We start from the raw sequence: 576,716 nt of genomic DNA, 5'->3' as shown, positions 1-576,716 counted from the left end.
CTGTTTCCATTTGTGGATGCCCTGAGGGATGGCTGGAGACAAGGACAAAGGGCACTTCCCCACCCCTCCTGTCTCCTATGGCCCCTACTCAGCCCGGACAAATGGCCGAGACCTTCGTACTTGCCATGGGAACACAGCTTCAAGAAGTCTCCTTGCCCCGTTCTTCTAACCGAATGGCTGCCTCCAAGTTCTGCCTAACAGAAATTCTAGAGATGACTCTGTTTCCAGTGAATTTAACTTTCATGCCATTAGAAAACCTGAAGACACACACACTCAGAAAAATGCCTTCAAAGTTGAGTGTTGTAAACTGATACCCGTGACGATCTTCTCCTTTGGCTGCTACCCAAATGCCATTTTCCTCAGAGACCTGTGAGGTCAGAATTATGGAAATCCCCGGTCCTCTGGACCCAGTGCTGGGCACTGCCATCGGCCACCATCCTGAAGTCCTCCCATGGACATGCGGGAGGCCGGGTTGACAGGGAGGATGCGCTTCCAGATCCTTTAGGGAAGTGACAATGCCATCGGAAGGTTCTGTGGTTCAGCTTCGAGCTTTGCATTGGAACAGGTTGCCCCCCCTTCGGATGCGTGCTGACTCAAGACTGGCCCACCTACGGACACATTTAAAGAAGAGAAATAACATTATTTCGCTTCCATGCCTTCATTCTTCAAGTATTTGATTTTTAAAAATTATTTCAATTTTTATTTTCTTCAGGTCAGAAGAATTCAGTTGGGATTATTTCATTTTATTGGAGTCCATGTGAAGCAGAAAATCTTGTTTTGTTGGTCTGTGGTTGAGTCACTTGCAGTGAAAGACCCATCATTAGAAGGAATTCTCGGGGAAATAATGTGAATTGACTGAAGTCATTTGGAAGAAAATTAAACTTTCAACAAGATTGCCCAACTCTGTTAGATTCAGTTGAACAAGACTTGATTGGTCTTTCCTTACACATGTGAAGAATGAGCAATTCACGGGACAGATAAATCCTGAGGACCACTCTGTACCTCAAGGACCACGACAAAGAGTTAAGAGGATGAGAAAGCTTGTAAGTAACAAAACTTCAAACCTGGTCCCTTCACAGCATCTTGGAGTGTCTTATCACAGTAGCTAAGCTTTCCTTTTCCCTGAAGACACCATCATCAGCCTATAGGACAAAGGCTGAGGACAAAGTTTGGATGTCCCATGTCACATCTCCATTAAAACCCAGGGAGTGGATGTGGGGCAAATAAGGTTGAAGGAGACAAGAGTTGCTCTGGTTGGAGCATGAGGCGTACCACGGGCCACTCCTGTCCAACCAAGCTGGCCTCAGACCCTCAGCCGGTCTTTGTACAGAGCTCCTTTTCTTAAAGGAGGGTGAGCAATGAAGGGTCAGTGTTCTAGACTACTTGCTGTCTTCCTCGCTGGACTTTCCACCTCAGACTCTTGGCAAGATAGACGCATGGTATGTTTTTTATTATATTTCCAAAGTAAAATTAATACTCTAGTCTTGGTTTTTATGATTATGAAGCCCTTTTCTGAATCCCCTAAGAAACATCAGAGCTTTCTTTGGATCATAAAAGAGCTGCAGATGAGCTTGTTTCCCGCTTCGGTTCGCCTATTTGTGGTGAAAAGAATATAGAAAAAGGCTTTTGACGGAGAAGAGATATGAACGTATTGGCTAGCTCCCAGTTTTGTCAACTGTCTGTGTGGCTCCTGGCACCCTTCCAATCTGGTCTCCAGTAAGTGGGGTGATCTTTTCAAAATGCTGTGATGCCCAGCACATCACACAGTCACTGGCTCCAACCGTCTTCCACAAAGATTTGGTAAATAAATGAATGAGAAAAATGAATACTGGTTTGCAGGTAGCTAATCCCTACTTATTTTTCTTTTAAAATCGTTTTATTGAGTTATAATTCACATACCATAAAATTTACCCTTTTAAAGTATACAGTTTTGTGGTTTTAGTATATTTGTAAGGTTGTGCAACCATCACCACTATCAAATTTCAGAACATCTTCATCAGCCCTAATAGAAATCCCAGCCTCAGTCATAGCCCCTCCCCTTCCTCCCCTCTGCTCAGCCCCTAGAAACTACCCATCTATTTTCTACCCATGGACTTGCCTATTCCAGACATTTCTTTTAAATAGAAGCATGCGATATAAGACCTGCTGTGTAGACATATTTCACTTAGCATAATGTTTTCAAGATTCATCCATGCCATAGCATATATTGGTACTTCATTCTTTTTTATTGGTAAATAATATTCCATTGTCTAGATAGACCATGTTTTGCTTATTCACTCAGACATTGATGGACACCTGGGTAGCTTCCACACTTTGGCTGTTACAAATAATGCTGCTGTAACTGTGGGTGTACAAACCTCTGTTCGGGTCCCTGCTTTCAGTTCTTCTTGACTATATATCCCAAAGAGGAATTACTGGATCATATGCTAATCCAATTTTTTTTTTGAGGAAGTGCTGTACTATTTTGAACATCAGCAATGCGTAAGGATTCTAAATTCTCTAGATCCTGGCCAATACTTGTTACTTTCTGATTTTTAAACAAATCATAACCATTCTAATGGGTTTAAAGTGATATTTTGTTGTAGGTCAACATTTGTATCATCCATCTTTTTTATTTTAGGATCCTACTGGGTGTGAAGCAATATATCATGCAATTGATTTCCATTTCTCTAATAACTAATGATGTTGAACATCTTCTCATGTGCTTATTGGCCATTGTCTATCTCCTTTGAGAACTGTCTTATTCAAATTATTTGTCCAGTTTATAACTGGCATATTTGTCTTTTTATTGTTCAGTTGTAAGAGTTCTTTACATTTTCTGAATACAAATCCCTTATCTAACCTATGATCTGCAAATATTATCTCACATTCCATGGGCTGTATTTTCATTTTCTTAATGGTGCCCTTTTAAGCACAAAGGAGATTTGATAAAAACCATTTTTGTTGTTGTTGTTTTTGATTTGGTGTCGTAGGTAAGAAATCATTGCCTAACTGAAGTTCATGAAGGTTGACTGATGTTTTCTAAGAGTTTTAAAGCTGTTGTTCTTGCATTTAGGCCTTTCTTCTACTGAGACACAGTTAACATATAACATTGTATTTGTTTTAGGTATACAACATAATAATTTTATGTATATATATAGTAAAATGATTACCAGAATAAGTTTCAGGATATCCATTACCACACATAGTTACAAAGGCTTTTTTGTGTGTGATGAAAACTTAAAATATACTCTCTTAGCAACTTTCAAATATACAATACAGTATTGTTAATTATGGGCACCATGACAATGATCTATTTTGAGTTAATTTTTATATATGCTATATACCTCTATTTAAAAAAATATTAACCTAAAAATATAACAATCTTTTTTAAAATTGAGTTTATTCCTTACTCTGAAGAAGAGAACTAATTGCTACAATGTTGGGCAATTTTCTTAACTAGCATCATTTTCTTATGAATTCTTTAAAAATACATAAGGATGTTTATATATAAAAATTTTTCTAGTGGTTAGCCATATCTACCTTGTATTTAAGAATTCAGAAATTATTTGAATATTTTATGCAGAGAATCCTTTAATATATTTTTTGTGTCTCTAATGTGTCCTTGCAGCTTTCCAAGAAGTAGATGGTCTGCAGGGCCAGATGCTGGGGCAGGTCAAGGTGAAGGACAACCTGGGAAAGGCCTCCTGGGGCTGGTGGTCTGAAACCACAAGTGCCCTGTGAGAGTGCAGCTTCCACAGAGTGGGAGGCCGGGCAGCAGGGGCCGTGCAGTCGCAGTTAGAGAGACTGTTGTGGATAATTATTAAAAGATACAAAAGAGTTGAGTAAAGAATTGTGTGATACGCATGTGTGTATTGAGAAGAGACGGCCTGGGAGAGGGGTGCCTGCAGGGGCTCAGGAAAAGGAGGAATTAAAAGCCCAGTTCTCAGAGACAAACACAGTCTCCAGGCAGCGTTAGGAGCGTAGGTTATACGAGTTACTCGGAAATCAGAAAAACCCCTACTCCTTTGAGGAGTAACTACCTACATAGAGATCTTTCAGTTCACGGTTGTGATTTAAACTGAAAGAAGTTCGAAACCTACAACTTGCCCTTCGGGAGCAGACAGACCTGGGTTCAAATTCTGGCCTTGCTGCTCATTAGCTGTGCAATCTTGGGCAGGAGTTTTAACTCTTCAGTTTCCTCTTCCATAAAATGGGAACAAAAAGACCTACCTTTTGTATGAAGATTATATGAGGTCTACATATAAAACTCTTCATAGCCATAAATTCTCAGTCGCTCTAACAAAAATTAAACACATCCATATTACTTCAACCAAGGATTCAGTTGGTTGAAATTATGTTTTATTACATCATAACCCTCGTCCTACCATTTTGTCACAAAATTCTTTGCAAATATCCAAGAAGCACAACATATGATTTGTATCAAGATTGAGCTTGACTTCATTCATGCTTTACGGAGTCAAATCTTTCCCCCTTCCCATACTCTGGTGAAACTGAGATGAAATTAGCTCACATTTTGGTCAAGCAGCTTACACTGGCTGACTTGGATAGAGTGCAGCCATGCAGTGTGTACAGTACCACGTTCTGACTTGAATACAGTGCAGCCATGTGGTGTGTACAGTACCATGTTCTGACTTGGATACAGTGTCAGTACCATGTGCTGACTTGGATACAGTGTAGCCATGCAATGTGTACAGTACCATGTTCTGACTTGGATACAGTGTAGCCATGCAATGTGTACAGTACCATGTTCTGACTTGGATATAGTGCAGCCATGCAGTGTGCACAGTACCATGTTCTGACTTGGATATAGTGCAGCCATGCAGCGTGTACAGTACCATGTTCTGACTTGGATATAGTGCAGCCATGCAGTGTGCACAGTACCATGTTCTGACTTGGATATAGTGCAGCCATGCAGCGTGTACAGTACCATGTTCTGACTTGAATACAGTGCAGCCATGTGGTGTGTACAGTACCATGTGCTGACTTGGATACAGTGTAGCCATGCAATGTGTACAGTACCATGTTCTGACTTGGATACAGTGTAGCCATGCAATGTGTACAGTACCATGTTCTGACTTGGATATAGTGTAGCCATGCAGTGTGCACAGTACCATGTTCTGACTTGGATATAGTGTAGCCATGCAGCGTGTACAGTACCATGTTCTGACTTGGATATAGTGCAGCCATGCAGTGTGCACAATACCATGTTCTGACTTGGATATAGTGTAGCCATGCAGCGTGTGCAGTACCATGTTCTGACTTGGATACAGTGTAGCCATGCAATGTGTACAGTACCATGTTCTGACTTGGATATAGTGCAGCCATGCAGTGTGCACAGTACCATGTTCTGACTTGGATATAGTGCAACCATGCAGCGTGTGCAGTACCATGTTCTGACTTGGATATAGTGCAGCCATGCAGCGTGTACAGTACCATGTTCTGACTTGGATACAGTGTAGCCATGCAGTGTGTATAGTATCATGTTCTGACTTGGATATAGTGCAACCATGCAGCGTGTGCAGTACCATGTTCTGACTTGGATATAGTGTAGCCATGCAATGTATACAGTACCATGTGCTGACTTGGTATAGTGCAGCCATGCAGTGTGCACAATACCATGTTCTGACTTGGATATAGTGTAGCCATGCAGCGTGTGCAGTACCATGTTCTGACTTGGATATAGTGTAGCCATGCAGCGTGTGCAGTACCACATTCTGACTTGGATATAGTGTAGCCATGCAGCGTGTGCAGTACCATGTTCTGACTTGGATATAGTGTAGCCATACAGTGTGCATAGTACCATCAGCTGACTTGGATATAGTGTAGCCAGTGCATACAGACATGCGCACAGTGGATCCTGAGGGATGACACCAGCACTCCATTTTGAAATCTCATTTAGCCCCAAGCAAGGACAAGTTATTAAAACTTTTTAAGACAATATTGCCATACAACACTTCCCCTAATCTCTGGGTAGTAAAAAAACAAGCTGTTTCTACCTTCCTTGTGCAACCGTACTCACTCTGGGAAATACTGATGAAAATTCTCCTCCCAAAGAATAATATTTTCCTTCTAAGAGAAATAAAGTTGTGAAAGAAAACGCTGTTGACTTTCAGTTACAGCAGATTGTAAAATCCCGTAACGGTGACGAGGGTGAGCCATCGTTCTGGCAGTGTGCATTTCTGTCAGCCCGCACTCCCTCACTCGGGTCTGGGTTTTCCCAGTCAGGAGAAGTAACTGCACTGTGTTACGGACATCGCGCTTTTATTTTTTTCCACAGTATTTCTCATTTACTCTTTTAAACCTTTTCCTTCTCATGAGCTCCCTCTTTTGTTTTCTTTACTGTATCCTGTTGTAATAAGAGGATTTTGTTTTTATACCGATTTGGAAAACTTCCTTCCTGGCATTCAGATTCCCTGCTCAGATGTCAGAATGAGAGATAATGGCCCATTGCTCGCCCCGGGGCAGGGAGTGACCGAGGAGACAAGGAGCGCTGCAGTCTCCACAGGCCGGCACACTTCATGTGCGAGGGCGGCCCAGTGTGAGCGACAGTGCTTCACTGTTCACTGCCGTCACACCGAGGCATTGAAATGCAGGGCTAGTGTTTTGAAAATCATCAGTATTTCCTAATCTATGCACTCTTTGCACTGTCAGTGGGTTTGCTGAAGAACTTAATCACTGTGCAGAGTTGGATTTATTGCGAATGCCGACTCTCTTGATCTCAATCGGCTTTTCTGGCTCACAACACACCTACGGTCTTTGTGAGGCCGAGTCCGTCCAACAGTTTCCTGCTCAGGAAAAACTAACTGTGCAATCAATAATGTTTTTAAAAGGTATCTAGGGAAATAAGGGAAACATAAAACAGTGCAACTTGCCTATAAAAGAGATTTTGAAAACTAATTATTATTCTCCAGAGGCCTGCTAAAATAGATCTTTAATTTCCAAAAGTTGCCTACATACCACAAATATTAGAATGTTAGTGCTTAAAAGATCTGTGGTGGGGTAGGGAGAAGACCTGTGGGACTGCTTACTCCAACCCCCTCACTTGTTTTCTTAAATGTTTAAAAATGTGTTTATTGATTTTAGAGAGGAAGGCAGAGAAAGAGAGAATCATCTGTGTGAGTGAGAAACATCAATTGCTTGCCTCCCGTACGTGCCCCGACCGGGGTGCGAAGGGATCTCTGACCAACTAAGCCACAACGACCAGGGCCAACTCCCCAAATTACAGGTGAGGAGCCAGAAACCAAGGAGGTGAAATGAAAGGCTTACAGCTATTAACTGTTGATGGGCACTGTATGAGGGGGGACCCCCAAAAAACCAGAATTAACTTCTGGAGGGCAGGCCTCTTGTAGAGCAGGCTTCCCCTACAAGGTGAGTGTTCTAGGAACCCATTTGTAGCAGTGTACCAGCCGGTACTGTTGTGAGAGGCTGGGTTTGGCTTTAGTAAATTTTTTGTGAAGACTCTTTCAGTGTGTTTGCCCACTTCATGATGGGTGATTTATGAGCACACCTGCCCACAGCATGCTGAGTGTTCAGCAGTTGTTGACCAAAAACAGCATGACCCTGTTGCCCCACCCTATTTTCCTGATCTCACAATATATGATTTTTTTTGTTTTCCCAGATAAAAAAAAAGTCCTCAAAGAGAAATGTTTTGCTGATGTGAAAAGGCAAAACAAAAAACAGCAGAGAATCACTAAAAGGCATCAAAATTGATGAGTTCAGAAACTATATTGAGCAGTGGGAAAACATCTTGATAGGTCTATTGCAGCCAATGGAGAGTAATAAGCCCACGATTTTTATAAATAACTTCTGGGGTTTTGGGGGGTGTCCCCCTTGTATTTAGAAGCAATTTCAACCCAGTGCTTATTTCATTTCATGCCACTATGTCTGTCTTTCGAGGGGGTAAATTAAAATATAATAGAAAATCATAATGTTAACTTTTCCAAAGTAGAAACTAGATTTTCTTTTTATCCTCTAGCACAGTGGTCCCCAACCTTTCTGGTACCAGGGACTGGTTTCGTGGAAGACAGTTTTTCCACAGACAGGGAGGGGGTGGGGGATGGTTTGGGGATGATTCAGGTGCATTGCATTCCAGCTCCCCTCCTGCTGCGCGGCCCCGGTCCTAACAGGCTCGCCTGCTACCTGTCTGTGCCCCGGAGGTCGGGGACCCCTGTTCTACCATTTCCTCGTCTCCTCTTGCCCTAACTTTGTCTGATTCTCTTGCTGATAATGAACTAGTGATTAGAATTATGTGACTGTGAAGAGTGGGAAAAAATTCTTTGGTAAAATTCATGTGGTATCTCACTGGGAAGGTGCCACATCTCATTCACCTGCACGTTGTTTAAGCAAATGAACAGTGACTGGGCCCCCATTACACGCAAGGCAGCACTCCCTGTAAATTACAGAAAAAAATAAAATCCTGTAAATTACACAGGTACATAAAACAGTCAGTCCCTCTGCCCTTGAGAAGCTCCAAGTCTAATACTGAAGACAAACAGGTAAGTAAACAACCTGCAGCCAGCATGCTGTCAGGAAAGGGGTCGCGACTCTGGGGTCAGAGAAGGTGAAGGAGGAAGGGCGCTCTGAGCCGAGGGCGCCACGGACAGCTGGGCAGCTGGGGAGAATTGTGAGGTCCTTCAGAGTCGCTTCTGAAACTTTAATATGCACACGGATTACCCCAAGTTCTTCTTCAAGTGCAGATTTTGATTCTGTAGGTCAAGAGTGAGCTCTGAAATTCTGTACCGATAGCCAGCTCCAAAGTGGTATCGAAGCGCCCTGTGGCCCCCACTTCCAGCAGCTACAAGGAGCTACAGAGGAGGTGAAGTGAGGACTTCAGCAGGATCCAGGTAAGGTGTCTGAGAGGTGATCTTATAGAATTTGGATTTTTTTCCTGAAAGTAACAGGAGTAACAAATATACTTGAGGAACTTGAAATTGATGTTGGCTTTCCAAGTTTACTGGGAGCTCAAAAGTCACTTTCACCAGGAAGCTCTCTCGCCCTTGTCTCAGACCCTGTGAGTTGCCGCCAGTTCACCCAGACTCGGCTCTAAGTGCTATAAGAACAGCAGTGCCTTTTCCAGCACTGAACCTTCCAGCTGAATGCACCCAGCACTTTCCTGGCCCACAGGAGTTTGCCGTAAACTTTTGTCAGATGATATGTTTGCTCTGCATGAGTGGTTTTCAATTGTTAGCATCTATGAGAATCACCTGGGGGACTTAAGACAGTGCCAGATTCTACCCCAGAACTTGAGATTTGGCAAGTCCAGGGCGGAGTCTGAGCATTTGTATTTCTAACATGCTCACAGATGTCTTATACTTCCTACCCACTGGGATGGCTAGCATAAAAAAGGCAGACAATAACAAGTGTTGGAGGAATTGGAACCTTCCTACATTGCTGGTGTGAACACGGAATGGTGCAACCACTTTGAAAACCAGTCTGGGGGTTCCTCGAAAAGTGAAATGTACAGTTATGATGTCACCCAGCAATTCCACCCCAACTGAATTCTCACAAACATTTTTACGTGAAGGTTCACAGCAGCACTGTTTATAGTAATAAAACTGTGGAAAGTGCCCACCCAAAAGCCCATCGATAAATAACTAGCTAAATAAAATGTGGTGCATCTATACAATGGAATAGCGCTCAACTGTAAACAGCAATGAAGTGCTGACACGTGCTGAGGTGGGGATAAGACTCAAAAGCAGTACGCTGCGTGAAAGGAGCCCACACGCTATACGGCTCCACTGATACAAAGTGTCCCAAACTGGCGAATTTGCAGACAGAAGGCGGGTCATTGGTGGTTGCCAGCACTAGGGAAGGAGGGAAGCGGGAAGTGACTGACTGTGGTAGGGGATTTATTTTTGGAAAATGTTCTGGAATTGGATAGTGGTGACGGTTGCACGGACTTGTGACTATACTAAAAACCACTGAACTGTATGCTTTAAAGGGCGAATTTCATGGTATGGGAACTGTATCTCAGTGTAGAACACATCTATGACCCTGGAACCCTGCCTGGTGAGAGTAACATTTTCATCTCCAAGTTGCTCTGTCCAGTCAGGTGGCCTCTCGTCACATGTGGCCCTTGAGCTCCTGCCATGTGGCCAGTTCAAAGTGACCTGTGCTCCAAGTATAAAATACACAGTGAAACTCAAAGACTTCGTTTTTAAAGAAAGGAATGTGCATTATCTAAATACATATTTTTTAAATTAAAATGATACTATTTTGGATGTATTTCAACAAAATATGATATTAAAAGTAGCTTACCTGTTGATTTTTCCTTCTAGTGAAGTACTAGAAAATTCAAAATCCAGCATGTGGCTCCCACGGCAGCTCACAGTGCCTGCTGGTGGCCAGCTCTGCCATGGAGGTCCTTCCCAGTGGCTCTGTCTCTGTGGAGACACACGGAAGGGTTTGCGTGTGGGCGCTAGTGAATCCGGGGTTGGCTCTTCGCCTTGGTGTAAAGGGCTTTGTACCCAGTGCTTCATTAGCTCTGTTGCATTGCATGATTCAACACATGTAAGTAAACAGGGCGATGCAATGGATGTTTCCAGTTTTTGTTCTCTGAGTAGAAAGCCACCTGCAAAAACAGAGAGTTGTTATCTCAAAGACCAAGGTTCTGGGCCATTATTATTTTAGAAAGTCCTTTTTGTGCCTCTTCCTAATGAGCTACACAGTGAGTCATCTGAAAAAGAAATTGTTAAGGGGTAATTTCTTTCCTCATCAGAGTAATTTTTTTCCCAAGGCTCATGTCCTGAGTGAAAATATTTTTAGCCTTGACATGTGTTTCTAGATATCAGTGAAAATTGATCATAAGAATGTTCCTGGAAGGGAAAATTGTTTTTAAATGAGCTGAAGACAAGGATTTATTTAGTAGGCAAAGTAGTTAAGGACAAATTATTTAAAAGGTGTAGAAATTTCTCAGTGAAGAAGTTAAGCAGCCTCACTGCTTTTTAAAAAATCATATCTTTTTATTATAAAAAACAATATATGTTGCTTTGAAATCTTTCAGAATCTTTAAAAAGCAAGGAGAAGTAAATAACCAACACTCCTAATCACGCTGCCAGGGATAATCATTGTTAATATATAGATGTCTGTCTTTCCAGGGGAAAAAACAAAGGTCTGGATAAGTCAAAATTATTCTATGTAGAGAAAATTAGCCCAAATCCTACTGTTGACTATGAGTCAACAAATAGTGAAACACTTATTTTTTCATCCAATCAAAAATAGCCATTCTGTATTTTGAGAGGATAAGTTTAATTTTTATAGGTTTCATTACATAACACTCAGGTGTTACAGTTTAGTGGTGGGGCTAACTTTTAGCCTTTTCTTCAATAAAACAGAAAAGATATTTACATTACACACACAGAAGATGTGGGTGGGCATGTCTCTATACATTTGTCTTTTCTCTTCGCCCACGAGGTTGTATAAAAATATTTACCACTTTCCTATGGGCTCACGCATGCACTGTAGTGTCTGCGCGGTGAGGCAGAAGGGTAGGTTATTCAGTGGGATCTTTCTGGGCCCACATTTAAGTGTTTCCCCAGCTGTGTTTACAGCTTTGGGTTCCTAAGCTCTTGAGAAGTAATCAGTTTTGATTATCTTAAATCCCAAAGTAAAGTTTCTTTTCTGGAGATGATTCTAGTTGCTAACACAGGTTACTCTGGCTTATGGAACCGGCTATGAGTACTGTGGCCTCCCTAAATGAGAGCGTGGTTTTGCTTCAAGACGAAAGGAAGGGTTTGAAATATGACTCAGATTCTTCGCTGCAAGAGGTGAGATCTCAGAGACTCCTTTGCTTTTTTTTTTTTTTTAATTCTATCTTGTCTTCCGTTTGGGTTATTTCATTGTATAAGTCTGGTCTCTTCAAAATAGTGTAAGTTCCTTTAGAGCCAAGATTCTTTTACGATGTTATTTTTTTTAAGATTTGATTTATTTATTTTTAGAGAGGGGGTTAGGGAGGGAGAGAAACATCTATGCGAGAGAGAAACATTGATCAGTTGCCTCTCACACACACCCCAACCGGGGAACAAACACACAACCCTTGCATGTGCCCTGACTGGGAATCAAACCAGCGATCTTTTACTTTGTGGGGTGATGTCCAGCCCACTTAGCCACACCACTCAGGGACCATTTTATTTTTTGCATTGGTTTATATGTTTAATAACTTTTTGTGTATAAGTGCAATCATATATTGTGCTCTTTGTAATACTTGTTTCTTGACTAATGAGAAGTACAAGTGATATTTAAAAGTTTTGGAGATTGTAACTTATAGACAACTTCTTGTTAGGTCACTTTTATAAATGACTATGTTTAACATTCCTTCATTTAAATCTGCCAACTATAACTACAGAATTACCATATTTTAGAGCCAGACTATTGACTAAGAGCAAAGGCTCTCCCATTTAACTGTGTCAGCTTGGGCAGATCAATGATATGATCCTGTTCCATTTCCTTATGGAAATGATAACCAACTAAGTTAGTTAACCCATGTAAAGTGCCTGACATAATGATTGGCATATTGATAAGGTGTCAGTGAATGTGAGCGGCTGCTCTTGCTGCTAGTATTACCACGGTCGCCGCACTACTGACCAACGAGCTCAGTCCTCCAGCAACTGGAGAGACACTCTCTCCTGCCAGGCTGGACCCCTGAGAGCGATCCCTGGCAAAAAGTGAAGCCACAAGGAAGCGTCTGCAGAGCTGGCCAGGTAGGCCCGGTCAACCAGCCCATTCATTCTGTGACCCATGCAGCCCTAGGGGAGATGAGAGTGGCAGCAGGCGTCCCAGGAGAGATTTAATTTGGCCAGCATATGCTGACCTCCCACCGCCTCTTGGGTGCTGTGTGGGTGCAGGACACGGAAAGGCTGCTTTTCCATTCTCCAGTCTCGTATGAGCTTTTAAGTGTAGAGTCCCTAAGCTATTTCTGTCCATGGAGGAAATGCTTTCCTAGGTTTTTAGGGGGAGAAATAGAAAAGGAGCCTTATTATGTACACAACTCTAGAAAAAAAGAAAGACAAGATAAATATTGAACTACCATGCCCAAGCCTGTGTATTCATCAGTGGTATGCGAAACCACTTCAAAACTCAGGGACTCAACCCACAGCCAGATATTATTTCTCACAGCTCTGGGCGTCGGCCGAGCTCTGCTTCTGCAGCTTTGCAGGGATCGCTTGTGAGGCTGCTTTCAGCTGGTCCGAGGGGGCCTCACCCACATATCTGGGAGTAGGCCGTCGACAAGAGCCTCTGCTCTCTCCTTAAGGGCTCTCACTGACCCATTGGCTGGCCTGAGTTTTGTGACAACAAAGCCACCTCGAGGTTCCAAGAGGGCAGGAGTAGAATCTGCAAATCTCTCAAGGCCTCGCCTCTGGAACCCCGTCCCAAGGCCAGACCAGGCTGATTCACGGGGGTGGAGAAATAGTGCCCGTGTGTTGATGGAGGAAGCATATCGCATTGCAAAGGGGTTGGGCAGAATCAGGTAACCGCCGCTGCGCTGCGTACAAACCTCCCCAGACGGCAGGTTTTATTTCTCCATGATTCACTGGAGGCATCGTTGAACTCCTCTGCCACAGCCTACTGACTTTAAATTGTGGCATTTTCTCTAGCGCATGTCTGTTCCTCCTGTTTATTTCTGCAGTTAATAAATTTGAATTGTCATGGCCCAACAAGGGTCAGTGATTTGAGGAAAAAGGAAAACTCCATTTCTCCCTCATTCTCCAAGTTCAAAGGCAGGTGAACGAATTTAGGGATGGCTCCAGAAGTCAGCTTCGAGTAAGATGAAGAGAGTACATGTTTTAGTAAAGGAAAGGAGCCAGATTCTGGGGCAGGGCCACTCCTCTAGGGTCTTCCCTGCACCTGGAGCTTCCTTTGAAGTGAAGGAAATTGCTCCACCACCAGGAGGCTGAAGGAGGCAGACAGATGTGAGCCGGGAATGTGACCTGGCAAACACTCCGTAAACATCGCGGAGGGGGCAGACTCCCACAGTAAACAGCGGGAGCTGACTAAAGGCATCTCAAGTTAGTGTTCCTGCCTTCTTACATTTTATTCATGTGTGGCCCTGGTGAAGTTCACCGTTTACACAGCTCTACACTTCTAAGGCGTGTGTTCTAAAGAGCAATTGGTAGCAGAGCCCTTCACCTTCTGGCTTCTCTGTTGTGGAGACAAGACGCATGGCCTGACCCCCCCCCCCCCCCAGGGCATCTGCTGGCGATGACATGACTTGCTCTACTTAGAAATGTTAGCCTGGGAGTCATTTCAAGAAAGGAAATACGGACAAGGAGAGATAGAGGTGGAAATCCCAAAGGAAAACTGTTTCTAGAAGAATGTCGGAGCCTTTCTGAGGGCTGTTTCTGAGATGAAGCACCAGGCCCTGGGAGGAGAAGTCTCAGACTTGAGTGTGGGAGCCCCAGAATGCGCGGTTCTCTCCCAGAGGACGTGTTGGCCGGGGGGACAGAGGGGGCAGCAAAGTCTCCTGGGAAGGAGGAAGTTGTCAGTGCGACAGAGTCCCTCTGACTGGCCTGGCCAAGTGCATTCTTTGCCTGAAAGGCAGGCATTCGGACATTTTTACAAATGCACATACGTGATCAATTCAAGCATAGGTACATGTGTGTGGTCATGTGTAGGTGGTCTTTCTGTTTGTTTTCCCTTTCTGGCTTGGCGCCTTCTTTTCTCTTCCACACATATCAATTCCCAATCCACCCACATATCCAGATAACCCGTATTACAATAATCTGGCCCTGCCCTGGCCAGGTGGCTCCGTTTGTTGGAGCATTATCCACTACACCAAAAGTTTATGGGTTCGATCTCCGGTCAGGGCACAGGCCTGGGTTGCAGGTTCAATCCCTGGTCAGGGCACACATAAGAGGCAACCAATTAATGTTTCTCTCACATCAGTGTTTTTCTCTTTCTCTCTCTCTTTCCCTAATCAATAAATATATTCTCTGGTGAAGATTTTTTTAAAAAGTAGAATGGCCATCAGAAAAAATTGTTTTCTATTTGTGAAATCATTGCCCCAAGTTCTAGGCAATATGATACTCTGTGTAATTGGGGTTGACTTTTAAAATATTGAACAATCACTACAACCCATCAACGAAGCAGAGCAGATGTGAGCGATGGGAACAGACGTCAGGGGAGACCTGGCACCGCCGCGGGGCGGACACCAGCTGAACGCCTGCCCTGCCTGCAACCCCGCGGCGGTTCTCCAGTTGTGCCCGCATGCTCCTTGTCACTTTCCCCTTCCAAACTGTACTTTGGTCATGTGTGCACTCGTTCAACAGAGACATTATCAAGCTTCTTCGTGTGTTCTCCCCACCTTTCTCAGGTACTGGCCCTTCATCACTCACACAGGTACTCTCTCCCCCAAACATCCTTGCCCGTTCAGTCTCCTCTGCTTCCCGTGGGATCCGGACCAGCCCCTAATGGTGGTGTCGGGACCACAGACAGCGGAGCTCTCCCGTTGCGTTCGGATCCCTCCCTGTGTCACCACACAGGGTACCTGCATTTCCACTACTCTGGGCAAGTGCACCGCCAGACCTGATTCTGTTTCTCACGCTCTCTCTTTCCATCACACATGTGGGGATCCCGAGGCTTCCTGATGAGGATCCACCTTTGCTTATATGTGAAATCTTATGTGATCATTTCCAGAGGTGGACCATAGTACTAACAGAGGACAGCCATTTAAGCAGGAATAAAGAGGGTGGGAGGTACACAGATTCTATTGAATGGGGCAGTTTGTAGGGGGGTGATGGGTGGCAGGAAGAAATAATAGTAATCAGTTTGGAGAGTTTGCTCTGAAATGAATTGTACTTGGGACTGGCCTGTTGGTAACCCTGGGCATGTGGTTCCTGGCTCCTTTACTCTGAAAAGATGCTACCTGGAGATGAGCTAAGGATAGACCAGGAACCTCCCAGATCTTTCATCTCCAAGTTCAAAGGTGTGTGCAGCATCTGCTAGAGGTAGAGATGAGGAAGGAACATACCTAGCACAACTACTGTCCCTTCTGCCAAAATCCCACAGCTACATGAACACAGAAGAATAAATATCCATGGTACCATGCAGCTGGCTTGCTGCCACACTCACCATAGTTGCAGCTGAGAGTTTTTAGGTAGATGGACGGAACATGAACAGTGTTAATCCAGGTGCAGCCGAATCACCTAGAAGAACTGGCTTCCCTGGGGAGCCAGTTTAGTGAAAGTCACCAAGATGGTGGTGTGAGTTTCCCTGTGGCCAGACCTGTCAAAGCTGCAATTCCAGTTCGCCTCTCGGGGCGACTCAGAGAAAGTGGGAGAGGACTGGAAGGGCGGCCTCTCCTCTTGCCAAATGGACCACGCCATTTCAGGGGTACAACCTGCACTGGAGGAACCAGCCTGGCCACCCTGGGCTGCCGGCCGGCCCTGGTAGTAACAAAGCCTAATATTAAGAGAGGGCAAAGAGGGAACCTGGAGATCTGGAGCTTCTGTTACGCAGACTGATTACTAACACTGCTCCTAGCTCTTAGCTCTTCATAAAGGTGCATGGAATTGAGCTGTGTGGATTTGAAAAGAAAATGCAAGCCTCTTCAGGCATGCTTTTATCCTGGGGGAATGAGTTTCTGAGGTCTCACCCTTATTCCAGACCCTTGGCTGCAGCAGAAATTAGCATTTGCAGCTCGGGATTAACTGAGCCAGTCAGTGACAGGGGGGCTGCAGGAAAGGTCTGTGGTGACAGCTACCCCACCATCTCATCATTGGCAAAGGCCAGTAGGAGGGGAAAGTATTTATTACTCTGTAATAATCTAAACTTTGGACCAAAGTGCAGCTTCCATGCTGAACTTGAAAGGAGGTGGTTGCTCCCGGGATCAGAGTTACCGGACTTGGCCATGGAGAAGCCCTCCCACCCCATCATCTGACCCAAGTCCACTGCTCCACCTCGCTGTGGCTTCAGGACCACCAAGAAATCTACCCTGGTTTACTTCACATGCCTCATCATGGAGAATTCACCTCTCAGAAGGGCTGAAAAAAGAAGGCAGCCAATCTGGTTCATTGTCCAAGTTGAAAAGGCGCATCTTCATCTGCTCACGATCTGAGAAAAGTCAAATGAACTTTGACGGACTCTGTGAGTCAGAACATGACCGAAGGGCTGTCGCCCATTAATGGTGAGTGGTTTTCATGATATTCTCTTTCTTATACATATTCTTTGACTTAGGAAAACTGAAGGATGCCTTCTTGGCAGTGACCCCTGTTTTTTGAGGACCTGCCCTTTCTTGGATGGAAGTGAAAGTTCCCCACCTGGAAAGTCGGCCTCTTCCGTGCTCATCACACCGAGGAGGCCGGCAACACCGTCCTCCTGGTGCCTCTGCCTTTTCCACTCCATCCTGCACTGGGACATATTTTTTCGTGAGTCACTTTATGTTACTAGTTATTATAAATTTTCAACTCCCTCAGGAAAAGTTTGAAGGAGTTGGGCTCTTAAGTCTGGACAGAACATGCTGTTAAACAGCAATTATGTGGAGGGTTGTTGTGAGGGAAATGGTCATTTGTTCTTCTTCACTGAGGACTGAAGATACAAAATATGAAATTAAATGGGATTCAAATTATACAGCATATAAAGAGCTTATGAGGTTTGAAGTGGGGAATCTTTAAAAGAGGTTCACTGACCTTGTCAACTCCACTTGAAAAGCATCTCAATTCATCTAACTTCCAGTGTTACTGCCACCTGAGGGCACGGGTCTTTTTCAAGTTGTTTTCCCAAGGTGCCAGCCAGTCTTACTGGGGGCATGAAAGTCTGAGGCTGCATTTGAGAAGTAGTGTTTCTACCCATTCAGAGAACCCGCCTCTGCATCTGTGAGAATTGTCAAGATGTAAGAGACCCTGGATTCTCTGGGTGGAACGACATGCACAGGATCTAGAAGCAGGTCAGGTCCCCATTTCCATGGGGCACCTTCTCTGGCTGGCCCTGCATGGCAAAGGGCCAAGACAAGGTTGTGCGGGCTCCTGAGAAGATTACAGGCTCTGAAGTCAAGAACCGCACTCCAGCGTTGGCTCCATTGTTTATGAGCCGGGCAAACTTGGGCAAGTACTTTTTAACCATCGGAACCTTTAAATGAGAAGATACCAGCCCACCTCCCTCCTTTATGCATTGCACCTGGACCACTTCTTTATCATGGCAATTTCCACCTCGTGCTTTCATCTTTGGTCTTGACCGCTGCCTCACTGTGGACTGTGAGATTCTAAAAACAGACTCCTCTCATCCTTGACACTGACTGGGATATTAGTGGGGCTTAATAAAGTTGTTGAATAAGTGAATTAACAAATTATGGATGTCTCAATAGTAGCATTATCGTGAAAACTAGATCTATGTGCCCTGGCTGTCTGCAGAGGAGACAGTCTAAACAAATGCAATCAGTAAAATAACTGCTGAAGAAGCGTGCGTGGAGAGCATGGAGCAGACACAGATGTCAGTGAAGGTTCTGTGAAGAAGACGGCATCTGAGTGGAGCCCTGAAGATGGAGTGAGAGTGCCTCAGGCTGAGGGAGGTGTGATTCCTGAGTCTCAGGCCTGCCCGGGACCAGCTGGGCATGTTGGACAAGGTACTGTACCTCTCAGTGACTCCGTTTCTTCACCTGTTAAGTAGAGTCTGCTCCTGGATTCTGTAAGAGAACGTAGATGAAGTGCGTAACGCCAATCCGGGCAATAAGGAAAATGGACCATGAGTATTCGGGTGGTGCTGCATGGGGAAGAGCCAGAAGTGAGACACTGGTTGTTATGGGAACCATGAACAGTCAGATTGTGGGGGGTACCCAAGGAGGGACACCAATAAACAGTGCCTCTCTTTCCCACATGGGTTTGGAATAGTTTAAGAAAATTCAAAAGAGTAATTATGGAGACCAAAATATCAGTTTTAAATGGCACTGTCTAAACTGGAGAACAAGGCCTGAAGCAAGGAAAAGCAGAACTTGAAGCCACCCAGACTGGGCAGATCTGGGCCTGGAAGCGTCTCAGTCAGCAGCCTGCCCAGGAAAGGCTCAGAGCCTGGAGCCGCTCAACAAGAGGCTGGCTCACTCCCACTGCAGAAAAGGGAGAAAGGGAGGGGCAACACTGAGCTTGCCCGGTTATGCTTTCCCCTGTTTCACCGGGGACTCCTATGGGCAGAGCGTGTAAAGGGTGGGGCGTGGCCAGAGTTTGCTTTGGAAACCACTTTTCTGTAGACTTAGGGTGTGGGGAGTGCACCCCTTTCACACAGTGTTACCAGGGCATGGGGGCTGGGGTGGCATGTGTGAAGCGAAAGGAAAGGAGACGTTGATGAGGTCTGCCAGGCAGGCCGGGGCGACACCAATGAACTGAAGGTGGGATGACCACTGACAAGAAGGGAGAGGCGCTGGCCGATTGCCAAGGAGAGTGCCAGTGCAGCTGGCATTGCAGAACATGCCTAGTGCCAACAGTCTCTATGCTTATAGCAAGAGGGAGTGTTACAGAACAAGAGGTCCGAGGGAGGGGCAATATCAATATTTGGCCCACCTAGGGATGCCAAAAACTGCTACACAACAGGGGCCCCTCCCAAGGACAAAATACTAACATCTACTGGGTTCTTCTGTCCGCCGCCAATTGGAAAGACATCTCTCAATGCCAGAGATTTGTGAAAAGGAAACAAAATGTTTATTTAATGCTATTTAGGCTTAATGCCTCCACTAAAATGTCAAAGTCCTTTAGGGTATATACCTACACCCACACAGCTCTCCCTTCTCCCACTGTCCCAACTCCAGGTACCATAAATCAGGAAAAGAGCACAGGTCTGTGTTGCAGGCCGCTGGCACCGTCAGCTATGTCACCGTGCAGGCAGGATCTCTCTCTAGTTAATCCAAAGTACTGTGGTACCCTCTCATGGTCCACTGGCAAGAGTTCTTTGTACCCAGTTCCAGTCAAATTGTACCCAGTTCCAGTCAAAGTCTCTCCTGCTTTCCAGGCCCCGTGGCCAAAGGGAGCACCCCAAAGCCGCGTGGGCCTCTTCTACCAGAGCTGCAGGGATCCGCACTCTACCAAAAGTGCGTGTCTTTCTTCTTCACCTGGCTGCAGGGATCTCCATTCTGGCAAAGCTGCGTGGTTTTCCCTTTCACCTGGGCAGTTCTCGCCTCATGTCCTGGAGCCCATCTTTTCCAAGCTCTCATACAGGCCTTCTCACTCAGCCCCTCGTTCCATCCTGAGTACCAGCCACTCCCTTCTCCCTGGCTCAAAACTTGGCCACAGCTATTTAACATATTTATGAAACCAGTTAAAGGTTATAGATATGTTAAATATCATTCCAGAGGTTAGCTGCAAAACTGTTGCTATACAAAATAGCTCTCAATGGCCTGGCTCCATTCGTTTCTTCCCCCTGGGGGGGTGGGCGGTGAGGACATCTTATATGTCTCTCCAATATTTCTATACACTTTGAATTCTGGACACCATTCCAAATCTTTTTTTGGGGGGTCCCCCCTGGCTGCACCCTGTATCAGGAGGGCAGCTGCCATGGCTCCTCTGGGTCATGGGGAAGTTGAGGAAGCTGGCAGGGCAGTGGGATCTGGGCCAGATAGGCTTCAAGTGACAACATTAGGGAATGTATATTCTTGGGCCACCTCCAGGAGTCCAGAACCAGGAATTACAATTAATCAAGAGAAGAAGGCCAAGTTTGAATAAGGGAGTGAAAACCCCTGAATGGTTTAAAGAATAGCAGAGATTAGCATCTTCAGATTTTTTTGAAATAGAAGATTTGGAGGTGATAAAAAGCTCCGAGGGGTGGCCCTGAGAATGGGCAGCTTAAGAGGAGTGGAGGTAAATGTCCTTGTAGGTGCGGAGGTCAAGGATGCTGGGGGAGGTCAAAGATGCTGGAAGCCCTCAAGATGGGGGCAAAGTTACCAATGAGGACAGACCTTTTACATCTTTGAGAGGGGGTTTGTAGTGGGTGTATAGAGAGGACCGGATACAGAAAGAAAGATATGACAACCTCCGGCACAGCTACAACCACCGCCAAGATGTTGACTAGCTGACCTGGTTTGCATAAGAACGGAGTCATAGAAACATAAAGACATTTACATTTGTGGGATATAGGGCTTGTGAAAATTATAGAGACAGCAACAATGAAGTCTTTTTTATTATTATTTCTAATAAAGAGAACTATGCTGGCCAAAAAAGTGTGTAGTAAACCTTCACAAAATGTGAGCCATCTCTAATAACTGAGGTGCTCCCTCTACCCCGAAAAGCACACAAACCAGATGAGTGTCTGCTCCTAAACTGTAGATCCAAAGAATATCCTGGAAGCTCATCTGCAAACCAGGCAGCACACAGGCTGAGTTTGTGGGAGACATGCAACCTCTCCACATCCACAGAACCAGATGGCGTCTATCACGTCAGCTGATATTTGTGATTATTGCTGTTATTTTCCATAATTGCCCTTCAGGGACCTGCCTCTTTGCATTATGTTAAGTGCTTGTAATTAGCCAATGAAAGATTTGGAGCTAAGGTAGTTTTTTAAAAAAACTGAGAAATTGAGGCCAATATGATGGAATGTATACAATAATTCCATTCTCATCATGCTAAATACTTTCAGCCAAAGACACTATTTCTAGAGATGCCTTTTATTAAAATCAGATGGAATATGTTCACTTTTATTGTGGCATTCAGTCTTCTTAGACAACTCTACAAATAAGCCATGAGAGAGAGAAAGAAAGAAAGAAAGAAAGAAAGAAAGAAAGAAAGAAAGAAAGAAAGGAAGAAAAAGAAAAGAAAGAAATTCTGACAAATCACAAGGCATGGACTTAGCAATATGTTCATTGCCAGGGGAATCCTTGAGAACGCCAACTTTCATTGTGGTGATTTAGAAGGAAAGAGCTTTAAAAACAGAACTTCTTTCTCCCTTTATATTTCCCTGTCAGGATATATAAAAGAATTCAAACTAATCAAAAAGCCCAAGTGAGCTGGCTGGTTAACTGAGACAACCCCAACCTTGAGTTCAGAGAGCTTCCTAATGCATTCCACCTGTCTCCCCAAGGAATGACGTTTGCAGAGTATTCTGACGCCAAAGCAGCCTTGCTTCTAAAGAGACAGATACTCAGATAGCCGAAATGGCGTACCCTGGAATTTTACCTCAACACTGAAAACACTGTCATTCTTAATAAATCACCCCAGGCCCAAGACACTGGGGTTCTTTCTTCCTTTTTTAAAAAAGCTGTTTAATCATCACGAGAGAGGTAGCCAGCAGTACTGCGAAGCCCTCAAACAGCCAGTCCTTGTGGTTCCTTATAATCTGGTTCCGCCTTACCCACCCAAATTGGTCACGTGGTGGATTCTCTTCACCCCAGCAGGACAGACATTTGATGGTCTGGTCTGACCCCCTCCTGCCACGCCCCACACAACTTGCTCCCCAGCACACACAAGCTGCACCATCATCCCTGCCTCCACCTGCAGGGCTGCCCCGCCTGGAACTGTTTCCCCTCCCACCACCTCTGCAGAACCTTCCAAGTCCAATTCACGTTTCAATCTTCATGAAATCTTGCCCAGTGGCACCAGCCAGCACCAATCTTTTCCTTTCCTGATGCTCACTTCCACTTCTTGCCAAACCAAGGATAGAAACCGCACTGTGTGGACTCAGCCCTTGAAGATTCTGAGGTTACCTCTGAGCCAAAGGGCCCCATGGCCTTTTAGCAATAACTGTGAAAACGGTATGGGAGGTGGGAAGGGAGGAGTGTGTGTCCAGTATTTGCCAGCCTTGGTCTAAGCCTCCCACCTTGGCAGTGGTTCGTATAGGAAGTTAATTTTGCATTGTCTTATATCATCCAGTCGTGTGGAGCTCCATGATTCTATGGTTGTTCTGATGGAGTTACAGAGAGAAACAACCATAAAAGGTGTCAAAGGGAGTTACAACTGATTGTCCTGGACAGGGGCCCCTCAAGCTGTCCTTCCCTTCCTGGGGCAGGTTTGATAGGCCTCAAAAAGATTACTTCAAATATGCCCCAGAGGTGATGGATTTTCTTATAAACTTATGTATAAATGCATCCATATGCATATATGTTCCACACATACATACTCAATGTTTAAACCAGATTACTAATTCATTTGCAGTGGGAGACATTACTTCCCAGAAATTACACTACCCAGAGCCACTTCTTCAAGTCACTTCCTTCTGAACAGAGAGCTTGGTAAGAAGCTTCAAAGTGTCCAGGAAGTTGCCCAGGGAGCATGAAATCAGAGCCTTCCTCCCCTTTCTTTCCAGAGATTAAAACCCTCTGGCCCTGTTACTAGTTGGTCATGCTGTCCTGAGGCAAACTCTCAGCCTATGTCTAGGTTTTCCCAGCTGTATATGCAAATAGTAATAGTGCCTCACTTTGTAAAGAGTGCTTAAAATAGTAAGCACTATTCTTACTATTAAACGTAGCATCTGCTAGGCGTTTATTCAGTATTAGTGCTGTATGGTTTTTATTTATACCTTTTCACCAATACTTTAGACATTTTGTTTCGGTAATAGTACAACAGCCCTAATAGAATAATGAAGCCCCTATTAATCTTTTAAACCTTTAAAGATTATGTTAGAGCCAGGGGTACCAAAACCCACCTTACTTGGGATGGCCAGGTTGTGTGAAATACTTCTGGTTTTTTTTCTCTTGTTTTATACCTGTACCTGCGAGTGCACTCAGCGGCTGGTTCAACTCTCATTCTAAACTTCTATTCATTGGGCCATGTGTGCAGATGACTGTGTAGATGTCAATATAGTGAGGGAAGCCCGGGAGCTCTGAGGCCTTTGGATAGAGTGTTCTATTGATACGCTGTCACTTCTCACTCCTCCTTCCCTCTGCAACCCTCCCCCTTTCAAAAACAAAAACAAAACCTGTCTGTGCTTCTCCCTCCACTTGGACCTGGGCCCCTTTGAAAAAGGTGAGGCAGGACTGACACATACGGAAGGCAGGACCGCGCGAAGATTCCGGGAGGGTAACCTTTGATTCACCAGGTTGGCAGGCTGGCCCAGCCCCTCCTCCGGTCCCGGGGGAAACCCTGTCCCTTGAAGAAGAATCAGCCTTTGTTTTGCTGACGTTTCTTAATTGAGTATCAAACTGGAGGATGAGTACTTTTTCCTGAAAGACCTGAGTATAAAAGGTTTTGCTGCCTTCACCTTTGCTGCTGTTGGTTTTAAAAATAAAGGAGCAGCTCCACCTACCTTACTTTCTATTGGATAAAACTTAAATGGGGTGGGGGATTTTTTTTTTAAGCTTCTGAATCTTTCTGACGGACACCCGATTTCCTGGTGAGGAAGAGAGTTTGAGCAGTCTGCAGCGGCTAGATGGCTCAGGAGAGGAGCCTGCCCCGCACCCCGCGCGCGCTTGACTAGAATTTCTCCTCTTTACCTCCCCGGTTGTTTTACTAGGTATCAAATGACTGGCTGCACCTAGTCAAAGTCCAGGCCACAAGAACGAATCAGGACCTTGCTTCCTTCCCCCTTCTTCCCTCTTCTCCCCCTCCTCCCCCTTCCCATTCACCCTTCTTCCCCCGCCCCTCCCCCAAGCCGCTCCACCCACCAGCCAACCTACTGATCTGAAACCCAGTAAAGTAGTAGTACAATATCAGAACCTGTGGGACCAAAGCATCCAGTACGAGGGGGGAAGGGAAGAGGAAGACAGAATAGGGAAAAAATAGGAATTTCAACGTTTTCTTTCTCTAAGGCGGGAGGAGCGTCCCTGGGCAAGCAGGCCATCCTCACGGGAAGGAGAGCCCACAGTTCCCCCAGGCAACACATTCCAGAGTCAGACTACACTGTCCAGAGATGCTGGACGGGGGCCACAGAAATAACGCAGCGTTTAAATCCAATGATGGGAGTTGTTTACTGCCCTCTGAAAGATGCCAAAGGGTTTAACAGTCAGGGCCAAGCGTGCGCAGCTGCAGCTGCGGTGCTGGCTGGCGGCAGGCTTCCTCCAGCCCTTCCTGCTGGAGAAGCTGAAGCAACACACAGTGACTTGTCCAGGGTCACACTCCGAGCTTGGGACAGAAATAGTTCAGACTCCTCCTTCCCGGCTCTGACCAGCAAGACAGCCACCTTATTACTGTGCTATCATTCGAACCTGAATCATTTAAATGGCTTCTAATTGCAGGCCTATGGCGAACTGTAAGCTCCGTGTGACTCTGAGTGCCAGGCCGGCTGAGGTAGGAGAGACTGGAGCTTTCCCGACTCCTGGATGTGGAGTTACAGTGCTAGACGGGGTGGGGGGAGGGAGAAGGTGTTTGCAAACCGGCACTGACAAGTACCATGTTTAGGTATGTTTTAATGAATTTGAAATATTACCTCCAATTCGTTATAATGTTGGAGCAGAGAAGCACTTGGGATTCAAATGAATGCCACTCGAAAAGGCGTTTGGGGTTAAATCTCAGTTATTTCCCAAGCAGTCAGGCTCTACGTTCTTCCTTTTTGTGCCCACTAAATTACTGCCTCATTTTGGTGTTTAAACTTCCTTTTTAACTCTTCCATAGGCGGCTGTTGGGAGGGGGTGGGAGGAGGGACCCTTGGGAAAGAACCAGGTGGGGAGATTTCAGAACCGTCCAGGGAAGCAGCCACACACTGTGCTCAGAAAAGAAAGTACACTGCATCCAGCAAATTGCTCTAACTGATTCATTTGTCCAGGCAGGGACGCCACCTATCTGCTCGCAGGTATTCAGGTAAATGACAGGTGGGCGGGACCTCCTGACTGTTTCAATAGCTAAGGTCCCAGCAATGTTTTATCTGTCCAGGCTCCCGTGACGTCACACATTTCCTGCTCTCCACCAACCAATGCCCTCCTCCTTCCTCTAGGCACCTGTGTGCTGAGTCTGAGGCTGGTCACAGCTCCCGCAGCCCAGGGAGCTGCTGGATTCACCTGCGAGAGATGAGAGCTGCCAGGCTGCTGCTGCTGCTGTGAGAACCCCAGGCAGACACTTCAAACAGGTGAGCTGAAACCCTCCATTTTTCTCTTGGCATTTAGACCACTGGGCTCTGAGGGATCTGAATGAGGGATTGGAATGAAACATACAAGCCTTGGGTGTTTTTCCAGAGGGGGAAGCCTTTTGAGAGGGAAGAGCAAAGGGACGCCTTTGACATTTTGGTTGCACAGGAAAAGTTCTCCCAGGCCAGATATTGAATCCTTTTTGCTTCTTTTAATCATTAGTCCAGCCCTACTTGTCTGGGAAGTTGATCTGATTTTTTTTTTTTTTTAACCCTAGAGTGGAGTGGAGAGGAGGTTTTTTGCAACTCAAAAGTATAGACCAGTTCAGCCCGGCTCGTGGGGCCTGGGAAGCCGGCACCAACTGAATTCAGAATTGCCTTGTTCGCGTTAATTTGCCTTGTTTTTTGCATTCATCACGCCAGAGGCATTGTCAGGGAAACCTGTGAAGCGTTCTTAATTGTTTTCCCCCTGGAAGTTTGTGTCTCAGAGGGGTCAGTTCTGTTATCCTACTCAGAAGCCCTCTACTCCAAATTCCCTCTGTCTACTTCTCTTTTAAAAAGTCTAAGGTTTTCTTTGTTCTTTGCTAAATACTCTTTTAAAAACCACTTTGCTGTCTGGTTAGAATTGTTTACATTCAGATCTGGACTGGCTGCCTGTTGACCTTCAGTTAAAGTCTACTTCCTCTTTGCTTACAAGAATGTAACTTCAGGTCTGACATTTAATTTTTTGGCACTCATCCACTTTGCTTTTAGTAGCCAATATACTGAGGAGATTGTTCTGCCAGGACCTGACTGTTTGACAAGTAATTTTACCTCTAGGGTCCATTTTGGTTTTGCAAGTCCCGATCACACAGCTGTTACTACTTCTGTTCTTGACAGCCCAATAGCCGCCCTCTACACCCACTCCTGCTGGCAGGGAAGGAAAGGAGCCCTGTGTAAACCCAGTTCCCTCCTGGGATGAGCTGCAAAACTTGGGACAGAAGTCCACCTTCTAGGGAGGCATTCCATTCAGCGGTTATTTTCCTGAGGTTTCAGTTAGCAAATATGTTTGCAAAAGAATAACCTGTTAGGAATTATGCTCATCCTCATCCACAGAGACTCAACGTTTATGTCAGTTCTTCAAGAGCATAAATTGAAGCAAGCTGAGAGCATTTTTGTCTGGGTTGCTCCACTGAGAATCTGCCCTGGACTGGCTGCCAATTTCCCTCTTACTCCTGAGTGGCTTGTATTGTTCTTCAGCTGACCTTTGTGTCTGTTCTCTTCCCCTGAGCGGGTGTGTTTGGGTGGTGGCTACTGCTTGTCCCCCAGAGTGTTGTCACTTGGTTCAGAGTTTTGACAGTAGAGGAGAGAAAAAAATCTCTTGGATCCCGAATTTTCCAGATAAAAACATGTCTCTCAAGTCACAAAGCTCTCCCACAAGATTACCATGGTTCATGGTTCTTTGCACAGTCGTTAATTCATGACTGAACAAATCATTTCATCGCTAAATGTAAGCTTCTCTGGATATTTTTTATAAAGATTTTATTTATTTCTTTTTAGAGAGATGGGAAGGGTGAGAGAAAGAGAGGGAGAAAAACATCAATATGTGGTTATCTCTCACGTGCCCCCAACTGAAGACCAGGCCTGCAACCCAGGCATGTGCCCTGACTGGGAATTGAACTGGTGACCCTTTGCTTCACTGTCCAGCATTCAATCCACCGAGCCACACCAGCTCGGGCCCCATCCATCTTTCTTGAAGGTGTCTTCCTGGGTTGTTTGAAGGAGAGAGTCTGATCTTAACAAGATAGAGGATCTTATGTCTTTACAACTATTAAGAACCCTGAATAGTTCTTGTTATGGTTATTAATTGCAAGTAATTAACTTTGACCTTAACCGATCAGAGAAAGAAAATGGGCAGGAAGCAGGAGGATGCTTAGACCGTGTCATTCAACAGCCAGGCAGATGGGGCTCTGCCAGCCTCCCAAGCCGCGGCTGTCACCCCTGCCTTCCCCACCTCAAGGCTCCCCACAGACCCACCAACTCTGGGTCCCCACAGGCCCTCAGGGGGTGATCCTGTCGTCACTTGCTACACTCTGACTTGCCGGCCTCCCTTTCTGCTTTCAATTGCGCCGTCTCTGGGGCAGACTTGGGTGGGTGCTCGATCTCCTCCAGTCTTACAGATAAACACCCTTTGCTGTGACCTGGAAGAGCCTCCTGCCTCGTCACTAGGAGAAAGAAGGAGGCAGCTGGTTTGGAGACTGCACGGGAAAGGGGACCTGTGGATCCTTTGGATACGATTGACCCCCTAATGGAATATCCTCTGCCCTCCAATGGCCTTGAGTCACTGCATAACAGCAGGTGTGTTCCCAGGCCACTGGGTCCTTCTCCAGGTCTCACCCTGTCCTGAAAAGAGAAGACCAGCTTTCAGATTCAAGAGCAAGGTAATAGCCTAGGTGATTGAGGACAGGGGTTTATAAGCTTGAACCTACTACTGGGTTGCTTAGGGGGCCCTGGGGAAGAAGCTCGACCTCCCTGCCCATCAGTTTGCTTGTCTACCTTTTCCCAAAAGAGGGATGCTAAAGTGGTGTACTTCACAAATCACCTCTGTTCTGTAACAGGAGCTACACGGGTGGCACACCTTGGGGAGTAGGTCAGACTGACAGCCGAGGGGTAGGCAGTGCCTCATTAGGGCATGTTAATCCTATTGATTCAATTCTAGGTGGAATTGGTACTACTGCTTTAGAACAGTGGTCTGGTCCTTGGCATCGGTCTGCCTGGGTTCAAAACTCAGCTCTATGGTGTACTGGCTGTACCTGGGATAAGTTATTTAACCCCTCTTAATCTCAGCTATAAAATAGGGTTGTTGTAAAGATAAACATGAGTTGAAATAGCTAAAGTACTTGGAATAGTGCCTGGCACAATGATAGCTATTACTAGGATTATTTTCTTGAAAGGAAAGCGTAGTGGGTAGGATCTGGGTTTAAGGCTAGTTCTGCCATGTAAATTACTAAGCTAAATAAGTTCCTTAGCATCTCTCTGTCTCAGTTTCATCATCTGGAAAATGGAATGCTTTTCCAAACCCAGGAGTGTTATGAGGAATAATTGAAATGATTTGATGTAAATGCCAAGGATATAGTAGGTGCTCAAAACATCTTAACTATTGTTATATATTGTTATAGAGAACATTTGTTACATTGATTACAGTTAAACATTTGTTACATTGATTACAGTTAGACATCTTAAGTCGTGCTTAGTCCGGACATAATAATGATAGAGACAGTAGTTCAGGGCCAAAGACTCTGAGCAAAACCAATTTCCCTGAAAGGCCCCCAAAGGCCTAGGAGGAAAACCTGTCACCAAAGGTCGTCTTGTCTTGGGTTCGGGGGGAGGGGAGCTGCCGTTTCAGAGGCCTGGTCGCGGCAGGGCTGTGGACAGTAGGGCTGTGCAATGCACGCAAACAGTGGGTTCTTCTGGGGCAGTGATTCCTGGCTTTTTGGCTCCTAGTGTCTCCTTTTAGATTTGAATTTCTCACTTAAAGTGAAGAAAATCAAGTCTGCTAGGATCCTGATGACTTAAAAGGCCATCCTGTAAGAGGCTGCGAGACAGACCTATGAGGGAGGCCCTGAAATGTGTCCTCAGTGTCCACGGGCAGCCTGAGGGTGGACACCCATGCCTGATGTCTACGTACTGGCAACACATGGACTCACTTTTACGTGGGTGGGGAATGTCCTCTGACAGCGTGGCCAGAGTACCGAAGGCTTTTCAAAACTATTTGGAAGGAAGACTGCATCACTCTTCCGGGGTTAATGGGATTTCACCGTCTATTGTCCCCAAGAATAAGAATGAACATGAAAACCGTACCAGCTTCTCAGAACAAACACTTCACTGAACTGCAACCAGAAACAGAAAATGCCGCCTGTGTCCTGTAAACCTCGTACGTTCCCCATTTCCTCGCATCTCCTCTCGTTGGAAGTGACCGCAGGACACCACAGTCACTTACTGTTTCATTTAGCTACCCAGAGACACATTTCAGACCAGTACGGGGAGGCGCTTTCTGAGAACTAGAGTCGTCCCCAGATCTAGGAGGTTGCTTTTGGGGTGTTGAGTTCTCTGTCACTGAAGGTGAATGTTTTTAGTATATATCTCATGTGGTATGTGTTTGCGGAAGGAAGGAGAGGGAAGGAAGGAAAGGAAAGGAAGGAAAGGAAGTCCAAAGAGGATTTATGTTTCTTTAGCAGCTCATATACTCATCTGTAAATAAAGATTATATGACCATTATAAAATGGTCTCATTGGACCATTTTAGAGATTAAATGAAAAAATATATGTACTTGTTCCTAGTGAACTGCTTATTAAATATTAATAATTATTGTTTTATATTCTATATTCTATATTTATATTTATTTTATTTTTTTTATCCTAAAAAGAAGGGGAGAGCATGGATTCCTGCTTCAAGCAGAAAGTAGATGAGATGACCTCCAAATTTGAAATTTACAGTTTTTAGTCCAGTCTCCTTATTCCAGTTCTCTTCAGTCTTCACCCTTACCCTTCTTCCTCTGCTTTCCTAGAAGAACTGTCCCTGCTGTTCCGAACCATATGGCTTGACATGGTGGATTGAGTAGTACATTTCTAAGAGTGGCGGTAATTCTGTCCCAATTAGTCAGGGCCTATTTTTTTTTTTTTACATCACTAATTTGTGACTTGGAATGTGTGGACTTAAATTCCACCATGATTTTCCAGTGACTCTTATTTGCTTCAGTGTTTGATGCACGTGTCACAAGGCCACAGAAGAGCTCACCAAGAGCAGAGTGGAGGCTCTCCAAGAATCTTCTTTAATGGCAGCAGCACACGCATGTCATTGCTATCTGTTGAGATGATTTGCATAACTTGGCGATGACTGCTGGGCCGGTCACGTGGCCTGTCTGAATGGAACACGGTGTGTTCAGGCTCCTGCGTGCTCACATTAGCACGTGAGTCACCCTAGTGTTTTTGTAGTCCTCATTAAGTGTCATCGTTATGCTTGTAATGTGTCTGCGACAACACACACACCCTCAGCCATTCTATCTCTGGCCTGTTTTCTGCTTGGGGCCCTGACTATTGTAGTTTAACAGTTATCCTGGAAGACATCTGTACTCTAATTGAGTGATGGATTAAAAGGAAATTATTACATTTTTATACTAGGGCAAAACTGTGATCCCTAAGTAGGTGAGCAGCCGCCACCCAGCAGACTCTCTGTGTCCCGGGGAAGTGCCACAGTGCACCACTGGGAACGAACACCCCTGGAAATACACAGGCCCCATGTTTGGTTCCCAGGGCTGCCGTAACAAATCACCAAAAACTTCGTGGCTTACAACAACACAGATTTGTTCTCTCACAGCTTTGGAGGCCAGAAACTTGAAATCCAGGGGTTGCCAGGGCCTTGCTTCCTCCGAAGGCTCCAGAGGCGGGTCCCTCTGGCCTCTTCCAGGTGCTCTCTGGCTGTGGCTGCGTGACCCCAGCCTGTCTTCACATCGCCTTCTCCTCCACCTCTGTGTCTTCTCTTCTGTCTCTTACAGAGACAGTGGTCATTGGATTTAGGGTAAACCAGATAATCCAGGGTGATCTCATCTGAAGATCCTCAATTACTTTTTGGAACACCATTTTTCTAATAAGGTCACATCTATAGGTTTTGGGGTTTAGGACGTGGTCATGTCTTTTGGGGGGCCATCATTCTGCCTATGTACCCCAACTGACATGCATACACACAGGCCCCTCCCACTGCTTATGGAGAGATTCCTTGTCCACTTTGACACGAAAATATTGGGCAAAATATAGGTAAGGGGAGTTCAAATTGGCAGCCTTTGCCACCAGCATTATTTATTTCTATGTTCAGTGCACAGTAGTGCTTTATATTCTGAAGACCTACTGAGTATTTTTGGTCAGTGGTGTGATGTACCTACAAAAGCAAATTTGTAAAGGCCACCTTAGGTTGCTTTAACACCCAAGTAGAGTCCTGGTTAAGGAAGTGGTGAGTGATTATTTCACAGAATTCTGAGCCCATTAATCCCCAACTAGAGAAGTATTCACTTTCAAGTGCCGTGTTTTCAAAAGAATGTTAACAACTCGGAGGTATCCTGAGTGGACAAGTTACCACTCCCTGGAATACCCAGGAAGCTAGACGACTGGAAGGACCAGAGACGAAAAGGAGAGACAAGACAGAATCCACCGACAATGCTGTCTTTAATCTGAGGGTGGGAGAGCTGTCTGTTTTGAGGACGTGAATGTGATCTTTGTTACACCGAAAGACCTGACAGGGGCTGAAAGTCATAGTAACAGGAGGGAAGCACTCAGCTGATAACCTCCGTCACTGCAGGTACTTCAGGCAGATGCTGGGAGCTCATCCCCCAGGGGCGCGGTAGAGAGGATTCCTGTTACTTGGTAGAATCTAAGATCTGTATCCAACTCAAACCCTTGTGACTTGAACACCAAACACCAGGCTCAGGTCCTTTCCCCAAACCTGGATTTCTCTCTACTTGTCCAAATCCCCTTTATCTTTCCCTGTCCTTGCAGAGGGCCATCTATTCCAGGTCCTTTCCCTGGCTGGTCTGGGCCACACTATGCTGCTCTCTTGTCCCTTTCCCTCCAAACTTGTCCCTGCTCTTATCTTCAAAGACCATGCACATAGCCATATTTACTATATATTCTCTTGCAGTGTTCCAACGTTTTTTTTCTGTATGTATGCTTTATTTTTCTAATCAGACTTAAACTCAGTTGAAGATGAAACTGAATTCCCTGTGGCAACTCTCACAGAATTTAAGACGAATGCCAGCATGTAATAGGTGATCAATGAATACCAGTAGAATTGAAACACAGATGAAAATTGTTGACATTACAAATATCTTTGTTCACCTTGTTCTTCTGTTAAAAAAAAAAAACACAAGCATTTCCTGAAATTGTTTTGTTAGCTTTGGGCGGGGGAATGCCCTGCTTCTCCTCTGACATCAGCCTTCTGGGTTCCGGTGACACGTGCGTGTGCATGAACACACTCTTGGGCAATGCAAAATACCCTGGCTTCATTTTAGTTGTTGGTGGGGGTCAGGTTTATAAGGGGGGGGGGCCACCCCAAAATAGAATTACCTTCTAGAGGGCTGGTTCCTTGTAGTACCCAGCTGTCCCCAGCACCCCACCACTAAAGGAGTGTTCCAGGAAGCCCGCCGTGTCAGTGCACCAGCTGGCATGGTTGTGAGAGGCTGCATTCAGGGTCAGTGAACTGTTTTGGAAGACTCAGCACTTTTGCCCATTTCATGGTGGGTGATTCATGAGTGTGCCTGCCGTCGCCGTGCTGAGTATTCAGCAGTTTTTGACCAAAAACATCATGACCCCATGCCCCACCTTCCGTCCAATCTCGCCTTGGATGAAAAAAGTCCTCAAAGGGAAACATTTTGTCGATGTGGAAGAAGTGAAGCAAACAGCAGAAGCACTGAAAGGCATCAAAATCAATGAGTTTAAAACCTGTTCTGAGCAGTGGAAAACATGTCTCGATAGGGGTGCTGCATCAAATGGAGAGTCCTTTGAAGGTGTCTGAAGTTTAAACATGGAAGAATAAATACACATTTTTTTATTTTACCATGTTGATAGACCAGGAACCGGAAGGACACCTTTTCTGGGCCAGAGTTCCTGCCAAGCAACCCAAGTAAGAAAGGTGCCATCACACCCTGGGGGAAAGGCAGTGAATCTGTCAGCAAGGGCAACGCTGCTCTCCAACCAGCTGGCGCAGGCCTGCCCTGGCTTCTTAAACTTGTATCTCATTGACTAGCTGCTTGGGACTCATTCCCCTTAACTGCCTCCTTTGTTCCCTCCCCCACTTTCTGAATACCTTTGTTTCCATTATTGACTCCAGATGTGTTACCTTGTCTCCTTCTAGTTTAGTTCTTCTTTAATTTCCTGGCCACATTTTGACCTCTGTAAAGACCTTTTATATGTTTTTCCTGCCTTTTCTAGTGTTAGCAATGCTATGCAAGCTCCTGTCATTCACAAATCGCATGTGTGAATTGCCTGCTCCCTCTTGGAGATGGTAGATTGAGACATTAATCCGGAGCACAGCCATCCCTGACCTTTGCAACAGCCCAGCGGCACCTGCTGGCCCTCCGCCCCCACTGCTTTCCTCTGCAGATGGCACCCCCGTGTCACCCTACTTCCCGAGTCCCTACTTCTACGCAGGCTCCTCGTGCTAGAACATCTTTGATCCCATCTGTGATTATTTTTATTCAGGTCTCTAAAGCCCCTAATTCCTCTCTATTACAGATACATCTCTAAGCTAAGGAGTAGTCCATGGGTCCATTCTCTTATACGTTAGTTCATAGCTGGTATTTATTCAAAAAATTGATGGCACCGAGTTGATAATGATTATTGACACCTACGAGTCTTAGTCAACTTATCCATAATCTAAAATGTAATTGTAAATATACTACATTTAATTGAGGATAGAGGTTGCCCTAATTTTGGCAATTGCTTTCCCGAGTAATCCAATTGGAGAGTTCCAGCCAGGGTGGGGCAGTGGTTAGACACACACGCCTGCTGGGTAGTTACTTTAGAAAGAGAGGCAAGGCCACCAATTCAGCGGCACTGGTCCACTCTGTTCCTCTGTAGGGCTTCTTCCAGTTTTTAAGGTCCAGGATGGTGTTTCTGACTGTGGTTGGGATCTCTGTCCAGAGGGGTGGCCCCAACCATCAGTGTGAAGCCAATGCTGCAGCTATTCTGCCCCAAGTAGCTTCATCCAAGTTTGAAAGCACCATCATCAACAACAAAAATCCCTAAGCTTAGGTTCTCACAGAGAAAAATTCCCTTGGGGATCATCTGGTTACAGGGGTTCTTAGACTTTCCGTGTTGGAGACACACTGTAAAACATTAGGGTTGGTTGAAGGGATTAAAAGATGTTCAAGAACATTAAATAAGTCAGCAAAATTTGGGAAGCAAACACAGCTACAGCAGGACAGAGCCACATGGTGTCCTTGCTTCAGAGACTGGGCTCTCGTGTATACTCACCAAGCAAAGCTCTTTCAGGACCCAGTCATTCTGTGATCTGTGGGGGCGCCTGGCTGTACATTACACTCCTTCCCTCTCATCTGAGGCAAGTTCTTCCTTTCTTCCTCTTGCATCCTGAATCCTTGAGCAAACTGCTTGCCTCGAGTCTCGAACAAGTATAACAACCAGCTGGAGCAACAGTCAGTCAGAGAAAGGCAAATACCATGTGATTTTACTTATGTGTGGAATCTGAAGAACAATATAAAGGAAAGTGAGAAAGACTCATAAACACAGAAAACAGGCTGATTGTTGCCAGAGGGGAGGGGTGTTGGGGCACTGGGAGAAAAGACGTGAAGGACTTAAGAAGTATAATTACAAAATAGTCATGGGAATGTAAAGTACAGCATCGGGAACATAGTCAATAACATTGCAATAACTGTGTACGGTGCCGGGTGGGTTCTGGAAACATTGGGGGGAACGCTTTGTAAAGTACATGATTATCTAACCGCTATGCTGTACACGTAAAACCAATACAAGGTAATATTAGAAGTAAACCATAATTGAAAAATTTTTTAAAAGAAACAGAAGACTCCTTCTTCTTGGTGAAGGGCAGTGTGCCCTGAACTGGCACTCTAACCTGGACAAAGACGAAGTGCTGTACCACTGACTCCTTCCGTGCTGGCGGGCTCTATTGCTTTACAAAGCATCAGTCTGCCTGTAGGCAGCGCCGTTAGGGAGGGAAAGTCCCCATACCGAGCGAAAATTGGTCTCTCCAGAGCTCACCACCTCCGTAGGTGCCAGCATTATCGCAGGAGCGATTGAGAGTATGTCCAGCTCCTTCAGCCCTCTCAGTGTCTGAAGACAGGGCCCATGGCTTCCTCCAGGTCCAGCAGCCTTAGTCCCTCTGGCATTCCTTCAGGTTTCCAGACCCCAGGAGCTTGACCACTCTGCTCTGCAAGCGCCCTGATTTATCAGCGTCCCTTCTACGATGTGTGGGGAGAATGCACCCCCAAACTGCAGGACAGTACCACTCCCAGAACCTGTAAGACTCTGTTTTCCTGAGGGAGGGGGCAGCCTGACCAGGAGGCGCTGCTCTGAGGCCTGAAAGAAGCTATTCACAATTCTCGGCCACGGAGGGGATAGAAAAGTCAACGTTAATGAAGTAGAAAAGTGGGGTCCTGAAAGCAAAAACAAGGACCATGAACACAATTTAGGAAGCACAGAGGTATCAGTGCCATCCAGTAGATTTATAGGGACAGAAGTCCTCCCTGGTTCAATAGTTCCATGTTAGAATCTTTCGGCACAAACTGATCCCCTGAACAAATGCAGTTGGGGAACGGGAGGCTTTCCATGTGTTTGTAAGCACTTCCTTCTTTCTTTCTTCCTTTCTTTCTTTCTTTCTTCCTTTCTTTCTTTCTTTCAATATTTTATTTATTTTTTAGAGAGAGGGGATGGGAAGGAGAAAGAGTGGGAGAGAAACATCAATGTGTGGTTGCCTCTCATGTGTCCCCCACTGGGGACCTGGCTTGCAACCCAGGCATGTGCCCTGACTGGGGATCGAACTGGCGACCCTTTGCTTCACAGGCCTGCACTCAATCCACTGAGCTACACCAGCCAGGGCATAAAATAATCATTAAATATTACTTACTGCGATCACTGAGATTTTTGGTGCCCCCTTAAATTTTGCACTGAAAGGCGAGCACCTCATTTGCCTCACCTTAACCACGACCCTATCGCTATTATTTTTAGAAACCTGAGTAGAGAGGGGGTATCAAGGCAGTGATTTGGATGCAGCTCTGTGACCAGTAACCTCTGTGGGTCTCGATATTTCCCTTGTACCTGACCTGGTTCCTAGCTCTGCAGTCACAAAACCAGAGAAATGCAGATGCGTCACAGGTGCGCCATGGACTTTTAACCCAGGTCTCATTGGGTTGTTGCTCCAACTGACTTCACTTAGCATGATGCCCTCTAGGGCCATCCATATTGTTGAAAATGGTAAGATTTTATTCTTTTTATGTCCCACAGCCTTTATATCCGCTTGTCTGTGGTGGGCACTTGGGTCGTTTGGATAGATTCTTTTTAGTACTGTGATGCCCCACTGCTGTGGTTGGAGACTGGCCCATGCCAGCACTGAAAGGACAGGCAGAGTCAAGCCCTGTCCTCGCAGTGGGACGGACACGTGAGATTGTGGGTGCGGCACGCCCCCTGCTGCGCTTCCCCATGGCCTCTCTAGTGAGCACGTGGTTTACTCTGCAGACTTCATCGGACGACCGTCCTCTGTAAAGCCAGCGCGCATTTGAAGGACAGTTGGTGGGACAGTGGCCCACCGAGTCTCGGCTGCTCTGGGAAGTCACCTCAGGCAGAAACTTTCCGCCCACAAACAGGCTGTGTCTCAGGGGCCCTTCTTAAGTCCGTCGGGTTCTTAGCGCAGGTGACAGCACACGTACGCGTTCTAACGCCCCTTCCGGTCCAGGCCAGCGCTGGCTCACACGTGCCTGGGAACGCCTTTGGTGTCAGCTGCGGAAGGTCAGAATTGGAAAGTTAGGTAGGACTTCTGTAGGGGCTTCGGGCGAGACCACAACTGGTGAGAAGGGAAACGGGGATCAGGGACAAACAGATGGGGTTTTTATTTTTCCTGACATTTTGCAGCACTACAGTGTGCAGACGACACATATCTCTAAGTCACCCCAGGCTTCTAGTCTACCCCAGGTCAGACAACAGGGAGAAAGAACGGTTCCTAAGACACAATAGGCTTGTACCTCCCCCAGTGCCTACCTGCACACCCAAGGAGGGAATTCACTTCTGCGCTCTTCCTCCAAACTGAGGGGGAAGAAAATCCATGAGAGCTTTCTCTCCTTTCTTCAGCCACAGCTGAGGTGCCTGACAGCTGACATATTGATTAACGTTAATGGACCCAAAGCTGACAGGCTCTCTCATTCACTTTTGGGGGAGAAAATAGTTTACCTTTTAAGCCTTAATGATTTTTCCTCATTCTGAGTTTAGCAGCAAGGCACATCTATGTCTAAAAGCATGATACATCATACGTGTTTATACGATGTAAACCGGAAATAAGAAATGTCAGGTAATGTTCTTAATCATATTTTTAAAAGTCTACCTAGTTCTTTCCTTAGAGGCAGAACTGCTCGTTCGGTCAGTTCTCTCATAATCTGTGTTTATCCATATAGGCTTTATTTAGTCTAACGCAAAGTTAGAAAATATATACAGCAGTGTTTACGTTAAAATTATATGAAGAATCTGGTTTATGCACATGGGTCAGTGCCAGGAAGTTCACATTGCTCTCAGGGGGAGAGAGAAAGGGGGAAGGACAGAGGGAGGAAGGAGGAAGGGGAGAAAGAAAAATTGGAGTTGGATTAAAGCCTGCCATTTTTGCTTGCCTCATTCCATTAATTCCATCTCGGGCATTTTAGCACTCAGTAAAGTCAAAGAAACTTTTTACTCGGCTGTCTTGGAAAAGTCCTGCTTGCAATGAGGCATAAGGAGATTTTTTAAACTTCTGATTTCCCAGGGCTTTTATATTTGCTTAGTTATGTTGCTGGGATTCTGACCAGTTCCAGTCAGGAAAGAGCAGGGAGACAGCAGGGCCACAGCGGTGCTGGAAGCGGAGCCAGCAGCCCTTGCTGCGTTTGTTTCTTTGTGGGGTGACTAGCAAGCTCCCTGCCTGTCACACTTCAGTGTCCTTATCTGTTAAATGGGGGCGGATACAACCCACCCTGGGGATCTGTGAGGATTAAACGACATACTGTGTAAGGCCTCTAGCACAGTGCCTGGCACAAGGTTGACGCTCGAAAGCTGTTAGAAAGCAAAGATTAAAAAAGGGATTTTCCCAAAGAGCCAATCACATGAAAGAAAAGAACACCTCCAATTTATTAGCACGAAATCGTAGAACTCTATTTCTGAAAGGGACTTTAGGTAACTGGCCTGGTGTTTTTGTTTAAGGCAGGGTTCTTCAGACAGAGCATTATCAGGAACGTGCTGTATCAGGGAACTGAAGTGGAGCAGAGCCTGAGCGGGGCCAGGAGTGGCCACGGCCCCGCCCTCCGTCCTTCCCTCCGCTGGGAGACCCCGAGGCATCTGACACCTTCCCCAGAGCATAGTTTGAAACCAAAAATCCGGTCCTCCTCCACCATTTCACCAGTAAAGGAAGGGCCCCAGAGGTGAAGTGGGCTTTCAGTGCTGCAGCCAGAGTAACGTGCCTGTCATTCCCCAGGGCAGCGCACATGGGAGAATGGATGGGAACAAAACACGTGAGAGAGTATTTGACAAAATTCTTACAGAGAAACTTTTAAAAGATCTAGAGCGTTAGTTCAAAATGTGTGACCCATGTTTTTCTATAGCAGAGGGTAATCTTTTGGGTGGCCCATTTGCATTTTCATGTTTATTTTCAACTATTTTTCATGCCACTTAAAGTTTTCTCTGGGTGGTTCCACTACCTTCTATCAGCCTTGAGGACAAATAGGTTTCCATAAAGTTTGACCAGAAGCCACTTCACCGTCTCCTGCACCCACCCGCTACCTTAGCGTTCTGTAGTCCCTTTCCATGCTAAAGAAAATGCTATCATTCCTGAATGTTTTCACATTCGGGGGTATTTTACTTCGACCTCCTGGCTAGAGTGTTCTTTCTGGCATGTTAGCACAGCACAAAAATGTAAACATGAAGCTGACCCAATGGAAGTTTGAACTCAATGTATTTTCTTTTTGAGATAAGGCGATGTTTATACAAACAACCCCAGACTCTATTTGGATAAGAAAAAAGATGTAACACAATTTATGGCTGCTGTGCTGTTTCCAAATGTGGCCAGTTTCCTGCTGGGTTATGCATGTGTCTTGATGTCCTTGTGGAAGGCCTCAAGTCTGTTCACTTCCTGTCAGAAAAGAAGAACGTGGAGTTGGGGGGTAGTGTGGGGGTGGGATTCTCAGTCGTCATGACAGCTGCCCTGGGGTCTCCTGGTGCATAGCTCTGTTTGCATTGCTTACCTGGGCTTCCAACTCACTGTGCTCACGTCCACTCCCCTGGACAGGAGACGCCATGAGAGCAGGGGCCTGTCCTTTAAAGCTCTTCGAAAGGTCTCTATACCCAGCTCATTCCCTGGCTCAGAGTTGGTGCCCCCCAAAAGTGTATTGACTGATTTTTCAAGAGACTTCCTAGATGTTAATCAGGCATGCTGAGAACTCCATTATTCTGGATTCCTATACCAAAGGAAGATACAGAGCAGGATAGAATTCTACTGGTTTGAAATATATATCATTGAATAAAAGAATACTATTAGAACAAAGCAAAAAGGTCCCTTCTAGCAACTATAGATTCTAGTTTCCAGGCCAACTGAGCTAGACTGGAGACCAAATAAATTTGATAGCAATACATACAAGAATAACTACATTTATTAAGCACTTACTGTGTACCAAGCACAATTCTAAAAGCTGTCTATATCCTATCTCATGTAATCCTCACAACATTCCCATGTGGTAGGCCATTACTATCCCTGAAGCTCACATTTTATCCACAGTGGTGGCAGGATTTGACAAGCACTGTGTTTCCAGAACCCACGTAACCAGTAGGTAACTCCCTGACTGAGAGAAAGCATGCAGGGAAAAATGCTTTCGCCACAATGGAAATACAACAGACGCAACAGCTCTCGTTTCTTCTCTGAGTATTTATTAGGTGAAGGCTTTGATGGCCTACCCTTCCTGAGTTTAGAGAAAAGGTGGGGAAGAACAGAGAAAGCCATGAAATTGTTAATAAGTTTTCTTGTTCTGGTCTGACAGAGGATATTATAAATCACTGATCCATTTAATTTTATTAACACATTACATTTCTTAAAGCATATTTCTTTTGAGTTACTCTAGGCATTTCTCAGATCTTACCCAAATGCTCTTAACCACACCACCATGAGAATGTTAAAGGCAGACCTTACTCCCTCTGTGAAGATGGTTAAACTGAGGCAGAATGAGGCTGTCACTTGCCTGAAGTCCTGTCACTCAGCCCTGGCTTTCTAAATCTCAGCTCCCTGTCTACTGGCAGCATTGTCTCCTGTGGGTAACGAAGGGTCTTAAGTTTCCTGTGAAAACGAAGATGTCCTGTTGTTCTCTTTTTAGGCTTGTGGATGGGTCCTAAAAGATCCTGATTGGCTCCTGAGGAAATACTGTTTTGCTGGGTCGGTTCCCATCATCCTGTCTCCCCAGTCCACCATGAGCCAGCCAGACCCTGCCAGTGACCCAGATCTCAGCCCTGCACCCCTGTGTGTGGTGTGCGGCCAAGCCCACTCTCCCGAGGAGAATCACTTCTACACCTACACAGAAGACGTGGACGACGACCTCATTTGCCACATCTGCCTGCAGGCGTTGCTGGAGCCCCTGGACACGCCCTGTGGACACACCTACTGCACCCTCTGCCTCACCAACTTCCTGATAAATAAGGACTTCTGCCCCCTGGATCGCATGCCGGTGGTCCTCCAGCACTGCAAGAAATCCAGCATCCTGGTCCACAAGCTCCTCAACAAGCTGATGGTGACCTGCCCGTTCACGGAGCACTGTGCCCAGGCAGTGCAGCGCTGCGACCTGGAGCAGCACTTTCGAACCAGGTAGGGCTCCTCCTTGGAACTCACCTGTCTCCCGAGGGCGGGACTGCCTCCTCCCCGCCCCCCCACCCTGCACGCTCCACGGGAGGCCTGTTTCTCTGTCTCCTTCTTTGCAGCCAATGAAAGGATTCCCTCAAAATAAGAAACATTGTAAGTGTTCATGGTCATGGTTCAGTGTAAGGAAACGGCCCATGGAGGAGCTGTGTTGTGTGTGTGTGTGTGTGTTTACACTGCTATTTTTGGTGGCAAGATAGAATTTACCATTCCAACGATTCTTAAGCGTGTATTTCCGTGGCCTTAAATGCATTCACGTTGTTACGCATCGCCCCTCACCATTACCCACTCTCAGAACTTTTTCACCTTCCAGAACTGAAACTTTGTACTCATTTCCCAAAATTTCCCCTTCCTCTCCCCTCCAGAATGGGTGACCGTGAGTCTCCTTTCTGCCTCTCAGAATCTGACCCTTCTAGGGACCTGGAACGGAGGAGTCATTCGGTGTTTGCCCTCTTGTGGTTGGTTTATTTCACGTGTGCGCATTTGGAAATGTAAAATGTAAAAGATACTGGAAGGACCTGGTGAGCAGCTTTCTCTGGGGCTCATGTCCCCAAAAAGATTTCCGGGTGGGCATTGCTTGTCTTTTCACGTAAGGAAAAAAAAGTCTCCTAACATGACTCTCAATCATTAGAATTCCCACTGTATGGGAATTGGTGAAGCCCAACTGTCCTTTGAAAAGATACAAGATACTTTCAACTAAGGATTAAAATGAGAAACTCAGAAAACTTTTGCCCTTTAAGTGAATTGTTCTGTGTACTTTTCGGCCAGGGTACGCACACTGTCAGGGGAGTGGTGGTGTGACCGCCCGTGCTGGTGGCAGTGCCGTCTGCGCCACCTGTCCGCCTCTGATTTTTGTCTCCTTGCATTATCCTGTCCCTGGGCATCCCTCAGGGCGGCCCTGGGTCTTGTTCCACGTGAGCTACTCTCTTAGAACGTTGAAGGTGCGTAGTTAAGTATGAACGATAATGCTATTATTTTGTAAGAGGAAACTGGGAAGCTGGTGTTTATCTTGGTCTCTGCCACAGCCAGGGCAAGAGGCAGGCGCAGGTATTTTTTTTAAGGTCACATTCCCTAGGTCATGCCCCTGAGTCTTCGTCTTTCGGGACATGCAGATTCTCTAACCGGGAGGTGCGCCTCCCGAGCCGCGGCCCGGGCGCAGTGCTGCGCACATGGTTTCTGCACCAACTGTGTAGGTGAGCTCGTTTTTATTCCCAGGGCGTGCAGCCAAGGGCATTGAACTCAGGTGTGTGGGCTGCCTCAGACCCTCGGTTATGGCCAGAGTTTAAACTAGGGTGCTCCTCTTCTCTGATTGACTAGAAGGAGGCGTGGCCGGGGGAGAAGGGGGATAGGAAATCTGCTTGCAACCTTTGCGGAAGGTTTTGCGCAGGGAGGTGTCGTGTAGAGGGAAGTAGGTCAAAGGAGGGGTGGGTGCTGTAGGTGCTGGTGCAGGGCCAGGGCCACGTGTGGGGCCACGCTGGGTCGTGGGGCTGGGGAGCACGAGGAGAAGGCTCTGGTACAGCTCTCCCTCCACCCAGCACATTCCTGCCTGGGTCGGTGTAGTTTATACGCTGGTGTTTGGGAAGCTCTGTAGTGTCCATTTGCTGCTGTAACAAGTGATCACAAACTTGGTGGCTTGAAACCACAACAATGTGTTACCTTACAGTTCTGAGGGTTCTAAGCCCAACCTGGGGCTCAAGGTGCTAACCTCAGGGCGTGGGGAGGCCTAGTTCCTTTCGGCTCCAGGGGAGAATGGCTTTCCTTGCCTTTTCCAGCTTCTGGAGGCCACCTTGGCTTATGGCTCCTTTCTCTGTGTGCAATACCAGCAGCTTGGAAGCATCTCTGCGCCTCTCTCTCTGTCCCCCACCCCTCGTTTCCATGGTCGCGTCTCCTGTGTGGCTCTGACCCTCCCACCTCCCCCTCATGAGGATACTGGCGATTACATTGGGATCCACCCACTGCATCCACCTGGATCATCTAGGCTCCTCCCTCCATCTCGGCGCCCTTCCCTTAGGCACATCTGCAAGTAGTTTTGCCGTGTAGGTAACACAGTCACGGGTTCTGAGGATTAGGAGGTGGACATCTTAGGGGGTGGTCATCATTCCACCCCCCACAGGAGTTTTACAGGGACAAGAGGAAAGAGAGAGAAGGAAATAAATGGGGGAGCTTTCACCCAGCGGGTTCTCCTCATCACCTCGTCTTGAACTGATCTGGGGGGAAGAATATCCTTTTAAAAAATCGGGGTAAGATGGCCCATGGACCTGAGGGCAGGGCCAGAACAGGAGTGCGGGATGGGCTGGGAAGAGGCTGCTGGGGACCTTTGGGGTCCCCAGGAGGGAGATGCCACTGCACGCTCAGTCCCCAGATGGGACTTTCATGCACCAACTATGCAGGCAGTATGACCCACACACAGGAGGGACCCTGGGGGGAAGGCTTGATGAATACTCAGCTGCTACTGGTGCACATGCTGGGAAACAACAGGGAGGAAAGAATGCAAAGTTAATTAAGGTCACCTCTGTGAGCTGCGGCCCAGGGCCCCGCACAGGTGCCCACGGCTGCTCTCCACACAGGGAAAACCCCAGGGCAGGCGGCAGGCGCCTCAGCACCTGCGCTTGATCCTCTCCGCACTTCAGCTTCCTAAGTAGGTTGAAACCAACATTTCCAAAAATATGGTGTATATGTTAGTCATCAAATGCTTAATACACAGTCCTCTCCTCCCAGACCCTGGGCCTTTTATTGGTGAGGATGGAGAATTTGGAGCTCATCCAGAGTCTGACCCTAGAGCCCTCTTGGGCCTCAGGTTTGTGCCCATGTGGGTAGACCACCTCTTTGTCCCCTGAGAAGGGATGTTAAGATGAAATAGTTACTGTCTGACTTCCTTGGACGGGGAACACTGAGAGGCCAGTGTGCTGCTGCCTTTTCTGTGTGAGGCCTCCGGGTTGGTGGCTTCTGTAGGAGGCTGTTGTCCTACATTCACGCTAAAAGGTAGCTCTGTTTATAAATTTTGCCTCTTGGTGTCAGGATTTAAATATAATGAGTTTAAAAAAAATTCTTTGGCTTATGGCACTATGTGAATGTACTAGTCAGGCTGAGTGGACCTAGCATGGAGAACTTAACATTAATTCTGGTTAAAAAAAAAAAAACCAACTGTGTGACTGATGGGAGTCCCCACACTTCCTTCCAGTGCGCACAGGAGAGCTTCGTAACTGAACTTCCCAGGAAGCTCCATACTTAGGTTTGTCTACCTGTAAAATGGGCTCATTGAATACAAAGCTCTTGTAGAAATAATCACATTTAGGATGTTTCCGTGTCTCTCTAAAACAACATACGAAGTAGAGAAAGCTTTTCCCCTTCCATCAAGGGCTCAGTTTATGGCCCGTCCCGAGGACCATGTTAGTGTTAACAGTCCACTTGAGTCAGGTATGCAGGCAGATGGCATCTCCTCTGTAAACAAATGCTGCCTGTTTTCTCCAGAACTCGGAACACTTGTAAACACTGTTATCTAACTACTTCAGGTCCATAGTTGCACGTAAATCCCTAAGTGAAACATTCAGGGCCAATTTTGCTTCTGCATGACTGGCCGCCCCAGCAACTGCTCGGACAACTGTGTCCGACTGCAGACGAGAGACGACCTCTGCGGAGGAAATCTGAGCAGTGAACTAAGGTTTGGAATCTCCTGGCTAGTTCTGTGGCCTTCTGCCCTCTTAGATGCTTGCAGACTCCCATCACATGGGTCTACCGCAACGAATTCCCAGGGGGGCGATGGGCTTGTCGGGTCAAATGGCAGCTTTCCTAACCAAGGGACATTGCCAGTAGACATAGCCGGGATGCTGCAGAGGGCTAAGTCAGTGCGTTGCTCTTGACCCAGACCATCAGAAGACGGAGGGAGGAGGCAAAGCTTTCCCTTCCTAGATTTCAAGGGGGGGTCATCTTAGGCTTCAGTCTACATCTTTATTGTGAATATCATCATTGGCATCTATGATATTTATCAAGATCCACTGCGGGCCAGGCCCTGAAAGAAAGAAAAATCTATACAAGCCATGATATCTGCCTCCGCGGAAATGACATTTTGAAGGTAAAAGTGAAGTTGGAAACACACACACACAGTGAACCGTTTCATAGCACAAGTCACTTTGCCCTTTAGTTTTTCTCTTACGGTAGGGAAGATAATAAAAATGGGAGATGATAAAGCTGACCCTCCTTAGGTATTTACTAGTATGAATAAAGAAATCTTTGTTCAGTGTTCTGAAATCAACCTGGAATGGAAGTGTGATGTAGTTGGCATGCCTGACCGAAGGCTCTCTGGGGTTATTTTCTTGATTAACTTTGCGCCCAGCGTCCTGGAAGTCTCTTCTCCAAAGACCTACCCTGGAACCTCTCCTGCGCTTTGCTTCTGTCAGGGCCCTTTTCTGCAGTGTGTTCAGCACAACACAGGCTCAGTGAGCTGTTTATAGTACAGGGAAGATTGTACGGCCATCTGCAGGTCTACGGGAGTATCACCCTAGGAGGAGTGGGCAAGTTAGAAGTCTCATCAGTCAGTGCAGCCTGGCTCCGCATCTCATCTTTGACACATGTCCTTCATCTCGCTTTCCTACCCTGAACCCACCATTTCCCTGGCTCTCCCTGGCTGAGAGCCACTGTTTCGGCTCTCCTGGGCATGGAAGAAATGAGACTTTTTTTTTCCTGCATTACTTTTTGAGAGAACCATTGAATTTCCATCAGATTATGCTCCAAAAAATTCTGTAAAGAAACAACATTCTCTTGGATACTCATTCCCAGAAATTTTCCTTACCTTGTTTCTTTCTTCCAGGTCATTTATTAGCCATCTGTATAAATGCTTAACCCCTTCCATGGCTCTTATACATTTGGAAGTTCTGTTTTGCTAACTTGTCTGATCAAGAAAGCTGGTCCACATAACAGATTCTTTAACTGAGTCGAATTCTTTTTTATTCTACAAATATTTATTATCTATTGCATTCCAGGTACTATGGTGAGGATATGGTGGAGAACATGATAGATAGAACTCCTCCTTTCAAGGAGTTCCCTGTTGAGTGAAGAGAAAGGAGACAAAAAAATAAGAGGTGATAGGTGATACCTGAGATGACATTTAAAAGATAAATAGGACAAAACATGGTGTCAAGGATTAGGGTTAGGAGTATTGACTGGCAAGTAAGCTACAGAGAAATCCATGACCATTTAAAGGGGGATTTTTATCCCCAAGGAATTGCTTTAGTTAGGGTTACATCTAATGGCAGGTAATAGAAAATTCATGTTGGATTAACTATTAAAAGTTTTCTTTTTCTTATTTAATGCAAATTCTGTGGGTAGGAAGTCTGTGATGTGGCTAGGATGCCATCAGCAATCCAGGATCTTTCTGTTTTCGGATTAGCTTTCATGCTCCAATTTGTCACCTCATGTTCTCAAAATAGCTGCTCAAACTCTACCATCACATCCAAGTTTCAGGTAGAAGGAACCAGGTGGGAAGAACAAGGCAGGAAGGACAAAATACAGTGTGCGGACTGAGACTCCATCCCTTAAAGAGCTTTCTGGGATTGCCTCACCCAGTAATTTCTGCTCATTCCTCACCAGCCAATACTGTATTACATGGCTACCCATCGGTGAGCGAGGTTAACTGCATCAGCACCATGAACAAAGCCTGGGTTCTGTTAAAAGGAAAAAGAGGAGAATTAGATATTGGATAGGCAGCCAGCGGTCCTTGCAATAGTGACATAAGCAACAACAAAAAACAAACCTTCATTTTTATATTGCATTCATATCCACTAATAAATTATCCTCTCAAAATGAAAAGAAGTGAAAGGGCAGGCATTCTTATTTTTTTTTGCAGAGATTTTGAAAAGTGACCTGACAAGTCCAAGATGATCAGAAATGCAATCCAGCCCCCTCCAGAACCCATGGGCTTTATTACACACAGTGCTGTTTGTGAGTTACGATCTACATAGCAGAGCAGGTCTGGGGACTCTGTGAAACCCCATATTCTGGAAAAGACTGTAGCAAGTCATGTTCCTGATGGTGCAGGAGGAAAAGAAAGGACAAGAAGAGAACAACACAGCCTCTTGAAACAGGTGCTGAGCTGCCAGCGGGGCTCATTCACTACTATTAGTAATTGTTATTAACAATATTTATAACAATAGCTAACACTAATTGAGCCCTTTGTTCTTTATAGGCATTACCTTATTCTACCTTCATAACAATACTATGAGTTAAACCCTATTATTATTGTCTTTCTTTAGAGGAGGAAATGGAGGTTCAGAGAGGTTAAACAATTTGCTCAGTGTCACACAGCTAGTATGTGGTAGAGTTCAGGTTCAGATTCTAGTCTGTTTGACTCCAGCATCTACATACCAAAGCTGACTTTATCATTTTACTGCTCTTTACCAGCTCTGATTCATTACTGCCTACCAGACTTAAATGGAATTCAAATTAAGGCCTCAACAAAAGTAATGCATGTCATGCGTTATCAAGGTTGCTTGTCATGGATTGGAACTGTGGAAGATAAATCTGCACATTCTAAGGATCTGTTTTTTCATTTGTTTTAGACCCACCTCAGGTAAATGCAGATCTCTGTTGCCAAATTCCTACTTCCTGCACAGTTGATTGCCGTTGTTTCATCCCGTAGATTTTGCTCTGGTCTTCTTCCAGCCAAGTGTAGTTTGCTGTGATTGTTTGCTTGTCATTAATGGAACTATCCCTTTGAGCCATTTCTATTGAGATTCAGGTCTTGAGTTGGCAAGATGGATTTTAATCTTCTTGAATGAAAAAGGAGAGGACTTCTTGAGTAGGAGAGGACTCCTGGGGGCTTCAGTGGCATCCCAGAGCTTAGGGGTGCAGAGAAGTCCTATTGTTAAGCTAGATAGTACAGTCTAGAATCACAGGTCTTAAGGCTGGAGAGGTGATGCAGTCCAGGCTCTGCTGGACCAAGCAGATCAGGCACTATTAGCTCCATTTCAAAGATGAGATGACTGAGGTTCTGGAGCTTACATAAAATGTGCAGGGTCCTGCAGCCAGTGTCAGCGCTTATTTCAGTCACTCGGGGTGACGGAGGAATGGAGGGCCTTTTCTCCTCACAGAACAGAAGCCTGTACATTGTTTGGACAGAACTTTGTATTTATTGCAGCTCTTTGTTTTCCTCAAGAAGAATACTTTTTAAAAATCAGAAAGCAAGCCATCACTTCTCTTATGTCTGCTAGTGCAGTCAGGACAGTGACAGGTAAATGACTTTAATGCACGTTCTAAACATACCCTTAGAGATGGACTTGGTTCACCCATCATACTTCTGCGTTGCAGTATCTGAAGGCTCACTTTGAGCTCAGATCTCCAGCCTGTGTTCCCAAGGTGCTAATCCCATAGGGTGCCCTGCTCTAGCAAGCTGGAGGACCACTTTGGTTATTTGCTTATGCACAAATATGCCATGCTCCTGCCTTCTCCCAGCACAGTTTAGCTTCCAGCCCATCTGCTCCCAGCCAGTGATGTAAATGTACCAGCTGCTTCTCAAGAACCAGTCGGCATCCTGCAGGAGGGGCAGGGCCCTTTCGGGGCATCGGCCTGCTTGCTCTCAGCCTAAGCTCTCTCGGCAACCCTGGTGGGTCCCTCTGTTCTGCTCTTTCCCCACCTGAGAGTCAGAGGGTGCCGTCCTCCTACAAGCCCCTGATTGATTTATCAGCGTGGCTCGGTTGAAGGGCTGTAAATCAGAATCCTTATGATCAGACTGCGGGGACATGGCAAGGTTTGTTTGAAGGGGCTGGGCCGGGCCCCGGAGCCGACAGAGACGGTGGCCGGGAGGAAAGCAGCACGCTGCCCGGACAATGAAGGCGCTTCTGTTGCTGGTCCTGCCCTGGCTCAGCCCTGCCAACTACATTGACAATGTGGGCAGCCTGCACTTCCTGTGCTCGGAACTGTGAGTCCCCCTCCAACCATACCTGCCTGGGTGGTGTGTCCGCGATGTGGGGGCTGGGACCTGAGTCAGCCCCCTGGAGGGATGTCTGTCTGGAGGAATAAATGCCACATACCCCGGCTGCACTTGGAAAGTCACCCTGCCAGCGTCTAAAGCCATGCTTAGCTGTCTGTGACTTCACAGAAAAACACCGCCTTTCTGGTGCGGTGCTTTCCCATCAAGGCATTTTTTTTCCCTGCTTCTGTGCCAGTACAGCTTTCTTTTTTCACTCTCTGCTTTATCTCAATAGGTGGGTCTCCTCTTCCTTCCATAAATAGCACCTGAGGACAGAGCCCGCTGTGCAGGTCTGCAGCCCTTCTCGGGCGTTTGTCACTGCAAACAGATATCATTCCTTTTTGATACCCTTGGTCTCCATCCTTGAAAACATTTATAGTGTCAGTGCAGGGGAAAGATAACCCTAAATGTAAAATGTACACACACACACTCATATATATACACATATGTCTCCATTTTATTTTTATTTTTGGTAATTACCAAACATATGAGAAGGCAGAACTGTGTAGTGAACACCCACACTCCCATCGCCTGGATTTAATGGTGAACATTTTGCCACTTTGTCTTGTTTATTTGTTCTTTACTGAAGTTATTTGGAGTGATTTGCAGGCATCATAACCTTTCAACCTCTAAATACTTCACTATGTGTCTCTACAAAATAATGACATTTTTCTACATGACCTATGTCTGTTTTATAAGAGGAAATGACTCATGTCCCCAACCTCTACAATGATATTTTTCTGGCTCCTTTCGTTAATAAGCTTTGAAAGAGGGTTGCAGACGGATGTGAATAGCTTCTAGCAATCATATAAAGCATGCCGCTGTGTGTGCCTCAGTGTTTGGAGCATGTACAAAAATGTATGTCTCCTCACTAACCAGACTGGTAAAGATGGTGAGGGTTGGCTTCCGTGTAAATTAGAGTCAGTAAGCAAATGCACAAGGGGACCCTACAAAGAGTTCCTGGAGCCCGGACCAGGAAAGCTTGGCTGGGCCTGTTTAGAGAGAGATGCCCCAATCCACCTGAATCTGTGGTAATAACCAGGGCCTCTTTTGTAATTAGCCAGACTAACCAATTTGTCCAGCATGGTAGATGCTCAATAAATGCTTGATAAATAGAGGAAGAAACACATTTGCCTAGGTTCTTGGAGGTAGCCCGTTGATTCTGAATATTCTACATTTCAGGATTATCTGGTCCTCCCTTATTGGAATATAACCCTACTTCATCTTAGATTTTTTAAAAAAGGTTAAAAGAGAAAGTATCTGGCTTAACTCTAAATAGCGAGCCTTTCTGGGGTAATAATGACGTTGTGGAGGAACTAGTTGGGGTTGTGACGAGCCCCCTCCTTCTTTCTCGATGAACGCCGGAGTTGGCGTCTCTGCAGCCGCAGCGCCACCCCCTCCCTCCCGGTTGCCTCTGTCCGCCTGTGATGCTCGTTAGGGTTGCTGTGCAGTTCCCCAGGGCTGCTGCAACAAATTACCCCGCATTTGGTGGCCTAAAACTACAGAAATTATTCTCCCACAGGTCTGGAGGCCAGGAGCTTGAAATCAGGTGTCCACAGGGCCAGGATTCCTGTAAGGCTCTAGGGGAGAGTCCTGACCTCCCCGCCCCAGTGTCTGGTGGTTCCAGGTGTTCCTTGGTTTGTGGCCACGTAACTTCAGTCTCTGCACCTGTCTTCACATCGCCTTCTCTTCCGTGTTCTCTCCAATTCTGCCCGTCTTCTCCTCTTATAGGGACACCTGTCATTGGCTTTAAGGCTAAACACCTGGATGGATAATCCAGCATGGTCTCATCTTAGGATCTTTAGCTTAATTGCATCTGTAAGGTCTTTTTCCCAAATAAGAACCCACCACATTTTCCTGGTAGATCTCTCTTTTGAGGGGTGGGCACCATTCAACCCACTGCAGGTGCTACTGAGGAGCCTGTCCCTTGAGTTGCTTTTAGTTTTATAGCCTACTTGAAAGAAGGCCCTTAGACTGGCTCAACAGTTTTCCTTTTTACAAACAAGTGTGTGAATCAAAGGCAACTTTTTTGTCAAGTAACTGAGTGGGTGCAAGTAGGCCGTTCTTTCCGAAGTGTGAAGCCGTCCAGGAAGCACAGTGCCAGGAAATTTCCGGGGCACTGTCCTCAAACTAATTTGATAGACCTTTCTGGGAAGCTTCTAGTAGCTACAGCCCAGTTGCTGGGGATGCTTTATGAGAGAAGTCTGTGCAGATACCACTGAAGGTCATGAACTAATTGCTGAGTCAAGGACAAGTTCAGGAACTGGGGCAGGTGCTATGAGGAACACAGCAGTAAGAAATTAGGTGCAGCGCTCACCCTCGAGGAGATGACAATCTAATTGAGAAGATAAAATGTAAACATGTAAGAAATGTAAACAATAACCCAAGGCCTAAGAGGGCAAGTCTTTAAAAGGAAGGGTAGGTAATAAGAAGAGGTAGAGGTTATCCATTGGTGAAATGAATCAGGGAAGGCTTCTAGAGGAGGTGGGGGTTTGGGCTGGACCTTGAAGAAATTAGGGAGAATTAGGCAAAAGAGAAAGCATGCCAAGCGGCGTAGAGAGCACAGGAAGCAGACTGTGCGGTGGCCGTGGGTATCGCCAAAGCTCTGGGAAATGGCAGTGGAGAGCAGTGGGTGGGACTGCTGGGGGCATTTGGCATTCTTGGGAGAGGGGCTCTTGGGTGGTGGCCGCGTGGCCCTGAGGTAAAGACACCTGCTCTCCCTACCGCAGGCTTCTGGGGTCTTGGAGGCAGGCAGACCTGGGGGTTCTTCTGGGGACGGCCCTGGGAAGCCGTCTTCCTCCTGCCACCGGCGTCTGAGTGGGGCTCTCTGTCTGGGCTCAGTTGCTTGGGCAGCGGGGGCGGGGGGGGGGACTGTGTGTAGAGGGGAGTTGAGCTGAAAAAAACTGGAGCTAATCCAATAAATGCAGTCAAATTTCTTGTGTGGCCTGTGGGGGTCTTAAACTCAAATGCCTATGGGAACCAGGCAGGAGCCATTTAAACCTATGAATCCTTTGGCTATAAAACCAAAGGAAGCGGTGTCCTCTGGTCAAGTGCAGGGAACACAGCAGCACAGGGGTGGGCAGAAGTGGTTAACAATAGTAAATAGTGCAATAATTAACAAATAATAATACAACTGAAAACTACTTTGCCCATTCCTATGTATATAATATATAATGTCTTAAGGTATTCAAATTCAACTTAATACAAAATATAAGAACACCATGTGTGATCCAACTTTGCCCTGAGGGGCCAGTAGTCTGTGCCCATTGCCGCCCGTTGCCATGACCCACAGGGAGCGAATTCCACAGGCGAGGCCTAAACCCGGGCTATTTGGCCTGCAGTCCCAATCCTCAGGTCAGGGCACAGGCGCTGGGGTCACGCTCAGGGCAGCGGGTGCGCCGCAAAGAGCATGCGATCGGGTGGAAGGCAATGCTGTCTTTCCTAACAGGCCCTCACCCCAGACTCCTACAAACTCTTTCTCAGTTTTCTAGTCCCCAAAGTGAACTTAGGAAATAGGTTTTCACTCTTAGGGGCATGAGCACGGGCACGGCCTTCTCGTCTTTCGGGACGTATCTACCGCCCCACATGGGACACCGCCTGGGGGAGGAGTCCTTCAAGCAGCTTGGGCCCTGAGGACAGCCCGAGTAGGAACCGAAGGCTGGGTGTGGTTTTCAAAATGCGGATGCTTGGGCTCTACATCAAACCTTCTAGAACAAAACCTTTGGGGAGGCATCCACGTTTCTGCTTAAGTTCCCCAGGTGATCCCTATGGGGCCCGGCCTGTTTTCGTGCTGAACGAGTTCCCCAGGTGAGCCCTGTGGGACGCTGCAGTGTAGGAGCCCTTAGACGGACCTTGGACTCACTTCGCCTTCCCCAGTGCAGCAGCCTCGCTCCGCGCTCTGTGTCCTCGGTGTGGTGTGCCGTCAGCAGCCTTCGTGTCTGTGACCTCTACCAGGTCAGTGCCGGTGGGGAGAGCTTGGGAGGTACTCACAGAGTTAAGCTGAACTGAGATGAATCTGTCTCGTATCTTCACCAGTTCCTAAACGTTGCAAGCAGTAGTCGAGGACGCCCTGGTTCGGATTCTACGGAAGGGATGTGACCTTGCTGGTAGTGTGCAAGCTAGCCACACCTCAGGTGTTGTAGAAAGCAGCGCTGTGGTCAAACACCCGAGGTGGTCCAGCTGCTCTGGCCAGTGATCTCCTGTGCCTTTTGTGACACTTCTTTAAATATTTTGTTTAGTAAGAATACTAGAGAAAATGCTCGAGTTTGGCGGGGTGACAAGATGCATTTTACGGAACACACCCTCCTCTCAGAAGGCATCTGCAAAAAATTGAAAAGGCTTGTCATCTTTCCCCACCTTGAACGTTTCCAGCCCCAGCCCCCTTGGAAATACTTTCTATTTGTGTGTTGTCTTCTGGTGGTGACTGTGTTTGTGCCCATGGCGTAAAGTCCAAGTGAGTTTTAAGTGGGTGCATAGTAAGTGGAAGCCCTACCTTTCAAAGTCAATAACCGTCCTTTGTTTTAGGGACCCAGTTATCAACAAGACCGCTAGGCAGGGTTGCTGGAGGATGACGGGTCCCTGGTATTAGTGCTGCAGCCATAGCTACGTGGCTTCTCAGAAAGTTGGGAAATGCTCTCTTTCTAGCTTACTATCAAATATTTTTGGTTTGTAAATGTCATCTCCGTGAACAGTATTCATGCCAGTATCTGGAGAGAGAAATTGCACTAGCCCCTGTCCCCTGTTAGAGATACAAGTTCTAAGGTAGAAAGTTTTATTCCCATTAGAGTTTTTGTGCTCAGAAAATTAAGATGAGTGACTCTGATTTTGAACTTGAATCAGTTTGATCTGTGGAGGACACAAGGTGTCCTGGAGAAACTTCTAAGAGCACAGGGGTGAGGAGACCACCCCATGTGTGTCCTTCCTGGGAGGTAGGGTGGGGCCCAGAAGTCAGAGACTGGGGGGCACCAACTGCGTGTACTAGGCCCACGAATCCCACCACCCACCTCCCTGGTGGGACTTTCTCAAACTGACCTGCACAACACGCCCCTGACAAGCTGCAGTGTCACACATAGTGAGAAGGTGCACTTTGGGGCTCCCAGGCCAGAGGGAGCCTCAGCTCACACCAGCTGGACGTCCCAGACTTCAAGTGAGAAGGCTGCTTGCCTTCTATTCTACAGATCGCTCTTTCAGCCCTGGTCCGACTTCTCCATTTCCCTTCACCTAGGTCAAGGCCTAGCCCCAGTAACCTCATTTCCTCCCTGCCCACTGCAGGCAGCCTTGAGCCAGGCGTTGGGCCGTGAACTACGAACTTGGGGAAACATCTTTTGGAAAAGCTTTGTTCTGAACCGACCCACACAGGCACACCTAGACTGTTGCCGTTGAATTCTTTCTCGTGTGAGTGAGGAGGGAGGGGATGAGCGAGAGAGCGGTGGGGTTATCTCGGCGCCCATTTCCTCCTCACTTCATTTCGCTGTGTCAACTACGCCCACTACTTCTGTCGACAGAAGTGTCCGAACCTGTAGAGAAATTGTTTGAGTTTATTGGAGCCAAACTGATGACAATTGCTGGGAAGCAAAATCTCAACAGATTGAGAAAAGGCCCTGGAGAATGGGTTACATGAAATCCCTTCGTGGTCCATTGAGGGGGCTGGAAAAGAGGGAAATCTGTGGGATTGGCTAAAAAGTTAGATGGAGAGACACACGCTTCTTTGACAGTGGTGGGTACAGGACAGTTCGAGGACACACGGCACAGAGAGGTGGTCCTCAGGGAACACGAGAACAGCGAGGGCTCTGTGATCGCCTGTCCTGGGACCTGGGTGTGCCGTGAGGGGTCTGGAAAAGGAGATTGCTCTGAGGTTCCAAGGATATGTCATTTTAGATGCAAAAAGACAATAGACAAGCTCAGTTAAGATAAAGATTGACTTTTGTTAAGGAAGCTACAGGCCCAGGATGCCACTAGCCACCAGGACTTGCTTGTAGCTAAGAATGTTTGTGTTCACACCATCCTATGTGGTTACTTTGGGTCTCCGGTCTGTGACCCGCCATGCAGGCCTCCCCTGAACTCATCAGGTTTGGTACGTGACCCCTTTTTCATCCACTTTCCAAGTGTAAACTGGCAGACTGAGCTCTATGGATTTGAAGGTAAACGCTGAGTTGAGTCTCAAAGAATTTTTTTTCTTATCAAAATTGAAGAAAAAGTGCTACTGATTTCTGGATTTTTTTTTTTGGTCATATGTTTTGAGGATTTGAAACCGAGTTTGGATTAGGACCTGGAAGGAAGGAGGTAGAGTTTACAGAGGAAATGGGGTGAGGTGGTGAAATCATATTCCAATGGAGAGGAACAAGGCCCGTTCTCAGGGAGCCAAGTGAGGGGCCCCTTTGGGTTCAGTGATTCCCTTCACGTCTTTCCAAGGGTTGCAGTTCAGCACATGTTGCATAGGACATTCTTCCTTAAATCTACAAATGTGTGTATTTGGAAGGAAATTGAAGCCGCATGTTCCCAATTCATTTACATTTAACTCATCACCATGTTGCTTTGTAATGATTCTTTGATGTTCAAAGAGGCCAGTGGTCCTGTTCCATGGTCTTATATTTTCCTTTCTCCTTTGGAACCAGCACATTTTCTTTTACCCGGCAGTAAAGCAACTTCAGTCCTGAACAGTTTGTTTTCAGGTCTAAAATGGAAAACCCAGGAGTTTCAAGGACCTGCACGTGCCAGTGCCTGGCGAATTGTGTTGGCCTGTCTCTGGGCCACGTGACTATGTAGGGTTGATAAAAGGCAAAATGGGGATTTCTTTAATATAAGATCTCACCGATTGTTTCATGTTCGGTTGATTTATTTTCTTTATTTTAATTTTTTATAATGAAAATCTCAATTCAAAAGTAGAGTATAATGTATCCCCGGGTACCTTATCACCCATTTTTGATAATTCACAGGTTATGGCTATTTTATATCCTCCTTGAATCATTTTGAGGCAAATGTCAATTGTCATATTTTATCCACAAATATTCCCATATTTATTGTAAAGGTAAAGATTTTTAAGAAATACATGTCGCCCTGGGTGGATGGAGTGCCAGCCTGCAAACCAAAGGGTCACCAGTTTGATTCCTAGTCAAAGCACATGCCTGGGTTTCGGGCCAGGTCCCCAGTAGGGGGTGCGTGAGAGGCAACTGTTCAATGTCACACATCGTTTCTCTTCCTCTCTTTCTCCCTCCCTTCTCCTCTCTCTAAAAATAAATAAAATCTTTATATCAAAAAAGAAGTATACATACAACTATATAACACTAATGTCACACCAAAAACATGCAGTCGTGATTCCTTATTATCAAATATGCAGTCAGTTCACATTTTCCCTCTTGTCTCATAACTTTTAACAGTTTGTTCAAATCGTGAGCTAAATTAGGTCCACACTTTGCACTTGGTTGCTACAGCTCTTAAGTCCCCACCCCACAGCACTTTCCAATTTCACTGATGCAGTGGAATTCTTGAGGTAAATTCTGAAGACCGTGGCTTTGGCAAACTCAAAATACTGAGCTGGTAGCTGAAAAAGAGAAAAGTAAAGCAATTACTTTAATCAGCTATCAAGTTGAGAGAAAGGTAAAAGAGGCAAGACCCAAAACATTGAACAGTCTTGTAAGTTCAACCGAGGTGAGTGTTTCTGATGACCTTGTCATCCAGAAGCTTTGCTAAAGGAACTTAAAGAGGACGGAGGAATACCTTCTCCCTGGGGTCAATAAGCTTCCAACTTTTTTGATCACAGATGCCTGCCATGTGGGGTTACCTGTTTATGCATTCTACACAGGCATCTCTGTATTATTATATCCATTAGAAAACAATGATATAAAGGCTAAGAGAAAACTGTACATAAAGGTTGTATTACAGTCTCCCCACGTTCCTTTCCAGTGCTGTCACTTTGGACACCACCGCAGAGAAACAGGCTCTCCGCACTCACTGGCACTAGAACACAGCCCCTCAAAGTCCACAGAGGAAACTTCCCACCACCATCAGTCTGTGGAATTGGCCTTGGAAGGAGTAGGGCAGGAAATGGCCTGTTTCTGCAGGCCAGTGAACACTGGCGGGCAGAAGCACCAGACATCTTTTCTCATAGGCATTTTTCCCTTTTCTGACGATCGTGTCTTCCTGTGCATGGCCCACGTGGACCCCGCTTTCTTCCAGCTTCCTCCACACCTGCATTTGTAAACACCAAGGGCAGGGCTTCAGAGGGTCCAGGGTCATGAAACCGAAGTATTTGGAGTTTGAGGAGTCCTCTTTTATAGAAAGCACACTATCAGGAATTTGTACTTGCTAGATCCTCAGTCAGCCTCTTGGAAGGGTTTGTGTGTGGCTTGGGGCATAGTCATCAGTCTTACCGTAACCCTCTTCTCGTGCGACACTAATGTTCCACTGTGTGTCTGGATGCTCCCCCCTCACCCCCAATTTCTTACTCTCTAAGTTCTCTATAGAACTGGCTGTAGAACATTAGTTCCCCTCTAAGCCCACTTCTGCGTTTAGCTGTTGCGTATCCAGAGCTAAAACAGTCTTCCTGATGCTCTGTGGGCCTGTTAGGTACCTGTGGCCCTTCCTCCACCTTTTGCCTTTATTAGAGGGAGAGGCCAGGGCCCCGGGACAATGAGCAGGTCCCTTTGACATCCTGAGGACTGTAATCAAGTGGCCCAGCACTGGAAGTTAGGAGGTGAGATGGCTTGGCGATTTAAGGCACACACTCTGGATTGAGGCTGACTTGGGTTCCTATTCAGTCTCTGCCAGCTAGGCAACCTTGGACGAGTTATTTAGCCTCATTTATAAATAGAAATGTTATTTTCTCATTTATAAATAGGAATAATAATACATATCTCACAGGTTGTTGTGAGTATTGAGTAAGTATATGTAAAGCATTCAATATAGTTTCTGGTCAAAGCAAACCCTTAAATTATGGATTTTATTACTAGTAATAGCAGGGGTTAAAAACAGATTTCGTCAGTTCTGAGGAACTTTTTAGTCTCTGAGAGCAGGCTGTATCTTAGAGTTGTGGCACCATGCAAAGTAATGGGCAGTGTTTTTTACTCTTGGTGATCTGTAAAATAATGGTGTGTTCTATAATAGGCGGAGCCTTCAATTTTATAACATTCGGTAATAAACTTCATTCACAGAGAGCGTAAGTAGGCCAAGGTCAAGAAAATGCAATTGCTGAAACCATGTAGTTCCTCCCTCCCTCCATCCCTCCCTCCCTAGAAAGGCAGGTTAGTGACTTAACTGGGCTGAGAAAGGTGCAACTAGCATCTTGGGGTGGAGTCTGGACTTTTTACCCGAGCCATTTGTCAGTGGACGGGGCCATGCCTCCCACACAACTCCACTTACACCGGTGGGTCCTTCTCAACCACACCCCCATTCTTTATCATTCATCAGCCACTTAGCTCCTCCCCTTGTTCCCATGACACAGGAGCTCCTACCCCCTTTCCCTTCCCTAGTTGTCATCTTCCTTCCCCAACCTGAAGAGAAAGCCTGGATCCAGCATATTTGGAATCTGGTGGAATCTGGGGCCCAGAAACATAGTTCCTTTAAAGCCAAAGGAGGCCGTGGAGATGACCTGGCCCAGGGTTCCCATTTTATAGAAGAGACTCAGACATAGTAATTTACCCAAATGATTCAGCCCTGACAGTAACAAGCTCTGTGACCCTGAAGAAGTCTTGACATTATTTTGGGAAACAATGATAACACATTCATTATTTTAAGTCCTCGGGAAACAATAAAACTGGAATTGTTAAAATTTTAAATTAACAGCTTTGGGCAAAGCAATGGCATAGCTGTGATACGATAATGCATGTGACCATGCCTGTCACCCATTAGGAGCTAAATGTCCTCTGAAAGCACCCTCCCATCTGGACATGCTCGGAGAATGCTGTCATTGGACTTCCTCACCCAGTTTCGTACAAATGCAGCCTGGGGCCACTTCACAGTAATGAAGCTTTACGTCCGAATATGGCCTTCTGTACACGCAGTGACGCAGTTATAAGCTTCAGTTTGTGATTAAAACTCTGTCTCTGAAGCCCTTCAGATCTGAGTTCAAATTCTACTGCATCACGTACCACCTGTGTAACCTGGGCTAGATTAATGACTCACCTCAGCTGGGCCTCAGGTTTTTCATCTTTAAATCAGCTCTTAATGATAGCACCTAACTCATGGGGTAAGAAGTAAATGTAAGACAGATAAAATGCTTACTAGATGCCTGGAACATTGTAAGCACATTGTAAACAGCCGTGGTGATGAGCAATGACTTTATGTGCAACTAATAGCAAATGTAGTGAACCCCCAAGAGTCACTGATTTAAGGCGACTCCCCTAATGATCTGGCCAACCTGGAGCACAGGCGGGCTAATTCCAGAATCCGAGCTTTTCCCACGGCAACTCCCTTTGTTGCCATGGAGATGGTATTGCTGGGGTGTGTGTTAAGTTGCTCCAGGCCTTTATCATTCACTAGGGACAGTTTGGGGGACAGAGATGAGTTCTGAACCAGAAAAATAACTTGCTTTATAGATGAAATTTTCTCGGCAAAATATTTGGGTAGTTTCTTTGGCCAGTTAAAATTATGCTGAAGCCGGAGCTTTCTGGCATGGACAATTATTTTTTTCCACTGAAGTAGGCATGAGGGGGGCAGGACTACAAGTGTTCCCAAAGACATCTTTAAAGTGGTCAGCCAAAAACGTTTTTGGCCTCATGAGCTAATTGATGATAGATTAAAGAGGATCAAAGGGATTCTGTTGTAAATGCATATGGAATAATAACCCCTTTCTGCCAATGCTGCTGCAGTTTTTATAGAAAGACACCTGGGTACCATCTGAAGGAGAAGTCGCCTGCTACCCCCATAACAGAAACCCTGTGAAGGTTTGAGTGTCACCAGGAATGTACGTGTCGTGAATCAGTATGATCCCATGTATGGACGCCAGAGCTAGACAGACTCTGGCTCTGCCAGTTACTAGATGTGTGTCTTTGGGTGCTGCCCTCACCTCCTGAGATCTGCCTCATGGAGTTAGAACTAAATGAGGTCATGCATATGCAGCCCCAGTACCACGCCTGGCACATGGGTGTGATTGACCCACATGAGCTACGTTAATGTTTTTGCCTTTGCTACTCCACAAGCCAACTCCCTTTTTCACTTCCGGCATAATTTTTCTCACTAGAAATGATACCCATGTAGCACCAGGCGGCGGGTGTTGGTGCCTGATGATTGTAGCCTCTGCCCAGCTGTTGGCCTCCTTGGGCTCCCCTCGGACAGCAGCCCCCCCCCCTCCGGGAATCGGAATTCCTGTTACCATCACAAAGGAATGATTAAGCCCCTGGGAGGGGCTGACTCTCATTAAAAGCCCCCGAACACTTGTAATCTGGTTCAGACGCTTTAAGTCCAAATGACAACCGGTCAGGAATGGTGTGTAGGACTCAGAGACAGGACGGGGAGGATGAAGGAGACTAAGAAAAAGGAAGTGTTCTCTATAGCTGAGGCGTTTTTTTCTCCAATTACAAAATAACCAGGCAACTGAAGTTATTCTGTGGAAATGTGGTTGATTCGGCGTTTTAACCCCATGTTCAGTTGCTTAGTATCACTAACGAAAGCAGCAGAGTGATCAGCTCACTTCCCAGTCAGTGTCTGTGCGTGGACCTCCATCTGTGCTCACTGTTGGTGCAGTTGACGGGCGGGGTTGAGGCACGTCCACTCCAAAAGTCCAGCGACTTGGTTCTCCTTCAGATTCTTTATTCGTTTAACATTTAACAAAGGCAGGAACTTTCTATTGATAAAAACGGTACTTTACATAAACTACTTTTACATGACTGCTTTGTCCAGTGAACTAATGCTCTAAAAAAAAAAATCCAGCAAGATATTTCAAACTTCTTAGAAGTTCTCATTCTCTGTTTAGTGTTTTGTCTTATGAGTGTGATTTTCCAAACTAGGTAACGACCTGGTAGATGAAACACATTTACACTTGGGTAGTGAAAAGAAAGTGCTCACTGCTGGGAAGTGTGTAATTCAGTAACAACAAATATTTATGGAGGGCCTGTGAAAGACCAGGTCCTAGGCTGCGAGGATTCTGCACTAAGGTATATTCCAGGGAGAGGGTAATAAAAAAGCAAACGTACCGTGTCAGAAAGAAATAAGTGGTATGAAATAAAACAGTGTCGTCTTATCCCAGATTACTTTTATAAGAAGGCCTCTGAGAAAGTAGCATTGGAGCAGAAACCAAAAGGAAGTGAGGGAGGGAGCCGTGAGGGCATCTGAGATCGGGACTGGGCTGTCAGGCTGTCTCCTCTCTGCACACCGTGTGGGCTTGACCTCTGTGCGCCTGGGCTGTGTCGTCTGTGAAGTGTGAATGCTGATTCCCACAGCGCGGTGTTCCTGGGGCCGTCAGGCCCATGAGAAAGGAGCGGGCCCCTGGTGGGGCTGGGTAGATGTGAGATCCTGCTGCTTCCACCTTTCCCTTTGCTGGATAATTCCGGGGGGGGGGGCGGTGAGGATTTTTTACCTGGTTAAACCTCACACTGGGTCACAGGCTCTGAATATAGGTTGGAATCTATAGGTTGGAATCTCAGACATGAATGGCCTCCCTCTCCATACCGCCTCATTCCTGCTCAATGTGACTTCATGTTTCATTTTCTCATCCCTAAATTGTATGGCTTTCTAAATTTCTCCAGCCTGTTCATATCTATGCTTTTGGTGTATTCTCTCTAATTGCAGATGAATCTGTGTCTAGCGTAGTCTTTTATTATTTTTTTTCCTTCCTCCTGTTTTGCACCTCTGTGGCACATCCCAACTGAGTGCCATCCGTAAATTTCGTGACACCCTGTCCTGGATCACTCGTCAGGGTATTGAGTTGGGTCAATGTGACAGTGGATTGTTAAGATGCCCCTGAAACACCCCCACGATGGGGCTTAATACCCCATTTGTTTGTGATTTCTGTCCATTATCAGCCCCCCTTTTGAACCTTTGGACTAATAGTGAAAATAAAATCTTTCTGAACATCCCTTCTCCATCCCTGTACATTTTTAACTACAGCACAAACAGCATTAAAGTCTTTACAATAATCTCATAAGCTTGTCTGTGGTCTCTGAAAGGCCCATTGTTCTTTGTTTACTCATCCCTGGTATCCTGAACCCTTTAGATTTTGCTCTCGTAATATTTATTCCATAATTGGTTAAACCAACAATTTCATGGACCCTGCATTAATTTTTCACTGCTCTCTCCTTCCACTTTCTTTCTACATCACTATCACATGTGGTTGGTCTCTTTCCAGTCTCCTGACATCCCCCTGTGTGCAAGGTAATTTCTCAGAACTAATTATTCATCTTTGCTGCCCCAGTGCGCAGCAAGCATATTAGTCAAACTCTCTTCCTCCCCGAAGGCGTGTGTCATCTGCAGCGGCTGATTCATGTGCATTTGTCTTCGCCAAATGCTCCCCTACCTGTTTTCCTCTCCAGCTGATCTGCAGGAGTTTCTAATTCTCCCAATTTCACTTACTTGTACTTATAAAGATATTTTTTACGGAGTTTAGTGTGTCATGTTTTAACATTTTTATTTCAGTGTTTGCCTCTTTTAAAAAACTTAGTAGATCTGTGTTTTTTCAAGCTTCTTGGCCTTTTTTTTTTTTTTTTTAATGGCTCAGGATGAGTTTATAGGTTTTAATGCTTTTGCTAAGTGTTAAGTCCTAACAATTCAACTCGTGTGGTTTTCTCTGCTGGGCTTAATTCACACAGTCCTTTGTCTGGGAGTCTCATTGGCCTTGGATTCAGAACTCTTCAGTGATCCTGAGTTTCTGACACACGACTAAACAGGTGTTTAGTTTTTCCATTGGATATACATTGTTAGAGACTGGAATAAAAAAATCACAAATTAAATTTCTTTCAGAAAAAAAAATAGCCATGGAATATGCTGGTTAGCTTCCTAGGGACTTCTGTCATCCTCCCAAATGTAAAACTTTCCACTCAGCAAATGGTTTGGCACTAAGGATTCACTCTTTTCCTTGGAGAGAGCATTTTTTTTTCAACCTAACCTCTTTTTTAAACACGACCTTGCCAAGTGAACATGATTTTGGAGAGCACTTTGCTGAATCTTACTCAACTGCTATCTGTATCCTAACTCAGTCAATACCTCCACCCACCCACCAGAGAATCCTGAAGCCATAGAACACATTTCTGGCTTTTATTTTTAGAAAGTAATCCAGTGCCTTTATTTTACTAATGACAAACATTTGACCCCGATAAGCAAGGACACTTAGATCTGGAAGCACCCTGTGCCAGTGACTACTCCAGTGGAAACCCTGTTTGTGATGTTTTAACCCCCACTCCGGACAGGCCATCATGCTGGCATGATGTGAGACTCTGAGGCTGGAGCTGGAGTGTGTTCAAGGGCCACCCCATCGTCACTTGGAGCTGTTAGCAAGAACAGTACGGTTGCTGTGCCATTTAAAAAAATGGAACTGGCATTAACTTTGATATTGATTAGAGTAGACTGAGCAAAAAATAACCGGAGCAACCGAAATCCTGTTTCCACTTTTAACCATGTGGCCAAGCCAACCTTTGTCACAGATGCCCCAGGGAAGGACCTCAGAAATGAAATCCTCAGGGCAGTTGGTTGCTCAGTGGGAGCAACCTCACAAGAAGCCGCAGTCACTGTCCTCTGGAAGAACACTTTGAGTCTTGTGACGTGTAGTAAACAGTGTCTGTGGTGGCCTCGGTGCCGGTCACAGCAGTCCCAGTGTCGGCCTCTCCACACATACACTGTGAAGACGTCAGAGCGGAGGTTAAGCTCAGCCAGTTGGACCTGCATCATTTTGTGCAAATGAAAGAATTTTGTATGAATCCTATGCTTGTGCTACAGGGGGAGAAATTGTGAAGGTCTAAAATATTCATTTTCAGAGTTCTGAAATCCTATTCTTAAAAGGAGTCCTTGGGAAAGGAGGAGCTAGGGACCATGTGAGCGCTTGTCATCCCGACCTAACTCGGGAGGAGAATACTACACATATTATGCACAGAGGGCAGCATGACTTCCCCACTTCTTCAGATTCCGCTTGACTGCAGGACCAGAAGAGTGGGCGACATTGCTGGGGGCCTTCTGGGAAGGGGGCAACAGACCTCCTCCCGTGCCTGGCCCCCGGCCTCAGGTAGCACCAGTGTGGCAGAGGGGGCCTTGGCCCGTGTGGTTCCGTGAAGCACGGAGAGCCTGTCTTTGATGGAGTGGATGGTTACACAGCTCATCTGATTTTTAGCGAGGAAATCTACCTAATTTTAAGTTTAACAAACAAACACAACCAACTCAAACCAGATAGCCCTCGGAACGGACCCCGTTTTCAGTGGGACCAAGCCTTGTTTCTGGATCCCCTTCAACCAGCCGAGTCTCCTGGACGTGGCCAGTGAAATCTGTGCATGGACGTTGTTCCGCCCTTTGGCTCGCTCCCTCTGATTACTTCCAGAAGTTGCAGGACATGTCGTCCCCGTTGAGGGGCTTCAGTTACCTTCTCTTTTCCCTCTACCCCAAAAGGGCCCTTGTTCCAACACGCTCATGTTTGGCCTTTCCCGGAGACTGGACACAAATAGCTGCTGTGCTTGGAATTTTTGTGGGATGTCCCCAGCAAGCTGCACATCTGCGAGTTTGAAGGCTCTTTCAATCACAGCTTTTGAATCACAGATGAATCAGGCGAGACTTGAACTACGTGGGGAAGAACTTTTATCCAAACACATGCCATGATACTTGACTTAAGCCGTCTGACAGAGCAAGCCGACCGACTCTGACTTCTTTAAAATAGAAGATGCATGCAGATTAATTGGACCTAAATTGCAATTTAGTGGTTTTCCAGGGAGGAACCTTAATCTATTCAGAAAAGCAGGCCAGGGCTTCCGAGCTCACGCCCCACCTCCGGTTACAGGTGAGCCTCCTCCCTGCACTGACCCCGGAGTTAGTAGGAGCCCCCAGCGAAGCCAAACTATAAGGAAAAGCTGGTCTAGGTGGCAAAAGACAGCGCTGCCAGAGGTGTTTCTCTGTCACTGCTGCTCCAAACTCTTAGGCCTAAAGATAAGGTCCCACCACTAACCTGGACTGTGGCCAGGCCAGCTGGAAGGGGTGCAGGTAAAACCCACCCCAGGAGTTATGTCAATACCCACCCTCTAGGCACTGTGTGTTCTGGGTGCCGGGCTTGGGGCTGGGGTTTTTGTGATTGGTTTTTGTTCTTGTTTTTCAGAGATATTTATATTTAACCAACGGCCAATTGAAACCAATTGCTATGCAAATTTTTTATATACTTTGTGTCCCCTAATGGTTCATGTTCTTAAAAAGAGTGACTAGAGAAGTGGTTACTGACAGTAGTCAAGCCCCAACTAGCCTGAGGATAGTCTGCCCCTGCTCACCCTGCTCATGGACTGCCTCACCCCAGCACCTGAAAAGAAGGAACTCCTTGGGCCAGGACGTGTATTTTATGAAGAAGAAGGAATGCTGCTCATCTGAAACCTCTGCTTTTTGTTTTCAGTACCAGAGATGCTCTCTTCCTTGGCTCTGTGAGCGGGTGTGGTTTGGCTAGCCTCCTATCAGGGAATAATACAGAGGAAAGTGCCCAGAGCTGGCCACCTGTGTGGGGCTCAGTGGGGCCGATGGCGGAGCCCAGTGTTTGGTGCAAAGCCGAGCTAGAATCAATGGAGAGGTGGACAAGGTGAGAGAATATTAAGGAACTTTAAGAGTGGCCATATCCCAATCTTTTGGAACTACTCACTTTGTGTGTGTGTATGACTATAAAAGGAATCAAACGGATTAATGCTTTGGAACAAACCAAGAATCTGGCTGTCTGTCGATGGAAACACTACAGACCCTCTTTCTTCTCCACCCAGAGACAAGGCTAGACATAGAAAGGGCTAGAACTCGGTCCTCAGACAAAAGATTCCATCAATTAAGAAAGGGTGGACCTCAGGCTATTGCACACATAAGACTCCAAGGGTGTTGTTTCAAAATATTTATAGGCATTATAATTTGCTGGGTGTTTGACTCCATAGAAAGTGCCATATATGACGAGGTCTGTCAGGAAGAAATCCAGCCATTGTTCACATCATGAGAACGGTTTGCACAACATTGATGTCACCTGGCCATCAGGAGAGAGGACTGGAATGCGCATGCATGAACAATGAGGACTTCACTGTACTAATCAGTAAGGGTGGTAGATGCTGGTGAGTGAGCATGTGTACTGTGTGGCTGTCGCATTCAAAATAACTGAGTAAGAGCAATGAATCTGCATCAAATTTTGTATTAAGCTTGAACATTCCTCCACGAGAACAATTTGGATGATTCAGAAGGCCAAAGCTATGAGCAACTGGTGATTGGCAGCTTCATCGTGACCACACACTCACTCATGCACCACAGCTCACATCTCATGCAGAGTTTTTTGGCAAAACATCAAATCACCCAGGTCACTCAACCCCTCTGCAGCCCAGATTGTGCTCACTGTGACTTCTGGCTTTTCCCAAAACTAAAATCACCTTTGAAAGGGATGAGATTCAGGGAAATATGAAAGAGCAGCTGTTGGCAATTGAGAGACCTGTGTGAAGTCCCAAGATGCCTACTTTGAAGGGGGCTGAGGTGTCATTGTCCTGTGTACAACGTTTCTTGTATCTTGTATCTTTAATAAATGGCTCATTTTTTCACCTATTACATGGCTGGACACCTTCTGGACACACCTCGTGTCCTTTTTCACATATTTTAAGGCAAATCACTGTTGACAGAAAAATCAGTCTATCTCCCTGCACTGCTGCCCTGAAATGCAAAGTAAAAAGACCAGTGGGTGAGACCGTTTACCTAACGCTATGCCAGGGTAATGGCTGGCATGGACTATAGATGAAGCAATAACGAAAGAGGTAGATTTTCCTACATAGTTTGGAAATGATCACTGCTGAAGCCACATTAGAGATAGAGACTTTTGTCACCAACAGAAAATAACGATTGTGGGGTTGAGTGGAAATTCCACACTGTCGCTAGCATTTGCATCTCAGGGCAATGAGTGTGGTCCACGCCATCTTTTATGGCGCTCAGCCAGTCAGTGTGTCGTTAGGCGTGGAATCAAGAAGAGAAGAGAACCAGCTAATTCTAGAAAGACAGAGGAATGGTTTCTCAGAACATTTTGTGTTTCCCCAGGGTAATCAAAGGCTCTTGAGAGGTATTTAGCATTCTTTCAAGGAAGCTGTGTCGCACTGGTGTCTGTAAAACTCCTCATAAAGAAGCGATGGTGCAGCAGGGAAACACTCATCGGTACAGAGAACAGACCGATGGTTGCCAGGTGGGAGAGGGACTGGGGGGCTGGGTGACAAAGGCGAAGGGTTAAGGAGTGCACATTGGTGGCTACAAAACAGTCACGGGGATGTAAAGTGCAGCATAGTGAATATGTCAATACTATGGTAACACTGCCTGGTGCCGGGTGGTGCTGGACCCGTCAGGAATGTGACTGTAAATGATGTAAATGTCTAATCCTATGCTGTACACTGGAAACTAATATAAAGTAGTATGAATGTCAACTTTAATTGAAAAATAATATTTTTAATAAAAAATCAGAAACAGTGACCTGAGAATAGAAGCACTAGACTAAAAATGCAGTGGCTCCGAGGTGTAACCCAGAGTGGGGGCAGCATCACCGTGGAACACCTTTTCCTAGATCCATCTGTGGAACCTTCTGTATTCCAGGGCAGAGGTGGAGAAGAAAGGAGAACCTGTCAAAGGCCATGGGTTGGCTGTGGTCCAGGCAGCACTCTACTTGGCAACATTTCTGGATACTTTACTGTGACCCTTTTTGTGCTTATCTTCCTGGGTCAGAGTTCCTTGGGGACACCTTCTGTGGCTCTGCCCTGAGACATTCCCCTCATCTCCTCAGGGTGATGGGTGGCTTCCGTTACCAGAGGGAATCCTCTTAGGTATTTCCCATGAAATTGCCATGAGGTTTTGTTTGACTTGAACTTGAGAATGTAGGTGATACATACATAACAAAGAACATTGCATTTATGTAGAAACAACCCTTGTTACTCACTACCTATATAGTTGTGGTTAAATGAGAACAATTGCACTACCTGATTACGTAGAATAACTAACAAAACAATGGTAAGTCAATTGCAGGATGTTGTAAAATGCTTAGTAAATATAGGTGGACAGATTTGGGGTCAGGGTCAAGTGATTAACCCACAAGGCTGGTGCAATCCCTGAAAAATTTCTGGGAAGTACTTGCTTTAACTGGGTCCAATAGTTTGGTATTTGAGCTTCCCCGTGTGTAAAAACAGGGGTGATGCTGCCCTTGCCAACAGTTATCAGGCACTACACCAAACACAGAAGTACAGATAGTCCCTTGTGCACCTGAGCTGAGCCCAGAGATGAAAGAGCAATAGTAGAGGAAATGGGGGGCTGGAGGGGGGCGTCGAGAGGTGGGGATTGACTGGGAAGTGCTTGGTGTTCATACAGTGCTAGGAGTGGGGAGCTGCTTCAGACCTCTGGGACTGACCATCGAGTTAAAGCACACATGAATAGAATGCTAAAACTCATCATAAAAATAGTGTTCAGTTTCATTATGATCCAATGAGCCAATTTATGTCGTTGCCCTTGTAGGTGAGCCGAGTAAATTTTGTTATTTTGGATGATCAGGGAAAGAGTTCACTTGTGGTCACATCTAAATGCAGATTTTATGTCAAGGAAATAATAACATTTCAGGAGAAAGACAATAATTGCAGTAACATTTGCAAAAACAGTCATGCCTTAAGCAACCACAACAACCAAGCTGGCTCTCAGTTGCTCATGGGGTCTGCGTGACCTAATTAAACAGGCTTTGTTTGTAATGAAAACAGCAATATTGGTAGGTCTCATGTGACTTTGATTATATCCTTTGGGTTCCTTAAAACAATTCTAAACCTTTAAATTATTGTACAGGAAAAAATACTCTGCTTCAGTTTCTTTTCTGATTCTTTGTAGCCGAGAGGATTCACAATTATTCCATGAAAATGACAGGCACCTTCCATGAAGTATGTGACATCACAGGAAAACATTCCTATTTCTATCAGGTTAGCACCACTGGGTTCTTTCCTGTCACCTACAAGCACGATCATGTCTTTCCATGGTAATTTTTTAAAAGGCCTTTTCTGAGACATTCTCCTGGCGATGTTTACAGAAATGCCACAAGTTAGGTCCACATCACCATGGCGGGGACGCTGAGGCCCCAGAGAGAGCAGCCTGGCCAAAGTGTACGGCTGCTGGGTAGAGACAAGTCACTGGACTCTCCATATGGTGCTCTCTTGAGCACTAGAAGGTACTTAACATGTTTCTTAACTTCTTCACATCTTTCCCCAAAGACAGATTCTCTTAGCCTTCTGTTGCACACCAGGTAACCAAGATAGAAGACCTAGAATTAACTTCTGTTCTCCCCATTATCGATGGACGACACTTAAGGTTGAAGAGAGGGCCCTACCCTGCAGCACAGTGCACCTGAGAAGGGGGCTTATAAATGTTCTTAGAGAATTAAGTCTGTGACAAATACCATACGATCTCACCTTTAACTGGGACATAATGAACAAAAGAAAAAAGCAAACAAAATATAACCAGAGACATTGAAATAAAGAACAATCTAACAATAGCCAGAGGGGAGGGGGAGGGGCGGGGGCTGGAGGAAGGGTTTTCAGGAACTACTGTAAAGGACACACGGACAAAACCAGGAGAGAGGGTGGAAGCAGGAGAGGGAGGTGGGTTTGACTGGGGTAGAAGAGAGTGGTGGGGGAAAATACAACTATAATAGAACAACGATGAAATAATTTTAAAAAATTAAGTCTGTAAAGGTAACAATGGAAAATTGGCAGTGAGGCTGGTATTTCAAAGGTGCTCCAACAAACCCTAGTCTTTCTGCCTGGAGTACCTGGACGTGCATTTACTGATGTCTACAGTCTCATTATAAGTCCTATTATTAAAGTCTTCCATGGGTCTGTCTTTGAATCAATTTGTAAAGTAGGCTGTGATTGTCTCCAATGCTACCGATTTGGGCACATTCCATGCACTTGCATTTCTGTCTCTGCCCTGGCAACCTAATGTTGTCAGCTGGTTGCCAAGGCACGGGCAGGGGTTCTACAACCTCAGCGTGCACTGGAATCACATGGAGAGCTTATGAAAAAATAGAACCCTTGGCCCCCCACTAACTGACACAGCCAAGTTTCTCACTCCTAGCACTGTCGAGGTTTTGGATCAGATCATTCTTGGTCGTGCGAAGCTGTTCTGCGCTTTGCAGGTTGTCTACTCCATTCTTGGCCCCTCCTCACTAGATGTCAGTGGCCACCTGCTCAGTTGTGACCGTCAAAAATATCTGTTGGAGGACAGAATCGCCCCTGGTCTTAGGGGTTCTGATTCCTAAAAAGAGAGTAGGGCTGAGGATTAGTTTTAACAAGCTCCTCATACAAATCTAGTTCCTGTACATGCTGTTGGGCCTTTTCTTCCCTATCCACACCTCGTTTCCGTCAGCCCCTGCTTCTAAGCCCCCCAGAGGGTTACAGAAGTGTTATAGGTAAAGCTCAGTTCTTCTCTTCCTGGGCCAGGCCACGTGCTGCCTGCCCAGAAGGCAGTCAGCTAAATAAGCAGAATCGTGCTCTGTGCTCAGGAGTGGCCTCTCTGCATCTAGGGAGCATGTGTGCTTCGTCACAGAGTCCCTTTGGAGGGCACATTCCTGTTGCTGTATAACCCAGGAAAACAGTTAATAGGCTCCTTGATAAGATCTTTAGACCCAAAAGGGAGAAGAGAGCATCGGTTGGCGGACTCCCAGAAGGGGAATGTTTGGAGCAGGTGATTCCTGGAAGCCACTTCTGGGCAGCCTGGAGCTTCGCCTGCGGGGAGGCTGGAGGCAGCCTCAGCAGAGCCCACGGCCCTCGGTCGGGCACAAGCTGCACACTAGCAAAGCTGAATCTGACGCCTGTGTTCCAGTGATTGGGATGCTTTCAGGAATTCCGTTTAGTCTGTCTCCTGTGGTTGGAACTTCCGCCCTCAACCGTCAGACCGGGGCTGTTATGTTCCAACTGGCATGAGGAGAATTTCCTATGGGGACTATCTGAGTGCCGTGCCCTGGAAGAGCCTGTCCATTCATGGGGAAGGGCCTTCTGCAGGATCTTTATGGAGAGCAAACATTTTATATGAAAACAAAACTGTTTGCAGCCTGGCAGCACCAGGATTCAGGGGCTTTTGGCTTTTGTAGCTGATGGCTTGTGTCAACAGGAGCTTTCTTGAAGGGGACAGTGAATATATTGATATTTTTGTGTAAAGCCCATCCCTTTCTGAAGAACGTAAGCCATTGCACAGTTACTTGTGGAAAAGATGTTGCTTTTTCTTGTTGTTGGAAGACACAAATAGATGCTTAGGGGGATGTACTTGTGGCTTGTATGTATCTTTATAGCAGTCCTAATGCCCTTTAACTTCTCTCCAGAAAAAAGAGCACCAGAGGCAGGAAGTGTGAGGGAGCCCCAAAAAACAAAATTTATTTATAAAAAATAGTGTATTTATTCTTACATGTTTAAACTTCAGCCACCTTCAAACCATTCTCTATTTGATGCAATACACCTATCAAGACTTTTTTCCACTGCTCAAAACAGTGAGTGTTTGAACTCATCGATTTTGATGCCTTTTAGTGCTTCTGCCATTTTTTCTACCTCTTCCACATCAGCAAAATGTTTTTCTTTGAGGACTTTTTTCATTTTGGGAAATGAAAAAAGTTGCTCCGGGTGAGATCAGATGAATAAGGAGGGTGGGGGTTGGAGGTCAGGTCGTTTCTAATACAAAACTGCTGAGCATGCAGCCCTGAGCCCTCAGCCCAGGTCAGGTGCGCTTGTAAATCCCCCCTCATGAAATGGGCAAATGCGTTGAGACTTCGGAAAAACCCACTGAAGCCGAGCACGGCCTCTCACAACAACGCCAGCTGGTGCACTGATACTGATACAGATGTTCAATCCATCTGTAGAACATCACCTAGCAGGGGAAGCCTGCACTACAAGGGGCCCACCCTCCAGAAGAGAATTCTGGTTTTGCCAGCTGGGGGGGGGGACCCCCTCCTCGTTTCCCGTCCTCAAAGAGGCCACGCTGTGTCTGTCTCCTAAACATTCCTGAAGAGACAGAAATCAGCACATCCCCAGGATGTTGTGATAAAACAAAAGAGCAACAACACCCGCATCTGAAGGACTTGCTCCAAGATCCCCCTTAGAACCCGGAGCATTCACTATGGTCCAATGTCAAGAAAAATGAAGTGCAGAAATTGTGGCTTACCCGCAGCAGGGTTCAAACGTGTCGCAAACATGGAGCATTTCAGTCGCACGTTTAGTCCTCGCTCACAGTTTACACGACAGTTACGAGTTCACTCACCCCCCTTTACATCCCCCCCAAGCTTATGTGTTTACATGGCACGAAAGCATCAGAGTAGGCAAATCCAAACAACTAGCTTTAAGCTACAATAATTTATACCAAAAAACATTTTTAAAACTAAATATTGCCCTAGCCACTGCCTGTGTCTGTGAGCCTCGTCCAGGGAGCTGTGGGGGTGGAATGTGAGATGGGCCCTGTGTGTGAGCCGGGCTGAGCCACAGGATTTTAAGATGATGAGGGGCAGTTAGAGATCATCCAACTCACGGCTCTCACTTTACAGATGAGAAGATGCCCCGAAAATTTAAGGGGTTTGCTTAAGAACACAGTCAATATAGAAAAAAAGACAGGTGGCATGTTGTTTTACTTGCAGACCCAGTTTTCTGCACGCCACACAATTCTGTTGCCCATAAAGTGCTCTTTCCCTGCCTTGGGTCCGCACACTTCCAGGACAGAGGAAAGTGGAGGGAAATTCTCGCCCGTGCCAGCTGAGCTCAGCTTACGGGAAGACAGAGTTACAGGGCTGACGCAGTGTGTGAGTTCCTGACAAAGCTCCGGAGGCTTCAATAACAGAGACGTGTCTCCTCGTAGTTCTGGAGGCTGCAAGTCTGTGTGTGATCAAGGTGTCAGCGGAGTTAGTTTCTTCCCAGGGCCATGAGGAAATACCTGTTCTCCGTGTCTCTCCTCGGCTTGTCGATGGCCGGCTGCTTCCTGTGGCTTCACGTGCTCTTCCCTCTCTGTCTTTCTGAGTCTTGATTTTCTCTTTTGATAAGAACATCAGTGATACTGGGTTAGGGCCACCCTAGTGACTTTACCTCTTTAAAGATCCTGTCACCAAATAGAGTCACATAGTTCTGTACTGGGATTTAACATATGAATGGAGGGGGGCATGATTCAGTCCATTCAGTATATATGTGTGTACATTATTCTGCAAAAGAAGAGAGAAAATGAGAGAGGGCTACAGAGGGAGAGGAGGAGGGGAGAAGAACATGTGAACGTGAACGAGAGGTCCCTCAGAGGCCTGCCAGGAAAGCTTAGTCATTTGATGTCAAAACCTTGGCAGGAGGTTGATGGAAATGGAGAAGAAGAAACCAGACAGGGAAAGAAGCTGGAGTGTCTCCCTGGCCGACTAGCTGGACCCTTAGGACTTCATATCATTGTCTGACAGCACCTGGTATACTTGAGCTTGGTGTTGCCAGTCTTCTAAGAGCGTAGGCTAGGGGTTGGAGCATCATTGTCCTAGCTAGTTTATTTGGCTTGCAGCTAGACTACCCAGGAGCCCAATATGCAGGGAGGAGGGCTTGAAAGGGATCACTCTCTATTCCTGGTCCATTATGGTAGTCATTCTGATACGAAGAATGGTCTCTTGGTTTTCCTGCATAGTACAGGGGCTGGTGGGTTGATCAGTTTGTAATCAGACATGTGAATTCGAAATTATGGAAATAGTTCACAAGTAGCTATTATCTCTAACTTACATAGTAACCAGTACTCATCACTTTATATCAACATTTATAAATATCCCAAATTGAATTTCTGATATAAACATGGGGTTGGACAATTAAGAATACGTCCAGTGATTGGGGGTTATTTTGTTGTTCATATCACCATTGATTGAAAGAGATTTATCCAGGAATCTTTATTAAATATTTTCTTTTCTAAAAAGTCTCAAAATATGCTGTAATGCTTTTCCTTTAGGCAGCTTCCAAACAAATGGCCTGTATTTTCAAAACCGGAATTCCAATAACCAAGTGATTATTTTGATTAAACAATAATTAGATAGATACTGGCAATTTGCAAAGTCCAATTTGCAAATTACCCCTTTGCCCATTTTATTAAATGACAGGGTACATGCTAGCACTGACCAGGTGGTATTTCCTAAAAATGTGGTTGAGCTAACAAAGAACCTTATTATTTAACCATCAGCAGGTCTTGCCAGAGCCTCCCCCCAGCTCCACCCCTTTCCTGGCCTTCAGACCCTGTTCCCGAGAGGGAGGGGCTGTTTCAGCCACAACGTAAATCACATTGCCTGTCATGTTTTTGATCCAAGAACCTCTGGTGACTGAGTCCACCTTGAAGAAGGAAGGCTTGATCCATATCCATTCGCCATCCTAACTGACTATTCTCTCCCCCTGACAGTGTTTGCTAGTGAATTTGTTGACTATGAGACAAGAATATTTCTTGGATTTGCTAAGGTCAAAATAGAGCTGGGATTGCAGACAGGCCAGCCAAGCATCTTTGTGTATGGTTAACTAGACAAGTTGGGTTAGGCCAAAAGCATAGAAATGCAAAACGAGAAATAAGGAGGCGGGAAAAGACTTCTGATTGAATCTTCTTGGTTTACCAGCTGTATCGTGATGGGAGGGAGGGCATGGTGCCACAGGCCACACGGAGGTGCTTTGAACATTCTAAATGAGAATGAGAGAAGACTGGGGGCATGCGAAGGCCCTGTGGCTGCCAAGGGCTATAAAAGGCAGGTTACTACTATTTGGGCAACACATGAGAGCTTTCTAGAAGCTTTCTACCTTCATACTCTGAGATTCTCTCCACATGAGACTGCCTTCCTACAGCGTGTAAATTAGAAGAAAGCACCCCTCGGCAAGAGGACAGCTGTTTTTGTTTGTTTTTGCAAAGAAAGGGCCCCTCCTCTGGGCAGATGCGTCCTCTGCCGGCAGTTGGTTTGGAAAGCAGGGCACTAGCTGCCAGTCATGCCCTGAGCCCTCAGTGGCTCCGCCCCACACCGGACCAGACTGCCCGTCTGTGCATATTTCCCCTAAACCCTACTCATCATCTCCTCCAAAATGAAGTGAACTTTCCAGGAATTAAATTAGTCCTGGAGATGACATTGACTAGTAGAAAGATAGTCTTTTAGTCTTACCCATTTTTCATCTTTTGTTCTGCCATTTATTAGCTGTGTCAGAATTCAATGACTTCAAGGAAGAGCATCATGGCCTTCTGGTGGGACCTCGAGTGAGTGACTTAGCATCTCTGAATCTTTTATCTATCCAATGGAGAAAAGACACATCTGTCCCCAGAGTTGGTGGTTACTATTAAGTGTGGAAGACACCGTACATGAAAGGGTAGTATAGGGCTCAACATACGTTCATTCCCCTGAGTGCTAGTTCTGTGGCACCTCCAAACCTGGCTCGTGGGTTACTCCCAGGACAGGAAACCTCCAGTCGCCAGTACTAACTCTTCAAATCACTATTTCAACGAGATAATGACCATTCTGCTGCCAAGGTCCAATGAAAGACTTGTTGACTGTAATTTTGAAATGGCCGGGGGAGAAACATGCTTTAATTTAAACTATAGGACTATTTCTTATCAAACCATATCTTCTTCAAATACATTAATATTATAAACATTAAGAAAGCAGTTATTAGTGAGCCAAATCCCCTGGTTTTCTGAAGGAACAAAGACCCTTATCCAAAACACCAGTTTTATGTAATTCAATTGATGGTCAATTTAAGAATAGGCTGACCAGCCAGATTACAATTAAGTTAATAGAAAAAGTTATCTTCTGAAGCTCAGTTCCCATGGTGGGATTAATGAAATTCTCTACTATAATTAACCAAATCCTGTCACTGCCAGGCAAGCAGGAGGAGGGGGAGAGGGGGAACAGAGCCCTCACAGAATATTTCAAGACAATTGGCAAAGTAAAAGACAACTCATTGTCTCAAGTGTCTCAAACTACGTGAATCCACGGTGATTTCTGCAATGTATCTGCCCTCGCTTATGAGGCCAAAACTGAATCAAGTTTACCTATGAAGCAGAAAACCTAGAGTTTCCTTCTAGTAGACCATTGTCTGATTTTATGTGAGATGTGCATATTTATGTGTGAAAATTCATTATATAGGTTGAGATACTCACTTTCAAAGTTCAAGATATAACCTATTTATTTATTTAATATATTTTATTGATTTTGCTATTACAGTTGTCCTATTTTTTCCCCTTCACTCCCCTCCACCCTGTATACACCCTCCCACCCACATTCCCCCCTTTAGTTCATGTCCATGTGTCATACTTACAAGCTCTTTAGCTTCTCCATTTCCCACACTATTCTTACCCTCCCCCTATTTTCTACCTTCCATCTATGCTACTTATTCTCTGGACCTTTTTCCCCCTCTCTCCTCCTCCTCCCACTCCCCTGTTGCTAACCCTCCACGTGTTCTCCATTTCTGTGGTTCTGTTCCTGTTCTAGTTGTTTGCTTAGTTTGTTTTGTTTTAGGTATGGTTAATAATTGTGAGTTTGCTGTCATTTTACTGTACATGTTTTTTTATCTTCTTTTTCTTCAATAAGTCTCTTTAACATTTCATATAATGAGGGCTTGGTGATAATGAACTCCTTTAACTTGACATTATCTGGGAAGCACTGTATCTGTCCTTGCATTCTACATGAAAGCTTTGCTGTATAGAGCAATTTTGGATGTGGGTCCTTGCCTTTCATGACTTGGACTACTTCTTTCCAGCCCCTTCTTGACTGTAAGGTCCCTTTTGAGAAATAAGCTGGCAGTCTGATGGAAACTCCTTTATAGGTAACTGTCTGCTTATCTCTTGCTGCTTCTAGGACTCTCTCCTTCATTGTAATCTTGAGCAATGTAATGATGATGTGCCTTGGTGTGTTCCTTCTTGGGTCCAACTTCTTTGGGACTTTCAGAGTTTCCTGGACTTCTTGGAAGTCTATTTCCTTTGCCAGATTGGGGAAGTTCTCCTTTATTATTTGTTCAGATAACTTTTCCACTTGTTGCTGTTCCTCTTCCCCTTCTGGTACCCCTATAATTTGGATGTTGGAATGTTTAAAGATGGCCTGGAGGTTCCTAAGCCTGTCCTCATTTTTTTGAATTCTTGTTTCTTCCTCCTTTTCTGTTTGGTTGTTTCTTTCTTCCTTCTGATCCACTCCATTGATCTGAGTTCTGGTTTTCTTCCTATCACTATTGGTTCCCTGTACATTTTCCTTCATTTCACTTAGCGTAGCCTTCATTTTTTCATGTAATTTGCAACTAAATTCAACCAGTTCTGTGAGCATCCTGATCACCAGTGTTTTGAACTGTGCATCTGATAGGTTGGCTATCTCTTTGTTGCTTAGTTGCATTGTTTCTGGAGCTTTGATCTGTTCTTTTATTTGGGCCAATTTTTTTTTTGTCTTGACACACCTGTTATATATAAGGGGCAGAGCCTTTGGTATTCACTAGGCCGGGGCACCCCACATCTCTGAGTTGTGAGCTGTTTGTGGGGGCGCTTGCTCTGCTCTCTGCCGGATTTCAGTCCCTTCCGCCTCTTCCGCCTCTTCCGCCTCTTCCCATGAGCAAAGTAGGCTCTTCTGGTGCTGATTCCCAGGTGAGTGGGTTTGTGTATGTTCTAGGACCCTGTGGGTCTCTCCAATGAACTCTCCTGTGAGGCTGGGAGTCTCTCCTGGTGGCTCAACCCCCAAAGGTGTTTTCAGTTGGTGTTTTGAAGCCTTATTTCCCAGTGCTGGGGCCCCGGGTTGCGCTGTCTGTGTCATTCCCCAAATATACCTGGTTTATCTGCAGGCAAAATTGGGACCACCCAGTCCGCCAACCACCTTATGCACCACACCCCTCCACAGTCCGCCACCTCACTGGGTCCACCCGCTGCCACCTTGTGTGCGCCCAGGTCCTCCAGCCACCACTTTTTTTTGCCTTGACTCCTCTCCACCCGGCTGCCCCACTGCGCCCCTCCTACTGGTCTGCATGAATGTATCTTCTTTAACTCCTTGATTGTCGCACTTCCATACAGCTCAATTTTTCTGTCAGTACTTGTTATTTTATTTCTAAATTGTTGTCGTCTTTATTTTGGTTGTGCAAGGAGGCACAGTGTGTCTACCTATGCCTCCATCTTGGCCAGAAGTCCCATACAACAGTCCTTTACACATTCTTCCCCAGGAACACAAATGTATGCCTAGTTTGGTGTTTCCTCAGAAGATTTCTGGAGGCTCCTGTTATTTAATCCTGCTGGAGGTCTATGCAATTATTTATCTGTTACTTATGTTATGATAGACAACTCATAATTGATTAAATGCCTAACATATGAACAAAAATTTAAAGTATCCAGGAGTTCGGATCCAAAGGATATTAGCACCAAATTCCATCAGAGAGAGACGTGAATTATTGCTGTTTGTGCTAATGCGCTGCAGCTTTACTTTCTGCTCTCCCAGTGTCTGTCGTTGGCAGACGGGTAAAGTTGGAAGTCCACTTTGCCCTAATAAATCTGGGGACTCTGTTTACTCCCAGTGGAGTAATTGGACAGATTAAAATGTTTGACCCCATCCATTTCAGTTTAGTTCTCTGGTGACAGAATTTAGTCATGAACAGGTTGAGTGATAAATTGGATGGTTGGCAAGTGGCCAAAGTTTAAGTTTTATTTATGAGGTTTTTTTCTATCTCCTTTCTTTACTATCCCTTCCCTAGGGACTGTTGAATTCCTAGAGAAGGGAAAAGAAAAAGGATCAAATGGATTAAAACCAAAAAGGCAACTTTGGCCCCCGAGTGATAGAAAGTAGGAGCTAAAGCTGTGCTTAGGATTCAGTTGTGTAACGGCAGTCAAAACTAGGCACAGGTCAGTAGTAGAGACAGCTTTTAACATGTAGGCAGCCCTGGCTGGTGTAGCTCAGTGGATTGAGCACGGGCCTGTAAACCAAAGGATCGTGGTGCGATTCCCAGTCAGGGCATATGCCTGGGTTGCAGGCCAGTTCCCAGCAGGGGACGCATGAGAGGCAACCATACATTGATATTTCTCTCCCTCTCTCCTTCCCTTCTTCTCTAAAGATAAGTAAGTAAAAATCTTAAAAAAAAACACGTAGGCAGATCCTAAGCTCTGTTTATGGAAGATCGTTCACTGAGAACACATAGTAGGCAAGTAATACCTTAAGACATTCATTCACCTTAAGGATTTTAAATCTTAGTATGTATGGGGTGTGTGTGTGTGTGTGTGTGTATTAGAGAAGTGGATGTGGAAATAAATGGGATGGTGAGAAAATAGGGGGATGGTATTAAAGTAATTTCAGTTCTTATATGACAATGCTGAACCAGGAATAGAGAAACATTGTTAGGTAGTTGGAATCAGGAATCTAATTATTGAAATATTTCTGTATCATCATTCAGTAGGTGTTCATTGAATGCTTATTATATATCAAGCACTCAGGATAGCTCCCAGTGGGGTTTTTAATTATAAATTTTAGGCTTATAGTTAGAGTTGAAAGAGAATTCAATAGCTTCTATTTAAAGGTTTTAACTATTTAAGATAATGGGAAAAACCTGAATTCGGCTTATTTTAGGCCGTAGAAATCCAGCACTATGTTTATTGAACTGGCCTTTCAATTTACCCCTTGAACTGTATATGTTTTGCGATCACATTGGCCATCCCTTGATGGATTGTTTGCCCGATTACATATTAAATATATTGTACAAATAAGTGAAACTGTAGAAATTCAACTCCTACCATTTTAGATGAAACACTGATTTGTGCTTTACGTCAAGGTAAGTGGACACTCTCCAGTGAAGGGGACAGCGGTGAGCCTCAATTCTCTCCTTTCCAAGTCCAAATGTAGCAAAGAAAGAAACCGTATTCTACTCCTTTCCTTAAGGGACCTACACAACGGAGTCCCACTGCCCCAGACCTTGCCCAGGGACGGATCGCAACACCGCCTCCAGGGAGGGGTGAGGGAATAACTCAGCTCCCCTGGAAGCAAGGACACCTGGTCACCCAGGCACCAACAGTGAAATGAAAGATTTCAAGAATTCATGTAGTAATGATTGATCAGTTCTAAGCAGATTGTGTGATTCATTTAATTGAAATAATCAGTGAGAAGGAAAGAACTGAGGGTTCTTTTGAAGGGAAGAATGGAAGGAAAGATTCTCAACTGTGGGTACACATTAGGGTCACCTGGGGGCTTCACAAACCCACAGATGTTAGTACCCACCCCAGAGAGTCTGATCTCATTGGTCTGAATTACCTGATAGGCTGGATTTTTTAAATCTTCCCAGATGATCCTATTCAGCCAAGGTTACAAACTGCTAGGCAGGGGAACCAGCATGTTGATACCGTGGTGATTGTTATTTAGAAGTATATCTTAAAAAGCCCTAGAAATGTGCATTTCACTTGATCCAGTTATGGAAAAATCAACACAAAAGACAAACCTGCATAAGTGTGTGTAGCCATTGAAAAAAGAGGTTGGAGGGACTAACAGAATAGCAGGCATCTTCTCCGGGGGGGTAGAATTATAGGTTATTCTTATTTCCTTTTTATATTTCTGTATTTTCAAAAATCATCGCTATGTGTCATGTTCTGAACCAAGTATGAAAGGGGAGAATACAACGCAGAAGAGGTGGTCTCAGCGAGTTTGCACTCTGTTGAAGAGTACAATGTCCACTGCACCGTTGTCCTGTGTCATCATGTATGACACTGAGCCCTGGGGTGAAGCAAGTGCAGCCCTCACTCTGATTCTGCCTGTTTGTCTTCTGTCCTATTTCTGGGCTGTGTTGCTCCCACAAGCAGGCCCAGTCTTAAGAGTACCTAGCCATCTATGTCCCTTACATTTGGCAGACTTTAATAGTCATTCACACATTTGTGGAGAGAAGAAAGATTACTACGAAACTTCATAGAGATGGTGAGATTAGAGGCAGACTTTGGATAAAATGAATGGGATTGTCTGAACAGCAGCCACTCCAGGTGGGGGGCCAGCTCGGAGGAGAACTGGTGAGGATGGGTTGGATGTGAGGAGGGACAGTGCTCAACTGCAAAAAGCCTTGTCCGGTGTGGGGACCAGTTTTTGCCAAACCAAAGAAATAGAGCAGGCGTAGAGCCAAAGGTAGGTCTGGCAGGAGAGAGGGAGAAAAAAGACGATTTTAATGATCCAATAAGTAAATAACAGCATTTCCTGCAAATACAAGAATCCACTCCCTCCTCCACTTACATAACACAATTCTGGGGAAATTAAATATTCACAGAAGGAGTAATATTGTTTACTTTAAATATTTTGAAAGGGCAGAGGAAGCTCATTTAGCAAACAAACTGGCTGGAAAAATAGGACTTTTGTTTGTTTCATGCACAAAGACTTGGCATAAAACAGTCAAATACTTCCACAGGACACATTCTCGAACTGATGAAGAACACACTTTCTCAATATCTGAGCGTCGAGTAGAGCACCCAAGAGGGCTCCTGATCCCCACCCAGCTGAGAAAGGGCTTGGAGTTATCCTAAGAGCTAGAGAGGAGTGCGCTTAGCAGAATGAAGGAAATGCTTTAAAGTGCCGTCTGGCAATGATTTGCACTCGAATGCCCTACCACCTTCTCCCGCCTCCCACACTGCGCTGCCACGCTGAGCTGGGAGAACCTGTGGACGGCCCCAGGGGTGAGGCAGACCTCACCAAACTCAAGGCACTCAAATAACATGCGTCCCAGCAGTCTGGAAAGCAAGGCTGCTGCTTCAAAGCCATTCAGAAAACCTCACTGGGCAGCCAGTTCCGATACTTAGAAACCCTCACCACCAGGCAGCCCACCCCTTCCCAGTCACCCTAAAAACATTTCCTACTCAGTCCTGAAATAGAAAGTACAGTTGATCCAAAGCCCGATTTCTGGAAAATGAGAAAGCAGACTTTGGTCATTTCCAAGTGCTTTAAAAAGTAAAGAACCAAGAATTGCAGGGACCAAAATGTTAACCAAAAAGATGCTTCCCCCACAACCACTGCCATTGTCATGACCACCACAGACACCCCCTAATTCGTGGGTAGTTGAAGAAAAACTCAAATTATCTGTCGTACAAGAATTGTCTGCTCTCCCTTCCCCAAATGCCAGGGGCTGGGGGTGGGGGGGTAGCAAATCATGACTCCAGAGATGCTGGAGACTCAGAGATGGGGAAACTATCCTGGCGTCTCTGCGAAGAATTGACCCGGCATGTGGACTGGGCCTGAGCCCTCCACCGTCCCTCATCAACTACTGTCAATTGTACGTCTGGTTTCAGGCCTGGAATCCTGAGGCATCACTCCAGGGAATGACGCTGGTATTTATCAGGCACTCCTGCCTATCAGCTGTGCTCTCCCCCCCTGAACAATGGAGTGGATTCTTCCAGTTGTTGGGGAGCTCTGGGATTTCATGCAGTTTGGACCAGCAAAGGCTGCCGGGAAAGAGGTGTTGATGCAGCAGTTTGAGGGTGGCCTTTTTGGATACCCTTCTAAAAAGATGTCCTGTGAGCACCCCCTGGGAGGACCTGAAACCGCTAAAGCCCCCACCCAACTCGCTTCTGTTTCTATTAAATCTTTAGGCAAAACATAGGAAAAGGGGAAAAAAAGTAGCAGAATGCCATAGTGAAGCGCATATTATTACAAATTGTAAGTGTGACTTGAAGATCTGTGTCTGCCACTTGTGGGGTGACCAGTTTGTCCTTGTTTGCCTGGGACTGGCGGAGTTTCGAAACTGATCCTCCCACTCCAAGACCCCAGCCGGCCCTAGGCAAGCGGGGACTGTTGGCCAGCCTGGACACCGTGTGCCCCTGGGCAGGCGAACCTTTGTGTTACATTTTCACAGCTGCACAATGGGGACAATAATCACTTCGACCTCACTGGGTTCTTGTGAGAATTAAATGAATCAAGTACTTAGAACTGACTCATGTTAAAAACCACATGTATTAGTTGTTATTATCATAAGATACCTTGACAGCTGTACACAGGATTTAAATCACTAACAACAAAATCCCAGGGAGAGGTACGATCAACTTTCAGCTCCCTTGGATAAAGTATTTAACACCTCTGAGCACCAGTTTTCCATCCGTAAAGTGGGGATAATAGAACCCAGCTGGGGCTGAGTTTGACAGGGTAAACCCCACCACCACACCTAGTGATCGAGACCAAGCACAGAGCCAAAGACAGCTCAGGTGCTTTCTCTTCTTACTCCTAATTAACAGGAGAGAAGGTGTCCTCCTAGCCAGCCCTGGATGAGTCGGTAAGCCTCTTTTCTCCTGATAAATCCTGCTTTTCACCACAACTGCTGTGTTCATACTGTGCATTTAAATATGAATGCTTGGGCCGAGGGGCTCCCCCTAGAGGGGAAATAAGTAAATGCCTTGGAGGTGGCCAAACACCGTGACAGGATCATTTGAAGCTGCTGCCACCGGGCTGCTTGTGGCCACACCCATTCTCAGAGATAATCGGGTTGTTTTCTGGGAGGAAGAATGGCAGGAAGATAGCAAGCCTCAGGGCGTGTGAAGGCCACCGCAGCTGCCTCCCCAGCGCCACCCTCCCCCCCCAAAACTGACCCACTGGGCATGCCCTACGGACAAAGGCCCTGTTGTCAGAGCAGATGTGAAGGCACAGGCAGCTGGAAACTCAGGGCCTGTGCTTGTCACCTGCAGCCTGAAGATGTTCCCAACTTGAGAACAGGCCACAGTTGCCAGCCCACGCTGTTTGTAGTCCTCAGGGCAGCCAGTAAGCTGGCAGTGAAAAATATTCACAGTAATGAGTATAAGATTAGAAGTAACCTGCTTTTAATTTTCCTTGCTCTTCCCCTGTGTCTTACATTGCAGTCCCCTCCGAATCATCAGCCACCAGGATGCATCTCATCCTAAGGTTCTCAGGTCAACTAAGTCTGTCTGCCTTAGGTTCAAATCCCAGCCCTTCAACACTTACCAGCTGTGTGACCTTGGGAAAGTTACTTAACCTCTCTGTTCCTTAATGTCTCAGCAAAATGGTGCCAGGGGGTCTTCCTAATTGGGATGATGGGAGGGCCGCACGGATTAATATGAGCAAAGCATGTGGAGTAGTGCCTGGTCCAGAATAAGTGTACTGTGTCGGCTGTAATTGTAAGTTATTTTTGAGTTGAGATTTAAAGGACAAAAGGATGTAGCCACAGGTCATTTTACAGACTTAACTCTGTAAATTAATAGAAAAAAATAGAAAAGGATAGCCAGTAATATTAGGTAAAAGAATATCCACTTCTTCCCTGCCTTCCCCGCCCAGAATAAAAATTGATGTTGTGCAGATGAGCCGAATGTTTCTCACACCCGCACAGCACGGTTGATCTACTCCATGGGAACATGTCGGCATATTTGATAAACTGAGTCAAGTGTGCTTGCTCAGATTGGCATTCAGTCGTTTGTTTCCTGAGCTCGTTCCACCTTAAGAGCACCCCGCACATCTCCCCATCTCCCCATCTCGCCCTGGTCAAGAGGCTGGGGGTCCAGCTGTCCAAAGTCTGGCCTGCATTGTCCTGTCATTTCCCAGTTTGTTGTGATTTTTCTCCTTCTGGTATTCATTAACAAGTGAGGCAGGGGTGGTTGGGATTGCTGGGGACATTTTCTCCAGCAGTTTGGAGGCAGAAGATAGGGGCTAATGAGGGGAAGGAGTGTGTGGTTGGTGGTGATGTAAGAAGGCTCTGGACTGTCCAGGGTGAGGGCCTTTAGGTCTCAAGTTCATACTCAAGAGCCTCAACTGACTCCCAGAGGGTGCACTTGCCCAAGCTATGACCTCTTTCACCAACTAACTGTTGTTTACTTCACCCATGACTACACAAAAGTGCTAATGATTTTATTATTTTTTTTTACATATGATTTCTGCTAGCTGTGTGAGCGGCCATGTAATTTGACTCCCGGGAATATGGGTTTTAACTGAGAGGGGAAGAAAAAGTCATCCCGACAAGGAATAATGACCTTACATAATGTTCTCAGACCAAAGCTATGTTAGGAAGGAATGTGCAGGTATAGCCAGTGAAATGTAGAAAATAATGACCCAATCGGAACTCAGAAAGTCCCGAAGTGGGTTCTGTGCTCAGGACCAGGCTGCCTGAAAACCAGAGGAGGCAAATGAATAGATGTCGTGTTGCTGTTACTTGAGTCTTTTCCAAGTAACATGAGCAGGACTTAATTAGCAAGGATGGGTCCAACTCCAGGGTGGGCTCAGTTCAGATGGGACTGTTTGGAAGATGATGACTGATGCATTTATTTTTGTTTTATACACAATAAAGATGCCTAGTGCTTTGCATTAAAAGGGTCATAAAATGTTAGTGATGTATTTAAAAGATATAGCCTGTCTTCTTCCAAAAAAAAAAAAGGCTGCCTGCAATGATTAAGACACATCTGGGCCAGCACAATTAAAAGTATAAACAGAAAACATCTAATAAAAGGAGCAAGAAAAACATAACGGCTCCCAGAATCTCTCAGGCCCCTCTGGTACCCACCACTGGCTCTGTGTCCGAGCTGCTTGTGCTGGGAGGGCTTAGGGTGAGCAGATCAAGTTGGATGTTTACTCTTATGAAAGCTGTATTCTATTGGGGGCGGGGGTGTGGAGACAGTTATTTAAAAGAGAAGCAAATAAACATTCAAAATAGCTGCCAAACATTTAAGTGCTAGGGAACTGGAAGTGGTGACTGGTGGGCTGGGAGTGGTGGTCTGTGTTAGACTGATGGCCACAGGATCTGTGTGAGGAGGAGACTGCCACTGTCTACTTCATCCTTCCCGCTCCCTCCTGCCCACTCCAGTGTTGGCACCAGACTTCCCCATGCCCACTTGTCTCTGACCCCCAAGGACCCCAGCAGTGAGTAGTGGACTCGTGGTCAGGTGTCCTGGGCTCTACCCCCAGCATCACCCCCGGCATTTCTCTTCCTCTTCGGTTCTTACTTTGGCTCTGTCCATGTCACTTGGGACAAAGTCTGCACGGAATCTAGTATTTCTGGCAACTACCCTGCACTTGCATCCTGGGGCCTTTGAGTGTAACACTCATACCTAGTCAGCCAGTTAAATGTCACTCATTTCCCTAGAGTCAGCTCAGGTTTCGCCTCTTCTGAGAAGCCTTCCCTGATTACTGCAAGCCGAGTAATGAGCTCTCCCAACCCTTGGCTCTTATCTGTAATTCTCTCTGATAATGTAGCCTGGTGGTTCCTCTCTTTTTGCGTCAGTCTCTGCAGGTGCAAACACTGTGTAGTGTTGTCTCTGCACCCACCTTGTCTCACATTACGCCTGATATATAACAGTTGTGCTGGTTACGGTTTATTGAGTTTCTATGCTGTTTCAGGTACTGTCAGGTACTTTGCATAAATCTTTAAACCTCACAGTAAATAAACATTGTTTGCCCATTTTGCATCTGGGAAACAAGGGTCAGGGGAATTAAGGCACTTGTTCAGAGTCACAGAGCTCAAAGGTGGCAGACGAGAAGTCACACCAGAGGTTTTAAACTTGGAAGTCTCTGCCTTTCCTACTCTCTGCTGTTCCATCTTTCTCACGAGGTCCCCCTTAAGTGTTCATTGATGGAAAAAATGTGTTTCAAAATCACTCTTAAAAACCTCTACTGGACTAGCCTAATCTAGCAAAAGAAGGTATATGGTAATTATTACTCTTAGTTTTACTATACAGGTACTAATTTTAAAGTACAGAGCAAATGAAATCCTCTAAGTTATTAGGGAAGTAGGTGCAAAAAGAAAGAAGCTGAAAAAACTCTTGCTTTCCCTCGTTCAGTCGTCTTGAGTAGGAGTGCAGGGAAATGAAAACCGTGAGCTTGCCGAGGGAGCAGGGAGGCTGGCGTCAGCATCCGCGTCAACATCCCCACCAGCCACGACCACTACGTGTTATCAGGACCACCTGGGTGAATCCATCCATTTCCAGTTTGGTGATTTCAATAAACAAAACACCCGCAGGATGGCTGTGGTTAGTTCAGTCTGACCCGTTTGCCAAGTGCCTGCTCTGGGAGATCTGTGATATGCAGACCCTGTAACAGGTACCCGGGTAAGCAAAACTTTGCCCCTTTTCTCCAGTCCTTGTTACCCCACAGAGTAGGACGTGCCCAAAGCCAACCAGTCAGCCAAGGCAGAGATGACATGTCAGTAGTGACATGGAATCCATGAGCTCACCCTGTTCCAGGCACCGATGTGAAGAAGCCATCTTGATCCCACAGGGATGAAGGTTTTACAGTTTGGACCTATTACGTTAACTGTGGCACCTGGAAAGCCACAGTTAGATCAGGAGAGCCTGATAGACCAGGAGGGCACCCAGAGAAAGAGCACTCTAGACAACAGCAGAATGCAGAGCCCGTGAAGCAGGAACATGCTCCGCAAGTGTGGAGACCAGTGGGGGCTGAATGAGCGAGGAATGGGGGTGAGAGCAGAAATAATGGGACAGGAAGAGCAGGGCCTCGCCAGGATCGTATGTTTTAGTAAAATGGTGACCTACTGCGAAAGGGTCCTTTGGCTGCTCTGTTGAGAATAGATAGGAAGGGGAGCGAGTGCAGGAACAGGAAAACCTCTCAGGAAGCTGTTGCACTAATCCAGGCATTGATGATGGTGCCTTGGACCAGGATGGTGGCAGCGGAAGTGATAGGAAGTAGTTGGATCCTGGGTATATTTTGCAGGGTTGTATTTGGGGTGTCAAGAGGAAGGAAGGAATCAGGGATGACTCTGAAGTTTTTGGCCTGAATGACAGGATGGATGTAAAGCGTTATTGAATAAAATGGGGAAGATGTGTCTAAGCTGGTTTGTCAGGGAAGGTTAGGGCGTTTGGGTCAGTGAAGCCTGAGATGCCTATGACACGTGTAAGTGAAGACGTGGGGTGAGCAGCTTGACGTATGAGCCGGGGGTGCAGGGAGGCCGCGGGCTGCAGCCAGGCCACAGGAGGGGAGAGGCCATAGAACCCCACAGCTTGGATTCCACTCTGTGGACCTACATGAGGCTTTCTTCTCTTCTGGCTTCCATATCCTCATCTGTGAAGTGGAGGCGGTTTAACTAATATGACAGGCTAGTTAGGGGGTAAAAGAAGGCCACAAATATAAAGCATGACACAGCACATAACAGATCAGTGGACATTAGCTGTCTTCTTCCCAACCCTGTTCTGGGTTTCCAGGCTGTAGAGATGTATGTAGGCATGCAGTGAGGCCATGACCAACACGGGCCAAGAAAGGCCTGGAACGTCAACAGTAGACTGTTGTGTTGGAAGGTCAGGATTGATTGGGCTGGGGGATAGTTTAGGACCTGTAGCAAAGCCACGGAGGCATGGTGTCAGGAGGGCCAGGGTAGTGGGCAGGGTACAGATGGAGTCGGGAGCCAAGCATTGCATGACTGAGGCCCACCCTCCACCTCTGGGGTCACTAGATCCCTGTGAAAGGCTTTCTGTGAGCCAGAGCACAGTGAGTCCTCCCTCAAGGACACAAAGGACAGAGCTTCTCTCACAGACACCACCTCCTCTCCTTCAGCAGTCTCCTGGCCTGGCCCCCCAGGGACCCACTTCAAGCAAAGCTGGAGCCACGCATTCTGTTCAGCAGAGCAGCTGAAGCTTAAGACTCAGCTATTGGCAGGGAAACTTGCTTCCTCCAGAGTCCCTAGTCTTGATTCTCTTTGCCTGAAAGTGAATACATCCATTAGGGTTGAATGTCTCCCTTTCCCATTATATAATAGCTTTGGGCAAGCGATTAGCTCTCCCATGAGTGAAAGAAACAATGGAGAATTCAATCTTACTCTCCGGCTTGGATCAGAAATGGGGCTGGGGCAAATAATGACAGGGAACCCCCTTTCAGGCCATCTCCCCTATGCATGCATGCACACCCAACTGCACACATGTGCGGGGCGAGGGAGCCGGAGGACAGAGAGAGGATGGCTTCCTGGAGGACCGAAAAGAGAGAAATCAGCCGGACTCGCCCACGCCGGCAGTTTTATGTCGTTCCCAGAAGTCGGGATTTGTCATCCCTGGAGACAGATCTGGCCTACAGATGTGTTTTGCTTGGCCAACACAATGGTCTCCAAAATTTTGAACTTGTTGCCAACTTTCAAAATCAAGACATGTCACATTAAAAACTGGATTCTAGCTTCCAAATTGCTTGCTTCGACAATACTAGGTTAATATTATATTTTATTTTACTTTTATATAATTTAAATTTTAGTTTTAATTCAATTTAACTTTTTTAATCCCTTCACCTTTTTTGCCCAACCCCTTCAGGCAACTGTCAGTTTGTTCTGTGTGTCTATGAGTCTTGTTACTATTTTGCTTATTAGTTTATTTTATTCATTGAATTCCACATATAAGTGAAAGTATATGGTACTTGTCTTTCTCTGACTGACTTATTTCACTTAGCATAAAGCTCTCCAGGTCTATGCATGCTGTCTCATAGAGTAAGATTTCCTCCTTTTATAGGGCTGAGTAGTATTCCATTGTGTAAATGTACTGCTGCTTCCAAATCTTGGCTATTGTGAATAATGTTGCAATGAACATGGGAGTGCATATATTCTTTTGAATCAGTGTTTCTCAGGATTGATGTGTCTATTAAGGGTCTTTCATGGTTCCATATAAATTTTTGGAATATTAGAACAAATATTAGAAAAAACTAGAACAAGTTTTATGAATACGCCATTGGAATGGCATATTTTGACAGGAATTGCATTGAATCTATAGATTGTTTCAGATAGTATGGACATTTTAATGATGTTAATTCTCTCTATCCATGAACACAGTAAGTGCTTCCAGTTATTTATATCTTCTGCAATTTCTTCAATGTCTCATAATTTTCCGAGTACAAGTCTTTTACATCCTGGGTTAGGTTCATTCCTAGGTACTTTTTTTATGCAATTGTAAATGAGATTATTTTCTTAGTTTCTCTTTCTGATTGTTCATTATTTGTGCATAGAAATGCAACTGATTTCTGGATATTTATTTTGTATCCTGCTACTTTACTGAATTCATTCATCAGTTCTAGTAAATTTTTTGGTGGAATGTTTAGAGTTCTCCACATAGCACAGCTGGCAAACACAAGGCCCAGGGGCCGAACCCAGCCCTCCACCTTGTTTTATCCGGCCCTGCACCTTGTTTCCACCCAGCAGCAGTGCCGAGCTCCTGGCCCCTAGTTAAGGAGTAGTTACCTTTACACAGTCCTAAAATGACATTCGGCCCTTCGAAGGCAACCGCAGGGCTGATGTGGCCCCTGGTGAAAGTGAGTTTGGCACTCTGCTACACAGTATCATGTCATCCACAAACAATGACAGTTTAACTTCTTCCTTTCCAGTTTGGATGCCTTGTATGTCTTCCAGTCTGATTGCTGTGGCTGGGACTTCCAAAACTATTTTGAATAAGAGTGATGGAAGTGGACATCCATGCCTTGTTTCCAGTTTTAAGGGAAATGCTTTTAGGTTTCGCCCACCGAGCACGATGTTGGCTGTGGGTTTGTTGTATGTGCCTTCGTCTTGTGCAGTCTCTCTCTTCCCACTTTGCTAAGAGTTTTTATCATAAAGGTGCTGGACATTGTCAAATGCTTTCTCTGTTTCTGTTGATATGGTCATGTGATTTTTTTTAACCTTCATTTTGTTTATGTGGTATGTCATGATTTTTTTAAAATTGAGGTATAATTAAAATAGAATGTATTAGTTTCCCATGTACAACATAAATGATCTGATATGGATATATATTGCAAAATGATTGCAATAAGTCTAATTATCGTTGTCATCATAAATAGTTATACAATTTTGCATTGGGAACTTTTTAGATTTACTCTCTTAGCAACTTTCAAAAATGCCAAACAGTACTATCGACTATAGCCACCGCGCTGCACAGTACATGCCCGTGACGTAGTATTGTATACATGGACATTCGTACCTTTGACCTCTTCGGCCCCACCTCTGGTAACCATCAAACTGTTCTGTTTCTGTGCACTTGATGTTTGTTTGTTTATTTTTTAAGATTTTACGTATATGATCATATAGTATTTGTCTTTCTCTGTCTGGCTTATTTCACTTATTTGTCTACCCTCAAGGTTCATCCATGTTGTCACAAACGGCAAGATTTCATTTTTCTAGCTGAATAATATTTCATCGTGTATGTACGTACGTGCATACACACATACACACACATTGATGGACACAGGTTGTTTTCACAGTTTAGCTATTGTAAAAAGGCTGCAGTGGGAATGTAGATATCTCTCAAATTAGGGTTTTTCATTTCCTTGGATAAACACCCAAAAGTGGAGTTGCTGAGTCCTATGGCAGTTCTGTATGTAATTTTTTGAGAAATCTTCACGCTGCTTTCCGTGATGTCTGCACCACTGAACTTGCCAGTATGTGCTCACGGGCCCCCTTTTCTCCGCGTTCTCACCAACACTCGTTTGTCGTCTGGTCCATCACAGCCGTCCCAGCAGGTGTGAGGTGCTATCTCATTGTGGTTTTTATTTGTGTCTTACTGATGATTAGTGACGGTGAGCATGTTTTTATGTACCTGTTGGTCACGTCTGTGTCTTTGGGAAAATGTCCATTCAGATTATCTTCTCGTTTTTAATCAGATTTTTTTGCTATTGAATTGTATAAATTCTTTATATAATGGGGGACTTCTAAAATCTGCAATTTATTTATTAAAAAATTGTGTATTTATTCTTACATGTTTAAACTACAGTCACCTCCCAACTATTCTCCATTTGATCAATGCACCTATTGAGAGTTTTTCTCCACGGCTCAAAGCAGTGGAGAACTCATTGATTTTGATGCTTTTTAGTGCTTCTGCTGTTTTTTTGTTTCACCTCTTACATCATCAAAACATTTCCCTTTGAGGACTTTTTTTCATCTGGGGAAACAAAAGTTGCTTGAAGCGAAATTGGTCCCAGGGGGCATGCCATTTTTTGTCTAAAACCACTGATGATGTAGCGCTGTGTGGGCAGGTGTGCTCACAAATCACCCATCGTGAAATGGGCAAACAGGTTGAGTTAAAAAAAAATTCACTGGAGCCAAACGCAGCCTCTCACAATAATTCCAGGTGGTACACTGATACAGACGGGTTCTTAGAACATCTAGTGGGGAAGGCCTGAACTACAAGGGGCCTGCCCTCCAAAAGAGAATTCCATGTTTTGGGGGGAGGTCCCTCTTGTATTTTGGATATTAACTTCATATCAGATATATGATTTGCTAATATTTTCTCTCATTTCATAGATCAGGGGTGTCAAACTCATTTTTACCAGGGTCCACATCAACCTCGCGGTTGCCTTCAAAGGGCTGAATGTGATTTTAGGACTGTGTAAATGTAACTACTCCTTAACAGTTAAGTGAGAGCTTGGCACTGCCACCGGGTAGAAACAAGGTGCCGGGGTGGAGGGCCAGATTCGGCCCATGGGCCTGGTTGCCACCTGTGGCTTAGATCATCTTTTCATTTTGTTGATGGTTTCCTTCACTGTGCAAAGGTTTTTAGTTTGCTGTAGCCCCACTTGTTTATTTTTGCTTTTGGGTCCTTTGTTTTGATGTCAGATCCCAAAACAAAATCATTGTCAAGAGTGATGTCAAGGAGCTTATCACCTATATTTTCCTCTAGGAGTTTTATGGTTTCAGGTGTTACACTCACGTCATTAATTCCTTTTGAGTTAAGTTTTTAATGTGATGTAAGATTGTGGTCCAGATTCATTCTTTTGCATGTGGCTTGTCCAGCTTCCCAACACCATTTAATGAAGAGACTATCTTTTACCCTTTGTATATTCTTGATTCCTTGTTATAAATTAATTGGCCATATGTGTGTGGTTTTATTTATAGTCTCTCTGTTCTGTTTCATTTATCTATGTACATTTCTGTTTTGGGCCAAAACCATACTGTTTTGATTACTATAGTTTTGGTGTCTTCTGTGGTTCTATACAAATTTTAGGATTGCTTGTTCTTTTCTATGAAAAATGCCATTGGAATTTTTATAGAGATTACATCAGATCTGTAGGTTGCTCTGAGGATATGGACATTTTAACAATATTAATTCTCCTAATCTATGAACATGCAATATTTTTGCATTAATTTGTATCTTCAATTTTTTTCATCAATGTCTTGATGAAAGTTTTCAGTCTATAACTTTTTCACCTCCTTTGTTAAATATATCCATAGTTATTTTGTTGTTTATTTGATGGAATTGCTAATGGATTGTTATTTTAATTTCTTGTTCTGAGAGATAATTATTAGTGTATAGAAATGCAACATATTTTTGTATATTGATATGGTATCTTCCAACTTTACTGAATTTATTAGTTCTAACAGGGTTTTTGGTTTTTTTTTGGTGGTATCTTTAGGGTTTTCTCTAGATAATCTCATGTCATCTGCAAATAGTGACCGTTTTACTCCTTGCTTTCCAATGTGGGTGTCTTTTATTTCTTCTTTTTCTTTCCCCTGTTGCTCTTGTCGGCGGTATAGACTGCTGTGCCCCTTGAAACACTGTTCACCGTGGCTCTCCCCTCCGAGCCTGACCTCCTTCATTTCCTCACCTGACTAGCATATGAGTTTGCAAGCCTCAGTTCAAGTAGGACCAGACTGGGCAATTAATGAACTCAACATGAGGAGCAGACTCAATGTTTACCTAATTCAGAAGTGAGCTGAAAGAGAAAGAATGTGAGGGAAGTTAGATCAAAGGGCTGTCGTAGAGTTACCCAGACTGTTATGATGAGGGTAGTGAGGCTCACTTTCTTGTGGACAGCTTTTCTGCTCTCGTCATAGTGGAGAGTTCACCATCAGAAAGGAGCCCTCCCCTGCAGACCAGCTTGCGCTGCCCAGTTGGCTGAACTCAGTGGGGGACACGCCATCAGGGCCTCTGTGAGTTATGCCCGGGGTCCAGACTGCTTCCAGTCAACTCCCATTAACAGTGAACTCACGGGCTCAGGACATTTTGAAGGAAGGGAGTTTATTTTCTCTTCTGGCTTCCCACCCTGGCAAAAAACGACAAACAGTGTCAGCGTTCTCGTATTAAGACTGACTTGCCTCTGTTCACTTTAATCAGGACCCCAACTCCATTATTAAGAACAACAACAAAAACAATGATTTTTCAGAGTCGCTTTGTTGCATAGACAGCATATCAAAAGTGCATGGTTTGTTTGAAAAATGGTTCTCCCTGTTCCTTATGTTCATCCTTCAAGTTCATGGCCATCACCCATCACCACCTGAGAGTACTTACTGCTCAGGATAGCTTAAAGAGAGAGCAAATCCTGCTTGCTTTGAACACAACCCACGGTTCACAGTATGTTCCTGGACTGGCCAATGCTAATCAGCTATTCCCCCCCCTCCTCCTTTGTGCTTGTAAATCAAGAGGCCCCAGTACTAGTCAACTCAAAAGTGGTAATTAGTAAGTACAAGCTGCTACCTTCCTAGATCACTCTGTGCCTCAGATTCAGGCAAAGCCGAGAAACTGGAGCAGGCGACATTACACAAGTATGAGTTGCTTTAACAGAACTTTTTTACCGAGGCTATGGGCCAGAGCAGTTAAACCTAGGTTCTGTACCCTCTCCAGCTGCTGTAAGGCCAGCCATGATATGAGGCCACGGGGAAGGCTTCCTCACCCGTTTTATGAGGTTTTCCTTTCCTTGACTCAACTGTGCCTCTGGAATGCCAAGGATTTGAAAGAGCAATAGTTTTATTCATGGTATAGTCTTGCGATTCAGATACTTTTAAATAGTTTAACCCTCCTGATGAATGAGGAAGAATAGGATGCCGCTTTCTCTATTGGAATATGCTCTATCTCCCCAGAAAGCCATGGCTTGTGCCTTTGCCAGCCATTTGTCCAATGGGAAAATTCATTTCCTGCTCTGGCGGGGCACGTGGTTAAGGGCAAGGGCATTGCTGCCTCACGAAAAGAGACTGTTTCCAAGTCCAACTAAAGAGGAACTTCCTTTCCTCGCATTGCTAACTAAATGCTGTTGGCTTGCACAGAAGTGTTCCACTCCTGTATTTATGACCTTGGAGCTGCTTAAATGCATGCTGGCTTTTACTTTTCCCCATCACACAGTGTTTCTTCCAGTTTTTGAGTTTCCCATATCAACCACTTTGCTGTTTTTAAGCAGATTAATTCCAAGCCAGAGTAGCTAATCAGAACAGTAAAACCTCATCAATTCAAGTAGGGAGCTTGAACAGTTTTGGTGAGAGAAAGACTAGCCTTAGAAGCTGAAAGCCTGTTTCATCTTAAATAAGATAAGGGTGTAGGGTTATACAATCAAAGTCCTTTTCTACTAACAGTAAAACCACATTTCATCAAATCTGAGGTGCCATTGATTATACGAAACATTATATTTCATTATACCAACAAGAAAAGAACATTTTAAAATCTGCCACTGGTTAAATTATCTCAAAACAGTTGTGGGTTGGTCACATCAGACGCTCAGGGCTTTACAATCTACTCAGACAAATTGCTGACTTCTCCTGCCCTCTAGTTGTGTTATTTGGCATAAAATAGGCCAATCCTTTTGAATGATCTCAGTAACAAAATGTAACACCACTTTTCATCTTCGTGGGGGGGTATCTTTCTTTCTAAGCAAATACAGCATTTGCTTTTCTCATTGCGAGAAAATGTGGAATTCCTATCCTCCTTCTAATGATGAATATTTGCCTCATTGATACAAAATTCACATGCCACTACTGTTTTTGAGAGTTTTCTGTAGAGACGGTAACTTTTCATTTCAACGCTAATCATAATGTAATCTTTCTATGATCACATAGCTCAATGAGTAGCACCGAGAGTGGATGTAACCCAACAGAAGTGACCAGGTGGACCGCTATGACCAAGTTTGGTGTGGTCAGGCAGGGGCAGCCACACTGTGACCTCAGCTTGCAGCGGCAGCTCTATATGACCCGCCAGTCACCCATGCTTCCTCTTCTCAGAGAAGTTAAAGTGTGTAAAGACGAGCACCTTAGAAAGGATAAATTATGGAAGTAGCTACAATCTACTGAGAACTGAATATCTATCTCACAAGGTACCGAACTCTTGATAAGACTTAAGGTCAACAAGACCTCTCAGCAAGCCAAGGTGTAATGTGCAGATTAGAGAGCAGAACAAGGTTGACAGAGTTACCCTGCATCACACAGCCAGGGAAACTTTAAAGCAAGGGCTCTGCTCTGGACAATAGGCCTTTCTGTCCACCAGCTCTGTGTTTCCCTGGGCCGTATAAATACCGTGTGATACTGAGTGGGGACGTTGCTTGATTCCGTCTGCTTTCATGCATCTTACACATGAAGCATCACTCCAAATAGCCCTTCAAATGGCTTATTTAATATCAAGTGTGTAAAATATCTCAACCATAAGGTTTTGTGTAATTAATTGATAATATGTATATAGTCTAACTAGCATGCCCATTATATGCAGTGGCCACTTCTTAAAGGGGCCCACCCATATCACTTCTGCCCTGGCAGCGACTACGGGAGCTGGCGTGGCCATCTGTGGCTATCTCCTCCCCACATTGCAATGGGATAGTTAAGCCACCACCATTTTCTGACCGAAACTCTACCTAAGAGCTGAAACGACTTGCCCAGAGGCTCATGGAAGGACAAAGAGAGCAGAATAAAGATCTAGACCAACTCAGACTTTGGTCTCCTGGCCCTTGAGCCTGCTGTTTCACGTGGGTGGTAAATGGGTACAGACAATTACAGCATTTTTTCTTTAACACTGTGGATGTTGTTTTACTCTCTCGGTGTTAGAAGACATGACAATGAATGAAATTTTTCAGTGCACGGGAGCCCCCAGCCCCTCATGCCAGCCGGTCTGAGACCAGCCCAGATGTAGAGAAGGAGAACTGGCAAGGCTGCCTCTCGGGAACAGCATTGCTCAGTAAATTCCTGTGTCTTTGTGGGGATGGTGGCTGTTTCCATGGACAGTTAAGTATGGAATCTGAGGGGAGCTGTGGATTTATGTTCAGTGCTTTGGGAACTAAACCCAAAAGACAGGACTGAGAATGTGACTGGGCATGTTCGTGGTCAAAATAAACGCCAACATGAAGGAATTAATTACCAAGTCCAAAGAGTTGAAGGTCACCAGCCTCAAGCCCTAGTCTCGTAGATATGATACAAGACCCACAGATTTGCATTTCAGTATAGAAATTGCTTTAAAACAAGGCAATAAGCATCTTTCAAAATTTTTCTCAAATTATTAATTCATTTGGTTGGCAAGTACATTCTGAGTACACGCAGGTGAAAGGGGAGGTGGGTCTCGGAGTGAGCAAGTCAAGCTCTGAGAAGAGCAGGCAGGTCTATGCAAAGAGGCCGCTGGTTGAATAATGAGCGAAGCTGGAGCCATTTCTCACGGCACTGGTCCTGTTACAGCTGTAAAGGTGCCTCGCACTATGGCCTGACCAAAGACAGGAAGAGGCGCTCTCAGGATGGCCATCCCGACAGCTGTGCAAGCCTCCCAGCAACGACGCTCTTCCCAGAGGTGTCTGCAGCTGCCACCATCGCCTTAATGACCGACGAGCCTGGCCTGGACAACCCCGCCTACGTGTCCACGGCAGAGGATGGTCAGCCAGCAAACAGTCCATCGGACTGTGGCCGGAGCAACCGAACCAGGGGTGAGGCAAATGGCTCGTTGGCCAGGAATGGGCTCCTTTGTCTTGGGATGGCCCTCTGTGGGATATTCACTGTGGAAAGTTCTTCAAATATTTTTTTAAGGAGCAATCATTCTGGTAGTTTTGGTGTTCAATTTTTAAGGAGAAATATTTTTTTAAGGAGAAATCATTCTGGTAATTTGATGTTCAATTCTCCAAAGCAAAATGAAACTACAAGTACTTCTGATCATTAAAAATGGGGAGAGTCTGAGTTGGTGATGGGTTGAAGCCAGACCTAGTGATTCATCATCCCGCAGTGTCAGTACCTGCCCATCGACGCTGCTCAGGAAAGGTGCTGTTGTATTCAGTCCCACCAGGGAAGAAGAAAAGCAGACTTCTAAACAAGTGACCAGTTTCAGTGCGGTAAACTTAGAAAACATACCTAAGCACATCTACCATCCTGCAGAATCACTGTTCGGGTTTTACTGTACGATTCCTCCCAGCCGTGTGTGTAAAAGAGGGTTTCTGTGACTCGTAGTGACTGTCCTTCTCTCTGCCCCTCAGCACGGCCCTTTGAGCGGTCCTCTGTTAGAAGCAGGTCATTTAAAAAGATAAATCGAGCTCTGAGTGTTCTTCGAAGGACAAAGAGTGGAACCGCAGTTGCCAACCAAGCTGACCAGGGCAGAGGAAATTCTGAAAACACCACTTCCCCTGAAGGTGAGTGAGCTCCCCTCAGGCTGGGTGGGGCTGGTCTCCCCCAGCCACTTCAGGCACGATGACAACCCGACCCCCGCTCACTTTCTGTGACAACTCTCTTCCCAGGGATACAAAACATTTCTTACCTTGAGTGGCCTCCTTGTTACATAAGCCACTGCAAGCAGAAATTATTGCTCTCTTGTTACATAGCCTGAGGGGAAAAGTGTTAGAACCCTTACCTTCAGGTTCTAGCTTCATACATTACAAAGAATAATTATAGTTAATAATGAAAAGCAGTTAGAACAGTGCCCGGCCCAGAGTACATGCTATGCAACTACTTGCCCGTATTACCACCATGTATGTCGATATGATACATGATTCTGCGTGTTCCCATGCGTTAACTCATGCAATCCGCACAACAACCCCGTGAAGGAGCTGTTCTACAGATGAGGAAACTGAGGCACAGGAGGTTACTTAGTTTCCCCAGAGTACCTTGCCACATGTAGGAGCCAGGTAACATGGCTCCAGCATCCATGCAGAGTTCTTATTGGATCTTAGATCCTCTGAGCTTTCCCCAGTATAAATGGAGCTGAAGAAATGCTTTCCTCTTTCCTTCTTTTTATTTTATGTTAGAACTTTAGAGCAGGAATTATAGTGGATTTAAAAAGTGAGCTTTTTCTTTGTGCTAGGTAGTGTTCTGAGTCATTTAGACATCGCAACAATACTATGGGATCATGCAGTTTATAGACAGGGAAGCAGACCTGGAGACCTTAGGTTACCACCTCAAAGTCACACTTTGGGTTTTAAATAGGGTCCTCTGGCTCCGGAATCCACACCCTAACCACTGCCTAAGTACCCTTTTCTCCTGGGGGTTTGGAGGTAGAGCCCAAACCACTGGCCATAGCGTGCCTTCAGAGAATTTATTAGCAATCTTCTTATAAGACCCCTTGCTTGCTTATCACCTCCCACCCTATACACACACTGATTATTTCATTATTCTGAACTTATTATCACAGTCCTGTAAATACTGTCTTTTGCCCACTTCCATGCTGTTGTCCAGCCTGCACTCCCACCCTCCTTCATTCTAATGCCTCCTTCCAGCATAGGCATTGCCTCCTCCTTGAAGCCCTCCTTGATTCCCTCAGTCCTCACTCCTTCATGTTCTTAAAGCACCTGGATCTCTACTAGAACAATGGTCACCTTTCATTGTAAATGAACCTGTAGGGGAAAGGGTTCTCCTTCTGAGCCCGTGGATTCTCAAAGCCTAACACAGTATCTGGTGTATAACAGCACTCACTGAATGTTTGTGCAATGAGTAAGTGAAGTGATTAGGACCTCCTTTCTGCCAGTCTTCCTTTCTCATTCAAGGCTCTTTAATTACACTCCATGTAAAGTTTTCCACTGCATGAATGAGATTTATTTGCATGTTTACTGCAGAAACATTTTTCGTAAAAGAGTACTATGTTTAAGGCACAAACCAAGGCTCAGTGATTTTTATATGAAGATGATAAATTCCAGGTCCTGGCTTCAGGAAGTTCATTGAAGACGAGAAAATAGAGTGCCATGGAAACTCGCATGTAGAATTATTGCAGAACCGGAGCTGTGTTTTAGAAAGACGAGGTGGGGGGCGTGTCACGTGTGCAGGGGCCTTCGAGGGGGACAGAACGGACTTCCTCTGATGCTCTGGGAAGCCGTTTCTCTGGGACAGTACAAGGCACTAAGACCCCGGGAGGCTGGTAGTGGTGTCTGGTGAATTTTCGAGGTCGGTCTATCCATGCTTCTCATGTCAGTAAGGGGACTGGCTCTACTACTTATCAGCTGCATGACCGGGTTACTTAACTTTATGCTTCAGTGTTTCGTCCTCTAAAAAAAGAACAGTGATAATCATTATCTACTTCACAGGATCCTTAGGACAAAAAAAATAAACCAAAAACCAAAACAAAAAACCTATGCATGCCAATTGCTTAGCTCAGTGCCCAGCATATAATAAACTTTTAGCAAATAACATTATATCCTTTAGTCCTTGAGCAAAGACAGAATATTGAACAATTTTGTTTTCTAGACTAACACAGTTTGGCAGTTTAAAAATTGCCATAACACTTTAAGGTCACTAGGGTCTCACGGATGTGGCTCTAATTAACATCATTTACAAGTGTGGTTGGGTATGTCCACTCAGATTATCAAATCAAACATCCTTGAGTGGTTCAGGTTGGGAGTATGGTTTTTGTAAGTCTGCTGGGAAGGAGGGGAGGGAGGAAAGAAAATCAGCAGCTTTGATTTTTTTCCAAATCTTTCCTTGCTCAAAATAATTTTTAAAATTTCTATCCCCTGTCACCAAACCTGCTCCAGCAAATGCCTGTGGGGCACGGTCCTGAACGCAGTTGCAGCGGTTGAACACTCACTGCACTCAGTCACCCCAGTGCTGTTAGCACGAGGACCTGGCAGAGTAAGCCGGCTGCCCACAGCCTCACAGCGAAGCCAGTCGCTTACTTTAAATTGGATCCCAGTGAAGGGCAAGGACCTGCATTCATAATGTCTCTGGCTTCCTCTGGCTGCTAAAGTGCTGTGTTTATCATATTGTATAATACTTAGAAATAATTCTAATTCTTTCTGTATTATTCCTAGAGAGTTGAGTGCACATTAGTGAATTCATTGTTCATTAGGGGAAATGGACTAAGGTCATGCATTTTGATAATAATACTCACAAAGAGTGTATTATGCAGAACCAGGCTCGCGGTCTTGATTGTCCCGGATGACATAATTAAGGGAGAATCTTGGGCCGTTGTCAGCAGCTACAGGAGACAGAAGCATCTCTGCCCGCCTCCAAGTGACCCGGGAGGAATGCTTCATCTACCTAAGTGGGTGTAGCTGGGCCGACATTTGATGGCGTCCCCTCTGTACACCTCCAGGTGGAGAGCAGCGCCTGTTGGTGCTGCCGGCTTATAGGTCTGTAGGGCAAGTCCCCCATGGGACTGTCATCTCCTGGTTGTGAACCCCTGGCTCCAGAGAAACCTGAGAGAGGAGACACGAAGGCTGGTCATCTGGAGCCCTGGGTTCTGACCTGGCTCCAGTGGCCACCGAACTTTGTGTCCTCCAGCCAGTTACATCCCTTCCCTTCTCTGAGCCCAAATGTCCTCATTTGTAAGATCATGGTTTCCTTGCTTTCAAGCTGCACAAGGACTGGAGCGGGTCTGTGTGAGCACAGTGGGTGGGAAAGAAGAGTCTTCAGTTCAAAGAGAAAGTTCGAAATGCCAGCCCCGATGACCTCTGAGTCTCCTCCTACCTCTGCATTATGGGTAGTGATTCTGGCAGATCAGGGCCAAGCCTCCTAAAGCCACCAGCCAAGCCTGGGGCTCTTTTCTTGATCTCGAATCATGCTGTTTGATTGACTTCTTTTATTGACATAAGTATCTGATAGAGGACTGGTGAGTTGCTTAGCTCCAAAAGTGGGGACTTTAAGGAAGAAATCTTCGAAATGATCTGAGAGGTCAGAAGAGCGGGTTTGTTCTCTTGTGTTCCTTGATAAGTGAGTGATGATACGGTAGTCCAGGGCAGAGTTTAATTGGGAGGAATCATTTCATGCAGGCCTAGAAGGGGAAATTGGGTTTAGGCCTAGAATGAAAAGCATTCCAGGGAAAGACACGTAGGCTGGCATGGAGGAAGGCACATAGAACTCAGGTATGAGGATCAGTGCACAGTTTAGTCTGGCCGGAACCCAAGTTTGGCAAGAAGAGGAGTGGTTGGAAATGTCCACTGGGTGGGCGGCTAAAGTAATACTGTCTTTGTCCACTTTAGTCTTTCCAAGGTTGTATCACCTGATCCCAGATGGCGAAATTACCAGCATCAAGATTAACCGAGTGGATCCCAATGAAAACCTCTCCATTAGGCTTGTGGGAGGCAGCGAAACCCCGCTGGTCCACATCATCATCCAACACATCTACCATGATGGGGTGATCGCCAGAGATGGCCGGCTACTGCCAGGGGACATCATACTAAAGGTAGAGACCGTGGCTGCAAGGCCATTAAGAAAGGCTTAATAAAAATCACTTGAGATCAATTAACTGGATAAATGGATGGATGGTTGGATGGATGGATGGATGAAAAACTGAATGTGGAGCTGTTACTTACCATAATCACTCTGTTGATATGCTCCTAATATGAGAGTTGTGATGTAATCGAGATGTCTTAGTCCCGTTCTGACTTTCTCATCCTTCCACTCTCCTTTTGCTCTGTACATAAATATTTCTGTATCTATCATTTTGTCTGTCTTCCTCTCCTTCCTTTCTTCTCCTCTCTAGCTTCTTCTTTCTTCCTCCCTTCCCTTTCTCTACCTCCCCACCTTCCTTCTCCTCCTCCTCTCTCTCCTCCTTTCTGCTCCTTCCTCCTACTTGAACAATAACATAAAGTAATGTGAAACTGGACCATATACCTTCTGAAATTGTTTTTATAGCAGATTAGCGAAGCACTTTGTGTTTTATCTAATCACTCACATTCATTCATACACAGCTCTAATGTAAATTTCCTCCCGCTTAATGGCCCTCCATGGAAAAAAAAAAGTTGTCTCTAAGTTACTCTGCCAACCCGCAGACCTTCCAGGGAGAGAGGTGGCGGAACAGAATGCTTTGGGCATTGCCGTCCTCTGAGGCTTGGTTGAGGGGAAGAACATTAGGGAGTTTTCAGAAGAAGAGAAAGGATAAAGGAAGAGTTGCTTATCAGGCAGAAGTCAAGCATGTGCCAAAAATGACAAGAAGCTTCTTCCTTGTCATGTATTTCCTGTCTGATACTCAGATGACAGTTTCATCCTGCCCCTTCTAGGTTGCTGAGGGGCCAGTTTTTGACACATCTTGAGCAGTTTCTTTGGCAAGAAGTTCTTGTTCTTTGGACTAAGAAAAAAATTAAAGCACTTATCGTAGAAATACTGAAATTCCCAGTGGCCTCCGCGGGTGGAGTACAAGGCCGGGCCCATCAACCCCAAGGGACAGTCGGCGGTGTAACTGACGACACTCGATTGGCATCCTCCCAGTTCTAGTGGAAACTGCGCTGCCTGGGAGGGTTGCATAACAAAACAGTTGGATTCTTATGGCTTTCAACTGGCGCTTGCAGGCAAAAGGGCTGCCAGGACCATTTAGCAGATGGCCCTGATCTTCTCTTGGCCCGGACGTGATGGGGGAAACCAGGCACGGGATAAGGTGACCCAGCAGAGCCGGGTCTCTGAGGTCACCCATGCTTGGACAAACGTGGTGAGCCTCGTCCGTGCAGGAGGGGGCTGCCCTCCATCCCCGGGACGCAGCAGAGCACCTGCGATCGTGCGCTGCTAGAAGGCCTTTTAGAATCTCGCTGCAAAGTTGCTCTAACAATTGGCTGCGAGTATGAGAAATGTTACCAAACCATAGGAATTCAAGAAGCTTCTTTCTCTTCTGCGAGGCCTCCCTCCACAAGCACAGAGCTCGGGGATGCTGTGCGATTGTTTTCTTCTTCCGGAACAGTGACTGCCACTAGCGGCCGTCACCCTCTGGCCAGGCCTGCTTGGCCAGGGTAATTAAAACCGGAAAGCCCCATGCGGCATCATTCTGTAGATCGTTAATGAGGCACAAATGAGAGGGCTGAGCTTGAGGACGTTTAAGTAGCATCATAAAGTGATCCAGCCTTTCAATAAAAGAGCCTAGAAACTTCTATTTACATCAGTTTGTTTCAAACTGCAGAGATTTTTTTTCTTTTGTTGAGAACAAGGGCAAAAACCTAGGGAACCTGACTCTCACCCGCCCTCTCTCTGTTTACTGTCTCTCTCTCTCTCTCTCACACGCAACTGCACTGTCACTCATATTCACAAACTTGCCGCTGCACAAGCACATGCACACTCACATGCACACAGAGTAGTGGGGGCCCAGAAGTACTAGTATGTGTGACCCAGAGAGAAAAATTCATTTGGAAACTTGGGGGAAGAAAATGTCATGTCAGTTTAAACTGAACGGCAGTTTACTGTTCCATTTGAGCTCAGTGGAAAATTTTCTATTCTCTTTTGCCTTGTTCTGCTTTTGATTCCCTTTTCTCCCTTTACCCCAACTGAAAGACTAAGTTTGGTGAGAGAAATGAGAGCTGGGGTTGTCTGAGTAAGCGTGCAGAGCTGTGTAAGGACCAGGTGGACCCTGAAAGGGGGGTCCAGGCGGCACGCGCGGCAGGGTGGGAAGTAACACCGGGAGGTGGGGTGTTTGGACACAGGGTAAGGTGATAGCACAGAGCGGCTTTGTGGAATGGCCCTGGTGATTTTCTGTGGCCCTGGGCCTCCTGGGAAGGGTCGTGGCAGGTGGAGCTGACAGCTGGGTCCCTACCCTCCAGGTCAATGGGATGGACATCAGCCACGTACGTCACAACTACGCGCTGCGCCTCCTGCGGCAGCCCTGCCGGGTGCTGTGGCTGACTGTGCTGCGTGAGCAGAAGTTCCGAAGCAGGAACAACGGGCAGGCGCTGGACGCCTGCGGAGCCCGGGATGACAGTTTCCACGTGATTCTCAACAAAAGCAGCCCCGAGGAGCAGCTTGGGATAAAACTGGTGCGCAAGGTGGACGAACCTGGGGTGTTCATTTTCAACGTGTTGGATGGTGGTGTGGCAGACCGACACGGTCAGCTGGAGGAGAACGATCGTGTGTTAGCCATCAACGGACATGACCTTAGATATGGCAGCCCAGAAAGCGCAGCTCATCTGATCCAGGTGGGTCACGGGTCCTTCCTCGACGCTGGTGAGACACCCCCAGCATGAGCAGGAATGCCCCTCCCCCTGACCACCTGCCCTGTAACTGCCAGTGTGACCTACAGTGCCTCCCATTTGAGTGGTCAAGATCCAAGACCAGGTAAGAATGTTAATCAAGCAAATAATGTGTCTTTGGGTCACAGACAGTCCTTCAGTTTTGGCAGCCTCCCAATCTGATACAAGTTAAAATCTTTCACGGTCATCAGGGTTATGTCATCCCTGTACCAAGTATATTGGTTGCAGACCTGTGGGTCAGTCACTCAGGTACGTGCTGCACACATTCAAGTCATCCCACTGTACTAACAGCCCTAAGTAGTTGCGCTGCACACCCTCCAGAGATTCTGTGGCTAGAGACTAGCATAGGATGGGCTAAGGCTAAGCCCCATCTCTATGCTACATCAGAGCCCTGGAAAAGCCCACAGAAACTCAAGTATGAACTTGGGAGGAAGTCCTCTCATAAGAGTGATATATAAATTACTGATCATTCAGGCAAATAGAGTTCCCAGTAGTGAGACATTGGTTCAAACTAATTCACTTTCCAACCAGTGTGATGTCATCGAGCCCCAGCATGCATCTTGTAGATTCTGGCCAAGTAATGACGAGGTTTTCAAATGTTCACCGAGCTGCCAGCTTTATTCTTGGAGGAACAGGCTTGTTCTGGGTTTTTGCACTCTAACCCTTTTGTTCACTTCATTTAGTTAATATATTAAGTTTCCGATGCTTGACTGGCCCTGCGTTAGGTGCAAAGAACAGAGAGATGGCGACTCTCAGGCTGTTCTCCCAAAAGAGCCCACAGTCTCGTAGGGGAGGTGGGCTTTTTCTGAGTGACTGCTTTGTGGTGCGATAGTCCTGCACTGGAGACATTAAGTGCTGTGCTGGTACAGGTGAAGGCGAGAGTTTTGTTTAGATTGGCCTAGGAATTCTGCAGAGTAAGATCTTCAACTGGGCCTTTGAAGAATCAGAAGTTCTGTAGGTGGAGGAGGCAGGGAGTGTCATTCTAAGGAGATACAACACCAAAGAATATTTTCCTAAAAGCCCACAGAGAAATGGTTAGCGCCTGGAGCATGGTGTCTTAAGTACTATTTGCAGTTACCCGGCCAGTCCTATAAGCTTCCACTTAGCGACTGAAGTGGCCTTGGGAATAGTGAGTCAGAATCAGTAGTTGACTGAGTCTGGTTCCAGGTCCTTGGAGGGCAGCAGTCAGGACACAGAGCTTGCTCCCAAGGACTCAATTATCTCAGTTCTACTAAATCTCTCTTCTCTCAGGTTCTAGCCAGGGAGTTCTTCCAGGGGTTGGCAACACTTTTCAATATTATCCCTCTTCTTTAAAGAGAATCAAACAGTGGGTGATACTGTCATTTTAAATGTGGACAGCCCGAGGCAGGGGACAGGAGGACTTCCCCTGCTTGCTCCATCCACCAGAACAAGAAGAACATGTTGTGCCTTTGCCCCTGAACTGTGGCTCTTGGTGACTGTGGCTCTGTGGCTCTTGGTAACTGTGGCTCAGTTCCAAGGTGATTCTCAGCCTGATGGATCTTCCCAACAAGGTGTGTGAGTCATGCAGGTAGAGAACAAAAGCAGTTACAAGGGGCATTTCTCTTCTGGAGTTTATGCCATTTATTTCCAAGTTCATACGCACAGCCCCAAATGCTCCTCTGAACACCACACTTCATACCCAGCTGCCCACTTGCTGTCTCCACATGGATGTCTAAACGGAATCTAAAATGTCTAAAACTGTACCCTTGGCTTCTTTCTACCTTACCCCTTGTCACACCTGCTCTGCCCTCAGTCCTTCCCAGTCTCTAAAAACAGCACCACCATTTACGCAGTTACTTGGGCCAAAAAGAATCTCCCCTCTTTTCAGCATCCCCTCCCATAACGCATTTCTTACCATCTCCGTGGCTTCTATTAGCCCTGCTGCCACCCAGTCTGGTCTGGGCCACCTGGAGCCTGCTAAGCAGTCTCCCTGCTTCCATATTCAGTCCTCTGCTTCTGCTCTTCACGCAGCAGTAGAATGACCACTTCACAAACTCAGTGCCCAAATGTCCCTGTGCTGTGTGCTCAGTGCTCCGGTGCTTCCCAAGACACTTAGATGAAAGATTCCAAAACCTAGCACTGCAGAGCCACACGTCCTCTGGCCTCTAGTTCTGTCTCCACTTCCTAAGCAACCGGGCAAATTCCTCACATCCTCCCCTGGACTTACCAGCTCAGTCACATCGCCTTCGTGCTGTTCCTCAGACGTTTCAAGAGCAGCTTCACTTCAGGGCTGACGTTCTCGCTGCCCCTCTGACTGGTAGACTCTTTCCAACTACCGGTGTGACTCACTCCCACTCTTCACTCGGGTGTCTTCTCAGACATCACCTCCCACAGTCCCACCGATAACAGCATCTGCTACTCCCAGTTCTATATCCTTTAATCGGCTTAATTTTACTTTTCTATCAATGAATTATTACTATTACCTGTCAATTTCATAGAGTACAGAAGAGTACGATATCAAGTAGTCAGAGAGATGTCTGGCAATCATAGTACGTATTTGATAGTGAAGAAATTGAGTAAAGTTATAAAATGTGTAAATGTAGATAAAACATAATTTATACATTCTATCTCACAGAAAATTTTTGTGAAACCTTTTACCAAAGAACAAGCATGAAATCTATTTTTACATACTGTTTTCCCTCAAGGTAGCTTCTCTATTTTTTGTCCACTCGCATGGACATTCCATGGTCATTGGCTGAGAACCTTCTGTGTGCCATGCGGCGGAAGGTGCGACGAGGAACAAGACTGACACAGGTCCCGGCCTCGCAGAGCTGGGAATACATTCCCGTCTCTGATCTCAAAAGCAGTCAGGCCAGCCTTTGGCAGACGGCCCCTGCCTGTGTGTGCTAATCCTGGGGCAGACAGAACATAGGTGATGTTTATGAAAACATCCGCCCGCGAAAAAGGAAGCATCCTTGTTGTCTTTCTTCATGAAGAAACTGCATTCTAAGCATCATTTTTTTTTCTCTTTAAAAATTAGACTTGTAGGCGTTATTTTTGTGTGTGTGTTGCACTTGTTAACGCCCCCTGCAGGTCAGTGAGTGCAACTTGCATCCATTCTAGAGATCGCCTGCCAACTATACGTAGCAAGAGGTGAACAAAAACTCCCTTACTCGAGTCATTGGGAAAGATTTGGCATTCTTTGTGATTCCATATGGCATGCTACTTTTGTAGATTAGTCACAGAAGAGCAAAACACATTTTTTTCCCCTGGAGAAAGTTGATTTATGAAATCTTGCCCAATAGTGGGACTTCCTAAAAGCTTCTTCTGCTTACTAAACAAAGCCAACATGCTTTATAAGCAGGGGAGGAGAAATTTCTTAAAAATTGGGCAAAGCTAGTTGGAAAAGAAATAGGAAAAAATAGAGTGCTGGGAAAACCCAGTTAAGCAATCTCAAGGATGGGTTTTATTTACGTGATACTCGTAACACACACCAGGCTGGGGGCATTAAACTAAACGTGCATCAAAGGGTAAGACTGCAGTTGCCAACCAGTCCCTGGCTACACTGCCCCGGGCCTACCCCGTGAATCATACCGGCCTTAGAAAGAAACTCCCAGCCCACATGTCCTTTGGTCGTGTTTTCTCCCGCAGTACCACACACTCTGCCTCCCTCGACATTATTTCAGGGAAAAGTTATTACAGAGAAGCCACAGCTGTTTTAAACCTGACCAGCTCTACATGTGTGGAGTCCCAACCTCAGCTTACTCAGCAGCAGCCTGGGTGCCAGACCCCAGGATTAGACAGGAGCTCCAACTACAGGGCACTTCTTATTTAGAACTTAGGACAACTTTATTTTTTTCTCCATGGCAATTTAAGCTCTTTGAGCACCATGGCTAGGAGCAGTGTATGGAAGAGACAGCTTTGTGGAACAGTCTGGTGTCCCACCTAAAATGGGAGAACAAAGAAATATGGACCAGAGGTTTCAGACCCTAGAGACAGACAAACAACTGCACATCTAAAACCTTGGTGACTCAGTGTATATTGATCTAAGAATCAGTGGGGAATGATCGCTTTTGAGAGTTATACCTACTTCAAGATGCTCTCATCCATTTGTAATGCTGGGTCAGTGAGTTCATATTTATTCAGGAGTTCGAATATATACATTTAATAAATGGAGAAAGTAATTATGGATTTCATATTTGAATACCCTCCTTGTGCCTTTTTCCCCCCAAGCAACTTCTAGGTTTCATGCAGAAGCAAAAAAAATCCAAAGCTGGTTGTAGAGGTGGCAGTAAGATAGGTTTTCATTAATACTGACAAATGTGTGATTTTTTTCCCTTTTGCATGAATGAATATTTAAATGAAAAGTAATTTCTTCACAGAACAACTGACAACCAGGCTCTCCAAATTTTTAAACTGAATGTGATTGGCACTTAGTCAGAAAGCAAATAATGGACGACTCATGTCACCCACTTTTGTTCTAAATGTGTGACTCCGGCTCATGAGTTCCAATGCATAACTTGGGAAAAAGGCAACAATTTTGTTCCCCGGAGCCAGAAAGAATTGCTAGGGCAATGAGACATGACTAACCTGGTGCTTTTTATAGATCTGCGCAGCTAAGTATAGGAGGAGATCAAATCCCTATTGAAACACAGTCTTTTAACATGGTTTTAGTAAGTTAAGTGCTCATAGAATAACACAGAGATTTGAAAACATTCTTCTGAACCAAGTTCTTACAGTGCAGATGCAAGTTTTGTGCATTCATGATAAAGCGGTGCAGCTAAGAATTTTACGGGTGGATATTATCACAGGTACACGTTGCAAATGTTAGAGAGTCATGGAACTTCACTGCCTTTCTCTAGCCCGAGTGTCACCCACATGCGTGATTTTCTTACCATGAAGAGAACTGATCATGAGAGTAACTTCTAGATACCATGAAAAAGAAGTTGTTTGAGGCAGACTGAAGAGTTGGGTTGTTCTGCTGACTCAGTGATCAGCAGACTCAGGGACTCAAGAACTAAATTCTAATTTTGACCTTGTCACTGACATCTGTATGACCCTGTAGATGGCATACCACCATCATCAATTTCTTAGTCCCTAAAAGATACGTGTTTTGCAAATGTAAGGATGAAGATGGAGCTAGAATACAGTGGGGAAAATTGCTATGTCAAATCTCCTGCTCTTCCCCGGACAAGGCCTAAGATTTCTATTCATCTCTTTTCCTTGGGGCCTCCTTAATTTCCTTTTTGCTTGGCCAGGCTACTTGCTCTTAGCTCACTAGACTAGCTGCTGCCTCTCCAGCAGAAGATACTCACAAAGTCTTTTTAAAATGTGCCAGGCGCTGTGCTAGGTGTGAACATTTCAATGGCGAACACACTGACACACGCGTTTGCTTTCACGGAGCTCGTTTTATAGGGGATATCAGCTATGGCTCACCGTTAGCTCATTCTCCACTTATGTTTCTGGCGCCCCCAGGGTTTTGCTCGGTGACAGGTACCTTTGATTTTCCGAAGTTCTCTTGCTCACCGGAAGGAGGGTTAGGGCGAGGACTTTGTTTCTCCAGCTCATTGTGTAGTTCGGTGCCACGTCAGCGGGAATAGCTGACATCTGTGGTATTTTCAGCCAGTGACCCTATTCTGATGCCTCCTGTGATCTGCATTGCCATGGGGGTCTGTGTGCCGCCTGTGACCTCAGAGCTGGGCCACACTGCTGCCGTGTGGCCTGCACTGGGGCGCTGGGGACCTCACTGTCACCTTTCACTTGATCGGCAATGATGAAGACAGACTCACTGAAGGTCTTGGCTTCAAGAAACACAGAGACCATCCACTGTGTGTGTGTGTGAAATGGCAAAATGAGAACTCCATCAGTGAGGTCCTGGGCATGGCTGGTCCACCAGCAAAAAAGCCCCTAATCTGCGCCGGCCAGACTAGAACACGTTTCCTGGGTCCACTTCTGTTGTGTGGGCACACACGCGCACAGACACAAGGTTTTTAGAGTGAGTCAGTCCAGAGTACACCACGTTTTTGAGGTGACTTGAAATTATGTTAAGTGTTGAAGAAATAGGAATATTTGACCTGGAAAGAAGAGCTAAGGGAGGGCAATGAGAGCTACCTTCAAATAGGGTTGTCACAGGGAAACTGGCTTGGGGTTTCCCTAGAGGACATGGCTGGAACCAATGGGCAAGCAAGAAAATGGCAAATTTCAGCTCCACCCGAGGACAGACTTTCTAATTAGTGCTCTCTGAAAATGGCCCAGACTGCCTTGGAACACAGGCCCTGGAGCGTGAGCTGGGGACAGCATGGTGAGGACTTGCAGGGGCACTGACGCGCGGGCTTCAGAGATGATGCTGGATTAGACGATGCCTGACATCTCTTCCATGTCTGTGATTTTCTAACTTCACGGAACCGATCCTCCACAGTTCCCAGGGCCTTGTGAGCACAGGATGGGCGTGCAGAGAAGGGTACTTGAGTGGTTGCTGGAAGGGACACGAATGAGGGGGCAAGCCCAGACAGCGTGGGAAAACCATTCTTACATGTATATATTGAAAATCAGCTAAAGCTCACTTGGGGAGCCTTGGAAAAGAAGTCAGAGGGGTATGCAGATGCAGAATGAGTTTGTTTCTTTAAAGAAATAATCATTAAAACCTCTGATATTAGTGGATGAAATGCTAAGTAGAGACAAACTCTGTAAACAGCTTATAGTATTATAAACCCGACTATACCGCTCACTACAACGAGAGAGCCACCCAGCCCAGCACGGGTCTCCTGTGGGCCTATCCAGTGTTGTAAAGGGAGCTGTGTGTGGTTCCCCTGCTCTGAGCAGCATAAGCTCCAGGCCCAAGATTCAGTTTAGAGTTTTCCTCTTCCAGGTGTTTCTATAGAGAAAACCCTAGGGCACAGGGGGTGGATGATGGAGAGATGAATGTGGAGACTCTTAACTTGAAACTTTATAAAGTTAACGCAAAAAACCCGCAGTGAGTGAACCCACATACACTGCGTACAGTTTGCCCAACATTTATTTAGGCATATACATATATGTATTTAAAAGCAGCAAATGCTATAAACTATCTGGTTTAACTCCAATCTCCCTTTACAAGGCAGGGGAGAAATTTACACTTTGAAGTCCAGGTACTCTGTCCACACTTGCTCTGCCTTTGTCCACGGCTGACCCCCTCAGCCGCCCCTGACCCGTGCCCTACCAGGACGGTGGAAAGAACCCCCTGTTCAATAATTGGCTCTGCAGGACTCCTGTCCTGGTTTCTCGTGCAGGGGCATCTTTGAGTCCCATCGTTCGCCATTTCCGGGCTGAACATGATGGGAAGATGCTCCCAGACTCCTCTTTCCAACTCTTATAGATGGAATTTTATTATTTTACAACAGTCTAAGTATAAATGAGGCTCCCAGACTATGTATGGCTCCCTCCTATGGCCTCTGCTTACTCCCATTAACTAAATACTATTAGTTTTTTAGTCAGATCTCCAACACTTCAAGAAAAACAGTTGTTAAATAGAATGATTAAAAAAACAAGTTTTTTCCATGAGAAATGCTTCTCAGTTTTAACCCTCCAGGTTTTGCTGAATATTAGGATTTTCCTTTTTTGTTTTCCCTACATAGAAGTACTCAGTTCTGCCTCTGGGAACTGTGTGTTACCCATATCATATCTCTTTCATGGTGCCTGCTTCTGGCTGTCCCTGAAGTAGGACAAGCTCCACGCGGGCAGGAGCCATGTCCCCAAGGCTGTTAGTGAAGCGCCTGGCCCAAAGCAGGCATACATGTGCTATGGGAACAATGGCTGCCGACAAGCTAAGATCCACAGGACGCGGATGCCATTAGAATCCCTTCCCTTTAACCCACGGAAAGGCGAGAGGGAGCCGTGGCCAATGTTGCTCAGTTGGTTGGAGTATCATCCTGTAAACCAAGGTGGTGGGTTTGACTCCAGGTCACAGCAGATGTCTAGGTTGCAGGTTCAGTCCCTGGTCGGGATGTGTACAAAAGTCAACAGGTCAGTGTTTCTCTCTCACACTGATGTTTCTCTTTCCGTCTCTCCTCATCCCTTCCCTTCTCTCTGAAACCAATGAGCATGTCCTTGGGTGAGGATAAAAGAAAAAAAAAAAAAGGAGAGGGAGTTTAATTCTTGGGCTCTTGGAAGAGAAAGGAGTATATGGCAGAGCGATTTGGCCATGCGGCTTGTAACCATTATGTCCAGAGTTTGCCTAGAGCGAAACAGGATGTTGAAGGGAGAGAGGAGAGAAAACTTGGAGTGAAAAGGATCTGGCTCTGCTGCGCCCCCAGCCCCCGTGTTGAGCGGTCCCTCCATCCGCGCCGCAGCTCCCGCCCGGGAGCCGCAGGGGAAGAGCTGCCCCACCTCCGACCTGCAGCACGTGTGGCGTCCGAACATTTATTTTGGGGACCTGCCAAAATGTCCATTTAGTTTTTAACATAAAAAATTTTTTTCACTTTCACCAGTAACGTTGGATATTTTGAGTACACCGGCTACCTCTGGCACGGTGAAATGTTGATTATTCTCAATTCATGTCTCGATTTCATTGTTATCAACTTTGTCTGTCTGACTGAGGAGCACAGTCCAGGGAGAAATCTCCAGCACCAAACTCCACAAACCACCTTGACATGTTTGATCAGTCACAACACCTTCTCCACACACTGCACAAATCTTTTTTGCATTTCAGTTGAGTTTTTACTTTTCTTGGAATAATAAAGCATAATACGCCAACAATGTCGTATATTTTCTTCCATCTTCAGTGTTAAAATGGTTACACAAAAATTCAGTTTTGATTAGCTTTTTTTTTAATGCACGCTGATATGACAGCTGCCACAATACAATCTTACAAAATTGGTCTTGAATGAAGTTCAGGAAAACTAAGTGCCACTCGAGCCACCCTAGGGAAAAGACCAAGTGAACTTTCTGGCCAACCCCATACGGGACGGTCTGCCGCGCCCACCTTCCTGGTGCCTCCCCTCCTTCATTCCCTCCCTCTGCCCTCACCCGTCTGCTCACACTCACTCCACATTCACACCAGATTCACCTCCGTGGAAAGAAAAGATTGATACTAAGTGCATCTTCTCTACACTGAATCCAGCTGTTCCTGAAAGTTGGGGCCAGGGCAAACACATTAGCCTGAGTTCCACCTTCGACTTCAAACGCCGGGAAAGAAAATGCATCAGATAGAGTCTCCCTGAGAGCAATTTATAAAGTGGCTGGTGAGAGCCACGAACCCAGCCTTGCAGGGAATTTATTTCCATGTAAATTGATACTGGGGTTGTTTATTGGCACGCTCTTCCTGCCAACAACTTAGTGCCGAAGTCAGCATTGGAAAACCCAGTGAGAAGTTTGCGCTGGACACTGTGAATTAAATAGTTCTTGCAGGCTGTTCCTGACACTTCAGATTTTGCTTGGCAAGTTGCTTTGACATGTAAGTCTCATATTTTCTCATTTCATGAGGAGATGGCCGGGTCATGTTCCTGTTCCGGAGTGAATGGGATCCATCGTGCTGGCCTAGAGACAGACCTGCTGCCCAGATCTTTCTAAACCTTGGAGTTTCCCTGTAGATAAACGAGTCTGGGCTCAGCCATTGAAGTTTTGACTTGACCGTTTGCCACTTCTTATCTCTTAATCATTTTTGCTTTAGAACATTTCCAGAGATAACCTCATTAAGATATGTGAGGCTTACAGCATAAGGGGACAGTGATTACAAAATATTCTTCTAAAAATTGAGTTTTGTTGGCTAATACCATAGTTCTTCATGTTAGCTTGCTTCATGGTTCTTTCCTGAGCTTACTTTTGCTCTGTTATGACACAGGCTTTCTATATGAAGAGAAACAGCAGGGGATTTGAGTTAGACAAAGGAACAGAGAAAGGGCAAGTGCCCGATGACTGGCTTTACATGAAGGAACATGAACGAAGGACTTGTTCTTTTTTAATTTTTTTAATTTATTCATTTTCAGAGAAAGGGAGGGAGAGAAACATCAATGTGTGGTTGCCCCTCAGAGGCCCCAAACTGGGGATCTAGCCTGCAACCCAGGCATGTGCCCTAACTGGGAATCAAACAGGAGACCCTTTGGTTTGCAGGCTGGCACTCAACTGAGCCACATCAGCCAGGGCTTGAAATTTCCTTTTGAGTCCTGGTTTGGTAGAATTTTCTAAATTAAAAAAAGGCAAAAGATTTATATGAGCTGAAGAGAAACCACAGCATTGGATTTTCTAAATTTATGTGGAATGAATCAACTAGCCAACTGTCTACCATGGTGTTTACAATAGACATGCTTATGGTGCTTCAGCAGTTTTTTATCAAGTTCATCTAGCCCTGACTGGTGTGGCTCAGTTGGTTGGAGGAGCATCATCCTGTAAACCAAAAGGTCACAGGTTCAGTTCCTGGTCTGAGCACATGCCTGGGTTGCCAGTTTAGTCCCCACTTGGAATGCATGCATGCACATGAGGCAATCGATTGATGTTTCTCTTGCACATCAATATTTCTCTTCCCCCCTCTCTCTCTCCCCTCACCTTCTAAAATCAATAAGCATGTCTTAAGGACAGGATAAAAGAAAGTTCATCTAATGTGCAACCACCTAATTGATGACCCCTAGGTTTTAAGTTTGGCCTGAAGGGGGCACGTTTATTAATATAAGGATGCAAAGTTGTGAAGGTTTGGGCTGATCGGTGCTGGCCAGGAGTGGGGATCTGATTTCACTGGCAGGTTCTTATCGCTTTAGGTCTTAAAAACAATGTCCTAGTTCTTGAGAGTGGGGGCAAGTTATGTGGTGTAGGAAGACGCAGAGACACGAGGAGCAAAACACTCATGGGCGAGAGCACGGACTTTCCATGGCCTCCTTTCATGACCTGACCTTTTCGTGGTCTGGTGACCATTCCTGTGGCCAAAGACAGGCAGGCTAAAGTCCAGCTCTGCTGTGGTTGCGAGTGGTCAGGGGATGGGATGAAGAGAGGAACCCCTAGAACTTACTCTTTTCTCTACCTTCCTTGTTGGCAAATCTACTGTTTTGGAGGGGCCTCTTCTAATTAAATCTAACCACGCCACAGCCACTGTTAACTCTTACTGGAGTGATAAGTGAGCTCAAGTTGCTACTTCAGGGGGCTGTCAGGGAGCCCTGCTTATGTAGGTTTCCCAGGTCCAAGGTCTAGTCTAACTGCCCTGCAGAGCTGAGGCTGCAATAATCAGCAGTTCTGGAACGATGATGACCTATGCTCTCTGACACACACCAAACTCAGCTAGGGCAGAAAGCCAATTTGTAACTGATGGTGTGGAGTGGATCTTACTAATAAGCAATGTATTTGCTATGTGGAATGCTCTGTCCAAGTATCAATGTACATAGCAGAGGGGACTAGAAGTCAGAATTCATGGCAGTCACATAAAAAATAAGGGATCCAGGCAAAGGCCTTTAATCAGGCTGTGTTAGAACCCACGAAGTCACTGCTGCAGTCCTGAAGTGCCATCTTCTCCAACAGCCCATCATTTGAAACCGCCAGATGCAGAATTTCTCTCCCTGCAGTAGCCATTTGCTGCTACCAACTCTGCTTCTTTTTCTTTAGTTTACCCTTGGCCGTAGGCCCTGAGTCTGAGATTTCACGAGGCTGCTACTTTATATTGTGTACCACATTTTATCTGAAAAGTTTTCTCAGCGTTTCAGGCTGTGTACAGTAGAGCCATTTATTAAATAAAGATAAAGGAAATGCCTCTTGTGTTTTTACCAAATTACAAAGTGGGCACCGCTATGAAAAATACTAGAAGCCACTTTTTTCCCATAAAATGGGTAAACCCCAATTCACGCGTCGGTAAGCCCTTGGTGCTGGGTGCTTTGGATGGGAGCCCAGAGTGGCTAACGCGTGTGTCTTACCACCCAGGCCAGTGACCGGCGCATTCACCTGGTCGTGTCCCGCCAGGCTCGTCAGCAGAGCCCTGACATCTTTCAGGAAGCTGGCTGGAGCAGCAACGGCAGCCAGTCCCCAGGGCCGGAGGACAGGAGCGACACTCCCAAGGTGAGGCCCGACCAGGGTTTGCCCTCTGCTCCTGTGGGGAACTATTTCCTGGGAAGGCTGCACACTCTAACCTTTCTAAGTGTCGTCCGTGGGCTTTACCACTCACACACTATGTGGCTCGTCTTGTAAAACAAGAGCCCGGATGCCACCTTCAGGACCTGGTGGCGCAACACGTGTTCCCTATCTGAGCAGGAGAAAGGACGGTGGGGAGGTTGGAAACCGGATCTCGCAGACCTCGTACGGGGACCTCTTTCCAGTCTAAGCCAAATAACTGTTGCTTTTTTTCAAGTCCTTTTCTTTAAGGACTGTGTTTCATTTCACTTTAAATTGAAACAAGAGGTTTACCTGGCTTCTGGATTTTGAAGTTCCCAGTCTGCCCGAAAATGAACAATTCCCCCACTATTTTTAGTATGTTTGTTTTTGCAGAAGGACCCAGAAAAATAATATAAACACTGAAGTTCATGTAATATTAGGGAGTGTTGGGAATTGGGGCAAACCAAAAAAGCACATGTCCTATCTTATGGAATTCAAATCTAGGAACGATTTTTAAAAACTGTGAATGAAAGCAGAATATATCTGTAGGCAGAATGCATCCTTCAGGTAAGCAAATTGAAATGAGATCACTCAGCCCAATTTCTACTTCTGTCTGTGGCCAATATTAGAGGCAACGCCATAACCTCTCTATTTGGGCGAGTGTCTAAGCAACAAATCTTGCGTAGACTAAACTGAGTCTCGCAGCCTTGGCTTGGCATCCTATTGTGATGGCAATGAGTTGCCAGCCATCGTTTCTTCTGGGATCTGGTTTCATTAAATCACTTGTTATTTAAAAAATAAAAAAATCTTATGGATAGCCCATTCTTCTTGCATCAAATTAGGGAATGAATGCCTACATACCACCTGAGGCTGTGTGTCAGTCTGAAACAACTCAACAAGTTTGAATTTTTGAATGATGTATATAGAAGCAACCCTCAGATTTTGATTTTGGGACTTCTCTGCTTTGTGGGCTGTTAATTGCACAGCCTACAAGGCTGCAGCCCCTCCCCATTTCACCAGCCATCTGGCCGACCAGCCCTGCCCCATAAATCTATAAATTCCAGGTTTATTTACAAAAAGTAAGCAATCTCAGTAGACCAAGTACCCCCTGCTAAACCATTTTAATGGATAAGAACTCCAGGGTGTCTTTTCACTAGTAAATACTATTAGTTTGTTTAAATTAAGTGAATGCTATTTACTAATAGAGAACTAGTTTATTCTCTGAAAGTTTCAATCTAGCTAACTAATTACAGGTGAATTAACTAGACTATATTCTAGCTCATTAAATCACTAGAATGAAGCTTCCACCAGCACTGTGGTTGTATAATTCCTCCCATCTAATCATAATGAATCGTGGAGTCAGGATGAGCTGATCAAATTTTTTCTGAGGTCCCAATTTTCCTCCTTACATCTATATTTCACTGATCAGATTTTTTAAAATGTTGAGTCTTGGTTTGACTGCTCTGGCCTACTTAAGTAGAAAAAAACAATATTCCTTCCTTTTCCTGAAGGTGTACCTGGCCAATCAATCTGTACATTATTCAAGCAATATTTATTCACAACAAAGTAATTAAAGCCTCATGAACTCCTATTAACTGAAGCAGCAGGAGAGAAGCCAGTGTAACTTCTGGAATACTTAGTAATACATGTAACTTTGCTCCTCTCAAATGAAATTTGTAACACACTTTTTTTTTAGAACAAAGTATTCTTGGGTAAAAGTCTGATCTTCCAGTTGGTAACATTTCTTGCCATTTAGCCACAGGTTTACTGTACATGGGCATTCTTAATCTATTTCATAGATTACCTTATTACAAATCCGACAAGATACTGTGAGAAACCCAAAGAACAATAAAAGATGTTCAAAGCTACTGCAAAGAAAGACAATTAAATTATTGGAATCTTTGTTTTCACCTTGGAAAATATTGTAAATATTGATAAAACCCAGTACTGGAAGAATTCTGAGAAATCAGCATTTTCCAGAACATATTAGTAAGATTATAAATGATATAACTATTTTGAAGGTTATTTATCAATATTTATTGCCCAGGCCCTTTGATTTAGCCATTGTCATTCTAGAACATCAGCCTAAAGAAATAGTTACACAAGTACGCAAGATACGTGTATAAAGATGTTCACATCTTTAACACACATGTCCTGTTTAATTTCACAGAAGACTGCAAGCCAACTGTCATCAGTGGGGATGTAACATCCACGGCTGTTCAAGGATGATAGTGTGTGAGATATGTTTGTCTTCTAGAATATTCCATATTGTGCTTTAGACATCATCTTGGGAGATTGATCAGCTACCCCTGTAACACCCGTACCCCCCACATGGAAAGAATGAAATGAATCCCTTCTTTGTGACCCTCAGGAGTAAATGCTTTACGAATATTCCCAGGAATGAGCTGAAGCAACAGGGCAGCCAGCAGGAGTCCCTAGGTTTAGAACTCTTGCCAAGCTGGGGGCACTTCAGAACTGCCTGCATCTCCAAGTGGGGTCCTTCTGAGAGATGTTTGTGATTAAAGGAAGGGACAGCCTGCATCTAATTGCTTTTCAGAAGGGAAAGGTCATGTGCCCAGAATGGATCTTGAGAGCCCCTCTAAGTTTACTCCTTGGTCTCAGCTGGAGCGCAAGGACTATTACTTATCTGTCTTAGTTTGAAACTTTTCTCTGAAGAAGGTCCCATTTCAGTTTTATAACCCTCATCTGATAACCATTATCTTCCAGGTTTGGGGGTTTATATAAACACAGTCCAGACCTTACAAGTAACATATAGCTGTAACATATTATCTTGCTATAATTATTCACAATTCTGATTTATTATTCTATTACTACCAAAAACAGTTTGTGGCAATTTGCAGTGTTATTCATCCATTTATTCAAGACATGTACCTACCATCTTCAGTGCGCTAAATGCCAGGTGTAGAGTAATGGGCCGTTGCTCTGTACAATAAGGCCATTAAAACAGACATGGGAAACTTAAATTAAAACACAGGAAATGGAGATGATAAGCCTAAAGCCTGCGCAAAAGCCTAGGCTTATCTTGCTTCATAATGAAGCATTTAAAATTAACATGGTGCATGCAAGTAATAGTTCTATAAGGTGTCAACCATCAAACTTCTACAAGTTTACTATTAATCTGATCTGTTGAATAGATAATATACATACAGGGTCCAAACAAATAGGATGTGGTCTCTTGCCTGCCCGATCTGTGCATTTCCACCTACCCCCAACAAAACAACGCTTCCTTCTAGTTTCTTGATGAAAATGCAAATAGTAATATAAATTCTCGTATTTCTCCCCTCCAGTGAGTTTTTAGTTTTTTCTCTAAAACCTGTTTTTGAGTTTACAATTGATTACTTGAATAAATTAAAGTGGTACTATCAAGTTAAAATACGGTTACTTTTTTTAACTTAGAAAAATGTCTGATATTCATGAATGACAAAAGTATTATGAAATAAATGTTGACTCACTACCATCAGGAATGAATCACTTGAAAACTTTGTATGCTATTCACTTTGTATGCTTGCTATTTCTCCAGTGGTCTCCAACCTGTTCCTCCTTCCATTTAACTGGTCCTGTGTACAAGGTGAACTTCCTCTGAGTCAGCCTATAGAATTTGGGATGTCGCTCTACTGAGGGTGGGGTGCAAAGTGAGGGTTCTCTGTGCGTGTACCTCTGTGAGAGACCAAGCACCACAATCATACATCGTACATATGCAATTTGGGTAGTTTTTGTATGTAGGAAATGCAAACCCACGTTTGTCTTTCTATCTGTGCCTTTAGCCCCTCCATCCTGCGGTCACTTGTCACGAGAAGGTGGTTACTGTCCGAAAAGACCCCAGTGAATCTCTCGGCATGACCGTTGCAGGGGGAGCGTCTCACAGGGAGTGGGACTTGCCGATCTATGTCATCAGTGTTGAGCCTGGTGGAGTCATCAGCAGAGATGGAAGAATAAAAACAGGTAAAAATTAAAGAGACTTCAGGTTCTGGGGCAGCAGTGTGAAAAGGAATTAGCGGCTTGCTGAGTTGGGTAACTGTTTCCAGATTTAACAAGAGAATGCAAGGGTGCTCTGGCCAGGACATGTTGCCCCACTGACCTTGATTGGTTTGAGTGTAGTTGCTGGACTGGATTTCACCTCACTCAGTTCATGTGGATTGATGTGGGTGCCATCTTTTGTGTTAGTAAAAAGCAAGTATTGCAAACTATGCCAAGAATTAGTAGGAAAATGCTACAGTTATGGAGGAGTTGCTTTGATTAAATGATATAATTTGGTTCCCTTTATTCTGTTTCTTTGCTGGATTAATCCAGTGTTGAAACTTCATGAATTATTCCATTTTATGGGTTGGACAGAAATAATTAAATAGAGTTGGACTGAATAAATATTAAGTGAAAGTACCACACGATGGGTACTTTCCCACTAGTGACATGTCTCATCATGTGACCTGGACTCCTGAAATGAAGACGTCGAATTGTATCCTTAGTAATATTGTCAGTTCACAGGGTAGCTCAGATGGTTAAGCAATTATATCACTTAAGGATTCAGACTCAAAAGATAAAATGAGAAAAGATTCTGAAGTATAGTTGCTCAGCCTGTGGAATCAGAGCGGGGTGCGACGTTAAGGGATTTGGTCAGCCAACCTAATGGTGCTTCTTTTGTGCTCAGAAAGGACTCAAGGCCTTTCCCATATTTTCCCTATTTTCTTATTCTTGCTATGGTTATTCTGGGTTAAAAAAAAAAAAAGATACTCAGAGGTGGCAGAAAATCAGGGGAAAGATGAAATAGAAAATGGAGGCAGGGGAGATATGTTTTTTAGTTTCTCTTTTTCACCCAAGCACCTGGGTGGAGAATAATGAGGTCAACCAAGAAGTGACTTGTTAAATAAAGGACATGAGCACATTATATGGTATGATGTATGGAAATGGTCCAGCCTGCTTAACCAATGGTAGTTCTTAGCACCTTTGCAATAGAAATAACTTCTTCCTTCCTTCCTTCCTTCCTTCCTTCCTTCCTTCCTTCCTTCCTTCCTTCCTTCCTTCCTTCCTTCCTTCCTTCCTTCCTTCCTTCCTTCCTCCCTCCCTCCCTCCCTCCCTCCCTCCCTCCCTCCCTCCCTCCCTCCCTCCCTCCCTCCCTCCTTCCTTCCTTCCTCCCTTCCTTCCTCCCTTCCCTCCCCTCCCTTCCTTTCATTTTACTGTTCTTTATTGGGGTGACACTAGTTAGCAAAATTATACAGGTGCACAATTCTACAACTTCTTTCTTCCTCTTTAAGAACACAATTCCATGGTCCATTTTTTCTTAACTGCTCTAGACTCCTCTTCCAGATACTCTTAAGGGTAGCATCTTATTCATTCATTCAAACCACATTTATTAGGTACCTACTGCACACTAGACTCTGTGCAGTCACTAAAAGTTTTGCCAAGTGCTCTTCCTTTGTGCTAAAAACAGGAAACAAAAAAAAGAAGTGGAAATGCAGGTTTTCTTTGATTAAACGGTAAATGAGGCTAATCTTCCTTCCTCCCCCACTTTTTTTTTTAAAGGCCAAAGCCATATACTTTAGAAATCCCCAAACATGACTTCCAGGACTCCGAACGTTTTGGAGCTTGCACACAGTTCTCCATGTGCTGTATGAGAATCCAGCCTCATGTCAATGTGAGAAGCTACTGACATGCCCCTCACCATCACTACTTCCTGCCTCCCAGTCACTCCCTGCCCCTTTGCTCTTTACACAAAAGTCCTATTTGCTCTCCTACTAAGGATGATGTCTGTTTCTCTGACCATTAGGTGACATTTTATTGAACGTGAATGGAGTAGAACTAACAGAGGTCAGCCGGAGCAAGGCCGTTGCACTACTGAAAAGCACGTCCTCCTCAGTGGTTCTTAAAGTTCTGGAAGTCAAACAATGTGAGCCCCAGGAAGACTGCAGCAGCCCAGCAGCTCCAGACGCCAACCACGACATGGCCCCAGCTGGTGACTGGTCCCCGTCCTGGGTCATGTGGCTGGAATTACCAGGGTGAGTCCCACTGAGATCCTTGGGGAGGATGCACAGAAAAGGATTTCGGGTGGCCCTGAGAATAATTATATTTCTTAGACCACTATTCTACTCTTCAGCTGATTTATGGCGCTAGCATATTAATGAACCCTGGGCTTATTTGTGGGATGGTTCGAAATAATTGAATTCCCTTTTGTAACTGAAAATGCATGCAGAAATCATACGGCAGAGACAAAAGCTTGGATGTGAATACACTATTAGGCATTCACGATGAGTTACGGGTCTGCTACGTAGAGTTGTTCATGCAACAGGGAGTTCACAAGCCCTAGAGCAGGGTAGGTACACCTTTCCCTCATCTGCTAGCAGTACAGGCCTAGGAACTTGCAGAGGATGATCCCCTTCTGCGGTTTTGTCTCTTTAGCTTTTGGGTGGCCCTGGCTGAACACAAAGTAACACAGCAGAACATTTTACTGTGACCACATGTTTTAAGCTTGTTGACTTAGGATGTGTTTGGTCTTCTCTCCCTAGTTTCTATTCTTGTAAGGTTCTTGTATAAAACTTGAGGAAGTAGCTGGGTTGTCATTTTAGTGAGATGACTAGATTCTCACAGTAGAGCCATTTTTTGTCTCATAAAGACACTGGGACAGCATTTGGGGAGCTTCCTTCCTCAATGGCTGTATACTGAAATTAAATACCTGGAGGACAGATTAAACTGGGATTTGCTCACCTGTTATCAGAGCATAAATTCTTGACTTTCAAAAGATTCTTACTAATTTCAAACACGTGATTTAAATGTTAAATTGTGGAGTCACTGAAGATATGCTGGCTAGGATTAAATGAATGAAAGCAGGATGTTTGGCTTTAGTCCATTTTTCTTGAGGGTGGAGATACATCAGTCTCGCTCATTTCTTTTTAGTAATTTTAAATGAGGTTGCAAAAAAATCCCTGGCTCAAATACAAACTGACCTAGATTCCTTTTTGAGCTTTCAGTAATTGATAAATTTTAAAGAAGTGCATTTTTAAACAACTGAAAACTGAGGCAGTTTAAAAATCTTGAAGCATTTTAGAACTGTGCCTAGGTGGAAGAGTTACTTTTACTGTTAAAAATCTTTTTGAAACTGCAACCTAATGTAGATCACTTTTTATATGTTGTGCTTCAAAGCTATTTTGTTATGTAATCAAGGTTCATGCAAGATGCTTTTTATTCTAAATATGAACAAGCGAATGGTTTTCTTTCCCTCCTTTTCCACTTGGTCTCGGGAGAGCACCTCCTTGCTCTTGCCAGAAGAATTTGGATTTGCTCATTCTTTTAAGAGTAGAAAGGCAATGGGAAACAGTGCCATCAGAGACAACCCCGGTCTTCAGTCACCCTGGCTATTCTTAGACCCCTGCCTCTCCTCACAGTAATTTGACAAGCACAGTACAAAATTCAGAGGGCACCAAAGAATACAGAGAGTGAAAGGTCTAGTCTCCCACCTGCTCCCTCACACCGGCCCAACAGTTGAGCTCTGTCCCCAGTTCCTTGTGTATCTTCCCAGGAAGTACGTTAGGGGATGGCAAACTTTCTGAAAAGGGTCAGCGATTAGACTTAGTGGGTCATACTGTCCGTGTCCCAACTCTTCAGCTCTGCTGTGGCAGCGTGAAAGCAGCCATAGACAATATGTAAATGAACGAGTATGGCTGTTTACTTGCAAAACCAGGTGGTGGGGCTGCGCTGAGTTTGTTCACCTCTTGTTTATGTGTATCTGTACACACAGTGGTAGCATACACATTATGATGTATCAATGATTTTTTAAAAATCCTAATATACCTTGGGTATCATTTCATGTCAGTACATATGAAGCAGTCTCATTCTTTCAATGGCTTAGTTAATATACCCTACTGTGTCAATGTACCACAATTTATTGAATTGATAGTGGACACGTAGGTTGTTTTCCATATTCCCTTTCACAAACAATGCTACAGTAAGAATTCATAAGGAATGTACAGTGATAGCATCCAGTACCAACAGGAACTCGTATCAGTTTGCCTGGACATACCAGGTCATGCTCTGACTTTGTAGGCATCGATCACTGTTAACTGGCATCAGGTCATGGTGCAGAGGAGTGAGGCCCAGTTCATTGCTTTCCATCTTTGTATGGCTTGGTCTTTTCACCTTAATATTAAAAATAACTTGTTTGGGTTCTTTTCAGGGAGTCCAGATATGTATTAGATATGTCTGTATTCCATCTCTTATGCATTTTCTCTTAAATTCTTTCCATTGGTCTCTTTCCATATTTTGATCTGTCCCTCACATCCCTTACTGTGTTTTCAGTAGTATCTTTGTTTTTGTGGTCACGTCTGTCAGGTCATTTATTCTTTCCTCCTATCTTCCTTGAAATCTTACATCTCTATATTGATCTCATTTAGAGTAATGATTTCAGAAGTAGTTTAAATTCACAGTAATATGGTTGTTAAAAATTTCATTTTCTATAGCATTTCTTTGGTGAGTGGTTTTTGTCTTACTGTTACTTTCCCATTTTTGTAGTGTGTCTGCTAATTCTTTAATCTTTGTCTTTAACTCTTTAATCTTTCTTGATTTCTCCCACACCAAGATCAGCCTTGCAAAGCCATTCGCACTGCACCTCTCTCCTCCACCCTACCACAATGACAGGATACTTCCTGTCCATATGGGTTGTCTTTCTGGGTTATTACCTCCCTCATGTCCTTCTTCTCCACCACAGTGGGCCCAGGAAAGGTCTGCTAATGGCTGGCCTTCCTGCTTGTGTTCCCACGTAGAATGGTGATTTGCCCTGCAGTGAATCATTCACGATGGTCCCAAGGGCTCTACTGGCTTGGCCTGCACTCTCCAGCTGTGGGAACGCCCACTTCCATCCCCCATCTTTGACTCACTGGCCTTTGGAAGTTCTCCTGCATATATGGTGACTCAGTTTAAAGATGAAGTTTCCCAGTTGCTAATTTATTAATTTTTGAAAAAACAAGAAGGGACACAACTAAAATAGGAATATCGATTATGCATTTTCACAATCATGTTCACAACCACCAACTGCAAAACCACAGTAGAAAGTTATATATTTATCTAGAACTTGCCTGTTTGTGGCAAAAATCCCACTGATGATCTTATGGCTGAATGTTGCCCGAATCAGAATAGGGACAGCACCACAAAGTTACGCTACGCAATCAGGTACGGATGCCAGGGAAGGGTGACTGCTGGGGGCCATCAACGCAGTCATTTTGCCACAGTATGGAAGAACGAGGAGATATTACTTGCTTTGAACATGTTCAGTATGAGACAACAGTGGGACCTCCAACTTTGATAAACAATTGTAGAGCTGAAATTTCCAAAGTTTTTGTCTCAAGACCCTGTAAGATATTTACAAAGTACAGACAAACTCAAAGAATCTTTGTGTATATAAGCTATATCTAATGATATTTACCTCATAAATTACTCTTAAGAGTTTATACTTATTTAAAATAATAATCATTACATGTTAACATAATCTTTGGTAAGAAAAGCAAGATTAAAAAAATTAGATTAGATTTGTGTATTTTTTAAAAATATTTTATTCATTATGCCATTACAGTTCTATTTCTCCCCCTGCACATCCCCTCCTCCACCATTCCCCCCCTTTAGTTTATGACCACGTCTCAAGTTCTTTACATTCTCTATTTCTCCTACTATCCTTGCCCTCCCCCGTCTATTTTCTACCTACCGTCTATGCTACTTATTTTCTGTACCTTCTTCCCCCTTCTCCCACTCCTCTGTTGCTAACCCTCCATGTGATCTTCATTTCTATGGTTCTGCTCCTGATCTAGCTGTCCTCTTAGTTTGCTTTTGTTTTAGGTGTGGTTGTTAGTAACTGTGAGTTTGCTGTCCTTTCACTGTTCATCTTTATCTTCTTTTTCTTAGACAAGTCCCTTTAATAAGGGCTTGGTGATGATGAACTCCTTGAATTTGATCTTATCTGAGAAGCACTTTATCTGCCCTTCCATTCTAAATTAAAGCTTTGCTGGACAGTTCAATCTTGGATGTAGGTCTTTGGATTTCATGACTTGGAATACTTCTTTCTAGCCCCTTCTTGCCTGTAAGGTCTCTTTTGAGAAATCTGCTGACAGTCTGATGGGAACTCCTTTGTAGGTGACTGTCCCCTTATCTCTTGCTGCTTCTAGGATTCTCTCCTTCATTTTAATCTTGGCTAATGTAATTATGACATGCCTTGGTGTTTTCCTTCTTGGGTTCAACTTCTTTGGTACTCTCTGAGCTTCCTGGATTTCCTGGAAGTCTATTTCCTTTGCCAGATTGGGGAAGTTCTCCTTTATTATTTGTTCAGATAAGTTTTCCACTAGTGGCTGTTCCTCTTCCCCTTCTGGTATCCCTATAATTCGGATGTTGGAATGTTTAAAGATGTCCTGGAGGTTCCTAAGCCTGTCCTTATTTTTTTGAATTCTTGTGTCTTTATATTTTTCTGTGTGGTCATTTTTTTCTTTCTTCTGGTCCACTCCCTTGATTTGAGTCCCAGTTTCCTTCCATTACTATTGGTCTCCTGTGCATTTCCCTTCATTTCAATTAGTTTTGCCTTCATATGTTTGTCTAATTTGTGACTAAAATCAACCAGTTCTGTGAGCATCCTGATCACCAGTGTTTTGAACTGTGCATCTGAAAGTTTGGCTATTTCTTCATCACTTAGAGTTATGGGCTCTGGGGCTCTGAGTTCTTCTTGAGCCATAATGTTTTGCTCTGTTCGCACCTGTTATGTATGAGGAGCAAAGCCTTAAGTGTTCATGAGGTCAGAGCCACCCAAGTTGCTGGTTTGTGATGCTGTATGTGGGGGCAGGGTCAGAGAGGGACAATAGTGGTCCCCTCTGCTGCTTCCCACCACTGGGGCCTGCGCAGTCTGTCTCACTGCTCTCTCCTTCGCCGGTTTATCTGTGCGTGAATGTGTGACCGTGGCCAGCCCTCAGTGGGTCTGCCCACTGCTACTCCACACCTGGAATCCACCCACGGCTACCTGCTGGCCTGGGTCATGCACCCAGGTTGGTAAGGTGGATCTTTCCTACCCAACCCCTAGATTAGCACTGTGTATTTTTGCAAACCTCTTTAATGTTTGGCTCAACAGATGATATCTGTACTCTGTTGCCAGATCACCTGTCACATGCTCTCTGGAGAAATGCCACTGCGCGCACATAAAAAAAAAGAGTGAAAGGCAAAGAATATCTTACTATTATGATAATAATATATATTTTTTACCTCTGGACACTGAAAAGCACCATAAGTTGAGAACCACATTTTGGCAATGTAGGGGCTCAGGGAAATACTGAGGTCAAGTGAGAAGTAGGCTGAAGAAACGAGTTGAAAGCCCTCGAAGGAACAACTAGTGAACAAAAACACGTATACTTTCCAGAGCAGCTGAAGACTTCACCACACTTTTTAACACCATATTTAACTCCCTTCAACAGAGCTTAAATTATTTTTGAGGTAACCATAATTTCTTATTTGGAAAAATTACCAAGCTCCTTGCTATTCTTTATACTTTGCCAAATCTTTGATTTGTCCTATAATATATTCAGAATAGGATGAAGCTCACAAGTAAATTCAGAGTTTAAAAAAATGTTACTGACCAACGTTGTGACTTAATAAAACATTTAACAAGAGACATTTTATTGGTTTTTCAAAAATCAGTTAATATTTTAAGGTACAGCTTATAAACAGTATGTTGATTTTTTAAATGAACATGTTAATTTTCTTTCCAATTAGTTTCTGGACTGGGGGATTTTAGAGTCAAATCCAGCTTCTGACATACAACCTTTATTGTAACTGTAGTAGTTTGCTTGTAGCCTGCACCTACGTTAACACTGACCCAATCGCCACTGAATAGTAAAAGAGCTTCTTCAAATCTCCACTTCTATTTTAGCTGAGGATTCTACTCATTTACAAACACCTGCAGTCTCTCTGTCTCCCAGTCCTTCTATAACTTGCTATTCCATTTACTGCCAGTTTTCTCTCCTCCTACATAAATCATTCTTATAATCTTTAAATGTACAATTTCCATTCACTTAATGCCTGCATGTCTTTATAACCTTAATTAAATATGTAGAACTACATATAAACTAATATTTTTCAAAAGTCAGATTTTCAACAAATGCATTAATTAGGGTAGGTTTAATATTTTTCACTGAAATTAATCATTTACTCAAAGAATTTTGCCTTCATGAACAATTTTATCTACAGGTATACAGGTAAATAAAAATGACATAAGTATGCTTGAATTTGGTTCACTAGTTAGGATTTATGTATATTCAACTTTGTTTAGTATAAATTGAAACATTAAATCTTCAACCCAAAAATATGATTACCTTTCCCAGCAGACATATAAGCAAAACATGATAGATGGTGTGATTTTTAAAAGGGTGTTTAGTGATGAAAAATGGAAGTTCAATCAATCGGCTATGACATAATTTTGAGTCAGGGCCATCCAGTGCTATTTACCCTAAAAAATAATGCCAATAGAAGGAATGGGAATTATTAACTCTGAGTTCAAGTTAACTGTGCTTATATACTGACTAGATTAAATTCTATTTCAGGTACCTGTACAACTGTAAAGATGTTATATTACGAAGAAACACAGCTGGAAGTCTGGGCTTTTGCATTGTAGGAGGTTACGAAGAATACAATGGGAACAAACCTTTTTTTATCAAATCCATTGTTGAAGGAACACCAGCATACAATGATGGAAGAATTAGGTAATGACAAGAACTATTTAACAAAAAAATACCTTATTATACATATAAAAGCTTGGCCCAACTTGAAATAGGCATGTATTTATTATACCCTTTTTACTGGTAAGAAATTAAACACATTTATTTACGTAGCATTCAGTCTAAGAAATCCAAAATGATTATAGTTACTTGGTCCCACACAGCAACTTCTTTCGTTTTTGGCAGCCCTTCTGAAGGCAAACTGAGTGGGTAGAGTTTACAGAATTTAAGTGAGGAGGGACAGAAAAAAAATCTTGGTGAGAAATAATGTAATTAAAATAGATGTAGCAAGAATTAGGGCCATCAAATAAACTCGAATTAACTTCAGCTGTGGATCAAAACGGTAATCATGTACCTTGCTTTTTGTACTTGGTTTTAGATGTGGCGACATTCTTCTTGCTGTGAACGGCAGAAGCACATCAGGAATGATACATGCCTGCTTGGCGAGGATGCTGAAAGAGCTTAAAGGAAAGATCACTCTGACCATTGTTTCTTGGCCTGGCACTTTTTTATAGAACCATGGGTCATAGAAAAACAGAAAATCACAATTAAGTTTAAACAATGTATTTATCTGGTCAATTTTTGTATTTAAAGGATACACTGAAAAAATGTGAACTTTAATGTCAGCAAATATATGATGTAATGGAAGCCAATGACACCTCAGAAAATATAATTCTCCAAACGAAACATTACTAATAGTTTTTATTCAGCGTGGAGGATTTTGCATCACTAAACTTTATATTTTTCTATTTAATAAAAAGCTCTTAAATAGCTGAAATGATTTGTATGCCCCCAATGAATTCAAATCATACAACTAAGTTAAAAATCTGGTATATGCTGAGGTCCACAAGGATACACTCTGGGTGTTTTAAAATAATTTACACCCAGAGGATTTTAAAAGTTCATTGCCGAAAAATGTTCATCAAATGAGAAATAAACATTTTTAAAAAATTATAGGTGTCTTTAAGTATGTGACACTAAATTCATTTGTTACTGCTGTCTAAAAGATCCTAGTAATTCTTTCGGAACCATGTCATTACCATCACTGACAACTACTTTCTAAGTGTTAACCCCTGAAAATGCTCAAAGAATTATAAACTTGTTTTTTCTTAAATTTAACAGGAAATAACTAAAGCTCTTATCACTTTAGTCACAATATAGTTAGTAACTGTAAAAAACCTTCATGTTGCTCAACCAAGGAGCCTTGGGAAAAGCAGCAGGAAAGGCCAAACCAGCTGGGCCCTGGTTCATACAGACGGCGATGGGTGGCCCTGTGCCTGCTAAAAACAACACTTGGGATAAGTTATTTCCTAGAGGCCACCCAAAGACCCTTAGATTTTCTTATTTTGGATATAAAAGTTCCCCATTTAATTTTGCCACGAACCCCCAATTTAGACACTGATACTTGCTATTAAAAAGTTACGCTGTCAAGGCTGCATGGGTTCTGTAACACGCCAAGCATCGGTGCCACAGCAGTAATGATAATTAAGACGCAGGAGGTGCCCTTGGATGCCTTTGCGGTGAAACCTCGAGAGACTAGCATTTGATTAACTCACTATGGCCAAGATGGAACCTTGACTTTTATCAGGTATTGGTATATACAAAGCTAAACACAGCTCTTTAAATTCCCTGCTGAGTGAGTCATTCACATTACCTTCTTGGATATAAAGTCATTGCTGTATTATTTTTTAAATATTACAAAACAAAGATTTTTAACTTAACATGAAAAATTCACTCTTTTATTTTGGAAAAAAGTTTTTATACTAACAGAAGATTAAAGGTAAATTTCTTAAACATTATCCAGAAAAATAAACGAGATCTGCAGTATCTATTTCTGGCACTAATATTCACAAAGGGTTATATACCATGCCTATTCTGCGGGTGCAGCCTCGGTGCTCTCCTGCTCAGGAGCAGGCTCGCTGCCGGCTTCTTTTCCTTCTTTGCTTCTTTTAGATTTTTTGTGCTTGTGTCTCCTGTGACTGTCTCCTTCTTCACTTTCATGGCGACGTCTACTATTACTGAAAAAGACATAAGGTTTGTTCTTAAAAATGTGTAGGTACACAAGTGGTGACAAAAATCCATCCACTTTGTCTAGGTAAATCCTCAATGCAGGGCATCAAAAAATTTCACAGGTTCTTTTTCTCAAAACACATTTTAGGCAGTTATCAGTTTTTTGTGACTTTTATGCTGAGATTGTATTTACTTTATAGGCTCACCTTCGCCAATATTATTTCCAGGGCCCATATATTTTATTTTGAAAGAAAAATTACAAACGAAAAGTTGAAGCACTAAAGTTTTCAGAAATACTTACTAGGATTTATTTTAGGCAAATAATAGGCATTAATATTTAATGCCCTGAATTTTGTTTAATTAAAATACTGCTTTAATATTTACTATTAAAGACTGGTTCATATGCCAAACTCCCTCCTCCTAACAAGATAATGTAGAAAGCCTAATTTTCTCATATATTATTTTATATTCCATGCTCATTTTGGTTTACTGGTATTACACACAGTCTTGTTACATTTAAAAATCTGTGTTGAAACCTATAAGGAATCAACTTATTAAACATTATTCTTAATCTTCTAATTAGGAATACATATGCTCTACTGTTTACTGGAAAACCTTTGCTTTTACTTCCTGAAGTCAAATAAATTTGTCAGTTTCAAAGTATTTCACTATTTTATTAAAGAGCAAACCTTCGAGATGACTTATGTCTAGTTTCCTCCTTCTCTCTGTGCCGTCTCTCTCGATGCCGTTCTTCTTTCTCTCGACTTGCTCTGTGACGCTCATAGCTTCTGTCTGCATACTCCCGGTATCTGTAACGTTCCTCGTCACTGAAATCGGAACAGAAACAACTGATCTTGACAACTGGACTGTTAATACTTAATGACTGCAAACGGTAAAAGATGTGACTTGAGTTCAAACCAGAAGCCCCCATATTAGCATCTTAAAGAGATATAGATACAGAATAGTCATTGAACTGAGAGAGAAATAATGATGCCATTCCCTAATTAGTACTAAAGCTCATACAAGAACACAAAATATGTAATTACACATCCTGTTAAGGGATCAATTTTGTTCCGTGTTTTCACAATTGTTATGGGATAGAAATTTTAGAAAACTGCTGTTTTCTTCAAAACTTGGGAGCTGTAAATGATTTAAATTTTAATTAGCTTTCTCTTACTCCTTTTAGAATTAAAAAAGCATGTTTGTATATTTCAGATATTCAACCAAAATCCTGTATTACTTGTAAATACTGGGTACATAGTTAAGATTCTGAAAATGTATTTAAAATATTTGGCTCACACTGGCTACATTACACAGTAGGAAGCAGATAAAAGTTCTTAAGTTTTCAATCACGTAAAGAGTATATTCATCTAATAAAGAGGCACAGAAATGAAGAACAGAGGGACATCAAAGCAACTTCTACCATATCCACTCAAAAAGTTGCCTGTGGACACACTTGCATTCTGACATCCCAGTTACTTAATACTGTACGTATGTGGTGAGAAGGGCCACTTCATGTGGCCAATAACTTCAAATGTATAAGCTTCAGCTGCACCTCCACCTTCTGAGTTTTGAGAGAATGGACTTGTAAAACTGGGACCAAGGCTAGTAGTCTCCCTCACCTCCCTAACCCTGTCCCCTCTTTTCATGTACCTTCACCAAAGGTACATTCCCCCTTTCTCCCAATCCTTTAAGTCTCATATTTTTGCATTTTGTTCAGCATAGAAGTCAATACTTTCTACAACTTAATGTCAGTAAATTCAGAATGAAAATATCTTTTAGAGCACTGTGTTCTGAAGAGCCTTGGATTCTAGAAATATATGTTTAATACAAATTATTAAATTAAGTGGTCTGGAGCATCGAAGGGCTGAGGAATCTGAGGGGGAGTAACAGAAAATAGAATCAGGTGAAAGTATAAGCCATATAAAAAGAAGAAATCATCCTGTGGTCTCCTAGCAACAGAAATGACTCAGTAGTACTACATCTAATGCAAGTCATATTGCTGACCAAGGTATTACTGCTTCAATACACTACAGTTAAAAACATTTCATTAAAATAAAATGTACACACACACACACGCACATTTGTGTGTGTGCACATATGTTTACATTCACACTATTTTTCTAACCACAAATACATACTTTGTATTTGGAAGGTGGAAGCAAGTCACCTGAAAGACAATGTGCCAGGACAGACAGTGTGGAGTAGTGGAGAGTACAGGCAGAGTGGGCCCAGGATCACATCCTAGTTCTACTACTTACTAAGTGTGTGACCCCGGGTAAGGGACCTAACCTCTCCAGACCTCAGTTTTCTTACCTGAAAAACTGGCAACAACCTTTTGCAGAGCTGTTGAAGAACTGACAGAAACATTTATAAAGTGCCTGGTACAGAGAGGGCCCTTAATAAAAGGTAGCTGACATGCAGGTTCACCATCTTCAGTAAATTTAATGCTAAATTTTTCAGAAGCAGTACCTTTTTCGTAATGGTGCCTGACACTGCAATTAACATTTCTGATGCTGTAATTAAGATTTCGGAAGCATAATAAACTAGCACACACCAGGACAAATATCATTAATATTACCCTCTTAAAAAATAAGGCTTTGTAATGATTCCAAATGGGTTTACACTAAAATAAATTATCTCATAATTCATCTTTTGTAACCTTGCCTTAACACCAATTCTTATGTTTTTGAGGCCTTTTAAGATTCTGAAGGCAATGATCGGATGGGAACCTTACTACAGATGATAGAATATTTGGTCTCATGCACAAAATCTAAAGCCCCTCCTTCTCTAGCCCTTTGATAAGCAGCTACAGCACAAAGTTCTCTGGGCCTGGAAATCATTAGACTTCACTCAAATACCCAGAACAGACAGACTTCAATCTGGCCCACAATTAAGTGGCCTATAGACTGTATGTTGAAACTGGTCTGTAATTTTCAGAACAATGACCCTATAATTTATAACACAACACATACTACATGCCATATTGCTAAAATGTCTTCAAAAATTTAAAAAAAATGGCCTGCACTTACGCTTCACTTGGATTTTCCAAAGAACACTTTATTCCTGGGATAATTCAGAACAACACAAAATTCCAGTACCTTTTGCCTCTATGACCTTCAAGTTTTAGTTAGATTTAGATAAACAACGACTTCTGATGCCCTACAGCATAGCAACCTAAAAATTAACTGTGGTTTAATTATTAATACCTTAGTTCCAATAAAAATTAAGTAGCATTTGTGTATGTGTGTTTGAATGAAAGAATTTAGCCTCCAACATTCTATAAACCTTGTATTATATTCATTCAAAGAAAATTTATGAGCTCTAGCAAAGCCATTACATTTAGTCATCTGTCCTATTAGGTTTCACGTTAAGCTCCTTAACTTTTAAGTATGGACATTCTAGAGATAGCAGTGCTATCTCAAGTGTTTATACATTAGAAAGAACTCAACTTTCTGGAAAGTAATGCTTTTGAACTTAAAGGAATCATACCGACCTTCGTGGCTAAAGTTGACAGCATATGTCCTATTACGTGAACACAAAACATACACTCACACATACACATATGTATCATGCATTAATTAACCTAGTGAATAAAAATCTATCAAGTGCCTACAAAATATAAGTCATATTATTAGGAACTATAGGAAGAAAAAAGATCAATAAATCCTGTTCATCAGTTTCTTATTGGACATTGCTTTAGGAAAAGTTTTAAACTACTAACAAGTCCTAGTCACCTTGACAATACTATATGGTTACATCAGAAAGGGCAGTGCATGAATAATTCTGTATCCTTAAGCATACAGCTTTGTGCCTGGTACATAACAGAGACTTAGAAAATGTTAATTTCATTAATAAAAGAAGGAATTGCTACTCCCTTCTCCTCAAAGACATGGGGGAAAGGAAATCAAGTGTTTAGAGAATAATAAGGAAAATGAGAAAACAATTCTTAAACTACCTGATTTGAAGAGTAGAGATTTTAAATAAAACCTCAACCACATTTCCAGTAGATAGTAAGGCTCTACTATTGCCTTATATTTCTTTATGCTTCCATTTCCTCATCTAATAAGTAAAAATTAGAATAGATAATCTCTAAGGACCTTTTGGATTAAGAAGTCTATGATTAGATGACAATAACTAACAAAATAAATGCTGCTTGAATCAAGCATGTGCTCACATCCTGAATTGATCTGATGTATTTAGTGCTTCCTCTCATCCAGCAAAATCAGAAAACTGTCTATGTATATATATTACATTTATTTATCTCACCCACAAAAATAGTATAAAAGTTATTTTTAACTTATTTCATCCTACATTGTGATGATATCTACACGTATGTTTTAAGAAAGATGCCCAAATTAAAGCTTTGATTGTGATAAAAACAGATTTTTATTCATTTAAAAATCTTTCTAGCTTAAAGGTTTTACCAATAATATTCAAAATTGTTTTTTCTCTAGTGTATTCATCTTCCTCCCCTGAAATATGTTAGTCATTTTATTTGCTGACATATTCATTATGTGCCAGGCATTACTGCACAAAGTGCTGAGGTTACAGAATGAAAAATGGTGGCCGATGCTCTTAAAGAGGCTAACTAAGGAAGACATGCTAAAGAAAATACATAAAGTGCTTAGGAAACATGTGAATGTTTCAGGAGCAAAGGAGCTCACAGAAGACAAATGGGAGCTAGACCTCAAGAAATGAATAGAAGTTTGTGAGGCAGAGAGGTTAAGAAACGACAAGAGCACAGGAAGTATGAAACTATGAGCACAGAAGTATGAAACTATGAGGGAATTCCCAGAACAGCAACTAGTTCTGTGTAGCTAGGATATGCAGCAAGAGAACTGGGGATAAAATGCAGGAAGGTGAATGACTTATGAATGTAACCTTATTTGGAAACAGGGTCTTTACAGATGTCGAGTTAAGATGAGGTCATACTGGATTAGGATGCATCCAAATTCAATGACTGTAGTCCCGTAAGAGGGAAATTTGGACACAGATACAGAAAGGTGAATGCCATGTGAAGACAAGAGAGAGATGAAAGTGATACAACTATAAGCCAAAGAACACCAAGGACTGCTAACCACCACCAGAAGCTAAGAGATAGGCATGGAACAGATTCTCCCTCAGAGTGTACAAAAAGGAACTAACCCTACTGACATTTGGATGATATCAGACTTCTAGCCTCTAGAGCTCAGAGTAAATTTCTGTTCTTGGTTACTAGTTTGTGGTGCGTTTTTATAGTAGTCCCAGGAAACAATTACACGGAGTAACCAGTAGTTTTACAAAGCAGGTGGTTTCCAATTCTACCCTCCCAAGAAAATCAAATCATGAGCCGATAGACCCTTAAAATGACTTTGATGCTAGGTTTGCTAACCATGTACTCTTGGTACATCACTAAATTTTCAGGAGCTCAAATAATTGAGTGATGGAGCTACAACAAAATTCTATTGATTCTCACATATTTTATATGAAAAAGGTTTCTCAGCACTTACAACTATATATATATATATATTCTCTAAAAAAGAAATATATTTTAGTAGCAAAGTGTTTTTTCCTAACAACAATAATAATCATTTACAGATATATTAATTAGGGATAGGCAAAAGCTCCACAATCACATTAAGGAAGGTATGCTATTAAATTAGTTTCAGAATTTACATTACATATAAAATTGATGATAATTAAAACCATGACAAAATGTTTTAAATAATTACATTTTTTATGCATTTTAACTCACATAAGTACGTTGCAGGAAAGGCTGACAAGTTGATCAGTTTAAAAAAACCTTCTTAGGAATAAAAGTATTTTACATTAGAATAAAATTCTTTGGGGGAAGTAATTCAGAAATAAGAATTTGACCACAAAAAGAAATGTATAATTTTCATCTGTTAAAGAAAGCCTGTTTATGCACTTTTTAAAAAATGGATGTTTAGTAAATCACTATAAAGTTTTTAGCCCACTGCACATACTTAAAAGACTGGTAATTTTATTCTAAAACTGTCATGTTTATAATACACTGGAAACTATACATTGTCAACTATTTACATTTAACATGAAAATTTTAGATGCAAAGATATATGAAGGGATACAAAATTTTCAAAATTCTTTTAAGGGAGGAGTGAACAGATTTGAAGACTGTTGCTTTAGGTAATGAGAACCTCTATGAATTAAACAGCCTCAAGGCTTTTAAATGGCTATCCTACATACTCTTTCAAATAATCCTTTCCCAACTGAACCGGACTTTCCACCCCCTTATCAAGCACAAATTCTAACATGCACATTAAGTGCCAACAGGGGCACACAGACTCCTACCCACTCCACGCACCTGTTGAAAACACTCGGTGTGGGGCTGTGGTCTCGCTCCCGCTCCCTCTCTCTGGTGCGCTCTCTTTCTCGGTCCCGATCACGATCTCGGTCCCGCTCCCGGTCCCGGTCTCTGTCTCGCTCCTTCTCTCTTCTTGAATAATAGTCCCACTGCTTGCTGGTGTCCACAAGACTAGGCCATGAAGGAGCAGATCCAGGAAGGTGGGGAAAGGCAACTAAAGAGGAAAAAACAGCAAAACATAAAAATCAGAAACGAGTTAAAACAAGAGACAATGACCCCCCCCAAAAGTTATAAAAAATAGACAAAAGTGCTTCATCTGATTATAATGAAAACTCATGACTACAAAAGAGAAATGACATACAGTGAAAACTCACAGATTGTGGGAATATCCAGAAAGTAATCTTAAAGACCTAACATATAAAGACACTCCCTTTTACAACTTGAACAGGAACCAGAAATAGATGCACCACAAACTTCCCAATATCAAAAATGTAAACCAGAATACATTAGAGCATCTTCAAATTACTGAGAAGATAAAACAGAAATGTGTACTCAACATGTATTTCAAAAATAAAAAAAGGCACTGATAAATAAAAAAAATGAACAATCAAAAGAGCTCACCAAAAGAACTTCTATCAGATAGCTGTTTAATATATTTTAAGAGAAATCACTAAAAAAAAAAGAATGTATACTTTCAAAACAATATAGGGAAAAATAGAATTTTTATAAAATCACCAATTCAATACAAAAAATCTTGCAAAACGTAAGTTTATTAGCTAAACAATCAGAATAATATAAGACAAGTGAATTCATCAGTTATGTAATAGAATATGATCTGTACTTGGAAAAATTCTGACCATATTTTGAATATAAGACATAAAAACACACAGAATGGTTAAAAGGGTGGGAGAAAAAAAGAAAAATATTAATACCCCTCAATCTCCATATGAGTAGCTATATTAAAGACAAAGATTCACACCGTAAGAATTAACTGGTAAAAAAAGTAACTACGTGAAGATGAAAAAATGTAACTTGCCAAGAAGGCAGAAAACATTAAACATCTAGGCATCTAACAACACAGCCTTAATTTTTGGAGAGTAAGAGCTAAAAGGAATACAACTAGAAATAGAAAAACCCACAATGATCATGGGAGAATACCATAATCCTCTCAATTACTGATACTTTGTAAGGACAAAAAATTGCTACAGATATGTAAGACTTGAACAAAACACTGCTAACAAGACTTATAATGAACCTAACAATACTGCCTGTAATAGTTAAAGAATACTCATTATTCTCAAATACACATGAAACATTCATAATATACTATGTACTTTCAGAGGATAAGTAAAATAAACACTGTTCTCTGACCACCATGCAATTTAAGTTAGTAAAATTTTAAAATTTATGGGAAAATAATCTCCATACATTTCAAATAAAATTCACATAAAATTCTGCTTTAGCCAGTATGGCTCAGTGGATGGAGTGCCAGCCTGAGAACCAAGGGGTTGCTGATTTGATTCCCAGTTAGGGCGCATGCCTGGGGTGTGGGTGGGTCCCCAGTTGGGGGTGCATGTAAAAAGCAACCACACACTGATGTTTCCCTCTCTTTCTTTCTCTCTCTCCCTCCCCCTCTGTAAAATAAATAAATTAAAAACATTTTTTTCATCATTTGGGAATTGAACACAAACATCAAATGTCTAGAGATGCAAATTGTTGTGGAGGGAAATTTAATCTTTAAAAACACTACATTGGAAAAGATGGAAAATTAATGCACTAAGCTTACAACATATGAACTTAGAAAAGCACAGAAAAGTATAAAAGGGAGACAATAAAGATAAAAGTAGAACTCAAGTAAACAGAAAACTACCACACAATTTAAAAAAGCAGAAAGTTGGTTTTGAAGACTAGACAAAACATGACAATCTCTGACAAGATTACAGAAAAGAGACCACATAAACTGTATCAGAACCAAAGGCAGCCCACAACTACAGATGCTGTGGAGATTAAACAATGCACAAAATATTACACACTGTATACCAACACATTAAAAAACTCAGCCGAAACACTCACTCTTCAAATTAAATTACCAAACTAAAGTGACTCAAAAATAAAAAGAAATCTTAATTCTGTAACTATTAAAGATATTATATTAAGTCAGTAATTTAAAACCTTCTCACAAGATCAGATGGCTTTTACAGGTGAATTTTTATTAACATAAGGTATAGACCATTCTAATATTACACCAACTTCCAGAGAACAGGCAAAAAAGATCATTCTCTAACTTATCCCATGTGGCTTATATAACCTTAATACCAAAACCAGTTAAGAATATTACAAATAAAGTAAAATCACAGACCAATCTTACATATTAACTTAGATGGGAAAATCCCAAATAAATCAGTATTTTAAAAAAATTTAATCATGACCAGGTTAGATGCATCTCAGAAAATAAACAGTGGCTTAATATTAGAAAACTATAAGAAATTCCCCACATTAACAGATTAGAGAAGAACAGCATGATTTCAGAAAGCATTTGATAAAACTCCATGTCCCTTCAATTTAAAAGCCCTTGGAAAACTTGAAGAAATGTTCCTTAATCTGATGTAGGGTTCTATTAAAAACCTAACAGTAAAACCCTGGTAGTAAAAATTATAAAAGCATTTTTAAAAAAGGTATTTCAATACTTCAACATTATATGAAGTTCTTAGAACGCACACAAAAAAGAGGGGGTATATAAAAATCTGAAAAGAACAAAATCATTATCTGCCGATGATAATTTTGTCTAAAGAGACTTCACAAATTGCAGTGAGAGTTCACAGATAACTGGCTACATAATCAGATATTTACAGTGATCAATATATGCATCTTTATTTATTACATGAATCTCTGTAAACTATGTGTTCTATATATTTATATATATTCTATATTTTTATGTTCTGTATTTATAATTCTGTATCTAAATATAAGCCAAATACAAACAAAACGCAGAGTTCATATGAATATACCACTTACAACAACAAAAACATTAGATACCCATAACTAAATCTAACCAAAGATATGTAAGAAGTGTATGGACATAATTCTAACACTGAAAGCACATTAAAAAAAATCTCCCTAAATGGAAATTGAGTCTTTGTTTAGAGATGAAATCGCGTTCTAAGGGATGAATTTGACAGGGACTGATCTCCAGAACCAACTGAATTCCAGAACTCTGTACAAGAGCAAGGGCTCTAGAGCCAGGCTGCATGGTTTCAAATCCCGAATCTGCCACTTATTGTGTAATACTGCGGAAATTACTTAATCTGGCTATTCTTCAATTTCCCCCTCCATAAAATAAGGATATTAACAGTATGCCTACTTTATAAGGCTGTCAGGATTACGTGAGTTAACAGTGTTTGTCACATAATAAGGTAAATATAAATGCTAGTTATTTATCAAAATCTTAGGAGTTTTTCATGGAACTTGTAAAAGTTGATTGTTAAATGGTTATGTAAGAGCAATGGCTCAAGAATACTTCTAGAGTTGAACAGGTACATTCTGCTGAACCAATGATCAGATTTATTATAAAATTTATAATTAAGATAGTGTAGCATTATTAACACAAGAATAGTAGTTAAATAAACCAAATAAACAGTCTAGAAGGAAGAAAAACAGATTTATACATCCATGGAAACTTGAGATGTGAATGGAGATTGTATATTCCTCAGGAAGGCAGACTAGTCAACAAATTGCACTCAGACAATTAATTGTACCTGTAGTTTATAACACAGGCAAAAATCAATTTTCCAGATGGGTTATGGATGTACACACGAAAAACAAAATTTGAAAAACATTTTGGGAAAATATATATTGGGGAGTACTTTCTTATATACTTGAAGCTGAGAAAGTCATGGTCCAAATATGAACCTAATTAACATGTGGTATGACTTTACACAGTTGATACAGAATGATGGTACTTACTGATGTATCTAAATAGGAACATTCTCCTTTACATGGCTTGAGTATTATAATTATCTCTAAAATACACAATAATTAGCCCTCCTAGCGCAGTAGGCAGCGTATCAGTCTCATAAAATATACAATAATTATACAGTCATAAAATGTAAATAAGGTGTTTATTGTTTACCTTTTGGAATAAAAACTAACTTGCCAGGGTACAGACAACTCTGGTTACAGGACAGAATACAGATCGTACATAAGTAGGAACAGAGCTAAACAGGCTGGAGGCAGAGGGGAGGGGAGAGGTGAAAGCTTAGAAAGATGCACAGTGGTTGTGACTGATGAAAAAGAGAGCAGGCATAGAGAAATAATGTCATAATTTCACTGGTGGGGAAAAGGAGTAGAGACCATAAGTGAGCAAAATACACATTCATCATAGTAGAAAGATAGCACATGGTGTCTGAAGTTATATAAATCAGGAAAAAAGTGATGGCCTGGGCCCAGTAGCTCAGTTGGTTAGAGCATCATCCTGCTACTCTGAGGTTGTGGGTTCGATCCCTGGTCAGGGCACATACAAGAATCAACCTCTCTAAAAGAATAAAAAAATCAATCAATAAAAAAATTTTCTAAAAACAAATAGGCTAATAAGCTTACATAGAAATGCCATGGAGACCATCTGATCTAAAAGCCATTAAAAATGCTTAAGTCCTTCCATATCCCTGAAAAACATTACTTTTAAACTAGTACTTATTTTATAGGTACAATCTTAATATGTGCCTCAAGAAAAATTAGTATTTCCTCTTATAATTGGTAGTATTTAAGAATAAATTACAAAATTCTAAAATAAAATAAAGCTAAAACAGAATTACATCAAAGAGGAAGCTCTATTTACCATCTTCATGCCAAGGCTTTTTTTGACTAGAATGAAAACTCCTAACTTTCCTCTATTTAATTGTTATGAAATGTTTTCTAACTGTTATTACTTAAAAGTCCTTTATTTAAAAGAAGTCTCAGAGAAGAGTTGGGGTTAGTAGACAGTGAGCAGAAAAAACTTGCTTTGGGGATTAAAACTTTGCATATATTACTTTGAGAAAAAGTTAAATACTTAATGAGTATTTTTAAAAATATAATCTTCCACAAGAAAACTGTGTATGTAATCTCAAGAAAAAGTCTGATCTTTCTGATATGCGCTATTCCTCACATTCATTTGTACTGAAACAAATGCACAAGGAATTTAATCACAAACAATGCAATGATAAATGCCACAAGAGGTATCATTTTGATTAATACTTATTAAGTACTTACATATTACAGGCACTGTGCTCAGCATTTTGTATTCAAACTTTAATTTACAGATGAGAAAAATGACTTAGGTTATTTAATTTATCCAAAGTTTCTTCAGTTAGATGGACCCGGGACCCAAACCCAGGCTGTATAACTGCAGGCCCTGTACTTGAACAGTTAGGCTACACTGCCTCAGAGTGTAGACACAGGAGAGAACTTGGAGCTTGGTGAAGATGGTGAGGATAATCAATAATGACACAGCTAATACCTGAGTGTTTATTAAATGGAAGGACTAAGGTGCTTCAATGTATTCTCATGAAACTTCATCTTATGGGAAAAACTATGCTCTCCATTTAATGAAGATCTATAAAAGCCACATAAATAATGAAAGGGTAAAGCAAGACTCCAACCCAAGTAATCCTGGGAGCCCAGAATTAAAAAAAAAAAAAAAAAAGGTGGTATAATCAATGAAACCAGTCAATCAACAGAAAGACTACCTTTTCATGTGAATGAAGGCAAATATGGCTTTGAACTAGGTGGGTCTGAAGGAAAGTACAACCCTCTAATACAGATACCTGGAAGGTAACTCTAAGTATATGACTGACCCTTATATTATATAAGCCTTTAAACTATTGCATTTTTCCCACCTCCAATGGTACTACCTGAAAACAGGATACCATAATTTCTTCCCATGGATTACAGTCACGTGCCACTTAATGACAGAGATACATTCTGAGAAATACATTTACTAGGCAATCTCCTTCTCGTGCAAACATCAGAGTGTACTTACACAAACCAGATGGTCCAGCCTGCTACACACTTAGATCTGGCAGAGCACACTGCTCCTATGCTATAAGCCTGTACAGAATGCCACTATACAAAACAATACAAGATTAAACCAAGCACAAGAGAAAACGAGACAATGAGATGTAGCAAACACAAAAAGTATGGGGCTGCTGCTAGCGTAACACGGCATACTGTTCTACAGAAACCTGTTTTTTCAAGTAAGCAGAAAGAGCCCAATAACATAACTATGTGCTGTGATTTTATAAAACTGGTACTTTTACAAAACATGCACAGATACATTTACACCAGCATCACCACAAACACATGAGCCAACACATTACCACAGCTATGATGTGACTAGGCAATGGAAATTTATTTAGCTCCGTTACAATCTTATGGGACCACAGTCATATATGTGGTTCAGTCCATCACTGACAGAAGGGTCCTTATGCAGCACATGAGTGTACTACACCAACTTCTTGTTCTCCCAATCCAGCAGGCAGCTCAGCCATTCCCACTCTCCTACCACCCACTATTTCCTCACAGTAGGTAGCCAAGATGGATCTTTTCCAATGTAAATCTAGCAATTTCCCAACTCAGCATGATACTAAACTGCTCTTCACAACCCTCTGAATCAGGATGACATTATACAGAATGGTTACAAGGCCTTGCATGCTCCCTTCTCCCCTCTCGGCATTCATCATGCATTCTTTACACTCCAGCCACACCACGATTCTTTCATTTCATAAAGCCTACTACATTCTCACCACCATATCTTTGAACATGCTTTGAACCCCAAGTCCTATCATCTACAGCTCCACCCCTCTGGAGCATGAGACCTCTTGCACTTTGCTCTCCATGAAATCCTCTTCTATCACCTGGCTGTTTTCTCACTAGCATAGAAATTTCATATGAACAAACCTATGTCTCTATTTTACTGTATCCCTAGAACCTGGTACAATGCACAACAGCACTTTTAAAATAAAAGAATAAATAATCAAGGAATCTAAGCAGAAAGTGGTATTGGAGGCCCTTATAATGGATATAGTTGTTAAGAGTAAACATGATAGAGGACCTAGCCAAATAACTAACAAGAAAAGATGGGGAAAGATGAGAACAAGGCTAGTTGGAGACTCTGAGTCAAAAAACAGAAACAGTGTGGACAATGAAGACAAAAAATTTGGTGACAAATCCTAAATCCTTTTGGGAGAAGACATGACATAAGTACCTCTGTTGTGTCACAATTTATTAATTTTTAAAAATAAAGTAGAAAAAAGAAATAAAAAGTTAATTCTGTTAAGTAACTCTTACATACATGTAAGACTTAGTTACTCTTTTAGTTAATATTTTTTAATTGTTTGGTCTGATAGTATTTTAAACCATGGAAGTATGTTTTTATTGCTATAAAAATATTTAAGTTCACTTCTGGCCAAGATGCAAGCATAGGTGGATACATTTTGCATCCTTGCACAACCAAAACACAGACAACAGCAAGTTTAAAAACAGACAAACAAAAAAATCCCAGAACTACCAGAAAATCAAACTGCATAGAAGTCTGACAACCAAAGAGTTAAAGAAGAAACATTCATCCAGACTGGCAGGAGGGGCCAAGATGGGCAGCTGAAGCAGAGAGGGCTAGGGGCTAGGGGCAAGGTGGCGGCTAGAGAACCAGGGTAGGCAGCGGCTGGTGGAGCAGGTGGTCCCACATTTGCATGAGGATAAACCGGGAGAAACAACTGGGAAGCAAGAAATACTGCACAACCCAGAGTTCCATTGCAGGGAAATAAAGTCTCAAAACCTCTGACTGAAAACACCTGTGAGGGTTGCAAGAGCGGGAGAAACTCCCAGCCTCACAGGAGACTTCACTGGAGAGAACCACAGGGACTTAGAACGTACACAAACCCACCCACCTGGTAATCAGTACCCAAAGGGGACAATTTGCTTGTGGGTAGCAGCAGAGGAGACTGAAAGCCTGCCAAGAGCTGAGCAAACGGCATTATTCCCTCTTGGACCCCACCCCCCCACACAGAGTCACAACCGAAGAAGTGGGTTGCCCTGCCCTATATCTGCAGTTCCGCCCCTTAATACATAACAGGCTCAGGGAAAATGGAAGAACAGATCAAAGCCCCAGAAAAATGCAACTAAGCGATGAAGACATAACCAACTTATCAGATGCAGAGGTCAAAACACTGGTAATCAGGATGCTCACAGAAATGGTTGAATATGGTCCCAAAATAGAGGAAAAAGTGAAAGCTATGAAAAGTGAAATAAAGAAGGACTTCCGCCAAGATGGAGGCATAGGTGGATATGCCGTGCCTTCTCACACAACCAAGTTTAGAGACAACTAAATATTAGCAACAGAAAACACAGCCAGAACACAGAAAATTGAACTTTTCGGGAGTCTGTTAACAACTAATTCTTCAGCCTGACCGGTAAGGGGTGAAACCAGCAGCTGGTGGAGCGGGGTTGCACAGGAAAACTCGGTAGGACGGACTCAGGCCAGCGGCGTGGAATCCAGGTGCAGGGTTGGACCTAGTGAGCAACTGAGCGAGCGACCAAGCGAGCGACCAAGCGAGCGACCGCGACGGAAACAGCGAGGGAGCAGGGCTGCAGGTTCACTGTGGTCACGCATTTGTGCGCGGATAGACAAGCGAGGGAGTGGGCGATTGGACCGGAACCCAGCGGGTCCCCACGGCAAGCAGCAGGGAGGGCACCGCCATTTCCTTGCTCTGACCCCACCTCCACATACAGCTTCATAACCCAGCAACTCTGAGTGGCCCGGCCCAGGTGAATCACCTAAGGAGCCGCTACTCACCCAGCGGTGCGAAACAGCAGAGGGAGTTGCCATTTCCCCATTCTGACCACGCCCCCACATACAGCGTCACAACCCAGCAACCTGGGAGTCCAAGGCGCCGCTCCTCACACTTAAAGGGCCCGAACAGACCAAAAATGGCTCAAGAAGATCTCAAAGCCCCAGAGCCTATAGATCTAAGCAATGAAGAAATAGCAAAACTCTCAGACGCACAGTTTAAAACACTGGTCATCAGGATCCTCACAGAACTGGTTGATTATAGCCACAAATTAGACAAATATATGAAGGCGAAACTAATTGAAATGAATGGAATTGCACAGGACACCAATAGCAATGAAAAGGAAACTGGGACTCAAATCAAGGGAGTGGACCAGAAAGAGGAAAAAAATGACCAAACAGAAAAGGATGAAGAAACAAAAATTCGAAGAAATGAGGAGTCTTAGGAACCTCCAGGACATCTTTAAATGCTCCAATATCCGAATTATAGGGGTACCAGAAGGGGAAGAGGAACAGCACCAGTGGAAAACTTATTTGAACAAATAATAAAAGAGAACTTCCCTGTTCTGGCAAAGGAAATAGACTTCCAGGAAATCCAGGAAGCTCAGAGAGTCCCAAAGAACTTGGACCCAAGAAAGAACACACCAAGGCACATCATCATTACATTAGCCAAGATCAAAATGAAGGAGAGAATCCTAGAAGCAGCAAGAGCTAAGGGGACAGTCACCTACAAAGGAGTCCCCATCAGACTGTCAGCAGATTTCTCAAAAGAGACCTTACAGGCAAGAAGGGGCTGGAAAGAGGTATTCCAAGTCATGAAATCCAAAGACCTAGATCCAAGATTGCTCTATCCAGCAAGGCTTTCATTTAGAATGGAAGGACACATAAAGTGCTTCTCAGATAAGATCAAATTCAAGGAGTTCATCATCACCAAGCCCTTATTGTATGAAATGTAAAGGGACTTATCTAAGAAAAAGAAGTTAAAGAAACATGAACAGTGAAAGGACAACAAACTCACAGTTATTAACAACCACACCTAAAACAAAAGCAAACTAAAAGGACAGCTAGATCAGGAGTGGAAACATAGAAATGAAGATCTCAAGGAGGGTTAGCAACAGGGGAGTGGGAGGAGGAGAAGGGGGAGAAGGAACAGAAAATAAGTAGCACAGAAAGTAGATAGAAAATAGATGGGGGGGCAAGAATAGCATGGGAAATATAGAATCTAAAGGACTTGAGACGCGTGGTCATAAACTAAAGGGGGGGGTAATGGTGGGGACAGGGGGGTAGGGTGGAGGGGAATGAAGGGGGGAATGGGACAACTAACAGCATAATCAATAAAAAAAAATTTAAAAAAAAAGAAAAGAAAAGTGAAATAAAGGAAAATGCATGGGGAACCAATACTGAAGGGAAGGAAACCAGGACTCAAGTCAATGGTTTGGAGGAGAAGGAAGAAACATTCAACCTGAAGAGAATGAAGAAACAAGAACTCAAAAAAAATGAGGAGAGGCTTAGGAAATTCCAGGACAACTAAATATTCCAACATCCAAATCATAGGGGTGCCAGAAGGAAAACAGGAACAGCAGGAAATTGAAAACTTCTTTTGAAAACATAATGAAGGAGAACTTCCCTAATCTGGCAAAGGAAACAGACTTCTAGGAAGCTCAGAGAGTCCCAAAGAAGTTGGATCCAAGGAAGCACACACTAACACACATCATAATTAAGTTACCCAAGATTAAAGGTAAGGTAAGAATCTTAAAAGCAGCAAGAGAAAAAGAGACAGTTACCTACAAAGGAGTTCCCATAAGACTATCGCTGATTTTTCAAAAGAAAGCTTGCAGGCAAAAGGGGCTGGAAAGTAGTATTCAAAGTCATGAAAGACAAGGACCTACATCCAAGATTGCTCTATCTAGCAAAGCTTTCATTTAGAATGGAAGGGCAGATAAAGTGCTTCCCAGATAGGTTAGGTTAAAGTTCATCATCACCAAGCCCTTATCGTATGAAATGTGAAAGGGACTTATCAAAGAAAAAGAAGATAAAAAATACGAACAGTAAAATGACAACAAACTCAAAACCATCAGCAACCGAACCTAAAAAAAACGAAAACTAAGCAAACAACTAGAATAGCAATAGAGTCACAGAAATAGAGTTCACATGGAGGGTTATCAGGAGGAGGGGAGGGGGGAGAATGGAAGAAAAAGTACAGGGAATAAGAAGGATAAATGGTAGGCACAAAATAGACAGGGGGAGGTTGAGAATAGTGTGGGAAATGCAGCAGCCAAAGAACTTATATGTGTGATCCCATGGACATGAAATAAGTGGGGAAAGAATGCTAATGGGAGGAGGGATACAGAGTGGAGGGGAATAAAGGAAAGGAAAAAATGGGACAACTGTAATAGCATAACTAATAAAATATATTTAAAAAAATTTAAGTCCTTTACTGATTCAAATTGAATCTGGTAACTAAAAATACTTGTCACTGGGGTATAGGTAGAAGTGGAAGAGGGTATGAGGGGGAATCCATAAATGGTAATGGAAAAATATACAGGAAAATAAAAGAAAAACGAACTAAATACTTACCATTGCCATATGGAAAAGCACGTGCAGAACGACTATCATAACCAGAGGAATGTCCACTGTTGAAGAAAAATGTATTTTTATGTCTTACTATTAAGTTCTAAATTTTAATAGTTTGGTACAAAATATAAAAGCAGAATTATGACTTATTTAATCACAATATAATACTAAGCTTTAATTCTTAATTTTATTTAATATTAAAAACACAGACTTCTCAATCTCCAAAAAATATACAACCTACCACTCAACTGTAAAGAAAAATATAGATTGCTAATACTACTTAAATGAATAACTCAATGAATTAATCTTAACTCACAAGATAACAGAAACTCTTTGAGGCTAATAGAACATTTGATACTTAGCTAAAATTTAGTCTTAAAAACAATTGGTCTTAATGGTTATAAATCATAAACTCAGCCCCACTGACAGGATCAACAAAAATACTTTTTAAGCATTTTGATTGAGAAAACAAATATATGTCTAACAAGGTCTTAATAAAATTAAGTCCTTATGTTCTCACAAGTCACCCTTCACTGAGTTTTATAATTTTCTTTGAAAATTTTTATGCAAGGCTTGATGCTATTGATATAATAAGGTTCTTACAATTTTTGTCTTTCCATATAATTTAAATCACTTTTTCAGAAATACTTATTTATAGAGTTTATTTGCCACTTCAGTAGAAATAATAATAGCCACCATTTATTAGTGATTTTTATCTATTAAGAATTATGCTGATGCTTTATATTCACTAGCTGTTTTAATCTTTATAATTCTATCAACCCCATTTGGAAAAAGAAAAAACTAAGTCTCAAAGAGTAGTTACGAACTTGCCTAGCAACACAAAGCTGGTACATTATGAAGGGACAAATATGAATCAGGTTTCTGTGATTCCAAAGCCTATGTTGTTAAACACCATACTGCCATCCATGAGGTAAATATCCTTTGGGGTAGGATGCCAACTAACATAAAGCATAAATGCAGGGTGTAACAACAAGGCTATTCTTGTGCAGAATGGACCCAACCCTCCTTTGTGGATGCTGAGTTGCCACAGGGTAGCAAGGAAAAAGGCAACTTTTCTTTGCTATGATTCCTGATAATAATTGTCCTTACTTAATTCCAAAAATAGACATGCATTATCCATGGTCACCAGTTATTTGTTTGCATTTCCCACAAAATTGACTACAGCCATTTTTTAATGAACTTAAGAGATTCTTTAATCAGTGTGTCATAATCAAAGGAAGATATTTCAAAACATTATCTTTTAGCTTTCTTTGCGTTTTGTTATTGGGTTATATGGGTCCAACATCTTATATAAAAGTACTAATACAGATCTAGACTTATTAAAAGGCAGGTACTACTGTTTAAAAATTAAATCTTTGAAAAATTACCAAAATATGTGTATGATTCTTCCGTCAATACTCTACTAATGGTAAAAAGTTCACGGTATACACAATGATTTACCTTTCTATTGTTGGTATAAGAGATGGAGGTGGAGCACCTGGTGGAGGAGGAAAACCTAAAATATTCAATCATAAGAAAAAACAAAGTTAAGAAAATATGCACCTAAAGTCAGGAGTAAAACAAAGTTGCTGCGTATCACTACATTTTGGGGGGACATAACATGCTTCTCTATGTTATAATGGACAGAAAAAAATGGAGTTTAAACTTACAAACAGATACTGGAGTAATAAAACTGTAAATGAACAGTCTGGTCTAACACACAGAGCACAAACTGGGAGTCAGGACACCCGGTCTTATTTTCAGCACCACGCACAGCCCATTTTGTGAGTATGAGAAAGATAACCTCAACGCCTTACCTTTTCCATATATAAAACAGTAGTAGTGTTGCCACCAGATATGTCATACTTGAAATATTTTAGAAGAAAAGCAAATAAAACATTTACCTCTTTCAAAAAATATTTTGAGTTTTATATGTATAATTTATAAATAAAATCTTACCAGTAGATATAATAAATGCTTAACGCTGAGAATATCCATCATAAAATAAGTTTTAACAACACAACCCTAAAAAACTATTTTTACAAAGAAAGCATGTAATGTAGTTTTGCATTAGTTTGGAAAGAAAATAATTTGCATCTTTTTATCACGAGGTCTGTATTCTCAATAATTCACAATACCTAAAAGAAATACCACAGAAATGTGGCTAAAAGGGACCTTAACAGTTAATCTACTCTACACTTTCAAATTAAGACAGGCAAAAAGAGTCCCAGCAAAAGCCCTTAAGATTCCACCATTTATGAAACCAATTCCTCTCAAGTTTTAACAACTCTTACTATTAGGAAATGCATTAAATTTTATCTCACACTGCAATACATATGCTATCCTGAAGGAGGACAAGAAACAATCCACTGTCATGCTCTCTAACAGCTTCTGCATACTACAAATAATCTACTAGGCCTTCTTTTCAGTATTCTATGTAAAAATGAATCCCAGTTCTCTTAACCCTCTCTAAAGTCCAATTAAATCAGTTTTGGCTCTGCTTCAAGTTGTTCCAAATTCACCATGCTCGCCCTCACTGTATCCAGTTTTAAGATTTATAAATCCTCTACTGAACATCTTAGCAATGTAGAGTTTAGCAATTACCACATTAGTCCTTACAGTCCACAATCCTATTTTATACAGTCTTACAACTATAGTTGTTTTTAAACTAGAAAGACACACCAGTGATTCCTTTATAACTTTCCTGGTAAAGTCTTTTTTTCAGCCACATTTATAGACAAACAGTGACTATCTCACATTTAAATATGTACACTCACCTATGCTACCCAAACTCTACCATTTGTTTATCAGAGTCATTTGAATTTAGACCCACCCTTCCAAAACTCTGCCACTTCTCATTTCTTTACGCTTCCTGGCTTTAAACACTGAACTCAGTTAGTACACCCGCAATCACATTTGCACCACACTACTGGAAAAAAAAACCCAAAAACTAAAAAAGAAAAAAGAAAAATAACACCACCGGGCCACATGTAAACTGTTGCTCATACTATTATAACATTGAACAATTTAATCACCACTCAAAGAACAACCGTCTCTGTCCAGTTATCAATCTAGCTGATGGTGTGGTTCAAAATTCTCATGGTATTATTATGCCAGCAAAGTAAAAAACTCAGAAAACATAATAAAGTCAAGATAAATGATCTTTCTCACCTCTTGCAGCCACTGTATCATAAAAAAATTCTTCAGTATTTTCAATGAAAATTTTATTTTCTATCCTATACTCAGTTTTCTTCAACAAATTGACATGGTGAGAATTTTCTCAGATTCTCTACTTCTACAGAAATGGGTAAGACAGGTATAAGATAACTAATTATCTTCATCAAAACTGGAATGAAGCAAAGGCAGAGCTGAAAATAGGACCTTGAAATCCCAATAGCCTATTCCATCTAACCATATCAACACTGTCCCTCCTGTAACTATAGGCTTGAAATTTCATGTTTATTAACAATGATGGAGAAAACATGTAAAAAGTTTTACCTGGAGGTGGTACAGTTATTGGAATACCTAAAAAACAAGTGATGAAATTTAATATAGTAATTGGATTTTATAATGTTATGTATTTATGCCATCACCAAAAAAAACCAAAAAACAGAAAAACCCACACCTTTGAAATAAAACCCCTCACTTCATTTTCCTGGCTTATTCACTCAAGAGAAGTATTCTGTTTTCTTGCAGAGGACCAACTCAAGTGTATAACATTGACCTCCTGATGAAAACCACATCTAACAACCGGGTAACAAGTTTCCCCCACAAGTTGTAATCACAGACAATGTTCGACATCAGTTAAAAAGCACATTTGTGCATATGCAAATATCAAACTCTATGAAAATAACACTAAGTTTGATAATCAACATCTGATCTTGTTATTTTAACATTTAATAGGAAAATTTATTAATGGGCTCTTTAATATTGTAGATACTGCAAGGGATCTCTGAAGATGATGGATGTTCACTTAGTAAAGCTTTGTGGGACATTCAGGTGTTGTTTGCACTATTTTACTGTTGACAGGAGTGGGGAAAGGTTATTATTTCCCTTGACTTGTGGGAGTAGAAAAAGAGGTTACAGCTAATTCATATATATACACCCACAGGGCACGTTAAAATAAATGTAGACAATTTATTTTTACAGGAGTAAGAAAATACTAATTTGAGTGATTCTCACTCATCTGTACACATTATAAACTAAAAATATTCAACTATGATAAACATTCTTAGTTTTACATTTGTCAAATGTGCCCTTGAATTCTAATATAAAACTTATGTGGCATGCACACTGTAACTACTTTTTGTTTGAAGAAAAATGACATCACTAAGTAGAAAAACAGAAAAAAACTAAAAACTATTTCGTGACAATTTTATACCATAAATAGCTTCAACAGAGCAGAACTGGTTTACTAAATTCTATTGTAAGAACCGTGAACTTTATCAAAATTAGTCCAGAGAAGAAAAATAACCTAACTCATCAACTAAATGTATGGGAGAAAATAATGAAAACAGAATCACTTTCAAATATTTCTTTGTGAATGGAAAGTCTGCTAATAATTTATTTAAAATGTTTCTCTGTATGTTTTACCAGGAAAGGTTTATATAAAAAGATCTTATGGCAGCAAATGGCCTTAAAATGTATAATGATGCACATGATTTAACCACCATGCAATAAAAGAGATATGATAAACTTACAAAACCAACAAGATTATAAAATATATGTAAAGCATCCATCATCTTAGAAAAATCATTAGGCCTCCATAAGTCTACTTAAACTGATCTACACTTAACAACGATTCTCATTTATCCTGTGGTTATCCTGCTGCTATGTAAGTTACTAACCTATAAGAATCCAGCAAACAATACAAGCCAGGAGAATTCCAGACACCTAACTAAATTGGAAAAGAAAGGAAGAACACATTTAATGTTCTTATTAATATCCACTATTACCTGATTTTATTTAGAACAATACAGGATTCTTTTTTAGCACTACTGACCTTCACTATGTAACCTGGTTTTTACATTTAAACACCCATTTTCTTAGGTGTATAAGATAAAGAACTATATCAAATTCAGCAACCCACTCTTTAATCATAATAACTAGACCTGAGAATATACGAGCAGCATGTATCATTTCAGCTAATACACTCAGTACAGCGTACTAAAATGTGAATTCATACAAAGTAACTAAATTACTATTTAGCCCTCTCAGTATCTAGTCCTCAAAAACATTTATCAAACTTCCCATAAAACATAGTGACAAAAAGACATATAAGCGAATTGTTCAGTACAGCCTGCTTTTAATTTGAATCTTACTACAACAGTATCATAAGGCAATTTAAAAAAATCAACTGGGAGGAATTAAGAACCAAAGAAAAACCATGCTATCTATATAGATACCTTGTATCTACACATCAGAAAGTTGGCTTGACAACTAGAAAGGGACCTTTTTGTGAGATCTCTATTCTACCCAAGATATTTCAATGTAAATCTTTATTGATAAGTGTTCACTGAAACTTAACTATAAAGTTGATTAAACACTACACCGTCAATTCTTTGGCAATTATCTAATGTATTTTCCAAATGCATATGTTAGGCCAACATAATTTTCATCTAAAAATCTTTGCTTAGCATTTGACTTTGTTAACCCAAGAGAAACCACATAAGGAAAGAAAAATTCATCTCAAAAATCCCTTCTCCCAACACTCCCACCTTCCTGGCCAACACATGTGCTGCCTAGCAAACAGACTTGAAATACACAAGGCAAGTACTTTGTTTCTTTTCTGTATCCTTTATCTGTAAAATGAGTAGGAAAAAATGTTTATTTTCCTGGAAAGCCTTATATAACAGCTGTAGAAGTAAGATTTCCAGTACTGGCCAAAAGCTTTTGGATTAGTTCTTTTGAAAGTTTACCATCTATCAGAAGAACCACCTGGAGAATTTGTTAAAACACAGGTTGCTGGACCCCTTCCCTTACAACTTCTCATTTAGTGTTTGGATTGGGCCCAGAGAATTTGCATTCTAACAAGATGATGATGTTGCTGATCAAAGACCATACTTTGGGAATCAATGGATTACATTCTAAATTTCTCTTTTGCACTGGTGAACACCTCAATATTCAATACACACAAAATAAATTCTATTCTAAATTGTTAAGAAACAAAGGTGTGACACTCAGAAGTAAAACAGTACAGCTGCATGACAGCCTATACTATCTGGCCTCCTCAGAAGAAAGAGAGCAGGGAATGTAATTTTTCTAGTATGTAATGCATGCTCGTAAATGCATGGTGTGAGGGTAGGGGACCTGAAATCCCATATGGGGGAGGGGGGGGCGGGGGGGGCGGCTAAAGGAACCGAGGCAAAGAAACAGAAAGGCAGCATAACTGTAAAACATACTAAAAGAATTTTTAAAATTCTCACAAAATTAAGAGGCTCCACATTCAACCACAAAATGAATAAAATTTATCTAAGAACTCTTACTCAATGTATCTCATTTTGCATAATTAAGGCAAAAAGAGTTACGTGGCAGGCAGTCTATGAGATAAATGATCCCTGCGCCTCCTGGTGTTTATGCCTTTGTATACCTGTGGTGTTTATATCCTCCCCTTAAGTCCTGGTTAGATGTAATAACTTGTTTCTAACAAAATATAGCAAAAATGATGGGATGTCACTTCCAAGACTATGTTTCAAGAAACAGTGACTTCCATCTTACTGGTGTCCTCCACTGTCTTCTCGTGCCTTTCATGGCACAGCCCTTTCACTCTTTCATGAAACAAGCTGCCATGTTGGAGAGAATCAATCAAGCCTATGAGATGACCATCTCAAAGCCTGTAAGAGACCTTGAAGCAGAGGACCTAGCTAAACTGTCTCCACTTTCCTAACACAAAAAAACTATTCAATAATAAATATATCATTGTTTTAAGCCAATACATTCTGAAGTAATTTGTCATGCAGCCCTGGCTAACCAATATACATAAAAACTACCTATCATTCCTCTATTAAGTTAAAAAACAACAACAACAACAAAAAACACATGGCAGAATTAATTATATGATAGGTCCTCACAGGTAACTTCAAATTGCTAATTCCTAGTTCCTACTGGTAACTTCCAAATTTCAACATTATTATACTACAAATAAATAAGCCTGATCACTTTCCTGAAGTCTCAATGGTTTTTATGTCAAAGTCATCAAGCCCATACACACATAGATTCTGCATAAAAAAAAGTCAAGACTTAACAAAATTACTACATATCACCTTCCATTACATGCTTTTCTGTGTAGCAGTATTCTTAAAATTATATACACACACACATCACCTACCATTTACTCTTTAAGAAAAAAGAGCATATAGAATACTGTAAACTATTTTTTAATTTAAGATGAAATAACTATAAAATACAAAATAGAATGGGAGTTATTTTGAAGAAAAAAATCTAAGAGGCGCTACATTCACAAAACTTAAAGCAACAAAGTTACCAAAATAGTTCATACCTAATAGGTAAAAAAAGATGGTTTATGCTGACTATAAATGGAATGAACTATTTTATTCATATTAGGATCTCTTAATTCTGCAGTTTATAAAATAATCTACAGGCTACAGAAACTAAAGTTCTGTTAAACAAATAGAAACAACTCTGATAGAAATTTCAATATTTTTATCCCCCCCAAAAAAAACCTGTAAAGAAATTGATTCCAAAACATCAATTTCAAAGAACTTATGCACCACAATGTTCATAGCAGCACAATTTACAATAGCCAAGAGTTGGAAGCAACCTAGGTGCCCGTCAGTAAATGAATGGATCAAAAAATTGTGGTACATATACACAATGGAATTCTATGCAGCAGAGAGAAAGAAGGAGCTCCTACCCTTTGCAACAACATGGATGGAACTGGAAAGCATTATGCTGAGTGAAATAGGCCAGGGGTTGAAAGACAAATACCATATAATCTCACCTTTAACAGGAAGCTAAACAACAAAACAAACAAGCAAGCAGAATAAAAACAAAGACACTGAAATAGAGAACAAGGGGACAGTGACCAGAGGGGAGAGGGAAGGGAATTTAAGGGGGGAAAAGGGGAGGGATTTGGAGAAGCAAATATGAAGGACATAGGGATGAGAAGTGGGGGGTGGGTGGGGTGGAAATGGGAGGGAGGTAGGGAGCACAGGGTGGGGGGGGGCTGAGATGGGAGAAACAGGCAAAAAACTGTACTTGAAAAATAACTAAATAAAATTATTGAGAAAAAAAAGAAATTGATCTCTGTAAGCACATATATAATCACAAAATGACTGGCAGAATCACAAACAAAAAGCAAATATTAAATTATAATTAAATTCTACAAAATGTAGCATCTATATTATTAAAAATATAACTATTATAAAGGGAGTGTCCATGGGCAAAAAAAAACATAAAAAAAAATCAATATCCTAAAAGTCACCATTCAAAGGAACCTTTTAATTTTTATTAAACTTACATTTAATTTTTAATTGTGCCAGAACATACTTATTACAAATAATTAATATTAGTTCCCATTTTGAGTGTATTAAAAACACAATGAAATGTTAAGATTTTTTAACATAAAAAAAGAGTATAATTCTCAAAAGCTTCAAGGAATTCTTTTGCATAGGTACTTCTATAAAACACATTTTTGGCAAACAGCATGTTAATAGGCAGATTTGCTGTGTTAAGACCAAAAAGCTTCACAGAACTTTTTAATGAGCATAATAAATGAACACAATAAATGTTATATTCATGAGATAGCTTATCAATTAGAGGGGCAAAATTGTACTTCTTCAAAGGTGCTAATAACATTCATCCAATATAGGTCAACCTTCTGCCAAAGCAGCAGTTCGCAAAGTGCTACTTGGTAATTCCTGGGGTACCTAAGGCCTTTCTAGAAATCTGCAAGGTCAAAACAAAACTACTTTCATCAAAATACTAAGATGTCATTTGCCATTTTCACCCTCATTCTCTTACAGGTCTACAGTTAGGTTTCCCAGAGGCTACATAACATGTAAAACAATTAGGTCAATCTAGTTTTACATTAAGCTACACCGTAAAGAGATTGCAAAACTGTAGAACAATGCCATTCTTTGCACTAAATGTTTTTCATTGTTCTAGAAAAATAGTTATTTTTAAAGAAAATATTTTCTTAATGTTAATATGTAATGGGTTTATTTTCAGTATTTTAGAAAATAAGTATATTAAATATAATATTTTAATTTCTTAGTTAAGATTTAATACAAAAAAAAACAATGCAATATGCATAAATAAAAGCTCTTTGGGGTGTGAGTAATTTTTAAGAGTGTAAAGGAGTTTGTGACCAAAATGTTTGAGAGTCTCTGTGCTTGTACCAGACTGCTAACTGAAAACGATCTAAAAACATGGTGGGCCTTGGAGGAAATGCAGAGGACTCCAAATGTATACTGCACTTCTTCTCCCAAGCTCCATCTATCATCGCTAACCCCAGTTCAAGGTATTTAAGGAATAAATAAGGTTTTCAAGTTCATATAATTTGTAGTAGTAGATGAGTAGTAAGACACCAACATACCTGACCATCTTTTAGGAAGAAATCTAATTCCTTCTAAAATGCAGAAGCTTACACATTTTGAAGTCTAGATATAACAGCTAAACCTTGTATCCCACTTTAAGTGCTGAGATGACTTGTCTGTGGTCCAGACAAGTTGGGCTGCATCTCAGTAAAGCAGAGAGCCTTCTTCAATGTAGTAGAATTTTACTGCTGAGCTACATTTATTATTCCCAAGACATACAGAACCACAGTCACATGAGCCTGACTACTGATTAATGCAACAAGAAATGAGTTAAACTGAATATGCCTTCTGTCAGTAAACTCTATTATAAAAACATATAAATAAAACATAACACTAACATAAATTAACACATAAATCCCTAAATGAAATGTAGCATAGGTTGAACAATTTTAAAAAGTTTGTCTACAATCATTAGAATAAGCCAGATGCCAACAAATATTGAATGATTCCACTTACATGAGGTACCTAGAATAGGCAAATTCATAAACAGAAAGAACGGTAGATTCCAGTTTAGCAGGGGTTGGGGTTAAACAGGAAGAGGTTATTGCTCAGTGAGTACATAGTTTTTGTTATAGATGATGAACAAGTTTTAGGTACAGATCTCCTAGTGATGGTTATACAACATTGTGAATGTACTTAATGTCACTGAATTAATTATACATTTACAAAATGGTTAAAATCATAAATATTTTACTACACTTATTTTACCAAATTAAAAAAGTCAACTACTCTGTAACACCAATCCTTCCAATTTTACAATTTTTATTCTAATAGAATTTCAAAACTAGTCCTTTCAGTGAACACTGACTTCTTAACACAAATCAGGCAAAAGTAATACTGCAGTTAACTGGATTTTTTAAAAATCTGATTTCTGCTCTTTACAATCTCTATAACTTCCCTACATATACACATGCATGCACTTCAACTTCAAGAAAATGCTTAAAAAGAAAAACAAAGCTTTTAAGACATGTTATTGGCATGAATCATATAATCCAATAAATAAAGCCTTCTTGACATAGGTAATGATTCACTTCAACATAGTTAATGAAATAGGCTTTGGAGTAAAACTGCTCGGGTTAGAATTCTGGTTCTGAATACTAGCTAGAATACTTTTCTAGCTAATGCTTCTACTTCAAATGCTGTCAAGAATAAAATTAAGTTAATAAAAGCAGTGTGCTCAGAACAGTGTCTTCAACAGTAAGCATTCAATAAGTATTAGCTAGTATTTGTGTTATTACACAGTGAAAGAAACCACACTAACAATAGATCTAGGTCACTAGAAAATGAAGATAGATTTTCTAAAAATCAGGAAAGATCTTGAATAATTAGTATTTGTTTTCAAGCTATGGTTAGTACAGCAACTAGAATCCAGATTAAGTATTTTTCCATAAAAAAATACAAAAGTCCCAACATTAACTTAGGACCACAGGTTCCTTGTATGTTTATTCTACTCTAATACAAAACCTCCTCTACTTTCATACCAATCTATTATGGCCAGAAAGGCTTTATTCTCTCTGTTACTAAGGTCTCATGTATGTTTGTAATGTGTGTTTCAGGCAGAGAGAAGGCAATATACTTATCCTCATCTAATAACAATTTGACAGTGAAGTCTCTTGAATGAGCACTGTCTATCACACCTCACGTTGCTAAGAATGAACTACTTATTTACACTACGAGGCAACTACAGTGTTGACCAAAAGTTTTATCCTCCAAAACAGGGCATTTCTGAGTGAATAATAGTTATTCAGGGACAAAAGATATAAAGTAGGCAAATCTGGATATATGATCACCTTATTTATAAAAATCTGGTAGCACCCCAAAATATGGGCTTAACATATCATTACTTATTTGTCCCACCATATGCAGAACTATAGTTTTAAAAATTTATGCATTTAAAAGTCAATGTTAACAGAGGCAAAACTAAAATGTTTAAATAAATTCTCAAAGATTTTCTTTCTTTTAGTATTTCTCAACAAAGCACAAAGAAAACCTAAGGTTTCTCCTAGAAAAATTGAGTTTATTTATAAAGGCAATACTTACAAAAAAACCCTCCTGAGCCAGCTTTCTTTCCTTAGCTGCTTAGGACTCTCGGGTGATATAAATCACAGCAAACTCAATAGAACATATTATAATCACGTGGTTCTTTGGTAAATGTAAGTTAAAATGTGGCTTTAATCAAGGCCTACATGCAGCGCCTGGCATGTATCTATGCAGCCATAATGTTATTTGAAGCTTGTGCCCATTCTGACTGGTAAGTGCCTTGTGTGACTGTACCAGCTGTCAATCTGAAACTCCCCATGTTACAGATATATAAATATGTTTCTAACTCAATTAGTTAACATATTTAGAGTATGTCAAGCATACACAAGACATTTGTGATTAGCACTGTGGGGAAACACTCTCCCCAACAGCTCACAATGTAGTAAAAATGAGGAATATTCCGGCTAGCCTCAACTTACAAATATTTGGTTTTTAATATTAATTAGTATCTTCCCCCACCTCACTCTAGCAGACACACCAATGTTAGGGAACTGCTTAAACCGGCATTAAAATTCATCTGAACTTGTATTCTTAAAATGTTGATAGAATAGCATGAGGTGCAATCCAAAAATAAGCATCAAAAGAAATTTGGATAGTTAATTAAAATATGGAAAGCATGTGCTTTAAAATTAACATTAAATATATAATTTATACAACAAAAAAATAATCTGTTACAGAATGCTGCAGATAATGTATACATTATTAAAAGATTTGTTATCCTTAGAAACAGAGATAATATGGCAAAATAAATGGGAGCAATTTTATCATTTAAAAAAGCCCACTTCCTATCAGCAATCTCTTCCAGAGCTACTAAATATTGTTATACCAGGGAAGTATTTATTTTTTCATATCACCATTCTCTCACTTTAATAGGCAGCTACTGTTGAACTATATAAAATGTTAGCCATCTGCGGATATCCTATTTAGCTAGTAAACAAGAAAATTTCCTTAAATCCCTTTTAGTGCCTAGTGAAGTTTAAATAAGGTTACAAAGCAATCTAGCTTAAGAACTATTAACACAAACACTGATCATCTTTTGGTCTCATTAAATCAAATATGTTCAAAATGAACTATTTCTACATTTTATCTTTTTCAGAGGACACAGAAATAAATTATGACTCACTAAATTTTCATTACTTTTCCTTATTAATTCCCATCACATTAAAGACGAAGGAATCTTGGGTCAAATCACAACTTTTGGTTTGTGTTTCAGAACAAAACATTCTTGCTGGAATGAGAATTAACTGAACTGTAGAAATAATGATGCCTGGAATAAGTACCTCTAACCTACCCAACGTTCTCTTCCACTATTTTTAAGACAACAAGATTCTCTGTTGCCAGTGTCATTTTTCATAATAATTTTTAAATCCCTTTGAACGCAGAGGTGACAATGGGAGCGAATCAAAGGTGTTGTGGCAGTGAGGCCAAGAGACAACTGATATTTAGAGGCCAAGGATTACCAGAGGGAAGGACTAGCCAAACCCTGTATCTGCCTCTATACTCTGATCATAACTGACATTTTAAACAAGAGACAGTGCTCCTGTAAATATGGACTAAGTGGTCGTGGCTCTTCAGTATAAACTGACATATGTTACAACCATAACATATATTACCCATGTAATTCTGATTGGGAATGATCATTTATCCTCTACTGATCATTTATCCACATACTATGGGCATCCTCCCTAGAAAAAAAGTAATTATTATCTCAATCAATCTTGTTAGTTTCATTAAAAATTGGTTAAGGGGGATGAAATTAAAAGCTTTTGGGAATGAAATAAAGGCTACTGAATGAAAGGTTGAAAGTATAAAATTTGGGGATTATTTTTAATTTTTTTCTATAGCCACTGACATAATTTTTAATAAATATATAATCAAAAGTGGCTACAAATATGACAGAAAATTTACCAGGTACCTGGCACCCAGAAGTAGTCTCCTAAAAGGAAACCAGTACACAAAGAAAGAAGATGACCAGACTGAGATTTTCATTTCAAAATTCTCTTCATAGGTATAACTTTTTTTACTTACTCTGATTCTCAAAGTATCTTTAAAAGTTTTTTTCAAAACAGGTTTACATGACTTATAATTCAATATAAACTTATACAGTTAGCAACTTTAGTTTGGGGAATATCATATTTTTGGATCTTAATTTTAGTATCCGTACATTCTTCTCTATTTTAACATAATGTCTCTTTTCTATGCTGCCAATAGCAAGACATGCATTTATCTGTTACAGTGTGAATCTACTGAAGACAACATAATTTCGTGTCTGTTACTTCAACTGCAATGCAATCAGTAAAGATGTTATTTTTCAAATATATATTTTAATTGTTAAATTCAAAATAAAAGAAATGTTCACGGGTTATTTTTTCCAAAATCAAATGTCTTATGTACTATTTACCTGGTGGTGGAATCAGAGGAGGAGCAGTGCTGACTGTTGGAGGAGGTGGAAGAAATGGAGGAGGTGGAAGGTGAGTGGGAGGAGCTCCTGGAGGGAAAAACGGAGGTGGTTTGCTAAAATTGTTGTCTACTTCAGTAGCAGATCTTTCCGAAAGGACCTAAAATTAGAGCATAGTTTATTAAAAAGATGAATAAATGTTGTTATCTGTGATTAAACTCAGTAAATTAATTTCATTTCATCTAAGAATCAAAGTAAAAAGTTTTATTTAAATACACATATTTTGAGGAGGTGAGAGTAATTTTCTGTGCATGATGTGTATGTATGTATATACACAAAGATGTGATACACTCACACATATTTAAACCCTATAAAAACGACGGAATCATTATAGAGTTCTTAATAAGAAATCATTAAGTGATAAAAATATTCTAAACAAAATTAAGTACTTTATAAATAAAACGCTGTAAGTATTATCATTACCCAGCTAAAGTATTTAAATTAAAGCATGTAACCATTAGTGTCAGATACTAGCATTAGGAAATTAACATGGCAGCGGAACCAGATATTTATTGTAACAGGGCCTGTCATCACCAGGGTGCAGAGTAAGAGACCACAGAGCATCAACGGTACAAGAGGCAGCTAGATACGTAGATAACTTTTCTGTGTCACCCCTAAAACTTTAAGAACAAGGGTTTATATTTGAAAAGTAAAAGTGTTTACAAAATAGTGACCTGTGTGAACAGGTAAGGGACAGGCACCACATCTACAAAGAAATGGCACCTAGAAATTTGGATTTTTGACAAGTTTCCTGAGGGATTCTAATGTGTAAACACTTTTAGGAATGTGTTTAAACATATAATCATTCTTCCCTGTATTAACTTTTCCTACATTTTAACATATAATTGTTCTTCCCTACATTAACTTTTCCTACATTTTTATACAGTAATATTTGTAAGGCATATGCTGATAAGCTATTTTTTAATGAAGGAAACAGATTTAAATTTAAAGTATTATATGCAGCATTTTGATGGTGGGGAAAAGAAAAAACTAGCTTGATTTTAGAAATGATTTACTTTCAAAGATGCTAAAAAGAACAGTTTACATGATTTATTTATTAAAAGTAATGAAAACCAAAACACTATGGACATTTTTAAGTACTCACGAAAAGAAAATAACTAATAAAATAGAAACAGACTCATAGATACAGAGAATAGACTGCCATCTGTCAGAGGGGAGGGGATTGAGGGTTGGATCAAAAAGGTGAAAGGGATTAAGGAAAAAAAAAACAACCCTCATAGACAGACAATAGTATGGAGATTACCAGAAGGAAAGGGGGCGGAGGGAGAGGGGATGGAGGGGGGAAGAAAAGGGCATAAGGTAGAATATTGATGGAAGGAGACTTGACTTGAAGTGATGAATACAAAATACGATACACAAATGACAAAGCACAGAATTGTACATCTGAAACCTATATAAGTTTATAATTGATATCACACCAATACATTAAGTAGAAGGAAATAGGTAATAAAAGGAAGTGTGGTCAAGTTAACAGCTGAAAGTTTCAGTTGCTAAAGTAATAACTTGAAATTACTTCAGTTACTAACAACTCATCCCCTTTCATCCTTACACCGGAAAACACAGGGCTTACAAATTTGTTTTCCCCAAGAAAAGCCACATTAAATAAATTATGATATTATCAATATTATACAATAAAGCTATCATAAAGATTTTTTATAGTTTTAATATGAGAAAATAGAAATGATCATTTCAATTTTTTTAAAAAAGGATACACAAAAATATAACAGTATCCCAATCTTGCTTTGTGACAAGGAAAGAGATGTATTAAAATGCTTAGAGGTTATCTTTAGATAGCAGAATTCTCAGTGGTTTTATTTTGTTCTTTAGACTTCCCCCATATTTTCCTTTTTGTCCAATGAAGCCATACATTATGTTTATAAAATAGTAATTTAAAAAATACTAAACCTGTATGTTGCTATTTTCATTTGCCCGTCGCCTGCCTTCAACTCGGCTGATAGTTATAGTCTGACCAATAACATCGATTGCCCCAGGGAGTCTCCTGTAATATAAAAATTAAATCAACTCACTTTCACCTAAATAGATATTTAAAAGAGAATACAAATATCAGAAGAGAAATCTGAAACCCTATGAAGTGTACTTTAAAATAAAAATCAGGTTATAAATACCTGATTTTTAAAAAAATATCGAAAAAGCTTGACTAAATTAATTAAAATTCTCCACTTTGCATGGTCATAAAAACTACATTTTGAAATTAATAAGCCTGGATCAACATATCCAATGATGATGGTAAGGTTAGATTTACGTATTTTTATAAATTTTCTTTTAAATTTACTATTTTTTAATACTCTCCAACTGAATTTATCCTTGCAGAATTGAATCAGGTAGCAAATGCTAAACAAATGGAAATAAGTTTTGGTCATGATAATTATAATAAAATAAAACAGTTCTATTACAGAAACTTTAGAAATACCTCTAAAAAGGCCTGAAAAGAAATAATCATCATTTTGACACACAGAGGATATGTTCCTTAGGACTTATTCAGAGCATTAGAAAACATAAAAAAGGAACCAGTTTTACATTTCTGATAACTTTCCTTTAGATAGAAAAGTTCTAATTTTTAAATGCCTGCCACACCTTCAATTTTATTTACAATTCATTAAAGTATAAGTAGATGGAAAACACTCTACTGCAAAGTACTATAAGTGTAGAAGGAAAATTTGGTAAGTTAAATTTTTTTTAAATGTTGAAAGCCATTTAGTGTGGTTAAGGACTTGATAAAAAGTATATATGCTTAGTAAGACAGAAATGACTTGTAGGAATAGGTGATGAAAAATGGATGCAAATTATATGAATTTCTCTTCATCTATATTCAGTTATGAACAATCCTGCCTTTAAAACTTTATAAAAAGTAAAACAATCAAAACACTATGTATCTGTCCAGTCCCCAGATTACATTCCTAAAATGACTAAAAACAGCAGGTACAATTTGTTGAATGCCTATATATTTTACCTAAACCTCACAATAATCCTTAATTTAAAAAAATTATGTATATTTGTTAAGAATTATAAAGCTAGGGACCAGAGTGATGTCACTGACTTCAGTAACAATTAAAAGGACAAACTAACTTTCAAATCTGAGTCTGATTCCAAAGCTTATAGACCCCTTCCCTTGACCAGGCTGACTTCCAGCAAGATAACTGGCCTTGAGAAATATAGGGCTTCTATAAAAATCAAGAATTGGTATAAGCTTGTCTCAAGTGAAGCTTGAAAAGCCCCATAATTGTATACACACAAAAACAAAACAGACAGCCCTGTTGAGTATATAATAGCACTTGAAATGGCTTCAACTACACAGTCAATTCCAACTTACCGTCTTGCCCACTTTAAGACTCTGTTCTCTATAATTTTAATACAATTTTTCAAAAAGTTCAAGCCTTTTCAATTTTATGCCTGGGTCATTGACTTCCAAGGCTTCCTTCATGATCAAGAGTGACCTTATTTAAATTATACCCTTCAATATGCCTAGGAAACCATCCTAATATTAACATATTAGACAAATCCAAATACCTTTAACATAAATATTGCTCCAATTTCTTCCCCAAAACTTAAAAAAAATTATAAAGCTATGCCCACAATAAACTTCCTATCAAAGTGTATGCCATTAGCCCTTTAAAAACTTTATAAGAGTTCTGATATATATACAAATCTCAGATTCTAATATCCTAACAGATAAAGGTGTATATTCTGAGGCCAGGATTCTCCTTACCATTTATTACTACATAAACTTCATTCACTGTAAAAGTCTTCATTTCTATGATTTCCTTTTCCATTCTTTTCTGTTCTCAATTGCTAGATTCCTCCCCTCTTCATCTTTTTAAATTAAACCATGAAGAATAATTCTCAGAAATTTGTTTGGAATTGCAATTTGGACCACAAATTCTCCAAATTGTTAAAAGTAGCAGAAATTAAATCTAGATATAATAGTCTAATTTTTGTGCTGGAGAAATATTTCTATAACCTTTCACCATGGATTTGAAAAACTGCAGCATATAGGACTATTTATATCTTAAAGCTTATCTTTAAAAAGATCAGAGAAATCTCATTACTTTTTTCAGCTTTAAATGGATTGTTTAATTACTAAAGATTCAAAATGGTATATACTACATTTTAAAAACATATAAATGAGAAATGAATCTTAAGAAATGTGTATCTGTAGACCAGGGGTGTCAAACTCACTTTCACTGGGGGGCATGTCAGTCTTGCAGTTGCCTTCAAAGGGCCGAACATAATTTTAGGACTGTACAAATGTAACTACTCCTTAACAGTTAAGTGAGAGCTCAGCACTGCTGCCAGGTAGAAAAAAGATGCCAGGACGGATAAAACAAGGTGGAGGGCTGCATTCAGCCTGTGGGCTTTGTGTTTGCCACCTGTTTTCTAGAGGAAGTCCATAAATATTTAATTCCTTATATGTCCATAAAAATAACACTTTCTTGCCCAGGCATTTTAATAATACAAATTAATTTACCTTAATAATAAAGGTGAAGGTTACCATTTTGTTTAGAAATATTTTATGACAGAAATATAAGTATACACAAAGTAACACAAAAGCACATATTTAACACAGATGAGTACTTAAACAATTCAATGTTATTCTGATAACATTATGAAAAAATATTGAACCATATTTATTCTACAAGTTTTTCATGTAAGACTTTGTACTTCAATAAATGAAAGACTTAGTAGAGCTTCACTATAACAATCTTCTATGACTTGGATTGCCACATAGCACAAGTTTAACTGGGCTTACCAATTTGTTCACTAAGGCAGACAGCTAATACTGTACAGCTATCAAGATTCTCTTTCCTCTACTGGACTTAATCATACACAGTAGTAAAAAACTGAAAGAGACAAACTAATCACAGTGATATCTACAGTTTTATTAATCTACAGGATAAAACAGGCAGTGAATGTTCACAAGAGCCTCTACCTTTCCTCCTGGCGCATATATATATATATATATATATACACACACACACATCTCTAATAATATAATTAAATTGAAATGCCATATTTTGATGATTCTGATGTTCCAGAAAGGGTATGAGGACTGCTTACAGAAGAGATAGAGAAAAAATTTTTAAATTGACAAAATCAGAGCCAAGGGAAGATAGACAAAAGATTAGTTAGCAATCTTCTGTCACAAATTTATCTCTGAACTTATTTAACAGCAAAAATAAAGGACATTATTATTAACAAAAACCTTTAATGTGCATAAGACAAAAACAAAGCATTATCTCTGAAACTGCGGTTCCTAATAATAGTAATAGCCAGTATTTATTAAGCACCTATTATGTGATAGGAAAGGACTGTTCTAAGCACCATATATATATATATATATATACAGGTGCTCCTTGACTAAGAATAGGGTTATGTCCCGATAAACCCATCATAACTTGAAAATATTGCTACCAGGAAGTCAAAATGTATTTAGGACACCTAATGTAGAAAACAATGTATCACAGCTTAGCCTTCCCTACCTTACATGTGCTCAGAACACCTACGTTAGCCTACAGGTGGGCAAAATGATCTCTCTGCTGCTGCTTGGCATGAGAGTATCTTGCCACATATCACTAGCTCAGGAAAAGATCAAAGATCAAAATTCAAAGTATTTAGGTTCTATTCATTGCACATTGCTTTTTCACTATCATAAAGTCAAAAAATCATCAAGACAAATCATAACTAAGTGGGGGACCATCTGTATTTACTTCTCATAATAACCCTATGAGGTAGCAACTACTATTATTTGCACTTTATGGATGAAAGCAAATGGAAAAAATTTTTCTGCTTTGAGACCACCTGAAGAGAAAATATGATGGAGTACAGTAGTTTTTAAACTTTTAGACCACAAAATCCAGTTCCTTAAGAAATATTTAGATTGTAAGGCAATCTAGTATACACATATTATATAAAAAACTAAGTTTCATGAATAACACAGTTATTATAAAGAAAAGATAACATTAAAATAAAATTTTATTAGTATTTAAATATAACATAAGCAAAGAACAAAGTAAACAATACAAAACAATACAAGAAATATTTGGTGGCTGAAACCACCAAACTGATTTCATGTTCCACTAATGGACCGTAATTATCTGTTTTGAAAAACACTGAAACAGGGACAAAGTCTCCAATATTTCTACAGTAAAAGTGGAAGAGAATTTCAGGGCTGTTTCTCAAAATATTCCTCAACACTGGGTGAAGCATAACAATAACACACAATTCAATAAAGGTAACTTAATCAGGAGAAGTAAAACAATACAGTCTGAGTATACAGCCCTCTTAATAACTGTCAGGCTTAATCTAAGAATTTACCTGTACTTTAGAGCAAGAGTCCTTAACTAGAATATCTGAACTACAAAAGGACCAGGAGGGCCCTGAACCTAAATTTAGGCGTATGTAAGCATGTTATTTTTTAGGCAAGAATCCACAATTTGCAGCAAATTTTCTTAGGGGTTACTGTTTCAAAGAAATTTCAGAACCACTATTCTAAAAGAATTAATAATACTAATACATATCCTTGCAGAAATCTATTAATGCTAGTTTCTCGCATCAGAGTTACTAATAAGAACTGGCCGCAGATAGTTCAAGGGTACATTCTCCAGGAGAGGGAAACCCTAGAATGTAGCTATTTCATATTCTCACATTAAAGACAGGTATCTTTGGTATGAATGTCTAACTCAGGTCATACATTTACATAGATGGCTGCAACAATACTGTATGAAAAATTGGTGTAACATTTTTAAAGCTAATCAGGAAAGAGATGAGCCTTGAAAAACATGTAAAGCAGATTTAGCCACAGAGGATGGAAATGGAAGACATTTGAGATACAGGGAAGAATATAAGCAGAGAAAGGATGTGTAGAAAATATTATACTCAGAATTCCAACTCAGCAAATAGACTATTTACCGATCTGTTTATAATAGAAAAAGTTTAATCACTTTTGATAGTAGCTACCAACAAAAAGACTTAAAAAAAGACAAAGAATATAAATTAAATGAGGGGATTCCAAGATGGACACAGAGAGGTAGAAGTTACACTAACCTGCTCCCAGCCCCGAACCAAATTTACAGCTAAAACATACAGCAAACAACCTGAATAACTAAAGGCTACCTGAACTGATATACTGTAACAAACAAAGAATTTACAGAAGAAGGTGCATGAAGAAAAAACATAAAGGATGGAGACACAGAAAGGGCAAACTCCCGCACCCAGGTGCAGCAGAAGCTGGGGGGGCTATATCATGGCTACAAAACTGGCTGCAAAACTCCCTCACACCAGGACCCTGAGGTCTCAACCCCACACAGGGATCCCTAACCCAGAGCAACAGAGATGGGAAGAATAGCCCACATAGCATCTGGTGGTGAAAATTGGTGGGGTGAATTCACTCTGCCCAGGAGACCCAGATGCAAACTTTTCAGTGACTAGCACCCCTATTGTTACAGCACCAGCCTGGGGAGTGGACAGCCTGGGGAGCAGACTGACTGCTTGGTCTCTGGCTGCTGGATAGCACACTCTAATGTACTCAGGACTCATGAGGGCCAGCAGTGGGGGGGGGGGTGTGTCTGCTGGCCACACCCAGCAGTGACTTTTGGGGCCCCCTTTTCTGGAGAGGCTCTTGGCAGAGATCCATAGAGTGACTAAACTGTGTGGCTTTGGAGAGAGGACCTGTCTCCCTCACCTGGCACACATAGTAGCTCCCCACCCCAACCTGTAGAATCACTTGGCCACCCCAACTGCTCAGTTCATACAAGCAGGAAACCAGAATGCTGCTTGGGACTTTCAGACCCTATCTCCAGAGGAGGTTTCTGTCCAGGAACCACAAGGACTGAGCATGTGGCTGCATCTTGGAGGGGGAGGAAGGGAGACCAGTCCTATCTCCCCTTTGAGCTCAGCCTGCCCTATCCTTGAGCAGGGAAAAAGTACCCACCTCTATCCTACAGGCTTGTGGACATTACTCCCAATGGGCAACTGTTTGGATCAGTCATGCCAAGTGCCCTGGATACCCCACCTGACTGGGCTCAGTTCCGAAGGAGGAACGGACAGCAGCTCAGAGTGGTGATTCCCTTGGAAGTTATTGTCTGGGACTGGAATGAAGTGCTTAGCCCCTCCTGTGGGCTAGGCCAGCATAACCTCTAATGGGAGACTTCTGATATGTCCCCCTGAGCCCCAGGCAGCTACAGAGGACACTGCTGGCTGCACCCATACTGAACCTGCAGCAACCCCTCCCCAGAGAGCTACAGTTGGAGACTGGCAGAAACTGAGTGCTTTGGCTCTGGAGTAGGGGAGGACTCTTTCCTCACTGGATGCCTGACTGTATGATCCCCTTGTAGGGTACCCACTAAGCCCCCTCATCTCAACCCTGGTTGCCATACCCTACGGAGCTCACAATGTATGGAAGGGACTGTGGTTCGTGCCCAGCCTAGACCCACTCTAATCTTTTCTCAGAAAGCTCTGGAGGAAGACCAGGTGACTTCAATGGGAGGTGGAGATGAACCTCAGGGAGCCTCAGTCCATTTACGGATCTGTCTCCAGCTATAAGCTGGATGAAGCCAAACCTTATATACAGACTGACCCCTCCCATGCACGCCCAGGTCCAATAGATACAGACATAAGCAGTAAACAGTGTAGTGGCTCCAGACAGGTAACTCACGACTGGTTACATACATCTGACATTAACCTGTACTTGAACCCTACCCAAGAGGACCTAGAGCCAACATAAGGAGTGGTGGGCCTGAGGCCACACCAGACTTTGACTCAACTAGACAAATAGGTGGCACGCCCAAAGGGAGATTTCAGCAGGCATACAACCCTACAGGGAACAACTGCACCTCGTGCCGCAGCCCCTGTGCAGCATCTCATATAATGACTGAGGTTTATCCTTATACTTTTCTAGCCTGAAGAGTTAACGCTACCCATGGAGAGGCCAACAGCACGCATGACTCAACTACAACAGGGGATACACGTAATCCACAAAAAACACTCCTGGAGCACTAAGCTCAGATGACCTAAAAGATTGGGCCCCTGAGGGCAACAAAACACTTTTATAAGAAAGTCATCATAACAAGTTTGGGAGTCATAGCAGATCTACTTTAATACAGAGAGACAAAATTGAGAGACAAATAAGTATGCCTCAAATGAAAGTACAAGAGAAATGCCTAGAGAGAGGATTAAGTTAAATGGAAACAACCAAAATACCAGATGCAGAGTTTAAAACAATGGTTATAAGGATATTCAAGGACTTAAGGAGAAGGATGGATGAATTCAGTGAGAACTTAGAGTTAGTAAGAATTAAAAAGGACACAGAAACCATAAAGAAGAAATAAATACAGTATCTGAAATGAATATACTACAAGGAATAACAGCAGGACAGAAGAAGCAGAATATCAAAACAGCAAGTTAGAGGACAAGAAAACAGTAAGCACCCATGCAGAACATCAAAAAGAAAAGGAAATTTTAAAAAATAAGAAAAGTTTAAGGGATATCTGGGACAACATCAAGCATAACAACATCTATATCATAGGGGTACGAGAGAAGACAATGAGCAAGGTATAGAGAATCTGTTTGAAGAAATAATGACTGAAAACTTCCCTGACCTTGTTAAAAAAAAATAAAGTCATATAAGTTCAGTAAGTACTGAGACTTCCAATCAAGATTAACCCAGACAGACTCACACCAAGACACATTATAAACAAAATATCAAAGGTTAAAGACAAAGAGAATGTTAAGGGCAGGGACGGTTACCTAAAAGGCAGTTCTTATAAGGCTATCAGAAACACTTTAGGAAAGAAGGGTTTGGCATAAAATATTCAAAATGATGAAATGCAAGGACCTGCAACAAAGACTACCGATGTAGCAAGGCTCTCACTTAAAACTGGAAGTGAAATAAAAAGCTTCCCAGACAAAACGATAAAAAAGACTAAAGGAGTTTATTACCATCAAACCAGTATTGCAAGAAAGGGTAAAGGGACTGCTTGAAGAAGAAATAGAGAGAACATAGGTATAAAGAATAAAATGGCAATAAATAACTGTCAATAATAACCTTAAAAGTAAACAGATTAAATGTATCAATCAAAAAACATAGTGTACCTGAGAGAATAAGTAAACATGATCCATATATATGCTGTCTACAAGAGACCCACCTCAGAACAAAAGATCACACAGAATAAAAACTGAAGGACTGGAATAAAAAATTCCATGCAAATAAAAAAAGCTGGGGTAGCAAGCAATACTTACACCTAACAAAATAGACTTCAAAACAAAGGCCATTACAAGTGACAACGGTCATGAAATAATACTAAAGGGACTGATCTAACAAAAGGATATAACCCTTATAAACATATATGTATCCAACATAAAAGTACCAAACTATATAAAGAAAATCTTGGTGGGCATTAAGGGAGAAATCGACAGCAGCACAGTCACAGTTGCCTATTTTTAACACCACACTGTCAACAATAGATCCATATTCCAGACAAACAAAAAACAAAAAAATTAACAAGGCAACAGCAACCTTAAAAGACACACTGAAAGGGATGGATGTGATTGATATTTAGAGCATTTCATCCCAAAGCATTCTTCTCAAGTGCATGTGGAACAGTCGTAAAGGTGGACCAGATGTTAGGACACAAAATAAATCTTAACAAAGTCAAAAATATTAATCCTATCAGCATCTCCTCTGACCACAATGGTATTAAACCAGAAATCAACAACAACAACAGCAGCAACACCAAAAATTAAAACCATTCAGCACACAGAGGCTAAATAGTATTTTATTAAACAACAAATGTGTTAACAATAAAATTTAAAAAAAAAAATTACCTGTGAACAAATGGAGATGAACACACAACAACCCAAACTTTATGGAGCACAGTGAAAGCAGTGCCGCCTGAGAGGGAAGTTCATAGCACTACAATAGGACTACCTCAAGAAGCAAACAAACAAACAAGCAAAAAAAAAAAAAAAAACAAAACCCCGAACCACCTAACCTTGCATCTAAAAGATCTAGAAGAACAAGAAACAAAGTCTAGAGTAAGTAGAAGAAAGAAAATAATTAACATCATAGCAAAAATAAATGACAAAGATACTACTGAGCCATAAAAAAGGAGGAAATCTTACCGTTTCCTGGAGATAAGATTCCAGGTCCATTCCAGCATGAATAGACCTGGAGATTATGATGCTAAGTGAAATAAGCCAGTCAGAGAAAGACAAGTCATACGATCTCACCTATATGTGGAATCTAATGAACATATACTGATGAGCAAAGCACAAACACTGACCTGGATACAGGGAAAAGAGTAACAGCAGGGGCAGGGGGAGAGGGACAGGAGGAAAGATGAAGAGATTATCCAAAAAAACATATATAGATAACAAAGACACAACAGCGTGGTGATAGCCAGAGGAAAAGGGGAATAGGGGCTATGGTCAGGTGGTCATAGTGGGGGTGGGGGGCCAGAAAGAAACTTTGATTTAGCCTATGGACACACAATGCAGTGTGTAGATGTCTTATGTCCTGTTGAGTCATATACTTCAAACCTGTACTGTTTTGAAAACCAATATAATCACAATAAATTGAATTACAAATTAATTAAGAATTACATATAGGAAAGGGTTCTGTGAGGCTATGTTATGAAAACATCAGTTCTCCTTATAGCTATGATAAATCTTATTGATTTATTTTAAAATCGAAGATGATCAACTAACATTTGATTTTTATCTTTATGCTGCTCCAGAATCCAGTCCCTAAATCAGTGGTTCCCAACTTTGCTTGCACATTGAAATCACTGGGGAGCTTTTAAGAATATCAATGCCCTTGAGTGCACACTGGACTATTTAAATTGGAGTCTCTCTCTGGCCTAAGAAACAATTATTTTTGAACCTCCCCACATAATTCCAATACATAACCAAAGTTAAGACTAGATGCCCAAGAAAATAACTTAAACTTGTTCTTTTGTATAAAAAATTTAAGCCCTGGCCGGTATGGCACATTTGGTTGAAGCATCATCTTGTAAACTGAAAGGTCACTGGTTCAATTCCCAGTCAGGACACATAAACTAGATTGTAGGTTGGAGGAGTATGTGAAAGGCAACCAATCAATGTTTCTTTCTCCCTATTCCTTTCCCCTCTTTCTAGTATCAATAAGCATGTCCTTGGGTAAGGGGAGAAAAAGAAAACAATAAAAGTAATTAATAAAAATCAGTATTTAATTCCTTATTACTAAATACATATTAATAAAGTCATGCCGCCCTGGCTGGCGTAGCTCAGTGGATTGAGCGCGGGCCTGCGAACCATGCGAGCGCGGTTTGATCCCCAGTCAGGGCACATGCCTGGGTTGCAGGCCAGTTCCCAGTAGGGGACACATGAGAGGCAACCATACATTGATGTTTCTCTCCTTCTCTTTCTCCTTCCCTTCCTCTCTCTCTGAAAATAAATAAAATATTAAAAAAATAATAATAATAAAAAATAAAGTCATGCCTATAAAGGTCTGCTAATTAATGTAAGGATGTCATTCACTACATAAATTTTTTATTACTGACCTTTTAGTTCTGTGTGCACTGATAGTACTGCTATACATTTTTTTTTACTTTCAAAGGCACAAGAATAATTTTCTCTATAGTGTATACAGTTTATAAGAAAATTTAAGATATTGTATTTTTATGTGAAGATTTATTAATCAAAAATCCTATCTCGAAAAGTAGGATGTTCAAAATTAAGACCACAGTATTTACTACTATCTTCAGGACATGTAATTTATTTTCTTCAGCACTACATTTAAAAAGACTGATAAATGGGACTTGTGGCCAAGATGGAGGCATAGGTGGAAACACTGTACCTCCTCGCACAACCAAGTTTAAAGACAACAAAGTTTTAGTAACAAAAACGCAGGGAAAACACAGAAAATTGAACTGTACGGAAGTCCAACAACAACGAACCATTCAGCCAGACCAGTAACAGGGGCGGGGACACACAGGAAAGATCCACCTGACCAACCTAGGTGCAAAGGCGACCACTGGTAGACCCCAGGCATGGGGTGGCAACCCTAGTGAGGGCGCAAGGTGGCAGGTTGACCGTGGTCACACCTTCACGTACAGATAAACCAGGCAAAGGAGCGAGCAGTGAGACAGACCACACAGGCTAGGGCCCCAGCAATGGGAATTAGAGCCTGAAAGCACTTACTGGAAAAACTTTCGGGGTCAAGGTGCCAGGAGAGGCTCCCAGGCTCACAGAGAGTTTGTTGGAGAGACCCACAGGGTCCTGGAGGGTACACAGGCCCACACACCTGGGAACCAGTACCAGAAGGGCCCAATTTGCTTGTGAGAAGCAGCAGAGGGTACCGAAATCCTAAAGAACAGAACAAATGCCATTGCCCCTCTCTGACCCCACCCCCACAGACAGCATCACAACCCAGCCACTGGGTTGCCCTGCCCTGGTGAACAACTAAGGCTCTGCCCCTCATATATAACAGGCGTGAACAGACCAAAACATTATGGCTCAAGGACAGCTCAAAGCTCCAGAGCCAATAATTCTAAGCGACCAAGAGATAGCCAACCTCTCAGATGCACAGTTCAAAACACTGGTGATCAGGATGCTCACAGAACTGGTTGATTTTGGTTGCAAATTAGATGAACAAATGAAGGCTAAACTAATTGAAATGAATGGAAATACACAGGAAACCAACAGTAATGGAAATGAAACTGCGACTCAAATCAAAGGAGTGGACTAGAAGGAAGAAAAAAAATGACCAAACAGAAAAGAATAAAGAAAAAAGAATTCAAAAAAATGAGGAGAGGCTTAGGAACCTCCAGGACATCTTTAAACATTCCAATATCCAAATTATAGGGGTACCAGAAGGGGAAGAGGAACAGCCACCAGTGGAAAACTTATCTGAACAAATAATAAAGGAGAACTTCACCAATATGGCAAAGGAAATACACTTCCAGGAAATCCAGGAAGCTCAGAGAGTCCCAAAGAACTTGGACCCAAGAAGGAACACACCAAGGCACATCATCATTACATTAGTTAGCCAAGATTAAAATGAAGGAGACAATCCTAGAAACAGCAAGAGATAAGGGGACAGTCTCCTACAAAGGAGTTCCCATCAGGCTGTCAGCTGATTTCTCAAAAGAGACCTTACAGGCAAGAAGGGGCTGGAAAGAAGTATTCCAAGTCATAAAATCCAAAGACCTACATCCAAGATTGAACTATCCAGCAAAGCTTTCATTTAGAATGGAAGGGCAGATAAACTGCTTTTCAGATAAGATCAAATTCAAGGAGTTCATCATCACCAAGCCCTTATTATATAAAATGTTAAAGGGACTTACCTAAGAAAAAGAAGATAAAAAATATAAACAGTGAAAGATAGCAAACTCACAGTTATTAAGAACCACACCTAAAACAAAAGCAAACTAAGAGGACAGCTAGATCAGTAGCAGAACCATAGAAATGAAGATCACATGGAGGGTTAACAGGTGAGTGGGAGGAGGAGAAGGGGGGAGAAGGTACAGAAAATAAGTAGCATAGATGGTAGGTAGAAAATAGATAGGGGGGAGGGCAAGAACAGTATGGGAAATATAGAATCTAAAGAACTTGAGACACATGGTCATAAACTAAAGGGGGGAATGGTGGGGGAGGGGTGTGCAGGATGGAGGGGAATGAAGGGGGGAAATAGGACAACTGTAATGGCATAATCAATAAAATATATTTTAAAAAAAGACTGATAAAGCCTATGATAGAAGTGGAGATCCAAAAGGAGCTAAACCTTACTGGGTGCCCTCCAACAAGTGCTTTCACAAGCTTTGAAATTATTTAATTCACAAATAAGCTGCAAGTAAAGTTTGTGACCAGTTACTTTCATCTTTCCAGATTTGGAAAGAGGCTCTTTTGTAGAGTGAAGCACTGGCACCAGGGTCCAGGCTCAGGTTAAGACCAACTCCAAAACCTGTCCTTTTTTCAACAAGAAGTATTCTCTATGCTAATTTTCTGGGTTCTGAATTTCGAAAATGTTTGCTTTTTAAGCTATATTAAAAAAAAAAAAAACCCTAAATGCCTCAAGGGGAAAGATGCTAAACTCTGACTCACTGGGAGATATAAATATGTTCACTGGGCAGTCAAGTGTACTCATTTTTATGCAGAGTTTGAAACAAAGTTTTACCTGCCATATTTATACTTAAGTTTTTTTTAATACATCATTGAAAGAAAAAAATACTCTACAGTGAATTTTTAAAAAATAAAGGCCTACATATATCCAATCACATAAAATCTTACAAGCTACACAATATGGCAACATGCAGAGTGCTCAATCAATGCTCTGAAGGTATAGGCACAGCTCTCCAGTACATTATTTGATCAAAACATAATAGGGCCCTGGCTGGTGTAGCTCAGTGGATTGAGCGCAGGCCTGCAAACCAGACAATCGTGGTTTGATTCCCAGTCAGGGCACATGCCTAGGTTGCAGACCAGTTCCTTGCAGGCCAGTCCCCAGCAGGGGAGGCATGAAAGGCAACCATACATTGATGTTTCTCTCCCTCTCTCCTTCCCTTCCCCTCTAAAGATAAATAAAATATTTAAAAAAACATAATAGGAAGTGGTGCAAGAACAAATGAGAAGGTTTCTCTTAGAGTTAGTGTTCACTTGACATTCAGTTGTATTACTATAAGTAATGTGTTTGTCTACTATAAGAATACAAGCAGGTTTAAATATTTCATTGGTTCTACACTGAAAAACAATTTTACTCTTCCTCTTTCAAGAGTCTACATCAGTTAAAAAAGCATTGACCTTGATAAACAAGCTTAACAAAACAACCTAGGATCTGCAACCAATTACCTAAGAGGAATAGAATTTGATATTATAAACTGAAAAAAGAAACACAGACATAAACTGAACATTAGGATAAGTAGAGCAATTATCCATGCAACCAATTTCAATTTTCTGTGTTAGGTAAACTGCTTTATTCTTCTTACTAATTGGTTTTACAAGCATTACAAATCTGAATTTATAACACGAACTTGCACTCATAAAATGCCATTGTTATACACAGTTAGCTTGAACAGTACTATTAAACCAAGTTTGAAAAACACCATTTAAAATATAAATTGAGAAGAACAAGCATGGGATAAGAAGTCTGAGTCCTCAAATACAGTAACTTAAAAGACAGTGATCCCAATCACTAACTGTTCCTTACAAAGAGACTTAAGCAATACTTCAAAAAACTGCACATTTTGTTACATTAATTAACAAGAGCTGGAATTTTGTTTTCTGTCTTATAAAAAGTGTGTGTAGCATTATAAAAGAGAAAAGTAGCTTTTATCTAGAGGTTTTTGTTTTTAATTTTTAAAAACATAAAACACATAAAAAAATATAGTGTCAAATTTCTTCCTACCTACATTCCCTGAGACTAATCACAAAATTAGAATGAGTAGTTTTCTTTCCAAAGCATCTTTTTTGGGGGTAAAGGGGAAGTTATGTATTTATTGTAAGCACTGAAATGTATCACTTTCAGATAGAATATTTTCCCTATAAACTAGGCAATTTATTTTAAGAAATAAACTTGTTTCAAAAGCCAACTATTTTTAAGTAAAAAATTCGACACTAAATGGTTGACATAAAAGAAATTCCAGATGTTAAAGTATTAGCAAAACAAAACAAACAAAACAAATGTAGTTTAAAATTACATTAAAAAACAATGGATTTTTAAAGTATTTCTATGACTTTGCTTATACTTGCCTGAATACAGGTCAACTAGCCTGAACTACAGGTATTAAGAGTAGAAAACACAGGACTGTAGCCCTGGCTTTGCCTTTTAATTAGCCATGAATTTGGCCACGTTCCCTAATTTCTCAGATCTCATTTTCCATATAAACCAGGTACTAGCCAAAAAATAAAGAATTTGAGGATTAACAGGGTTTCCAGATAACACAGCTTAAGCCCTATCATTTCATGACTGTGGAAAGAAAGGCCCAGTGATTTTAGGAAACTGTTCTAAATTCTCACACAGACAAAACCATACTTAACATCCAAATCTAGTACTTATGCCACGAAACAGCTGTAAGTTTAAGAAAGCAGTGTGTATCTTTATATGCAAAGATAGCTACTGATTCACTACCAACAGCAGCATGATGAAAATGAAAGCTCTAACTGTGTGGCCCTTCTGGGATCAGTGAATAGGCTGTCCACATTGTTGGACAGGTTAAAGATAAACCCAGCGTTTTCTTTATGCACTATGTACTATAATAATGAAGTTAAATAATATACAGAAATTATACTGTTAGCATAGCTATCAAACTTTCAGGTTCCACAGGAATATTAAAAGTAAAATGATTCATAGACTCCACATTTGTCAGATCTAATTTTTCATTGTTTAAAATAACTGTTGACATTGCTATTGGTTCTTCAAAGAGAATTTTAGTTTTAAAAACTAAGATCAGTATTATATATACATATGAAAAAATGTCAATTGGTACTTTAAAAATGGTAATATATGCAAATTTTTACTCTAATCTGCTAAAGCAACACGTGCAATTGACACTATTATAAGAATATAGATAGTACAGGGTGGGGCAAAAGGAAGTTTTCAGTTGTTTGTATGGAAAATAAAATAATAATCAATAAATAGTAATAAAAGGAGAAATTGTGTTTTACATACCACTGTCAACGTACTTTGCCCTACTCTGTATATTTCTATCTGCATGAATTATTATATTCAGAGTTTGGATGGTCTTTCAAAAGTGAAAACACTTCTGACTTTGAGACAAATACTCACTTTTGAGAATAACTGAGCTTACTCTTTCCAAAAAAGAAACCCTATCAAAGCAAGTTGACTATAAATTCCTACTACTCTTGAGGAATATGTAAAAGACCCAAAAGAAAAGTAAATCTATGAAAATTAAATTTTGATGTTTCCACCTCTGCTTTTCTTTTAGATTTTATGATCAAAGATACCTAATCATAATTTACATAATTGTGTCTGTAAATGAAAATAATTAAAAGCATTTAACATCAAGCTGCCCAGGCAAGCTTAAAATTCTGTAACAACAATAACATACTTCCCCTACCCCGCGATATACTGTCACCATTTAAAATTTCAAATGGTAAATTAGGAAGGTATTTTAAGTCTATATTTCTAAGTTAAGCAAAGTATAATTGCACAGACTGATGACTGTTGCTATTGCACTTTCGTAAACAAATATTTGCTTCTCACTACATCCCTTAGGACAGGAATTATTATTCCCATTTTATAGGTTCAGAGAGTTTATAAAACCCACCCAAGGTTGTATACTTTGTAAATATAAGACTAAGAACACAAACCAAAATTCTGCGAAGGGTAGATCATGAGTAAAAAATCCACAGCAACAATAAAGGAACTAGTATTTCCTAGGATAGTTGGTAGGCCCACCACTAAAATGGCAGGTTAATGCACTACAGTTGGGATATAAAGGCTGGAATAGTGCCACTGAAGACAATTTTACAGGTCCTAAATACTAAAAAGGTAAATTTTCTTCAACAAGTGGTGAAAAGGATCCAGGGATTTTTAAATGGGTGCATCGTGAGAAAGAAAAATTAAACCTGCAGCAAGGAGGAAAAAAAAATTTACTCAGCACTCTTAGCATGGTTCCTTGCAGTTTACATTACAAAAGGCTGGGGTGATGGGAGGCATGATATGAGGTGATAAGGCCTGATTTATAAAGTAACTTAAACCCTAAATACTATACTAGAAAATCATAATTTAAGGGGTAAAAATGCGGGGCACAGTCTAATAAAAAATTGTTATCTCACTAATAAGACAAAACAAACACTGATGATCTAAACATCAGGGAGTATCCAATGTTTAAAAATAGCCTTACCTTAGATCAGGTGATTCGGCCCTCCCATATCGATCCTGCCACTTCCCAACGCTTGAGTTGGCTTTTCTGGAGGCAGTACTTGTCTGAGACTGAGAAGAGGTGCTGTTTCTGGCGAGATAAATTTTCTATGTTTTTTCTTATATATTGTTGCCTCTGACCCCCCTTGTTCTGTTTTTTTTTCCTTGACATGCTTTTTCTAAAATTCTTTATCATGTTCCTATAGTATCATTCTCTTCAAGTCACATAAAATAATTTGCTGTTCTACTAAGACAGCTAGTGGTATATAAATACAGATGTGATATCAACATTTTATTAACTCTAGAATATTTCTAGAAGTATTTTGCCACATAGATGATATCATGTCAAAATACAGAAATAAAAGAACCAAAGGCTTTCTTCAGGTTATGTTATCAAGAAATAAATTTCTGAGCTTTTATGAAGTAATGATATTGATTTCTGTAGTTTCACAAAACATTCAGAATTATGGTATTTTTTTCCCCCTAGATTCTTCAATAATAGCTGTTAATATTGTCAGGGTAACCAGTAACACTGTCATGTATTTCATAAAACCTACCCTAAATTAAGTATTTCATAAAAATTCACTTCAAAAATCATTTAACTTATTTTTAAAAAAAGGGGGGGACAACATACAGGAAGAATAAACCAGAAACTAAATGAAATGAAACTGGTTATTGACTGGAGTGAAAGAAATAGGGGAAAAAGTGACAAACCTGAATGTGCTTTGGGATAGCCGTGCCTTTGGAATTATGTTAAATATTTTATGTAAAAAGCAATTATGTCAATAAGCATGGTGGAAAAGAAATGCTAAAACTGAATATAAAGAGAAGCAAAAATCGTATTATGTTTTAAATGGTTAATATAGTCACTCTGAAAGAACCTTTCCAAATACAATATTTTGACTATATACTCTCAGTCTAAAAAACAGATGCAAAGATATCTTGAAATCTAATAGGTTTTTTGTAATGGTAGGTATAGAAGTTCTAATGCATTTTATGTGTATTTTAAAATGAAGCAAATGAAAAACACTGAAGTTCTCAGGAACTAGGTTTTCACTATGGGAAAAGGGAGGCGCAGTATATAATAGGGAAAGAAAAGTAGTATCAAACTGGTGGTATCAAACTGAAAAAGAAACTGAAAAAGAATCATGCTAGATGATTGCATGATTAAAATTTATAAATAGAACACACACATGGCAATTTCACACTGAAATTGCTTATTGGCTTTTTTCTAGCTTTGGGTGCTGAAAAGACCTGCAAATAGTGACACCCCAGTAGCAGTAAGCATAAATAGTGCCAAGATTTTGGTTTCTAATTACCAATTCCCACTAAAAGGCATCTTGTCAAAGTGATGGCTGCTTCTGGGAAAGGGCCAGGTAAATTACAAGATAAGCCTAGAACATCTATCTGGTCATGACAGAAAGTAAAAAAAATTCTTAAAAATTAAAAAGATAGGGACATATCAAAAGGTCACAAGAGCCAGTTTGAAGAGGCTCCCATGGACCAAATCTGGAACAATTTGATCATGAGTATCAATTACAGTATATATAAATCAATATATGAATAGTTTATATACCACAAATAAGCCATGCACACACTCTCTCACACATAAAATAAAAATGAGTTTGGCCTACAATAAATAAATAAATGGGGAGAAAGGGAAAGCCCACTTTTTACATAGAATGCCAACTAATAAATGTGAGAAATAACAGAGTTGTTTAGCAAATGACTATTTTGTAGCCATTACATTAATAACTGATTAAAGCAAAAATGAATGGATACTAAAAGTCCTGGAAATTTCTAAGGGAAACAGAATTATTTACATAGTCTGCTCAGGTTACTTATTAAATACAAAGGGGAAACACAGTAACTTTGCACTGCAAAAATCCAAAAGATACCACTACAAATAAGTGATTCAAGTTTTCCTCACTAATAATGGGACAAAGTGACATCATGTACCTCCAGGATAATGCACTGAGAAGGACACAGCATCACTTACGTAGCATTCCTGCCCCCAAAGCAAAACCTGAATCTTATAACAAAGATATATCAACAAAATGATTGGAATGTACTCTTTAAAATTCAGTATCAACAAATACAAAGAAATGTCTGAGATGCTGTCCCAGATTAAAGAACACAGAGATAAGAAACTTAATTGTAATAAATGATCCTGGACTGAATCCTAATCAAGAAGGAAAGAACTTCCAAAAAAGAACTGGCAAAATTTATGGCTTGCATTATGTCTTTAATGGTATTACTGTCTTCTCCCTAAAGTTAATAAAATTTTACTTTCAAAGATGTCTCTCTAATCTCCACAAAAATAAAAAATAGAAAAAAGAAACATTTATCTAGGAAAATACTTCACAATCTCCAAAAAGTATCCTTTTGACCAAGTGAAGATGAATCCAGAAAACAAACTTTCCTAATGAAATTTCACATCCAAAAGTGAAATCCTGGTTAAGTTTCTATAAGGGTTGTGTTGGTAATTATCCATTTTTTTAGCAGTAAAATTTTAAGTTTTTCTATCACTCTTTACCTCCTTTTTACTGCCCCTTATTTACCACTGTCCTCCCATCTCTCCTAAGATCCATGGTCCATCATCAGAACCACTCCCTCAGGTACACTCTCACCTTCATTGTCCCTTCCTTATCCTCTTGTCCTATTTGTCTGGAATAAGCTCAACCTCCAGTACACCGGACTGTAGCTACTCTTGATAAATACATGAATAATAGACAAGGGCAAAAGAAACATACCGGAGAGCAAACTGACTTATATTAAACTCATGACCATTAATCTCAAGAAAAGCTGGAAATGTATAGTCTCTCTCCCCCATGATATCAATTCTTTACTTTACTAACTCATTCCTATCAGCATATTAAATGCTCTAATTTCTCCCACCTTGAAAAAATGTGCTTTCCTGACTCCACATTTCCCTACAGGTACTGCCTAAAATCCTACTTCTTTCCCCTGGTTTATTCACCTCTAAATGATGATTTCAGACCCCCCCACTTGTCAAACATTCAACACTTCCTTCCACTATCCTCCATTTTCACCAGATTCCTCTGCTGCTAAGAAAAAATTAAAGTAGTAAGAGAATTTTCAATTGTTCTCTCACCACTACCTATCCACTTACCTTCACCACAGCCTGCTTTCCCTCCTGTTACTATGAGTGAATTGTCCGTGCCCCTTCTTAAGACTAAATGATCCACTTGCATATGACATCCTATTCCCTCTGACCTCCTTAAGGTCACTGCTCTATCTGTCCCTTCTCTAGAAACTCATTCTCCTAAGGATACAAATATGCTGTAATTTCTTTCATTTTGAAAAATGCTTCGTTCTGATCCTACATTTCCCTCCAGATGCTATACTGTTTCTTTTGCCTCCTCAAAAAAAAGAAAAAAAATCCTCAAAATAGTTATGCTTATTTTCTCATTCTGATTCCTCTCCTTCCATTTTCTCTTGAATCCAAAAAGTCCTTCCAAAGTTTTTTTTTTCCCCCAATCTTCACCTTATACCACTGAAAATGATTCTGGTCAGAATTACCAATGACTCACATTTTAAAATCCAAAAGTCATGCTTAGTATTCTTCTTCTTGGTCTCTCAGTCCTACTTGATGGTTAGTCACTCTTCCTACTTTGACATGTATCCTTTTCCAGATATACACTGGATTTGTTTTCATCCTCACTAACGGTAGTTACTCTTCTCTACTGGTCTCCTCTTACTGGCTCATTCTTATTTTTGTGACCTGCAGAGTACCCCACGGCTGTCCTCTTACCAGTTGTCCATCAGTACACACCTCTTCTGAAATCTTCCTCAGTTTCATTTTATACTACCTAAACACTAGCAACTCTCAAATCTGTATCTCCAGGCCACACCTTTCACCTCTACTTCAGATCCATGTAGCTACTTCCTATGCAAAATGTCCACTTGCATGTCTAATAGGCATCTCAATTTTACTATATCCCCAAATTGAACTCTTGGTCTTTTGCCTGCAAAAGTCACCCCTCCTGTAGTCTTTTCCATCTCAGATATAAAAAATATGTACACACTGTTATACCTTTTGAAGTGCACCAAGTATCTGGCTATACTTCTCACCACCTGCACCATTACTACCTTGGTCCAAGTTACCATAATCTGTTTCCTACATAATTATTAAAATCTCCTAACTGGCCTCCCAGTGTCTGCCCTTAACATATATGTGGTCTGATCTAAATATAGCAGTTGAGACTTTCAAAACTTGAAGCAGATTATTTCATTCCTCTGCTCAAAATCTGATGGTTATTCCCCATTCATTTCATTTACAGGAAAGCCAAAGCCCTTTTAATGCTCTACACAATCTAACCAAAGTTTAAAAGAGAAAGGGGGTGGGGAAGTATGCAAAGTACATAAAATTGCTATTGATTTTTAAATAGTTTAGTTTATTATGATAATAGCAAACATGGATAGAGTATTTATTTACTATGTGGGTAAATACCAATGATCTAAAAAGCTTTACAGAAATTAATCCATTTAATATACATAACTACCCTCTGAGGGAAGTATTATTACTATGTTTTACAGATCAAGAAGTGAAAGAACAAGAATAGGGGATTTGCCAAAGGACACATAGGTAGTAAGTAAAAAGAGCCAGAATTTGAAGTATAGCTCTAGAATCGAAGTTCTTTAACATCACTCTGTACCACAGAACACCATGAACTCAACGAATGAAAATTGGCCTCTTTTAAAATATGGGAAAAAAAACAAACCAAACAAAAAATGCTATATATTAAAAGGATAAATATTCCACAGCTGGTATAACTTCTTGGCCAAACATTTTATGAAACTGCACTTAGTTTAAATATTTCTATTTGGAAATGACCATGACATTAAGATGAGAAGAGAAAGTCAAATTCAATGGCTTTGTGACATTCAATTTTAGCTGAAAGTTTCAAGATATCTATTTTAGGACTAAACTATATAAGGTTTCTTCTTGCATTTGTATATTATAAAATATAATCTCTTATAGCAATTTAAAATTGCAGAGTAACAAGACAGATAACTATAAAATATAAGCCTGTAACACAAAAGGTAAATGATCTGGCTAAGAACTAGTAATAGTTGGGTTACTGACTTATTCCAGGCTCAGGGAATTAAATGATTTAAGTCAAGTGTAACACAAGATTAAACTGCTGACATGGAACTTCCCAAGTCTTATCTAATCCTTTACCATTTTTCTCCTAACAGGCTAATCATTTGTTGCATTCAAATTAAAAGGTACCTTCCAGCATATTTGCTTCTCACAAATAGCATTTTGTGGAATTCAAAGTTAAATGGTATCACAACAAACCAAGAAAAAAAATGGTTTTAATATGAAAGATCTCCCAGGCTAGAATATCTACAATCTCTTTTATTAAAATTAGTAAAACACCTTTAGGCCAATAGGTCTGGATTTAATGAAGTCCAATAATTCTTTATATTATAATAATAATAAGCACAGAAACAGCAAGACACTGCTGTCACCGCCTCTCCTGAATGTAAAACTGTCTCTATACCCACATGTAATTGTAATACCGTACTTCATTTCTTGCTTACTTTTTTAAGATAAAAGAGCACCCAGACAAGTTTATCACAAATAATTCACTTTGTACTAAAATAAAGTAGAATGTTCCGGTTTTTTGGTAGCACACGTGGAGCTTTTTACACTTCATACAGCACTCACTATACAAGGTGCAGATACCAATGCCTTCAATAAGCTGAGTTATAATGGTCTAACTAACCTGCTTGGTGGGAGCCCAGTCTTGAACAACGAAGGAGGAGAAGTAAACTCAGCTTTTGTAGATGGAAGTGCCGTTTCCTTCTCTGAATTTCCAGTTCTTCCCTGCTGTACCTTAAAAAAAAAGGTTATTAGCTTTTTTAATTTAAGAAAACACAAAAATAATAGAGGTATTAAAATAAATTTGTAACATTTGCTTCCAAATTCAGTAGAGAATGTTTTATTGGTATTTAATAAGATTAACCTATTTTAGAATAGCATTAAGTGAAAGATACCGAAGATGATTATGAAATCAAAGTGTTCCCAATAATTAAAAATTTCACATTAATGTCACTTAAAAGTCCAATAAACTGTAACTCTTCAGGACTGTTGTTAATTCCCTCAGATCACCAATTATAAGTCCAAGATACTTGATTACAATGCCATGTTTCAGAAATTAAGAGGTGCTTTGAAGAATTTTCCCATTCCATATTCACTACCCTTAGCCATTCTCACCATTTTCTCTTCAGACTGGGATCTGCTCTAACACAAATATTATTGATCTGCTTCTATATATTTCTATACCATTTCTCTCTTTTCCCACCACCATCACCATCCTGCCAGTTCTATACACTGGCAAGCTGGAACTCAGTTATCTGTCTCCTTAATACCTCTTCTTCCTCCTCTTTATATTTACTTTAAACCAGCTGTCTACTTACTCCATAATTTCTCCCAAATTTGTCCATCCTTTCTGCTCCTATCAGATTCTTTGAGTATGGTCCATCATTCTCCTTTACAATAGTGAAGTATCTTCTTATACTCTTGCTTTTATACCCACCTTCCTACCTTAAAACTGTCATGAATTTGTTAAATATAAACAAATATGAAAGATCTCCCAGGCTAGAATATCTACAATCTCTTTTATTAAAATTAGTAAAACACCTTTAGGCCAATAGGTCTGGATTTAATGAAGTCCAATAATTCTTTATATAATAATAATAAGCACAGAAACAGCAAGACCACTGCTGTCACTGCCTCTCCTGAATGTAAAACTGTCTCTATACCCACATGTAATTGTAGTACCGTACTTCATTTCTTGCTTACTTTTTTAAGATAAAAGAGCACCCAGACAAGTTTTTCACAAATAATTCATTTTGTACTAAAATAAAGTAGAATGTTCCAGTTTTTTGGTAGCACATGTGGAGTTTTTATACTTCATACAGCACTCACTATCCAAGTTGCCATGCACTTGAGTAACATTACACCATCTTTTGTGCCCTATTAATATTCTACTGCCCCTGTTCAGACCAAATTATGCAACTCTCCTTTCCCCGTGAGACAAAGGCCAAGAGACTCTCAGAAACTGTGACTGACACAGTCAAACCAGATTCAATTCCAGAAACCAACTACCTCTCAAATAATCACTGTGAAAAAAAGAAACCCTTATTTATGCATTGGAGCCATTATACTCAGATCTCTTATTAATACTGCCGTATCTAGTGCCTAATTGGTGCCTCAATATAATTAGGGCTTAACATTGACACTTTATGTGAAAAAATTTCTACTGCTTAAAAAAAAAAAAAAAACCGGACTTCCGCCAAGATGGAGGCATAGGTGGATGTGCCGCCTTCTCCCACAACCAAGATTAGAGAAAACTAAATATTAGCAACAGAAAACACAGCCAGAACACGGAAAATTGAACTTTTCGGAAGTCCGTTAACAACAAATTCTTCAGCCTGACCGGTAAGGGGCGAAACCAGCGGCTGGCGGAGCAGGGTTGCACAGGAGGACTCGGCCAGACGCACTCAGGCCGCGGAATCCAGGCGCAGGGTCGGACCTAGTGAGCGACCCAGCGAGCAACCAGGCGAGCGACCTCGGGGGAGACAGCCGGGCCCGGGGCTGCGTGTTGACTGAGGTCGCGCATTTGTGCGAGGGTGGACAGGCGAGGGAGTGGGCGGTTGGACCGGGCCCGCAGGTCCCTACGGCAAGCGGCAGTGGAGGGCGCCGCCATTTCCCTGCTCTGACCCCACCTCCACATACAGCGTCATAACCCAGCGACTCTGAGTGGCCCAGCCCAGGTGAACCACCTAAGGCACTGCTCCTCCGCACCCAGCTGTGAGAAGCAGCAGAGGGGGTCGCCATTTCCCCGCTCTGGCCACACCCCCACATACAGCGTCACAACCCAGCAACCTGGGAATCCAAGCCGCCGCTTCTCACACTTAAAGGGCCCGAACAGACCAAGAATGGCGCGGGAGGATCTCAGAGCCCCAGAAATAAATCTAAGTGATGAAGAAATAGCAAAACTCACAGACGCACAGTTTAAAAAATTGGTGATCAGGATCCTCACAGAACTGGTTGATTATACGGACAAATTAGACAAATATATGAAGGCAAAACGAATTGAAATGAATGGAATTGCACAGGACACCAATAGCAATGAAAAGGAAACTGGGACTCAAATCAATGGAGTGGACCAGAAGAAAGCAAATAATGGCCAAACAGAAAAGAGTCAAGGAGCAAGAATTCAAAGAAATGAGGAGAGTCTTAGGAACCTCCAGGACATCTTTAAACGCTCCAACATCCAAATTATAGGGGTACCAGAAGGGGGAAAGGCACAGCCACCAGTGGAAAACTTATTTGAACAAATAATAAAGGAGAATTTCCCCAATCTGGCAAAGGAAATAGACTTCCAGGAAATCCAGGAAGCTCAGAGAGTACCAAAGAAGTTGGACCCAAGAAGGAACACACCAAGGCACATCGTAATTACATTAGCCAAGATTAAAATGAAGGAGAGAATCCTAGAAGCAGCAAGAGCTAAGGGGACAGTCACCTACAAAGGAGTCCCCATCAGACTGTCAGCAGATTTCTCAAAAGAGACCTTACAGGCAAGAAGGGGCTGGAAAGAGGTATTCCAAGTCATGATATCCAAAGACCTACAACCAAGATTGCTCTATCCAGCAAAACTTTCATTTAAAATGGAAGGACAGATAAGGTGCTTCTCAGATAAGACCAAATTCAAGGAGTTCATCATCACCAAGCCCTTATTATATGAAACGTTAAAGGGACTTATCTAAGAAAAAGAAGTTAAAGAAACATGAACAGTGAAAGGACAACAAACTCTCAGTTATTAACAACCACACCTAAAACGAAAGCAAACTAAAAGGACAGCTAGATCAGGAGTGGAAACATAGAAATGAAAATCTCAAGGAGGGTTAGCAACAGGGGAGTGGGAGGAGGAAAAGGGGGGAGAAGGTACAGAAAATAAGTAGCATAGACAGTAGATAGAAAATAGATGGGGGGGGCAAGAATAGCATGGGAAATATAGAATCTAAAGGACTTGCGACACATGGTCATAAACTAAAGGGGGGGTGATGGTGGGGATGGGGGGTAGGGTGGAGAGGAATAAAGGGGGAATAGAACAACTGTAACAGCATAATCAATAAAAAAAAAAAAACCTATTTAAAAGGCACTGACCCTAATGAGGATGAGGAGTATCAGCATTAAGACAATGAGGATGGATCATAAAAAGAAATGGATCTGATAGACCACCTACCTGACAGGTAAACTTGACAGAATGTGGTGACGGTAACTAAATAGCATTCATTCAAACATTTACTAAGTATCTACTTGTACCAGAATTTGAGACTATACAGAAAAATACAACAAAATCCCAGACCATGGGAAAACACAAACATACAAACAATGAGAACAGTAAAATGAATGCTATGAAAAAAATATCTATGAGAAAAAGCTGCTATGAGAACACAGGAAAAGAAATGTATCGCTCTTCCTGAGGATGTCAGGAATACTCAGGAGTTGACACTGTGGTCTCAACTGCTACCCTGAGCTTTAGTAATTTATATTCAACTCTTACATGTTCAGTAAGTATCTCAAACAAAACTACTGATTTCCCACTACCCCCAAGTCTGGTCCTAAGTCTTTCTCACACAAGTAAATGGTACAATCAGCTGACAACTTACTTAAGAAAAAACTTCCTAGGAATTACCCAATACATATGAATAGCCAATGTTGACTTTACCATTACAATATACATCAAATTCAAGCACTTATTATATTATGTCCACTCCTAAAAGCAGGTCAAACACACTGCCACCTCTCAATCATTCTACTAAATTAACTTGTCTTTCTGCTTTTGTCTCACCTTTCTAAAATCCACGGTCTGTACAGAGCAAAAACAATCTAATTAAAGTATAAATGAACTCACGTCTCTCCCTGCTCAAAATTCTTTAATAGCTTACCAATGCAAACAGAGTAAAAGCTAAACTTCCTAAATGATTTAGGAATCATTTACATGAATGGACATGGGCGCTGCATGTCTTTTCCCTTTTGTTTTCCTCTATTCGTCCCCAACTTATCTTTACTTTGGCTAGTCATAATGGCCTTTTTTCTTATTCTTTTTAACATATAAAATCCTCTTTCTGAGAGCCTTTGAACTAGCTGTTCCTCGAATTCTGAATACTACCTCCCAAGATTGTATCATGGCTACCTTTTTTCCAATCATTCAAGTAGGCCTTCTCTAACCATTCCTGAACACTCTCTATCGTAGTATTATTTGGTATTTTCTTCATAGAATTTCTCCTTAGTATAGTTATCTGAAGTTATCTTATTTACTGTTGTATAGTTATGGTCTGTTTGCTGCCTCAGTAACATGGAATCTTTTAAAACATGGCCAATGGCCAGTATCTACATCCCAAGTGCCTAAAAACAGTGCCTGGCCCTGGCTGGTATAGCTCAGTGGACTGAGCGCGGGCCTGCGAACCAAAGGATCACGGTTCGATTCCCAGTCAGGGCATATGCCTGGGTTGCAGGCCAGTTCCCAGCAGGGGACGCACAAAAAGCAACCATACATTGATATTTCTCTCCTTCCCTTCCCCTCTAAAGATAAATAAATAAAACCTAAAAAAACAAAAACAAAAAAAAACAGTGCCTGGCATGTAGTAAGTGCTCAATATACTATATTATTTGATTGACTTTGGAACTCAGCTTAAATGTCAGTTCTTTCTTCGAAGTATTTCACAGGACACAGAGTTTATAACTACATAAGTTTTGGAATTACCATTTAATCAATACCTATCTTTCCTCTGAAGTCAGATAAACTCTAAGGCACACAGTATATCTATGCCTATAATGCTCACCTCTCCGCACCCAACCTGAGATACTTTCTGGCACAGTCAATCCTCAATTACAAATTGGGAAGGAGAAGAAAGAAGGGTTAGAGAAAAGTGGAAGACGAAAGAAAAAAGAAAAAGGGAAGAGAGCATGAATATAAACAAAGAAAAGGTATCAGGAAGATACGTGCATTTTAAAACATAAAACTGACTTCCGCCAAGATGGAGGCATAGGTGGAGACGCCACGCTTTCTCACACAACCAAGTTTAGAGACAACAAAATATTAGCAACAGAAAACACAGCCAGAACACAGAAAATTGAACCTCTCAGAAGTCTGATAATGAATGCTCCAGCCTGACTGGTAAGAGGGGCAAAACCAGCAGCTGGCGGAGCGGGGTTGCACAGGAAAACTCGGTCAGACGAACTCAGGTGCGCGGATCCCAGGTATGGGGTTGCAAAGGGCAGACCCAGTGAGTGACCCAGTGAGCGACTGGTGAAGCAGCGAGAGTGCAGGGCGGTGGGTAGACTGTGGTGGCTCATTCATGTGCAGACAGACCAGCCAGCGAGCGGGCCCCAGTGGTGGTAGGCAGCAGAGAGGGCCGCCATTTCCTTGCTCTGACCCTGCCCCCACATACAGTTACACAAACCAGAGACCCTGCCCTGGTGGCCCTGCCCCTAAGGCTCCGCTCTTAAGGGGCGAGAACAGATCAAAAATGGCTCAAGAAGCCCTGGCTGGTGTAGCTCAGTGGATTGAGCACGGGCCTGCGAACCACACTACCGCGGTTCGATTCCCAGTCAGGGCACATGCTTGGGTTGCAGGCCGGTTCCCTGCAGGCCAGTTCCCAGTAGGGGACGCACAAAAGGCAACCATACATTGATATTTCTCTCCCTCTCTCCTTCCCCTCTTCCCCTCTAAAGATAAATAAATAAAATCTTTAAAAAAAAAAAATGGCTCAAGAAGATCTCAAAGCCCCAGAGCCCATAACTCTAAGTGACAAAGAAATAACAAAACTTTCAGATGCAGAGTTCAAAACACTGGTGATCAGGATGCTCGCAGAACTGGTTGATTTTAGTCACAAATTAGAGGAACATATGAAGGCTAAACTAATTGAAATAAAGGGAATTGCACAGGAAACCAATAGTGATGAAAAGAAAACTGGGACTCAAATCAAGGGAGTAAACTAGAAGGAAGAAAAAAATGACCAAACAGGAAAATATGAAGAAACAAGAATTCAAAAAAAATGAGGAAAGACTTAGGAACCTTCAGGACATCTTTAATCATCCCAACATCCGAATTATAGGGGTACCAGAAGGGGAAGAGGAACAGCCACGGTTGGAAAACTTATTTGAACAAATAATAAAGGAGAACTTCCCTAATCTGGAAAAGGAAATAGACTTCCAGGAAATCCAGGAAGCTCAGAGAGTCCCAAAGAACTTGGACCCAAGAAGGAACACACCAAGGCACATCATCATTACATTAGTTAGCCAAGATTAAAATGAAGGAGACAATCCTAGAAACAGCAAGAGATAAAAGGACAGTCACCTACAAAGGACTTCCCATCAGACTGTCAGCAGATTTCTCAAAAGAGACCTTCCAGGCAAGAAGGGGCTGGAAAGAAGTATTCCAAGTCATAAAATCCAAAGACCTACATCCAAGATTGCACTATCCAGCAAAGCTTTCATTTAGAATGGAAGGACAGATAAAGTGCTTCTCAGATAAGGTCAAATTCAAGGAGTTCATCATCACCAAGCCCTTATTATATAAAATGTTAAAGGGACTTACCTAAGAAAAAGAAGATAAAAAAGATGAACAGTGAAAGGACAGCAAACTCACAGTTATTAACCACCACATCTAAAACAAAAGCAAACTAAAAGGACAGCTAGATCAGGAGCGGAAACATAGAAATGAAGATCACATGGAGGGTTAGCAACAGGGGAGTGGGAGGAGGAAAAGGGGGGAGAAGGTACAGAAAATAAGTAGCATAGACGGTAGGTAGAAAATAAATAGGGGGGAGGGCAAGAATAGTATGAGAAATATAGAATCTAAAGAACTTGAGACACATGGTCATGAACTAAAAAAGAGCAGGAATGATGGGGGTGGAGGGGAATGAAGGGGGGAATAGAACAACTGTAATGGCATAATCAATCAAATAAAAATGAAAAAAACATAAAAATTGCCTGTGTTTCCTCGGTTTTCTTTTCTTCTTCATTTCTTCATAATATATTCATCATATCAGACAATTTTGAAAACCCTCACCCTTTCAGCAACCCTTGTAACCAACTTCCATTATCATTACCCACTTGATTGTCTTCAGATGTTGCACTCGCGATTACACAGACTCAAAATTTGTTTAATCGGAACACAGACTATTTTTTTCACATGATCTAGTATTTTAAGAAGTAACTGTAAAACAATGTGACTGGTTTTCTAAAAACAAATTCATGTCAGACCTTACATATCCAAACAAAAGTTAACTGAAGTCTATAAACCTGAGACTGAATTATGCTACCACTGTATCAAAACTTAATTTTGTGAAATTTCCTTCAGCTGCCCTTTATGCCATTATTTATAAAAGGCTGACATTACAAACAAAATGTCTAAAAAGAAATTTGATAATTGTGGCATAGAAAAATAATGGATTATGAACTATTTAAAGTGCTATTTATCAAAACACTATTTTAAAATTTTTTATTTATTTATTTTTAGAGAGGGGAAGGGAGGGAGAAAGAAAGGGAGAGAAACATCAATGTGTGGTTGCCTCTCCAGTGCCCAGAACTGGGAACCTGACCCGCAACCCAGGCATGTGCCCTGACTAGGAATCAAACCAGCAGCCCTTTGGTTCACAAGTTGGCTTTCTGTCCACTTAGCCATACCAGCTAGATCTCAAAAACCATTAATAACCTAGGAAACCACTTGACATATAATTTAAGGTGAAAAAAGAAAAAGTAAAAAAAATATAAATTAATTCCACAATTTTGTTTCAACCCACAAGAACAAAAAGATTGTGAAAGCAACAAAATACAGGGCTTTGAAAGTGGACGAAAAAACAGTACCTGGCCCTGGATGGCGTAGCTCAGTGGATTGAGCACAGGCCTGCGAACCAAAGAATGGTGGTTCGATTCCCAGTCAGGGTACATGCCTGGGTTGCAGGTCAGTTACCAGCAAGGGACACAAGAGATGAAAACATACATTGATATTTCTCTCTTCTCCTTCCCTTCCCCTCTAAAGATAAATACATAAAATCTTTAAAAAAAATAGTAACTGATTTAGCAAACCAACGAAACTTGAATCCTAAATCAGCAATTACAAAGCAAAGACACTTAATTTTCATGACAGGGTCCCAAAGGTTCAGAAATTGGCAACATTCAAATCAGCCAAGTATCAATCCTCTAGATAAGATATTGAATGTCTTCTCTGAAAAAATCAGATAACCACAAAAAAGAAAATAACAAAAAGTAAAACCACCTAAAGATACTGAAATCAGGGACTATGAAAAAAGCTTATGCCTACAGTAAAGCTGGCGGCCAGGCAGTGGTACTCATGTGCAGAGCTACTGATCACCTTCTGGTGGCTTCTCTCATGACTGAACGAATGGCCGAGGATTAACAAACATTTGAGAAAAGCCAAAAACAATAAACTTAAAACATCAACTTGAAGAAAACAGACTATGGCAGGGGAATAAAAATACTACTATTATCTTTTGAAAGAAGGGGGGAAAATATTGCATCACCACATGCATAAACAAGAATCGGATGCTACAGTTAAATATTAAAAACAAATCTCCTTGGCTATTAAAAATATAATAGCAGAAATGAAAAACTGAAGGCCTATAAGAAATCAGAAAATGGAAGAAAGATATGGAACGTAAGAGAAAAAAATAATTTAAAAAAAAAGCATAAAAGCTATTATTTGAATATAGGAACCAGAAGGCAAAAGAAAGCAGAAAGTAAGTTACAAAATAATTAAAGAAAATACTACAGAAGCTTGTGGTCAGTTTTTTTTACACCTACAAGGTACCAATACCCATGATGTTTCCTGAGAGAGGAGTCTCTTTGACCAAGCCATGGCCTCAAGCTGCAACACATCTTTTCTCTTCTCCACACTCTCAAGGCTCTGAATAAAATGGCATATGCTTCTCTACTACTGCAGCCTACTTTAGACTTAAAAAAAAAGTAGAATGAACCTATATAACACCCAATGTAATTTCTAGTTACAAAATAATTTCTAATTACCTCTCAATTTCTATAGCATTTTGTCTAAAATACACATTTTAGCATTTAACACTTAAGAAATGTATCTCTGCATATTTGGGATACCAGTTACATCACTATATTCTTTTGTACTCTCCATAGTTGCAGGACAGTAAAACGGACAACTAGTACTTTTTCAAAAAGAATCCCACAGAAATCTAAAGAAATATTTTTTCTTTTTAAAAAATTTATTAATTTTAGAAAGTGGGAAAGAGAGAGAAACATTGATTTGTTCTCCCATCCATTAATGCTTTGATTGGTTGACTCTTCCATGTGCCAAGACCAGGGACTGAACCTGCAACGTTAGCATACAGGGACGATGCTCTAACCAAATGAACTACATGGCCGAGGGCCAACAAGAATTAAAAAAAAAAATTCCTCACCAGAGGATATTTTCTATTGATTTTATAAGGCAGGGAGTGGGGACTAAAGGGAAGGAGGGAAGAAAGAGGGAGAAAGAAAGAGACAAGGAAGGAGGAGTGAGACAAAGAAGGAGAGAGAGACACATCAACTGGTCATCTCCCATATGCACCCTGATCTGGGATAGAACCTACAGCCTAGGTACGTGCCCTGACAGGGACCAAACCCAGAACTTTTCGGTGTATGGGACAATACTCCCACCAACTGAGTCACCCAGCCAGGGCAAGGATTATTTCTTAAATTTAAGGTGACAGAAACTTTTCTGAAATACAGTGCAAATTAAATTGTAGCCTAAAAATGCCAAACACTGCCACATACCATTAGTTGCAGATTTTGAGCATTATCAATAATATATATCCTACAGACCACAAATACGTAAAGAAGAAATGTGAGCCACACATTAAAATGCACATCCTATTTATTTCAAACAGGTAATATTTAACCACATTACTGAGGCAAAACCATTAGACTACAACCATCGAATTCATGCTCTTAATTCATTCAAAATCAAATAAATCAGAATTAAACAATGACCTTCTCTCATATAACCAAAAGAAACTTCAAAAATAATTTTTCAATATTCAGTATGTGTATTAAAAAACTCATTCACAATGTCTACCTTCAATAAGAGACCAGTCCCTGGAAGTTTCTTTATTTTTTAGTTTAAGAAGTTCACTGCAAAAAGACAATGCATACAGAAGCTGCCAGTTTACAAAGTAAGTTCTCATCTCTGTTGGCAGAAAATACAAAGTACCACTGCAAATAAACTCTTTCATTATCAAAAGAACTTTTCTATTCATTGTAATCATGTATAGCAATATGTTGAACATCTAAATAAGCAGATATCACCAAAAAGAACCTGGTAAGCATTAAAAATATGAAAAACGTCACTACGCACTTTTAAAAGTTACAGCAGAACAAGAACCAAATACCCAGAGTACGATGTAAATTAAAATTGAATTCTCTATACAGAATTGTGCCCAGCAGAGCAGCTACGTCTGTGGATACAGCACATGCACTGCATAAGGCAGTATTTCAGCAGACAGAGCTGCAGTCCTAAAAGGGGCACAGAAGAGTTCCTGCCCACCTAAGTTCCTAAATATACAAATCCATCTAAAAGTCACTCCCAGTCTTCATCCCAGTGTCCTTCAGTGTTAGCCTCAAAATTAAGAATTAAGATAAAGAAAGAGTACACAATAAGGTTTCGGGAAGAGTAGGTTGCTATGTATCACAGAAGTATGAAAACATATTATTCTTTGGACTGGTCTGTGAGTATATGAAATGGAGAAGCCAAAAATCAGACTTGATACATAAGTGATAATATCAACCTGCAAGTCCCTCACTAAACCTACTCCTTTTTAAAGTATTAACTTAAAAATCAATGGCTTTATCCTATTTTGTTGAGTCTTCCTGAAAGACTCTCAAAGGATGCCTAAGGTTCTTGAGCTATCTTAAACCACACCAATAATTTCAGGGCCATACAGATAGTAAGCCATCTTCCTTATCCTTTTTAAAAAGAAAATTAGGAAAAATGAATCCTTAATTCTGATAAAGATTACAGCACGATCTACAATAAGAACTCAACCTGTTGGCATGAACTTTCATATCCTACAAACATACTATGACTCAAAGTCACAACATATAGCAAGAATAGTTTTACTGGCATTTGTTAGTATAATAGGCTATAAATTCACATGCTTGCAAAGTGGTGATAAAACAACAATCAGCAAATTTGTAAGTCACCAGGAAGCTGAAGGTTTGGAAAAAAGATAGCTATTTCCACTTTAATCTTGTCCCTTGAGTAGTGGTATGGAAGCAGACTCAAGAACAAAAAATGAGAGCAACCAAGGATAATTTACTAAAATTCACCTTAAAAAGATTGAATCTGCCATCTTGGATCTCTGCACCTGGTGTAACTTCCATAGTACAGTCTTCGGCCTAAGTTAAATAACATAATTTTTTAATTGATAGGCCATATAAAGACTAGCTGTGGCTAGTCTGTGACTTGAAACTAAGAACATCAGAAAATCATTAATATGAAACTGAAAAGGAAGGAGGGAAGAAACACAAACATAATAAAAAAGAATGAAATTTTTAAATATCATATAGTTTTTAACCACCTTTACAGAAAAAAGTAATTTAATTGGGAAATAAAACTGGGACAGTAGAAAAAGACAGGGGTATTCTGGAATATCTATTAATTACCGTAATTTTATTTGTAGTCGAGGTAACTGGTATAACTTCAAGTCCCATTCGTATCCTCTTCTGTTTTTCACAGTAAGCTTTCCAGGTATCTTCATTAAAGCCATAATTAAAATAATCAGAAAGATCAGCACCTAAAGATAAAAAAATGTTTTTAGTGTACAAATATTTCAATTCTATTTGTATGCAGTATATAAAATACTATGAAGTATAAAATATAGAGTTCTATTAATCTCATCACCCCTTCTAATTTTACGAGTTCTCCCAATTACCAGAGAATTATATAAATTTTTGATCAAAATTATTTCCTTCAGAAATGCATTATCATAAAAATAACATGCATGTCTATTTTAATAGAATGCTAGGCCACCAGCAAGATTCAATAAATTTGTTATCAATGATTAATTTATTATATTAACTCATTATTACTTTCATGCATTTAAGACTACAAAACGACATTAAAACAATAATAAACTGTTGGTGAAAAATACTTTTCTGATAATTGTTTACACTATAAATCTCTTAAAACTGATACAATCTACAATAACCTTACCAGGTTTACGCCATGGTTTATCTTCAAAAGAATCCAAATCTACCTCCAAGAGTGGAACTCCATTAATGCTTCCAGGTGCATCAAGGTCTACCCCTTTGACTTTTGTTCCTATTTCATAAAATTACAAAATAGTGAAGAGCTACATTAGCAAGAAGCTGAGAGAGATGATAACAAACAGAAAACACTGACATTTTTTTTACTGTTCCTAGCACTATATATGGCAAAGGTTCCAAACAAAACATTCATGTTTACCATACATAAAAGGTAAGGTCAAACCTTATGGTACAGCTGTAAGATAAAATGGAGAGGTTAGGGACTTGTTACTTACAATATGGGATTCCTGTACCATTAGGAAGTTGCTAACTTCCCCGCTTTAATTCAGTTTCCGGACAGTCTATAAGCTAAGAAACATTTTTACTTTTTTAAAGGGCTATAAGACAAGTAAAAACCAAACAAACAAAACACCATAACAGGAACCCTATGTGGCTGAAACAGCCTAAAATATTTATTAGCTAGTTCTGTGATATATGGTCAAAGTGATTTTTAATTAGCTGTAATAGTTATTATAATGTAGTTATCACCTATTCAGATATATGCCTTATTTCCCTACTGATGCACTTGCAAATAAAAATTTTACCTGTGGTTCCATAAACTCTTCCTCCCGTCTTTATGTTAAGATTTACAGGTGCTGTACCATAACTCCTAAAAACAAGATAAAAATTATAAACAAACCCAGTAATATATTCAATGTGTACAAGTAAATTGCACACCTACAAAGTAACTGAATAAACTGACAGTGACCCACAGATTTTAGAAAAAAACTAATTTTAAGTCTGTCACTCAGGCTTGGATAAGTAATAAAATCGCAGAACACTACAGATACAAACTGCAATTTAAGGTTTTCTAATTCTAACTAAAAAAAATCTTTTATCAATTCATTTATAAAACACTTTAATTTTAGGAATCAAAAATATTGCTGCTTCCATATAACTTTACTTAATTATCTTTAAGAAATATTTGATGAAGAAATCTTTTATCATGAGCTGTAATTAAAATATAACATTGTATTAATTTTAGGTGTAAAACATAACAATTTGATATATATTTAAATTGCAAAGTTTAGTTAACACATGAGGTCTGTCCAGAAAAAGTCCAACCATTGTTAATATAACAATAACAGTTTGTGCTACATCATTGTAACCAAGCAGCCCAGAAGAGTGGACTGGAATGCACATGCGTGAACAATGACGACTTCACTGTATTGGTCAGTTGGGGTGGAAGATGCCATTGAGTGAACATGGGTACTGTGTGGCCCTCAAATGACTAAGTGAGTAGAGCAATGAATCTGAATCTAATTTTGAGTTGAGTTCAAACATTTCACGGTGGAAACTATTCAGATGACTCAGAAGGCCAAAGCTACGGACAACTGGTGATTGGCAACTTCATGATGACAACAAGCCTGCTCATGCATCACGTCTTGTGCAGATTCTGACAATAAATATCAAATCACCCAGGTGACCCAGTCCTGCTACAGCCCAGATTTGGTACCCTGTGACTTCTGGCTTTTCCCAAAACTAAAATCACCTTTGAAAGGGAAGAGATTTCAGGACTTCCGCCAAGATGGAGGTTTAGGTGGATGTCCCGTGCCTCCTCACACAACCAAGTTTAAGGACAACTAAATATTAGCATCAGAAAACACAACCAGAACACGGAAAACTGAACTTTTCGGAAGTCCGCTAACAACAAATTCTTCAGCCCGACCGGTAAGGGGCGAAACCGGCGTCTGGTGAGGAGTTACAAAGGAGGGCTCGGTCGGACCCGGGCGCGGATTCCAGACGCGCGAATCCAGACGCACGGGTTCCAAACCCAGGATTGGACCTAGTGAGCGACCAAGCAACCCACCGGGTGAGCGACTGTAGAGGAGACAGTGGGGAGGCGGTGCAGCGTGTTGACGGCGGTTGCCTAATTGCGCGCGAGCGAGGGAGTGGGCGGTTGGACCGGCAGCGACGGCGATAGACGGCGGCCAAGGCGATAGAGGGCGCCGCCATTTCCCCGCTCTGACCACGCCCCCACATACAGCGTCACAACCAAGCGACCTGGGACTCCAAGGCGCCCTTAAAGGGCCAGAACAGACCAAAAATGTCGCAGGAAAACCTCAAAGCCCCACAGATAAATCTAAGCGACCAAGAAATAGCAAAACTCTCAGACGCACAGTTTAAAACACTGGTCATCAGCTTCCTCACAGATCTGGTTGATTATAGCCACAAATTAGAGAAACATATGAAGGCTAAATTAAGGGAAATGAATGGAATTCCACAGGAAACCCATAGAGATGAAAAGGAAACTGGGACTCAAATCAATGGAGTGGACCAGAGGAAACCAAATAATGGCCAAACAGAAAAGAGTCAAGGAGCAAGAATTCAAAGAAATGAGGAGAGTCTTAGGAACCTCCAGGACATCTTTAAACGCTCCAATATCCGAATTATAGGGGTACCAGAAGGGGGAAAGACACAACCACCAGTGGAAAAACTATTTGAACAAATAATAAAAGAAAATTTCCCCAATCTGGCCAAGGAAATAGACTTCCAAGAAATCCAAGAAGCCCAGAGAGTACCAAAAAAGTTGGACTCAAGAAGAAACACACCAAGGCATATCATAATTACATTAGCCAAAATTAAAATGAAGGAGAGAATCCTAGAAGCAGCAAGAGCTAAGGGGACAATCACCTACAAAGGAGTTCCCATCAGACTGTCAGCAGATTTCTCAAAAGAGACCTTACAGGCAAGAAGGGGCTGGAAAGAAATATTCCAAGTCATGAAATCTAAAGACCTACAACCAAGATTGCTCTATCCAGCAAAACTTTCATTTAGAATGGAAGGACAGATAAGGTGCTTCTCAGATAAGATCAAATTCAAGGAGTTCATCATCACCAAGCCCTTATTATATGAAATGTTAAAGGGACTTATCTAAGAAAAAGAAGTTAAAGAAACACGAACAGTGAAAGAACAACAAGCTCACAGTTATTAACAACCACACCTAAAACGAAAGCAAACTAAAAGAACAGCTAGATCAGGAGTGGAAACATAGAAATGAAGATCTCAAGGAGGGTTAGCAACAGGGGAGTGGGAGGAGGGGATGGGGGGAGAAGGTACAGAAAATAAGTAGCATAGACAGTAGATAGAAAATAGATGGGGGGGCAAGAATAACATGGGAAATATAGAACCTAAAGGACTTGAGACACATGGACATAAACTAAAGGGGGGTAATGGTGGGGTTGGGGGGGTAGGGTGGAGGGGAATGAAGGGGGGAATAGAACAACTGTAACAGCATAATCAATTTTAAAAAATAAATAAATTAAAAAAAAAAAAAAGAAAGGGAAGAGATTTCAGACCATCATGAGATTCAGGAGAATATGAGGGGGTAGCTAATAGCAATTGGGAGAACTGTGTGCGGTCCGAAAGTGCCTAAATTGAAGGGGATTAAGTCATCACTGTCCTATGTATGATGCTTCTTCTTCAACAAATGGCTCTATTTTGCATATTATGTGGCTGGGTAGTTTCTGGACAGACCTCGTACATTACCATACATAGTTACAAATGTTTTATCCCCCTTGTGGTAAGACTTTTTAACATCTACTCTCAGGTAAAATTTTAACAAGAGTTCTCTCATACATATCATGGTAAGATGAAAAAACGTAAAAACAATGGAATCAAACACTAACAGTTTAACACAGGCATTACTATCTATAATTTAGTCACACAATCGTTACTTAAAAATAACTTACCCATACTGTGGTGCTCCTGTTTTAATATCTCCTATAGTGACATGAACATCATCCTCATCATCATCACTGTCACTATCACTATCATCTTCAGTCTCGGTCACTTTCTATACCAACATAAACAATTTAAAAATACATTCAATGATCCATTTCAATATCTAATACGAATAACTGAAGTATTCATTTTGCAATTAAGCTACAGTTTTACAGAAAAGTTACTAGCTCACAGAAATACTACTTACTTCATTCACTGTTTTTACATGATAGGAAAAAATAAGAATGTGAAAACTTTTCACCATCATCCTTACAAATACCCGATGTTTTTCCCTACTATTTATAGCTGCTCCTCTGGCAAACATGGTCTAAAGTAATTTACTAAGAGAAGATAAGCCCTGGCTGGTGTAGCTCAGTGGATTGAGCGAAGGCCTGTGAATCAAAAGGTCACTGGTTCGATTCCCAGTCACGGCACAAGCCTGAGTTGTGGGTCAGGTACCCCAGTTTGGGGCACACTTGAGAGGCAACCACACACTAATGTTTCTCTCCCTCTCTTTCTCCTTCCCTTCCCCTCTAAAAATAAATAAACTCTTTAAAAAATGAAGATAAAATTACAAAAAGTATTTCAAAAATTCTTGGTGAAAAGAATATGAAGAGGAAAACAATTAATTTTAAGATTCACAGTGTCATGGTTAATTAAAAAGCAGCTTACTTATTCTTAGAATTCATTTACACCTAAAAGGGGTTCTACATGCAAATGGCTGAGGGAATACTTTGTTTCTATGAGTAAAAGTAGGGCCATTTACAAAGGTTTTGTTTTGGCTCTAAAATGCTACTTAGTGCTCAGTCACATAATAGTAAATTTAAAAAGTAGAACACCTAGACAAAAATAATTTCTGTATATAAATTCAAAATTGCAGGATAACAATTTCTTTCTCTTTTTACAGGGTTAGAATGTTCAAAACAGCCATAGGACTCATACTAAGTTCATACACCTCCAAAATATCACTTTTAACAGGTATGAGGTCAAAGACTGTCACTCACAAACTATTTTTCCCCTAAAAATGATGACGATCCAACTCGCACTTCACAAGACTGAAATGTCTGCTTCGAAAATCAGGGTATGTCCTGTTTTGTTGATCTATGACCATTCAGTTCCTTGAAATAAACCTCAAACCTTCGCACATGCCCTATTTCATCTGAATCTTTCTACTCCTTCTCTTCACTATGCTTTCCATGGCACCAGATGAGGTAGGCGATGTAAGGGGGGGGGGGGGCAGATCAAGCAGGATACTGAAAGCCATATTAAATTTTAGCTTTATTCCTAAGTGCACACAAAACTATCAATACAGATTTTAAACAGAGAAGTAACTAGATTTTGAAGCCTTATGGTTACCGGTTTAGGTACTCCATTTTCAGCAGTTTCATCTTCAGCTCCAGATGGAGGATTATTAGCACTACAAACAAAAATACACATGCCTAGTATTACTTTTCAGAAGTACCGATGGTGTATATTGGTACTTTTAAGCTATGTCTGATAATTTTCTAAAATTGTTTCCATTGGATGGTAAGAAAATGGATGGTAAAAACGACCTACCTGTCTATTCCTGATGCCTCACATAAAGCATGCAGTCAACATTAGAAATAGAATGTAACTGCTCCACAATTTATTAATGATGTCAAATTTGCAATCTGATGGTGGGGTACCATTGAAAGGGTTTTTTTTACGTTTTTAAAATATGCTTCCCACTTAATCAATTTCACTTATCCTAAATATTTATTAAACATCCGCTATATGCCACATACTATTGTAATTAGTATGTGGCAAAGGACTATGTAACAGTTTCTTCTTTTCATATTTGTAATATGATCACATAACCATTTAGTTAGTATGCAATTAATACACGTGCCCCTGCCAGGCTTTTGGTCTTTATCACTTTTACTGAATATATGTTCCTTGTATAAAAAAAATGAACTTTAAGATAAAAACTTTAAGGCTGCCTTCAAATTTGATACCAATGGCAGCCTCAGACAGATGCGTTAAGAAACTAATTGCTTTTTTTAAGGCCAGTTAATACCTAAATTTGCCATTACAACAAAAATGACGCAACAATAAGACATTCCTATCCTACTATGTCTTCTTTGCAAGGGTCTTATTTTCAAGCATATAGTCATTAACTATCAAGTAAAACTTCTTTTACTATAGTGTAATTGGTTTCTTATAATTCTAATAATTATGATTTCCATAGTGGGAATTAGCCATTAACTTCATTTTATAGATAAGGAAATGCAAGTACAAAGCAAGCATTTCTAAAATAAATAAATAAATAAATAGAGTCCAGATGCTGATCTAGTTCAAAAAGCTCATTAAAATTTTCGTTATCTTCTAAACTTCATTCTATATTAGGTGGTTTCTATATAAATCAATTTAAATGCTACCTTGCTATTTTATAATATAATCTCCAAATAAAGTAAAATGAAAAATAAAAACTGATAGCATATCTGATAACTTCACTGTCCTCCTGCTTGACCCAAGAAAACAAACCAACAACTGTATTTTTCCAGTATCTTTACCTCCTGCTTAAATAAGCTTCTAGGCAGCCAGAAACAAGTTCAGCTTGTTTATATCGCAAAAACAGTATTAGCCAAAACATGGATAGATAAAACATGAGAGAACTGGAGACAGTATAATGCAATGCTTAAGAACAGAGGTTTTAACAATGAACTTGTCACAAAGAAACTGAGGAAATCTCTAATAACAAGGTTTCAGGTCACTTAGGACAATGCAATGATGTACCACACTGATACTAGAACATAGGTTTGGTGCTCTCTTTCCCAATAAACTTTTAAAGTTTTAATTCTCTATCACCATTAAAATGCTAAAAACATGACAAAATTATAAGCATTTTCTAGAAAAATAATATCTTAAGGGTAGATCTTTTCCAAAGGATGAAATAACTTTAATAGTTTCCTAAATAAAGTCTGAATAAGGTATATATAAATTTTTGACAGGGATATTCAGGGAAGATAGAAGGCACCGCTTAAATAAATTTAATCAAGCTGTGTATTGAGGAATTAAAATTAAAGAATGTTCAATCAGAAAATAAATTTGAAGACTTGTATCCCAAAACTAGTATTAACAAAAATGAAATAAAAATTAGCTTATAAAAAATTGTTTAGTGAATCTGTACCTTGTTATCAATTAATTTCTTGACCAATTGAAAAAGAGCACATAAAGAAATATTTAATTACCTCCCAAACTGTAAATTACACAAATCCTCACTTTGTGGTTAAGATTAGCTTTAAAAACTGGGTTGTACATACCTAAAACAAAAGCAAACTAAAAGGACAGCTAGATCAGGAGTGGAAACATAGAAATGAAGATCTCAAGGAGGGTTAGCAACAGGGGAGTGGGAGGAGAAGGTACAAAAATAAGTTGCATAGACAGATAGAAAATAGATGGGGGGCATGAATAGTATGGGAAATATAGAATCTGAAGAACTTGAGACACATGGTCATAAACTAAAGGGAGGGTAATGGGGATGGGGAGGTTGGGTGGAGGGGAATGAAGGGGGGGAATAGAACAACTGTAATGGCATAATCAATAAAAATAATTTTTAAAAAATTGGGTTGTATACAAAATTTTAAAACTACAATGTCAGATGATACAGATGATAGATGATAACTACAATGATACAGTGTCAGATGATATAGCAGTAAGTTTCAAAAAATATCTTCCCAAATTGGGGAATTTTAAGTGGGGAATAACAGTCTTAATTTCAACATCCCAAAAGCTATTTCTACTTCTCATTTCTTCCCTCTATTCACTTGTTTTTAAGTAAACAGCTTTGAGATAATAATTAATCTATCATACAATCCACTCATTTGAAATGTACAACTCAATGGTTTTTAGTATGTTTACAAAATAGTACAGTAATTACTATCTAATTCCAGAAAATTTTTATCACCCGCAAAAGAAATCTTGTATATATCAGTCGCTTCCCATTTTGTCCTATACCCAGTTCCAGCCAACACTAACTACTTGATGTCTATATGGATTTACCTGTTCTGCCCATTTAATATAAAAAGAATTATATAATGCACATTCTTTTGTGACGGGCTTCTTTTGCTTAGCATGTTTTCAACATTCACCCTTGTTGTAACACACCAGTAATTCATTCCTTTTTACTGCCAAATAGTATTCCATTGTATAAACATACCACATTTTATCTATCCATTTATTATTTGATGGACATGGGTTATTTCCATTGTCTGGTAATTATGAATAATGTTGTATGAATAATGCTGAATGTATGAACGTTCATATACAGCAGGTGCTTGTACAATGCCCTTTTGTTAAACGACATTTTCTTATAATGTTGATGAGATCTGTAGGATTGTAACTTTTGTTTCTATCAATTAGCCTATGGCAGAATTGGTCTCATTTCAGGTAGTTTCACCTAAATTCAGAGAACTTATAGATGATGTTAAGTGAGAACTTACTATGCAAGATTTTGTGTGGATGTATGTTTTCATTTCTCTTAGGGTACAGACCTATGAGTGGTATTCCTGGATCATATGGTAACTCTGTTTAACCTTTTAAGGAATTGCCAGACTTTTCCAAAGTAGCTGCACCATTTTACAATCCCACCATCAGTGAACGGGGGTTCCAATTTTCTCCATATCCACACCCACACCTGTTGCTGTCTTTTTTATTACAGTCAACCTATTGGGTGTGAAGCACTATTTCCTTCACTTATTAAACCCAAATATTCTTTAAAAGCTAAGCGCCCCTGGTCAGAATAAAGTCACCATATCCATTAACCTGTACAAATGAGTTGCTTTCAAACTTAGAACTCAGTTTCTGGTCCCTGTACATGTTCTATAAACAACATGCATACTTTTCTAGTAATCTAACAAAGTGAACTAATCTTACTAACAACGAATTCATTAATTCCCCTTTGCATTTAAATAAGCACAAAATGCAGAAATTATAAACCAAGTGCATTACACCATCAGAAATATTGTGAAAGGAGTAATTCAAGATTATTTATTCTAAAATACTTTTTAACGTAAAACTTTTTTCTTGGCAGTCTAATGGTTATATTGTATACTTCACTACTAAGCTAGTTCATTTAGAAGTAAAAAAAATTACTTAAAAGTAGTTAAACCCTAACTTCAAAATCTTTGTCCCCTCAGATACCAGCAAATAAACAGACTAGTATAAAATCAGGCCCTGAAATAGGAATCAATTCCCAAAGTTTCAATACCTTCCAACCTTTTGTCAGAACATTGTAATCAAACCAATGAATTCTGACAATTTGTTGACAGAGCCACTGTATCACACTACCTGTGTTAAGTATCATCAACAAGAAATTTCACTAACCTGGTATTTTCTTCTTCTGGCCTTTCAACTTCATTTTCATCTACCAAAAGAAATACATAAATACATAAATAAAATTCACAAACTACTCTTAAAGAAACCAGTAGTATGAAAATCTGAAGTGATCATCACAAGCACTAACCTAGGTCCTTTGCCAAATCACTGTGCACATGCACGTCCCATGGGCCTATAAGCACATCCAAAGTTAGATCACCTTGTAATGACTTAGCAAGATATGTCTTTCATGAAAAAAAATTAAGACTTCCATAAAAATAAATAAGAGGTATAAAGACTTCTATATCTTTGTAAAACAAACCCTAATTACATTTCAAAGAGTATTACTAATGCTACATCTGGCCACCAAAGACAAATGACTTTACAAGTTTATCAAAGTCAAAGTTTGTCAAAGTCACATCATCATGGAGCTACATTGTGCCCAAACATATACTTTTACTAGAGTGAAGACAATGAAGAATATACATTTCTGGCAAGAAACAAATATTAACTTTCAAATCTAGTATCTATAACAAGAAGGGACTGTGACTTATTAAAGCTAAAAGCCAAATGCTTAATCAAGTTCCTTTAAAAAAGGAAGTACAAGATAATTAAATTTATTTTAAAAAATACATAAAATGGTACTGAAAACTATAAGCCTAAGAGACATGTGTTACTTTTATGATGTGAATTAAAGAACAGTCTCTTAAATAAGAAAAACGTCACCTTAATACATACAGGAGACATTCGGGGTTTTCTTTATGGGCCATAATGTATTCCATGTTTTTCTTTCTCTCTTAATTAATTATTTTTAAAGCACGACTTTCAGACAAGGAGGTACCCTTGCAGGTGCATTCCATACAAACTGATCATCAAGAAACAAGACGTTAGTTTTACAGCATCAACTTTATTAGCTATTACAGAATGACTGTTGCTTAACGAAAAGGACAGGACGGGCATCCTACAGCCAAGGGGCTTGAAGAAACACACCAACACTAGTCAGGATCGATATAAAAAACCTCGAGTGAACAGCGCGGAGGCGAGGCAGCCGAAAAACCCAGACCCGGCGAAGGGCGAGGCCGGCCCCGCGCCCCAGACCCCGGTTCGACCCCGCCGCGGCTGTCGGCGTGCGTTTTGGGGAGGTGGGCTGCACCAGAGGAGGCCGAGGCGGGCGGGGGAACGCGCACACCGCGCTGGGCCGACTTAGGCCGAACCAGGTCCGTAGAAGAGGCCTCAGGCGGAGCCGTGAAGGGCCCGAGAGGACGACCGTTTTGACGCCGGGAGGGGAGGCCTGGGAGAACCAGGGAGAGATAGAAGGGACAGGAAGTTCCGTACCGCCATAGAGCCACTCTTCCTCCTCATCCCCTCCGGTCCCGCCGCTCAGCTCCGACACTAGGCGGTCGACCTCACCGGCCGACATGGCCGCCCCGAGCACAACTTAAAGGCAGCGGTCAAAAGCCCCCTCCAGCCCCTTCCCCAGCCTCGCTGCCCGAAGACCCAGAGGGGCGCAAAAGCCCCGGCGAGCGAACGAAGAAAGCGCGAGACTCAAATCCACTGGACACTGCAGCAACAAGGGTGGCAAAGCACACTCGGGCCTCGGTCCGCCAGCGCATGCGCAGTATCCAAACGGCGCGGCGGCAATAGGTGGCTTCGCTTCCGTGGTGGCGGCCACCTGAGTGTAGTTGCGCAGGCGCACCGTAGTTAGCCCCGCCCCTATAGAATCCCACTCAGCCTCTAAAATGTTTTCGTCTGAAGCTTCCTGCGTAAACTAGGGTTCCCCTCCCCCAGTCGTTCCTCTAATAACTGGTATTGCCTTTGTCTGCGAGTACTCCATTGTTTTCTTGTGCCCTTAATGCTTTCTGCATTTAATCTTCGGAAAGGCCTTTATTTCATTGTTAATGTATTGTATCAGCCTTGATACAGAATAGTTACTTATTGATCCCCTGTTTCTTATTAAATAAGAAATTATTCATGGCCACTTTCTTGCAATATTTTAATGGCAAACAAAAGCAAAACTAATATATGAATAATGCATTCTCCTTGTAAAATCAAAGCATTACAATTAAGTTCAAAGATCCCCTCATCCACTACCACCCTTTACAAAAGCAGCTCTTGTTATTTGTGTGCTCTGAATCATTCTGAAATTTTCTATGTACTTAACTTCAGTTGAATTGTATTGTTTTAGTGGGAGAACCTGAGGCTAATGAGTCTTAAAAGGATACAGTACAGTATGTATTTTTCTGCGGATTGCTTTTTTTTCAACTCAACAGTCTTGGAGATTCATATTACTACATATACAGGGTCCTGTACAAATAACACCCCTTTTTTATTACAAAATCATAAGTATGTAATTCTGTAACATAACAATATCACACTCAAGCACACCATATGATATTTTAGGTGAAATGTTCAAATTAAAACTAGAAATTATTATGCCCATATTATTACCCTACCAACCACACTCGAGCAAGCCTTACTTCCACCTGACCCTGTATATTAAACTATGTCCATTTCTAAGTGCTTCATACTATTTTATAGCATGGCTCTTATAAAGTGAATATGGCTATTTCTCTGTTGATGTTATTTAGATTGCTTTCAACTTTACACCTTAATGTACAAAAATACCTACAATGAAGATCCTTGTCAATGATTTCTTATAGATTTCTACAAGTGTTTCTCCAAGATAGATCATAAAGTATGTGCAGTTTTTATTTTAGTAGATAATGCCAAATTTTAAGGCCACTTTCGAGAACAGGTCTTTCAAGAAGATGACACAAGATTGGTCAAAACTGGTGTTCTAGTACTTAACTATAACTACCTACTTCCTAAGCTCGGATAATCAACATTTCTTTTTTCTTTTTTTTCACTTTTTTATTTATTTATATTTTTAAATATATTTTATTAATTATGCCATTACAGTTGTTCTATTTCCTCCCTTCATTCCCCTCCACCCTGCACACCCCTCCCCCACCCTTCCCCCTTCATTTATGACCACGTGTCTCAAGTTCTTTAGATTCTATATTTCCCATACTATTCTTGCCCTATCCCCTATCTATTTTCTACCTACCATCTATGCTACTTATTTTATGTACCTTCTCCCCCCTTCTCCTCCTCCTACTCCCCTGTGATCTTCATTTCTATGGTTCTGCTACTGATCTAGCTGTCCTCTTAGTTTGCTTTTGTTTTAGGTGTGGTTGTAATAACTGTGAGTTTGCTGTCCTTTCACTGTTCATCTTTTCTCTCTTCTTTTTCTTAGGTAAGTCCCTTTAACATTTCATATAATAAGGGCTTGGTGATGATGAACTCCTTGAATTTGGTCTTATCTGAGAAGCACTTTATCTGTCCTTCCATTCTAAATGAAAGCTTTGCTGGATAGAGCAATCTTGGATGTAGGTCTTTGGATTTCATGACTTGGAATACTTCTTTCCAGCCCCTTCTTGCCTGGAAGGTCTCTTTTGAGAAATCTGCTGACAGTCTGATGGGAAGTCCTTTGTAGGTGACTGTCCCCTTATCTCTTGCTGCATCTAGGATTCTCTCCATTTTAATCTTGGCTAACTAATGTAATGATGATGTGCCTTGGTGTGTTCCTTCTTGGGTCCAAGTTCTTTGGGACTCTCTGAGCTTCCTGGATTTCCTGGAAGTCTATTTCCTTTTCCAGATTGGGGAAGTTCTCCTTTATTATTTGTTCAAATAAGTTTTCCAACCGTGGCTGTTCCTCTTCCCCTTCTGGTACCCCTATAATTCGGATGTTGGGACGTTTAAAGATGTCCTGGAGGTTCCTAAGCCTCTCCTCATTGTTTTGAATTCTTGTTTCTTCACATTTTTCTTTTGGTCATTTTTTCCCTCCTTCTGGTCTACTCCTTTGATTTGAGTCCCAGTTTCCTTTCCATTACTGTTGGTTTCCTGTGTATTTCCATTCATTTCAATTAGTTCAGCCTTCATATGTTCCTCTAATTTGTGACTAAAATCAACCAGTTCTGTGAGCATCCTGATCACCGGTGTTTTGAACTGTGCATCTGAAAGTTTGGCTATTTCTTTGTTCCTTAGAGTTATGGGCTCTGGGGCTCTGAGTTGTTCTTGAGCCATGTTTTGATGTGTTTGTGCCTGTAACGTATGAGGAGCAGAGCCTTAGGTGTTCACCAGGACGGGGCTACCAAGGTTGTTGGTTTGTGATGCTGTATGTGGGGGCGGGGTCAGAGAGGGACTATGGTGGTTCCCTGTGCTGCTTCCTGTCACTTCCTGCCGCTGGGGCCTGCGTGGTCCATCTCACTGCTAGCTCCTTCACCGGTTTATCTTCGTGTGTATGTGACCGCGATCAGCCCTCAGTGGGTCCACCGCCTTGTGCCCTCAGTGGGTCCACCCGTTTCTCCACACCTGGGATCTGCCCACGGCTGCTGGCGCACCTGGGTCACATGCCCTGGTTGGTTCGGTGGATCTTTCCTGCCCGATCCAGCTCTGCTGCTGGTTCTGCCCCTCTTACTGGTTTGGCTGAAGGGTTCGTTGCTGTCAGATTTCCGTGTAGTTAAATTTTCTGTGGTTTGGTTGAGTTTTTGTTGCTAAAACTTTGTTGTTTTTAAACTTAGTTGTGCAAGAAGGCGTAGTGCTTCCACCTACGCCTCCATCTTGGCGGAAGTCCGAGAGCCACCTCAACATTTCTATACTTCAGTTTTCTCATCTATAAAGTGGGAAAGTTGAACTAGATGATATCTGAAGTCCTTTCAGTTCTAAAATTTTCAAACAGGATACTTTAACAGAAAAGAAATCTGTTTTAGTTTTGAATATCAATCAATTTGTCCATACTTTCTAATCAATAAATACTGTTTGTTTGTTTATTTATTTATTTAACAATTACTGAATGCCTGCTGTTTAAGAACTTGGAAAATAAAGATGTAACTAAAACATAGGTCCTGCTTTTAAAGAGCTCTCTATCGTGAAAAGGTAGTATACAACTATCTCTCCTACAAGGGAAAAAATGGATATACCATAAAAGAAGCAAACACAAAGTGTTTACATCCTACTAATAAGACACTATATTGTGTAATTTAAACAAATCCTGTGATTTAATGCCCTTACTTTTGAATGTTCATCTATCTGCTGTACCTGGCCTCCCTTACTTGTTTGGGATAATCCCTGCATCCTTCTGAACTCTGTTGAGTGAGATATAATCAACTTTGTGAAATCTTCCCTGAATTCCACTTTTATCTCATTCCATTTCTTTCTTTATTTAAAAAATATTTATGTAGGGTCTACCAAGTGTCAGGAGCTCTTCTACGCTATGTAGATTGAGCAGTGAGAAAAACAAAGTCCACCTCTCATGAAGCTTTCATTCTAATGAGAAGACAGCCAATAAACCTAAGTGTACAATACATCAAGTGGTGGTAAGGGTTGTCTTTGCATTTACTGACAGTAATGGAATGAAGTTTTTACATTCTGCTTGCGACTGTCATAAGGCAATCACTTACAGTTCTCTGTATCATTCCATGAGCATATAATGAACTCTGGTTGTTTCATGGAAGAAACAACTGCTTTCTGCTGAGGAGTCTCTTTTTCCTTTCAGCTGCCTGAAATGAGCTTGACTTTCAACGTACTACTTAGGTTAAACTGAAGAATTACTGATTAATAATTGATGCATCAGAATTGCCTTCCCAGAAGTAGTAGCATTTGAGCTAAGCTTTGAAAGGAAGATTCCCACAGGCAGAGAAGCCCATAAATCACTAATAGCTAGTCTTAAAAGTCCTCTTCCTGCTTGCTTTCAAATTGAGTTAGTTCCTTGTCTGGGTAAACTTCCATAGTTAAAGGTGTCTTTATCTCCCTAGTCATCAGAGAGATTTCAAAGATAGGTATCTTGAAGGTATTGTATAAAATTATGATTTTCTCAAACTAAAATACTCCATATATTCTGATTATATTTGTTTTCCATTTTATTATTTTTTGTGATCTGTTGGTTCTTAGGTAATGCTCAGTCAATTAAAATAATGAAAAGAGTATAAGAGTTAAAGATAAAATAAAGGTGCTTTGCTTGATACCTAGTAGATAGCAACTCCTCATAAATGTGTTTTGAATGAATACGTCATTTAGGCCCAAATGTGCTGTTTGCTGCCAACTTTAAATGTGTTGCTTAAATTTCTATGTTCTTTACTTTCCTCATCAGTAAATCAATATTAAAATTAAATTTTATACCCACTTCTTGGGGCGATAGCAAAGATTAAACTGAGGTTTCAAAGGTCAAAGCATTTGACAAGTTAGTGGCAAGCAGGTGGTGGGCTATGTTTTAATACTTTTGTCCTTTGAACAACCTGAACAACTGCACATGTTCAGAGTTTTTCTTTCTCTTGATACTTTAATGAGCAATTAAGCCCCAATTATCCACCTTCCTCTATACTCTTACATATTTTGACACTAAATTTTATATTTCCAGTTGTCTCTGGAAAATCGTTTTATCTCCTATTACATCTACACTGTTATATAAACTGCACACTCCTTAAGCGTGAAAACAATTTCTTTTTCCTGTAGTCAGCAAATCCTGTCTTACAATGTTAATTTCATAGAATGTGCTTACTGAATCCTTAAGTTGATCATGCATGTGGAGAACTTAGAAATGAGGCGAAGGGAGATATGCTTGATTTTATGAGGAATGGGAAATAAATGCTGGCTATGTTTAACAAAATACAAATCACATTTAAATAAGGTAAATCTGGTTATCTTAAGCGTATTATTTTAGCAGTAATTAATTTGACCCTGCCATAACATCTGAGAGCAAGATATGGAAAGAAGGAAATTCTGACACATGTTACAATATGGCTGAACCTTGAGGATATAATACTCAGTGAAATAAGCCAGTCACGGAAAGACAAGTATAGAATGATCCTATTTATGTGAGGTATCTAGACTAGTAAATTCAAAGAACCATAAAATAAAATGACAGCTGCCAGGGGCAGGGGAGGTGCAGTTGGGGAACAATTGTTAATGGATAGATTGTAGATTTTTAGTTTCACAAGCTAGAAAGTTCTGAAGATTGGTTGTATAGCAATGTGAAAATACTTAACACTATTGAATTGTACACTTAAAAATGGGTAAGATGGTGAATTTATGTTACATGTATTTTGTCACAATTAGACAAATAAATTAAAACATGTCCCAACTGAACTCAGTACATTTATACCCCAAAATGCTTCTCTTCTGATTTATCAAATCTCAGTGATTGCCACTTAAATGAGCATTAATCAGAAATTTTCCCTCGGCTTCACCCTCTTTTTCAATCCAGTCACCAGGTTTTTGGCCCTCTCTCTTTAGCATTTTCTTTACACAGCCCTCAGTGTGTATCATCTTTACTTGTTCCTTATCTACCCTTGGGTGATTGATTGCTGTTGCTGTTTCCTAACAGTTCCTCCTGCTCAAAAACCTTACTGCATGTCTTAAATGATTGTCCATGTCTTTACTAGAATTTTAAAATTATTATCTATGTCTTTACTAGAATTTTTCTTAACTCCAGACCTGAACAAATTATTTCCACTCCTAAAAATACTTTAATAGTCACGCCCCAGTTGATAATAAGTAGAATAAAAAATAAGACTCACCCTGATCTAGTCCCTTCTTTTCTAGTTGCTAGCTCCTATTTCTTTTTAAGTCTCCCTCTATATGACACACTCCAGCTATACTGAACTATCTGTGGTCCCAAAGAACATGCACGGTTTCATGACTTACTTTGTCATGCTACACTTTCTGCCTGGACTGCCAGGAATGCTCCTCCCCATTCTGTCCACCTGGTGAACACCTGGTTTTCTGTGAATGCAACTCAAAACTCATTTCCTGTATGAAATTTCAGAGCACTTCCCTTTTTACTCCACCAAGTCAGAGTTTATTTTTCCTCCTTTGTAATTCTCACACATTAAAAAAACTAATCATTTCTGTAACATTTTATTTTACTTGCTTTACATGAATGGGCTCTTTTAAATCAGATTCTTTTGAAGGCAAGGCTGAGGCTTATTTCTTTTTATAACATCGATGTCCAACACAGTGTCTGGAATATTGTGCAAATCCATTAAAAGTTGGTTGATTGTATTACTTATTATATGAATATAAATTGAACAGTATTCAACACACATTTATTGAACACTTGTTACATTCTAGTGTTGGGGATACCAGGCTTCTAGTGCACAATTGACCAGCTAAATATGTTAAAACAGATATGTTGAAACTCACCACATGATATAAGAAGCACTTAGCAGAGGTATCAACTGAATGTTTTGTGTTGGGGGGCTAATTTGGAGGATAGTTAGATGATAGTAATGGTGACTTAGGAATATACTCACATGAAAGGTATTATAATGTTACCTTTATAATTAGGAGTTTGCCAAACATAAATTCTTTGTGGATCAGGGAATGTATTTTACTAATTATTGTGTCCTTGGAATCTAGTACAATGATAATGCTTGATGAGTGCTTAATAAATACTAATTTGATGAATTGAGCCCATGAAATTTTCTGGGGTCGATCTGTTGACTACCTTGTGTAGGTAAGTATATAATGCTCCAGGCTGGAAGTAGCCGGAGAGAACCGGGAAATCATGAAGAATTTGGGTGTCATTTCAAGGAGTCTGGCTGTATGTATCTTGTAGGCATTTGGGCCAGAAGAGGCTTTTAAGCGGGAATAGGGTAGGACCAGTTTAGCTTATTATGAAAACAACTGAGTTTCAAGAAGAGACGATGAAAAGCTGGGAAATGAGGAGGGATCACTGCAATTGCCCAGGCGAGTTGATGATGGTGGATTAAGACAGTGAAAGTAAAGATGAGGAGAAGGGTCCGGATTCTAAGATTTTTGAAGTAGACTAGGGTTTACTGATAATGCGATGAGGAAGGGAAGACGGAGAAAGTGAAAACGAGACCAGTAGGTTAGCTATGAGACCTGTGTGCAATAGCATATTTGACAACAAAAACCTGTAGACTACGAAACACTATAATTGCTTGTTTTATCTTAGGATATCTTTATCTGAGTTTAGATGGAGAAAGTGGCTGTACGTTTAGAGGTGTGTTCATATTTATCTAAGGAAGTATCTAACTTTGTCTTCCCAGGAGCATGGAAAAGTTATCTGATCAGACAGGGAGAGACGACAGTTCAGCTACTGCTACGAAGCCTCTTTCAGTCTTTCTGAACTTTCGAGGAATTCCACGGCCCCGGAGCCCCGCCTACCTTTTCTCAGCGCTGCGCATACTTCCGACAGCCAGAGGATCTCAGCAAGCCAATCACGCTCCATTAACGTCATCACCGTGCGCAGCCGTGGGACGGTAAGACGCGACGCGGCGGCGTGTACAGAGTAGACTGTCAAAGTCTCAGCAAGCCCATTTCCCGGAAGCTGTGTGTTCTGAGCAAAGTTCTTGCAACTTCAGTGCTTGAACCTGCGAATCCCCAACTATGAGCGCCCCGGGCGTACAGTCTTTTACCCAGCAGGGCTGGGACCAGGTGCTTACCAAAGTGAAACGGGCTCTGGTCTACCTGGACGCCGCCTGCGCCGAAAGCCTGCACTGGGGCTGCGGATCCACCCGACTCTTGGAGGCGGTGGGGGGTCCTGCGTGTCACCTGCGGGAGTTCGAGCCCGCAGCAGTTGGTGGAGGAGCTAAGCAGCCCAAGGCGGTGTTTGTGCTGAGCTCGCTACTGAAAGGCCGAACCGTGGAGATTCTACGGAACATCATATGCCGCAGTCACTTCCAGTATTGTGTGGTGGTCACAGCCGTGAACCATGCTGTCCACCTCACGGCTAATCATGTGTCAGCAGCGGCAGCTGCTGAGCTGGAGGGGCAGCAGCCGGTGTTCGAACAATTGGAGGAGAAGCTGTGTGAGTGGATGGGCAACATGAACTACACCGCCGAGGTGCTGCACATCCCGTTGTTGCTAGCCCCTGCTGCTCCCCACCTTGCCTTGACTCCAGCCTTCGCTTCCCTTTTCCCACTGCTACCCCAGGATGTGCATCTTCTTAATAGTGCCCGACTGGACAAGAGAAAACTGGGGAGCCTGGGTGAAGTGGATGCCTCTGTGCTACCCCCAGAACTGCTACTGCAGATCAGGTGCTTGGTGTCAGGTCTCAGTTCTCTGTGTGAGCATTTAGGAGTACGGGAGGAGTGTTTTGCTGTAGGTCCTTTCAGTCGGATCATTGCTGCAGATCTGGCCAATTATGCTCCTGCCAAGAACAGGAGGAAGACTTCTGCAGGCAGGGCCTCAGTGGTCTTTGTGGACAGAACTCTGGATCTCGCAGGTAAATGGGATTGCTGTGCAGGTGTTCATAACCACTCTCCAAGGCTCTGGGACTTTTACTGATTCAGCATATCTTTTATTGACCCCTTACTGTATGTCAGGTAGAAGATACAAAGATGAACTAGATGGACATACTCTCTGATCTCACGGTTCGAGGGAGATACAGACAAGCAAATTAGCAATTCCAATGAATTTGTTAAATTCCGTAATGCAGTGATTGTCAACCGTTGTGCTGTGGCACACTGGTGTGTCGCAAGAGGCATATTAATATGCCACAAGAATTTAAAAAACCTGCAATACCTGACTAGTCAGGGGCACTGTTCATTAGATTGTCAAATTAAACAATGACAACGGCCAACACAACAATAGTGGTTTGATGCGAATGATCAGAATTACACCCATTCTGTCAGATCCACAAGAATATAATTTTTAGTGTGCTGCAGAATTTTAGTAATAGGTTTACACGTGCCATAGATGAAAAAGTTTGAAAATAGCTGTTGTAAAGGGTAAATACAACTTAAATGTGCACTGCCTTGTTAAAAAACAACTGCGCCTGACACAAGATATTGAAAAAGTGTAATTATGATGAACTGTCTACCTGGGAACCTTTCGGAAATCTGCAGATGCCAGTTTTCTTAGCAATTCTTCATAAGAGGGCTCTAATTTGTTAACAGATGACTGACCTAGTGGAAGGAAATTGTACAACAAAACATGAAATTATCACAGAGAATTAGCTGAATTTTGGGTTTAAGTGAGTATTGATAATGTACTTACTTTATTCCAGGCTTAGTTTAAAGGTATATTTCACTTAGAGACTTTTGATCCACCTCTGGATCTCCAGGCCACTTATAGTCACTAGGCTTTCATTCAGCAAGTATTTAATGAGAAGCTTGTAGTCTGAGTGACGGGGAGACATCCATGACCTGCAGACAACATAAATAAAGTGTGGTTTCTTTCTTTTAAAAAAATTTTATGAGAAGGCTTTATTAAAATAATATTCCCTTATCCAATTACATATCTGTATAAGACTGGCTTTCTTTTACACATACACACATATATTATTGACTATGCTATTACAGTTGCCCTATTTTCTTCCCTTTATTCCCCCTACCCTGCACATCCCCTCCTACCCACATTCCCCCCTTTAGTTCATGTCCATGTGGCTTACATAAAAGTTCTTTGGCTTCTACATTTTCTATACTATTCTTAACCTCCTCTGTCTATTTTCTACCTACCATTTATGCTACTTATTCTCTCTAACTCCTCCCTCCCCCTTCCACTCCCTTGCTACTAACCCTCCATATGATCTCCATTTCTGTGATTCTGTTCCTTTTCTACGTGTTTGCTTATGTAGTTTGTTTTTGTTTTCGTTTTAGGCGTGGTTGTTAATAACTGTGAGTTTGCTGTCACTTTACTGTTCATATTTTTAATCTTCTTTTTCTTAGATAAATCCTTTTAACATTACATATAATAGGGGGTTGGTGATGATGAACTCCTTTAATTTGATCTGATCTGGGAAGCAATTTATCTGCCCTTCCATTCTAAATGAAAGCTTTGCTGGATAGAGCAATCTTGGATGTAGGTCCTTGCCTTTCGTGACTTGGAATACATCTTTCCAGCCCCTTCTTGCCTGAAACGTCTCTTTTGAGAAATCAGCTGACAGTCTTATGGGAACTCCTTTATAGGTAACTCTCCTTTTCTCTTGCAGCTTTTAAGACTCTCTCCTTATCTTTAATCTTGGATAATGTAATTATGACATGCCTTGGTGTTTTCCTTCTTGGGTCCAACTTCTTTGGGACTCTCTGAGCTTCCTGGATTTCCTGGAAGTCTATTTCCTTTGCCAGATTGGGGACATTCTCCTTCATTATTTTTTCAAGTAAGTTTTCAATTTTTTGCTCTTCTTCTTCTTCTGGTACCCCTATGATTCGGATGTTGGAACATTTAAAGATGTTCTGGAGGTTCCTAAGCCTTTCATTTTTTTGAATTATTGTTTCTTCTTTTCTGGTTGAATGTTTCTTTCTTTCTTCTGTCCACTCCATTGATTTGAGTTCCAGTTTTCTTCCCATCACTGTTGGTTCCCTGTACATTTTCCTTTATTTCACTTAGTGTAGCCTTCATTTTTCATTTAATTTGCGACTATATTCAACCAATTCTGTGAGCATCCTGATTACCAGTGTTATGAACTGTGCACCTGACAGGTTGGCTGTCTCTTTGTTGCTTAGTTGTATTTTTTCTGGAGCTTTGATCTATTCTTTCATTTGGGCCATTTTTTTTGTCTTGTTGTGCCTGTTATGTATGAGGGGTGGAGCCTTAGGTGTTCATCAGGGTGGAGCAACCCACATCGCTGTGTTGTGATACTGTCTATGGGGAAGGGGTCCGAGAGGGAACAATGGCACTTGTCTGCTCTCTGGCAGTTTTCAGGCACTTCCCCAACTACCTACAAGCAAACTGGGCCTTTCTGGTGTTGATTCCTGGGTGGGTGGGTTTGTGTATGTTCTAGGACCCTGTGGGTCTTTCCAACAAACTCTCCTGTGAAGCTGGGAGTCTTTTCTGGCACCTCAATCCCCACCGGTGTTTTCAATCAGAGGCCGACTTTATTTCCCCACACTGGAGCCCTGGGACACTCGGTATTTTCTTGCTCCGCAGTTGTTCCTTCTGGTCTATCTGCACTCGAATGTGGGACCACCTGCTCCACCAGCTGCTGCTTCACTGGGTCCGCCAGTGGTCACCTTGCCCGCCCCTGTCCTCCAGCTGCAGCCTTGCCATGAGTCCTCTCCATCCAGCTGCCCATGTCTGCCCCTCCTTCCAGTCTGGATGAATGTTTCTTCTTTAACTCCTTGGTTATTGGATTTTCATACAGTTCGATTTTCTGTTGATTCTGGTTATTTTTTGTTTTTAAATTGTTGTTGTCCTTCTTTTGGTTGTACGAGGAGGCACAGTGTGTCTACCTAGGCCTCCATCTTGGCCAGAAGTAGATGTGGTCTCTTCCAGCCCTAATCAATGAATAGTTCACCGGTGTGAAAACTCTTATTTAACATCAATAGTTGCCTTAAAAGCACTCATGCTGACTCTGTCTTAAGTCAGTTTTATGAGCCTGATTTTTAAAATATAAAGAGTATCATTTTTGGAATTATCTGCCTCCTGAATTTGAATTCTTGTGTGGTGATATACAAGTTGTATAATCTTGAGCAAGTTACTTAAACTGAAACTTCTACTCTGTAAACAAACATAATGATACCTACCTATTACAATTGTAAGAATTAAGTGGATAATAAATGTATGGAGCTTAATAGCTGGTACATCATAGGCTCTTAGTTAATATTAGCTATTGTGATAAAGATGATGATAGTCATGTTGATGATTCCTTGAATTCCTGGTTTGGTTTTTTCCTACCTAGTTCTTCTGTCCAAATAATGTGACATGGCAAAAAGCAACACGGAGAGAGCTAGAGAGACATTCGGAAGCAAATGTTAATTGATTTGAAGTGGGTGGGATCAAAACAAGTAAATGTGCCCAGTCCCACCCATTTTTGGAATGAGGTCTTCCAAGCAATGATAGCTTTTGGAAGGACAACCTGATTTTATGGGAAAAGCATTAAACTGTGTCATTAGTCTTGAATTTAAATGTGAATTCATTAATTCATTTATAATTTAAAGAGTTAATACATCTAAAGCACTTCGAACAGTCCCTGGTACACAGAAAGCACTCTATAAATACCTCCGTCATTGCAAACTGTTACTATTCATTCATTTATTCTTTCCTTTTATTAAGCAAATATTTATTGAGAACTTCCTAGCTGATAAGTTGCCTGCCAGATGTGGTGGATATAGGGCAAACGAGATAACCAGTTGTCGTTGTGAAGATCCGGGTCTAGCAGAGGGGAGATTTGACGTTCTCCATCAAAGAAGGTCTGTAAGCCCTTCTTTGTCTTAGGATCTTCATCAGTAAAACAAAGCTTGGCTCTAAAACTTCAGGATCTGTTTACCTAGCTGACTATATACAGATAATTTATGTACTCATACCTACCATATCAGTAGGCACTGTAGTAGGTGCTGGGAATATAGTAGTAACCAGAGCAGACACAGTGTCTATACTCATGGAGCATTAATCCAGCACACAAGGCACGGGTCTACTAGGTAACTTTGAGCTTGACTAGTGCTACAGAGGACAACGTTCTAGGTTTGCGTTATTGGTTTTGTAACAAACTAAGAATGTTTGGTATTCTTTTTTTTAATTTTGACAGTATGTTTATTAAAGCTGGGGACAGTGAAACAATGGAAGGGCTTAGGGTAGAAGAAGCAGCAGGAGAGAGCCTAGGTGGGGCTGCTTTGGCTCTCTGGTAGAGTTATGGGAAAGAAGTGACCCACACTGCACTGCTTGAATTCACTGACAAGTAGCTGAGTCACAGTACAGAAGTGAGCCAAGGTGGGGCTGCTTTTAGTTTAATGGAAAGTTAAAGAAAAGGGGGCCTTGGAGACAGGTTCAGGGGGGTAAATCTGGAACATGTGGCTGCTGCCTGCCGCTTCCCTGGTCGCAAGTCTCAAGTGGACCTTTAGGGTTTAGGAGAGAAAAGTAAAGATGCATGCTGGAGAGGGAAGAAAGGCATGGGTGCACCAGAGAGCCTGCCAAACATTTGTTATTCTTGACAGAAGGGCCATTATAGAACATGAATTCAGCTTCTTCTCCCTCCCATTTTGTGAATTCATATTTCTCTCTGCTGAAACAGGAGCGGTGGGACATCATGGTGACAACTTGGTAGAGAAGATCATTTCAGTGCTTCCCCAGCTTCCTGGCCACACCAACGATGTGATGGTTAACATGGTAGAGCTCACCTCACTGCAGAACGAAGAGGAGAACCAGAATATGGTTGCACCAGGCTGTCTCGCACAATCTAAGTAGGATATATAAATTTTTGTCCTCTCACCCTTCTCTCTCTTCCATTTTCTTTCTCTTCTAGAGTGTTCTTGAGGGTGGTGGTGGGGGGAACAATGAAGAGCTAGTCTGGTTGAAAATTTACACTGGATAGCATTTAGAATTAAAAAAATGTTTTTTTTCCTTAACCCAAGTTTTCATATCTATTGAACAGCAATAAGCCAACAAGAGTGGGATTTTATAGAGGTGTCATTTAGGTGTAACATAAACTGGTTCCCAGGGTTAGTGGAGTCAAATTATGCGTGTCCATGTCACAGGCATGAAGTCTCAATTCACATGGAACTGAGTCTAGGCTTACTCAGTTTCTCTTTTTTGGTTGACTTTTCCACGTGATTAAAACAAGCTACCCACCTAACTGTAAAACAGTGCCATCCGTGTGTCTGTAAATGGTATGCTCTGGGCATGAATGGGAAAAGTTTTTATTTCTATATGTATTTTTTCACACGTTTAGAGAAATTAGAGAATGAAGATGGTGTACTTTGTTATGCAGAGTTTCAGAAATAAAGGAACACTTCTGCAGAAACATGACAATTAAAAAAACACACAATAGGTACCTTCTCTACTATGTCCTTCATCAACAGTTCTATGAGAAAAAAAATGTATCAGAAGGGGAAAAAGTGTCTGAGTATCTGTTGTCCTTATCTTTATGTTTTTGGTTTTTGCACAAAACAAGACCTTTCAGCACTATAGTTTCAAATATTAACAGTAACAGATACATTTGGAATTCCTTACCATATTTGGAATTGATTTTCAGTTCCTGAAGTTTTCAACTCTTTTGTAGATAGTTAATAATATTTATTGGATGCCCAGTGTGTATGAGCCACTGTGGGAAGAAAATGGAAAATTCTGTAGCCTGTCTTTTTTGTGAGCTTATACACACAGTAAAAAGATGGGGCATGACATTGCGTCAGCAGTATATATACTAAAACATAGGCCTAAGGGCTTGCAGCATTACAAACCCGGAAGTAATTGTGATTGGACGTACATATGGCTGTTTAAAAGTTAATTATTAAGGGCTTCCTTTGAACCTTACTCTGGACTAAGTACTATGAAGAACATAAATGAACATAAAATATTTTATTTTGATTTCAAGGACTACTTTGTTGAGGTGGTCATTATTTAAACATAGATACAATTAAAAATGATGTAAATCAAGTCTCATATCTGCTATAGGTTATGCAATTCCTACAAAGGATCAGGTCATTGTGGTCTTTATAGATCTATGTGGGCCTTGTGGAAGTGGTGGTGTTTGAATTACCATCTTGAAGGAGAGTGGGCTAGTGTGAGCGTAGGTATGGAAGCAAGAATGGTCAGGAATTATGTGGAGGAGAGATGACCTCACTGGACCACCACTGCCATCAGCAATAATAACATTTTTTAGGACTTACTATGTGCCAAGCACACTTGCAGGCATTTTACATTTGGGAAGTCATTTAAGTTTAACAGCAACCAAATCAGGTAGGTGTTATTATTCCCCTATTTTACAGGTAAGGAAATTGAGGCAAAGAGACAGTAAGCAACATAGCTAGCAAGAGGTGGAGTCAGAATTTGGGCTCAGAATGTTTGACTTCAAAACCCTGTTTTAACTTCTATGCAGAGGCCAGAGAGGAATTGCTTTTGAGTAGATAGAAAGAGACAATGAAAAACAAAAATACAGTTACTTCATGATTTATTTTGGTGAGACCTATTTGTTCAACACAATGTTTATACAGAAACACAAAAAAATCAATTTTGGCCAATATTAGCAAAAAGGAATTTATTAAAGGAGATTGGAGAGCTAACAGAATCAAAGGAAAAATTGTTCATCAGACTTTGGAAAGAATAACCAGTTCTGGGGTCCAGGCAAAAACTTGAGAAAAGCCTGTTCAAGGCCATGACACCAGAGAGACTGAATTTGAACTATTTTCTATCTGAGACATTTTCCTTAAGACCCAGGGCCCATGGTAAAGGCAAGATTGGCCTGATTTGGGTCCTGTGCCCACCCTTTGCACAGTGGAGGCTGGGAGCAATTCATACTGACTGAGAATTGTGCCAAGATCGTATGGCGTGGTGGAGGGGTAGTTCTTCAAATGAAAACCCAAACATTTGACAAAATAGGGGGAAGGGATGCTAGGCAGGCAAAAAACCAGTAGATGCGCCTTAGTGATAATAACACGTACTTGTAGAGGACTTACTGTGTAGCAGACATTGTTCTGATCACTTTATACACAGTAATTTATTTAATTCGCACAGTATCTCTGTGAGGTTGGTTCTATTACCATCCCTTTTATAGGTGAGGAAGGAGACTAAATAACACGCCTCAGGCGACACTTGCAGAGGTGGCCGGTGGGGCCTGTATCTCAACCCAGGCAGTCTGGCTCTAAAGTCAGCGCTTACCATTACCCTGTGTCACTTCCACAGACGTCTAAAACAATTACAAAAAGAACACGTGCCCTCCCCAGAGAAGTTTACAAAAAGAGAGAAGAGTAGAATCCATTTTTAATGAGCAGAAAAAGCAAGTGAATTCTGAGAAGTATAAGTAGGACAAATAGGAGAGTCAAGATATTGATAATCAAGATCTACAAGTGACATTTTGATTATTGCCTATTAAATAACCTTCCTCCTCAGGATTCATTTTACCCCAGCTTAGTCCCGGGCTTAAACTAACCTAGCCTTGGAATCCATTTCCCTTGCCAGTGATTGCTTCAGACATAGGGAGGTGACAAGACAGAGTCTTCTTGGGGCTTCTTGATCAGGTTTCTTTGTTTCTGAAAAGACACACTTTCTGCTTACCCATAGTCTCCCCTGTCAGCTGCCAGGACTCCGACGTGAGCCCTGCAGCTGCCGTGGCTCTCTGGCCTACATCTGGAAGTGGGAGCTAACACTTGGAAGGTGGGGTGGCCAAGGGAGCCATGTAGAAGAGCCACAGTGGGGTACTGTGTCTGGACCTCCTATCACGTAATATACTTCCTTATTGTTTAAGCCAAATTGAACTGCTGTTTTCTATTACTTGTAACCAAAGGCATCCTACCCGACACGTGTTCTGTACCTCATTATGTCATCTATAAAATGAGGGTATTGGCCTAGACGACTTCTAAGGCTCTTGGACTTAAAATTTCTTCCCAACTGAGCCCCATCTGTGACTCAGCTATGCTTCTGAGTACTTGCAGCTAAGTTCATTCATATGTATTCCCCCCTCCCGCTCTTCATTTTCAGTAGGTGCCCTTTCTTCTCAGACTATGAGTGGGTGTCGTCATGAGCTTTGAGTGCCACTGAAGTATGAGAGTGTGGCCATAAATGTCAAAGGTAGTGATGTATTCTAGAAGGATCCAAGTAAGGAAGAAAGGTTTGATGAGAGCAGGTTTGGTGAAATAGTGAGAGCAGAAGTCAGGCTGCAGAAGACAAAGAGGTAGGTGGTGAAAAAAATTATAAGCAAAAAAAGGTCTAAAACAGAGAGCAAACTGCTGGTTTGCCAGAGGGGAGGGGTTTAGGACATGGGTGTAAAGGTGAAGGGGGATGTAATCCACAATGTTGTAGTAACTTTGCATGGCGAACAGATGGTGACGAGATTTAGTGTGGTGGTCACATCGTAAGGAATATAAATGTCAAATCACTATGTTGTACACCTGAAACTAATATAATTTTGTATGCCAGCTACTCACATAAAAAATAAAGATGGCAATAAGTTTACTTAAAAAGCCATAACTGGGAGAAAATGGTAGTTTTTACAATCTTTGTTTTTACAATGGCTTAGAAGACTGAGGGGATTGCACTGATTAATTGCTCTTCAAAAGAGAAATAGAAATAAATTCAGCTTTCCTAGCATATCATGTACTTGTACCAAAATAACAACCACTACTGCTGTCTTCAATACAATGCTCCAGAAACTTCTCAATGAAATGAGTGTGAGGATAAAAAAGTCAGTACTAAAATGCAAAACAGATGGGTGCTTGGCAATAAGTAATGTTCCTGCAGATGAAATAATCTTTAAAAAGCAAGTCTCTATCTATGATATCAGCCTTGAAAACCAAAATCTCTTCCTAAGGTAACCTCATAAATGGCTGTTTGTAATTATAGCCATTGAAGTTACTGCCAATGCAAATGAGAAGTTGATAACTGTATCATCACATGGTTTTCCAGTCCCTGTCCATTGGTCCCGAGATTATGTTTAGTATTTTATTCAGGAAGGAGGCAAAAATCTTTTCTGTTCTTATGTTTTCCTTCTGTTGAAGTGGGTTTCATTCTCTGCCTCATCTCTATTCTCTATTAACGTATTGCTCTTTTTTAAAAAAATATTTTTAAATTTTTTTTTCTCATTTTTATTGTTGTTCAAGTACAGTTGTCTCCATTCCCCCACCACCACCAGTCTCCCCACTCCAGCCGTCCCCACTTCCCACCCTTGATCCTACTCCCTTTGGTTTTGTCCATGTGTCCTTTATACGTGTTCCTGAAAACCCTTCCCCCCAATTTTCCCGTAACCTATTACTCTTTCAGTTCCTTCAGCACCCTTAGTCTGATGTCCCTCCTGCACTTACTATGTCTGTGCTTGGTGCCTCTGGCTCTGGCCTAACTCAGGACCCATGGTACTGCTGGTTCTGCTCTGTTCAGGGCCCATTCCTGTTCCCACAGTGCCCCACGTGCTTCACAGTGAAAGGCAAAGACCTTACAGTGACTACAAGACCATGTGCCAGCTGGCTTTCAGGGTCCTCACTGAACTCAACTCTTAATCTCTCTCTTCCTTACTGGCTCCTTTGCAACCACACTGGACTTCTTGCTTTTCCCCGACAGGGCACTCGCTGTCCTGACACAGGGCTTTTGCTTTTGGTGTTTCTTCTGCCTAGATTATTCTTCCCACAGACACACACGTGCCTCACATTTTCTTCTTCGTCCTTTCCTGTCCATCTTAGCATTTCATATATCCCTCCGCTATCTTTTTTCTCCTTAGCACTTACCACTTTCTAATGTACTTATTTTGTATATTTGTCTCTTCTCCTAGAAAGTGATTGCAAGAATTCCCTGCTAGAGAGTTCCATGAGAGGGAGGATTTTTGTCTGTTTTATTCACTCTGTGTCCCCAGTGCCTAGAACAGTGCCTGCTGCTCAAGAGATACTTGCTGAAGGAATGTATGGTGAGGCGTGCTGTGAGGCAGGGTCCGTGAGTGGAGGAGGTTGCTGGACTGAGAGAGGGTGAAGCCAAAGCAGAGTATTGGTGAGATTAGTTTGGGAATGTATAGGTTCTAACTGTTGAATATTTGAAACACTCTCATTGGGTTAGCAAAATATAGCAAAACTGATTCAGCGATTCTACTTTAGGATTTTATTTTATAGATGTATTTTGTGTACATGTAGAATGGTATATTAAATTTATTAATCACTACAGTATTTGTAATAGCAAGACTGGAAATAACTTTACTATCTATCAGTTTACTAAGTTGTGGTACATTCATATGACAGAATAATATTCAGCTATTACAATAGACTGAAGAAGGAAGAAGTTTGTATCCTGATAAGCAATGAGCTTGGTAACATTCTTCAAGTGAAAAAAGTGAGGTGTAGTATACCTATTTGTAAAGAGGGGAGATACATATTCACATTTGCATTACATATACAGTATCAGGAAAATATATAAGGAACTGCTGACATTGGCTGCCTCTGGAGAGGGGCGCTGGTAGCTGGGGGCGCACTGAGAGGTCAGTAAGATGAGCAAATATGGAAGAAGGTGGCAGATGTCTTACCACATGTATCAGTCTGTATGTATAGGCTTTTCAGTCAAGTGAGTGTATTTCCTCTTAAAAAATAAATAGAAATTAGATTTAAATAAAAATACTTTTTTTATCTTAGGCTAGCTTAAGATAGGATTCTATGCTGCCAAGAAGGAAAGTTGCTGTCTTATTGGAACCTGTACAGATCTTTTCCCCTTGACATCGTCTTCCTTTCCAGTGAACCCTTCTTGCCTTTAAAACTTCTATCAAAATGCCAAAACACTACACTGTAATTATCTGTTACATGTCTGTCACCCCTACCAGAGTATAAATTCCTTGAAGGTAGTAACTGTGTCTGGAACTCTTAATAAACTCTAGTAAACTGAATAAAAGAATGATTACATGATTGAATAAATCTTATTAGATTTGAGGCCAAGTATAAAAATGATTATGTAAATGAATGAAAAGCCTTATGAACTTTATTTTAGCACTAAAGCTCCCTAAGGCTTTTCATATATACTTTTCATGTAAATGTAGATGGATACAGGGCCTGACACAAATAACTCCTTTTTTATTACAAAATCTTTTACTACAAAATCATAAGCATATAATTCTGTAACATAACAATATCACACTCAAGCACACCATATGATATGTTATTATAAATTATTAAAACTATAAATTATTACACCCATATTATTACCCTACTAATCACACTCAAGCAGGTCTTACTTCTGCCAGACTCTATATATCATTTCTTCCATCAACTTTGGCAGAATAGGAATTTCCTATGTACTTTTCCTCAAATACACCTCATAGTCTAGTTCAGTGAGAAGGAAGGAAGGTAACAATGAATGCCTGAATTTTGTCAGACATTATGCTAGATGTTTTAAAATGCATTATTTCACTAATTCTAAAAAGCAGCTCTGCAAACTGTATCTTACTCTTTATTTTCTTTTGTAGAAGTTGAAAGATACTTAAATAACCTGCCCTAACCAAACATTCCCTAGGTGATTGGATCAGGCTATTATTTTTTAATTTTTTTCTTTTTTTTTTGCTCATTTTTGGTGAGGTATAATATAAACCATTTTATTAGTTTCAGATGCACAGCATAATGATTTGATATATGTATATATTGCAAAATGATTGCCACGATAAGTCTAGTTAATATCTGTCATCATAGTTACAAATTCTTTTCTTGTGATAAGAACTTTTAACATTTACTCTTTAGCAACTTTCAAGTATGTAATATAGTGTTATTAACTATAGTCACCATGCTGTGTACATTATATGCCAGACATTTATTTTATAACAAAGTTTGACCTTTTGACTTCTTTCACTCATTTCTCTTACCACCCACTTCACCTCTACCAACCACCAATCTATTCTATGTACCCGTAAGGTTGGTTTTTAAAAAGTTATTTTTTAATTCCGAGGCACATTTCTTTTTTTATTTCATTTTATTTTATTTTTATTTTTTATTGTTGTTTATTTACAGTTGAACATTTTTTCTCCACTACTCTCCCCTGCTCTGCCCACCCCCACCAAATTCCATCCTTCCCCCCACCCTCTGTGGTCCTTGTCTGTGGTTCCTTTGTACGTGTTCCTTGGTTTGACCCTTCCCCTTCTTTCCCCCGTTATTCCCCTTCTTTCTCCCCTCTAGTCAGTGTCAGATTTTTCTTTATTTTTCTGTCTCTGGTTCTGTTTTGCTTGCTCATTTGTTTTGCTGATTAGGTTCCACTCACAGATGAGAGCATATGGTATTTGTCTTTCACCACCTGGCTTATTTCACTCAGCATAATGCTCTCCAGTTCCATCCATGCTGTTGTGAAGGATAGGAGCTCCTTCTTTCTTTCTGCTGTGTACTCTTCCATTGTGTAAATGTACCACAATTTTTTGATCCACTCATTTACTGATGGGCATTTAGGTTGCTGCCAGCATGTGGGTATTGTAAATTGTGCTGCTATGAACATTGGGGTGCAGAGGTTTTTTTGGATTGGTGTTTCAGGGTTCTTAAAGTATAATCCCAGCAGTGGAATCATTGGGTCAAAATGCAATTCCCTTTTCAGTTTTTTGAGGAAATTCCATACTGTTTTCCACAGTGGCTATACCAGTCTGCATTCCCACCAACAGTGTACTAGAGTTCCTCTTTCTCCACAACCTTGTTAGTGCTTGTTTGTTGATTTGTTCATGATGGCCATTCTGACTGATATGAAGTGGTATCTTACTGCAGTTTTAATTTGCATCTCTCTGATGGCTAGTGATGCTGAGTATTCTTTCATATGTATGTGGAGAAGTTTCTGTTTAGGTCCTTTGCCCATTTTTGAATTGGATTGTTTATCTTCCTGGTGTGGAGTTGTGTGATTTCTTTATATATTTTGGAGATCAAACCCTTGTCCAAGCTATCATTGGCAAATATATTTTCCCCATACAGTTGGTTCCCTTTTCATTTTGTGGATGTTTTCTTTAGCCATGCAGAAACTTTTTATTTTGATGAAGTCCCACTTGTTTATTCTTTCCTTTATATCCTTTGCTGTAGATGAAAATATTTCTGTGTGGTATATCTGAGATTTTCCTGCCTATGTTCTCCTCTAGGACTTCTTTGGTATCACGACTTATATTTAAGTCCAAGGCACATTTCTATCGTACCATAGAGACACATGTTTACTTGAATGAATGTGATAAGTAAACCAATAAATTTATAAGTTGTGGGGACCGTTTTATAAAAAAAACAATATTTTAAGTTTAGTTTTCTTGTTAGCTTTTATGTTAGAGGTGGGATTGTTTTTTTCCAAGACTATAGAGAAGTGCAATAAACAGAGTAGCTCTCATAGCTAAGAGACAAATCCAGCAGCAGTTTCCACCTAAACATGTATGAGCCAGTTTTTGATAACCTTTCACACTGTTAACTGACCTGATAACAGTGTATATAGAATCATTAACTGGACCCCGAAAGTCAAAAATTCTTAAATTACCTCTAAATGTGATGATTTTTTCTACTTTTTTTGGTTTCCAAATACCAGTTAAATATTACTATTAAAGAGATAACATTTTCAGAGTGAAGAAAGGTAATTTTTCTTAGAGCAGAATCAGAGGTATTACTTTCATTTTAAACCAACCAACAAGTAGAATTACTGAATTTGGACGGAAACATTCAGTAACTGTCTATCCATTGTTGACTTTCGGGGTTAGAGCCTGCACAGAGGAGGGTCGCCATCACGCAGCAGCGTTAGGAACGAGCTTGCTCTTGGTATAGTCCATGGGCATCGCCCTCTCCCCTCTTGGACCTCCCTGCAAAAATTGACTTTTTAAAAAACTTTTCAATACAGAATTGCAAGTTGAGTAGAAGAAAGGCTTACCTCTTCTCAGCATACAGCTTGCTGTATTTAACTTTTTTTTGAGGTATTCTAAACATCATCTGGTCTCAGTTACTGGTTTAGAAAACAGAATTAATGAGTAATTTGTGGGAAGAAGTAAAGCAGGGTTCTTTCTGAAAATGAGGGGATAAGTGTCCACTAAGAAATAGTTAAATAATTCAGTATGCCAGAGACATTTGCTGTATTTTTAAATAAAGAATTATGTTTAATGATTAATAGTTTTCAAAACATTAAAATGCACATGAAGAAAAGAAGGTTTGACGGTAGGAATTCTTGTTCTGTAATTGCTCATTATTGCAGCTTCGTCATGGTGTTAGTGAAGGAATGTGCCGGCAACCCCCAGAATCTTTTTCACATTGAGAAATTTTAAATGGTTTGTGGTCTTTGTTGTAAGAAGACTGAACTCTGGGTCACTGTGGATTTGGGACCCATAATTTAAATGGAAACTATGGTTCCTTTAAACAAAGTGAAGAACCCTCTGAAGTTAGCTAAATGGAAAAGAAGAAATGGAAAGACTCATTACATTTGATTGACAACTTCCCAATTAGGTTTGTGTTTACTGCTGAGCAAAAGTCAGCAAGTCCAAAAATTTAACTCCTGGCGAGTTAACCAACAGCAACGTTTTGGGGGTACATCTGAATCTTACGTTATACAGACCAGAGTGTATAGACCAGCACACCAGGATTGCCCGTCCCGCAGCTGCGACTACAGCCCCTGCCTTTGAACACCTGCCGGTATTTTTGCCCACGGGTCCATTTTCTTCCTTTTACTTTTCCTTCTAATAACAGTGTCACACTGGGATAATGACGGGTAGTGGGGCGGCAGGGACTAGCAGAGTATTGGTAGTTGTCCTTCTAGCAGAGTCGGAAGGAGGGTAAAATAAGAACTAAGAGTAAGGCAATTAAAAGAAAGCATTTTGGGGACCTGAGGCAGGGGAGGTCTGAAATCCTGGAAGTCAATTTGAGCAAAATGTCATGGGAAGAATTATGAAAGTAATTGAAAGTAAACCCTTTGAGCATGTAAATATGTGTTATAATTTATCCAAAAATATATTAATTGACTACTCTGTGACAGGCCCTTGATGAGGACAAGATCTTTACCCTCATGGAACTCATTCTAAAGGGGGAGACAGACAGCAAACAGGTAAACATATGAATATATCATGTCAGCCAGGGATAAGTGCTATGAAGCAAATAAAAGTAAGGGAATCAAGAGTGACTGAGGATTGAAATGAAGAACAAACTGATAGTAACCAGAGGGGAGGTCGGAGGGGATAGTGGAGGAATGGGGGAAGGGTTTTCAGGAACAACTATGAAGGACACATGGACAAAAAACCAAGGGGGGTAGAATCATGGGAGGAAGATGGCTGGGATGAAAGGGTTGGGGGGAGATGCAGACAACAATAAAATAATTTAAAGGAAAGAATCAAAGAAAGAAACTCTGTTCTGTAAAGACTCATGGAGGTCTTCCAGTGCCCTGGGTCTTTATTGAGAAAAAAAAAAAAGAGTGACTTAGGACGTGGGGTGGTGAGGAGGTATACGTAGAAGTACAAAAAGCCTTCTTGAGGATGTGCCTTTCAAACAAAAACCACAGTGAAGCTGGAACAGGTGCTCGAACATTCTAGCTTATGGAAATGACTAGTTCAATGACAAGTCGTGGTGCCCTGACTCGCGTGGTTCAGCTGGGTGTCGTATCACGGGTTCAGTGCCTGGTAGGGACACATGCTTGGGTTGTGGGTTCGGTCCTGGACGAGGTGCATATGAGAGGCAGCCCACTGATGTTTCTCCCTTTCTTTCTCTCTCCCTTCCCCTCTCTCTAAAAATAAATAAATAAAATTTTAAAAGGAAAAAGATAACTTGTGGTGTTAATATGCATTTCCCTAATGGCTAATGATGTTGAACATTTTTCCTGTACTTATTTTCCATCTGAATTTTCTCTTAGATAAAATGTCTCTCCGTATCTTCTAATGTGTAGCTTGTCTTTTCATCTTCTTAATAGGGTCTTTGCACAAAGGAAAAGTCTTTAAATATGGTGAAGTTTAATTATCAATTTTTTCTTTTATGTGTTTTTAAAGATTATTTAAAATCTTTATGTGCCTAGCCCTAGATTCTGAAGATGTTTTTTTGTGATTTTCTTTCTAAAAGTTTTATAATTTTATGTTTCACTTTGAAGTCTGTGATTCATTTTGAGTTAATTTCCTCGACAGGTGTAAGACATATTGAGGTCTTTCATTTTTCCTGCTCATGGCCAATTGCTCCCCCACCATTTATTTTTCCTCCATTGAATCACTTCAGCACCTTTAACAAAAGCATATTGGTTTGGACCTGATTCTGGGTTCTATATGCTGTTTCACTGGTCTGTATGTCTGTCACACTCTCAATACTGTACAGTCTTGATTTTTTATTATCATTATGCAGAAAGTCTCAGGCTCAGATAGGCTGATTTCTCCATTTTAACTTCTTTTTCACAATTGTTTTTATACAGTCCCTTTGCCCTTCTATATAAAATGTAGAACAATCTACATCTACAAAAATACTACTTGGATTTTGATGGAAATTGTATTAAACTTATCACTTTGGGAAGAATTGATGTCTTTACTGTGAGTCTTGCACCCATCAACTCAATATGTCTCTATTTCTATTATTTTTTCTCTATTTAGATTATTTTTGATGTTGTCTTTTTTTAAATCAGTGTTTTGTACTTACAGCATACAGGTCCTGTACATGTCTGTTACATTATTTCATATTTTTGAGTGATCATAAATATCATTGCAATTTTACTATGTGTCCACACATTCATCGATAGTATATAGAAATACAACTGATTTTTTGTATGTTTATCTTGTATACTGCAACCTTGCTGAATTTAGTTATTAGTTCTAGGGGTTTATCTATTAGATTCCTTAGAATTTTTGATGAAGATAAATATATCATCTGCAAATAAGGTCTATTTTATTTATTTACTTCAGAGCTGTATGTCTTTCATTTCCTTTTTTAGCCTTAATGCTCTGGCTAGATCTTCTAGTGTTATGTTGAATGAGAATAATGGTGAGAACAAACATCCCAGCCTCGTTCCCAGTCTTAGGAGGAAGACATTCAGTCTTTAACCAGTAATTGTAATGCTAACTGTAGATGTATTGGTTTTTTAAAGATGCTCCTTATTTATTAAAGAAGGTGTCCTCCAGTTCTATTTCTCAGAACTTTTATCATGAATGGGTGTTAAATTTTGTTAAAACCTTTTCTACCTCAATGGATATGATCATGTGGATTTTTTTTAACTTGTTAAAATGATGGATTATACTGATGGATTTTAAAATATTCAACCAGCCTTGCATTCCTAAATAAACTCTACTTGGTTATCATGTATGATTCTTTTTATGTATTTTGAATTCTGTTTGCTAATATTTTATGTAGTGTGTTCTAGTTGCTAATATTTCGTTAAAGATTTTTGCATCCAAATTCATGAGGGATATTGGTTTATAGTTTTCTTTTTTAGTGTGTTATCTTTGGTTTTTGTATTATGGTAATATTAACTTCATAAAATGAATTGAGAAGGGGTCAGTACTCTTATTTTCTGGAAAAGAGTGTGTATACATGGTAACAATTCTTAAATCTTCAGTAGAATTCTGTAGTAAAACCATCTGGGACTGAAAATTCCTATTTGGGATGTTTTAAATTATAAATTTAACTTCCTCAATAGTTTCAAGACTAATCATATTAACTATTTCATATGGATCAATTGTGGTAGTGTTTTTTGAGGCGCTCTCAAATATATGTATGTAGAGTTGTTCCTGGTATTCCCTTGTTATTCAGTTGGTTTATGTAGATTCTCTATTGATATCTTGTTTCATTCCTGATATTGGTATTTTTTGTGTTCCCTATTTTTCAGTCTTGCTAGAAGTCTGTCAATTTATTGATTTTTTTCAAGGAAAACAATTTTGTGTTTCAATGATTTTTTGTATTGTTTTTTTGCTTATAATTTTGCTCTTTTTTCTAGTTTGTTGAGGTGAGAGTTCAGACTGTTGGCTTGAAATTTTTTCTTTTTTTAAAAATATCAAATGTATGCATTTAGTGCTGTAAAATTTTCTCTCGGCACTGTTGTAGGTCTATTCTACAAGTTCGATATGTTGTATTTTTATTTTAATTATTTTTCATTTATTTTATGATCTTCCTTGGGACTTTCTTTTGACTGATGGATTATTTAGAAGTGTGTTGTTTAATTTTCAAGTATTTGGGGAGTTTTCATGTTACATTTTGTTATTTATTTTTGAGTTTGTTTCCATTATGATTGGAGAATACAGTCCGTATGATCTCAATTATTTCAAATTTATTGAGGCTTTTCTTATAGCCCAGTATGAGGTCTATCTTGATATATGTTCCACAGGCACTTGAAAAGAATATGTATAATGCTTTTGTTGGATGGAGTGTTCTATTAAGTGTTGATTTTATTTTGTCAGTTGATGGTGTTGTTGAGTTCTTTTCGTGTTGATTTGGTCTAGTATTTCTATCAAATATTGGAAGAAGGGTGATGCGATCTCTGATTATAGTTGTGAATTTGTCCATTTTCCTTTCAGTTCTATTCATTTTTGCTTCTCATATTTTCACCTCTGCTAAATGCAAATATATTTTAGGGCTGCAGTAGCCCCTTGAACACCATCGAGCATCTCCTAGCCATCGCGTGTGGATGAGCAGACTAAATCCATGTGGTGACTCTGGGTGAATCAGAATTTCTTTTTATCCTCATCCCCCTATCCTCCTACCCTTTGGCAACCACCAGCTTGTTCTCTGTATCTATGGATCTGTTTCTGTTTATTTTGTTGTACTTGACAAAACTGATAGCAAGTCTGCATGTCTTCCAGGGATGTGAGGAAACTTTCTCTTTCTTGCTTGCATGTGGTACTGAATAGGAGTGGGAATAGTGTCTAACCTTGTCTTATTTCTGATTTTAAAGGGGATATTTCTAATGTTTTCCCATTTAAAATGATGTTCACTGTAGGCTTTTTGTAGATAGCTTTATTGGCTTAAAAAAGTTTCTCTTCTGTTCCTAATTTACTAGGAATTGTTTTGTTTTCTGAAATCATGAGTGGGGTGCTAAAATCTGTGAAATGTCTTTTCTGAGTCTATTAAGAAGATCAAATGGGTTTTTTCTTTTCATCTCTTAATGTGGCAAATTGCACTGATAGATACTCAAATACTGAGTCATTCCAATACTTGGCCCAAACTCAGCTTTGTCATGGTTTGCTATTTTCTCATAGCCTATCTCATATCTTGGTGTTTTCTTTCTTTAGTTTATTCAGGATGGATTTTGGGGAGAATTAGCAGTCATGTATTGTACCTCCAGTATTCTGAAAGTAAGTGAACTAGCTTAAATAATATTCTTTGACATGTAGGGTTTTTTTTACTGAATTATTTAGTGTTTCTTATTTTTTAAGATTTTATTTATTTATTTTTAGAGAGAGGGGAAGGGAGACAGAAAGAGAGGGAGAGAAAGGTCTATGTGTAGTTGCCTCTTGTGTGCCCCTGTTGGGGACCTGGCCTGCAACCCAGGCATGTGCCCTGATAGGGAATCAAACTGGTGACCCATTGGTTCACAGGCTGGTGCTTAATCCTCTGAGCCACAGCAGGGCATTGACAAATAGTTTTGATACTGAAGTCTTACTATTTCTTAGGCTCTCTGAACCTCAGTCTTCTCATCTAAAATCTGGATTATAATAATGCCTGACACTTATTGTAAGAATCAATGAGATAAAAATATTTCAACTGCCTGCTTAGTGCCTTTAGAACACTGAAATGATAAACTGGCCAATCCTAAGCCTTCTTAGCCTGCTTACCTTGCCTCACTCATTCATTCCCAGGAAAACCACAATAAAGACCCATGTTTTCTCCTCACTTCCTCTGCCTCTTGACCAATGCTGGTTCTTCCTCATGTGGCCCTGTTATTTTTAGGCCTCTTATTTTTTTAGGAATCTGTGAGTATAAAAACGTCTTTCTTCATGACAGCCATTTTCATTTGCACATGTCTTACCATTCCTACACAACAAATCCTGGATATACTTCAAAACAGCATTGATGACATTTATCAGGACACAGGGTGCTCCCAGCCCAGGAGGTTAAATGGGAATGCTAGTTGTCAGGGACCTTCCTCACTGTGCTCTTCCTTCTGGAGGACCTCCCAGAGGTATTTTTATTTGAATTACTGTCTCCTCTACTGATAGAGTAATTTTGTCTACAAAATTTAGAAGGAAACGTGAAGATTCTTTTTCACTCTGTTTCGTAGGTCTGGAGCCTTGAGAAATGGTTTCCAGATTTTTGCATTTCATGGAGCGGAGACATTAAGCAACAACATAAAGCTCCCTCTTTTTATTAGTCAAGTGAGACCCCCTAGTTTTGCCACACAACAGTCATAGAAGATTATCTTACAACATTGAAAGCCCTTTAAATTGATTAATTTACCTTTATGAGAAACTCTACCTCATCCTCATCATGAGTGAAAACAGTGTGCCTGCTGTGCAAATGCACCTTCAAAAGCAATTCTCTTTTCTGCCCCCAAACAGATTATGACCTTAAACAAATCGCTTTTATTGAAATGACTATTGTATCTTCTTCTTTCCTCAAAGTTGTATCCCCAGTAATATTTCAGTGTTTTATATTTCTAAGATGCCAAGGGAGATTGTACAAAATACCTTAACAAAATATATAGGTGTTAAGATGATAAGTGATAGGAACATCATAAAATTCATATTTCACCTGAACCAAAACCTAACCAAAAAGTAGTGAATAATAAAAGAAGTTATAACATTTTAACAAATCAAGTTTTCCCAATTTAATATCTTTGGAATGTCACACATATATGTGTATAGACACAATGGTGTCACCCATTGTGAAGAGAGTCTAGAATCAGTAAAGAATAATAGCTTCTACTGATTTTGAAATGACCCTCCTTCATGGGGTGGAATGACAGAAGGGGTAAAGCGAACAGATGACTTTGCTTCTAAGAGCTTCTATAAAACTGTCACTAACTCTTTATCTTCGAGTTTCTTGACACGTGAACTAATCCGTAACTTTCCAAGTCTTGAATTTAAGCCAAAACACACAGATGTAATCCTGCCTAGAGTAGTTTCCTGGTGGAGCAAGCACTGGCCTTGGGTCATGGAAGTAACTCACAGGAACTCAAAGTATATCCTTCAGAGTAAGAAATGTGCATAGAGGGGATGTATATTTGGTTTTCAAATAAGCTAATGGTGTTCATTATTTAAAACTCTTGTATTGAGTTAATCTGTTTTATGAATTAGGAATCCATCTGAAAAAGTCTCTCCTATGCTTTATTATTTGCTAGGAGGAAATTAATAATAAGTTGGTGCTGAATATGGTATATAGGAGGAAATTATTAATAAGTTTGTGTTGTTTATGATATTACCATTAATAAACTGGTAGAAGGTAGAAATTGAAAATGTTTATCTGTACTATGATGAAGTTTGATTATCCCCAATTATTATTATTATTATTTTTAATTTAATTTTGTTTTTTATTGTTGTTCAGTTACAGTTGTCCCAATTCCCCCCCCCCCATTGCTCTCCCCTGCCCTGTCCAACCCCTTGCTCCCATAGACAATCCCAACCTCATTGTCCTTGTCCATTGTCCTTTGTACATGTTCCTTGACTTGACCCTTCCCCTTCTTTCCCCCGTTATCCCTCCCCTCCCTGACCCTCTGGTCACTTTTGGTTTGTTCTTCATTTCCATGTCTCTGGTTCTATTTTGCTTGTATGTTTGTTTTGTTGATTAGGTTCCACTTATAGGTGAGATCACATGGTATTTGTCTTTCACCCCAATTATTTTATATAATGGTTAAATAGCTTATATGTTAGGTTTAGGTTCATTTTAAAAGAGGTTTCATGGGCTAATTGCAGTGCCGAATGAGAACCTATTGAAGGAAGATATGATGAACTAGCAGGGTTGTCCAGCCCGCATGTGGCTAAGGATGGCTGTGAATGCAGCCCAACATAAAGTCATAAATTTACTTAAAACCTTTCTTTTTATGCTCATCAGTTTTCCTTAGTGTTTGTGTATTTAATGTGTGGCCCAAGACAACTCTTCCTCTCCCGGTGTGGCCCAGAGGTGCCAAAAGTTTGAATACCCCTGTTTGAAAAGAGGTGAAACTTTGATTATCTATCAGTGGAGTTTGTTCTTTTATTATTTTGAATATAAAGCTTGTATGCAACTGTTTATCCTGGAACTAAACAATGTTTTATCCTGGATTTTTATTTAGTTCTCGTAACACATGGTTATGATTTCTGCACTGTAAATACATTTCTAATTCTAATAACATTTAAAATCTGGAACCAGTCACACAGATACATTTTCTAGTAGCTATAGATGATACAGAAGGATCATGTATTTTGGGGGGATATTATTTTGTTTCTGTGTTAAAATATATAAATGAAAACCAAAAATATACCAAGCAGAAGATTATTATGCTAACAAATAATTTATAACATAATACATTTACTCATGCTTTGAAAATGAACAGTACAAATTAAATTTACATAGTGGTTTACTCTTGAGCAAATTTGTGAAAATCACTTTTCCATAGTGTAAGAGATAGATAGTATTGGTGAGACTGGAGTGACAGATGCCAGCGACTTGCTCAACATACAAGCTACATCAAGGTTCATGTTTTTTCCATGCTACTCTGCTTCCTCCCCCAAATGTACTGCACTGTGATATTTTAGTTTAACTTCAAGCGAGCTTATCTTTTTTTCCACAATGTATTTTATAGTTACGAGAACATTTTTCGACCAATGTGACAGTGGATACAAAAACTCATTAAAACAATCTCCTCCTGTCAGTTTTTGAAAAGAGAGAGGCTGTTTCTGTTGATGTGATTTGTTGGTGTCTTTGAACAGCTTCTGGGCAGTTTTTGTTTTCTGGTCATTACTGTAGGATAGTGGCTTTCCCACCAAAACTGTATGACCTTGAACAAGGTATTTAGTTCCTCGGAGTCACAGTTTTCTTCTCCGTAAAAGAGAATTACACTGGATGATTTGCAGGGAAACTTCAATATAATCTCTCTCTATGGTTTCTGTGTTCAGAAACTAAACTCCAGAACATGAATTATATAAGGCAGTAGTTTTATTTAGGTTGGTTTAATTCACTGCTGTGTCCCAAACCTGGTGTATGGTGGGCACTCGTCTTTGTCAAGTAATTGAACAAAAACACAACATAAAGACCTTCAATAAGAAGAAAGGGATAGATTATATTCTCATAGTTTGCTAGTATTTAAATGTTAAATTTTGTCAGCACACTTTGAAAGGATTATAGTTTTAAAGCCTATTTAAAGACTGGCTATTCATACACTTGTTTATTCAGCTTTGCAAATAATAGTAATCTGATTATAACCCTCCAGCGGTAAAATCCGTTAGTGGCTCTCCATTGCCCTTGGGATAGACACTAAAAATTTTAACTTGTTTTAGAAAGCCTTCTTAGATCTGCTCCCTGCTTATTTTTTCAGCTTTCACTTTCTCCATCTTTTCCCCCTTCCGTCCTTGCTCCCTATTTCCTTCCCCCCTTCATGAGGACACTGTTGGCTACAACCACACTAAACTTCTTTCAGGTCCTCAATGTCCTGTTCTCCCACCTTTTGGTCATCCTACAAGTTGCTCTTTCCTTCTGCCCACCTCCACCTTTGCCTTTGCTTCCATAGATAGTGCCCTTTATTTCCTGTATCAGCTCACAGTGCATTATCTTATAATTACTGCTTTAGTGTCTCTTCTCTCCAACTAGACTTTAGAAGCTTGCTGAAGGAAGGCTTATCTCTGACTTGTTCGCCCTTATGTACTGTTGCACTTACAGTACCAGGCACAGTCCCTGGCCCATGGGGGATGTTGGTGGTCTGAGTGCCCTGCCCAGGATGCTGACATTATGATAAAGCCAGAAAGCTTCTGTCTTTAATGCTCTGTGATCACTTCCATTCCTAAGTCATTAAAATAAACTTTATTTAATGATATATGATTTGAGTTAATGACAAATATTATAAATAAAATGAAATAAAATGAAATATAACAGGGGAAGTGGGATTTGTAACAGGGAGTGCCAAATTAGCTCTATGTGATCAAGGAGGGAAGCCTTGAGCTCTGCCTAGGATTGAACTGGCGTTTGGTAGGTGCTCAATAAACCTAATTAGTGAACATCTGGAGGAAGAGGGTGTTAGGCAAAGATACATAGGCCCTGAGTTGGGAATACAGTGGACCCATGGAGGAAGCTGAAATCAGGTCAGTGTGGCTGAGGCCCAATGGATGAAACTAAGAAGGTGAGAGATAAAGTTGTACATAAAGAAATATGCCAAAGCTTGTTGGACAAAACAAACTACTTAGATTTTACTTTAATGTTAGTAGGAAGTATGGACTGGTTTTTGAACAGGGGAATAACATTGTCTGGTAGCTTTATAAAGTCACTCTAGTTTCAACCATCATTAATTCTTGCTTGGACTATGAGTAGCCTCTCACCCAGTCCTTAGATCCATTCCCTACTACGAGGCCACAGTTATCTTTTAATGTAAATCTAATTCTGTCAGTCTGCTCTTGAAGACTTTTTAGTTGACCTTGGAAAAACATTTATAATCCTTAATGTGGGTTACTGGGCCTTGGATGATTTGACGTGAATTGAGGGCAGCATCACACTAGATCTTCGTGTCCCATTCACACTTATTTTCATTTCTTTGTAAAGGTCTCAAGTTCTCTTCTCAGGTCCCCTGCCCATGATACTGCTCCTGCCTGGACTGCTCTTACTCCATTCTTTGCCTGGCTGATCCCTACTCTCTCTTCAGGACTCACTATCACATCCTTAGCTAGCCTCTGAGCTGCACTTAAACCCCCAGATCGGGTCAGATGTCACACTCTCCCAGAGCTCCCATTCTCTGCTTTTGTCACCTCTGCAGGAGCATGCTCAGTTCTAGCTTCCCTGTTAGATTCCTAGCTCTGTGAGGGCAGGTCATGGGGGTTGCTCACAGCTGTGGTTGCAGCACGGCACTGAGTGCCCAGCCCACAGGAAGTGCTCATATTCTGAAAGAATGAGCAAACCTAGATGGCGAATTAAGTGAAATAAGTCAGACAGAGGACACATACAGTATTATTTCACTTATAGGTGAAATCTAAAAAGTGAAACAAGCAAGCAACACAAAACAGAAACAGACTCATAGATTTGGAGAACAAACAGATGGTTACCAGAGGGGCAGGGGTTGGGGGTGGGGACAAAAGAGTGAAGGGAAATAGGAGGTACAGATTTCCAGTTAAAATCATTAGGTCACAGGGCTGTAAGGTACAGCATAGGGAACATTGTCAACAGTATCATAATAACCTGTCCAATGGCAGATGGTCACTAGATTTAGCATGGTGATTATTATGTATATTAATGTTGAATAACTATTTGTACACCTGAAACTAATATATTATTGTATGTTAACTATATTTTAATAAGAAAAGAATGAATGAAGGACTGCTTTCCAGTGCCAAGGGTCTGCTTCAATATCTTTCTGTGTTTACCTGCTTTCGCATCATTTAGATGAGGGTTAATGGATACTTTTGTTAAAGATGAGGTAATTGTTTAAAAACGTAGTCGAGAGGAAAGATGACTATTGAAACCTCTGTGAGTAATTTAATTAACAAACCTACCTTTGGAGCTCATTAAGCTTACCACTGATGGAAGCCATTATTTCTGGCTGTGAAGAACTATGACTCAGATTGCTTTCTGTTTAAAATTAGTTTGAAATGTTTGTTTGTTTGATTTTGTTACCATTGTATTTCTGTTGGAATACTAGAACTGCTATTGCAAATCCTGTGACTAAGCGTGACTTCCCGAACATGCCTTGGAGAACCATCTCTCTGAGTTTAGTCACAGGATGATGGTTTGCATTCACATTTCACCCTCAGTCTCTCACTTGCCCCTCTTCCATCTGATTGAAGTATCACCATGACTCAACATTCAGCCACTTTTTACAAATTCATGTTGTCTTATTTATATTTTATTCGGTGATGAATATCCTGTTAGTTTCTAGCAGACTGCACTTGACATTTCATACATGCCAAACCAAATCTAAACCAAAGCAGATCTAAGATTTCATTCATAATTGAGTAATTCTGGTGAATAAAAAGCCAAGAATTAACTGAAAGAACCTATTTGCATGTACAGAAGTCTTCTGAGACTTAAAAAAAGCTAATTCTAGCAGGTTATTGTGCGTATAGTCTTGGCCTGTATAGAACAATTTGTCATAATAGTTTGATTTTTTTAAGGATACAGGACAATCAGTTTATCCAAAAAGAACACAGTGTTTGACATGTCGTTACTGGCAATATTGAAACTAATTCCATTTCATGGTAACTAAATGGATCTTTTCATAGGACAAATATTCTAGTCTATTATTTGTTTCAGTATATTCTTTAAATGTACAGTATAAAAGTAGAACGTTTCTCTCAGTTTCATCAGTGATAAAGTAGCTAGAGGCTATTTTCTTTCTTTACCAAGAATATGCTGAATATTAAATAAGGTATAGATTGTATGCAAGAGATACCTGAGGGCAATTTAGACTTTAGTATTTTTTTTTTGCCTTTTCAGTTATATAACTGATATATGTGTAGAATGATTTAAAACTTACCAAAGTATTCTTGGAAGGAAACACTTAAAGAAGAGAGTTGGATAACAGTGATTGGCGTTGTATAGCAAAGTGACCGCCAATGGCTTGCAGTGACCTACAAGGGAAATAGTAGGATATTGTTTAAAATAGAAAGTGTGCAGTCCTGAGAACAAGTTTTACCTGCTTCATGAATTACTGTGGATTTGTTTCACTATTCACCCTATTACATTGTCTTGTGTGGGGCTCACATGTGAACTTCAGAAAAGAATAGATGTATTAAGGATTTGAAAAGAAAACCTGAAAAGTTGAAAATAATTGACAATCTACATAATTGATGCTCTTTGATGATTTGCATAATATGAGGATACCAGAGCATAGCAGACTGGTCACTGGGCTCAGAACCAAGTTACCTGGGTGTGAGCCCTGCTTTTGCATTTATGGGTTGAGCATACTGAGTCAGACAGCTGGCTTCTCCAAAGGTCTTTGAATTGCAACAGTGATAATGGCTTAGTTCACCAGGTGAGGATCAAATGAGTTATCAGATGTTTTGTAAATCCTGAAATGTTTTTAAAATGGAATGTAGTGGTGTTATTTAAAATTATGTTTTAGTACTACATTTTATTTTCCTTTCAAAAACTTAAGTTACTTGTAAAGAAAATAAAAAGCTGTTTTTGGGTGGGCCTGATTTGTTAATAAGATGTTGCCCGGCTGTTGTTACACTTAAGAGAGAAGATTACGTGAGACTCAGGTTTACAGCAGAGCACACGGGTTTAGATTAGGTATAAATAGGACCTAATGGTTGTTGCTTTGTTTAAAATAGTCCTTTTTCTCAGACATATTGTAAAACTTTCCTTAGATACCTTCAAAACCTGAAAATAGAGTTTCAGCCTGGCCGATTTGGCTCAGTTGGTTGGAGCATCTTCCCATGTAACAGGGTTGGAGGTTTGATTCCTGGTCAAGGCAAATGCCTGGGTTGGAGATTTGATCCCTGCTTGGGGTACATGCAGGCGGCAACATTTCTCACTCATGATGACGTTTCTCCCTCTTTCTCTCTCCCTACTGCCTTCCTGTCTCTCTAAAAATAAATGCACATGTCCTTGGGTGAGGAATTAAAAAGAAAAGAGTTTCTTTCATGTTGGGTTAGGTAGTTTGCTGTTGAAGATGGGAGGAGGTTCACTTCCACTGCAAAAGTTGTACATCCACTTTTTTTGAGAGAGAGAGTTGGAAAGAGGGACAGAAAGAGAGGAAGAGAAACATCAACATGAGAAAGAAATATCTATTGGTTGCCTCTTGTACGTGGCCTGACTAGGGACTGAACCTGAAACCGAGTCGGATCGGTGACCTTTCACTTTGTGGAATGATGCCCAACCAACTGAGCCCCACCAGCCAGGGTTATACAGCCACTTCCCCCCTGCCCCCTGCCCCCTGCAGAAACATCACTGTATGGTTGCCTCTCACACGCCCCCTACTGGGGACCTGGCCTGCAACCCAGGAATGTGCCCTGACTGGGAAACAAACCAGGGACTTTTTCGTTTGCAGGCCAGCACTCAGTTCACTGAGCCACACCAGCCAGGGCGAGTACGGCCACTTTTTAAGTGAGGCTGGAAATACTTATGGAGTCAGAACTCCTCATAAAGGTAACAATTCTGGTTTTAAAATGTCCTGTGTGTTCAGGCTACAGAACTGCAATGTAATTAAATTAATGGGACAGGAAGCTAGCCCAGAGTCATCGCCTATAAAATCTTCATTGTGTTACCTTACTATAACTTTAAGCCTCTAAGTAATGTTTATCAAAATTCTTTATGTTAACATGTCATATATAAGAGGATTGCTTATGTTGGAGTTTTCAGCATTTCAATGAGTATCATTATGAATTCTGTATTATGTATTGCTGGCCTTTTCAGGTTAAAAAATGAAGCTACTGGCGGTGGTTATCCACATGTGTGTGCAAGTAGATGAAATGACTAATGTGCTTCTTTTTTTTTTAATTTTTAAATTTTTAATTTTTATTTAGTTATTTTTCAAGTACAGTTTTTTTTTGTCTATTTCTCCCATCCCAGCTCCCCACTGCCCTGTCTCCCCACCTCCTTCCCATCCCCCCCCCCCCGCCCCAGTCCTCATCCCTGTGTCTTTCATACTTGTTCCTCTAAATCCCTCCCATTTTTCCCCTTAAATTCTCTTCCCTCTCCCCTCTGGTCACTGTCCCCTTGTTCTCTATTTCAGTGTCTTTGTTTTTATCCTGTTTGCTTGTTTGTTTTGTTGTTTAGCTTCCTGTCAAAGGTGAGACCATATGGTATTTGTCCTTCAATGCCTGGCCTATTTCACTCAGCATAATGCTTTCCAGTTCCATCCATGTTGTTGCAAAGGGCAGTAGCTCCTTCTTTCTCTCTGCTGCATAGAATTCCATTGTGTATATGTACCACAATTTTTTGATCCATTCATTTACTGACGGGCACCTAGGTTGCTTCCAACTCTTGGCTATTGTAAATTGTGCTGCTATGATCATTGTGGTGCATAGGTTCTTTGAAATTGATGTTTTTGGATTCTTGGGATATAATCCTAGCAGTGAAATTGCTGGGTCAAAAGGCAGGTCAATTTTTATTTTTCTGAGAAAATTCCATATTGTTTTCCATAATGGTTGTACCAGTCTGTAATCCCACCAACAATGAACTAGGGTCCCCTTTTCCCCACACCCTCTCCAACAATTGTTGTTTGTTGCTTTGTTTATGATAGCCATCCTGACTGGTGTAAAGTGGTATCTCATTGTGGTTTTAATTTGCATCTCTCTGATAGCTAATGATACTAAGTATCTCTTCATGTGTCTCTGGATATTCTGTATGTCCTCTTTTGAGAAGTGTCTGTATAAGTGCTTTTCCCATTTTTTAATTGGGTTAGATGTCTTCCTAGAGTGGAGTCATGTAAGTTCTTTGTATATTTTAGAGATTAAACCTTTGTCTGAGGCATCATTGGCAAATATGTTTTCCCATACAGTTGGTTGTCTTTTTAATTTAATACTGTTTTCTTTAGCCATGCAGAAGCTTTTTATTTTGATGAGATCCCATTTGTTTATTCTTTCCTTTATATTCCTTGCTCTAGGGGACATATCGGTAAAAATGTTGCTGCGTGGAATATCTGAGATTTTCTTGCCAATGTTCTCCTCTAGGACTTTAATGGTGTCACAGCTGATATTTAAGTCTTTTATCCACCTTGAATTTATTTTGGTGTATGGTGTAAGTTGGTGCTCAAGTTTCATTTTTTTTGCACGTAGCTGTCCAGTTCTCCCAACACCATTTGCTGAAGAGGCTATCTTTACTCCATTTTATGTTACTGCCCCCTTTGTCAAATATTAATTGACTGTAGAGAGTTGGGTTGATTTCTGGGCTCTCTGTTCTGTTCCAAGACTAATGTGCTTCTAAAACAGGCCTCCTTCTTTATCTTACAAGAAAATCCTGACCTTTGTTATGTTTTATTATTACTATTACTGCTTCTGCTGCTCTGTTTACTGAGCACTTAATATGTGCCAGGCATTGTTCTAGGTGCTCTAGATATACGAGCAGGTTCAATTCTCATAACAAACCACTGAGTAATGTTCTGTGACCATCTCCAATTAATGGGAAGAAACATGTATGGAGAGGTTAAGCAACTCTCTTAGGGACATAGAGCTAGCAAGTGGCAGAGTCAGAACCCTCTGTCATTTGGTTCCAGGACCCATGCTGCTACCATACTACAATACTACCTGCCACTGGTCTACTACACTGACCTTGCTGTGACAGCGGCTATACCCACATCAGGAAAATAGAGAGTGTCTACAGTCAGACAGGATAAAGAATTGTTTAAAATACAGTATCACACTTATAGTATGGATTTCAATGAACTTTTATTGATTTATAAAATGGAATGTCACTGGTTTCATGTGAAACCTCAATAGCATGAAATATTCCTTGGGTCAACTTTTATGAGCATATTAGAGAAAGGGAGTGATTACCTCCTGTCCACAACTCAGATGCCAATGTACGCGTATGTGCGTACACCACCAAGCACCAGTAACAGAGTGACTCAGTGGCACCATGGGTGCAGAGCACAGCAGAACTGCCAGTATGATCTTGACTTCTTCAGTGCTGATTATTCAGACAACCAGGACTAGTTCATGAATGTTAACTGGATAATCTTGAGATGGCCACGAGTGATGTGGGGCCTAACGTGGTGTTTCAGACAGGAAGTAGATATTAGAAACTGTCACCCATATCTAGACAATCAGAATTATTTATATTAAAAAATAATTTTCAAGGAAACATGACTTGATGTCATTGTTAGAACTCATGGACACTATGTATTTCTTCTAAAATGTTTTACTAGAAAAGAGCCAGGTAATACAAGGCCCAAGTGACTTAAGTATATGTGAACAAGTCAGTGTTATATAAAAAAGATTTACTATAATTGGGTGAATTCATTTAATATATTAAAAACCCTTGAACATATTGAATTAGAAAATAATATCATTCACAGCAATAGTAGTAACAACCACACAACTACTCATATTTCTTGTGCGTGAATCAGGAAAGTGCTTTATGTACATTATCTTATTTAACCCTTACAACTTGTGGGGTGGTCACAATGATTACCTCCACCTCACAGATGAGAAAACAGAGGAAGAGAAAGGACTAGTTGTGGGCCCAAGGTTCCATAACTAGCAGGCCTCACGCATTTGTTCAGTGTTTACCGAGTATACCTGCCATGGGCCTGGCACTGTTCTAATGTGGTCCCAGTGCGAGGAGTGCCCGAGGAAGATTGCAGAGGCCATGTGGCTGCTGCGGGGGAAGAGTGGATGGTCAGAGTTGGAACGCAGATATAGCTGACCCCGGGGCCCACATTTTAACTACCACGCGAACCTGATGGGGCAGCCATGGCACTACCTAACCTACTGTGACCTCGGAGGCACTCTGTATTACACCCATGAAAAAGAGAGCAGTAAACTACTCTAGATGTCCTGCGTGCGGAGTGGAGAGTATGTGAGAAATCCCCGTGTTTTGGGGAGAGGTGCTTTGGAGAATAAAAGTCAGGGAAGAGTGTGTACTATAAATTGGGGAAACTGGGACTATAAATAACTCCCCTGCTCAGAATTTGGTACTGGCTCTCCATTGCCTTCGAGCTTTGGAGAAGTTAAGTAAGTTTCTTTTTTTGTGAGGGGGGAGTTGAACTGCCTGATCTTTTTTATTGTATTTTACTTTTCAATTATAGTTGATATTCAATATTATTTTGCATTAGTTTCAGGTGTACAACATACTTGTTAGACAATCATATACTTTACAAGTATATGATTGCTAATAAAGCAAGTACCCACCTGGCACCATACATAGTTATTACACTATCACTGACTGTATCCCTTGTGCTGTACTTTACATTCCTGTGACTATTTTATTACTACGAATTCGTACTTCTTAATCCCTTCACCCTTTTTACCAGGCCCCCCAATGCACCTACCTTCCTTCTGGCAACCCCCAAACCCCAAGGGAAATAGATCTAGTTCTGAATGGCGATAAAGACTGTTTACAACTGCTAAGCTATGCTACTCTTTTCAGACTGTGAAATCAGTCACATGCTCGCTGGCAACTTATCACCTATACACTGAAGTCGACAAGCCTTGGCAAGGAATGTGGGGCTCTAGCAGAGTAGCTACCACCTTCTCTTTTGCCCTAACTTCTACGGCCCCTCTCCCCTGGTGCCTCAGCATGGAGCAGAGCAGTACTCCTTAGTGTCAGGTACCTAGGACTTTGCACAGTCTGGAACATCCTTCTTCCTCTTGCTTTGTGATGAAGATTTTGTATCTTTCTTAAGGATTTTCTTTACCATTCTTCTTCCCAGATTGAGCTATAACTTCTTCCCTTGGCTCTTTTTGGAATTTATATATCTGTGTACTTGCACGTATTTCTGGTAGAAATCATTCTCTGAGCCTTTGTCCTCCCAGCAGGGATTTGATCTCTGTGCTACCAGATAAATCTGTGCAAGCACTGATCGTGCCTCTTATCACACCTTTTGGGGTAATTTCTTTGCTTATACTCTGCTTCTTCCTATTAGTCATTGAAAGCTTATACCTTTTTTAATCTATATCCCAACCATTGAGAATAGGACTTGTAGTTTACCTGCTTATTTAAATTAAACATAGACAATTGGATGTAGAGCTGTAATGACAGTTTTTATTAGATTGAAACAAGTGGAATATGTTGAGCGGTGATGTTAATTACTCAGAAAAAAGATGATAATAAAACAACTACTCTTTAATGAAAAATTAGGATGTGTCAGACATTAAACTCAGTGCTGAAGGATATCATTATTATTCCAATTATTCCAAGTCAAATTTGAACTTGAAAGATATACCTTATTAGGTATACCTTTAAAGCTAAATCAATATTTTATTAGATACAACTTTTAAAACTAAATTTTAAAAATGCATTCATTTTCAAACTAGTTAGTAAGAGATGTTAGTGGAACTCTAAGTGAAAGAAAAGTCTTTGGAAAGGGACAGAAGTCATCTCTGTTTCTCTATACTCAGTTTCTAAAGCATTACTACAACTGTGTATACTTGGCTACATGTAGAGGTCTTCCGGAAAGAACACTGCACTCATTTATGATTTAAGCATGGCCTGCGGGGTGAGACAGTGGGCTGTTGGGCAAGTGAGCCCAGATGGGCCCTGCACAACGCAGTGCTTCGCTCTGCTGTCAATGGTTGATTGTACGGGCTTCAGTGGGTGCCATCCTTCCAACCTGAGGCCCAGAGAGCGGCACTTAAGGCCTTGGTTACTTAGCCTAATTCTTGATTTTCATTCAGTAGAAAACCTGCTCATTAAGAATTCTACTGAGTGATTTTCAAACAGTAATTCTCATTGCTAATTGCTTTGGGTTTTCCAGACAAGTATGTTATCTCAAACTGATGTGCTTATAATCACCGATAAATCACTTTTTCGACATGTATTGATTTTGGCATACATAACATTTATATGTTAGTGTGGCAATGTTGAACAACAAAATATTTTAATGCAAAATCTAAAAAAAAAAAGGTGTCATATAGCTTTCCCCACTTCTCAAAGCACAATATAGATTTTCTTCCTTTTTGGGGCGGGGGCTTGATTTTATTGTCTCTTTAATTTCTCAATATTTTGTGCTGATTAAAATGGATTAAATAGTCTCTTTTAATCCTACTGCTTAGAATTTCTCAGTAGGAAAGACTCTATTAGTGCTCAAAAAGATGTTTAGGAAATGATGTTGCTTTCAACCCCTTCCATCAGTCGGTGGAGATTTACTCTAAAGCTCTCTGTGGTTTTGTTTCAGTGATGCCGCAGCCAGAGCCCTGTGGGAAGCCTTACTGAACACCAAGCACAAAGAGGCAGTGATGGAGGTCCGGAGACATCTAGTGGAAGCAGCAAGCAGAGAAAACCTGCCAATCAAGATGAGTATGGGTGAGTGTGCTCACTTCAACCCAGGACAGACAGAGACCGCAGGCTCCTAGGGAGTTCACTTCCGCCTGCTCTGACCGGAAGCCCACATAGCCAGCATGGCATGTAGGTACAAGTATTGACAAATTTGTAAACTGTTGAAAGAGTAGGGAGGGAATGTGTATGCTTTGTCTTTGTGGTTCAACGATGACCCCTTTTCTTAGGTTCAATTTTGAGAACTCTAGGAGAGTCTTTGCATACAAAGAATGATTCTTTTATTTTTTTTAGTTGATCTAGAACTATCAGAATTAGACTTGACCACCTTCCCTTCATTCTGTTCCACCCCTCTGCCCCCTCCCCTTTTTCTTTCTCCCTCCGTATTAATGTGGATGACAACTCTTTACTGGTTTTGAATCGATGAATAAGCTACTGTGCTGGCAAAACGAAGAGCAAATAGATGTGCTTGGCCTGGCCCCTCACCTTTAGAGGGTTTGCGAATTGTCCAGTCATGTAAATGTTAGCCCTTCTTCACCAGGGTATTACACGTCTCATTTTTCTTATTTCTTTTTTTCCCCCCACATTCAGCTTTGTCTTTAGTCTTAGAAGAATCTGGCTGAAATGGAATTTAAGTTTTAAATAGCTTTTTTTTGTTTTGATTAAAAGGTCAGAGAACTAATTTTTTGATTTTAGAAAAGGAATTTGTTGTTTTTCTTTTTTATTAAATAATTCTATTAATATGGAAGTACTTAAATATAGATATTGAATTTGATTAATAGAATTTATTTCTGGAAACTATATTTTAACAATGTTTTCTTATTTACAGTCTTCTTTTGGATAGCCAACAAATGTTAGCACATTTTCTTGGAAGGAAATTTTTTTTTGCTGAGATTCCTTGCCCAGGTGCTTAATTACTTATGAGTACAAAAATCAAAGTATCAAATTGAAATAGAAGAACAAAACTTTGGAAGTAAAGGAATGTGGATGAATCTAGAGGAAAAATGTGACTATCTATACGAGGGTTTAAGGAACATAATAATGGTCAAAAAGTGACAAGAACATTTATTGAGTATTTACAATGTGCTAGGTTGTCTTCTGATTCTTTACATGTGCTGTCTTATTTAATTTTTGCAGTAATTCTGGTGACATAGGTACCATTACTATCCTATCCTATTTTTCAGATAACGAAACTGGAACACAGAAAATTAAGTTGTCTAAGTCCTTACATATGACAAGGAATAGGACTGAAATCAAACCCAAACATTCTAATGAAAGAGAATGTGCTCTTTATTTGTAAAATCATCCTCATTCCATATACCCAGTGCCAAAGTCCTACTGATGTGTTAGGGAAGAAATAAAGCTGTTACTTAGAGACCATTCTACCATTTGACTGTTAGTTCTAGTGTCTTTGGACTTGACTAATTCCTTCCTTCCTTCCTTCCTTCCTTCCTTCCTTCCTTCCTTCCTTCCTTCCTTCCTTCCTTCCTTCCTTCCTTCCTTCCTTCCTTTATCTTTGTTTTTGCTTCCCTTCTCTCTCTCTCTTTAAATTTCCACAGTTCTGGGTACACAGTCAGAACAAGTATGTTTACTTTGTGGAGTTCCTTATCCATGATTGCATGAATCAAGAAGTAGTTCATGTTGTCAATTAAAAAAGTAGAAATGCACAAAGGGTCTTGGTGATAAGGTTAATTTATATTCTGCTGCAGGGATATAATCTTGTGATGCTATCACAGAGCATAAATCAATTTTCAGTATTTAATCTAGGACTGAAAGATCAACACACTTTACGTTTGTAAAGGGCTGTATCTTTTAAAAATAATCAAAACAAGAGGGGGAAATGAGTAAGTTCATAAGGATTCAAATTTAAATGTTTGATATTTTTGTCAACTAAAAAATATTTAGATACAATATTTAGATTTGCTTTATCCCCAGAACTCCAGACATGGGGGAGGATGGGGAGAGAAAATAAACAGATAATTGTTAGCAAACTTAAAAAAAAAGATTTTATTTATTTATTTTTAGAGATAAGGGAAGGGAGGGAGAAAGAGAGGGAGAGAAATAGCAACGTGTGAGAGACACAGCCATTGGTTGCCTCTCACACTCCTCAGCCGGGGACCTGGCCTGCAGCTCAAGCGTGTGTCCTGAGTGGAACTCAGGGCACCAGACCAGTGATGTTTTGGTTTGCAGGATGATGCCCAAAACACTGAGCCACACCAGTCAGGGCTGTTAGCACACTTCTGTTGTAAAAGGGCCAGAAAGATTGGCTTAAGTCATACTTTATCCAGGGCTAACTATTTACAATTTAAGAAAAGAAACACAGTGTGACTACACATTTCTGTTTCATATCACTAATTAGTAGTCAGAATTCCTCATGTGTTTCATGTCTATATACCAACAGATATATGTCACCATCAACAATAAGGAAAAGAACTGGAATTTAAACATAATAAACCATTGGTATTTGAAAACTGTTTATCATATAGCTTATCATTTAAAAAAGTCATGCTCTGTATACTACATGGCTGGAATGCTTTCTCTAGCAGCATTTAAAATTATGAAATGTTCTTATTTTAAAATATATGTTATTAATAATGCTATTACAGGTGTCCCATTCCCCCCCCCCTTATTCCCCTCCACCTGAACCTCCCCACCTACATTCCTCCCCTTAGTTCATGTTCATGGGTCATACATATAAATTCTTTGGCTTCTCCATTTCCTATACTATTCTTAACCTCCCCCTGTGTATTTTGTACCTACCATTTATGCTACTAATTCCCTTTACATTTTCCTCCCTCTGCCTTCCCCATCCGCGCTGATAAGAAATGTTCTTTAAGCTATACACTGTTCTCCAAACCCCTCCTGTAAATTCTACTGAAGTATAAATTTTTTCTGATTGTAATAGAGGCTTCTAGTATTTTTTAGACATAAACAGATTATAATTCTAGTTGAGGATCCTCTAGTATTTAAATTTACTGAGAGGGATCCCATGACTAAAACCTCAGATCTTAAATATGAAAATTTTCAATGCAAGGTAATATTAAAACATATGAGCACCAGGAGAAATAAGCATCATTCTCTTAAAGAAAATGGTTTAATTGCTAAAACAAACCTAAGAATTTTTGTTTATGTGGGTTCTATCTATTGCTATCTGTGGGACAGATACGTAGGTATGTAGGTAGATAGGAAATATCACATTACAAATTCAAGGAGAGAAAAATTTTAAATAATTTCTTAAGTAATAAAATAAACTTGTTACATGTTAATATGAATAACATGTTTTTGTAAAAAGTAACTATTTTCTAAAACAAAATAAGTCAGAATACAGTTTTATAGTTTTTCACATCTTTAATGTCTGGCTTAGTAGAAGATAGCTATATCTCATATCTGCTTCTTTATTCAACATGTTGCAGTGTATTATTTTGGATAAAGTATATAAAGAAAATCCGGTCTCACAAATATATGTAGTTTGAAAGGAAGGAATGTTTTAATAACCTTTCAGAAAACTGCAGATATTTTTCTTTGATACAATGCCAGCTTTCCAGGAGGTGGTTTCCTGTAGGTTAATTGTAATGTAGAATGTGAATCCATATCATTAAATTCTCTGTACTCTGTTATGTTAAAACCCATTGGTCTCTTGCATTTTGAACAGATCTTTTGCACATGCATTATTTTATACTGTTGGGCATTAGGCACTTGGGGAAGCCAGTTCTCCGAATTGTACACATCTTCCATATGGTGACACGTATTATACAACACAACAAAACCACATTTGTTGCCATCCCCACTGATATCAGTAGAAAATCTTTAAATATTGGGAATGTAAAGCTATAGGGCAGTTACAACTTTCCCAGAATTATTTTCACACAAAAACTTGACTTTCATCACTGACAATGCAAGCTGACAGTTGTTTTCCTTGAAGTGAAGGCTCATTTCATTCACTTTTTGGAAAAATGTGTGAAGAACCAGTTTTTCAGCTTTTTTCTCCCCCTGTAAAAATGTTGTGCCATTAAAACAGTGTGAACAGGCCTGGCTTGTGTGGCTCAGTGAATTGAGTGCCAGCCTGTAGACTGAAAGGTCACTGGTTCGATTCCCAGTCAGGGCACATGCCTGGGTTGCGGACCAGGTCCCCCGCTGGGATTGTAAGAGAGGCAACCAATCATTGTTTCTCTCCCTCTCTTTCTCTCTCCTTTCCCTTCTCTCTAAAAATAAATAAATAAAATAATTTTAAAAATCAGTGTGAACAGTTCAGTTTACAACTCAAATAATCACACCAGTGCTTTTCCTCAAGCCAATCATTGTACTCAGGTATGCACCAGAGGTACTTTTTGTATAGTTCTCATTCCTTTACACAGAATGTTGACATTTTCCCATGGGTTGAGATTTGATGACATTAATACCATCTACAATTTCCCCACGGCTGATCCAAAATGAAGTTGTCTAATTTAATTTGGGGCCACTGCCTTGATTGGGGCCAAGGCGTCAGCACTTTTACTCACCATTGTTTTTGTACCAATTGCAAACACAGCACAGTAGCAAAATCATGTCACATCTTAGTATTATTGTGAAAATAGATCTGACTTTTCTGACTACCTGAAAGTGTCTCGGGAACCCTGGGGTCTGTGGAACAGCTTTGAGAACTATTATTTAAGGGCGCCGTATTCTCTGGAGTACAACATCGGCACAATTTCCTGGAGATGGTTTGGCTCATAGTTAGACATCAAAATAGAGGAGGGGAAACCTCACTGAAATTTTTTCTAGACATATCCAGATCTGGAGGTAATAGCAATTATTAGATCCTTGTTGGCAATAAGAAACAAAAAATGTTATCTTGCTTAGAAATGAACAAGTTATTTGAATTTGCTGAATCTGTTTTTCTGTCTACACAATGGGGATTCTAGTACCTGTAAATCTGATAATTAGATGAGATGATTACGTGCATGAAACACAGTGTGAAATTTTAGATGTTATGTAAAAGGAGCATATAGCACAATGAAATTATTTACTGTATTCTGGGCAGATAAAGTACATTATGAACAGCATGACCAGTGGTCATGCAACTGTATATGAAGAGTACTCTACCAAATCTAGGGGCAGAAATGATCTCTCTGTCGGATCTGTTCTCTGGTCATCTCAGTGGGAAATATGTGGCTAGAGGAATGGGTCCCAGAAGTGAAAGTAGAGACTTGGAGTTTAGTTACCTAGTGATTATGTTGAAACCTTAATCTAAGGGAAATATGATTTCCTAGAGGAAATGTAATATAAGGAATATAATATCTTTAAAGGAAATATAGGATTATCACCCAGAGAAAAAGAAGGTAGAATGAGTGAGAAGAGGGTTGAAGGCAAACTTTAAGGAATGCATTCATTTAGGGGAATGAAGGAGAAGAGAATCTGGAGAGAGAGACAGAGAGAGTTTTCCTTGAATTAACAATTAATAATGCCTGAAAGTGTAAAGGTCACTAAGCAAATGCTTTCTTCTTATACTTTATCACCTAAAACAGAGTCAGTTGCCTCTGTCTCTCTAGTTCTTCATGTGCAAAATGGAAATCTGAATTTTTAATGTCCCTTCTTCAAACATCTATCCTGTGGCTCTATATTTTTAACTTAAAATAGTGTATCTTCTTTTTCCTTTCTCCTCTTCTTTATCTTCCTCATCCTCTTATTAATCTTCATGTTTTCTCAGTATAAAGGATCCTCAACATGAGAATATGAGCTAGGAGTTTAAAAACCCCAAAATAATGATATGGTGAAGAGGCTCATGGCAGCAGGCTCTCCTGGGAACAGAAATTTCTTTCCAAGTCAGAATGGACCCACCATGGAAATGCTCCTTCTCTGGCAGCACAGTGGTCTGCCACCTTGATAGCAGGGATAACCCATGTACTTCTTTTATTTTTTATTTTTATTGTTGTTCAAGTACAGTTGTCTCCAAGTCCCCCCCCCACCCTTACCTCTTACCCTCAATCTTACCCACCCTTCGGCTTTGTCCATGGGTCCTTTATACATGGTCCTTGACCCTTCTCTTTCTTTTCCCTGTTATCCTCCTCCCCCTCCCCTCTGGTTAAGGCTGTTTGTTCTTTATTTCAATGTCCCTGGTTCTATTTGCTCACTTCTCTGTTTTGTTAATTAGGTTCCACTTATAGGTGAGGTCATGTGGTATTTCTGTTTTACCACTTGGCTTATTTCACTTAGCGTAATGCTCTCCAGTTCCATCCATGCTGCTGTGAAGGGTAGGAGCCCCTTCTTTCTTTCTGCTGCTTAGTATTCCATTGTGCAAATGTACCATAGTTTTTTGATCCATTCATTTGCTGATGGGCAGTTAGGTTGCTCCTGGCACTTGGCTATTGTAAATTGTGCTGTTATGAACATTGCGGTGCATAGGTTCTTTTGAATTGGTGTTTCAGGATTCTTAGGGTATAATACCAGCAATAAAATTGCTGGGTCAAAAGGCAGTTCCATTTTTAGTTTTATGAGGAAATTCCTTACTGTTTTCCACACTGGCTGCACCAGTCTGCATTCCTACCATCAATGTACAAGGGTTCCCTTTTCTTTTTTTTAAATATTTTATTTATTTATTTTTAGAGACAGGAGAAGGAAAGGAGGAAGGAGGGGAGAAAAACATCAATGTGTGGTTGCCTCTTGCACACCCTTGAGCAACCCAGGCCTGTGCCTTTACTGGGAATCAAACCCAGGACTCTTTGGTTTGCAGTGTGGCGCTCAATCCGCTGAGCCACACCAACCAGGGCCTTAGGGTTTCCTTTTCTCCACAACTTTGCCAGCACTTGTCATTTGTTGATTTGTTTATGGTTGCCATTCTGACTGAGGTGAAGTGGTATCTCATTGTACTTTTAATTTGCATCTCTCTGGTGGCTACTGATGCTGACTGTTCCTTTATATGTTTCTGTTTTGGGAACCGCCCTGCCTGGTTTCAGGAATTGTAACTGCCTCCCATGGCTAAGTGAGTGACCTCCGGAATGCAAGCCACAGGAGACAAAACTTGTCTCTGGCAGCAAGCGCTGCTTCTGCTTCTTTCCCTGCCCCCAAAGCTTGGTCGATGTCCATAGAGGGTACGACCCCTTAGAGAGAGGCAACCTAGGCCAGACACAATCACTTGGGAGGCCATAATGGAAGGACTGGTTGGGGGGGTGCTGCGACAGAGAGGGAGTGATGGACCCTGGTCCCCATTTTCATCTGGGAGAAGCGCTTCCTGGCTCTAATTCACTTAAGCCAAAAACTTATGATGGGGAAGGCAGTGCAGCCCTGTGCTGGAAAGGGTGGGTATCCAGGGTAAATCAGGTGTAAGAAAGAATATGTAAAAATCCTGTGAAACCCGCTTTGTTTAGAATGATCTCATTTAAATAATAAGGGTCTAAGCAAGAAGTTGGTTCTTCAAAGTTTTATGGCTTGTTAGCTATCTGACCCTGACTGAGAATAAGCCCTCGTAGTTCTTTGAATGCTATCTATTGTTTGATCCTTACCTGTATTCTTGTGCAAACTAACCCCGTAAAAGTCCCCTGAGGAAGGGGCTCTTGGCCCTTCCCTGTTGAGGGATCGGCCACCTCTCCTCCCCAAGCAGATCATGTCTTGGTAGTGTTTACTTTCATTCGTGGTGGATGGGGGAACTTTGCGGGCAAAGTTGCCCCCATATCTTTGGGCTCTCTGTATGTCCTCCTTGGAGAAGTGTTATGTTCAGGTCCCCTGCCCATGTTTTAATTGGATTGTTTGTCTTCCTAGTGTGGAGTTGTGTGAGTTTTTTATATCCTTGAGAGATCAAACCCTTGTCTGAGGTATCATTGGCAAATATATTTCCCCATAAGGTTAGTTCCCTTTTCATTTTGCTGGTGTTTTCTTTATCTGTGCAGAAGCTTTTTATTTTGATGAAGTCCCATTTGTTTATTCTTTCCTTTATGACCCTCACTCTAGGGGACATATCAGTGAAAATATTGCTGCGTGGAATATCTGAGATTTTCCTCCCTATGTTCTCTATGACTTTCATAGTGCCATGACTTATATTTAAGTCTTTTCTCCATCTTGAGTTTATTTCAGTGTATCGTATAAATTGCTGGTCAAGTTTTATTTTTTTTGCATGTACCTGTCTGGATCTCCCAAACCCATTTGTTAAAGAGGCTATTTTTCCTCCATTTTATGCGTCTGCTCTCTTTGTCAAATATTAATTGACCATAGTGATATGGATTTATTTCTGGGCTCTCTATTCTGTTCCATTGATCTATGTTACTGTTCTTAGGCCAGTATTAGACTGTTACTGATTACAGTGGCCTTGTAATATAGTTTTATATTAGGTATTATGATCCCTCCTACTTTGTTCTTTCTCAAAATTGCTGCGGCTTTTCAGGGTCATTTATGTTTCCATATAAATTTTTGAAATGTTTGTTCTATATCTGTGAAATATTTCATTGGTATTTTAAAAGGCCAGTGCCTTATCCATTAGGCCACTGGGGCCTTCTCATTGGTATTTTAATAGGGATTGCATTGAATCTGTAAATTGCTTTGGGTAGTATGGACATTTTGATGATGTTAATTCTTCCAATCCATGAACATGGTATGTGCTTCCATTTATTTGTGTCTTCTTTGATTTATTTCTTCCGTGTTGTGTAGTTTTCTGAGTATAGGTCTTTTACCTCCTTGGTTAGGTTTATTCCTAGATACTTTATTTTTCTTGTTGCTATATCAAATGGATTTTTTTCCTGATTTCTGATTCTGATATTTTGTTGTTGGTGTACAAAAATGCCTTTGAATTCCAAATATTGACTTTCTATCCTACTGTTTTGCCAAATTCATTTATTAGGTCAAGTAGTTTTTTGGTGGAGCCTATAGGGTTTTCTATGTACACTATCATGTCATCTATAAAAATGACAGTTTTACTTCCTCCTTTCCAATTTGGGTGCCTTTTATTTCTTTTTCTTGTCTGATTGCTGTGGCTAGGACTTCCGGTATTATGTTGAATAGAAGTGTTGAAAGTGGACAACCTTATCTTGTTCCTGATCTTAGTGGGAAAAGGTTTTAGTTTTTGCCCGTTGAGTATGATGTTGGCTATAGGTCTCTCATATATAGCCTTTATTATGTTGAGGTATATTCCCTCTACTCCCACTTTGCTGAGTGTTTTTGTCATAAATGGGTGCTGTACATTATCAAATGATTTTTCTGCATCTATTAATATTGATATTGATGTATTATTTTTGTCCTTGCATTTATTTATGTGATGTATTACATTTATTGATTTGTGAATATTATATATACCATCCTTGCATCCCTGGGATGAATCTCACTTGATCATGGTATATGACCTTTTTAATGTTTTTCTGGATGCAGTTTGCCAATATTTTGTTTAGGATTTTAGTGTTTATATTCATCAGTTATATGAGCCTGTAGTTTTCTTTCTTTGTTTTGTTTTCATCTGGTTTTGGAGTTAGGATGATGCTGGGCTCATAAAAAGAGTTTGGGAGTCTTCCTTCTTCTTGGATTTTTTGGAATAGTCTGAGAAGGATAGGCATTAGCTCTTCTTTAATGTTTTGTAAAATTCTTTTGTGAAACCATCTAGTCCAGGGCTTTTGTGTATTGGTAGTTTTTTATTACTGTTTCAATTTTACCAGCTGTTATTGGTCTGTTCAGGCTTCCTACTTCTTCTTCATTCAGCTTTGGAAGATTATGTATTTCTAGAAATTTGTCCATTTCACCCAGGTTTTCAATTTTCTTGACATATAGTTGTTTGTAGTAATTTCATACAATCATTTGTATTTCTGTGGAATCAGTTGTAATCTCTCTTCTTTCATTTGATTGTGTTTATTTGGTTCCTCTCTCTCTTTTTTTTTTGATGAGTCTGCTTAAAGGCTTGTCGATTTAGTTTATCTTTTCAAAGAACCAGCTCCTTGATGTAATGATTCTTTGAATTGTTATTTTAGTCTCTATGTCATTTAATTCTGCTCTGATCTTGGTTATTTCCTTTCTTCTACTCACTCTGGGCTTTGTTGTTGTTCCTCCAGCTCTTGTAGATGTAGGGTTAGGTTGTTTATTTGAAATGTTTTTATCTTTTTTTTAGTTAGGCCTGTACCACTATGAACTTCCCTCTCAGGGCTGCCTTTGCTGTGTCCCATAGGTTTTAGGCTGTTGTGCATTCATTTTCATTTGTTTCCAGAAACTTTTTGATTTCTTCCTTGATCTCATTAACCCATTCATTGTTTAATAGCATGCTCTTCAATCTCCATGAATTTGAATGTTCTTGAGCGTTTTTCCTTGAGGTTAGTTTCTATTTTCCATCTCTTGTGGTGTGAGAAAATGCTTGATATGATTTCAATTTTCTTGAATTTGTTGAGGCTTGTTTTGTGTTGTATCATGTGGTCTATGTTTGAAAATATTCCTTGTGCATTTGAAAAGAATGTGTATTTTGCTTCTTTGGGATGAAAGGTTCTCTCTATATATCAGTTAATTCCCTTTGATCTAGGGCATTGTTCAATGCTGCAATATCTTTGTTGATATTTTGTTTAGAAGATCTGTCCATTTTTGACAGTGGGTGTTAAAATCCCCTACTATAATTGTGTTGCTGTCTGTATCTTTCTTGAAGTCCTTTAAGGTTTTTTTATACATTTCAGTGCTCCTATGTTGGGTGCATATATGCTATTAATGTTTATGTCTTCTTGATGGATTCTTTCCTTGAATATTGTGAAGTGTCCTTCTGTGTCTCTTTTATGGCCTTTGGTTTGAAGCCTGTTTTGTCTGATATAAATATTAACACAGCTTTTTTTTCCTGTCCATTTACTAGGAATATTTTTTCCAACTTTTCACTTTCAGTTTGTGTAGGTCTTTTGTTCTGAGGTGGGTCTCTTGTAGGCAGCATATATGCGGGTCATGTTTTCTTATCCATTCACCTACCCTGTGTCTTTTGATTGGAGTATTTAATCTACTTACAGTTAACATTATTATTGATAGGTACTTATTCATTGTCATTTTACTCCCTTCATACCTGTGTTCCTCTCTCTTGCACTCTTTTTTTCCTCTTCTTAAAGCAGTCCCTTTAGCATATCTTGCAGTGCTGGTTTGATGGAGATGTATTTTTTTTAGCCTTCTTTTGTCTGAGAGACACCTCCATCTACTTTCCATGCTCTCTGCTGGGTTTATAAATGTTGATGCAGTGTTTAAATCAGCCTCGGGAAGGCTCCATTTTCGAAGAAAGCCAAACCATAAATGTTTCTGGTGGCTTTATATTTCGCTCTTTTGTGTAATTTTCCTGGAGAGCTACCATATTTTGCCATGTATAATGGACACATTTTTGAGGGAAAAATAAGGATGCACATTGTACTTGGGTAGTACTAATTCCATATCTATATAAATGTTTTAAATTCTATTATTTATGCCTATGCATTAAAAGTATAACTGTAGAAAGCAATAATGATATCCATAAGAAAAATAATACCATGGAATATGGCAATTGGTTTTGTTTCTAAATATAGGTAAATAAAATATTGAATTAAAAAATTTAAATGAAAGATTTTTTCCAGAAAGTTTGGGCCAAAAACATGGATGCACATTATATATAGGAGTGCATCATATCTGGCAAATTACAGTACGTATATTCTATTTGTGACCTCTGGTCCTGCAGTAGTTATACTTTATTCTGTGCTGTCCTGAAAACATGTCTTTGCAATAGATTTCTGTATGTAGGATCCATTTGATTGAATTGATTCATATAAATAAAATGCTCATGCCCTGGCTAGTGTGGCTCAGTGGGTTGAGTGCTGGCCTGCAGACTGATTCGATTGCTGGTCAGCCTGGGTTGCAGGCCAGGTCCCCACTGGGGGCTTGTGAGATGCAACCAATCAGTGATTCTCTCATGCATGGATGTTTCTCTCCTCTCTCCCTCCCTTCTCCTACCTCTAAAAAATAAATAACATTCTCTCTTTACGTTAGCTTTTTATTCTCTCTTGGTAATGCTCCAGAGCTCAAAATCTGTGCTACAAGAAACATTTACTATTTAAAGGATATCCCAGAAAACCATCTTCAGGATTTATGGTGTTATAAAAGTGGACCTCAATTCGCAGCTGAGCTTTATCCAAGTTTCACTGTACAGATGGCTGTGTATACTGACCTTCAAACCCCTGCGGGAGGAGATTTGTAATGTCTTCCCTCTCTCTTTAATAACTTGATTCAGTGTCCAATAGTTGCCCCGATTGTGAGGTTTTTTTCTCATGTCTGACTTAAATCTTTCCACCTGCATGTTAATCACATTTCTTTGCCCTTTGACCTCAGTAGAGGTGGGAAGCAGGCAGGTAATATTACTCTTCTGTATCTTCATCTGATGAAAAATAATGCTACATCCATTGTACAAATCAGTGATAATAATAAACTCAGTATTTTTACAGAAAAATACACATATGTTCATTCTATGGGGGACAGATAGACGTGATTTTATTTCAGCATCAAGAGACTATTTAAAAAGTAACGTCAGCACATGCCTCTAGACAATTCTAAACATAACATATGTAAAGTAAAAAGTGAAAATACCTTTCCTCCTCTCCACCATCTTGCTCTTCAGTGTAACTTTTGTTCATAAATTAGTATCTTACCTTCTAGGCCGTTTATTTATAACTAGGTAAGAAAGTAGGTAAATAAATATATAAACAAATAATGAGAAAAAATAAGATAACTTCCGCCAAGATGGAGGCATAGGTGGAGACGCCATGCTTTCTCACACAACCAAGTTTAGAGACAACTAAATATTAGCAACAGAAAACATAGCCAGAACACAGAAAATTGAACTTTTTGGAAGTTTGATAACAATAAATTCTTCAGCCTGACCGTTAAGAGGGGTGAAACCAGCAGCTGGTGGAGTGGGGTTGCACAGGAAAACTTGGTCAGATGGACTCAGGCACGTGGAATCCAAGCGCAGGGTTGGACCTGGTGGGCAACTCAGCGAGTGACCCTGGGGAAACAGCAAGGGAGCAGGACTGTGGGTTGACTGTGGTCGCGCATTCGTGTGTGGATAGACAAGCGAGGGAGTGGGCAATTGGACAGGAGCCAGCAGGCCCCAGTGGCAAGCGGCAGCAGAGGGCGCCGCCATTTCCCCGCTCTGACCCCGCCTCCACATACAGCGTCATAACCCAGCGACCTAAGTGGCCCTGCCCTGTTGAACCACCTAAGGCGAGGCTCCTCACCAAGCGGCGCGAAACAGCAGGGGGGGGGTTGCCATTTCCCCGCTCTGACCACGCCCCCACATACAGCGTCACAACCCAATGACCTGGGAGTCCAAGGCTCCGCTCCTCATACTAAACGGGCGCGAACAGAACAAAAATGGCTCAAGAAGATTTCAAAGCTCCAGAGCCTATAAATCTAAGCGACGAAGAAATAGCAAAACTCTCAGACGCACAGTTTAAAACACTGGTGATCAGAATCCTCACAGAACTGGTTGATTTTAGCCACACATTAGAGAAACATATGAAGGCGAAACTAATTGAAATGAATGGAATTGCACAGGAAACCAATAGCGATGAAAAGGAAACTGGGACTCAAATCAACGGAATGGACCAGAAGAAAGTAAATAATGGCCAAACAGAAAAGAATGAAGAAGCAAGAATTCAAAAAAAATGAGGAGAGTCTTAGGAACCTCCAGGACATCTTTAAACGTCCCAACATCCGAATTATAGGGGTACCAGAAGGGGGAAAGGAACAGCCACCAGTGGAAAACTTATTTGAATGAATAATAAAGGAGAATTTCCAGTTAATCTGGCAAAGGAAATAGACTTCCAAGAAATCTAGGAAGCTCAAGAGAGTCCCAAAGAAGTTGGACCCAAGAAGAAACACACCAAGGCACATCATCATTACATTAGCCAAGATTAAAATGAAGGAGAGAATCCTAGAAGCAGCAAGAGCTAAGGGGACAGTCACCTACAAAGGAGTCCCCATCAGACTGTCAGCTGATTTCTCAAAAGAGACCTTACAGGCAAGAAGGGGCTGGAAAGAGGTATTCCAAGTCATGAAATCCAAAGCCCTACATCCAAGATTGAACTATCCAGCAAAGCTTTCATTTAGAATGGAAGGACAGATAAAGTGCTTCTCAGATAAGATCAAATTCAAGGAGTTCATCATCACCAAGCCCTTATTATATGAAATGTTAAAGGGACTTATCTAAGAAAAAGAAGTTAAAAAAAAATGAACAGTGAAAGGACAGCAAACTCACAGTTATTAACAACCACACCTAAAACAAAAGCAAACTAAGAGGACAGCTAGATCAGGAGTGGAAACATAGAAATGAAGATCTCAAGGAGGGTTAGCAACAGGGGAGTGGGAGGAGGAGAAGGGGGGAGAAGCATAGACAGTAGATAGAAAATAGATGGGGGGGCAAGAATAGTATGAGAAATATAGAATCTAAAGAACTTGAGACACATGGTCATAAACTAAAGGGGGGTAATGATGGGGATGGGGGGGTAGGGTGGAGGGGAATGAAGGGGGGGGAGTAGAACAACTGTAATGGCATAATCAATAAAAAAAAGCTATACAGAAAAAAAATAAGATGAAGGTGCATACTAATAGTACGGCAATATGTTTTCCATTGTGATTTGTTTACTGTCATTGTTATTAGGATTTTGGCTACTCAGCATAAAATACCATGAAGAAACTTAATTATACAGTTGTGCCTCGTTTTAAATATTACATATATATTGTAAAAATAATGTTAAATTGTTAAATTTAATCAGATTTAAAGTGTGTGAAGATATTGATACAACCACGGAACACTGGCAGTGTCAACTGAAGCTCAGGGTACGCCCACCCAGCACTTCCACACTAGACATTTAGTCAATGCAAATGAGTGTTCATGTTTAACAGGAGGCATATATTAGAATGTTCTCAACACCATTATTTATAATGGCCTCGAATTGTAAAACCAGAAGGTCCATTAAAGCAGAATGGATAAAGACACTGTAGTCATATAGGGCAATGAAATACAGTAAAAAAAAAAAAAAGACTGAGATTATGGATAATGTGAACAAATGAAGCTAGACACAAAAGAGTACATACGTGAAATTCCATTTATATGAAGCTCAAAAGCAGACAGAAATGATCTGTGGTGATGAAGATAAGAATAATGGTAAACCTTTGTGGGATTATTGACTGGATAAGTATACAATGGATTCTTCTAGAGTGCTAGGCATATTCTATCCCTTGATCTGGGAGGTGGTTACATGAATACATACATATGTAAACATTAACTGAACTGTACACTTAAGATTTGTATGCTTTATGCTCTGGCTGGTGTGGCTTAGTGGACTGAGTGCTGATCTGCAAACCAAAGGGTCTCTGATTCCATTCCCAGTCAGGGCACATGCCTGGGTTGCAGGCCAGGTCCCTGGTGGGAGGGCACATGAGAGGCAACCACACATTGATGTTTTTCTCTCTCTCTTCCCTCCCTTCCCCTCTGTCTAAAAATAAATAAATAAAATCTTTATTAAAAAGATTTGTATGCTCTATGTTATGCTTGCCATTTCCATTATACCCAAGGCTTCTCAGTCTAGAAGTTGCTCCTGCCTTTTGGCAAGTGGGCTTCTTTGTTGTAGTGCCTTTTCACTTATTTAGGCAAAGTCCTTTGGAGCAGCTGAGAGTAGGAGGTTTGTTTTTATTGTTTGTTTTGCTTCATCATTTAGTACTCTTCCATTCCTCTCCTTTCAGGGATTTATACCTCAATTTAAAAAGTTTAAAAAACTATAGATATGATGATGTAATAGTATTATTATATTTTAAAAATCTTAGTTCAGTTGTAGCTATAATTGCTTGAGTGTTCACATTTCTGTTGTCTCTCAGTTTCCTGGTATAGCTAAGTATAGTTATGTCTCCCAACTGAAAATTTCATTCAGGTTATAGTCTAATAAATGTATTGCTTTGTACTGTATATCTTTCTCATAACTGCAGAAATTTGGGTATGGGATTTCTCTTAGGTTATAAAAATGTTTTCAAATTATATATTAGTGATGATTGTACAACTCTGACCATACTAAAAGCCACCGAATTGTATACTTCCATGGTTAATTTTATGGTTTCTGAGTTGTATGTCTTTAGTAATGCTCTTATTTTAAGAAGAGGTATTGGAAGTAAGGATATTATTATGAAAACAAAATTCAGCCAGAATTTAAAGATAAATTAAGAAAATTTCCTAAAATGTACAAAGAAGAGGACATTGAAAAGATAAAAGGGAGAAATCAAAGAATAGGAAATTAGTAAAATAAGAATGTGAAACTTTCCCAGATATGAAGAAAGGCATAATCAAGTTGAATAGGCTTACAAAAAACAAGTAAAAAGAATAAAAACCCTCTAAACTAGACATAAACACTGTGACTCCTCAGAGTGCAAGAAAATGACCAATTCTAAGGGCCCCAAGGTAGGAAAAGGAAGCACACCTACAAAGGAACGAGAATGAGAGTAGCACACATTCCTCATCAGCAACTCTGAAAACCAGAAGGTAATGAAGCAAAATATTATTATAAATGAGAACTCTAGACCCAGATAAAACTCTGAGGGCAAGAAAAAACCTTTTTAGACATAAAAGAGCTTTGCTTTCTGCATACCTTTTCTGAGAAAGTTACTTGAGCATGTTCAGCAAAACAAGGAATACACCAAGAAAGAAAATTCAGGGACTTAAGAAACAGTGTTCCAACAGAAGAGAGCAACAAAGGGGGCTCTAGGCTGCTGGCTGTGCAGAAAAGCCTGGAGAACCATCCACCCAGGACGGGCTTGGAGAGTGAAGGGGTTTGGTAGTGAAGTGTTCAGAAAGAAAAAGAAACAAAGAAACCACAGACCTCAAAGATAAGATAGTACATTTGAGATTAGAATATTTTAAATTTTTGATTAAGGCAGATAATGTCCCTTACCCAAAAGAAATCCATTGAGCATTCTAGGAGCAAAGTATATTATATCATAAAGAAATGTAATCATAGCTCCTTATTATATAATTCATAATGATGCAAACATTACTGATTATTTTGAACTTCCAGATCAAACTATGAAGAAGTACAGAAGACTAAATTATAGTTCGAGAACAAAATATAAATGCACTCAATTTTGACCAAATAAAAATAAAAATTACTTGAAAGATAAAAGGGGGAGTTAAGAAGTAAAGTGAAGGGGAGGTTAATATCCCCTTCTTAGAACATGAAAAGGCATAGATGCCATATGTAGTTGACAGAACAAAAAAGGAAGTTTAAGTATATAATGTAAGTTACAAATATAATCAACAGATGGGAGCACAAGTGTTTGAAATCCTTTGCCTGCTTCTCGATGATGTCACCATCTCTTTGTTGTTGTCTGTTCCTGTCTTTTTAGTTCCTTTCTGTTATTCTGACAGCATGAAGAGAGGCTGTAAACCTATGCCATACACTGAGTCTACCCTTTGAGCCTTTTGTACATTGTTTACAAAACTCCAAACCATCTTTCATACACAAGATTCTGTCTCTCTTATGTCAACCATTGAATTAATTACTTGAAAATTTCTCTGATGGTGCTGTCTACCAACCAGTAGTTTAATGTTAACAGAGTTGCCTCTTTTGTCTATATATTAGATGGGCATTTTTACTATCATATATCTATTCCTGGAAAACTTGCTTTGCAAAATTGCATACTAAATTATCAGGGCTCGTGATAAAAAAATACGATTAGCAGAAACCCATTCAAAACAAAATCTATGCAAATTTCTAATTAGAGCACTAACAAAACCTAAAATAAAAATACTATCACAGTTAAAAAGATATGTACTTGAACAATAAATAAATTTAAAGAAATCAATTGGCTTTCAAAAAAATTAGTAACAGCTTTCAAGTTGCTAAAAATCCCTTTAAGCACTTTGAGAAAAAACATAACTGTAATTCATTTTGATCCTTTAGGTATAAATTTGAATTAGTTGATAACATAAAGATTTCATTTTTGACGTTGGTTTTTGTTTGGATTTGTTTTTGCTGTTTTTAAAGCCTTTTAAAGCTAATATAAAACAGTTTCCAAAGCTAATCACAGGCAAATTGAATCACAAAATTTATTTAAAAATTTTCAAATTGCTGTCATTTTCTTTACTTTGTTGCAATAAATACTTCTATGCTTCAGTATTATAAAAAAACAGATATGTTAAATTTTTATAAATAACAAAATGTTACAGCATATATATGAACAAAAAAGAGTAAAAGGTAGCTCACTGGAAAAGGTGTAAAAGAGGTGTTGAGGCTGTTTAGGTATGGAGGCAAAGCCAAAATGCACTGGAGATCAGGTAGAATCAAACAGGAAGCTCTTTTGTGACAGGACACGTGGCCAAGTGGAGCTCAGGGAAGGACTGAAGGTGCCCAGTTCTGCAGTGACTCGCACTGTTCAGCTGTGTTCACTTACTCTACGATCTTCTGCTGGTACTTGGTGGTACAAAGTTTTAAAATAATGAGAAAAAATAACAAATGAATAGGTGTAACTTTTTTGTAATATTGAAATTATTCCCATTTGCCAATTGTGAGTTAATAAACCAGAGTTTTGGCCAAACAGATTCTATTTAAATTTTTTTCAGAAATTGGTGGTATTTTTTAAAAGATTTCATTTATTTATTTTATACAAAGGGGAAAGGAGGGAGAAAGAGAGGGAGAGAAACATTAAATGTTGTATGTCTCTCCCACATCCCCTACTGGGGGGACCTGGCCCGTAACCCAGGCATGTGACCCTTTGGCTCACAGGCTTGTGCTCAAGCCACTGAACCACACCAGCTGGGCTCTATTTAAATATTTTAATGTACTTTGCCTTTATTATATTAGAAAAGTGATTGACAAGATAAATGAAATGCTGATTTCTGGAAATGCAAGTCTTAAAATACATGTTTGTTTATTCAAATTCTATACACTAGGTTTTCATTCATGTTTTCAGGAAAATGAATAAAAACATGGGATAACACTATTATTTCTTGTACCAAGAGTTTTAAAAAGTATTATAGAGTACTAACTATGCTATTTTAGACAAAATTTCTGATGGTGGTTGCTTTCTGCCATTAAAATGTAGCTTTATGCATTATGCTGAGTGAAATAGGCCAGGCATTGAAGGACAAATACCATATGATCTCACCTTTGACAGGAAGCTAAACAATAAAACAAACAAGCAAACAGAATAAAAACAAAGACACTGAAATAGAGAACAAGTGGGCAGTGACTAGAGGGGAGAGGGAAGGGAATTTAAAGGGAAAAATGGGGAGGGATTTAGAGGAACAAGTATGAAAGACACAGGGATGAGGACTGGGGGGGGAAATGGGAGGGAGGTGGGGAGACGGGGTGGGCGGGGCTGGGATGGGAGAAATACACAAAAAAATATACTTGAAAAATAATTAAATAAAAATTAAAAAAAAATGTAGCTTTATGGTTTAATCAGACCTGGCACTGAATAGTCTTTAAGAATATCGACAAAGAATCATCTATGTGTAGGTATTTAAATATATTTTTATATGTCGCAAAACAAGTTGAGTTATAATTTATCAAGTGTATATCGTAAATAGAAAAATAGGCTCCATTATGCATTTGAATTCCATTAAATTCAGTTTTTAAAGACTCACAGACTTATTAAAATATTAAATCCTTTTATTTTTCAAATCCGTCCTATTTCCCCAAGAGATAATTAATTATATTTCAATGAGTTTTAAACTATATAGAACTGATGGGTGATAAAGCTTTATGTTTTTCTTCTAGCTGAATTAAAATCAGAAGCCTGTTGCTCTTTCTTAGAAACTATATAAAGAAGAAAAAGAAAGGGTAATAGTCATCCTTACTTGAAAGCCATTTGTCAGATTCAGATTGTCAATTTTCAAAAAGTTGCTATGTATTAGTCTTGATATAAAATAACCCTTGTTTTTATTGTTTTAAAAAATGTTTTGCAAAGCTTTCTGGGTTGACATTTTGAAATCACCATGTAAATCTGCCTGACAAGTGTTTTGGGGCTTTTTTTGGTAATGTGAGATATGAATAAATATTCTATCTATGGCTTTTTCAGCACCTGGTTCTGGTTGCTTGCTGTTTTAGTTGATAGAAGTCGAAAAGCTTTCTCAAGTCATTGATTCCACAATAGCATTTTTTATAGTCTTTTAGTTGATTGAGATTTGTTTTGTGTAAGGTCGCAATTAAATTTAAAATTTTGTAAATGTAACTAGCCTATACTTTAAAACATTGTGTGAGGTATTCTTTTACTAAATTACAATTAGCACTTATGGATTTTTAGCAAAAGTTCTGCTTTCATATCATACCTTAGGAAGTATTAGTGGCTTGTATGTGTAAGAAAAGGATATACAGAAGGGAACAGAATAAAGCAGCAAGGGTGAATAATGTAGTGCCTAATGTAGTGTTCTGTTGGCATTTATTTTCTTTTTGAAATGTACCCATTTGATCCTTTGGATCAGATTCCGTATGTGGGAAGGTGGCATTGTGTAAACATGGTTACTGAGTCTGAGCAAGGAAATGCTAACTGGATGAAGGGTTCAACCGTATTTTTGAATCAGAGACACTCTTATCTTTAAATTGAAATCTAAACAGACCCTCTGGTGACTTTCTCTGATGATTTCCACTCCTTGCAGTCTCTAAAAGACAGTTGTATAATGAATAGATTGTGCATATATTGAGCTTGTTTAATTCTTCCTCCTCCAGTTGAGGAGACAGCGTTGGAGGGATAAGCAGTTTCGTATCATACAGAGACATTCTCACTTTCAAGACACTTTGTAGTTTTCCTTAGCAGTACTTATCACCATAATGATTAAGCACTTATTTTTATGATTGTTTTGGACTGTCCCTCATGATAGGCCAAACTCTGTGTCCAGGAGCCACACCGCCATCACCTGTAGTACAGTGTATAAACAAATACACAGAGCTCACAGTGGTCTTAAATTTGGACCCATTTTGTGTGAAAATTATATATTAGTAAACGTGACTCAAAACCAGAGTTCTTGAGGCTCCTCCCTATTAGTACTTAAGCAAGCAAATCATTAGCTCGGTGCTTTGAGAATCAGGAAGGAACTCATGCTCTACCAAGGGCCTGAAAGAACTTGTGGAACTCAACTCCCTATTTACATTTCTGCTATTCTTATTCTTTAGATGCTCACCCTGATAAACTGGTGAGCATTTTGAAGGAGCTTCAAAATTCTTAACTTCTTCAAAAAAACACAATGAAAAAGAATATGTCACAGGCTTATGTTTCTTCTGTCAAGGTCTTTATTTTTTGTGTATATTATGATCTGAAGCAAAAACCACTTTTTAAGTGATATCTGCCATTTAGCACTGTGTAAGACACCAAACTCCCAGTGACTCAGGTCGGGCTAAGCAACACAGCACATGCCTTGCTTGCTGCCTCACGGAGTGGCTGTGAGAATAAGAGGGCTTGGCTGCACTGTGGAAACTGTGAAGTGCTAAATAAAGACAGGTGGTTTCGTTGCCAAGTGTTAACAAACCTCAATGTAATAAACAAACTTGGATTGTAGGTATTGGAGGGCAACCTGCAAATACGACATGGGTAACGTGCAGGAAAGATTTACTTGACTTGCATCTGCATTTGGTACTATTGCTTTCCTGTTGCTCAGCAGGAAGAATATGTGGTGTTCAGAAGTTCCATGCACTGATAAATGGCAGGCATTAAACTGAATGGGCTGGAAAGTGAGAAGTGACTCAATCAAAGGACTGCTACAGGCAAAAGTGAAATAGAGGCTCTGAAGGAGTTACTTCAAGAGTTTTTGTTGTTCATTTGTTTATGGTTTTGTACAAATTCTAGTTTTTTATGGTGTGGGTTTTCAGGTTTCAATCTAGGTGATTGTTGTAGCCAAAAGAGCACTAGACTCTTAGTTCTAGTGCCTTATTTTCCAGTGTTTTTGCCATCCTGGTTCTCTGTACATTTTTGTCTGGTTTAACAGCCAGCTTTGATTGTTTTATTGTCATGAACCCGTGACACCAGTGATAATGTTTTAGCTATAGTCATGGCAGATTTTTCCTTTTATATGCGTGCACAATCAGGAATCTTGTCTTTTGGCCTCTTAGATTGCTAAATCATATGTCTTGGAGAGGTACTTCATGTTGAACTCAACAATTTATTTGTACAACTTTATTTGAGAACTTGTTTCTAGGGCATTGCAGAATTAGAAAATGAATTCTACCAGCAATATGACCTTGGCCAGATCATTTAACAGCTGTTTCCTCACTTGCAATTTGCAGGTCATAATTTCAATTTCACTGTTGTCACCATGTTGTTGTAAGAATCACAATAGCTTAGTGAGGCTTGCAGTCAACTCTGAAGTCCTGTGCCAGTGTAAGGCAGTTAATATTATTAATGGAACTCTTATTATTTTTGCCACTCTCAGGAGAGGGCTCACTGATAAATTACTCCATTTCTCCAGGGAGAGTCACGCCAGGGCAGCTCATGTCCTACATTCAGCTCTTCAAGAACAACCGCAAAGCTCTAGCGAATCACTGTGGACTCCTGCAGCTTGGACTGGCCACAGTTCAAACCCTGAAACACCCCCAGACTGCCAAGTGGGACAACTTTCTGGCTTTTGAAAGGCTCCTTCTCCAGGTATGTTGCTATAGGAGCTTCTTGGGGTATTAATAATGAAAATGATCACTTCCAGAGAAAAACATTGGTATTTATTGTGGTCTCAGCAATAAATCATATTGTTGATATATGTCCTATATCATATTCTCCTTGTGCCCCAAAGTAAAATGCATGTAGAAACATTTTCCGTACCTTTAAAAATATTTTTTTTGACAGTGACATCTTTGGCTATTCACTCAATACTAACAATGGTTTTTGAACATTTGACTAACTTTTGAAAACCTCTTTTCAATTATATGCCACTCGGACCTTTCTTGATTTTCATTGCATCTTTATTCAATTCTTGCTACTTTGCCTGTAGAATATTTTGTGCCTTAAAATGATGCTTAGTAAAAGATGAAGGGAAGCAAACTCCATTTGTAGTTTTATGAAGAAATTTGTATGTGGGGTTGGACCTTTTCATGATTAATGAAATGTTTTCATGGAAAACTTTTGTAAAAAAATGTATTTAAAATTTTTTAAAATTATTTCAAACTTACATAACATAGTATGACAAATATCTATGTATTTTCCATATAGCTCAATATAGTTTACTAGTTTGTAATATTTTATATCCTTTCTCTTTAAAGAAACAAAACTGCAGATAAGTCAAGTTGAAGAATCTCTGATCTGTTCCCTTCCCTGGCATTCTCTGACTTCTTTATTTTTACTGAATATTTATTTTTACATAAATAATACAGATTATTTTTATGGGTTTCACTTTTTATATCAGTGACATCATACTATCAATATCCCTAGACAACCTGCTTTTTCAACATAGTGCTTTAAAAATATTTAAAAATAATAGGTTTATTGTACATGAAGTTATAAATGTTCAGTACATAGTAGAGTTTTCATTCAGGGATTGTATTCTCTACTGAAAAGGGTTTCAACATTCTCTTTTTAATATAATCCAAATTGACATGTGTAGATCTAGTTCATTCATTTAAACCATACCAAACTATTTGATTATATAGAGATACAATGATTTACCCAAACCATATTGATATATGGTTAGGCTGTTCCATATTTGCATATGTGTGAGTGTGTGTGCGATTAGAAGGGATGCGATGAGCATCCTGGAACAGGTTTTGGATACACATGTGGCAGGGTCCTCTAGGATATAGACCGTGGAACGCATTGTTAGATTGTTGGCCATGTGTGTTGTGGACTTTACTGAATATCGCCAAGTAGATCACCAGAGAAGTTGAACTAGTTGCCCTTTCTGTTAGGAATGGATGACAGTTGTCTTCCAGCATCATGTCCAGCATCAGGATGTTCAAACTTAAACATTTCTATAGTGGGTCAATACTTTCTGGGTATAAATTTGCAATTCTCCGACTACTGTGAAGTTGAGCATCTTTATAATATTTATTGGCTATTCAATCTTCCTCTTCTATTAATTGCTTATTCTTTTACTTTGCCCATTTTTTTCTCTATTGGGTAACAGCAAAAACTGTTTTATATCATAGATACTTCTAGACTATGGTTTGTCTTTTAATTTCAATTCCTGTATATTTTATTGTATAAAAGTTTTAATTTTTGTTGTAGTCTAGTTAATTAATATTATTCTTTATTGTTTGTGCATATTTATATTTTATATTAGAAATCCTCTTCTACACCTTATTTCTAAATATATTGTTTATTTTCTCTTCTGAGAATTAATGTTTACTTTTGCATTCAAATTTTTAATCCACCTGAAACTTATTTTCATTTATATTATTAGGGTCTGATTTTCTTTTCTTCCATATGGATAGCCTGTTTCCCCCACATTATTTATAAAATATTCCATTGATTCCACCATAGATTACTTATCCAACAGCCATGTTTCTTTTTCGTATGTTGACAGAACACCAGTTTTGTTCCATGTCTACTCTTTTCCCACATGATTTAGGCAGCGCCTCTTTTGTCTCAGACTGTATTGGTATTCTCATTTTCCCACTTAATGAGTGGTTTAGCAGGTCTAGCCAAAGAGAGGTAAAGGGAAGTTTGCTGAAGGTGACTCTAGGGAAGATTTTCTGTTGCTCGTATAGAAATATATACAATGAAGAAACAAGATCCTTTTTAAGCCTCTTGTTATATGTTTGTGACATTTTGAGCATTTTGTGATAATAATGAGAGCTAGTTCACTGACATTTTGAGGAAGACAGAACAGAACCTAAATCTTTAATGATTACTTTGAGCCTTACATAAAAATATTTGGTTTTGTGAGATAATTCTTCTCATTGTTTGAATCATTTTAACAGTTAGATTTTGTTATTTGTAACCAAAAATATTCATCCTTTTCCCACTGATACCTAGTGTACTAAGATCTCGTATAAAGGTGGTTTTATTTACCAGCTTCTAATATTCCAGTGTTCAATTTATTCACCACAGAATTAGTACCACAGCATTTTAAAACCAATATGCCTATTTTATGCTTTTCTCCATAAAAGAGACTTATAAGATTTATTCACGCATATTTTAAAGATTTTTATGCCATTGTGAACTGAATTTTAAAAAGTTTATAATACTTTATTACTGTCATGCATAGAAATACTCTTTTTTACTTTAAAATTTTTTAATTTTTTGATTACAGCTGACATATAATATTATATTAGTTTCAGGTGTACAACCTGGTTGGTGATCAGTATTCTATCACTTACTAAGCAATCACCCCAATGAATCTAGCACCCATGTGACATGATACATAGTCATTACCATATTACTGACCCACCATGCTCTCTGTGCTGTGCTTTCCATCCCCTTGAATGTTCTGGAACTACCAGTTAGTACTTCTTAATCCTTTCACCTTTTCCACACATTCTCCTAACCCCTCTCCCATCTTGCAGCCTTCAAAATGTCCTCTGTACCTATCAGTCTGCTTCTGTTCTGCTTGCCTGTTTATTTTGTTTTTAAGATTTCACATATAAGTGAGATCATATGGTATTTGTCTTCCTCTGTGTGACTTACTCCACTCAGCACAACTCTAGGTTCATCCACGTTGTTGCAGGTAGGAAGATTTCATTCTTTTTTATGGCTCTGTCATAACTGTACACATGCTTCACTTTTTCTATTCATCTATAGATGGACACTTAGGTTGCTTCCATATCTTAGTTATTGTGAGTAATGCTGCAATGAACATATGAATGTGTGCGTTTTTTGATTTGACATTTTGGGTTTCTTTGGATAAATACACAGAAGTGGAATTGCTGGGTCCTCATTTGTCCCTTGTTATATACCCTTTGTTTTAATGTTTATTTTGTCTGGTATAAGTATTGCTGCCCCAGTTTTTAGTTTGTTTGTTTGCCTGTTTTCATTTTCATGAAATATCTTTTTCCATGCATTTATTTTCAGTCCGTGTGATCTTTTGGTCTAAAGTGAGACTCTTGAAGGCGGCATATGTAAGGGTCTTATTTTCTTATCCATTCAGCCTCCATATTTTTAAAAAATTATTTATTTATTTATTTATTTATTTATTTATTTATTTACTTCTTTTCTTTTCCTGTTATCCTCCCCCCACTTCCCTTCTGGTCACTGTAAGTTTGTTCTTTATTTTAATGTCTCTGGTTATATTTTGTTTGCTTGTTTGTTTTGTTGATTAGGTTCCACTTACAGGCAAGATCATATGGTATTTGTCTTTTATCGACCACCCGGCTTATTTCACTTAGCATAATGCTCTCCAGTTCCATCCATGCTGTTGCAAAGGGTGGGAGCTCCTTCGTTCTCTCTGCTGTGTAGTATTCCATTGTGTAAATGTACCACAACTTTGGATCCAGTCATTTACTGATGGGTAGTTAGGTTGCTTCCAGCACTTGGCTATTGTAAATTGTGCTATTATGAACATTGGAGTGCATAGTTTCTTTTGAATTGGTGTTTCAGTATTCTTAGGGTATAATTCTGGCAGTGGAAATGCTGGGTCAAAATTCAGTTCCATTTTAAATTTTTTTAGTTATCTCCATAGTGCTTTGCACAGTGGTTGTACCAGTCTACATTCTCACCAACAGTGCAAAAGGGTTTGCCTTTCTCCATATCCTCACTAGCACTTTTTGTTTATTGATTTGTTGATGATAGCCATTCTGAAGGATGTGAGGTACTATCTCATTGTGGTTTTAATTTGCATTTCTCTGATGATTTGTGATGTTGAGCATCTTTTGATATGTCTATTGGCCATCTGTCACCTCATACTGCAGTTTTTGCCACAGAATTTTCTATTGTGAGCCTTGTAATTCTGATCATTTTATAATCTCATGGGGAAATTATCAAATTAATGGCTTGTGTTGATACATGAGATATTTGGATATAATGTATGAGATTTAACTTAATTTAATGTAACAGCCAATTGTTAGAGTTTTAAATTTGTCCAAGACATTTCTTTGAAAAAGAGCCAGGTGAAGGACATTTGGAATTGAAGAGATATGAATAGGCTAACATGATGGTCCATCAGGGGCTCCTATGATTAAACTCTTTTATTAATTCAGAAGACCTCTACTCCCTTCCCCATGCCCCCACAATTCGGATCACCTGGGGATCTATAGATAGAATAAACTTTATTAATTCTCAGAAATGTAAGTTATTTGTTTACCTTGTCCAGGTAAGTCTTTGCCCTCTAGTTCTTTGCCAAGAGAGGTGTCATTTCCAAATGTTGGAAGGAAAAGATTGAAAAGCGTTTTTCAAAAGCAAGTATTCTGCCCTATTTCATGTAATAACGATCTATTGAGCACATGCTGTCTGCTGGACAGAGAGGTTACAAGACTGAAACATACATGGTTTATTGGATGTAAATAGTTTATTTTGTAATGTGGATTAGATATCAGTACATTAGCACCATTTACACCATTTTCATGGGAGTTTCTAGGATAGTCTAAGTACCTGAGTGTATTTATGGTATTGTCCCTGTGAGAAAAATAAGTTCTAGCATCTCATCAGCCAATTTGTAAATAAATAAATTGCTGATTCAGACTTGAGAACTGTATAGCAGAGGCTGGACAAGTTATGAACTGACCATAGTTCTATTGCTAGTAAGTTTCAAAGCCTGGTCAAAACCCAGATCCAACTGATACTGGTGCCATGCCCCTCACTACTGTTTATTGCTGGGATATTTGTTCTGGGGAAAGGTGTCAGAATGACTGTTGGCCATTTTCCTCTTATACTCTACTCATACTTATGCTCAGGATAAAAAGTTTTCAAAACACAATGGGGTCTACATAACCCATTAATAAAAATTTCTGTCTATATGCATTTAAATCAATAACTTTACGAGCACTGTGATTATTAAAATATGTTTCCTACTATTGTGGTTTTTCTCGACAGAACCATAAATTTGGCATCCAGGTGAAATTTTCATAATGACTCTTACTCCTCAGCCAGCCTTTTACATGAAACCTGATGAGACATATTTCTCCGTAAGGATACATCATCTCAATTTCACTTTTCTCCTGCAGAATATTTTATTATATGTTTTTCTTCTTTCCATCACATTATGGTATTATATGTTTGAATAATAAATGAGAAAGACAAATGGAAAATAGAAAATAACACCCATGAACTTCTTGTTCCTTTGCCCAGGGAAGGCACGTTGCCAAGGGTTTGTAGTTAGGTAAATTGGTGCCAAGCATCTGATTAGAAAGTGAGGGTCAGATATATGGACTAAGTGAATGATTGCTTTCAAACTGGGCCTCCCTTAGAAGCAGTGATATCATATGTTATTCCAGCTGGAAGCCAGAGTCAGTAATCAAGGCAAAATAAGTTCAAAGCTAACATTTGGTTCTTCACATTTTGCAGGCCTACCAAAAAAGTTTCAAATACAGACTTTATGCCAGTGGCCGAAGGTACATCTGGGTGGGTCTTCATGTTGTGAAGGACAAGAGGGGCACAGCCACCTGGCTTGCTCCCTGCACTGACTGAATTTTCTGTCCTAAGCCACCCCTTTAGATGTTTGTGCTCTGCTGGCCTCTGCAACTGTTGTTGGGATTCATCTTTTTTTTTTTTAAACACCTGAGTTTTCAAGAATGGAGGGAAATAACACTGTCTAATCGATCTTTTCTTTTCATTCTTATATATTAGTCAGCCTTTGGAGAAACAAAGTTTTGCTTATGTCCATTCACAGGTCACCTTGGGTATAACAATGGCAAGTATCTCAGAAGGAAGCCTAGGCCTGGCCAAGCTGACTATTCTAGAGTACCTCACCACCCCACTTCTGACTTAGGATTGAAGGTCCTGGAGGTTAACTCAACATTCGTGGGTACCTGAGACTAGACAGTAACCTTAAGCCTGGGTGTGGATTTCATTTCCATTTTTCTATTTTTTCCCACTCTCAAAGACCTAGATAGGGTGAGTTATTTATCGAGGTTTTTGTTTTAGTTTTTGTCTTTGTTTTCTTTTTTCTAGAGGCTGCTATTCTTCAAAAGTAGGAGAAGTATTTGTTCACGATCTCAAGTTTTTTTCTGGTGAGGGACACAGCATTTGGGTGGGCTTGGTTCATCTGAGCACCTCGTCTGAACGCTTGTGCCTTGGTCTCCCCCTTGTGACTCTCCTCACTTCTGGGTCGAGGGACCCAAAGCAGATGTGCAGTAGTGCGGAATGGAAACTGATCGGGCTGTTTGTCTCTTTTTCTCCAGAATGTGTTAGTGCTAGAAGTGCTGAGTGTTAACTAAAACAAATCTCCTAAAGACCTGCATTCTTTCCAGGGAGCACTGTATGTACGGCACGGCATGGCTCTGCGCTCCCTTTACTCAGTGTTTTCCAAGAGGGGCAGTACTAGGTTATAACTTGCAGGATAGTATTGTGTCTTTTTGCAAACATTATGGAAATACTTATTCTAGAGTAATTTATGTCATTTCATATCTGTGCAGAAAAGACCCACTGCTGCGTAATTATGTATTATTGTACCAAATGTTTCTTTTAATTTTCATTTTATTTTTTAATCCTTACCTGAGGATATGTGTATTGATTTTAGAGAAAGGGAAAAGGAGGGAGAGAGAGAGAAACCTTCAATTGTTTGCCTCCTGTACACACCACAACAGGGGACTGAACCTACAATATAGGTATGTGCCCTGACCGGGAATTGAACCCATGTCCTTTTGGTTTATGGCACAATGCTCCAACCAACTGAGCCACACCAGCCAGGGCTGTTCATAGTTTTTTGATCATCTTCTTTTTCTTAGATAAGTCCCTTTAACTTTTCATATAATAAGGGCTTGATGATGGTGAGCTCCTTTAACTGTACCTTATCTTACTTTTTTTACCTTACTCAGTGATCTTGTAGGAAATTACCTCATTAAGCAAATCTCAGCTTCCTTATCTACAAATTGGAGGGTTTAACAATAAGAGAAAACTCATTAAGTCTTTAGAATATAAAAATTTATGTAAAGTACTTACCCTTTGCCTGGTTACACAGAAAACATAGTACATTTTAGCCATTATTATTATTGTTAAAAATTTTACATAAGCTATAGATAAAACTACTATAAAAGGTTAATAAAATAGAAAACAGCATGTCATAAAGACAAAGACCGATATATATAAATCTAAAGAGTCCATTCATATGGATAAGAAAAACATAATCATTCATCAGCAAAAAAATGCTAAAGAAAATATGTGCCCAGCCATTGTACAGATGAAGAGACAGGAGTGGCCAATAACACATGATAAAAATGTTCACTTTTCCTACTAATAAAAACTGTGAATTTAGACTACACTGAGAAGCAATTTACCACTTCAAACAAGCAAAGACTAATGAATGATAATTTAGTGTTGAGTAGAGCTCAATGGCATGGTCATCAACAAACACTGGGAGAGTGATTTTTGTCAAATACTTTGGCAATATATGATGAGATGCTTGAAAAGGTTATGTCTTTTCTGATAATTTTACTTCTGTTGGTTAATCTTCTTTTAAATTCTTGTTTATTTTTTATAGTTGTCCCAATTTCCCCCTTGTGCCCTCCTCCATCTGTTCCCCACCCCACCCCTCCACCTCACTCCCACAGTCCATCCCCACCCAGTTGTCCATGTCCATGGGCCATTCATGCATGTTCTTTGACTAACCACTTCCTCTTCTTTCCACCATTCCCTCCCCGCTTTCCTCTGGCAGCTGTCAGTCTGTTACCTGTTTCCTCGTCTCTGGTTCTGTTTTGCTCGTTAGTTTGTTTTGTTCATTAGATTCCCCTTATAAGTGAGATCATATGGTATTTGTCTTTCACTGCCCGGCTTATTTCACTTAGCATAATAGTCTCCAGTTCCAACCATGCTGTGACAAAAGGTAGGAATTCCTTCTTTCTTTCTGCTGCATGGTATTCCCTTGTGTAAATGAACCAGTTTTTTAATCCATTCATTTACTGATGGACACTTAGGCTGTTTCCGACACTTGACTATCACAGATAGTGCTGCTGTGAACATAAGGGTACATAGATTCTTTTGAATTGGTGTTTTGGGATGCTTAGGGTATATTCCCAGCAGTGAAATCACTGAGTCATAAGGCAGTTCCATTTTTAATTTTTTTGAGGAAATTCCATACAGTTTTCCACAATGGCTGTACCAGTCTGCATTCCCACCAATTATGCAGTAAATTTCCATTTTCTCCACATCCGCACCAGCACTTGTTTCTGTTGATTAATCTTACGGACATAATCAGAGATGTTGATATGATTTACTTTGAAGGATCATCATTACAATTTATTCATAATAATAAAGAATTAGGGGCAACTTAAATGTTCCACAATAGGAGAATGATGGAATGCAGTATGTAGTCATTAAAATCAAGTTATTAAAGAGTATTTTTAATGAGGTGAGGAACTTTCATAGACCGTTAGTAACACAAGTGTTTATTCTTATAGATATGAAAAACAAAACTACACATAAGTATAAGCCCAGCTATCCAATTATAAAAAAGAAGAAAGTAGAGGCACGTCAGGTACATAAAATTAGAAGGAATAATGGAAAAATACATGAAAATGATTATCATATTTTTCAACGAATGGTGGGTTTTCTAATTATCTATTGCTACACAGCAAATTACCCCCAAATTTATTGGATTAAAGCAAGCATTTTATTATAGCTCACAATTTGGTGTGGCAGAAATCCAAGCAGACCCCAGCGGGGCAATTCTTCAGCTCCACGCGGCAGTTAGTGAGGTGACTTGGTGGTATTCAGCTGGTAGAAGGGGTGATGTGTAGAGGGTCCAAGAGGGCTTCAGTCAGATGTTTGGACCTGGTAGGGAGTGGCTCAAAGGGTGGGTTCAGCTGTAGGACCTACACATGGGCTCTTCAGCATGACAGTCTCAGGGTAGTCAGACCTCGTATGTGGAGGCCCAGGTAAGAGAAAATGGTCCAGGAGAACTGTTGCAGGTGGAAGCTGCTACAAAACCTTTTATTCTCATAACTTATCTTAGAACATCACTTCTGAGCAACACAGAAATGAGGGGAAGACACTGGACTCTACTTTTCAAGGGAAGGAGAAGCAAAGAGTTTGTGATCATCTTTAGTCTAATTCAGTTGGATTGAGTGGTTTTTATCTTCTTGTTCCTGCAAAGTCTGGAACACTTTGTATTCTAGAAAATGTATTATAAAATACAAAAAATGTATTATCTTTTGTTCCTTTGTAAGAGCTATTTAAATATTAAGTTCACAACCTTCAATAATTTGCATAAAGCATGTAACATTTTATCTGGCATAAACACAGCCTTCTACAAGTGTCAGCTGCCATCAGTGTTATCTTTACTCCTTTCTCATTAGAATAGAAATGTATTGATGGCATTATTTGTAGTGGCTCATTTAATAAGGCATTAATAAAGACATAATTTTGTTTTTTTTCTCTTTTTCTTTGAAAAAAATTTTTAGTTTATATTTTATTGTATTTTTTTCTATTACTACTTATCTCCCTTATCCCTCCTTCCCCCAGTAATCACCACACTGTTGTCCCTGGCAAGCCAAACAAGATTTCATGAGCAGTTGATACTGAAACTACTATGTGTTAAAGGCCAAAAAGGAATTTACCAGTTAGGGAAGGGTGGGAAAGGCACTCCACGTAGTAGGAGCTGTGTATTCAGAGTTCGGATAGGACGTGGCACATTGCTGGATCTTGTGGCATGGCGCAGGACGAGTACGAGACGCACATTTGTGAGAAAGGGCTGAGGCTTGAGAAGAGAAGGATTAAAGTCAAGAGATAAACTGGAAACGAAACATACTGGTCTAATAGACTGATTAGCTGTAACAGTTCTTGCTATAACTCACAGTTCCTTGAGAGTTATAGCAAAAAAATAATGGTAATAAAAATTATTTGCTCACTAGTTAAAGCAGTCTTCCTAGTAGTTTCTGATTCAGTTTTCTTTCTTTTAACTTTAACATGAATAGTGTGTGAAGAAGACAGAATTTAAACCAAGTAATAAACTACACATGGATACACTTCTTTTCAAGCCAAAAGAAGAAAGAAAGTGTTAGAGAAAATGACTGGCTAAGCTGTATTTCTTCTAGGTTAAAGATAAAGCGATTTATGTTTATATATATATATATATTTTTTTTTCTAGAAAATCAACAAAACCAAACCTTTGTCCATCATCTCAGAGTGGTTGCTTCTGCCTATTGGGCTTGTTAGCTTCCCTCGTATTGTCCTGGGACGCTTGTGTTCACGTGCCATATGGTCTCCACATCTGGTGACCAGTCTGTGCTCTTTTGGGAGGAAAAAACCAAAATTTCCTTTGAGGTACTACAAACACGTTTCTGTAGAATCTGCTACTGCCCATGTCTACAAATATCTGGGTCCAAAACTAAATGCATAAAGCTGAAATTATATTACTTTTCAAAGATAACAATAATTAAATAAGACACGATACAAATTAGGGCTTTAGCTTTTGGGAGCCAGTTCTTCTCTTCCAGCATATTACTGTACTTGTGATGATATCCCTTTGATGTTTTGACACATCTCTGAAATCATGATTAAATATGGTAACCAGAACTGGTACTGACTTATTGTACCGGGCAAGTCATTTGGAATCAATATTATGGGCGGAAAATGCTGTTTGGAAAAGCTCTTCTAATTTTAATGAATTTAATTTGTGTCGAAGTTCCAGGTCTTTTTTTTTTTTTTTTTACTCCAAAACAGTCATTAAAGTAGTTATTTCAATAAATTATTAAACCAAATGAAAACATTAAATAAAAAAGTAAGTTCAAGTTATTATTAGCAAATGTTGATCACTGAATATTTTTAAAATTTATTATGGACAGATATCCACTCTTTCACGGATGACAGGAACAATTAAGCTTTCTGGCAGCCACTCATACTGATGTGCTTTGCAGTTGTTTAAAAGCAATCTCTTCCATCAAAGCTCTGAGAAGAATGTTGGAGCACATACATGTGCAGCGCTGTGTTGGTGACACAGTCAAGATTCCGTGTTTCAACACCAGGGTTTTTATTCTCTTTTTAACTCACTGCGTCAGTGTTGCTTCTCTCACTGGTTTAGAACATGATTAAAATTTGTACTCTTTTTCTTGTGTTAAAGAAACAAAGTTGGGGGAAAGGCGAAAGACATAATCCAGATAAGATGGTTGTATAGGAACAGATTTCTAAAGTGTTAACTGATGTTGTGAAAAGCTGTTTTAGTAATAAGCCTGATGGGAAAACAATGTGGGCAGGAAACTCGGTGATACTGAAATTTGACTCTTTCAAAGTAATGTCAGGTACCAGGAACAAAGGGACAAAATGAGCAGAATCAGTCCCATGTGTTTTTAAATGTTTTTTTTGTTTTGTTCATCTGCTGCCTCTTCTTGTAGCCCCCCCCCCCCGCCATAGTGTCAGTGACGTTCAAGGACTAAAATGCCGCCTGTGCCAGCAGAGCTGCCATCTTCCCTATTCCCAAGCTCCTCATCATCTTCCAGAAATATTCTTCTTGTTCTACCTTCCCCTAATTTGTCTTCTGACAGCGCATTTTAATCTTAACTTAATTATTCTTTTGTAGTACAATAGTCTTGACTTGAAATGCATGTGAGTAATACATAAAAAGGTATTCAGCAAGCAGTCAATGCAATCATAGTCTAAAAACTGTATTCAAGATCTAGAAAATATTTGTTAATGGGAATTCATGTCATGATTGTCATGGAGAAGGAGTTAGAGATGGCGAAGCATAAACTTTCCAAACTGTGGTAATATTGTAAGAATAAGTAGTTGCTAGCAAGGTCTTTGTAATTTGTATTCAGTGGGGTTTTAATTTAATTTCCTAATTTTGTTATGAGGCAAGGTCTTGGCAACATTAAAAATGCACAGGGTAGCCCTGACTGGGGTGGCTCAGTGGGTTGGGCATCCTCCCACAAACCAAAAGTTCATGGTTGGTTTGATCCCTGGTCAGAGCACATGCCTGCGTTGTGGGCCAGGTCCCTGGTTGGGGGCATGCAAGAGCCAACTGATAGATTTTTCTCTTCTTCTTCTTCTCTCTCCCTTCTTGTGTCTCTAAAAACAAATAAATAAAATAAAAGAGAAAAGAATGCACAGGGTAATTTAGTCTCAGTAGACAAAGACTCTTGTGAATGGGAGTTAAGAAACCTATTTTCAGCCTTCAAATTTTTTGCTTCTTAGTTTCTTCATCAGTCAAATGAGGATGTTATTTTCTTTTCTTCTTTCCTTTAGGAGATTTCAGTAATGATCGATATTACTTTACTTTCAAGTCTCCAAAGAGAGTTGCTTGATCTTTCTAAGCTCTCTATCCCTCGTTTATTTAATTGGGTGGCTTTGGGTGGTCTGGGCATTGGAAATAATACTTACACTTCTAGGCACAGTGCTACTAACTCGTGGGTACTCGAAGGATGGATTTGACCATTACAGTTACTATTGTTACTCCTGTTACTACCCTGCTGCTGTTACTAGTGCTACTATTACTTCCTATTTGCCAGTATTGGATCAATACTAGTTTTTTTCTATGATTAAAATAAGAATCATGATAAAGCTTCTTGTATAGGAAATTTATTTCACTTTTTTTTAAAGAAAAGAGAAGATCGCATTTCAAATGCCCTTGAATGTAATTTAAAGTAGGGTTTCAGAAATTTTATTTCAGTAAGACATATTTATTTACTTAGAGAGATTTGCCCCCCTTTCAACCCTTAACAGTAGAATCATTAAGAACTGGATGGAGTCTTTGGGACTCTTGTTAGGTACGTACACTTTTGCAATTGACCCTGACTCATTAAAGATATTGAGTTACAGTTAGTAAGATGTTGTTACAATAGTAATTGCTTTATTGTATCTATTGCTGTTAAATTGTACGTGTGTACATCTCTATTGTCTTTGAATAACTCAATACTTGACCACATTTCATATAAGAACATTCTTTGTATTTATGATAAATTATTAGAATATAGTAACACATACACACAGAAAGTACTCAATTACTTAACAAATAATTATTGAGTGCCAACCGTGTGACTAATAGTAATGGTCCATGTGGTACCACTAGAGCAGTGAATACCACAGAATCCTTTCCCTGGTAGAACTTACATTTTAGTTAAGGAAATGGACAGTAAACAAACAAACAGATATATAAACAAGTATATAAAGCATGTATATATGAGCTTATAAACTGACCCAGTTGTCTATGGCATTTGTTTCATTGATTGGTGCTCTTGCTGTATTGGCTCTCAAGTAATTTGCATGTCACTGTTGGTGATAAGTGCTGTGATGAAAGATAAATCTAGGTCATGGGGATAATAAACCATGGGGTTTGGGGGAGCTATCTTATACCATGTGACTAGAGTTGGACATTTCTGAAGAAATGACATTTGAGTGGAGACCTGAATGAACAGAGGGAGTGAGCCATGAGGGCATCTGGGTAGAGCGTGGTCTAGTCAGAGGCATCAGAAAGTTTAAAAACCCTGGGCAGGTTAAGTATGTGTGTCAGGCAGTGGGGGCATGAGCTCAGGGAGGGGGATGAGGAGGTCGGGACAGATTCCTGAGGTCTCATGGGCTCTGGTAGTAGTGATGGTGGTAGTAACTATCATCATTATTATTATTTGCTATTTTGATCTTAGAATGTCTTAAAGTTATGTCAAGCATTGAAAAAAATATGGTATTAGTTGGATGAATGTAAAACTTCTAAAAAGTCTTTGAAGCAGCATTTCACTGGTACTCTTACATGCTATGTTATTTGCTTATGCATCTAATTCTTGGATTTTTTTTTTGGCTTAAATTGGCATGAAGTGTTTGTGTTTGAACACTTAAGAGTTGTGAAAAAAGAGGTTTTTTTCCAGGGCCTGACTGAACGCAAATAGACTTTGGGGGTCAAACTAACTCTGGTTTTAATTTTGGCTCCCTCTGTGTATCAAAAGTCAGGTCCCTGAAGAGAAATGAATTACATTGGAGACAGATTTTTCTTATTCTATTCCAAAGGTTTTGGAGTTTTGATTTTGGCACTGTGCGTCTCCAAGAGAAATTTTTTCCCTATACACCTGCAGCAATAAAACATAAAAAAATAGTGATCTTGAGTTCTCTTTTTATTCATCATTTCATTATGTTTATGCTAGAGAAAATTATGTCCAAAATCTTATATGCCATTGGTTGTATTTAGACAGTAAACTTTGTAAAAAGGTAGTGCTTTTTACACCGAGCCTATGATATGATTCCAGTATAATTACCACTGCTAGAAAGCATTTGTGTGTACAATTTGTGCTTTCACACCCTTTATTTATCATTATTACAGAAGTGTTTTAATATTTTAATAATTGTAATAGCCACACTGATACACATGACTTGAATATTTTCCTTGGCTCACTGTCTACCAGCACCTAGCTATGAATAGAGTTTCCTTCAAGTCAACTATATTTGTAAACAAGATAGAAAAAGCAGCATATGCTGTTTTAAAAAATTATTGATGTAATTATTGCAAATGAGTTAAGGTTCACTGGGGAAGCAGAATCTGAGTGGTTCTATTGGTTTCCTTCAAGAGAACAAATGAGCCCATGTAGAAATTGTATAGAAATAGCTACTCTAAAACTCTATGTCTAATATGAATTGTTCTCTTTCTACCTCAATGGATATTAGTCATTTGTCCATAATTCCTAATCTCTACCTCTTCCAACCCAAATGTGCATGTGCACGCTACTGCTTTGCGCACACACACACACACACACACACACTCACTCACTCACTCACTCATCTCCTTACTAGTTTATTGTGTTGTTCTCTGTTCATGTGCAGGCAGCTTTGTGCTTCCTTCTGATTCAGATTCTCTTCCCAGCCCATTCTGGAATTTGTTGTTGGTTCGGGAAGTGAGGTGGTCAAACACTTGCTCACAAGGTTTCATCATGGCTGCGTCAACTTGGGTGTACTGAATACACCCACCTGGATGTTAATATTTCCCACATTTGTCTTGTTTTGGCTCTTGCAAATCCTAGTCCTTTTGAAGCTGTAATATGTGGTTAACTTTACTAACTTTGGGGAAGGAAAGGAGCATTTAATTTTGAGGAGAGGAGAATGTTTTCTCAACAGTGAATTCTATTAAGTTCCGAATTTTATTTTTCCCAGCAGAAGGAACAGAAGTGCCATGCCTGAGTGATGTAAAAGTCAGCTGAAGGAAACTTAGCTTGGGAGTATACCACCCATCCAGTATCATAAGGCAACCCAAGAAGGGAAGGAAAGGGAAGGGAAGGAAAGCAGTAAACTAGAAAGTAGGAGTTAGCCTCACTAAGCCTAAAATTCAAACTCCTTAGTTGGCATTTTGACCTTTCAGTATATGGTTTAAACCAATGGGCCTCAAGCTTCTTGAACATTACAATGGACTCCAAAGAACTTTTGTTTATGAGGATTATATTTATTGATACTAACCACCTTGGAAAGTAAAACTGAGAATTTTAAGAAATCTTTTTTTAAAGAAATCTTATTAATTGATTAAAAATAGCAATAATAAATCCACTACATGTTAACATTAATAGACTTTTCATGGAAAAATAACTTTACTTTTCAAAACAGGAACATTTTACGAGAAGAGTGGCATTGTTCTGTATTTGGCAAACGCCTTTAAAATGTCTGCCTTAATAGAAGACAGCTGGACCCTTCTGTTTGCCTCTGCATTCAGTCCGTCGTCGGATTGCGTATTTCATAGCTTCTGGAAAACTTCACTGCGTGCTCCTCAGAGAACGAGGGTGAAAAAAGGCAAATAATGTCTTAGTATTATTATGAAAATAATTTTGACTTTTTGCACCCCCTGAAAAGGTTCCCCAGGGTCCCTGACCACAGTTTGAGAACTCTTGGCTTACACGGGTCTTTCTAGTCCTGCTCTGGGGTCCCTCCCCGTGCAGCTTCTCAGCAGAGGCACTTCAGCTGTTCTTCTCCCCAACCGCTCCCACCCACTGCTCTGTCTTCCTACAGTTTAGAAACCAGAATCTCAGGCACTAGAGTCAAGTAGAAGCTGCTCTGTGATATCATGAAAGGGTTCAACTCACAACATTCTGAAACTAAGAAGAGCTAATTGAGAACAAGGAAACCCACTTTCCGAAATTAAAACTATAGTTTAAGTCCTGTTCACAGTGAGGAGAGCCAGAGCATCAGAGATTAATTTTAAAAAAATGTTTATTGATTTTAGAGAGAGAGGAGGGAGGGAGGGAGAGAGAAACATCTATGTGAGAGAGAAACACCGACTGGTTGTCTCCCATATGCACCCTGACTGGGGATCAAACCCCCACCTGTGTATGTGCCCTGACTGGGAATTGAACCCCCAACATTTTTGGTGTGTGGAACAAAGCTCCAACCAAGCCACACTGGCCAGAGCTTGATTGATTAATTCTAAAAAGTAGTTTAAAAGAGAGAATGATAAAGATATATTTGCAAATTGACTTTTTTTTACTTATATAAAGTACTCATATATCCATTTATTCACCATTCTTGTGCTCTAAAAGTGCCAGGTATTTTCTTTGAGTAAGGGTTTGCTGATTGGAGTGATTGGAGTTATCCTTCCTCTTTGTTTATGAACTACACTCAAAATGCATCATTTACTATGTATAATTTTGCATTAAAAAAAAATGAACTAAGATCTTAAAGCCACTTGCAAAACAATCTAAGGGCTTTGTGAAGTGACTGTTCTGTCGGTTCTCTGTAATATAGTTTCTCGGGGACGGAGGCTGTGTCTAGTCATCTTTTTTCTAGTCTTAGCACAGTGTAACAAAAGTAAATGTTCCCCAAGAGCTTATTATTTGAGTACCCAGTGAAGACATGCACCCATGAATGAATGAAGCAGGGGCTATATAGTGACATTATGTTCATTATAAACGATTTCTGAACCCACTGTTAGCAATAGAGGGAGCAGTAGTTAAGTGGGCATCCTTATATTCAGTGGGCAAGTGATCAATAACAGGCCTTCTAATGTTTGAATCTTTTAAAACAGTTTTCTGTTTCTTGTGTTTGTTTTCCTTTTTGCTTTTCTGAGAGATATTCTTAACTTTGTCTTCCAAGCTTTTTATTTAGTTTTTTTATATCATATTTTTAATTTCAAAAGTTTTTTGTGTTTGTGTGTGACCATGTGTATATTCTGTATATTATCATTATTATTCCTTTTTCCTTTTTTAAAAATTTAATTATCGTTCAAGTACAGTTTTCTGTTTTTTACTCCCAGCCCACCCACCCCCCCGTGCTCCCCACCTCCCTCCCATTTCCGCCCCCCTTAGTTTTTGTCCATGTGTCCTCTGTACTAGTTCCTGTAAATTCTTCCCCTTTTTCCCCTGAAATTCCCTTCCCTTTTCCCTCTGGTCACTGTCCCCCTGTTCTCTATTTCAGTGTCTTTGTTTTTATTTTGCTTGCTTGTTTGTTTTGTTGTTTAGCTTCCTGTTAAAGGTGAGATCATATGGTATTTGTCATTATTATTTTTTAAATAGCATTTTGTTCTTCTTTTATGGATACAGAATCTTCTCCTTGATGATTCTTCCACATTGCCTTTCTAATTTTTTAAGTTGTTTTATTTTCTATATTCTATGTGAGAATGTGTATAGATGGATAATTGCTGGTTGTAGGAATCAGAGTAGATGTTTAAAAAGCTGTTGGATATGTTGAACCTATGATACGTTTGTGGATTTGAGAGGTTTACTATGGGAGATCAGGTAAGTTGTTTGCTGGTGAACAATAAGAAATCAATATTAGGTCTTTTTTCCTGAGCCATAAGCATTTCCCCAAAGAGTGCCCTCCCAGTTTTTTTACACAGAATGGAGAAGATCTGAATGTATCTTTCAAGAGCCAGGTAGAAGAAAAGGTAGTGTCCTAGTCCATTCAGGCTGCTATACCAAAATGCTACAGGCTGGAAAAACTTATAATCAGCAGAAGTTTATCTCTCATGGTTTTGGAAGCTGGGAAAATGGCATCAGGGTGGCAGCACAGTTACTTTCTGGTGAAGGCCCTCTTCCTGCTTCATGGCCCACAGCACCTGCTTGCTGTGTCCTCACTGGTTGAAGGGGTTAGCGATCTCTGCAACACCACTCCCACGCATGGGGGCTATACCCTTGGAATTTAAGCACCTTCCAAAGGTCCCACTTCCTTATGTCATCATCTTTGGAGGTCAGGGTTTCAACATATGAATTGCAGGCGGTGGGGTGGGGGGGCGGTGTACAAACACCAGAGCAGGTGGGGAGTGTCAGCATCCTGTTTTTGGTGTATGTGTAGCTAATTCCCTTGTCTTTGCTAGGCAATCACTAGACCAAAACCTTTTGTTTTACTCCCTCTGGAGAATATCTCCTGTCTGCTGCCAGGGTAAGGGAAAGGCAGTTGCCAAGCCCGGTGCAGTGTTGGAAGAGGCTTAAGGATCCAACTATTCTCAGTTTCATCCCACTTGTTATTAATGTACTGCAGTTCCCTCTCAACTTCTGAGGAACCTCACAGCTGCCATTTCCTGAGCCTTTTGTAGACTCTGTAGTGTAAATAGGTTTGCTTATCGGCTTTTCCACCAGTGAGCATTTGGATTTCTTGGTTCTCCTCAATCCTTTAACATGTATGCATTGACTTTTAAGCTTCCAAAATTCTGTTGCTGTTATTTCCTTTTCAGTTTTCTTTCTGATTGTGAGTTTCATTATTAAAACACAAAAAAGGTTTTTTTCTGTTTCTCTCTCTCTTTTTTTGGTAATTTTATTAGGGTTTGGTGAGAGAATATTTAGATGTATGTGTTTACTCTTCTATCTTGATTTTAAACCATTTTGATCTTTCTAAAATTTAAAATGTCACCTATAAATACTCAATTACATCTCCCTGATCTCACTAGAGCAAATACAAACCAAAGGGGCTCTTTGACCATATTGTGTCTTTTTAAAACCGCGTTTCTATTATTTATAGATGGTAATATCAACTGTATTTTCCAGCAAGTACTCAAACTTTACTAAAGTCTCAGACTTTTCATTTTGAGAATGGATTTCTCTATCACGGAGGCAGAGGTGCCTGACTGAAGGGAATTCATTGTGTGTGTGCGTGTGCCGAGATGGAGTCCATTAGAAGCTGCACAGGCCTGATCTGATGTATTAAATTCGTGCCCTTAAAACAATTCACTTTATCAACATTTATTCTTCAGTGTTAAACACATAGTCAGGATTCGATCTGAATGATTGTTGCCGAAACCAGAGACTCTCTTCTCCACAGAGGAAGACTGCTCTCAGTTATGAGCAGAGTGCGTGACTTACCTCCCAACTTTCCTGATAGGAAGACCCAATCTTTTCTCTAGAAACTGGTTTTTGCTTTCACCACGAGTAGAGAAAAACTCTGTTGTTACTCATAGACACAGTGCTTATATTTTGCTTTCAAATCTGATTATATCAGTAATCTTTTTCATTTGTAATACACTTTAACACTTCAACATTTTCATAGATTCACGTTCATAATACTTCTTACATCCTGCAGTGAGTTTTTTTGTACAGAGTGAGGTTTTTGTACAGAGTGAGTTTTTTTGTACAGGGTGAGTTTGGAAGTGCGTGGGTAGGAAGAAGAACAGGAGAGGTTGCTAGGTAGGAGTTAAGATGAACCTCTATTACCATGACTGTAAGGAAGATTCTGTTCCTTGTATCTTAGTGTTAAGGGTTCAGGTGCAGTATAGTTACCCACCCATAGGGAGAAATATTATTGCATGATTACAAGCTGTATGAGGCCTGTCAAGAAAGTATCCAGGCAAGTAATATGAAAAATAGAGGCATTTAATGAAGAAGATACAAGAAACATTGTGAATGATGCTTCAGTTCCCTTCAAAGTAAGCACCTTGGGATCTCACATAGTTCTCCCAGTCGCCATCAGCTGCTCCATTGTATTTTCCTGAATCTCATCAACAGTCTGAAATCTCTTCCCTTTCAAAGGTGATTTTAGTTTGGGGAAAAGCCAGTAGTCACAGAGCACCAAATCTGGCCTATAGTGGTGCTGAATCACCTGGGTAATTTGATGTCTCGCCTACAAACTCTGCGTGAGATGTGATGCATGAGTAGGCATGTTGTGATGAAGCTGCCAATCATGCGTTGCCCATAGCTGCATCTTATGAATTATCCTAGTAGTTTCTGTAGAGGAATGTTTAAACTTAATGCAAAATTTGATACAAATTCATTGCTTTACTTGCTTGGTCATTCAGAATGCGATAACCACACCATACACATGCTCACTCAACAGTGTCTACTGCCCCCACTGACTAGTGTAGTGAAGTCATCATTGTTCACACATGCACATTCCAGTTCACTCACCTCAGCTGCCAGTTTACATTGATGTCATGGAAACCATTCTCGTTATATTAACAATGGCTAACTTTTTCCAGGCAGGCCTCATATATTGGATTTTGGCCACCAATTTCAGTCTTGTGGACTGAATTATATTCCCCTCAAATTCGTATGTTGAAGCACTACTCTAACCCGCCATGTGATGACATTGATATTTGGAGATGAGCCCTTTAGGAAATGATTAGATTTGGATAAGGCAGTGAGGGTGGAGCCCTCGGAATAGAATTAGCGAGTGCATCATAGGAATAGGTACCACAGAGCTTGTTTTCTTTCTCTCTGCTGTGTGAGGACACACTGAGAAGTCAGCCATCTGAGAGCCAGAAAGAGAGGCCTCAGCAAAACCCAGTCATGCTGGCACTGTGGTCTTGGACTTCCAGCCTTCAGAACTGTGAGAAAATAAGTTTCTGTTGTTTAAGCAATCCAGCCTCTGGTATGTTGTTATCGTAGTGAAACCAGGAAAGTTGGCATTCACTCTGTCTGTCACCACCAGAACTAACACGTAGAGACAAGGATTCAGTCTTTGCTGGCACTCTTTACGGGCACTTCATTGAGATCTAAGAAGATAGCAGTTATTGTCTTAATACCTCATCTCAACAGACCTTTTTATAGAAGGAGAATAAGAGGGTAGGTATGTGTTTGGAGAAAAGGTTAATAAGAGTTGCTGTCTGGTAGTGATTTTCCTAAAATGTATTTCTTTATCTGCATGTTCTCTCCCTGGAGCACAGAAGGTCAGACACCATCTCCATTGACCCCCTGAGAAGCAAAGGTTGAATTGCTCATCAGCCTCCTGTGCCTACATAGGTCATGCATTCTAGTTCCTGAAATAACAGCTTTTCACATGCATTAATCACTTCAGCCTATCAACTATAACTAAGGCTAGGATCCTTAACTCTTGTGTTCCCCTATCAGTAACCCAAGCTTAGAAATTCTGTCATTGGTCATATGAGAGATGCCTGCCTTCTGCCCAGCTGTACATTGGACATATAACTAAGGATGTTGTCTCACACCAACTGTTTCTCCAATTCTTTACATGCCATCTGGGTGTCCAAAAATTCAATTTAATTCAATTCTGACACTACCCACAGGGAGTTAGCATCAGATCTCTTAAGTCAAAGGGGCTAGTTCCACACAATTGACCCCATTTCGGGTGCCAGTTGCAAGTTTGCAACCAGTACTTCTCACTGACTGTCTGTAAGTCAGGGGTTTCTATGATCCCCTTCTCAGGTTTAGTACTTTGCCAGAATGGTTTATGGAATGCAGAAAAGCACTTCATTTACAACGACCAGTTTATTATAAAGGTTACAACTCAGGAACAGCCAGACGGAAGAGACGAATAGGGCAAGGTGTGGGGGCTGGCAGGACACAGAGCTTCTGTGCCCTCTTTGGTGCACCATTCTGCCAGCAAGTTCACGCATTCACTGATCCGGAACCCCATCCAGTCTCCTGGTCGAGTTTTTACAGAGGTCCGTCTCCAGCCCTACTCTCTTCCCTATAGAACTGTTGGTGGGGCAGAAAGGTTTAACCTCTAATCACTTGGCCTTTCTGGTGATCATTCTCACCTAGGGACCCCACCCTAAGTCACCTCATTAGCATAAACTCAGGTGTGATCATCAAATGGGGCTTGTTATGAATAATGAAAGACACTTGTCACTCAGAAAATTCTAAGTGGTTTAGGAGCTCTGCGTCAGGAACCTGAGACAAAGGCCAAATATATTTCTTATTATAAACCACAAAGCTCATGTCTTGTTGCCGGACCAGCTCCTCACTCCCGTTAAGAGGGAAGGGAGGCAAGAACGTAAGTACAGATTTGTGGGGTTTCTCAGGATGCTTTTTGACTACAGGTGAGAGAGAAATGTCTTAAATGATAAGGGAAATATGTTACTATTAGAAGAAAAATGCTGCCCCCTTCTCTGTCAAAAATGCCAGCATTTGGGGATGAAATAATGTTTGCCTTTGGATGAACCAAATGGTTACATCAGGTTTGCTACAGGAAAATCCTTGCCCCCCATCCCCCATACTACTTAAAACAACTTTGGGGGTGCTGTTTTGGCCGGTGAGAAACTGATTAGAAGATGGGCCATTTTTGCATACTCTTCCAGTGACTGAGAGTTTCAAACAGATGTTTTAAGGAAATGCATACCTGGTGTTCTTCCATTAGTCAATTACTTTGTTCCAACTGCCATGGGCTCTTTGTACAATAACTATGAAGAATTACATCCTAACTGGCAACTCAAATATACATTGTTTAGCTCAATTTGAGGGAAATTTGGTGGTAATTATAGGTCCAGTTTTTCTGTTAAGTCTTGACCAAGGAAACTGTCACAACCAGGAAGCATACATGGTAGATAGTGTTGTACAATAAGATCATGCACACACACACGTAAAACCCAGAAAGCACTAAATTTTAACAATGTAAGTAGAAATAGAGAAGTAGAGAAAAGTAAGGGATAAACTTAACATAACTTGAAGTAATGAAATTTGGAATTTGTAGCATTCAAACATGGTTGAATAAATTCTTGCTGGCTTCCAGTGATAGCTCAACAATGTTTTTTTCTTTTTTAGGATCTCTTTGTGTACAGTTAGAAATGTTAGCTGATATATCCATAAAGGAATCATTTTAATACTTTTTTCAGTAGAATTTTTAGATTGGGAAAAATCCTTGTTTGAATCTGTAATACCCCACTCTCTTAAAACAAGCAAACCAACAAACCTTTGAGTTGAAATTAAAAATAAATATAAGCATAAACACTTGTTAAGATTGCATGAGGCTTGATTGTTTTAAAGGCAAAAAATTAGTTTTTGTTTTATTTAGTGAACCTAGGGCTTTCAAGTTTAAATAAAAGTTTCAGTTACACAATATAGAATTTAGAGAAAGCCATATGGGTTACCATTATGTAGGGTAAAAAACAAATCTTATTATGTATCTATAGGTTTTATTCTTGGAACCTGGCGAAGAGTTTGCTTTTTCCTCTGCAAACTCCCAATGCATTGTAAGTCATTGGAAGCCAAGCATTTAGTAAAAACAGTTTCAGTTTCCATATTTCCTAGCAGGCCAGCCAAGAACCATTCTAGACGAATGGAAAGAAAAAGTTTATTTCTGAAAATACAAATGCATTCTTGTAATTAGTTTTTTTACTTCATATTTTTGAAATAAACATCATTTAGCCTTTGTCACCTTGACTTGTGTTTATACGCTAGCTCTGTATTTTACTTTAGACCAAGATGAAATATTCATTCTCTCTCTTTTTTTAACCATCTTCCAATGTGATATATATATATATATATATATATATGTATTTTTATAATAAAGAACATATGGATATTTTCAATTGTAGAAGTCTTTGTGCTTTTGATATATGGCATTCAATAAATAGTTCTTCCACTGCTAAGTAGCAATCAGCATGTCTCAGGTATTTATAAAAAGCTTTTGTTTTTGTATTATTTAAGACATCTTAATATTGTAAATAGGCAGTGAAAAAGCAAGTTGGAGTCAGGGAAAGAAATCTAAAATTTTGTAATAAATTAGGATAATTATGCCAACACAGTGTGATCTTAATGAAGAATAATGGTCCTTTTCCCTCTGGTCAACCCTCCAGTGTTTCAGCGTGAGCATGATGTTACAATACTGCCCCCTACTGTAAGACTTTGGCCCTTTCAAAGGAACATCAAAAAAATAAATAAAATAGGAGAAACTAACAGTTGACTGGGACAAGTATATCTTATTACACTTGGCATTTTAAAAGCATATTCTGATGACTGGTTCAGGCCGCTGAAATGCAGAAATCTAGAATAATCGTACAATATATACTTTTGTTTCCCGGTTTGTTTTCTTTTGCATTAATGTCTCTGCTGCTCTGTTCCGTGGAGTTAAACAGAGGAGAATTTCCTCCGCTGACATACTTCGAGATGATGGATCTTACCCTGAGCTTTGTGAATGTGTTTTTGTTTTAATTAGTGTTGGTTTCAAGGAATTTTGCATCTTTGGAAAAAACTCACAGGGTATCTTGGAGGCTGGATGAAGAATGATGCTTTTGTCTATCTTCAGTGTGGCTTTGGTATTTTTAATAATGGGAACGAGTCTTGTGGCAAAGTATATCGCTTCAACCAATCATATCTTGGAGTTCATCCAGTCTTAAATCTAACTCTCTGTAAACAACTTTGGGTTCTTTTGCATTGAGTAAAACTACAAATTCATGTGAACAAGACTTTGCCATGAGTAAAATTAGACTGCTCTCTCTTTTTTTTTTAAGTTGAACTGTTTTTTTTTCTTTCTATTTTTATGGATATTGCTTTAACAAAATGATTTTGATGGCATTTCTTTTGCCAGTGCATATTTTCTGACATTAAAAAACAAATCAAAAGGCACTTATCACATGAATCATTGTTAAAGTCAGCAGTAATCCACTGTGTAAAATCTCCCTGCAAAGGCGCAGAGGCTGGGGGCTTAAACCTGGAGCACATTAAATTAGTTCCAGTCTCTCGCGAATGGGCTTCGCCTGGCTCGCTTAGGCAGGCAGAACGGAAACAGACCGTTTATAACAAGACGTCTGCTTTAAAACCGTGGGGTTCGTTGGAGAAAGATGTATATCCCCCACTTATACAAACATTACAAATGTGGACTGCGAGTAGGAGGGGGACCTTTATCAAAATTTCTCGAAGAGCTTTGTCATTGTGCGTAGAATGGACAGCTTGCACTGTTGTTTGAAGATATGCCAGCAGTTGGACAATCGTCTTTTTCACTGCTCTGCCTGATTAAAATGTAGCATTGTGAAGACTAACCAGACCACCTACTTTTAATTTATTTTCATGATGAGACTATGTTGGCATCTAAACTGGAGCCAAAAGCTCTGTGCCAAAGGAGAAAATTGTCATTTCAGGATTAAAAAAAAAAGACAATTTAATTATATAAAATCTTAGGATAAGGGAAATCTGGACATCAGTTTATATTACCTCCTGATTTAAAATGATTTTTGTATGTAAACATTATCTTGGATATCATGTTGTCATTAGGATTATAATAGAACACAGATGAGGCTTGAAATATTTGATCCAGTAGAATGAGAAAGGCCGCAAGGAAAGACTACCATTTGAGATTACAGTAGCTATCTGTTTGCTATTTCACATATGGTGATTTTTAGGTCCGTGAGCGACATTTCTTTTTTCCTCTCATTTGTTTTTATCTCAGTTTTTAAGATCCTCACCCAAGGATATGTTTATTGAGTTTAGAGAGAAAGGAAGCAAGAGAGAGAAAGAAACATCGATATGAGATAGAAACATTGATTGGTTGCCTCACATATGTGCCCTGACAGGGAATCGAACCCACAACCTTTTAGTGTGCAGGACAACATACCAAGCAACTGAGCCACTCTGCCAGGGCTTATCTCATTAATACCTTGAAAATTGCCCAAATATTGGCAATGAAATGTACTTTCATTTCACTGAAATGTACTTTCCTTTGTCCCAAATATGTCTAACAGGGTAGTAAGACCAAATAATAATTGTTTCTGTGGGCTTATTAACAATAGCTTCTATTTCATGGATTCTCATCACAATCCCAATTACTGAATCAGTCTTTCCTAGGATTTCTTCAGTCTGGAAGACAACGCATCTGTTTTTAGCATTCTGGCTGGTTCCATATGTAAGGTTATTCAGATACACCTTAAAAACCAGGGCTGACTGTAAGAAGTGACATGGTGAAAGCATGTGAAGGACATAACGTGAAACCGGGACCTGCAAGAGTGTTAACGTTCCAGGCAGCTCAGCCCAGGAGGGCCAGCTTGAGCTATTGCCCACCAAGCCTATCAGCAGTGACTGCGATTTAGAGTCAAGGCAGATTTTTTGCAAAGGAAGGACATTCATTTGGCTTTCAGGTGTGCAGAAGTGTGAGATATGATTAAGTCCACGGTAAAAAAAATGGTGCAGTCAAAGCTGTCTCACCAATAACATCATAATAGTGATGATAATCATTTTAGCCAGTCTCACTTGTTAAGCTCTTATTATATGCTACGCAGCATACTAAATGCCTTACATGTATCATTTTTCATCTTTGCAACAATTCAGTTTCTTAAACAAAGGGTACTGAGGCTGGGACCATGTGCTCAGGTCCCACCACTGGAGGGGGCAGAGCTGGTCATGGACACCAGGCATTCTGACGCCCTGCCCTCAGCTTGCTCAGGCACTGCCTGAGACAGCTGACTTTCCCTGTTCCGAAAGGCACTCGGAGCGGCCACGTCACATCTCTAACTTGTAATCCCGCCAGTGCCAAACCCTGTCCAGTTTAGATCCACGGACATTTTATCAGCAGTTCCTCTGTCTGTACCTATAGCCATGGCGCTCAGATGAGTGGCCCTGAGTGTGACAACAAATTGCTTTGTTGTGAGTTGGGATGGAGGCAGGAGGGATGCAGGGAGCCTGGTGCCAGGGCTTCTCAGGTGGTGATGAAAAGAACTGTCTGGTCAAGGGCACCTGGCACTCTCTATAGAAGGATAAAGTGAAAGATGATCTTGTTAGTCTGAACCTCGTCTGTGATGCATCCAAACAATTAAGTTACCCTAAATCTATAGTATTTTCTGATGGTTAGGATTCTACGGTGGAAGGCCTCTAGCTTCAAAGATAAATGGTCTCAAGTTGAAGACAGTAGAATTCTCATTCACTTACAATTGGCACTTCCTTGGTTGAATAAAATTCTGTTCTTTGAGACATTTGGCTGAAGTTCATTTGCAATATGAGGAACAAGATATATATGTTATTAAAATAGATTTTCATAATGAATAGCAGTCTTCAAAAGTAAAGCATTAATACATCACTAACAATAACATAATTATAGGCTCTAATGAGGTTGTGATAGACAATAGTGACTTTCTTCTTTACTTTATATAATTGGAGTAGGTGTTGACCAACAGAGAGAAAATCCCGACGGCATTAGCTCACATAGTGATAGCAGTGAGAGGGGCGGGGGGTGGGGGGGAGAGGAGAATGCCCCGCGCTGGTGAGTGTGTTTGCCTATGAGATAAGGGGTAGAGGCAGTACAGGAAAGAACAAAGGCGTGACTGTTGCATTTGTAGTATTTTCATACGCCGCTTTCTCTTCAGAGCGAGTCAGTCTTTCACCTTTTTTCGTATTTAACATGAAGAAGGTGGTCGACAGAGAAACCAAAGCTGTGACATAAGTAGGGGTGTCTGTGTGCAGCTGTGTGCGGGGACACGTGGGGGAGGGGTGAGAGCGAGCTACGTTCTGGCCTGTGTCGTAGTAGGAAGTCGATAGATAATGTAAAAAGGGGTTGATAAAAAGCAGTGGTATAATTATAACACACAATTTAATGACTTAATGAGGATCCCCAGAGAAACCAAATCCCCAAATCAAGCTTCAGCGATTTTTTCTGAGCGGTAGGAATGGGCTTGTGAAGGGGTGAGGCAGTATTTAAACCGAGTCTTCTGCACCAGATTCATGTTTCATTTTGATAAGAATAAATTTTTTAAAACAACAATAATAGAAACAAAAGAAGACTAAGGGTTCTACTTTTAACAAAATATCGCTTCTCGTACTTTATTGTATTTTTCTCCGTGAAGGAGGGTCTGAAAGATTGAGTAGAACTCTGCATTGAAGTCACCACCCTAGGTTTTGTTTAGTCTCAAGGGCTCCCTTTGTTGGTAAGGTGAAGGTTTCCAGAAAAGACATTTTTCATAATGTTTGGTTAATTAGGCCAGCTTTTTTGATGACTAAAATAAACCTGACCAATGACCTGTGGGCCATTTTGATTAATTTTCATTCCCAAATTACTGAGGCCTATAGATTTAAGTGATGGATGTAGTGACACCGTGCCTCAAGGCCTTCTTAGATTATCTTTGCCTCTTCGGTACCATTACCGGAATCTGCTTGGATTCTGTAGGTCTGTTTCTCTGTAACAGACAATTACAGCAACCTTGACCGTCTGGGAGCTCAGGGCTGGTTAACCACTTACGAAATTCTGTTATGTTCTCTTTGGAGGTGGTAGGTAATTACAGCTCATTGCATACTTTTTAATATCAGCATTTGTCTTAGTTTCTTTTGCAGACCATTTTTGCTTGTTTTTACGTCATCATTCCTAGATAGACTTTTTTGATCATATGTATTCTTCCTGAAAACCTTATTTGACTAAACTCATTTGACGTTAAACTTATCTTTAGTTCTCAGGAAATTTAGTCATTTCCCAGCTTAGCAATCTGACAATTTAGATGTTATTTATGCTTATAAGATTTTTAAATAAGGAAATAGTTTTAAGTATATATGTGTTTTTTGCATTTCCTGAGTACGTGGGTTCAGGCTCAATAACCTCTTTTGCACCATTAACCGTGAATAGAAGATCAAGCTTTCTCAGTGCACTATGCCAAAAGGCTCATAGAAGGAGCTGTTGTTTCACAATATTGTTTAAACGTGCTATCCTATCAAACGATTAACGCTTCTGGTGTGGTCACACCCCTTCTCTGCAGGGCACTTCGACATCCGTATCGCATTTACTCATTACAGTGACCCTGTGAGGGAGGCAGGGGGTGACTCCCCATGTCACAGACGAGGAGGAGAGAGGAGGGTGACTTGCGTGCAGTCACGCAGGCAGTGATAGAGGGATGACAATTCAGTGCTCTCACCTCAAGTGCATGTCATTCTGTAGCAAGAGTTAAGTCTAGGGTTTATGCCGAAAGGCAATAAGCGAGTGTTGGATGGTGAGAGCAGGGCTGTGAGCTCATTAGCAGCCTGGCGGGTAACGCAGACCGGGTGGAAGGCGATGGGGAGTTGCAGAGACGGTCGTGACCCTCAGAGCAGGTGCCCAGTGTGAAGACGTTTCTTCAGGCCCTTTCTAGTCAGCAGCTTAGCTTTAACTTTCAGATTTTTAAGAGAAGTTGAAAGTTTGACTTTTTTTAATGGGAAATTTCCCAATTTTCAAACACCCCCTTGCTAAACAAAATATTTGCCTCCCGGGGCCTGCAACTTGGGACCCCTGACATAATTCTTTCGGTTCCTCTGTTTAGGCTCTTGGGGACAGCCAGGGCTGAGGCCACTGCAGGGATTGAGCTCCTCTTTCCGTCCACCATCCGTCCGTCCACCAGGGGTGGTTTCAACAGGAAAGGAGACCATGGAAGGGGACAGTGGGTTACAGGCAGTAGATGCGGGACCTTGTTGCATCCGGGAAACCCCTTTCTCATTGGTGTTAACTGATTTCCATAGCGAAAAATATTCCTGGAGTTACGAAGTGCTTCTGTTATTTTCTATGGCGTGCCTTACTCGTTTCCACTGAGAGTCACCTACCCATGGTCGCGTTTGATGCATCTAGGAAAAAATGACGTACGAATGTTTTCAAACTTGATTTTATGCTAGCAAATGTTGCTCAACTTTTGTATTTAACATTGTTCTAGATCTAAAGCAAATTTAAAAATGCAAATATTATACTTTTGGGTTACCAGTAGAGTTTTTCTGTAGTAGTTTATTTTGGTTCTTAAATAATTTTCTGTCTTAATTTCTATAATGTCAAGGACTTTTTCATAGCAACTCTGGTTTTAAACATATTTATAACAACTTCTGAAAGAGTTGAAACTGGGTGCTCTTAACCACAAAAAGGGCAATGGGTGCGGGATAGGAAAAATAGGTGTAGCCTGCTAGGCCCACCCAGTCGACAGCGTGTTGTTAAAGCTGCCCAGCTCACTAAGACAGGCGGACCAATTGCGGAGGGAGGGACAACCTTCTAACCACCCTGTCCCACAGTTACTGCCTCCTTTTGGTTTCATGGGACAGAAGTCCAAATCAGATGGTGACAAATGGTTTCAGGCATGATTGGACCCAGCTTATAAGAACAGATTTTTAAGTACTGTTTCTCTCTATTTCTCATTTCCACTCCCTTTTTTATTGGTTTCCTTTTTAGGTAGGTTCCGCATGATAGGAAAGATCCCCCAGCAGCAATAGGCTTATCATCTCTCAGCGTGGAACTAGGAAGGAAAGAACGTGCTTCTTTCCCGTGAGCTTAAAGAAAAAGTCTGGTGATTCTTACGCAAATGGGTCTGGCTTGGGCCATGTGGCTGCTGATTGTTTATCCTGTCTGAGGAATGTGTGTATTGCATGACCATTCCTGGGTTACCTGTCAGTTCCTGAGGTTGGAAAATGAGGTCAATGCCACCGTAAGAGCCAGAATGTGAGAGGTAATCCCCCAAAGAGGACCTGGGTGCTCTTAACCAGAGAAGAGGCAATGCATGCTGGGATGAGGGGCAGGAAAAAAGCAGGTGACCACTCTTCCTAGGAGAAACAATGGATAGCAAATAGATTTATTTTACTTGATGAAATTAAGAATCTTCAGTTGGATCTATTTTCTCATTAATTTAAAAAAAGGCACAAGTCATTAGGCTGCTCTCTGTGTCTACTCTTAACTCCGGGACTTTTGTTCAGTAACAGTCATAATAATGTACGGTAACCATGTATAATATAGCAACACAGTGCTGTGCCTGCTCCCTCTGTGCCCTCTGGGGAAGATGGGGATGAATGGATTTGTATTCACCCTGGATTCGTTCTGGAGTTGAACCTTTCCTAGGTTTATTATGAAGTTGGAAATACACACACAAACACACAGTTTTTGAAGCATGAGGACTTTGTCTCCTTTTGACAATTTCCAAAGCAGTTCAACTGATTTTTCCCCTTAGCTGTGACCAAACATTTGAACTGTCAGCGAAAAGATCCCTTTAAATTTGCAGAAAGCAGTGAGTTACAGCATAGATAAACACACACTGGAAGTGTTTCTAGAACTATAACCATAAGATCATTAAATCTTTTATAATTAATGTTTGTTTTTGTTTTTTCTTTTTGCTGCTGAGTAAGCATGAGATTAAGGTTTTTGCTTGATCTAGTCCTGCTCAGTTGTTGGTTTTTCCCCTAATGCCATTTATCCAGTAAGTGTGTGATGTCCCCTGAGTCGCTTTGGTATTTCAAAAAAAATTTTTAGTCCTCATCTGTGGATATGCTTTTTTAAAATTGATTTTAGAGAGAGTGGAAAGGAAAGAGAGAAATGTCAATGGGAGAGAGAAGCATGTATCGGTTGGCTCCCATATGGGCTATTTTTACACAGTCAAATCTATCTTTTTCTTCATTGATTTGATTTTAAACATTTATGGAAGACATTGTGTCTGGCATTGTAGTAAGAACTTTAAAGTCATTATCTCATTCATTCTACTCCAGTGAAGAAAATGAGTTCATAGCCCTGGCTGGTGTAGCTCAGTGGATTGAGCACGGGCCTGTGAAGCAAAGGGTCGTTGGTTCGATTCCCAGTCAGGGCACATGCCTGGGTTGCAGGCCAGGTCCCCAGTAGGGGACACATGAGAGGCAACCACACATTGATGTTTCTCTCCCACTCTTTCTCCTTCCCTTCCCCTCTCTCTCTAAAAAAAAAATATATATATATATATATATATATATATATATATATTTTTTTTTTTTTAAAAAAAGAAAATGAGTCCACAAATGGTACTTGAGAATCTGTGCAACCTGTCTTAACCATTTATGTAATTCCTTTCTCTCTTTTTATTTATCCTCATCCAAGGACATGCTTATTGATTTTAGAGAGAGGGGAAAGGAGGGAGAGAAACATCGGTTGGTTGTCTCTCGTATGCACCCCAACCAGGGACCAAACCTGCAACCTAGCCATGTGCCCTGACAGGGAATTGAATCTGCAGCCTTTCAATTATGGGATGACACTCCAACCAACCGAGCCACACCACCAGGGCTAATTCCTCTCTTCTTGATATTTGTTTTTGGTGTCATGTTTAAAATGCTTCTCACCTTTCAAGGTTATGTAAACATTCATCTCTTTTTAATTTTTTAGGTATAATTATTATTTAATGTTTACATCTTATTTAATTAAATGTTTCATCCCATAATCTCTGGATCTCTTTTGTTCTATCATCTGCAGACACAGAGAATAATTGCTTGTTGCTTTTTACTCATGACTGTTTCTTTGTTTCTAAAGCTGCTGCTAAATTCTTTTTCCCTCCTCTTCTATTAATGCTAGCATTCGCTCTGCAAACAGTTGCTGGGCATGCAGTTTATGCAGGAATCTCTGTTAGCCACTGCGGGCATACAAAATGAATCAGAGTCTACTCTCCAGAAACTTGTGATGTAATAGCAAGAAAGAGAAACATAAATAAAGAACTTGAATATGAACTATAAGTCCTATAAAAAAGGGAGCAATGTAAAATAGTGGGAAATATGGAAATAGAAAATAATTTGAACTGATAAGGGAGGCAGGCATAATTAAGAAAGAACCTGTGAGGAGGTGAGATTTAAATCAGACCTTGAAGGATGGGAAAAACTTGGACCGCCTTTGGCTGTCTCAAAGATCAGATGAGTTAATACACGCAGAGTGAATGGAACAGTGCCTGGTGTGATGTTAAGAGCTAAGTCAATGTTAAGCATTGTTTTCAAGATCATGACTTGAGCAACATCCCGATAAATGCTGATTGTAGAATAAGTCCTACCTTGCTTATTTTTATTTATATGGTAGGATATCCTTCCTGATTTTTTGTGTTCATAGTTGCTAGTTTGTATGTTTCATGATTTTCTATTTGCTTTCACAAAGTTACTCCAAATGTTGCATTTGGAGAAGGGCAAGATATTTCTGAAGAAAAATTAATTTAATTAACTTAGAGCCAGTTTTATTAACTTTTATATATTATGCTTTTATTTTGAAAACTATTCATTTGTTACAAATTAACCTTAGACTTCTGTTTAATTAAGAGAGTCTGGCGGTCTCTCTCATAGATTATAATCACAGTTATATTTAAATATCTTTTGTTATGTGCATGTGTGTATGAGCACATGCACTTTATATCACTCAGTAACTAAAATAGTAGCTTAAAATAATGTATTGAATAATTCAAGTTTAATTCAGACCATGAATAGAGTTTCCAAAATTCATGTTTGTTACCTTTGCTTTTGGGTGACTTGGTGCTTGGAGGACTGTCTCACCGGAAGTGGGCTTTTGCTAGGGAACAATAGCATGATTAGGAACATAGCAGAGATTAGGAGACAGGAAACTTGAAGCCCAGAATGGAATCTTGGGAGCAGCAATGCACAGCCATCTGAAACCTGGGGCCAGGACTGGGTCAAATAGATGATGACAGCTAAACCCTTCTATACCTTACCATGAAAACAGAAGCCGGTTCCCAGCCCCTGAAGGCAGCAGTAGGCAGATCAGTGTAAGAGGACCAAAGGCTAGGCACACCTCTTAATGATCCTTAACATTTGTGGACCACTTGAGTGGGACACAATGAGAAACCAGACCATCTCCCTTGTTCGCCTCCTCTTTCTATCCATGCTCATCTGAACTGTCGCTCCTCTCCTCGCAGGACCAATTATTTTTGAGAAAGATTCAGCTCTACTGCTAGTCCATGTGGTACCTTTATAGGAATAAAAGAAGGCTCTCTTCCCTCACGACATTCCAGTGTTTCTGCCAGAAAATTGCATAATCAATATACAAATCTATATGATGTCCATGATTTTGTGTCTTTTTAGATGTACACTGTACAACCATATGGTATTACATATTGGGAGAGAAGGGAAGAAAAATTGTAAAAGCCATTTTGGAGACACGTTCATCCTCCAGTGTTTTTATCCCGCCTCATAGCCTCGCCTGCCTCGTCCTCCAGCCGAGATGCTGTTGGTGTTCTGGGCCGCACAGTTCTTTGCTATGTAGGACCGTCTTGGACCCCGAGGGATATTCAGTAGCCCTGGGCCCCCTTTCCACCTCTCATACTAAATGCCTGTGCTGCTCCTCAGTTCCTGTGTCATCCCAAAGCACCCATTCCCATTCGCAGGTGCCCCCTGCAGGACAGTATCATTCAGGTTGAGGGTCTCTACCCTGTCCTCACTTATCCTCATTCTCAAAGGCGCCATGTTGGGAGGCTTATCCTTCGTGTCAACTCCTCTGTGAGTATTTCCGTTCTTCTCTCTAGACAGAATCCACCCTCCTCTGTGCCCCACAGAGTGCCTTATATTGACACCCGTCAGGACAAATACCACACAGCACTGTGGATGAGGTTGAGGGTCTGGCTCTGTCCCCGTGTTAGGTGTTGAGCTATTTGAGGCCAAGGGTATCGTTGTCATCTTGATATCCACAGAGTCTAGCGCAGTCCTTGCATCTTCCTAGGAAGTTTTTTCTCTCCCTTCTCTACCAGGTCAACTAAAATTTTAAAATCCCAAAAAGTTATTTTAACATATGAAAGCATTTTGTGTGATGAAATACTACTTGAAATCAAACAAATATATAATATATCAGAATTCAAAATAATTGGGAATTGCCTCTGTAATACATCTAAATGCTAATTTGCTATTCGGTCCAGCATTTTCTAGTTTGCTAGTACAAAATATTGTTCCGTGTCAAAATTGTCATAACTCACTACTACTTAAGACAGTAAGATAGGATGTTTTGTGGTATGGTTCCTGTACAGCACAGGCGGCAAACACAAGGTCCACGGGCCAAATCCGGCCCTTTACTTTGTTTTATTGGGCCCAGCACCTTGTTTCTACCCAGCAGCAGTGCTAAGCTCCTGGCCCCTAGTTAAGGGGTAGTTACATTTATATAGTCCAAAAATTATATTCAGCCCTTTGAAGGCAACCGCAAGGCTGATGTGGCCCCCAGCGAAAATGAGTTTGACGCCCCTGATAGATAGGTTCTTGTCCTAAACTTAACATTGTGGAGAATTATCACTTTCCAGAGAATTTCGTTATTGTCCATGTTTCCCTTGAGATTGTATGTTGCACCCACTCAGCCCCAGTTGCCTGAAGTAAATGAAGATTTTTTTTCTCTTCTCCCTCTACCGTGTGTGAGACAGTTGGCTACTGGGGATGTTCACTGGCTCCTGGTTTGGGAAGGGCGTTTTTACATTTCATTTATTTTAAAACCTTTTTTTTTCCTCGCAAGAGGTGAGTCAAAATCATCACAATAAATCTATCCGCAAAGAGAATGCTTGTTCATCAGGAAAGTTAATCTCTTATAGTTGCTGGAAGGATTGTTTAATGGGCAGCCAGCATGTATTAGAGCAGGTAGAAAGTTCCCAAGCTGCTGCAAGGACTCATGGGAACCTCAGAGGCTATTCTTTCTGCTTAGCACTGTTGCCATTTGACCTGGAGCAAATAGTAAGTATAAGTGTTGATAAGTGGGTTCCTGTCGCTAAATATTTGCTCAGAGGTAGTGCTCCATCCATGTGGAAGGCCTTTGAACTCACAGCAGATAATGGCTCGATTGGTTAGGATACATCTGAGGCTCCAGTAAGTAGATTCTAAAATGCAGTAGACACAGCACGATAGAAACCTCATTGGCTCTCATGTAAAAATCCCCGTCAGTGGTCTGGGGCTGACACGGCAACTGCTTGGTGCTGGGGTCCAGACACCCGCAGTGTGGTTATTATGCAGCGCACACTTCCATTCTGTGGTTCCAAATGGCTGCTCTAACTCTTGCAAGATTTCTTTATTCCACAGATAAGAAACAGACAGAGAGGACGTGGTGGTTACAACACGTTTCTTTTGAGATCATGACCCAGAAGTGGCTCCTGTCACTACAACTCACCATCTTATTGGTTACGTGGCCATACCTAGTACAAGAGAGGCTGAAAATGTAGTTTTCTGGGGGGTGGCTGTGTGTCATCCTACAGAGGTGGTCATATTACTAAGCAAAGTAAGGAAATGGGGCGCAAATAACAAGCTCTGCTTAAATGACTCTCATTATTAGTTACAGTACTGAAAGCCAGTGAGATGAATTACATGTTTTGATAGAACATTTCTTTGGAGCAGATTGCTTTTCCTAGTTCATCTAAAAATCTTTGGAAGGCATTTGCCACCTCAGGTAATGCTGATAAGCGGACCGCGTCACTGTCCCTGCTGGGGTTTACCTTTCCAAGCACCGACATCAGGCAGATACGCAGCCAAGGCAGGCAGCCTGTTGTCCTCTCAGGCTGCCTGTGGATGGAGAATTGGAAACTGGTACAACGTCATCCTTCAGGGTGTCGTTTCACACCACTAAGTCGTCGTCGTCATCCTAATGGCCAGATGTAACAAAGTAGATTGCATAAGAGCCCCCAAATTTGGGCACATTCTTATCATAATCCCATCAAATGTTCATTTTCATTTCTTTTTTAAAATAATGGCTTTATTAAGATATAATTTATATACCATATAATTTACCCATTCAAAGTGTTCAATTCAGTGGTTTTTAGTATATTCACAGTTATGCAACCATCACCTCACCTGTTTTAGAATTTTTCATTACCCCAAAGAGAACCCCTGTGCCCCGTCTCACTCCAACAGCTCCCCACCCCTCCCCCTCCCCCACCCACCCTCACCCAGAGCCCTAGGTCATTACTAACCTACGTTCTGTATGTATGGATTTGCCCATTCCGGGCATTTTATATAAATGGAAATATACATTATTTGCTCTGTTATGACTAGCTTCTTTCACTTAGCATGTTTTCAATGTCCATCCATATTGTAGCATCAATCAGAACTTCATTTGTTGTATTCCTGAGTATATTATTGCATTGTATGAATATACCACATTTTTAAATCCATTTATGGGAAAATGGACACTTGAGTTTTTTCCATGTTTTTGCTATTATGAATAAAGCTGCCGTGTATATTCATGTATAAGTTTTCATTTCTTAAGATTTTTTTTCTTAATTTGACTTCTAAAAAAGCATTTCTTAATCCCATTTCCCCTGTCCTAGTCCCCTCTGTCCTTTTCATGGATTTTGTGTGGTCCTCCGGGGAGTTTTACCTGATCTCCCAATGCTGGGTTGGGAGCCCCAAATGTATTCTACTGTAGACCAACCCCCCCCGCATTGTAATTGTCTGGATGTGTTACCATAGCTCACCAAACCCTCAGCTGTATAAGGGGTGGATCCTGTTCATTTACCAACATATCTCTCTGTCTAACACACAGTGCCCAGACACCCATTTGTTAAATAAATGTCAGAATGAATGGATGGAGAGAACTGAGGAGGGGAGGTAAAGGGAACGAAAAGGGAAGAAGAGGAGAACGTACGTGGGGTTTGATTTATGTCACATGTTTGAAATGTGTTTCTCCCTGACACACCCAGCCAGAAGCCTCATCACAGAGCGGTCAGAACAGTGGTCTGCACGGTCCCGTGCCAGGTGCCCACTTGCTCAGCATTGTAGTTGTCCCCTTTTCCCCGTTCGGGGCCCTCCTTTAAGCTAGTGGTAGGGAGCAGAGGCGATGTAGGGTGAGGTGGCAGTGAGAGCAGTTCTCCTTGGCTCACTGGCCTGCTGGCCAAGGTCGCAGCCCCACTTCCTCCCCCAGGTGCCTCATCAGTCCCTCCCAGAGAGCTCTCGGAGCTTTGAGGAGTGTTTGTGTGATGTATTTCAGCATGTATCATGCTCCACCAGTTCACAAAAGTAAATTTCCTTTGGATGTTATCTGTGTTTGCAAACATTGCTAATTGTAAAATCTGTTTTTTTCTAGATCTACCAAATTATATCCTGCTTATGCTTTAAGTTGCAGACTTTTTTAAAAAGAAACATTTTTTTTGTAGGTAGACAGGTTTTAGTTTGGCTGTGTTATTTAAATCTCAGTATTCAATAATACATTTTTATTTTGGTGCATTCCATTCGTACCTTCAGCATTGAGAGCTTTTCTCAATTTAATGCACCTGCTCTGTAAAATAAAGTGATAAGATATTTAATAGTTAAAAACAATTGAAAGGAGGCAGTTATATGGAGGGTAGAGAGACATGAAGAACTGGATGGGCAACCATCACTATGGTTATAAATTACAGCCTTGGTAATAGAGTCCTAATGAATAACTAAGTCAGGGGCTTGAAAGGTGTAAAAACTCCATGTGTATTATAGGACTGTGAAGCTGGAATCAGGAACCTGTGAAATCCTCTTGTGCAGTGCTCCCATTTTGTAGATGAGGAGAGACCCCGAGTAACATATCCAAAGTCGCCGGAAGTGGCAGTTGTCTTACTTGCAGGTTAAGTGCTCTTTGATTTCTAAACTGTTGTGGTGTACAGTCTGATAGAATATATCATGGAGCCAAATTTAAAGACCCCAAAGTGGTCTAAATTACCCACTGCTCTTTTTTCTCTTTAAATCTTATTTCTGGAGTTGGGGTGGGTAACAAGGCAAAAATAAACAAAATAATAGCAATATATGCAGATCTGGTTCTATATACGTAGATCTATATTTCATTTAACTTAGGAGTTAATTTCAGTCTACAATGAATGCTAAAGAAAATGTAAAGATTTCACTACTTCCGCCAAGATGGAGGCATAGGTGGAAGCACTGCGCCTTCTCACACAACCAAGTTTAAAAACAACAAAGTTTTAGCAACAAAAACAGCCATACCACAGAAAATTGAACTACACGGAAGTCCGACAACAATGAACCCTTCAGCCAAACCAGTAAGAGGGGCAGAGCCAGCAGCAGAGCGGGGACGGGCAGGAAAGATCCACCAGATCCACCAGACCCACCAAACCCACCAGGGCGTGACCCAGGCATGCCGGCAGCCATGGGTGGATCCCAGGTGTGGAGTAGTGGGTGGACCCACCGAGGGCACAAGGCGGTGGACTCACTGAGGGCTGACCATGGTCACACATCCTCGCGCAGATAAACCGGTGAAGGAGCAAGCAGTGAGACAGACCTTGCAGGCCCCAGTGGCAGGAAGCAGCCGAGGGAACTGCTATTGTCCCTCTCTGACCCCACCCCCACATACAGCGTCACAAACCAGCGACTTGGGTGGCCCTGCCCTGGCGAACACCTAAGGCTCTGCTCCTCATACTTAACAGTCACAAACACATCAAAACATGGCTCAAGAACAACTCAGAGCCCCAGAGCCCATAACTCTAAGGAACAAAGAAATAGCCAAACTTTCAGATGCACAGTTCAAAACACTGGTGATCAGGATGCTCACAGAACTGGTTGATTTTAGTCACAAATTAGAGGAACATGTGAAGGCTAAACTAATTGAAATGAAGGGAAATACACAGGAAACCAATAGTGATGGAAAGGAAACTGGGACTCAAATCAAAGGAGTGGACCAGAAGGAGGAAAAAAATGACCAAACAGAAAAGGATGAAGAAACAAGAATTCAAAAAAAGGAGGAGAGGCTTAGGAACCTTCAGGACATCTTTAAACATTCCAACATCCGAATTATAGGGATACCAGAAGGGGAAGAGGAACAGCCATGAGTGGAAAACATATTTGAACAAATAATAAAGGAGAACTTCCCCAATCTGGCAAAGGAAATAGACTTCCAGGAAATCCAGGAAGCTCAGAGAGTCCCAAAGAACTTGGACCCAAAAAGGAACACACCAAGGCACATCATCATTATATTAGTTAGCCAAGATTAAAATGAAGGAGAGAATCCTAGAAGCAGCAAGAGAGAAGGGGACAGTCACCTACAAAGGAGTTCCCATCAGACTATCAGCTGATTTCTCAAAAGAGACCTTACAGGCAAGAAGGGGCTGGAAAGAGGTATTCCAAGTCATGAAATCCAAAGACCTACATCCAAGATTGATCTATCCAGCAAAGCTTTCATTTAGAATGGAAGGACAGATAAACTGCTTTTCAGATAAGACCAAATTCAAGGAGTTCATCATCACCAAGCCCTTATTATATGAAATGTTAAAGGGACTTACCTAAGAAAAAGAAGAGAGAAAAGATGAACAGTGAAAGGACAGCAAACTCACAGTTATTAACAACCACACCTAAAACAAAAGCAAACTAAGAGGACAGCTAGATCAGGAGCAGAACCATAGAAATGAAGATCACAGGGGAGTGGGAGGAGGAGAAGGGGGGAGAAGGTACAGAAAATAAGTAGCATAGATGGTAGGTAGAAAATAGATGGGGGAGGGCAAAAATAGTATGGGAAATATAGAATCTAAAGAACTTGAGACACGTGGTCATAAACTAAAGGGGGGAATGGTGGGGGAGGGGGTGTGCAGGGTGGAGGGGAATGAAGAGGGGAAATAGAATAACTGTAATGGCATAATCAATAAAATGTATTTAAAAACAACAACGAAAAAAGAAAATGGAAAGATTTCAGGAGAACATAGTTGTCATATAAACTCATAGAATTACTTGCAGATTAAAACAATTATTTAGTCTTACTCCACATGCAATTGAAGTTTTAAATTTAGTAGGACTTTTTGTTTGTATTTGAATAATTTGGAAAATATTACAATTTTGTCTCAAGTGAATTTGCACATCCAATACCCTAGTCTCTACACACAGGAAATTAAAACATTCAAGCCAAGCTAAAATGTAGCACATTATATGGCTTTGTTTTAAGAAATAATTTTTTTCTGTAGTAATAATATTTGCTTTTACTTAAGTGAATAAGTTATTAACTCCAAAAGTAATTTGAAATTTTTGCTACTTGTTAGGTGGTTTCTGAATGCCTGAATTTCAATAGAAATTCCTGCAGAATTCTATGCAGTCATTGTTAAGGAAGAAAGTGTTATCTGCTGTCAGCGGAATATGAAACCCCAAAGTAAACTGAAATTGGAGCTGAGACTTTCTCTAGTCAATACGGCGCAGCAGTCTGTCACAAACACACGAACAGTCATCTGTGTGGCACAGTGCAGGCAGCAACGTCTGCGTGGAGAATATGAATCTCTATTATAAACTAAAACATCCTGGGTCAGCTGCACTGAATAAAAGCTGTTTCTCTTGACGGAGAACAAGGATGAGATGTGGGGGTGTAGGGACTCACTGTTTCATATTAGCCGATGCTTTTCATTTTGTGGTGAATTTATTGTTGCTTTTCCCTGCCCCAAGACTCTTAACAAAAATGAGGAAATAAGTCAACTTATGATTTCATTACTGAGTTTCATTTTATTTTTCCTAGTAACTAATTTAATCATTTTAATTAGAGTGGAGATGAGGAATAGAGTTGTTACATTCAACCAGCATTTTCTGAACACTTTAGGATGTGCTTGGCCCTATGATACAATAACCACCTAAGTGTGCAAAGGTGGTTATTCCTCTGGACTTGGCCAATTATATTTATTCTGCTCTGTCCAGCCTCCGTTGTAGCTGTTGAGACATGTGCAGTCACCGTGATATCAGTTCCTTTTACTGTGATCCATTTGGCTGCTTTTCAGTTGTGCATGTGTGTGTGTGTGTTTTACAATTTCATTATAATGTTGCAAAGTCTAATTCTGGATTTCTTTGCATTCACCCTGCTTGGAATGCAGTGTATTCTTAGTTCTATGTATTTATGTTTTCTTCAGGTGTGGAAATTCTCATATATTCTCTCTCCTGGTAGTATGTCTTTCTCCACCCCCACCCCCCTTATTAGAAAAGTTTTGGGACTTCAATCAAACATGTTTTATGCACTTTCATTCAATATTCTTTTCGTATTGTTTCTCTTTGCTTTCTTTGCCATAGTTTTGGTAATGTCTTCAGACTTATCCTCTATTTCACTATTTCTCTCATCAGTATTAGATGTCAGTATTTAAGTTTTTAATTTCAACTATTATATTTTTCACTTTTAAGAATTCTGTTTTATTCTTTTTAAAAAACACTAAAGAGTTATTTTTTATAGTATACTCCCATCTTATTTTTTCCTCTTCATTTTGATTCCTTTAAACATTTCAGACATAAGCAGTTCATGTTCTGCAGTTGATAATTCCACTCTTGAAGTTGCTGGGGTCTGTAGCTGCTGTGTGCTGTCTACTGACTCGCCCACGGGTTTGCTTCCTTGTGTGCTTTGTAGTTTTTGGTTGTGAGCTCATTCATATCTAGTAGAATAATCTTTGGTAATTCTGCAGGCCTAGATGAGGGGTGCATCCCGTCAGGGAAGATTTGGTTTGGCTCCTCCCATAGAGCTGGGGGTCCCTAGGGACCCTACCAATCCGCAACTGTTTAGTCACCCCAGTGTCCTGAATTAACAGAGGACTTGCAGGCACTAGCTTTCTGTTGCCTTGTTTTCCAGGGTCTGTTTTCAGCTCAATGGTTGGTTTGTGTGTTTTTGTTTCTTTCCTAGGAGCCAGCAATGAGTTAAAAAGTAAGTTCATTATCATTTATATATGATTGTATTGTGTGTGTGTGTTGTTCTAGAAAGAAGGCTTATAGTATCTAGCCTAAAATTACTCCAAGATACTGTAGTTCACCTTTAATTATGGCCCAACCCCAATAATCTGTGCTGTGAAGAAAACAGAGGGCATATTTAATATTGAGAATTCTGTATAACAAGGAGACACATTGCAAGTTAGAGAAATTTTTCCTGTATGAGGACAGAATTGATCCTCTCTTCTTGGTTTTCGTGAACACTATAATCACTGTAAAATCTTAGCATTTGACACTGTCTTTATCCTAGGTTACCAGGTATTTTTACAAAGTTTTTAAACAAAATTAAAATCTAAGTCAATAGTCTTGGTTCACTAGCCAGATTAAAGATATTGAATAGCTCACCAAGGAGCATCTGGAAATGCCTAGGAGCAACTGGCCAGCTGGAGATCTTGCATGCAATGTGACTGTAGTTTAGGAATTTTTGGACCCATTGCTTGTACTTCAGTGACATCGGTATTTATGTTCAATATTTGGTGTTCCTCATCAGTCTTCAAATCCTTCTGGGTCAGTCACATGAAATCATAACCTACAAATAAATGACACCTGGGCCCTGAGCATGGTAGGCAACTGGGTAAGTCATGCCAAGTAACCACAGTGCAGCAGGCTAAGTCCTAGAGTGGAGGAGAAGACAAAGTGTAATGCGGAGGCATGGGAGGGAGCAGCTATGCCCATGACACTGAGGATCTGACCCACTGGGAAGACTTCATGGAGGAGGGGACATATACTTTGGGTATTAAAGCATAAGTGAGAATTATCAGGTAGAGAAGAGGGGGAATCAGGGATTTCGAGCAAAGGAGTTGTTATTAGATGAAGCATGTTAGTAAGGTTCTTCAGGGGAAGAGATGATTAATAGTATAACATACTCATCTTCTTACAGGGGGTAAAAGCATTGACTTAGTGTTTAATGAAATCACAGCTCTTCTATTCCTCTTATTTACCCCCCACCCACCTACCTCCCTTTCCTAAATGCTATTAAATGCTTCGTCTTATTGTGTGGACCTAGATTGCAAAGAATCTAGTATGTAGAGATTCCTTCTTCATGGGCATCTTTTCATTATAGCATCCTCTGATTTCGCATCCTCTGATATGGTCTCTGGTCCTTCATCTTCAAGCCAAGTCTTGGTTCCTGGTCACCTTGGTTGTGATGGGGCTCTGCCTAGTTTCCTGTATTTACATATCATTATTTGCATTGGGAGTAGGGAAAATATGTTGTTTACCTCAGGTTAGCATAATCTTTTTTTTCTCATTTTCAGAAATGTTGCCCTTTTCAATCTGGAGCATTACTTTCTTTGTCTAAGACAAGTTTTTTCAAACTTCAACATTTCTTTCCATGAGTCTCTGGCCTCTGTATCTCTCTCTGTGTATCTCCCCAGAAATTTCACGAAATTGAAAGAAAAATATATCAGGCATTATCAACAGAACTAATGATCTCTGTTGTAGAAGCAGCTAGTTTGTTTCACAGGTTTTTTTTTCTCTTTTTGTCACGAAGGCAAAGAAGGGAGGTTGGCGTATTGGCAAAGACCGGATGTCATAACCTCTATAGTCCCATGTTTTTCTACTTTCTGTGGAAAATGCATCAGATACACCACTATTCACAGTGGCAGTGTTGATACTAGCAGAAAGATAGAAATAACCCAAATGTCCATCAATAGATGAATAAATTTTTTAAATGTAGTATATACCTACAATGGAATATTTTTCAGAATAATAAAGGCAAAAAATTCTGACCTATACTACAACATTGATGAACCTTGAAGATAGTATGCTAAGTGAAATAAACATGTATGATTCCACTTATATGAGGAACATATAGTAGTCGAATTCCTAGAGACAGAAAGTAGAATGGTGCTTTTGAAGGCCTGTTGGAGGAGGAATGGGGAGGTATAGTTTAATGATCTAGAGTCTCCATTTGGAAAAATTGAAAAGTTCCCAGATGGACGATGGTAATGGGTGCCTAACAGTGTGAAAGTATTTAATGCCACTGAACTGTACACTTAAAATGGTTAATACAGTACGTTTTATGTTATGTCTATTTCACAGTGCAGCTGTGAAAAGGTGACTTGGAAAAAATCATTAGAATCAGGGATCATTCTTTTAGAGCCTTCACTTCCTCAGTCGCCCATTCATTCGACAAAGACGGGGTTCCAGCTATGTGTCGCAGACATTGTAGGCACCAGGCACACTGCAGTGGATAAAACACAGAGCAACCCTAGACTCACTGAGCATTCAGCGAGGCCAGACGGACAGTGAACAAGGTAAGGAAGTAAAGCGCATCGTAGGGAGATGGTGAACAGTTCAGTGGAGAGATCTAAAGCAGGGAAGGGGTGTGGGGTGAGTTGGTATTAGAGGAGAACCACTGTAACTCGTCAGGTTCTCCCTCACCGAGAGTGGTCTTTCAGTGAGCCAGTGTGGGGTCAGCCAGTGGACATCCGGGGGGAAAGTGCCCCACGAAGAGGGAACATGGAGGATAAAGGCTGCGAGACAGACTTAGAGTAATTAACAATAAATTTCATATCAGAAAAGCTAAGGGAAGAATTTATCTGTCGTTTCTTTCTCATTTCTCTGCTTTGGTTTCCTTCTCCCCCACTAAGCTGTGGATATTTTAAATGTTACATTTATTAAATTAGTACCTGTGATGCGTACATTCACAAAGAATAAAATATTTTATTTTTCTGCCCCCAAAAGCATAACAATCAGTGTAGATTTGAGTAATGCAAGATGTAGGAACTTGCACAGCAAAATTATATTAATTTTGCATTTTCAGTAAGATGGTATATTCTACTAATAACTCTGTGTCACTGTGTGGTAGCTTCCTGTGGTGGCTGTAACACATGACCACAAGCTTGGTGGCATCATTTATTTATTTATTCCTTTTTATTATATTTTATTTTTAATTAAAAAAATTTTCAAGTCTGCCTGCCTTTCATTAGTCTTAACATTTATAATAAGGAGTGTTAACTAATCTTTCTTCCCCGTGGTGTTGTCTGGGTCCTCAGGGCAGCCAGGAGGGCAGCCAGGGCCTCCGCGGGCCTGGGGGGTTGGACCTAGGCCTGTTGCTGGTGTGGCTTCCACTGCAGTGGGTAGATGGAGCCATGTCGGGGAGGCCCACATGGGAGCTGAAAGGGCTGGTGGAGCAGGGGTGAGGCGGGGCAGTAGTGGTCCAGGCACTTCACTGAGAGTGGCGCAGTCTCGGGGTGGAAGGCTGTGGGTAGTGAATCTTTGGAGACACGTAAATATATCTGATACACCAGGCCTCTCCTAAATAGATGCATAGCCTTGGAGAGGTAGGTAATACAATGGTAATAAATGTGGTAGTAAAGCAAGGGGAAACTGCTATATAGCATATGAAATGCTCATCTCATTTGTATTCCATGAAGTCTGAGGTGTGAGCTGAAGTCTGAGGGGAGGTGTGTGGCATTATCCTCTCTTTTGCAGAGACCCTGAGGCCCGGAGATGTGAAATGCCTTGCTACAGTTCAGTGGGAGAGTGGGACTTAAAATACACTCCTTCATACTGTCCTTTTAATGAAACGAGATATTCATCTGTGGAATCTATACTAGTGCATTTTCAAAAAAGGAGGAAAGAATATCCTTCAGTTAATTTCAGTACAATGTGATTTGAGGAGCTCCAGAAAGGCTTTCCATGACAAATAACTGCCCAGCTTCTACCGAACCAGAAATTTAAGCATTGAAGAGTATCGCACTTGCTCTTCGATTCTCTCTTTCCCTCTTTTAACTCGCAGGATTCTCTTGGAAGAGTTTAGCCACCCCGCCATTCATTTCTAAGAGTAGGAATGCTCATTTACTGGTGCTAGGAAGAAGCCAGTGAGTTCTGAGTGCTTGGGGATAAGGGAGGGGTAAAGTCTGAGAAAGGAAAGTAGAAACCACTGAAGTCAAGTTTGCTGCCTTCTCGATTGTGCCTTTGGGTCCCCATGATGGCACATAAGCCTTTTCTGGAGTTGGTCCAAACATCCCCTCTGGAGCAGAGAATGTTCCTGAAGTGCTTCTGAGTAAGGTGGCCCAGGCTGGGGTGCTTCTAGGAGAGAGGTATCTGGGGCCTTGTCCCTGCTCCCTGAGCTGCAGGTGTCTGCGAGTGTGTCACAGATGGGAGGAACGGTGCAGTGTTACTGAAGAGAATTTCCGTGTTTCTCGTATCTCGCCCAAGGGAGCCTGGGGCCTGGGAGAGTGCAGCACCTTCTCCTTACTTCCTGTCGAGTCATGGAAAATGTGTTGAAATAGTACTTAAGATAAAGGTTCTGGTTTTCACCGAAAAACTATAAGCTGTTCCTCTACTTTCTCTTTCTTCCTCCTCCTCATTCGGTAGTCTTTGATTTGATTTACTTTGCTTTGCACATCCTGGAATTCAAATTCCACACAGGCTAGGAAGTGCAGTATCACATTCTCCATCAGGGTAGCTAAGATTTATATTTTCATCTTCTCACATATTCGCCAATTTGCCAAAATGTCACTTCTTTGCTGGAGTCAGCAAAACGACATCATCTCAGTTGCCTGCTGAGTTGTGGGGCTGCTGCTTAGCCAGAGTAGAAAGAAAGCAAGAGAGGGAGAGAAGGGGGAAAGATGGGTATTTAGATCCTGTATACATTCTGTGGAGAGCTGAAGCAAAGATTGGAAACATTGAGTTGGCACTGATGGGAGGAATGCAAGTATTTTTATACAGGCTTTAGAAAGCCCAGTGTTAACCTGTTTTTATTATTTTTATTGGCTCCCTTGACAAACTGGCCTAATTTGGGGCCAAAGAACCAGCAGGAAATTTAGGTCACGGATAGTTGCATTTTAAAAACTCCAGTTTTTAGCAGCTGCTTAATCATTGTAATTGATTGATGATAACATGGCAAGGAGAGCTCTTAAATCGTTAAAGTGACCAGATAAAGACAAATGGCTGGAGATTTTGTGGGATGCACCATTCCCAACTCTGTATGGTGTCCTGTTCTGCCCTCTGAAGATGTAGCTTGTCCCTCGTTTCATGCAACTTAAAGCCCAGCTGGCCTGTTAACAGAAGACAGCCCCTTAAACTTGGCAGTTCTGTTTGAAGCACAGTGAAACATCGATTCTTGAGAGATGGGGGAGGGAGTTACACAAACAGTTTCTATCCCCCCTAAAACATGAGTGTTTTAAATTGAACAGCCAATACAAGTTGTTCTTTCCATCCTTCTCTGAAATCAAGGCCGTACCCTGTACTGGTAGCTGAAGTTACGTGTAGCAGAATTAGATTATTCCACAACTCTTGCAAGCTTCTATTCCCCTGCTCTCGCTTTGGGTAAATGCTAATGTGTAACAAGAACTCTAAGTGGATAGCTCTGTTCTTCCCAGGACATAGGAAATGTGGCCTGGTATAATGGCATTTTAAAGAGTTTGTACTGAAGTAAAATATAACATAGAAAAATACAGCTCAGTGAATTTTTAATAACTGAAGACATCTGTGTAATCAGCACCCAGATCAAGAAACAGAATATTACCAGCAACCCTGGAAGCCTCCCAGTTACTCCTTTCTTCTGAAGGGTAGGGACTTTAAAAACAGATTAGTTTTCCCTGTTTTTTTTTTATTTACATAAATGGAATCATATAATATATTCTTTTCTATGGATTCATTCATTCAACAATATATTTGTAAAGTTCATCTATATTGTTGTTCTATGAAATTATAGGGCATTCATTGCTGTGTGGTATTCTATTGCATGACTGACTATATGCTACTTTTTCTCACATGGTATTTTTAGTGGGAGAAAAAGTTTGTAAGAATCTGTTTTCACTTTGACTGAAGACTTTACTTCGAGACACAGATTACCAGCTCATTCCTCAGAGGGAGAAGATTTGAGAAACATGTTCATACTTTGAGAGTAGCCCACCTGGGTTCCTTTACATCTTCTTATTCTATTGTCTTCCTAATACACCCTTCCAGCTTCCTTATCTGTACCATATGTTACTCACTCCAGAAGCCTTCCATTTGTTCTGGTCCCTTTCTCACTGCCCTGAGCTCAAATGTGTCCCATTCCTGAAACATTTATATCCATCCTGTTCTTACATTTCATTCCAATTCTGCCTCTCTGTTTCTCCTTTGAACTACTGCGTCCTGCTCTAAAGCTCCATTCATAAGCCTTGAAATAATTTTAGATTCTTCTCCACTCACATTTCATATCCAATCTATCAGCAACCTATGCTGGCTTTAGCTTCAAAACATTTCCAGATTCAACCAATTCACACGACCTCCAAAGCATCTACCTTGGTCCAAGCGCCATTTCTTCTCATGTGGATTATTGAACTCCCTTCCTACTTCCTCCCTTGCCCCTATGCCATCTCTTCTTTCCACCACAGCTTGAGTGATAGCTTTTTAAAACGTAAATTAAATCATACCATTCCTCTTCTTAAAGCCTTGTTCATCTCAGGAAAAAAAGCAAAAGTTCTAACAGTGGGCTGCGTGGTGCTGAATAGCCTGGGCTCTTCTCCACCTTGTGTCTTGCCCCTTCCCACTTCCCTTGCAAAGGGACCTGAGCCCATCCATACAACTTCCACACCCTCGATCTACCACCCTCTTCCTACTTCTCCTCTGGAGCCCATGCAGTCGTGCTGGTCTGCCCTCTTCAAATCAGGGGCGTCTGGAGGCCATCTCCACCCTCTTGGATGACTTTGGGGTCTCATTCCTTTTGGTGCCTACCTTCTCAGCACGTCCCATCCTTTGTTCACATAGGGATGGGTAACATGGAAAACTATGCTGTTTGTACAGGATACACTGGGTTGTCAGTCACACAGAATTGGAAGCCACTGGCCCAGCAGCACTGGCTCTCCCAGGCCCCAGCCGGCCATCACTTGGGCTTGGGGTTGTGGGATAAACATGCATGCCAACACCAGGATGGGAAATTCTGCCTTAAGATTTGTGGCTAAAACTACATGTTTATGTACCAGAGGTTTTTAACCTTGGATGAGGTTCTGGGGTCAGTCATCTATCTTACTTGGGATTCTTGAGAGCTGTAAGTCAGTGCTCACCTCTGATGTGTTAAGTTGGCATATTGCTGCTCTTGCTGTGGTCTGCTCATTTTCTGGGTTCCCTTGACAATTTGCACACTCAGAATCCTGGCATCATACCCTGACTCAAGGGTCTGGATTCCTCTTTCCCACAAACTCTGGCTTCCCTCTGGTTGGAAAGCACTGGAGAGGAAATGTGCAGTGGACCAGAAGTAGGTTTTGGAGAAAGATTGGTGTTGGAACCCAGCTCAACCATTTGCCAGCTATTGTTCTTGACAGGTAACCTTTCTCAGTCTCAGTTTCTTCCTCTGAAAGAATAATACCTGTGTTACAGAAAAATCAGGTGGAATACATGAGATGATCTATAATTATATCTTTGTAAATGTTCATTTCTGTTTTTCTGATGTCAGCTACTTCATTACAAAGGTGAGCATACTTTGATACTGTGTTCAAAGGACTGAGCTAGGTGCTAGAGATACCATTAAAAGTAAGATACTTGCCATCAAGGATTTCTCAGTCTTAGAAGGGAGCTAGACATGAATAAACAATTAAACCTAGGGTGATAAGAGCCATGGTAGAGGGAAATAGAGGCTTCTCAGGGAAAACAAAATAAGCACATTTAACACATGTAGGGAAAATCAGAGGAGATAACACTTGAATTGGCTCATGAGACCAGGTGGGAAAGAGGGGAAAGAAAACAGTCTGGGCAGGGAGATAATCATGTACAAAAACACAGAGGCTTGGGCGAGTCGTTCAGCAGAACTGACATGTACCCTGTAAGGAAAGGATTCATGATGGATGAAGCTGAATAGTTAATTGTGACCATGAAGGTAAAATGCATATGCTATATAAAGGCTTTATCTCAAAGGCAGCGGAAACCATGAACTAATTTTAAGGAGATCAAGTATTGGGTTTAGATTGAGATAAATCATGGCTAGAGATAATGGTAGTTACAACTTAGGCAGTAGAGGAAGGGATAGAGAGAACATGGGTATAGAAAATTGTGAGGACTTGGTGGCTTATTTGATGTGGTAGGAAGAAGGGGAAGCTGCAGCTGAGTCCAAGTTTCTGTCTTGGTCAACTGGAAGAGTGACGGTCCCACACAACAGTATAAGATATGCAGACTGAGGAGCAGATTGGGGTATAAAAGTCTTGGTTTCAGTTTTAGACATGCTGAGTTAATTTGCAGATGCCTTGTATGAGTGGAGAAATCCAAGAGGCAGCTGACCGTGTGGGTAGGGAGCAAGGAGAGAAGTTGACTAGAAATAGAGATTTGCGAGTTATGTTGGTGTTCAGATGAAGGTGAGATACCAAAGGAATTCACAAACACAGTGATTCAAATAGGATGGTTTCTTTTTCGTACACACTGCAGTCTAGAAATTGTTGGGTGGTTCAGTCCAGATGCCACTAAAATGTGGTCCTTGGAGCAGCGGCATCAGGATCACGTGAGAACCTGTTGGAAGTGCTAATCTGTGGACTCCATTGCAAACCTAAAGAATCGGCATTGAGTTTTGTAAGAGCCCCAGGTAATTCACATGCATATCAAATTTTGAGAAGCTCTGATTTAACGAACTGATGTTGCTTTGCCTTCTCTCATAAAAGGCAGTTGAAGCTATACTACTACCACTTCACTGCACGTTAGCCATAAAAGGGGAAAAGAGAGTAAAAATAATGAGCTTTCTTTTTAGGATGTGACATCCTTAAGTCAGTAAATATTGGTGTTTGCTGTACTAGAAATTAAAGCTGAGAAAAGTTAAAAATAGTTATTAATTCCTTTAAAAATAAGCATGTATATAAGCCAATATAAATGACATACTGTATTTCCAAAAGACAGAAATAAGTAAGAATATCATGGGTTCATATTCTTGCAAATCTTTTGAATGCCTCACTGAATAGAACATAATTGGATTCTCATATTTGCTTCCTAATTTATATGCTGTCTTATGTTATTTGATTGAAGTATATGAAGAAAATTCATCCTCATGCAGATACGTAATTGGAAAACGAAGGGATATTTTTGTAGCCTTTTCGGGTGTTTGCTGTTAAAAGTGGTGACTTTCTAAAGGTAAATTGTAATGTCAAGTTGGAAACTATATCGGTAAGCTTTTTCTCTATAAAAATTCACTCATCTGTGTTGTATTTTGGATAGCTCTTTTGCTTATGACCAAGTTTCTTACATCATACATTGGTCATTTGGAAAATACTGGCTCACTAAGCTATGCAGATCTTCCAAATGTTGATACATTTCATTATGCAGTTCAAAAAAATCACATTTTTAATGTCGCCATTAATCTCGGAGAATCTGGCAGTGACAGATACAAGTTTTCCAAAGTTTGAATTTTTTGCTTAAAAGGCAGAATTTTATCATTGGCAATAAATGTATCAGTTGTTTTCCTTAAAGGAACAAGCTCACTTTGTTCATTTTCGAGAAGATGTTTGGCAAACACCCAAGTCTTAATTATCATAATTTCCCTATCTGAAATTCTTTCAGTTAACAGTGGTATTGCATGAGAGAAACCATCAGTTTAGTTCACAACGGAAAGGCTTACGTAAGTGCTCTCCCCGCAGATAACCACTGCCCTCAGCAGGCAGCAGAAGTGCTCTGTGTGTAGTTCCTGTGGCACAGAATGTTGAAGAGACATTTATGTGAGGGTTGACGTGTTGTAAGATTATGTTCTACTGCTTAATCAAGAGCATTCTTAAGTGAAACTGGCTTTTTAAAGAATTCCAACTGTGTGTATGTAGCAGAGAGATAGAGACTGCAGTGCCTGCTGGCACGGTCTGCAGCCACTCTCCTCGATGTGCTAAGGTGCCAGCAGTTTTACCCCCATTATTTTTGCACTGTTAGTGCAAATGTGAAGAAGGCAAAGAATGCCTTAGTATTATTGTAAAAACATTCTGACCTTACTGCCTGAGAGGTCTCTCTGGAATCTGGGGAATGTGGGCCCCACTTTAAAAACCACTGTCCTTTGTGTTTATCTTGAGCCCGAGGACTACTGGCTTATGAGATTGCAAGGTCTTAACTAACTAGTTTTAAGCAAAACTGGTAGCTCCCAAATGTTAAGTTTGGTGTGTTTCTATGCCTTCCCTTTCTGTGACCTCCCTAAAGGCACTCACTGGATCCCTAGTGGTACAGATGGAAAAGATCCCACCAAGGGACCTTCCTGCTTGCTCTTCTTGTTCTTTCCATTATTTGGCAAGTATTTAGGGAGCCCTACAATGTACCAGGTTCTCTGCCTGGGCCATGGGCTCCGATGCGGAGCTTCGCATGCCCTGGCTCATGCAAACTACTTGGTGTTAATTTCCTGTGGCTAGTATAGCAAATCACCACAAACTTAGTGACATAAAACAACATAAATTTGCTACCTCACAATTGTGTAGGTCAGAAGTCTCATACCAGTCTCGCTGGACTAAAATCGAGGTGTTGGCAGCCCTGCATTTCTTCCCGGAGCCTCTAGGAGAGCATCTGCTCCCTTGTCTTTTCCAACTTCTAGAGGCCGCTTGCGTTGCTTGACTCATAGCCCACTTCCTCCACCTTCAAAGTCAGCAGTGTTGCTTCTTTCTGACCCTCATCATTGCATCTCCCTCTGACCACAGTCAGGAAAAGTCTTCTGCTTTAGGGACTTGTGTGATTAGATAGGGCTCACCCGATAATGCAGGGTAGTCTCCCCATCCCAAGATTTGTAACCTAAATTGCAGCTGCAAAGTCCCATTTGCCATATAAGGTAACATATTTATGGTTCTGGAGACTAGAGTTCAGGCTTCTTTGGGGGGCCATTTTTCTGCCTAGCACACACTCTAGTAAGTGTGCATTAACTATTTGTTGAGGGAATAAAGGAAGTGTCCTATCCCATCACTCATTTCTCAGAGCTCTGCTCCTTCCTCATATGAGATGCTGATTGTTTAGGACTTCTTCCAGGATTTAGGTGTTCCTTTGGTGTGTTTCTAAAGTAAATGAATTACCTCTACTAAAGCTCTTATTATTGCATCATTGTACTGTTTACTCCTACCACACTCCCCTGTAGCTCTGGAATCTTCTGCCTTCCTTTGTTCTTTGTATGCCCAGACAATGTCAAGGTAGCTGGCACATCGTATGTACACAATAAAGAATGCATTAGTGCCTTGGCGAGTTATCCTTACACATCCCAGTTACATGTTTCCACTTTTCCTAGGACATATAAAGAAGCAGAATGGCTTGTTAAGGGAATTTAAGGCCTAGTGGCACGTCTTAATGCAAGGACGGCAAGTGATCTTTGGGGAGGAAGGGCCATAAGCACTCCTTCAGGCGCCTACTGGCAGCATACCTGGGACTGAGCAGGAGCTTGGAGGGATTGCAGAGGTGGGTTCTGCAGCAGCGCCCTACAGTGGGTTAGAGTTTCTCTGAGTGTCTGCAGGCTCTGCACTGCAGAGGAGCGGTGTGAAGCCACCCCAGCCTGCTCGGCAGCCACACAGAAGGTGGCCTGTTTGCTCCTCGTGCCTGCAGAGGTAGCCAGCACAAGGACTGACTCTGACTTTGCAGAGGTGTTTTAATTCAGCCAAAGAGTTGGACTTTCTAAAGACAACATGCATTTTACAGAGGGCCCTTTGTATGGAGTTACTGGGGACTCATTCAAAAATAACAGGAGCCCCAGTCTACAGAATCGTTTTGTCACAAGACACAGCTCTAGTCTTCCACCTCCTACCAGTGGGCCCATTTATATCAAAATGAATAAGAAATTTAATCCCTGGTTGTTGGGGTTTTTTTTGCTTTGGTTATGGTTTGCTCTGTGTGTGCTTTTTTTAAAAGCAGTATTTAATAATGTTTACATTGCCTTTAACCTTCGACTAACTTTGCAGTTTGTAGGCTGCTCCTCCCTCCTTTGAGACTGCTAACTTCCTATTCCTAGAAGGCATTTCATTCCCTTACCCATCATCTCTATCACTTCTGCTGGGAAGGAAATGAGACCATGGAGTGGCGGGCAATAGTGGTTGGAGTGACAGTTCACATTTATCCAAGGCTGTGTGCCAGGCACAGTGCTACATGATTTACTTCTATTATTAAATCCTTAAAACAACCTTATGAAGCAAAAGCTATTGTTGTCTATCCTCAGATGTAAGAGAAAGTGTTTTCCCCAAAAATTAGCCCTCAGAAAAGAGGGTGCCCCCTTATGTTTGAGTCCTGACAAAGGTTGCCCAGTTGTGGGGATTACCCTATTTTAGACCACAAAGTATTTTAAATAGTTGTCTCAGAATTATGAAAATGGTGCCTATTGTTTGGGATTGCTTAATATTCAAGCATATGCTGGTATTTTTTCCATGTTAATAGATGAGGAAACTGAGACTTGGCAAAGTTAAACAACTTGCCCAAGGTCGCATGGCAAATAAGTAAGAGAGCCAGGATTCAAACCCGGGCATATAATCTTACTTCTGCATCCTCATTATTAGTCCTCCTCAGACTCTTTCTCTCACCTTGGAAAAGGTTTCAGTCTAGGGAATCACTGATGGTTTTCTTCCTTCTTGTTGAGGTTTCGTTGTCAGAGCAGAGAAGATGGGATGGTGAATGCATATCCAGTCTGGAGCCACGCATTTATGGAGAGCACTAGGAAGCTCTAGTTCACCTTCTAGTGGCATGGCACTCCCTCTGGTTCAGCCTTTCCAGATGCTCACCTACCTCCCTTTGCCATTGGTGGCGAGTTTATTGCTTCTGGAGTCAGTCCCTTTTCTCGTTGTGGGTTATAGGAGTTCTTCCTCCTGTTGAGCAGAAACCGCCTTTCCTGGCATTCTCAGGCTAACAGAAAGGAGATCAAAAGAGCCCTGGGTTTGTCTCACCTGATTTCTGCTCTCCTTGCCTCCCCTCCTTCTTCCCTTCCCAATAAATATTTTATTTTAAAACAGTTTTAGATTTCAGGAAAGGTAAGCTATGTGCGAACATAGTACAGAGATTTTCTGTATATCTCTCAGCTTATTGTTAACATCTTACATTGCTGTGGTACATTTGTCAGAACAAAGAAACCAATACTGGTCCATTATGACTAAGTATAAACTCCAGATTTTATTCTGATTTTACTAGTTTTTCCGTAATATCCTTTCTGTGTTCCACAATCCCAAATTACCTTTAGTTGCTATATTTCCTAAGTTTGACCTGGTGTGTGGTAGTGTTTTAGCCTTTCCTTGTTCTTTATGACCTTGGCAGTTTTAAGGAGTACTAGCCAGGCATGTTGTAGAATGTCTCTCAGTTAGGATTTAGCCAAAGTTTCATCATGTGCTGTTGGGTTTGGGAGAAGGGTACCACAAAAGTGAGTGTCATTCTCATTAGATCCTATTAGGGGCGCAATATCAATATGACTTACCACTAGTAATGTTAACCTTGATCTTCTGGCTAAAGTAAAGATACTCCTCCCTTCCCTGTTTTTTTTCCTTTTTAAGATTTTATTTATTTATTTTTAGAGAAAGGGGAAGGGAACTAGAAAAAGAGAAACATCAGTGTGTGGCTGCCTCTCACTTGGCCCCCAGTGGGGACCTGGCCTGCAACCCAGGCATGTGCCCCAACTGGGAATCGAACTGGTGACCCTTTGGTTCAAAGGCCTATGCTCAATCCACTGAGCTATGCCAGCTAGAGCATTCCCACCTCTCCCCTTTTTATAAAAAAATTTTTGAAAAGCAAGTCATCATGTGCAGCCTACACTTATGAGGTGGGGGTATTAAGCTCTACCTCCAGGTGGTGCGTATCTACGTAAGTTTTGGGGAATTTTCTTAAGGCAGATTTTTCTCTTCTACATTTATTCATTAGTGCAGTCATTTATATCAGTTTGGAGTGATGCACAGTTACCTTATACTTTTTGAAACAGAGCCTCTTCATCTCCACATATCTCATGCCTCTTTAAGATGGAGCAGTATTCTTGACTTTGTATTCAACTCAGTGATTAACTTTTTGGAATGCATTAAGCAGATGAGAATGAAATTTTGGAAATTGATATTCATAGCTATTATCTAGCAGACAGAAATCTGCTAGAGTGTCAATAATAAGGGGTTTTGCTCTCTTGCAACATATCTTAGATTAACAACTTGAGAATGATGGTCTGAGGGCCAGATGCTAGGGAGTGAGTCTTTTCAAATGAGTATGATGATTATCCTACCGTGTTTTACTTTGTGTAAGTATCTTTAAAAAAATCCTTTTGTTCTGGGGAAAGAATCATAGGCCTTCTCTAGGATAGATACTAGATATATAATATACACTTGCTTTTTAGAAATGGGATATAAAGCAATGAAGGAATCTGTTTAATGTCATCCAAGGAGTTGGTTATAGAATAAAAAGAAAAACAAAAACCAACCAAACAAAAAAACCCCACAAAAACTGCAGCCTCCATGGCCCCTTTTTTAACAGGCCAACCACACAGCTTCTTTCTTCTAAATTGCTTTTGGCAGCTTGTAAAGCAAAGAAAGGACCCTTGAAGGTTTCTCTCCAGAGAATCCTGAGGCTGTAGGTTAGTTCTAGGATGCCTTCAAAACTTTCAGCTAGTTTCCTTTGAGAAGTGGGTGGATTTGTACTTGGTAAATCATGTCTTATAAGTAAAATATCCATTCTATTCTTTCCATTTGTATCTTATTCTTTCCAAAGATTTACCATTTTATTTTGTGTGGGACATTGTGAACATCCAATATTTTTGTGGAAATAAATGGTAACAGCTGTTTTGTCTGTTTTGTACTAAATAATATAATTGTGAACCTTAACCTTGAGATGATATATCCAGGTGTAGAAATGACAACTCGAAAAGCTCATCTTGGGGAGTTATCCCCATACAAAATCACATTCAGCTGCTTGTGGCCAAACTTCAGAGAGTTTCTGTAGGTCTTTCTTTATTCCAATTCTCCCTTATTCACATGGCTTTTCCTCTTTAAGATGGTTCATGTTCACCTATAAAACACACACCCCAAGGCCCCATTTTCCTTTCCTATTTTATTTTTCTCTTTTACTACTATCTAATATATATTTTACTTCTTTAGGCCTCTAATTGTCTGTTTTCCCTAAGGGCTGTGAGAGCAGGGGACTTATCTTGTTCGCTGCTGTATCCCCAGACCTAGAATAGTACCTGGAACCTAGTAGATGCTCCACAAACACTTCTAAGTGAACAATGTGAAAGTTGGAAGCTATGATCATTTGGCCCCAGGTTTTAATATAAATACAATTAGTTGGGTTTTATTTTATAGAGTTATTTTATATTATAGGTTAAATTAAATTACATTATTTAAAATGGGGATTTACCTATGCACCAGTAACCTCAGAATTTGTGCATAGTGCTTTGGAAGTTATGCAGTTATTCCAGTAATGCAGTGTTATTTTCACATGTGAGGAATTTTGAAATTCTCTCCTAAATATCGTTCATGTGATTGGTGGAAGAGCTAAAAACAAAAAAAAATTTTTTTTTCAGTGTTGAGGTGAATTACCTTCATACTGACCCAAAGATACTTTGAAGCCCAAGTGACATTACTCAGTTTGATCCCTTATTCTGTTCACTAGATTTAGGAGAAAATGACTTAATGTTATTTTGTAAAAGAACTCTTTCACACTGATATTTACTAATGTAGAGAATATTCAAAAGAGTATGCTGCAAAATCTGAGCTCATTTCTCTGAAGGAGTGTCAGCATTCATTTGGATATATGGATACTAACGTTTTATTTTTGATCATTTACTTTACAAATATATTACTTTTATCTTAAGTTTCTAGTGTCTGAAGTACTTGCATTTTTATTTTTAAAACTAGTGGATTTCATGTAACCAAATGCAAGATAAAATCATTGGGTCTGCAACTTAACTATTTTGTAAACTAGATCTTTTATATTATTTTTAGTTTTATCAACTAAATCTGTTATAAACTAGATCTTCCGAAACAAGCAACTCTAATGCTAATTTTTTTTTGCAGTATTCTCTCCAGGACAAGATATAAACAAATAAGGAGCAGTGTAGGCAGTGAACATCACAGACTTGTCTGCGCGCTGTCTGGACTGACATGGTGCGTGAATTACATCTTTGTACAAGATTAAACATGTTGTCGCATTACCACCTTTTATTTCAGAGCATCGGGGCGTCCACAATGTCTGGGGTGTTACATCAGCTGCTGCCCCTGATTAAGCCTTCAGATCAGAGGACCAGTGATGACTACAGCCCCGAAGAGCTGCTCATCCTCCTAACATACATTTACTCTGTCACCGGAGAACCCGCAGAGGACAAGGCCCTGGCTGCAGCTGAAGGAAAGGTGAAGAGAGCCCTGGCTCAGGTCTTTTGTGAGGAGTCCAAGTTGTCACCTTTGCTGCAGAAAGTCACAGGTGAGTGTCTGACAAAGATCTAGAACACAAACATCATTGATTCAGCAAACGGGTTTAAAAATAAAAGCCATTTCAGAAAGAGGACATAACCATCTTCACTGGAATGGTTTGGAACTTCGTAAGGTCTGATGAATGCTAGCTAGCTTTTAGGATCAGAGGTTTTCCTTTTGGATTTTTTTTCCAGTCATGGGAGTGAAGCAGCCTTCTAGTTGCTTGTCAGAATTCATGTGCCTTAGATCCAGAGCCTTGTTAAAGTAGCAAAATATTCATAGGGCATAATGTCTTAAAGGAAAATAAAATGTAGTGCATCCTATTCAAAGGGTTTCTGTTGACATATTCTCTTTGGTTTTGTCAGTTCAAAATTAAAACACAGTCTTAAGATATTACACAATGATGTGGGATTAAAAAGTTACCATATTTCAGAGTAATTTCCTATTTTGAATTTACATTTCATTCAATCTGGATTACTTGGTGGTATCCAAAATAATACCCAAACATCCCAGTAAAGTGGGCTATTTAATTTGGGAGAACTATATAATTAAATATCATAAAATCTAACTATTCACTTCTAGTAGGAACTGTGATATAACTCAGAAACATTCATGTGTTTTATTCTGTATCAAATTCAATATTTTTATTTATATTCTCTGTAAAGCTTATTTCTATTAGTATGGACTGAGCCTTGGGTCTGTTTGGGAGGGAGATGTTGTTATTCAAACACACATAAAACTGAAATACTTTAGAAGTGTACCAGGTTTCCATTCACTAATGAATGTGTGTGTGCAGGTGTGCGTGGCCCTCTCCATTCAGAAGGCTTAGTTGAGGCAGACTGTGTGTCTCCCAGTTCCTCCTCCTGGCCCCGCCGGACCTTCCTGGGAGAAGCACTGGGTTGCTGGGAAGCAGGCTGTGCAGCCCATGCACATGTGTTTTCCTCTGTGCCCACTGCTGACCTTTCCTCTGTTTGGTTATGGAAAATGAAACCCTGATGAGATGGAAACCAAGTGAAGTTTCCACAGAAATGAGACACTTTCTTGCTTAGTATAGAACCTGTCTGCCAACTCAGAATCTGCTTAAGGAAAACTTGTGGGATCTGTCCCCATTTCAGTTAGGTGCGGTACGCTGTATGATTACATGTGTTTGGCTGTAAACGAGTATGGAAACTTAAATGTGTTTTATACGGTGCTAAGAACAGTGATTGGATTCAAAGTAAAATTGAATTCTAGAAGAATTTAATTGGAAGTTATTCTTGAAATGCGTAATTTCAGAAACAGACAACAAAGATGGTGTGTTTTAGCCAAGGTTATTTGGATAGCTTTTCTGTAACATTAGTATGTGACTATATTATTTGGGGAATTGAGGTCATGCGCTAAGAGTGTTCATTTAATATTTGCTCGAGGTGTTTATTGACCCAGCATTTTGTTCTTTATTAGTTTCCCTATTTAGGGTTGCTCAGGATATTGCATTTTCTTGCTTTTAACTGTGCTTTCAACTTTTTAAAACACTTCTCTACATTCATGTTTATAACAGGAAAATTTGCAAGTTTAGCGGTTGAAGATTAAAAAATGAGAATTTGTGGAAATCTTAGTATATTTAAAAATTTTAAGAGCAACTTTATGTAATGCTGAGTAAATATTTCAGTTTAAACAAGGTGGGTAAAACATGCTACTTAAATCTGATGTAAGCAAACCTACCGGTGGAACCCATGTGCCTCGATAAACTTCTGTGCACACCAAAAGGACTTGATTTCTGAAGATAGACTTTGACTTGGCTGATCAGACACACCCTTATGAAGTGTGTAGTAAGGTCAGTCGTCCTGAGAAGTAGGGTTATGTTTACGGTTGGCTGCTGAGGAGAATGTTTAATCTACATCCCTACATCCCGTGATAAAAGGTAATCTGGTAGTGTTAGAGGTGTCATTAGAATAGGATGGAATACCCCAGAATGTACTGGAAGGATCAAATTGCTTTCAAAGGTGCTTATTGTGGAACTAGGTTAACCTAGTTTTTTACCTTGAACTTTACCTTGAACTTGTCCACAGTGTTGTGCCTATGTTATTCCAGTTCATAGTCTTGCCTTACTTTTTACTGGTTGGCAGAATTTATTTTATGCCTTGTGCACATTATGTGGTGGATGAAATTTTTTTTAAAAAGTATTATTGAAAACAAGTAATCAATATAAGAATTCTACTTTTCATAAAATGCTATAATTTTACTAATCTTAACTGTCAATAGGATCAAGAAAGCAACACTTTTTCTGCACTAAAAACTGAAGTATTTTATTATCATCAAACTGCTAAGTGATAGAGTCAGAATTTGAACCCTGGTGTTCCGGCTCTAGAGCCCATGTTTTTAAACATAGAATTTTAAGCCTGCTACAAGCTCACTTCCATTACCACTATTATTATATATTGTATTATATGTTATAATATATCCATTATTATATATTATATTCTCTAACTTACACTTGCTTACACAAATTTTTTAGCCCCACCCGAGAACATGCTTATTGATTTTATAGAGATAGGAAAGGAGGGAAAGAGGGAGAGAACATCGATCGGTTGCCTCTAATATGTACCCTGCCAGGGACCGAACCTGCAGTCTAGGCATGTGCCCTGACTAGGAGTGGAACCCATGACCTCTTGGCTTATGAGACCAGGCTCTACCAGTGGAACCACAGCAGCCGGGGCTACACTTACTGTTTTAAGTTATACATGCTCAACCATTCCACCATGTTCTTATTTTGTAAACAGTGAATTAATATTTGGTTAATGTAGATATTGCTTGTGCTTTTTAATCTTTTTATAATAGCTACTTATAGATGTTTCCTTGTATCTTCCTCTTTTTGTGCATGTACCCTCTTTGTTTCTGCTTTGCTATAAAGAAATTAAAATATTTCAGTCATTGAAATTTATAGGTTATCAAGTTTTTCTAAAGCAGAACTAGCAAACTTAATTCTTTTCATGTCAAGAATACCTCTTGACAATTATTGCCTTACATGTAAAATTCATATTTCCTTTTATATGTCAAATATGTAATTTAATTTAAACAATTTCTTTTATTCTTATTCTTTCCTTTGATGGAATGGACAACAACAAATTATAGTTGACAAAACAAAACAAAACTTCAGCATGGTCCATGGCAGGATGCTATTTTGTTTTCAATAGATACTTTTTGGGAGAGTGGTAGGCAAAAGCTCTCTTTTCTACTCATACAAAATAACAAGGGTTGGCTCTGCATGTCAGCGATGAGAGCTGGAGAAAGAAAATTGGTATGGCCTAAATATGTCGCTTAATGTTGTTCTTTCTGAGTCTTGCTAAGTTCAAAGAGAGTATCAGTTTCCGCATACGTTAGTATTTGCATGGCAGTCGCAAGAGGAAACAAAGGAAAACCATCTGAACTCTCTTCAGAGAGTGAAATCAAAATGCTCGTTTTAAAGATCTGTGCAGACCCGGAACGTCATCCTGCAGGAAAAGCACAGGCCTCACAGACAGACATCCTTGATTCAGAAGTCTTGGCTCTGCCATTTCCCAGCGGTACATGCGAGTGGACAAGTCACCCCTCTGATTATAAACACAGGTGCCCCGTGGACCACTCATAATTTTGCCAAGGATAAAGCAATGGTGTGTGTGTGAGCTAATTTTTGGTCCATGCAGTGTTGTGACTAGGTCATTTTTTTCTCCATTGATGTTATTATTTTGATGGCATCTAGCCATCATGTAGGGTAGTGCTTCCCACACTTATTCACACTGGGACACACGTAGACAGTGAGAATGTTTGCATAGCATACTGAGGTAGATGGACAGGACTCTGGTGGTCAGAGGCAGCCAGCCCTGGGGCCTCTGGCCACTCCAGGCCCCACCCAGTTGACCTGTGAACTGAAGTGGAGCAGCAGCTTGGCACACCTGGAACCTATTAGGGACAAATCAGTGTGCTGAGATTGGTAGGTTAGAAGGCTGTGGAATCAGAAAACAAAGAAAAACAAAACTTGCATAGGGTTTTTAACACCCAAAACTATTATGGAAAAATCTCTTTTTCATAAAAAAAATTTTATATTACTCATTGATTTATTTCCTAAATTTTTATACTATCTTTATTTTTTAATTTAATCTTTATTGTATTTTTCCATTACCTTTTAATCCCCTATACCCACCTCCCCCCAGCAATCCCCACACTGTTGTCTACGTCCATGAGTTCTTTTGCCCTTTTGCTCAATCCCTCCACCCCCTTACCTCCCCCCTCCCCAATTAACTGACATCCTGTTCTCCATCTATGAGTCTGTCCACATTTTCTTTGTTCGTTCTCTTTGTTCATTAGATTACACATATGAGTGAAATCATATGGTTTGTCTTTCTCTGACTGGCTTTTTTACTTAGCATGATGTTTTCCAGGTCCAGCCATACTGTTGAAAAGGGTAAAATTTTCTTCTTTTTTTACAACCAAGTAGTAGTCCATTGTGTAAATGTTCCATAGTTGTTTTATCCACTCATCTATTGATGGACACCTGGGTCGCTTCCATATCTTGGCCATTGTAAATAATGCTGCAATAAACATAGAGGTGCTTATGTTCTTTTATACTAGTGTTTTGGGTTCATTTGGATATAGTTTCAGAAGTGGGTCACAGGGTCAAAAGGCAGATCCATCTTTAATTTTTTTAAAGTATTTTGATACTGCTTTCCACGGTGACTGCACCCATCTGCATTCCCACCAACAGTGCAAAAGGGTTCTCTTTCTCTGAATCCTCATCAGCACTTGTTTTTTGTTGATTTATTGGTGATAGCCATTCTGACAGGTATGAGATGGTATTTCATTATGGTTTCAATTTCCATTTCTCTGATGATTACTGACATTTAGCATCTTTTCATATGTCTGTTGGTCATCTGTGTGTCCTCTTTGGAAAAGTGTGTATTCAAGTCCTTTGCCCATTTTTTATTTGGGTTGTTTGGGGTTTTTTTGGCGTTGAGTTTTGTAAATACTTTATAAATTTTGGATATTAACCCCTTGTCAGATGTATCGGCAAATACATTCTCCCATTCTGTGGGTTGTCTTTTTATTATGTTGATGTTTTTCTTTGCTGTGCAAAAACTTTTTAGTTTTATTTAGTCCCATATGTTTATTTTTTCTTTTATTTCCCTTGCCTGGGAAGATAGATCTAATTTTTAAAAGTTGCTATGAGCAATACCTGAGATCTTGCTGCCTATGTTTTCTTTAGGATTTTTATGGGTCTAGGATTCTGGGTCTAACATTTAAGTCTTTGACCCATTTGAATTTATTCTTTTGTGTGGTGTAAGATGGTGGTCTAGTAATCAAAACAGCATGGTACTGGCATAAAAATAGACACGTAGATCTGTGGAACAGAATAGAGGCCCTAGAAATAAACCCACACCTCTATAGTCAATTAATATTTGACAGAGGAAGCAAGCACATAAAATGGGCTAAAGATAGTTTATTCAATAAATGGTGCTGGGAAAATTGGACAGAAAAATGCAGAAAAATGAAACTATACTATCTTTAAAGAAACATTCAATAGGGGTTAGACCTGTTTAGTTAGGTTTAGTGTAAAGCTGGGAATGAATGATTAATAAGTATCTAAAATATATGTGGTTCAACATAGAGGCATGATAATACATAGAAACTGTAATTTCCATTTGTTAGACTCTTATTCTACTTTCTCTTAATAATTTGGGATTATCAATTACTATGTCATGGCATTAGGATTGCATCTGGATATATATAATGAAATTGACCAAATTAGCTTAACAAACAGGGATTTATTTTCCTCAACTAGAAGTTCAGATACAGGCAGCAGAACTCTTTCTGGCTTCTCCCTCCCTCCCTTATTTCTTTATGGAAACTTTTTTGAAAAGTCTAAGTAATCATAGACCATATAAAATTATTATTGAGATTTGTGGCTTCCACTTTATGATAAAAACTTGTATCTCCATCAGCACAAGGCATAGACATTTTGTTTACTGTGTTAGTAAAGGTATGTCTTTAAACAAAGCATTTTTCATCGTCGGCCAAGTGCTTTCCCTAGCCTTGTAGAAAGTTTTAGTAGTAAAATATGAGGTACTTCCAAATGGAGAATTGTGAAAGATGAGGAGCTAACACGGCTTCCCCGTGTGTTTCCTTTACTCTATCACCTCTGCGTTCTCTCCTCATCTCACAGTTTTGCCTCGGTAATTCATCAAATTCGGAATACACATTTTTGCAGATCTTAGTTCCTAAGGGCACTATTCTGATTGAAAAACGGTTTTCAAGATTTCACAAATCTTTCCCTTGAGAAGTTGTTTTCTAGACCTTGAGCATTCCTATTAGTTTGGCAATAACAAGGATGGTGGTGCGGTCACTGGAAGAGCGACCCTGAAAGTTCATCACCAGTCATCACGTTACCCACACTTGAATGAGAACTTCGGCTCATTATAGTAAGTGACAGTGTACACAGTCATGGCTGTAGAATCCACTCACTCTGTGGAAGGGGGACTTCAGGATGTAGGCGAAATTCATTTCAAAAGGGATCCCACCTCATCTCTTGATTCTTATTTACAGATTCTCAGTGTGGCACTCCACTGATAGGATTTTAATTAGGAATACACCTTCATTTTGCATTTCAGGTTTCTTGTCTCAGGGCTGTCAAAGCAAAACAAAACAAAAAACAGACTCTTGTTTTTCAGTATGGTTTGCAACACTGTCTGGTATAATAGGGTCTATTTTTCCCCTAGATTTCTAAGATTTCTGCTGGAAACTCTGATGAAGAACATATGTCTGCCCTAAATCACTCCCATGAGAAATGTTGCAACTGTTACATTTAGTTTTACTGTCTAACATATTAAAATAGTTAACCATAGCACAGATTAGAAAACAGCTATATCAAGTGAAGTTTAAAATATTTAGTTTATATTTAAAATATATCACAAGCTCTGAAGAAAGATATTTAGAGCTGCCTGTTACAGTGGCTAACTAGTTAAGTAATTTTGTTAACACATTAAGGCATCATTACAAATTACTTTCTCAAGTACTTGATTTTTCCATACCACAATATAAGAATGATCATCCTTAACTAAGAGACTTTTTGCACTCATACTTATATGGGCACAAATACGTGAGACATACTGTCTATATGACTAAATTTCCCACTGTACATGATCCCAATAATCATAATTGTGTGACAGAGATTAATTATTGCTGATTCTTAACTGCATATTTGACCTGGTATAAATGTCTCAATTGTGAAAGAGAAGAAATGGAACGCATAGAATATAGGGTAGTTTTCTTGAACACAGATCTGTAGATCAGATAGGAGAGATGAGATGATATAGTTTAAAAGCAGAGAGGGGGGCCTTATTTCTCCTCCTAAGTATGTCTCTAGATGTGTAACCTTAAGTTGTTTAGCTTGCTTCAGACTCAGGATCCTTATTATAAAATGAGAGTCTCTTTAGGTAAATCTAAGGTCTCTTTTTTCTCGTCCATTGTATGGTTCTAGTTTCATATGCTTTTTTTTTTTTTTTAAGATTTTACTTATTTATTTTTAGAGAGGGGGGGAAAAGAAGGAGAAAGAGAGGGAGAGAAACTTCAATGTGTGGTTGCCTCTTGTGTGCCCCATTCCAGGGACCTGGCCTGCAACCCAGGCATATGACCTGAGTAGGAATTGAACTGGTAACCCTTTCGTTCACAGCCCACGCTCAATCCACTGAGCCACACCAGCCAGGGCTGCTTTTTATTTTTAACCGAATCATTATACTCCTTCCCCTACTTCTAAATCAGCTCTTCCTCAATAACTCTCTGTCTTTTTCCAGATACCACTATCCTCTAAGGTGGGAAGCAATCTCCATTGACTCAACTTCACCACCTGTAGCAGTTGGCCACTTTCTGTAGCCCATCTCTGTTTTTTTTTTGGAGATGCTGTTTATGTCTCTTCAAAGATGCTTTTTTTTAAAGATTTTATTCATTTATCTTTAGAGGGTAAGGAAAGGAGAAAGGGAGAGAAATATCAATGTATAGTTGCCTCTCGTGTGTTCCCTGCTGGGAACTGGCCTGCAACCCAGGTATGTGCCCTGACTGGGAATCGAAACACAATCCTTTGGTTCACAGGCCCATGCTCAATCCACTGAGACACACCAACCAAGGCTCAAAGATACTTTCTTATCCTCAGGCACACACTGGCCCATGGACTTCTCTCAAAATCCTTGACTCCCTATCTATCCACTTATTCATCCTATTGTCTGATGGATGCCAACCTAACATTCTTAAATTTAATTTTGTATGTTACTACCTTTACCCTAAGGTTTTTCCTCCACTATTATAGCCATAGCTTCTCATTGTAGAAAATTTGAAAATGTAAAGAACAATGTAGAGGCCACATAGGAATTTTATTTTATTGAGTACCTGTGAAAAACATATATGCTGCTTATGGTCTTTTTCTTTTTTAATTTATTTTATTCTTTTTTTAAAAGATCTTATTTATTTTTAGAGAGAGGGGAAGGGAGGGAGAAAGAGAGAAAAACATCAATGTGTTGTTGCCTCTCACACGCCCCCTACCGGCAACCTGGCCCACATCCCAGACACATGTCCTGACTGGGAATTGAACCAGGGCCCTTTGGTTTGCAGGCTGGCACTCAAGCCACTAAGCCACACCAGCCAGGACTATTTTATTTTATTCTTTATTTATTTTATTCTTAATAATTTAAAATAAGAGCACTTAGATTATTAAGGTTACTAACATCTGGTCATGTATTTTGCTGATATATTTTTTATGTTGGTATTTGTCATTCATATTTGCTCACATGGGAAATCCAGAGGCACAGCTATCGCCAGGAGAGTTGGGTGGGGGCTCCAACAGTGTGATGAGGACTCTGCATCTTCTGCACTTTTCTTCCTTCTGAGTATTACCTCATTCTTTCCTATCACAACTGCCTCTGTGTGACCCCTCATCTTTCCCAGCCATTCCTGGCTCATGTCATTCCAGAATAGCAACTCAGGAAAAAAAGTAGCTTTTTTCTTCTAGGGGTTGTAGATCAATCCTAGGAAAGGAAGCTGACTTGCAGGCCCTGTAGCCAGGACAAAGGGGTGCCCTTTGACCAAGATGAGTTGTGAGTGTTCGCCATCCAAAGTCAAGTCTCCTTTTGTCAACATATATTTGACCCCCTTTATGCAAATATATGGATGATGTACACATACAGATTTGTACACTTGAAACATACGTAATTTTCTTAACTAATATCACCCCTCAAAATTTAAAATATTTATACCATTTAATTTTTTTTAAAAGATGACTCATGAGTCCCCTAAGTGTATGGGGGTAGGCAGGAGGGTGGTGGGGCCAGGGATTTGGTGCGACGGGCAGTGGGCTGTGACCAACAGCCCATCATTGCCACTTAGAATAGGGGTTGGAGTGAGTCCATAAAGGCAGAGATATGATATATAGAAACCAGATATGTCGCCACGAGAACATTCACTAACCAATCAGTTTTACATCTGTGCATTAAAAAAACACCTTTTTTGAGTTTAAAAATTAACCTGTAAACAGTTGAAGTTGTCATTGATACCTGAATAAGTACTTCAAGAATAGGTATTAAATGCCTAAGAATAATTGTCTGGAATTTTCACGAGTGTCTTAGAAAACAGCATCAGAGCAACTGTCAATTAAAGTCGTTCTTAGAATTGAAGCTACTTTCACCATGTGACTCCCTGTCAACTCTCAAGTAGCAGTGACTGTGCTTGTCATGCGTGGCTGTTTAATTACATGTAATTTTTTAATATAAGCTTTAGAAAGGCAGAAATTGTCATTTGGTTGAATTTTAAAGCTCCAGCTGTGTTTATATGTTTCTGAAACTTCATAGTCAGATTTTTTTCTCTGATTACAGAAATTTTACTTGTTTATTATAGAATACTTGAAAGATCTTTTGCTCTTTAACAAACACAGGAAAATAAATAAAAAATTACCTACAATCCTACCACCCAGGGAAAACTACTGTTATTATTTTGATGTCTATTTGATGATCTACTGATAAATAGAAACTCAGATTCCATAATTGCTTCCCACATGAAGGTTTCAGGTGGGATTTTGTTTTAAACGTGTTTTACAGTTTATCTCTTATGGTCATCATGCCCAGAATAAAGAATGCATGGGTGTATAGTCAACATAAGGTTTTTAAAACTAATATTGGAAAGGAAGTTGTTGAGAACATTAGTCTTGAATCTATGTTCCAAGTTCAAGGAGACATTATCCTCAAAAGTAAAATCAAAATATAAAGGAGGATCATTAGGACCTTGGGTAGGAGGAGTATAACATTTAAGTATAAGCAGTTCAACCTGAAATTCCAGCAGAAGAAAATTAAAAAGAGACACAAAGGGCTCTAGGCTTTGACTTACATTATTTTATTATGTGAGAATAGAAGATTAACATTTAAAAAGCCAGAAGGAGGACATATGTATGCAATGACAGTGATATTGGTGTGTATTTTAAGTTTTAGTTTTAAATGTAACCACGAATGTAATTCCCATAGAAGCCTGACATTTTCTGCCTGAATGTGTTGCCTGTTTATTCTGTCCTTAGCACCTGGATGGAATCGGTCCCAAACAGAATGCAATTTTCACTGAAGTGTTTAGACAATGAAGTCCCCTTCTTTTTCTGTTATTCCTTTCATTTTAAACACAAGACATATGCCTGCACCTCTTTGTCAGGCTCTTGAGTTGTTGCCAACCTGACAGAGAACCATCTGGAACAGGAAACTGATATGGCGCAGTGTTCACTAACAATTTACATTTTCCAACATGCAAAATGGTCAGGGCTTTAATTTTAAAAGCTGTGGTTTTGTCCAAACTATACTCCAAAATAACTGGACTCTTTATTTCCTTATTTTTGTTGTCATGGTTAAGAAAAACAGTTAAATCTGATCTGTTTTTGTTTTTGGGGTTTTTTTCGTGCAGTGATGTCAGATTTGGAGTTTCTATTCTGTACAAATCACCACCTTGCAAAGAATTCAATCTTTGGCCAAGAAAGATTTTTTTCCTGCTTAAAATATGATTGGATACTTCCTAGCTGGGAGAATACACTCTTTCCGTCAAAGTACAGGCATGATGCACCAAGTAAACTATCACACTTGGTAGAGTTCACAATATTTTGGTCCTCTCTTTGGTGTACAAGAAGTGAAATACATGTTTCCAGCCATTAAAAAAACCTTTTAACACTAAATGTTGCTCGTAGGAGCAGATTACTCAGCAGCAATTTCTTCTGTAATTGTATCTTTATTATTATTATTAAACTTTAACCTCCTGCCTACCATCTCCCTTCTCCTGTCCTCCTCGCTAATCTCACACCCCTGTGGGAAAACTGGTCCCCTGGGGGTTTGCACAGCACATGCTTGAGCATTGCTAGTTGTTCTCCTTGAGAGCGCAGAAGCCCAGACAGAATGACATCATCTGTGATGAGTTCAGCCTTTTATTTTAGCAATGGATGTTTCATGACTGTTGACTTTAGAGTGATTCGAGCATCTCAGAGCAGCAGCCCTTCCAGACGTCAGTGTGGAAGTGTTGAAGCTATTACATGTCAGGATATCTCTACTCGGAGTTAAGAATAGAACAAAACCCACAAGGGTATATTTGTTGGAACTTTTTCGTTGTAGGGTGTGTGCAAAGAAAAATTCAAATATCAAATTTCTAATTACTTCCTTATTGTTATTAACTTCATAGTTCTTTCTTGAACCAATTTATCCCTACATTTATCTTAAATTCAGATTCAGTATGTGAAAAATCAGGGGGAAAATGCTGAGAACATATAGACATATATGGTTTTGTGATTTTTTCTTCTTTTTTTAAGGGCATGACTCTTGTTTTGCATTTGGGAAGTGAAAAAAATCAGTGTTTTGCTTAAAATTAGTAGAATAGCAAAAATGGACATGATCAGATTGAAAAAAAATCTGGGTCACCACTCTCCGGGGAAGGGAGGAGCTAGAAACACTTGCCAAGTAGTGTGCTACACCCAGTGTCCCCTGTGTCTGGACGAAATGACACGCCCTCTGCCTGGACTTTGCAGAAGTGCAGAACGTCATTTTCTGTGATCACTTTCTCACTCTGGAGGCCTTTTTATTCTCTCATATCCTTTGTTCCAGCCACAGGCTTTTCCGTTCCTTAAATACCTGCTACTCCCACCAGACCTGAGGTCCTTGCACAAGTGGTTCTCTCCAGCTAAGTCCCCGCCCCAGCTCAGTAACCCCCTTTGGAGCTCGGTCCAGACCACATGTCCTAGGGGCTAGCCCGCTCTGACTCTCCATACTCAGCTCAGAGCCCTGCACCCCCGTCATGTGTCTGAAGTGAACGGTTTATGTTTGTGTGGTGCTTTGATTAGTGTCTGCCTTCCCTCCCAGACCATAAACTCTATGAATTTTGTCCACCATTGTATTTCAAGCACTGATCATGCTTGCAGGCACATGGAATGGTCTTGGTAAGTATTTATTAAATGAATGAGGGAATTAGAAACTCCTGCCTCAGCTTCAGTGTTTAGTCTGAAACCCTGCGATGTGGCAAATAGGTTGAGGCTTTACCAGGGGAACATTTTGCTGCCTAAAATGAATGGGAAATTGCAAAATGCTAGTGCAGGAAAATGCAAATGAGAAAGGCTTTAAATCCAGGAAACTAATATGTTTAAGAACGCTTCCATTTTCCTCCCCAAGGTTCAATTTATTTATTTGTTTGTTTGTTTAAATTCAATGTATTGGTGTGACACCGGTTCACAAAACCACACAGGTGTCAAGTGAACAACTCAATAAAACACCATCTTCCCCCTGCAGCGTGTGCCCATCACCCCAAGCAAAGTCTTTTTCCATCCTCACCTTTGCCCACCTCCACCTACTCCCTTTTCCCCTCTGGCTACCACCACACTGTTGTCTGTGTCTATATGGGCTACATTTATACAATGGAATGTTACTCAGCCATAAAAAAAAGAAGGAAATCCTATCTTTTGCAACAGCATGGGTCAACCTGGAGATTATTATGCTAAGTGAAATAAGTCAGTCAGAGAAAGACAAAAAAACCATATGATCTCACTTATATGTGGAATTTAATGAATAAAAAAACTGCCGAGCAAAATAGAAACAGAGGCATGAATACATGGAACAGACTGACAGCTGTTGGAGGGAAGGAGTTTTAGGGAGTTGGATGAAAGAAGGTGAAGGGATTAAGCAAATTATATATATATATATATATATATATATATATACACACACACACACAATTTTATTTTCATCTCTACAATGTAGTACTTTCCAACTGTGCTATATTTTAATACTATTCCCTAAAATATATGCCCAGCTCCCTATTCTTACCTGTAAAATTCTCACCTATTCCCTGAGCTGCAACTACCTTTCTTATTCCCGCCCAAATCACCCCAGCCTGAAGTGGACCCTGCGCCTCAGTACTGATTTGTGGTAGTCCTAGGGCACCTCTGCCGTATTTGTGTTGCCTCCTATGCTTGGTGTTTGTGCTTGTATGTTCTTCCTACCCGGTGATCTTGGGCAAGTTAGTTAATCTCTCTTTACCTCCTCTACTCCATCTTTAAAGTGGGGGACATAATAGTCCCTCTGTCATGGGATTGCCCTGAGGAGCACTTGGTTGTATATAGCTACCACTGTTGTTTGTTAAGCTTCTCAGGGCAGTGACCATATATTATTCTCCTTTGCATTTCTGGCTGCCATTTTTAACTTGTGGTGCTAAAGGAAGGAAGGAATAAATACCGGGGTTTGACATTTTCCTGATGCTCTTCACGTTATTCCTAGACTTGGTTCAGGTTCAATGGAGGCTGGGCTGACAGCTCACCCTTTGAGGGTCTAGAACTGGTTCTGAGGCTTTTAGATGGTGAGAGAAGAGTTTGATAATGATTACTGCTTTCTGTAAAATCTTCTTGCTCTATAAAACTCCATTTGTTGTTTTGCAGAAAACTATTTCGTCTATTCCTGATAAGAAAAATATTATAAATAACGTATCATCACCTGGGCAGTAAATCTAAATGTTCTACCCTAATGCCACCTAGAAAAATAAATCTAGGAGTTGGCTCATTTTTCTTTCACACATACATTTTAGAACTGAAATATTTTTTAACTTCATAAGAAAAGGGCATGTAAGCTGTGCATAGGTGAGATGAACTTACTCTCTTTTACTTTCTTTTCTCTGAGGAAAACCTTATAGGCTGGGTGATCGCCTGACCCTCAGCTTTTGTTGGCCCACCAAGTGAAGCTGGGGCATCAGACACCAGTGCATTCGCCTGTATGACGTGAACAGCCCCGACAGACTTGGCCTCTCTCTTAAATGCCTGGTCCCATAGTCCTAGCACTCCAACTGGCACTAATAGGATAACATGTTTATTGCACACCAAAATGTCTAGACGTAGCACGGGAACCATCCTGTGGGATGACCCAGCTCTCCAGGCTCCTGGTCTCACCGACACGGTGAGGTGTCGGGCCCTCGAACAGGACGCAGCCCTGCCCGGCAACGTTCTTCTCCAGCCAGCTCACCACTGTCTTACAGCCTGGGGCTCCCTGCTCCTCAGGATGGAAATGTTTATTTTTTCATTTTTAACTGCATTTAAAAACTTACTCAAATCTATTTTAAACATAGGATTTCATTCTATTTCCCACCCAGTCTACAATCCAGTTACCAGAGGTTTTGTTTAGTACTTCAGTAACTTAACATCTTACCTTGAACTGAAATGGCTCACATTTTACTTTATTTAGTATACAAAGAATTACTTATTTATTTACTTAATTATTTATTTATTTCACAAATTATTATTATTATTATTTACTTGATTGTTTATTTATTTCACAAATTATTATTTATTCTTTAATGGCTTAAAGAATTTTAAGCCATTACTATACATATAAATTATAAGTAGGAAATCAAGAACATATAAATATCAAAAAATACAGATCATAAAAGTCAGTTTAGGTGTTCACCTCTCAGCTTTTAAGAAGCAAAAGTTGATTGAGAGATCATCTATACATTTTACATTTTATAAAATATAAAAAAGTATTGGGCAATATAAAAAAGCATTTTTTATTACTAAACACTAAAAAACTTCTTCATAAGACTGGGGATGACATCTAACACGATTGAGCGTGACTCGGTGAAAATGGTTTTTCAGTGAATTACAATGATGCCGTCCATGTGCTTAAGCTTTGAGTGTTTCAGCTTGATCCATCGGGAGGCAGGATGGGGGTTTTAGACTGTTTGTTTCCCCAGATGTGTCTGTGAACATCCATTTGGATTCTTTTCTGGAGTGGTTTCCAAGAACTAGTCTGCAAGCCAGCTGAATCAGAATCACGTAGGAGGTTTGTTTAGCCTACACCTTTGCAGGTTCTGCCCCAGACCTACTGAATCAGAAGGTTAAAGGGTCAGGTCTGGTGATCCGTATAGAACTGGAGCAGTGGGTTCTGTCTGGAGTCCCCTTGGTCAGGCACAGGAAGGGACTTTTCCTCTAGGCATCACCCTATTTGAGGTACCTAGGACCTCACCCTCTCTTCTGGAACATTTAAACAAGGTCCCAAGTCCTCGAACAGGGCAGAAGTTGTCTACTCAGAGTGGGTTTGTTGGCGGAGTCCCAGGTGTCAGTGGGCATTCTTCTTATAGGCATGCAACCGAGGGCTTGCTAGCCATGTCTGTCAGTGCCGACTGCACAGCTGTTAAGGAGCCAGAATTCCAACTGAGGCCCCTCTGAGGCCAGAGCCAGAGTTCACCTCTGCACCGTGTTGCATAATAATTCTGGGCTGAGCGGCTTCAGCTACTCCTCCCCACCTATTTATTTTGTTTATTTATCATTGTTTATTGTGACATAGCTGTTCCATTTAGTGGCTGAAGTTCTTGCCAGGACGGGGTTCATGTGGGGACTCTTTCTTCCCTTTCACGGTGAGTGAGCTGGAGCTTGTCAGCATGTCACGCTGTAGGAGTCAGAACCCAGGATGTTCTTCTCTTTAGATTTTCTTGGCACCAAAGTAACTGAGTCTTGGGAAGTCAGTCCTTAGGTTATCCCATTAGGCGAGGACCTCATATGAATGGGTTACGTGATGTGATGATATGGCAGCCGAAATATTAAAAGCCACAACACATTGTGGAAGAGAAGACAAGAAAAATGAGAGCAATCTTGGTGGCTGCTTATATTAGTAGTCTTGATTAATGTCTTCTTTTAAAAAAATCAAATTGCTAATGCATCTCTAATCACTGTACCAGTCATAACCAATTAGTTGTGTTTATGTAATATGAAACAATACGCAGGCAGGGCTGGCTGGCATGTCATTTCCTTCCACAGAGGGAGTCAGGATTACAGGCCTTGCTGTTTCTCTCCGTACCTTGTTTTTGCAGGCCCCCATTCTGACTGTGACCAGGTCACAGTGTACCACTTGGTCAGCCCTGCCAGCAAGTCAGTCGGCTCCACTGTGGACGTGGAAGGGACCCAAGGGGTTGCCCACGACAGCATTCTCCCAAGCTAGGCTGCCTCCTTCCTGCAACTCCTCAGGGGCCGACCAGTTCGCAGACTTTAACCAGCAAGCCTTGGCTGTTCTGTGCCTGTTTTGTTTGGCCTCCTCAGTGTTTGGGAAAACTTTCAACTGAAAGCCAAATCAGAACAATGGAGATACTTCCCATAAATAGCTCAGTTTTTTCTAGAAAAAACGTAAAGAAGCGATTGGAGCTGAGTGGCGGCTGCCCGGTGGGAGGGGCCGTGCTCTCCAGCCAGCCCCCGGCACCTGGCCCTGGCCTCCTTCTCCCACCTTCCCCGGGGCCCAGGCGCGGGCAGCCCTGGCCTCCGCTTCACCGTAGCTGCCGGGCTCTTCCTCCCCTCCCTGCTAGTGGGGTGAAAGAATAGGACTATAGTCTATATAATGTGGTACATCAACTGTAATTTAAAAATAAAAGTAAGAAAAAGCAAAAAAAGAAAACTAGAATATTTACTGTAATTTAAAAAAAAGAATGGACCAAGCAGCAGTTCTGATCCATTTGGAAACGGCTCACTCATCATTGTCTTACTGTTTCCTAGATAGGAGCTTAAGACCCACGCGTTTATGAGTGTCCTTCAAGGTCCAGAAATGTACTGAGCACAGGCTGTGGCGTGTAGTAGCCACTTGGCAAACATCTACTGAATGACTGAATCTGTGACTAGAAGTCCCAGGTGCTTGGGGACTTGGGGTCATTTGTTTGGCTGGAAGAAGAGACTTAATGTGGCAGTTTGGGAATATTAATGGCACTCTTTGAGTACATGCAGAGCTTGGATGACAGGTAGAAATTTTTTAGTTTCCATAATACACAAGACTTTGTTTTTATTTTGTGATGGGATACCTTGGTCACTTAACATCAAAGCCCTTTGGGAGACATTAAACTTCATTGACCTTATAAAGTTTCAATAAATTATTTTTGTTCTCACTTAATACGAAAAGCCCCCTTGAGTTCTGTTGCGTCTGACAGTCTCTAACCTGACCCCGTTTACTTCTCCCTGGTGGAGCTATGAACTGGCTACACTCTACGTCTCTGTCGCCTCTGGCCCTCTGTGACCCAGAGGCCTCTGGTGTTGACCACAAACCCTTATTTTGTTAACAACACTTGGGCTCTGCCCTACCATGCCGAAATCAAGTTGTTAATGCCTGTCACAGTGGTTAAGGACTGGGGTTCCATAGGTTGCCTGGGTTGGAACCCTACCTTTGGTGCCTGTTCATGGTGTGGTCCTGCAAGCTAACGTATCATTTCTGTATCTTAATGTTCTCATCTGCGAAATGGGTGTCCTCGCAGCATTGTTAGAACAGTGACCGGCACATTGTGAGTGCTCAGGAAGTGACAGCTGCTGTTTTGGTGGCGGTAGTGACTGGGCAGTAACACCTGCCTTACATTAGAAGAATACAGCCGGTAAAAAGTGAAAAAAATGTAGCCATTCAGAACATTTTTGTTATTTAGTTTTGCCTTAAATGCATTTAATACTTAAGAGTTGCAAAGCCCTTTTTACACCAGACTGTAAAAACACTGGCTACTTTTTTCTCTTAATGTATGATCCAGTTTGATGTGATGAAATGAGAGCCTTTTGGTTACATACTAGGGGCCCCTTGCTTTCCCGGTTACAAAAGGCAGATGAGGCCCGTGTGAGGGGCGGTCATTACCTTCCCACGGTAATTACTATTTGGTAAAACTCAGCACTCTCACCCCAACGACTGAAGGAACATGAGGCTGGTGTCTGTGTGTCTGTGCGCGCGCCTCGCAGGGAAGGCCAGCTCTGGAATGTGGTGTGAGGTCACTGCCGATTGGGCCCTGGGGTCTGGGTTTCGTCTCTGGTGTTGGAATACCTCAACTTATCTGTTTTCCACAGGGGATCACGCCACTCTTCAGGGGGGCTGGGAAATTCTGAAATGAGAGCATCCTTCATCGGTGAGACACACCTGTCCCAAACAGTGGCAGTCCTAGCAAGGCTAACAGTGGGTGGTGACCTGAAGGAGCTCTTTTCTTCTTTAGCCATCAAGTCACAGAATTTTTAACTGCCTTATCACCGCCTCTCCTATTCCACACCCTTCCTTTGGACAGAACCCCAATTTCAGGGGCAACATAAAGTAAATGCTCACGTTGGGCCTATTCTTTCCAGTTACTGAAATGTTCCCTCCAGGTCTACACCAGGAGAAAAGGCATCCCTGCTGCAGAGTCCCTCTGTGGCTTGGACTCCGTGTGATACGGATACCATGGAAACAAGTCCTTTCATAGGAAAAGAAAAGCAAATGCCTTGCAGATTATAAGAGGAAGTAAATGTAGTGTGCTGGTTAGAGAGAGCGGAGGGTGGGATGGAGGGAAGGCCTTGAGAGTCGAATTGGGTGTCTTGCCAATTAGGCCTGCGACCTCGGCCCCTTCTTATCCGTGAGCTTCTTCCTCCGGGTACCACCCTCGCACAGCGCCCGGAGGGTGAAGGCTCGTCCTTCCCGTGGCAGGCACTCAGTAGTCATTGTCACTGTCACTGTGAGCATGCCTTCCTCTCACTGAACCTGGAAGAAAATTCTCGTTATTCAAGTTAGAAGACCTCACGTTGTCAAAGCATTTTGAAAAACTTCTTTTCTGAGAGAAATATTGGAATTAGTTCTGTCTTTGTGATTACATCTCATTTCAAATTTCACAGATCCGCAAACCTCTTGACCTAATCAGTAACTACTCATGGATGGAGAAGTGCAGTCACCAGTATGAATCATGTAATTTCCTTTTAACTCCTGGTGGACCGTGAGCCTCCAGGCTGGTCATTTCCTCAGCCATCAGTTGGTGCATCCCAGGCAGGAGTGGGTCCTGGGAGACAGTGGCCAGCAGCAGAAAGCCCCTACCCTGCAGGGGCTGGTGTTTTAGTGGCAACATTGCTCCTTACTCATATTTATGTCCCGTTCATACTTGCATAATACCTGGCATACAGCAAGTACTCAATAAATGTGCGGATGTTTGGTGAACTGAGTGCAACTTACTGAAACGAAAAGTCCAGTGTGCCCATTCTGGAAAGTTTGTCTAAAGAAAAAAAATCTAAGATTTTTCCATGAAAGAGCCAGTTTGTCTTATGTTTTATTTATTAACAATACCCATCAGTCTAGTAGAATGGAAAAGTACATCTAGCTGATTACTGTCTCCTTGGTGTTTGAGGAAGCCCTTTGCTGTGATCCCATTTATATAAAATTACCTGTGGTGTTTGTATGTGTAAAGAAATGTGTACAAAGAGATTTAACAGAAATACAAACCCAAGTTGATGGACTTGCTCTTGAGTGTTACCAGACTTTGCAAAGCTTGACGAGAGCTCTTTCTCCAATGTACACAGAACTCCTAGCCTGCCCGCACACCAGCTGCCTCCCCGTGTACACCTGCAAATAAAGAAGAAAGGCAGCAGGTGGTGAGGTGGGAAGGAAGTAGCAAGGGAAGGCCTATTAGGTGCTTGGCCTTGCATAGAATGCTTGACCTTTCTATAAAACCACCTCTTACCTGTGAGGTAGCTGCTACTCCCCCGCACCTCCTCACCTCCCCAAAATAGCTGAGGAACCTGAGGCTCAGAGGTGACGAAACTCTCAAGGACATGTAGTTGGGAAGTAACAGAGGCAGGATTTGGGCCCCAGCTTCCCAACCCAAAGATGCTGTCTATGGGGACAAGGCCACACCCCTCCTCTACCCGACTGATATTCTTGGGTATGTCTCCCAGGAGTCAAGACTGTCTTCCTGAAAGCTGCTCTGGGGTAGGTGAGACAGATCACAGCAAGTGCTGGTTGAAGTGTGTTCTCGTGTTTCTCTCTCCTTAGGCTGGCTGCATGGCCTCAAGAGGGGCCAGCATGTCCTGGGGTTCTCTCATGGTTCCAGGGTAGGTTTTGAGTTACAGAGAGTGCCATTCTCCTGTAGAAAAAAAAGTTTTTATAAACACCCCTTCCTGATCTGTTTTTCAGAGCTTGTCAAGATAAGATGCAGAAACTTGGTCTAGGAGCAGTTAGAATCAATGCATTTTTGGTTTTCTTCCTCTGACAGCATCGCCGCCTGGATCCCACACAGAATCCAAGGTATCTGTAACAAGGTGGAGGCACCTAGATGCTCTGTGGTCGCCTAAAAACCCGGTGCTGTTTCAAGAATATGTTAACATCCTTCCACCTTCTGTCATCGTCCTCAAACCCCCAAAATACTGTCTGAGTCTGTTGTTTGTTGAGTAGTATGTGGCTCAGGATTCTTTCAGCTGTTGAATATGGAAGAAAGCCTAGCTGAATTAAGCAAAAAAGGGAGTTTATGGTTTCACAGGAACTAACTAACAGCCAAAGCTACCCTGCTTCAGGTACAGCTGGATCCAGAGGCTCAAACAGTGTTATCAGGACTCCATCCGCCTCCACCACTGCCAGTGTTCTCTTCCACAAGCCTACAAATACCAGGTTTATGTTCTGTATAATTGTTAGTTGTTTACCAACTGTTTTTCAGTTTTCCTTCTTCTGGGTACATGATACTTTTGTGCCCCTCTGTTCCCTAAAGTTAAGTATGGCAATATAACTTGCTTTGACCAGTAAAATGTGAACCTAAGAGGCATGTGCCACCTCTGGGCAAAAGCTTTTATAAGCCACTGTACTATTCACTATGTCCCCATCTCTCTACCTTGGTGGTCAGGTTTTGGCATTTTACCACAACATAATCTAGCCTATCCTGGCTAATATACATCCTCCAGGTCCCTATGCAAGGGAAAACAAAAGGAATTTCTATACTATTTCTCAAATAGGAGTTTTAGTATCTACTCTGAATGGCTGCGGTTAAATGGTGTAGCTGTCTCTGAACTAATCTTCTGGCCTAGGAATGCAGTGCTCTTATTGGACAGGCCAAGGTCACACCTTTACCTTGAGACATGGGGAAACTAGCCCACCCAGTGCTCATGGACAGAGTGGAAGATGTAGAAATATAGAAGATGGATGCTGGGTGGATTAAACTGAATATGTCTTCTGTAAGAAGTAATAAAAAGTTCTGCAGCATTTCCTTTTTATTCTGGGGCAGGGATCCCATCATCAGACTTTTTAGAAGACCAGTACCTGCATAAAACTGCTGAACAGAATTTTAATGGGTTTTTATATTCTCAAACTATAAATAGGTGTTGGCAGGAAAAATTGTAAATTAGCAAGTTCAAAGTGGAAAGAGCCTGTCAGTCTTATACCCAGAAGTCAGTAATAAAAGATTAAAAGAATAATGTAACTTCCTTTCCTTTTCTTAAGTTTCTTCCATAGTATCCCCATCTGCAGTCTTTGTCTGGCTTTAGTAAAGGTACTGCCAGTGTGAGCGCATGTCTGCCTCTCTTTGATAATCTCTCTACCTCTGATTAGCATTCATGAATTCTGCTCTCTGGAAATCAGGGCAAATCATGCTTTCCATGTGTGTGGGAAATCCTAGCATAGATCTGGCATAGAGTAAAGAACAGGTTTGCAGGGTTGTTTTTTTTTTTTTTTTTAATTTAAATATTCCCCGTTCCAGTCTTTTCTTCTTTGGGTTAACCTTATCATGTTTTCCAGTTTTTTCGTAGCATGCTTCCACATCCTAAGTATATTGACTGTTTTCTTCTTTTTGTGCTTCAATTTATCTGTTCATCCATGCTCCTTTTATTTTTTTTAATCTACTCTACAATCTCGGTCTTTTAATTTAGTGTGTTTAGAACATTTACATTTATTATAATTATTGAAGTGTTTGGATTTACTTCTACCATTTCATTATTTGTTTTCTGTTCCTTGTGTTTTTTAAAAATTCTTCCATTTTCACTTTCCTTCTTTCTTCTAAGTGACTTAAACTTTTTTATGTGTTTTAATTTTTATGCAAACTTTTTATTCAGTTTTTTCAAAGATTTTTGCAAATCTTTCTAAAATATTTTTGGTCTCTTTTTTATCCATTTTTAAAAGTTCTTTATAAATTAGGGGCATTAGGTTTTTAATCTTGCATATATTTGCAGATATTTTCTTCTACTTATGGTCTTTGACTTTGTATACAGTGTTTTTGCTATTCAGCTTTTTAGATAGTCAAATATATCAATATTTTCTATTGCATCTGATTTCTGAGTCATAGTTAGAAAACCTTCTGTATTTCAGGTTACAGAAGAATGATAGAGGAGTTCGACTCTTTAAAAAAATTAATTGTATAATTTTATTTTTTAAATACCCAATTAGTTTGGAGTTTGGAGTTTCTTCATGGGTAGCATGAAGAGTAGATCGAAATTGATCGTTTTTAAAATGGCTGTCCTTTTTTCCAACACCATATATTCAAAAAAGTCCATCTTTGCCCCCACATTTTGAGATGTACCTGTATCGTATTCAAATTTCCTCCTGGGATCAAGTCACCTTCTGGACTTGCTGTTCTCTTTCTTTGGTCTGTCCGTTTGAGCACTACACCACTTTAGTTACTGAGACTTTGCAGGAAGTTTTAATATTTCATTTGCCCATTCCTCTCTCATAGCTCTTGCTCCATTTTCCTCAGACAACCATGTGGGGTTGTTGGTTTTTTTCCCCCCCTAACTTTAGTATTTAGTGAGGTCTGTTTATTTCCAGAAAAAAAGAAGGCTATTGGTATTTTTATTGGGATTTCACAAAATTTACAAAGTAGCTTAACACAGATATTTTTTGATAATATTAAGACAGTCTAACAAAGAACCGAAAATGTCCTTCCATTTGTTCAGGTCTATGATTGTGTTTTACAGGAGTGTTTTACAATGGTGCTTTTCATGTAAGTTTAAAGTTTATCTTTTTAAGTTTATTTCTAATATCTTATCTATTTTCATTGTCATTGTAAACAAGGTTTTTTTCCTACCATTATATCTTTTAACTTAACCATTTTTTAAATTTCTTTTTTAAAGCACTGTAACACATTTTTTTCATGTCAAGCAACTGTCTTGGCTCAGGCAGACTGCGCACTATGTGTCAGAGATAATTCTTCCATGAGTAACTTCCGCCATGTCAGCAGATAAGTTTAAAACTTTACACATGTGCTGTAGACCAGAATCCTCTGGCACCTTCCCATCCAGAATTGAGAGTACCTCTTATTACCAAAAGGAGAATATCACTCCCGAGGCTTTGTGAGCTGCTCTTTGGGTTAGTGCGACAGGAACGCTGTCCTGTAAAGGAACAGGACCCGAGAACAGCACCGGGTCTTGTGGGAGCATCAGCATTTGGACATACAGCTCAGTGCTGGGTTTCTGGACGGGAGAGGGGCGACTAGAACAGCCCCATAACGTCACTTGTCCTGAGCTTCTGCAAGCCAGTCCTTTGCAGAATGCATGAGGGGCGTTGTGTGTTAAGTACTGTACCATAGAGAACAGTCAGGTAGTTCTTCCCTGTCCGCGTAAACTTTGTGTTTGAGCTTCTTCCATCTCCACTGAAGCATTAGCAGTTGTGCCAGAAATGGAGATCCGTCTTTTCTGTACTTACTCTCACAGCTGCAGGTCTGCGTGATTCATTCTGCAATGCAATTTGGGGGAGGTGATTGTTTATGCTGAAGTTCTGAACGTTTGCAAAATCATGAGATTTTAATGGAAACTTATAATTTTTTATAAATTACTTCAACATTAATATTCTTTACACTCACTAGAAAAGAGAGATACTAGAAAACACTGAAAAAGAAAGCAAATTTTCAGGACCCAGAATAATGCTGAAATAAAACCAGAAGTTTAATTTCTCTAATCTCTCGATACTCGCCAGGTGTGAGCTTAGGTTGCATGCGATTCCGTGGGCCACCTCGTGTGTGTGCTCATTCATCCCCACCTACTCACCCTCATCCAGATCTCACTCTCACAGGATACTTTGTCAGAAAACATTTTAAAGCATCTCTTTAAAAACAGGATTTTGAAATGTAGTCCTAAAGACCTTTCAACACCCAATTTAATAAAAACAATTGGCATGTTGCTGTGTAGCATGGATAGAAAATGGTTATTATGACTAATTCAGCCATCAGAATAAAACCATTTCTCTGTTTCTTTCTTCTCACATAAATGCGTATGCATGTGCGTACATTTATTTATTTACTTAGGTATTTATTTGTATGGGGGCACACCCCAAAAACAGAATTTATGTATAAAAACTTGTGTATTCTTACATGTTTAAACTTCAGTCACCTTCAAAATACTCTCCATTCGATGCAATACATATATTGAGATGTTTTTTCCACTGCTCAGGGCAGGTTTTGAACTCATTCATTTTGATGCCTTTTAGTGTGTCTGCTGGTTTTTGTGTCACCTCTTCCCCATTGGCAAAGCGTTTCCCTTTGAGGACTTTTTTAAGTGGGGGGAGAGGGACAGAAAGTTGTTCTGGGCAAGATGTGGTGAACAGGTGTAGGGTGGGGCACGGAGGTCAGACTGTTTTTGGTCAGAAACTGCTGCACACTCAGTGAGGTGTGGGCAGGTGTGCTTGTCAATGACCCATCATGAAGTGGGCCAACACAGTGAAAGTTTTCAAACATGTTCTCTGAAGCCGAACGGCCTGTCACAACAATGCCAGCTGGCACGCTGATGCGGATGGGTTCCTAGAACACTCACCTACGTGGGGAAAGCCTGTCCTACCGGGGGCCCACCCTTCAGGAGGTAATTCCATGTTTTTGGGGGCCCCCCTTCGTATAATTTATTTAGCCTTTTATAACTGTGATATCTCTGGTTCTTAATGATCTAAGGGCCATAACCAGGAGAATATTTTTAGAATGTGAAGAAGAATAATAGGTAATATATATTAGACACTTCTGTGCCAGACTCTATTCCAAAAATGTATTTATTCTTCGTGGGAGTTCTATTAAGTGGTTGTTATTATCATGCTGCATTAAATGAATGAGGAAGCCAAGGCAAGTTAAATAACTCACCCAAGCTCACCCAGGTAGTAAATGTTGGTAACTTAATTCCTGGGCTCTTAGCCAACACAGAAGTCGCCACTTAGCAGAAATGAAGTCTAGGAGTTCTGGTTCCTGCTGTGACAGCACTGAGAGCGCTGCTGTTGTCATTCTGTCCCTTACACGGCCGCACTGACCCCCTTGCTGTTACTCAAATACACCGAGCATACGCCTGACTTACCTTCTACCCTCTCTTCCTCAGAGACCCACCTGGCTCCCTCTGACTGCCTTCAGAGTCGCCTTTCTGACCACCTATGACAGAGCCAACCCTTTCCAAAATGGGCCTTGTGCTTTCTTTCTTTTTCAGTCTGCTTTGTTTGTTTTCTACAGCACTTACCATCATCTGATAAACTGTTTTTAGTTTTCCCATTCTACCTCATGTCAACCATTAATCTGTTTTCCTCCTCTATAATGTCATCTTTTCAAGAATGCTGTGTAAGTGGAATCATACACCAAGTGACCTATGAGATTGACTTTTTCACTCAAATGGGCTTGCCATCTGAGTCGTTGCCATAGTTCATTCCTTTCCATTGCTGAGCACTAGTCCTTGGCTTACAGGTTTCACAGCTTGTTGAACCATTCACCTCTGATGGCCCTGTGGGTTGTTTCCAGTTTTTAACTATCATAAATAAAACTGCTGTGAACATGCATGTACAAGTTTTTGTCTCAGCACAAATTTCATTTCTGTAGGACAAGCGACTGGTAGTACAATTGCTGAATTGCAGAGGAAGTATTTGTTTAGATTTTAAAGAAATTGTCCAACTGTTTTCCACAGTAGCCGGGCCATTTTGCATTTCCACTAGCACTGTAAAATCATTTCCTTTTTTAAGATGTTGAGAAAATATAAGGGTTTTCTTAGTATGTATTATATTAGGTGTTCTATCGGGAAATTGTAATGTAAGTCCACCCAAGGCCGGGCCGTTCTGTCTCTGTGCACACGCCTGCAGCACAGGTCCTGGCATCTCGGGCTCTGTGAATAGCTGTCGAATGAAACGAAGCACAGATACGGGCTGCAATGGACACACTGCATCCGGGGGTGATTTCTAATTGACTTGGATTCACTGGGGTTACTTTGCATGTAGTATTCTGACATAATTTTCATGTCTTCTTTTTTGCCATCCCTCCTAAGAACTGGCAATGATGTTCATTTTGACTCTGGAAAATTTCCATTTTTTAAATGATCAAATCATTGCATCTTCTGTGAGTTTGGATATCCCAGCAGAATATCAACTAAAAGATTTACTTTTCAGAGAAAAGTTCTAAGTTATTTTAATTGGGGGAAAAAGAACATGAGCTACTGTGTCTGTGTAGTGAAGAAGTGATGTTGCTAAGAAGGACTACACAGGACCAGACTCTGAACATAAGAGCGCATCTTTCCTCCCAGAAATCCTCAAGCACGCCTGTGTTCTGTCACAGGCCACCTAAGCAGTTTTTATGAAAGTGGCGCCCACGGGACTTGGGATGGACGTTAGGTTTTCTAAACGTGAACTGTTGAATGTTGTACTAAACTGACATTTTATGGAACAGTAAGTCATAATTAGCTCTTTTTAGCAATTGGATTTATATAGATATCCCTGGAGGACTATGTTAATATCAGGTCTGTTCCAGAGTACTGAAAGACCATCAGTGATAGTACCTGCCGTAGTTGTGTTTTTGTTTTAAATGTTCAATCTCTGTAGGACATACCTGCATAGCTCAGAATTTGCCAGATCTCTTCTTTTATATATTTTCCTTTTTCCCCAGGTTCTGAGAGTCAGCTTTTCATTTCTAATGAGAGATGGTACTCTTCTGTGTTAGAAGAACACAGCATTATTCCCTCCCATATGAACAGCTCTTTACACTTTGCATCTGCCAACTCACTCACCTCTCCTCTCAACAATCATCAGAGACACAGTTTCCTTTTTTGAGTCCATGGATTTAAACTTTACAAATATCGAGGCTTTCTCTCTCCATAAATTACTATAATGGTATAATGTAGAACAGATGGTATACCACTATTTGTATAATTTTCATCTGACATTAAACATGACATTGCAGCTATAGGACTATGGCCTTAGAGTCACACGATGGATCTGCAAGGGAGTGTGCAGCTGTAAAGGCTAGAGGTTCTGTGGTTAGGAAGGCCTCTGTTTGAGCCCCTGATTCCTGGATGTAGGCCAGTCCATTAACCTGAACCTCAACTGTCTCATCTGTAAACTGGGAATAATAATAGTGGCTTATTTCATAAGGCTGGTGTGAAGATCAAATGAAATCATATACATGAAGCCCAGAATACAATGCTTGGCACTGTTCAGTGCTCCATACATATTAGCTTTTAATTATAAGGTCCTGGTGGGAGGAGATTTGGTCCATTTCCTTTATAGCTGTATCCCCAGCACCTAAGATAGTACCCATGGTAGATTCTCCACAAATATTTCCTGAATAAACAAATGGTTACTCAAGACCTCATTCAAGAAAACCATGGTCCCAAAGCACATACTGTGGACAGTTTCATTCACGTGCATTTCTTTTTTATTCAGATCTTATAATTCTTTCCTACACCCTCTCTGAACATACATATTTAGCTACCTCTGAGATTCTAGGAATACAGCGTGAAGATAAATTAGTCTCTATTGTCAAAGAGATTGTCTTTTTAAAAAATAATGTATTTTGGTAACATTGGTTAATAACATTTTGTAAGTTTCAGGTGTACAAATTTATGGTGCATCATCTGTGTATCATATTGTGCACTCATCACCCAAAGTCTAGTCCTGGGAGCCTCTGTCTTATAAGGAAACACAACTAAACAGACAAGTTGCTCCCTAAAGAGGTGTCCCCTCCTGCCTTCCTTTCATTCTTCATTCAGTCTCCTTCAGCATTTTCAGTGAGTTTGGCATGTGCGCTCTCTAAAATTGTTGCCACGTATGATTTTAATCCAAGAGAAAATGTTTGTGGGAAGATGTTTGTTTTGGGTTTCTTCTTTTTTGTTTTGTTGCCAAAATAGTTTTCACTTGTTATCCCCCTTTTGACTAGCTTCCAGTAGACTTTCAGATACAAAGCAACAGATGGCCGGGAAGAGGGTTTCGCAATGTCCCCTGGGCCTAGTGAAGTCCCGCTTGCCACCCAGACATTGCAGTTTCTGACAGACCTTCAAAGCCTTTCCAGCTTGTTTTCCAGCATGAAACTGTACAGTGCTGGAAGTCGGCAGAGTGCGCTGAGTGTGACAGCCCTGCGCTTCCGGCGACCGCAGCTCTCTGTAGAAGGAGGGAATGTTATCTAATACTCGGTGACACAACCGTCTCTAAAATTAACTTTTTTCTAATGGCTGAGCATGTTGTAAAATGTTACGGGGGAAATATGTTTGTATAACTTCTCATCTTTAGAAATGTTGGCAAGCAAGGATGTTCTTGAATTAATAATATTTGTATTTAGTCCAGATGTAGATTCCAAAACATTTAAAAATACAGAAATTCTACAAGCACACAGGCCACCTAGAACTATGGACCCCACTTCTACCCATTGTCAAAAAAACTGCCCAGATTCATTTTGATGTCTTGTCAAGCAGTTTTGCCCTGACTTGTATAGGAAAACAATTCTTTTACTATAAATGTTTTAAAAGAAGATGAATTTGGTATATTCTGACTATGCAACTTTTAATTTGTCCACTTTGTAGATATTGTCTCTTTTATAAAAACTATAGAATTAAGCAGAGAGATACACCGGAAACCTGGTTGTGGACATATCTCCTAATTGCATATATCAGCACAATGAACTTCATCAAAATTAAAAACTTTTTTCCCAAGGGTACTATCAAGAAAGTATAAAGAATCCATAGAATTAGAGAGAATACTTGCAAATCATGTATGTGATGAGTCTAGTATTCAGAATATATAAAGAACTCTTACAACTCATCGATAAAAAGACAAATAACCCAATTGAAAAATAGGCAAAGGATTTTAATAGACTTTTCTACAAAGAAAATGACCAGTAAACATAAGAAAAGATTCTCATCGTCATTAGTCATTAGGGAAATGCAAATCAGCACCATGAGATGCCACTTTGCACCCATAAGAATGACTATCTCGAGAAAAAAGTACAAGTGTTGATGTGAGAAATTGGAACCTTTGTGCACTGCTGGTGGGAATGTAAAATGGTACAGCCACTTTGGAAAATGCTTGGCACTTCCTTCAGAAAATTAAACATAAAGATACCATATAAACCAGCAATTCCACTCCTATATCCTAGAGATTAAAGATGTATGTTCACACAAAAACGTGTATGTGAATGTTTATAGTAATATCCCTCAAAGAAGAAAGAACCCAAATGTCCATCAGCTGATGTATGGTTTAACAAAATGTGGTAATAGTCACATAGTGGAATATTATTCAGTCATGAAAATAGATGAAGTACTGACACATGCTGTAATCTAGATAAACCTTGAAAACCTTATTTCATTTCATGCTAAATGAAAATAAGGCAGACACAAAAGGACCACATATTATATGATTCCATTGATATAATATTATATGAAATACCAGAGTAGGCAAATCTATGGAGACAAAAAAAAGTAGATTAGTGGTTGCCAGGGGCTGGAGGCAGGCTGGCTGGGGCAATGGGGAAGAAGGAGGAGAGAAGGGGGGAGGGGAGGACTACTGAAGGGTCTGGGTTTTTTAATGGAATGATGAAAATGTTCTAAATAGTGTTGATGGTTGCACGACCTCGTGACATCTTAAAATCTACTGAATTGCATACTTTAAAATGGTGAATTTTATTGTGTGTGAACTGTGTCTCAACTTTTAAAAACCCTCCACAGAAGGCCTATAGAAAATCAAGTAACAAGTTAAGAATCAGCTTGATATGAAAATATTCAAATCATCCAGAGTCATGATGTTTTCCTGGAGGTCTAATTAAAAAGGTGTGGATGACAACAAATATCCCTCCCAGGACATAAAGGAGAGATTATAGAGAAATCACCTAGACTTCCTTATCCTGCACACTAAGATAATTGCCTGAAATTCTGCTTCAAGTGTGGTCAAGTGTGAATTTAATCATGCGTTGCACTGATGGGGATTGGGAGGTAGACTCTAGTTTATAGTAATGTTTTAAAAAATGTAGTGGGTAACCACGGAAGCTGCAACTATCACATACTTTTACTGTGTTTTTTAAGATGCACATTTTCCCCTAATTTTAACATCTTTGGAATGTATTTAACACTTGGTGGTGTCTTGGATTTTATGAAATGGGCAGTTTTGTATTGTGTTGGCTTTCAGGGCCTTTCTAGAGTGGTTAGCCATGAGAGGTTAACATTGCTATTCCCTGAAGGGCTATTTATATTAAAATATCATTGCCATAGCACCCCTAGCAGTTTGTTTATTTTGAGGCTTTGAAATCCAGTTGTTGACATATCTCCTAATTGCATAAAAACAGTTCTCAGAGGTTAAGTGAAAGCCCCTTCCCACTGCCCACCCCCCATCTTTGGTATTCTGAGCACCACGAATGATTTCCCTCCCTCATTGTTTTAGGGACTAGAGGGAGAAAGCCTTCTCAAGTCCTCCTGCCTTCTTATTCCCTCTGTTACACCGAGCCATTTGAAGGACTAGGTGGACACTTGAAATAATCAGGCATTTTACAAATTCTGTCTCTTGCATGGTGTTTTGATTTGAAACTTTGAGTACAAAGTTTTCATTGTTTCTATTACAGACCATAATTAGTTCTTTTGTTTGTTTTTAAACTGATGTAGCTCTGGCTGGTGTGGCTCAGTGGATTGAGTGCTGGCCTGAGAACCAAAGGGTCACTGTTCGATTCCCAGTCAGAGCACATGCCTGGGTCTCAGGCCAGGTCCCCAGTAGGCGGTGCGTGAGAGGCAACCACACATTAATGTTTCTCTTTCTCTCTTCTTCCTTCTCTTCTTCTCTCTCTATAAACAAACAAAGAAACAAATAATTAATTTTTTAAATTACTATAACATATTCTAACTATGTCATAAAAACCATATAGTAAAACAGTTCAAGTTCTACCCCGTATCTTCTGTAAGCCCTTAGGAACCAGAAAGTCTTAGATTCCTGAGTGGAGATTGGTAAGATATTGTTAATCCATAGCTTACAAATATCTGTTTTACCCCTAACCACAGAGTGAACCTGGTAACTATAAGTGGTTGTGCTTGTTAAAAATACAAACATGAGATGAAAACTCAGAGCATACTTAGGCTAAAAAGCATCGTCAAGGGGCGTAGAGCAGAAGAGGGTATTTTCATTATTAGCACATTTGGTTCTGGGTGATGGTATCCTTCTGCAAAGGCCATGATTTTACTGACATTGTCTTTAAACAAATATATTAATCCTAACCATCTGTCTATATGCTATATAACAGGAATACCTAGCTAGTCCCACAGTGAAAAAAGGAATTTCTTCATGTGTATACCAAATGACTATTTATGCACATACAGACTCCAGCACAAATAATACCTTCTTTCTATTACAAAGTCTTTCATTATAAAATCATAAGCATGTATTTCTGTAACATAGCAATATTACACTCAAGTATACCATATGACATTTTAGAAGAAATGCTCAAATTAAAACTATAAATATTACACCCATAGTATTACCCTCCCAACCACACTCAAGCAGGCCTTACTTCTGCCGGACCCTGCCTATCTCCTAGTAATCTGTTTTCTATGTCGCACAGATATGTATCTCTATATGCCACATAGCCATCAATCATCCCCTAGGGCCTTAGTTCAGTGGTGATTTATAATGGAAAGAGTGACTTTCTCATGCTCTTGGTTAAAGATTTGAGTTGGATAGTAAGTCTAAGTTATACAGCACAATGTCAAGGGCAGGGAAGCATTTAGTAAGAGCCTAAACCATATAATTTGCCTGGAACCCTGTAATGGTAATTATTGAGTGCTTTGAATACTCCCTTCAGTTTGAATTCTTATTGTTTTAAAAAACAATCCTCCAGGTGTATGGACGAGCATGTGCACTGGACAGCCCCGCCTCTCCCACTTTCCCCAGCACCTTCACAGCCCTCCTGGAGAAAGGGGAGTGGATTGTAGAGAGCAGCCACCAGGGGTCAGTAATTCTCAGGACTGTATCTACCTATCTACCTCTGCCTGAGGCATTTTGGCCCTTGACGGTGCTCAGGGCATCCCTGCAGGATGTCCAGGAAAAGCTCGTTTCAGACCCAGGATAACACAGCACTCTTGATTTCCTCTTCATTCTGTTTTCTATCTTAAATCATAAATGTGAGTAAAGACTGGTTGTAGCCACTTGATGATTATTTTATCATATTAGGCAATACGATATTATGGATAAGACCATTGGTACTAGAATCAGATTACATAGGTTCATATTCTGATTCTACTGTTTATTAGTTGTGTGACTTTGGGCAATTATTTAATCTCTCTGAAACTTAGGATTTTTGTCTATAATGTGGAGCTAGCAATGGCGTCTGCCATGTAGCAACACTGCCATAACTACGTGAGGTGATGTGTGTAAACCACTTAGGACGTTATCAGCACGTGGAGTCAGTGGCCCAGGAGCTGCTCCGTGGTTCGCGATGGGAAGTGGGACTTCTAATTTAGACCCTGTTGTGTGGAGAAGCATACAATGCAGAAAATAAAAATTGAAACCTTGGGGGTATTTTTGTACCTAAATGAAAAAAATGCTAAATAACTTTAAAATTATCAATTGTCTCTGACAAAGTAAAACCTTTAACATTGGTGTTTGCCATGAATAGTTCAATCATTAATTATGGCCATTCTCTTTTCATTTCTAGAGAGAAAATAGATTTCTGATCTATGAATACTTTAGTGATTTAATTGTTTGCTACCAAAAAAGGGTAAATTGAGACTCAAGGCAGTTTAGTATAGTAGAAAGAATACGAGCTTGGGAACATATAAAGACCTGACTGTAAAATTTCATTCCACCATTTAGTGGATTGTGACCCCAGGCAAGTATTTAACTTCTCTGAGCCTCAGTTCCTTGTTTGTAGAATGAAACTAATTAGGCACCTGGGCTATCCTATAGTGCAAGACAAATGATAGTCCTCCAAAAACAGCTCCTATAATTAAAGCAGTAACTATTAACCCTGCAAAGGATTTAGAAAATTAGCAATGTCTTTGATGGTGGTAGTGGCGATTATCTTGATCTTGTGATGTTTCTAAAACTGCTAGAGCTTAACAATGATCACCTGGCTGAACCTGACCTACACAAGCTGCCATGTAGAATTTTGGCTTGAAAAGGAAGTCTTAAAGTAGATCACAAAGAAAATGGATATATGTGGTACATTTACACAATGGAATACTATGCAGCAGAAAGAAAGAAGGAACTCCTACCCTTTGCAACAGCATGGATAGAACTGGAAAGCATTAGGCTGAGTGAAATAAGCCAGGCGGAGAGAGACAAATATCATATGGTCTGACCTATAAGTGGAACCTAATCAATAAAACAAACAAGCAAGCAAAATAGAACCAGAGACATGGAAATAAAGAACAAACTGACAGCAACCCGAGGGGACGGGGCAGGGGGATAATGGGGGAAAGAGGGGAAGGATCAAGTCAAGGAACATAAATAAAGGACCCATAGAAAAAAAGACAGTGAAGGTGGGGAGGATTAAGAGTAGAAGGTGGGAGGGTAGGCAGGGCAGGGAGAGTAATGGGGGGAAATGGAGACAACTGAAATTGAACAGTAATAACATTTTTTTTAAAAGAAAATGGATATATGTTTTAGGTTTAAAATCCAGTAAACTAATAACAGCTAATTATGTGAGCCTGTGCAAGTTACTTAATTGTTCTATGCCTCATTCTGATATGGGATGACTGGACTAGATGACTGCAAGAAATAAGTGCTCACAAGTTTAGGAGAGATAGAATAAGTCTTAACACCATAGAGCTGATTGAGTATTTGTCAAACTAGGATATAAATATTACTGGAGTTGGCCAAACTTCATTCAGAAAACTCAGATATGAGAAAGGGAGGAGTGAAAATGAGATCTTAAAACTGAAATTTGACCTGTTAAACATATTTAATCATTTAAAGGCTCAAAGTTTTGAAAGCACTGATTGACTATTGGAGTAACTGCGTAGTGAGAAACTTCTCTTTTTATGTTGTTATTTTTGCTGTCATACTGTGAGATCTCAAAATTAAATGAGATCACACTGAGGCCAGTTGCCTACATATGCACCCCCCAATGCTGCATTTCCTCAGCAGAACAAAGGAAAGTTCTTCCTGGTAGGAAGCACATGCAGTTCTGTGAGGATGCTGTTGGATGCTAGAACGACGTACACATCTTACAGCTAAATTGTATTCTGAGACTTTTTCATGACAAAGTTGGAGCATTATACAAAATATCTTGTAGTGCATTTGAATTAGGGTGAATGCCAAGCCTGTTGTCTCCAGGTTCTACTCTGATGCTAAATGAAGAAATAATTTATTCTCCAGAAAAAAGAGAATAGGGAAAAGAAGCCCCACTGGATAAACCCCAGTGTGCCAGCAGCCTGCTCTGGGTCAGCACAGAGGAAGGCTATTGAGGAATCACTGAAAGGTTCATCAAGTCTGATGGAGAATTATATTTAAATGCTTAGGCTTGGCAGGCCCTTTTTTCCTCACAGCTTTTTAAATCACTCCTTCTCCCACTGATTGGTCCCTCCACCTCGTTTTCCTCTGAGTATTTCACCAGCACGTCTGGCCCTGACAGCTACGAGGCCTTAACGCCAGGCGGATAGCAGGGGGCTTGCTCAGCCCAGCGGCAGCTTAGGACCGAAGCTGGCCAGAGCTGGGGAGCAGAGACTCTTCATAAATAATGCCGTGCTCTTGTCAGTGCTTTTGGCCCTCGAAGGATGGTAACATGTTTGCATGGCAGATGGGTCAGCTCTTGTCTGCCATTCTGTCTTCTGAACTTCCTGTTCAAGGGTATGGTTTTCATCAACCTTGATGCTGTAAAGAACACCTACTTTATGAAGATTGGATTTTTTTTTTTACCAAAAGAAAATAACTGAATGTTTTTGTGTATAAAAGGTTTCTTTGAAAAAGATTAAAAGGGGGTGGAGTAAGCAGCCCAGATGTCCATGTGAATGTTTTAACTGTGAAAGGAGCTTTTCATGTAATGCATGAAAATGAAGTCTGAGGAGAACAACCCTTTCTAGACTCCGATTTCATTAAATGCCATTAAGAAATTATACCTTTTCCTATAACACTGCTTTCCCTTATTTTTTTTGTAAGCTATCCCTGTACATAATGTCATGTTGCCCACTCATGCCTACAAATCTTTTGGCAGGAAAAATGATGTCTTCTACCCTTTTTTTTCCCCAGCATCTTGATTTTATTTTCAGAGGGACAGTCCCAAGCAGCGGTCACGGGGCAAGCAGGGTTTGGAATGCTCGGTATGCTAGCCTCATTCGGAAGGTGCTCGCCGCTGGGCGAACCACCGCTCAGGTGAATTATGGGGACCCGATCAACTTTACTGGACCCGTAAAATTAGCTTCATCCAAGCAATAGAAAGAGAACAAGTTTCAAAGCTTTGTGTATTTCCAGAGGGAAAAATATTTTTGTCATGTCTGTAGTAAAAAACGTGAGTGCATCCTACTTTAAGGAAAAAATGTTTTCTGCTTATCGTATCTCTGTGAGATGATGGATGTTAACCAATCCTACTGTGCCAACCATTTTGCAGCCTATGGAAATCAGACCATCATGTTGTACACCTTAAACGTATATAGTGATGATGTCAATTACTTCTTAATAAAGCTGAGAAATTGATGATCGATAGAGAAATGAAAGTTTTACTATTAATAAGATTGCTACTAAAAATCAATACAATGGAAAATCCTTAAGAACTAGGAATTTCGTCTCTTTTGTTCCCTGCTTCATTTCTGGCACCTAAAAGAATATGACACATAATAGACTCTCAACATATATTTGTTGAATGGGTGAAAAAGAAATCAATGAATGAATTTTCATCAAGGCACACTGGAATGATTAGGAGCACTAATAGTAAACCTGTAGGCTCAATTAGACTGTATAATGCTGGAAAGATACCATAGAACATGTGTTACAGTGAGGGGGTCTAAAATTATGGATTGAAAAATACCAGTGTTTTCAACACCAAAGGAAGCTCAGAGAATCATGGCATGTTGATAGGGATGTGGCCCCAGTAGAAAACTTTGCCTAAAAAGAAGATGGCTCAACACTTTCATGACAAAAGTTTTGAGAAGGCTAAGGTTGTCAGGAGTAGCACCACTAAATTCCCATCTCTTATTCTCAACATTAAAATTGTTCTTTTGTTAGTCAGTTTATGCTTATTTTATCTTTGTAACTATTTATCTTTATAAGGTCAGAAGCTATGTCTGTTTGTCTTGCCACAGTATCCCCAGCTCCTAGCTCAGTATAAAGTGGGCACTTAATAAATGTTGATAGAGTGCAGGAATGAATGAAAGCTTAGGAATTTAATTTACATTATTATAGTTAATGTTTATATTGTATTCTTTAGGTGGCAACTATCAGAAACCTTACTCAGACCAACTTCACAAAAAGGTGGCTTTATTAGAACAAAATTAAGTCTCGTCAAAGCCTGTAGAAGCCAGGGCAGCCCAGAAAGTTGAGGGACTGAACCTGGGTTTGGGTTGCTGACAAGACTCTCTCTTCCTCTCCATCTCTATCTCTTGTCTCAGTCTCTTCTTATGTGTAGATTATGATCTTCTAGTGCACAGGAGGTTTTCCCTAAGAACCTGAATCCCTAGACTTGTGTCCTAATAAGCTACCCACCAGAGAAGAAATGTTGTCCCATTAGGTCCATTTATAGAGTTAATTGTAGGAGCACGTGAACTGGCCTGTGTGGATTAAACACCACTGAGGAAAGATCTGTCACCAAAAGAGAGGGAGACCGTAGTGTTACTGTAACATTACACATGAAACAAAGGGTTTTTTTGCTTCTTATATTTTAAATAACCATATGCAATTTGCATTACTATCTTGTGCTTTATGTAATTAAGAACTTTATAATGTCTAAAATTTTTAGTTATATGGGAATAAAACTTTTAGAACATAACTCTTAGTCTTTAAGTTGTGTGTATTTAACTCCCTATATATTCTTAAGAATGATTTTTTACAAGAGTTGAGGTTGCCTGGACATATAGTACAATCGTTAGGACAGTGATGAAGGCATGGATGGGGTTTGAAGTCATTCCCCTGGGTAAAGTATAAACATTAAATGGTTGTCATTGTATGTTACACAGATGCTCCTCAGCTTACAATGGGGCTACCACTGGGTGGACCTACTGTAAGTGGAAAATGTCCTAAGTGGAAAATACATTGGATAGTACGTAACCAAGTATCGGTTGTTAACCTTGTGTTGCCTGGCTGAGCGGGAGCCCTGGCTTCCCCCCACGGTTCAGCAGCGTGAGAGACTCTCGTATCACACATTGTTCACCCAGAAAAAAGTAAAAATTCAAAATTCAAGGTATGATTTCTGCTGAATGCGTATAGCCTTGGAACTATCGTAAAGTCCAAAAATTGTTTGTTGAGCCACCATAAGCCAGGGACTGTTTGCAGATATTTGTAAAGTGGTATTCTTAATTTGGGGTCCATGGATTACCTCCTCCCAAATCATAGGCCAACTTGTATGTGTTTATACTTCTATCAGCTGATAATAGGTTCGGCTGTGACAGAATACCAAGAAACTATGACTTCATTTACCTCTAAAACTATCCAAACTCCAGAGATAGGCCGTCCAGGAAAAGGATGGCAGTTCCATAATCATTAGTGGCCCAGTCTCTTCCCTCTTGTTGTCCTGCTGTGCTGAGCCTTTTGTTTTCTCATCTTAGTCCAAATGACAGCTTAAGCGTTCAGGCCAGCAATGTAGATGGAAGGGGGAAGAAGAAGGCAGTGATCCCTACCTTTAAGAACACTTCCTGGAAGTAAACATGATACCTGTACTTATCTCACTGACTAGAACTTAGTTACATAGCCACACCCAGCTGAAAGAGCAGCTAAGAAATGTCTTTATTTGGAGGTTCCATTACAAAGCAAGAAGAGAGAGGGCTTAATGGGAGAATCTGATATATCTGCAATAATATGGATATATATTTCAACAGGGAGAGAACCTATAGCTTTCATTAGAATCTTAAAGAAACTTATTGTAGTTTGTAAACATCAAAAAAGCAACAACAAAACACTGTTCCAAAGTGGAATCTTCCATTTCATCATGTAAATCTACAGAGTAAGGGTGTCTTTCTAGATCACCTTCTATATGTGCTGAGAGCAGGAGAGGAGGAAATAACCAGGCAATCCATATATTTAGATTTGGTGCTGTTGTATACGTCTGATAATGACCGCTTATTATTTAATTTACCCCCTTAAATCAATCACTTTCCATATTATAAGTCAGGGGCTTCTTTTTCATGCTCTTTGCTTATGATGTATTACTTAAAATGTTCTTAAGCAATTTAAAATTTTATCTATGCCCTTTTTTTCTTTCATCATTTTGGATACTAATCAAGATTCTTTTTGAGAATTAATTGACTTTTGCTTTATATAATTAATGTAATCTCAGATTAACAAAGCCTTGTGAATATCTTTCTTAAGATAAATTGAATTTTGTTTTTAATGCATTTGCTTTGTACAAATCATCTGATCTTTTGGTTTTACTCTATTTTAAGTAAAACATGTTTAGCAACACATAAAATGTCAAAAGTTCTATTTAATTAATTTCAACATAAACAGCTTTTAAAACTAACTCTAATAAACAGTTTTTAGACATTTTAATGGTTTTATTTTGTTTTTATTGTGCATAGTACTTGAGTATGCAGAAATTTGAAGCTATAAATGGTTAGGTTATTTATTTTAATTACTGTCCACTAAAAAATTTCTCTCTTTAGAAACAAGTCAGATGTCAACCTGAAATGCATGACCCAAAAAACAGCCCTACTAATTTAATTGTCAAAGGAAAAATATGTCAAGATTTTTTTAAGTATTAAAACTAGTTAATTATACAGCCATGTAAAAGGGAAATCAATCCTGACTGACACAGAAAGATGTATATTTATTTATATTATTAAAGTGGAAAGGAAGGTTTCAAACCAAGTGTGTCTAATATGTTATTAAAAATATTTAAGTGCCAGAGAGAAAACAATTTCTAACCATATACACCAGCTATCCAACCATTTAATAGTATCTATATGTGAATGATGAGATTAAAGATAATTTTTACTTTCTGGAACGTTTTTTCTATATTGTATAGATTTTTATAGTATTATGTTGCATTACTTTCATTACCAGGGAAAAAATAGCCAACTAGCAAGCTTTCTCCATTTGGAGAAAAGTTGCTTATAATAAAATGGATAAACAAGGTAGTATTTTTTTTTTTACCACAGAGTTCTATCTTTAAAAATAAAAATGTCACTTAGAAGGCAAAATTATAGGCTCATGACTGACTACTGTGATTTTGAAGCATAGCATTTGGGAAATTTCACAGGAAACTTGATATATTGCTGCTTTTGTTGAAGGAGCTTCTTTGCTTTCCCTGTGTTGGACTGATAGCTACACAGAATTGCAATGAGATACGAAAATACAGTAACTCAGTGTCAATTAGAAATTCAGTCTCCTGGATATCCTTCCCTTTAGAGCCACTGACTTCATGTTAATGAGGATGTGTGCATGTTACTTATCACAAGGTGTAAGATTAGCAGGTGACTGCTGGGGAAATCAGTAAAGCTTTTGTGCACTGTGAAAGCAAGAATAAGCCAGCTATTTTAACCAAAGCCCAGGCTCTCCCTTCTTTGGATTCCCTAGCGGATCCTTCAGCTGAATCTGAGCGTTAAAAATAAAGCCACTTTCTATGCCTCTCTGTGCACGCTGAGAATCTTGCCAAAGCCTTCTTTCTGTGAGATATCTGTGAATTTTCCCTGGGAGAACACCACACAGCGTCCTTGGCTTCCTGTTCTGAACGACCCACTCCAATGACACACTGTAATACTACTCAAGGTAGAGAGAATGAGCTGCCAAAACCTATTTATCACTTTGCTGGCCTTGAACTGGGCACATCCATTTAAAGCTCAAAGGGTCATAGGAAGAGCTTTTCTTTTCTCCCGCCTCGCCAACACTAGTGTATTGTGTAAAGATTAAAATAAATTGTCTAGTGTTTCACTGCCCTGGTTTTCCCATCCTACAAACTGCCATTCCCTAAAGATGTATAAAAGAATGAATTTGGGAAAAGAAACACTTGCAGTTTCACAAATAAGTATTGAATGTCCAAAGTTAGAGGAACTCATTAAATAGATATTGGTTATCCATAAAATGGAATATTATGCTACCATTAAAAATGATGTTGAAAAAGATTTAATGAAGTGCAGAGATGGCCAGGGTATTCCATTGTATAGATAGCTACCATCTGTTTAAATAATATATAGAACATTATCCCAGTTTTGTTTTTTAAAATTAAAAATACATATGTAGGAAAAAAGTACTGGAAGATATGCTCCAATATACCTTTTGTCATTACCTTTGAGTGAAAGGATTCTGTTTGAATTTTCTCCTCTTTCCCTCCCTTCCTCCCATTCCCCTTCTTTCCTACTTTCTCCTTCCTTCCCTCCCTCCCTTTCTTATCAATATTTATTTATTTTCCTACTTTTGAAATAATCTAAAAATGCAGTTATTTAAAATAAGTTAATTAGCCCTGGCTGGTGTGGCTCAGTGGACTGAGCACCCACCAGTGAATGAAAGGATCACTGGTTCAGTTCCCAGTCAGGGCACACGCCCAGGTTGTGGGCCAGGTCCCCAGTAGGGGACGTGTAAGGAACAACCACACATTGATGTTTCTCTTTTTCTCCTTCACTTCCTCTCTCTAAAAATAAATAAATAAAATCTTTTAAAAAATAAAATAAGTTAATTAATGTTGACTCTTTTTTTATACGATTTTTATTTTATATTTAGAGAGAGAGGAAGGGAAGGAGAGAAACATCAATGTGTGGTTGCCTCTTGTGCACTCCCAAGTAGTGACCTGGCCTGCAACCCAGGCATGTGCCCCGACTGGGAATCGAACCAGCGACACTTTGGTTCACAGCCCGTGCTCAATCCACTGAGCTACTCCAGCCAAGACCTAATTAATGTTGATTCTTATCTAAATACAAAATTTGCTAGATAACATGAAACAAAGGGGACGGATTTTGGAGCCTTTTTCTTTTCTGGCAGTTACATTTATATTTTTAAAAAGATAGTTTGGAAATTATGGGGAAGGGGGCATAATATAGGAACTGTACTTTCTACTTGTTTCTTATCTAAAGTAAAATCTAATTAAAATTGTAAAAGTCCCTTGACACTTGTATTCCTGGGCCACCTTTGATTTTCCCACCATGGCAGGTTGTGCCAGTCAGTGCATGTTACACTGCAACCTGAGTTCCATTTCAGTAAGCCATCGGACAGTGCTTGTGAGCAAGGCGGTTCTGGCTGTAGTCTGGAAAGCAGGAAGGGCTTGCTGAGTATTCTGAAGACTTCTAGGGCCTGATATGGTGATTTCTCCCTCTGGCTGACTCCTCCTGGCCTCTTGAATCTCAAACCCTATCATCCCCCTTCCCCTCCAAACACACCAAAGCAGAATACTAACCCCCTGGGCTCCCAGACAAGTTGGTGATGAGTCCTGTCTCAGTGACCTTGGAGGAAGTCAGTTTGGTGCACACTTAAGGCCCTGCCTCCAGAGTGGCCTGGGCTTGGTTTGGGATGGAATTCTTATCATTGCTTTCACCTAAGCAACCAGTAGTGATGACCTTACCAACAACTACAGCTACTTCTTCCCCTGCCTTTTATCATCCCATAAACACGCATGGGTGTCTTCCCTGGGCCCGGCTCTGCCGTAGGTGATGGCAAGCGTCTTTGACCCCTTTTTTTCATGAGGTTAACAGTCTAACAGCAGAAAACTGCTCAAACAACCACATGTAAAAATGTAACGCTGCAAAAAAAAAGGAAAAAGAACTCATGGACATGGATAGCAGTGTGGTGCTTGCTAGGGGAAGGTGGGTATAAGGGGGCTAAATGGTAATGGAAAAAAATATCATAAACATTAGAAAAGAAAAAGGTGAAGTAGCAGTTGTGACAATAGCTATGGAGAAGTACACATTATATTTCTATTAAATATTATGATTATATCACACACATATTATTATATTATATATCATTTTGCTATAGTGAGGTTGAATCTGGGGAGTGAGGCAAGACACCTGCAACAAAGCAACACTTCCGTGGAGATTTGAGGGCTACACTGAGTGAGCCAGGAAGGAGGAGTGGGGGCTTCCCAGGCAGAAGGAGCAGCCTGTGCTAAAACTCTCTCTCCCGCATTGCTCTTAGAAGGGGCTGCGAGAGCACTGAGAAAAGCCTCCAGTTTCCAGTGTTCTGATTTGCAGACACCCTACAGGACTCTTCCAGGTGCAAGTTCATGTTCTTCTGAACCCCTGATGTTCCTTTTTTGGTGTGTTTTGCTTCAGCTATAGAATTTGTTTTTACAGCTGCACTTTCTGGGACAGAATTTGAATATGTATCATAAAACAATCACAAGGAAAGAGCCCACATATTGATTGTTCCGTGTTTGATTGCCAAATAGCTGCTGTCACCAAGCCGCTCTTTCATCCCCTCGATAACTGTAAAATGAGCACAAGAGGTCAGGCTCTCAAATTCAGGTTGTCTTAATAACATGATTCTCATACATTTTAATGTTGCCTAACCCTGCAGCTTTGATTTTACATACAAACCAAATTAGATTGAGCTTTGCCTGCAAGTTGTTTTCTTTGTAATTTTTTGATAAGGTAAAGACTTTTGTCAAGCGCTGTTTTTAATGCATGAATTTAGAGAACTTCAAAGATAATTAGTCCTGGTCAGAACATTCATCTGCGATTATTTTCATGGTGAAATGGTAGTATTAAATCTCCTGATGTTAAGGGAATGATTTTACTTCAAAGCATAGTTCCAGAATATTCTGTCTGGTCTTGCCACAAGTTCATGTTTCTTAAGATTTTATTCTTGTAAGAGCTATTCAGTGAATACAGTAGCAAGTAAATGGATAAAAAACAGATGGTGTCCTTGTTCAAAGGCTCAGTTGAATTTTTTTTATTGAATTTCTTGAGGTGATACTGCTTAATAAAATTATATAGGTTTCAGGTATACAATTCTATAACACGTCATCTGCGTATTGTGTGTCTGCCACCCCAAGTCAAGTCTCCTTCCATCACCCTTCATCTTCCCTGTATACGCTCTTCTACCTGCCCACACCCGCTTTCCCTCTGCAAATCACCAGATGGTCACTTTCCATTTTAAACCTTCAGTCAGCAGCCGTCCTCACGTCTCCAGTGGGTAGGGTTGCGCTGTGCATTTGTTGGAACTGTTGAGCAGTGACGGGACACGCATAAGACTGTGGTGGTGGAGGGCTACAACGGGCATTGTGGGTTTGACTTTTTTTAAGTTAGAAAGAAACCAAACTCTATTTTAATAAGATGTGGTATCAGAAACCGAATAGGAAGAAAGAAAAGTATTACAAAAAATTTAAGACAAAAATTTTGGAGTAGAATGATACTGTTTTTAAATAATGTTGACCTAAAAGATACTATGACATACTTTGGAGTGTGATGTTATTAACATAGAAGCAGAATAACTGTTAATGTCCTCAGATACGACTAAATATCGAATAAAATACATTAGATGAACTGGAGTATTGTCGATGGATTGCTGGGATAGTTTCTCAGCAGGGTGGCAGAGGTTTTCCATGTTTTCTCCTAATCTGACATCTGACTTACTATTTGTATTGTAAATGTTCTCACAGTAGGGCATTCATTTTCTTTCCAGATGTCCCGTTCACATGTAGACCAAAGTTTGCTGCTGTTATCCTTTTCCCAGGTTATTCTCCTGGTCTATATCCTTAAATTAATTGTATTGAATATTAATATTCTGAACTCAGAAGAGCCATATTGAATTTATTGTGCTAACTGACGTAAGCTATCTACCGCCATTGCTAGTTACATGCATGCCATCTGTGTAATCATCTACACACCGAGATGATCCTCAGTGTCAGAGTCCTGGCCGTTCTCAAGGTACCTGCTGCCATGACTGGAGTTCTCTCCCCCTCCTTTTTCTGTATTTTCCTGGTTGCTTTTCTCCCTGTTTTGCTTTCTGTAACTATTGGAAAAACTAATTGTCTATTTCTAAACAAACACATGTTCACATAAGTAAGCTTCCAGGAGCATTTATCCTAGTGAAAAACTGTAGATGGCCCCTGAAAATATTAATTATAAATCAGAACTTTTGAGCACTATCCACGTGCCAGATACTGAAGTAACTATGGTGCTTCATGGATTATCTCATGCAATCCTATAAAATCAGTGCCTTTCTTATACCTACTTTTTAAATGAGGAAATTGAGCTCAATTAAGGAACTTGTCCAATTTCTCATAAATAGTAAGTGGTGGAGTTAAAATTCAAACTTCATAAGGGGTTATTTTAAGACTATGTTTTTCCCCCATATAAATCATGCAACGCTGTATTGCATTAAGGTATCTTCTGAAAGTGAGTAATAATCCTCAGTTATTACACTCTGATGTCTCATGTCTGCTTTCACAGAGCTTCAAGGGATCTTAGATTTTCTCCTGAATCGTCCTCAGAGTTTCCTGAAATTGGTGTAGAGAATAATGTTGCTTGTAGTTTTGAAAAGGAGGCGTAAAGTGGACTCGGTTATCTTCAGGGCATATGCTCAAGTAATAAATCTCTCCCTCTGTTTACAGTTTCCACAAGTTCATTCTCATTGCTAAGATAGTCTTAGAAATTTCTTTAATAGCAGCTTTGACATTGCATTCAAGTGTTTGATCCAAAAATGGATGTGTTGGGAGCTATTGCCAAAAGAATGAAGGTAAACTTGAGATAATGCTGTTTGAAAGAACAGGCTTCTTAAGGAAGGAAGGAGAAGGGGCCGTGAGGCTTCACTTTGCCTCCAAGTGTGCCGCAGACCAGAAAAGTCCTAAACAGACAGCTGATGCCTTGAGCTGAGCTAGAATAAAATTCTGATAAGCAGAGAATTTGCCAGGAGAGCCCTTTGGCAAGAGCTGATTATGTTCATCTGGGGGTGGGGGGGTCCTGGAGGGTTAATTAAATCAAGTAAATCTAATTTAGTGATTAAGGAAGTCGTTTGAGATGAAGAGACCTTGAATAAATTCTGGGCACCTTAATCAAATAGCAGTGAACTTACTCAGGTTATGTAACAGTCTTTTACTTTTCTCCTGTAGTGAGATAAGCAGAGCTGTCTTAGAGATCTGCCTTTGAAGCCCAACTTCCCTGCTTATCAGGTTTGAGACTTTGGGCAAGTACAATAACTTCACCCCTCTGAGCTTCAGTCTCCTTATCTGTTAAAGGGGATACTAGTGTTTGCTCTTTAGGATCATTAATTTAATTTATAAAAGCAAAATCAGAGTCTTCTTCCTTTCCTTTTATCTTTTTTTAAAATGGGAATAATTTTGGTGTATTGTATGATACCTTTCCTCTAAGGAACTATGCCTCTCTTATGAGCTTTGGAGAATTGTTACATCAGAAGATAAATTATGGAATAATTGCTCTGGTTTTTTTATTAGGACTTATAAGGATTGATTATACAGTTTTGTATGTTTAAAGTTGAAAGTCATAAATTCAGTATGCACAAATAAATTATGAATAAAGTGTAGCAAAAACACTATTCCAAATACTATGTTCAATTGTGAAGATGAAATTGCTAAGTTAGTCTTCACCATGTTATTAATAAGCATATAAGTTTCTGTCCAGGACTTTGTCTTATATATTTTAAGTATGAACATGTATTTTTACAAGTGAAGCTTCCATTTTGTCATCTCAGTGTGAACAGAAGTCAGGAAATTACGAGATGAATGATTCTTTTTTATGGTAAGTCAAGATAATTTCACATCTGTAGTGTATTTTTATATCACTGTATACCTGTTAAATCAAAGGTGTCCCACGTACTGACACCAGCTGTTAAGAGACTAAGTCCCCGGAGGGTGTGCAAAGGCAAATTTTCTTATGTCTAATCACATGCGATATTGCATCTCCTCTCACTCGACCTGAAAATGCTCCTTTTTCTTTGTGTCACCTTTGAGGCATGATTTTTATCCTGGTATTACACTTACATCATGGTGAGATAGAAGTTGGAATGTTTGAGTAACTTTTTTGAGAACACAGGTAGTAACAGCTCCTGATTACCGTTCTCCGGCCTTAGTTCTCCAGCTGACCAAAAAAAATAGTTTTGCTTCTAGGTATGTATGTTATGATACTTCAGGAAAAATACCTGGAGTTCTCTGCTTGGTTCTCTGATAACTAGGATTTGAATTTGAGCAGAAATGCTGAGGGGACACCAGATCAGCGGTCGTCTATGGAGAAACGAGGATCCTGACGGACACAGCAGTAACTCATGGGAGACGATGACGACCAATACTAGTAGTTAGTAATAAATATCATTGGCGTGTTACATACTCTATTTTAGAATGGCAGTAGTAATAATACGTATTTTTAAATCGCTGAATGGCATATTGCTGCCTCCCTGGACTAAAGGCGTGTGCCAAATCGGGGTGTGATAACATTGGGCCGACTGTCTCTCTCACCCTCTGTCCACTGTGGGTCTGGGGACAGTGACTTACTGTTTTTCCTGTATCAGCCTGTCTAATGGTGTCAGGTTTCCTTTGAAAGAATGGAGGAAAGCCTAAAGCAGTCAGATTTGCATAATGGGAATTGAGGAATATACTGCCTTTATGAGAATTTCCTGTGACACACCTCCCCAGGGAAAGAGCTCTTTAAAACCACCATCTGATCTCACAGCCCGAAGGGCTTCACTGGTAGGGTGCTATTTTCCATGTGAATAAATAACACAACTCAGGACACAGAGCTCTGCCCTAAAGAAACCCACCATGTAAGGGCAGCAGAAGGCAGAACCAGGGACTTTCATCCATATCCCGTCATTCTCTTAAAAGCCTATCTGTTTGCTGTTTCCCATTTCTTCACTTGTGCCCCCAAAGCCTTCTAATCCAGCAAGGAGGAGAGGCAGGTTTCTCAGACAGGAGTGGACTGGGCAGGTCCCCTTTCGCGGTTTGGAGCAGGGGTTCTGGAGACAAACAGGATCTGAATCCTGGCTCTTCTACTTCGGACAAACCATCCTCTAGTATCATGAGGCTGAGGGAGCAAGTGGAAAACACAGAAATGGGCCTGTCACAGAGTAAGAGCTCAAAAAAGATTAGCGTATGGGTCATGCCGAAACGTAAGTGTTCAGTTTCACATTTTCTTCTCTAAAGGATGTTGGGAACTCAAGAAAGCCCTACTGTTTTTAAGCTCTTAGCACATTAAAATAGAGAATGTCAAAACACTGCTGGGAAAGAATCCTGAAACACCAGTTTAAAAGAATTTATGCACCCAGGGTTCATAGCAGCACTATTTGCAATAGCCAAGAGTTAGAAACAGCCTAAGTGACTGTCAGTAAATGAGTAGATTAAAACACTGTGGCATATTCACACAATGGAATACTATGCAGCAGAAAAAAAAGAATTCCTACCTTTTGCAACAGCATGGATAGAACTGGAGATTATTATGCTGAGTGAAATCAGCCAGTTGGTGAAAGACAAATACCATATGATCTCACTTATAAGAGGAATCTAATGAACAAAATAAACTAACGGGCAAAATAGAACAAGAGGCATAAGATCTTGGAACAGACTGACAGCTGTAAGAAGGGAGGAAGTAGATGGGGGCTGTTTGAAAGAAGGGGAAGGGATTAGTCAAAAGAACGGATATGAAGGACCCATGGGTTGACTGTGGAAGTAGGGGGTGGGCTGGGCAGAGGGGGGCAAAGGAGGGAGAAATTGGGACAACTATAACAGCATAAATAATAATAAACAATAAAATAGCAGGCTTATAAAAATTATGGTACATTTTAAATATTTACATTTTTCTAACTGATAGTTTGTTATATAAAAATTTTTACATAAAGGCACTTGGTCAATGCTTTTAATAAAAAATATAATGCAATGTATTTTTGCTACTCTCAAAATAATTACAAGGTAAATTCAGAATTTGTAGTTCCCTTTGGGTGTTTTAACCCAGTAAAATAGCAGTCTTTTGAACTTTATGGTCTTCAGGACCTTTCTTACCCTCATGAGTAATTGCAAAATTACAAGGCGCTTTGTTCATAGGTTTATTTTTTAGAAATTAAACCTGATAGAAATAACCCTGCTACATATTAATGTGTTAACATATCTTTACAAAAAACAACCATATTTTCAACACCAAAAAAATGCACATGTAGTGAGTGACATTGCTTTAAATTTTTGCGTATTTCTTTAATGTCTCACTTGATACATGACAGGTGGATTCGCTCATCTTCTTTTGCATCACATATCAGGTCGCCACTGTTTACTTAGAGAGAATGGGAATGAAAAGGACAAGTAATGTATCACACCACCTGTGCACATTGGGAGGCCCTTCGTGGATCGGGGGCTGGCCCTCCCGGGAGCCCCGAGGTGACTTTGAATTATGCATAGCACACTATCTTTTCCATAGAGGGAGCGGGACTCACTGGACCCTGTTTCCTCAGCACTGGGACCTGATTCTACAACTTATAATTTTTTTTTAAATCGCTATCTGTTCTTCATTAATTCCACATCCAATGAGGAGGGCCTATTGTCTTGGTCTAACTAATAGGGAAAAAACTTTGTTGGCTCATTTGAAGAAATAACTTTTCTGTATCTCATTGTCTCCATTTGTCTCCATTGGATCAAAAGTGCCTAAGACCACTTCTGTGTAAAATTCTATTCTTCTCATTTAAATTGCAAGGATTATCATTAAAAAGGAAGGAAGAGTTTATGTATCTCGTTGCTATAGTATCAGGAATTTGTTACTGCATAAAAGTTCAGATTGCAAAGAAGCCTTAAGTTTGTTCAAAGAACTACTAAAGTCATCTCAGTCTCCTGCCACATCAAGTAGTCTTTTTGGAAAGTGTATTTTATTGATTTTGCTATTACAGTCGTCCCATTTTCCCCCCTTTAATCCCCTCCACCCCCCTCCCACTCACATCCCCATGGGGTGTGAGTTCATATCCAAGGGTTGTACATATAAGTTCTTTGGCTTCTCCATTTCCTACACTATTCTTAACCTCCCCTGTCTAGTTTGTGCCTACCGTTTATGCTTCTTATTCCCTGTATCTTTTCCCCCATTCTCTCCACCCCTCCCCCTGCTAATAACCCTCCATGTGATCTCCCTTTCTGTAATTCTGTTTCTGTTCTAGTTGTATGCTTAGTTTGTTTTTGTTTTTGTTTCAGTTGTTGATAGTTGTGAGTTTATTGTCATTTTACCTTTCATAGTTTTGATCTTCTTTTTCTTAGATAAGTCCCTGTAACATTTCATATAACAAGGGCTTGGTGGTTGTTGGACTTCCATACAGTTCGATTTTCTGGCACTTCTGTTTGTTTTTTTGTTTCTAAATTTGTTTTTGTCCTCCTTTTGGTTGTGTGAGGAGGCAAAGTGTACTTACCTACGCCTCTATCTTGGTCAGAAGTCAAGTAGTGCAATGAATTGACTTTCATTGCACCAAATTAGTTTTTGAATTTGTCTCCATGGAAGAAGGAGTCTGCAGATTACCCCTTCCCAGCCACTCAGAAAAAAGGAAAGGAAATTTTGGCAAAAGCCACTTGAGAAATGGAGATTAGTAAACTGGGCTCTGCTTGGCTTTTAAGTTAGTGTTTCAGTGATCAGGCGGGTTCTGTGGTCAGACACAACCAGGATCCACAGCCCCATTCTGCCCCTTGGTACCTCTGAGCGCAGTTTCTTCATCTCTAAAATGTCTACTTCATATGGTTGCTTTGAGGACTGAACGAGACAAGACGTTGTCATGCCAGGCCCACGGTAGTTCCAGATGGTGGCTCTGGCCTTTGCTAGGTTTCTTCAACTGTAAAATGGGGCTAATGACACCTCCCTTTCACAACACTGGTTAATAAAATTATATAGGATTCGGGTGCACAATTCCGCAACACATGAACTGAACGCTGTATTGTACGTTCACCACCCCAAGTAGGAATTCTTTATTAGTGGTAAATATTCTACAGTTCTTGCTACTTGAATAATTTATTCAATGGCAGGTGAATGACATCTAGAGACATTGTGACTTTAGATGTTGTTTCTTAAGGAGTTGATAGAGGATGCAAACTCAAAGACCGAGCCAAAAGACTCAGCTAAGGGGCAACGTGTTGCTTTTCTTTTTGATAACAGTTTTGAACTTTGATTCCAAAGTGGGATCACTTGAGGAGTTTTAAAACTGTTGGTGCCTGATCCTACCTCCAGGGATTCTGATATCGTTGGCCGGGGGTAGGAACTAGGAATAGCAGTTCTTAAAGTTTTGCAATGGAGGCGATTCCATTGTACAGCCAGTCCACTCCAGTCCACTGGTGTACGGACTTGGTCCTGCAATTCTGCATGTATTTAAATAGCCATTTTCCCTTGGACATTATGTCCATTTGAACTGAAGACACAGTCAACTAACAGGGGTGTCCAACTGTGGCGTGCGGCCCAGGATGGCTGTGAATGCAGCCCAGCACAAAATCATAAATTTACTTAAAACCTTTTTTTTCTCATCTGTTTTCCTTGTGTTTGTGTGTTTAATGTGTGGCCCGAGATAACCCTTCTTCCACTGTGGCCCAGAAATGCCAAAAGTTTGGACACCCCTGAATGTGGTTATCTGACTGACTTGTATATTGAAAATGTGTATCATTTCTATTTTACTAAATATAACATTAATTCAGATTTTTTTAAATAAATGAATCTCCTGCTCTGCCCCCAGCATAGCTACAGAGAAACATGCCAGTAAAGTATTATTTATTAGTGAAGTAGGACTTAGTATTTAAATAGTCTATTAATAGCATGGAATACTAAAATTATTATCTCTCTTAGCATTGTTATTTAAAGTAGATTGTTAATCATACTTATAATTAGATTTATAATTAACAAAATTGTAATAAATTCAGGTGCCTCTTTGGTTGTGGGATATTGTTAAGCTGATCAGCTGCACCTTAAATGGTCAGATTTCATCTGATAGCATCAGGTGTGCTGGGCAATCAGGTGTTGAGGGTGCCAGGGAGATTCCCTTGCTTGAATGGCTTGGACAGGGCTGAGTGCTTTTCTACCCTCCAAGCTGCCTTTACTCTGTGAGCTGAGGTCAAGTTTCTGTTAGTCTCTGCATTGCCACTTAGTTGCTCCATGTTAGTGTTAATAGCCTTACTTTTGGGCTGCTAAAACAGCACAAAGTATATGTGACTTTATTTTTCTGCCCAATCACATTGGAAAACAAATGAGAGGTCTCCAGTTACCTCTCTCCTAGTCTCGAATGAATATACCTTCTCCCTGCTTTAAGGAGCAAGCTCCCAGTCCCTGATATTTTTGTCGTTATCAGCTGTGCCTGGCTTTCCTCCTTTTCCCAGAGTCTCCTTTGCTGTTCTCATTACTTCTCTTCCTTCTGTATCCTTTAGTCTCCCCACTCAGTACCCCTGTTCTTCTTCCCCTTCATCACTGTGTTCCAGAATGTGCACAGATCTAAAAGAGGTGGAGGAAAATATAGAAACATCAGTGATTAGTGGCTGAAAGTGGTTCTTTACTAGAGAAGCTGAACAACTAGAAAGAAGCACACAGCATGTTAGGGAAAATCCTGTCTTTAGGAGGGAGTCACGACAGGTCATACTACTTGTTATTGTTCAAATGGTACTTCACATTTTACTCCGCAGTTTAATTGAATAACATTTAGAAAAATTATTGGCTATAAGTCCCTTTGTTGTGGGTAAAACAGAATCAGCACTTTGCTGTAAAATCTACTATTTTTCCTTAAGTCCAGGAGCTGTCATTTCTTTAGAGCCAAAACATACATCTCACATTGACATTTCAGAGATGTTGATGGAGCTAAAACTGTGGCGGAGGCTGAATGGTTGGGATTTGCTGTAAGAATGGACATCCCCTGGGTCATCACCTGAGGTCATTAAATTGATTTACTCTAGGTCCACTGACTGTATTTTAATGCAGCTTAGCTGTAAAAGTACAAGGCCCCATTGTGTAATACAGGCAATGCATTGTTATTTTTTCTAGGCCTGTCAGTGTAAAAAATTAGTCTGTTCGCCTTCCCCTATGACCTGAAAAAAATTTTTAAGCTATACTTTAGAGTAGCAGAACACCCTGGAAATGTTGGTTTTGGAAGGTACCTTGAGGAATAACATATTAAAAAATCTGGCAACGTAATTTGGTAAAGGTGCCAGGAATACACATGTTCATTTGGGGGCACTTTTATTACTCCTCCTTTTCAGTTGAGTACCAGGACCAGGAGTGAACCACATTAAGAGTCTCTAAGAGGCTGGTGGTTCTTCTGATGGCGGCCTGCTGTGGCCAGGGAGGTCGTTTTCACTGCAGCCAGCTGGGAGAGAGGCCAAGCAAATGGGCACACTCTCCAATACGCAGAACCCTAGGAAGCCACACGAAAAATACTGTGTCTGAGATTTGCCCAGAATAAACCAGATGGCATTCAGCTTGCCAGGCCATTTACTATGCTGTTTGCTGTGGGTTGTTTCAGGCCCCATGCGCCCATCATAAGACTATGGGGAGTCCTGGTGTTCTCTCTGTCTCCTTTTTTTTTCTTTTTGGCATGTGGCCATCAGTAGCCGTTTCTTCAGATCCGTCTTCTTGTGGGTTCCTCCAGGGTGGTTCTGTTTTATCCCAGTAGGTACTGAGATGAATGCCTTATAGGAAATCACCACGCAGCTTCATATGTGGTTTTATAATGGGCCTATTTTTAGGGCCCCACTTTCCGTACCTCTGGGACTCCCAGGCATTCTTTCCCAAGGGTCAGTCTCCAACTGTGCATGTTTAATGCTACAAGTAGACACAGGGGAGAGAGGCTGTGTCACTTTCTGCCTGTCACCCTACCACATGGGCCCCCGAGGCCCGGGTTGGAGTCCGAGCCCTGCTGCATCCTGTCGGAGGGACCTACAGCAAGCTGCTCCCCTCTGGGGGCATCGGTTTCCTACTGCCCAAAATGGAGACTAATAGCAGACCTTCCTGGGATTGCTTTGAAGGTTAAGTCAGATAATGAATGTAAATTGCCTAGTAGATAGTAAGCATTCAATAAATGTTAGATACTGCAATTAAGTATTATTACTGCCATTACTCTGAATATCCTGACCTAACTCATAGCCTGCAACCCACAAACACAAACCCCCAAATTATTGTCATTGCCACTTCTCTCCCCTTAATCTGTTAAGTTTAATTTATGAAAGTTGGGATTTAAAAAACAACCACAACAGCTTTATTTCCTTTGACCTGCCAGTGTCTCAGTTGGTTGGAGTATCTTCTGACCCCTAGAGGTTGCATGTTCAATTCCTGGCAGGGCACCAACCTAGGCGGTGGGTTGGATCTCTGGTTGGGCTGCTGATGGGAGGCAAGTGATCGATGTTTCTCTCTCACATCGATGTTTCTTTTGCTCTCTCTCTCTCTCTCTCTATTTCTTTTTTTCTCTCTCTCTTTCACTCCCCTCCTCTCTCTCTAAAATCTACAAGCATATCTTCAGGTGAGGATTAAAAAAAAAACCTTATTTTTATGACTATTCATTTTGATTCTTCATCTATATTTAGCTTCTTATACTCTGAAAGGTTGTAGTTTCTTTAAACTAAAAATTGTTAAAAAATGTCCTCTTGTTCTTTGTCACCTGTTGTATATGTTCAACTATTTATTTTTTTTACTTCAAGCCCTACAAATATTTATCAGGCACCTTCTGTGTGATAGGCACCATGCTAGGAGCTAAGGACACAGAGCTGATTAATACCTGGTTCTTGCTTTCAAGGGGGCTTAAGTTTAGTGGGGGGGGGGGGGGCACGTGTAAATAGTCAACTAAAATACAGAGTAATAATTGTCATAAATTATAGGGAGGATGAAAAATACACAGGGACAGAAGAGAAGATGCTTCTAACTCAGCCCCAGGGAAGCTGGGGTGTGTTCACCCAGGGGGCAGAGTGGAGGTGTTCCCTGGGGAAGAGGGGGTGTCAGTGGACAGCAGGCCTGCTCCCCTCTGGGCAGCGGGCACAGCATGGAGGTGAACAATGGAATGACGTGTCTAGGGCATTTCATGAAGAAGCGCCAGCCTGGAACCTATTGCGCATGCGTGGAGCACTGTGGGTTGAGAGGAGAGCGTGGGGCGGGGCTGGATTCCGAAAAGCTCTGCGGGCCTTCTTGAGAAATTTTAACTTAACCCGATGGACTGGGAGAGAGCCCATGCAAGGTTTTCAGCAGTGGAGTCCCTGTTTTCTTTTTTATTAAACTACCTCTTACGTATAGTAAAGCACACAAATGATAAGTCTACAACCTAACGAACTTTTCCGTTGTATGCACCTCTGTGTATACGCAATATTTCCAGCAGCTTCCTGGTGCATCCTCCCATCAGTCTCCCAGAGGTAACCACCATTCTGACCTTTATCACCATATCTGAGTTTTGCCAGTTTTGAGTTTTGTGTAAGTGGATTCATGTGCTCTTTTGCGTCTGGCTTCTTTCATTCAGCACATCGTCTGTGCGGTTCATCCCTGTGGTTGCAGGTAGCAGTAGCCAGTTCTGTTTTGAGTACTGTGTAGTGTTACCTCTGCAGTCACTTGTGACTACTGGTTTGTTAGTTTTTCAATTGTTGACCTAAAGTTTCTAAAAGCTGACCAAGAACGGAATCTTCCACTTTCATTTTTGCCTCTTTACAAAATGCTCATTGTATACGTCTCAGTGACCCCCTGGGCTTTACGTTGAGGAGTGTCCTGCTGCCCCACCTGAAAAACCAGAGATCTGTCAGTGGCTGGAACATTAAAGATCTTTCACATCTCAAGAGAAGATTGGCTCAAGGGTTTTCTAGTTCATAATGTAAAACCTTTATGTTCCTATTATTCTTTATTGTCTCCCATGACCTTATACCTCATCAATTAATAAAGGATTATTGGGAACATACTAGGTGCTGGACTTTGGGATATTTGATAAGAAGTTTCTAATGGGCAATCAGGCAAGATTCTGCTCTCATCTGGAGGGTTGGGGAAGGTGTACTTAAAGGAGTGACACTTGATCTGAGAACTCAAGCATAAGTAGTAGTTAACCAGGAGGAATGAGCGGGGACAGCACATGCAAAGGCCCGTGGTGGGAGGAACCTCCTGCAGTTCCAGAAACTAAAGGAACGCTGGTGTATCTGGAAGGAAGGGGAAGGAGGCAGAGTTGGAGCCGAGGTTTAGACGGTGACCCAGTCCTGGGAGAGCTGGGCTCCTCTGTGAATCTTCGATTTTATTTTTTTATAAAGCGATGTAAACCTTTTTAAAGGTGTTAGAAAGGGAGTGATGTGATCTATTTTGCATGTTTTAAATAATTAAGATTTTTCTGCTGCACTTTTATGGAAAAAAGGGGGCCTAATGCCGAATATCTCACCTGTCGGTTTGGGAACATTCACTCTAATTAACAACCAGTCATTCGGTGGCTTCATCTCATTTTTAATTCGGTCAGGTCTTTTCTGACCAGGTTTTCTTCTCCTTGCATCCTAGACTTCAGGACTTCCTTCCCTTTGACTAAGATAGGAGGGAAAGTACACAGCAGAGTTAATTTTTAAATCCTTACTTTCTTTTTAACTGAAATCTAATGGAGCAAAATCCGAGGATGTTAACTTCAGAAGGGCTAACGCTCTGATATATCACTAGGCTACTTCAGTGTCATTATCTTTATTCTATATCCAGAATGAGATACAGTTTAGTGACATAAGTAATTGTATTAATCAGAGTAATTAGCTCTAGCCACTGTAGTAATTTTTTAAAAAATCAAAGCAGCTTAACCTAATCAACTTTTATGTTCTCACGCAAGCCAAGCCCAGTACATTTGGCGGGGCCCTTTCCATGTGGTAACTCAGGACCTGGCTCTTCCCCTCAGTGCTCCTCCCATCGTCTCAGTGTCTTCACCTTCCAGCCGGGACACAGCGCCGTCCAGAAGACCGCGTGTGTTGTGTTGCCAGTCCTGGGAGGGGCAAGCATCACATCACTCCTGCACACATCCTATTGGCCACGGCACAGTCATGTGTCTCCAGAACCCAAGTGGAAGGGAGGCTGAGCAATAAACGTCTGAGTGCTAGGAAGAAAAGACTTAAGGAGTCAGCATCTAGCCAGTCTGCCACAGTGATACAAAATGTGCCAAAACCTGTGTTGCTTTTTGTAAATTGCATTTATTCATCCTTTTAGTCACCAAGTGTCCTAAGTATTTGCACTAGGAGTACAGTGGGGAGCAAAATAGATAGAAATGGTTTCTGCATCAAGGAGCTTGCAGTTTGGTCGAGAGATGGTCAGAAAGAAAACAATCACACCAATGCATATTTAACTGTAACAGCGTAGTAGGGCCGTGACAGGAACAACGCGCTGTGAGAGAGCACATACCAGGAGACCTGACCCAGTCAAGAGTTTTCAGGGAGGGGTTCTCCAAGGACGAATCCACTAAGCTGCCACCTGGCGGGCGTCCGGAAGTAGAGAGACCGAAGTGGGCTGCTTGTGGAGGGAGCAAGAAAGAGCACAAGGAGTTTTAGGATCTGAAGGAAGCATGGCTGAAGTCCAAGGAGAATGGGGAGACAGGAGTCAGAAGATTCAGGGGCTGGTTGGCCACGAAAGGAAAACATTCGGGAAAACAAAGCGGAGGGAAGCCATCGGAGGATTTTCGGCCCAGCAGTACCATGAGCATATCTGCTTTATAAAACATTGACCTCAATGTGGACAATAGATTGGAGTGGGGCTGGAGATGGTGTCGGTATTATCTGCGTGGCTTTTCCCAATTCCTGTTCTTCCTCTATGGCTCCCACCACTGTAGTAAGTAAAACTGTTAGGCTCCAGGGGAATGGCTGTGATTTTCAGTTCCAGACATGGAGATGCTATCTGTATTATTGAAGTACAATAATCTAATCCAATTCTGAGCTCTTTGTCATTTTGAAATATTCCTCATGGCCTATACCGTCTTTCTAGTTTCCATTAATCACATTGGCTATTTAACCAGACTGTTGCTGGCAAGATTTGCCGCCACTTAATCTGGAACTGGTAGGAAGCAGTGCCCATGACTGCTCTGTCTGCCACTTTGAAAAGGTCTGATCACCACTCATTTGTTCAGCATTATTGACAGATAAGCTATCCCCCGTAAGATCTTGTTTCTCTTAAGGACTCAGAGGTGTGTGAAGACTTTTTTACTCTCTGATTTCAAAAGTGGGCTTAGAAACAATATTTAAGATAGAGTTTAAAGGAAAAAATTCCTTACCTCTATTATGTAATGATCTTTACTTTTGTGTATCATTTAGAATGTTTGTGAACTTCCATACAAATATCAAAATATCTTCTATTGTTTTTTCTTTTTCACCTTAATATGATGTCTGGTCTATAGCAAAATTAAGTACGTATTTGTTGGCTGAATCAATTAACATATAAATGAATACGTGTTAATCAAAGAAATTTTAAAATGCTGAAAAGCCAAAAGAAGGAAATTAGAAATGACCTAAAGTAAAACTTAACAATCAAAAAGAAAAAAAAGATCCATAACCTTGCATTGAAAGAAAAACTGCCTCTGTTTTTTTTACATAGTTTTAGTAGACCATTTTGTATACTGCTTTTCTAAAGAAACATTTTTATGGCCTTTTTCCTAAAATGTTTTATATAATTTTCTAACTTGAAGTAGTCAGAGCAGATACCATTGTCAGCAATTTTATGAGACTCAGATTCAATGGCTGGGTGTGAGGCGGGCCAGGCACAACCCCACATTCCGCCAGACACGTTCTTCCCACGGACCGTGCCTGCTGCCTCTCTGCTCACTCTTACACGTCATTTGGGAGCGAAAGGAGGAGGGGTGGTGAATGGCAGTGACACATAGTGGTTTAGAGTACCAGGAAGCAGACTGCCTGGATTTGAATCCCAGTTCCTCTGTGTGACCTTGCACCAATCACTTAACCTCTGTAAACCTACCACTTTGGGCTGCCATGAGGATTAAATAATGCTATGATGTTTTCTTTTTATTTTTTTAGGTCAAGACAATACCACGAAGGTTAAAGTGAAGCCACTGAGTTTTAATGGGAATATTTAATTAGAGTAATTTCAAGCTAGCTTGCCCCACAAGCCACTGGGTTTTGGGAATGACCAAATGCCTGGGTCACATTCAGGAGTCACCAGCCAGCACATACACTTCCTTGAATGGGGCCCTTTCAGAGGAGGACCACGTTTAAGGGGTTTAACTGGAGTTTGGGTTTAACTCGAGTTCAGGTTTAACAGGAGAAAGCAGTAACAGGGATAAGGGTACTTGCAAAAAAAGCTAAAATACTAGATGATGAGGCCTGAGCTGGAGAGGGAAGAAAGCAACATTCTAAAAATTACACAAAACTTAAAGAAGAGAGAAAAATAAATCATATTCTGTTCGTTCTCAAGATTAAACTTTTTTATTTACTTGTTTCTAAAGTCTCAAAAATATCCTTCAAGTTCATAATTATTAATTTGTACAATTCAAAACATATTTATTGAGCACATATTATGTGCCAGACACTCTTCGTAGTCTCTGGAGAAATTGTACTAAGCACATTATTGAATTATACAGTTGGAAGGGACCTGAGAAACAGCCCAGTCTAAAAAACCTTGCATTTTATAAATCACAAAACCAAGCCCCAGGAGAGTGAAGCGACTTGCCCAGGGACGCACCCAGTTCATGCAAAGCTGGGATTTGTAACTGGCTCAAAATCGGTGCTCAATTCCCAGCATCACATTTTCCTCATTTCTTGGAATCAAGCCTTTTAAAGACATAAATTTGTTATTTTATGATGGAAGTCACTGGAAAAGGATATTTTCTATGTCGATACTTTTATTCAGCTTGCCTTCTAGGAACTTACATAAAATAAAGTGCGGTGCATGAGTACACTAAAAGTGAGAGACCATCATTGAATATACTAGTTAAGAATTCTGGCTGTAAGTAATAGACATCTACCTGAGCTAGCAGGCACCACACAGAAGGGGAGCTGGGGAGAATTTGTTATAGGTCACAGTGGTGATCGGTGTAGTTTGGGTCGTGTGTCTTCTCCCTAAACAGCCAATAATGTCAGGGCAAAGTCCTATGATAAAAAATACAAGGCTTGGCAAGGGATTACAGGGTAGGGATGGAGAGAGGGGTTCTCAGAAAGAAAGAAGAATTCTTGTAAATTGTATAACCCCCCTAAAGATGTCAGTGTCGGTTGGATGCTCCAAGAAGCAGGTGCTGATATAGAGTTAGAAGTGCAAAAGCTTTATGGGGTAGAGATAATGACTTCAAAGAATAAAAAAGGAAAGAAAGCAGAACCAAGGAGGGAAAGCCTTTGTCTACTATGTGATTTTGACAACTGAAAGGAGAGGAGGGGGAAGGAGGAGGAGGGAGGGAGACCCTCAGATGAGGCTGTAGGTCTGACCAAGGTGAGACCAACCCACAGGGGAATTTGGGAGCAAGGACTGTGGTCAGAGGAGGTTCCTCCAAGGAAATGGCCAGGCCCGGAGATCGTGCCCTTACCATCCTCAGTCATTGGCTGGTGCTGCCCTGGAGGAGCGTGGCCTTGGCTGAGGAGGATGCCACTGACTGCAGCTCCAAGGCAGGTTTTTTTGAAGGGAGATCACAGTGAACCCCGGGCTGCCCCAGTGTAAAAGATTTAACTGTGAATGTTTTACTTACAACACGCAGGAAGCTTCTCAGCACCAAAAAATGAGGGATTCCGTGTTTTGAAAATATATTTTGGTGAGTTTACTGTTTTTGAAGTTATTTTAAAAGGATGTTTTTAAAGTTTCTTTTTTAATTTAAATAATACAGAGGTGCACAAATGTTCCCATAGTTACCACTTCAAAAATCTGATCTGTGTCCTAACAAAGCTATTTTTATGCCATGTATATTTATATATTTTGCATATGCAAAAGTAGAACAGTATTAAAATAATACTGTATTAAACGTAATGCTATTTTGTAAATTGTTTTTTTATTCAACAAGATAATACCTTTAATATCTTTCCCCCGTTTTAACCCCCATGTTTTGTTAAAGTTATCTAGACATTTTTTCAGATAATTCTTTTTTCACTTTAGATATCTTCAATGTAATTAATCCTTATTTACAAATGCATGAAGTTCCACAGCAGCATGATCAACAGTTATTTAGAGCTGAGTGTGACTGGTTTCTCAACCCTGTTTCTGATCTGTCAGGTCCTCCTAATTCATCTGTATTTGTTAGTTGACAGCCACCTAAGACCTCCAGCTTAATCAGATGCTTTAATTTTGCTGCCATCTGTTTGCAGCCTCTTTCTTTGGCTCGAAAGAGCCAAACTTTGGCCTTACTTCACTCTTCACTGATGTGGGCTTCATCTGATTCTCCCTGTGCTGTCCCGGTTCTAACTGATCAGCTGCAGCCTTCAGTGCTTTAAAGCAGAGCTTTACAGAAATGTTTTCCTAGCCTCCTCCTCTCTCATCCCTTCTTTAATAGGAAGTCAATCAGTTTATAATAAAATTGTTTTTTGTCGATAACTAAACCCATTGCTATGGTCAAGAATGGTGAAGTAGTATTTATTTTTAGAAATAGTGCCCGTGTAGGGGCTTTCTGGTTTCTCTGTCTCACAAGACAGAATAGGTCCTAACACCACGAGCAGTGACATTCAACCCGACCCTGCTCCAAGGCAAACCAGGAACGGCATTTGAATGGTAATTACATAGTCAGGGAAGGGGTGGCAAGAGGCTGCTCCGAAAAAGGCAGTGAAAAAGGCAGTTCGCTGAGTGGTTCCAGGGCTGTGTTTGCATAGATGGAGGAAATGAAGATGAAATGGTAATATGCAGCTGAAAACAAACTGGGTGGGGAAAATGTAAAGGGAGCTAATTTAGCACAAGTTCCCCCACCCTCCCAGAGAGTGTTTTGTCTTATATCAGAACCTTTCTGTATACATTTTCCTGGACACATTATTTTATTTATTCATTACGATATTTAGATCCTGCCTTGAAGTTCCCATTTCTAGGAAGTCCAGTACACATATCCTTCTTTACTCTTGGATTGGATGAGGTGAAGTACATGAGGTGTTAAAGACAGCTGAAAGGTTTCTTTTAATTGGGTATCAGGGAATAAGAGAATGATTAACAAACTTACTGTGTCAGTAAGGTGTTAGTGCTTCCTTTTGACTGCATATTTTCCAGTGGAAAGTCCATTCTTTGGAGGCGAGCCCGTCCCTTTGCAAATATGCAAGTCTTTATGAAAATTCTCTACGTTTTTCTCAAAACATAACATTTTTTGAAAAGCATGATTAAGATGAACATAATTGGAGAAAAATTTCACTCCCAACTGATAAACACAGTTTGAATATGTGTCTGCTTTACACGTTCAATTTTGGATGGAATTTTTCCTCCCAGAGGAGGTCTGTGTTGTGGCCAGCCTTCAGGATGGCGCCCTGTAATTCTCACTCCCTGGTGTTCACACCCTCTGTGTCCCTCCCACACTGAAAAGAGCAGACCAGTGTAACTAACAGGGCTGGGTGCTGCAGAAATGATAGTGCACTTTCTGAGGCTCGGTTACAAAAGATATTGAGGCTTCCACCTTGCTGTCTCTTGAGTCACTCCTTGAGGAAGCCAGACGGTACGTCATGAGGGCACTGAGTCTTGAGAGGGGTCCCCGTGGGGAGGAACTGAGGCCCCTCGGCACCAGCCTGCCCACAATATGGATGTGCTGTCTTGGAAGCAGAACCCTCAGAGTCACGATCCCCCAGCCGAGCCACTCTGGAATTCCCACAGAAACTGTGAGGCAATCAGTGCTTCCTATTGTTTAAGCCTCTGGGCTAGTTATAAACTACCTCTAGGTTTTGAGGTAGTTTATTACTCAGAAATATATAGCTATACAGATAATATCACAGTTCTAACAATGGAGTTGAGATGGAAATGTGGCCACATGCTTTTGCCCTAAGCATTATTGTGAGTTTCATTATTAATAGCCTCATATTCCTTTTCTGAAAACTGAATAAAAAAGAACAGTATTCATCCATTCTTCTAGGACTTCCTACAACTCCCAGTAATTCTTCCCACCTGTTACCCCTAGTGGAACGTGGGTAACAGCGCAGTGAAATAGCATGAGTCCCATATTTGGGGTCTCTGCTTCTTTTTCTCTTCAAGGCAGTAGTTTTGTTTTTGTTGCAAGGAGGGAAGTGCTCAACTTATTGTTATTGAATCTCATTATTATAGAATTTTCATTATTATGGAAATTTTGATATAATTTAGTCTAGTGATTTTTCAACACATTTAGAAGGGAACCCTTTTTATTCCACATAAATATTTCATGGAGCCCTAATACCTGAAACAGAATATATTAGTGTTTAATTAGTATAAACATATTTTGTAAGTTAAAATATTTATATTATCAAAATCAGTAAGAACAATGAGGACTTTAAAAACTTATAATGTAAGCTTAGTGTGATATTTGCAATGAATGAAAGCATTATGATAGATACAAAAATTTGAAATTGGGGGTCGCAGATGATAGTTGCAATTTTTTATCAGCTTTAGCATCCAGTTGATTTGCTGTCTTGTATTGGTTAATATTAAAAAGTTCAGTTACACTGTGATGACAAATAAATCCCAAAATTGCAGTGGCTTTTACTATACCAGAAGTTTATTTGTCACTCACATACACACCTGACATGGGTTGGGCAACTCCCCTCTAATCAGAGACTTGGAGAGACCAAAGCGCCTCCACCGCGAGGCCCTGCTGACTCCTACTCGAAGCGAGCCAACAAGGTCTAGAGAGTAGGGAGAAGGGCGTGAGGAAGGAAGACGTGCCCTTAACCAGACTAGCCTGGAAATTACACAAATGACATTCACTCATTGGTCAGAATCAGTCATGTGGCCACCCTAACTCAAGGGATGCTGGGAAATATGAAGGAGTATGTCAATATTGTTGAGCAGCAATAAGTTCTGGTAAAATTGCAAAATATTGTCAAAACACTGTTGCATATAGGTAAGCAAAAGGTAACTACTATTTTTCCAGATGGCTCTTCTTGAATATCGTTAACACTGGTCAACACAGCCTTGACACTAACTCTATTATCTCTGTGATGTATATCGGTGCTTTGATGAATGCAGTTGACATATAACATGTAAGTATGTATTTTGGTCTTTCTGAACTTTGTTTTTATATTTTTAATGGCATAAATCAGACACTTGTAGACCCCCCCAAAAAAAACTGAGGCCTAGAAATGAGTCTAAAGTAACCCTGGATGAGAACTTGGTTCTTCTATCAATCTTAGTGCTTTTTCCTTGGCTCTACCCCCTTCACCTCTCAAATACACTTATACATTCAGTGTCATCCTAAAATTAGTCATATATGTATCTTAGTAAAAGCCAGGTTTGGTTTGATTTAAACAAATATGAAAAGCATAAGACTATTAAAGGCCTTCTGCAGTATATATTACTCTAAATTCTATAGAGATTGCAAATTCAGATGCTTGCAGGGACCATCTAGGCAATAGAAATGTGACAAAGGGGACCTGAGCCATACCATAGGGACCAGACACACTTGCTCAACTCTAGCTGCTTACGGCTGTGTGGGAATGAGAACCCAATGAGTTCAGGTGTTGGTTATTTATTTTTTGGAGAAGCCTTATACCATCTCCATGGAAATAAATGTCTGTAATAGCAGGTTGTTGAAACTAGAGCAGTGATTTTATACATTTCCAGATTTGAGTTGGGGAATCTATGGCAATTCCACCTACATGGAATACAGAAAAGGAGAGAAAAATCATGTAGCAGCCCCAGCCAAGGCTGGTTTTGTGAACCACATCAGGTTTACCAATCACCAAAGGGCCCAGAAGTCCCTGGAAACACCACCTAGCTCTGTCTTCATTAGACTCATGAGACCAGGCCTCAGCTCTCAGTATATTCAAGACATCTTTTATCTTTTTGACATAGCTTATTTGTCCCTCAGCTTAACAAGGGAAGTGTTCCATGCTGTTCCATTAGTGTTCCAGCTAATGCTCCATGCTGTTATATTGAAAAGAGGACAAATACAGAAATGAGGAAACTCCTAAGGGCAGCCTATGATAGAAATGAACTGGGTAAGGCCTGGGAAATAGAGCTGGGCTACAAAATACTTGACAATATAAAACTCAAGTATTTTGGCAGTTCCAAGTAATTTTATTATCATTGAAATAGTGAGACACAGTTTTTGAAGCAAAAATATGTGCATTTCTAAGTGCCTATCAGTAGGTGAGTGGATAAAAAGGCTGTAGTACATTTACACAATGGAATACTATGCAGCAATAAAAAGGAAGAAATGCTTACCTTTTCTGACAGCAAGGATAGACCTGGAGAATGTTACAAGTGCCACATGATCTCACTTATTGTAGAATCTAATGAACATAATAAATTGACAAACAAAATAAAAACAGAAGCATAAGTACATAGAACACACTGACAGTGTCCAGAGGGGAGAGAGGGGACTGGATGGAAGATGGAGAAAGGTTAACCAAAGTGCATTTATACACAACCTATGGACATGGACAACGACATGGGGATTGACTTGGGGAGGGGAAGGGGTGGAGGTGGGGAAAGATAGAAAAAGCAGGAACAACTGTAATTGCATAAACAGTTTAAAAAATTGTGTATCTCTTAAGAGCTGCATCAAACCAACCTTCAATCACATGTACAAAATGACTTTTTCCATTTTCAAAGCCAGAGACAATGTAGCTCATTCTCTTTATTCCTCTTATCTTCACCCAACACTTAATATTGCAAAACTAAATTCTTACATTTCTCAAAGTGCTGAGCTGGGGTCTACATTTATTCACCTAGTTACTCTCACTGGACATCTCATCTGATTCAAATGCAGTTTTACTATGTACAAGTATCGTGAAGATGTAGGTGTAATGAGATGCCAGTACACTCTGCATAGTATTGTCATTACAGCAGCTTGACTTTGTAGAAATGCTTTAAGTCTACCCAGCTATGTGTAACGATTGTACATCCTTGTTCAGCACAAAACATATCTTTTGAATCCACCATGTTCTTCAACATCTTTGTTCCCATCATCATCAACAACCATGTCTCAGACATCCATAAAACTATAATAACAGAGACAACATAAGATACTGCAGCATGGAGGGTTCTAGAAACAAGCCTATGCCATTGGGGACCCCCACAGATGGCTGCACACATCCTTTTAATTAGCATATTATTGACCCAATAATAGCTTCTTCAGAGAGATGTGTTTTATATTCCAGTCCACCCAGCTGGCATGGATATGTTGCTTAAGGACTGCATAATAAAAGTCTTTATGAAAATGCACACAGCATATGTCTGGAAGCAGATTTATAGATTGAATAGTCCCTGCGGTTGTCCTTTTTTTTTTCCTCTACCAAATAAAGGAAATGAATACACATCTAAAACCTAGCAGTTGTTTAAGTTTAGCAAGGATTTTATCTCATTCACAAAAGATTTTTTTTATCAAGTTTAAAATCTTTTAACCTCTCTTTTAAAAATTAGTTACCATTTTCACTCTTGGCAAAGATCCTTTACAAAATTCAGCAGTAAGACATGAGCCTTTAAACAAGCACAATGCTTTCTGGCAATGCTGAAAGTTCCATAATGAACATGCTACTAGGAGGCAATGAATAAGAAGTATGTTTTATTTAATGTAGACGTGGTTTGCAGAAAAGATAGGAAACCCAAAGGACAGCAATATTTGTCATTGTACTATGTAGACCTCTTTTTTTTCAACTATAGCTAGCATACGGTATTATATTGGATTCAGGTGTACAACGTAGTGATTAGAAATGTGTACAATTTACGAAGTGATCACCCCAACAATTCTAGCACCCATCTGACATTATACATAGTCACTGCAATATAATTGACTATATTCCTGTGCTGTACTTTCCATCCCTGTGACTTCTTATACCTGCCAATTTGTACATCTTAATCCCCTCCTCTGTCCCTGCCCCAGTTGCCCTCCCATCTGGCAACCATCAATTTGTTCTCTGCTTTTTTTCTTTTGTTCATTTATTTTGTTTTTTTTAGATTTTAATGTAAGTGAAATCATATGGCATTTGTCTTTCTCTGTCAGACTTATTTCACTTGGCATTAATACCCCCTAGGTCCATCCATGTTGCTGCAAATGGCAAGATTTCATTATTTTTATGGTTGAATAATATTTTATTATATTATTTTAAAGAAATCATCAGCCAAAGTGACTAGAACAAAATGTCTATGTTAAACACAGATATATGCTTTCTATTTTTTACACTATCAATCTTCCATAATGAAACATTATAGAATCTCAAATTATTTCATTTTTATTGCATTGTAGGAAATGAAATTAATTAAATTTTTATTTGAATGAACCCATTTTAGGAAATTGAGGTATGATAATGTAAAAATTCAACATGTATTATTAGAAATAAAGATTCTTCTTCAGATAATGAGCTCCATTCTTTCAATATTTTATTAATTCTGGACAAATAATATTGGAGTCAAGCTCACCTCCCTTTTCATATCCTTCAGGAGCCACAATATCTGTTTGTTTTATGGGAAAAATGCAAAGATATATTATTTGATTTGATAACAATAACTCAGCAAAGAATAATGGTGCTATTAACAGACATAGGCAGCCAGTGGGAAAATCCAGTTCAAAAGGAGGATGAATGTAAGATTTCAAGCCACACTCCCCCACTGTCTCCTTGCTGTGTCCCTGTCACCGTGCCAGTGGACGTCGATGGCGGTGGTATGTTAGTAAGCGCAAAGTTGCTGCCCTCTAACCACCACATTGGGGTGATAAGCGCAAGTGAACCATGTAATTAGCTGTGCAAGACCAAATGGGATTAAGTGCCACATAAGTGATGTTAAAGATAAATCTGGTCAAGGTTCAGAGCAGAAGTGATAGAACAGCGATTCTAGGGTCAGATGGTCATAGGAAAGACTCTTGATTTCACCATTTTAGAATAATGTGGTCTTAAGTCACTTAATGTCACTAAGCTCCAATTTCCTTATCTATAAAGTGGGATCAAAACACCCTCTTTACAAGTTGTTATGACGATGGAGTGAGATCAAGTATGGGAAGGACATGATGTGCAGGAGCCACCAATTGCAGCTATTACTATGGCTATTCTGAGCTAATGGGCAATAAGGCAGCCAGTCCTCATGCAAAAGATATGCTTGAACTTGAGGACAGCGAAGGATTTATTTAGGGCTTGCTATTTAAACACAGAAGTCAGTGAGAAGACTGGCCCACTAGAAATCATAGTCTTAAAAATGTGCTAGAGAATTTCAAAGTACATTAGTGTCGGATTATAGATGGCCTTGAATGTCAGTAAGAGAAGCTCTGACTATTCATTCTATGGGATGTTGGGAGCCATTTGGGAAATTTTGAGAAAGGAAGTTACCTGATGAAATTGGTGTCTTAAGGCTCTTTTTCTGATACCGTAATTGGACATGCAACCTAAACTGGAAATGAGAGAGTCAAGATGAAAGAGAGAAAAAGAGTGAGCATTGATTAAACAGCTATGGTGTGTGGTTTATACTATGGCCTAAAAGCCAATCTCTCATTCCAAGGAAGGATCAATCAACCTCTCTTCTTTAGCAGCATGGCAAGTGGAAGTACAAAAGAGCTCTCCTGAATTCTGCAGGGACTGGACTAGAGCAACCAAACGGCCTGCTGTGGTGGAATGAAGAGAATTTATGGTTCTGGTAGAAGGAAACTTTAGAATGCAAATTATGTTTGAAGGAGCAGCCTGGTGTTTTCTGTGTTCTTTCCCCTTTTGTACTTAGAGTAAGACTCCTGATAAAGAAGACTCCGAGACTTCAGACATAGGCCTAACTGCTACATAAAACTCTCCATTCAGACCCATTTTCATTAAAACCAGCCTGGTTTAAAATGAAAGCTATTTGAAGCATGCTCCTCTGTAAACATGGAAACATCTGTAAGGAAATATACAGGAGCCGAATTATCAATTTGAAAAGTTGTATCTAAAAATATCCAGTTTCCTTTATAGTCGAGAATGGGCCAAGGAAAAGTGACTTCATTTTGGCAGAATCCCTGGCCTATGGAAGCCTCATCAGACTCATGAAAAGATTTGCCACCCCCAGGGCCTGCGAGTGGAGCAGCCACAGCGCAATTACATCTACAAAGTGCTCTTTATTGTCTTTTTGTGAATGCCAGTAAATAGTTCCGTAAATCAGAAAACAGGAATCTTTTTAGACTTGCATTTATCTTTCTTTTCAGAACTATCTGTTCAACATGCTGTTCTTATTAAGGAAAATTCTGGGAACCATGTGGCTCTTGAAGAGTCAATTAGTGTTTCCAATTAATTTTCAAAAAATGTTCTTTAAGCTTAACATAGGCCAACACTTAAAAAAACCATAGCACTGAATGCGATCTTAATGAGAACTTGCATGTTCTGGCTTACATGGAGGTGGAATGTTCCAAGAAGGTATCCAAGATCTGTGTTTCCCTGGGTCAGGTTCAATGTGACATTAAGTTTATTGTTGGATCCGTGTCATGTTTATCACAGATTTTGAAGCGATGAATACAGCCACTGAAGTATTCATGTGTAGGTTTTCGTGTTAATGTAAGCTTTCATTTTATTTGGCAAATACCCAAAAGTGAGATTACTGGATCAAATAGAATATGTTTAACTCAGTAAGGAACTACCAGATTGTTTCAAAGTGCCTGTACAATTTCGTATTCCCACCAGCAAAGTGTAAGGGTTCACTTTAACTCTTCTAACCAGCACTTGAAACAGTCAGATTTTTTTTTGGTTGTTTTCTTCTGTTTGAACCATTCTGATAGGTGTGTGTTGGTATTTCATTGTGGCTTTAATTTGCATTTCCCTAGTGACTAATAAGTTGGGTATCTGTTGATGTGCCTATTTGCCATTTATATATCTTCTTAGGTAAAGTGCCTGTTCAAGTGTTTCCCTATTTTTGTATTGGATTGTTTTTTTATTATTGAGTTTTGAGAATTCTTTGTATATTCTGGATGCAAGTCTTTTATCACATGTTGTTTTGCAAATATTTTTCCCAGATTATGTTTTTTTTTAGACTGAGTCTTTTATAGATCAGAAGCTTTATATTTTGATGAAGCCAAATTTGTTATTTTTAAATGGATTATGATTTTGGTGTCATCAAAAGCTTTGCCTAACCTAAGATCTCAATGATTTTTTCCTATCTTCTAGAAGTTTTATTTTTAATTATATTTTATTGATTATGCTATTACAGTTGTCCTGATTTTCCCCCTTTACCACCCTCCACCCAGCACCCCTCATTTTCTAAAGCAATGCCCCCACCACCGTGGGTCACGTGTTTAAGTTCTTTGGCTTCTCCATTTCTTATACTATACTTTACATCCCCTTGGCTATTTTTAAATTACCTATTTGTACTTTTTAATCCCCTCATCTCTTCACCCATTCCCCCACAGTCCCCTCCAATCTGGCAACCATCAGAATGCTCTCTGTATCTATGATTCTGTCTCTGTTTTTCTTGTTTGCTTAGTTTGTTTTTTAGATTCATTGTTGATAAATATGTATTTTTTACCATTTTATTTTTCATAATTTTGATTTTCTTAAATTTTAAGTCCCTTTAACATTTCATAAATAATGGTTTAGTGATCACGAAGTCCTTTCATTTTTTTTCTTGTCTGGAAAGCACTAGAACCTGTCCTTCGATTCTAGATGATAGCTTTGCTGGGTAGAGCAATCTTGGTTTGAGTGCCCATATTTTATGGCTTTGAATACTTCTTGCCAGCCCCTTCTAGCCTGCAAAGTTTCTTTGGAGAAATTAGCTGACAGTCTTATGGGAACGCCACTGTAGGTAACTAACTGCTTTTCCTTTATTGCTTTTAAGATTCTCTATCTTTAACCTTTGGTACTTTAATTATGATGTGTCTTGGAGTGGGCCTCTTTGCGTCTGTCTTGTTTGGGACTCTCTGTGCTTCCTAAACTTGCATGTCTATTTCCTTCACCAAATTAGTTAAGTTTTGTTTCATTATTTTTTCAAATAGATTTCCAATTTCTTGCTTTTTTTCTACTTCTTCTACCATCCCTATGATGCAAGTGTTGAACCTCTTGAAGTTGTCCCAGAGACTGCTTACACTACCCCATTTTTTTAATTCTTTTTTCTTCTTATTGTTCTGATTAGTTGTTTTTTGCTTCCTTATGTTCCAAATCATTGATCCAGTTCTTGGCTTTATACACTCTACTGTGTTTCCCTGTAAATCATTCTTCATTTCAGCTAGTGTATCCTTATTTTCTGACTAGATCTTTCTTATGCTGTTGAGGTGCTCACTAAGTTCCTTGAGCACCCTTATAACTAGTGTTTTGAACTCTACATCTGATAGATTGCTTATCTCAATTTCATTTAGCTCTTTTTCTGGAGTTTTGATCTATTCTTTCATTTGGCCCATGTTTCTTTTTCTTCTCATTTTGGTAGCCTCCCAGTTTGTTTTTATGTATTCAGTAGAGCTTCTTTGACTCCATGTCTTGTAGCATGGCTTGATGCAGTAGGTGTCCAGTAGGGTCCAGTGGCACAGCCTCCACTATTACCCAAGCTGTATATTTGAGGTGCACCTTTCATATGGGCTCAGTATACCCTCTTCTTATAGTTGAGCCTTGGTTGCTGTTGGCAGATCAGTGGGAGGGATTTACACAGGCCAGTGAGCTTCAAGGATTGGTTGTGAACAATTACCACCAACGTCCTCCCTCCATGGAGGATCATTTGTGCAGGGGCAGGCTATTGATGCTCTGACATAGTCTGTAGCTGCCCACTGAGTGCACTGGCCTTGGGGTTTCCCAGGTGGTAGAGGCCATTGTCAGCCCCCAACCGTGTTTTTTCTGGGACCACCCTGCCTGAGTTATAAACCCATTGGAGAAGGTTGCTACTTGTGCTGGGCTTGTAGATCCCTAGGCAAAGCCTAGCTGTGAATCTAGGCTGGCTGCTGCTAGTGCCCTGCCTGGGGCTCACTGAGAACAGCAGTTGCTTGTTTGATAGGATTTAGGAAGATATGGAGCATCAGCCAAAACCAGCCATTTATATGGAAAAGCATCTTGGGTGGGCCAGTAAGTTGGGTGGCGCATCTGTACCCTTCCTACCAGTCTGGATGGAAGTGGTTTTTTAAATTCTGTACTTGTCAGACTTCCATTCAACTCAATTTCTGATACTTCTGAGTGAACACTGTTGTATATTTTAGTTGTAATTTTGACGTGAATGTCCTAAGAGGGGAGCCATGTCTGCCTCTGCTGCCATCTTGGCTGGAAGTCAGCTTCTTCTAGAAGTATTATAGTTTTAGTTCTTTTATTCATATCTGTGATTCATTTAGAGTTTGTTTTCATTCTAGATGCAACATATTCATTGAGGTTTATATTTTTGCTTACGAATGTCCAATAGTTTCAGTAGTTTTTAATGAGATTTCCTTTGTTCATTGAACTGCCTTTGCATATTTAGTAAAATGAATCAAGCATATGTGTGTATATATTTCTAGACTCTCTATTCTATTCCAGAATTATGAATTTTAAAAGTCTACTATATTGCTGCTAAATTTATCCCAAGAAATGAAGGTACCACATTTCATTTAGACTGTGCAATTGTTTATAGCTTATTGAAGTAAAAATGAATGCATGTGATAGTTAAAGTCGGCTCATAAAACTTGCATTGTTTAAGGCAGAGTTGAGCAAGGGGTAATATAGAATTAATGAAAAACAATGTGAGCACACTTTGGTTTAAATATTTTGAGTAGGATTTTTTTCATAGATGAATACTGGTGTTAAACTTTTCCAGATTCTTCCTAATAGGGAAAGTGTGAACTTACAGAATAATTACCCCTTACACTCTAAGACACACACACACATACATGTATACCACACATCTTGTGCATACACGCCACACATCTGAAGGAAAATTGTATAGCTCAAAAACATTCATGTTTGTTTAAGCCTAAAATAATAGAATGTTTTTATTACTAAAACCTTGACGTGCTTCTTATATTAGAACAGAGTATTAGAAACTGCCTTTTTTGTTTGTTTCAACCAACAGGATCCCAAAGCAAGTTAACAGATCAAATATGTATAACATGCATTTCTCAATGAAATGGTTTAGCAAATACCTCCCCCCCTGCCCACCACCTGTCTTTCATCTCTGTTTTGTAGCTTACTGTGCACTGGCTTACCTGACCCCCATCAGCCCTGAGGACATTTCATCAGTAAGTGAATCAACTCCAGTAGAGGAACTCAGAAAAGAAAAAAATTACCTCAGCAAACTTGAGAAGAGCCAGGCAGGCGCTCTTCCTTTATGTATGTTTAACCCATAAAACACTTGACCAGGGAAAACTTAGAACCCTGGAGGAGATCTTCCTCCCTCTTACTTCTTTTGTTTTATTCCTCTCTCCTTCCCCTTTCTTCTTTCATCCATATCTAATAGGTATCAACGAGCCATGTTATAAAGAAATATGACATAGTACCTCCTTGATAATTTAGTTGAAAGAGAACACATGTATGCAGAACATGTAAGTAATACCATAGTGGACTCACAAAGAATTCTACAAACCAAGTTTTACTAAGGTGTGCTGATATATATATATATATATATATATATATATATATATATATATATATGTACAGTTTTATTTTATTGTATATAAATACAATATATATCGTATATATATTGCTTATATTGTATATATGTAATAATATATATTATTATATATGTAAGTTTTATTCTATTGTCAATAAAATAAAATAGTGGCAGCCTTTTGTCTAATTTGCCAAAAAAAGTTAATGGGTAAAATTTTAAGCATTTTTTTTCCTTATGTGTTTTTCTTAAAACTTTTATACTTGCTACCGGTAGTATATTCTAAAAATAAAAATATAGAATCTGAATTAGGATGAACATTTACTTTTTATTAGATAATAAGTACGTCAATTGTTCATACTCTTCCACCAATCACACCCAGATTTCCAGGTGAAGGATTTAGAGAACTGCCAAAGTGATAACTGCAAAGTGTTTGTGAAATTGTAAACCTCAGGGGCTTGGAGGGACCTCTGCTCACCTTATCCAAGCCTGTTGGGAATCCATCACTGAGCAGGTTAGCCCATTTCACCAAAGTCACTGCCTGGGACACTTCAGAGCTACTCCAGTTCCTTCCTGTGCATAGCCACTTAAAGAGTACCTTGGGTAGTCTCAGAGGGGAGAAGTGTGTGGGCCTGAGTGACTGAACAGGCCTCATGAAGGAGACAGCCAGCCTGGAAGGATGGAGGAACTGGGTAGGCTGAGGGGGTCCGTTTGCAGAGCTGCCGAGTTTGGAATGCTCTGGGAGAGCCAGCGTGTGGAGCTGAGTGAGGCTGGCTCAGGGAGAGACAGCAGTCTCACTGCTAGCACAGTCAGTTAGCGACTTAAGGGGCTCTGTCATGTTGGTGCACGTGAACGCCATCAGGTCATTAGGGTGACCATGACCTGGTGGTAATACACTGCTGTTTCAAAAGAGTAAAGTATGCATGTCTTATTCAGTCAGGGAAGTTATTCTATAACTTCACACTTTCACTAGTAGGGAAAATCTGGAAGAGTTTAGTAACCATTTTCAACTTTGGAATTTGTCATTCCTCATTCTTTGCTTTTTCCTTTATTGAAAAAAATGGTTTAAGTTTGAAAGCTAGCATTTCATTAAGTTCTTCCAGTGCCCTGGCCCACACCCTATTCCAGTGACCTTGAAGTAGCAATTGCTCTTACTCCGGTTGCCTGAAAGTCATGGAGTGGTTCAGACATCCAGAAGGCTCCTAAAGTGATGGCCTAAACATGAGAGGGGAGGAAGTAACAACAACTGATGGCAAGGCAGTACAGCTTTGTAGGGGTCTTACTGTGCCTTTATCCCGGTATCCGCAATAGGTGAGAGATTGATTCAGCCCTGTAGTCTTGTTTCCCATTTAAGGCCTCAGGGCAACACTGGTCTCCTGGCTTGGCCATAGTGCCACAGAAGGAACTCAGAGGCAGCACTTTTACCCCCTGTTACGTCATCTGTTTACCCAGTAGATGCCTTTCAGATGCCTACTGTGTTCCAGGCATTGTGCTGGACATGCTAAAAGCAGGGTTTCTGCCCTCATGGAGCTTCAGTCATGTGTCCAACCAGCAGTGGGCTCTGGGCAAGTTTTCTTTTTCTGTAAATGAAGGACCCAGGCTGGATGTTCTTGAAAGGTCCTTTATGGTTGGAATATTCTACTCCTGAGCAGAGAGTTCCTGGCATCTCTGAGGGGAGCTGGGGAGCAACTTAAGCAGTATGGGCGGGGGGGTGCCAATGAAACAACAACGTAACACGAAGACTTTTGTAGGCTTGTTTTGTTTTACGTTTTTTTGGTAGTGATAGCTTTTCTTTTTTTGGAACATTTTGTGAAATTTTCTTGAGAAGGAGAAAGAAGAAGTTGAAAACCTTTAGGCATTTATACCATCCATGTTAACTCAGGTAGCTTTTAAGAACATAATTCAGTCTACATAAAAAAGATTCTTTTGAAACTTTTAGTATATGAAATTATCCTTGGCAAATCAAGTTAGTTTTACAAATATATGTAACAAAAGTTAGATTTGGGGCAATACCTGTTTAAACATTAAATCTGTAAACTCAATAATATTGCACCCAGTAATAAAAGTTTTCTGTCTGCTGTGCAGCACGGCAGCGGGCCGGTGGGCCACCAGCAGCGAGGAAGCATGGCCTTGTCTCCAAAGGGCGTGCAGTGTGGCGGCCTCTGCTTCGGCATGAACTGAGTAGCTTTTTAAAGACATTAGTTTTTGAAAACTCTAGTCTTCAGCATTTATAATGAATACAGGATGATCGTGGTAATTGGGGAGAGTCAGGTGGGAGGCATGCCATCCCAGTAGAATATACTAAGAAGACTTTGGGAATGGGAACTTGTACTTTGACTAAGATGTTGGAGGTTGGAGAGGAGCTGTCTTCCCCCAGCACAGGTGACCTCCACATTGTTCTTATGGGACATTGTCTATTAGTGACACAAAGAATATTTGGTTTTCTTTGACATATTTCTTGGTTTGGAAGTATGAATGCTATTTGACATCAATTAAACTAAAAACAATTTTTGTGGATTAACAGAAATGTTTGCTTTGGTGTTGATTTTCTAATTTTGTTGTAAATGGATATCCATCTGCACTTCATCTACAATAACTTGGAAATAAAGATGTTTTAAGTGTATAAATATGATTTGAGAATTAAAAAAACCTAGCCTGGAATTTATATGAGCAAGTATAGATTTCTATTTAAAATGTGGCCACCCAGAAGAGCTAAGCCACTTTCCACTCTATTCCAACCTCCTTCTTTTTTTCATTGCATTTTGTAAAAATTCTTAACTATAATAATAGAAGCTTGCAACAGAGAAACACAGCAGGGCTGTGGAACTTTTCACAAGTTGGATCAATCACATGTACCCTGTTTAGCCATGAATAGATAAAGTGCTGTATTACCAGTGGGAAAAATGTACCAGGTACTCAGAGTCTAAGCTGATGTTCTTGGGGAAGAGAGAGGGGGATTTCGAAGCTGTGTTAGTGCCTCTGAGTTACCAAGAACTGCCTTCTTCAGACTGGGTTGGGCTGGGCCATTCCGAGCCTGGTGTGATTCCTGAGGTGGTGACAGACAAGAGTCAAAGGGGCACTGGGCCCTTCTGCAGGAACGTCATTTCAGGGGTTAGCTAAAAACCCTACGTGGAGTGGCTGAAAACAGAAGAAATGGCTGTAAGCATTAAAAATAAACATTTGATAGAAAAACTATCAGTGATTGCTGGAAAGAAAATGAGATTTAAAAAAAAATTTTGGCAGAAAGTAATGGCCCCAATTTGGTATTGGATAGCCAGCCAATCTTCAAAATAGGCCAAACCAAAAGCTTTTAAAGAAATGAGTGTCTTAGCCTCCTTTCTTTAGCCTCCAGGGCTAAATGGTCTTAGCCTCAGACCATGTATTCATTCAACCATTCACTTATCAGATGCTTATGAATTGGCTACTTCAGGTCACCTTTTCTCAGCCTGTCTCCTCTCCCTTATCTTCTCATTTTCTTCTAAGTCAGCCATACTATTTTTTTTTTTAGTAGGGCTTTAAATCCTATTTGGTAACCTGTTACCTGGAACAAACTGGATGAAAAACCTTTGGTTTTCAGTGTTTGTTAGCCTGTTTGAGTTCAAGAAGGGAAAAACCCCTTTTAGAGGAGTTTTCTGGAGCCCAGCGTTAGCACAGATCCTTGACATCCTTGATACTGGGGAGAATCGTCCAGTCTTTGGGGTTCCTTGTGATGGCTAGGACCTGTTGTTGCGGTTTCAGAAGCATAGTCGTAGGTATTTAATAAAAGTAGACATCTTGAAAACAGCCGGTTTCCACAGGGGTTGGATGTTTTCCAAGTTCCCGAGAACAAGGCTGCTGCCGACTGTGGGGTTTCTTTTCCACACCAGCCTCATGCTCATTTGAATGGAGGTGTCTCTAGAATTCTGACCTGTTATTAGCAGGGCTTCCCCCTCCACCCACAGTCTCCCACCCAAATGGAGGTGTTCTCAGTGTTGGGGATGAAGCTTTCCCTCACATGACCGACTCCTCGTGGTGACAGAGCTCACACTCATCAGGGGTAACTCCTCGCCTTCGCGGTCTGCACTGGAAACCTCCCAGACTGGCGCTTGGAGTTGAATGTATTACTGTTATACCAAAAGGGATCCAACATTGTTTGCAGAGAAAAATAAAGACAGTGAAAATGCCAGGGCAAAAGAAAATAGGAATAGAAAATAAAATGAAGGTAAGGGGAAAATCATAGATGTAATTATAAAACAAAAAATCCAAAGAAGGTCCTATGTAGTGAAGAATGGACTTGATACAGAGCTTCCCAGCAGCTAAAGGAAAAGAGAACTAAGATCAGTTAGAGTTTGGGAGCAGACTGATAATACAGCATCCTGTCCACCCAGACCTTACCTCCTATGTAGGGCTAAGTTCCCTGGGTTCCTGAAAATTCGCGCCGCCATTTTCAGGTCCAGGTTCACATGGGCCCATGATTCCTTTTCCCTGGGTGGGGCTTGGGAAGCCCCAGGGCAGTGTCGGAAAATTCAATGAATTGGAGTCACAGATTTCAACTTCTTGTCTCAGCAATATTCATCTTTTGGGGAGCAGTTTCGACTCAGAAGGAAGGAATGAGAAGTGGGGACGTGAACTAGGGGTTCAAAATTAGATGTGGTGTTGCAGGAAAGGATGTCTCCTCCCTGGAGTCTAGGTCTGCATTAGGCCCACGTTCCTATGAATCTCAACGTTTATTGGCTTCTCGATGCACAGAGCTCCCAAGACGATACAACTACCCATGTGTTCCATAAATGATATCAGTTGTCTGTGATGTGCTAACAGGGTTCAATGGGTCTTTCTTTAGCCTTTTGGATAGTATTCAAAAAGCCTGTAGAAGCGCTGCATAATCCATAGATTCACCCGGTCCCATTCATTTATCTGTGCAATAAATAACTCGCACTCCGGTTTTTTGCCAGGCACTGGGGATAAAGCAGTGAATAAAAATGTCAAAATCTCTACACACATACAGTTTATAATTATTATTTTGCTGTTGTTACTTAATGTTAAGTAGAAAAACTTAACTTTTTGCATTTTTTTTTTCTAGCTGACCAATCAGCCTCTGAAGTATTAACTAATTTCTGTCTTGATCTCTAAATTACCCTGTAAGGAAGTTTGCCAGAAATCAATCCCCTCTTTCGAGATCAGGAAAGGTTTAAACCTGCAAGGTCACAGAGAGCCAGGATTCAAAACCAGTTCTCTAACCCTTAGGCCTAACCATTTTCTCCCGTAGCGTTCTCCTGATTAGGTATTTTTACTTCATTTTCTGCTCTCCAGTTTGGTAGAAGGAAAACAATAAGCAGCTCATTGGAACGCTGTAGATGGAGACATACAGACTTGTCAGGAAACCAAGCAGATGGAGATGGATAACCAAAATACAGTTGTTTTAGACCCAACGCCTAATATAACGTCTCCCACAGGCTCCGAGGCCCTGTTTCAGGCATGTTTCAGGGCCACCTTAAGGGTAGAGAAACCAGAAAAGTTCTGTGTTTTTATTCCTTGTCTCCAGCAATTTAAGTAATTCTGGCCCCCAGGAAGAGAAAAAAACATTTTGCAGTGTTTGCTCCTTTTGATATGCATTTCTCAATAGTTAACTTTCTTTTAACGCCCTTGTGCAGTTCCACCTCCTTTCCCGACCTACCAGATACAATGTTTTTCCTACCCCCAAAATTTAAAGAACAAAAAACGACAGTAGAAGGGTTCCCAGCAGCACAGCAAATCACTTGACAGCGTCCCCAGTGGCACTGGCCATCGCGCTCTGTGGCACGTGGACCTGTGGCCCCTCCTCACTCTTCACACGGGGACACTGGCATCCAGTCATCAGAGCGGAATTGGCCCAGTAATGTTTTCCATCTGCCGCCTTGGCACCAGTCGTCACGGAGTGTCACCTGGGTTCTGTCTTAGCAATCTCTGGGGCCAAGGCTAGAGGCACTGCAGAGGAACAACTACCTTATTCATCTGTCAGCACTGTTTACTTTATGTGAACAAAACAAGATTTTGCTGAAGTATATGAAAGAATTTTACTGGAAAAGAAAATTTAGACAAACAGGCCCAAAATGCTTTTACCCGCCATCTCTCCTCCTTTCCTCTCCCCCCGATCTTCAAATTTTGACAGATCTCAACTGTCACCTTCTCTAAGGAGCTTTTCCCAACACCCTCACCCCTCGATGTGCCCTGGAGAACTTAGCTCATTCTGCATTGGATCACCATTATTTATGTGTGTTTCTCCCCCCCACCCCCACACCGAACTGTAAACTCTTCCAAGGGAGGCAGGCTCTGCATCTTTTAAAGTTCGTACCATACAGTACATTTCTGCTCAGGCAATGAATTGCAAATTTAAGAAAAAATAGTAACCTCCTTCAAACTAAACCTGCAGAAATAAAGTATGTTGAGGTCGCCATTATAAAACATGAATTAGTTAAACCCTTTTTACCTTTTATAAAAAGTTAGAATTAGGAAGTTCAGTGTTGGAGCTTTAAGATATTTTTTACAGACCATTTTTTAAAACAACTGAAAATTTTTAGTGTTGAAAACCAACAGGATATTTGAATCTATTAAATATCATTTAAAATTGACCTCCTACGTTGCAGCTCCATCAATCAAATGGTCTAGTAAGTTCATGCTTGTGGTTCTAAAATAGGTTTCTGCTTTAACTGAGAATTTCACATTATTAGTATTTCATCATCTAAGTGATATATATGCTAGTCAAGGTTGAAATGATTGCTAAAAGAATATTAAGTTTTTCTAAATGTATCACATTGATGCTGGCTTGCGCAGTTGAGGAAGAGATGATGAGGTGCAGCAATTTGAGGAGAAGCAATGTCTGGGACAAAATTTTGCAAACAAAAGCCCAACCATCTATCCTTGCATTCAAATGCTCCACACCAGCTGTCCCTCCAAGGGCAGAGACAGGTCTCCCTGATCAGCTGCTGTCTGGGCAGTAACCTTCATACCCAGGCTCCGCCTTCTTCAATGTGTGTTTACAGGACCACATCTGGGAGGTATTTATGGGTCAGGCATGGCAGCAGTACACATCACTTGTGCCCTCAGTCAGTCACGTAGCCATACCTACCTACAGGGGAGACTGGGGCCCACAGGCCAGCCGTATATGCCCAGGCAGAAGATGAAAGCACTCTGAACACAGCTGTCTGCTCTCTGAGATCCGAACTCATTTCTTAGGAAACCTGGTTGCGGGCATAGTGTAGAGAAAGTGGACCAAAAGATGTGAACACAGAGCTATCTGGATGGGAATTCGCAGCCTTTAGTGACAGGCTGGGTGGGGAAGTGGAAAAACGAGAACAGCGCTGACAGTTTCCTGACCTCTCCCTGTGGCTGTCCTTGTTAGGCTCTGTGAAAACTGCTTCTATAAAAGCAGCTGGTAAGGCTCTGAATAGTTTATCTGTTGCAAAGTTGTTCTGCGACAACGACCCATTAACTCACAAGATGCATGTAAGCCGGCTTCTCACATCCACTCTAGACCATTTATATTTTCACAGGGATCACAGTCTGATTTGAAGGAGAGTGTCATTAACTAATATTAATTAACAAAGCAAGTACAGTACTATTACACATACATTAAAGGCCTTTACAGTGAAGAAAAGTTGTGAAGTGGCATGCTAATTTAGTGTGTGGGCACCAGAAGAGCTATTATCTATGCAAAAATAGTTAGAAAAGAATAAACCAACACAGTTAGGTCGCTAATGGTTTTGGTGTGGGAGGAAAAACTGCATTGCCGTTCTTGGCTCTGAGGCGGGGTCAGGGAGGTCAGCAGCCCAGCGTTGACCTTTGTGTTTGGAATCTTTCATATTGACTCACCAGACTGTTGTAATTTGGTGAGCCGAACAGCAGAAATGTAGACAGCAGGCTCTGCGCCTGAACTTTAAACCTCCTGAGTCGTCCGTCCTTTATGATAATAATTAGTACTGCTCGGGATCCAAAGCAGAGTAGCCACCTAAGACCTACCATATTAATCTAAATTAAATCGATGAGCAGCCATGAGAAAACCCGCTGGGGAGGTGGGGGTGGGCAGCCGAGTAGCAGGGCTGTACACCGTGGTATGTGGTTTATCCACAGGTCTGTTCGGGGGTGATTGCAAAGTTGTTCTGCAAAGTTTTTTCCCCCAAGAGTGATATATCTGATAGAATGAGAGAATTTCAGAAACATTAATATGGTCTCGTGCTTCTCAAGTGCCAAGGTTCTCCAGTCCCTTTAAATGCAAGTGTTTTGTTTTGTTTTTTTTTTACTCTTTATTTCTTCCCCTGATGACAAATGAATAAATGTCATTTTCAAATAAGGGCCAATGGTATTTTTCAAAGTTAAGCAATATCTGTTTGACGGTAGAAAACTATGAAGCTAAAAATTTTAAATCAATCCCACAGCTAGAGATAATGACTGTAGATATTTATTCATAGGCCTGTGTGTGTGTGTGTGTAATTGGTTTGGCTTAAATACAAATTAACCTTTATATCAGGAGTACTTCCCAAGTTACTTTCAAAAATTTGCCTTTAATAGTTGCATTATATTCTAAGATCTATTATTTGTTTAAGCAGTTCCTATTTTTGGACATTTCAGTTGTTTCCAGATTTGAACATCCTCGTGCATAAATCCTTGTCCTTATCTCTGATTACTTCCTTAGGCTAAAGTCATAGAAATGGAATGACTAGGTCAAAGGCTACAATCCTTTTTAAGGCTCCTGGTGACTCTGAGTCACCTTGCACCCCAGGAAATCTGCTGAAGTTTATTCCCATCATCTGAGTGTGAGAGAGCCTATCTGGCCAGCATCATTTCAGCACTGAGCATTACTCTTTACTCATCAAGTGAGAGTTGGAACATTCATGCCATGCTGTCCCTTCTCGAGTGTTCAGGGCTGCTCTGCTTCATAACTGGCCATCTCAAGACACACTGTGTGGGATTATGACCCCCCCCTTAGTCTGAAGGCTGATGAGGATGGGCACAGACCATCTCAGATGTGTCCAGGGTGAGAACACACATGACCCAGTTCTTAATGAGCAAAGTCCGGCTACTGTGAGGTTTGTTAAACGTACATGTCCTGAGCACCCTTCGGGGAGGACTGTCTGTGGCCTCCAGAGCCGATGTGCTGAGTCTCTTGCCCAGAAGTGACAAGAGACAAAGGAAACCCCAAGCGTGAAAGCTGCATATCCCGGGCCCAGCGGAGTTTTCCTGCTGACAGAGCTGATTGACTGAATGGCAATCACTCTGACTTGAGTGATTCTGTCCACTCAGGATGAATTGGGGAGAAATCACCAGAAGGAAATTGGCCTCTGAAGTGTGAGAACATTGGATTATTGCCGTCAGGAGCAATGCTCGTCAGGAACATTGCATTTTTGCCTGATTTCAGATCTCATGTTATTTGGAGCAGTGTGGGAGTGCGATAGAATTTAGATCTATCTTCCTCTGCAAGTACATGTTCTACTTATTTACTTTTGCATTTTAATAGTTGCAAATAATAGATTTATAATAGTTTATAATGATTGGTTTACTTTGTAACAATATCAAAATTTTGCCAGCTTTTTCCTAAATGCCACAGAAATCAATTAATTCATTCAATCAGTATCTGTCCAGTCCTAGCACAAGGCCTGGGGTTGAAACTGAATAAGTCCAACGAGTTTGGCCATCATGGAGCCTGTGTGTTGGTGGGAGGATAATAAACAAGTATGTAGTATGTCACACTCTGATAATAACTTTGGAGAGAAATAGAGCAGAGCGTGGGGAGGGTACAGAATGGAGTATGAGTGTCCTTTATATAGGATGGTCAGGAGAGGTGTCCCTGAATAAGAGACATTTACAAACAGATCTGAAGAGAACAAGGCAGTGAACCTTTTAGATTTGGGGGGAATGAGGTAACCAGTAGAGGGAACAGCAAAGGCAAAGGCCCTGACATGGTGTCTTGCTTGGTCTATACCAAAAGGGTAGAACAAGCAAGTAGGGGAGGGAGGGGAGGTGGCGGGGTCCAAGGCAGGTAAGCCCTGGTTGGCCTTCGTAGAGGCTGTGGCTTTGGCTCTGTGTGGAGGGTCACAGAGGGTTTAGAGCAGAGAAGTGGCACGATTGGACTGCAGTTTTTGCTGGTAGCAGAGGTGCTTCATCCACCAGAACAGGAGGAAAGTGAGAGTACTTGGACACAGGTGCAGAGCTGGGTGGATGGCAGGTGGGAACACGGAAGGCCTCGTCTGCTGGCATCTGCTGCTTGGTGAAGGGGGAAGCGGGGGGTGGGGGCAGCCTGCAGTGAGGTTGGTCTGGGAGGGGGTGGCTGAGCGGAGAAATGAGGATTCATATGGCCATGAATGCCATCATTATCAATCACTTGAGTAAAGGACCACTAGTATAAAATTTATTTTTGAAATTGTTTGCAAATTTTCCTTTAGCCAGTTACCTGTGCAGCCTTCACCTAGAGCCCTTGGCCCATATTCTTTGCCAGTCTTGACATGTTACGATTCTAAGAGTTTCGTAAGAGGGGACGAGGGGGCCAAAAGTATATGTTTACGGTTCTTCATGTGGAAAGTAATATAGTAATTAGGAAATAATAATTCAAGAACAAACTCTGTGTTTCACGTACTCACAACTCTAAACCGACTTTCCCCCCATCCTCTACAAGGACTAAAATCCTAGACTAATACAGCTGGAAAGGGCCGTAGAGACCCTGTGGTCCGATCCCTTTATTTTACAGATTAGAGATGAGAACCGACCGGTGAGACAGAGTGACTTGCCCAGGGCACAGAACGCATAGGTCGTAAAGCTGACCCCAAATCTTGTCCCTGATTCCCAACCTGGTGCTCTTTATATGAAAACAAATTGCTCTTTATTTTTCCCAAAAGTTAACTTAAGAAAAACTTAATAGTATGAATGTTGGCTATTTTTAAGTTCCTTTTCTGATGGAATCTAACTGGTTTAGCTTTAAAAATACCTGAAAATTGGGTCAAATACTTATTAAAATGATATTGAGGCTCATAAAATCTATATAGCACCTACCATTGCATGTTTCCTGTCACATATAGATATAAAACAACGTTATCATTGTCATTAGAAATTTGGTTTAGTTACTCACTATTTCACACAACATGTTTTTATTTAACTAGTTATTCATCCCCTCACTCCTTTTTTTTAAATATGCGATTGAAATGTTTTCCATGTTTATTTTTAGTGGGTCAAGTGTGGTCCATGTGGTCTCATTGCATAACCGCCCTTACCCCTGGATAATTGCCCTTTTTATTTTTAGGGAGCAGAAAATAGCCTATTGTGTTATAGCCGGTGGCGCCCACCCAAACATGAGCATTATGTAAGAACTTTTGCTTTTCTCCTAGGGAAGGGAATGAGGATGGAAGCAAGAGGGATGAAAAGATTTTGATTTTTTTAATCTTCACCCAAGGACGTGCTTACCAATTTCAGAGAGAGGGGGAGGGAGAAAGAGGAAGAAAACATTGATGTGAAAAGAAACATCAATTGGTTGCCTCTTGCACACACTCCGACCTGAGACCGAACCTGCAACCTAGCCATGTGCCCTGACTGGGAATCAAACCTGCACCCTTTTGGATTATGGGACGATGCTCCCACCAACAGACCCAAGTTGGCCAGGGAAAGATTTTGATCAGTTTTCAATGTTCTGATATACCATCTTGGGAAACATTCATGGTTTTTCAGGTTCCCTAAGAAATATATACAAAAACAAACATACGAGCCCAAATTGAAACTAAATGTTCTAGAAAGTGACAAGTATGTGTTGTCTTTCACCTATCTTCTAATTAGGACCTCTGGCTTATCTCGAACAAGACTCATTCATTTTTCTCTGGTGCAGAAAAGACTCAATAGTCATGGCTGAAGAGCTTGGGAGTTGGAGCTAGATAGAAATTCTTCACAGTGAAGCACCAGGGTTTTGAAAATCTACATAAAGATTTTGAACACTTTGTAAAGATTCATATTCTAACAGTCGATACAATTTGTCCATTATTTCTTAATAGGCTTGACCCCTAAAAACTGAAAATATTAGTGCAGGACAGATGTGATATTCTTGCTTTCTGCCCCTGTGTTGTCCAGGATGCTGACCAAACAGCTAAATCTGTGACATCAGATTTATCTCCATGGCAATGCACTGTAGTGTTACAAACACTGGATTATTGACTGGTTCAGGATGAAGTCTAAGGACGATTCTTTTTTGAACAGGATCATCCAAAACCAACACCAAGGGGAATATTATCAGAGCCGCTTCCAGCAGCGTGTCCTTTTCAAAAACTGTTCTCATCACGCGGAGAGCTTTGTTTTGTTTTGTGAGGGTTTTTATTGTTTTTTGTTGTGATTGTTTCATGTTTTAATTTTGCTTGTTTGGTTTATTTATTTACCCCCTCCCCCCGTGTCCCCCAGAGGTGATGGGGTACACATGGTTATTTTTAGTAATAGAAGGCCCCTCTGTTAAGAAGCTGTCTCCGCCTTCACTTAATTTTTCCTGCATACATAACAGTTATTTTGGAACTTTAGTCAGAAACATCTGTACTCTGTGCTGGACAAACATCTGCCTTCCTCCAAGAGCTGCTGGCCCTCCCCACGTTAGATAAAGCCACTCTGCTCTCTGAAAGCCCCTGGAGAACAGAATGTGGAAAGAGAAGTCCACTGATTCTTTAACCCAGAGTGCCTCTCTGTGGCCTGAATCAGTTACTACAGAAAGAAGATGAAAGTATCTCTGTTTACCAGGTTACTCTTCGTCCCCCCACTTTCCAAACTCATGAAGTTTTCAAAGGCAAAATCTATTTTCATGAATATATTATTCGATGACATAGTATGAATCCAGACCTTCTGAGAGCGCACAGAGCTTTGTTACCATCTTGGGAGATAAGCCAGTGTTCGCAGGCACTATATTTGAGGTATTTTTCTAATAGTGCCGGAAGACATGTGCTGATCAGTTTTCATAGTCTTATCTGAACTGCCCGATATTGACAACATGCATTTGAGAGATTTCGCTTCTCCTGGGAAGCCTGCCCTGCCTCTGCTTGCTCCAAAGGTTGGATTACTTGTATTTCTTTTTTTTTTTTTTCCTTTTCTGTATTCCTTACTAGGTTATAAATTCCTTCAAGGCAAAGCTGTTTTGTTCTTTGGCTCTCTATTCACAGTGGACAGCACAGTGCCCAGCACATAGTGGGTCCTCATTAAGTGCTGGATGAATGACAGGTGTTTAAGGACCCACTGTGGTGGGTCAGAGGTATAAAATCTATAATCTTGGCCTGTGTCCTGACCATGCAAGTATATAGTTAGTCTTTATTACTGTGTTTTTCTGTACTCAGTATTTGGAAATTACCTTAAATATAGTGAGCTTTGCTTAATGAGAAACTGAGGTAGCAAATAATAGACCTGTTATAAAGCTGGACATTTTGACATAGTTCCTCTCCTCCCTCCTGATTTTGCTGGCTTTCGGTTTGTTTTGCTAAATCATTAGCTTGTAATGTCTACTTTTTATTCAAAACATCTGCCACCCAGTACTACACTAGTAAAATTTTCTAATGAAAAGAGCAAACAGTGTCCCACGTACCCTAACAGTAGGGAATGCTGAGTTATGGTAGTTTTCAGAGCACAGGGACCCTCTAGCCATTTGTTGATTGTCCACGTACCATCTGCATTGAAACATGTGATGCAGGAGGAAATACTTTTTTTAAGGTGCATTTAACTGTGCCTTGAGAATTGAGCTGAATTCCACCCATTCAGCGAACATTCGTTCATCTCCTGCTGTGTGTGTGGCATGGCGCTAGGATCACAGAGGCGGATAGGGCGGGCCTCCCCGGACCGCACCGGGGAAGGGGGGCCACGGAGGGAGCCCTGTGCAGGGCGACGTGTGTGCAACTGAGGTCTGTGCACACAGAGGCTACGCGGCAGGGGAGCAGTGCTTATGAGTTTTTGTAAACACTGGGTGGATTGAACTCAAGGCTTTTCAGTGTAAGTGGAAATGCTCTCGTGTGTTGTGAAGCCCAACTGAGAACAGTATCTTGTATTACAGGAAAAAATAGGCAAGTAATGTCATATACCACACTCGAAAAACATTTACCATAGTTTGGACAAGACAAGAAAAGGAATGCTTGAAGGTTAAGTGTGGCCAGCAAAAATCAGAGGCCCTGACTTTCCTACTTCCCCCTTCCCCAGTGTGGACCACGGAGAGGCTTTCCACAAACTCTGAAACTTCCCCCTCCGGACTCTTACAAAAGCTCTCCCTTCTGCCTGGAATAGTCACTGCCACTCCTTCCCCAGCCCAACCCTGCCCCTTGTCCTGGAGGAGCTGCCTCTCATCACAGCACCTACCAGCATGATGGACACAGCTCACTGTTCCTCTGCCTGCCCTACAGGCAGCTACAGGGACTGGGAGCTACAGGGAAGCAGCACCTAGCGCCTGCTTGACACTTTAAGTCTTAAAGAAGATGTGTTGATTAAATTAGGTGATTCATTCATTCCCAATGGCTTTCTAGTGCTGTATCTCTTTATGTGACTTCAGTAGACCAGATATTTCTCATTTGGGAGGAAGAAACAAGCGTTTATCATATAGGTGACAGGACTGTCAACCCCTCTCTGCCTAGGATCAGAGCAATATCCTTTCCTTCGGTGATAAACATGGGAAGTTTCTTAGAGTAGAGGAAAGTATATTGTTTTAAAGAAGAAGAAAGATATACAGTCTAGGATCTGCCCTAGAGCCTTTCCTCCCCTACAAATAGGGAGGTGGGCTGAAGCTCTCACAGGACCTTCCAGCGACAGTTCTAGGAAGCCCCACTGTAAATACTATAAAACCTTCCTGTTACTGCCAAAATTCCACATGATGTTTATTAAGATTTTGTAGAGTACTTATGAATAGTTTAGAAGAAAAAAAGAAACTTACCTTTCCAACAGCCTGTAGTATGCAAGACCTGAGTGATTTTTGTTGATTAAATGATTGAGGAAAAAAAAACCTAATAATTAAATGGGAAATATACTCACTGTGGATGGGATTTTGAAGAAGAAAAGGGAGAATTGTCTGCAAGGGCATAAGTGGACATTTATTGTGAGGACGTGCTATTTAAACAGTCCCGTTATTTTTTTTACATGGGAAAAGGCTCCTGAATCTCTAATGAAAAACCCTTACAGTAAGAGAATTAGACCCTGAAACCACCATAGCTGTATTTGCAGGCCAGTATTTGATAAATGTCGTAGCCCGGGGAAGTGTCTTTTTGAAATTTAGTAACAGTTTCAGGAAATTACTGGAAGGTGTGACGAAAGAGCAGTGCGTTCCAAATTTGCTTGTCAATGGGGTGGCTGCTTTGTGGGCCTCTCGCAGTTTTCCGACGCAGAACTGCAAACGTGTTTGTTGTCAGCGCGGCCGCCATTTGGAATCGGAGCAGTGGCTCCGCAGCTTCGTTCGGTGTCGCAGTCAGTGTGGTGGAGTGCAGCCTCGCTGGGCCCCTTCCTGTCATAAATAAGATTACTTTCATTTCGCTTGTGGAGTGTGCTATTCCGCAGAGTAATGAATTTCCTCTGTGCCTCTGAGCACATAAACATGGTTTTCATTAGCTTTCTCTCTCTCTCTCAAAAAAAAAAAGCAGGGGACAGGGAGGTGGAAGGAGGAAAGAGAATCTGAGCAAAATTAATAGATGTCAATTAACTCCATAAATGCAGGTGGACTTTTTGCCAACTGGCTGGAACGTGCTTGTGAGCGGCACCAAAAAGGCACTAGTGGTCCCCTCTGAAAAGCTACACACAAGTGCAGTGCATGCAGAGTTCTAGAGGGATACGGAGTTCATGACTGCACGAACAAAGAGACAAAGACAGCGGGTTAAGGAGAATGTTGTTTTTGAATCTTGTTTTAAGGACTATATCAACAAGTCCATCAGAGTGGCTTCCAGGCCAAGCAAATAATCCTGTTTCTTCTGGAATTTTGGAGGACAACATACGTGTCTCTTATTGCAATCTGTACCCACCTCCTCTGCTTTTGCTGTGTGTCTATGTGTGTGTGTGTGTAATTTTATGCTAATAAGACATCCCAGCCTTTCCCAATTTCAAACGGACCCCCTTGAGATTTGAAAGTCATGCAGTTCATACTGCTTGCTCAGTACACTGTTGTTCAATTCTATGGTTTGAATCTCTCGTCAAAGGGGCTCATTACAGCACGGGCAGACTTTCTCAGGGACAGTGCGTTTTTGAGCCTGAAAGCCATTGGGGGTCCACTGACCCTTTCACTTCTGACAGGATCTTTTTTTTTTTTTTGCTATTGTTTTTTGGAAATTTGGAGGCAGTGAATGGAATCATGGGGTCTACTAAAATCATCCCAGAGAAGGACTTAAGTAATTAATGAAAAAAGTCTAAAACTGGTTTTTCAAGATTATTTCTGATGAAAGAGCCCCACATCTGACTTTCCAGAATCCTTGTCTGTCCCCCAACATCAGTGTCTATTTCAGCCATTGATTCATAGTCTATCACATGGTTTTTTTATGCCTCCGGAGAGGAAACATAATAATGCTCTGAAAGCATCAAGAAACTGAATTCTGGGCCACAGGCTGTAACTGACAATTCACTGATGACAAACTTTAACCCCAATAAAGATGCTTGATGCCTTTCACAGTGAGGTGTCTTCCAGCCCAGTGTTGACCTCCTGGTTAGGCGCTCTCGTTACAGTTTAGCAGTGCAGCTGGTTTCCATTTGAAATGAGAAGGACAGAGTTGTTTAAGGAGCCGGTGCCTCTCGTAGGTGAAGGCCGCTGGGCTGAAATGTGTACAACACACAGCAAGAAACCTTGAAAACAGGCTTCCATTTCACTTAGCTGTAGCACAGGAAATTATTTCTGGCTTGTTTTTGTTGTGACAGAACATTGTGTATTAAAAATTCCCTGTAGTTGTTTAATATTTGCTTGGTAGCACGCTAGTCCCTAATCAAGTCCTTCTCTTTGGTAAATCATGTCAGTTCTGTCACTGTTTTGATTGGAAGCATGAAGAGTAACGCTGAAAGTCTCCCAGGACAGTAAGACTCTGCAGCTGTGGAAGGCTGGAGCTTTTACTACTATTATTAAAGGAACCCGAGTGACTTCTTGTTGGGGAGTAGGGGGGTCTAAAATGGAATGAAATTCATAAAGTGCACAGAGATTTAGAATGAAGGTTCTACTATGAGCACAGCCCCATAACAATGTCCTCATAGGCATGGGTCCAGCATAGTAAGAATTGGCCCATCAACTGGCATTCTGCCCTTTGCCCTTTTTAGAGGAAGCAGTAGAGTCCAAATGTAAAATATGAAATTAGACCTATTCTGTGCTTTAGAGCAGTGTTTGAGTGGAATTCTCTTTCGAAGACTCTGTAGGAACAAATAGCACCTTTGTTTCCTAAAGGCATTTTGAACAGTTTTCCGTTAATGTTTCAAGGACTTCATTCTCCTCAAAACAAAAGAAGTGGGGAAATTTTAAGTTTTCATCGTATAAAGATGTGATGACTAGACTGCCTTGTGCTGTTGGGGCACTAAGGAATGTCCTCAGAGCACAAAGGACGTGCCGTGGGGACCGGATCCCAAGGAACAGGATAAGGCACCAGGGGAAGTGAAATCTCTCGCCTGGGAGCTGAGGCAAGCACCAAACCTAAGGCGGTTCTTTTCCAGAATGTTTCTTTGTTCACTTGTTCATTCCTTTCTTCAGTCATTCGGTCCTTTAAGAAATGTTTATTGAGCGTCTACTCTGAGTCCAGAACTATGCCAGGTGCCAGGAGGTCTAATTTAAAGGCAACTTGCCCTCAAGGACAAGGCTTTCTAGCAAGAATATTCTGTCCTCACTGCTGTAGAGTAACAAGCAGCTGGACTCCCCAGTTCAGCCTTGACACCCTGCAGAACTCAGCGTATCTGAATCTAAAAGCACAAACCTGTTTGCTCAGCTGTTGTTCTGTCCATTGCCAGCATCTTTGCTATCATGTAAAGGCCATCACTGGTTTTAAAGGGAACCTTCCAATTGGATATAAATCACTGTCATATCTAGAAGAAACAGTATAAGGCCCTAGGAAACAGTTTATAATAAATATTTTAAGTCATGTAAAGAAAGTATCTGTAAATTTGACATAATTCTAAAGTAAATTGTCAGGAATAGAAGTCAAGAACCTGCAGAAATATAGTAAATATGTATTCTTTGGGGCAAGAGCGGGGTAATAATTAGAGAAGAAACTTTTAAAATATCAACTCAGCAAAGCAAAGTATTTTGGGGACTCAGTAATTATGGGGGAGGCTGGTCATCGCGAGAGATAAGAGGTGGGATACAGGGTCTCTAACCTAGTCTCGGGCAGGAAGTGGAACATTAGCTCTTGACTTGGAAGATGTGCTTCAAGCTGTCAGGGCAGCCCCAGAAACTGCCGTGGGCACTGAGCTCCCCGAGGCCAGAGGGCCAATGAAATGCTGGGTCCTTGGGAAAGCCACGGAAACCAGACGGAAAACAGGTGCAGAGCCGCCCCGTGCTCCTGCCTGGAGTGGGTGTGCTGGTCCTGGCCGTGCTCCTCCAGGAAGGTAGTTCAGAATTGGGCGAGGTTCCGAGAAAAACTTTTACTCCTTCATCACACATTAGATGACTCCCTGCTGTCTTCTAGCCAATCTAGCCTTAGTACAGGATATTGATGATACAGGGGAGCAAGGGTGAGAGAGGACACATGCCACGTTGGGAAAAAGCAAAAAAGTTGGGGTTCTTCAGTCTGCAGATATGGAGGTTGAGACCAGTTGTGTCTGTAAAAGAAGGGCATGTGTAAGGGCAACACTAAGTCTCAGTGTTACTGGGAGCAGGACAGGACAGCCATTACCTGCTGGGATGCCCTGAGCAAGACATTTTCCCTTTTTCCCATCCTGGTTTCCTCTTTTGTCGTCCACATTCTCGGGTGTATTCGGCAGTGTGTCTGTCCTGCAAAGTGCTGAAAACAGGTGTCCTTCAGCCAAGCACATTTGAAAGTCTCTGCAAATTAGGTGAATCCAGGAGATTCACCATTTGCATTCAGTATTAAAAGTTCTCAGAAGTTCATCTTCAAGGAGTATCTGTTTAACTTTTGTGGATTTCAACCAGTGTTTCCCAAAGTCGTTTGATCACAAATCCTTTGTTCACTTCATAGTGCCTATGAAACCTTCTGAAAATGCTTGTAGGAAGAACTGGACTCCAAGATCAATAAGGTCCCTGGAAGGACGTTAGTCTTAGAAAGAGAAACTGCTCCCTGACTGTGTGAACGTGCTATTTCTTGAGCTGATAGAAGAAGAAAATCACTGTTTATAACTAGGAGTTGAGAGCCACTTATGGACAGTGGCAGATTTATCGAAGGTAATGGGGAGGGAGGCTCACAAGCCAAAGGAGAGTGGGATCGTCTCCACAGCGCCTTCAGGAGCTGCCGTCGAGCCCCAGGCCTCCACGTCGGGGCTTAGGTTGTTCTATCGGGATGGTTGGTGCACCGCCAAAAGAGAGGGTGCACGGAGGCAGCTCGTTTAGGTGTTGGCGGAATCCAGCAGGTAGCTCTGCATGATAACAAAATTATTGACAATTGAAACCAATTCTCTTGGACTTTTTGGTCAGTCATGTTCTGTTGTTTAAAGTTTGAGTTCATGTCCATTAAGACAATATCAGCTGCTTCCTATAGTTTGTGTGTGAAAGCATGGCGAAGCATTTAACAGTTTTGTAGACATGTGTGTGTGTGCATGTGCACACATGCTTTATTGAGAAACCTTTCTCTATTTTGAAAAGTGTTTTAGCCCTGGCTGGTGAGGCTCAGGGGATTGAGTGCCAGCCTGCAAACCAAGTGTTGCCAGTTTGACTCCCAGTCAGGGCACACACCTGGGTTGTGGACCAGGTCCCCAGTTGAGAGTGTGTGAGAGGCAGCCACACATTGATGTTTCTCTGCCTCTCTTTCTCCCTCCCTTCCCCTCTCTCTAAAAATAAATAAATAAATAATTTAAAAACAGCTCAGATTTCGCTTTAAAGTCTGCATTTCTAGAGACTTGAGAAAAATAGACTATTTGGCTATTGAGACCCATGGCCACAGGCCACAGCCAGAGGTAAGGAGGCGCTGCCCTGTCTAGGGGGGAGTGTGCGCTCCAGCTTGTGAGGGTCTCTGCCCAGCCTGCTCCTGCTTCCTGCTCCTTCCCAGCTTCTGGAGCCTTGAGTCTCAGACCCTTGAGTCTCAGACCCTTGCGTGAGAGTGATTTTTATGTGTGGCCTTTTGGAAATCACTCATGTGCCCTTAGTCATTTCCCACATGAACCCCTATCTCCCTAGTTAGATGAGGTTTGAAGAAGGTAGAGTCTCTATTTTAAACTCGCGACACCTATCACAGAGTAGGTTATACTTCATTTAAAAAAACAACAGTGGATTTGAAAAAAACAAGTTGCTCAAGTTCACTAATCGAACTAAATGAGGCAACTCAGGTAACTCAGCAAGCATGTGGGAGGCGTCCTTCCGTTCCAAATGGGTTTAATTCCCTAAGACAGTTTGCTGTAAGGCCTGACAAGGAAAACCTATGCCTACTGCGGAGGCATAGCTGCTGACAGCCATATGCTGCTGCCGCAGACTATGGGAGAGTGCCCGCTCCTTCAGCTCCAGGCCGTGGTGCGGACTTCGTGTGAGAGGAGAGAGCCACTGCTGGAGAGATGGAGAGGGGAGAGCCTGCTGGTGGGTGGGGCGAGAGGCGGGGGAAGTTTCAAACAAGTTGGGAATGCAGAGGGTCTTACTGCCGATGGACATGAGTTCCCAAAGGTAGAGAGATTTGGAAGTTGAGCAGAGAAAGTGGAGGCAGAATAGAGTTGTGCAGAGTCAGGTTGGGAGCGGAAGTGGTGAGGAATGACTCAGAGCCATGGGTGACAGATGTAAAAAACGGTGTGAGACGTGTTGGGCAGGTTGACAGTCTCCGAGGCAGGTTGTGGTGGTGAGACTGTGAGTGTTAAAGGAGAGGTGGGGATGGATGAAGGGGAGGGGTTTCCTGGGAGCACACAGAGCTTTGGGGCCCCTCTTCCTCCCTGTTTTCTCCTGGAGTGAAAGGTGAAGTCCACGAAGTACTATAGTACTTATTCAAAGGCCAGTGTCACTGTGGAGTACGTAGCCCTGTTAGGAATGATGCCGTTTACATGGGTGAATGCACACAAAATTTGGAAGCTTCCAGTAGAATTTGAATGTCACTATGGTAACACAGCTAAGAAGCTTGCTTAGGTCATGTTAAGAATATATGTCCTGTTTTTTCAATGTGATGCTCTTTGGACCTCTTTGATTGCAAGTTTTATTATTCCATCGTGTCATAGTTTGACCCATCTTTGTAGAACTGAAGGACTTCATGAAATAGATGCCACTTTAAGGAAATGACTTGTCTTTCCTAAGACAGGGTCTGCTGCACTTGTAATGGTATAACCAGCATACCTACCAATATAGGAATATGCAAAGCTTATAGTGCTTGCAGCCATCTCTTTGGTTTAACACACAAGGACAGGGAGACCTCCCAAACGCTTCCTCATGTGTAGGAAAAACTATGGCTTGTTGAGGGTGCAGAGGTGGCCAAGACTTGCTTGCAGCTCTTGATTCTTGCTGCACAGGATCAGATGCCTGACCTCCAGCAGGCAAGCCAGGGACTTTTCCCTCAGCAGGGATCAGCTGTGCTGGGTTGCTCTTGTTCACTCCCCTGGGACTTCTTGGAAAAGTACAGAATCTGCAGATCCTATCAACTGGTATTATGTTGACCCCCACGGATTTGGGGAGCGGGATCATGACCAATGTTATGCTGAAATCCCCTTCTCTCCCCAAAGCAGTGAGGAGGGGAAAAGACCTGAAAATACTCCCCCAGTGGTGGACCGTTTCCCGGACTCTGCTCTGCTTGTGCCCAGCAGTACACCACCTGTTCTCGGGAAGTTGGGCCGGGGAATCACCCTGGAAAGTTTCTTCATCTGTCAAAAAGAATCATATGAGGGGGGACCCCAAAAACCTGGGACATATCTATAAAAATGGCATCCATTTAATGCTCTACATCTATCAAGACAAGTTTTCCACTGCTCAGAACAGTTTTTGAACTCATCAGTTTTGATGCTTTTTAGTGCTTTTGCTGTTTTTTATTTCACCTCTTCCACATCAACAAATCATTTCTCTTTGAGGACTTCTTTCATCCAGGGAAATTTAAAAAATGTCACTTGGGGAGATATCAGGTGAATAGGGAGGGTGGGACATGGGGGTCATGCCATTTTTGGTCAAAAAATCGCTAAACATTCAGTGCAGTGTGGGCAGGTGTGCTCATAAATTACGCATCATGAAATAGGCAAATGTGTTGAGTCTTCAAAATAATTCACTGAAGCTGAGTGAACACAGCCTCTCACAACAATGCCAGCTGGTACAGTGATACAGATGAGTTCCTAGAGCACTCACCTAGTGAGAGGAAGCCTGCCCTACAGAAGATAATTCTGGGTTTCTTTGGGTCCCCTCCTTGTAATGGTACCCATCTTGTAGGGTTGTTGTAGGAATTAAATAAATTAAATAATGTCTGGCATGTAGTAAGGACTAGCCAAGTGTTGGTTATAGGACTTATTTTTTATTACATTTATTGGGGTGACATTGTTTCATAGAGTCATATAGGTCTCGAGTGTACATTTCTATGATACGTGATCTGTATATTGCAGCTGGCCAGCCACCAGGTTTGTCTTTGTGCTTCTCTGGCCAGCAGAGGTTGGTAATTGAAGTCGTGCTAATCTGGTCCCCACCTAGCTCTTGTTTATGTTTCCTTTCCTTGCTCTTCAATCTCGGGTTCTCACGTAGCTAAGATGCCCACTGGGTCAGACAGCTCTAGACCAGGGCGATTCCATCACTGACCACATGTCGTGTGTGTGTTGTTCAGTTTCCCTTTGTGGCTAAGGAGTGGACACCTAAGTACTGCTTCTTTTTATAGAAGGCTCTAGCTAGCACATTTGCTGATTAAAAGGGAGGCCTTGCAGAGCCTTCATTTTGAAATGCATAGCAATACTTAAGAAGCAAGACTATTTCAGGCTAAGGGAGGGCATGCCTTCTGTTTACTTCCTCCTAATGAGAATTCCTCAGGAGTTTGAAAGCTGTTATTGCACCCTTTTCCTCTTCCCCCACATTTCTGCCAGGTCCAAGAAGCTGCTGACCGGCCCTGTAGCTAAAGCTGTAATTTAACTCTGAAAGGAATCCTCTTCCACTCCCCCCATAGAGTTGTAGCAAGCTGCCTTTGTTGACCAAATGGTATTAAATCTTTGAGTATATTTCAAATCCTATCACAATTCCTCTCTCCTCTGGGAGGTAGTCCTTGGCCCCCATCCTATCATGAGAAGTATTTCCTTCTCTGTGCTATTTCTGTACTGGAACATACCATTATTGTCATTCTTATCACACTACTTTAGCATTTAATGATTATTTAATGGCACCTACTATTTGCCAGGCACACATACACTCCAACAGTCTCACCACAAATGAGACTCCAGCTCAGGGCTATCTGGTAGGACTTTCCGTGATGACAGATATGGTCCATACCTGCACTGCCCCTCCTGGTACCCCCTCTCCACTCGTGGCCATGAGCACTCGAAATGTGGCTATTCCTCAGGAGGAATACTCCTCCTGAGAAGGAGCACTCCTCAGGGCTCCTGAGGAACTAATTGTGTAAATTTATTGACTTAAATTTACATTTAATTCATCACATGTGGTTATGGAGCAGCATAGCTCTAGAGCATATGCTTCGTAAGGACAGAGCTCCTTCTCTTGGTTATTGCTGTACTCTGGGCACGAGAACGAGGCCTGGTACTTGGCCTGAAGGAGAGAAGGAGGCAGGAAGAGAGGCAGGAAAGGGGGAGGGAGACAAGGTCTCTGTCTTTGTAGAGCTTAAGATAAAGTAGGGTCCGACTGTTTACATATTTGTTTACAGATCTTTGAGCCTGAGAGGTGGGGAATTTCCTTTGCCCCTATTCTTAGACCTATTATCTAGAACCATATCAAGGCCCGAGGAGTTGGTTGGTCGAGAAATGTAAGTTGGATAGAATCAGATGCTGAATAAATTCAGGATTGGCGACAGTGGTGGGAGTGACCACAGCAGGGTTTTTGCGGTTAGTGGAGGAAAGCCCGTGGCCCCAGACTCTGTGAGGCAGGCAGGGCTGGTGCCGTGGGGCAGGCACATCCCCTCCAGGCAGTCTGCCTTCTCTGACTTGTCCTCCCCTCAGGCCGGGCTCCCCGCTGGACTTGGAAATCCGGCGTACCATTTTCACCCTAAGCGCAGGGAAAGGGGGAGAGTGGTAACTCCGTTACTACCACCCTCTAGGTCCTTGCCCACCTTCCCCTCTGCCGTGGATTTCCCACAGACGGCCCTCCTCGGTGCTTCCTCTGCTGTCCCGCATCACCCTGGCCCTCCTGTTCTTCCTCTGCCGTGACCGAGGTGCCGTGACCGAGCTGCGGTGACCGTCCACTTCTGGACGGCCGTGACCGAGCTGTCAGCTTATTCCGAGGTCTCATGACCTGCAAGGCAACTTAATGGTGTAGAGTAGAAAGAGCACTGGCTTCAGGGTTGGACCCCTTAGATCTAAATCTTAGCTTTACAGCTTACTATTTACATGAGTTTGGGCCAATTATAAAATGCTTGGGATGTCAGTTTTCTCATCCGTATTAACATTGAGACACTGTATATAAAGTGTCTAGTACACCGGTTGGTGCTCAGGGGATGTTCGCTCTCTCCCTTCCTTCTGTGAATACCCCTCGTCCTAAACATATAAATCCATAAGAATTTAAAATCGATGTGGGGGCATTCAAGTTTTAATTACACTTCGCCTTTATGTATTCTCCTACACGCCTATCGTATTGTTCTATTAAGAGATTAAATTACTAAAAATATGACTAATTTTCCCTTCATTTGAAAAACTCATTTGTTTTAATTAGTGTAATTAAGATAAGCAAGTTCTTAGTGCAACACAGTGGAAACCTCTTTTACAAGTAAATAAAAGTCAAATTTTCATCTGTTTTTTCCATTGAAAATCAAGCAAACTGCCTAATTAAGTCAAATAAACAGAGAAAGGAATGAAATAGTGGAAAAAAACAATTTGGTGAAAGACAGGAAATTAGGATGCTCGTAATGTAAACTCATCAGGGTGGTAGGGTTGTTTCTGATTCCTCAGCGTGCTCTTCGCCTGTCCTGGTAGAAAGGACAACAACTTACACACATCGCCGATCACTGTGGCGCAGCCCTTTGGGGGAAATCCACGGTTCTCCACGGCTACCATGCGCTCCCTGCCCCCAAAAAGATCATGAGCACTGAACAACCCTTCCGCAAACTTCGTTCTTAAGAAGGAAGGCACACTGCAGTACACAACTGCCGTCAGCTTTGATTACTGTTTTTCCAGATAATATTTGAGGAGTATCAGAAATGCCAGTGTTGTCCTGATGGGTGTGACTCCATTGATTGGGCGTCATCCTGCAAAGTGAAAGGTCGCTGGTTCAGTTCCTGGTCAGGGCACACGCCTCTGTTGTAGGTTCGGTCCCCTGCTGGGCCACATAGAAGAGGCAATGGATCCATGTTTCTCTCTCACATCAGTGTTTCCCTCCCTTTCTTTCTGCCTCCCTTCCCCTATCTCTAAAAATAAATAAACAAAAAATTTTTAATGGTTTTTTAAAAATAAAGAAAGCAGCCCATTTCTTAGCATTTACTATAGCACTTAATGCATTGTTCTTCATTAAAGACTGCAATGCTAGGAGAATTCTAGATCCTTCTAGGTCAATGCTAGATGGGCTTGATGCTAGTCTCAGTTCTGCCATCCACTAGCTGTGTGGCCTTGAGCTAGGTCTGGAGGCTTCAGTTTCATCTCTCAGCCGAGGAGGCAGGGGGTGTGGTTGTTCTGCTACAGCTAATCTCTCATAGTGCACACGTCAGTGATTGTTGTAGTTACCAAATATGTGAATGTTTGTAATGATGTTTGTTCAATATGTGGGCAAACTAGTATAACTCACCTGAAGGCCTTTATGTGATTTTTAACTGATACAATGTTGGTTATTGGTCACCTTCAGTCTTGGGATTAAAATACCGGTTAGGAGCTATAGTCAATTCACAGGCATAAGATAATAAAAGGTTAGGGAATTATTTAAATTTTTCCCTTTTCTATTCTTCTTAGAACCTTAATGACATTAGTCATTAAGTTTATTCATACAATAAATATGTATTAAATTCTCACTATGGGCTATGCAGGGTTCCAAACCCTGGGAGTCTAAGAAGATGAGAGCACAGCCCGGCCCGGTGCCCTGGGGAACCGGTGCCACCCACCTGTGTTGTGAAGTCAGCGACAGTCTCCTGTAGGAGTGGACTTTGACGGCTGAGTACCGTTTGCCAGGCAGGCAGAGTGTGGCGGTGCTGGAGGACATGGCGCATTCAGGGCACTGCAAGTTCCCGAGCAGGGGCACGCTCAGAGCATGTGTGTGCGTGTGTGCATGTGTGTGCTCACGCCTGTGTGTGGAGAGGGAGAACAGTGTACGTGGAAGCAGTTGGCACAAACTTTAAGGTCTTTTCAAATAGGTTCAGCTGTGTTCAAAATTTACTAAGACCTATGCCATGGCTGGTGTGGCTCAGTGGATTGAGTGCCAGCCTGCAAACCAAAGCATTGCTGGTTCGGTTCCCAGTCAGGGCACATGCCTGGGTTGTGGGCCAGATCCCCAGTAGGGGGCACAAGAGAAGCAACCACACACTGACATTTCTCTCCCTCTCTTTCTCCCTCCCTTCCCCTCTCTCTAAAAATAAATAAAATCTTTAAAAAAAAAACTTACTAAGACTTAGGGTCCATGAAAGGCTTCCTGGGAGACATCTAACCTGAACTCAGTGATTAAGTAGGAATTAGCCAGATGAAGAGGAGAGATAAAAGAATGTTCTGGGTGGTGGCAATAGCACATGCAAAGACCCTCTGAGTGGAGAAAGTCCAGACCTGGCCACTGCTTGAATGCAAATTAGAGAGCAGTGGGAGGCAGAGCCCCATGCGTACGTGAACGGCAGGTCATCACGAAGGGCTTCCGCCAGCCATCCTGAGGCTCCCCCGAGGCCGCCCACCTTCCCTTTGAACAGGTGCAGGGCACTGGGTGGCCGCGAGCAGTGAAGGCTGACAGGGGAAACGACCTCTTTCCCGTGATAGCATGACGTTCCCCCAGCTTCCAGGGGCAAGGAAGAAAAACGTGTTGTGACTGTGAGGCACATGCCTATATATGAAGTCAGCATTGTTAAATACAGAATGTAAGTCTTAGTTCTATTTCTTTTTACAAATGTCTCATCAGGGTAGAAACCAAAGTGAAGAAAACTAAAGGCCCCATCTCATAAACGGACTTCCCACAATTCCTTCAGCTTGGTGTTGCCTCCCTGCAAAGAGCCTTTTTATTCATGCCCTGCCTCTGGGTGGGAGAAATAGATTATCCTGCAATCTGATGAGTATTATTAAGATTGAATACAAATGAATTAATTTGTAGTCTATTAAGTTTGGAATTGTGGGGATTCATACTAGTAATGGACTGAATTTTTTTTTGTTCTTTGAAATAAGGGATTCAAAACAGTGTAAATAGCTTTTAGGGTGTATGTGATTGAGATGCTAATTATATACAGTTCTCAATTTATTAAAGCAGGTCCCCAAGGATTTTACTTGCCCACACTCTTGTCAGCTTTGAAGGGTCATCTTATTTCTTGAAAGTAATAATCACTCAGTTCCTTAAAAATTGATGGCATGATCATCTCTTCATTGCTAATTCAAGCTGCCTGCAAATTAAATTTCCAAGGGAAACTGTACAAAGCATATGTATGTTCGAATTTACGGAAGAAGATAGGTGATTTTTGCCCCAGGGGAGGCTGTGTCTTTGTGACACCGCTTGCTCTTACCCTATGACTCAGGGACGACTGTCCTGGTGGATTATAATGCCCAGAAAGTGTTTAGGCTAAACAGTGTTAATAACATCGCACGTTATTATTAGTATTAGTATTATTACTCAAAGACATTTCAGAGAGCATTTTGAAATACCACTCTAGATTTTCATTCATTGTATAGTCAAAGATAAATGCATGCATGGTACGTCTGTGACTCTGTAGCTCCACATCAGCAATGACCGAGCGTCTGAGCCCTGTCTGCGGGATCCAGCCAGATGGGGCCCCCGACTGGAAGAATGGTGGCTCTGCACCCAGTGTTACTTCTCTGGCAGAAAATGAGGGGCAGGAACCAGGAAAGCTGGGAGAGCTCTTTTGAAATTAACATCCCCTTTTATTTCATGAATATGGAAATATGCATTTGAACTTGAACAAGAGGGATGTCATCTCTTATTGAGAGACTGAGAGTTGAGTGTTTTAGGGGGTTTTTGGCTATACTACAACTTTTTCATGATGTAAAGGGCTCATAGGGGCCACCCTGCAGATAAATTCATTCTTTTTTGAAATAAAACTAGACTCGCTTCCAGTTTCCCTTTATTCGGTAACATGGCAATGCCTTCTGTCTCCTGTGAGGTTAACGGCTGCGTCTGTCCTACTCCGTGCTGCAGCCGCACAGCACCTGGCACACACTAGGCCTATACTCAACATCTGATGGATGGTCACTAAGATCTGACCTCTCCAGCATGACTCCAGCCCTTGCTAAGAACTGTAACTTTCTCTGTGCATGCATCCCAGTTTTACTACTAACTAACTAGCAGTGGGAACTGACTAGATAAAAAATATCTGCAGATTCTAATTTATTCATCTGTGAAATGAAGGGATTGGGTTTCATCAACTCAAAAGTCCCTTGGAGTTACACCAGTATTCTACCAGGCATTGAAAGAATTAGATCACCCACGAAGGAAGACTGGAAGGAAAGTAGCGTTATTACTACTCTTGGTTAATGACTGAGACCAATATACTGTCTCAACCTGTAATGGTGTCTCTTTTGAAAAGAGACTTTACCAACATCCCAAATCCCAGAATCTAGGCACTGTCAGGGATTCACAGAGGCACAGAGAACCTCAGGGTAAAGGCATTTTCTTCCTGTAATAGTTGGGGTTTGGCCATAACTTCTTACCTGATTATTTACACCGGTGAGTGCATTACACCACACAGGAAGCTCTGGGTCTCTTTTTACTTAAGTCCTATTTCCCAGGGAGATGACAGGGCCTCTTTTCCCCAGGCCCAAAACATGGGGCGGTCTCTTTATCATTCTTGGGGTGGGAGAGTAGGATATGAAAAAGCAGTTGCAGAAAGCCCGTCTCTGAAGGCCAGACCGGCACTTGCCTGTGTTGTCTAGTCCAGAACTCCTTCCCTGGTTCCCCTGCAAGCGGGCCCCGCCTAAGCAAGTGCCGTCTCTCTCTCTGCACCTGCTCCTGGGAAGGACCAGAGAACATACCACAAAAACCTCTTTGCCTTTATTCCTACCATGAAAAGTCCCAAATGCCCCTACTGCCAGGGCCCACCTGTGTCTTACCAAAGCTCTTTTATGCCTTGATCCTATTCCACAGGGCCCCTCTTTTAGGGGTTGAGTGGGAGGAAGGGAGCTGGAGCTCCCTTCAAAAGCTCCATAGGAAGCCAACAATAACAACCCGCTGTACACAGGCCAGGACTCTAGGGAGAAGCTCCGGGTGGGCTTGGAGGGATGCAGTCCTAAATGTCTCTGCACTGCATCTTGGAGAGGTCCTTGGTTTGGGGGAAGAAGGTCCTTGTCTCTTGAGCCAAACCTGCTTCATAGCTGGCCTGAAGTCAGGCGTGCCCCTAAAGCAAGCCAAAAGTTAAACACGGGAAATGTGCCTGATGACACTGTTATTCTCAGTTTTTTAGACACACAAATGCAACCAAGTGCTTGTTCCGGGTTCTGAAAAGAGATTTGCTTCTGCCTCCAATAAACAGCTTTTCCAATAGAAGCGCTGGAATGTAGCCCTACCTCCTTCTCTCAGATCGCCCCTTTGTCCTGGCTGCTGACCTTTCTCCTTCGTCACACAAGAGGTTTGCTTGATTGGGAAGAGTAACAGATGCAGACATCTTAATTTGTTCTTGGCGAGTACCACAATTTGTGTTGCTGTGGAGGTCAGGAGGATCATAAATAATTCATAGGGTTCTGGTGTTCAGGGATGACACAGGCCAAATCAGAATTTCATTTGGTACTCCCTTCTCTCATCCCAAGCCACAGGACACCCTATAGCTGCTGTATCCCCTCAGCCAGCATCTTCCCTGTTACTCCTTAAGTAGGGAAGGGACGGAGGGAGGGCCCCCCCCAAAATGAACGTGAAACACATTGAGTTGGTATGTGAAGATGCTGTGATGCAGAAACTAAGACATCTTGAAAGCTGAAACATAAAACAATGTTTTTAAAAGGGAAAATAACTCCAATGTGTTTCCAATATGGGCTGCACAGGAAACGCGATGGAGGCTCCAGCCTCGGTCAGGGGAGCCAGCTCCAGCTGGAAGGCTTTTATCATCATTCTGTTGTTGTCTGCGCATCAGATCCCCAAGATTGTTCTGCTCCAGCTCGGGAGACAGTAGGTCCCAATGCCCAGAGCGGTTAGAATGTCGGCTTGATCTTGCGGCCCCTCCATCTCTTCCAGCATTTAAAAACTGAAATAAGCCTGGTCCCCGCCTGCCTGTGGGTCGTAAGTGTGAATGAGCACTTCTGCTGTCTGAGTGACCTTGTGTCTGGGTCAACCAGGGACTGGGGAGGAACATGGCTCCAAAGGCAGTACCAAGACTTCAGCCTTCTGTCTAATGTTGTTTAGACACAGAGCAGTGGCTAAATGGGACCAGTGAGCCACTCTGGCTAGATTGGGCATGAAGTAAGACCTCATCTCAGTCTCTCTACTGCCATCAGCAGGACCATTCTTCCTCTCTGCCACCTTCTGGCTAGATACTGACTCTCCTGCATCGCTGGGTTCTAGAGCAAGGGGATGGGGCATCCTCAGGTTGCATGTGTGAGACAATGCAGCAGGCGAACGCACAGGGAATACATGCAAGGTAACCCTCCCTACCCTAGGCTGGCAGTCTGTCCAACCCCTCCTTTTCCTCCTTTTACCTCTGACACATTCTCTTTGCTGTTTTCTTGGAGATGAAGTCAAGAGAGGTGTTATTTCCTCAAGGTAGACAGTACTTAGCAGTTTGCAATAAAGTTCTATTGGAAAAGCTGTGACAGGAGATCAAAGGTTTTTGGACTATCTGTGACCTTTATTTATCTTTCTGTGTCACTGGACCCAGGCAAAGTGCTAAGTTCTACAGAAATGACTCAGTTCTTGCTTTTAAGAAATTAAACCCAGAAGGAGAAATACAGGTAAACGCAATAGTTACTTGAGGGTATGTTTGATTTTTTTAATTTACAATACATACTATTTAGCGGTAAATAAACTTCTCCAGCAACAGACATTGGTGGGTCATTAACGCAGTAGGTATTTTATAATGTCGGTAATGATGCTGATAAACGTGCTTTATGATGTGATGCAGACACCCTCATTTTTTTTTGGTGTTAATAAGTGAGGTCCTTTGCATTGTCAACTGTGAAGGCAGAAATGCCTTCCGTCTGCATCACCCTGTGGAATCTCATAGGTAGACAGGCTTTACTCGGAGACAGCGCATTTACATGGAGAACTCGGGGAGGGTGGGAGAGCTCCGGAGTCGGAGTGCAGACCCCCTGAGGCTCCGGGGGCCCTGTGGCTGTCTGGCTTCAGCTTACTCTTCTCTCAGGAGAGGTCCCTGTGTTGAATGGGCGAGGGGAGCTCCGAGTTTCTCAATGAGCACTGGGTCTTACAGTCCATCCTCTCCCTTTGACAGATAAGGACACTGATGCCAGAGAGTTTAATTAACTCGCCCAAGGTCAGTAGTAGCAGAGCTGGAAGTAGAATCCAGTTCTCCCTGTTCTTTCCACTTCCCCTCTCATCATTTCAGGGTGGTCAGAGGCCATGTAAGATGTTAGTGAAATGTTAGGGCTTTTCAGAAAAGCAAAGTAAAAAGGCATTGCAAAAAAAAAAACAGGAATCCTCTGACTTTGTTCGGAGTCCATCTGAAATGTGTCCAGACTGCCTGTGCTCCCTCCGGCACACCCACCTGTGATCCGCTGCCCTCAGGGCACCTCGTCATCCCTGGCCCCAGCCGTGTCTGCAGGTACCCGTGTGAACTGGACTGGCCTCCAGCGCTGCTCGCTGCAAACCCATGGGGCCAGCACAGGGAGGCTGGCTGGGGGCCCGGCAAGGCGTGCGGGCGCCTGCGGTCTGCTCGCCATGGCCCTGCCAGCAGAAAGGCCCACTTCTGGCCCACAGGCCTTCTGTCTCCAGCTGCTCTCCTGAAGGCATTTGTTGTCAGGCACACAGCAGTCTATGAATGATTTCCATGTCAAAGGGAAAAGTTAAAACAATGCACTTTTTAAAGTTAGAATGGATTTTGCAGCCGTGTTCATCACCACAGGGGGACACTGGGGGTGGAAATCCAGCGACCTTGCTGACTTTCCCCGGGTCAGCGCAGCGTTCTGTTTTCCCCGAAACCACCCGCGTGCGCCAGCCCCTGCCAGTCTCCGGTTCTTAGTTCCCTTGAAGCCGTCGTTTTGAGGACAGAAACAGCATATGCAAAAAATCACATGGAGCCTCTAAATGTACTTGTGGCCAAAACCTAGAACTGCTTTTAGACATGCATCCCAGTGAGCCATGGAAAGTACGGTGATGATTTAGTTGCAGCCCATAAATAAAAGATCCAATTAAAGAAAAGAAACATAAGAAAAACACACATGTACTTTTTAAGGCTGCTTGGGGAAATGTATCCACTGTACAGACATGTACATTTTTTGTTTATACCCTTCCTCATTCCAAAAGTTTTCCAGATAGCGTCAGGGCAAACATTGGCAGATGGGACAAACTGAACTCAACAGTTTAGTGCCAGAAAGACTCCCCGCCTGCACAAGACTGCCATTCCCACAGCTCGAACCCACCCCAGGCCCTAGACCCAGAATGAATTAAAGGCACTTCGTCACATGGCAGCTGGGTGCAGCAATGCCAAGTCACCTTGAGGCTGGCTCTGTTCTGACACGGAGACATTAAGAACCAGGCTCCTAATCTGTGTCTAGGGATCAACTCCACTCCTGACCTCAGCCAAAGTTTTGTCTGTGGGCACCAGGCATGTTCGTGCCCCAAGGCTGAGTTCGTGCTCCAAAACCGGTGTGAGTCTTCCTGACCTTCCAGGCTCAGGGGCCTTCCTCTCCCTCCCCAGTCCTCTCGTGGCAGGAGTTCCTGTTGAGAGGGTTTCTCCTTGAACCCTAATCTTGTCTCCTAAGGAAGAATGGCAAGAATGTGAATTTTGAAATCAGCAGATCTGGGAATGAATCCAGAGTCTGCCTTTTACTGTCCTTAAAACCTTGACTACTTAGCTTCAATTTTCTTATCTTGAAATAGAAGGAGCATTAGTACCAATCCCAGAGGTTTTGGTGAGGACAAAATGAGATAACACATACATAATACACAGGGTCTGACGCGTATGTGTTTAATGCATGGCTGCGTTGGTATTGAACGTACCTCTCCCCAGGTACACTGGGCACCAGCTACCTATCTTCCGAATCTCCCTGTCTTGCCTATAAAAAAGTTTTCCTGCAGGCCAGGTCTGCTCAGCCCTTCAGGTGCTCCCCCCTACCCCAACCCTTACTGCACGCCCCTCACCCCTCACACTTTCTAGTCCTCATCAGTGCACTGTCCTGATTTGGCAAACCAGGGCCTGCCTTAAACTCTTTTTCTACAGCCCAGTCTGCTCCGAATTCAGGCCTCCCCACCCTTTCTCCCACCGCCTCTGTCCTGTCCTGGGGGAAGTGACAGTGGAACTAATGCTTAAGTTTAAAATAGTGGGCAGTGTCTTCAAGATCACTGTATGTCTCTTTTGCTGGGAAAGTCAACCTTCTGGTGTTTCATGACTTCTGTCCTTTATTTTTTAATTTATTTTAGAAATAGTGGCTGCAAGGGTGAACAAGGCAGACATGTGCTCACCCTCTACCTGCTTACAGTTTAGTGAGGGAATAGTACACAGGGCACAATGAATAAAATGCCCTGTCTTAACGTTGTCATTCACGTGGTCCTTCCACTTGGTTCTTGCACTTGGGCAAGTTAGTTAACTCACATGTGCCTCAGTTTCTTCGTGGGGAAAGCAGGATAAGGATGGCCTCCACCTGTGGTCTGACAAGCAGCCTCAGCTCTGCCTTCTCAGCAGCACCCAAACTGCCCGACTATGTGCAGAGCCCTGAATCACATAACTCTAAATAGTTAAAACAGGGCCTGTGCTCTGTAATCCCCCGGTGATACGTTGTCACCGACCGTAATGGTACAACAAGACTCACAAAGCACCTCGGGCCTACAGGGATCGCTGCCACTCAGAGCCTCATGTGGCTTGGCCACAGCTTTGTCTCTAGAAACACATTTGCAGTCATCCTTAGACATAGGAAGACAGCTCTCTGATTAACTCTCGCTGGCTCCGCCTTCAGGAGCTGCCGAGTCGGGCAAGAGGTCTCTTTTGGTTCTGACCCCGGCTCAGCACTCCTTCTAAGAGGATAATGAATGGCCAGTGTTCCTACTGCAGTTAACTATTGCCTGTGAGATGCATCAGCAGATATCTGAGAGTGTTTGGATGAATGAAAGATTATTTGGAGGCTATTTATAAATGCAGCCATAATGAGGAAAGGTTGGAGGAGGTATGAAGGATGAGAGGGACGGACGGAGGGGGAGAGGACGCTCGAGTGTTAACGGTGAAGACAGAGGAGGAGAGTCAGAGAAGGAAAGCATAAGGGGTGGGGGCAGCCCCTAGAAACATGCAAGCCAGAGGGAGGGTGGAGGGGAAAGGAGGGTACAGAGGAAGAAGTCATTAGTCAACCAACAGAAAGGCTGGAGTCTGAACAACTGACATGCATCAGGTGGATTGGAAGAAATTGGAATAAGAAATGGAAAAGAAACTCAGGATGAATATAATTCATGCAGAACTGGAGAACACAGAGTCGATGCTATCTATTTTATGTAAACAAAGGAGCAAAAGTTTGCCCGATACAAATTCCCAAGCTCCTCTAAAGTCACTGCTGAAAGGATCCTGTGGCATTTTCATTCTATGTTTGAATTTTATTTGAAATGGACACACTGGGTAAACTTACAGAGTGCTTTTATCATAGCTGAACTCCTAAATTATAGCACTTCAAATACTGAAGTAATATAATATAATACAGTGCTATGGAGGAAATTACAGTATGGATGAAGACACAACTGAAGTGAGGCTGTGAATGACTATTCCCACCAGTTCTCTAGAGTGGGCTTCATCAATAGTAGTGTATCTGTCTCATAACATTGCTTTAAGATAAATAGATGGATGTAGCATGGTTTTTATTTCACCAAAAGAGATTAAAGGACTAGCCAGATAATCTGTAAATTATTCACAGAACTAGAAACACCATCTAAGTTTTCTGTTCCATTCTTTAAATGATTGTCTGTTCCGTTGATCCTTAAGGAACAAACAAAGTTGGGAATTGGGTGCTTAGGTGAGAATCCAGATTCCCTGATATTGGGCCTCTTCGAGGTTCATTTCCCCATGATTATTGTAACAATTAGTGATAAGATATATACATAAAGCATTGGAAACAATAGACAGTCATTAATTGTAGCTCTTATTTTCATGCAACAGGAAATAGTAATAATCATCTTCATAGGAAACATCATTGCATTAGCAATAATGTGGGATTGCAAGATTAAATCAAGGAAGAAAAGGAAAATAATAACATGAAAAAGCATGCTGGAGTCAATTTATTACATAGCAAAGGGAAATATGTTCCATTATTGCCTCTGGGTCAATATACCTAAATGGAAACAAGTACAGAAATTCAGCTACAAACTCCATGAAATGCTACTGAAGTGGAGGTTTAGCATCCCTCAGAAGCTGTCTTGATCTGTACCTTATGTTTAAGGCAGTGATATAAGTGGAAACCAAACTGCTGTCAGGCACTGAATAACAGCATTTCGGTCAACAATGGACCACCTAGATGATGGTGGTCCCAGAAGATATCATGAAGCTGAAAAAATTCTATTACTCCATGATGTTTTAGCCATCACAGCATCATAGTGCAATGCATCACTCATTGTTTGTGGTGATGCTGGTGTAAACAAACAACAACCTGCACTGCCAGTCACCTAAGAATATATCACATTTAATTATGCACAGGACATGATGCTTGATAATGACAACAAACAACTATGTTACTCATTCATATGTTTACTGCATTATACTTTTATTGTTACTTTAGAGTGCAGTCTTCCCACTTATAAAAGAAGTTGGCTGTAAAACAGGGTGCTGTGTTATGCCTGCAGCAACCTTATACATCTCAGGTTTACTGCATCTCTTGATTGTTTCACATTCTCTTGGGCTTGATTTACTCTCATGTTGTTTCCTGCATACAGATTTGTAGCCTGGGAGCAATAGCCTAGGTGTGTAAGAGATCTCGGTTTGTTTAAACACATTCTATCATTGATGCAATTGCCGCACTGCGCATTTCTCAGAATGTATCCAGGTTGTTGAGCGGCACAGGACTGTATAAAAACAGGTGTTACCTGGGTTGAAGCTGATTTCATGATTTTGAAAAGCCAGAGCATCAGCAGCAGCCAGTCCCTCCTGGACTTGATCATCCAAATTTAAACCCTTTTTAGAGCCCTGGGAGGCATAGGCCTTCTAAGTCATGTAACTGGTATATGGGGCAGGCATGGCTCATGAGGTCACATCATAAATGAGCCTCATTTTGTTTCTCTCAGTTACTCCAAATTATTCATTAAGGTGTAGTCCTCCCACTACCCTTGGATTAATATTTGGGCAAGTCCCTAACTTTTCTGGTCACTTTTAGGAGTACAGTCTCAGCTCAGTCATTGGTATGATTAACCCCATGTAATAGTTGTGCTTCAGACTTAACTTAAAATTGAGGCTTTTCTCTTTCCCAGCATCTGCCTGCTGCAGTTGAAGAAGGAAGGTGTGACTAGCTGCTTCTCTCTTCCCTCATGTAAGGTTTCTCCTCCTCCTCCCCCAGCTGGTCAGTTTCAGTTCCCAACTCCCACAAGTTCCGAGTTAGGGAGAGGAGTGGGGGAAAGTTCTTACCTTTCTGACGCTGCAATGATCTGGCATCATTCTCTCTGGTCTTGGCGCTCCAGTGGGGTCTTCTGAGACGCCCACATCACTGGTGACTTCTCTCCTGCCTTCCCTTCCTTGTAGTGCAATGCAGATCCAGCTCTGCCAGTTGGTTGGTTTAACAAGAGGGGATTGCAGTGTGCTGTGTGTTCTTTAAAAAATCTTTTTATAAAGGTCAGGTAATTATGTGTGCCCTCACCTTCTCTATTAATTGTGTGAAAAGCACAAAGAATAATTCAAGTAAGTGAAAAGATGGAGATAAGTGAATCTGAATAGAAATACTTCTGCTTGGCGTTAGTTTGGGAAAGAACTTACCAGTTATTCTGATTTGCAAGAGGCTAATGATATCGGCAGACAGCCCATCCCCGGCTTTGGTAGGCTCCCCTCTGCAGACTGCACACCTCGTCCTCCTGTGAGCTGTGTTTACAGAGAAATATAGAGACTGGGCTCTGGAGATGTCAAGAAAGAGGAGGGCGCGATCTAGAAAAGTATTGGCTTGAAGGGGAAGGTTTGTGAAGAAGATGAGTTTGTATTTTAGAAAAATGAATCACAATGCAATGAAAGGGGAAAGAGAATAAATAATATTCCTTTCAAAATCTTTTCAAACTGTTGTGAGTTTACAACTGTTCAAAACATTAATATCAGGCTCTAAATTCTCACCAAGTTTTAGGTTGAGCCTGATGAAATTCTGAGTTTTATACATTACAAAATGTTCAAATGTTGGCCTTTTTGTATTGTTTAAAATCTGTCATCGCTAATACTGAATTCTGCCACTGTCATTTAGAAAGTTATAGTTTAAATTAGCTACTTTTATAACCCCATGCCTAGGTCCTCAGCTTCACAAGATGGGAACTTTGAGTTCCCTGCAGGACTCAGCACACAACAGCTGCTGGGAGAATATTTATCAACTCATAGCACAGACTCAGAATCCCCCCAAAATTTAAATCATCATTTGCCACAGAAGTTGTAGAATTTGATCATACTCATTGAGTTTTTCCTTGAAACGCCTAGTACAAGGTAAAAGAAGTTTAAGAAAACTTTCTAACTGCCCCCCCTCCCGCCCCCGCACTGTAAATTGCCCGGGGAAGTGGGTGGGGAGAGAGAAAGGCTGGTGTGTCCTCCAGGACACCGAGCCAGGTGTGGCGGGAAGAGACAGATTCAGCCCCGCCCCCCCACCCCCCCCACACGCCTTTCAGATCAGAGGTCAGCAGCTGCCACTGGGCAGCTGGCCTGTGCTTCTCCCCCGATGGCGGGCAGAGACGAGAGCAAAAGCAGCACATCGAGAGAACCGTGCACCACTGCTGCCCACTCACTGTGCAGTGAGACATGATTTTTTGGCGCTCTCTTTGGCATTTTTCAAACTCCCAGCCCCAGCCCTCCCGCTCTGGTGTTTTTCTGATCTGGTTGGAAACTCCCGAGTGTGTTTTAGGCTTTGCTTTAGAATGGGCGAACATGGCTGGAATTGCAGAGTGTCATCTGTTACACATTTGGAGAAACTTTTTCAAATCTGACTCGACACTAACCTGCTCACTCTGACCCAGAATTCCATGGAGATACTTTGGTCTAAAATCATAAACATTTAATATTTGTGTTCCTGAATTATTTTTTAAATGCAAAAGTATTTACATCTGGCATTTTGAAACCTTCTAAAGGAAATTTTCCAGACCCCTTTGCAAGTGTGATTTCTTAATAGAATAAAACTGCCATGGTTTTGTAAAATACTGCTCTGCGGCACTACACATCGCTCCAAAACACCCTCAGGTTTATCAACACCAAATCCCTAGTCAGAAAGGTGACATTAGCCTTTCAGGGCAGATGCGTTGGGGACCCCCAGGAACTTGAAAGGCTTCTATATTAGTATTTAGGAGGAAACATAAGGCTAATTACTAAAAGATGGAGCTAAGCACCATGCCAAATGAAATAAATATTTATTGGAAATCATGAAAATGACTTTGCTGCAGTAGAAAGGCCCTGAAAGTGTACTCTGAAGAATGCTGTGTTCGTGTGTCCTCACAAACACGTGTAGGCTGTCATGCCCAGACCTCCAGAGCCGAGTGGGAGCGGGGTGAGCTCGGTGCCTCTTGCCAGGGAGCCATCACAGAGTCGAACAATACTGAGTAAGTATTTTGTGAATACCTTTGAAATCCCAAGAGAAACTGTAAAACTTAAATTATCTGAAGCTTAGTTGTATGGCTCCCAATTAAATGAGGTGTGTTTTTAACTACTTGTATCCTGCTGAAAAGTCCCCATAGCTTTATTTAAAAGCTGTAAAATGTGTTCCTGGCGACAGAATTCAGCTTAATAAGTTTCAGAAGGTCTTGATGGTTTATTCACACTTCAGCTTATAAAAGGTGTAGGCAAGTACACAAACTCATTTTTCCTATCTTCTACATGATGGGGAAGGTACAGAATCCAGCTGCATTTCATTAAAGCGATTTTGGAAAGTCCAAGACAGCCCACGAGGAAAAGAGGACTCAAAACCCAGCACTTGGACACGGCTCGGGGCTCTGCGTGTGCCTCCCCTGCTGTGTCGGAACGACGGACAGCCTCAGGCTCTGCTGACCTAAGGGTTCGTCACTGATGATTCAAGGAGGACTGCTTATACCTGTTTAGAATTCACAGTTTATAAGCAATTTCCCATTCATTCTATCACATAGTGGTCACTCTTAGTCATACGTGCACCCAAAGACCCTAGTTTCAGAGTGAGTGAGACCTTTGTAAGCTCTTTTATGAGTCTGGTCCCATGGGAAAACTTTTGCTTCTGTGTCAGTCACCTTGTGGATCTTTTGTTTCCCTGAGAAGAATTAAAAGGGGTTGGATCCTCCTCTCGGTGCTTACAGGGCCTCCTTGACGATGGTGGGTTGGTGCCCCAGCGCTGGGATCGTCATTTTATGCAGCAGCACAAAAAGGTGCGCTTAGGCACAAGCCAGCACGCAGTTCTTCAACTTGTTGTGTCAGTGATTTTAATAATTTACATGTTCCTCCCTTTTCTTTCAATGTGAATGCACCCAATACAGCCTCTGTCCCTCCCAAAGTTTGAGTTTTACGAAAGTGCTTTTAGCATCATTCACCAACTGGGGTCACACTTACAACCTAGTTCGCTGACTTCCTGTTTAGGAGCCTGGCAGAGGCAACAGTGAGTGGGCCTGAGACACGCACTGGGAAAGGTCCTCGATTCGCCCACACCCTCCTTCCTGCACACGAGTTCCTCCAGCTGCTCTGCACAGAAGTAGTAAACTGACGATCCTATTGACTCCGTCAGAAAGCTGTGTGGACTCAGTATTTGGAGTGAGGCTTTCTCTTAGGGAAACAGATGTCCAGCAAACCTCCTAAATGCTCCAGAACTGATGAGCTCAGAAGAAGCATCAGTCCTATTGAGGGCTGTTTACTGACTGGCCAGGAGACTATGAGGTCTGTCCAGGAAAAGTCCAGCCACTGTAAATGTATGAGAACAGTTTGCACACTATTCATATTCCTGGCTGCCTGGAATGCACATGCGTGAACAATGACGACTGCACTGTGCTAGTCAGTGGGGGTGGTAGATGGTGTTGAGTTGAGCATGTGTACTGTGTGGCCATTGCATTCAAAATGACTGAGCAAGTAGAGCAGTGAAACTGTATTAAATTTTGCAGTAAGCTTGAACATTACTCCACGGGAACTATAGATTCAGCAGGCTGCAGCCACGGGCAACTGGTGATTGGCAGATACCGACAGCGTGCGCGCTCATACGTCATGACTTGTGCAGTTTTTTGGCAAAACTTCAAATCACCCAGGTGACTCAGGCCCCCCCACAACCCAGATTTGGTGCCCTGCAACTTAAGACATTTCCCAAAACTAAAATCACCTTTGAAAGAAAAGAAATTTTAGACCATCAATGAGATTCGGGAGAATACAACGGGGCAGCTGATGGCAATGGGGGAAACTGTGTGAGGTCCCAAGGTGCCTCCTCTGAAGGGGACTGAGGCATCACTGCCCTATGTACAATGTTTCGTGTATCTTGCATCTTCAATAAATGTCTGTTTTTCATATTACATGGCTGGATACCTTCTGGACAGACCGCAGAGGTTTACTCCTGACGCAAATATGAATGTTTCTTTTTGCGTGTTCCAGGTAATGGAACCAATCCAGGAAAAAAAAAATAGAGAGGTTTGTGACTCAAGTTCCTCTTCATGTTTCCTAGTAGAGATCACCATTTCCATGATCTGGTTGGTTCAACAAATTGAAAGGACATTGGAAACTGAGTCCTCTGATTCTGGGGCTGAAAACAGACCCTCTGTAAGACATTTTATTCCGTGAATAACAGAAACCAGCAATCGTCCAGAAAGCGCAGGTTGTTGCAGCTGATGAAACCAGGTCTCAGCGTCTGCAGGGTCTTCGAGGAGCTGAAGCGGACACGCCCCTCTGCGCGTTTGTGCATGTGCAAACGCAGACATACAGCCACAGTTAGAAAATTATTTTGGCTGCTTTAAAATGCAGGTTTTTCCTCCTCTGGAGCCTTTAATGGAAAAGGAGAGTCATAAATATTATTTATGGGAAGTCTCGGCTGTGTTGTGGTTTTAGTTTTATTAACAATGACAAATGCGTATTTTAACATTTGACTTTGGTTTGATGGGATCTGGTGCCCTTCAGTGTCTAGGCAGAGCTGCCCTGCCCTTTGTTCCTTTACTTATGAACTTTCGAAGAGTCTTGTCTGGCAGGAATTCAGGTCTCATGCCAGAGGCACTGAAACAATGCCTTGGGTAGGTTGAACCATAATATCATCAAAAGCCTTTATAATAAAGCAGGAATCGAGTGGTTTGCACTGGAACTCAATAAAAATGCCTTCTCGAAGAGAGAGTAAGGAATTGTGGTCACAAATAGAGCCCACTGGAAATCCTTGAAAACTGATTTTCTAAAAAATACTTGTTGCTCCACATGGATCATTATTTCAAATCTTTCTGTCGTGTAAATCTTCCTGAAATAAATTGGGACGAAGTAGGAAGTGCGTAAAGGTCGCCGCTTCTTCCCCAGTGGAGTGCTGAGTGTGCAGAGGCAGCTGCCAGGGAGTCGCTTTGAACAGCAGGGAGCAGCAGAGGAGTGTCCTCAGAGCGCCTCGTGGCCGCTGGCCTCAGGATGCGGGGGCACAGAATCAAGGCATCTCTCTCCTAAAGTGGTGTTCGGTTTCTGCCGACGGTGAAACTGTACTGTGAATGTATTTATTTTCAGAAAAATGGATAAATAGCATCTGAACAAAAAAGCTATCACAGGAATTTATTTGTACTGTTAAGCTTTTTATTTATTGTAAGTTAAAGGTGTTCACTTTGGAGTAGTAGAGAATTCAGAAACAAATTCTGTACAAGCCTCGCCGTCACTGATAGCTAAAATCCAAAGCAGCCTCAGGCTAGTCACTTAGGAGAGTCATCAAAACCGATGTGGCTTCTGTGAATGCCAGTTTATACTGAACGTTCCAGACATTTGCATCGATTTACCATTAAATGTGTTTATCACTCACTATGTGCTCAGACTCCATCGCAATTCTGACTTAGTTCTCTTTGGCCTTAGTAACCTCCCTGGGGTGCTGGTGGAAATGGTGGTTACCGCCCACCGCCACACTCAGTGTGTGCCAGACACGGCGCAGTTCCCATCTGGCACTGTTTCCATTCCAGGGCCCACTTTACCACAACTCCAAAACTGAATACTCGATTCCTTGTCCTTAATTCTTCTCATCTCATAAAAATAACCCCCACCACCCAAGAGTCATCCTGGACCCCTCCCTCTTTCTTACTTCCCAGAACAAGTTGCTTGGACTCCAGTTCTAAAAGGAATCTCCAACCCATTTGCTTCTTTCCAACCCCACTGCCACATCCTCAGCTTGGTCCCCATCATCTCATACTTGCACCACGGCAAGAGCCTGCCGCGGGTGCTTCCCGCCCAGCAGCAGTGTGGTCTTCCTATTTGAAAACGGGGATCAGATCCTAGCATCCCCCTGCCTGACACCCTTCAGCTGCTGCCCTCAGAACTTGGGATGCAATCCAAACCCCGTTGGCAGCCCACTAAGCCCCGCCCATCCCTCCCACCTCACCCCACACCCTCTCCAAGTTCTTTCTGATGCAGCACCTTCCCACGTGGTGTTGCCTCGGCTGTGTGATTTGGGGAAGTCACTTACCCTTCTAGGCCTTGGTTTTCACCTCTGCAAAAGAGGAGACTCCATTTTTTTCCAACAGTGACCTTTCTGCTCCCTTTGAAAAGACAGAAGTTCCCTTGAATTTCTCTTTAATAACCCTCCACAGAGCACCGACCCTGAAATAATATGAGAGGTTAGCCACATGTTCATTGGAAAGTATTTTCCAAGCCCAGTACAGGAATACAAAATGCTTTGAAACTGAGATGTGTATGTTAACCAGCAATGTTTTCAATTAATGGAAGGATGTTTATGCCATTGGAGACACCTTAAAGCCTAAAATTACAGCAGGGCAGGAGGCTTAATCCTTAGAAAGTAAATCTAGTGCTCTCTCATGAGCTTCCATCTGAACATTACTTGTGGGGATGGATCCACACTGGCATTCCAAGTCTCCTGTAGTACAGGTGCATTTTCAAGGTCTTACTGTTCTCTGCAGGAACATAGCATGGCCAGGTTTCCAACTTCAGGTGGTCAGACACCCAGACTAGAATTCTGGGCTAGGTTTTCTTTCTTCTCTTGCCTGTGGCAAATAATAAATAACATGTTTGTAAACCAGCGTGCCACAGAAAATGAAGGTGAATTCTTGAAATCTGTTTATTTATAAACCGGACCAATGCCACATCAATTCAGTCCCCTTCTGCAAACTTTGTTGAGTGTCTGCTAGATGTCAGGCACCCACCAAGCACCCAGCTACAGTAAGTAGACCCTGGGCCCCGCTCTCAAAGGGCCCCTGGCCCAGCAGGCAGACCTGCATGCAAACAAAGCATGTCAGATCCGGTGAAATAACAGAGGAAGGTGCTGTGGGCTCTGGCTCAATAAATGCTTGTCTCAGCATGGAAAAATCGGGCAAAGTGGAATAGTAATTACATGTCAGAGAAGAAAGTAGCATCCCAGGAAAGGAAATCGGGTATGCACACAAACAGGAAGTACATCAGCAGTGTCCTTAAGGGGAACAGCCGGGACCCGACAGGGCCTGTGGCCAGAGACCACGCGGGAAAGAAGCAAGTGCCATGCAGTGAAGGGCCTGGTTTGACCTGCATGCTCTCCGGGAGGTTTGAACTGTATCCTGAAATACTAATAATAACAACAATATATGATAGCAACAGTAACGATGTTAGCTAACAGACTGAGAAGTCACTAAATGCCACTCTACGTGAAATAACTCATAGAAGTCTGCATAGCTGAAATTCCAGCCCAGGGCTGCTATTGCTTCGGCCTTGTCAGGAAGCACTGTGTTATTCTACCTCCTAGAGAAAAGGAGACAAAACACACTGTGACCCTGGGCAAGTTAATACCTCGGAGTCTCAGTTTATCTTCTGTAAAATGGAATAATCTGTAAAATGGGAATAATTGAATTGCGAGAACTAAACAAGCAAAAACAGGTTTAGTTAGCACTGTGCCTTGCTCATGGCATGTTCCTGCTGTTATTGCCACCCTCTACATTATAATTAATTCTTAAGATGTTAAGAAATGAAACAACATAGCCATATTTGCATTTTAAAAGGTGTCTAAGAGGACAGGGTGCAGGAAGCCTGGGAACAGGGCTGCCATGTTGCTACCTCTAGGGGGCGCCATTCACTTTGTAGTCAATATACATGTTTCCCTTGAACCACGTAAATCAGGGCTGTGCAACAGAAGCAGACAGGTGATAATCCGAAGAGGATGAGAACCTAAACGGGAGAAGTGGAGAAGGGGCTGGGACAGATAGTAGGAGCTAGCGACTGAGTGGGTAAGGACGGCAAGAGAGTGGGAGCGGGCTTGATCATCTGCCGGGTGGCCTGAGTGTGTGTGCCGCGGGGCAGCGTGGAGTGGGGAAGTCAGCTCGGATAATTATAGGTTTCTGTGTCTCTAACTTCTTTCCAAAGGGAAAACAAACATGATTTCAGATTAGCAGTTTTTTCCTAAGTGTGTCTTTTCCTGTTATGAGTATAAATAATGCACGTTGACTATGTTCTTAATCACATACCCCCGGGAGGTTCAGTGCCAGGACAAATGTCAGAATCCTGTTTTGATTTTCTGGCATTGCAGTCTGCTGTTCGGCGAGACTGACCATGTTATCTCTGAATTAAGGGTTTCAATCACCCGAGGCATCTTTTAAGTGGAATGTGGTACATGCAAATGACGTCTCCCAGTAGTCTTGGGCAAGTTCTTCCTTTTGTCAGTGCATGTTTAAAGTACCTCATCCCACAGCATGTGGACGTAAAGTTTTAATGACACAGAAAACTTTTAAAAATCTGCCGTGTATCCTTTTGGAAAGACAAGCTCAGAACATCCTGAAAATAGAGGAGACGGAGAGAGCGTGGGTGTGTTCTCGCCTCGGCCCCTGGCAAGCCTGGGCTCCCGTGTCAGGCACGCCCTCCAGATGGGAGAGTTGTCAGGGGCCGAGGAGCAGCAGGCGGAGGGCTGCCGGCGATGGCCTCAGCCCCTGTGTGTCCCCACCTAATGTTGATCGTTTACCATACTGTTAACTCTCCTAAAGAAAAACAGAGCTGGTTTAATAGCCCATGCTGGCTGAAACACATTAGGGGGTGAGTATGTTTGCCCCTGCTCTATCTAACTGTGGTGCTTACTAAATATGCCGCATTTTAAGTGTAGCTTCACCCCTAAGGGACCGGGATGCCTGGGTTGCAGTCCAGGGCCCAGCGTGTAAAGCACACATTTTACCTGAGGGTGACGTCACACTGCTCTAGCCTTTACCCACTGAAGCTTTTCTCCTCGTTTGTTATAAAGCAGAATATGCCCTCTCATTTTTCAAATCAACTAATCATAGTAAACATTCAACAATTAGGAAAAATGTCAAAATAAGCTTTAAAATAACAAGCCATCTGTATAATTTGATATTTCTATTGTAATAACAATAATAGCAAGTACCATTTGTTGAGTCCTGGTCTTAGGTAAGTGCTGGGCTACATATTTTATATGTATTTTGTATCTAATCCTCACAGTCGCTGTGAAAGATGTATTACGTTTACTTACACGTTAGAAGGTTGGGCTCAGACACACCTAAGTCAAGGCTTCCTCCCACATGCTGATTAGACCGTTTGTTAGAAAGGCCTGCAGGCTGTCTGAGAGTTGGAGCCAGGGAAAGCAGTGGCCAGGCATCCGGTGAAATTCTGTCTGGGCCCATAAGTGCACTCTGGCTCCAGGGTAACTTTCCGTGTTGTCTCAGCCCCTTTTGACGGTTGCAGCTTCTGGAACAAACTCTTGTGGGCCCGGTGACCTTTAAGATGTAATTCAGTTCCTCCTCTGTTGTGACGTCCATTTGCTTCACCAGCTGCCCTCCCTCCACAATGCACCTTTCATTCCTCCATCCTCCTCTCTTAAAGTATTGAGCACTTTTTATGTGCCAGGCACTGTTCCAAGGACTGACATATAGCAGTCAACAAAACTGACTACTTTGCATCAGCCCCCTTTCTGTGGAGCTTAATTTTACTGGATACAGACAGAACATACACAAGTGATAACCCTGAATCCCACTTTGAAATCAAACCTCCTTTCAATCGCATACGTGATTCCAGGCTTCTGACCAGCCACACATCAAAAAGCCTTGCAGGAACTTTTTCTCACCTGCCATGCACAACCTGCTAGTTGTTAGAATTCATAAAAGGGATAGATAGCCCTGGCCTCAGGGTCCCTTACTCACAAGCCTGAGTCATGAGCAAGGCTGTGCAGGTCTATCCACTTTTCTGTATCAGTTTTCCTCTCTATTGTTTGTGCAGCCTCACAGTAGCTACAATGTAAGAGAAACTAGCCAGTCACACAGTCTTTATTCCAGAATAAAGTGTCTGCCTCACGTCATTTCCATCTTCAACTGATGGAATAATCTAGAAGAAAGTCTGGTGCTCCATTTTTTATGTAAGTGCTTGCCGGATGCTGGTATCCCTCTCCTGGCCCACGGTCTGGTCCCTTGAGCTCAGCAGATCGAAAGGTGCCCCTGCTGTTGTGGTCACTTTCTGATAACACTGTACTGTCACTCTTTTCCCAAAGTTGTCACCTCCTCAACCTTGTGAAGGGGACAGAGGCATGACTTCCACCTGACCCTCTCTACCATCAAGTGGAATATCATAGACCCATAAACTTTTTAGGAACTAGTCCCAAGCCCTGAGCCAATGTTCCCATTCATAAATGATGCTATGATAGCACGCATTTCTCCTATAAAGTGCAGCCAAGTGTAAGTGGCCCCTTCAGAATCTTAATAATGCTATCAATATTATGCAAAAATATGTGAATTTCTTCTAAGAATAGTCCTTATCCACAGCTCCTGCTTGTTTCCACTTCTAGCAGCAGCTCGGGAGTTAACACCCCTGGGGGCCAGTTGTTGGAAGTAAAAGCTACTGACTCAAGGTTGAGTCACAGTGACTTCAGTAAGAGAAATCACGGCAGTGAGGAGGTAGTAACCAACACGTGCTCACTTGTGGGGGGTCTATGCTAATAGCTTTACTTACATACATCTTTTCCTCCTCAAACAACCTTCGAGATAGGTGCTATTGTTTATTCATTTTTCAGATGAGAAAATTAAAGCACAGAGAGGTTAAGTAACTCACCCAAGACTTCCCAGCTGGTAAGTGGCAGAATGAGGATTCGATTCCAGGCTGTGGGTTCAGAGTCTCAGTTCTGAAATCTCCATACGAGCAAACAGTGAAGCCATGATGAACTGTAGGTGCTGGGTGGTCGGTTGGGCTCACCCACTAGGAGTGAAGCTTCCACACCAGCCATCAGCCAAGGCATTCGAATCCCTGCCTTGAAAAAGTGGCCCATTGTCATTCATCATAGGTGTTTGGGTCCCTAGGAATGTGAGCCCCTCAGTGTGTGTGTGTGGGGGGGGTCTGTTGGCATTCAGACTTCACTGAGCCCACCTCCCTCCATAGTTCAGTGCACTTTGTATTTCTCATTTGCCTGGAAGCACCCCTCCCCGCCACCAGGCTTCTCAGCGTTTCCGGAGGAGGTGAAGCCCAGGGAGAGAAATCCCTGAGTTTGGAGATGATGATGCTTTTTAAAGAGAACACTAGAGGTGGGGGGAGGGAAGCAACAATTTTCTATAACTTTGAAAAAGGAAGTAATTTGCTATTTGACTCTGGAAAACCAGGGAAATGTCTCCCCTAACAAATTGCAGTTATTAAACCTACTAGGTACCAGTTACTTAATTTCAATGCAGCAGCAAACTTTGACAGAATAACTGGAGTTTATTCCCTGTGCTTTCTGTTATAAAGCCTTCGGCTAGAATTCCAAATTTGTGTGAGAACAGAATCTTATAACTTTTTTCTCTCATATTCTTTGAGCTTTCTATCCTTTTAAAAAACATTTTATAGTGAAAAAAGTAGGCTCAAATTATTATGTTTTCTATAATGTACTTGCAGCTCTTATTAGTCAGTAGAGTAACTCCAGTAGCTCGAGCCCCAAACCTTGGGGGCTTTGCACAACTCAGCCTCACCTCCCACCCGCTCTGCGTCTCCTGCTCCTCCTGCTCAGGGAGGTGGAGGGCGGGGCTTGTCACAGAGACTCAGACACACACCTCTGTCATCGGTCCCTCTGTGACACGCGCTTCCAGGGTCACTGAGGCCGGGGAAGGAGAAACAGCAGCTTACAGTCAGGTTCTTAAAACTCTGCCTGGAAATAACACCCATTGCCTCACCTTCTTTCCACAGGCCAGAGGTACACAGCCCAGCCAGTTCCAGGGGGGATGGAGTTGTCCATCTGCAGTGTGCCTGGAAGCACAAGAAATGAAATATTTAAAAACAGCGTTTACCTGTTCTATAATTGTATTATATTCTCCCGGGAACCATCATTTATTATGCTGATTTCTTACTGTTGAATACTTAGTCCAGAAACAGTGAGTCGAGATAAGCAGATTTTAGGATATGTCTTGAGGCACCTTCCCCAAGTACAGTAACATTCGGCTGCACCCGTACCAGCTCCCTTGTGCCCATACACAGAGTCTGCCACCACTGCCCACACCAGCAGCTGCCAGCTCTGTCTTGCAGTAATCAAGTATCAGTCAGAAATCTTGTCACACCCATTTTTCTGTGGCTATGGTTTTGATCACCTCTTGCAGTAAAGAATTTATCATAGCATCTGTCTCCCATGCCTGCCAGCTGCAGTCTGCACAAATGCTGATCACACACACACACACACACACACACACACACACACACACCCCTCTGATCACCTGTTTGCCCTGTGGCCAGATTGGAAGATTAGATACTAACAAAGCCCAGCTCAGCAATACAACCAAATGTGCCTGTGCCTTCTGATTCGCTCCCATTTCAACTCAGGATGTTGTCTTAAGTACCTCATTTCTTCTTCGCTGCAGCCTCTGATGTGGTGCTTTTTTCTAAGAATGCCTGTTGAGCCCCGTGCTGAATGGTCTCTGTACAACTGTGTGATAGCCCCGGCACACTCAGCGCTGAGTGTGTGTGTGCCCAGTATGTGTGTGTGTGCACATGTAAGTGCCCAGTCCCCACATCCACCTGAGAACAGAGGCTGCTTTAGCACTGAAATGAGGATACAGTGAAAGTCGTCCTGCCCCTGCGAGGGCACTGGAGTTTCCTAGTTGTAAAAATTACACTTAACTAAAAAGTAATTCCTGAGAGGATCTGGCTAAGTTGGATTGGAACAGAGAAGGAGCTTAACACTGGTGGGAGTGAGATGAGGAAGGGGAAGTGTTGGAATCACTCGGAGCGTCCAGAGCCCGGGCGGTGCACAGAGCTGGGGCCAGAGGGCCTCAGCACTCAGGCCCGGCCCAGGAGCACTCGGGTGCCACGAGAACTCAGCAGCCCCCATTGTTTGATGAGGAAATGTGTCCATTTGTGGACATATGAAAAGTGCAGAGAGCTGAACCAGGTGCCCCATGGAAGGAAAGGCAGGACTGGCTGGGACAAAGAGACATCGCAGGATGTTTGCGGCTGCCTGGGTTCCAGTTCTGGGACTGCCATCCAGTTCTGGGCTGAAGAGACAGTACAGGATGTTTGGGGCTGCCTGGGTTCCAGTTCTGAGACGGTCATGCGTTACCTGTATTCCTCTGGCAAGTATTACTTAGCCTTCCTATGCTTGAGTTTCCTAGTCTATAAAATTGGATTAATAGTAGTATCTACCTAATGGGGATGTTGTAAAGATTAAACAAGATATTATGTATATCATATTACATATGTATGCATATGCATATAATAATATGTATTATATAATATGTGTATATTGCTTATAACAAAGGCCGCCCTGTAGTAAGTACTTTAAAAATGTTAGTTCTAGGTGGGGTTCCTGGGTCCCAGATGCAAGCTGAGATTTAGGACAAGCTGGAATTCACTGTAGAATAAGGCCGACCCCGTAGTGGAGAGTCAGCTAGAAAGTAGAATGAAGCCATGGTAGAAAGACCTAGAATAAAGAGGACCATGCCTTTTTGAAGCTGGTTGAAGAGGCAGAAGACGGACAACACGGGTGAACCTTGAAGACATTATACTAAGTGAAATAAACCAGTCACAAAAGAACAAATACCATAGGATTACACTCATAAGACATGTCTAGCATCGTCAGATTCATAGCGGCAACAAGTAGGGTGGTATTTGCCAGGGGCTGGATGGAGGGGAGGGTGGTCATTTCCTGCTTCGTGAGCACAGAGTTTCAGTTTTGCGAGATGAAAGGAGTTCCGGGGGTGGACAGCGCTGTGGCTGTACAGCCGTGCGGACGCTGCTCAACTGCGAACCGCAAAAAGGTCAGAATGGTCATTTTTGTATTTTGTATATTTACCATAACTTTTTAAGACCTAAGGAACTCTGATAATGTATGGACTTTGGTATACATTTTGATTCCTTAATGGTAACAAGTGCACCATACTAATGTAAAATGCCAATAATAGAGGAAACTAAGTCAGGGGTCTAGGAAAAAAAGCTCAGTGTTGGCTTCACAGTTTCTTTGTAAATCTAAAACTGTTTCACAAAATAAAATTTCTTTTTTTAATTGGCTGTAGAAGATGGGAAGAAGCAGGTAAAGAACTCGTTCAGCTAGAGTAAGGGACAGTTGCAACTGCTGGTGAAATCGTTACGAATCTGGAAACAGAGACTGTGAATGTGGGTTAGGGGGAGGTGGTCAGGAGGGTCGGGACTTAAGAAGTGAGAAGACTGGTCACAGCGGTAGCTGGACAGATGACCACTGACACCAGCTGGGAAGGGTTCAGTCTTCACACCGGGAGGACCCGCGCTCCCACTGCTCCCACTTTGCACACGTGTGGGAGCAGGTCATACAGGAGAGATGACTAGACCTGAATCCTTGGAAGTTTCCTTGAAGTAAAACAAAAACACAGCTAGGAATGGACTGAATAATCCAGAACAGGACAGGAGGCATTGGCCTCAGAGTCCCACTGGTTGGTGGTGGAAGTAGGTTTTGGTGCCTGAGCATGTCAGGCACAAACTATATGCTCATGTCCAGTGTCAGTTTTTATCAGGTTGTACCATTTTAAATTCTTGTCCCTAAAGTCCCTAGAAAGTCTTCATGAATCAGATCCAAAGTTGACACACTTTTAGCACCCATGAAGTTCTGTGTTTCCCATGTGGTTTAATTCTCATAATAACCTATAGTATTTCCACCATAGAGTATTATATGAAGAGACTAGAATCAAATCATTTGAGTAATAAGTGGTAGAGGAAGGAATCAAACTATGATCTTCTAGCTATAACTATGAAAGAACGAATTGTGAGTTTCTAAGCTCCTGTGATAACTGTCAAGCCAAATGAAGTCAAATCATATATGGCGGCGGGGTCTTCGCCTAAAGACCAGGTCCACCCAGACATCCTGGCTGTAGCCGGAGGCACTGGAGACGGCGCAGGCGCAGAACAGCACCGAGGAGTGCCCCGCTGCACCCCTGCCAAGTGCCGCACGTCGGCAGTGCCGGCACCACGTGAGGTCCTTGCTGTAGGAGTTCGACACCTGTGGGTCTGGCCCAGCGGGTGAGGAAGCTGGGCGGGGGTGTAGGAACACATGCCACAGTGCAGGCAGAATGACGGGGACCCGATGTGGACTTAGTGTGAGGGGGACAGGAGAAAGTAGGCATCAGGGTGGGGCTGCCAGAGAGACTGAGGGACCTGGGCTGAGGCCGAAAATCATCAGTAAACAGTCCATGCCATTTGTGAAGAAATCTTTAAAAATCAGCACTAGGCCATAAAAATGCCAATATTCAACCTGTCATATTTTTGAGCTTCCCCAGAAAAGGAAAGACATATACAAAGATGCAAAAATGGTATGAAGAATTAGCCTAAACCTTTGTATGTGCTCCAGCTCAGCCTCCACAGCTGTGATGCTTATAGCACATAGTAGGTGTACAATAAATGCTTTGTGAATGAATGGTTCCAATATGGAACAGATGGTGTTTAACACTTGTGTGTGCCTATGCGTGTGAATGCCTTTGGGCAGTTTTGGTTTCTATGTGAGGTGTTTTTTTAAAAATTAAATCTACTTACCAATATAATTCTGTCTTTGAGGTCAGGAATCATGTAATTAATGTCATCTTTATAGCTATATATATAACTAAATAGTTAAAGGCTTTTTTCACATAGATGGGATCAAAACTGATACAGTTTTCTAAATTACAGACGAGGTTAGCATGATGTTATTTCAAATGCTTATCTTAGACCAGCCTGCTTCATGCTGGACCATCATCAGAACCAGCAAGTGAAGAAGTAAAGGCTGGGCAATCAACTGCACTGCATGGGAGTTAGGGCTATAAGACTCAAAGGTCTCTTCTGACTCTGAGTCCACTTCTCCGTGGCCCCAAATAATCCGAGGTCAGCCCACCATCTGAGGTGGGCTGCAGTTCTCGAGTGCGCTGTCTTCACTCTGCACACCACTGCTTCCGTGGAACGAACGCCCAGGCCGCCCAGCCTGCGCTCTCACAGAACGTGCCTGGGGACCTGGGCGGAGGGGCCAGAGTGCCGCATAGGCCACTGAGAAGACATTGATTTCTAGAAAGCATGAGGATGCTCTTAACATATTAAAATATCTCTCTTTGATATTTTGAAAAATTTGGACTGTTGGCTAAAGCAATTAGAAGTCACTGCTGATGACTTAACGCTGGCTCAGATCTGCCTGGTGATCTGTGCATCTTCTCCCTTCTGCTTACATCTTGTGCCTCAACCAGTTCAGGACTTAAGCAACTGACAAGAGGCATAAAAATTCATGACCCAGTTTTTGAATCTCTACAAGATGCATAGACAAAAAGTATTTTCTCTGCACTAATTGACTGACAAGTCTTGGGGCATAACAATTTAGAAGCTTTCTGTTTCTAAAATGGGCGCCCAGAACATTGCCAAGTGGTTTGCTTTTGGGGAAGATGCATTGGTTTTAATTAATCCATTGTTGAGCTTTTCAATGGGAATAAATAAATAGAATCTTTGTGTTACTCTCTCTCCTAATTAATCAAAAGAGAATAATATAATTTGGGAGGACAAATGTATGACTAGTTCTTCTCTTTCATGTCTACTTTTTTCTTCTTCATCCCTTGACTTCCATGTATTTGATTAACCATTCAGATAACTCCACAATATGAAACTACAAAGTTCCATAATTATTGCTTTGTATCTTGTCCAACAGTGAACTCAGAAAGCACATTTTCCCCATCATTTCTGTTCTTATCTGTATGATGTCTTGTGGGGGCAGCACTGAGACTGAGGGAGAGAAACACGGCCGCTGGTCCCTGGGTTTGCAGAAGAGATGCCTGTCTCAGGGAAGCCCATCCCCCTCTCCCTGAGAAAACCAAGCCAATAATCATGGCTAGAAGAGAGGGAATCTGAGTGCATCTGGTGAAGAAACTTCTAAACACCATTAAGTTTGTAAATATTCCTTAGATACTTACATCTGAAGTCGTTCAGTTTAGGATAGAGACTGGAGCAGTGGCCTCTAAAACCAAACGTCAGGTCAAGGTCATGTGGTCCTCTCGGGAAGGTAGCATGTCTTTTAGAACCCGGCTTCAGGAAATGGGGAAGAGAAGGCTGTTCAGGGACCTTATAGCAAATTCTCAATGCAAAAGAATGCAGCCTCTGTAAACATTTTAAAACCCTAGGGTGTGTGACCCCAAATATTCCTCCTGCTCCTCAAATTGCATTAGAAGAAAACAACAGCAAAAATAATGGCAATAGAGAGAAACGTTTTCTTTTTTGAACCAGAAAGCAGATGAAGCCAAATGATCCCAATGGTGACTTTTTTTTTTTTTATAGTGACGAGGGCATTTCAATAATAAGTTGCAAATGTAGGAAAATACATTTTTTAATAGAGGGTAATTAAAGTGCTTTAGTAGCCAATGGAGTACTCTTGGAAACTTAAACTTGGTCAAACCCGTGTTTATTTAGTAACTTCTCAACTTAAACAAAGCCAGTATTTGTGTGTGTTGTGCAGGGGGAAGAGAAAGAAGGAAACCAATGAACTAGTATATAAACATGTCACTTTTATGTAACCCTGAAGCCTCAGCCCGTCTTTCTATTCTCTCTTTTTGGGGGATCTCATCCAAGCTCAGGACTTCAGTGATGTCATCCGTGGAAATAATTACTTTGGAAAGGAAAGATTTACAAAGACCGTGATGGGAAAATATCGGTAGGCTCTTTTGGGTACACAGGATCAGACTTCATTTCAGAGACAGCCAAACCCCATCATCCGGGAAGCCATCTGGGGGTGAGACTAGTTTCCTTCCACTGATTAAAGGAAAGAGAGGAGGAGGCGAGAATGTACAGCTTCTGACTTCTGCCCCCCACTGTCTAGCTCAGCTATGCTCTTCTTCACTGTGTCCCCTTCAGTCTGTGAACTGAATGTACAGGGAAGACCATTTCAGCTCCCTAAAAGGAATCATGGTAAACACTTAACCTGTTATGTTACAATTTGATGTTATATGTTAAAATGTGGCATTTTGTGTTAAACAAGGTTGGTGGCCTCCAGACTGTATTGGGTGCCATGAGTAAGGCTGTTTGAGCTCAATGGCCATCTGTAGGAGTGTCCAGAAAGGAGATTTCTGCATTGGGTTGGAGCCCGTGCAGAGGGCCCTCTGAGCTCACCAAGAACCGTGAGCGCTGCGTTTGCAAGCATGAGCTGCCTCCTGGAATCAGGGAGCTATAGAACTGGCCATGACCTGAGAGGACATTTCACTCAACCCTGTACAGAGAGGTAAAAGAAATACCATGTCGCCCTTTGGGCTCCAGACCCACTCCTTCAAATGCTGCTCCATTAAGTCTTAGGGGGAGAATTAATCCCTCCTTCCAAAGCATCTCCACCTCTGCTTGACATTAGTGAAACCACCATCCTCCCAAATCAGAGGTGCAGACCCTCAGTATCACCTGCCTTCTCTTTCCTTTCTTCGTTCCCCTCATCACCACTGTGGCATAGCCTCCAGCCTGTCCAAAACACCTTGTGAATGTCCTTGATTCCAGCCACTCCCTCTCTAAGCCATGCTGCAGACCGTCACCAGCTACCACCATCTATACACAATCTCAAAGTTGGAGAAACCAGAGAACTCATCTTGTTCTACCTCCTGTCTCATGCCTGACTTACTGAAACATTTCCTCTCTCATCAGTAGTCCCTTTCTCAGAAGTCATCAGTGGACTCTCAGGCCTGTAAGACATAATGTTCTTATTCTCCAGGTTTGTGTTCAGGCCTCCCTTTCATCTCCTGCCAGGTCTGACCCCAATTTACCTGGCCAGATGGCCTTTCACCAACATCAACCAGTGAGGCTGATTTTTGCACTATTCCATGAATACCTTTCTGCCTCCGAGTTACAAGTGACAGCTAATCAACCTAACTAACTTTAAAGGACCATAACAAAACCAGCTCCTACTAAGCAAAAAAGGCCAATAGAGCTGCTTTCCTCACTCTTTGCCCCAGGAATCTGTCTCTATCTTGCTGGTTTCACTGTCAGGTCCCCTGTCTCCCTGTAGTGATAAAATGGCCACCAGTAGCTCCAGAATTACATCTTCTGAGTGAGAATCATGGAGAAAGAAGAGTTTCTCTTTGCCTTTGGTTCTTGCCAAAGCCTTAGGATCAAGTCTCATTGGAGTAACCTGATCATAGATCCAGTCTGGATCCTCACACTGACCAGATGGATGGGGTGCTTTGATTAGCAAGGTCAAGTTCATCCCCACCTGACTCATAGAACTAAGGATAAGATTAAGGAAAATCAAAGTGTCATTATTATAAAAAGTGGGAATGGAAACGCAGTCATTTCCTCCACCCCAAATGCTCTGCCAAATGTCCTCAGCTTCTCCAAAGCCCAGCCAGGTCCCAGCTCCCCCAGGAGGTCATTTTGTAAACAGCTGACTTACCATGACCCCTGCGCTCCTACCTAACTTGTTTTCTGGGGCATCCCAGGTCTCTCTAACTGACCACCAAAGTCCTTGAGGGCAGAGGCCGCATCACATGCATTTTTATGCCGTGGTGTCCTCATCGTACCGAGGACTGTTGTGCGCTGCATAACTGGTACGTAATGCACTGTGTTGCTGTTGACGACTTTTGCTAACAGTAGTATGCACATGTGTGTGTTGGAAAGAGGGACCAGGTGCATGGGAAAAGCAGATGTGAGCCCCTGTGGAAACGCAGCAGCAGGCAGCCCGGGCCTGGTGGCCGCGGGATGAGAGCAAGCACTTGGCCATCTCGCAGCCAGGGCTGAGGGCTCGGCTAGAGGGACTCACATCCTTACCTGCTGGGCAGTGGGCTGGTGAAACTACAAGGTGCGCTGAGTGCAGGCTTTTTGTCACACTGACCTCAGTTTCAGCCGGCAAGGACAGAAAGTAATAAAGCAAAAGGCAAATTAGAGGAAAGAATGAAGACAAAGGAGGGAGGGGGCATTTTTAGGGAACACAAAGAATGAATTAAGAGGAAAAAGTCAAGATCATGGCCAGAGGGGACAAGACCTACTTGTTCTCAGTGAAAATAAGGCCTGTTTGTCCTCCTACTTTCCACCTCCAGCCCACTTTTACCTGTTTTTTTCTGTGAGTGAGATCCGAGTGTGCATTTTGTTTAGAAAACCTCTTTTTCTCCAGGTACCATCAATATTCTCTGCTCCAGTGATCCTTTTCCTCAGTAACTACTTCCATATGTTTGTTGACTTCTATTTGTAAAATAACTTTAAGATAATTCTTGTAGCTAAGGTCATGGCATCTTGTTTTTACATTCCTTCCAAATGGGAGGAATTTGGTACAGTTTAAACATTTTAGGGAATGTGTTGTGTGTGAAACAAGATCTTGTGTTGTATAGAGCTGATCTAAAGACTATGTTTGAGATGTTTTGGGGTTAACTCTGAGTCCAGTGAAAGAGAAAGGCATGCATTCTTGAAGACTCCCCAACCAAACGAAACCACAGGCCGTTATGACAGAGCTGGGTGAGACTGAGGAATCCTATACCTGCATTCTCAGATTTCAGTATGCTTAAGTATCACCTGGGGTTCTTGTGAAACAGATTGATTCCTGGGCCTTACTCCCAGGGATTCTGATTTTGTAGCTCTGGGGTGGAGCCAGGATTTAATAAGCGTCCTAGGCGACATGTCTGAGGGTGGTGCATATGCCAGGCTTTGGGAGGTACTGACTCACGCCAACCTTCTGCTTTTAGGCAGGAAGAGGCTTTAGCCGGTAGTTGTGAAGCGACCTGGTGGGCAGCACACTGCCATTATAGACTTTACCTCTCTGAGCCTCAGTTTTCTGCTTAGTAAAGCAGGAGTAAGAATAGTGTCATCTATTTCTAAGGGTTATTGTGAAAATTATACATCATCATACATGTAAAGCAGTGTGCCTAATGCCCAATACATAATACATTCAGGTTGATGCTTAACTATTATTATCAGCTCATTATTTATGGTACATTATTTCCTTGCTTGAACTGTATTTACCTGTAGAGCTTGCTGGAAGGGGCAAAGGCCATTTGGGATGGACTGGCAAGGTATCACTGGGGAGCAAGAGAGGGTCTTCAGAGCTGTGCAGAGTGACACTTCCCTCGGTTCTGGCCCCGTGTTTCCTCGGGCAGTTCTGGCAGTGGGTGATGGACACAGGACTTGTCTGTCCTCTTGTTAAACCTGCCCATCAGAAGCTTTCCCCTGTCCTCTCGTGGCTGTGAGGGAAGAGGTCCGTCATAAACACAGAGATGTTAGATTAGATGGTAAGCAGACAAAAAGTCAGTTGTTGGGGGCCGAGTATGAAACCCTAATGAAAAGTCAATGATGAGAACTTTCTAGAATGTTTGTGCCGAAAGGAACCTCAGCAAAGGTCCTGTCCAGCACCTTCCCCTCCTCAAGTAGTAAGTGAGAAAAGTGCCTGGACTGAGGCAGAGCAAGGGCAAGAGCCCAGTTAATCCCCTTCCTGACCAGAAATAAACAAACACGGAACCTGCCTTCTAGTGTTAACAAAAGGGCCTCAGAGCCCAGTGAGGGTTTCCTATGGAAGCACAAGTTCATTACCTTGTAATGAAGACTGGGAGCGACTGTTTATGCATGGGTGTATTTTCTGATTGCTCTCAGAGTGTCATTGTTTCCTCTGTACCTCGGGGAGCAAAACCAGCTCTGCTTAGTCTAAAGGAACAATTTTGATGCAGTGAGAGAAAATGAACCCTTTTTCCTTTGTGTCTGACTTGACTTCTCACGGACAAAGAACCTGTGTCCCAAGGAGTGCTAGAGATGGCAGTCGGATCGTTACAATCACATTTACTGTTCAGCTACACAAGGGGGCCGTCTGTCAGGTTTAATGGTTCTCTCTTAAAAACAGCAACAACCAGCCAGTTAATAAAAAACAGCCCTCACCAAGTCCTGCTTGAGCTGGTAACTTAGACTTTTACATTAACAAATGAAAGTGTACGTGGAGCCTCGGTCTGATGTAAGCACACACCCCTACCGGGTTTGGGTTCTCGCCCACACCCGGTGCTTAGCACTTCGAGCTGCACACTGAAGCCTCATCTCTGTGGACTAAATCAAATGAGGTTGAGTCAAAGAAGTCAATCACAAGGAGGGCGCTTTGCCGAGATTTCTGTGAACACCTCTCCTTTCTTCTCTGGTCGTGGGACCTGGTGTGCGTCTGCCATTGTGAGGCTACAAAGCCTGGTAGACGTGCTTGGGGAGCGACGGCCACAGGGGCCGCTGGGCGTGCGGCCGCGGCCGTGGTGAGGGTCAGCCGGGACCTGTGAGAGTCCAGAAACCGCCACGTCAGGAAGAACCGCTGCTATTCTCGGCAACGGAGAGCTGGCAGCAGCTGCCAGCATTTTTTTTTAACTTAGACCCCATGCTGCTCCTATCCTGCTGATTCTTTCAGGGCTCCTCTCAGAGGGGCAGATGGTGACAGTTCTCCAGATGTTGCCGCTTTCATGTCCATCTGATGTTTAGACAGTGTGCCAGGGTTATTTGTGTCAACAGACTCTCACGCCCAGCGCATGCGCACCCAGGTGGCATGTGTCACAGGCCGGCATCGGGGTGGCCTCTGTCCTGCGCAGGTGGAGCTGCTGGGCCCGCACCGGGCCCCTCACATTTCCCAGCCCAGCCCAGCCCACCCCTCTGGAAGGCTGGCATTTGCATTTGAAGCCCTGGGCGGTTTCTGGAACGGTGGGGTATCTCTGATCTACTTGTCCTCCTCCCTTACGTGAAGTCAGTGAGTGCCCCCAAACCCCGAAGACCTGGGTACTGAAGAAGTGTCTCATTCTGACCTCCAATCCTGTTTTGCTCGGAAGCTGGGATTTTAGTAACTCCATCGTCTGTCGCTTCCTCCTCTCTTCCCCCTCCCCTCCTGTCCACCCCCCACTTCTGGCTGCCAGCCCCAGGGCAGTCCCTGCAGTGCTGCAGAGGCTGGAGGGCCCAGGAGGGCCCAGGGCCGCAGATCCTTTGGTGGGCGTGTGTGGTTTGAGAATCCTTCATGGGGAACTGTTCTTCCTCTTCCCCTACTCGATTATAGTGGGAGCTTCCTATCACAGTACTTCCCCTAGCCGGCCACAGAATGAGCCAGCTGGATTTCCTGTCTAGAACTTTACTAATTGAAATGAAAGGAAGAGCCGGCCTGCCCAGTCGTGAAGCTGGGCAGACAGTCTTGTGATTGCTGCTGGCAGCCACATTTTCCTGCTTCACGCTTGTGAAGCCAGCGTCGGCAGGAGCACCAGAATCCGGTTCACAGTGGTATTTAAGGGAGGCCTGGAGCAGGGGCTCCATGGTCAGCGGCCGGCTGGACCTGCAGCTCTGTCAACAACTGCTGGGGGCTCCTTCAGCAAATCCCTTTGCCCCTCTGCCGCTCGGTCCCCACCTGTGGAAAACGAGGATGATAACAACACCCATTTTATGGGGCCATTGTGAGAGGAAATGTTCTAAAAGACAAACAGGGCTTAGAGAGGTTCTATCACATTAGCAATCACTTACCAAATAGTAGCAATAGTAGTAATAGTTGTCGCACATGGAGCCTGTGGACCTGGTCCGTTTTATTATGGTTATGTATGTGGCTTCTGGGAAATGGGACTTGGCAAGTTGGCAGAAAGACCAGTGGGGTGCAGGAAGAGAAAGATGCTGGGGTGACCTCTTGCTTACAGGACTGAACAGAGAGCAGTAGTGAAAGCTACCACCTGAAGCCCCCTCTCCAGTATAAGTACAGAGGGAAAATCCTGGACCCCAGCCGCCAACTGTGGAAAACCTGGACACATGTCTGCTCTCCACTTCCTCCTAAACAGGGCTGCCTATGTGGGAGGGGGGGTGAAGGTGAAGGGTGGGAGGAAAGTGGCCGACAGATGGAGTGAGGAAGTCTGGCGAAGAGGATACAGTGTGGGAGAAGGCTTGACGTCAGAAGCAGGAGGGGTAGGTGAAGAGGGTGGGCTGAGATTCTTGTTTGTGGATCAAAAGGAGCAGTGAAGAAAAGCAGCAGATGAAAGAGGAGCGTGAGGCCGTGCAGATGGGAGCCGGCTCCTGGGGAGGAGGGGGCCCCTTCCGTGTCTCTTTTATGGCCCTAAAAAAAAATGCCTCGTCCTCCCACTTAGGCAGACGTGCACGTCTCCAAACCACCAGCTCCTTGAGCTCTTGTTTGTGCTTAAAGGACGTGATTAGATCCTGGACTTCATTTGTGCATTTCTTTAAGCCTGGTGCAGCTGTGTAAGCCATGGTTGTTTTATTTACATTTCCACAGACCCTCCCTTTATGAATTTTGCTAAACTGCTCGGTTCTATTTTTTCTTCTGTTTTGTTTTTTTTTCCTGTGCCCATGTGTATATAAAACTGCTGATCCCCTCATAGTTGACCTACTAGAATCGTCATTTCATGTGGCTCAACTGCATTTTTCCAGGTTTAGGTTATAACTTTAAGATTCCAGAGAATGGGACCATAGCCATCCGCCCTGAGCACCTGCCACTGAGTTGTGGCCTCATGTGACAGCAAGTGGGTTCACTGTCGAGAATGAAAAATGGATGGGAGGGCGGCTCCCACCTGGGCAGCCCCTTTCTGCAACGGGCACTGCTCCTGTGTTCACCCTCAGCCTCCTCGCCCCACCGCACCGCACAGGACGCGGGCGTCCCCCTCTGGGTGAGGGAGCAGAGGCAGGGGAGCTGCCCCGTGCTCACAGGCCAGTAGGTGGCAGGACTAAGAATTGAACCCGGACAGCCCGGCGTGCACGTCAGTGGTCTTCTCCGCTGTTCTACAGGACGTTTGACCGAACGAAGAGTAGCCGGCCCACAGCGCTCGTCTGTCCGTGGCTGTATGGGCTGCTGCTGGCGTTACTCAGCAAAGACTCCCGCCGGCCTTTCACATTTTGGGTGTCCTGGCATTGTTGGTTTGGCTGAAGTAGTTTTCTGGATGAATTCTAATATCAATCCATCAGTAATTACCTACTTGAGGACTTTATTTTCATTTAGTATTTCACCACCCCTCTCCCTCTCCTCTGTTTGCTTCCTCACATGCGTGAGGCTCCTGAGACGTGACCAAGCTCCTTCACAGTCGTCTCCTGATTCATACTCCCTGTCTCCTGGATTAGGGGACTGACGCTCTGACAGCGGAGAAAGGACTTTCCCAGGACCCAGTGGGACTCCTGGCCACAGACAAGCACGTGACTGGGGCTGTCCCCAGAACTCTCTGGGGACGTGTTGAAGACATGTGTGACACCGCTCCCTACTTCTTAGGGCTGCGTGACTTTGGTGAGAGGGTCTCCCCTCCCTGAGCCTCCGTTCCTTTATTTTTAGGTCGGAGGCGTTTATACCCGGCAGGGGTGGTGTCTACATGCTGTCTGTGACCTTCTTTGCACAGCACACGTGCCAGTGGTTTCCTGGCTTCCTCTTTGTTCAGCTCTAGGCTGGCTGTCCTCTGATATTCCAAGTCACAGTCATTGGCATGAGCTGTCCCCAGGTCTGTGGGGTGTAAAATGAAGCTAGATGCACATTCTTTACTACATTATCCTTGTAAACTATTGTAATGAAATGATTGCTTTTAGAGTTTTTCATTTGCCAGATGGGGACAATTATCATACTAACTCCCTCAAGAGCGCCTTATGAGGTCTGAAGGAGCTAATGGGTGGAGCTCAGGGCCTGGTGCTTTACGAGCGCGCCGATAATGTAGCTGTTGTTGCAGCTCTGATTTGTTATTTGTCGCTGTGATTTGTGGTGCTGTTACTTTTCCAATGGGCCTTTATCTTCAGCCCAGCCAGCAGAGTGGGTTGCTAGGCCTGTGGGGCGTTGTAAAGCTGTAAACACTTTGCTCCTGTTCAATGGCTACTCGAGATACTTTTACTGGATTTCAAGATGCCAGTTGTGGATCTTGGGCCCCCTGCTATTTGGTGACTTTCCCAGGGAACAGTTGGGTCTCATGAAGATCTCTGTTTTTAGCTGGGGAAAAGCAGGGGAGAATTTAAGTAGCATTTTAGGGAATGAGAGGATTTTCATTTTTCTAATGAACCTGATTCTGACATCTGTCTGCTTATCACGAACAGATTGTGAAGCTGTAAAACCTTCCGATCCCACACTAAATCATGAGTTACGTATCAGCAGAGAAAAATGCTGTTGGCAACCTGTACGGCAGCTCCCTGGTGCTGGGTTCGCTGAGATATTCCCCATGTGTGGTTACTACTCGCTTCAAATGATATTTTAAAATTAGCTGTTGCAATGATGGAAATATTTTAAAATCTATGTTTAGAATTGGGATGCGGAGAACATAAACTTATCCCCAAGTAAAAGTAAACTGACCTGGTTTAGCTTACTTGCTCCACTTCTCTGTAACGAGGGTTACCCTTTCAGAGATGCCAAGTCTTATGCTCTTCTTTCACTTGCAGTGGACACCAGGGGCCTGAGCAGCTACATTTAGATTGTCCCCAGGAGAGACTGTGACTGTGGGGTGTCATTGCCTGGGCCCAACGTGGGGCTGTCTAGGGTGGTGGGTGGGAGACAGTGGGGGTAGGGAGTAGCTTTTGTCCATCACTCAGACAGACAGACAGACCAACCCAAAGCAGAAGTGTGACTTTCCTACTTCCATCCTGTCTTCTGCCCCAGTTCAGGCCCCTCTTTCCCAGCCCGGCATGTGGACCCATGTGTATGTACTGTCTCCATGCACAGACACCATGCCTCCTACACTGGGTTAGTCACAGACCAGACTCATCTGACGTGGGTTGATGTTTACCTGTGTAGTGGGTGCCAATCTCTGGATAGATGTTTAGGTATATAACAGATGCAACTTCAAAATGCTTTTTCTTTAACTCTTTTCATTTTTCCATTGTTTTCCTATTCCCTCGGGTGGTAGAAATGTGATGTCTAGCAATTTCAGATCCTATAGCCCCCATTTTCGAAGTCCACGTCCAAGTTCTGGGGGCCAAGTTTATGAGGAGCTGGTAGCTGTTCCTCAGGTGCTCTCTGTCTCTTTAGGGAACCCAGTGACATCCTTCTTTCCACTGGCCCTCCGCTGTCCACCCACAGGGCCCCGGTGGGCGGCTGTTTGGAAGGCGCCTTCGGGCCCAGCTCACTCCCTGTCTCTGAGTCTCTTCGAGCTCTGTTAGCACAAAGCGGCTCTCTGCCGCCCTTCACACTTCCTCTGTGGCCCTGCTCCCCTGGGCCATGTGGTGCAGAGCCGTGGACAAGTCCATGACGCCATCGGACACAGGACATTTCTGCTCTGGGTCTGCTGCTTTCCTGGGCGCCAATCAAGAGACAAAGCATAGCTGCCCTTTGTTCTTTAAGCCCACAAACACGTCCAACGGTTCCCTCACTCTCCCCAAGGACGTCTTTGACCCAGGGACATTTCTCTAGTCTTGGGGTCACGAAGCCTAACCCTGCCTCTTCCAGTCCCCTGAGTACCCTCAGGGTCTAATGTCAGACTCAACATCTCTCAGACTGAGAGGAGATGGGTTATGGGGTCAAACGAAGTAAGATTATATGCATGTGTATGTAATCCCTTAATATTTTAAAATATTGTCTTGCCACACCAGTGCCACTTTCAGAGTAGCCTACATCTTCTTCTCTCCCCAGATATAATCTCCCGGCCTCTCCATCTTGTCCCATACCCTGCCTGCTGGTGTCTGCTGTCCTGTTGGACAGACAGATGTATTTGTTCGGGCCGTGAGCCCACTACTTCTGCCCAGAGCAGACTCACGGTCAGAGTCACACAGCACAGCAGAGATGCGTGCCGCAGCGCCCGGCTTCACCCACCCAGTAGGTGACGCCCTCCCCAGAAGCTGGACTTCTCTGCTTTCCCGGACTCAAGGTTCAAAGACATCTTGCCCATTCTGACATTCCGGCGATGCAGGCCTACCATATTCAGGCCCTAAATCAAAGGATGAAAGGTTTATACTTTCATTGTTCCCGTGGAGCATTTAGGCCTGGCCCTTGCTGTTCACCCATGCATCCTCGTATCTTCCAAGAAGCGGAAAGGTCGCAACTTCAGGGTGGTCTCAAAAGACTTCAGTTCCAACAGTGGAGTCAGTGCACTCGGAGAGATTTATCTCTCCGTGCCTCTCAGCAAGCTTGTGGAAAAACCGTCTGCCCAGAACCCCGAGGGAAGACAGCCCATAAAGAAAAGAGTCTGAGAACACCTGTTGGTTAAGTCAGAAATGAAAGTAATGGGCCTCAGACATCAAAAGGGAAAGTGACTGCCTTCAGAAACAGCTGAAGCCACAAATGGCAGCCGGAGGGGAATGCAGCACGTCCCGGAAGAGCCGCCAGGGCCAGCCCGGGTGCCTTGGCTCTGAACGCTGACCCAGATTTTCATAATGTGCAACTTGGAAAAGATCCCACTGCTAAAATGTAAATATATAAGTATTAAATTTAAAAGTAAATGTGTGTGTATATATAGTAAACTGATGTGCTGAGGGTATTTTAGTGTCCTGTAAGAATTTATGATGAGAACACACAGCCCCGAGAGGTCCTGGGGCTTAGCCTCAGGTCCCACAGAGAGTTGAAGGCTCAGCATCATCTATCAAAGTCAGTTCTTCTGGCTGTTCGTCCTGTGTTTCTCCTCCAGAAGAGTTTATGCTCAGAATTTAAACTCAGCCTGAGGATGCAAGAGAGTCTTTTAAAGCCATATCTTAAGTTGCCTGCTTTTAATAAATTGGTATTAAAAGTCCCTGTGTAGAGAGAAAATAGAAGGCAGAATGTGGGAGACAGAGAATGTACATTACAACCCTGGAAATAGACACATAGGAAGGATCAACCCGCCCGTTGTTTTAAATGCTGCCTGTCCACCCCCACGAAGGTTACTGGCAGGAAGAAGAATGGATCCGGCATTTTCTCCCGTTGGTTGCTCGTTCTGGCAGCTGCATCCTCTGGAGTCGTAACTCCATGCATATAAGCAGGGTTAGAAAGGGTAATGCGATTTCCATGTGTGAGCCATTGATTACAGTAAAGTGGCTTGGCGTGTCACCACCAGCAGTGCGACACCAACACTGACTGACATTTGTGTCATTCAGTACTTTCCTGGCTCATTGGCTTCTTCAAGGTCACATTGAGGTCACTCTACTTCTCTCTCTTTGTAGAAGAGGAAACTGAGGTTCAGAGTTAAAGAATCTGTCCGAAGGCCCACAGTAAATACAAGTGTGTGTCATGGATATTTGAAACCAGACAAAACAAAGTTTTCTGACTCAAAATTTCTCATTTCTCCTGCGGCACTGCAGCTGCCTCAGTGGTGACCTCTCGGTCTTTTAGGGACCCTGGGCCTTGCGAGGGTGCTGGGAAAGCCAGGGCTCCCTGGTTAGGAACCAGGATCCAGCCAGAAGGAAGAAAACGAGCCGGAAGAGAAACCCGTCTGTGGAGCCTGCTGTGTTCCAGACACTCGATCCTCTCACCTCTCCCTCCCACCGGAGGCGCCCAGCCGTGTGTCCCTCATCAGATGACGAAGTTTGTGTCATTGTCACTTCCGTGATTGTGCATCAAGCTGCGCATTTTCCACACTTTGCCATTTGCCTCTTCGTGTTATTTGCCTATTTTTCTACTTGTTTTTTTCCCCTATTGATTTCTTTGTTCCTTTCCTTATTATCTGTATGTATAATCCTTTGTTGGTTTTATATGTTACAAATATCTTATTCTAGTGTTAGTCTTGTTTTTTCACTTTGTTTATGGTGTAGTTCAATTTTTCGAAAAGTTTTTAAATTTTGGTTTTTCATATTTAGGTCTTTAATACTCCGGGATTTTTGTGTATGTAATTTGTGAAGTAGGGATCAAATTCTATATCGATTATGTCCAAACACTACTTGTTAGTGGTTTGACCTTTACCCACGGGATTTCAGGGTCATTGTGGTTGAACGCTATTTCACACACGTGTGGAGCCATTACTACGCTCTGTTTTATTCCTCCAGCTGTCTCCTCCCATGCCCAGACCACACTGCCTGAATTGCTATATCACTGAATTACTATATCTATAAAGTGAGCCTTATTTGTTTTCAAATTGGTCCTGGTTCTCTTAACCCTTTGCTCTCCCACAGAAGTTTTAGAATTGTTAACGACATACACACCCCCCCTCAGTTTTGTGATTTTTCACTGGAAGTATACTGAATGAATAGATTAATTTGAAGCTAATTGATTCTTTTGTGCCCTTAATCCCTAATGGTACTTGAGTTTGGGAATATCTGTCACAGGTGAACAAAGGCCAGAGCTTGCTCTCTCTGGCAGCTCCCCTGTGAAAGGAGAATGCTTTCCCAGTGGCCATTCCTGACCGAACTTTGGGTGCATTATAATAGACATATTTTTCAATGGTGAGCCAAGGTGAGAAATGATTGTTGTAGTGCAATTTGCCAAGAATTTTTTCTAGCTGAGTGATCAAATATATGTAATTAGGGAGGCAAGAACATGTAAGAACAGGGCAAGGGCCAAGTCAGCTGGATTCCCATGATGACCTGCAAGAGAGAGCTCACATCCTCCAGGGCACAGTGCACAGGCCGGAAACTCTGCCGGCCAGACAAGAGATGCAGAACATGGTCAGGAGAAAACAGCGAGAGTCTTCGAGCCTGCCGGCGCGACAGGTCCTGGCCAATCTCACTCTGAAGCTTGTCACCCTTCCACTCTGATGAGTGTGTTCCTCTTCCTCTCAGCTTTTCTGCCATAAATATTTAGGATTCAAGGAAAACCACTCCTGAAATCTAAAGAGTAATAATTATAATTTATTCTGTAAGGCTTCAATATTGTTAGAGGATTTTTAAAGGATGTGAGCCTATTTCTTTTAATTCTTAAGATTTTCAAGAAAATAAAGTAGGTAGATGTATTATATGAAACTTCAGAGCTACACATAGTATTTTTGAGTGGGGGGATAAAGACTGTAATGCGTGCTCATGACTTTGACCATAGGTGTTGTCATGGTCAACCGTTTGTAGTTCCAGTGGCCGTGAGCGTAGTGGTACTCCTTTCTCTTCGTTCCGGTAGGGATAATGAATTGGTGGTTGGTACATCAAACATGGTTTTAAGGAGAACAGCCTTTTTAGGGTTGGAACACTCTAGCGTTTGGTAATTTTTTTAACCTTCACCCAAGGTTATGGTTATTGATTTTAGACAGAGAGGAAGGGAGGGAGAGGAACATCGATGTGAGAGAGAAACGTGGATTGGTTGCCTCTTTCTTGTGCATGCCCCAACTAGGAACCAAATCCATAGCCTTTTGGTTTGTGGTACGACGCTCCAACCAGACAAACCACAGAGGCCAGGGCTAGCTTTTGGTAGTTTTAACACATGGCATCCTCTATCCTTCTAAAATGGTTCAATTTGATATATTTGTTTTTTAAATGCAAATTTTTTTAATATTTTGCTATGAGATTTTGAGGATATCTTTGAGATCCTTCAAAGACAAACTTATGATATCCATGGGTGATAATCATTCCTTTGAAGGTACATTTTGCACCAAGAAGGAAAACACAGCTGGCCAACCATCAGAGCCAATTATGGCATTTGAAAGTGCAGACCCCCAGGTACCATGCCAAGCAGTTCACTATTAGCCATCTGTGACAGTCTTCTGTGCTTTTGAAGCAGGAATCTTCTCCCTTCAACTTTTTACAAGTAACCTATTTCATTTCCCACTGTAATTAATCATTCCAAATTTACAAGCTTTTACTCTTTGCTTAATAACTAAAAGATGATTTAAAAGGATATAGCATTTACTTTCAAAATCCAGTTAATTTAAGAATAAGACAAAAATATATTTAGTATACAAATCCCTAACTTACTATTTCTTATTTTAAAAAGGGAAAAGAATATTACAATTCTCATAAGACTTTCTGTAAGTGGAAAGTTGGAGAATGCAAAGGAGACTTAAATTTAAGGTCATTAAAAGAATCATTCCATTTGAAATTTGTGTTGTTTTACATTCTTTTGGAAAGCATGCCCAGGACTATCTGATAACTTAAGCCCATGAGAAGGCCACATTCTAGTGGGAGCTGTCACTTTCTGTGGGTGAGGAATCTGTCCCCTTGGTTTGTCTATTGGCCGTGGTGTTTGTGGATGGAAGTTTTTGCCCTGGACTCTGGCGGAAGCACAGTTCATTTTCCCATGGATTAACATTTCGAACTGATAAAAACAGAACCTTTATGAAAAGGTCAGTGTTACATCCTCATGTTTATTTCTGTGACAAGGTCATGGTCTGATTTTGCCTAAGTTCTGGGATGTGTTTGGGGGAAGAACATTTTACATGGGGACTCAGGCTATAGAAATAAGGGCACAACTAGATCTTGGGGGCCAAGCCTCTATTTCACTAAAGAAATGTAAGTTCATTGCATAGTTAAATAAAATTCATAGTATTATATTATTATAGTTTCACTGAATAAATACAGATAAAACAATACAGGTAAAAGCATGAATTCTTCTTGCTGTCTTCCATTCTAATCTCACTCCTCTTTTAATAGGTAACATTTGTCATCAGTTTGGGTATAATCTTACACTCTCTTTTGTAAGTATTCACATACAAATTTATGGGCAAAGTCAGACATAGAAGCACGTGGGGTTTTTAAAATATGTATGCTATCCCATTCTGCATATTGTCCTGCCGCCTGTTGTTTTCAACTTACTGTGTCTCAGAGTTCTTCCCAGGTCACTTCAAGTATGTTTACCTTGTTCAACTTCTAATGGCTGCATAATAGTCCATGTTGTTAACTTCATCCTTATCTATGGATGTGCATATTAAATAATTGTTTTTAATGATTCTCAATTACAAACCATGCATAATGAGCACCCTTCTATAATACATACTTCTTGTATCCAAGTAAGATCATTGGTAGGGCAGATTCCTCAAAGTAGAGTTGCTGAGTCAAAGGTCCTGCATATTTGTAGTTTCAGTAGATGCCACCTTAGTGCCTTCCGAAATGGCGTTGCTACCAACCCATGGGCATCACCACCGAGGCTTGATGTTATCAAGCTTTGAAATGTTTGCAAACTAATGGGAAAGGGGGGGAAAAAAACCTATGTTATATTTTGATTTAATGAGATTTAATTTTTAAAGCCTTTTCAAATAAATTTCTACACATACACAGAGGAACCCTTTGTCTGACCATATGCTCATGTTTAGATTCACTGTAAATATGCCCTGTTATAGCTGCAAGTCAGAACTGCCTCCAAAGCCCAACTGGGAGACAGAATCAGTGGCTTCTATGGCAACCAGATTTGTGCTAGATGCTGGGGGAAAGGAGGTGACTATTACATGATGAGAAGCGAGGTGACAGTGGCTTCTGGAAAATATCCTTCCTCCTAGTATAAGTTAATGCCTGGAAATGTTCCTTAGGAAAACAAACCGCTTTAGGTTAAGCACTAACCCTTTGTCAGAGACCCCCTCAGAGAAAGGAGCTGGTCTGTGCCAGGAGAGCACAGGATGACCTCCACAGTCCCTTTCAGCTCAAAAATTCTGTGATTCTTTGATGAGATTAGTTAGTTGACAGGAATCAACACAGCCTTGAGGGGAATTGGAATTCGGGAAAAGGCGGTGATCAAGAATTGGTTATAACACCCTGACCAGTGTGACTCAGTCAGTTGAATGTCACCTTGCAAAGTGAAATGTCGCTGGTTCGATTCCCAGACAATGCATGTACCTAGGTTGCGGGTTTAGGTTTGGTCCCTGGTTGCGGCACGTATGAGAGGCAATCAATCAATGTTTCTCTCCCATGTCAGACTCTCTCTCTCTCTTTCTCTCTCATCAATATACCATACCCTTGGGTGATGATTTTAAAAAAAGAATAAGAATCCTCAGTCTTGACATAAAACAAGTATTGAAAGGTCTTATGTTTAATTAAATTAATCCAGACACAGCTAAAAGAGGCAGAATGTGTGTAAAACGATGTCATCTATTACTAAATAAAGTCCATTGGGAATATTTTTAGTGCATATTATCCTTGTCAGTTTCTAATGGTCTACCTGCCGAATAATTGTCTGCGCCATTGACATTCTGACATCCTACAGCTATTATGGTAGGCTCTCATTTCATTATATTGTTTCGTAAGTAAAATGTTCTCAGTGGGGTAGAAATAAAGGTGTACCACGTGTCCGGATTCACCCTTCCCTTGTAGTTCTATTCCAGGCATACAGAAAGGGTTGGGAAAATACAAAGGGGCCCATTAGGTCTTAACGGAGCCATTGCAATGGGAGCTCGGGTCTCTCTTCGCTCCATCCCTGTTTTATAGTAGGTTTTGCTTTACATAATGAATGAGCCTAATACCCATCCTCAACAGGGGCTTAAAAAGAAAAGTTAGTGAGTGACTAACATGGTTTCTTTGCCATAGAGATGTTTCGACGTCAGCACGTTGCATAAGGCGCACTCTTGGTCACCAGTGCCAGAGAAGCTGGGGGCTGCAGCTTGCCTCAGGTGGGGCACACTAGACTGAATCACTGGGCTACTCCCACACCTTTGTTTTGTTTTAAGTATTTTTACCATTGTAGCTTTTCTTTCATAGCAGCAGGGTAATGTCAAATTCAAATCATACCAAATTCCGTTCTGCTTAATGCTTTTGGGTGGATGGAGGTGGGGATTTTCCATTTCATGGTAGATTTATATGGGTCATATCTTTAGCTGTCTTAAGCTACGTTATACACATAGGCGAATCTCATTTTGATGAGAAATAATCTCACATCAAAATGCTCAGGATAACTACACTATTTCCAAGGCTAAGCCTCTGGCCTGTGTGTTTTGAGTAGTATTTATTAGAGTTGCCCCTCACCCTGAGATGCTCGGTGAAAATCCCACCTAAAGACACTAACAATAGCTACCTTTCACTGAGTGTCCAGCTGTTTCAAGCCTTTCCCTATATTAGCTCATTACTCCCCTCAACTCCCTCAGAAGGAGGTATTATTGTCACCCCTGTTTCATGGATGAAGCCCAGAAAAGTGAGGTAACTGGTCTGGACCCACATGGGTAGCGCTGGGCAGAACCGGCAGTCGCTCCAGGCTCCCTAGCCTGGGAGCCCTCGCCCCGAACAGCCAGGATTACATCTTTCCTAAGTCAGTATCGTCAGCCAAGGGGGTCCCATCTCTCCAGGTCAGCTCCCAGCTCCTCTCCGTTTATGTCGGCGCTGAAGTCAGAACTCTGAACTTCCCTCAAACTACCACCCCCTTTCCAACCTCCCCATCGGGCCCACCGCCTCTTTGTCCTTTACTGAGAAAGCTCAGAAGCCAGGCAGGCTTCTGCCAGATCGTCTGCAGCTTCTGCCCTTCACTTTCCTTTTGCTTTGGCTACCACTGTTCTACCACATCAAGTCACGATTTTAACCCTTCACCCGCACTGTCTGTGCACTCTGGTCCTTCTACACATACATGCTAGAAAAATGTTTCCTCTCACAGGCCGTCTCAGTAAACCCACCCCTGCCGGAGAACCAGCAGAAGCTTCTCTTTAACTGATAATCTAGTCTGAACATGGCCTTCCAGCACTCACCGTCTGGTCAGTAACTTGCCCCCATGACCTGGCTGTCTGAATTTCCCTACTGCCTCTCAGGGCAGGCCTTCTGTACAGCAAGGCAGTCTGTTCCAGATGCAGCCATTCATTCAACAAGCGTCTGGGGTGTGACAGAGAAGTGAACCCATGTGAGTGTCTGACTTGCAGAAGCACTGTGTCCAGTGATGGCAGAGTTCAGTTCAACACAATGGGGTGATGCTCCAATACAGTATTTCTGGGGTCTTTGAGATGACTGCAGGGGAGCATCTAAGCCACTGGCCAAGAAACCAAGAAGTGAATGGTTTAGTTTTCTAGGCTCTGTGTGCAGAAGGACCCACCAAAGGAAGCTAAAAGAGATGTCAGAAAAAGCAACCATGCTGTCTGCCATGTGTCTGTTCTCTTACATGTCTATTTGTTTATTGTCTGTCCCCTCAACTAGAGAGTCCTGGAGCAGGAATGTAGTGCTTATTTACAGATGTGTCTCCCAGAGACTGTAGCTAGTGCATAGTAGGTACTTAATAAATATGTTTGGTTAATTCAGTCAGCTGGAAGTAGAACTGTGCTAAGAAGGTATGAGGCTAATTGCTAGGACTTGACAATGTTATTCATGGATTTGGAGAGAGGGTCTTAGCACCAGCAAACTGCTACCCAGGGCCTGGGAAAATCAAAGAAGTTTCCCTGGGAAGGGTATCTTTTGAGCTGGCTATCAAGGAAAAGAAGAATTTACCAGGTGTAGGATCCAGAAGGACATCTCAAACAATAGCTACCTTTCACGGAGGAAGCCCATGAGGGTCTAGACCTTCCATCTCTGTAGAACGTGTGCACTTCTCCCCCAATAGAGCATCATGATCTATTTCCACCACTTGAAATGCCCTTCCACCCCCAACTTTCCATCAGTCTGCATCTTATCCTCCTTAGTCCTTTGTCCTACAACAAGAGGTTCCTTACCCATTGCCATAGGTCAGATTGCAGCCAGTCTGAACCCTCAGAGATTATCGTATGGCTTAGGGGTACTAAGTGCCCCTCTGAAATGTCAATGCATAGGAGTAGAGTTTATGTTTCCTATTATTTCATCTATGTGCCTCTTTCTAGCTGCCATTAGAATCTGCTGGTTGCAAGAGTCCTCCCAGATCACCTTCAAATCTCCTACTTGAAGTGTTAAGCCTTCTACAGTCAGGTTATTAAATTGCCCAAAGACCAAGACTGTGCCATTAGCTTCCAAAGTAGGATTTCTTTTTCTCCTTAGACCTCATGGGCCTAGGTGTGGCCCTGAAATCTTTTCATCCAGCACAGCCATTAATTTTTGAATTTCCAAATGGGAGGGGTCTCCTTCCGAAGCTGCAATTCACACCTGCATTGTTGAGTATAATCAAAAGAAGCCTGAGTCTCTCCAGAGTCCAATACCAGGTGTCAAGTATCTCAGACCTACTGGTACTCAACGGTCTCCAAACTTCCTTCAATGCCTTTCTACCCCCACTGCTCTGTTCATTCTGCCTCAGGTGACCAGTCAACTCTGGTTGATTGTTGCATGTCAGGCACTGCACAGCGTCTGCTGAATATCTCAGAACATTAAACAGAGTAGGGAAGACCTGCAAGAAAACTGCCCCGAGTCCTCCCGAGCTGGGGTGCAGGCCTCCCAGGGGAATGTGTACCCCCTGCTTGGGTTGGAATTCCTGAGCCGACTGGACTCGGGCTGCTGTTACCAGCAGGGTGGAGCTGCTCTCTTGGCTTTCTCGGTGTCTTTGATGTCACCAGCCAGTGGCAGCATGCCACCACAGTCGTGTTTGCCAGGGCGAGGCAGATGGCATATTCCTACCAAATGTGTGCACACATCCAAATGTGTGCAGGATGAGAATTACGTTCATGGCACGTCTTTATTTGGCCATTATTTCTCATTTGCTTTCCTAGCTTTCCCTTCTCGTTTTTTTTTTCTTTCATTTTTTCCCCCTTCCATGGCTTCTAGTATACTCCCCAACCCCCACCCCATCCTTGCCCCAATGAAATAGCTCATTGAACAGTATCGAAATTGCCACCTTACTTGTCTGTAGCCTATGCTGGACTGTCAGCTCCTCAAGGCAGAGGCCATGCCTGTCCTGCTCACTCTGAGAGCCCTGTTGCAGTGCCTGACACATTGTAAAGACACCTGCTGTACATGTGCGCGGAGTGACTGGATGCCCCTCCCAACTGATGTTCCCGTGCTGAACCCGGGGAGTAATCTAGGTACATATGCTTTTTGTACAAAGTATAGCATAACCCCAGGTTTCAGACAGACTTGAATGCGAAACCCACCTTTGTCACTTACTGGCTACATAACCTTAGCTGCGTCCCCTTCCCTCCCTGAACCTCAGTTTCCATGTCGGTAACCAGAGGTACTACCTACTTCTCTGTGCTGCCAAGAAGATGAGGTCTGGGAACAAGGAAATGATCTAAAATGCAGTAAAGGTCAATGTTCATTTTCATTTCCTTTCTAATTGGCTGTTTAGCCTCTTCATTCATTTTCCTGTTTTTCATCCAGAAATTGGAGAGTTGGTGTTTATATCAGTGAGGATGGGCTGAAATCCAACAGCACCAGAATCCTGAACAACCACGCTTGCTTTCTGCTCTGGGCTTTGTGTCTACCTTGGTCTGTGAGGCTCAGCCAGGTGGCCCGAGGGCTCCTCTTCCTGGAGCATTTTGAGATGGCGAGGCAGATAGAAGGCAGCGGTAACTACATACTGGGTTTTAAAGGCTTGCACTCGAAAGTGGCACGTGTCCCTGACACTCACATTCCACTGCCCAGAGTAAGCCCTGTGGTCCCATGGCATTTGGGAAAGTGTGTAATCCTACCACATGGCAGGACAGGGAGGCTTGGGGTGGTGTTGAACCCCAACACACGCCAGCGATACTTGAGATGACTTGACTTTAAACTACCATGAAATCTTGAGGTACTCTGACCTAAATTCAGAGTGAGGACTGTTGAGCAAATGAGTAAAATCAGTAAGATTGTAATGGTGAGTGGTGGGTAGCCTTCTCTAGAGAAGGAATTCTTTTCAGGAAATTAGGTGTTAGCTGTGAGCTCGGGGCTCTCAGGTTGCAGGTCAGACTTGAACACTCACCCTCCAGACAGCAGAGCTCTCTGCTTGGCGGCAGGTCGCTAGACTGGACCGAGTATCAGGGCACACTTGCATGCAATGAAAACACATTTCTTTCCAAAACTAACCTAGAATTTAAGCTTGCTGGAATTCAAACAGACTCTTCTTCTAGTTATTTGCTTACATATGGGCTGTTTTACCATGTTTACGCTGTACTTCTTACTATAATCACTTGGTTGTTTATTGATTGCCTGTTGTGGTAAAAGGTAACTTTCAAGAGTCCAGGCTCTGGGTCCTGACTGCCTAGGTTCAAATTATGGTTCTGTCATTGATTGACTGTGTGGCCTTAGGCAAGTTACTCAACCCCTCTGTGCCTCATTTTTCTCCTCTGTGAAATGGGGATGGCAGTAGCACCTCCCTCATAGGATAGTTCTGAGGAGTACGTGAATTAATGCATATAAAGTGAATAGTACTTTAGAATAGTACTTGTCACATGGTAAGTGCTCAGTGAATGTTAACTATTATCATCATTTTAGGCATGGTGGGGAAATGCAAAAGGAGTTTGACGCAGGAAAAAATGTCTTTTGTTTGCTGTTGTATCCCATGCTTAGAATAGTGCCGCGTATCAGGGGCTTAGTTCGTATTTGCTGAGTGAAGCAATGAATGGGCTCTCCCCTCATGATATTTAAAATCCAGCCTTGATTCCTTTCTTGGAATAATAAGAGAACTCCCTTCTCTTAAAGCTGTCTTGACCAACTTTGAATTTTCTGTCTTCACAGTTATGTGTTTTCTGATGCCTGCTAAAGTAAGTAAATATTAGACCATTAGATCAGCTTACACAAAACTAATAAATACTTGAGTTGATTTAAAGTTAACTTACAAGAAAAGGCTGGGTAAATAATGGAACAGGCAGGGCACGGAAGGGGCAGAATCAAAAGTGATGAAGAAAGGGCTGAAGTTCAGGAAACACGGGTCCAGCCGACACTGAGCCAAAGGAGGCAGAGGAGCGGCGAGGCTGGGCCAGCTTCCACCGTCAGACTTGGAAGAATCCGTAGGACAGGGGCTGCAGGGGCCAGCCCACCGTCACGGGCCAGGCAGCGGCGTGCTCCTCGGCATGTGGAGAGAACTGCATGGGTGCTGGCGGGGCTCCGCACAGCAAACGGATTTGATGGTGGCCAGGGGCAGAGGCGAGGTATCCTAGGGTCTTATTTGAAGACCCTCACTGACTTAGTAAGGTTGTATACATCAGGGCGACAGCTGATCCTCTGAATAACAGAAGAGAACGTACCTGACCCCACATTTAATGGCAGAATCGGTCATTTTCATTAGGTTTTCTTCTCCACTGGATGTATAGACTCTGCTCTTGCCCTTGTTCGGAGATATGAAAACCCTGTAGACCACATTGAAGGGAGAAAAAAGAAACTGAGCAGCTGATTTCTGCCGTGGATCAGGGATAAGGGGGAGCTGTGGGGCTCAGGAATGTTCATTTGGGAAGGTCAGTCCAGGTAGCCAGGAATAAATTACACCACCGCCCAGGAGCCAGCCTTTCTCCCTTCGTCCCCCCACCCCCGCCGGCAAAAGCTGTGGCTCTTTGTGCAGCCAGCAAAAAGAAAGGCATGGAATTGATGTGTATTGCTTTCCTGAACTGGAATATCTTTCCTCTTTTGCTAATTTAAAACTGAAGTTTTATGCTTGTTTTTTAAAAAATTAACACAAAAAATTAAACAAAACAGCGCTCTATCAAGTAGAAAGTAGAGGTCTACCATAATCCCAGAGGTAACAACCTTTGATTGGTGTTGCTTCAGTGACCAGGTAGTTACAGAGCACCGTCTGTATGGGCCAGACGCAAACACTGCTCCAGGAGGTTCAAATACGTCAGCAATTAAAACAAGATCTTTATCTTCATTCAGCTTACATTCTAGAGTTGCACTGTCTAATACAGCAGCCACGTGTGACTATTACATTAATTAAAACAAAATACAATTTAAAATTGAGATTCTGTCGTCACACTAACCACATTTCAAAGTGCTCAATAGCCATATATCACCAGGGCCTACCCTACTGGACCACAGAGTTATAGAATATATCCATCATTGCAGATCTTCTATTGGGCAATGCAATTCTGGGAGAATGATGACTGTTAACAGTTAGTAATATGTACATGTATTGTGTGTTTTCAGGTACCTGTGTATATTTATCTCTGTGTGTGTGTATCTAAAACTATATATCAGTGTGTATACTGCTACACCTACTGTTTGTTCAGCAATCCACTTCTGCCGCTTAACCATCTGGCACAGGCATCTTCTTCTGTCAATAAACAGCGGGTCAAAGACTTTCATTTTTGCCCACATACTAATGGGTGTTTAATTCTAGTTTTTCACTGTTACAAACAATGCAGCTGGGACTGCCCTCGGAACCTATGTCCTCATACGTTTCTCCCACCCTTTCTGAACATCTGTTCTTCAGAGTGGACCGAGACCACACTTGCGACATGCCAAGACAAGGGCTGAGGGCCGGCCAGCCTGTGTGTCCGTGCGAGACCTTATTTCAAGGAGTTGCTGCTTCAGAGATTGGCTGCCTAGAGCAGTCCCTGAGGGCGTCCACGGCCCACCGGCCAGACAGCCATACCCTGCCTCTGGAAACGTGAACCCCTGACCCACAGCCAGCAGGTCTCTGTGGAGCTTGGGCAGGGTCGGGGTTTTTCTTCTGCTTTTTGCTTTCAGAAGAATTACCCATTTTAAATCTAGCCACCTACTAGATTTACTGACCACCTTCCGAGCACCTGGTCCTGAATGAGGTGCCAACCCCCTTGCAGTTCTGAGAACTGTCCCATTTCATGAGCTCACCGGGAACCTTTGTGATGACAAGACTGTTCATTAAACCTAGTCCTGCGCTATCAGCACAGTTTTTTCCACGTGGAGAGAGGCAAGCAGTTGGTGCAGAAATGAAGGCAGATGGTGGCTGGTGTGTGAAGAGAGAATTCAAATGTTACCAACCTAGACGATCTGGGTTTTTTCTTTCCCTGGCGGAGGCCAGAAAGAAATTCTAACCATTCTGGAGTTTTGATTTCTAGTCCCTCTTGACACCCTTGCCCTTCCAGTGAGACAAATAGCTCTGCCTGTGCTCTGGGGGGAAATGTATATTCTGCCTTGTGATCAGGTTGCTGGCTGTGGCCAACCAGTTCTTCAACTCCTCCCTGTACCTGTCCTTCCGGGGACAGAGTCCCAGCTCCGCGTCCAGGCCTCCTCATCATTGGGGGACAGAGAGTAACTGCGAAAACAGCTGTGGGCTTAAGAATGTTCCTGCCCAGAAGCACGTGAAAGCCTAGAACCCTTAAGACTTGGTGATGATTCATTTCTGTTGACACTTTAAAACACCCTGTAGCTATCTCCATCAAAGTTTGAAGCTCCAGAGGAGCTTACGCGACTGGATTGGGGTTGGGACAGGTAAGAAGGCCCTGCATGGCTGCAGAGGCGGCTCTCTCCTCCCCAGCAGGGAGCCTGGCTCCATGCTGAGGGCTGGGGCGGCAGGGAGGTCAGCTGCCTTCTCTCCCGCCCCTTCCATTCCCCAAGTCCAACTTCAGTGCAACTTGAGCCCTGAGCTGCAGGAGGTAGAGGCACCTCCCTGTGAGCTTTCCTGGTCCTCTGTCTCTGTTCGCAGGGTCTTCCTTGCCTCCAAAGGAAGCAAGGAAGATGAGGAGAAGGCTGTATTTTCACCCTTCTCCTCCATGCATGGGCCCATCGGCAGCCCTCGCTGGACTCCGTCCCATCTCTGAACCAGGCATGGCTCACCCACACACTAATCCACGCTGCCTCCAAAAGAAAATGCAGAAAAGTGATAGATAAGAGGCCTCATTTAGCGGGAGCTTATATTTCATGCGTAGCGATGCTGGCTCAGTTCAACAGAGATTTACAACAACAGGTGCAGTGGAACTTTAGACTCCGGCGGAGGGTGATTTCTGTGTGTGTTGGAGGCGGGTGGAGCAGGGGTCTCATTTGATCTGTCTGCTACTAGAAAAAAAATAAACACCGTTTGTTCTTCTGTTCTTTTAAGAAACAAAAGGGATGAAAGAAACTTTAGGCCAATAAGCTTCTCTTTTGTTCTTTCCTTTTTCTCAAATCAGAAAATGAGTCCATATTAACAGCCTCCCAGCCTTTCCCAAAAGTACAGATAAAAAGATGTGACTGTGCCTGCATGCTTACAGATCTCTGGATGACAAGCTCACTGCTGCTGGGGTCCCGGGAGCACGATGGGAAGGAAGAGGCGGTTAGACTGTTTTAAAAACTGCGAATGGGAGTGAGAATGAGAGGCAGAGGAGGGCCGGGCAGGGATTTGAAAGGCTTTTAAGTGGGCCATTATTCGGACTTCTGATTCCATTCTTTCCTACAAATGGACAATCAGTGTCGCACAAGTCTGTGTAATTGGCAGATAAGCCAGAACTTGAATGATTATTCATTGTTACTCGGATAAGAAAGCATTTTCCAGTGACATATCACAAGCAGAAATGACGCATATTATTCCCACACACTCAATTTTATTGGCATTCCTCAAATAAAGTATAACCTTATCTCTTAAAAATCCTTCTCGGGCCATGGACCTTTGGTACTATTTTTAAAACCAGCAACAAGACCTGGACTAAGATCCAGACAGGAGCAGAAATAGTGCCTTGATGTGGTCCTTCACAGCTTCCTTGTTTGCTGGCACCTCCGGGAAGCCTTCCAGGAAGGATCTTCTTGGGAGTGGGTTCGGAGGGGGCTCTGGGCTCCAGCTACAGCTCGAACCACCCCTCCCCCAACACACACACATCTCTGTGCTGGGTAAACTGGGAGGGCTGGTTGCCAGCGGTGGCACATTGGGCACACTTTCCGCAGGACAGGCGGGGTGAGCATCTAGCAGGTCTTGGACGGACTAGCCCTGGAAGGAGCATCTGGGCTTCGTTCCCACCTCTGAAATGCCAGACCAGCTCGTTGGTTCTGAAACTGTGCACCAGGGGAACCCTGTCCGCGCTACAAGTCCAGTGATGGCAGTCTTTTCGCAAGTCAGAGGAAAATAGTGTCAGCAGATCAGATTTTCCCCACTCTAAGTTACATCCATTCTGTGTTTTCTTATCTTGGTTGCTGCTTCAGCTTTTGTAGCACCCCAAAAAAGAGCAAGCAAAAAGCAAGCAAACAGTAAATTAAAACCTGCCAGCTGTGCTTACCTCATGGCCATGCTTGGTGATGCCCTTCTGTGTGTTCAATGTAGGCTTGTTTTCCCCAGTTTGGAAAATGAGAGCAAATGCGGTATTTCGTCACAGTGTCCGAGGAGGTGCAACGTGGCTCCCAGGTGCTCTGCCACCCCGTAGCTTCTGAAAACAACCAGACGCAGGTAATCCCTAAAGTCAGCTCTGAGATCTTGTCCAACAAACCATATCGAGCTACTCCAAACCACCAGAAATGTCAACACACTTTCAAAGGGGATGATGGTATAAATGGCACATTTGTAATTCAATATAATTAATGCAACAGAATAAAACCAGCCCATTAGGAAGCACTGAGAGACACACCGGGTTTGGGAGCGTGCTCATCTGTGGTGGCTGTCGGGGGGCCTGTGTGCCGCCCTCCTCCTCGGGGCGTGAACGGCAGGTTGTGGGCGTTTCCCCCACCAGGTTTCATTCCTGGAAAGGGGGGCCCAAAGCCGAAAAGATGTGAGAAAGATCTCATTTTCCCACGGTAATAGCCCAATAATAGGATATTATATAACCAATCACAAATCGATGCCTTAAAAGTAGTATTACAGTTATTCTGAATACTGAACTTCAGGATCTTTGTCTGAGATGATTTAGATTGATTTCATAGGATAACCTAATAATCAGCACAGGTAATTGTATTATTTAATGTGATACAGTGTTACAACCATTTTTTACCAAGTCCTTGGTGCCTCCTGTATTTAACTGCATAAAAGGTTAAGATAAAGGAAATATGTTCACATAGTTAGGGTACTCAGAAAAGCTACTTTGGAGAGAAATGTTTGGAAATATTTGGGGCTGTTTCCTAGTTTCTGCAATGATCTAGGATTGTCTTTTTTGTGGCCTCCTTGGTGCTTCCTGAAAGGACACAGAGTTCAGGTTCAAGGGGCCGCTCGTTCCACTGCCTGCACCCTGCCTCCTGCTTCCTGGGCCTCGCTGCCACCTCGGTCTTGTACCCTGCCATTAAAAATGCAAGTTCCAAAGCATTTTCCTTCCTTCAGCCTTTCCTTCGTGTCCGCTCACAAAGAGCTTCGGGGCTTGGGCCAGAACTCTGGGCAGTCACACCCTCTCGTGACGACGCAGGTCCCTCCACCTCCACCGCACGTCCCAAACCTGCCTGATAATAACAGACTTCAGCTGTTTTTAGAAAGTTGAATTCACTGGAGGCTTAAAAAGTCGTGTGACCAGTTTTCGTTTCATTACATCTTTTAAGACGATTGCTGCTACATGTAAAAGAGGACATGAAATAGATGCGTTATAAAGCATAAATACATCATGAACACCCGTGAACCTACCACCCGATTCTGCAGGGTGGCTTACCCACGCCCCCGCCCCTCCCAGAGGTAACCACTTCACTGAAGTTTGTATTTATCATTCTTCCTATTTAGAACACTTTTATCTCATATCTATGCATACGTAAACCGTGCAGAGTTTAGTTTTGCTTGCTAAAGAAAAAAAACAGAATTTATGCAGCCAATTGAGGTTGCTCTTCTAAAGAAGCCTTTTTGGGAGGTGATCCACTGACGCATGCAGGCTGCAGTTGCTCAGAACCATCTGGGAGCTGTTTGTTTGAAATTTCCTGCAGAGGTAGTTTATCTGCTCAGGAATCAGTGCCGTTGCTTTAGAGCATGCTGGTCTGATTCAACTCTTTTTCCTACCACCCCTCATTTTCCCTGTTCACTTGTTCAAGGATTAGTCAGTGACTGCCTTCCAGGAGCCAGGCCCTGGGCTGGAGGTCAGCAGCGAACCGAGGCGAGCCCCTGCTCCTTCTGAGCTCATTGCCATCCCTGCTCTGCTTTCCTCCTTGTTATCTGGGCAGTAACTATCGGCCATTGGCTAGAACATTCCAAGATACTGAGTAGGAGTCAGTAAACCAAGGGGCCATGGGATCAGCGTGTGCTGGGAGCCTGAGGGGAGGCGTTGGCCTCTGTGGGCCGCCTGGGATCCTTTGGCCTCACCTGGATTTCGCCGGCTGATCTTCTTTGTTCGGCCACCTTCACTGACACACTCATCCGTGTCTGTGTCATTACCGCCACACCCTCCGAGGAGCCTCTGTCACGTGGAAATGGTCCCTGTAAGACCTGGCGTCCGACAGCTGAGTCTTGAGTATTTTATATTAGAGAGCCTTAAAAGTCAACTACGTAACAGTCATAGGGAGGTAAAGTACAGCGCAGGGAATATAGTCAATGATGTTCTAATAACTTTGTATGGTGCCAGATGGGTACAAGATTTATCAGGATGACCACTCAGTAAGGTATGTAATGTCTAATCACTGGGGTGTACACCTGAAACTAATATAATAATGTACATCAACTGTCATTGGAAATTTTAAAAAAAAATCACACTACGTAATTACACATTAGAAACCTGACACAGATACAATTGCCTGTGTTGTAAATATGGAACCCCAAATATATGTGTATATTTACTTATATGTGCTCTAATAAACGTGAATTTGTATGTATTGTTCTACATCGTGTTCCCAACCAGCCTCCACACGCCCCTCTCATTAGAAAAACTGGCATTTCACAGTCCGCCTGTGACGCAGACCAGCCCCACAGCTCTGCACCCCCAGCGCTCAGAGGCACCCTCCACGTGCCAGGGCACCTCTGCTCTTCCGGGGTGAGCTGTGTCACGCCCAAGACTCGGTTGGGCTTGTTTCCAAACCGCATATGCCACTTGCTCTTGTCATTAAGCTGCAAAGCTTAACTGAATGTTCTCACACGCTGATGAAATGTGAATTCCAAAGAACATTGTTTCGGTGGAAACCACATGGAATACTTTTGAAAGACTCAGTAAGCCCTTTATAAATGCTTTGGAATCAGGTGTGAAGGCGATTGTAAAAGATTATAGGGGGAAAAGCATGTTAAATGTAGAATTATGCTCTCAGATTGTGCTACAGGTGTCTTTAGCATCTCATTCTGCTTTAAATGAAGCACAATGGGAAATTCTACAGGGTACATAAAAAAGAATGCTCATCAGCACACAATACTCAAAGAAAAGATCTTGGCCTTTCCTCAAAAAACTAGAGAAAAAAAGGGGGCATTTATGTTTTAATTTTAAATGACATTTTGTATATTTACACGTGTGTGCGACACCCATTTTCATGATCCCCAATATTACATGCCTTCGCTCACCTCCTGGTCCCCAGCGTGTTTGGAGAAGAGGGTGTCCGCCGCACCGCAGTCCGGCCTATGCCCTGACCGGCGCAGCCGTACTCACGAGTGGTTTACACAGTCGGCCCCCTGAGCATCTTCGATGTGACAACACTCACTGAGACTCATCTGCTTTTCCATTTTGCTTGGTTTTGCTCTTTATTTACCAAACATTTGAGAACCACAGGAAAAGACTCCATCTTTAAAACAATGGTTTGAAAAGAGAGAAAAGGCAATGTCAGGCAGCTGGATGGATGAGGGAGGTCATGACCTCCTGGCGCCCTGCTCTTTCTGGCCCAGGCGCACTCCCATGCTGACCTTTTCACTCAGCACCTCCGGAGCCCATGGAGGCGGGCCCCTGCTGCCAGGGGCCTGCTGGGAGGCAGGAAGGCGGGGTGCAGACTGGAAAGGGGACCTGGTCTTTTCAACCTGTGGGCCAGTACTCAGAGGAGGAGGCCAGCCTCGGGTAACCGGGGTGCAGATGAGGAAGGACCTCTTGACTAGGCTCGAATATTTTTTTTATCCTATTTCTTGTCAGTCAGCTGGGAGGGACCTTGAGAACTGTGAGGGGAGTACTCTCCCTTAGTAGAGACATATTTCAGATCCTATCTTAGCCACGTCCTGCAGCTTTATCCGGCTGTAGAAGTGGCATGTGGTGTGTTTGACCTGCTTAAGTGCTTGTGTGTGTGTATGCACGCGTGTGTTGGAAGGCCTTGGATGAGGGCTACTCTAGCTCCACTCCAGACGAAGGCCTTGCACACAGCAACCTCCTGATACAAGATGCTTTGTTTCCTTAATACGTAAGGAATAAAACCAAACTTGTGGAGCCAGACGAGGGTAAGGAGCACAGCTTCATTACAGCCATCCCAGGAGGATCATTAAGCTATTCAGCTTGATCTCCATTTCACCTTTATTGTTGCTGAGAGTGTGGGTCCCTGCAGTGTGCAAAACCATGGAAACCACTGTTCGCGCTCCGCTGAGTGGAGGGGCTTCAGTAAGTGGAGACGGGTGGGAGGGGAGCTGGGAAAGGGTTAGGCACGGACACAGGAGCCCTACTTGTTCCTCTGAGGAGTAACTGGACCCCTGCCCTGGAGATGCCCAAGCCCTGCAGAGAAAGCAATTGCAGGGGCATGAGTCATCCCCTATTTTAGGAGAACACAGGGGTGCCCTAGGGATGGGGGGGCCTCCCTTATCAAGAAGCAGGCAACTGAAGCACGCAGATCGTGCGTGGCTGAAGGCTAGGATCACCTTCTGGTTTATTATCTATTTAACCAAGTGAATTAAACGAGAATTGACTGGAATTGTACACTTAAGAGTTCCCTTACAAAACACTGTTATCTCATAAGCTGGTTTAATGGAGCAGGCTGTCAGAGGCTTATTAGAAGTAACTGAATACAGCGCCTTCCAGGGACCCAAAGGAGAGTGTGTGGCCAAGCCCCAGAGGCCTCACTCCCTGTGTGGCCACAGAAGACGGGCCTGGGGTCTGGCTGCAAACCGCACTGTTAGTGGCGCTGCCAGGTCTTCCCAAGGTGACGGCGGCACCCCATTTTAAAGGCATGTCTTCAATATATAGAGTGAATTGGTGTTTTGTTGATTTTATGTGGTCTTAGCACATGTGAAAGAGAGCAGTTGGTTAACAGAACCAACTCAAGTTAGGCTGCGAGGGTTTGAATCTTAGCTTTTCTACTTACTAGTGGAGTGACTTTTGTTATTGAACTTCTCTGTGGCTCAGTTCCCCCGTCTACAAAATGGGAATGGTAACAGCGCCTACCTTACAGGGTGGCTGTGGAGATTCAATGCGCTAATATGTGGAAATGTCTTCCCGTACTGCCTAACCTAAGTGAGCGTTCGGTGATTATAGCTATCACTGTTTTCACAGAAAAGAATTCATTGCATTTCACAGCTTTTCCGCCCACCTCTTCTCTGAGCTATTAGTGGCAGCATGAGGTTGGAGTGAGCTGCATTCACAGAGGAGATTCTGAATGAGGGAAAGCAGGGTATAGGGAGGAGCTCACGTCTGTGACCCAAGGGACATTTTGAACCCTGACCTTGCTAAGGATAGTGATATGATCTTGCACAAGCGATTTGTCCTCTCCAATCTGCATCTCGAAAGTAAGTCTGAGTGTCACTTTCATTGTGGGGTTTGGTAAATGAATCTAAATCCTGCTTTGCGTGAAGACTGAGATAATAATGAAAATGCTGAGAGACTGATAAAAATGGCTTGGTGTCCCAGAAACATGTACACGGCCAAGCTCTTGCTTTAAGGATGCCAGACATGCTGCAAAGGGTTGACAGTCTGGGCGGAAGTTGCCCTGGTGCAGTTGGTCTTCGGCTATCTTTCAGGAACATTTTACTTTATTGGCAAATTTAGGAGTTTTTATTTTTCTTCCAACAGTTTCTTTGTTAGTCTTATTTTTTCCCTTCGGTTCATTTGAGCTCCTTTACTGGTGACCTGGGAACAGTTCTGTCAAACAGCCTGCACCGCAGGTGACCTAACCCTTGGCAGTTACATAGCCTTTGCTTAATTCCAGTGTATAATCCACAATTTCCATGTGCAATCTATAATTTTCAGAAATTTATAATCCAGCAAATGATTCTGTTCCCCTAATGGTTTAACATCGTATTTACCTCAAAAAATTCGAAATAGATGATATGAAAAGCTGAATTGATATTTCTGTTCTCTGGAAAACTAATTACTTTAAACATTAAATACAGCCTGTTGGCGGAATTGTGTTTCAGAGGAATTGAAACACAATTCATGGTGCTAGAACTAGTAATGCTCTCATACCCTTTTTTATCTGGAAGAGCAGCGCACTTAGGCGTGACCGATGTAACTTCCCTTGTGTTAAGTGCTTTAGCCTGAGAGTCTAAGGAGAGAAGCCACAGGACAGAACGAGCAGCCATCACCCACATTTCCTCCGGTTGACTGTTGACGGAAACACACGCTGATGACTCTCAACTAGAGCTGCAACACCAAGGGCAAGCACCGCGGGGCATCCACAGGTGCCCTGTGCTTCTGGATCTCATTTGTCTTGGTTGTGAACTCTTTAAGAGCCAGACGGAAGTTTTGGACATGCTCCTGAAAAATGACGCTTTTTTTTTTCTTTTCACGTGGTTTGGCCTAGAATTCTGGGGAGTTCACATAAACTTCCTGAATTCCCTCCACTGACACTGCTGCCCCACCCCACTGTCACTCACCGAATGCAGGAGGCTTCCTCTCCCTGAGCTGGACCAGGGTCTGATTGTCTCTAATGGTGATGAGCTGGACATTTCTGGAAACCAGGAGAAAACGACTAGTCAGAGACTTTATGATACAGTAAAGAATACATCTCCTGCTCTTTGTCCCAGCTCCGACCACACAGCTCTTAAAGCCTTCGGAGTGTCTGGAGTGATGAGAGTGTCCTGTGTGCTGATGGGATCACTGATGGTCAGGGCCCCTAGAGAGCTTCAGGATGGGGGCCGCCTGGTCCAAACCGAGACATATTCAGAAAGTTGGAGCTTCCAGTCCCACCCCAACCTCCAGGGAGAGGTGAGCTAATCACCAATGGCCAACGGTTTGGTCAATCACGCCCATGTAGTGAAACCCCCATAATAACCTCTAAACAATAGGGTTCAGAGAGCTTCTGGGTTGACGAGCGCACGGAGGTTCTGGGGAGGCCGAGCAGCTGAAGAAGGCACGGACCTACACTCCCCGCCCCACACCTTGCCCCTTGCGTCTCTTTCCTTTGGCTGTTCCTGAGTTGTAACCTTTGTAATAAACCCACGACAGTAACAGAAGTGCTCTCCTGAGTCCTGTGAGCTGGTTAGCAGGTTCTCAAATCTGAGAATCATGATCCAATGGCCACGGGAGCTCCGGTGTCCTGAGATGAGGCTTTGGGTGCAGGTACTGCATTTGGAAAGATATCCCAGGAAGCAGTCAGGAAGTAGGGAAGTGAGACAGGGAAGGAAGGAAAGAGGCCAAACAGGGGCCTTAGTGAGTGAGTTAACGTCGTGGGCACCTGAGGCTCAGTCCTGCCCTGGCCCCTCGGAAAAGCTGTGGGGACCAAAATTCAGAATCGTTCTCCCGAGGGACGAGGACGCCAGGTTGTTCACGTGACCCTGCCTCCCCAGCCGGCTCCACTGAGAAGCCGGGCCAGCTCCTACACCTGGAGAAAGCCCTCGGGCAGAGAAAGGGACACAAAGAGCCAGAGAAACTGAGAGGCGCGCACACACACAGCAGGTACTTGAGGTGCCAGAGGGCCCAGGGAACCGTCCGCCACACCTGTGGGTGACGCCCAGAGTGAGCAGATGCGTGGATGGTGCCTGCCGACAGGTGTGGCACTTAATGCCCATCCTTAAAATTCGGAAAATAACAGCTCCTCTCTCGTGAGTGACGTTAGGACTGATGAGTTAATGCAGTATTGTAGAGTCAAAAATACCCATTGTGAATCTTTCTCTCTCTTTTTTTTTTTTTTACTTCTGACTTACCCGCATCATCTCTCTTCTGAATGAGCTTCTAACAAGGTAGAGAATAAATTCATCTATTATAAATTTCTAAAAGGAAGAATCGTTGCTGAGAACGGTCTTCTTATTTAGCCCCCTTTGCATTGTATCAGCTTTGAATGGCTGCCTTTTGAAATGCGCAGTGTGTTTTGTTAGCATGTTAGAAAGTTGCCCGTCCCTGCAAGTTCTGTTGTGAGAGAGCTCTGTAGTCTTTCTCAGTCTTGCTGTTTTATTTCTTTGGAAACTGGCGGTGGAATTCAAGTGAGGGAGGTGCGTCACAGCACTCTCCAGCATTTTCCTGCGCCTCCTCGTGTTCTCTCATCTGACGACAGTGGGTCCTGGGGAGCTTTCTCTCTGGGAAGCTTCTGCAGTCCGGGGATCGAAGCCGGTGGCTGCGGTCCCAGGCAATTCTGAGTTCTGTTCTGTCAAAGGCATTTATACTCAATGTTTCACTGCTCATGGCTGATTGAAACAGCCCACTTAGTGAACTGCCAGGGGGAAACAGGGTTAAAAAAAAAACCGACTGTGTTCCATCAAGCTCAGGCTGTCATGATTAAAACTTCATTTAAAGATTTGCTCACCCAAGAAAATGTCTCTGCATTGTCTCAGGCTGTGACTCGTCAGCGAACCTGACACTTCACCTCGCCAAAGTCGCCATGGATGAACTCTTCGTTTTGCTTCGGGATGTTGCTGGCACTCGGAATCTCCTGAAACAGTTTAAGTCTGTATATGTTCCTGCAAATCATACCCACCAGGCAAGTACATGTGTTTTAAAAATAACCACTTCATCTGTGTTGCATTTTTAGGATTCAGAGACTACAAAAAATTTTCCATTTGAACCTCTCTAAAATGAGGGCTTTGTCCTACATGAACTCCAAGTCCCTTTCCAGTTCAGAGTTCCGGGTTCCCTGACTCTAAAAGCCTGTCGATGCCTTTTTACAGCAGGTGGCTGTGTCAGGTGAGCACCGGCGTGGCACCGCTGCCCTTTAACTGTGGCCCCATCTCAGACTTAGTCCCTAGCCTGAGGAAAGCCCCTCACTTCCTTGCCCCCAGTTACTACAGGTGTCCCATGAGAGGTGGCCTTAGGCGATTCCCAAGTTTCTGGATCTAAGCAGTCCCTAAACAGTTTGAGCAATTAGAATAATAAAATCTCCTCATAGTACTGTGGCAATGCAAAAAAATTGTGATAGCAAAAGCATTTGTTATTCAAAATTCCCCCACTGCTCTCTAAGAGGGAGCAGGTATTTGAGTAGTGAGTAGGAAGATGGTGTAAGAATCCCTGAATAAAGGAATAATTGCTCTGTGAAAACTCAGCAGGGAGGAACCATAGAAAGACCCAAAGGGAAGCTTAAGGAGGGAGGGAAGCTTAAGGAGGGAGGGAAGACTGGAGCCACCGGCTGGGCCGTCTCTGTTGGAGGTGGAAGGAAGTGGAACTCAGGTTCCTGGTGGCCAGAATGAGCTGTCAAGGAAGAGCAGATGTTTCCACGGAAGAGATCAAGTTTTGCTGTGGGGTGTGTGAAGGGACCTTCTCCTCCACCTCCCCGTGAAACCTTCAGTAAAATCCACGGTGACGCAGTGAGGGGTTCAGCTTCAGGACGCTGCCGTTTTAAGGCAGGCATGTGCGCCAGAGCGGAGGCTGCCCACCACGGCCTGGCAAAGCCCAGGTTTGCCCTCCCGTGCAGCCGTGGAGGAGCCGGTATTTGAAGAGCACTCCTGCGTTCAGTTTCCCTTTGGCTCTCATGACAAATAAGCCCGAGAGGTGTCATTATCCCAAGATCTAGGAAGGCCCAGTGACCTGCCACAGGCAAGCAGATGACAAGGGCCAGGTGCCAGGTCTTTGCAGCAAGTGCAAAGTCCCCTCCCCTGCAGCACGACAGTCCTCCTGGAGGCTGCAGAGGCACTGATCGATGGTGCCGGCGGGCATCCGAAACCACCAACCGGGACATAAAGGACCTCGGAAACCAGCGCTCGACTTAGAAACACGAATTCCCATCCTTTCTGCAGTGACCAAAAACACCTCTACCACCAAATACAGATAAAGTCACTCTGATAATTAATTATATGTAGTTTTGCCATTAAAAATAGCAATCTTACATAGTATAGTATGGACTAGTTCTATAAGACATGACAGAAGTGGTCATATATGATGAAATTTATACCAGAGAATGTTAAGAAGTTGCTGCTTAGTTGGCAAAGGGAAAATAAACCACTAAATTAATGAGGTCTTTTCATTGATATGATCATCATGGTGATTTGTTTGTCCGACTTCACGTAAATATGTGTTAGCTATAAACCTCGGGCACGATGAGGGCGATGATGAGTTTCCTAGACGTTGTCTGCCTGCTGCCCACGTTCTGACTCCTCCAGACCTCAGATCCCAGCCCTGCAGCCGTGGCCTTTGGAGAATGAGCGTCCCCCTTGCTGCGCCTACCCTAAGTGCCCGTGAGCCGGACATGGGGACAAGGGGGAGGGGAGCAGTGTGTGTGCATTTCAAGGGGATTAAATGAATAATTACTTAGACACATAGTGAAATGCTGTGCAACCATTAAAGTGAATGGGATAGCTCTGAATGTTCTGAGCAGGCGCTGTGCTTGAACCCACGTCTCAGGCTTTGCTTCTTGGGGAATTCCGACTACAGCAGAGGTGCATGATCCAGTAGGTGGAAAGCGTGTGTGATGCTATAAAGCATTATTCTATTTTGGTTAAAAAATAATGATAAAAGTATATCAGTATGTCTATTTAATTAGTCTTAAAGGTTTTGGAAAAAATTTGTAATCGTCACCTTGTGGAGGGTGGGGAGGGTCAGACGGACAGGAGGGCCTCTGGCTTCTGGCTCTGTATTCACACATGTGGAGAAAGGGATTTCACTGGAATTATGGGTAGATTTTACCTGTTCTGGTTTTTCAGTATTTTTTAAATTTAAAGAAGCTTTAAATCACAGATGTTAGCCCTGTAAGGACAGAGATTTTTGGTGTGGTTTGCTCACTGCCATGTCCTCGGTGACTAGACGGGTATCTAACATGTAGTAGGTACTTAATAAATATTTGTTGGGTGCATCTTGTATGCATTACATATATCTTTATTACATGTCGGAGGGTTTGATGGGACACTAAGTGTGTGTAATCAGAAAAGGACACATGTCCAAACCCAAATCAGAGTCCAGTTGTGTCTAGTTTCGAAGATGGGTCATGGCTGGGCAAATTTCTGTTTCTCCTCCCAATCCAGTCTTCAGTTCTGTGGCTCCAGGAAAAATATGTGCTTTCTGCCAATTCCATGCTGTTTCTACACAGAAGCTAATTGAGCAGTTGGATCCCCAGAACACCTGGGAAAGTGCTAGACCTGGTCTCGCCCCAGGTTGCCGGCCTGGGTTGCTGTCCCGCATCACTGAGCAGTGCTGCGGACCTGGGCTCTCTCCCCTGGATCTCAGGGCGTGGACCCACCCCAGCCTCCCTCCCACCATGCCCCTCACCTGCTCCAATGCACACCTGCTGCCTCTCAGAGCCACTCACCTTTCCTTTGTTTGCCCTAGAGCCACCTCTTGTTTAAACTCTGTCCTTTAGCCCTTTAGGAAAATGCGTCCATCACAGCTCAGATGCAGAAAGCAGACAGCACTCTTATCATTTTAAGGAGACTGTAATTTCACACAAAGGGTTAAGTACATATAAAGTCTCTGGAAGCGCCAGAGCAACGTGATCTAGACTGGGCTTCTAGAAATGAATCCAGAGCATTGACACAGGCCCAGCCCTCCAGGGGAACTAGTACCTGTGCCACAGTCAGGAGAGTGGGCGATGGGGACCCAGAGGCTGCCCCAGAAGTTTTCAGCTGGAAGAACATACCACCAAAGCTGGAGATAGCATCTGAGTTTGCTCACCATGGTATCTGCAGAGCCCAGCTCAATGCTTGCCACCTTGTGGGTGGGTGGGTAGGTAGAGGGATGAGTGCTGGGTTGTGGATCTTATCCAGAATAGCATGTCTATGTTCTTAATTTTTAGTGAAAGGGAGGTTAGCACAGAGGTTAATAGAACAGTGTTTAGACCCCAAGCTTTTGGGTTCATAGCCCATCTCCGCCCCCTACTAGCTCTGTTGCCTAGACAAGTTACTTCACCTCTCTGTGCCTGGTTCCTGCTCTGTAAGAAGGAGCTAATAATGGTTGCTTTCTTATACAGTTGCTATAAGGATTAGGTGACTTAATGCATATAAAACTCTCATACAGGAGCCGACATTACAGCATTTGCTGTAAAGGACAAAATTGTAGTAAAGGACAGAACAGGCCTTCTCTTTATTGTCTTTTGTTGCATTTTGTCCTTTCTCTTGCAAAGGAGTTGGGCTACACAGAAGGGGTGTCATCCTCAAGCTGACTGTCCTGTTAGCAGCTGTGTATGGTAAGGGCTGGTTGCTGACACCAGTGTGTTTGAAAAGGTTGTGTTCATTTGTAGACTCTGATGACCAGGAGAAACCTAAGCCCCGGTTTTACTATTGCGGCAAGTCTTCTTATGCTTTCATTTCTTGTTGAAACTATTCCAGTTTCATGGAAGCTTTAACCTCCTTCCCAAACGCCACAGTGTTTGATGTGCTGCAGTCCCTCAGCAGTGGTGGCAGCAGCAGCAACAGATTAGGCAAATATCTCAGGGCCAGGAGCTTATGAGCCCTTGCAGGAAAAATCTTGTGTGGCTTTTGCGCGACTTGCTTTGGCAGAGGTCTCCAAGTGCTGTGCTGTGCTGGAGAAAACTTTCCACAGATGCCCACTGTCTCGTGTGCCTCCGGCATGTTAAACAAGAGCACTTAGAACCAGCAGTACCCAAGGAGGCTTGATTCATCTTGTGCCTGGTGAAATATGGCTTTCTGAACAGTCTGGAGGCCCGGTCTCTGTCAACAGTCCCAAGCCCTGGCCACCAGCTGTTCTTTTCCAAGTGCTTAACTCTGTTCTTCCTCCTGATTCCATCTACCTAACCCCAGACTGGCTAGCATTCATTTTGAAAGGATCAGCATGAGACAGGACTACGCTGTGGTCCCGGAAACTTGGCTCTGTCCTTTAGTCTGCTTCTAAATGCCTTTGTGAACTTATGCGAACTAGGTGATAGCTTTGGGCTTTGGTTTCCTCATATTGAAGTTGAAGGGACTACACTCAAAATTTTTAAAGTAGGCTTCCAGTCAAGATGGAGGTATAGGTAGACATGTCTCACCTCATTTCACAACCATAAGATGGAATACAACTAACTTAAAAATGAAAAACACCCAGAACTGCCAGGAAATCACCCAGAAAAACACCCAGAACTGGGTGTTTGACGGAAGTCTGACAACCAAGGATTTAAAGAAGCTATATTCATCCAGATGGGTAGGAAAAGCAGAAATGGAGAGCTGGGACAGAGGTGGCAGCTACCAGATCAGGCAGCCTCACATTCACATGTGGTGGGTAAAAATCAGGGGGACACCTTGTGAGCGAGCAAGCCCAGCCCCAGGCCAGACCACACAGCCCAGGGCTTCAGTGTGGGAAAAATAAAGCTGCATAACTTCTGGCTCTGAATCCAGTGGGGGTTGGGGCAGTGGAAGACACTGCCGGTACATATGCAAACCCACCCTGGGAACCACAACCAGGACAGCAGTGGAAGGGGTGCCAGTGACATACAGGAAGTGGGTGAAGTGACTGGAAACAGAGTGAAGGTCAGGCAAGTCCTCAGAAGTCAGCCAGCAGTGGCACTGTCCCCTCTTTAATCCTGTCCCCACAAATGGAGCCATGGTTGCCCTGCCCTGGTGAATATACTAGGCTGCACCCTGTACAATTTAGTAAGTGCACTAAAATGGAATAGAAGCCATTCTACCTAGTACACAGATGCAGGAAGGCCACCCAAATCAGAAGACAAAGAAATATGGCCCAAATGAAGGAACAGAATGAAACCCCAGAAAAACAAGCCATACGGACGGAGACAGCCAACCTATCAGACACAGAGTTCAAAACACTGGTGGTCACAGTGCTCAAAGATCTCAATGAACACAGCAAAAGCATAAGGGGGTTCAAATCAATGATTCGGAACCTAAGGAAGACATAAACATTCAACTAGAATGAAACAAAGAAACAAAAATTCAAATAAAATGAGAGTTTAAGGAAATGCTGGGACATCTCCAAATGTGCCAACACCCATGTCATAGGGATACCAGAAGGAGAGGAGGAAAAGCAAGAAAATGAAAACTCATTTGAAAAAATAATTAAAAGAAAACTTCCCTAATTTGGTGATGGAAATAGACATACAAGACCAGGAAGCACAGAGTCCCAAACAAGTTGGACCCAAAGAGGTCCACACCTAGACACATCATAATTAAAATTCAAAAGGTTAAAGATAAAGAGAGAATCTTAAAAGCAGAAAGAGAAAAGCAGAGAGTTACCTACAAAGGAGTTCTCATAAGAATACAGCAGATTTCTCAAAAGAAACCTTGCAGGCAAGAAGGGGCTGAAAAAAAGTATTCACAGTCATGAAAGACAAGGACCTACATCCAAGATGACTCTATCCAGCAAAGCTGTTTAGAATGGAAGGGCAGCTAAAGTGCTTCCCAGGGAAAGTAAAGCCAAAGGAGTTCATCATCACCAAGCCCTTATTATATGAAATGTAAAAGGGACTTGCTTAGGAAAAAGAAGAACATCAAAACTATGAACATTAAAATGACAACACACTCACAACCATCAACAACTGAATCTAAAAAACAAAAACAGAAGCAAACTAAGGTAACAACTAGAACAGGAATAGAATCGTTGATAAGGAGATCACATGGAGGGTTATCAGCTGAGAGGCGGAAGGGGGAGAATGAGGGAAAAGGTACAGGGATTTAGAAACACAATCAGGAGGCACAAAATAGACAGGGAGAGGCTATGAACAGTACAGACAATGGGGAAGCCAAAGAACTTACATGCACAACCCATGGACATGGACTAAGCGGGGTGGGGGGTTGGTGCTGAAGAGAATGGGGGAACTGGGCAGAGAGGGGAACAGGGGGAAAAACTAGGACAAGTGTAGTAGAAGAATCAATAAAATATACTTTAAAAAATTTTAAGTAATATTCTAGTGTGAAGGATAAATGGATGGATGAATGGATAGATGCATAAACAGACAAATAAACTACTTTTTAAATCTGTAGAGCAAACCATTTTCTTTCAGAAGATGAAAGGAGAAAAAATCTCTTAGTATAGGAAAAATAAAACTAAGTAAACTGTGGAAGAGTCAAAGCCATGAGCAGTTTTGAACAGATGTTTTTCTGTGCAGTCTTAGATCGAAACAAATGAATGTTCTCTCTACAAGCCCAGTTTTCCAGAGAAGTTGGTTGTTGAGAGTCAGTTTTGCAGAAAAGGGAGAAGCCTCGTCAGGAGCAGGACTGAGAGAATCCCTAGCTGCACCCACACCAACCAGCAAAGCCAAGGTCAGCAGCCTTGACTGACGGGACATGGCTGTGGCAACAGCTCAGATTTTCCTGGAAACTGATACCCTGGGCCGTCTTTAAAGTGCGCCCAATTCAAGAAGACATTGGAGTTAAACTAGTTCCTCAAAATCACCTCTGACTGATGTGCACTGTCAGAAACTGCCGCCATGCTCAATGCTTCAAGAGCTAGAATCAGGCCAAGGAAAGAGTCTTCTAGACCTAGTTGCACGTTATCTCCACCATGAAAGAATAGCCGGGGACGTAGATATAAGCATTCTATATGGGCATTTTTAAAAGCCCGGTTTATTCTGGAAGAGATAATGGCCACTTAAAGGAGAAAAAAAAGAGAGAGAGTTTCCGGTATAAGACCAATTCTTGAAACGGTAACAATTTCATATGTAATACCCATTGGGGGTCTCTCTGGACTCCAACAAATCATCAGGCAGCCTCGGGAGGCAGCCACATGGGGCCACACATTATGAAGACCATACATTATGATTTTCATGGCCCTGGGCAGCTTTGCCTCTGTGGTCCCCTTCCTCTTTAAAAAAAATATATATCAAAAAGTTTATTATACAATTGCATTGGTGTAGAGACAAATATACAAATGGTGTATTATATGCCAAAACATTTTCTTTGACCTAAAAGTAAATGTCTTTTTTCTGACTTTAAAAGAAATTAATACACGTTCATGGGTCCTTAGAAGTCTTATGGGTCCTAGGCAGGCACTGTGTGTTCTGTGCCTAATGAATAAGTCGCCGCTGGGTCATAGCCCCCACGTGGCACCCGTCTGCCTGGGGCAGGAGCACACTCGGGAGGCAGCGGGCAGTTTTCTTCCCTGGAGTGGTCCTTGCGACCACCTGCGAAGCAGCCCACACCGCTATCCAGAAACTATTCAGTTTGGTCCTGAGGTCACAGCTCAAGAGGGTGGGAACTAGACTCAAGCAGCAGGGGGGTGGGTGTGGGGTCAGGGGTGGCACTTCCTTGGCTTAAAAACTTCATACCCTATAGGAGCCAGTTCTCTGGAACGAGTCCACAGGCGCAGCTCCCAGGGTTCTCCCAGGGCACGTGCTGGTTGCACCAGTTGTACAAGAGTCGTCGTACACAGAGAAGCCCCGAGATCAGCTTTCTCTGCAGTATTTATAGTTCTCCCAGTCTAATGCAGCTTCCCAAGCAGGGGTCATTTTTATCATAAGCAATCTTGCCTGGCTGGAGTTTGACATTCTTCTCTTATCAAGTTTCCAGGGAAACAGAGCTAAAAAGTTAACCAAAGGTCAAATTCTTAGGCAGAAGGGAAAAAGGGTTTAATAATACTTCACCTAAACATGCAACTTGCCAGTCGTTAAGGAAATAATTATATAAATGTTTCAGCCCAGACTTTACAGTGTGTCTGTGGCAGAGACAATGCTAAATGAAACCCAAATTCCATTTCTTTTCCCTCCTGGGCACAGTTAGGCCACATTTTCCAGATTCCCTTGCAGGTAAATGTAGGTTTGTGACTTACTCTGGCCAATGAATTATGGTAGGAGTGATACAGATCACATTCGGGCTGAACCCATAAAAGTCTCTCTGGAAACCTTCCATACTCTTTCATCCTCTGCTGAGGGGCTGCAACGGCTTCAGCGTGGGGTCCCAGTGCCTTAGGGAGGAGCGGTGGGGCCACTCCATAGCAGAAGCCTGGTGTCTGGACCACAGTGAGAGGCACGGGCCCCCACTGCCAACATGCGCGGCTGTGATATGAGCAAGAAATAAATGACCAGCAAGGAAAGGAAAGGATGAATTTGTCTGTGTTTTTAATTCCTCTATCCCTCAACCCCCCCCAAAAAGGTGACGTAGCAGAGAATGTTTGATTAGGAAAATTAAATTACTGTGGTTAGCCCTCTTAATGTTGAGGCAAACTACGAGACAGATCTCCCCTCCAGCCCTTTCTGACGTGTGAGGAAAACTTTGAGCGGGGCACTAGGGCAGACATCCACCTCCCCTGTCACCACCGTCTGTCTCTGTGGCGCTTTGCTCAGCAGTGGGTAGCTGCGGGCTGAATAGAAAATTCCATGACAGTCGGAGGCTTCTCTAGCAGTCACAGCCAGAGAGGTTCGTTCCAGTCAGATTGCAGTGACACGATTTGGGACACAAAGCAACCCCAGCCAAGCGGCTGAGAGGAAGGAGTCTAAGGTTCTCATCATTAAAACCCCAATTAGAAAAGCTAAGAAATGTGTTTGCCAAGAGGTCACAAACAAGTACCGCTTTGCACCTGATCAAGTCTTTTCCGAATCGTGCTCATTGAATGCACAATGTTATTGAGTTGTTCTGAGTTTCGTTGTTTTGATAAAGAATTTTGAGGCCTTTTCTACATAATATTTAATCAGCAAAAGCTATCAGTGTCTTTTTAAATTAATAATACTTAGAGTATTTACTATGCTTTTGGGTACAAGTAAAAATAGGGGAAAAAATCTCAAACTGGCTTAAACAAGCAAAGTAATTTATTGGATCCTTATGACTTTAAAGTCCAGGGAAGGGACAGCCTCAGGTGGTGAGGGGCCACTGCCAGGTGATGCTGGCAGAGACAGCAAGTAAATGGGGACGAGCAGGTTTGTCTCTTGTTCTTGCCGCCTTCCAGGCTACCCCCATGGGCAGAGTCCAAAGTGTTACCGAACAAAAGGCTGTCCGAGGGAGGGGCAATACAATATTTGGCCCACCTAGGGATGCCCAAAACTGCTATACAACAGGGGTCCCTCCCAAAAACAAAATACTAAGATCTACTGGGCCCTTCTGTCCGCCGCCAATTGGAAAGACATCTCTCAATGCCAGAGATTTGTGAAAAGGAAACAAAATGTTTACTTAATGCTATTCAGGCTTAACGCCTCCACTAAAATAGCAAAGTCCTTTAGGTTGTACACCTACACCCACACAGCGCTCCCTTCTCCCACTGTCCCAACTCCGGGTACCGTAAATCAGGAAAAGAGCACACGTCTGTGTTGCAGGCCGCTGGCACCGTCAGCTGTGTCACTGTGCAGGATCTCGAGTTAATCCAAAGTACTGTGGTACCCTCTCATGGTCCACTGGCAAGAGTCCTTTGTACCCAGTTCCAGTCAAAGTCTCTGTTGCTTTTCAGGCCCCACGGCCAAAGGGGGCACCCCAAAGCCGCGTGGGCCTCTTCTACCAAAGCTGCAGGAGTCCGCACTCCACCCAAAGCATGTGGCTTTCTTCTTCACCTGGCTGCAGGGATCTCCATTCTGGCAAAGCTGCGTGGTTTTTCCCTTTCACCTGGGAAAGAGGGGGTCCACACCCTGCCAAAACCACGTGGCTCTCTCTATCACCTCACCAACAGGGGGTCCTCACTCTGCTGAAACCGCGTGGCTCTCTCCCCATCTGGCCAAGCGGGGACCCTTCATGTCCTGGAGCCAGTCTTTTCCAAGCTCTCATCTAGGCGCTCTCACTCAGGAGCGCAGCCCCTTGTTACATTCTGAGTCCAAGCCCTTCTCACTCCGGAGAGCAGACCTTAGTTCCCATCCTGAGTCCTCCTAGTTCCATCCTCAGTCCCTGCTAGTTCCTTCTCTCTCAGGAGTCCAGACTTTAGTTACATCCTCCTGAGTCCCAGTCCACTACACTCAGGAGAGCAGCCCTTAGTTACATCCTCCTGAGTCCCCCTAGTTCCATCCTCAGACCGGAGAGCAGCCCTTAGTTACATTCTGAGTCTCTGCTAGTTCCATCCTCAGTCCCTGCTAGTTCCATCTTGAGTCCCCTGCCACTACTTTCTCCTTTCTTCCTCGGCCCCAAACTTGGCCACTCCTATTTAACATATCTATGAAACCAGTTAAAGGTTATAGATATGTTAAATAACCATTCCTCCAGAGGTTAGCTCCAAAACTGTTGCTATGCAAAATAGCTCTCAATGGCCCTGGCTCCATTCTTCCCTTCCCCCTGGGGGGGGGGGGCAGTGAGGACATCTTATATGTCTCCAATATTTCTATACACTTTGAATTCTGGACACCATTCCAAATCTGTTTTTTTGGGGGGGCCCTCCTGTCTGCACCCTGTATCAAAAGGACCCAGATTTCAAAGCACAAATGTTTGCTGAGCCTCTGCCCAGCATCAGAGAACTGGGTACAGAAGAGCAGGTGTGAAGCTGAGAGACAGTCGCTAGAGAACTATCGCATCTCCCTATGGAAAATGATATTTCAAAGTGCTGTTATATGAAAAGAGAAATAGAGGGAATACAGCCCAGAAATGTAACAAATGCGTATTACAGAAGTATGCCAGGCAGTTAGTAAAAGTATTTTTTCTCAATTCTGTCACGTGTTTATATGTTTCTTTTTTTGTATTTAAATTATGGTTTCTGTCCTCATTCCAAATAAATGTTATCTACGTACTGAAAAATAAAATAAAATAAAAAAGATTTACAAACTTCCCCAACAACATGCAGTGATCACAAGGTCCCAAGAATGCGGGTGCTTCCAGGATAGCACTTCCAAGTCTCTCCTCACTTGGCCAGGGGAACCCGACCTCAGTGGGCATTTTCTCCTGGGTCCTTCATTCCCCAGAGCTTCCATGAGAGTGGAGCAAGGGAGAGAGGGAGACCCCCAGCCCCTCCCCAGTCTTCCCCGTCTAGAGCCATGCGTCACTTCCGGTTTACCGAGCTCCGCAGCGGGGCTGGTGCTGAGTGTGGTGCCGCAGCTGGAGTACAAACCCCCTTGTTCCTGTGTGAGCCCTTTTCAGGGTCACTCCTCTCCCTTCCTGCAGGGGGGTTCTCCAATGGAGAGCAACAGCTTTTTTCTTGTATTTATAGGGTGGAGGGCATACTCTGTGCTCTCTTTTCCTTTTATTATATTTTATTGATTATGCTGTTACAGTGCCCTGATTTTTCCCCTTTACCCATCTCCATCCAGCCCCCCTACTCCCTCAGGCAATCCCCACACCATTGTTCATGTCCAAGGGTAATGCGTATAAATTATTCAGCTACTCCATTTCCTATACTGTACTTTACAAACCCATGACTATTCAGTAACTACCTGTTTGTACTTCTTAATCCCTTCACCTTCACCCATTCCCCTACTCCCCCCTCCCATCTGGCAACCGTAAAAACACTCTCTGTATCCATGATTCTGTTTCTGTTCTTGTTTGCTTAGTTTGCTTTTTAGATTCAGTTGTTGATAGAATTGTAATTTTTTGTCATTTTATTGTTCATAGTTTTGTTCTTCTTTTTCCTAAATAAATCCCTTTAATATTTCATATAGTAATTGTTTGATGATGATATCCTTTAGTTTTTTCTTGTCTGGGAAGCTCTTTATCTGTGCTTTGATTCTAAATGATATCTTTGCTTGGTAGAGCAATTTTGGCTGTAGGTCCCTGCTTTTCCTAACTTTAAATACTTCTTGCCAGTCACTTCTAGCCTGCAAAGTTTCTTTGGAGAAATTTGCCAACAGTCTTATGTGAACTTCACTGTAGGTTACTAACTGCTTTTCTGTTGTTGCTCTTAAGATTCTCTCTTTATCTTTAACCTTTGTCATTTTAATTATGATGTGTCTTGGAGTGGTCCTCTTTGCATCCATCTTATTTGGGCCTCTCTGTACTTCCTGGACTTGCATGTCTATTTCCTTCACAAAATTAGGGAGGTTTTCTTTCATCTTTTCAAATAGATTCTTGCTCTTTCTCTTCTTCTTCGGGTACCTCTGCGATGTGAATGTTGGACCTTTAAAGTTGTCCCAGAGGCTATTTATACTATCCTCTTTTTTTGGATTCTTTTTTCTTCTTGTTGTTCTGATTGGTTGTTTTTTGTTTTCTTATGCTCCATATCATTGATTTGAATCGGATTCATCCACCCTATTGTTTTTTCATACAAATTGTTTTTTTATTTCAATAGTGTATCCTCCATTTTTGACTGGATCTTTTTTATGTTGTAAGGTCCTCACTAAGTTCCTTGAGCATCCTTATAACCAGTGTTTTAAACTCTGCATCTGGTAGATTGCTTATCTCTACTTCATTTAGCTCTTTTTCTGGATTTTTGATCTGTTCATTCATTTGAGCCATGTTTCTTTGTTTCCTCATTTTGGCAGCCTCCCTGTGTTTGTTTCTGTGTATTAGGTAGAGCTGCTTTGACTCAGTGTCTTGGTAGTGTGGCCTAATGTAGTAGGTATCCTGTAGGGTTCAGTGGCACAGCCTCCCCTATCACAGAAGCAGGGTACTTGAGGTGTGCCCTTTGTGTGGGCTGAGTATACCTACCTCTTGTACTTAAGCTTTGATTGCTGTTGGCCAACCAATGGGAGGGATTTACCCAAGCCAGTCATCTTTAAGGATTGGCTGTAACCACTTATCAAAAACTTCTGCCCTTCATGGAGGATCAGCTGTTCAGGGGCAGGGTGGTAGTGCTCCATTGTGGTCTGTAGCTGTCCTCTAGGTGCACTGGCCCTCAGATTTCCCAGGCGGTGCAGGCCAAGGTCAGTGTCCACCTGTGTTTTGCCTTAGGCCACCTTTCCTTCATTAGCTATGAAGCAATCTGAGATGGCTGCTACTTATGCTAAGTTTGGAGATTCCCAGACAAAACCAAGCTATGAATCTAGGCTGGCTGCTGCTAGTGATGGGCTTAGGACTTATTGAGGCCCGCTGTTGCTTGTTTGAGAGGATTTAGGAAGGTGTAAAACATGAGCAAAGACCAGCCATCATATGGAAAAAACACTGTTAACAGCTTTGGTGGGCCCCTAAGTTGGGTGGGTCAGAGTCCTTGGGTGTCTCTAGTTGAGTCAAAAAGTGGTGTCCAAGCTGATGGAGTTTCAGATATATCACCAGGTTGCTGGCTCTGTGGGGGGAGGGTTTAAAAAAAGGGACAATGGCCTCTGCTTGCCTTGATGCCAGACACTTCAGTTTCTCCCTGTGTGCCCCTGGTGCCTTTCAAGCTGCTACCCCAGTGCTAGAACTCAGAGGGAGTGAATCTGAGTAGGTGAGTCTGTGTGTGGGTTCTTTAAGAGGAATGGCTTCAGGCTCCAGAATTTTCTTCCACCAACTCAATCCCCCCCATTGGTTTTTGCAGCTAGAAGTTGCTGCAAAACTTCTTGGGGACTTATCTTCTTGGCACTGGAACCCTAGGCTGGGAGGTCTGTTGTGGGACTGGGATTCTTTGGACCTGAGATACCCCACCACATGTGAATGAGGGACCAGTCCATTGTGTGTCTGCACCCCTCCTACCAATTTGGATGGATGTGGTTTCTTTAATTCTGTAGTTGTCAGACTTCGATTCAACTTGATTTCTGACCATTCCGAGTGATGGTTGTTCTATATTTTGGTTGTAATTTTGATGTGGTTGTGCGAAGAAGCGAGCCATGTCTGCCTACATCTCCATCCTGACCAGAAGTCTCTATCCTCTCTTAAATGTGGCAGCCTGTGTGTATTTCTCTGTGATCTGCTTGAAGTTATTCTGCACAACTGGTTTATTTTTATATAGGCTAATAAAACAAATAACTGTAAGGTCCTGGGAGGAAGGAATGTCCTTTTATTTCTTTATATTCCCTTTGTGCTTTATATCAGAATTTCATTCAGTTGCAAGTAACAGAAATCTGAAAAGTAATGGCTGGAACATATCAGGATTTATATCATCATGTAAAGTAAGTCTTATTTACTCTGACCACACTCTGGTTACAGCAGCTCTGCCAGTCCTCACCAGCACCCACCAAGGTTCCTTCCCACTCTCTGCATCAGCGTCTCTAAAGAGTGGCCCTGCCTTTCCCCATGGCTGCTAGAGCTCCAGGTGCCACTTCTGTGTTCCAGGCAGCAGAACAGAGAAAGAGGAGGGAAGCTTACCCTTCCCTTTTTCAAAAGGAGACCTCCGAACATCTCACTCCCCTTCTAGTTCCATCTCATCACCCAGAACTTAGTTACATGACCATACCCAGTGCAAGGAGGGCTGGAGAATAAGGTCCTTCAGCCAGTTGATAATGGACCTGGTGAAAAATTGGATTCTATTACTAAGGAAGAAGTCAATGCATTTTTTATGATAATGGTGATAAAGTAGAGTATTGGCCAAAAGATGCCTCCCCCTCAGGAGCAGTTTAAAGAAATGAAAGTTTAAATTTAAGAGCTTAAGTGTCTTTGAAGCCTGAGATGATAGAGAGGTTCTGAAGGCAATTTACTCAGGGAAGAGGATTCATAGAACTCAGAGGTCATTTCATGACCTTTTTTTTTAAACATTGAAAGTATTTCTTGGATTATGTTATTCCAGAAGTATACCTGCTAATTTTGAAATTTTGGAAAAAGAAGAAAATAATATCCTCTACTCCGTAGAGATAGCCCTAATTAACATTTGGTGTGCTTCATTCTCTTCTCTTCCATGCATAATTAATTTTTAACAAGTTACAAAATCCTCTTGCTGTTTTTGACAGTGTTTTAGCTGCGTTTTTCAAAAACAATTCATTGAAAAGTCTTCCTTCCACCATTGTCCCTTGTCCAGTCCCCTGCCCCGTGATCACTGCTCATGGTAGCATGTAATATCACATCCGACTTTATTTTTTGCACACTTTAACAAATGCAAACTGTCACAGTCCCCACGACACATTTTGCACAAACGCCAGCCCGCCATGCACACTGTCTCTCACCTTGTTTTTGTCACTGGCCCTTTGCTTTGCACCTTGCTTTTTGCCAGGTCAACACAGAACTTCCCTCCCCAGCCTTCCAGCTCTCCTCCCTATGGAGGCTCCCCATCCAGTAACAGCTCCCTGGTGATGGGCGGGCGCTGGGGTTGTTTCCAATCTTTTGCTATTACTAAGGAAAAACAGCCTTTGGTGTGTCTCATTTGCATACATTAGCATATTCACAGAACAAATTTCTATAAGTAAAATTGTTGGGTCAAATGCATTTATAATTTCAACAGGTATTGCTGAATTGCTCTCCACATTGATTGTAGCAGTTTAGCCTCCTCTTAGCGATACATGTATGTGTTTCTTGTTTCCTATATGGCCTCATTGAAAGTATATTTTCAAGCCTTTGGACTTTTGCCCGTATGGTAAATTTTTAAAAAATCTATCGCTTTATTATGAGGAAGGTTGAGTCATTTTGTGTATATGCGTATGTGTGTTTTAATTTCTATCTTATTAGTGTTCCTGCCCAGTGCTTTATCTTTCAAAAGCATTAACCTATGAGATCTCTGGGCATGCAGTGGTCCACGTGGCTGTGAATGTAAGAAAGCTGTACCCCTCAGCTGAACAGTCTCGATGTTTCCCTGCATCTCACCCCTGGCAAGCGGGCCAGTTGCATTCTACCTAAATGTTTATTCATGCTTTTGATGGTTTATACCCTGCCTTATTTCTAAGATATTTTAGGTAAGAAAATAGGAATAAAGGGAAAATAAGAGTTAAAAAATGACATTAAGAAAAGGCAGGATTAAGCTACAGGTAAGGTCAGTACAACCAAATGTACTTCGCATTTGCTAAAGGCAGCTCAGAGGTTTGGCCAAGGCAAAGAGAGAAGCTGGAGTTCAAGCCATCTCTCCAGTGGCTTTTCTGAGCCTATAATAGACGCAATGGAAATACACTAGGCACGGAGAGTGAATGGAGGGAAGACATTCCTTTTTCTCTTGGCCTTGTGCCCCACGCTCGGGTGCCCTATGCAGTTGGAACAGCAGAGGCAGCCAGAGGACTGGGAGGAAGGGGGTCCGGCTGATGGGAAGAGAAGAGGGGAAGAGCTGGGTAGTAAGGAAAACTGAGGAGAGACATGGAGGAATATTCTCAGAAAGTGCAGCAATGAGGGGCAGCTGCCTCCAAATATGACTTAAGTGTGTGTAGGTTATTCGGGTCACAGAAAAGGAAAGCATTTAGCATTATTTATCAAAAGTTCAACTATTGTGCTGAAATGGTTATAGTACCATGTGGCCTGCCTTCTCCTAAGCCTTGACCTTGGTCAAATTCCTTTTTGGCACTGTGGCTTCTTTTTCTGGCCAAGTTGTAGTTAGAGTTGAACTCTATAGAGGAAGGAGGGGTTGCTTCGGATTTGAATAGCAACAAAACATTGTAGGAAAACATTCGCATTCCTAGCAGAGGGACAATGTTCAGGAAAAACGAGACCATCTATATGTCTGTATCAAATGGCAACACTTTGCTTTCCCATGCACTTCACACATAAAATTATCACTTTATATCTTCATTGAAAAACTAGTCATTCTATGATTATAGCTCTGGTAAGAGAGATTTGCTTGTAGGAGGGAGTATATGAAACAACAACTAGTGCCAAAAGGTCTACATTTGTTAATTTAGTCTCTCTGCAGGGTGAAATTTTACCCAAAACCCCAATGTTGTTATAATTGCCTTTTCACATACAAAATCATAGATAGTGCTCAGTATCAAAATAAACTTGTTTTGTTTCATTTGGTGCAGATAAAGCCATTCCTTTCCACAGGCAACCCAAACAAACCCTGTTACTGACGGCACAATGTTTTGTCTTTCCAGGCGTCCTACAAGCCGTTGCTAAAGCAGGTTGTGGAGGAAATATTTAATCCCGAAAGGCCAGATCCGGTTGATATTGAACATATGTCTTCAGGCCTCACTGATCTCCTTAAAACTGGATTTAGCATGTTCATGAAGGTAAAGTAACCACGAAGGGGTCGTCCTGGATGTAATGCTGTCTTCGCTGGGCGTGACGATGCTGACAGGACACGCCCCTCGCCTGTCGAGGGCCACAGAAGATGCGGTCCAGTATTTTGGCTCTTCCGAAATCACGGGCCATCCTTATTTAATTTTTGGTTAAAAGTAGCCAGACCTTTCAGCCTCCTACAGCCTCTTTCGATCTAAGCGCTGTGATCTTTTCTGATCACTGTGTAAAGACCCAAGCCCTCCAGGATGGCACTATTGAAAATGTTTCTCTTCCTGGCCCAATTTTCACTCAACATGAATCCGTATACTCGTATGTTGTTCTTGATGAATGAGAATCTGTTATTAATTGTAGAAGTTATTATGTAAGATAATGACTCACTCTGCTCAGTCATAGGATTAGCATCACCCCAAAACCCATTTAAAAAGGACTTTGGTTTGGACCCTACAGACTCCCAGTTGACAAGTGCTAGAATTTCCCTGGCTGATATTGAGGGTAGGTCAAAATTACTGCTCAGCCTTTGCAGTGGGGATGAAAGGAGGAAAAGTACGCAGATGCAATCTATTTTTAACCCACTATAAAGTTTCTGAATTTAAAAGGATGTAAACAAGATTACAGGCTGACCTCCCAGTCCATGCCAGGATTTCAGTTGCAATAACTCTTGGAAATAACAGAATGTTTTGCCAACTTCAAAGTATCTTTGAAATCATGAATTAATCTACATAGAAGAGCTGGCCTTTCCGAGTTCAGTAAGGACATATGCCCAGAAAACTGGTCCGCTCCAAGGCCAGAGGACAGACGCCAGACAGCAGTCAGACTCTTAAGCAAAACAGTTAACGGCTGGAATGGACATGTAGGTCTCCTTCCTGCTGTTCCCAGTTATCAACTTCTGTTGCAGTGCGTGGCTGGTGTGTTTTTTCGTCTATGTGTGTGTGTGCTTTAAATAGCACAGCACAGATCAGCTTCTCAAAGGTGTTCAGGAGCTCCTGTGTTGAGTGTAAGCCCAGGGTGGTTCTGTAGCCCTTCATGATGGTTGGTTTGTACCAAAATTTCTAGGCCAGCCATGGTCTCAAACCTTTTCCACTTGAGTACCCTATCCCTCATTTGTAAGCTTGGACTTCACCCTGAAGAGAGACTAATTAACAAATGTGGACTTTCAGGCCCTGGTCAGTAAGGTCTGAGGATGGCCCAGATGGCCGTGTGACCTTCCCCAGTTGGGTTGCTCCAGCCCTGGTCTGGCCAAGGGCACACACGGAGCTCTAACCTACCTGCGCTCTGCTCCCCACGCAAGTTTCTCACTTGCAGAGAGGCACAGGTACAGCACATGGGAGGAGGCCCTGACTGTGCTCTTTGTCCAGTGATGCTCCACTGATGCTCCACCAGAAGAACTTGGTTCTTGGCCAAAGGATCTGTGACCAAGTATGTTTGAGAAATACTAGGTTGAACAGCAAAGTAATGCAAAAGTCTGTGCTGCTGGCTTCTCAGTGCCTTCGGTGTGCTAACGGCATTGCGGCTCTGCAGGGCTCATAGGGTCTGCCACGGGAGGGCTGCCCATTCATGTTTTCCATCCCTGTCTCATGAGCCACGAGGCATCAGATTTCAAAATGACCGTTTTCAATGCTACTGAGTGTTTTCCGCAGCTCTTCCTGTGTCTGCAACTTCAGTGTCCCAAGGTGGGCTTTGCTTAGGAGGGTGAGGACCATCCTGGGCCAGCACTGCACTGCTGTGCTTCTCCCATCCAAACCTCTAGAGTCAGGGGCATAAAGAAATGCTCCCACACCTTAAGACGAACCTCAAAGCAAGGTTTCCAAGTTGTGCATGTATGAAAAAAGAATTTGCTTTCTCCCAGCAGCTGTCAGGATCCATTTCTCAGCCCCCAGCTGCCGGGCCTCTGTTCTCAGTAGCCAGGGGCCTCTCATCTGTCTGCAGGGGGTGGGGAGAGACTGGGGGGCTGGCCAATGGGCCTTCCCATCCCAATGCTCCGATGGAGAGTCATTCTGTTTTGTTTCTGCATGTGCCTTGTCTGGCTCTTCCCACTGTTCCACAGAACTTGGCAGGGAGAGTCATCTCTGGCCCAGGTGTTCAGGATTCCAACAAAACTGGAATAAACATAAAGAGGAACAACCAATAGGGCTTTGAGCAACTAACTATGGTTTCCCGAAGAGCTCCATCTTTGAGATGGAGGTGGGGCCATCAGCAGAGGGTGTCTCTAGTCACTTTAAGACCAGTGGAGGGAAGAAGATGCGGGACACACGTGGAATCTCATGTGGCCACGGCTATTTACTGTCCCCCTGGTCCTGTTCTCCATTGTTTCTCACTTGCTGCCCAAAGTTTTGCAGCTCCTTTGTGCTCCGCATATATCATGGGATCAGCCGTTCCCATATTTAAGCCTCACGCCAATCCTAGGAGGTCGGTTCTGTTGTTATCTCTGCTTTAGCAATGGGGAAACTGAGGCCCAGACAGGGTAAACAGTAGATGTGAACTTCCAGGAAGCCAGGATCGCCTTGCACCCTTCTCTTTTCTCAGGTGTTTTCCAAAGAGCACACAGGAGAGATGGGACCCCGAGATTTGTCCCCAGGTTGGTCTTATTCAAAAGCTTATGTTTTTTACCACACTTTTTGGCTCTAGGATGCTTTTAAGCATTTTCTTGGCAGTTAAGTATTCATATGTCATCAATTCTTTTGAAAGAAAAAAGACAGAGCCTGATGAAACGAAGGCGTCCATGTGGGATCCTTCCCTTGCTCAGGGAACTCAGAGCTGTAGAGCTGCACGGGGGGCTGAGCTACTGGTCTGTCCCTGTCCCGTCTGTGACAGTGTCACAGACGATGTTAGCGCAGGCCACCCAGAGGCAGTATCTGTAGTCTGTGGGGTGGACGAGGGTGGGTTGAGGAGCTGGTCAGAGATGTGCTAGGAAGTGGGGCCGGCAGACATGCCCACAGGCTGAGCCACAAGGCATATGTCCACAGCACGTAATAGAGAGAACGTAAAGAAGGATTTGCCAGGCCCCTAACAACATCCTCTTCGGGGCTCTATACCTTTTGTATACACTTCTCTGAGTCCATCCATGCATTGTTTTGTAATGATGCACGTTAGGTATCTTTTCCCAGACTAGTGTTTTCCAACTGTACAACATGATCCATGGTACATTAGGGATAAAGGTATCAATTCAGTGGATTGTAATCAGCATTTTTTAATGAGAAAAGAAGAGAACAGACTAGCAAGGTGAAAAAAAATAACATATTCACACATATACTTTAATACATTCTTGCAATTGGTCACGGTCAAAACAATGGAAAAGCTCTGGCTATGAGATTGAAGGGCTGATCTAGGTCTATTATTTTTTCTGCATTGTCAGCCTGTAGGGCCAAGTCCCAGATAGGCTGTATATCCAGCAGGCATGCACTGATGGTCAGGAGGGCGGTCCCAGTGGCCACCTTTCTGACCTTAAGCCAACTTTCCAACTTTCTGCCCTTAAGCCAAAAGTTCCATTTCAACAACTTCACAGGGCACAGCAGCTCCATCAGCCAACTCCAGTGACCCTCAGAGGAATCCCTGACCCACTTTTCCAGCTGCTGTTAAGCTAGGTGAAGCTGGTCATTTTTCCGTCATTATGTAACCCCCGAGACACAGCAGCCACTTGCTCCCATTCACCACGGTGCTCCCAGGTGCGTGAGGGAGACAGAAGCCTGACTCTATGTCTGTCAAGGAAACTGGATGGTCTTTTCTCTTGTCCACATGCAGCGTGCGGATCTTTTTTCCCCAAGGTCCTTGTCAGCAGAGCGAGTGGCGCTGGTTTAGTAGTGTGAGAACTCAAAGGACTCGAGAGGAGAAACATCCAAACAGATGGTTCGGTAGCGAGATGAGTGTTACCGGGGGAGACAGGGGGCCTCTTCTCTGTTTGACATCTGTAATGTTTTTGTTTGGCTTTGTGAATAATGGAAGACCATCTAGTATATGCTGCCTGATGGCAGTATACACTTTATTCTGCTCCCTGTATCTGCTTCCAGGAGGCAGTAGGGAACAGTGGTCACACGCCTGTCTGGGTTGGACCTTGAGCTCCACCACGTGCTAGCTGTGTGACTCGGGTGCATCATTTAACCTCTCTGTGCCTCAGTTTCCTCATCTGTGAAGTGGGGATAATACTAGTACTTACTCTATGGTGCTGTTATGAGAATTAAATGGCGAGTTAATACATATGGAGCACTCAGAACAGTGCCTGGCCTACAGTAAGTGCTGGTTAAGTAGTTCCTATTCTTATTTTTCCGAGATTGTGATCCTGGCCAGACCACAACTCTTAAAAAAAAGTCCACCTTGGGTATCTTAGTGCCTCTGTGCACAGCTAGCCCTCGGGCATTTGGTGTACACAGACCGACTGCTGGCTGACCCAGTGGTTCACATAGCAGAGGACATACACCCAAGAGTTTCTCGTTTCGCTGTTGATTTGCTGTTGCCAGAGAGACGTGGAGTTCAAAGAGTTCTTTTTTGCAACGCTGGTGGAAAGTCATGTTTATAATGCTGTGATATGTTTCTCCACACCCCCCTTTCTTCTCTACTGTGTGTCCCCAGTCTTGGGACGTAACCTGCCCCTCCTTGGGCAAAGCTGTAAGGAGCTATTGAAACTCCCTACGTGTACCATAAGAAGATGGTTGAAGGGAATAGAGGCCAGGGGACCAGACCCTGGCCACTCAGGACACAGACCCCACCGGGAACACTCCAGAAACATGGTCTCCCTGTGCCGGGAGAGAGCTCTGCCCCACCAGCCTTCGCTGTTGCCCCTTACAGACTCCACGCTGCAGGGGACTGGAGGCCTCCATCCCAGACTCTTGGAAGTAGCTCACAGAAATCAATCTTATTCATGTAAATGTCTGCAGACAGGAAAAGTTTTCTTTTCTTTTTTTTTTTTTTTTAATGCCTGTGTGTCTAAGCTTCTCTGCAACAAATACATCCTCTGGGAGAGGGAGTCAGGGCAGCCGCATCTTGTTCTCACAAAGTCCGAGCCCTGTCTGCATCACGCTGCTGCATGTTGAAGTCACTCACTTACTTTATACCGCTTTAGCGTGCTTTTCTGCACACGTCAGACTGTCCAGAGAAGTTTTTCATCCCCACCTGTTCTGGTTATCTGTTACTGCATAAGAAGCCGTCTCCAAAATTGGGCTTAAAAGAATATTGATGGTTTATTTTGTTCATGAAGCTCTACTCCGGGCAAAGCTCAACAGGGAAGGATCCGCTTTCAAGATGGCACCTTGGCAAGTTGATGCTGACTGTCAGCTGCTAGCTCAGCACAGCCTGAGAGCCAAGGGACTCAGGTCCTCTCCACACAGGGCTTTCCACCTGTCTGTGCTTCCTCACAGCATGGTGGCCATTTTCCGAGGACAAGCATCCTGAGACAGGGCCGGACGGAAGCTGCAGAAGTCACGCTGCGTTTCCCCCACGGTACTCCATGTGTCCAGACAGCTGCAGGTGCCCTCGCAGGGTCAAGGGGAGGGGACGGACTCTTTTCCTCTTGAAAAGGGAGCAAGAGTGTAAGGATAAAATACAACATGTATTCCATCTAAATATATGTTCGATTGTCCAGCTCGGTGAGGACAGTGTTAGCTAATTCTAAGAGTTTTCCCCTCCAATCTAGAGGATGGAAAGTTCACTTACACTTCTGACCTGGTTTCAAAACAAGCGAGTCCCAAAAGGCTTTGCTAATGAAAGGCCCATCTGCTGTTTGCCCATAATCTTTTTTAATAATATAATCTCAAAAAATGGTGAAGGAGTGATAAGAAACAGAGCTGCAGGAACATCCCCTCCCAAGTCCGCCCCATCGAGCCCTTTAAGGTAAAACAGACAAGCCGGGAGCAGGGCAGGAGTGCTGTGTGTCTCTAAGAAAGTGTTTCTAGTCAGCCAGCTGCTCTCCGCAACCGGGGGAGAGGCTGGTGGGTAGCCACATAAAGCTGTTGGCTTCAAAGGGCAGCGCCCTAGCGGGAGGGGACATCAGACTGGAGAGAAACAGCTTTGGCAGAAGCTGACAGTTGTCAAACAGCCAAGTCTTCTCTCCAAATGCTTGTTCTCGGACCACCTTGATCTCCATAGAGGAAAGCTTGATAGTGATCTAATAAATAAAATTGAAGCATACCTTCCCCCTCTCACTACAACGTTAACTTAATTTTAAACCAGCATGTCTAATAGGCAGCACTTTTTAAATGCGTTTCTGGAATTTGTGGTTTGGATTTCAGTCCCCTGAAAATACGCCCTTTATATCTACTCCATGTGTCGGGGGCCCAGCTTGTTTTGACTAAAGGACATGATTTGTCAAGATGTTTTCTCGCCCGGGATCGGTGTGAGGAGGGTGGTTTATGTCTAAAAATTGCACGAGGCCATTTTATTTCTTTTTATCTGTATTGGTAAGAAGTTTTGTTGTTGTTCTGTTTCTTATATGGCTGTGTTCAGTTGGAAAAAATAAGAGATTTATCAAAAAGAGTCCCGGGAGACCCAGGGCTTGCCTCTGGGCCCCTCATCAGAGTTGGTACGAGGGCTCTGTTGCCGTGGGAGCAGCAGAAAATGGCTCACGAGGCAGGTCCTGAAGAGCTGCTGGTAACCGTGGGGTCAGTCGCAATTAAATGCCAACAAACTGCACTAACTTAGTCAAGGAAAGGATCATTTGTTGTGAGGACCCACGAATGTCTCAGGGAGCCCAAGGGCAGTGGTGCGGTGGGCCTCAGGAAGGGCTGGACTGAGAGTTGGGAGGCCCCGGGGGTCCAGACCGGCCTCCGGGACTTGCTCTAGGCTGCAGGAGAGGCTGAGAGCAGCTCCGGGCCTGTGGGAGGTGCTCGGCCACTGTTGTTGGTGAATGGCCGGAGAGCTACGCCACAGCTTTTGGTTCTTCTTAAGAGCTCAGCTTTGATTCAGCCTTGTCTATCTTAGGTAAAGCCTTGATTCCCAGGGAGGTTGTAGAGTTGGCCCAGCCAGGGTCAGAGACCCGTTCTCAGACCATTATTCAACCACGGTTGATGGGCAGGGTCACACTGTAACTCCATGGCTGCCAGGAGCCTGCCTCATAGCCAAGACCATTGGGCAGACTGTTCCCATGTGGGTTGGGAAGACCTGCAGAAGCATCCACAGCAGTGGTGAAGTATGCTGTAGGGACCAAGGACAGAAGTCATGGGCGTCAGGTGAAATTTGACGTCAGATCCTTGGACTGTAAGAGCTGGACACGCCTGGAGGTCATCTCTTCCAGCTCCTCACTGTTGACACAAGAAAAACAAGACTCAGAGAGAGGAACTGTTGGCTTAGGTCAATTACACTTAATGGTATTTCTGACAAGAGGAAAACATCTCAGCATTTGGTGTGTGTTGGCTAAGTAAGTACCCATTTTAGAATTTCTGTTTGCAACACTACTTATAACATTGTTTTTTATTTTCTCTTCTTAATTATACTCCATACTATGAGGTAGAGGTTGATTCTTGTCTAACATTAGCTAAATATGATCCATAAATTCTAGCGAAATGGGCTTTGGTAGGTATCAGTAAACAAAAAGAAAAGCTTGGTTTGGGCAGTGTGCAGACTTCGTCTGCTGGTGGGCCCTCACTGAGAGCCTCCCCTGTGTGCTCTTCCCTGCGGTGGGTGAAGGGGGTACAGGGGCCAACAAGATGCCCACCTGCTGTGGACCAGGTCACTGCGGAGCTCGCAGCTTGTTAGGGCGATGGACTGGCAGACTGAGGATTGCAGGGAGGAGAGGTAACGGCTGTGTCGGGGGGCTGGGGGGGCACGGAGCAGGAGCAGCCCCGAGTCAGACAAAGCTTCTCAGAGGAGGTGAGTGTGGTCCGACCAGCAGGAGTTAGGAACAAAGTGACCAAACGCCATGGTACCTGGAAGGAATTACAGGTAGTTTCGAGTGGCTGGAGCTGAGAATGGCTGGTCGGGAGTGGAAGAATATGAAGACAGGTTCGGATAAGCAGAAGCTATGTCACAAAGGGCTGTAGGATAGAAATTTACCAAAACCAATGAGGCACCACTACATGTGTTTTAGGACTGGATAAGCAGTTTAGATTTTTAGATAGAGATTGCCCTGGCAGCAGAGAGAGAGGGGGGTGCGAGGCCAGACTGGCATCGGGCTAGAGAGGGCAGGTGGAGTGAGAGTCGGCACTCTGGGAGGGCTGAGCGGAGAGGTGAGTGCCGGCGGGTTCCCCCAGCGGGACTGAGTGACTGGGTGTGGGAGTACACGAGAGGACGCGTTCCTTTTCCTCTTTAGGGCTCCCTCGTCTCCGTCTGTGAAACGGACCTTCTGCCTACTTCCCAGAGTCTAAGGGCTGCACCGAGAGAAGCCTGCCCCACCCGCTGTTTTTCCTCCAAGCACTTACTACCGTCCTTCTTACTCCTTACCTACTGTTTTTATCATCCCCCCCCCAACTGAAGTGTGAGTTCTCCAACAGAAGGGATTCCTCTCTAGTCTTTTCACTGCTGAATCCTGATGTCTAGAGAAGGGTCTGGCTCCTGGGAGTCGCCCAGTAAATAGTTGTGCAATGGATCGATGAGTAGGTAAAAAATCACAGCACCGGACATGAAGCATTTGATGGTGATGGCGGTGCTCCTACTAATTCCTGTGAGGAGAACAGCCATTACCAAACCATCTTCAAAGTCAACATGGCTGTTCTCGGGCCCTGCGCCCTTCGCACCCAAGCCTCTGTGGCACCTCCTTGCCCACGGTTGCAGCGTGGGGGCCTGACCCCTGCCTGTGCTGGAGACAAGGGAGTCACACACGAGGGGGAACTGAATGGAGGAGAATTGGCAGCAGGAGTCCCAGAACTCAGGACAAAGCGGAAGCCCTTCTCGTGGAAACCAACCGGGACATCAAAGAGCGCTCTGGGGCCCACAGCTGCAGAGAAGGTTTCAGCAGCCTCTGCTTCAAAGGATGGGATGGATGGTGGGAAGAACTGATCTTATCTGACCAGAACTGGGGTCTTCAAGTCACGGCCACTGAAAGTTCGGGAAATGAAAGAAAGAGCAGAGGGCCTGGCTTGCTTTCTTAATCTGTGCATTTGCAGTGGCAATAATGATGCTTAAATCTTTCATCTCCAAAGGGCCTTACGCCGTGAGCTCGCATACAAACAAGACTCAGCTGTGTGTTGTGCTTTATAAGATGTGTTATTCTGATGGAAAAGACTCCACTGTCCAATAGCCTGCTGACTCGACATGTTCTAAAAGGAAAGTCTGGTATCAAAACATAAATCTAAATGGAAACCAAAATAGCAAACAGCAACGTGTATTAATCAGACCCATCTACTTGTACCAAAATCCACATTCCCTCAACTCCCTGGCCCCAGGGTATGGTTCTTTCTTGTTGCTGTTCATTTCTTTTTTTCCTTTTCATCTTTTAATATATCCTTCCAAGATTCTTGCAATGTACTGTAGAGTCCAGACTCTCTTATGGAAAGCATATGCCTTCGAGAACATACCGTTCACTTGAAGTTCTGCAGCCAGTTTAGTTTCTGGCCCAGGATTAAGTGAGAAACAACAATTGTTTGTAGGGCTGGAAGTAACTTCAGGTCAGTGAACCAGTAAGAACCACATATAAGGCAAAGAGAGTTTCTAAAAGACCTGTAAGAAAAGGGGCATGCCCAGTTAACCTGTGAGTCTCATCCATTCGTTCGTTGGTTTTATTTATGCAACATTTGTTGAAAGTTTGCCATAAAATAGGTCTATGCTCAGAGCCAAAAAGTACCAAGGTAAAAATGACCAGTCCTTACCCTCTGGTCTCCTACAGTCTAGGATAGGAGACAGATATATCGAGGTCCCAGTTCAGTTTGACAAGGTCAAGGCAGGGGATCCTGACAGATTTAGGTCATGGGGCAGGAGTGGAGACTGGAAAGAAAATGCTTTTTAAAGAGAGTCGAGAGGAGAGGAGGTAAAGAGGAGGCAAGAGTCCTTTACACAGAGGAAACTATGCATGTTACATAAAAAAATAGGATGCAGATGAAATTCAAATTCTTTAAAAACTGGAACATCGTGGCACAGACAGAGGCCAAAACCCACCGGTGGTCCCAGTGAGTGCCTTGGGCTGTAGATCTTTCCTACCGATCTGGGAAGTCTCAGAGCATAGGAGCGTGGGAAAAGCAAGGTACAGGGTTGGGTGTTCCAAGTCAACTGTTAGTTGTCCTTGGTGAGGGAATGACAGGTGGGGCCATAGGGGGTCTCCAGGGTCCCAGCTCTCTGTTTCTCGATCTGGGTGCTGATCACACAGGTTTACATACTTCGTGAAAATAAATCGAATTGAACACTTGTGATAAATGCTCTTTCCAGTACAAATGTTTAGGGAACTGTCATATGTTTGACAAAATGTTCCAAAACAAATAAATAAATACCATGCATTTAGGCAAGTCTCAATTTATGGGGAATGGCTCCAGCAAATTGTGTGTGTGTGGAGGAGATAAAAGTAGACTCTTAAAGCAAAGCCACGTTAAAAGAGCCTTAGGCACTGAATTAAGGAGTTTGAACTTTATCCTCAGAACTGTGAGCCTCTGGAAAGAATGAGGGCAGGACCTGGAGCTGACGGGTGTTAGATCTCAGGCTCCAGGCTCCGCCCCGGTCCCACAGTTCAGTCACTGTGTCATTGTGTGTTAAGTTCAAGCTCTTCGTCTGCAAAATCCACTAAAGCTTTTGTTTGCCTCCTTAGGATGTTTGAGAATTGAATAAGATAATACAAAAAAATAGTTAACATAGTGGGCACTATATATAAATATTTGCATTTTATTTTTTTAATCCTCATTCAAGGATATGTTTATTGATTTTAGATAGAGAGGAAGAGAGAGGGGCAAGGAGAGAAACACTGATGTGAGAGAGAACCATCCATCAGTTGCCTCCCATGCACAACCCTGACCGGGCTCAAACTCACAGCCTTTCTGGTGTATGGGGTGATGCTCCAACCAGCTGAGCCACTGGCCAGGGCACAGATATTTGCAGTTTAGCAAGCTTTCTCAAGCAGGAGTGAGGAGAGTGGGTGGGGGTGAGAGATGGGACAGAGAGATGATTTGAAAGCTATGGCAGTAATCTAGTGAGGAAGGAATGAGCCTGACCAGGACAGGGACAGTGTAAATCAAGGAGGGATTATTTAACTTGGGGGAGCAGAATTAACCAGACTTGGCCTGAGAGATGAACGAGACAGCGGTGCTCAGGTATCTGGCTCCAGTGACTGCACCGGTGGAGGTGCAGTTAGAAGGTGAAGAGGAGGAATGGACGAGGGGGAAGACTGTGCATCGAATGTGAAACCTGTTGAGACTGGGGGTGCTGGGAAGCATCCAGGACCTCAACCAAGATGTTGGCGATAAAGACAGAGATTTGGGAAGTATATAAAATGCTGTTGAAGGCATGTGAGTAGATGAGGTCCTTCAGGGATAATATGTCATGTGAAAAAAGCAAGGGGCCAAAGATGGAGCCCTAAGTGACATCAGTATTTAAAAGGGAAGACCCCCTTGACCCCCCCCCAAACAAAAAGGAAACTATGAAGAAATCTGAGAAGAAACGATTGGAAAGGTGGAAGGGGCATCCAAGAGAGTCCTATCATGGTAGCCAAGAAGGACGTCATCGGCTGTAACAAATGCCACAGAAATGACCAGTTAAATGAAGGCCAGGTGTCTGCTGAGTCCGATATATGATGGCCATTGGTGACTTCAGTGAGAGCAGTTCCAGGGACACAGGGGCAAAAGCAGGACTGTCCTGAGTGCATGGTGTGAGGGTCAGAAGAGGGAGGCCGATGGGTGCGGTCAAGGGCAGGGGAGCTCAAGGGCAGGGGAGCTCCAGGGCAGGAAGCGGGGGCGGCAGTAGGAGTGACTGGCTTTCTCCAAGATCAGAGAGCTTCCTGATTTTTTCCAGTGCTTATTCACCAGCACCCGTCTTGAAGTTTAGAGATATCGCCCTTGCAGTCTCTCCCTCCCACCCGCCTCCCTCTCTCCCTTCTTTCCCATACTGAATTTCCTCTCCAGAAGCCAGGGAGTAACTTATGTAACTCGAAGCCCTTAATGTATATCTTTAAAGTGTTTTTAAAATAAGATGTTGAAAAGTGGGTATATTCGGGGAAGGTAGCCAGAAGAACCCAATTGTGAAAGGATTTAGAGCAGGGGTTAGAGAACGGAATGGGCTTCCGGTCAGCCTGCTGCCTCCCACCCCTGCAACCCCTAGGGACTGGCCAGTGGCCCCCATCAGGGCATGTGCGTTGGAGAATGCCACTTAGTGAGTGCACTCACCCCCTCTGTCAGGAGGCTTCAGCGGCCCTGCAAGCAGGCAGCAGCATCCTCCTGTAACGACCCCATGCTCCAGGTCCTGGCTGGGCCGCCAGTCTGCTCCCCCCGCTGGTGGACGCTGGCCTCCAGAACTCAGTTCACACCCCTTCTTCTCCTGCCACTCCTCCACGGACCAACTCTGGCTTCCAGATGGGGCCCAAACTGCTGCCTTCAGGAGCCCCTCTTGTCCCCTTTAATAGTCACTCAGTCAGTGTGTGGTTCATTTTGCATTTCCTGGGAGGTTCCCGTGAGTGACTCTCATTTTTGTTTAGAACATACTTTGCCTCACTGGTGAAACTTTAAGTCCCCAGGAGGAATTCCCTACAGCCTCGAGTGGGGCGCCCTGTGGAGAGTGAGTGAGTCCTCAGCCAAGGCTGGTTTGCAGGCCTTCGGGGTGTGAAGTCTGCACTAGACTGCAAGCTCCTCCGGGCCACTGGTCTCTTTCATGCTTTTACACCCTCACCACCAGCTCCCCAGGGCTTCCACTATTCATCAATCCCACAGACATTTATTAAGCACCTACTGTGTGTCAGACACTGCACTAGGTAATCTGGAAGTTCAGCTGGGAATGGCAGGCCAGGTCCCCATCTGGTGGAGTTCCTGTTCTAGTAGAGGAGACAGCCAACAAGGGACGAACAGACAAGTAAATCCAGGCCTGTGGCAGGCCCTGCCCAGGAAATAAACAGCTGTGGAACAGAGAAGGGGCACGTGCATGCTGAGAATGGAAGACTGAAAAGGAAGGATACGTTGCTCCTCAGTCTTCTCCTTTAACAGCCCCCACTCCTTGGACTTCTCTTTCAGTAAAATATTTATTTGAAGGGATGTAATAAGGTGACCTCTTATGCATCGCCCTGGTCTGTGGACTCACAAACCACCCACACATCTGATTGCTAACAAACCACAGTCTCTCCGAGGGTCGCCCACCTCACCTGCTTTATGGGGGTTGCAGTGCCAAGGCCTCCCATGTGTCTGATGGGGCTGCTGCTGGTTTGTTTTGCAGGTAAGCCGGCCTCATCCCAGCGACCACCCCCTCCTGATCCTCTTCGTGGTGGGCGGAGTCACAGTCTCTGAAGCCAAGATGGTCAAAGACCTTGTGCTGTCCCTGAAGCCAGGAACCCAGGTACTGAGTCATGGGTGATAGGAATGAGAGTCCTGGGGCAGGAGTGGGAAGGGCGGGCGAGGGCCCTTTGCTGGGCTTCTCCTCTGCCACCTGCTCCTTCCCAAGGCACTGTCTCCTTCTGCCTGCCCCGGGCCAGCCACCCTCCCTGTGGGGGTTAAGGGGCCGCTCTCCTTTCACAGGCCTTTCCTGCTTCTGGGCTTCGAGGGCTGACACGCTATTGTCCCTCTTCCCATTTCCTGCATATGTTCCCTAGTGCCCAATCAGCGCTGAGTCCCACACGCATTGTCACTGCTCTCCCAGCTCCAGGTCCTTGAGGATAACTCCCAGGATGACCTCCCTGGTGTGGCAACCAGAGGACCTGGCTGGAGGAGCAGGGGAAGGTGCATTGTCAAAAACGATGACGAGTGTAGAATTTTCTCCTCTATAGCCTCCTGTCAGGTCCCACCTCACTCCCCAAATAAGCGACCTGGTGGTTAAGAACATGGACCTCTTGATTTTACACAGGCCTGTGTTCGAACATTACTTCTGCCTTTCACTAGCCAGATGATCTAGGAGAGAAAGGCCCTTGGTTTTCTGATTTAGGAAACGGGGCTGAGGTGATGTGAATCTTACAAACAGTAAGTGGAGAGAATATGCTGCTTAGCCCCGTGCGTGGTACGTGCCCCACCGTCAGTGGGGGCCCGTCACTGTCAGCCACCCCCGGGGGAGGCCACCCGCCTGCTCTGCAGGAGCGGCCGAGGCTCCTGGTGTGAGGCCACAGATAAGGGAGAAGAGAGACTTTGGGGGGGAAAGGGGCAAGGGGGAGCCCTGCCTCTCGGCGGGGTTGGGGCGTGGTGCTGTGATCTGGTCGGGGAAGCAGAGCCTGTAACTCAGTAACATAAAACCCTGCTTCGGCGGGTTCGCCCGAACGCACCCTGAACGCACTCTGAGATGGAGATGTGCAAGCAGGCGGTTTACATGGGAGGCGATCCCAAGAAGCAGAAGCGAGGGAATCAGAAAAGAAGAACGGCAGAGGGGGAAAACCCAGGAAGGGTGCCTCGCTGAGGTGGTGCGGCTGTGCGTCACTGAGGCCAGGTCCCCAGGGCCCCAGGAGTGGCTCTCTCGCACCTCAGAATTGTGCTGCTGGGCATCCGCAAGCCCAGGACATCTGCTCACACACTCTCCTCCCACACCACCCCCCAGTTGTGACTGGCCCCTGGCGCCTTATCTTCAGCTTTGGGCCACCTCCACCTGCAGCTGAGCAGCCTTCTGTGGTTTGGAGAAAGCAAAACAGAGAGGTGCGGCCAGTGCTTCAGGTGGGCCGCTGGCTTGTGCAGAAGCTCACCACTGCACAGAAACCAGGTGGGATCCCAGCCCGGGCCTGGCTGCCGGGGCTGCAGTGTCTTTGTCTCCCAATTCAACCCAGTACTAAAGTTTCACCAGCTATGACCATGACAGGTGACAGTAACAGCAGCCGGCCAAGTGTGCCCTCCTTCATGCCTTCCGTGAAGTCCTGCTTCTTGTTCCAGGCCTTTCCTGCATCTCTGCTGGCATCCAAAATCCATACTGTGCAGTGCAGCACCAAGCTGCCTGCTCACTGCTTCCTACTCACCAGCCTAGTCTCCTCAAGCAAACGTGAGCTCTGTGAGGACAAAGGCTGCGGCTCCCCCGGCCTGAGCACACACAGGAGCTCCCCAAGCCTGAGGTCTCTGCCCTGATTGGCTACAGGAGGACTGCCTTGGTGCTGTCGGAGTGGGCCACCTGGTGAAGCAGAGGAGACCTGGTCCCCATTGTTCTCCAGACACCCAGCTGAAAAATGGGACCTGGGTACCTAGGGGGCTACAGAAGGTTCTTGAGCATGGGAGTGACCAGCCATTGGCTGCGACCCTTTCTGCTGTTACTCTCACGTGTCATGGTCATAGCTGGTGAAGTGTCTGATAACGTGGTAAATTCTGCCTCATTTGACAGCCTGTCTGTCAGCAGCGTTAAGGATCTGTTTCATGAGCGATTGCCTTTTCGGCAAGACCTTTATTTTTCGATCAGAAAGCATGCTTCTCACTGCCCCTAACATGGCAAACCACATTCTTAGCTCTTCAGAACAGTTCCGAATTGTAACAGCCTGACGGACATGTTAATCCCCACTCTAAAGGAGTAAAATGCAGGCGTTTTCAAAGCCCATTGGCCTGAGTTTGACTACAGAAACCGGAGTCCGCGTGGCTTTGCTGCAACCTGACTGCACTCAGTCATCTGCAAAGAGAGCATCTCAAAGAATACTGGGATTAAGGAGCCGCCTTGACTGCTCCCTGTCCTTTGTGCAAAAAATCCCCCGAAGAGTCAACAGGTGGAGGGAAATTTCAAGAAGTTCTTCCTCCTCGTGCCCTTTCGACCTCCAGGTTTCTGAGAGGAGGTGGATCACCCGTGTGCCTGCTGAGTGTGGAGGCAGATCTCCCTTTATCAGAGCTCCGCAGACTCCGGGCCGCCCGGACTCTGTAGTTCCCTCTGCCCGGACCTGGGGCACGAGCAGCCGCCTGCTTCAGGAGCGCAGAAGTCGGGTGTTGCTGCTCTGGCTGCACACAAGCTAGACCCGCGTGACAGCGACCTGTGCTTAGACTCGCTGATGCTGGGGAACATGTGTGGACTAGACCGAATCAGCACCAAGAGACTCTCAGAGACACCTCTGGCACCAAGACAGCAACTCGGACTTGGTCGTCAATGGAAACAGTATATGTATCCGATACGTCAGTACTCCTTCTGTCTTCATATCCAGCCTCTGCACGACCATCTCCAGGGACAAGGCTTTGCCCCTCCCACGGCAGCCCCTGGAGTCTCACAGGGCTTCATCCATACGACCGCTCTGCGCCTCCTCCAGACGGGTCCCAGTCAGCCTCCTCGGGGCCCTCACTCGTCAGCGCAGGCCCAGCATCAGGATGCCCGGAATTTACAAGCAAATCAGGCTCATCCTCCTTCCACAGATCTCCGTCCCAGGTCGGCTCTTCTCCAAACTCAGTAGCCTCGCCACCCCACCCCACCCCCTCCTGTGACGGGTCAGAGTACCCTCACTGCTGTGGTGGCGGTCCTCAACCCCAGGGTGTCCCTGTCTGCACTCAGATGGACCTGAGAGCCGTGCCCTGCTGTGAGGCAGCCTTGGCCCACGGCCTCATCCCCACCGCGGCCTGCAAGGCCCCGCAGGACCCCAACCCCAGCCCTTCCAGCCTCGGGCCTTTGCACTCTTCACTGTCTCGTTCCTGCACCTCAAACAGGGCCTGGCACTGGGGGTCTTGATTGTTCATTGGGTGTCAGATATTGGACACTGGAACCTTCGCTCGTGTGAGTAAAGCATAGATGAAAGTGACTTTTCTGGGGACCGCACCAACTTGTTGATTCATACTGAGATTACGGACAACTGAAACCACCTGTCTTTTGTATCAGTTGCTAGTCACCCATATCTTCTCCATTAAATACCTACGTGAGTGTGCGCAGCCCCACGGACAGGAAGCTGCGGGCCTGTGTGTCAGCGTGGACTGGTGATCACCCATCCGCGCTGTGTTGGGCCCTGGCCCTCACGCTGCAGCGGGAGCAGCAGCCAAGCCAGACATTTCCTGCTTCCGGGGAACTCACACGCTAACAGTGAGTGGCAGACACGAAACACGAAAACTGCAGCCAGAGAGAAGTGCCAGGAGCACACAGGTGCTGTGGTGGAATAACTGGAGGGGACGTTCCTTCGGGTGGCACGGGCGTGGAGGAGAAGGCTGTGGCTGAAATGGGAAAGGGATCAGCCCTTCGGGGGAGGCTGGTAGAATCCATTAATGGCACATCCGGGAAGGAATTCTCTTTCACAGAAGTGACAAGGATTGCCCCAAACAGTGGAAATCGGAGACCGTGTTCACACCTGCTCCTCCCGTAGGACTGGTACCATTCTCTAAAGTGGGAGTGTTTTCTCCACTCTCGGCTGGGCTGGTGGTGGACGTGCCGACAAGGGAACTGCGGGTAGTTGGAGAAGGCCTTCTTTCTTGACTGAGCACAAAAGGGTCAGAGAGGCGGCTCGCCCCGCCCCACCACACACAGCCACGGCGCAGGGGGAGGCTCCGCGGGCTCCCTCGCTCCTCTGTCTCGCTCCCTCGCAGCCCTGCGCGGGGCTCCAAGCCCAGACAGCCCCACAGGCTGAACTCTGTAGCCGGGTGGTGGCCAGAAAGCCAGCAGAATCCTGGGGTTGTGGGAGGAAAATAACAGGGAGGGACCCTCCCAGCAAACAGAGGGATGGGCTGGCTCAGGAAATAGGAAGACCAAGCGGGCACCGTGACCCAGCCAGCCACCGCTTTTCGTAGGCACGTGCATGTTGCCCACGTGTTCACGTGGCACTCCATTCCTAGGGCTAAATATTCGGGGAGGATGTAACTTTTTAAAAACTAGACCCAATGATACGCTCACACACACAGTTTTGTACCACTCCGGGGGTCCAGGGCCACTTAACTCCTGGCTCTGAGACCTGGCTCTGGGTTAGTCTGAAGCTGACAGGGAGCCCAAGGAGAGCAGTCAAGTAAGTTTTTTTTTTCCTTTTTTTTCTAATTGTATTTTTTTCCATTGCCATTTATTCCCCTTAGACGCCCCTATACCCCCAGCAGTCACCACCCTGTTGTCCGTGTCCATGAGTCCATTTTCCTTTTTGCTCGATCCTTCTACCCACTAACACCTCCCATAGCTGTCATCCTTCTCTTAAAAAAACAAAGCAGAATAAAACAAAACCTCGGAGGGGCAAAGGTGAGGAGGAGACCTGACACCTCCCACTCGCGGAGCTAGGCGAGCCGGACAAGCACAGTGCACTGACCTCTGACGCTAACGGAGCAGGTCAGGCGGCCCGCGGAAGGTTTCCAGGGGCTGGGTCAGGTCCGTGGGGTTAATCCACTGTACCACCGGTTTCATGAGCAAGGCTTGATGTTGACCACAAGTGTGTGCGCGTGTGGGGGTGGATAAGGGCTGGAACATGATACGTGCCCAAACCAATCATCAGATGGATGCAGATGCGTGTCAGTGCACGTGCCCACACATGCGTGTGGGCTGCTCTTCCTGGGAAGAATCTGCCAAGTTTAAAAGAAAAGGGAGAAACAAATGTTATCCCTGGCCCTCCTTTCAGATCACAATGTTAGAAATCAGAGGGTTATAGACGCTAAATCCTGGACTGCCCAGCTTCCTCTGTGTTCTGCAGAAATACAACCGGAAGGTGCTGGCACTTAGAAATTACAGTGGAAGTGGCCCGTGGAAGGAGAGTGAGGGGCGGGGCTGCTCTCCCAGGGCCGCCCAACCCTGCAGGAGTTCAGAGCTGGCAAGCTGAGCACAAAGTCGGAACCGTCCCTCTTCCTGCTGAGCCAGGGCCTTCCTGGAGCCCGAGGCTGCTTTAAGGACTTGGTTCTGAGGCTTCCGGGGAACCCTGGAGTCCTCCACCCCCGCCTCACTGATGGGCATGTCCTCCAGTGCCCTTGGTTACCTGGGAAAAGCCAGTTCTGTAAAAGGAATTCTCTAGCACTCAGTCTGCCTAATATCACACATTTGATTACTGTATTTATAAAATTTACATTTCCTACCTCACAGACCAGTTTCAGACTCTCAAGCTTTTTATCATTTTTGAGATTTTTTTTTGGTGCTTCCCCCTTCCCCCGCACTTGCCTTATTTTTTAGAATTTTAAGGATTATTTTAGCCAACTAATGCAGAAATGCCATTAGTTGAATAAAAAAAGAAAAGAAACCTCTGAAAAGGCTCCAACGCAGTCTGAAAACGCAGAGACGCCGAAGACAGAACAACATTTAAGGCCCATCAACTGTTACATTGTAAAAGAAATGTTAGTGTTGCAATCCTGCTTGTTCTTCAAAATAGGAATTTTAGACAAATAAGCTTCCTGTTGAACTGATTTGAAACAAATTTACCCAGGCTCTCTGAGCTTTTACTAAAGAAACTTCCTGCTGATGATGCTAAACTCACTGCCTCCTTCATTGCCTTAGTGGTTTTGTTCATTCATTGAATGATGCCCTCTCATTACATCAAGGACCTGATCTGGGCCAGGCCCCGTGCTGAGAAACAATGAAAAGACTCTGTTAAGGAAATAGGGAAGACGGGGCCATACCAACAGTTGTGAAAACACAGGCCTGAGGGGGCGGGAGACATCTGAGAAGGCTTCCTGGAGGCAGTGATGCCTGAGCAGACTCAGAGGTCTTCAGGCAAAGTGTGAAGGAACTCATGTTCCACATAAAGAAGCATCTCCAGGTTCCAGCCATGAGGCTGAACATGGTTGCGCACGGCGAGAATGCAGAACTGAGGGTGAGCAGGACAGTGGCAGGGGGCTGGGCGTGGAGTGCTGAGCAGCCCTCAGATTCTAAAATCCCGAAATGCCCTGTGAAGGGGTTGGGCTTACCAAAGGGCAGGAAGGAGGGGGCAAGGATGGCTAGGAGCCAGACGGGGACACAGCGGAGGGCGAAGGCTGTAACAGCGGCTACCGTTTCTAAGCCCCCTAGAGCCTGTCATTGTGCTAAATATTTTACATGTCTGTTCACATTTGACCTTCATAATAACCCTGTGTAGTGGGTGTCAGTATTCCGACTTTACAAAGAAACTGAGTCTCAGTGATTAAGCAGTTTCTCCAGGGTCATCTGTCCGGAAAGTGGCCCAGCTGGGTCCAGCCCAGCACAGACACACCGGAGGCTGTGCTCCCAACTAGACCCGACCCTGGAGAGCCGGTGCGCTCAGCACTGCCCTCTCCCCTCCTCCCGCCCTCCTAACTTACTTCTCGTGCCGCCTGTCTCTTCCATCTGTCTCTCGTCGCCTGCCCTCCACGGAGCAGGCCCCACACACCCTCGGCTCAGCCCACACGCTGTGTAACTGCCTGCTTGTTTGCTGGTGAGGGGCCTGGTCTGTGGCTCCAGCTCAGTGGAGGTGGCCAAACCCTGACTCTCAGTCAGGGTGGCCGGAAGCCCCGCGTGCAACCCGAGAGTGACGGGAGCTTCCGGCCCAGGCATCACTGCTCCAGTAGGGTCAGCATCGACCGAGTCGGCAGCCCTTCCTCCCCAAGTCCCTCAATCCTGCCAACTCACTCCAGCCTCTACACTTGCCGTCAGCTCAGCTGGGGTAGAGTTTGCCATCTTGGCACTGGAACTAAGGGCGACAGAGGCTGCCAGTGGTGGTGGGGACTGGCAGGTCACAAGGGCAGAAGAGGGGACCTCGGCACACTAGTTACACTGGCCTCTAGTACCTCACACGAGTCTGCTACCAAAGAGTGTGCCAAAGATTTTTGTTTTTACATGTGCATTTTAAAAAAAATATCTGAATAAGTGTTTCTTAACTTGTGGTCTATGAATCCTAGTTGTCTATGAACATCACCTGAAAGCATATTCAGAATCTTCTGTGTAGGAACATATGCATGTATTTCCTTAGTTTTCAAAAGATTGAAAAGGAGGTCTGTGACCCAACCACAAAACCACAATAAAACAGCAGCTCACGACCACTGAGCCCCCTTGTGCTGTATGCCCTTGAGCTTATGTAAGTAAGCCTTGCCGCAATGCTGCAAGCATGAGGCTGTTGTTTTTCTTCTGGGACAGACAGGCTGAGGCTCCAAGTGGAGTGCCTTTTCCCCAGGGCAGAGCGGTGGAGCTGGGCTCTATGGGGTTCTGACGGGGGAGCCACCATTCTTAGCCAGCTGTTAGGCTTGGCCTAGAGACCCTGAGGAGTGAGCAGAGACCCTCTCCAGAGCCACTTGTTCTGGTGCCCTCTACACCGTGTGGGGGATGCGAATATTCACGCATTGCTCTCAGACTCTCATCTTGCAGCTTTCAAGGAAAAATGTGAGCACAGATTTTAGGTATTTTTTCTGCCAAAAATGTGACTGGGCTGACATTAACCATATATTTTTTTTAAATAATTCTCTTTCAAGAAAAAGGAAAATAGCTGCTTCTAATTTTTGTTTTAAACAGAAGTTTTAATAACCCTCACTTTCTTAACAACAGCAAGAAAAATGTAAAATGCTTCCTTCCCTCCCCTCCAACCTTGAGTGCGTCGCCATCTGCTTTGGCTCCGCAGTGGACTGTGTGGACTGTTGTCGCCCAGTGAGCTGGGAAGCGGGAGCTGGTAGATTCACTGGTTTGGGTACACCTGGGGCAATTTGGGGAGTGGGAGGGGGACAGTGAAGTGTGCGGTGTCGACCCGTACTCTCCCCGGGGGCACAGTGGTACAGTCGCCAGGTGGAAGCCGGGCCTGATGCTGGCCTGGCAATTGTTCTCGCTCAGGCGCTGGGCTGCGGCACTCTGATTCTAGAACCTCCTTCCCCATATCCCATAGTCACCTTCTTCATCGGGTGGCATTGGACACCTGCCTGTGCAAAACCTCTCTGGCTCTTACAAAGCATATCACAGCCCCGCCCCACCCCGGGCAAGGAGCTCCCCAGTGCTGCAGAGACAGACCTGCCCCAGAGGAGAGGCCCAGACTCAGGGAGGCAGGAAGGGTCACCTGGTGTGGGGCCAGGCCAGAGAGGCCCAAAGGCCCGTGTGGACTGGGGGAGAAGAAGCAGCCTTGCCCGGAGCCCTTAACCACAGAGAAGTGACCAGGTGGATACTCGGATGTTGGGGCCAGCCTGCCTGGGTTGGAATCCCAACTTAACTACTCTCTCTGTATCTTTGGGCAAGTTTCTTAACCTTCCTGTACTTTATGTTCCTTACCTGCAAAATAAGAATATATTACCTATTTCGTAGGGTTGTTAAACGAGATCTTCCTCAGAGCTGGCACATCATAAGGACTGATAAATACTAGCTGATATCATCATTATCATATCATTATTATGGGTTGAATTATGTCCCCCTCCCAAAAAAATGTTGAAGTCCCAGCCCCTAGTAACTGTATTCCAAACATTAGTACCTGTACTAGTATTTGGAAATGGGCCTTTATCGGGGACATGGACAACAAACAGTGTGGGGGTTGCCTGAGGGGGGGTTGCGTGGAGGGGGACAAAGAGGGGAAAAGTATGACAAATGTAATAGAATAAGCAATAAAATGTTTAAATTTAAAAAAGAAATGGGTCTTTGTAGATGAGTAGATTAAGATGAGGTCGTTCAGGAGACGATTCGCCTGTGTCCTAATGAGAAAGGAAAGTCTGGACAGAAAGAGGACAGGCAGTGTGAAGACATGAAGAAGCAGAGAGGGGAGCGTGGGATGGAGTCTCCTTCGGGAACTTGAGGAAAAACCAGTCATGCCAGCAACACCTTGGACTTCTGGCCTCCTGAACTATGAAACAGTAAATTTCTGCTAGTTAATTAATACAGTCATCATTACTATCACCCACAACAGCATTTACCTCTTGAGTATACCTTCTCTTGCTCCCGGAAGGAGGGAGAAACCTCTACATCGAGGTCAAATTACTGGATCGCAGAGTGACCATACGATCCAATTCAATCCAGCAGCAAGGCGGTGGCTGGGATGGGCCATTCTCAGTGCCCATCGGTTAAAGGTTTAGGAGACACAGCCCTGCTGTCCCGCAGGGTCATCCTTCCACACAGGACACTAGCGTCCAGTGGCATCAAGCTGCTGCCTTCTGCCTTTTTCCCACAGTACCCACTCCATTCCCACTCCCAAAGAAATTTGTCGCATTTTATTCCTCATCACCTAACAACCTGAGATCGCCCCCCTAACTGTCTGCACCGCATCTGCCCCTCCCGTTGTCAGGTAATCGTGCTGTCCACGCGGCTCCTGAAGCCACTGAACATCCCTGAGCTGATATTTGCAACTGATCGGCTGCATCCAGACCTTGGCTCCTGAGCGTCTCCTAAGAAGACGAGATCTGCCCGAGATGGAAATACCAATACTCTTATCTGTCACCATCAAGATACGCCTCCACATCCAGTGTCCCGGGTGTGGCTAAATTTTGGTAATGATCGATTTTTGTCCAAAGGGTCGAGAGAACCAGACAGTGAAGTGGTTTGGCTAGATTCTTGATTCTTTGAAAAAAATTATTTTCATTCCCCTAAAGGTGTCAACTGTCTTTCAGCTGGCCTAATTCATAATAATTCCCATTTATTCTTTTTTTTTAAGATTTTATTTATTTATCTTTAGAGGGGAAGGGAAGGAGAGAGGGAGAGAAACATCAATGTACGGTTGCCTCTCGTGTGTCCCCTACTTGGAACTGGCCTGCAACCCAGGCATGTGCCCTGACTGGGAATCGAACCGCGATCCTCTGGTTCGCAGGCCCACGCTCAATCCACTGAGCTACGCCAGCCAGGGCCCCATTTATTCTTAACCCTCTATTTGTGATCTTCCCGATTCCACCTGCAAGTTCAATAATTCTAGATAAATGCCTGTGGGGGAGTGATGGTAGATTATAAGCCCTTTGATCTGCAGTTGCTCAAAAAGCAGTTCGACATGCTTTAGAATTATAAATGTCAGGAAACTTTGGTTTTTTTCTCAAGATTACGTTACTGAGGGAGGGAACATTGCAAATGGGGTCTGAGGCTTTGTTTCTGTCTTGATCTGAGACAAGTTTGAGAAGGGGAGTCAGGCAGAGGGAATGGGCTGGGGCGGGTCTGGTTGTGAACCCCCCCACCATGACAAAGGGCCACATTGTTCCAGCCTGGGCACTGGCAGGGCCCCCAGCCTCCTGGGAACTACAGTGGGGGCCCGTCTCTGCCTGTAAAGGGTCCCCATCCCTCCCGAAGGAAGGCCCGGTACAGATATCTGGTCTCAGGGAGTCTGCATTTGAACCCTAACCCCTGTGACTTTTGTGACTTAGCTCCTATTGAAATATGAAGCTTTCTTTTCTGTAAGTCTAAATTTTTCTTTTGGCTGTAGCAGAAAAACCTAAACCCACCTAGTGAAATTATATAAGAATTCCCGCAAAAATTAACCCAGACATTTGTAGGTGAGTGGTTGATGGGAATTTCTAGCATCTCTAAAAGGTGTTTGTAGAAAGAGATAAAGCTGAAACAATGTCTAGTGTGGATTAAACAGGGAGAGGAAATAAAATGTAAATCAAAGTATTTACATCTCTCAGTTCTCAACAAATCACTGTCATTTTATGAAGAAACTGTGAAGTTGGAAATCATTCTGGGATGTAATCACAGCAGGTTTTGTAGAACTGACTTTTTTTGTCCAAGTGTGTTCTCCACCTCACACCAGTTCTTTTATGGTGCTCAGTATTGGACACCTCGGGCTCCTTCCATCATGCTAATCCAGAAGTCTGCGTTTGAATGAGAAAATGGCACTACCCAAAAAGAAATGATCATTGAAGAAGAAATCATTATTTTCTACAATAAAAAAAATTAAGAAGTAACCTGCTGTGTGTCTCAAATCTGCATTCATTCATTCAGTCAGTCATTGCATTCACTCCCAAACACCGCACGAGCCCCCCGCACCAGCCTGGCTTCTGCTGGGTTCCTGCCACTGCCGTGAGCTGGGCCAGACGCATGCGCGACCCTGCGGCTCCCGCAGACCGAGCAGCCGGTGCCTCTCCTGACGACCGGGCCCTGTGTGAGTATCTGCTCAAGGTTAAATTTTAAACCATGTGTCTCTCTGCAAAGGAAACTTTTTGGAAATACAAAAACGAAACTGCTAACAAGTGGCTGCCTCTGGGAAGAAGTACAAAGTGAGAGGGCTGACAGAAGGGAGGAGGCTTGCTCTTACATATATACATCTATTCAAATGTTTATTCTTATTTAATATTTAACTACAGCCTACTCAGCAGCTCATAATCCTATTATTTGAGTTTTTATTTTGATAGAATTTGTCTACTTTATTGCAGTATAATTTTCACACAATGAAAATGGTCTTGTTTGAAAAGCACAGGTCAATGATTTTTTTTAAGATTTCCATTATGTATTTTTAGAGAAGGGAAATGGAAAGGGGAAAGAGGGGCAGGAAACATGTGAGAGAGAAACATCAGTCAGTTGCTTCCCCCACACTCCCAACTGGGGACCTGGCCTGAAACCCAGGCACGGGCCCTGACCAGGAATCGAACTTGCAGCCTTCCACTTCACAGGCCAGTGCTCAGTCCACTGAGCCACACCAGCCAGGGCTCAATGAGTTTTAATAAATGTGGATACCATGGAACTGTCACCACAATCAAGAAATAGGACGTTTCCCCCACCTCCAAAGGTCCCCTTGTGTCCCTTTCCAGTCTGTTTCCTTGTCAGCCTCCGGCTCTCAGCAAATGCTGATTTGCCTTCTGAAAGTATAAATTAGTTTTGCCTTTTTTAGAATTGCATAAAAATGGAATCAGTTTGTACTCTGGTATCTGGCTTCTTTCACTCACTAAAATGTTTGTAAGATTCATCCACATTATTGTATATCAGTCTTCTCTTTTTTCTTTTTATTGGTGAACGGTGTTCTGCTGTACAGATACACGACAGTCTGTTTACCCATTTACCTCTTGAACATTCGGGTTATTTCCAGGTTTGAGCTGTTATGAATCAAGCTACTGTGAACACTGTGGCTCCTACTCTTGATATACTTGTATTATTTAAATTTTTTTCATAGCAAACATGTATTATATTTCCATATTAATTTTGTGGCTCCAATGTATTTTTGCAACCTAATTTTTCTTTTAGTTTTTAATTTTTCATTTATTTATTTTTAGAGAGAGAGGAAGGGAAGGAGAAAGAGGGGGAGAGAAACATCAATGTGTGGTTGCCTCTCACGTGGCCCCCACTGGGGACCTGGCCTGCAACCCAGGCATGTACCCTGACTGGGGATTGAGTCAGTGACCCTTTGGTTTGCAGACTGGTGCTCAATCCACTGAGCCACACCAGCCAGGGCTGAATGTTCTTTTTTAAAAGAAAAAATGAGCCCTGGCTGGCATGTCTCAATGGATTGAGTGCCAGCCTGCGAACCACAGGGTGGCTGGTTCCAGTCAGGGCACACGCCCGGGTTATGGGCCAGGTCCCCAGTGGTGGGGTGTGTGAGAGGCAACCACACATTGATGCTTCTCTCCCTCTCTTTTCCCTCCCTTCCCCTCTCTAAAAATAAATAAACAAAGTGTTTAAAAATTCAAAATAAAGAAGAATATTCAAAAGCTTTTAGTCCTAGATGATAAAAGGTGGAAGCTCCTGATTGTAAGTGTTATCATTAAGCAGTTCCTCTATCCCAATAACACTCTCAATACTGGGTTACCTATGGCCAAAGACAGCCTCTGGGGGTGGAGGGAAATGTCAGAAGATGGGTTTGTAATCACCTTTTCCCATCTCTGGTCGCTGGTTAGAGGAACTAAGTAGGGTGAGCAATCAGGTAGTAGAAGGCTTTGGAGGAAATGTGAGACAGAAGGAGTTTCAAGTGACCGGAGTTTGGTTTGAATGAGAAGGTAGGAGGCACAGGGCAGAGCACTGCTTCCTCAGTGAAAAGCAGGAACATGATGGGAACTTGGTATAAATCCTGCAAGGAGCCTTCACCAGATAAGGGAGAAGAGGAGTCTCTGGAAACGGCGCCCTGCCTGTTGGCAGAGCCCCCCGAAGCCTTCTCCGTCCGTACAGCACACCACAGTTCGCTTCTCCCAGGCTCAGGTGACCACGAATGGACAGTGGTAGGACCTAGCGCTTTGGGCGGTTGTGAGCATTAAAAGAATTCATTAAACTTGTAAAGAACATGGCGCATGGCGAGCTGGCTGAGAGCACGTCAGAGCACCACTATCGTAGTGAGTGTCCAGTGCGTGTTCGCGCAGGACCTGTGTCTCCAACACAGTGAACTCTCTCCATCATCAATGTCAGACACAAAGTCAGTGTGTGGATCCCGAGGCTGACACCCTGAACTGGCATTTGAACCTCATCCAAACGTACCAATTCCAGGGATCCTCCCCCTCCCAGACGTCTGCTGCCCACAGGTGGCTTCCAAGGCTGAGCCGAGGGGCCGTGCTGGTTTCTCCTCTCTGGCTGAGTCTGAGGGGTTGCCCCCTAAACTCCAGCGAGCCAGAGCCCAAGCACGCACATACAGACGCAAACCTCGGCCAGACCTGCAGGCCACTCTCTAAACACAGTTGGCAGAGGTGTAAATACTCTGTAGCAATTGACTTCTGACTCTGTAAACTCTCCTTCTGGAGTCCACTTTCCTGGCAAACAAAGTGAACACAGCGAACACAGTGCAGTGCTTGGACGAGCTGGGGAGCCACGTCAGCCAAGGGTTGAGCCGGAGGGCTGGAGCCTGTGGAGCCGGCCGCGTCTACATCGGACCTCCCATTCCAGTGTCATCCCAATGACAAAGCATTCTGTCAAGCCTCCCCCATGACCACTGCTATTTATTTCACATGGATGACCAGAAGCAGAATCTCAACAACAAATAATCCAGTATTACAAGGGTTGTCTGCTATCCCCGCAAAAGGAACGTGAAGAAACTCCATCTCTATTTTAAAGGGAATTTTGAAAGACAAAACCAGATGATGGAGGGTATTTGAGAAGGGAGTATGAGATCTTACCACAATCAGTGATAAACCTAATCCTGTTCTCACCAAGTTAGGAGGGTAATGTGAACAAGAAGGACTTTCTGGAAGCTTCTCTCTTTAGACGCTAAAGGGAGTAGAGAAAACACCAGTGTTCCTGGGTTGTTTATAACAAATGAAAAAACAGAGCCCTGTAGTGTGTGCCCTCTGAGCTGTTCCGAGAGCCCTGTCTTGACTCCCGGGTAGACTGTTGGGAGGCCCCCCTCCTCCCCACAGGCACAGAGGCAGGACCAGGAGTTAGTCACCCAACTGCTCAGTTTTGAGGGAGTTGCCACAAGCTCGTTCATTTGTCCGGGAAACACACCGGTTTTCTCCCCCTTTGGAATGTAAGGTGAATGTCGAAATCCCATTTTTCACGAGAATGAAGGGCTCGCTGTAAATACACCCATAGCTGGGGGCTGGCCGGGTGGGCCACGAGCTGGGCCTACAGCTGCCAGTGGGCGAGGGGCCAGGAGGGCCGAGAAAGGTTAGCCAGCTCCACACTGAGCCACGCCGGGCAGGCTACAAAGTGTTGGGAATGTTTTTGATTTGCAGCAGGGAGGAAACTCGAAAGCCAGACATCACGACAGACAAGGATCCGGTTCTGAGGCAGACGGGCTGTGGGCTGGCCCCGCCCCTGCCTGGAAGTCTTTATTACCGAGCTGGGACTGCAGGCCCGTGAGCAGCCGGCTGATGGCAACAGCAGATGTGGCTGTGGCAGCCAGGTGGGCCTCGGGCCACGGAGGAGCCACCCGCTCCTGGTAGCAACAGAAAGATGAGAAAAGGACGGGAACTGGGGCCAGTGCAGGGAAGGCCGGCTTGTGGAAGACAGAGAGGAGAGCTGCAAGGGGGATTTGCTGAAAGCAGCAGAGCCGGGAAGCTGCGAGCCAACTGCCTGGGTCGATCCTGTGACACCAGGCAGACGCAAGGGCAAGTCCTGAACCTGTCCCTTCTTCTGAGCCTCCCTTGCGTGTCTCCGTAGAGGGACTGACGATGGATTGTGGGGTTGGTGTGGGGTTGGAATACATAGAAACCGTCATTGTTGCTACGTGTGTGGCCCTAAACAGGTAATTTAACCTTTCGGGCCTCAGTTTTCTCATCTTTACCAGGGAATCCTTCCTCACGGGATTCTTCAGAAGATTAAAGGTGATCATTTATAATGTGACCCGTTGTAAATGTTCAATAAATTCTAGTCCTCTCCGAGCTCCACTCCCCTGCTTCCACTTCCACCCCCTCCCTGCTCCCGCCCCACCCTGCACACACATCCTTCCCCTCCCTCCCCCAGGTGGCAGAGAGGGGGTTCCCCCATGGAGGCCGGGGCGGGGGTTGCTCAGTGCTGTCTGGTTGTAGTTCAGAAATTTAAAAACAGTTTGAGTGCTTACTGTGCGCCACAGGGAGGCGAGCAGAACACAGGCTTGGGGCCAAAGCCGCACCTGAATCCGCGCTCAGCCATTTTCCGGCCGTGGGATTCTCGGCCATGGCCCTCAAATCGCCTTTTCCGAAAAATGGGAGAAATGATGCCCATTTTAAGAATTATGTCTATGCCTTTAGTAAGGGACCAATTAAAAGAATCTTAAAAATAAAGATAATAATCTAAAAACAGAGAAACAGGGTTTAAGAGACATTGTACTAATAATGAGAGGAGCAAAGGTAATAAAACACGAAGCTACAATGTATGAGCCAGTGGACACAGCTGGGTCTCGTGTGGTTTCCAGCTCGCTCCCCCCCCCCCCCCCGCCCAGTTGCCTAGAGTAAACCACTCTGTTCCTCTGGATGGAACACAGCTCTCAGACCCCTTCCAGCCCAGACTTCCAAGGTGAAGTATGAGAAACTGAGGCCAACGCAGAGGAGGTGAGGGCAGTCCTGGGCGCCAGGAGGCGCAGCTAGAAGCCCGGCCAGGGAGCAGGAGAGGGCGGCAGGGGTCTGCGCACGTGTGTGGCAGACGGGAAGAAGAGGGGACGGTGCCCCATGTCAATGATGAATGGGAGTGCAGCACTGCCCAGCACCTTTGCAAGAGGAAGCCCACCGGAAAGTTCTCTGTCTTTAATTCCAGGACTTGGGTGGAAGACCATTGGTAAACTTACAAAGATTAACCTCTTGCTCACTGGACATCATAGATACAACCACATAGAATGAACAGAAATAAAAGTGAGCAGACACTCGTTGGAGACACTTGTCACTGCTTTTGAATTGAAATGTTTTTCGTGAAGGCACCGTTTCTGTCCCAGCCCCCAACACAGGTTGAGTTAGGCTTGAAGCATTGGAAATCGCCCTCCATATAAGGTACAGTTCCAGGCATCACCAAAAACCCTGTCAAGAGCAGGCAGGGTATTTATGCTGTGAGAAAACAGATTTAAAAGCCTGGCACTGTATCATAGTGGCCCGTCAGTGGCTATTCTGGCTGCTTCTCTCTGTCTCATGATTTCGTATTTGCCATAGCATCTTCTGTATGAAATCTTGCAAAGGAATAAGAACACCGAATATTGTAAACAATAGTGTGAATGAAGCCAGTTTAAAACAGAGCCAGAACTGCTGTGCCTGAGGAACTGTCTTGCACATCTTATACCTCAAACCTTAGAATGTTAAACAGGGCAAAATGACCTTTCCCCTGGGCCTGAGCAACCTTGTGTCCCAAAGAACTTTTATGAAGATACCACCATGACTACAATACGGATGACCTCAGGGCTGAAAACCAGAAACGCCGTGTAGAATTACCATCACTCTGCTCTGTTATCCTCACCGGCGGAAATGCCTCCCCTCTGTTGATGCCATGGTTCCCCTTCCCTTTCTCGTAAGTACCCATTTTCTTTATGTCCTAACTGAAATACTGATTCTCGAATAGTTCAAATAAACACCTGTTTGCCTTTCAATTTAAAAGTCCTTATTTTTAAGTTTATGATTTAGCCTGAAGACACAGTTCCAGGTTCTTTGTGTGAACTTGAGGACATGCCCCCAAACCAAGCCTGTTTCTCTCACCTGTAAATAGCGTTCCTCCTGCAAGCTCCCCCCAGGGTGCTCCCGAGGAGTCTCAGGCGTGTGCAATCACCGCAGACATCAGGGCTGATTATTTGCCCATAAAGGGGGTGACTCACTTAGCCTGCATGAAGGTCTCTCTGGCCCAGAAGGACACAGGTGAGCGGCCCGGCAGTTTTAGCACATACTCTGGTGGCAGGAGTCACGAGGGAGGGGCTCCCGAACGACCCAGGTCAATGGCTCCGAGCTTCCACGATGCGAACAAAGTACTTTTTGAAAGCAGCATACCCAAAAAAGGTTTGCCAAATCGAGCATGTGTGCAGAAGCAGTAATCATGTCGAAGCCTTGGTATCTTTAAGGCTTAGCCAAGATGTCTTGGCAGTCTAAAAACACAGCCCTGTTCGGTTCCGCTGGACGGTCATAAAGGAAATGAACAGGATACATGCTCTTCTTTAATACAAAGTGGCAAACTACAAGTTATAACACTCGCAGGCTGTGGCCTTTGACAAGATTTTCGACTCGTTTGTAAGCCTGTTTTCTCATCTGCAGAGTGAGAGTAACAGCTCCATGCACCTCTCTGGTCAGGACATTTAAGTGATAACCCTGGAAAGGCACGATGCCCACCTCAACACGCCCAACATACTGAGAAATTCTTTGAAGGACAAAAGGTGAGTGTTTCAATAAAGACAAAGTCAGACATCTGTTCTTTTAAAATGAGATTTATTGTACATAAAATAAATTAATTACAATTTAAGCCAAAGCATGAGTGGCTTTTTAAAGTGCATCTGTGTAGGGAGTCTGTGCATCTGTTCACTCACTGTAAGGCAGTTTTTGTATCTGAGCCATGACTCAACCAGGCCTGGGAAGCAGCCCAAGGTCATTGCTATGCGCCGTTTACACAAATCACACCAAATTCAACGGACACATTTTTGTTTCTGTACCCAATGCAACAGTTTTTGTTGTTTTTTTTTAATTATACAGTCTCACAACTACTCAAAGTATGGGGCTTAAGAACGTGAGTCCCCAACCACTCAACCTCAGCCCAACTAAGCAGCCTCCACCATGTCGGGCCATATGAATTCTTAGATGTCTGGGTATGTAACATTTTGGCCCATCAAGTCCACCCTTTTGGGGGGCTGGGGAAATATTTTCCTCTTTGTTCTTTAAAAGGAAATCTGGGTACCCTTTAGGTTAGAAAGGCAATCTATAAGAAATAATGTTCCAAAAATGCAAATCGTCCTTGTAAGAGAAAAGCAATTCTTCCTTGGGGGGCAGGGTAGGTGGGAGAACGAAAAGAAAGAAGAAAAAAAAAAGGAAAGCCTCTGAGAGCTTAATCTGTTCTTTCATCCCCACTGGAAATCACATCAATATATTTGGTGAAACTACAACCGACCATCATTTACAAGGTAGTTAAGGACAAAATCCAAAGCAAGTATGCCCCCTCCCCCTCCACAGGAAAAGACATGGAGTACATTTCACATATTCACAGAGCGGCTCAGTGGGCTCATTCGAGCCTCATCAGTCCTGTCCCCCTGCTCAGAACAATGCTTTCTTTTCCGTACCAGTTCCATAGGCCCTCCTGGCCTCTCTGCTCCAGCCCCTTCTGGAACCATGAATTATTGCCAGCATTCAATGTTCCTGCACTGGAAGAACCTCAGACCTCTTCCTGGGAAGACCAAACCCCCTGGAGGGCCTCTGCCTCAGACAGAGGTGACAGTCCTCACTTTGGCAGAAAGGGCCTGCTTGAACCTCCTCTTCAGGTCCTGCATGTTGGGCGACTTGGGCCTGGGGATGAGGGAGGTTCTTCGCTTCTCCGGCATGCTGCTTGGTGGCTGTTTGTGGCTCACTTCTTTGCACAGGACATGGAAGGCGTTGTAGACATCGTTGTAATTTTCACTGACAGATACTTCATAGAAGGAGCAGCCCAGCATGTTGGCCAGCTGTAGTCCAAGCTGAGGGTCCACCTGTTTGATATGCAACAGGTCAGCTTTGTTGGCCACAACCACGACGGGCAGCCGAGTGCCCAGGTGTAGCTGCTGGACATGCTGGTGGAGCTGGCCAATGAGTTCATAGCTCTTGCGGTCGGTGATAGAGAAAACGATCACCACAGCATCTGCCCAGCGAATGCATCTATTCAGCTGTTCGTTGCAGCTCAAGCCGTTCTCGTGAACCTGAAAAGGGTGGGGTAATGGCAAGGTGAATGGCGAGAGCAGAAAAGAGCCCTGGCTTGGCTGGATGGAGAATTCAAAAGAGCCCTTTACTGTAATGCCAGGTCGCAGGCCATAAACAAGTTATATCCCCACACACTTCAGCTTTCTTGACAATATGTTGATCCAGCTGCACGGAGTTGGAATAAATAACAGTGCAGCTCACCACACTCAAGTGGAAAATTGACCTGCAGAGAACTCCATGCAGAGAGACTTTGTAGTTGCATAAAATGGGAAATTAACTGGCTAGACAGTAAGTCTGGGGAAGTAAAGATAGGAGCTGGAAGCATTTAAACCTGGATAACTGCCCAGTTCAAGAGGGGGAAGAAAAAAAAACACACACACATACTAACGTGGCTCTTTTGTCTATAGAGTAACTTTCCACAGTAAAAAGTGATTCCAAGTATTTGGAGACTATACCTAGATGTTTGATTTTTTTTTTTTAATGGCAAACACAAATGTAAAAAGCGATCTTTTTAACTACAGCAAGGAAACTTTGCCAATTCCAAGTGCGTTTCATTTGGTCTTTCCTGCTGGGTAGGATCCTCCTAAGGGAAGATTTCTGCCCCTCAGCCAAATCTCCCAAATTAAGCTAGCGTAAGGCTGACCAACAGCCAGATACAACTGAAGTGTCAAACATGTAACAGCCTCAATTCACTCCCCCAATTTTCCTCCTGCAGCAGGAGGTACTTTGAGAAGCGAAGAATAATTCTACAGCCACGTAGACTCCCCCTTGATGTAGTCACATGCCTCACAGCTTCTTACCTGAATACCTGGAGTGTCTTGAACCTGAATAGCCAGAGTTTCACCTTCTATTTGGACTTGTCTGGTGTAAAGATTACCTACCAAGGCAAAAAAAAAAAAAAAATTACGTTCATCCTTCTTGTACAACTTTAGAAACATTGTGGGATTTTTTTCTTTAACTTAGGGAAAAAATACAACCTGAACCAATGCACAGAAATAAGCTATAGTTTATCCTAGACAATGGACTTAATTCAATATTTTTGGAAACAACTGTAATTTTAATTTCACAGTAGTGGATTCATTAAAACCAAGGCAAAGTGTGCAAGTTCTTGGAAGCTGATTTGTCTAATTTTAAACAGAGCTTCCATATGTACAGTATTTCCTTAAAGCAAATTTTCTTGCTCAGCATGTGTGGGACTTTTATTTTATTTTGGTACTTTATCACTCTTTGACATATATTTGTACTTTAGCTATTAGACACAATGGCTTGTTCGGCAAATATTGTTATAAATGTGCAGCCAACATTACCAACTTAAGTAAAAATGTAACATAAGCCTGGCCAGTCCCACATCAAAGCAGAGGCTGCCATGCCTTATCATGGGATGGTTTATATAGTGCATTTCAAATAATCCCCTATAGGTACTTCATATGGCCTAAGGAATGAAACAATTTGCTAACAGAACATAGGTTAAAAGCCCTTAAGCCTCCCCAATGGCTAGTTTTAATCATAGGGATTGAAATCGTGTCCTCTTATTTATTCAGGAACTCTCCTAAAATTCTAGTCATTTTTCTTTGTTAAGAAAAGAGAACTTTAGATTTACAACTGCTCTCCTTTGGCCTTTGCTTTAAAAGGTCACCTCTGAAAGGCAGCCAGCAGAGAGGGATAGGGGTGAGGGGAGGAGCTGACCATCTTTTTTTTTTATGACTTTTGCAGGAGTATTTAGAAGGGAGAGGCTCTTCAGAACAAAGGGTGCTACCAGCCGGGGTCCCCATAGTTAAAACATACCAAAGGGAATACTTTCAGGCACTTGATAAAATGATGAATGGGCTTAGAATGGAATGAGGCTAGATGGCAGTTATGGGGGGCGGGGAGCATGGGAGGGGCACGCAAAGTTGGATGTGGCAAGATCCTGATGCTGACTGTCACTCTGAAGGAACCTGTCTGGGAGACACTGAAAAATGAGAACTGGTGCAGACTGATGGTATTTTCCTCAAATTTACATGCTCACCTGCATTTCTTTCGTAGTCACCAATGAATCGTTTGGTGAGGAACCGGACCACCAGGGCTACAGGTCAGAAAAGAGAAAGGAAAGAGGCTTAAACCTGGCACTCGAGTTAGATTGATCCGCACCCCACCCCCGGCATGGAAAACAACTTTCCCAGAGAATTCCTACCCTCCCAGCTTGACCCTTCTTCCAGACACATGGACAGAGGGCTAGAAGATATGGTGAATTATAGCTCTGTCCAGCTGAAAGGGTCATTTGGTCCACCCCCTCCTCTGAGCCAGGCTGAGCCGCACCTAAGCCTTCCAGCAGACAAATGTCTTTCTAATCTTAAAGGCCTGGAGAAGGAATTACATTCACTAAGTCCCCTTTTGGGCTAGGCACTGCCAGAGGCTCAAGAACCCCAAAGTTTTAACCCCCGTTTTGTGTCGGTGGTGCGGGGAAGGTCGCCTGGCCATTCTGGATCCAGTTTCCCTCATCTGTTGAAGGAGGGATTAGAAGAGATGCTGGCTAGGGTGCCTCCGGAGGGGCAGCTGCACCTCTCACTTCTCCCCTGCTTCGTTTGCCCGCGATTCCCAGCGGGGGCCGCCCACGTCCAGCCCCGAAGATAAGCAGGTTCTCCCTCGAGTGCAAGGACTCACCGGTCTTGCCCACGCCGCTGGCCCCCACCACAGCGATCTTGACCAGCCGACGTCCCGCTGCCCCCAGGCAGTAATCGGCAGCGGCTGCGCTGCCCGGAGTGGGGTACTCCGCGATGGTGCACATGTTCTGAATGAGGCGCATCTCCGCTCCGGCTGGGCTGCTCCGCGTGGGACGCGAGCTGCGGAGCGGGAAGAGGTTCGCACTGCTCGGAAGCGGGCGGGAGGACTAGGCCGAGGGGCTCCGCGGAAGAAAGAAAGAAAAAAAACCCAACAACAAAAAGAGCACTGGAGAAGTCTAGTGTAGAGCTCCAGCGGGCTCCGACTCCCGGCTGGGACTGCACCCGGGCTGCGCGCGCTGTTTTCTCCGAGGTCGACCCCGCCCCCTGCCTTGGGAGGCCAATCCCCGGGCGCCCGGCACGAGGCCCCGCCCCCAGCGCCAAGCCCCTAGCAGCGCTCGGAGCCTGTGCGGGGCCCCGTGAGCCACTGGTAAAATGGAGCAGCGAGCCCGAGGGAGGCAACGTGTGGGCTAGAACCCACAGCTCAGCCAATGGCGGGCGCCGGGGAGGGCAGCACTGGGTGCCAGCAGGGGTCCCGCTGCGCCCGCACGGGGCTGATGCTGTGGCTGAGGGGCTGGGGACGCCTCGGATGCTGAATAGCGGGGCTCAGCTTGGGGTTGGGCATGGTCTGGGTGTCACTAGAGCGCTTCACCGGCATATAACCTTCCCAACAACCACCCCCCAGGGCCCCCAGCTGCCTGCCCAGTCCCTGCAGCCAACTAACCACTGGACCCCAACGCCGCCCACCCTCTGGGAACCTGCGCCCTGCAGGCTATGGCCTCGTGAGTGTGAGGGTTTGGGGTCTGGGAACCAATCCTGCTGCCCGGCATCGGTGTGGTGCGTCTCATTAGTTTGGGGAGTGATAGCACTGACTTGGGTGCATCTGGGGCGGCATCCCGTATCATAGATTTGCTACAATGGCAATCGGTAACCAATATCCCGTAACCACTATCCTAAAATGGGACTTTTGACTTGGGGCAAGATAATGCCACCCATTTGCCCGGAAACCCACATGCTGTGGTTCTTGTCCGCAGGACGGCGGATCACTTACCCTCTGACAAGGTCGGGTTAACGTACAGACCGTACTGCTTGTACAACACTCCCAGAGGCAAATCAAGGAGTAATTATAGACCAAGCTTTCCAGCGCCTCACACGGTCACACCTCCAACAAGAGCCCTGAAATGGAAAGAAACTTACCCTGGCTGTATCTGGATGCCGACTACACTGGGAAGCAGAAACCAGAAAGGGCCCGCACTTTGTCTCTGGTCATAAGGAATGGCAAGGTTGGTAAAGTCACTTGATGCCAAGGAAGATGTGTGCTTGCACTCATAAAATCCTAAACTCCAGGGGAAGACATTTTTAATAGTAGGCTACACTCCCCAGCCAAGCAATATTCTGTAGCTGCATCTGACTGCAAAATGTCACCAGACACACAGGTTGACCACCTCCCTCCCTTCCCCTCTCCTCTTGACCCTTCTGACCCTTCCAACCACGGGCCCTCAAATATTCCAGAAGCTTTATCCTGGGGACAAACACTGTAGCTTTGTACTCACAGCCATATTAAAGGTTGAATTGTAAAAGTATAAGCCAGTTCTCTTATCTACACATGCCAGGCATCTAGTTTGATTCCCTCTTCCACCCTCAACTTAATTAACCAGGTATTTGATGGAATTTATGATGCTGACCCAATTCAGACTGGGGTGAACTATCTTCTCTACCTCCGTTTATGTGTTCTCCAGGAATTCAAGGTAGAGGAAAGGTAATCACAAACTGCCTTGGTAACAAGTATTCTGGGACAGACAACATAATTGGCAAGACACACAACCTTAGCAATAAATGAAATAAAAGGTTGGCTCCTATGGAGGCCCCAGGCATGAAATAAATTCAGTCATTTGAATAAGGATGGGGGGGAAGAGCATTTAGAATATGTACCATGTCTTTCTGCATGGTTTAAATCAAATTTTAATTTTGATGTGCTATAAAATCAAATGTAGCAAGACTGTAATTACAGGTAATCATGTACTTTTTAAACCCCTCCCCCCAAAAGACTGTAATTCTATCATGCTTACATGGTGAAATAATTATGTAGTCTGAAGTTTTTGTCTAAATGCTTTTTATACACACACACATATTCACATACAGACATGACAAAAGTAGTCAAGGAGAATTTTGCTTTGACTCTAAAATGCTTCTAGGGCTTGATTTTTATTACCATGAGCCTGCACCAAGCCTATGATTTTTCTGTCTGAAACACAAAGGCTGAATTTGCTATTCTTATTTTAGGTCTAAATGATCTGTCTGTACTTTAAAGAACACAGAAAAATAAGCAGCAAGAGAAAGATGGAGAAAAGAAAGGGGAGCTCTTTAAATTCCAAACATCTAGCAAATAGCCCCCCTCCACCCTACCCTACTTTCAAACGATGACACTGAGAGTCACCCCTTCTTGGAAATTCACAGAATTAATAAAAAGGAAGGGGAAGGGGCAGGAGAATCGATATATCCTGAAGGCTTGTTTGAGTCCAGGCAGTGGGTTAGGGGGTAGTACACAAAAGTCTCATTTTACCTTCCTGACAGTCCTGATGCCATCGTTGCCAGTTGCATTATCTATTGCTGCTTAGTAAATGACCCTGAACCTTAGTGGCTCACACTTCTGTGGGCTGACTGTGCTCAGCTGGGTAGGTCTCACTCGAGGTCTCTCACATTATTGCAGTCAGGTAGCGGGTGGAGCTGGAGTCATCTGAAACCTCACCTGGGCTGGACATCCCAGACGGCTTCTCCACTCACAGTCTGCATTTCAGCGGGAACGCCAGGGTAGCTGGGTCTCACCAGCATCTCTCTCTCTCTCTCTCTCTCTCTCTCTCTCTGTCTTTCCCTTGGTAGCTCAGATTCCTTCATGGCAGCGTGGGTAGCTTCCCTGAAAGTGAGTGTTCTAAGACAGGAATCGGAAACTGCCAGGCTTTTCAGGCTGCTGCATGGAAGTTGGCATAGCACCACTCCTGCTGTGTACTATTGGTCAAACAGTCACAGAGCCCACCCAAATTAAAGAGCAAGTGGCAGGGACATAGGTTACACTGTCGGATAGGAACAGCGTCAAGTAATTTGTGGCCCTCTGTATTCTACTTTGTTTTATAAAGGAGAAAGCAAAGTCTCAGGTTAAAAATTCCTCCGAGGTCAAATACCTTATAAGGGACAGAGCCAAAATCTGAAAAGGATAAATGACATAGAAAATTGCCCCAATGTCCACAGTGAAACAGTCTCCTGTGATGCTGTGCTTCAAAGTGCCTGGACCTGCTCTCTCTGCCCCTCCTTCTCTGTTGAAGCTAAAAAAAAATGGCATTGGGCACTAAAATATGACAAACTTGGGAAAGAAACAAATATTTTGCCAACTTCTGATTTTTGCTTCAGCACCCAAAGTTTCTAGCACCCCCTTTGATCTTTATAGCTGATCTTAGATCTGAGAGCTTCTAGAACATAATCCAGTTTCTGGAATTCCTTAGTACACTGGAGTATAAATTCAATAAATACTTATGGAATTTGGAGCCGTGGACATACCAGACATTATTCTGGGTCCTGAGTCTACACTGGCAAACAAGACACATGTTGCCACCACTGCAGCTAACATTTAGCATGGGAGACAGAGACATGAATGAGCAATTTCAATACAGTGTGAAGAAATACTTCAATAGGGGAAATTCAGAGGCTGTAGAATTACTTGGTAGGACTAAAAACCTGGACTGTGGAAATTAGAGAAGAATGTGGGAAAGTTTGAGTAGTTGAACAGTTGGTGTTTTGTGTATGTGTGCATGTGTGTGCACACAGCAGAAGTAAGGCCTGCTTGAGTGTGGTTGGCAGGGTATGTGAATGTCTCGCATGAGACGGACTGCAATTTGAACATGTCACCTAAAATGTCATATGGTGTGCTTGAGTGTGATATGGTTATGTTACAGAATTGCATGCTTATGATTTTGTAATAACAGATTTTGTAATTAAAAAAAGGAGCATTATTTGTGCTGGACCCTGTGTGTGAGTATGAAGCAGGGCCCTCAGATGGGGAGAGGTGGGTTAGTTTGCAAAGGACATAGTGTTTGCCAGTAGACAGTAAATATTTGTGGACTGTAAATGAAAGCAAAGGCCTCACCTGGAGAGAATGAATTCAAGGAACAGAATAACCCCCCATGAGTAGACAGGGGGGGAAGAGTCTGGTGATTTCTAAAGAAGGGCACACATATCAACAAAATAAGCCCCAGAAGTTGTGTAGCCCTCCCTTCCACAAGATCATGCCCCAGAAAGCCAATGAGCTTCCCTTCTGCCTATGTCAGCAAGGGTTTCCCCCAAAGTAGCCCCTCTGAGCCTCCAGGCCTTGATCAAGGACCAGACTTTTTTTTTGAGACTTTCGTCAACCCTGCTTGTTTATATCTAGTAAACAGACACCTTGTCAGCTGTTTGAGACAGAAAATTATTTAATTACCCATATTCAGGACTGTCAGAAGGGCCGGAGTGGTGGGCTCTAGGCTGGGTGTGCAGCAGTGACTACTAGAACTGAAAAACTGGCCCACCCAGGGAGCTGCTACCTCTTCCATAGTCAAGAAGATGGAGAATCAGGAAGTCTCCACTGTCACCATTGCTACTGTCTTTCTAGACCCACATAGGTGGAGGCTCCACTTGGTCAGTATCTCCACAGTGGAGCCTAGCAGCTCCAGAAAGCAAACAAGACACAGAAAGATGGCCTCCTCTCTGCTTCTGCCATGCAACTCTTATCTGAATGCATCTAGTTAGTGAAGTTAATTTGTGTCCATTACCCAGGTTTGAGGGAGTCTGGAAAATGTGATTAGCTTTCTAGTCTCAGCCACATGTGAAGACACATTAGAAATGGAAAGGAAGACTTCCAGTCAAGATGGAGGCATAGATAAATGGGACTCACCTCCTTGCACAACCACAGCTAAACTACAGAACAACTGTCACTGAGAACCTTCAAAAAACCAAGCTGTATGGAAGTCCAACAACTAAGAAATTAAAGAAACCACTTTGATCCAGACAGGTAGGAGGGGCAGAATGGGCTGATTCCACACCCTTGCATAGTGGATATAAGTTGGAGGGATGTCTTGGGAGCAAGGGATCCCAGCCCCACATCAGACCACACAGCCCAGGATTCTGATGCCAGAAAGATAAATCCCCATAACTTCTGACTGTAAAAACCAAGGCAGGTTGGGTTGGTGGAAGAAACTGTGGGATTCTCAGGCATCTCCTCTTGGAGGGCCCCACACATGGACTTACTTAGACGTACTCCCTGTGGGCTCCAGCACCGGGGCAGCATCTTAAAGGGTGCCGGTGGTATACGGGGAGGAACTAAAGTATCTGGCATGGGGGCAAGAGCTGGGGTCAGCTTCCTCCAGGACAGAACTTCAGATAGTGGCCATTTTTTTCTGAGCTTTCCACCTTACAGTGCCACAGTGCAGGGGCAACATATCTGAGACTCCATCAAACTGGCTCACGCCATCCAAATTACGGGCCCACCCACGCTGGTAACAGTGGCTTTTCCATATGAGTGGCTAGGTTAGGTGCAGGCTTCAGACCTTCCTAAATCCACTCAAACAAACAAGAACTGTGCCCAGCCCACTTACCTCTAGCTGTGTGTCCCCAGGCTCAGCACTAGCAGCAGCCATCTATAGATCGATCACTTTATAGCTTACTCCAAGTAGCCCCAGACAGAACTCAGGCAGTGGCTGACCTTGGCCCATACCACCAGGAAAACCCCAGAGCCTGCACACCCAATGGACAGTTGCATACCATATTGGAGCACCACCACCCAACCACCTCCACAAGCCATGGAGAGAGGTGGCTTTTGGCTGGTGGTCACAGCCAGTCCCACCAGGTGTCTGGTTTGGGTAGATCCCTCCCACTAACTTGCTGACAGTAATTAAGACTCAACTACCAGAGAAAGGAGTACTCAGTACACACAAAAAGCAAATCTCAAGTACCCAGCTTGGTGGCTAGGGGAAACTGTCCACTGGGCCCTATAGGACTCACAGTACATTAGGCTGTGCTACCAAGACAAGGAGTCAAAGCAGCTCTACATAGACACAATCACAGGGAGGCTGCCAAAATGAGGAGACAAAGAGACAGGGCCCAAATGGAAGAACGGATCAAAACTCCAGAAAAAGAATGAAACAAAATGGAGATAAGCAATCTACTAAGGACAGAGTTAAAAAAAAAACTGGTTATTAGGATACTCAAGGAAATCACTGGGTACTTCAACAGCATAAAATGATCTAATCAGAAATGAAGGTTAAACTAAGTCAAATAAAGAAAAATTTACAGGAAATCAACAGTGGAGTAGATGAAGCTGAGAGTCATATCAACGATTTGGAACATAAGAAAGAAAAAGATCCAATAAGAAAAGCAAGAATAAAAAGGAATTTCCCCACCCCAAAATGAGGATAATGTAAGGAGCCTCTGGGACAACTTCAAGCTTACCAACATTCACATCATAGGGGTGCCAGAAGGAGAAGAGAAAGAGCAAGAAATCAGAAACCTATCTGAAAAAATAATAAAAGAAAACTTCCCTGATTTGGTGAAGAAAATAGACATCCAAATCTAGAAAGCACAGAATCCCAATCAAGATGGATGGAAAGAGGACCACTCCAAGACACATCATAATTAAAATGCCAAAGGTTAAAGATAAAGAAAGAATCTTAAAAGCAGCAAGAGAAAAGCAGATAATTACCTACAAACAAGTTCCTGTAAGACAGCTGGTTTTGAGAAACCAGCTGGTTTCTCAAAAGAAACTCTGCATGCTAGAAGGGACTGGCGGGAAGTATTCAAAGTGGTGACCAGCAGGGACCTGCAACCTAGATTACTCACAGCAAAATCATCATTTAGAATGGAAGGGCAGATAAAGTGCTTCCTAGGTGAGGTAAAGCTAAAGGAGTTCATCATCACCAAGCCATTATTATATGAAATGTTTAAGGGACTTATTTAAGAAAAAGAAGGTCAAAACTATGAACATTAAAATGACAATAAATACATAATTGTCAACAATTAAATCTAAAAAACAAACTAAGCAAACAAGCAGAACAGAAACAGAAGCATAGATGGGGAGAACACTGGGATGGTGGCCAGTGGGAAGGAGAGTCTGGGGTAATGGGAGAAAAGGTGGAGGGATTCAGAAGAACAAATTAGCAGTTACAGAATAGGCAGGGGGATGTTAAGAGCAAGTATAGGAAATGGAGTTGCCAAAAAACTTATATGCATGACCCATGGACATGACCAAAGGTGGGGGGGATTGACAGAGGCAGTGGGAGGTGCTGGATGGAGGGTGGCAAAGGGTGAAAAATTCGGACAACTGTAATAGCATAATCAAGAAAATATAATTGTAAAATGGAAAGGAAGCTGAGTGTGAACCCACCATTTCCTTTACACTTCTCCAGCATCCCCCAAAACATAAAGTCCCAGAAAAGGAGATGTAAGGTCCAACCGGGCATTTCATTTTTAATTACAAAGTGTATAATGTGACTCTTTTTCAATTGATTTCTTTGCGATGGCTGTTCAAGACCACTATTTTCATTGCTTTTATGTCATATCTATCAACACCCATCTCTGTTTTCCTACAGTCTGGCACAGGGAGCATGTACAGATTTAGTTGCTTAGAATCCCTTTTCATTCTTTAAGAAGAGCACCTGTATTTTCCTTTGGAAACTCCCCGGCCCATTCTCATTTTGCTCAAGTGGTGTTGGTGAGATCACATCAATTCCCGATTTCAGGGATGGGTACCAGTCAGCCGCAGGTGTTCTTTCGGGGCTAGCCCAGTGAATTCAGGGCGCTCAGAGGAGAGCTTTGCTGGAAAAGGGGTGTTAACACAGCTGGTGGAAGGCGAGACGGGGTCTCCGGGCAGCCATGTCAGCCCCTTCACTGGGGGAGGCCGCCTCATAAGGAAGCCCACCCCAAAGAAAGCAAACCCAAGAGACAGAGGAAGCCCAGACGCTGATGGCATGTTTTCAGGCCTCCATTCAGCCATGCCTGAAAATCCAGACTCCCCCTGAGTTGGTTCCAGGTACTGGAGCCGACACAGCCACTTTTTAGATGAGGCTGGATCGAGCTCCATCTCTGTCACTTGTCCCGAGCAAGCCCTTACACATTCCGTTTGTGTGGAGCTGTGCCTCTGCACAAGTCACTCTGAAACTGGCTCCTGGTACCGGCCATGTCCCTCATTCAGAGCTCAGCCACTCCTCCTTCACTGGGAATCGCAGCTCTCAGGCTGCCCCTTCCTGTTTACTTCACCTTTGTCTCTAGCAGTCCTATCCAGCAACCTATAGAAACACACAATTGAAAAAAGAATTAGTACATCCAGACAATAGAATATCAACTAGCACTAAAAAGAAAGGAACTATCAGCCATGAAAAACTGTGGAGGAAGCTTAACTGCATATTACTAACTGAAGTAAGGCACTCCGAAAAGGCTACATAGGGTATGATTCCAACGGTATGATGTTCCGGAAAAGGCAAAACTAAGAAGATAGAGTGGGAAGATCAGGGTTTGCCGGAGAGGGGGTTGGTGAACAGGTACAGCACAGAGGACTTTTAGATCAGTACGACTGCTTTGTATGACACTGTAATGGTGGATACATGTCACCATATGTTTGTCCAAACCTGTAGACTGTGCAACATCAGAGTGAACACCAGTGAGATCTATGGAATTTGCATGACAGTGATGTGTCACGGTAGGTCCATCAATTGAAACAAGTGCACTTCTCTAGCGGGGGATGTTGACAGTGGAAGAAGCTCTGTGTGTGAAGGAAACCCCCCAAAACCGGAATTTATTTATAAAAAATGTGTACTTATTCTTCCATGTTTAAACATCAGTCGCCGTCAAAGTGCTCTCCATCTGCTGCACTACACCTATCAAGACAGGTTTTCCACTGCTCAGAACAGTTTTTCAGATTGTTGATTTTGATGCCTTTTAGTGCTTCTACCATTTTTTGTTTCACCTCTTCCACATCATCAAAACGTTTCCCCTTGAGGACTTTGTTTAGCCAGGGAAACAAAAATAAAAGTCACTCAGGGTAAGGTCAGGTGAATAGGTAGGGTGGGACATGAGGGTCATGCTGTTTTTGGTCAAAAACTGCTGAACACTCAGCTCGGCGTGGGCAAGTGCACTCGTAAATCACCCATCGTGAATTGGGCAAATGGGGGAAAAGAATCTTCAAAAAAGTCACTGAAGCCATATGCAGCTTCTTGCAACAACGCCACCTGCTACACTGACACAGATGGGCTCCTACAACATTCATCTAGCAGTGGGTGCCTGTACTACAGGGGGCCTGCCCTCCAGAAGATAATTCTGTCTGGGGGGGTTCCTTCATATGTGGGAGAAGGGACTGTATGAGAAATCTGTACCTTCTGCTAAATTTAGCTGTGAATCTAAACTGCTCTAAGAAATTAGTCTTTTTTTTTTCCAGAAAGGGGTATCATAGGGCATCTAGTTCATTTCCGTCTTACAATGTCTGTACGAAGAAAGTGTCCGACTTAGTCTAGAATACTTCCAGTAACGGGAACTCTGCCACCCACAGCAGCACACTCACACTGAGCTGGGGGCTTTTCTCCGACAGCCTCTCCTCAGAAAGAGGCTCCGGTGCACTCCCAGCCTCCAAACACCTGGTCCATTGCTCCTTCGCTTTTCATGGTAGTTTGGGAGGGGCCTGAAGACTGCAAAGGGAGCGGTGGCTGCCTGTGACCTGGGACTGAACGGGAACAGCGAACACCAGAGGCACGCCTCCTGCACCTGTGTCAAGGACTGCTTGCAATTAGCATTTTTAATATTCAATTTTGAAAATGAAAAAGAACCATGACTTGGAAATGGCTGTTGAATTAAAGAGGGGAAGGAATTCATTGTGAGCTCCTTGTTTTGTAAGAGACCTCTGAGTATGGCAGTAGGGACAGAGATAACTTAGCACAGTGGAGAGTTTCGCCCAGTGGCTCTGTGCCGCCTGTATTAGATGTCTTGCAGTCCGGTGCATCCCACTGTGGGGAGCTGCGCCCGGTGCTCGGTGCTCGGTGATTCTTTTTTTTGTCAGCCTTCCTTTAAGGAGACACTGGACTGAAAAGCAGAATCCCTGGGTTCAAAAGGCAAAGTGGTAGGGAAAGCAGATTGGAATGTATCTAAATTAAAAGGATACACACACACACACACACACCTCTGATCCTTAGAGAGATCACCAATCGACTAGAGAACAATTTAACTTTGAAAAAAAGTAAGATCTTTACGTTTCTGCAATGGGCCTCCCTCCCCTCTCACATACCTTGTTGGTTTCTATGGTAGCAAATGGCCCACATTTCCCCCTTTCCACACTCCTAGAAAAGAAGGTCTAGTGTTCTGCAGTTACATTCCCTTGCTGTTCTATCAGATGTTATCTTTCTTATTCTGGAAGGCCTCCTCCACCCTCTTTGTTTCAATGAAATATATAAACTGAAGGTAAGAGAAAAGGTGAAAATAATTCTCTTTTTCATTCAGGGCAAAATCTGAGGTTTTCTTATCATTCCAATGATTTCAGTCTTAATAGCCCAAGTCATTTTTTCCTGGGGACATAGAACACCTATTTGATAAACAATCTGATGACAATAACTCAGAAGAATTTCACGTTCTAAATGTTACTTGGAACTCACGTTTTAAATGTTACTTGGAACGACTAGTGAATTTCCACTGTGTTTTCACTGAGAGCAGGTAAACGCACAGTTCCTTTTTTTCTCAGAGCCTTTTAGAACGTTGAACAGCATTGGAACTGACATGAGGGCAGTATTAATGGAAACAGTGCTGGTAGTTCCCTTAGTTAAATGAAAGGTCTAAAAATACTGCAGCTACACTGTGCTAATGTTCTTTTAGATCCTTTAGCTCTTTTCTTCTCTTCTGCAGTGGGAAGAATCCAACAGACATGTTCACCTGCCCCTTCTCTCTCTAACCCATCACTGGTACAGGAGACAAAGGAGAAGAGAAGTAAGTATCGGCCCTGGCGGCCCTGGTGCCTCAAGAATGAGGGTTCTTGGGATATTTGACAAGATACTGTGATCAGGAGATAAGGCCCGGCCCAAGCAAGCAGAAAAGGTTCAGAAAGGTTCAGACAATTGAGTCAGTTGTTTACCAGAACCCTTGGTTGCAAATTCCTCAGTAGATTGGACACACCCACCACTTGCCTGCTAACTTCCCCCGGGTGCCATAGCGTCACCTGTGGATTCTTTAGGCATCCTTATTTGTTTTTGCACAGATGGCAAAGCCTCTCCCCCAGCCTCTTATGCAGTTTCTCAGCATAAGGTGCTAAGCTAAAAAGAAACAGAAATTCGTCATAAATATCCACCTAGGATGTGAGGAAAGAACAAGTTTCACTCCCCACCCCCACCACCATTCCCCAAATTACTGGGAAGGTGAGGGGTTAAGACTAGTTTGGGGCCAAGGCCCCAAATTCTCATTGCTTCATCTGGATTTCAGAATTACAGTAACCATAAAATACCTCCTAAGCCCTAATTAGCACCGCTGTCTCAGAGCACTCAGTGGTGGCTAGAAGACCACGGTTATAATGTGAATTTCGGCAGTGGAGCCCCCAGTCAGCAGAGGCCTGTAAGTTACTTGCTTGGTGAAAATACAAATGGTTGATGTGATCATTTGTTAAACAAGTGTGAAATTCAGTCACCATCACAAAACATTTTCATCGTAACAGTAGCACATGAAAGCTCAGGCATTTCACCAAGATACCTGCATTGTTATGCATTTTCCTTCTGATTAAAAAAGAAAATGGATAGCAGATGAGAAAAATTTGACAGGCCGGTTTTTAGGAAATGCAGGGATGACTCATGTGCTCACTTGGTGTGACAAGGGTACGGGTTTCTATATAAAGAAACAACTTAGCTCCAAAATAGAAGTTGCACACAGCAGAATGCAGCTTGTGGAGGGTTACACATTCCGAGCATGAGGAACGCAAAGGTTGGTATGCAGGGGCATCTCTTCTGGGAATGTTGGATGAAGGCATTATTAATTCATTAGGAATGTAGCCATCCACTCCAGGACCTTAAGTTTTTCAAGGTAGGAAGACTCCAGCGTAATTTGAAATAATTAACTAGTCCTAAAAACAAGCAATAACAGCAAAAAGTAAAACTTAATTTTTTTTGCAAAGAATGTATACTCCCATGCTAATTGGAAAATATATTTAGCTTAATGATAAAAAAATTATGACAGATTTTGTGCCGCATTGAATATCCAATGAGGTAAGGCATGTATGAAAGTACCCTGTAAATTATAAAAGTTTAGTACTTTTATATATTTATTATGAGAATGAAGCATGTTGAGAGGTATTACAACTCTGTCAGATCCTCTCTCAAATTTCTCTTTGCCTGGACCTAGATGAGAGATAGGCTGGAAGGACCACACAGAAAACTTTCCTCGGTTCATTTGCCTGAACGCGCAGTAGAGCCAAAAGCCAAGGCATCCTTCTCTTCCCTCTCCACAGGCAAGAGATAGAATCATTTGCTTTGGACAAACTATTGCACCCCATTATCAGCCAGACCCACGGGGATTTTAGGGCAGAATGAGACAGGCTTCTTGCCATCACAGCACATGCCAGGCGCTGGAACACGGTGGGAACAGTGTGCAGACTGTTGCACTGTGCAGCCTCAGAATCAAGGGGCTTCTCAACAAATGTGCAGAGCAGTGAGACCCGTGGCAGCCTCTCCTTCCCCATGAGGAAGCAACGTCGCCCGCAGGGGGCCCTTCCGAGGCGCGGCCTGCCTCCCTCTGGCCTGCCAGTCCGCCAGCCTTTCTCTGCGGTTTGAAGGAGGCCCTTGGTGCCCCTTGGATGTGTGCTTTTAGCTTGTATTCTTCACCGTTGGACACGCTGTATTAATTGTCCGTTTGTTTGTTAGCCAACTTTCCACACTAAAGCATAAGCTCCATGAAAGCAGAGATATAACTTTCACTACTCTGTCTCCGGAATCTAGAAGAGAGATTAGCACATATGAGCACTTAATTGGTGTTTGTGAAAAAAACGAATGAATGAATGTGTGCATTTAATATGCATTGAGAAGGGAGGCAGTGGAGAGAGCCCAGGGAAGCTGGAGGGGTGGAGGGGGTGCCCAGGGGAGCCAGGACTGGAGGGGTCAGGGAGGGCTGGGGATGAGATTGCAGACAGAGATTGGCTTCGGAGGTAAGACGGGCTTAGTTTGGGCTCGGTCTTTTCACCAGTGCCAGTAGACTGATGAAGAGGATTGGTCTGTAGTCGGGTGACTTCGAGGTGGAGAAGATGAAGAGAGTGCTACTGATGGCCCACGAGGGTCTCAGGGAAGTAGAATAAAGTCAATGGCTCGGAATGGAGTACAGGACCAGGAAACGGCACGGTGGTGGCGGGGAAGGCTTGGGGAGCACGGACAGGGCCAGCTACATCCGCCAGACACACTCTGGAGAACCGAAGGACCAGCAGAAATGAAAGAGCAGGAATACGGAGTGTGCATACACATTGCGATTTATAAAGTATTTGGTCTTCATCCGCAGTTCCTGGCTCATGGCTCCCAAAATCCCTTGGCAGTTCCTAAGTATTGAGAGTGAGAAAGGTATCTTTTGGATATTGATTTTCGGATTTTGACGAGTGGCTGATTCTGGAGTCTGAGTGGGAAGTGAATGTAGGATGTCCATGAGGAGCCCACCCTCAGGGAGAACGATGGGGAACAATCCCCGAAGCTTTCCTGTGGGCGTCTCCCACTGAGGCAGTGCATGAATGGACACAGGCTGGAAAGTAAGCTCACAAGGGCAAGGACTGAGCAATTTTTCCACCTCCATAGTGTGGCCTGGCACACACTAGGTCCAATATGTAGTTGCCGAATAAAACAAATGAACAGAGCAGATTACGTGCAAGAACTGGCACTGTCTCATGTGGGTCTTATCAAGGCCTTTAAGAGGACTTGCATGCCCTTCTCTACGACGAAAAGTAATGCCTATTAAGCACATCCCATGTCCCAGGCACTGTTCCAATTGCTCTATACAAATTGACTTGTTTGCTTGCTATCACAAACCCACAAGATAAAGCTAATACTGTTGTCATCCCTGTCTACAGAGGTGTGACCGAGGCCTGGGAAAGCTGGGCAGTTTGCTCCGACAGAGCTAGGGAGTGGGAAAAGCAACACAGGACCCCAGACAGTCCAGCTCCATAGCCTCACCACCCACAACTCACTGCCCACTTTTCCGAAGGCCCCACTGTCCAGCTACCCAGGGCAGAGTCCCCTTTATCCTCAGCCTTTATCTCACCTTTTATCTTTTCTGTAACTGGCAGGTGGAGGAGGTTTGTAGTTGAAATGGAATGTGTGAAATGCAAGGATGAAGAGGGCAGCAGGCTGGAAAGAAGGCTGGAGGCCCACTCTGTGTGTGTGTGTGTGTGTGTGTGTGTGTGTGTGTGTGTGTGTGGTGGGGAGAGTGGGCAGTGAGGGGAGTTAGGGGTGTGATCACTAACAGCGACTTCTCATATAACCCGCCAGGGTAAGAGCATTTCTCACTACGGCTGTGTGGGTCACAGCTGCAGGGCAGCGATTTGACCAGGATGTCGCCTATGTTGATTCAGGGTCGGAGCGTAGGAAGTTTGGGACAGGCTACCCAGGAAAGCACCACCAAACCCAATACTTCCGGTTTATTCCCATGGGGGGAGGAGGACAGGGTGTCACTTCTTGAATTTAACTTAAGCCTCCAGTTCTACCACCTGTTCACTTTGCCCAGGAGTCTCAAGACTGGAAAAAGCACCAAGAATTGAGTCCGTGGAGTGGAATTTAACTCCAACCATAAGCAAGTTTTTCTGCAAGGTGCTTTAAAAAAGGAAAAATAGCGTTCACCTATTTCTTGGTGTTTTGCTTTTTCTACCTTCTGTTCTTCTGTTACATAACACCAGCCCCATGCTGTGCGGGGACAATGCTTCACAATAGGCCCGAGCTTGGTGACCAGTAGCGCATCTGCTGAATGCTGGTGGCTGTTGACAAATGCCACAGCTCCACTTGAGCATTAATCATCCACAGAGCCTTCTATTGCTTCATATGTCCTGCCCATGTGACCATTATGCATAGAGATGACAGGCTCCAGCAGGGGTTGGAGGAGAGGATTCTATTTCTGTCTTGGACAGTTAGTTTGTTCTACTTCCTTGGCAAATACACTTACCTTCAATCGCCCCCATCAATGTGATGGTGAAAAGTTTAGAAAGTTGGTGCCTTTTCGAATGTTAAAACAAAAAGAAGATACTCCCGAAATACTAAGTATTAAACTGTGAAGTAGGGTCAGTCAAGGTTATTTGTTAGATCACCTGTGGGTATGAGGCCAGGTGAAGGTCACTGAAATAATCTGACCCCTCCCCGCCAAGGAATATGTAGTGTAGTTAGGGAGGCAACTCTACAGAGGAAAGAATGGATGCTACATGAAGATGCCTAAAAGTTGTATCAAATTGTGCTTGAGGAAGAGAAAGATGAACACAGCTGGAGTGCCAGTAGATAGGCGGCTTCTCAGAGGAGCTGGGAGCTCAGCTGGACTGTGAAGGATGAATGAGACGAGGATGAGAGAGCAGTTGAAGGAGGAAGGAATGCAGCCTCATTGAGAGTGGTGGCAGCGGCTGCGCTGACGGAGGAATTGTGTTAGGACGGACAGGAACGCAGATTGAATGAGGAAGATGTTACCGTATTATGTAAGGATTTGTAAACTGGAAGGCATGACATTTAGACTTGAGTGTTTGTACTTGTTAGTGCCAAGACTGAGTGGGGAACCCCAAGGTTTCAACATGCAGGAAGGGCTCTCGCAGTAGCCAGTTAACCCTTCGGGAGCCCATGAGCATGAGAGGTTTGAATTACTAAGAAAGAATTTGTTAAAACCAAACTGTTTGAATTACCAAATAAGAAACACGATAACTATGGCTAATGCCAGACATGGACTGCAATTCAGTGGTTGACTCCAATTATGGTACATTTCTGGTCTTTGTCCTCGAGACACACAGAGGCTAACACCACTGACCCAGGTGTCTCGACGTGCAGAGGCAGAAGTCCATGTGTGTGGTCAAGCAAGAGTAAAAGAGATAAGGGAGAGGGGACAAAGAGTGGCCCGAGTCTGGAGAGAGAAGATAATGAGGGCCAGGAACTTAAAGAACTGGCTGCTTGAACAGAACTTGTTCAGAAGTTAAATAAGCAGTTGAATTGCTCAAATGAAAAGCAGATAGACGTGGGAACAGAATTAATCTGGAGGCTGAAACCATCCAGTCAACGTTTATGGAGTGTCTGCTATATGTCAGGTGTGCGTTAGGAGAAGGCAAGCTAGAACATCTTAGTAAAAGAAAGAATCCTGCCCTGGCTGGTGTAGCTCAGTGGATTGAGCGTAAGCCTGTGAACCAGAGGATCATGGTTCAATTCCCAGTCAAGGCACATGCCTGGGTTGCAGGCCAGTTCCCCAGCAGGGGATACATGAAAGGCAACCACACACTGATGTTTCTCTCCCACTCTTTCTCCTTCCCTTCCCCTCTCACTAAAAATAAATATATATATATATATATATATATATATATATATATATATATATATATATAAAGAAAGAACCCTGAGTGTGCGAGAAGGGAAGCCAAAACATGTCCAGCCAGGATTTCATTCATTTATTCATTCATTTGTCTATGCACTAACATAACATATTGAGTTGCCCAACTCTAGGGAGTCCTACTCATATTGCTTTCTATACAGATAGCACCCCTGGAGCACCATATATTTCATGTAAATATAAATGGCGCATTAGGAACCGTGCCTCGGGGTGGCCTGGATCGCACGCCTATTCTGTGGCAGGCACCGTTGTAGGTGTTGGTCAATATAGGTTCAGGGACAAGTCCAAGAATAGGAACCAGCCAACCAGCCAAGGCTGAAGTTTAGAAGAGCACAGAAAGACCAAAAAGCAAGATTTGCACACACAAGGCCCCAAAGCAAATGCCACCAGACCCCAGGGACCAGGCTGCCAGCCCTGGTCTCTTCCCACTCATTCTGGTCCTCCCATTTGAAGGAGATGTGAAGAAGGCTGAAGGCAGAGAGGTGCTTTGGAGAGAGGTGAAAATTAAAGCACGTTTATAGACAGGGGCTAGATTTATGAAGTCTCCCCTACATATTCCCCAAGTGGGTTGCCTTCCTTCCATGAGAAAGGTCAGCATGGAAACTGACAGGATCAGCTCTGAAGACATACCTGACCCCTGAAATGGCTTGTGTCACAAGCCTGCTCCGTGGAAGAGGTAAATGGCCCAGCTCCCTCTGGAAGGCTGGTGGTGGAGGATAATTTCAAACCTGTGATGACACCTTTCTCTCTACCTTATTACACACTTACTCGAGTGAGAAAGGTGAAGTCAGTAAAAATTTGTGGATAGCCTTGCCCTAATTTCTGCAAAACTTCAACTTTTCCTTCTCATTGGCTACGTGATTTACTGAACATGAGCTAACAGTCATGAGCTTGATACCCACGTAGCATAGGGATGCTTTGGGGAAGTCAATACTATTATTACATTAATGGCTTACATAGTAGTAAGCTGGCCACAATGTCACAGCAGATGTCTGATCGCTTAAAACTATGAAAACAGATTTCCATAGAGAAGCTCACATCAGCAAAGCAAGAGATAGCTCCTGCTCACAGCTGTCTCCCATTCCCACTGTGAAACCCTCAGCTCTTCGATCATTGTTGGCCATGTGGTCAGTCTCTGTGCCAGCCTTTGATGCTGAAGAACAACCCACGATGCCTTTAGCTAAGAGAGCAGGACTGGTCTCAGCTAGGGAGCGGAGGAACAACAAGGTTGGCTGGAGTAGCTTCTGTTTCACCTAAAGAGGGCAGGAAAAGAACCTTTTTAAGTTAGGATGCATCCTGCAGGAAAAATAACAGAAACTCGATTCAAACAGGCTGAAGGATCAGAATGGAACTTCTGGGCTTATGTAACTAAAAATTCCAAAGGTAGCCCTGACTGGTGTGGCTCAGTGGATTGAGTGTGTGCCTGTGAACCAAAAGGTTGCCTATTCAATTCCCAGTCAGGGCACATGCCTGGGTTGAAAGCCAGGTCTGCAGTTGGGAGCATGTGAGAGGCAACCTACTAAAGTTTCTCTTGCATGTCAATATTTCTCTCCCTGTCTGACTCTCTCTTTTCCCCTCTCTCTAGGGGTAAATAAATAAAATCTTTTTTAAAATAATGTTTTTTAAAAAAGAAAATCTAAAGGTAGATTTGGCGGGTTCATGTGTGGCTGGGTCTATAGGCCCCAGCAATGTCCGTAGGCCCAGAGGTCTCAGGCCTGCTTCTCCTTTGCTGCCTGTCTTCCTTCCCAGGCTCCGACCAGGTGGTTGTCCCTGGAAGCTCCAGACTTGTTATCATCCATACAACTAGCAACTCTCAGACGAGAAAGAGTTCGCTTTCCCAGTCGGTCTGGCAAAAGTCCCAGAATTCGGTCTCCTTGGCCTGGCCTGGGTTACATGGCCAACCCAGAGTTGATAATTTCTATCTTGGCCAAGTTGATAGAAAATGCTTATTGCCAGGTCTCAATTGTGTGCCCGTCCCTGGGGCAGAGCAGGTGAAGTCAGTCCCACTGAATTGCTTGGACCCAGAGAACAGATTGGTTATAAATGGGAAGTGAATGCTAGTCAGGCAAAGGGTAGATCACCTCCCCTCCATGTATAAGTGAACAATCTATTCTGGGTCTTGACTCATGGGGTCCTGGCTCACAATATTGAACTAGAGCAGAGCCTGCCTAGGCCAGGGTGTGCGGCCCTGGAGCCCCTGGGAATGTTTTGCTTCTGTAGCTTGCATTTTAGTATGTCTCTCTGGAAGAGAAAAAAATGAAATTTAGGTGCCTTTCTAAAAGGGCTTTATCTCCAGTGGCTGGCCGACATGCCCTGGATGATGCAAACTCTGTGGGGGGTAGGGTCAGGGGAGATGTTTCTCTCTCCAGGTCTAAGTTCCATCTCTACCACCTGCTTCCCATGTGATCGTAGAGAGGTGAGTCTAAGGAATTACTGTGGAAAATGTTGACCAAGATTAAAAGTTGGAGTTAGGAAGTCAAAAGCCCTGCAATAGCCATACTCTTCCTCTTAGCCTGGCTGAAAACCACTCCTTTGGCTATGGTGACAGTGTCTAAGAAGGCCGCACACTCTCATGATGGAGGGAACCTCCAGGAGAACACTCTATGCTGCAGGGAGCCTCTTGGCTGCCGTAAACGAGTCTGAGGGAATGATCTGTGTTTGTGGCAGGCACTGTTGCCTGTCATCCAACAGCTAATCCCAGACCTCTGGCCACTTCTCCTATAGAAGCAGAAAAGGCCAAACTCTCACTCCTCGGTCTCCTCTGCAGTTAGGAGAATGCAACGCAGTTCTGGCCAGTGACGTGGAGGATGTGGAAGTTTGTTGAGTTTCAGGAAACCCTGCTTTGACGCAGCGGTCGCAGCCTCTCTCTCCTAACAGGACGAGGTCAGCACATGGGAGCGAAGTGGGCAGCAGGTGGAGGCGGAGGGGACCCAGGGAGTCTCTTCTAATTGCTCCGTTCTTGCGGTGAAGTGAAGAGCAAGGTCATCAACTGAGAAGGAGGGCAGGGAAGGTACTTGGGTGCTGAGGAGAGAGATGATGCTGGTCAGTCTAGAGGTGGGAGGTAGGAGGTAAATAAATACATTAGGGACAGTAGGAGTGTTGGGCAGACTCAGGGCTGACTTGAGGTGAATGGTCAAGATGTCAAGTGCCCTGACTGGTGTGGCTCAGTTGGTTGGGCACTGTTCTGCAAAGAAAAAGGTTGCAGGTTCAGGTCCCAGTCAGGATACATGCCTGTGTTGGGGGTTCAGTCCCCACTTGGTGCATGTACAAGTGGGGCAACTGATTGAGGTTTCTTACATCAATGTTTCTCTCCCTCTCCTTCACCCTCCCTTCCCCTCTCTCTGAAAATAAATAAAATCTTAAAAAAAAATGTAAAGTGAGACAAGCCAGCATGGCTGAGTGTTTTCCTCCAGCCTTGTTCATTGACCTGCATGTAGGTACAGACTAGGATTTAAGTAGGGTTTATGTTATGCCAGGAAAGTATAATAAAAAGAGAGAAAAGGAAAGAGGGTTATGGGCTTTGAAAAGGAAGTGGCTGTAAACATGGACCATGGATGCTAAGATGAAGATGGAGCGGATTGAGAAAAGGAGGCAGGTGATGCAGGGAACTGCTTATAAACTATGGAGACTCCTACCCACTGGGGCTGAAGACTGGGTTGGGATGAGCTGCTAAGCCCAGGGCTGAGCTGTTTGCCTCAGGAGACAAACACCAGGCCTGCGGGCTGAATCCCCGCCCCCCTGTTTTATCCACCCAGCACCTTGTTTCTACCCCGGCAGCACCAAGCTCTCGCTTAACTGTTAAGGAGCAGTTACATTTACACAGTTGTAAAATTACATTTGGCCTTTTGAAGGCAACCAAGAGGCTGATGTGGCCCCCGGTGAAAATGAGTTTGACACCCCTGTGCTAAGGAAAGGAAGCTGAGGAAGTAGGAGGTGGTGACCAGAGGTGGGTTGTTTGGAGTTGAGGTGAAGGAGGGGCAGGTGTTGGTCATGACCAGATTATGATGGAGACGAGGTGCCCGGAGCAGAAAATGCAGGCACAGGGATTACTCTCTCCTCCATCAAGAATGTAGACATCCAGACCCAAGGCCTGAAACCACCAAGGCGCTATCCTCCTGTGTCCCACCGCGTGGATCATCTTAGCTTAGCTGTCGAGTGGAAGCGTTTCTCCCTGTAGCAGAGCTTCAGAACCTCTCCTTCCTGCCCCGACTGGTGTGTCTCAACTGGTTGGGCGTCTTCTCACAAGGAGAAAGTTCACCGGTTCAATTCCCGGTCAGGGCACATGCCTAGGTTGTGGGTTCAGTACCCAGTCAAGCAAGGCATGTTTCTCTCCCTTTCTTCCTTCCCTCTCTCTCTAAAATACATGAATAACAAAAAATTAAAACCCTCTCCTCCCCTCCCTACCCAGCTCCCAGCTTCAGGAGGAGCTCTAGCACCAGATGGCAGCAGGACAGGACTGTGGGACAGGACAGGAGCACCTGCAGGGGTAGGGGCTCATAGTGGGAATGGTGGCTTGGTCTCAGAACAAGGTGAGGGCTCAGAATTAGAAGTGGCTGCAGGATGAGGGGGAGCCAGGGCTGAGGGGCTGAGGGGCTGAGAGTTTCTCCCCTTGCTTGGCCTGAGGGAGGTCCCCAGGGTGAGGTGGAGGTGAGAGCAGAGGAAGCAGAGGGCCAGGCGGGGCACTGTGTTCGTACAGTAGTTCCCCGCACCCATGGTTTCATTGTCCACAGGTTCAGCCACCTATGGTCAGCTGTGGTCCAAAAATATTAAGTGGAAATTTTAAAAATTAACAATTCACAAGTGTTAAACTGTGCGGTGCTCCGAGTAGCGTGAGGAATCTCACGCTGTCTTCCCAAACAAGGGAAGTTCTCTTTTCCCAGCAGCCCGTAGGCCCTCTCCGCCAGTCCGTTACTCAGTAGCTGTCTCGGTTACCACGTTGGCTGCCTGGGAGCACGGCGCTGCTGTGCAGGTCAGCCTATTCTGCTTAACGGTGGCCCCAAAGCGCAAGAGGAGTGATGCTGGCAATTGGGGTATGCCAAAGCGAAGCCGCCAAGTGCTTCCTGTAAGTGAAAGGGGGAATTGTTCCCAACTCAAGAAGGAAAGAAAAAAATCCATATGCTGAAGCTGCTAAGATTTGCGGTAAGAATAAATCTTCTATCTGTGAGACTGCCTAATTTACAAATTAAACTTTATCATAGGTATGTATGTACGTATAGGAAGAAGCATCTCTAGGGTTCGGTACTATCCGCAGTTTTGGGCACTCAGCAGGGGGGTCAGAGTGCATCCCCTGCGGTGTGATAAGGGGGGACTACTGCAGTCTGGAAGGGACCGTGTAGAGCACTGGCTCAGGTTAGAGGCTGCTACACGCAGCAGCAGCCTCGGGTGCACGTGTCGGGTGGCCCACAGTGACCGTCATGCCCCACAGTTGTCAGGGTACTGGATTCTTTTCTTTTTTTTTTTTTTTGCCAGCCACCCTCACTATGGCTTTCATTTTAGTGAGGTTACTTTGGGCAAGTTGCTTTATCTTTCTGAGTCTCGGTCTCTTCATCTGAAGAATGGGACTAATAGCAATATCTACTTCACAAGGCTAATGAGTGACTAATTAATATATGAAAAGTTCTCTGCACCAGTGCCCACACAATAAACCTTAGCTTTTATTTGTTCTTTTCAGAACTAGTGCAGCATCAGTTACATAGCTGGAGCTCAATAACTGTCTGTGGAATTAAATATTACTATTGTTATTATTGTCACTGACACCTAGTATTCACAAACTGTATGGAGAACCCACACCGCCACAGCTCCTGGGAAGGGCCTGCGTTGCCTGGCCCACCTGTGTTTCTGGATGACCAGTTGCCTGAATTGGAACTGACCTGGGGAGCAATGGTCCAAGGGACCGGCCCCACGTCAGCCCTGCAGAGCCCAAAGACCGCGCCTCAGCCAGACCAGATGCTGCTAATGGGTTTTGTTTGCCTGCCAAGTTCCCCTGCCTGTCCTCTGGGAAGAAATGTCCTCAGACATGACTGAGTCCTTGGGAGGCCAACTCATGCCACAGATCGGGAGCCTGGGAAGGAACACAAGGAGACAGTCCCTGGAGGGACCGTTCTTGGGAGTTCTGCACAGGCCTGGGAGGTGCTTCCCTGTCCTTGAACCCCTGGCAGCCTCTGCATGTGCAACCCTCCCTTCAGATCGCCTGCACTTCCTTTCTCTTAGAATCATGGAGGGAGGGATTGTGGCCAGAAAGCTCCCGGAAGTCAGAACAAGCCTGGTGATATGAAAACCATATGAAAACTTGGCGGGGCCCCAGTTCAGCCTAATGGGCCTCCCAGACCTCACTGAGCCCAGACACTGGCCCTTTATGGGTCGGGGGCCCTGGCTCCCAGTCCATAGAAACAAAGTTAGGAAGAGTAACAGGCAAGGCTGCCAGTTTCTTTTCTATCATCTCTGTGCTTCGAAGGGCTTAGAAACAGATTGATACCGGGCACTTTCAGTAATATTTAATTGAGCGCTTGTGCTTGCTGGGCTTATTCATAGTGGTTCTCATTCCTCTCACTTGATCCTTTTGGCGTACCTCATCCCCATTGCAAAATCAAGGTCTCTGAGGCTGATGGGGGCCAAGCAACTGGGGTCGCTCAGCTAGTGAGTGGTGGAGCTGCAGCTGGGGCTCCAATGCAGGCCCGTCTGGCTGAAAACCTTGACCTTGCATTATTACAGAGAGGCCTCTCAGGTGACCTTTTGGATTTTCAAACGAATTTAGAAACATTTGAAGTTCTGCCTCAAAGATTAGCTTTCAGAAAAACATGTTTCCCATTCTACAGAGAAGTTGAGGCAATTTTTCCTTCTGGTCTCACAAATCTTTGGACAGTGCTCTTAACACCCCAACTGTTTGTACCTGAAGTGACCATATTTCAAAGCCTGTCGGCGCAAGAAGGGGTCTGCTTGACAGAGCTCATTATCATGATGATAAAATTAAATGTTCCGTTAGAGCAACTGAAAGAAAACACACCACCGGACAGAAAGTGAGGTGAGTGCCGTTCTAGCACACAGTCTCCTCCTCGGAGCCAAAGACCAGAAGGCAGGCTCGGTGTGCGGACATGCCTCGGGCATCCTCTGTCCGCACCCTACAATTATTCGTACCTCCCGAATATATCCTCTTGGGGTGCAATCCATTTCAATTCATTTTAAAACTCGACAAACTTTTGTATGTCCTACGGAACCCAGGTAAGGTGTTCTGAATTTCTTTTTCTTGGACTCTAGGGCTGGCGGCCTGGCGTGGAGCCTGCTCCCAGAAGCTGCCTGGCTCACTTCCAGAGTTCCTGTGAGCCCTGAGCAGCCCAGGGGACCCGAGGATCTGCTGCAGCTTCCTCATGCAAAGACTCCTGCAGGGTCCTCCCCCTTCACCGGGACCAGGGAAGGACAAGAGCAACAGGTAGGAGCCCAGGCAGTCGAAGCGAAGCGTGGGGGGTGGTGGGGGTTGGTGGGGGGCGGGGGGGGGACGCACAACAATCTGAGTGCCCTGTGGCAGGAGCCTGGTTAAAGGAGACCTACATACCAGACAGAGTCTGGGGAGTTGTTAAGAACAAACCAGATACACAGGGATTAATAAGTGATGATCTTTTGAATGTCTTTTGATTTACAACAAATCCTTTTTTGTACATTTTATAAAAGTGCAGATCGGTGTATATAATAGCTCCTTTAAAAAAGGGGGGGTTACCTGTATCTATAGCATTCTCTCTCCCCACTGTATGTATCTATATCCATACAAATATGGGTATAGATATCCATAATATCTATATCACATACGAATCTCCACACACGAGCTTACTTCCGTATCTCTGGATTGGTAAGTAATGAACTGGCAGCAGAGGTGGTTTATAGAGGGGAAAACTAGGAGTCTGCAGATCTGAGGTCAAAAGAACATTTACTCTTCACTATGTAACCATTTATAGTGTTTTTGAATTGTAAAACTTTTCCAGAGCTGACACTGATTTAGCACATTATCAGGTACTGTTCTAAACATTTCACTTGCAGAAAGTAATTCAATCCTCACCACACCCTAGGAAGTAGGAACCGTTATGAGGACCACTTTGCAGGTGAGGACACCGAGGTTCAGGGAAGTTGTACCCTAGGAAGCGAGCGGTAAATGCTGGCATCTGACCCCAGAAAGAGAGGCTCCAAGTGCCATACACATGTGCTGCTTTTAAAGAATAAAGACACTATTTTTAAAATGTCAAGGGGCATCATTGCAGCCGTCTCTGCCCTTGAGGGAGAACCGTCCCTGCCTGCATGACAGCCAGCTCTGGGCCCCAGTGAGTGAAGGGTGGGTCGTTGGGTGGGGTGTGGAGGGGGTAGGGCGGTGAGATCGGACACCCAGTGCCCAGGTCCCCTGTTAGTAAAAGAGGAGCTGCGGGTTTCTTTCTCTGGCACCCCTTGTTCCCCATGAATCCATTGCCAACTTTGAAATACATAGATTAGATCTTGTTTGAAGCCCCCATCATGTTAGCATACCAAGAGGGAGGAATTAAAGGAGCGCCTCTCCTGGTCTCAAACGGGTGGATGGGAAACTGAGCCCCTGTGCGCACCGGTTCCCTCCTGGCATTAAAGAAGCACATTGTGTCGTCTCAGCCAGCCTGCACTGCAGGGAGAATGGCTCTCTCTCCTGAATCGCTGTAACCCAGAGCCAAGTTTGTCCCCCAGGCCATCTGGCCGCCACCCCCACAGCCCTCCCCTTAGACCCAAAGCGGTACTAATTGCCTTGTTAACAGAGCTCCTCTCAAGAGAATGAAATTTAAGCAGAGGAATATCGGAGTGCGATTTTGAGAGAAGTGAGTGGATCCAGAAA

At 42.2% G+C, this 576,716-nt stretch overlaps 4 protein-coding genes across 32 annotated transcripts; 2 read left to right on the top strand and 2 right to left on the bottom strand.

Annotated features, from left to right (window-relative positions):
• Positions 1 to 24,932: 24,932 nt before the first annotated feature.
• LNX1 (ligand of numb-protein X 1) lies at positions 24,933 to 130,809 on the top strand. Of its 2 annotated transcripts, XM_037152154.2 has the most exons (12): positions 24,933 to 25,130; positions 25,774 to 25,905; positions 40,997 to 41,481; positions 97,870 to 98,111; positions 98,652 to 98,804; positions 102,579 to 102,781; positions 105,120 to 105,491; positions 117,381 to 117,515; positions 121,334 to 121,511; positions 123,331 to 123,559; positions 130,121 to 130,279; positions 130,674 to 130,809. In XM_037152154.2, exons 3-12 carry the CDS (start codon positions 41,090 to 41,092, stop codon positions 130,807 to 130,809), a joined length of 2,199 nt encoding a protein of 732 aa, XP_037008049.2. In that variant the 5' UTR covers positions 24,933 to 25,130; positions 25,774 to 25,905; positions 40,997 to 41,089. The 2 variants fall into 2 exon arrangements, with proteins under 2 accessions (XP_037008049.2, XP_037008050.2); XM_037152155.2 differs by lacking the exons at positions 24,933 to 25,130; positions 25,774 to 25,905; positions 40,997 to 41,481 and adding an exon at positions 48,945 to 49,444.
• A 1,355-nt stretch (positions 130,810 to 132,164) lies between these two features.
• FIP1L1 (factor interacting with PAPOLA and CPSF1) lies at positions 132,165 to 212,055 on the bottom strand. 25 transcript variants are annotated; one of them, XM_053654917.1, is made up of 19 exons: positions 211,749 to 212,054; positions 210,562 to 210,606; positions 210,423 to 210,462; positions 206,433 to 206,493; positions 205,046 to 205,149; positions 201,899 to 201,963; positions 201,262 to 201,369; positions 200,712 to 200,842; positions 200,376 to 200,444; positions 188,731 to 188,840; positions 182,958 to 183,065; positions 166,006 to 166,099; positions 164,023 to 164,179; positions 153,523 to 153,549; positions 151,486 to 151,540; positions 150,028 to 150,083; positions 138,630 to 138,843; positions 132,994 to 133,131; positions 132,165 to 132,312 (listed from the first exon to the last, which is right to left on the bottom strand). In XM_053654917.1, the coding sequence occupies exons 1-19, from the start codon at positions 211,831 to 211,833 to the stop codon at positions 132,165 to 132,167; spliced, it is 1,815 nt and encodes a 604-aa protein (XP_053510892.1). In that variant the 5' UTR covers positions 211,834 to 212,054. The 25 variants fall into 25 exon arrangements, with proteins under 25 accessions (XP_053510892.1, XP_053510893.1, XP_053510902.1 ...); XM_053654918.1 differs by having other exon boundaries at positions 188,731 to 188,834; XM_053654927.1 differs by lacking the exon at positions 182,958 to 183,065 and having other exon boundaries at positions 188,731 to 188,834; positions 211,749 to 212,055.
• Positions 212,056 to 219,696: 7,641 nt separating this feature from the next.
• Positions 219,697 to 540,348, top strand: SCFD2 (sec1 family domain containing 2). Of its 4 annotated transcripts, XM_037134595.2 has the most exons (9): positions 219,697 to 220,662; positions 225,388 to 225,556; positions 254,601 to 254,728; positions 277,077 to 277,252; positions 336,078 to 336,327; positions 498,304 to 498,449; positions 515,529 to 515,663; positions 528,931 to 529,050; positions 538,727 to 540,348. In XM_037134595.2, the coding sequence occupies exons 1-9, from the start codon at positions 219,825 to 219,827 to the stop codon at positions 538,817 to 538,819; spliced, it is 2,055 nt and encodes a 684-aa protein (XP_036990490.2). In that variant the 5' UTR covers positions 219,697 to 219,824; the 3' UTR covers positions 538,820 to 540,348. The 4 variants fall into 4 exon arrangements, with proteins under 4 accessions (XP_036990490.2, XP_053510891.1, XP_036990492.2 ...); XM_053654916.1 differs by lacking the exons at positions 498,304 to 498,449; positions 515,529 to 515,663; positions 528,931 to 529,050; positions 538,727 to 540,348 and adding an exon at positions 473,905 to 474,173; XM_037134597.2 differs by lacking the exons at positions 498,304 to 498,449; positions 515,529 to 515,663; positions 528,931 to 529,050; positions 538,727 to 540,348 and adding an exon at positions 408,855 to 409,248.
• Positions 540,349 to 547,131: 6,783 nt separating this feature from the next.
• On the bottom strand, positions 547,132 to 551,566 carry RASL11B (RAS like family 11 member B). Its single transcript, XM_037134794.2, has 4 exons — positions 551,244 to 551,566; positions 550,609 to 550,665; positions 549,401 to 549,477; positions 547,132 to 548,599 (listed from the first exon to the last, which is right to left on the bottom strand). The coding sequence occupies exons 1-4, from the start codon at positions 551,383 to 551,385 to the stop codon at positions 548,129 to 548,131; spliced, it is 747 nt and encodes a 248-aa protein (XP_036990689.2). The 5' UTR covers positions 551,386 to 551,566; the 3' UTR covers positions 547,132 to 548,128.
• Positions 551,567 to 576,716: the final 25,150 nt, after the last annotated feature.

This window comes from Artibeus jamaicensis, unplaced genomic scaffold (assembly GCF_021234435.1).
Source record: "Artibeus jamaicensis isolate MK-2021 breed Jamaican fruit bat unplaced genomic scaffold, CSHL_Jam_final contig_889, whole genome shotgun sequence".
NCBI lineage: Eukaryota > Metazoa > Chordata > Mammalia > Chiroptera > Phyllostomidae > Artibeus > Artibeus jamaicensis.
Note: the sequence above shows the minus strand (reverse complement) of the source record. Positions and strands in the feature narration are given on the sequence as shown.

Coding starts and splice junctions, on each gene's coding strand:
- LNX1 (XM_037152154.2), top strand. CDS start 41,090: ATGAGCCAGCCAGACCCTGCCAGTGACCCAGATCTCAGCCCTGCACCC. Junction 102,782..105,119: donor CAGGGGACATCATACTAAAG/GTAGAGACCGTG, acceptor CCTACCCTCCAG/GTCAATGGGATGGACATCAG. Junction 117,516..121,333: donor ACAGGAGCGACACTCCCAAG/GTGAGGCCCGAC, acceptor CTGTGCCTTTAG/CCCCTCCATCCTGCGGTCAC.
- FIP1L1 (XM_053654917.1), bottom strand. CDS start 211,833: ATGTCGGCCGGTGAGGTCGACCGCCTAGTGTCGGAGCTGAGCGGCGGG. Junction 201,370..201,898: donor AAGAGTTTATGGAACCACAG/GTAAAATTTTTA, acceptor TTTATGAAATAG/GAACAAAAGTCAAAGGGGTA. Junction 133,132..138,629: donor ACACCGAGTGTTTTCAACAG/GTGCGTGGAGTG, acceptor TTCCGATTTCAG/TGACGAGGAACGTTACAGAT.
- SCFD2 (XM_037134595.2), top strand. CDS start 219,825: ATGAGCGCCCCGGGCGTACAGTCTTTTACCCAGCAGGGCTGGGACCAG. Junction 220,663..225,387: donor CAGAACTCTGGATCTCGCAG/GTAAATGGGATT, acceptor CTGCTGAAACAG/GAGCGGTGGGACATCATGGT. Junction 529,051..538,726: donor CCCTGAAGCCAGGAACCCAG/GTACTGAGTCAT, acceptor TCCCGTTGTCAG/GTAATCGTGCTGTCCACGCG.
- RASL11B (XM_037134794.2), bottom strand. CDS start 551,385: ATGCGCCTCATTCAGAACATGTGCACCATCGCGGAGTACCCCACTCCG. Junction 550,666..551,243: donor CAGCGGCGTGGGCAAGACCG/GTGAGTCCTTGC, acceptor TCTGACCTGTAG/CCCTGGTGGTCCGGTTCCTC. Junction 548,600..549,400: donor AAGACACTCCAGGTATTCAG/GTAAGAAGCTGT, acceptor CACCCTTTTCAG/GTTCACGAGAACGGCTTGAG.